The following is a 542,320-nucleotide window of genomic DNA, read 5'->3' as shown; positions in this document are numbered from 1 at the left end:
TATTTCCCCCTTATTGAAAAATCTCCCTTTGTTAATGAATGGTATAGAATATGGGATGGAATTCTCCTTTCCAGCCATGAAGAATGCATTTTCATGTTCCTTCACTTCTTATATATCATTCTTTTGGTCTGGCAGGTAAAGTAGACATTTCTTTTGCCATTACTGTACTATAATTCTATAGTAATTTCTATAGCAGTTTAAAGATTTATAGTTTTATCAGCATATCTTTTTTAAAAGGACAAGTTTTCCATGTTCTGTTTAAAACAACAAAGAAACTTAGTTCCCTCCCCCCTCTTGATCTATCTTCTGTTGAGACTCAGTGCTTTAAGGGGCTGTTAAGCTATAGATCTTCTTGTGCTGTGAATTAAGCAAGATGAGTTTCAGTTAACATTCATTAAGATGGATGATACTGTCTATTCTCTTTTGAAGCAAATCCTAGATGTTATTGATTACCTTTTGCATATGTGGGCCTGTGCAAGAAAAAGATCACCTCACCAAGTGCTGATGAGCAAAGGGAGCCTCCCCCCCCTCCAAACACGCATTTGATTTGGGGTGTGTAATGAATCGGATCTAAGTTAAGGGATTTTCAGAAACCCAAGGTGTTTTATGAGTTAATGGGCACCCCAGTTTGAGTGGCAGGTATCTCATGGGAGGCGGGACATTCCGCTCTTTAAAAGGAGGGAGCAGCCGTTAGAGAGGGAGAGTGGTGACTGGAAGAAGGAGGGTGTGGGGCCAGGATAGTGGAGGGTAGGTTAGGGTAGGTTAGGATAGGTTGAAGATGTGTATAGGATGCTGAAAGAAAGAGTTTACACTGTTAGGAAACTAAGCTTATAAACGATTGCATTACTGAAACCGTTATGTTCTGCAAGAAATAAAGACTTATTATTGTTGAGCTAAGAAAATATCATCGTTCATTTGGTCCAGCGAGTTATGTATGCTCATGAGGAGGTGAACTTAGGGAAAGGACAAAACTGACCTGCAGGGTGATAGTTTGTGTCTTGGAGTTCCCTCAGGAGGGGCTAGCAGGCGTAAACATTGGTATTGCCACAGACAGTGGCGTCGCTAGCCTCTGCGCTGCTGGGGGCGGCGGCAGCGCAGAGGCACACCCCTGGGGGAGGGGCACGACGCGTGCGCCGTGACGTCATCATGACGTCACGACGCACATGTATGCAGAAAGGGGGGGGTTTTCCCCTTTCCGAGGCTTTTTTTCGGCGGGGGGTGGTGACAAGCGAGGAGGGGTGACAAGCGTGACACACACCCCCGCTGGTCGGCCCCCCCCCGCCGAAAAAAGCGGCGGAAAGGGGAAAAAGAAGCAGAGCGGCGCTTAAACCGCCTGCTCTGCTTCCTTTCCAGGCTTTCCCCGGCCCCCCCCCCGCGGTTTTTTTCGGCGGGGGTGGTGACCAGCGAGGAGGGGGTGGCAAGCGTGACACCCCCCCCCCCCGCTGGTCGACCCCCCCCGCCGAAAAAAAGCGGCGGAAAGGGGAAAAAGAAGCAGAGCGGCACTTAAACGCGCCTGCTCTGCTTCCTTTCCAGGCTTCCCCCCCCGCGGTTTTTTTCGGTGGGGGGTGGTGAAAAAGAAGCAGAGCGGCACTTAAACGCGCCTGCTCTGCTTCCTTTCCAGGCTTCCCCCCCCCCCGCGGTTTTTTTCGGCGGGGGGTGGTGACCAGCAAGGAGGGGGTGACAAGCGGCGGAAGTACCCCACCCGTGTGCTGCTGCTCCCGGGGTGACGGAGGGAGCGGCGGCGCGTGGGAGTGGCGGGAGGGGCCGCCGCTTGTCACCCCCACCCGCCGCTGCTCACCCTGTCACTGGGGGCGTACCGCCCCCACCGCCCCTCCCAAGCGACGCCCCTGGCCACAGAGTTGCTAAGGGGGCTTAGCTAACTGATATAGTGAGGGATCTAATGAAAGAGAGACCCCGAACTGTAGGCAAAGAAGAGTTTAACACCTGAAGCCCAGAGCGGAGGATATAACCGGCCATGGCCGCTGGACAGGAAAACTCCCGTTACTAAGAGATTCCCAGATTATTAATAAAAGGGGATTGACATCACATACGGACCTCAGAGGGACAGGTGGGGTGGATTGAAATTTGACCCAGAACACCTGATTAGAAATTCACTTAGTAACAAGGGGAGAGTGTGAAGTGGAGGTTCGTTGCAGGGTGTATTTGCAAAGCCCCCTTCCTCTACTTAACAGATGGTAACTGAAGAAACTCTCTTAGTGCTGATCACTGTATTCAACTGGCTTTAAAAAAAAAAGCCAGTTTAATACAGAAGCAAAGATCACCAGTGTTGAAGCAATGATTCTTCAACATCAACTTCGTTGGACTGGTCATGTTGTGCGGATGCCTGATGATCGTCTTCCAAAGCAACTACCCTATTCCGAACTTAAAAATGGAAAGCGTAATGCTGGTGGTCAACAAAAGAGGTTTAAAGACTGTCTCAAGCCAAATCTTTAAAAAATGTAGTATAAACAATGACAACTGGGAAACACTGGCCTGTGAGCGCTCCAGTTGGAGAACAACCTTTAGCAAAGGTTTCATGGGCTTTGAAGACACTCAAACTCAGGACGCAAGGGAGAAATGTGCTAAGAGGAAAGCACATGATCAACTCCTGCCCGGGAACCAATGTCCCCACTGTGGAAGGACGTGTGGACCCAGAATTGGCCTCCACAGTCACTTACGGACTCATTGTTAAAACTGTGTTTATGGAAGACAATCTTACTCGGCGATGAGTGATCGCAGAAGAAGAAGAAGAAGAGGAGGAGGAAGAAGATTAAACTGGCCTGAAGGGTAAATGGATGCTGAATTCATAAGTGACACCCTGTTACCTCCAGCTTGAGTCAAAAAGGTGAATCAGAGCTAGCGGCACTAGTGTTCCACAAATGTAGATGATTAATGAAACCTCCATTTACAGAATATTTAAATGAAGAAATAGGTATAACATTCAATTATAGTAATACATCTTTCATGTGGATAGATGCATCTGAAGAGCATGCATTTTGAATTGATAAAGACATATAAGAGTTCCTCTTAGATACTATGACAAAATGCACAAAGCTGATTCAAATTCGCATCCGTTTTCTCACTGCTTCATTTGTAAAAGATGTGCCTCAAATGAACTCTCTTTAAAAGCATGCACATTTCTGTTCCCAAAGTAGAAAATTCCTTTATGGAGATTGGAAATTCATTATTTCGAAATCAGGTACCTAAAGAATCACCTTCTCTCTTTTGATCCTGGTGTTCTGCCAAGATCATAATGTGATACTCTGTTCCAGGCTTTTCCTTAGGTGGGTGGATGCCAGAAGCAAGGCCTTTTCAGTGGTGACACCCCAAGTTGGGGCTCCTTAGCCACATTCAGCTTGCTAGCACTTTACTTTGGGGGGGGGGATCCAACCAAAAACTGTTCTAATGACAAATGCAATAGATCTGTTCATTATTTTAACCTTTGTTTGCTTCTGCTGTTCTGTATATTTGTAATTTTAGGTTGCATTGTCTCAAATCTGACTTTTTACATGTCATTTTGAACATTCATCTTATCAGAATGTTGAAGTAGCACACTTTGAAATAAACAGCACAATCCTATGCATATTTACCCAGAAAAGTACCACTGTGTTCAGTAGGGCTCACTCCCAAGTAAGCCTAAACACACACAAATGTAACTGCAATATGAATGTAATTGTCCTGCAGAAAAAAAATGTATTGATATAGAATTTCATACTCAGTCTGTTGACTTGAGGCATTATTGATTTGTTGTTGTCGTAGGCATAAAAGGGAAATCAAGCATCTTCAACTTAATTAATGACTGGTTTGGCACAATAATTGCCTTTCACTTTATTGTTAACTGCACTGTAGGGAGGAAAACTCTAGCGTAAATGGCATTTGGGAAGTGGGAGTCAGGCTTCTCCCCATCACTACTGGCAAATATTAATGTACAGGAAATATCCTGGCTGAAAACAAGAATCCTTACCTTGAGTCTGCTGCTCTTATGCATATTTATTCAGAAGTAAAACCCACTGAGTTCATTGGGACTTACTCCAGGTAAGTGTGCATAGGCTTGCAGCCTTAGACATTAATCCTGTCCCAGCGCAGAGGAGAGGATTTGATGACCCTTTAAGTCCCTTGGAACACTATAATTCTATTGTTCTGTTGTTGGCCCTATACTGGCTGTGGCAAGCTATTACACCAACAATATCTATTGCATTACTCTGAACGATGCTGCTTTGGGGGCTCTCAAGTGTGAAAGGCAACATATAAAAACAATTCTTTCTTTTAAATCTGCTATCTTTTCAAGGCTCCTCAAAGCTCTTTTATCTGTTAACTCAGTGCACTACATCATTCCAAGTGCTCTTTCTTTCATATGTGGGAAACCTATGCTCTCTCTTTCCGCCTGCAGCTTTACAAGGAAAGAGCTGCTATGCGTCATTCTTTATAAGCTTAGTAGGAAAGGACAACCTGTTATGGAGCCTCGCCTGAGTAAAGAGAGCAAGATATAACACTAATTGCTTTCTAAAACTGGTGATGAATCATGATCCAGAGGATTTTGGAAAGCTTTCCATTATGCAGCAGTAGAGAACCTCTGGATGCTTTCGGGCTCCAGCTCCCATCAGCACCAGCCAGCATGGCCAAAAGACAGTGATGATGGCAGGTGGAGTATCTAACACCTTGGGCTACATACAAACATTTTATCAAAGAATCAAGGGAGGGAGAGTGCTCGCTTCTTCTGTTTAGTCCACAGACAATCTAGATCTTGTGCCTATCTTTTGCACATGAAAAGCACTTCTTGAGAAACTGGTTTCATTCTGAAAATAAAATCACACTGCAGTTTGCTTCTGTATTACTCTGCAGCGTGACCAGTTGAAAACAGATGTAGGCAGTTCCAACAGCAGCCGGGGGTTGTGGGGAGATGTATCCACATATGCCCCAGGATGTTGTGAATGGGGATGTGCCAAGACTGCAGCCACTGCGTCCTTCTTCACTTACCTGAGGCATATGCAGGGAGGAGGAGTGGACAACCTAATAAAGAGGAGGGTTTTCATAGAATCATAGAATCATAGAGTTGGAAGAGACCACAAGGGCCATCCAGTCCAACCCCCTGCCAAGCAGGAAACACCATCAAAGCATTCCTGACAGATGGCTGTCAAGCCTCTGCTTAAAGACCTCCAAAGAAGGAGACTCCACCACACTCCTTGGTAGCAAATTCCACTGCCGAACAGCTCTCACTGTCAGGAAGTTCTTCCTAATGTTTAGGTGGAATCTTCTTTCTTGTAGTTTGAATCCATTGCTCCGTGTCCGCTTCTCTGGAGCAGCAGAAAACAACCTTTCACCCTCCTCTATATGACATCCTTTTATATATTTGAACATGGCTATCATATCACCCCTTAACCTTCTCTTCTCCAGGCTAAACATACCCAGCTCCCTAAGCCGTTCCTCATAAGGCATTGTTTCCAGGCCTTTGACCATTTTGGTTGCCCTCTTCTGGACACGTTCCAGCTTGTCAGTATCCTTCTTGAACTGTGGTGCCCAGAACTGGACACAGTATTCCAGGTGAGGTCTGAGCAGAGCAGAATATAGTGGTACTATTACTTCCCTTGATCTAGACGCTATACTCCTATTGATGCAGCCCAGAATTGCATTGGCTTTTTTAGCTGCTGCATCACACTGTTGACTCATGTCAAGTTTGTGGTCTACCAAGACTCCTAGATCCTTTTCACATGTACTGCTCTCAAGCCAGGTGTCACCCATCCTGTATTTGTGCCTTTCATTTTTTTTGCCAAAGTGTAGTACTTTACATTTCTCCTTGTTAAAATTCATCTTGTTTGCTTTGGCCCAGTTGTCTAATCTGTTAAGGTCATTTTGAAGTGTGATCTTGTCCTCTGGGGTATTAGCCACCCCTCCCAATTTGGTGTCATCTGCAAACTTGATCAGGATGCCCTCAAGCCCATCATCCAAGTCATTGATGAAGATGTTGAATAAGACTGGGCCCAAGACAGAACCCTGTGGCACCCCACTAGTCACTTCTCTCCAGGATGAAGAGGAGCCATTGATGAGCACCCTTTGGGTTCGGTCAGTCAGCCAGTTACAAATCCACTGAATGGTAGCATTGTCTAGCCCACATTTTACCAGCTTCTTTACAAGAATATCATGGGGCACCTTGTCAAAGGCCTTGCTGAAATCAAGATAGGCTATATCCACACATTCCCTTCATCTACCAGGCTTGTAATTCTGTCAAAAAATGAGATCAGGTTAGTCTGACATGACTTATTTTTCAGAAACCCATGCTGACTTTTAGTTATCACAGCGTTCCTTTCTAGGTGCTCACAGACCGTTTGCTTAATGATCTGCTCTAGAATCTTTCCTGGTATTGATGTCAGGCTGACTGGGCGGTAATTGTTTGCGTATCGGGTAACTACACCTATCCTTGTGGACAGCAGGATCTAGAATCAATCTAGAATAAAAGCAGCATGTTGGGGATGAGCATGAACGCTTCCAGATTGATCTTAGAGTTGGAAGGGACCCCAAGGGTCATCTAGTCCAACCCCCTGCAATGCAGGAATCTCAGCTAAAGCATCCATGACAGATGGCCATCCAACCTCTGCTTAAATACCTCCAAGGAAGGAGAGTCCACCACCTCTTGGGGGAGTCTGTTTCACTACTGAACAGCTCTCACTGTCAGAAAGCTTTTTCGAATGTTTAGTCGGAATCTCCTTTCTTGTAACTTGAAGCCTCGAGTCCTACCCTCCAAAGCAGGAGAAAACTACATGCTTTTGCAACAAATGGGTTAGTGTGTTCACAGCCTCTGTTTAAAATTATATCCAGCTTAAAGAAGTTAATTTTTTTTTACTGCTTTACATGTGAGCAAAAATCTGCTCTGCTTACACAACGTCAGTGCTTGATACAACCCAGTTGGTTGCATCTAACAATAGTCATAAGAATAGACCCACTGAAATTAATGGACCTAAGCTAAGCATGCCCATTAATTTCTAAGGGTTTACTCTGCATATAACTAGCAATGAGTACCACCCAATGTGCTATCTTTCTTCTTGTAGGAATACCTTTTACATAGGGGAGAGTTCAAAATCACAACTCTCTCTCACACACACAACCACACATTCAGTCTGAATTGTACACTCCAGGAAGGACTCTACCACATAATTGTTCTGAATGTATAGTTCTGAGTCCCCATATCAGCCTAACCAATCTTTTACAGCTGATAGAAAGACAGTTCTGTACAGGAAATGGCATGCAATCCACTTATAGATTGTCACATGTAAGATGAGACTAAAGATGTGCAGGGAACATGGACCCAATAAAGACTGTTTGTCCACTCCTATACACATAAGAGGCATGCCATTTTCTGCACAGAAGTACTTTCCATTTAGGCATCCCTTAGTGTTTTTGAGAGAATCTAACGAGATAATGATAACCATTATCTGTGTTCCTGTGGCAGGAAAAAAATCTAAATAAATATATCAGACCAACCCTGGGGAGCAAGGATACCATCTTACAAAGCAGATAGAAGACAGAGATGGAGACATGATGTTCCCAAGGCAAAGTATCATCATGATCCACATGGGCTATGATTGACAAATGGAATACTGACCAGGAAAAAACATGCTCTAAGTATTGATTGTGCCCATCAACAGCTGAAATGTACCAAGGCCACAAAAGCTTGGTTCATGAATTTTCCTTAGTAGGAGAAACCATGACTTTTCATTTCATAAGGGTAGGGTAGTGTGATCTAAGGCAAGCAAGTGCACCCTCAGACCTATCAAACTGAGAATGGTATCCAACTAACATACTAGCACAGTGACTTTTTGTTGGGCAAGGTAGCTTCCCATCCTCTCCTCTCCCCACCACAGTGTGACCCCTAAAGCTGCTCTGGGCTTCCTCTGAAGCAGATTTAGGCAGCATGCAGGGAGAGAAGAGGGCAGGGAAGTTACATTGTGCAGCCAAAAGTCATTGCACTAGTATACCTGTTTTAATTGGATAATGCCCTGAGTGTAGCTCCTCATGGGACCATCACCAAAAACCTTATTTTGTTGCCTTATTCATTCATCCATCGGGGAACTACCATTTCTCAGTAGATTTAACTAAGCTATAACTCCGCTGACCTTAAGTTGTGTATTCTCTGCAAACTGAAGGAGAAAAGTCCCCAAACATTCCTGAAGTTCCATGATCACTGCAGACGGTGACAGCAGTCACGAAATTAGAAGACGCCTGCTTCTTGGGAGAAAAGCAATGACAAACCTAGACAGCATCTTAAAAAGCAAAGACATCACCTTGCCGACAAAGGTCCGTATAGTTAAAGCTATGGTTTTCCCAGTAGTAATGTACGGAAGTGAGAGCTGGCCCATCAAGAAGGCTGATCGCCGAAGAATTGATGCTTTTGAATTATGGTGCTGGAGGAGACTCTTGAGAGTCCCATGGACTGCAAGAAGATCAAACCTATCCATTCTCAAAGAAATCAGCCCTGAGTGCTCACTAGAAGGACGGATCCTGAAGTTGAGGCTCCAGTACTTTGGCCACCTCATGAGAAGAGAAGACTCCCTAGAAAAGACCCTGATGTTGGGAAAGATGGAGGGCACAAGGAGAAGGGGACGACAGAGGATGAGATGGTTGGACAGTGTTCTCGAAGCTACTAACATGAGTTTGGCCAAACTGCGAGAGGCAGTGAAGGATAGGCGTGCCTGGCGTGCTCTGGTCCATGGGGTCACAAAGAGTCGGACACGACTGAACAACTGAACAACAACAACAACAACAACAAATAACTCTGCTGACCTTAAGTTGTGTATTCTCTGCAAACTGAAGGAGAAAAGTCCCCAAACATTCCTGAAGTTATTAGTCAGGGACAGGGACATTTCACACAGGGCATAGCTAAAGGGTGGAGCTCTCACCCTCAGGAGACAGTGGTGGCCACAAACTTGGATGGTTTTAGAAGAGGATTAGACAAATGAGGGCTATGCTCTGACTCCACAGTCAGAGGCAGCATTCTTCTGAATGCCAGTTGTTGGAAAGCACAAGGGAGAGTGCTTTTGTGCATAGGTCCTTTCTGAAGGTTTCCCACAGGCATCTGGTTGTCCAATGTGAGAACAGGATGCTGAATTAGATGCATCATTGGCCTGATGCAGCAGGGCTCTTCCTAGGTTCTTACATTTAAAACCAATATTTTGCATCCTGCTGGTTTAAGAGTTTCATAGAATCAATGGAAGGGACCACAAGGGTCATCTAGTCCAACTCCCTGCAATGCAGTAATCTTTTGCCCAATGTGGGGCTCAAACCCATGACCCTGAGATTAAGAGCTTATGTTCTACCAACTTCACTCATATTTTTAGGGGGCCAAATTTTGGTCCAAGAGGGCTGAAAATGACTGGAGAAGATCCACAGTAGACTGAAATAATTAGTGGAAAGGAAACATCATTTGAGAAATGCAGAATAGATGGTTGGTCCTCCCTTGTTGTTCTCATTCACAAGCCTCATTAAAAAAAAAAAAAAGGAAGATGTGCTGGAGAAAATCTGGAGGACTGTCTGTGGCTGCCTGGTGAGCAGACTGTTTGCTTTATTTCTTTCAGCAGGCAACAAAGATGAAGCCAGCCGGTTTTTACAACCAGGAACAAAGATCCACTTCTACCCACACTAAAGATAATGAAAAGTAAGTTATAAGACACGGGGAAATGGAGAGATGTTTCACTAGTGCCAAATGTACGGGATCCCCCCCACCCTCGTTCTACCTTTATCTTGTTTCATTGATTTCCCTTGCTCCCATCAAGACCTTTCTGCCTCACACACAAGTGGGATCCAATTATTGCAGACTATCTCTCTCTAGAAGGCCATTGCTCATCAGTGTCAGCCATCGAGGTGATTTGCACTTTCTTTGTGCCACTACTTTTACTCTTTCTCTGTTACCATCTTTGTCAATTCCCATGAGCCAGGCTACTGGTTACAATTACCATACCAAGGTGGGAAAGCTGGAGCAAATACTGGACACCGAATGGGCCACTAACTGCCAACACAAGACGGTGGGCTTCACTGGAGGGCATTGTGGGGCGAACTTTTTTCAGTCTGAGGGCCCCGTTCCTTGATAGGCAACTTTCTGAGGGCCACATATCAGGCAAAAGCTCCAGGTCAGTGGAGCCAGAGTTAAAAGTGAGCAGAGCAACGGATGTGACTCTTTATACAATAGCCTACATTCCAGACATACAAAAGTCTGAGGTCTCTACAATCCCTCCCCTGAACACACTTCCATCTCCCACTCTGTATTTCTTTGAAAATGTAATGTCCATTTATTTATCCATTCATTTATTATATTTGTAACCTGCCTGATCACAAGTTAATGCACGGAATGGTACAATAAAACACATTAAAAAACCCAAACAATAAAACCAGTCAATACAATTATACCCTAAAACAAAAGCAGGTAACAAGTCAACACCAGCAGGTATAACTATACTTAACCCACACAAATGTCTGAGCAAGTAAGCCTGCCTTCAGCTGGTGCTGAAACTCAAGAAAGGGTCAGCTACCGGTATATACTGAGAGGGAAGGCATTCCACAAACAGGGCACCATTGCAGACCAGGCCCTCTCCCATGTTACTACACAATTAATCTTATCTAGCTGTGGAAAACCAAGGGAAGATTGATGATGGGTTAAACATTTATGCCTATGGCTCACCCCCACTTTCAGTGGACCCATATTTTGATTGTTCCATGTACCGATTCATTCCCCTGGCTCCAAGAGCTTTTCTCGTTGCTCTGTGGCCATGCCTTGTGAAAATCTGATCTTACTCTCTGAGCCGGATTTTATCACCTGCACAGAAAATCTGTAGAGGGATTTTGCCCTTGCGATGCTTCCCAGGCCCCTCCCCAGGCCATACCCTTCACTGGCCCTGCTCTGTACCCTTCCCCAGTGATTTAGTCAGCCTACAATATGGTTTTGAACTGTGATAATACTGCTTGATTGCCTGGATGGAGAATGGAGAGTGGCCATTGGTATGTGGCCGCCAGAAGATTGCCTGTGAAGGAACACAGGCTGAAGAAAAGTTCTCCACTCCTGCTTTATGGAACAAGTTAATCCTCACTGAGAACTTGGTCATGCTGCAATGTGACAAAGAGATGGGGTGTGCGTGTGATATATATTCTTTCAGTTGTTTTATATCTGTACTCAACACCTGACAAAGACCCAGTCTGCATGTCACGCTGCGCCAAACGAAATGTGAATGAGTAAGTATGCAAATATATGGAGCAAAAGCTGTGGCGACTTCACTCCTCCTCTGCTACTGCTTTGGAACCCAGAGCTAATTCATGGTTTACCTTGGTGTTATGTCCAACCCAGGGATTCTGGTTTGTTTTCTCCAGACAACTTATGAATTATCATTCAATAACAAACCATGGCTAGAACACGCCATGAGCCTGGGCTTAGATATAACACGAAGACAAACCCTAGCTTAGCTCTGAATACTTATGGCAGCAGCAGGACAGTGAGAGGAGCAACACAATTACAACTTCAATTTCATGAACTTGCATACTCGTTCTGTCACACTTAGACATAATTTGGTTTAGCGTTATGTGTGAAGCTGTGTGGACTTCCAGATGCTGTTCTCTGCAAATTATTCCCTAGTGTTCCACTCCCGAAACACCATTCAAATGATCTTCCAGCACTTCTTAACTGGACAGAAATCTCCTCACAGGGGAACAGTAGGTGCCTTATTGGGAGTTATATTTTTTGGTACATAACAAGGTTGTGTTGCAGGCAATCCCTTAATTATTATCCTTGACCTTGGGAAAAAAAATAACTGAAAATAACAACCCCAGTGAGATGAAGCAGCTTTGCAATTACATTGCATAATGTTGTCACACGAAGGGGTTGTCAGGGAGATAATGGTAAACACCAGGCTGGGTTCTGTCTGAAAAATAATTGGAGTCAGCTCCCTTTGTGGCTGCTGTAGAGGAGCAAAATGGAAGAGTAAATTAGCAGTTACTGGAGACATTAGCAACAACATTGTGCTTACCAGTGACCAGAACACTGCCTGCCTTTAACTACTGTGGCATGAAATTGCCTCGCTTTCTTTCTAATGACAGCCAAATTTTCAAATGGGTGTCCTTTCGATTCAAGCCGCCCAAAAGCTGCCGGCAGCGGGATCTTTGTTTCTTATGCTGCTATTTACAGTAGATGTAACATCAAGGGCATCATTTGACAGAGATTTCACTCACACCCAGGAAATAAAGAGAGAGAGAGAGAGCATTATCGGTGGTGGCTAATGCACATTATTAGAGGGACGAGCTTTTCTTTTCCGTCTGGCTGGATGTCTCATGGACTTCCTTGAGGTCAGGCACTGTTCCCGAGGGAAGGATTTAGCTCCTGGCAACTCCCTGTTATTTTGCCTTCTTGCTTTCTCCCTAATTGCTGCCGCGCAACACCTGTTTCATCTCAAGAGACCCTCTCCAGCTGTTGTCAGTGCCACCACTCTGCTCCGCCAGCAAAAAGGAATGCTGCGTGCATACCAAAGAGAAGTGTAAGAATCGGAAGGATCTCTGCGTGGGTACTTTGCTAGCAATACTTCCAATGCCAGCAGGCATCCAGCTTTCTTTCTCTGATGATTCACAGAACCTGGGTCCGCATAGGAACGCAGTGTGATAAGGGCCAACAGCTTTGATGGCTTAAAAAGGCGATTAAGACAAATTTGTGGAGGGCAAGGCTCTCAATGACTCTATGTGACTGCCAGTCGCAGAGGGGGAATGCCTGTGGAAGCCAGTTGCTGAGGCACAGCAATGAGTTCATCCTGCATCCTTAACTACATATGAAACTGGCTTGGCCTGAGCATAGGTGCCAACCCTATAGGGCTGAGGTGTCTTCAACCCCCCCAATTTTGAGGGGGAGAAGGAGGCCGAGCGCCTCCTACCGATGCAACAGTCAGCACACATTGCCTTGTTCCCTAAGCAACCCCCCAATGCTATTGTTTTCCCTCATAGGGAAGACCCACATCACTGTGCTCCTCCCCCCGCCACTCACCCAGTGTCTTTCTCATGACGAGGCTGCCAGGACTGTCCGGAGTGTCCTGGGTGTGTTTCACCATGGGGGTGGGGGTGGGGCTACAAAGTTGCCTGGAGCAAAAGGTCAGTTCTGCTTCCTGGTCCTGCCGCTGCACTGTTTTGCAATGGGTCGCTGCCTCTGCTGTGCCTCCTGCTGTAGCCTCCAGGGCAGGCCAAGCAGGGACTGCGAGTCCCATCATGCCTTGGCCCCATCTGCCCTGTCCGCTGAGCTCGCTTCCTCCACAGGGCCAGCCACAGTGAGGCAGGAGAGCCGGGAGCCAAGCACAGCGTCATGCCACACAGCCAGGCTTCGCGCTCAGACTCCTCCCACTATTGGTCTCCTCCCAATGTGACAGCTGCGTTGCGCATGTGATGTCACATATGCACACACACACACACACCTCCTCCAATGTTGGGCAGAACTCGGCGCCTCTGGTCCTGAGTCTGACAATTGGCTCATTTAGCCTTCTCCTATTTGTTTTAATGTGAAGCAGCTCTTCAGGGGTTGGGGCTTGTTACCAATGGTTGTTACCTGAGGTCTTTGTGACTAGAGGTGCTGGGAATTGATTTGAACCTAGGATCTTCCACACACAGTCACGTGTTGTACCACCAAGCAGTGGCTACCACTTTACACAAAGCATTAGAGTAATGTAAGCTAGCACTTACAGGTACTTCTGCCATGCTGAGACTGCCTTGCTCAGCAACTTTATCTGAAGAAGCAGCAGCTTCTTCAGGCCGAGTGGACTTTGTCATTTCATTTACTTGCGCCTGGGAAGCATGGCCTCTACTAGATCTCATCTAGTGGATGAGTCATTATTACATTAAGTTAGCAGCATAATAAACATGATTTCATATAACTCGAGTCTCTGCTGATGTGGAGATAAGCAAAGCTGTCTGTACACTAAATCTGCCCACTTGTGGGAGAGGCATCGAACATTTTATTTCAGATGAGACACTGATGAGCAGAAACAGGAAGCAAAAGACATGTGCATTTCCTGGTCTCTCAGTGTAATTGTCACATCCAAAGCAGCTTATATAACATGGATAGGCAAACTAAGGCCCGGGGGCTGGATCCGGCCCAATCGCCTTTTAAATCCAGCCCGTGGATGGTCCGGGAATCAGCATGTTTTTACATGAGTAGAATGTGTGCTTTTAATTTAAAATTCATCTCTGGGTTATTTGTGGGGCATAGGAATTCGTTCATTTTTTTTTTTCAAAATATAGTCCGGCCCCCCACAAGGTCTGACAGTGGACCGGCCGATGGCTGAAAAAGTTTGCTGACCCCTGGCTTATAACAAGCGTGTTTGGAAGATGGACTGGTTATTTTCTTATACAGGGCAACTACTGGTACCCTGCTCATAAATATCAACACCAGAATCTTAAACAGAAGCGAATTTTCTTTGTTTATTTCCAAACATCTGATCTTCATGTTCTTTCAGCGTCCTGTGAATGAATGTACTGATTTGGTTAACAACAGTGGATTGAATTCTGCTATGGGCAATCATGGAAAAAAAATATTTGCCTAACATTCGCAACATTCTTTGCTATTTCTGTGAAACTACTGAGGGACCGTGTATTTTTTTTTAAAGAGTAGGCTAGGGACACTGGATACCCATGCAAAGCAAGAATGAGGGCAATCAAGTTAGGGCAAGCCATGGTAGCTAAAAATGGAATCTTCACATTCAGAGACAATGCAGACCTAATTATATGATAAACAAAAGGAACCAGCTGTTCCACTTGTTATTTTTCTAAGCACACTGTTAAGAGACAGAATTTTGGACTAGGGCAGGCATAGGGAACCTTCGGCTCTCCAGATGTTTTGGCCTACAACTCCCATGATCCCTAGCTAACAGGACCAGTGGTCAGGGATGATGGGAATTGTAGTCCAAAACATCTGGAGAGCCGAAGGTTCCCTATGCCTGGACTAGGTGGAACTTTGCTTTGATCTAACAAGGAACTTTCTATGTATTTATGCCCTTGAGGACTTCTCTCTGGAAAACCTTCCTGTCCTTTTGTCAAATTCATTCATGTTCCGTGTGTGTGTGTGTAAAAATGTTGGTTACATGTGAATGCATATAATTTAACCCCTACACCACTTTTCAGAGTGAAAAAATACACTGGACAGGATAAATTTATACCAGAGATACTGCAGCAGATAATGGAGGAAGCTTAACTGTTTCCCTGTCTGCCTATTCTCTTTTCCAAATTGCTGTCTCTCCCCCAAGTGCTTTCTGCCCAGGGGATTTCAGAAACAGCAAACATTATCCAGGAACTTTGTGGAGTGAAAAGCCACTGGTGTATGTATGTATGGGGCAGAATTTATCACACAGAAATAGTGGATGGGGTTTAAGGATTGAGGAGCTCTGCTTTCTCCACTCTAACCTCCTCCCACTGTAAGCAGCTTTTCATTTAAAAGTGATGTCAGGGCTCAGTTACGCATTTGCTTGTAACCTGAGGTTATCCCTTCAAATAGCAGATATTAGGGCAGGGAGTAATAGTGGAAAAAAACTTGTTTTTTTTTTTTTTTAAAAAAAACCTATTAGATGCTTCATTAATTGGCGTGGCACAACAGGAACAGCACATTTTAAAAACTAGCATTTTGTCAAATTTCACAAAGTGACACATTAGTGGCTGCAATGGGATGTGTGGTATAACACAAAATGATTTCCACATTTAAGAGAGCAGAAAAAGAAACAGGACTATAAATGGTATGGGGGCCCCCCATTAGCCCCTCATAATCATTTGGGGGAAAGGCATCCCCATGCTCACTCACAAAGAGATGCTCTTTGCACCTCTCCTCTGTTCAGAATGAAAGGGAATATGGGTGTCCAATCTTGGCATTCACTGAAAGGTGGGCATGTTTAAGGGCTGTGTGTTCAATGGAGGGAAGGCTGAACCAAGGGAAACAGAAATTGAGCAGGAAGACCAAACCATCTCTTGTGCTGTTATGTACTAAGCTTGGATCCTAGAACAATAGGCAGGTAGCATCCTAGAATGCAGGAGCAGCCCAATCAGACCCCAGGAGGAAGTTAATCAGCCTATTAGGCTGGTAGGATACTAGGATGCAACAACTGATTGGCCTGCAGCAGCAGCCCAATCAGGCTCCAGGAGGGAAACATAATCAACCAATCAGACGGTACTCACTGCGTGTTCAGACCTTTTAACCTCACCCCAAATAAATTCAGAGAAGACTCAAATTTTGGTTTGGTTTTTGGCTGAATTTAGGCCACAACTTTAGGCCTACTGATTACAGCAAGTGATTGTTTGCATAGGCTCTGGTTCGACTAGCTCCCTGCTCCGCAGGCAGCGCTGACCCAGGGTTCCAGCATAGGTCAGCCAAGGGTGAACACCTGGATAGCGGAAAGCCAGGGACATGCTCTATCCGCCACCCAAATGTCCCCCTGGACTCAGGCACGGGCACAACCCCCTCTCAGGGGTTGACCAAACCATCGAGTCCCTTTAACGGAATACCCTTCACATAGGGATGGCGAGAGCGTTTTCCCATCCCTATCACCTGAACCAGAGCCTATCCGCAACCTTACAAAGTTGTGATGATTTGCTACGCAGCAGGTGAAACCCAAATGGCAACAGCCAATCAGCCAAGAGGGGAAAATTCCTGCCGTGCCCCTGTCCCAGCAACAGATGACACACGATGGCATAGCAAGGTCAAGTGCACAAGCACTAAAAGTAGGGAGAGGTGGGCGGGTGTTCTGATGCACGCACCGAAAGAGAAAGCTCTGGGTCACGTGCATGGGTATTTATAGGTCCCTCGATCCATTTAGCTTGCATCCCATTGGCCAAATTGAACCCTGCATCGAGAGACCTACCGACTGGGTGTTGTGGCTGTCAATCTTACCCACCCACAGGGATTTGGTTGCCAGATCTCACCACAATGCGTGCCCTCTTCAAGGGAGGACCCGATTTGTGTAAATAATGTATATAAAGCCTGAGGTTCCGGGGGTGGGGGTGGGGATCCAATCACTGTTCCTATGAACTGAAATAAAGAGCATGAGATTACTACTCAACCCTGAGTATATTTCATGCACATTGTGTATTTCTGAGCGGACATTTGCTGAGACCTTTTGCAGGCGACACAGGAAGTACTGACAGACACACTGATGCCCATGGGTACCCCAATGATAGACCCTGCTTTAGTTCATAGCATAACGAGGAAGCAACTCATTGTTTCTGCTTCCCCGATTCACCTCTCGAGAGCTCTGTTTCTTGGTGTTGGCAGCACACACTGGCAGAAATACATCTTTCAGAGCTGTTCTCTGCTCTTCCCTTCTACTGTCCAATTAGAAGACTGCCAACAAGAAGACCATCACTCATCCAGCAGCTCCTGACAGAGCTGGACACAGCGGTACAACTGCAGAACATGAAGTGACCCCTTCTTTTGTATTATCCTCTAACTCCGCACTAGCCAAATACGCAATTCATTTTGCTGACGAAAAGTGTGTGAACTTGAGTGTGCGTGGATGTATGTGTGTGTCTCTTCGTTCCTGATAAGTACTGTCTTCCTAAAAAGGAACTTTGCATTTGACTGACTTCCATACACTTGTCAGCTTATGTGAATTATTGATTTGCCCGAGCGGCAGGAACTCATGCAATACCACACTGGCAACTTATGGGAGCAGGCAAGAGACATTTGCTGGTTAAAAGTATTAAAATTTAAATAAATTTGCATATTAGGAGCACCTTGGTACATGGTCTTTTTTAAAAAAATATTGAAAACAACAACAACTGAATAATTACTGCTAGCACACCAAGACTTCCCCCATCTCCTCCCTCCACCTGTGGCCCACACCACCATGAAATCTGCTCTGAAAGCTTGGGGGAATGGAAAGAGCAGCTTTGGGGGGCAAACAGTGGGGAGGGAGAACATTTGCCTTGTGCCACATTAAAACTAGACTTTATTTTGGAAGCCTGGTAACCACTGGAGACACAAATCACGATCTGAAACCATGCTGAAAAGGCAGCTGTTTTCAGCTGGCTTTGTTTGTGTGAATATGGCCCAGGTTATGTGAGAAGTAATTTGCATCTGGGGTGATATCCATATATGGGTCTCCAGTGACAAGAGATCAACTTCTCTGAAATTCTTGATATCAAGCTATCTCCGCAGGTGTTTTTTTTTTCTAATCCCCATTTCACTCTTTAATATTGATGAGAAGCAAGTCCCTCCCACAGTTCCATTAAAAATACCAACTATTCTCACATATTATATGCATTACTATACATATGTAGCAATGCATACAACTGCATAACATAAAATATGTATATATTAATAAATATAAAATATAAATTTAGGCTGCAGAAATATAGTACAGCAAGAGGTCTGATACATTAGATAGATAGATAGATAGATAGATAGATAGATAGATAGTGTTTTGGCTTGTAATTTTATATTCAATTTTGCATAAAAGTTGACAATGCATTAGTGACTTGGACATACATGGGTACTCAATGTAAGAAGCAGTCTGATGTAAGCAAAGCTGTACCAGGTCAGAACCACAAAAATCCACATTGGATTCCCCCTTCATTCCTTCCAGTGGAAACAATGCCACTGGATAATGTATTTATTGGTTGCATTTATATCCCACCTTTTTTCCAAGGAGCTCGAGGTGGCGTACATGGTTTTCCCTCTCCTCAATTAATCCCCATATATGATTCATATTCCTAAAAGGAAAGCCACAGTCGTTACATTCTGCACTCTGACATCTCTGCAAAAAGACTAGGAAGGTTCCAGGTGCAAGAGAAATCTTCCTGATTCCTGGGTGGCCTCAACAGGGATAGGCAAATATGTCAGTTTTGGCTTCTCTCAGTATAGCATTTTCCCATTAAGTTCAGTTTTCCACGTTTCTACATCAGTTTGCAATAATAATAAAAAGTAGTCATGAAAATTCATCACCATTTTTGTGTGAATTTCTGCAAATATGCCTAATATGCACATTTTTTCAAAGTAATTTCTCCTAAAATAATACATGTTTGAATGCTATTTGCATTAATATATTCCTCTTATGCACACTTTCTCTTAATATATGCATGTTTTTACACATTACTTGGCATTGCAAAATTTAGAAAGGTGCAAAATTCAAAAGATGGCTATGTTTTGATCCAGGTACTGGAAAGCGTGAATGAAAGTAGGCTCACCTTTAAGTGCGACCTCAGTTGAACTTCTTCCCTCAGTTTCAGACTGAACTTGTTCAGAAATGCTGTGGAAACATGGCTCCCAGATTGCGGGGAGAGAGGGGATATTCATCAGCTGAATTTATCCTGCCGTGTATTGTTTTACAATGCAGTCTCACAAAAAGCAAATGAAAATAGCATCCTCTCATGTGTGCCTTTGCTTGTTGCTTTGAGGAAAAGGGGCCTAAGAGCAGATCAGGCTAATTATTAGATTATCCTTAGATAGTATGGAGCTAGGCTTTGTCCAGAGAAACTGCTGGACACTCTGGTTAAAGGAAACAGAGAATGACAGCCCTATACGTTAACTTTATCACAGAGTATAAAAATCACCAGGTAGTGCAAAAGAAATGCTGCTTTAATCTCCTGAAGAAGGAGAGAGGCATACTGCTTTGTCAGGTGCTATAGAAGGAGTGATGGTCTTGCCTGGGAGTCCTGCTACAGAGTGTTATGGGAACTCCATCTGGGCAGCATTAAACAGCGAGTCTGACTGGTGAAAAACACACTTCAGGCCTGCCCAAGCCGAATGCAGCTCACAAGAGGGGTCACAAGTGGGTCAGTACATCGCATGCTTTTACTGCCTGCCTGGGACTGCCAAACTGGAAAGAGGAGTGTCAAGTACCTGACAAACCACTTTATGGGGCTCGTGGGTTGTGTCTGGTTTGCTGGTTCTCACTGTGTGCAGCTCTGTCGTAGGTTAATGATGCGCTAGCACTTCTGGTGTTAAAGTTGATGGAGGAGTCTCCCAAGTGCTGGCTCCTGTAAGTCCACAGCTGCATATTCCTTTTGTTATCTACTGTACTCTTCTGTACGGTTGCCACATTAACAAGTCAACCATGGTTTAAATACCTGTCTGTCCATGAAGAATAGATTTGAATAATGGAGATCTTACAGGGCCGGGGTGTTGTTTGGGGGGTTTTGTTGTAGGGGGAGTTGTTGCTGTTGGTTTTTTGTATCTTTATTTTAGATCTTGTGGAAATACACAACAGTTTGGTTGTGTATTTTTTATTGTTTATTACTATTTTTGTTATGTTGTTATGTATTTTTGAATGTTGTAAACCGCCTTGAGCATGGTTTGAACTGTGGAAAGGTGGCATACAGATAATATTATTTAAGTATGTATGTGTCTTTATTCAGAACATCCAGTATGTATCTTTATTCAGAACATATTTTTCTCTGCCTTTCTCCTCTCCCTTGTCCTCCTCAACTCCTAGGCCCTGCTATGAATAATTTTCCTTCTTATTGCAAGCTTGCCATGCGTTAGACTGACTCCAAGTCCAGCCTTTGGATTGGTTGGGAGCACCAAATAAACCAGGTTTGGAGAACCTGTGACCCTCCAGATGTTGCTGGACTCCAACTCCCATTAGCCCCAGTCAGCATGGCCAGTGTTCAGGGGCGATGGGAGTTGCCGTCCAACAATCTCTGCAAGGCCACATATTTCTATCCCTAGTATGAATGCTTCCTTGCCGGTTTAGTCAAAGGCGGCATTCAGATAGAAGTTTATTCCGTCTGCTTGATGTTTCCTTACCTGTTAATTTTCATGTTTTATGTGATATTTCACGTGACATAAAAACCACGCCTGGAAATCTAGTGGAATCTAGCAAAAATCTCATGATCATTTCCATGCTGTCATTGTCATCAAAAATATGTTTGCAACCCCATTAGCTTGGGAAATCACAAGCATTTTGCATTGTAATTTTTCCTTGGTTTTTATGATCATATCCCTCAACTCATATACAGTAATGAAATCTGGGGCAGTATCCTGGCATACAGTTCTTTCCTGCCACTTAAAATTTAGCATGATAAGGCAGTATATTGACTGAATAGCCAACATCCACACTTCTGGTTGATTAGGTACCTCCCAAACATCAGGCTTTTGACAAGGAGCACCAAACATTCCCAATTGGTTCCATAGCTCCAGCACTCCAATGGCATGCAACAGTTAACATGAGGTGGTTCAGATTTTATTGTTAGAGGACTTTTGCACATGCAGGAGACCACAGTGTAAATATGCACCTCGATTAACCCCAAATAATAGAAATAAGCAACATACTACTTCCTTACAGAAAGAACATCTGCTATTAATTCATTTAAAATCAAATTCTGTCACAATCAAGTCAGCTCCACCAAAGACTGGAATGCAGAAAGAAAATAAATTTACACTGGCTTTGCAGCAGCGCTGCTGAGAATAGAATTTGGCTCAAAAAGATTTAAAGATAAATTTCACTTGGAATTATTGAAGCCTCTACTTATAATAGGGAATGGATAGATATCTTTCTGTTAGATCGTTCTTCTTTCTGTCTTATTTAATCAAATCCTTGCACTGTAATCAGCTCTGATTCTAAGCCTCTATCTGCTAGGAGCAGAATAAGCTTAGAAAATAAAATGATTTAACGTTGTTTCCTTCCCCATTTCTGTGCTGGTGTAATATATTTCACAATTTTTGTCACTCCTATTTCTACAAAGAGGTATGCGTGAAAGTTGTATGGTGTTCAGTGGCTGTAAGGACTATTCTGTAAAATCATTACTGAGTGACAAAACGTTGACATATTTTCCCATCAAGGTTTATACTTTTGTTGTAGGACCATCACTTTTCCTAGGACACAGACCACGATGTACCTAGGGATGTGTGATTCTTCTTCTAGATAGCTTACCCAATGGTGTTGTGTCAGATCGCTAGACAGAATGTGGATTTGGGACAGTATATAATCAGTAACATCACTTCTGATTCAGCTTCCCCACCCATTGTCAGCACTGTTTTTAAACAAACATATTATTCTTGTAATTTTCTTGATGGTAATAACGTTGTAGGGTGCATGTGGCGCTGTGGTCTAAACCACAGAGCCTCTTGGGGTTGCTGATCAGAAGGTCTGTGGTTCGAATCCCTGTGATGGGGTGAGCTTGGTCCCTGTTCCTTGCCAACCTAGCAGTTTGAAAGCACCCCAAAAAGTAGATAAATAGGTACCGCTCTGGTGGGAAGGTAAACGGCGTTTCCGTGCGCTGCTCTGGTTCGCCAGAAGCGGCATAGTCATGCTGGCCACATGACCTGGAAGCTGTACGCCAGCTCCCTCGGCCAGTAAAGTGAGATGAGCGCCGCAACCCCAGAGTCGTCCGCGACTGGACCTAATGGTCAGGGGTCTCTTTACCTTTACTAATAATGTTGTGTTTCATCAATGTACAAAGCCAGAACTAGAGCCACTGTCTAGTCCTAGAAGAAGGACAAAAGTCACTTCTGTTCCATCCCACACTGACCTGCCATTTGGTGCAACTTTACTTTCCTTGTTTGAAAGTTTAGTTCATAATCCGGGCAGAATTAAGAACCATAGAATCCCATTGAAATCAACTGGGCTTGAAGTTAAGGGCCTTTACATTCCTGTATAAATTGACTGCACATCTGCTTGAGGGCTTCTTCCAGGCATCTGATTGGCTACTGTGAGACTACATAAAGGACTGTACAGGCCTTCAGGGCTTAACTTGTGTTTTTATTTACACACACACACACACACACACACACACACACACGTCTCTCTAAAGCATTAAACTAGCAATTTGTTTCCATCAAGCAACCACCATCATGCACATTGCCACCCTTCTTTTTCTTTCCATCCATTGCATATCCCCTTTTTTTCTTTGCATCCTGCATAACACGTTTTTCATGGCGGCCACGGACTCCTAATGGTTCTGGGGATGGGAGCTGAGGGACTCTTATGTAACATGCACCTTTATCTCAGCATAGCACTGCTATCACCACTTCATTCTCTCAGTGAAGATTATCAAACCAACAATCCCAAAGCACATCTGACCAATTGGGTGCACAATATAAAGGCAGTAGAAAAGGAATTCAGTTTGCCTCTTCAGGCCATATTTCCGGCTGAACGAATGAAAAAGATTATATATATTTTTTCAGTTTACAAGTGTGCTACAATAATAGATTTCTCATGTTCTTGCTGAGATTATACAAAGGAAATTGTTATGTAGACTGCAACACTTCCTCTTTTTGGAGTACAAAATTCTCTGATTTATGACCAATATGACTCAGGAGGTAGAAGAAAAGATATCATGGTTCTCGTAAAATATTTGGCAAAATAACTATATTAACACCTACAGGCCTTTAACTAGAGAATGAATTACCGTATGTGTGTGTGTGCAGACTCTCACACACTGAGTAGGCCCTATGATTCCAGGAGCAAAAAACCTCCTTTTTTATTCCAACCAACCTCCTTCCTTTAGCCACAGTGCTGAAGCTAGTACAGTGGTACCTCAGGTTAAGAACTTAATTCGTTCTGGAGGTCTGTTCTTAACCTGAAACTGTTCTTAACCTGAGGTACCACTTTAGCTAATGGGGCCATCGGGCCGCAATTTCTGTTCTCATCTTGCAGCAAAGTTCTTAACCTGAGGTACTATTTCTGGGTTAGCAGTCTGTAACCTGAAACGTCTGTAACCTGAGGTACCACTGTAGTGACATTAGCAAGGGACCCAGAAATCCAGAAAAGGATATAGGCTGCCTTCTGGAGACAGAGACCTGAATGCAGTTTGAAAGAAGGATAATTGTTCCTAGCTCTTCTCACTTTTGCCTCTCATGAGCATGTTTTGTGTGGGGGGGGGGGAGGGGTGTTGTATTTTCCCCAAAACCTGTTTCATCAGATGTGACAGCGAGACAAAGGATATGCATGTGTAAATCATGGAAACTTAAGCCTCCCTTAAACCTCTTTCAAATCTCCTAAAAGTCACTGCCCTTCCCCAGACTTAAATACAGAAACAAGATGGAGACAATGTTGACCTTTGAAACAATGGGTCTGCCAAAGGCTAGTTGTCATGATGGTTAAATGGAGTTTCCATGTTCAGTTGCAGTAGTCCTTTTTATATGATAATCTCATATGAAACAAATGCACGTAGGTCATGGTTGAAGACTGCTGCTGCTTTGCTATCTCTGCTTAGGTTCATGGAGCCTCCGTGTGATTCCTGCATGAAAAAGGCTAGTAGACCACTGAATACTAGTGGCTGGGAAGCGGCAACAGGACACTTTGGCATCTGGTTGGCCACTGCAGCAATGAAGATGCTGGACTAGTTGCTCCTTTGGACTGAACTGCCAGAGCTCTTTTTAATGTCCTGATGCTCTGCTGTTTTCAGCAGACAGATACCCATAGCTGTCAACTCTCCCCCCCCCTTTTAAGGGAAATTCCCTTATTCCGAATAGGATTCCTCGCAAGAAAAGGGAAAAGTTGACAGCTATGCAGATACCTGCCGATTCTGCTGGTGTCTACATATTTCCTGAGCAAATTTATTTTCTTCCCCTTCCATTTCTTTCACTGCAAAAAGTAATCCTGCCCCCTTCTTCTTTGATATGAGATGCCCGCAGTATCTTCTAATGAGATGGAATTCCTATTCCCAGAAAAGCACTTTAAACAAATTAAGTGAATATCCTGTAACCACACCCTAGAGGAAATAAAACCCAAATCTGCAATTCATCAGTCTGCCTACTTAACATACTTTGCATTCCACAGCGAATCATACATTTTTGATAGGCAGCTGGTTTCTTCTTCCACTAATGGACTTGGGCGCATTGCTAAGAGCAAAACAGGAATAGAGGCTTGTGTTTGAAAAAAGCAACTGGCCAGCCAGGCATCAGTCACCTCTGCTTGACTTCCTGTATGCCTGACTTCCTGTACCACCACCACCACCCTCCCTAACTGTAAGCAACACACTGATAGGCCAGCTTTTTTTTTTTTTTAACAGATGGCTTCCTGTGATAGCTTTTCCTGGTCACCACAGCAAGCTGGAGAGATGAATGCGTCCTTTTTTTTCTTTTTCTTTTCTCTAACACCCACCTGAAATTTGTCTTCTGAAAGCCATGGTGGGCCTGTTGCATTTGCTGTACCCAGACACCTTAATGAAAATATATCCAGTTACGCTAGAGGAGAAGAGCATTCACACTTTAAAACATGAAGCTCTGCAGGAAGCTTTACCATGGCTATAGGGGTTTCGTGTTTGTGTTTGTTTTGACTTTGACCTGACCCACAGTCAAAAAAGTTTTAAGTTGCATAGTGTTTTCTAGGATAATAGGCATGAGGCTTGTCGTTGTGATGCTTGATTTATGAGGACAGTGATCGATATGAAAAGAACCACAAGTTTAGTCACAAGGCTAACATATTGGAACAGTTCCCTGTGCTCCTTTCTGGACAGGGATAGCCCAACTTCTGTTGTGTATGCTCTGGTAACCTCTAGGATAGATTACTGCAACATGTTATACACGGGGCTGCCTCCGAAGGCAGTTCAGAAATTTCAGCTGGTGCAGAATTCAGCAGCCAGGTTGCTCATTGGGGCAGTTTGAACACATAATACCAATCCTAGCCTGACTGTGCTGGCTGCCAGTTAGTTTTTTAAACAGGTCAGGGACTCCCTTTCCCTATTTCAACCCCAACCCAGACCCTGCAATCATCATCTGAGGCTCTGTTTTGTGTGCCTCCTCACTGAAAGGTCTGGAGGGTGGCAACACGAGGACTGTGGTGGCTCCCCGCTTGTAGAATGCTGTCCCCAGGGAGGCTTGCCTGGCACCTTCATTACATATCTTTCAGGTGCCCGGCAAAAACATTCCTTTTCAGCAAGGTCTTCAGCTAATTAAAGGTAGGCTTTTAAATGTGTTTCTCTGGGTGGGTGGAGGTATTGGGTTTTTTGGTGCTCAACAACTTTGCAGGTGTCAGGAATTTTACTTTTTGAAATATGGCACCCCTGGCATGTTAGTAGGCTATATTATGTACTGTGTGTTTTTAAATACTGTAAAGTGTATACAATACTGAATCTAAATTTAGTAAATAGACTCCCATTGTCTGTAACTGTGAAAAGTGCTTCCGGAGTAGGGGAGTTAATACAAACGTTTTATAAATGCAGAGCTGACCAGTACAAAGGGGGTCCTCCGGGTGTGAATAGAATAGAACTTTTGCCTAAATTTCAGATTTCAGTCTCAACTGTTAGTTAAAACAGGGAATGAGGTCCACTTGTGCAATGGGACTCCCCCCACCCCACCCCGCGACCCCTAAACCTGTTCTGGGATTTGACATCTCCAGTTAAAATAATTGCAGAACAGATTTCTCAGACCCCAGAGAACTAGACATTCCCCGGCAAGATGGATCAGTTGACTTAGAAGATGGTAGGTTCATATGTTCTGCAAAATGCAGATCTGAACCTCTGCTCTTTGCATACAGCAATTGGAAGTCACACTTGCACAGGAAATAAAATATCACAATCTGATTGACACTGACATGGAGTAACCTCTGCACAGTTAATTTGCCTTTTTTTCCTTTCCTGGAAAAAAAAACTTGCCTTATTAAACTTAGCAATAGCAGGCAGTTTGCCCAGGCATGACTCTTGGATAATGAGGAAGATTTTCTAATGTATATCCCATCAGTGCCAATATTTACCTCCCTACCTAGCTTTAATAAGCTCTGAGAGTTCTGAAATCTCATACGGATAGGTTTAAGGTGAAATTTGCTTCACTCGTTTATTCAGATTAGTTCATATGTTCCGATTAAGGCTCTGCTGGGGGACATAGTATGTGAGGACATTCTTCAAGCAGTCCTTCCGCCACAGATCCCAGCATTGTAGAGTTAAGGTGGAGTAAATGAATGTTTCAGAGCTCTCTATCAAGGTGTTTGTTCTTCTGTAGATCCAGGACCAAACAGTAGGGTGAAGATCGATGTAAAGGTTTTGGAGGGACAGAGGTGTTTTTACTATTTTATGAATATACCTTTTCCCTGTTCCTGCACATGGTATTTTCAACATAGTGCAACTTGAGTTGGGAGAAATCCAGTTATGGAGAGTATGTAGTGTCTGTGAGATCACCAGCTCACCTCCTCTGGCCAAATACATGGTGTATTTCCACAACTTTTAAATTAATGTTAGCCGCCTCCCCTCTCATTTCTCTTCTATCTCCCCCTGTCTCTCTTTTTGCCTGTCTCACAAGGCAAGGCTGTGCATTGATTCAGCATTTTAGCTCCTACTATTTTATGTCTGTTGTGTAGGTCCCGACCCTGAGGTAAACACCTGAGATAAACACAAACCAGGGGTGAAGGACCTGCTGTAGAAGTTCTCTAAACACTACATCTGTCTTCACAGAGTCTCATGAAAGCACGAATAATTCAGGAAATTCAATTCTTCTCTCGTATCTGGCATACACAGATAAACATACATATGCTGAGGAAGAGAGGCTCAGTGCCACCAGCTAGCCTAAAAACAGATGTGGCAGTAAATGTAGTCCTATAGGAGTAGAAGACAATCTGTAGCTAATGGGAAGAGAGGTGCACATCTGTCTCCCTTATTATTAAGATTGACAAGGGATTTTAAAACATTCCTTTTATTCAGGCATTTGACGGCTGGAAGTTGCTGCTCCTTTGCAGTTATTATTAGTTGTGAAATTATTAGCCTTGAATTTATTAGCTGTGAGCATATGTTTAACAATAGTTCTTTTATTTTATTTTTTAATTGTATTAACTTTTCGTGTTTGCTGCCCTGGGGCTCTTTGGGAGGAAGGGTGGGATATGCAATTCATTCTTCGTCATCACGGTTTGATCTGATTCACTGCTATAGCTGCTGGACAATGCTGTAGCCAAGACTCCTCCTGACAGTCCTGTGGGTCAAGGTGTGAGCCTGACATTGCCTGATATTTTAGTTAGCTTTAAAACTCACCCCAGGGCTCAGGATGAGTAATAACAGTTTAACCCAAATCCAGGTGTTTCTGATCTTAGTGTGTGGACAATGGCCACTGTTGGGTGCTGATCCACAGTTGCTGTATGAGAAGGAGCAGCGTTTCCTAGACATTTTAAAAGCAGTGTTCTCACAATACATGTCATTTTTTGTTTTGTTTTTCGTTTCTTGCTTTTTTTATGCTGCTCTTTTACAGGTATGCATTCAAATAGCCTACTATTGGCCCAGATAGGCTTTCTGCATCATCATGACCACAAGCTAGCATTTATCTGCACATCTCAAACTTACTTGATGCTTTTCCATTTCTCTAGGGCTGTATCTACAAAGCTGAAGCAGAAGCAGAAGGTGATGGTAAAAAATGTACAGACTTCCCCTAAGTTTATGGTTGGAGGAAAGACCCTCATACTGGCCGAGAGGTAAGCAAAGGCATTCGGTGGCAGCCTTTATGCTGTGAAAGACCACAGGAGTGCCAACTATCAAACTGAGGAAAAACCAGACTAAGGGTCAACACATCTTTATAAATGTGGTAATGTTACAGTACCTGGACACAGTTTACAAACCAATAAATTGGGTAGAATTACTAGGAACATTTGGAAGAGACCTGGATCCTTTTTTTTTGACGACGGTGACCAGTATTCTCGCTGCTGTTGCAGCGTATAAAAACATTCTTCTTTTTTCCTTAGGAATCTCTGGTGTTAGCAGATTTTCGTTCTCCCTTAGTTCCTTAAAAGTTGTCTAGGTTTGTTGTGGCCTAGAAAGCCCTATAGCCAGTTATTACTCTCCTTGCAGACAGCAATGAGGACAACATTGTGTGAGCATGTGTTAGCGTACTTGGCTGGTGACGCCACAGGGTCATTCAGCCATCACCGTGTATCGATTGGTGCATTCATGCTAATGCAGAGCCTTCATTTGTGCACAGTGCTGTGATTAGTTGGCGGCAGGCGAGTTGCCAGAAACACTGTGAACGTGCCTAGCAATGCTGGCTTTTGTTTTTGCAGCGATTGTTGTGCGGTTGCTTGTGCTCCTGGCTGAACATAGGATCAGGATTCCTTTTTCGCTAGCATTGATCCTGGTGTCGCAGGTTCCCGGGATAGTCCATCAAACCAGAACCCATAAAATTATGAGCAACATTATTATTATTTTTTAAATCTTCATAGTGGTTGTAAAGTGAAAGTAAGTTTGAGCGGCAATGTTATTTCACTACTAAAATAGCAGCAGGTTGAAAAGCCATAGAAGAATAGTGACCAACATTTTTGGCAGGATGCCAAAAGTCTAAAGCAGTGTCTGAAAAAGTAGAGACTCAGTGAGTACTACTATATTTTGTTATATATATTTTTCCTCCAGCAGCCCTCTGAGGTGGGCTATGTTGAGAGAGTGATTGGCCCAAAGTTCCCAGTGGTTCTTCAAGGGCAAGAGGTAATTTGAATGCAAGTCTTTATGATCCAACACTCTAACAAGCCCACCACATTGTCCTTGAACTCTGTTTGAAATTCTGTATCTCCCTGTGCCATGGAATGAGCACTAAACAGCACATTAGAGGAGCAGCAGGCCGGAGTAACAGCCAGATGCCATGCCTAGCTAGTTTCACAGACCCTGTCTAGGAATGCTACAGTTTCCCAGCTATCATTTATACTTGGACCACCAATGACTCAGATTGGCTCCCATGCATTAAAAAGTGTCTTATCATCTCTACTGATCTCGGTATTGCCTTTTTCACAGCCCTTGGGAGCCAATCGTTCCTATTGATTTCATGATGCCTTCAGTATCTCAAAAAACGGTCCATATATGAGCACTAAGATCCCTAGTATTTTCATACATCAGACATGCTGAGATTTATGGAAAGAAAGATGTGCTAGGCAAAGGAAGAGAAGCTGTGTTGTTGGAGAATCCATTGGTTAAGCAATTGAGCATCTGTTTTGCATGCAAACAGTCCCAGGTTCAGTTCCCAGGATCTGCAGGTAGGGCTGGGAGAGAACCCTGCCTGAAACCCTGGAGAATTGCTGCTGCTCAGTGTGGTCAGCACTTAGTATAAGACAGCTTCCTCTGACCCTGTGTGCTTTTTTAAATTATTGCATTATATGAAATACAAAAAATAATATATATATATTTAAAATGCTGAGATTCACTGCTTTCTTTCAAACTATTCAAATAGCATTCTCTTAAACTATATGGATATACTCAACACTACTATTTGCTTAATATTCCCTACCACATTTCCATGTCATCATATCCATTGTTCTCCAGACTAATTTATTTTCCAGCATACTTGGTGAACTAGTAGCTAGCCCCAAATCGAGGACTTACAGTATCTGGATTTCCCATTACTTCGGAGCTATTTTCTATTCATCAGCAAATGAAGCCAGTTTTGAAATTAAATCTCTATTCATTCTCAGGGTCATTTTTTTTCCTCTCGTTCAAAAACTTTACAAAATTAATAATGGGTCCTGCCTTTTCACATGATACTCATTATTTTTATGTCTGTATTTCCTTTTTGTTCTTTTTCTTAAAAGTATTCTGTCTCATTTTTATATGGTTTTTGCTTCCACGCTCATAATGTGCTGATACAATCATATGAGAAGGAGATTTCACGAGTTTCTAGATTGTCTCAAATCCTCCAGTAAGATTTAGTAAATCTCTTAAGTGCACTGTATATAACATACAGCATATTAAAGTGGCTTAAAAGACAGAGTAGGTGGGGGGGGGGTGACCTAGGATTACATATTAGAGTATACATATGGGGACATATATGGGGATATACCGTTAAATCATGGTTTGATGTTTCATGAGGAAATCTTCTGTTCCAATAAGCTCATCACCTTTCGATGGTTCCCGTTCACTTCCTTGCTTCTTTGTTCAAGACAAACCATAGCCTGTCATTACACCTGAACTGGCAAACTATGGTTTGTTCTTATCCTCTAGAATTATTGACAACTGTGTGAATTGTCACATGCTTAGGTTGGACAGAATCCCAACTGAGATGACAAGTTTGAAGAGTTTGAATTCTGGGCTATACCCTTTCCAGATTTGGGGCATGGGGGGATATTTTTTATTGATAAGTCATGGGAGAACATTTAGAATGTAGTTACTATCATTTCAGGATTAGAACTTCCAGAGAGGTAAGTGGGTTTTTTTCTGTCATGGCATGAACAACAAAGAGACTTATAGTATCTTGTCTTCACAGATTTATTGTAGTATAAGCTTTCATAGACTAGAACCAACTTCAACAGATACTAAAGTTTACACTGCAATAAATTTGCTAGTCTTTAAAGTGCCACGAGAGATTTTATTATTTCAGGGATAGGAGAATGCCAGACCTTTCTCCCTCTTCTTCTACTTGCATTTTTTTTTAAACTAAGAGGAACATAAGCAGGGCTTATCATGTCTAGCAGTATAACTCCTAGTGACCAACCAGATCCTTCTGGGAAGTCCACAAGCAGAACTTGAAGGTCATAACCCTTCAGCTGTTGTTCCTCAATGACTGATGCTTAGCACAGTGTTTTTCAACCTTTTTTGGGCAAAGGCACACTTGTTTCATGAAAAAAATCACGAGGCACACCACCATTAGAAAATGTTAAAAAAATTAACTCTGTGCCTATATTGACTATATAATATATAAAGTAATTTTCCCACGGCACACCAGGCAACATCTCGCGGCACACTAGTGTGCCGCGGAACAGTGGTTGAAAAACACTGGCTTAGCAGCACAACACCCCTGGTCCTGAATATACTCCATAGCTATCTATCCTGTTCTGGTCCCAACAAAGAGCCCATGGGGTAAGGCGGCAAGGCCAACTGATTGTCATAGCACAATGGGGAGCTTCTAGTGAGGCACTTGCTCCAACAAGGACTGCAGGGGAACTGAGACATTTTGAGCTTCTGCCTCCAGTCCACCTCTCCTATAGCCTATGCTGCCCCCTTTATTGGAGAACTACAGGCTTTTAAAAGGTCAACACTCTGGCCTGAATATGAGTTCCTGCTGTGCTGTTGGACTGATAAGAAAGTGTGGGAGCCACTTTCATACCCTCCAACATGTCCAGGCCAAAAGCTGGGCCACACATCTTCTGGACCAGGCTCACAGGCGAGTCATGTGACCTGTGTGAGATTGCGGCCCCAAAACACTTTTTTGGGGCCCATGCTCTCACATGAGAGAACAACGCTCACAAATATATTTTGGGGCTCCGCATGAGATCATGGTCCCTCAAAAAGCACTTTTCTGGAGTGAGATTGTAGCCCGAGATCATCATGCCTAAACTGGCCACCGTGCTCTTGCAAAAAAAGAAAAGGGATGTCCTGGTTTTTCCAGGACAGTTGCAGGGGACATACTTGGTTCCTTAGACCATGGAGAAAACACATATGAGGCTCCCTTCTATAGGCCCAGGCACTGCAGGATTCAGTTCAATGGGCTCCTGCCTGCCAGGCTCATGTTCTGTGGACCCTGATCTCTAGCATCAAGGTCAGAGCCAGGAACGTGGTCCAGCTCGTCAGTAAGTGCCACTGTGGCTTCTGACACGAAAGTCCTGATAACTGCCAGATTATGACACTATTATGCCCAGCAGCCATTGATAGTGGTATCTTCTTTGAATGGCTAGGAGTGCTTATTTCCAGCTGTGGTTTGCCAGCTATGATTCCCCTTTGACAAAGATAACTTGGCCAATGTACTCTATGGTCTGGTGACCTCCAGACTGAAGACAATTTAAAAACCTCAACAGATCAAAAATGCAATGACCAAATTACTGACTGGGTTAACTCAAATACACCCTGTTTTAAAACAGCTGCACTGATTGGCAGCTCATTTCCAGGCCCAATTCAAGGTGCTCAGTAACTTTACCGTTGAAAATCTTGAACAACTTAGGTCACTAATACCTAGAAGGCTGTGCTCCATCTCTATTGACCTTCTTAGGTGTTGAGATCTGCAGAGGGGCCTCTCTTGGTAGTTCTGACATCCTCAGAAGTGTGAGGAAAGGCAGCCTGGAGGAGGGTTTTTCTCTGTGGAACTCTGCCCACAGCAGTGCTTCTGCCATCTTTACTGTACAGCTTTCACAAAACGCTGAGGATGCTCCTCTTGGCTCTTCCCTTTGACGGCTGGGGTATATTGTTTTGGGAGACCCACCTCTGTTCCTGAATTTGTCCTCTTCTGTTCCATTTGGGAAGTTTTTATTTGTTTTCATAATTGCAATGTTTTTATCTTTTTATTTAATATTTGCACTCTGTTGTTGTAATCTGCCCTGGGACCCTGCCATGAAGGGCGGGCAGGAAACCTAAAAAATAAATATAACCCCCTTTTGAAGTCATCTGTGTTGTTGATCATCATCATCACATCCTGCAGCAAATTTCCAAAAGTATTTGGAAGTTTGAACTGCATATGCAGCTCATTTAGCAATGCAGTTTGTTGCTCTGTGTGCAGGTTAATGTTTCCATTGCGACCACATATGTGCTTTTGCATCCTATTAGTGCTTTGTGCCAAATAGCCTGTTCCGGGACATCAAACTTTAATTTAAACAGCAGAGAATCAATAAGCTTAGCAAATTGCCTATGGAAACCTATGAATCCAGTGCTTTTATGGACAATTCAAAGGGCACCTTTACTTCCCCTAATGGTGTAGCTTATACTCATCATTGACTATGTTCTGGTGAACATAGCAAGAAAACCTCGTTAGAGAATTTTGGTTGGCCCCACCAAACAGCTATATCCCATTGTTTTTTTGGGAGAAACAATGGCTTTAAAACCATTATGTTTGCAGTGTAGATATGCCCTGAAAAAGACAGAGTGTGCTTTCTCTGAATCCTGTGTAACTGGTCGAGTGAATGCTTTCTCATTTCTTTCCTGTTTTTGTGTTTGTCTCCATAGCTATATATTCTGAGTACATTAACATCATCATAAGTGTCATTTCACCAATAGTTATTATTGCAAAGTTTTGGCATATGAGAAGTGCCAAAAGAGAATTTCAGCATTCATCTTACAGAGAAAAATCTTGTAAATATGTGCTTTGCATCTGCTCAACATTTAACTGTCTTGAGTAGGTGCCTTTATGGTAGGGCTTAAATAGTGTTTGTCTCATTCCTGTCTAAGAGCATCTCAGTATAAGGAAACAACCCAGGATAATTTTGCCTGCAATTCTAGTTATGTGGGATTAATTTCCATGGAATTCAGTGAAGCATAATTCTAAGTACAGAATGGCTTTGGTCCAAGAAACTTACATATATAGAGGCAGAATATATAAGGTACTGGGTAGTAGGGAACTGCAAGAGTGCTGTGCATACCAGTCCAGGCAGGACAATGAGTCAAGACGAGGCAATGTAGCATATTAAGAATGAGAGGAAATGAGAAATCAGTAACCACTCTAAGAATTTATAGGGGTCAATAAGTTTATTTGGCAAAAAGCTGTATGTTAAGTATCTAGCTGATGTGGTAGGCCAACTCTTTCCCCAGAAAAGTGCCCAAATGGCAATCTTCTATCTTTTTATTTATTGATTGATTACATTTATTTCCCAAGAAGCTCAAGGTAGCATACATGGTTCTCTCTATCCCCATTTTGTCTGCACAACAACCCTGTGAAGTACCGGTACCGGTAGGTTAAGCTAAGAGACAGTGCCTGGCCCAATGCCACCCAGTGAGCTTCATGGCTGCATGGGGATTGGAAGCATGGTCTCCCATGCCTTAGTCCAACACTCTAACCACTAGACCACACTGGCTCCTATGTCCAGCTTTATAAGTGGCTTCTCAAGTTACCCCCTTTCTCTGATCAGCCTTCAAGCACATTGTGTTTTCAGGGTAGCCGACAACAGTGTTGAAAAATGATATACAACAACACAGAGATAAGAACAGGAGTAAAAGCAACATTAAAATATACTCAAGGGTTTTAGCTATGTTGCTAGGTTACGTAGCAGGATTCCATGAGAGGCTCCTGGTCAGTAGGCCAGGCAGCAATAAACAATTAGCCAGACTTGGCCTGTAGCCTACCATTGTTACCACTGCCATACAAAAAGAGGGAGGCAATTCTGAAGATGTTTGCACAGGACATGATCCATTGGAATAGCCCAAGGATAAACTGTGGGGAAAGGTCAGTCTGGCTTAGAGCATTTCTGCAGGGAAAGGAGATAGAATAAAACTTAAGTGTTTACTCTTCCCAACTCCATGGAGGGGAAAACAGGAACCTGGTTGCTATTTTGCATATGTTTGCAGTGCACATATGTAAGGTGTTGTTCTGTTCTTGGTCACCTTCCAGGAAATTCTAAGTACTTCACATTGGTTAGAGGGGAGACCTGACCAAGAACGTTCACTCTGTGATATAGGCTGCAGTCCTAGACACACTTACCTGGAAATAACACCACCACCATTGATATCAATGGGACTTACAACAAAGCAGGCGTGTACAAGATGGTTGTAGTTCTCTTTGCTAATGTATGTTGAGGAAAAAACTGAACGCAGATTTTTTAAAAAAATGAATTTTACTACTTCTTTCTGGATCTGAGCAATTACATTATTCTCTGTGCTTTCTGTGTTTTCTACTGCTGGATAGCATATGATTTTTTCTTCTGAGGGAATATTCTCACCCCATTATGAAATTGCAACTAAAAATGGTGAAGGAGCATAAATTGCCGTGTTTAAAAATAAAAGGCTATGGGAAAAGGACGTATAAGGCTTTTACTCAGCTCATCAGCCACACTGAATCAGAAGCTGGAACTATCTCTTTCCCTCAGAGCACAGCTTATCCAAATCTTCATGGACAGAACATGAACGGACTCCGCCTTGATAAAAGGTTTTCCCCACACACAATCAAGCGAAGAGTGTCCCAAACGCATCTTATCCTTTGTGGGATACTCCCACAAATCCCTATAGTATGATATCCCTTGTAGACACACATTTGGTTTTTTGGGTGTGTGTGCAATGAGGCTCAAGAGGCAGATAGCTATGCTGCAAGCACAAAGCCTGCAGTACAGAGTGGGGACTGCTGTTCTGTGTGAATGTGTGCAGAGGAAAGAGGAAAGAGGAAGAGAAACTGCATGGGGCTTCTCAAGATTTTGCCTTCACTGCTGCCTTGTCCACAAAAGTGTATGCAAAAGTGATAACCGTGTAACTACTTAGCAAACTGATTATCTGTTTTGTCTGCAAAGTGGTAAAATAATTGACTATGGAGCTCCACCAAGCCAGCTGCCAGTGTTTGAAAATGGGAACATGTGTTGAGCCTTGAAGGGGTCCCTGCATGTTTACCAGGGAATGGAGCAGGCAGAACTGTTGGCCCTGTTCTCTGGATGTCTGTGCATTGGCATAGATGTCTGCACCTGCACATAGGTTTCAATAAAGCAGATGTCTGTGCCAGCGCATGTCCAGGGAATGGGGTTAAGCTGATCTTCTCTTTTTCTCTTTCTAGCAAACTACCATTACTATGCCAGGGAAAGGCGAGGTCTTTCTGCGTGAAGTCCCCAAGCTCCTCTCCACCTCAGAGAGGTCACAGCTTCCTTCCTTCCTGCTCTTCAAGTTCTCACTTCAAAAGCAGAGACGTCCCACGAGAACAGTTGTCCAATTATATCTGTGTAAAACAGTCAATAATCTATTTCTTTGCTGCTAGATAAAGCTGAGCAAATCTACTGAATCTATTGGGGTGGGTGGGTGGGAGAGTGTATTGAGGGCAGCTGGCGCTCGACAATGACCCTTTGTTGAGCGGCATAGAAAGAGGTTATCCCTGAAGGACAATGACTAGCAATCCCACAGGGAAGTTTTACCTGTTGTCTTGCCTGAAGGCTGATACAAGTCCTGTGGTGGGCTTATTTATTGAAAATAGGTAGGCAGCAGGAGCTGGGAGATAATGACTTCTCTCACACGGATGCATGCTGGGTGTGCGGCTAACCTCTTTTGAGTGCTTCTAGAATTGCAAGCACTGCAGTCTACTAATGGGTAGCATAAACTGTAGCACTGGCCCTTGCAAAAAGGGGCTACTTGTTTTTAAAATGTGTTTAGCTCTTAACTGGGCTCGGGAGTAGGAAATTACACAATGGATGTTGAAATGCAGGCTGGGTGAGAAGTTGTCATTTGAGTAATGGATGCTTTATTTCCTGTTTTTGCTAAAAGCTAGAGCTCAGCATAATTAGCAGGCGAGAAAGCCAGCTTGGCAGCCAAACAAAAAAAGCACATTTTGGGGCTCCTGAGCCAATTAAAATTGTTTATATAGCCACTGAGCAATATTTTTCACCAAACAATTAGAGCTCGAAGTATTCATCATAACAAAGTTTGGGCAGCTGTTAAAGGACCCAATTCTGTGAAGTGCGAGCACAAAAATACGTGGTGGGAACCAGCCAGTTCTTTCAGTACATTCTGCTGTGTTATGTTGAACTGACGATTATCTTTTGGTGGCACCATTTCAAGCATCAGGCCCAGGAGCTGAGTAATCGAGTGATGATAGATTAAGTGAAGTTCATGCATGCGGAAACTGGCCCTGAAACTTGGTACATCAGGAGATTTCAGGGTAGAAGCACACAAGGGTTCTTTCAAGAGACAGACGCTGTCCACATGGTCCTTCCACAGTCCATGCACTGCAGCACAGACACTTGTGTGTGTTAAAGAAAAGCCTGCAGATAGCCTCAGACTCAATACTTGGACCTAGTCCAGATGTTCAGCTTTTTCTCTCTCACAACTGTCCTTGAGGAGATACTCATTTAGGAAACAAAAAGTGTTACATAAAAATCCCAGTGAAGAATTCAGTGAACATCATCACAGTAGCATCTCTCTGGGCTGGTCCAGACATAACACTAAATTATGGTTTAGCATTATGTGAATGAATTTGCACAAGCCTCAGGCTTGCAGCCTCCTCTCTTCCTCTAATATGGTCACCAGAAACACATGCTTCCATTTTTAGACTAACCCCTTGTGTTTGAGGCCATTATCTGTGGTGTCTGAGCAGTGATGGCTCTTTCACACAGGTTGTCACTTGATGCTGTTCTTGAGTTGTGAGCATGGGTGTGTAAACAGAGTCTCAGACGTCACCAGAGCACTGTGCTCTCTTTAGTCCTGAGGAGGTCCCACAGTGTTCTAACAGTATTCTGGGGGCCCTGTGCATTGTGGTTAATAAGGTTGTCAAATCTTGTCTCCAAAGAAAGCTACTGTCTTTAATTGCTGTCTGGAAGTATCAGAGCTGAACTGCAGGCAGTCACCAAGTGGGAGCCAGAAGCTGTAAGCCAAGAGTCAAGTCGGGGTCAGAGCTGGGAAACTAAACACACCATGGATGAGAGCTAGGCAAAGTCCTTGCTGGAACAGGAAGCCTTTATAGCCCTTCCTAATAAGAAAAGCCGGTGGTATCATCTACAGAATGTGCAGGAGCATAAGGAAATGCACTAACTGAATCGGTTTAGAAGTTTTGTGTGCGTATTTATTTTGTTGTATTGATGCTCAAAGAAAGTTATATTAGGAAATCATTACAAGTGAGACTTGCAACAAAATGCTGCAGCATGGAATGCTGCTATTCAGTGTTCTGGCCAACCAGACATCCTTTCTTCCATTCCATTCCATTCCTTCCATCACACACACACACACACACACACACACACACACACACTTTCCTGTTCCCCCAACCCCTCCCAAGTCAGTCAGGATATCTATGCCTACTGAGCATGCTTTGTCTTTATTAAGCTGTTTGGGGTATTTCCCCATTAGGTACCCTGCCTTGAATATTTTTTGGAAACTTCGGGATTCCCTCCAAGCCTAATACCTCCCTCTTTGAGAATCATTTCACCATTAGTATATAGGACAACTTTTTTTTTTTTGCTTACTAGAGTCTACTCCATGGGATCCCTTAAGGAGGCCAGCTTGCCTCCTTTATTATTTAACATCAATAAGTCTCTAGGAAATATCTTTCAGATGAGTGGAGCAAGGTGTCATCAATATGTAGGTGTAGTGTGGAAAGTAGAGCACTGGCGGTCTCAGACCTGGAAGATCTAGGTTCAAATCCCCATTCAGTCACGGGGCTCATTGAGTGACACTGGGCCAGACACTGTCTTTCAGCCTAACTACCTCACAGGATAGTCGTGAGGGTAAAAGGTTAGAAAGAACAATGTTTGCCTTGAAGGTAGTGTGTATGGATGACAATCCAACCAGTCAAGGAACTGCATCTTCAGACAACTGCAGTCAAATGGATGAGAGTAAACAGACATTTACTTCATACAAATGGGATTTGGTGCAAGTGAGGAGATGTGGTGGCAGCAGGACCTCGGCTTTGGTGGGAGGGAGGAGGCAGCAAATTCCTGTTTCACCTCAGGTGGCGAAATGGGATAGGCCACCCCTAGCAGCAGGTACTGCAGCGCAAAAGGCACGTTAGAAAACAGAACAAAAGCACCAGCATTATAATCAGGAGAATGTAACACAGTATTCCCCACGGCTAAGTACAGCCCCAATCTCTGTGCACAGTCTGCAGGTGTATGGCTAAAAGTGGCTGAGTGTGTGCTCTTCTTTTTAGAAACACTTTGCCCTGTTGACTTAATCTGAGCTTAATATATTTGTCTGACTGTGTTGCATATTTTGCTTTCAAACTGGCATGGGAGGGGGAGCCCCAGGAAAGTTGGATCAACACAAAAACACCAGGTGGGTGTTTGTTTGTTTTGACTTATTGCTTGCCTGGGAGCTCTTAGAGGGAAAGTTAGAAATACCAAAGTGGGGGAACCAATGGTTTTTGCAATGTCTTTCATAAGCTCCTTTCCCAAGAAAAGGGATTTTCAGAAGGTTTCCCCTTGTGCTGTCTTGGGAAAGGTACATTCTGATATCAAACTTACCAAAAGCCAAAGCCAAAAGATAGCCCACTATGGCTGAAAATATTATTGCTCCAACCTGAGAATTCCTGCTATTCATTAGGAATTTCCCATATCAAAAACCCCATGGCCTCATACTATCATTATATGATATGCTAATTATAGTGTTTATCAAATACCTAATTAGTATTCTATGCTACCACTCTGTAAGGTACATTGCTACAGATTGATAGAAGAAAACAGTCTTTAATATTTTGTTATCACATTTTGAGAACGTACGTAGAGTACTTCTGGTTACACTAATATAACAACAATAATCCAAGCAACAAACGCTGATAAAAGAAACAAGTTCAATACATTTCAGTACTGTGGAATAGGCCCGTGTAAAAAACATTTAGACACCCTTTTCAATCCTCACTGCCAGTTACCTTCAGGTGCCTTTACTGTCATAATGAAAGCAAAAATGGTTTTGGGCTGAAAACAATCTCTTATTTAGAAATAAGGGGGTGAGTGTTTAATAGCTTTGATTATTTTTAGTCTAAATGTGGCATCAAACTGTTTTCATGAGAAATGAACTGATTTTAGTTTTCCAGTATTTCTTTGTGGATTACTTCATTTCACATTTACCTCATTTTGCCAACCTCCAGAATGATTCACAAAGAGCACATTTATTTTCAGATCTACAACTCAGAAAAGAGTTCAGGCACTGAAGCCACTGCTCCCTCCTCCAATAGTTAAGGACCTATGCTTTGGGAGAGGATTTATTCCAAACAGGTATGTACAATTGTTTAGCTAATACCTTGTTACTAATGGGGTGTGTGTGATGTAATCCTTCTCATGGTGTCACCTTGCCAAACTAAATTAGCCTACCCATAGGACTAATAATAATAACAATATCCACTGAAATATCGTATGTCTCACTTTTATTAGGCAGGCAGGAGAATGCCCTTTCGTGTTTTAAAAATATCCTGGTGACTTTACTACAGATCCAATCACTCCAACCTCCCCATTCCATTTGTCACATTCTCCACTTACATACAGACTGCATTTGTAACACCATGATTGACTTCAACATATTGTATATGTGCTAACAAGGGTCACAACTAGCTGGTTGATCTCACTGGACCTTCCAGTAGCATTTAATGTGGTTGGTTACCATGTTCTGTTGAGCAGCTGAGAACTAGGTCCACTCCTTTCTGGAGGGTCTCAGAAGTTAATGATGAATTCCACAGAGCTCTGTTGTATATGATGTATCTCTCTGTTTGAAGCTGCTGAGACAGATAATCTGAAGCAAGGGGATATCATATCCTGATTAGGACCAGATCTGTTATTCTTTTACACCTGATCAGGATTTATTGCATTTTATAAGCAAGCAGCTATTAAATTTCTCTGTGTAATTACCTCGTTTTTGCTTGCTTTGTGAATTTTTATATTCAGAGAAATAGTAATATATTTTAGCATGAGGGGTGGGAAGAAGCCCTGACTAAGAGGCGGAAGCGAATGTACCTGCATTGGGGTACAAATTATTATGTGCATATGATTTGAGTTAAAGAACAAAACCCACATTTTTACATCCAAGGTAGTGGTGTTATTTATTAAATTTATATTCTCCGGGCATCTTACAAAATAATGGCAGTCAGATGTTTTCCACTAAACACTCTGCCAGCCATACAAAGGGTCTTGCAGCCTATTGGCTTAAAGCACTGTTGATTACTCACGATGCCCTTCCTGTGAGGACAGGCCCCGAAGTGTTGTCTTTTGATAACACTGGCTCCTTTAGAGCAATAATGCTGATACAGCTTCCTGTCTAATCGTAAAGCAATTACTGCACCTCCAGAGGGAAAGCACTTTAAAATGTCTAGGCTTAGCTTAGCTTAGACGGGATAGCCTTCCCTTGCTGGCCTTAAATGTCATTTCAAAATTGCCCATTTAGAAAATGTGTGACAAACCACAAAGCAATGGATAAGGGGCATAAGATCTGCAGCATCTTGATAAAATAAGCCCTTCTGCAAAGGTTGTTGCAGTAGGAGATTGCTGCGATTTCCTGCAAGTTTCACTTGGCTCATGTAAAGCAAACTGGCATCTCTTCTGCAGCGGGTATGCACATTGGGGAGCCACAGTTGGCTTCCAAGGGTGTACCGGTATGTGCTTTAGGATTGGCATATGACAATCAACACGTTCTTTGTATGGCGTTTCCTATAAAGCAGGGACAGCTAGCCCTCCATTTGGGGTCCTTGTTCAATTCCCCCCCAAGCCAATTTTTCTGCCGTCCCCATAACTCATGAGTTTTGGTGGCAAGGGCAAATTTCTTTTTAAAGTAGGCCCATTGCTAAAGTGGGCATTGTCCTGATGATGGTGCACTCTCTTCCTGGTTATAATAAGTCCAATAATTTCTTGAGCAGTTGAGTGGAGGGCCTTTGTGCCTGTGGGGGCCAGTTTAAGAGGAGGTTGTTGTTGTTGTTCAGTCGTTCAGTCGTGTCCGACTCTTCGTGACCCCATGAACCAGAGCACGCCAGGCACGCCTATCCTTCACTGCCTCCCGCAGTTTGGCCAAACTCATGTTAGTAGCTTCAAGAACACTGTCCAACCATCTCATCCTCTGTCGTCCCCTTCTCCTTGTGCCCTCCATCTTTCCCAACATCAGGGTCTTTTCTAGGGATTCTTCTCTTCTCATGAGGTGGCCAAAGTACTGGAGCCTCAACTTCAGGATCTGTCCTTCTAGTGAGTACTCAGGGCTGATTTCTTTGAGAATGGATAGGTTTGATCTTCTTGCAGTCCACGGGACTCTCAAGAGTCTCCTCCAGCACCATAATTCAAAAGCATCAATTCTACGGCGATCAGCCTTCTTTATGGTCCAGCTCTCACTTCCGTACATTACTACTGGGAAAACCATAGCTTTAACTATACGGACTTTTGTCGGCAAGGTGATGTCTTTGCTTTTTAAGATGCTGTCTAGGTTTGTCATCGCTTTTCTCCCAAGAAGCAGGCGTCTTCTAATTTCGTGACTGCTGTCACCATCTGCAGTGATCATGGAACCCAAGAAAGTGAAATCTCTCACTGCCTCCATTTCTTCCCCTTCTATTTGCCAGGAGGTGATGGGACCAGTGGCCATGATCTTAGTTTTTTTGATGTTGAGCTTCAGACCATATTTTGCGCTCTCTTCTTTCACCCTCATTAAAAGGTTCTTCAATTCTTCCTCACTTTCTGCCATCAAGGTAGTATCATCAGCATATCTGAGGTTGTTGATATTTTTTCCGGCAATCTTAATTCCGGTTGGGGATTCATCCAGTCCAGCCTTTCGCATGATGTATTCTGCATATAAGTTAAATAAGCAGGGAGACAATATACAGCCTTGTCGTACTCCTTTCCCAATTTTGAACCAATCAGTTGTTCCATATCCAGTTCTAACTGTAGCTTCTTGTCCCACATAGAGATTTCTCAGGAGGCAAATGAGGTGATCCGGCACTCCCATTTCTTTAAGAACTTGCCATAGTTTGCTGTGGTCGACACAGTCAAATGCTTTTGCATAATCAATGAAGCAGAAGTAGATGTTTTTCTGGAACTCTCTGGCTTTCTCCATAATCCAGCGCATGTTTGCAATTTGGTCTCTGGTTCCTCTGCCCCTTCGAAATCCAGCTTGCACTTCTGGGAGTTCTCGGTCCACATACTGCTTAAGCCTGCCTTGTAGAATTTTAAGCATAACCTTGCTAGCGTGTGAAATGAGTGCAATTGTGCGGTAGTTGGAGCATTCTTTGGCACTGCCCTTCTTTGGGATTGGGATGTAGACTGATCTTCTCCAATCCTCTGGCCACTGCTGAGTTTTCCAAACTTGCTGGCATATTGAGTGCAGCACCTTAACAGCATCCTCTTTTAAAATTTTAAATAGTTCAGCTGGAATATCATCACTTCCACTGGCCTTGTTGTTGGCAAGGCTTTCTAAGGCCCATTTGACTTCACTCTCCAGGATGTCTGGCTCAAGGTCAGCAACCACATTTCCTGGGGTGTATGAGACCTCCATATCTTTCTGGTATAATTCCTCTGTGTATTCTTGCCACCTCTTCTTGATGTCTTCTGCTTCTGTTAGGTCCTTTCCACTTTTGTCCTTAATTGTGGTAATCTTTGTACGAAATGTTCCTTTCATATCTCCAATTTTCTTGAATAAATCTCTGGTTTTTCCCATTCTGTTATTTTCCTCTATTTCTTTGCATTGCTCGTTTAGAAAGGCCCTCTTGTCTCTCCTTGCTATTCTTTGGAAATCTGCATTCAATTTCCTGTATCTTTCACGATCTCCTTCGCATTTTGCTTGTCTTCTCTCCCCCGCTATTTGTAAGGCCTCATTGGTCAGCCACTTTGCTTTCTTGCATTTCTTTTTCATTGGGATGGTTCTCGTTGCTGTCTCCTGTATAATGTTACGAGCCTCCATCCACAGTTCTTCAGGAGGGCACCTACTTTGACCATGTTCACCACCAGATTAGCTGCTGAGGACCACAGTCAAGAGGTTTTTAGAGCCTGCATGGTTCCACAATGGATGGAGCCTGTCTCTTAGGCTGAAACCCGCATTCCACAATTGTGGAATCAGTGCTACTTTTCTAGAAAAAGAGGTGCCAGAACTCACCATAAACATCTCCCTTACTCTTTCTTAAAAAGCCCTGTATGGAATACCCTCATTTGTTGCAGGATACCCTCATGTTACAGGAATACCCTCATTTGTTACAGGATTTGGGTACAGGATAAGAATGGATGATAAAATGTCCTCGTTTTACTGGGTTTATCCGTGTTATGATTCCCTCACACACCCCTTTTTGGGTGGCTTTGGAGGGGGAGAAAGGAAACTGCATCAGGAGTCTAAGGCTGTGTACACGTTACCATTTACTCTGGCTTCAGTGTGCTTCCACTGGGTGTTTGAAGTGATGTGCACCATGTAGTTTCTTGAAAAAATGCTGCTGTTTGATGAGTCTTCCCCCAAGCTAGCTTCTATCTGATGACAATAGAAGTCACATTCACTTTTCAGTTAAGCTAAGGTATGTACAATTTAGACAGCAGTTGCACATGAGCAGATGTAGAGTTGGGACCATGAGGGTCATCTAGTCCAACCCCCTTTTCTAATGTGTAGTAGGGTGGTGGCCTTCTGCAGTTTGTCTCTTCAAATCCTACATTCCTAGACATGGTGCATACAGATTATATACCTTCTATAATGTGGCTGTGTAATATATCGTCTGTAACGTATTAATTGCGTGTCAAGACCCCTGCTGAGAGAAGGAGGCCATGCGGTCTGCCTCCAAAGCCTCCCCACACGGAAGTGGAGCGGACCTGTCAAAATGGAATGCACAGTACTGTTAAGAGCAGAAACTGGGATGCAAGAGAGTTAGAACGTATTTCCAGCATTCCAATGAACTTGGAATGCAAATTTCAACAAACCAACTGTTTGTTCCCCCAATATAGTAACACTGTCAGATCAAATTGGCACTGCTGAGCTCTAGAATCATCAGTTCTGTGGGTCTTTGAAAGTGGAACTGCTTTTGTGTTTTGGGGGCTTACGGTAGCTTTTTAAATGAATAAATTTAATATTTATTTAAATATTTACAATCCACTTTTTGATAAAGAATATCAATGTACATAATCAACAAAAAAGCAGTCTATTTTAATATGAAGGACATTGGCGGCTGTGGCTTATGCCCATGGGGACTGGTAGGGCAGAAAGCAGGGAGGCCAAAGACAGTTGGGAGTCAACATTAGGAAGAACTTCCTGACAGTGAGAGCTGTTCGGCAGTGGAATTTGCTGCCAAGGAGTGTGGTGGAGTCTCCTTCTTTGGAGGTCTTTAAGCAGAGGCTTGACAGCCATCTGTCAGGAATGCTTTGATGGTGTTTCCTGCTTGGCAGGGGGTTGGACTGGATGGCCCTTGTGATCTCTTCCAACTCTATGATTCTATGAATTCTAGTTTTGTCCCCATCCTCTTCCCTACAGTGGGAAGACTAAGGCGGAGAAAGCTGACAGCCACTGATATCTCCTCTGTCTGGTTCTAAGTAAGGAAGAAGGCAGGCAGTTGGGGGCTGGCTAAGGGCTGGTTGAGGTTGGTGGAGCAGTGTCCCATTTGCCCTAATGGACCAGCCTCCCCTGGGCACTGGGAAACAACCATCGAATGAAAGCAGGGGTATAGAAACCCACAGCATTGTGCGGGAGGTAAATACGTGGTCTTGTGGATGTCTGTCAGCTGATACTTGCTTCATTGCTTGCTCCAGGAGCCATGAACGCAAGCATCTCTACGTCAGGCCAAGGCATGAAGTTCTGAGCACTCTGCTGGAGGACTCTCTGGACAGAAGGGGTGTGTATCAGGGGTGAGAGAAGAACTGTATCATTGAAGCAGAACAGAGAAAGGAAATGACTCAATCATCAAAAGGCCCTCCTTCCTCCGGGGAACTGTCCCTAATCAGTATTAGTCCCTTACAATAATACTATTTTAGAAGCACTGTGAACCAGAGCACTGCGTAGCCATGTAAACTGCTTCCTGGATTTGCCAAACAAAACACCGTCCAGCAATTAATAGAATTTTGCTATTAGCCCCGCTATGATAAAGCAATGCAAACTTTGCACGTTAATCATACAGCCGTTCTGTTTTAGAAGGACATTGCTTACTGTGTGTGTGTGTGTGTGTGTGTGTGTGGTCATGCAAGAGGAAAAATGAGAGCTGCTTGGATTTTGTTTGGCTTAAAACATTGTGGCTATGGAAATTGTCCTTGTTACCCTTGCAAGAGTTATTACAAAGCTTCCTCGCGGGAATTCCCTGATTAGTCACCGCTTTAGTATTAAGCTTGGATAGTTTGTAGTGCATGCCAAGGATCCAGTAAAAGCTCTACCTTTTTGTGTTTGATAATGAAACGAGGCTGTGCCAAAAGTTGGCAATAAACACTGTAGGCGAAGGCAACAAGCACGCCATAGCTCTGGGACCGGGAATATTACTGAGACGTGGTCCTTTATAATTAACAGTGATTAGACACAGAAACAGATGTGCAGCACCTCTGAAACAAATGAACTGTTTGTTCTTCTTTAATGCAATAGAAGGAAATTTCAACAAAGTGAACAAAAACAGAAGCTGCCTTCGAGCTTCTCTATTTTCTTTGCCCCCCCCCCAATAATCGGCAGTCGCTCCTTCTGACGAAGATGGTGCCTCATGTAGCACGGGGCAGTTCTGGACTGTCATTATTTTCAGGTGGGATCCATGTACCAGCAAATTCAAGTTGCACAATTTGTGCCCTAAACCCGTTTCCTCAAAAAACAAAACAAAAAAACACCCCCCCAAAAAAGGACTCTTCACGACAGTGACAAGAAAATGCACTGAAAGAACACTCTCGTTCTCTAGAGTAGGAGAATAACCTCCCTGCAAACAAACCAGAATGAATGTTCAATTAATAACACTAGGGTAAGAATACCAAGGGATCTACTTTTACATCCATTCCAATAGCCTTGGGATTCTTAAAGGCAAGCCCAGTGGCGCCGCGTGCCGATGCTCCCAGGCTGACCTGAAAGGTGCCTGGATCATCTTGGCAAGTATGACCCTTAGGGAGGCCTCTCTGAACCTTGACTCACCTACTTCACAATGTCTAGCAGATGATCAGATCTGAAGTAAGAAACCGCTCATACAATCATTTTTTTAATGTGTTGAGGTTAACAGAACAGCTTTGATTATTTTTGATAGATATAAATAAATGATAAATGAGGCTCTCGACACAGGTTGAAATCTTTCAAGACTTTTCCAGCATATGAAAATGCACTGGAAAAGCATATTCGGAACATGAAAAGCAGTAGTCTGATTTGGCCCTAATCATGATTTTAAACTATAATATTATCACATTTATATGATTTCTTCGCCTGAGGCAGACTTCATGACGGAAACCTCTACCTAGCATTTAGTGAGACAGATGAACAGTTGTGATTTCCCTTGGCCCACTTTGGATTTTAATACCGCTGACATTAGATGAGCAATTGAGCATAAAGGAGAGTGTCACCTCTTACAATTATCATACTATTTAATTTATTTTATAGCATTTATATCTCAAAAATCTCTAAGCAATGTGTACATGGTAGTGAATATGGTTACTGACTCGGTTCAGACATCATGCCAAACTTTGCTTTGAGCTTCCCAACATACAAACTATGGTACAGAACTGTTCCTGCTTCTGGGGTGCAATTCAGACATCATGCCAAACTACAGCTAGCACAAACCAAAATTTGCAAAACCACTTCTGTCCGTGTTTCTGATTCTTGTTTGCTGTCTGATCACAGACTATGGTTTGAAAACTTGAACATTTCGCCAAACAATAGTTGTGATTTCTTCACAATGTTTTGGAGTGATACCTCAGTTGAGTCTGTGGGATCCAGCCGTATCACCACAGACTCCATGTTATAAGATGATTATCATTTGCATAGACTGTATGAAAACTTTATCTAGTGATACGATTTCAGGATATGATACAGTGGCCAATAGGAGTCAATTAGGGCAAAGCTGAATGCCTGTGTTGCAATATCCAGTGATTTAATTAAAAAATAATGTTGTTGATGATGATGTTTTTTTCCAGAACTTCCTGCTTTAGAAGTGAATAAAGACTTTAGCAGCAAAGAGGCTACAATTAAGCCTGGTCCAGAGGACATTATGAGACAATGAGGGGGAAGTCTGAATGAAGAGCTGCAGAAAGAATCTGGTGAATCCATAGCCTCTTTCTATCATAGTTCTGTATGCTATTAAAACACAACAGAAAGGCCACCTTCTGAGGTAGTCACTATTGGTATTCCTGTTGGCAAAAGCTGGACATATACCATTTTGCATCCTAACAAGGGCTTTCTATTTGCTTCACTGCATAAATCACTTTCCTGAGTTCGTCTTTGTCATTGCAGTGCACGACTACTCTGAAGCTGCCCACTGCTGCTTACTGTTCTTCTGGTGTTTTGAATGTAGTCTAAATACCACTAGTAGGTTAGTTGTGACACCCAGAGTCAAGCTTGAATTCTACTTGGTACCCATCCATCTTGATTTCTGCCAACCACATTCTCATGTTTACTGTTTGATTGTCTGCCAAGGATCCCAGAAAGCCAGCTGGATTAGTAGTGACTTGTCCCAGTGCTACTTCTGCAAAGCATACTTTAACAAAATGTTCCCTTTTCTTGCAATAGTAGCAAACAGAATCCTTTGCTAGGCAGAATCCTGCCATTGACATTTTTCCTCCCTGTTTCTTGAGTTTTGTGTGGTGGACTGTCCTTGTAGCTGTGACTTTGTCTTCAGAGTATGAATACTGTCAGTGTGAGGGTGGGGGTGGGGAATGCTGCTCCTTTTATGAAGGTCTAATCATGGTTGCCTCTTTACACTCTCTGATGCTACCTCACAGTGGTGAACTCCAGGGTAAGTCTCTCATCCAATTGTAGTTTTTTGGACACTTTGAGTTTTCTGACATCCACAACAATTATGTCTCCGATCATCTCACCGAGGAGGATACCACATTCACAACGCTCAGCTAGGGAATATAGAGAGGTAATAAAATCATCCATAGGTTCATTTTCTTTTTGCATAAGAGCATTAAATTGTGCCTGTCCATCAATCGCATTGCTCCTCACAATGAAATGTTTTTCGAAACTTTCCACTATTTTATTGGATTTCTTTAACCCTACCTCACTTAGCTTGAATGACATCTGCCCAATCCTTCATTAGATAAATGAGTGTATTAATCCCCTCTTTGGATTTGCTTTTTAACCCTGAAGCTAGCCGGAGCTTCTCATATACGTGCCTCCATCTGGGTCACTCACCAGAGCAGGGACAGTCAACACGGCTCCCTCCAGATGTTGTTGGACACCAATTCTCATCATCCCTAACAATGGGCCATGTTGGCTGGGGCTGACAGATGTTGTAGTCCAATAGCCAAAGGGCACCATATTGCCTACCCTTACACTATAGTCAGAGGAAGCTTCCCAAGCTATAGACCTCATCCTCACCATTGCTGATCTTGATATGCCAAGCTGTCTCTAGCACCATTCTTTTTCAGTCAGTTCGTGGGTGTGTGGAATCCACAGTACTGTTCTTGATCAAGGTATCACTTTCTCTTTGAGCTTCGCTCCAAGAACTTTCCTCAGACTGCCCTCTTCCCTCCATGGCCAAAACTTAAGAGGACAATCACTGGTTCACATCGGATTTATATGGATGACTTTATTCCTCCTGGCCCACCATCAAAATCTGATTTTGGAAGGAGGAGGATACTTATTCTATTATTATTTTTTAAATCAGTGTTTGGCTTAGGATAGAGGGATCATATGTCCTGTTTAACAATTTTCCTCATTTTACTACTGCAGTTCACAAATCATCACACAAACACCAGGAGGCTGCATTCAACTGTGTATGAGAATCTTCACACGAAGGCCTCTGTGGAACAAATTGCTATTTTCGCATGGGTACATGCGGCTATCACAAAAGGTAGCGTAATTTCAGGAGGGCTGCATTCAAAGATTTTGAGAAACGTTGCACTAGTGCAGTCTTAAGATTCATATACTGATTACTGATGGCTGCCTTATGGTTATATTTGGTGTGGCGATTTTGCTAATTTATTATAGATGCTATTAGAAAACAGGGATAATAAAAGTCATCATGGCAGGAGCCTAGAGGACAAGCAATTTCAGGTTTCTTTGGGCTTTTCATTCTGTTCTTTAAGAGAAATGTCAAGTTTTATTAAACGCCATTGGTCATCACAAACATGGGAAACAAACACCATTTTATACACAGCTCATATGTCCTGCAAAAGGGACAGTATTGCAATTTATTGTAAATGACTCCCTGCCCAATGCAATGTATTGTGCAAGAGAAATTTACACCCAAGCCTTTGGGTTGCAAGGGCACACACAGCAACCTTGTGAGTTAAATCTCTTCCAGGTATCAAATGAATGGTTTTATCACTACCATTCAGGAATGAAATGTTGTCGAGAAGTTCCTTTAGAATTTTTTCCCCAGAAGAGGAAAATAAAGAGGAATATGATACATATAACAGAATGTCCTTCATGTTTCCAGTGCCACTAATATATATGTGTCAACTCACAGGGACTTTACCATACCTGTGAGAGCTGGCATGCAAGGGTGGGAGTGTAGTTTATTTTAAGCTACAAACCCAAATCTACCAAGCAGAGCAAGGTGCAAAAGGTTTATGGTTAGAATTAGAATTGAAGAACAAGGTGCTCCGAGCACATTTTAAGTCCGGGAATTTATTTTCCATACCAGAACTGGACTGAGCTGCTGCTGCTTCTTCTTTGGTGATCATTTGTAGCCGAGTAAGATTGTCTTACATAAACACGGTTTTAACAATGAGTCCGCAAGTGAGCTTACAGTCCTTTCATTGTTAACCCAAATTTTCTGCATTTTGGTAGCCTGAATTAAAGGTTTGCATGTATTTCTTTTTGTTGTTGATTGTTGAAAAAATGAGGAATCAGAAAAGCTTGCCAATCTACTACGTCACTGAAATCGCTACTAAAGCTTGATCTTTTCTCTCTCTCCCCCCCCCCCATATTCTACTGCACGCTGCGTTTTCCTATCAAAGAGAGGGAAGGGAAAACTGCGCCCAAGGCATACCACACTGGAGTAATTTGAACATGCCAGGGGCAGATGAGTGTTCTTATAGTCAAGGCTAAGGTTTGGCTCTCCAAAATTGTTTCATAGGCTTTGTAGCTTGTTATAAGCCATAGCCAATTTATCACTTGCAAGGATCTAATTTTTGCCTTTAGAGAAGAAATGCCAATACACTGTTTTAGGGGGGCCGAGTATTTCCAAAGGGAAATAGATTCAGGTAGGTAGCCGTGTTGGTCTGACGCAGTCGAAATAAATAAAAAAATTGTCCAGTAGCACCTTAAGAGACCAACTAAGAATCTGAAGAAGTGTGCATGCACACAAAAGCTTATACCCAGAACAAACTTAGTTGGTCTCTAAGGTGCCACTGGACATTATTTATTTATTTCAAAGGGAAATAGGTGCACGTTATATGGCCTTCAAAATTGGCCTTTAGAAGTCTATTATTGGCTTAACACTGAAAATCTCTCTTTAAGGCATAGAAAGGATAGCCCCAAAGAAAGGATAGCATAGCACTGGGGCACAATCAGTGCTGTTTTTCTAGAAAAAGAGGTGCTGGACTTCACCATGAACACCTCCTGTGTTCTCTTATTATAATGATGCCCACCTGAGAGGAGATGGAACAGAGTTCCGGATGAAAAAAGCCCTGGGCGTAGAGTACAGCAACCTTGCTAAAGCCAAGCAGTTCAATCCTGCTTAGTGTGCCTGGGTGGAAAACTTCCTGGGAACCCAGGATATACTGCCTTGGACTCAGTAGGAGAAAGCTGAAATATAAATACAATAAACCAGAGAGTGAACAACTGGGTGACCTATAGATGTTGCTGGACTTGATGGGGATTGGAGTTCAAGATTAGAAGGGTACCAGGTTGATTTCCCCTGCAATAAATAAATGCAATGGATGACACTAAAGATCAGTAATGAAGAGGTTGATCTCGCCATACTTAATATCCCCCCCTTTTGATCTGTGTTGCTCCTTTATCTTCATGTCTTTGAAATGGAAATGGCTGGGTTCCAGCTTTTTTGCATGTCTTAAATTCCACATCCTCTGGAAAGACCCACAGGTGGCACAGTGGGTCAGTGTGTTTGGCTCTTAACCAGAAGGTTGGTGGTTCGAGCCCACTCAGAGATGGCTGTGGGCAAGATTCCTGCATTGCAAGGGGTTGGACTAGAATAACCCTTGGGGTCCCTTCCAATTCAATAATTCTATGAAAGCATGAACTTTTCAGGTGGTTTGGCATGGCAAGAGATGGCCATGTAGGACACACAAGGAGACATCTCCAAATACTTTGGCAGTACAGTATTTGCAAACACCAACATTTCAAAATGATCTCCCTTGTCTGTGTTGATTAAACATATTGATTAAATAAACAGATGAGATTCTACGAATTCCGTACTATTTTCTGTGCCGTCTCTCACATTCAGTCCCACATGTGTAGAAGGACAGAAGACAAGCACAATCCTGCTTACAGCCATGCACATGGCACAGGAATTGCTAACTGACTGAAGGACAGCTTTTGTGAAAGGCATCCACATGGTGTCAGCATGTTTATTATCTGCAGCACCATGATAATGAGACAACAGCTATCCCTCCTCCCATACATCCTGCCACCCCAACAGTGAGGATAAGAAAACAGCTAAGGAAAGGAAAAGACTATGTGGTCAGACTGGGAGTGGCATTTCTTCCAACCCTCCTGTCATTATCACTCTCAACACACAAATGAAAAGAGGAGTTTCTAAAACCAACTGAAGTAGGATCCAAAAAAGCAGTTATCATGTTGTTGTTCTGAACAGAGAAGAGGACACTTTCTCCCCTTGCAAAGACAAAACGGAAGCTGGACAAACTAAAACCCCATCTGTACTCTACATTTAAAGTGGTATTATACCACTTCACTCATGACTTCCCTCAAAGAAGTATGGGGATTGTAGTTAATTAAGGCTGCTGAGAGCTGTTAGGCAGGCATAGGCAAACTTGGCCCTCCAGATGTTTTGGGACTACAACTCCCATCATCCCTGACCGCTGGTCCTGTTAGCTAGGGATGATGGGAGTTGTAGTCCCAAAACATCTGGAGGGCCAAGTTTGTCTATGCCTGCTGTTAGGAGATCCCTACTTCTCCCACAAACATACAGTTCCCAGGGGAGAGGGACTGATTGTATAACCACTTGGAGAAGTGTAGCCATGATCATTTAAAGTGGTGTGATACTGTTTTAAATGTATAGTGTAGATGGGGGCCTAATTCTATAGATACATTCAGTGCCTTTTTTCTGGGGGGGGGACGTAGGGGTACGCATATCCCTAAACATTTTGTGAATCTAAGTTTGGCCTCATTTCAATATGAGCAGGAAAATGAGAGTACCCCTAAAACATTTTTAAAGGGGAAGAAAGCACTGGACACATTGGGTATTGAGCTCTATTACCCCAACCTCTACTTGTGTAGTGAGATGTAAGAATGTATTTCAGCAAAACAGGCATATGCAGACTGTACTATGACATGGAAAAAAATGTATGTGGCTTGGCAGTTATCCATTTTTAAAAACCATTTCTATCAGCATTCAGGCCTTAATCTCAGCAACTTTTGATACCTTTGACCAGGGTATCCTTGTAGGGCAACTCTGAGTTGGGTTTTGGAGGCACAACATTGTGGCGGTTCCACACATATTTAGATGGATGGCTCTGGAAGGTGGTTCTGCAGGAGCATTGTTCAGTTCTATAGGTTCTCCAGCAGTGGGTCCTACTCATTTAGGCCCACACTGGTTTCCAAGGGTGTTATGTACTGAGCTTGGATCCTAGAACAACAGGCAGGTAGGATCCTAGAATGCAAAGGGTCAACACGAAAACAATTATTTTTCCAGAAAAGCTGCCACAGGCAACAAAATCAAGGCATTAAGATGGTCCAAGCATTCTAAAAACCACTTCATTGCGATTCAAATAACTTGGATATGAAGCACTTGACTATTTGCAGATTTGAACCATCTGCAGACGGACAGAATAAAAAATGGAGACTAATTTACACGACCTTTTGAAAAGGGGACTCAAGTTGACTTCTTTGTGCATTTTAGAACCTTGAATTTAGCCTTGTACATTGCGCTCCGGAAGCTCAATCTGACTGAAATAGCCCCCTGAAAATCGAATTTGGGGAGGGGGAGGTGTAGAGGGAATGGCATTTGACTTAACACATTGGAAGGTTCAGATGTATCAAAGAGCAGCGGGGCACCAATTGGATGCAACACTTAATAAGGCAAATGTTCAAAGCGGCACGCTGCAGAGTTACCACACTCCTAGGACATCAAACTGAGCGCACAATGTATTTTTAGAAACAAGCTGATCTATGAGCCAGATGTGAGGAGGAGCCGCCTCCCGTGATCTGGACAAAGTTTCATTTGTGTGAAAGTTGTCGCTTGGTCGCAAGCCACATCCAGTTGCGACACATAAAACCTCAAAACAAAGATGCCATGTTTTCTGAAGGTCAACGCTTGATTTTATCATTTAAGCACTGGTGCCACCTGGAGGCCACTCGAAAAAAACATGGATTTAGCTGGAGAATAAATGAGCTCCCTGCTCATTTCATTAATGAGGCACAGTACTACCAGCTGCTTTCACTAAGCTGATTATAGCATTTCAAAGAGGAAAGACAACATGGTGGCACAAAACAAGTTGTTTACATTTACTTAGTGTCCCTCGTTATTTAACACAGGGCCTATCTGCAATCAAGGGCCATTTTGAACAAGACCGTCATTGAAAATTATTGAATTAAATGGCAAATACACTGTGCTAAGTGCAGAGTTAGGACATAAGGATATGACACTTTAAACCCAGCAGCCATGGACCATTTAGCACCTGTGCGTTGCTAGGATTCCTGCAAAGTATGCCTTGGGGGGGAAACTAGCTCATTGGTAGAACAGATGAGTGGCAAGTAGGATCTGTCTGAATTAGAGTTGTGAAGGCCTGGAAAAAACCCGGAAAAATTCGGAAAAAAAATGTTTTTCCCCGTTTCCCCCCTGAAGCCTTGTTTTGTTTTTGTTTTTCAAAAAATTGGAAAAATTGAAAAAATAAAAAATAGATTATGGAATGTTTTATTTTAACATGATGAATAAAATATTTTAAGATAAGGGGTTCAAATATTTTATAAATTATTTCTAAAAAATATGTATGGTATCAGATTATTCTAATTTCTGTGAGGACAAGCAAGTCCTAGGTTACAAACTGAACTCTCCAATGCTAGAACAAGATACATTTCTTCCTTTAGCAGGTGATGTTGTCACCAGAAAAGAAAAGGGTTTCAGTTTTGTTTTTGCATGCGTGTGGTATGCATTGGTTCTGTTCCTCTTCACGAGACCTCAAAGCACTGGAAGAAAATATAGAGAAACAAAAAGGGCCTGAAAGTATATACTTAATTACAGCTCAGAAAATGATTCTGGTTAAATTTCATGCCTGTTCATTGAAACTTAGTCCCACTTCCTTCTTCAGTTCTTTTTATGAGATTGTTTTTTAAAATACTGTGGAGAGGAAATATGAATAATTGTTACTTCTGGTTTTTTTAAAATTGTTTTATGGAGGTTTTTTTTCTGTTCCACATAAACTAGTAAACAGTTCAGGAGATTGTTGCTCCATTTGTTACAAATACAAATAAATATTATTTTAAAAGTAAATTCTGTTTGTAATAATTGTTTGCTAGTTGTGATAATTTTATGCCCATTAAAATTGTCCATAGTTATAGAAAAGACCCTGATGTTGGGAAAGATGGAGGGCACAAGGAGAAGGGGACGACAGAGGATGAGATGGTTGGATGAGTTTGGCCAAACTGCGGGAGGCAGTGAAAGATAGGCGTGCCTGGCGTGCTCTGGTCCATGGGGTCACGAAGAGTCAGACACGACTGAACAACTGAACAACAACAACAAAAGTAACAGAATGAATTTCAATCTGGAAAAGAAAAAAGAAGTGCTAATGTAGCATTTTTTCGAAAATTTTCGTTTCCCCCCGGAAAAAAACGAGCTTCAAAATTTCCAAAATTTTTTACATCTCTAGTCTGAATACCTGCAGCACTGCTACCAGCCAGAGTGGACAATACTGGTATTGAAGTCTCAGTATAAGGAAGCTTCCTATGCTGGATGAGATGGATCTTGATCAGATCTAGCAAGATATTTCATTGTTAAACAAAGAGTGCTTAATCAGGATGTCTTAGCACACAGTGGTTATCCCTTAACTGGCCAAGGAAATTCCTTTGTGAATTTAAAAATGCATTGGAGGATCATAGCTGGAGTCTTTCAAAGTAGACCATGTAAGACTAAAGTCCCCTCATCTTTGCTTTAAATTGATCACTTCCACACAGTAGCCTAAACACTTGTGGAAATTTATACAAGATAGAAGAGTCCCTAAGGAGTCCCACGAACCATTCATTAGCTGGAGTTTCTGTTTCAATTTTTGTAAGAGATTAAAGAAAAGCCACATGTTACATATGCAGCATATTTTCAGTCTCCAAATATAACTGAAGTCAAATTGTCCAGGATACAACAACTGGAAACTTAGTATAAAATTATGTCAATGACTTCCAAATATTCTTCACTGAACTAGACACAAGCAAACATTATGTCAAGCAAACACTTGGGAGCAAAAAGCTTTCAGACATATTGTATGTAGCTAAGAAGAGGAAAATTTGTCTGGCTCTACCTATCATTCATACTAAAATAACTTGAAAACTAAAAGTCATCTTGCAAACTGATGAAAAGCTGCACTATATTGTTGCTGAATATTCTGAAGTTTAGCTGCCAGCAACTGTCTTTAACAGTTCTCAAGGTCATGGGCCAATATTTCTCCTGAAATGAAAATTCATTAGCCATTGAATAGGTTAGTTATAATGTTCAATTATTTTCCTCACAGAGCTCTCACCCTCTAGTGGCAGATAGGCAGAATATATTGTCTGTTTCTTCCTATTTAAATTAAACCGGATACAAGCAATTGAGTTGATTGCTTTGGGGTGAAATTACTTTTTAATTCCTTCGATTTATTTACTACAAGGGTAGCTAAACAGAGCTTAGTTACCGTTGGAAGTACAGGCTGTGTGTGAATGTGCATGGTTTTAGAACAAAAGCAGCAACATATAGTGTAATGCAAGAACCGTTTACTTATGCCAACTAATTATGTCTAGGTTTAGAATTATACTTGTTCCCGTCACTCACAGGCCATTGGAGATGGACAGATCTGTCAATTCTTGTTCTGTCAGATTCTCATTTTTCCAATTGTAAATTCAGTTCTCCACATTCTGCATCAATTCGTGCTAAAAAAAAAAATACTCCCAAAATGTGATTTGCATTTTAGTGTGAAATTCTAATAAATACATTTCACTATGCAACTTTGACTAATGTACGCATTTTTGCAAGCAATTCCCCCTAATATAATGCATTTTTGTATGTTAATTTCACCAATATTCATTGTTAGGCACATTTCCCTCTAATATATACATCTTCGTAAATGTTTAGTTGCAGAATTGGGTTGTGAAGTTTAGAGGGGTGTCAATTTTGAAGTATAGCTGTGTTCTAGCATTTTTTAAAAAATATTATTATTAATAAATGGAGCAAACAACGTATAACAATTGTGTCATTCTTTACAATAAGGGTGGGGGTGGAGGCAAAGTTTTAAGCCACCCCCATTACAGTTGGGTTACTAGAGAAATGAGTTGTAGGCCAGATGTCAGACCAAAATGAGAGAAAGGCTTGGTGCAATACCCTTTCGGTGGGTTTATCGTTATTAACAAAAAATAGTATCAGACTGCCATAGATTTATCAGTTTTGATTCCTCAACCCCATGCCTTTCTCTGTTCCTGCTAGTTGACAAGTCTGTTGTACCACTTTTTAAGGAAGATGGAAAGGAGAGCTAAAGTCTATTTGGGGACATTTGTTTGGTTGATAAACTTTTTTATGTGTTTGGGCAGGTTAAGCCAGAAGCTCCTAACCTTTTCACACTCTCACTGAAGGGGCAAATATGACCCACAAGTTTCACAACTCCCCAGCATTTTGGTGAAAGTGAACGGTGGAAATAGCTGAGCCTGACTGCAGTTAAGTGCTGATAATTACTGGTAATCAGTTTTGACACACCCTCCCATGTAAGAGCTGATGTTGCTTTAAGGTGAGAGCTGCCCCATGGATGATCACAATCAGCATCACTGAATAAAGTGCTGAGGTCTTTTACCCCACCCTTTGTGAGCGGAGCACCCTGCTCCGCATTTACGATCTAGTTGTTGTTGTTGTTCAGTCGTGTCCGACTCTTCGTGACCCCATTGACCAGAGCACGCCAGGCACACCTATCCTTCACTGCCTCCTGCAGTTTGGTCAGCCTCATGTTGGTAGCCTCGAGAACACTGTCCAACCATCTCATCCTCTGTCGTCCCCTTCTCCTTGTGCCCTCCATCTTTCCCAACATCAGGGTCTTTTCCAGGGAGTCTTCTCTTCTCATGAGGTGGTGAGAAGATCTAGTAACAGTTTGCAAAAGATAGATAAGACCCTTCTGCCCCTTAGAGCCCAGTTTGCACAGTTGTTTTTTTTTGTAAACAGTTAATGGGTGTGGCAGCTGCTCAGATCTATAAACTGACTGTGCACAAGCAGTTATTTGAAATATTGGAACCCAATAACCCTTGTCACAGAAGGCGCTGCCATAGTTTTAAAGGGGAAATGGGCTTGCCCCTATCAGAGAAATAAGTCCATCATAAGTTGTCCCTTTTGTCCACGATCCACTAATTGCTTATACTTGTCAGGATGCCTAAAGTTAGGATAGTCACTGAGGAGTTAGTTTATGAGTCCATCTTATTGCAGACCAACAGCACGGGCTCCACAAAGGGATGTGCCACACATTTAATAGTGCAGGAAGAGATAGGAAGTGAAGGGAGGGGTCGCAATGTTGCACAGGACCCAGTTTTCCAGTTGCACAGCCATGGAGAGGAATCTACTCCAGAAGGTCATAACCACAGCCCAAAAGATTATTGATCACCCTCTCCCATCTTTGGGAGAACTATACAGTTCCCGCTGCCTTAAAAAAGTAAACAGTATTTTACAGGATCCATCTCTTCTGGGATACAGTCTTTTTGCACCATTGCCTTCGGGCAAGAGATACAGAACAATTAAAGCAAGAACAAATAGATTAAAAAATAGTTTCTACCCCAGAGCTAAAACCATCTTAAATGCTGTAACCAGATAATATGACCTTGGAGAGTTGTGATGGGTGTGTATGTATGTGCATGTGTGGCTGAAAATGTGTTTTTTGTCTTGTTTTTATGGGATGGCATTCAATTTTGTTGCACTTGTACAACGTTGTACTTGTACAATGACAATAAAGAAATCTTATCTTGTCTATCTTAAGACTGTGATCCTGTCTGTGACTGCGATCCTGTTAATCTTCCCGCCAAACCTGCTGATTTGTTCAGCTAACCTGTCTGCATGTGGTTTTTTGGGATGGAAATCAAATTCCAAGGCTTCATCCACCATTTTGGAAATGTCAGCTACTTTTGCTGGAAGATCTTTAAAGGACAATTCAAGAGGTTTAAGGGCATTCTGCCAATCCTTTGTAAGATCTAGATACAATTGTTTGATATCTGCTGCCAGGTCAGCAACATAGTTCTGGAGGAGCTTTTGATGGTTTTCCTGCCTTTGGTTTCCACCATGTTGCACTTGTCAATTTCACTTGCTGCAGAACTGTCAGATTTTGGTGCTGTTAAGACGGACTTCAGAGTTTCACTCTTTGGCCAAATGCGATGTCATGTGCACCCCCCAAAACTAGTGCTACTTACAAAAGCTGTAAATGTCAGCTGAGCACAGAACTACGGTATATCAAAAATGAGATTAGGTGAGCTGCTGAGTGATCTGGTTTATGGGCTACGCTGTGTTTCATTACTTGTATTGTTTGGAAATGACAAATTAAGTAGGTTCACCTTTAAATGCAAATTGAATTGAATTGCTCCTCTATCCCTACTGGTCATACAAGGCATTTCTTTGAGTACACTAGGATTTTCTTACCCCTATCTGGATTTTTTTTCATTACCAGAAATTGGGGTGGGGTGGGGGGAGTTCAGGAAAATGTGACTAAGTTCACTCTCAATATCTTTCCAAAATCTCCAGCAGCATAATAGAAAATGCTAATTTTAACCGCTCAGCAGAAAAACAGGGTCCAGAGAGAACTGGGTGACCCACTTCTGAAAATCTGGCGTCAAACTCAAAAGACAGATTAAAGCTGGGAACAGGCAGTAGACAGTAATAACAAATGCCCTTATTGTTTTAGGGATGATTAATAGCTGGCACATCTCTTGAGTTTGTCTGTGAGAGCATTTCTTCCTTCTACAAATCTTTTTACACCATTAAATAAAACAATTAAGTTTAAAAGCTACAAACTCTGTGTTGTTTTATTGCTCTCTGAAGTCTTTGTGAATTGCCTCCACTTTTGCAAAGACTAGACTTCTTCTGTGTTTAGACTTGGCCCGGCATGTGGTTAATGCGGCCATAGAACAAATTATATATGCTGAGAATCCTTGGCTTCAATGGGAACAAGAGCTTTATGCCGTGGTTACACTTATTCATACTCTGGGAAGAGAAATTCAAAGTTGTTTTCATGACACAATATAGACTTACAAAAGACATAAAGCATCATGTTCGTATTTTGAAACTTTGCAGCAAAATTCTCATTTCTAAAATGTAATAACTTATAAGCTCAGCAGCTAGTTGGTGTGCCTGGAAAAGGTATGAATTAACCGACTAGCTACTGAGTCTGGTGGATTATGTGGTATTTTCCCTTCTTATCATCACTGTGCATGTGTGAACATTCCTAGCTGCCATTTCATAGCAATGAGCTAAATTATTACATTTATTCATGTGCTTCAATGGCTGACCTCTAAAATTCCTACATAGCTGGCCTGCCTTTAGAAATGGAAAAGAATGGAAATCTTCCTAGAGCTATTGGCAGTAGGAAGGCTTTTTAATTCAAACATATAAGTCCCAAGGTATTCCAAAAGATGGAATGAGAAACCTACCGGTATTTGGTACACTAGCATTTTGTAAACAGTTGCCAAGTTGGTGCCTTGTCACACAAACATTCAAAAGAACGTAGTAACCAAACCAGCACTCAGCTTCCACATTGCTGTACATTTATTAGTACATGGCATAAAATGTACTTGCTTATTGTGTCAAGTCTGGGCTAATTTTTCTTGTAAAAAGGGACCTTTAACAGCTCCAGGGGAATAATTTCTTATTTATTACATTTCTATCCACCTTTTGTCCAGAGCTCAAAGTGGCATACATGATTCTCTCCTCTTTCCTCTATATTTATCTTCACAACAACCCTACGAAGTAGATTAAACTAGGAGCCAGACTAGCTGAGGGTCACCCAGTGCATGTTTGAGCAAGGCCTCTCCTCTAACCACATTATGCAACACCAGAAGGAACCCTGAGGTTCCAATTGCAATGATTTTGTGCAATGCTGGGTTACACTGGACATCATCATGCTATCGTTCAGAAAAGTATTCACAAAGATGTAACATTCCTTTATTTCTGTGAAAATGTGTGCGCTCGAGATTATCACATTTTATCTGATGTACCTGTTTCAACTTTACTATATTATTACAGCTAATTTGGTGAGTGGTTAATTTTTCTGTTTCTGATGAAACTTTGTCATGTGGAAGAGGCTATGTGAGGTTGACAAATGTAAACGTGTAAGCGGGTCTAAGATAAGCAGGTCAGTATAAACAAAGGCACAAGACCTAGACTTCAATGTGTTATGTTCTCATCTGAGTGCACAAGGATTTACACATGTCAACATTAATTATTTTGTTACAATGGGAAAGTTGGTGGCATTTTAAGCTGATACTGCAAGGAAGGTGCTGGCAAGTGTGCCAACTACATGTATTTTCATTCATCACAGGTTCCTTTCCCACTTAACACAATCACCGTCAAAGGTATGAATTGCTTGCACCTCAAATAAACAATTATCACAACACTTCAGTGTAGATTGCATGTGTAAAAATGGACCCAAGAACTGGCATCCAGGGCAAACCCTTGTAATATTAAGTTTTTGCAGTAAGTAGCTTTACTTTTCTTCAAGAAATGTGGCAACAAAACTTTTAAATAAAGCATTTAAAAATAAATAAGTAAAGCATTTTAAAACTTAAAAAAGCCCTTCCTTGTTAAGATAATTTGTAATGTTTGGCCATCCGGAATGTGAATAATTAAATGTTTGGAATAAATTAAATTGCTTGGAATAATTAAAAGTGCAATTTCTGCTGGAATAAAACAACAATAATAGAATGTTCTGGAAAGGTGTGTTCCTGAGAACAACAGCAAATTCTTAGCGTGTCCAAAATACCACCTTAACTAAGTTTTCATAATAAAATTACATTTTCATCCTTTGAGGATTAAAAGCTTGACAGTTTTGTAAATAAACAAGAATTATAATTAAGCCCTGTATGTTAAAACATTAATGCACCAGCAAGCAAGAGCAATAAAATATTCAAAGGCAAATCCATTGAGAAAGATATAGAGGCACACATGGCACAGTAATCAAAGAACTAGGAAGCTTAATCTCATGGTCGGATACTATATAAGGCTGAAATTGGTTCCTAGTTTTCATTTCATTGATTTTCAGTGGCCAAATCTTGAACAGCTACATGAACAGCTCGAGTAAGAATGCAGTCCCAAGTCATGTTTCTTTTATTTCATGTATTTATTGAGAGCTACAATTATTTGCATGTATGAAACAGAAACAACAATAAACAAATAAAACTCTGGATCAGAGAAAAGGCCCAATGCTACAATGGCATGAGCTAACATACTATTCTCTGTCACCATGACTGTAAAATAGAAGACAATCATTGTAACCACATTCATTAAACTGAGGGACTTAAAGCATCATGAATAACATTAACTAATTATAATTTCAAAGACACTTGTATGATTAATCGTTTTTCTAAATTGTTGCAAATTGGGCTGGAGCTGTCCTTGTACTGTCAAGTCTTTATGAAATATAAAACTACTCCATTCTGCCCCCTACTCCAAAAAAGGGTCTGTTTTGTTTGTTGGTGATGCAGATTTGATCCCTAAATTCCTCTGCAATGGCATTTTGCAAAGTTTATTGTACCAGAGATCAGAGTCCTATTGCTCTTCCACAACCATGTTATCACGAGCCTGGAAGCAGCTAACAAATTTATTTAAGTCCTAAAATACTATGTTTCCCCATGTAACTCAGACAGTTGAAGCAGCATTAATTTTGGTGTTTTAAGAACTGTTTCCCAAGTTACATTTATTTCCTTAAGTACCTCATCCAAAATCTAACTACTTGTACCCATTGACCACAAGCCCTCCGACAGCCAGGAGACATTGACAGGCATGCCTGGTACAACCTCACTGGAGTATAATGTTTTTAATTTATCTTCTCTCATGTATGCAGAAACAATACAAGCAGCTTCACCTTCCAGATGCTATTCCATTAACTTGATAAAATCTCCTCCCCCAAAGAGCCCCCAAACTAGCCATTTCTCCAGTTGTATCTTCTGTTAATGCAGAGTATAACTTTAAACCAAACTCATCTGCCACGCCCCAAATCAAGGCCTCAAAGCTTACTCCTTAAAACCCCATTGGAAAGAAAATAACTGATCTGATGAACAGTAAGGCAGCTGACTTGGACATTGGCCAAGTTATCTCTGAACTGTTCTTCCATAAGCGGACAGATATTGACAGTGATACAGCTATCACACATAACTAACACTTTGTGGAAGGTTTACCTTTTTAACATAGCTTTTCTGCCTAAAAGGGACAACTATAAGTTTCTTCAAGCTTTACTTTCCTAATTCTTTTGAGCACCGGGTACAGTTGATGGCAGGTGGCTAGAATGGTGCTTTTCCACCAGCGCTACTGGTTTTGTGGGGATTCTGCTACAGCAGCTAGACCAGCCTAGACCTGGTATACCAAAAAAGACAAAAGAAACCTCATCCCCACTCAAGCTGCCAATGTTTCAAATGTGATGAAGGATCCACTCCAGCCAAGGTCAGAATTGTTCTGCTATAGGTATTTAAGGCTTATCAACTTCTGCACCTCATCATAAGCTTTGAGCCATCCCAAATCACATACCAGTATCTGGGAAACTGTACTCTTTAGGACGCTCCAGCACTATTTCTGGCGTAAGCAATGGTTTCACACAACACACTGAGGAATAAGCAGCTACAGGTGTTACAGTGAAAAGGGTCAGGCCACCTGACTTACATTCCTGTGCATGCCCCCTACGGGAACATCTCCAATGAGATTTCTGAACACTGTATTCAGCCCAATGCAGTGGCATAGCATGGGTTGCTGACACCTGGGGCGGGGCAAGTGTTGCACCCCTCTGGTGGACTGGACAGTTTTTGGGGGGCGCAGCAGGGGGGCACATGCAGAGCCCATGCAAAGGATGGATGGAGCCTGCCTCCAACAGGCTGCTGCCTCCATCCACCTGCTCACTAGACAAACCTGCCTGCTGCCACGTCTCAGCTGCCAGGGGTCTGTGCCTGTCATGGGGGTGCCTGATTGCGTCCCCTCAAAAATGTGTATCCAGGGCAATAGGCCCCCTGGTCCAATGCCCTGTGAAACATGCTTTCAAATGTGATGCCTTCCATGTAATCATGGCTAATAAATCTATGACTAAAAAGCTGGGGGTTTAATATACATTTCTGGTTGTTGTTTTTTTTTAAAAAAAAATCATAATCAAACTGTTTGCTTGCCTCATAATGGGAAAATGTGGAAATATTTCTTGACTCCGAAAGGCTGACAAGATTTTTGGAATCTTACCTAATTCCAATGCCCTCAAAGCTTTGTCCACACACACATTACATACTTTTAATTTAAATATATGGTATTTGAGAAGGGTACATGCTGAGGCCCCTTCATGGATCACTGCCTTGTCGTGGCGAAGGGGCTTGAATTACTCAGGGAAGCTATGAGCTATGCCGTGCAGGGCCACCCAAGATGGACAGGTCATAGTGGAGAGTTTGGACCAAACGTGATCCACCTGGAGGAGGAACTGGCAACCCACTCCAGTATCCCTGCCAAGAAAACTCCATGGACAAAGACAACAGGCATATAAAAGATATGACGCTGGAAGATGAGCCCCTCAGGTCGGAAGGCGTCCAACATGCTACTGGGGAAGAGCGGAGGACAAGTACAAGTAGATTCAGAGCTGATGAAGCGGCTGGGCCAAAGCTGAAAGGACGCTCAGTTGTGGATATGCCTGGAAGCGAAAGGAAAGTCCAATGCTGTAAAGAAAAGTATTGCATAGGAACCTGGAATGTAAGAACCATGAACCTTGGTAAGCTGGATGTGGTCAAAAATGAGATGGCAAGAATAAACATTGACATCCTAGGCATCAGTGAACTAAAATGGACGGGAATGGGCGAATTCAGTTCAGATGACTATCATATCTACTACTGCGGGCAGGAATCCCGTAAAAGAAATGGAGTGGCCCTCATAGTCAACAAAAGAGTGGCGAAAGCTGTACTGGGATGCAATTTCAAAAATGATAGATTGATCTCGATACGAATCCAAGGCAGTCCTTTTAACATCACAGTAATCCAAGTTTATGCACCAACTTCCAGTGCTGAAGAAACTGAAATTGACCAATTCTATGAAGACTTACAACACCTTATAGAAATGACACCAAAGAAGGATGTTCTTCTCATTATAGGGGATTGGAATGCTAAAGTAGGGAGTCAAGAGATAAAAGGAACAACTGGCAAGTTTGGCCTTGGAGTTCAAAATGAAGCAGGGCAAAGGCTAATAGAGTTCTGTCAGGAGAACAAGCTGGTCATCACAAACACTCTTTTCCAACAACACAAGAGACGACTCTACACATGGACATCACCAGATGGGCGACATCGAAATCAGATTGATTATATTCTCTGCAGCCAAAGATGGAGAAGCTCTATACACTCAGCAAAAACAAGACCTGGAGCTGACTGTGGCTCTGATCATCAGCTTCTTATAGCAAAATTCCAGCTTAAACTGAAGAAAGTAGGAAAAACCACTGGGCCAGTAAGATACAATCTAAATCAAATTCCTTATGAATACACAGTTGAAGTGAAAAACAGGTTTAAGGACTTAGATTTGGTGGATAGAGTGCCTGAATAACTGTGGATGGAGGCTCGTAACATTATACAGGAGGCAGCAACGAAAACCATCCCAATGAAAAAGAAATGCAAGAAAGCAAAGTGGCTGTCCAATGAGGCCTTAAAAATAGCGGGGGAGAGAAGGCAAGCAAAATGCGAGGGAGATAGTGAAAGATACAGGAAATTGAATGCAGATTTCCAAAGAATAGCAAGGAGAGACAAGAGGGCCTTTCTAAACGAGCAATGCAAAGAAATAGAGGAAAATAACAGAATGGGGAAAACCAGAGATCTGTTCAAGAAAATTGGAGATATGAAAGGAACATTTCGTACAAAGATTACCACAATTAAGGACAAAAGCGGAAAGGACCTAACAGAAGCAGAAGACATCAAGAAGAGGTAGCAAGAATACACAGAGGAACTATACCAGAAAGATATAGAGGTCTCATACACCCCAGGTAGTGTGGTTGCTGACCTTGAGCCAGACATCCTGGAGAGTGAAGTCAAATGGGCCTTAGAAAGCCTTGCTAACAACAAGGCCAGTGGAAGTGATGATATTCCAGCTGAACTATTTAAAATCCTAAAAGATGATGCTGTTAAGGTGCTACACTCAATATGCCAACAAGTTTGGAAAACTCAGCAGTGGCCAGAGGATTGGAGAAGATCAGTTTACATCCCAATCCCAAAGAAGGGCAGTGCCAAAGAATGCTCTAACTACCGCACAATTGCGCTCATTTCACACGCTAGCAAGGTTATGCTTAAAATTCTACAAGGCAGGCTTAAGCAGTACGTGGACCGAGAACTCCCAGAAGTGCAAGCTGGATTTCGAAGGGGCAGAGGAACCAGAGACCAAATTGCAAACATGCGATGGATTATGGAGAAAGCTAGAGAGTTCCAGAAAAACATCTACTTCTGCTTCATTGACTACGCAAAAGCATTTGACTGTGTCGACCACAGCAAACTATGGAAAGTTCTTAAAGAAATGGGAGTGCCTGATCACCTCATCCGTCTCCTGAGAAATCTGTATGTGGGACAAGAAGCTACAGTTAGAACTGGATATGGAATAACTGATTGGTTCAAAATTGGGAAAGGAGTACGACAAGGCTGTATATTGTCTCCCTGCTTATTTAACTTATATGCAGAATTCATCATGCGAAAGGCTGGGCTGGATGAATCCCAAACCGGAATTAAGATTGCCGGAAAAAATATCAACAACCTCAGATATGCTGATGATACAACCTTGATGGCAGAAAGTGAGGAGGAATTGAAGAACCTTTTAATGAGGGTGAAAGAGGAAAGCGCAAAATATGGTCTGAAGCTCAACATCAAAAAAACTAAGATCATGGCCACTGGTCCCATCACCTCCTGGCAAATAGAAGGGGAAGAAATGGAGGCAGTGAGAGATTTCACTTTCTTGGGTTCCATGATCACTGCAGATGGTGACAGCAGTCACGAAATTAGAAGACGCCTGCTTCTTGGGAGAAAAGCAATGACAAACCTAGACAGCATCTTAAAAAGCAAAGACATCACCTTGCCAACAAAGGTCCGTATAGTTAAAGCTATGGTTTTCCCAGTAGTAATGTACGGAAGTGAGAGCTGGACCATCAAGAAGGCTGATCACCGAAGAATTGATGCTTTTGAATTATGGTGCTGGAGGAGACTCTTGAGAGTCCCATGGACTGCAAGAAGATCAAACCTATCCATTCTCAAGGAAATCGGCCCTGAGTGCTCACTAGAAGGACAGATCCTGAAGTTGAGGCTCCAGTACTTTGGCCACCTCATGAGAAGAGAAGACTCCCTGGAAAAGACCCTGATGTTGGGAAAGATGGAGGGCACAAGGAGAAGGGGACGACAAAGGATGAGATGGTTGGACAGTATTCTCGAAGCTACTAACATGAGTTTGGCCAAACTGCGGGAGGCGGTGAAGGATAGGCGTGCCTGGCGTGCTCTGGTCCATGGGGTCACGAAGAGTCGGACACGACTGAACGACTGAACAACAACAACAACATGCTGAGGGCCTTCTCGGTAGTGGCACCCGCCCTGTGGAACACCTTTCCACCAGATGTCAAAGAGAAAAACTACCAGACTTTTAGAAGACACCTGAAAGCAGCCCTGTTTAGGGAAGCTTTTAATGTTTCATAGATTATTGTATTTTAACATTCTGTTGGAAGCCATCCAGAGTGGCTGGGGAAATAAATAAATTATTATTATTATTATTATTATTATTATTATTGGATGTCTGGTTTCAACTATGTACCTTCTAATGTAAATGAAGGAGGGGCTTGTTCCAAGAGTCTTGTTAGTTCAGAATTTGCATAGTAAGCACACATTGCTTGAACACACATATAAAAACCCACCTATGATTGTGAGGGAGGCAGTCTATTGCACCCTGCATTATTTTATTTTTTTTGTATTTGAGTTGTCTCACAAAATCTTTAAAGCATTGCTTCCTTGCAAACAGCTGCTTTCTAACAGTTTCAACTCTCTTCTTCCCTTGCCTCTATACTTGTCACAGCTCTTGGAACATCACTGTGGAAATGCTTCAAAACTGCAGAAAAGATCTCTATGTAATTTTACAATTAAAAAGTAGAAGAACAAAACAATCTGTACATTTGCAAACTTGCATCCACCACGTTTGGAACGATGGTGCCCTGATGTGGATAAAGAACCAGCAAGTTCTCTCAAATGGGTGTTGCTACAGCTTTAAATTTGAGAGGTGGAATATATTTTGTGGCTGGCCCAAGAGTGGCAGATCTGTAGTCAGAGCTCTCCTGACCTGCCAGTGTATCAAACCTATTTCTTGCTTTCTTGATGGATTTATTATTTAAAATCAAGGGTTGTCAAAGCAATTCTAGAGAAACACAGCTATTGTGTTTGCCTGTGTATGTGCAGGTTGCAACCTGAATAGCAGGGTGTGTTGTCACAGTATGGGTGTTTCCAGCTCAGTTTCTTCACTGAACGAATTAAAAATCCTGGTCATTTTCCTGCCTAGAAGGCATAATTTTTATTCATTTAATTTTTTTTTACTACTGGACCTGAACACAACTTCTTGGGAAAAACTTTTGGGCCCTTCTCTATGGATTTGGTGACTACACCTAGTTGGAACAGGCCACCAAAAAGAATACTCCTATAAAGCCTTTTGTAAAACAAATCACTTTAGATAATTTTCCTGCAATATGATTTATTTCATCATTTACCAAAAACAAGTGTGAAAAAGGTAAAGGACCCCTGACAGTTAAGTCCAGTTGCGAACGACTCTGTGGTTGTGGCGCTCATCTCGCTTTACTGGCCAAGAGAGCCGATGTTTGTCTGCAGACAGTTTTTTCAGGTCATGTGCCCAGTATGACTAAGCCACTTCTGGCGAAACCAGAACAGCGCATGGAAACGCTGTTTACCTTCCTGCCGGAGCGGTACCTATTTATCTACTTGCACTTTTTAGCATGCTTTCGAACTGCTAAGTTGACAGAAGCTGCGACCGAGCAACGGGAGCTCACCCCATTGTGGGGATTTGAACCACCAACCTTCTGATTGGCAAGCCCTAGGCTCTGTGGTTTAGACCACAGCACCACCTATTTTCCAAGTGGCAACACAAAAAATCGCCTTCGCTTTCCAGTAAACAACCCACAAAAAACCTTACAAAACAGTCGCCAAGTAAATACCTGGTGAGCAACTGCTGGCCAGCCAAAGTGACAGAAATCAGCATCTTATTGATTTTTAATGACGCGTGTATAAACCTGCAGATTCCCCTTCACGTGGGAAAGCAGCGCTTTCAGAGAGGCCCGCCTCCCCGCCATCTAAGGGTTCGGACGTACCACGCAAAAAAAAAAAAAAAGCAGATTCGCTGCGCAGCCCGGCCGAGAACTCCGCCCCGCGGCCTTTCAAGGCGAGGGCAAGCGTCTCATACCGCCTCACCATTGTGTTCCTCCGCTTAGGTGGCCTTGCGCCTGAAAGACCGGCGTCATAATATTCAGGCTCTCGCGAAGGCACACTCGGGAGACGGGCATGAGCTGCTTTACCCGCTTGCCGATCAGGCGTTCTGCAAAGGCAGCCCTAACGGATGAGGACCCCGCTCCCTCCCTCAGCCTGGTCGCTCGCCCCCCCTTTTTTTTGCTCCGCCCCGCTCCTCGCGTGCGCGTGCGCTCTTCGCCTTCACTCCCTTCCTCCCTTCTCTTTCTCTTTCCCCTCCGTATCTCGGCGCAGAGGTAACAAGGAGGAGCGGTGCAAGTGACGGGGCTGGAGTGGGCAGAGGCGGCCGTCCCCCTCCCCCACCCTCGCGCGCAGACACACACATTGGGCCATCCCCTTATTGCCCTCCCGCGCGCCCTAGGAATACTAATTTCCATTCCCTCTCTCACACACGTGCGCGCGCACCAAACACACGGTGAGGAAGCGGGAGTGAGGAGTGAAAGGAGGAACTGACGGGCCGATGGGAGTGCGTGGGGGGGGGCGCTGTCGGAGAAAGGTCTGAGATAAAGGAGGGGCGACTCCTCAAAGACTGTTGGGCGGGAGGATGAGGGAACGGCGCTGCGGGCAGGCCGCCGGTCACGTGGGCGGTGCCGAGCACGCGCCCGCGCGAAGGGCTGCCTTTCTCTTTTTCCCCTCCCTTCCGCTGACGGACCTTACAAGTCAGGTTGCCTTAGAATCGCTGGGCGCGCGCCGACAGGTGCGGTCTGAGTCGCGCGTTCGAGAAAAGGGGGTGGGGAGATAATTAAAAAAAACAGAATAAAAGGATTCCTGGCAGGAGGCGTTTCCTTTCTCCCCTCCCCTCGCGCGCGCCGTGTCCCCTCTGGCGGCCCGTCAGTTCGCCCGCTTCCCTTCGGCTGACTCGCGCTCTCTCTCCCCCTCCCTCCCCTTCGAATCCCGTAACGCCGCGCTCTTCTCTCCTCAGTTAAGCGATGCCCTCGGCCACCAGCAGCGCGATGGCGAGCAGCGGCAGCAGCAGCGGCGGCAAAACGGGGAACGAGGCGTCGGCGGCGCCTCCGGCAACGGCAGCCGCGGCAACTGTAGCTGCTGGGGCGGCTCCATCCCAGTCGGCGTCGGTTCCGGGCGGCAGCACGAGTTCGGTGCAGACCGAGGCCATGAAGCAGATTCTGGGCGTCATCGACAAGAAGTTGCGCAACCTGGAGAAGAAAAAGGTGCGGAGGCGCAAATCCCCCCCCCCCATGTCTTCTCCCTCCCCCACCGCTATCCTATCTTGTTTGGCCGGGCGGGAGGCGTAGACGCAGCTGGCCGTGCCTTCCCTTCTGGGCCCTGCCGGCCTGCCCCGCCTTTTGTTTCCGCGGCCGAGGGGAGGCGGCGCGGCCTTCTCCCTTTGTTCTTTTTTCCGCCCCGAACGGGACGCATTTCGGGGCCGTTGGAGCCCGGGGGCTTAGCTCCCTTTCCAATCCGCTCTCCTTGCTTCCCGCCCGAAGTGAGGCTTTGAAGGCTCGGTGTTGGACGAACTACGAGCTACCCTCTTTCTCCTCTTTTCCCGCCTCTCTCTCTCTCTCTCTCTCCCCCCCCCCCCCGGTGCACATGTAGCCGGCCAGGACCCAACATGGCGGCGGCGAGAGGCAGCGGTTCTTCCCAGAGAGGGAGGCTCATTGTGTGAGCGACGGCGGGTGCTGCACAAAGGCCCGGCAGGCTTCCTTCCTGCCAGAGACGCGCAGCCTCCGCTCTCTGTGTCTTTGAGCGCGCAATACCCCACCTCCCCCCCCCCGTGCCCTCCCATTTTAGTTACTATTTCCATAATGCCGAAGCTGAGTAGTAGACGCCAGATGAAAACATGACCTCGGTGGCCCGTTGAAGATGGGTGCCGCCCTGGTTAACGGCGACGTTAAAGGGCTTTGGTGTGTATGAAACGCCTCAGGCGGCTTGCGCTGCTGCTCCAGCCCTGGGTGACGAGAGCTCATGCTTCTTTGTTGGGAAGGGTCTCTGTCGCAAAGTCTGGGCCAGGAAGGGAAATCAGCCTCGTGGGCAGCATTTTTAAATTATTGCGACCTAAGTTGCCCTATACTCTTTGTCAAAATTGCCTTTGCACCTGAGCCTGGGGGCACAGTGAGACTTCCTCTTAAGTCATCATACATTTGATCAAACTGCACTTTAGAACTGAGCTTTTTGGGGAATGTATGATTGGAAGCTGAGATGACGCTGCTGGAATAACCCATTCTACTGAAAAGTTAGCCTCTTCCTTCCACAAAACTGATACATTGTATGGGTATATAAAAATACTGGCACAGAGAATTATGCCAGTTCATCTGCATGTTCAGTGGAACTTATGGGACATGCCACTTCTAAAGCACCAATGAGTTTGATGGGGGAGATGTGATAAAAGTTCCACTGGCTGCACAGGAGTCTTAAGGACACTAAGCTCTTCGTATCACGTTAATTTGGTTAATATTAATTAATTAATTAATTAATTAAAAGAATGTTTATCCAGCTCTTTAGTAAAAAAAGAAAAAAAGCTGCCTTCCAGAGTTGCTTCCAAATGTCCCTAGGTGTATGTAAAACATCACACAAAAGGAATTGAGAGGGAGGAGGAATAAAGAAAACCAATTTCTTAAGAGTTCTTGTAATGATCAGCTGGCATGGAAAGATCAAGTGTTTAAAGCAGACCAAAATTATCAATGGGTTGGGGAATTCTCTTGTGAGGAAGGTTAAGATTTATTTGTTGTTGGGGGGAGAGTTTAGAAAAAAACCAAGTAAAAAGGGTCATTATGGATAAATAGAATTATCCATGGTGTGGAGAAAGCAGACAGGAAATGTCTTGTTTTCCCATAGTGTTAGAACTTGGGGTAATAAAATGGAGGTGAATTTTAGAGGGTTCAGCACAGAGTATGGAATTTGCTACCACACAAGATGTGTTAGCTACCAGTTTAGCTTTAGAAAAGGATCAGGATCATGGTTGCTGGTCATAGTGGTGACATACTGTTTCAATGATCAGAGGAGCAGTAGGCAGGAAGCAACAAGAGAGGACTGCTGTGTTCATGTAAAAACCAAAATGCTGCCTGGATAGGTCTTTGGCCTTATCTAGTAGGGCTCATGTATTTTAAACCTGTTTGACTTTGTTTACTTGGTAGTAATTACTGAGTTTAGCAGAGTTTACTTCCAAGTAAAGGTGCATAGGAGTGCACCATTGGGTTAAATAGTATAAACGTTGAACCCAGAATCAAACTTTGAAGTGCAAATCTTTCAAATGAAAATACTTCAGAACCCCATGTATAATCATCACATTTCAGGCTTAGAAACTTTTCTGTATTGACTTTTAGGAAGCTCCACATTTATTTTTGTTTCTATATTCCATTTTTTTACTGAAAAAGACCACAAAATTGGATTGAATGTCCAGTACCAAAATTACCAACACATTATTATAAATAACACAAGAAGTTAAAAGCAGAAGTAATAAACACAAACAAAATGTCCTAAAAACTCAAGACATTATAGAAATGCACAGAATCAGGCAACAATTAAAATAAGAACATTTAAACAGCTCCAACACAGGACTGGGAAAATAAAGATGTATTGATGTGATAGTGGGGAAAGCTCAATAAATGCGTAGGTGTCCATGCCACTAGGACAAGAGAGTTTCTTAACTGAGACACAACTATCACAAAAGCCCTTTCTTTCATACCCGAACAACAGTGAATACATGCTGGAAGTTGGGTAGGAACAACAAGCAATCCCCTGCTGAACTCAAGGCCAGGCAAGTTCCAAGCAGCTCAGGGCTTTATACGTCAGCGGCAGCATCTTAAATGAGGCCTAGTAGCATAAAGGCTGCCAGTGCAGATTCTGCAAGATACTATGTGACGCTGCATCAAAATTCAAGCTGGCACTCTAGAAGTAGCATTCTGTACCAGCTTCTGTTTCCAGACCATCTTCAGGGTCTGGCTGGAAAGTTATTAGAACTGCAAAACTGTGGCCAAGGTATTCTGGTCTAGGGAAGGCTGTAACTGGTGACCCAGCTGTAACTGGAAAAAGGTCTTCCTAGCCATAGAAGCCATTTGGGCTTCCAGTGACAAATACTGATCAAGGAACATCCTTAAATGACACATGTTGGAGAGAAGTATAGATTAGATGGCCTAAGACAGCCTTCTACAACCTGGTGCCTTCCAAATATTTTTGGACTGCAGGCCTCTCATCCAGTGTATTTCAGTTAGGGATAGGCATTGTAGGAGAAACAAACCTGTGACTGTTACTCAGGATGAGAGGTTGGGTATGGTGCATTTCCCAGAAGTGGGAGCAGAGGGAGAAACAACTGTAGGATTCATTTATTCTTGGTCCCTAGTTTTTAATATGTGGCCCAAATTTATGTGAACCATTCACAATTGGATTGTGGTGAGAGGACTGACCTGGTATGTATTATGGAAGGCTGGGTACTTGTTACAACACCAGGCCAGACTGGGGGGAGTGGGTGCTGCTATTATCCACATAAGTACCATCTCCTATACCGGAAAACCTCTTGACATTTTGTACTTAGGTTTGCACCTGGTGGTGTGCCGGAAAGACAGATGGGTGATGCTGCTGGTATATTGACCTCTCTGCTGGCCAGTTGCTTCCCAGACAAAGATGTTCTCTAGCATGATGCTGGAGGACCCCAGGATGATAGACCTGAGCAATTTCAGTACCCACATGGCTGTTGCTAGAGGGCCAGCTTGGGACTTCATGGCAACCATGGAGCTGTCTCAGATGTCATCAGTGCAACACTGGGCCCGGGCAGAGCACATGCTTGATGCAGTTTTTCCTTGAGTGATAGACTGAAGGTAGGGGGGTGAAATGCACTCCCTGGCCACAGACAGATAATTCTCAGGTAAGGTTTGGCAAGATGGTGGCAATTCTCCCCGGCAAAGATGGTGGGCCTGTTTGAATGGCCACCCTTGGAGACTGATGAAACCTGCTGGGTTCCTGAACGCTCTGGGGGTCTTCTGGTAGAGAAATCTGCTGATCCTGTCAAATTTCTGGTCTTTTCTATAGATGTTGAAATAATATTGCTGGTTGGTTGATACAATTGGTCCTAAGCATCCTTTCTGGTGTTGCAGAACCCAACCAGCTCATTGGTATTCTGGAGAGCTACAGGCAATGAAATGAGCTGGACAAAAGACTAGAGCCCAGATGGTACAGGACCTAGTCTGAAGCCCACCAACAGTGGTTAGTGAACATAATTGTGCCTACCATGTGGCAGCACAGGTGGCGAAGAATGCATATTTCACAGCTTGCATTACATCTAGTAGGTGTTTGGCAGAGCTACAGTGATGCCTTGCAAGACAAAATTAATTCGTTCCACGAGTGCTGTCGTATAGCGGAAATTTCGTCTTGCGAAGCACGGTCGGAGGAAGCGCAGTTTGACGGGGGGAAAAAATCGCAAAACATTTTCATTTTGCGAGTCGCGGCCATAGGGAAATTTGTCTTGTGAGTCACCCTTTCGTTAGCGAATGCCTTTCATCTAGCGAGTTTTTCGTTTAGCGAGGCATTCGTCTTGTGAGGTACCACTGTATTTCAGGTGGTCCAGAGGTTGCTGACTCCCACTGTGGGGGAAGAACCTCTGGAGCATTAAGGGAGCTGCTGTGAGCAACTTGCTGCACACTTTGAGGATAAAGTTAGTTTACTTGACACTGCTTTTGTTGCACTTGTAGTCAAAGTTGCCAGTGCCAGAGTCTGTGATCTTCATGGAATTGGTTTTAGTTTATGCAGCCACATAAGGGCAAGGTGCTTGCGCCTATACTCTCAACTTTGTTCACAGCTATGTGCCCACTTAACCCCTGTTCCTAAATCTAACAGAGAGAGTTTGACTGATTGTGTTCAGGATTTGTTAATGCTTTTCTGTGTCAGAGTGTGGTTCCTGCCGATTTGAAATATGTGGTGGGATGACCACTCTCAAGGAAATTGGCCCTGGACCTTTTGGTTTGGAATAACTACCAGCTAGTTGTAAATAGCTCTTTTCTAGAAAGGTGGTGGAGAGAGTCCAAGTGGGGAAGCTGAAGACATTCTTAGATGCCACAGATTATTTAGGCCAGTGGTTCCCAATCTTCCCCCATGAACCATTTGAAAATTGCTGATGTTCTTGACTGATCACTTAATTTTCTGCCTGTTGTAGCAATTCTAATGTGCTGTGCTAGATGTTTTGTGATTTTTAAATTTTTTTACAGACACACTCCAAACCACTTGTATGTTGCTTGGGAATCCTTGATCTACACCCATTTCAATCTGACTTTAGGTCTGGCCATAACACCAAGTCAGTCTCTGTCCCCTTTATGGATGACTTTTATCAACAATGGGACAAGCGGAGTGCAGCTGTACTCCTGTTTCTTGATCTGCGCAGCTTTTGATAACCTCCAGAGTGAGCATAGGGAGAGTGCTTTTCTGCTCTGGCACTTGCACTGTGGGGTGCTGCAGGGCTGTATTTTTAACCCCTGTGCTATTTAATATCTCTAGAACTGTTGGGAGTGGTCCTTAGGAGTTTTGTGGCAAGATGTTGTCAGTATGCTGATGACACTCAGCTCCATTTATCTGAAGCTGGAGAGGCCTTGCAGGCTTTGGACCAGTGCCTGGATGCAGTACTTGATATACTTTATGAAAGTGCAGATTATAAATAGTTAAATAAATTATTATTATTATTATTTTAAAAAACTGAGATGTATGAGGGAAATTAAGCTGAGTTTAAATGCTGGCAAGACTGGATGAGTGGGTCCCATGTCCAAGAAATTGGCCAATTTCCTGTTCTGGATGGGGTTGTATACCCCAGCTTTGTCACTGGAGACATATGTAGCCTTGGTGACTAGGAGTGTGTTTTACTAGCTTTGGCTACCTGCCCCATTTCTCCAGTGCAGGTAGAACTTGACAGAGCACAACTGCGGATGAAAATTCTGGTACAAATTATAGATAATTATACTTTTATTTAAGTCTTTAAAGATAACTTACTTTTTGTGTTTATAATTAACCTTAAAGGGTACGGTACCTAGTCTGTTGGCTCATCCTGTGACTGCCCTAAGCAAAACCCATACATATTTTGTCAGCTTCCTTTGAGCAGCTTCTCCGCTCTAAAATAGATAGTGGAAGGAAAGCACATGGAAGCTTGCCACCAAGGAACTCATGGAATACGTCTCATGTGCCAGCACTGTCACTAACACCTGTGTGCTAGATCCATGGATAGTGTCCATTATGTAAAAAAAAAGATACAGTATATACAGTATATTTATAGCATTAGCTATAAATAGCACCTCAATTTAATACATGTGGGGATCAGCTAGGGCTACACAGAACCCTTTTTATTGCTTAAAATTTCATGATAAGTTATCTGACTTTGAGGAAGGATAGGTGTGGGAACTGAATAAAATCCTTCCTCACCAAGCAGCAGGATTTTCGCACAATGGGTCCTGCAACTAGATCAGAGAGGGGAGCCACACACTCTGCATTTGTTCACACAATCTTACTGCTGTGTATGTAATGCTCCCCATCCCCTTAAACTGGGGAAATGCTCTGTCATTTTCTAATATGGTTGTCATGGATGAACTGATTTTAAATTGCTGCTAAATCTGGCTCCAAATATTAAGTAGGAAGGGTTACCTTTTTAACTGCTGTGTAATCAAATATCCACAATTATTGATTCAGATAATAAACACTTTGCAGGTTGCAAATATTTTATTTTTAGTTTTATTTTAAATTTCTATGTTAAAATTGATGTTTCCTTTTCATGCTAATAGAACTTAGAAGTAAGCACAGCCATTTTCTTGTTTTCGGTGTCTGATTGCACCGGGTCAAGTGAAAAAATAGCATTTGTTAAAGGTGTAAAAGTTAATGTGAAGGAAGCAGAAGGCTTTATTTGGAATAGAAAGTGAAAATAACTTCTTTTCATTGTTAAAGCTAGCTAAGGATGTTTTGGAGAACTATTTCACACAAAGTTGAACTGCTCTGTGAAAAATTAAGGCAAGCTGTTTCCTATTGGAACATTGTATTCACTCTTAAGGAGATTGTTGTGCCAGATAGCTTTTCAAATTTTTTTTTTTTAAAAAAATCTGTTGCTCAATGAAAAATATAAAAGTTAAATAGTAGTGATTGTAACTCTCTTGTCTGTTTGGTGACTAGATGGTAGCATAAAATTGAAAATAGAGTATAATTGAGTATATCTTGCAAGCTTCTGTTTGTTTTAATCTTTATGCCTGGATAACACTCATGTGATACCCAATTAATTAGGTGCCTAAAACTAATATTCTTATGCTTGCTTTATTCTGTATATAAAATTTGTCCTTGATAGTTACTTTGATAACTTAGCTTTGATTCCAGTTGAACTCTTTGGTTGAAAGGTTTGAGAGCAGTAAACAGTTGTATAGAGGCAACATTTTCAAGCTTTATATTGTGCATTTATAATGAATATTTGTACCCCCATCTTTCTATGAATTATACTAAGGGTGGTAATAATAAATGCAAAAATATAGACAATACTAATGCACTAACAAAAATACAAGCAACTGGGATTAATAGAATATAGCAGCTGTAAGAAAAGAGCAGATAAAACATTAACAGTAGACACAGTAGCAAGAGCCTAAGATACATAATCTTACAAACCAAAGCCTGGGATAAGGGAGTGAGGTATCTGCTTTTGAAGGGAGAGAATGACACACTTTTGGTGCAGCAGAACGCCCTTTCTCATTTCTACAGCTTGGAAACTGGTGTGATTCAATGAAGCCTCTCTAGAAGATTTGAACAATGGGGGACAAGGACAGGCTATCCACCAAGTATCCTTGTTCTAAGTTGTTTAGGACTGCAAAGGTTATGACCAGCACTACAAATTGTGCCTAGAAATAACTTGGAAGCCAGTGTAGCTATTTTAGCAAGATGATCCCAGCTGTGGGATGAACCAGCTGTGCTTAAAAATCTGGCTGCTGCAGGCTGCACCAACTGAGGCTGCTGGACACTTTTCAGAGCATGCCCGTGTAGAATGCATTGCAATAGTAAATCTGGATATAATTTAAGGTGTGTGTCATTGGACACCTCTAGGAATGGGCACACCAGCTAAGATAGTTAAGGCACGCCTGCCGACACCTGACATCTCAGCAAGCTGGATCAAGAAGTACCCCAGACTAGATACCTCAAACTTCAATGGGAGTGCAACCCCATGCAAATAGGATGAATTCCTATCATAGATTGTCTTATCTATTGAACAGAAGCACCTCTGTCTTGTTTGGATTAAGGTTCAATTTGTTGATCCTAATCCACCTGTTACAGACATTAAACACTGGAATCAAATGGAAATGAGAGAATTGGGTGTAATCAACTGTCAGGGCTAGAGTCAGCAACAAAAATGATAAATCACCTGAGGCCAGTGCAGTTAAATATTCAAGGAAACAAACCACAGCTCAGGCCTAGTGGTCTCGGCAACTCTTTCTAGGAGGTCTTGCCCTGATGGAAGTAGTTGTGAGGACTAAAGGCCCCCACCTTTCTAGTGTCTACTAAGATGCCTCCTCTCCAGGGTCTTTCCCATGAAGTATCAGGCTGCGTCTGCACACAACCACCCTCTGCTCTTCCAGTTTCATTTCTCTGCAAGTTCTAGGAGACATGGGGAAGGAGAGCTGGTCGCAGCAGGAGGGGGAGACTCCCTGGATTCTTCACCATTTTATTTGTATAGTTGTTCCTAAAATTCTTCTAAAAGTGGAGCAGCTTGGTGTACTCATAGGACATGTAGTAGGGAAGTTAAAAAAATCTACAGGAGTAACTAGGTTTAAGAACAGCTTAGTTTATGAACAACTTTGATTAAGAACGCTGCAAACCCGGGAGTACTGGTAGGTGTTTTGGTTTGTGAACTTTGCCTTGGAAGCAGAACATGTTGTGTGTGTTCCATTTGTAAATCGAGTCCCCTGCTGCTATGGGAAAGCACGCCTAGGTTTAAGAACACTTTGGTTTAAGAATGGACTTCGGGAATGGATTAAATTTGTAAACCAATGTACCACTGTACTACATTACAGTGGAATCTTGGTTTCGAACTTAATCCGCTTCCTAAATCCATTCGACTCCCGAAACGTTCAAAAACCAAGGCACAGCTTCCAATTGGTGCAGGCACCCCGGAAACAATAGCTGGCAGCTGCATTGGATGTTCTGCTTCCGAAAAAGGTTCAAAAGCCGGAACAATTACTGCTGGGTTTTCACCATTCAGAAGTCAATTTGTTCGTCAGCTAAGCCGTTTGAGAACCAAGGTTCCACTGTACTAGGTTATTGGCCTCATACAGATGTAAAATGTTCACTTTACAACCATGATTAGGACATCTTGCTGCAAGCCTGCATGCTTTCTACAGTTTCTTCCGCAAATATCGCATTTGCTGTATTACACATGTGGTGCGGCAAAATAGTCTACCTGCTCCGTACCTATCTTTTGTTTTTTGTTTGTTTAGTCGTTTAGTCATGTCCGACTCTTCGTGGCCCCATGGACCAGAGCACACCAGGCACTCCTTTCTTCCACTGTCTCCTGCAGTTTGGTCAGACTCATGTTAGTAGCTTTGAGAACACTGTCCAACCATCGCATCCTCTGTTGTCCCCTTCTCCTTGTGCCCTCAATCTTTCCCAACACCAGGGTCTTTTCCAGGGAGTCTTCTCTTCTAATGAGGTGGCCAAAGTATTGGAGCCTCAGCTTCAGGATCTGTCCTTCCAGTGAGCACTCAGGGCTGATTTCCTTCAGAATGGATAGGTTTGATCTTCTTGCAGTCAATGGGAGTCTCCTTTAGCACCATAATTCAAAAGCATCAGCCTTCTTCATGGTCCAGCTCTCACTTCCATACATCACTACTGGGAAAACCATAGCTTTAACTATACGGACCTTTGTTGGCAAGGTGATGTAAGATGCTGTCTAGGTTTGTCATTCTTTTCTCCCAAGAAGCAGGCATCTTTTAATTTCGTGACTGCTGTCACCATCTGCAGTGATCATGGAAACCAAGAAAATAAAATCTCTCGCTGCCTCCATTTCTACCCCTTCTATTTGCCAGGAGGTGATGGGACCGGTGGCCATGAACTTAGTTTATTTGATGTTGAGCTTCAGACCATATTTTGCGCTCTCCTCTAAAGAACCTCATTAAAAGGTTCTTTAATTTCTCCTCACTTTCTGCCATCAAGGTTGTGTCATCAGCATATCTGAGGTTGTTTATATTTCTTCTGGCAATCTTAATTCCGGCTTGGGATTCATCCAGTCCAGCCTTTCGCATGATGAATTCTGCATATAAATTAAAGAAGCAGGGAGACAATATACAGCCTTGTCGTACTCCTTTCCCAATCTAGGTAAAGGTACCCCTGACCATTAGTTCCAGTCGCGGACAACTCGGGTTGCGTGCTCATCTTGCTCTATAGGCCGAGGGAGCCGGCGTTTGTCCGCAGACAGCTTCCGGGTCATGTGGCCAGCATGACTAAGCCGCTTCTGGCGTATCAGAGCAGCGCACGGAAACGCTGTTTACCTTCCCGCCGGAGCGGTACTTGCACTTTGACATGCTTTTGAACTGCTATGTGGGCAGGTGCAGGGACTGAACAATGGGAGGTCACCCCGTTGCAGGCATTCAAACTGCCCACCTTCTAATCGGCAAGCCCTAGGCTCTGTGGTTTAGACCACAGTGCCACCCGTGTCCCAATCTACCCACCTACAAATTCATCCTGGCTTTAATCATAGTCTAGGCATGAATGAGCACCAAGTACAGTTAATAATACAAACCAGGAGTGTCTTCATAAACAACATGTTTGTATACTATGGTTATTGACACATTTTCAGCTCTGATACCAAGAGCTATTGCAGCATGCCTAGTGAAAGTTAGGCATTTTTCTTTAAATGACAGGCCCTCTATGCCAGATTGCCTTTGAAACTTTCTTCTGTTTCCAAATAGATTTGCCTTGTGGCATGTTGGGGTGTGTGTGTGGAGGAGAGATGGCTGTTGTTCAGAGTCCAACATTTATTACATGTTCACTTCTCCTGGATTCCAGAAAGGCTTGGCCTGGCATCTTGATAACAATTAGTCTACAAAAAGCACTGAAAAGTGAAAGCACATGGAACACTCATTTTTAGATTATTTGAATTGGTAATCTTGCTGATTAGTTCCCATGGACAATTGAAATTTATTGCCTGATACACTGTTTTTAACTACAATAATTTGCAGCAATGCAGAGAGGAAGTCCATTAATAAGAGGGAAATTCAGTGTTTCGTGAGTTCCCATGCAAGAGGTAGAAGTACAGTTCAGTGCCACAATGTATCACAGTTGCCATATGGTACAAAAGCAGTGAATAAGGACACACAAGTTGTTGTGTGTAAACCAGCAGACCATAAAGATACTGAGAATGAGCTTTTGCAAATTATTATGCAAAAGTCTTCACAAACAGATTCATTCCTCTGGATTTTGAGTTACTTTTCTAACGAAGTGCTATTCTACTGAATCAGAAGACTGGGATCTGTGTGTGGAAGAGGCTTCTCATTAGTTAGGGTTGCCAAATGTCCGGACACATCTGAAATACTGCAGCCACAACTTTGGGCAAAACTAAAAAAAGCTCAGCACTAAAAATAAATCTGTCCGAATTTTCACTTTTTGAAATATGGCAACCCTACATTAGTGAAAGGCTACCTTTGGATACAACAGTTTTACCAAAACTTGAAGGAGTCACTCCGGAATTGTAATTCCTATTTGGATATTTCAAGAAAGGAGGATAATAGTTGAAAATGTTTTGGAATGAGGATAAATATAACTGGCAGATTGTTAAAAAGAATGAAACTTTGCTGACAACTTGATCTTCTAAAAGATGGAAGAACAGGCAAAAAGAAGAGCTATTCTAGAGCTGACCCTTGGCAACAGTGGAAAAAATCATGTATTTTGGTAGGTAGAACCTAGTTTAACAATGGTTTGTATAAAAAGATTCTTGGATAGGGATAGCCAGTGTAATGCCCCCAAGTGTTGTTGCGACTCTAATTCCCATCAGCTTGAACCAGCATGTCCCATGGTCAGAGATGATTGGTGTTGGACAATTCAACATCTGGAGAGCACCATACTGGCTACATGGATTAGGATTAGGATCTAGCTAAAAATGAGTCACGAGTACAAAACTAGTGTTTGAAAGGCTAAAACAATTTTACAATGTCCAGATCATGAAAAGTTGTGGTACCCCTATTCTGCATTTATCAGATCTCATCTGGAATACTAAGCCTGATATTGGGCAGTGCAGTTTAAGAAGGATATTGACAAACTGGAATATGTCCAGAGAAGGGGGATAAATATGTTGAGGGGTTTGGACACTAAGTCATAGAAGGAATGGTTGAAGAAATTGGGTGAACAAGTGACTGTTTAAGAGGTGATACAAAAATCATATATTTGAAGGATATTCACATAAAGGATGCAGCAGATCCTGGAATCAAATTAGAAATAAAATATGACTAAATGATAGAAAGAACATTTTATATTACAACAGTCTCAGGAGGTGGTGGACTCTCCTTTAAGATAAAAGCAGAGGCTGGCTAGCTGCCTATCAGGAATGTTGTGGTAATGGATTTTTGCTTTGTCGGGATTGGACAGGATGACCTTTGATACTTCCTGCAACTCGTGATTCTACAGTATGCTACCTTAAAGAAAAGAACTAGATGACAATACTTCTTACTCAAAGCAAAATGATGAATTTTAATATAACTGGTCCTAGAAGAAGCCTACATAAAGCTGCTTTGTGTGATAATATTCCCCTGGGCAGCTACAATGCTTGAGGTTCTCTGTGTGGTGAATGTTGCACGTGGAATCTCTGTGTGTGGGAAGGGTGGGTGATATCAGACATTAGTTATAGAGAGACTTGTTGAAATCCATGGACTTAAGGAACTCAGGTAACTTTTATTTCAATGGGTCTACTCTGCGTATGACAAGTTGGATATTGCTCAGAATTACTAAAAATGGAAAGCGGAAGAAAAACCCTCAAAAAGTTGTGGAACAAGTTAAAAGAAACTAATGTGTTCTTTAAACTATATAAAGCCTGTAAGCTCAAGCCTACACATGTCCCCAGAAGCTAACACCATTGAATTGAATGGGGCTTACTCCCAGGTAAATTTTTGTAGGATTGCAGCCTGAATTATATAGCTGCAATAATTTTACCAGCTTTTGAGTATCCTGCTAGGGTGGTGAACACATGATACAGAGCATTCTTGGTGGTGGCCCCACAGTTGTGGAATTTTCTTCCAGTTAATATTTGTTTGTCTCTTTAATTTCTGGCATTCGGTAACTCCTTCAAAACTTAAGGGCAATATCCAGCTAAGTCATACTCAGTGCTTTTTAATGGGACTAATGTTGGAATAGCACCATATCCTTTTCTGTTGCGTTTCTATAAGAGAATTTTTGTGCTTAATTCAGTATGTATCTGTTTGTGCTTCACACTGCCTCTTATGTTGCTTTTCTTTTCTTTGTATGTTGCTTTATAACATCTTGGCCCTGAAAAACAGCTAATAAATAACTAATTTATTTCAGCAGTTCAATACAATGTTGCATGGTCAGATAAACATTTAAACTTTGATCTTACGGTACATGCCTACTCCCTTTAAGGTTATTGCTGTTTTTCTTTTTAAATTGGGAAAATGCATATTATATTTTAAGAAATAACACAAATGTCATCCTAGTACTGTTTGTTTACAAGATGTATTCTAGCGGTTCATAAAAAAATACCTAATCTTGGAAAATTCCTGTGGTATTTTGTCTCTGACTAATTTCACTTGATTTCTCCTGTTAAAACAATGGAACATGGAAAACTGGACTTCTGTTCTATAAAGTATGTAACATAGTTAGTTCCATTTAAATTTGTTTGAGGTATATATTTTGTGATTTTTCTTTCTTTCTTTACAGGGCAAACTTGATGATTATCAGGATCGAATGAACAAAGGAGAACGCCTTAACCAAGACCAGCTGGTAAATGTTTTGACTGACATATTGAAAGATTTTTCATAAGAGATTGGCTTCTTAGGCCTTTTTTTATTCTGTTCTAATTGTTGCATTATCATGGATAATGAGAGACCTTAATAACAGTATATTATATTCAGCGGAGGTGCATTGTAACCATATATATACACACATTTACTTCCTCTGCCATTATGGAAAATACGGAACTATTATATGCAAATGACTAGGGGGAAAGTATACACTAAAGTAAAGACTAGCATACAGTAGATTTCTTTTTTTAGGATTAAAGTTGGGAAAGTCTTCTAAGTTTTCAAACTTCAAAAGAGGCAAAATTAATTTTCTTCCTTCCCCCAGGATGCTGTGTCCAAGCACCAAGAAGTCAGTAATAACCTGGAATTTGCTAAGGAACTGCAGAGGAGTTTCATGGCCCTGAGCCAGGATGTAAGTAAAAAGTTGATGGTTCAGTGCAGACGACACTTAGGGCATGGGCTGCATAGAGGCAACAAACTGCTTTGTGTGTCATGGCAAACTGACTACTGTGAATCAGGAAGTGGAAAAGGGAATCATTTTAGCAAGTTGAAATAAAATGAGCACTCACCATGTTCCCAAGCCATGGTTTGACTGTGATTTGTGAACTGGACAGTGAAAGTTTTTTTCTCTGTTCATGTTTTATGTTTTGGACTGCACTCCTGATTCCACTTACTTGGGAGTAGGCCCATTGATGTCAGTAGGACTTCTGAGTGGACATGGTTAGTTAGGATTGTGCTGTTGGTCAAAATGAATGTGGTACCTGTGAATCACATTCCTAAAATATGGATGATGTGGATAACCCCCCCCCCATCTTTCATGTATCTAGTAGCGGTTTTTTTTTCTTTTTTTACATTTGAAGGAGCACAAAAGAGAAGTCTAATAAAGAAGCACCCCCACTTTTAAATGATGATAAATCCTTTCCTTGTATCTGTTGTTGTTGTTGTTTGTTTGTTTTTAAATTGACATATCTCTGCTGAAAAGAAGGAATAGAGGACAACAGGAGTCAAAGTTGATTTTTCTTCTATTGTTGAGATCGTAAATGTTGAAAGATTAAAAATGTCTGTGATCCTATGTAGTCTTCACATACATTATGCAGATATTAAAAAGGTTTTCTAGAATCTCTTTAGATCTTTTTGATAAGTTCCCGCAGTCTGGTTCCATTATGCTTCAGTATTAGATGATAGTGCATGATGCTGCAATGCAGTATGTGAGGCAGAGATACAGTTCTAGAAATGTGTAAAACCACAGATGATGGGGAGTGGAGGATTTAGGCAATGGACTGGGAAGAATGGAAGTAGAGAAAGAGAGCTGGCACATCTGTTTGTCCACATTCCATAAAACTTTCTGGGAAACATTGAGAATATTTGAAATACTGATAAAACTGGGAATATTTTACTTTTTGCTCATTCATAAGTGAAAAGAGGGTAACAGTTTAAACTGGTCACAGTTAATTGTTAACCTAGTGTACTTTATTACTAGATTCAAAAAACAATAAAGAAGACAGCTCGACGGGAACAACTAATGAGAGAAGAAGCTGAGCAAAAACGTTTAAAAACAGTACTTGAATTGCAGTTTATTTTGGACAAATTGGGTGATGATGAAGTGCGAAATGACCTAAAGCAAGGAACAAATGGAGTGCCGGTATTAACAGAAACGGAACTGTCAACACTAGATGAATTTTACAAGCTAGTTGAACCTGAACGGGACATGAATGTGAGGTATTGTGATTGCCAGAATAATTCTGATATGGTGAATGAAACAATCCAATTAATCTCCTTTGCAACATAGGTGGTTTGAGATATCTTATGCTTCCATTAATATTTTTGTCAAAGGTTGAGTGAACAGTATGAACAGGCATCGATTCATCTGTGGGACTTACTGGAAGGGAAGGAAAAGCCTGTATGTGGAACAACCTGTAAGTGTGTTTATCTTTCTTAATAGTAGAGCTAAAGTAGCACTTCAAGCTTTTAGAGTATTCACAATGATTCTGTTACATGCTATTTCCAGTGTCAGTGGTTATACAGTAGCTGAATAGCTGTCAATATGCTAATTTACAGCAGATTGTATTCTATTATCATGTAACCTTACTCAGCACTTAATGAAAGCCATTGCTGGTTTCCGTTTGTTCATCAGTATTTTGTGACCGCTTAGCAACACTTGCTTTCCAGAAATTGGGTTAGCAATTCAAAGTGTCATTTGACGTAGTAAAACAGATAATTTCACAGGCCTTCAAGTTAAAGAGAGAAGTAACTGATGGCTGGAGCAAAATTTTGCAGCAAATACACTAAAGAAACTAGATTCAGATGGTTTGATGGAATCTCCCATGTACAGCGTACAGATGCCTAAGTACAATGTGGTCATACATAAAAGGTATGGAATTGCTGTCCACAGTCATAGTTGGGATATAAATCCAGAGCCTTCTGAAGAATTGTTCACAGTTAAAGGAGTGGAGAACATTATTTCAAAAATAATTGTTACAATGGCTGGAAGAAGCTATGGTGGAAGAATTTATATTTGGAAGTATGTTAATAAAAAACCAAATCAAGAGTAGTGTATTTAATTTACTATATTTAGTCATATTTGCTGAGGAGTTTTATCATTAAAAGTTTATCTAAGCTATTTTTGTTTAAAGGGTACCACTTGTGTGTTGAAACTGTTGGTCATTTTAATAATCTAGGTTTAAATAGTTTTCATGTTTCAGTTACTGGTTTAGTGGTTGAGATCATAGTTTATCTCCCATAATATTCATTTGCAGTGCATACGTAAAATTGAGTCCAGGATGTGTGTGTTTAGATTAAGCCACCTATAAGATGACCTGCTAATATTGCTATGCTAGGTCTCATGAATGATCTGCATAGCTCTCAGACAGGACATAAATACACAGTACATCTGGTTGCTGAACACCACTACTTAGTGTTAATTTGAGGTACTGTATCTGTGTATGGAAGCTGCTGTCCTGAATGCTATGGCTTCCTGTCATTGATGGAGCTCTTTTTGTTATCTCAATGAGGGAATTGCTTTGTATCACAATGTATTTTTTGTGTGTCTTAAACCTGCTGTCTGCCACTTTAACTGGGAAAATTCAACTTGGTATTAAGTGAACACTTGTTGATTTGAACACACCTTTCTAAACACTTCTGCATTGCTGTCTCTGTCTACATTTTATTTATAAGCTGTCTTAAGAGTTTTGCAGGGATGCATCACTCATATATGATTCTACTGAATCCTTGGGGAAGGCTGGAACTTAGAAATATGAACTCGACAGCCTTTTCTGTTCCTTGGAAATGCACAATAGGTGCCTATCATGTCTAGGAGTTTCTTCGATCCCTAGACTGCTTACTATGCCATGCCATTTTTTGGCAGAACTGTCAAGATTGTTCAGATGCAACTGATAAAATCTTTTTTCTATGCCTTCCTATCACACCTGCAAAAGCATACTCAAGATACAATTATATCAAGCCTAGGCATATATTACCCGTCTTTTTCAAGTGTCAACATCCAGTCACTTCACCCAGAGCTTTGAATTTGCCTTTGGCGAGCATCAAGGTAGCATTTCAGTGGAGACATCTGTCCATACTGCATGTTGGTCAGATTGACCAAGACTGAATAGTTACCTCCCATATATTTCAGCAGGTTTGCTGTGTCCCTCTTCACTCAGAGGGATCATCAGTATAGTGTATACCAGTAAAGCGTATACCAGGCATGGCCAAACTTGACCCTCCCGCTGTTTTTGAACTACAGTTCCCATCATCCCTGACCACTGGTCCTTTTAGCTAGGGGTGATGGGAGTTGTAGTCCAAAAAACAGCTGGAGGGCCAAGTTTGGCTATGCCTGGTGTATACCTTAGAATTTGGGATAACTTACATATCAAAGTCATTTCTATTGAGAGGTTTCTATAGCTTTATATCCATCGCCTATATCCTTTCTTTGCAAAAAATTCTGTTTCTTCTCTGCTGATCTTGTTTTGCTTTATCTGTCAAAATAGTATACAAATACCTATCAGTTACCTGTCGTCTTGCATAGTGCTACAATTTCAGACCCTTCTCAATATGTTGTTCATTACAGACATTTATTGGGATCCTCTACCTACTTGAGACCTTAGTTTAGTCCTGACTACTCAGTTCCTCTATTAAACTTGAGCTTGGCCTATCAGTTTTTCTTCTACTTAATACACCTGTGGCTTCAGTGATAGACAAATTGCACCATATAACAGTACAGAAAAATGGTCTCATTCTTGCTTGTGTAGAGGTTCTATTTCCTTTTCTCTCTTCAGATGATTTATTTTTTCCTTGCCTATTTTATATGTGGCATGACCACTTAGGATAATACCTGACCAAGTCATACTTTGAGTAGACCAATTGAAAGCAATGTACTTAAGATACTTGTTTCCATTTATTTCAGTGGGTGTACACTAGGTATAATTAGTATTGGATATTACCTTTAGACAAGTAATTCACGTTTTTATTCTATCGTGCCTTTCTTCCATTGTCATGTTAGTGAAAGTTAACAAGTCAGGAGATCTCATTCCTGCATGTAGGCTTTGGATAGTTTTTTAACTTTCAGAAACACTGAAGAGCCAAAATTCTAATTTGTTGAATTTTGTGTGCATCATCCATTGATACACAAGTTTATTCTTGAAGAATTTGGATTTACATATGATGACTTTCAACTTACGTCCTTATTTAAAAATGAACAATGCAAAAATTTAGATGGTTGTTTTGTGGGTAGTGCAAGGTATTAATCTGAGATGCCCTTTGTTAGTGTTATAATAATAAAATAATTTGATAAAATTAAAATGCTCAGTTATTTAGTGGGTGAAACAGTTTTAAAAATCTGTGTGTGTTTTTATAACAGATAAAGCCCTAAGAGAAGTTATTGAACGCATTCTTCAAACAAGTTACTTTGACAGTACTCATAACCATCAGAACGGAATATGTGAAGAAGAGGAGACTTTGCCTGCACCCACAGTCGAAGATGCTGTTGCAGAAACTGGTAACTAAAAAATACATTTGGAGCCTAATCCGAGGCTTATTAATGTGTTTTATTTCCAAGTTAATGTGCATAGATTTATAGGCTTACTGAAACCTGTACTATTTTATTGGAGTCGGCCATGGAAAACTAGAATCTTGTGTAACTGGTTATATCTTGCCTACAAACTAAAACTCATTTTAAAAACTTTCTGTGGCTTTCCCCAAACAACCTGTAGTTCTCTAAACCAGGTAAAGTTTGTAGTGTGGGTATGTTTCCTTTGTTAAGTTAAAGGACTCCTGACAGTTAAGTGCAGTCGCAGACGTCTCTGGGGTTGCCAGAGTGGTACCTATTTATCTACTTGCACTTTGATGTGCTTTCAAACTGCTAGGTTGGCAGGAGCTGGGACCAAGCAACGGGAGCTCACCCCGTCACTGGGTTTTGAACCGCCGACCTTCCGATCAGCAAGCCCTAGGCTCAGTGGTTTAGACCACAGCGCCCCCCACGTCCCAATGTTTCCTTTACAGGGTGCTTTTTATGACCAACCTTCGTCTTGTATATATACTAAATTCTTAAGTACTTAAAATTTAACTACAGTGGTACCTCGGTTTTTCAAACTTAATCTGTTCCGGAAGTCTGTTCCAAAATCAAAGAGTTCCAGAACCAGGAAGTAATGCAAAACGGATTAATCCATTCCTGACTTCTAAAAACAACCCCTAAAACAGCAATTTAGCATGAATCTTACTATCTTATGAGACCATTGATCCATAAAATGAAAGCAATAAACAACATACTGTACTATAAAATAAATAAACGAGTATTGTAGATGATAACTATTAAAATTATTATTTTTTTCTTCCCTGCAGTGATGATAGTCATTGTTTGGATGGGGGGGGGGGCTTTTATCCATTCTGCAGTCACATAATCAATCAATCAATCAATCAATCAGTAGCTGAACTGGGATCCACACAGTCACAAAAACAAATTAACTGAAAAAGCCTCAAAACAAAAAACGCAAAATAAATAGTAAAAACAAAAGCACCAAATATAAGTTCCAAATACCACCTCAGAACACTGCAAAAGTGGTTTCTTTTATGAATGTATCTCTACTAAAATTGTTAATAGTAAATAAAAATTGTAAGGTAACAGTAAACTAAAAGTGTGAGGTTATGTATTATGTTTCAGTATAGCTTTACCTAAAATCATGTATTTTCCTCTTAGAGCCAGAACCAACGGAAGAATACACTGAACCCAGTGAAGTTGAATCAACAGAGGTACTAAACAGTGGAAAGATTGTAGGCACCTTTTAAAAATGAATGCTACTGTCTTACTGTTGTACTCTCTCACTTTTATTTTAGTATGTAAACAGACAGTTCATGGCAGAGACTCAGTTCAGCAGTAGTGAGAAGGAACAGGTAGATGAGTGGACAGTTGAAACTGTTGAGGTAAGGTGTTCTGAATGTTTAGGTAACATTACAATCTGTTTTCATTCCCTCGTAGCTTGAATGCAGCTGTAAATCTAAAGAGAATTGTGGTCTTTTAGCATGATTGAGCTATTGCCCACAGCTAATTTTCGAAATGTACCGGTAAACTAAGTCACATTTCATAAAGCTAGTACACAACTAAAAGTAGACTGACAAGTTAGAAGAAAATGGCTCAGATACAAAGGTGTTTATACAAGTTCCCTCTTCTTATTTCTGCCAGTATCCTACTTCCTCTGTAGCTCTCAGTGCTACTTCTGACACTGTTCTGTAGAATCTGAGACTTAGAAGCAGCTTTTTAGATTGCTCAGGGGGTTGAAGTAAGCAGGAAGGGATCCAAGCCTATATCTGTTCTTAAACGCTCTCCTACAGTCACTAAACCTTCCCATATGTAAAATAGTGTAACTGAGATTTATATTTATATTCCAGGAGTCTTTGTAATTACAGCATGCTGTCTGTCCTAAGATAGTTTTCATTAACAAATTGGAATGAACCCATCCATTAGGGAGAACAGATGTTTTCAGAATGGTAGAACTCTACAAAACATTGGTTCACTCTAACTCTAGAATATAAACTAATTGTAATTTTTACAGCTTTGTCCACAGTTGTCTTCAGCCTTTGAAGAGATGGTGCATCTGTCAGTTGACTATCTGAAGTAGACTTTGTAACATTTTGTTCATCTACCTTAAAGCCAGGATGCAGCATTTTATGTGGAATTTCAATATACCATTAAAAGCCACAAGCATTTAACATTTGTAGTTGCAAGGCTATCTGTGATAAATGTTGATGGTTATAAATGAAATAGTGGTTTGTTTGTTTTTTAAAGAATTGTTACCTAAGATTGTAACAGTAACTGTGTGTGTGTGTGTGTTTCTCCTGGTCCTGAGATAAAAATGTTACATTTGAAATTCTGGATAATAAGAACATTAAAGCTATTTTAATTCTTCATGGTCTCCGCGGTCTCACATATGGATTCTGCCTGCTCAGTGAAACGCTCAGAACTTTCTAGCATTAGAAGAAAACGTTTTGGCAGGAAACCTATCCCCAAGTGTCTGCATTAGTAAAAAAAAGAAGAGCTTTAAATAGAGTAAAAAAGTGCAATGAACTATATGTACAAGATACATTACTACAGCAGTATTACCAGTGCATTTTCAGCCACGATGTGACTTTAAATGTTGGTTCTGGGATAACCAGGTTTTGGAGTTCACTCTATTTTGGAGTTCAATCTTATAAAATTTGAAGGTATTGGATAATGCTGATGGTTCCTTGACTATTTAAAACTGCATTGCTTGCCTTAATGCCTCTAACATGTGGCACCACAAGTGTTTAATCAGACCAGGGTTGACTGTCCTTTGGCTCTCCAGCTGTTGCTGAACTATGCCTTCTATTGTCCCAGACTGTGGGCGATGCTGGCTGGGTTTGCTGGGATAACATCTGGAGAATCAGAAATTACCTATCACTGCATTAGATGCTATAGGGCTAATTGTAGATATATTTTGAGCAATTTATACACATGAACACCTGTTTCCTGTGGAAACAACTTCATTTATTAGTAACACTGCTCAAGTTTCACCTTCCATTTTCTCCACAGGCATTTGTAGTATAAAGTTCATTAAAATAAAGTATCTGCAGTCCAGTATTTCCTGAGTCTGCAAAAGGCAAAAAGAACTTTGAAATCTCTCTTGAACAATGGAAATAATTCAATGCACAACTGGACTTCAAGCCTTGCCTTCAGCCATTCAAAGCCTCAAATGTCAAAATGCAATTGCATTCTAAAAGCAGCATGCGTGCACGCAATAGCAAAATGCATGGGGACATTTTACATATTTTCAAGGAACACAAATTAACTCTGTTGATAAATTTTCCTTTTTGCTTTGATCTTGCAACATATATTCTTGCAGAGGAAAGAACTGCATTTATATACTTTGCACAACATCAGAGCCAGTTTTCCTCATATTCCTGTTGAATAACTGATGAGTGGGAATGTTTGATAAAGATGCTTGAACACAAGCAGAACCCATTAGATTGTCAGTCTGGATTAAAATTAACATTATTCATTATATTACCAATCAACATCAAAAGCATGTGAGCAAAATAGATGCTGACAGTAAAGGGGTTTCAGTGGTGGATTGTCAGATGTTAGTGCCCGCGACTTTCACTACAGCCAACTTTCACTTCTCTATCTTTAGTGAAGCTGAACAAGCAGCGATACTAAGTTATGATACTCATTTAAAAAAGAGAATGCTTTCCTTTGCAGGAAATGCATTCTTTTACATATCATATTTTGCACATCCAGTTTAGCGGTTGTGATAATAATAGTGGGCCAGTAACTGAAACTGACAGACTGACTCTCAGTGTTGGCCATTTCTGATGTAGGTGGTAAATTCGCTCCAGCAACAGCCACAGGCTACATCTCCTCCAGTTCCAGATGCCCATACACTTACTGCTGTGGCTCAAGCAGATCCTCTTGTTAGGAGACAACGAGTACAGGACCTTATGGCACAAATGCAAGGCCCCTACAACTTCATGCAGGTATGTTGTTTTCCTTATTCATAGTTGGATTTGGTCAAAAGGGATTCTTGGGAATTAGAAAAATAGACTACAGTCCAGTTGAAATTGGGCACATTTCACTTGCATTCATTTAATTCAGAGAGGTCAGCCCTGGCTGGCTTGCTGGTTACTTTTGAAGGGATTCTGTTTCTTGTGTAGCTTGCTTGAATCTTGTCTTAATTATCTAGGACTCCATGTTGGAATTTGAGAATCAGACACTCGACCCTGCCATTGTTTCAGCTCAGCCTATGAATCCAGCACAAAACTTGGATATGCCCCAAATGGTTTGCCCTCCAGGTTGGTAAAATCAAATTAGTATCTAGTTGGAGTAAGATTTTGGTATAGTTGGAAGTACTAAGTTACAAAGACTTCAGAAATCTAAATCTAGAAATATGCATTATTTAAATATTGTCAAGGGAGTTGATTGGTAGAAACATTTGTCATCTTACAGGTTTTCAAATGAGGCTAGTAGGATGTGAACTACTTTTTATATTCTGATGAAGTCTGTTTGATGCCAGGCTTGTAAATACTGAACAAAGAGCAAGTAGTTGATTAATAAAAAATCAGATACAATCTGATTCTGTGCTTGCAGCTGTTAGGTCTTATGTGAAAAATTAATGTTTAATTTCAATGCAGTATTATACAGCAGAAATATATACGCTTATATTAAGCAAATATACAGTAGTTTAGATAACATTTAATACACACGCTATTTTATTATGGGTAATATTACTGTATTTCCAGTTCATACTGAATCAAGGCTTGCGCAATCCACCCAGGTTCCTGCCCAACCTGAAGCCACACAGGTAAGAACTGTACCTGGACAACTATTGGCTGAATTTTCTCTCTGTTCCCAAAAAACCCTGGAGAGCGGCTGCCAGTCAGCATAGGCAAGCGAGAAGCACCAATCTTTTGGTGCTCTGTAAGGCAGATTCCTGTTACTACATATTTGGGCTTGGGATTTGTCCTCAGTAGTCCCCATATGAACGTTTTGCCTATCTGAGTTTTCTTCCCACTCTGCAGGGAATTGAAAGAAACATCCATATCTGATGAATAATGTGTGTATTGTAAGCTCAGTTCACCTAGCTCATAACAAGCTTTTAAATTGTGTGTTGTCAGGAATGTCTGAGGCCTATTCCTGCCCCCATCATGTGAAAGTCCTTATCATTGGCCCAAGTATTTTGAAATTAGTATTAGCCTGCACTCAGGAGTATGAACATCTACCGTATATCGCGGCGTATAAGACGACTTTTTAAGCCCGAAAAATCTTCTCTGAAGTCGGGGGTCGTCTTGTACGCCGGCAACATCATGACCCGGAGTTCCGCCCCGCCACTGGCTGCATGGAGCCTCTCCCCGGCGCTCCAGCCGCAACCGCTGCCTCAGCCGCCATGGAGCCCGGGCTGGGCGTGGGCGGCAAGCGCGGAGGCTTCCTGTGCGGCGACGGGGAGGTTCTCCCCGCTGCCCCAGGCGTCGCTGCCGACGCCTCAGCAGCCGTGGAGGCCGTCCTGCGCTTCAGCGGCAAGCGCTGAGGCCTCCTTTGGGGCGACGGGGAGCTTCTCCCCGCTGCCCCAGGCGTCGCTGCCGACGCCTCAGCAGCCGTGGAGGCCGTCCTGCGCTTCAGCAGGAAGCGCGGAGGCCTCCTTTGCGGCGACGGGGAGCTTCTCCCCGCTGCCCCAGGCGTCGCTGCCGACGCCTCAGCAGCCGTGGAGGCCGTCCTGCGCTTCAGCAGGAAGCGCGGAGGCCTCCTTTGGGGCGACGGGGAGCTTCTCCCCGCTGCCCCAGGCGTCGCTGCCGACGCCTCAGCAGCCGTGGAGGCCGTCCTGCGCTTCAGCAGGAAGCGCGGAGGCCTCCTTTGGGGCGACGGGGAGCTTCTCCCCGCTGCCCCAGGCGTCGCTGCCGACGCCTCAGCAGCCGTGGAGGCCGTCCTGCGCTTCAGCGGCAAGCGCGGAGGCCTCCTTTGGGGCGACGGGGAGCTTCTCCCCGCTGCCCCAGGCGTCGCTGCTGACGCCTCAGCAGCCGTGGAGGCCGTCCTGCGCTTCAGCAGGAAGCGCGGAGGCCTCCTTTGCGGCGACGGGGAGCTTCTCCCCGCTGCCCCAGGCGTCGCTGCCGACGCCTCAGCAGCCGTGGAGGCCGTCCTGCGCTTCAGCGGCAAGCGCGGAGGCCTCCTTTGGGGCGACGGGGAGCTTCTCCCCGCTGCCCCAGGCGTCGCTGCCGACGCCTCAGCAGCCGTGGAGGCCGTCCTGCGCTTCAGCAGGAAGCGCGGAGGCCTCCTTTGCGGCGACGGGGAGCTTCTCCCCGCTGCCCCAGGCGTCGCTGCCGACGCCTCAGCAGCTGTGGAGGCCGTCCTGCGCTTCAGCAGGAAGCGCGGAGGCCTCCTTTGGGGCGACGGGGAGCTTCTCCCCGCTGCCCCAGGCGTCGCTGCCGACGCCTCAGCAGCCGTGGAGGCCGTCCTGCGCTTCAGCGGCAAGCTCGGAGGCCTCCTTTGGGGCGACGGGGAGCTTCTCCCCGCTGCCCCAGGCGTCGCTGCCGACGCCTCAGCAGCCGTGGAGGCCGTCCTGCGCTTCAGCAGGAAGCGCGGAGGCCTCCTTTGCGGCGACGGGGAGCTTCTCGTCGCTGCCGCCGCCTCAGCAGCCATGGGGGCCGCTGTGCGCTTGGGCGGCAAGCGCGGAAATCTCCTGTGTGGCGCGGGGGACGCTCTCCCCGCCGCTGCCGCCGCCTCAGCAGCCATGGATCCCGGGCTGGGTGAGTATACCCCAAACTCTGTTTTTTCGCATTAAAAGTTGGGGGGTCGTCTTATACGCCGAGTCGCCTTATACGCCGCGATATACGGTATGTTTGCATGCAGTTCTGCAAATACTAAAATGTGGCAAAATTTTAGCAAAATGTTTTTTTCATCTGGCTGTGATGGAAACTTGCAAAATAAAACTTTTGGCAAAACTGGTAATTGTTTACTGGGAGAAATGAATACTAAAGGTAATCTAAAGGTAATTGAACTGAGCAAAAGAATGTTGTTAGTGCAGATGTCAGTAAAACCATGAGAGATTCATAGCAAGAAATTTACCCAGAGGCCCTGGCAGGAGTATCTGCTTAATTTTAAAACTTTGACAGGTCCCCTTGGTTTCTTCCACAAGTGAGGGATATACAGCACCCCAGCCCATGTATCAGCCTTCTCATTCAACAGAACAACGGCCTCAGAAAGAATCAATTGACCAGATTCAGGCAAGTTCATTTTGCTTGGCAAGGGGAGGAGGGACATTACTGGTTCAGTGTAACCTGCTCAAGAACTTCATTTATATGGGTGTAGTGTAGAGGGACAATGCTTAGGTCCGTATCTCAAAGACATAGAGCATGATAATAAGTGTTATATAAGTAGGGATCTTAGCTTAGCCTTGTCTTGGGAATGCTTGGCCATCAGTTACCTATGCTTTTATAATATGATGTCATATGAAGTTGATTCATGACTTACTAACATCAGATTGAAATTTATTTGGCAGGCTTCAATAACCTTAAGTGCAGATCAGACACCAACATCATCGCCTCTTCCAGCTGCATCCCAGCCTCAGGTATTTCAGGCTGCCTCTAGCAAACCTTTGCATAGCAGCGGAATCAATGTTAATGCAGCTCCATTCCAGTCCATGCAGACAGTAAGTACTAAACAATCATACTTCTTATAGATTGCAAAACATTTGGAAGTCCGCATCTTGATTACATAGTGGTTAATTGTACTGTGGACATTAGTAGTTTCCAAGACATTTAGCTTTCTAAAAGTTGCAAAGTGTATTTGGTAATTTATCAATTTATTCAAAATATTGAATCTCTTTGGTTCTCATTTACTTCTCATATAGGTATTTAACATGAATGCACCTGTTCCTCCTGTCAATGAGCCAGAAACTTTAAAGCAACAAAATCAGTACCAGACCAGTTACAGCCAGCCTTTCTCCAATCAGCCTCACCAAGTAGAGCAATCGGAACTTCAGCAAGAACAGCAGCTTCAGACAGGTAAACTTGTGAAAGATAGAACTTGAATGCTTCATTCTGAAAAGATAAGTTTTCAAGATAATGTAGAACAAACAAAGCATATCTCGATTGATCCTGTTTAAGTAGCATTTCAAGCATGTATGGTGAGGTGGAAGGAAGTTTTATAGTATTTGTAGGGACATGAAATAAAAATTCACCTCCCAAATGTTAAGCACTATCAAATTAAATCTGTGTGGTTATGCCAAAGGACATCCAGAGAACATTCTCAATGATCAGGGTATTTAGACTGCAATGTTCAATTTAATTCTGCAAACAATCTTTCTTTAGGTAGGTAAACATTTACTGTCGTACTTGGTGGCTGTTAAGCAAAGTTCATTGGTGAGTTAGCTTGATATTATTTGAGTCTTTAGGAAACTGGAATTATAAGTAAATTCAAGCTTTTTGCACTTCTTTCTTCTCTCTCTCTTCATTTTAGTGGTTGGCACCTACCATGGTTCCCCGGACCAGTCCCATCAAGTGGCAGGTAACCACCAGCAGCCTCCACAACAGAATACTGGGTTCCCACGTAACAGTCAGCCTTATTATAACAGCCGAGGAGTGTCTCGTGGTGGATCACGCGGCACTCGAGGCTTAATGAATGGATACAGGGGACCAGCCAATGGGTTTAGAGGTAAAAACTTAAAAACCTTTTGAGACTAATTCTGAATGTTTTCCAGAAATGCAAACTGTCCAGAAGCTTAAGCATTGTAGTGGCATGCTTTGATTTTTTTTCATATAATGTACTACAGAGTGGTCTAAGCTTGCTGCTGCTTTTGCTCTGTTATAATATTAGTGCATATGGTACTAAGTAAAAACTACATGACAGCAAGCTATGAGCGTGAACTAACAATAGAGTTGTTTGACTGGAAACATAACATGATGTAGTATGAAACTGACTTTCCATTTTTGTAACCTGCTAAATGGCTGCATCTTTTTCAGGGCTTGTTACTTCCTTGGCTTACAAAAGCAAGTCTTTCATTTATTCAGACTATGGCATTTGGTGGGATTCTTTATTTTGGTGCCTGCATTTATTAAATCACTTTAAATAATGACATTGCTAAATATATATTGCACACAATGTGAAGTCTTGAACAAAACTGAAGACAATGAATAGTGCCCAGGAACCCAGGTGCATTTTATACGTGTATCCATTTATTTTGTATCAGGAAGGGTTAGGTGTGACACATACTGTATTTTTCTGCTGCACATTATTGCATTGTAAAAGTCTGCCACTGTACTTGGGTCCCAAGATGATATTGGACTACAACGACAATGTCTATACTGAAAGCTTACCAGCTTGAAATTTTTCCTTCCGGCGTATTTTTTCTCTCAATCTCTTAGATGACCTTTGTCATGCTTTCTTTAATACAGAATATATTTTCCTTAAATTGAATGTTGCTTTATTCTGAATATATTCATATATCCTTTATAAGGTATGCAATACTTTTCAATTAGTTTTCCCTTCTGATTTTTAGGAGGTTATGATGGCTACCGCCCTTCATTTTCCAACACTCCAAATAGTGGTTACACACAGGCACAATTCAGTGCTCCTCGCGACTATTCCACCTACCAGCGGGTAAGTTGATAGAACAGTGAAAAGAGTTCCCTAGTTTATAATGCTTGAGAAAATGCATATTTTAATAGAAGTTTTGTTGCATAAGAAATTAATATTCGGATTGATTTTTAACCTAAAGATAAAATTACTTTTAGAAATTCTTGGTTAAAAGTTTTCCTATTGGGTACAAATAGGCCACTGCCTATATACTTTCTGCCTCCTAGTCTGCTTTATTAGACTGCAGCCATTTGTCATCATACTCCTTTTAGTACTGACATTACTAGGTCAGGGGCTTATCAATTGAGAAGCAAAATGAGCTCACCAAAGAATAAGGGATAAGTTTCTACATAACTCAAGTATATAGAAGTATAGAATCATACTGCCAATTATAAGGCAGTTTGTTAACTTGAGCTACCCCAAAATATCTGACAGCAATCTGTGAACTTGAACTGCTGATGGCCAAGAGAGAGGAGGGTCTAAAGCAGATGTGGGGGAGCTTTGGTCTTCTAAATGTTTTTGGATTACAACTCTCATCATGCCTAGCCAATGGCCATGTTTGCTGAGGTTGATGGAAGTTGTAGTTCAGGAGCATCCGGAAAGCCAAAGGTTCCCCATCTGTTGTCTAAAGAAACCAGAGGTCCAGCAGGCTTTGAGAATCTTATCAGTTAAACCTGTGGTTGAGTTGAGACACAGAAAGTGTGTCATTTGAAGGGAGGGGAGAGGGCAGACAGAGATAGGAAGTTGGCCTACTCAAGCCCCTGACAGCATATAGTAAGTGTCCTGGAGCTGCAGAGGGTTCACGTTGGGAGGGAATGAGTGCTGTGTGGTTAAAAAGCTTAACTCTCCTCCCTAAGCGAAGTGGTGGCTTTCTCAGGAGGAAGGAAATGAAAAAAGATGCTTGTGCTTCTCTTCCCCTGCCTCAAATAGTTACAAAATACTGTGGGTTGGGGTGGGCAACTGCCTAGTGCTATATGGAACAACATAGGATCACCAGGGGATGGGTGGAAGTTGAGAAAAATGGTATTCTTTCACCACTCCAAATTCTTGTCTTCTCCCCCCACCCCTCCTGAACACCATTGCAAGTCTCTTGTTCTAGATTGACTAGAACTCTGTTCTTAGGGACATTGCAATATTGTGTTCAAATTCCAGCTTGTCATTTTCTGGGTTTTGATTCCCCGGGGGCAGAATTCCATCTGCCCCATGTGTGAACAGAAAGCATTTCTGTGCGTGCACAAGAAAGGAAGGGTGCTAATGGCTTTCTCTTGTAGCTGCATCCCCTTGTCCCCCAGTCTTCTGAAATGGCTTTTAAGGATGTGACTAAAATAGCACATATGCCCATTTGGATCCTGGACAGGGACTTCCAAAAATTATATCCTGAAATAAAATACTGAAATGACAAACTTTTAATACCATTTTAATGAAACTTGTTGCACTTCTGTTTGGTCATCTTTTTTTCTAGGATGGATATCAACAGAATTTCAAGCGTGGCTCTGGACAAAGTGGTCCTCGGGGAGCCCCTCGAGGTAATATTCAAGTGGTGAATCTCTGATTGAATCTGTAGAGAAGTTCTTAGGAGTTGCAGACTTTCAGCTGTTTCAGTTCAAATGTATTTAACTGTTGTAGACATTTGTTGAAAGTTGTTCATGAATTTGATTTTTGAACTGTATATTGTTAAACTTCCTTTCTCGGCTTTTATTTAAGGCTACTAGGTTGCTTTTTATTCCTTGCCCAAGCAACTGTTGAAAATGTAAGCTTACCCAATTGTGAGGTGTGTAATTCTGCTGTGAAAAAATGTTTGGCAAGCTCCAATAGTGTCTGCTTTTGTATTTTGCTATTGCTACTTGGATTTCAATAAAGATCTTGCATTATTTGTAGCCTGTTCAGAAATTCTGTTTTCAGCTACATAAGATGCTATATTCTTGTATCCAGATGGAATCTGTTAAAAAATACCTACTCAATTTCGCATGTAAATAGCGTACATATTTACAACTTTATTCTGTTTGCTGCTTTATACTTAAGTGTACAAAATAGTTTGCAATTGGAAAATAAGCAAAGCAGTGGCTGCAGTTCAGTCAAGTGTGGGTGTACTCCCTGTGCAAGAATTCATTCCAGAGGGCTCAGTAGAGCCTCTTACCCCACCCCACCCCACCCCACCCCAAATTTCCCTTGCCATTATGAGCACAGGATGTGCAGAAGGAAGCTGGATGGTGCTATAGGAAGCACGTAAACAGGTATTTAGTTCCCCGCAGTGCTCCTTTATGTCACCAATGTATTCACACTTGGTGGGAGGAAGGGCTTTTTAGTCTTGTGGGTGGGGGACTCTACATGTTGACACTATGACTGCACTTGAGTGGATAGAAGCCAATCATTTTTTAATGGACCAGCTGAAAATGGATGTAGGACTTAAGATGAGGGGAAAAGATAGCTAAATCTCATCTAGTGCAAACTTTATTATAAATCCTTCCAGAAAATCCATTGAACGAAAGTAAATTATAGGAATTTCTTATGATTGCTTTGATGTACCGAAATACGAAATAGAGCCACTGGAAGTTGTTTTAACCAGATACTGCCCTTTTAGTCTCTTGGATCAGCACACTGGCAATTGTCTATACTATATTTTGTTTTAGAACTGTATACAATACTGTTAAAGTCAGTTACTACATTTCAATAGTACCTTGTAGTTGTGTTCAGGTGCCATTGAAATGGAGTTTATGGCTTATTGGTTGTAGGATGGCAGGCATTTGGAACAAAGGTTTAAGACTGGTGTAAGTAAGTTGTTTGTGTACATTCAAAGCCTGTCTTCACCTGGTAAGCGAACAGGTTATCAGTCCTCTTCTTATTGTCTCTAGGCATTTATTAAACAAACATAGTAAGGGACCAGACTTTAGAGAGGCAGCCATTCTGACTATTAAAGGATCTCATTTGATCCAAAAATAAAATGCTATTTTTATTTTCTAGGTCGTGGAGGGCCCCCAAGACCCAACAGAGGGATGCCTCAAATGAATGCTCAGCAAGTGAATTAAACTAATTCACAGGATTACATTTAAACGCCAAAAACACACTGGCCAGTGTACCATACATGTTCCAGAAGAGTTATCTCTTGGTTCTCCTTTATAGGAAGTTCATAGTAAAGGGATTATTTTCATTGCCCATAAAGACAAGACTACAGTTGTCAGCTTTATACCTGGATATGGAAAGAAACGACGTTTACTCTGCATGTTCTATCCTAAGCATCATCTTGAGCCTTGCACATGAGATCCAGAATTTTTACCCTTGCTCTGATTAAAAGCAAAAATGGCAGTTTTAGGGTTATGAAATTTTCCATAGTTAACTGAACAAGCAGAAATAACCCCACTGACTCCATTGACATTATATAGTGCTGCAGCAAATTCGGATAAAAATATCTAAATCCCTAAATGTTTTACTCAGAAAATTGGTGTATTTAAACTTTTACATGAAAGGAAGATGGAAGAAGCGAATTGTGGTTTGACAGAGCAACTGCATTTCAGCTTTTTCTGTTAGACTGAAGCACTGAACATCTGTGATGCATAATAAATGATGCCTATACCCCAACTAATAAGCTGATGGACAGCTTAGGGCACACCCTTAGTTACAGCATATTTTTTTTTTATTAGGCCTGACTTGCTGTGGCAAAGGGATGCATTAATTGTTTTGTGTAGCTGTTGATATAATTGTGTAAACCCAGAATTAGGCTTTGATTGGCACTTTAAATTTTTCTGTAAGAAATAGAAGATGCAATCTGAATGGCCACATTTGTTTGCAATGTGAAGTGTTAAAGAGTTCTCTCCTGAACACATTTCTGGGATAGCAATGACATTTGTAAGGATTGGTATTATCTTTCCTTATTTTTTTTCCTTGTCTGCCGCTGATACTTGATCTTGCTGTATTATTGCCCAAATAACTGATGCCGGTACTGATGGGAATTAATGGATATTCATAACACTTTTGGTTACATTATTTCTATTTTGCAGCCTGATGGTTTTAAGAAATCTCAAATCCCTGCTGCTGCCCTTTTAAATTGCTCTCTTTTGAAAAGCACCAGTATGTGTTTGGATCGGTTTCCCCTTTAAGGGAAATTACAGCCAGCAGTTACAGATTTAAGCAAGATAAATAAAACATGTTTATAAAAAAAGTATTCTTTAACGTATCTTAAGTGACTACTGCAAATGTAACAGGGAAACAGAAACTTCAGAAGCACATTCCCAGAACTTTAAATGTTAACGTTCAAAGATATTCAAAAAGTTAGTAGGTGTATTAGCTTCTGTGGAGTCTTAAAACTTACCTTCTGAGGAGATGCAATCCTCTCTCTCTCTCTCTCTCTCTCTCTCTCTCTCTCTCTCTCTCTCTCTCTCTCCACCCCACCCCCCCACCCAATGAAGACTGTTGAAGCTGATCATTCAAGCCATCTCATGAGCTGTACATAAAAGTTTGAGCAGGTAGTGAGAATTGTATTCATAGCACCTGTTGAATGTAGCAGTCCAGCCCATGGAACCCACTGAACAGGAGTTTCTGAATTATTTGGGAATATATTTACAGAAGGCTGATTCTGTGTGCACAGTGCCCTTTTTGTATTGGTGCTGATCCCCTTTTAAGACTGTTTTTGTTTCATGGATCTAGTTAATTGAACTGAAAAAAGAGAATAGGTTTTTAAAATCTGATTGGCAAGTAGTGGTTTCTTCTTAAATTACTTAGCATCTGTGCCCAGCTCCATTTATCTAGAAAGGAGAAAGACTTCAGCTATCACCATGAGAATTACCTACTTTCATCTTTGAGGTTGCCCTAGGTTGTAATTACTAAGTACTTACAAATAGCATTTTTGGATTTCTAAAAAGTGACCCCCATCCATTTTATACAGCTAAGCAAGTCTTCTAACAGGTTGGTACAATATCTGAAGCCAAAGGTTCAGATTTAGGAGCTAAATATGCAGAAATTTGTGGTGTGATTATACACACAACCACACACCCAATTTTTGTCTAGAAAAGCTGTGCAAGTATGAATTATGCAAATAGCATGCTTTGTGGTTATTTTACACATTTTTTTGCAAGCTTTGGCTGTAAGGAGGCACGCAGCACAATCAAGCCATACATTCTAAATACTTTGGAAATACTGCTTACCCTCTCTCTTTGGCTTCTGAGATTTTACCCAACTATTTTTGTACTTTCAGGGACAATATTGTAGCTATAAAAGCCAGAATCCCTTGCTGTATTTAAAATCAAAACACAGCACTAAGATTCTCATTCAATGTTATGGAATAATTCAGAGAAGATTGGGAAAACTAATTTGAGGAATATTTGTTGACTGTTTTTCTTTGCCAACTTTTCAGTGTTTCATCTCTTCTATATTTGAATGTAATCAAACTAAAGTACACTTAAAGTTGAGCTCTACTCTTCTAAATATTATGGATTCCTAATGTTTTCCATATTGACTCTGCATGACCAGAAGGCATTGGGTTGCATCTATTTTTTTTGCCGAAGTGACATCACTGTAATGGACACTTCCGCTGAAGGGAGGGAAACAGAATTTTCATTTTCCCTTTCCTTAATCGTTAACTTCCATTCTGTTCCAAAGGGTAATCCAAGCCTTTGGAGTAGATTTGCAGGGTGCATAGGAGGCTGCTGGGCATGAAGAGGAATAACCAAAACCATCACCTCCCCATTGTCCATTGAAGTGTACAATTAATAGAGTTCCACTTCTGGAAGCAACCCGAGTTGGAGACCAATTTGGTGATGTTTTGACTTCACTGGTGGTAGTCTTTATGATCACTGGATCTTAAATGATTATATTGAATTAGGAAATTGTCATCCACCTTCATAGCTTGGGAAAAAGTGAAGTACTATTTAATAGAGGCCTATTTGTGATAGAAAAGCTGCAGTTCAAACAACTTAGGAGCAGTATTAGGTGTATTTATTTGCCTTATTCAGATCATCAATTCGTATGTTAGCATCCTGTCTTCCGTGACCAGCCATCAAAAAGAAATGAGATAGTGCTTCTCCCGAGAGAGATAGATGCCAACCGTAGTGTTTTCCTCCAATTATTTTTCAGGATTCAAAAGTTCAGTTGTGATCTTAAGATTTTTAATTAATATATTGATACAATAATACATTTGTTAATTCCTTTTTAATCTGGCAAAACTACTGCCCTTCACAACAGTCTCTAGTAATGAGATCTACAGGTGTATTGTGAATTGTTTTTTAAAAGGTGTGTCTGTTTGTGGTGCCCATTCTAGAGTTACTGCTTTATCATCAAAATAGAATTTCTGTGTTCAGTCTTCATGATCGGTTCACTCTTCATCTACATCCTCCTAGACCTTTCTCACAAGTCAAGATGAAAAGCAGTTTGAGTCCCTCCTATTACTATTTAAGCATCTGAATGGTGTTAAAAGTGGGGCAAACAGTTTTAACAGAAATCAAATACATATTGAAGGCAATGTAGGAGTTACATTTGCATATGAGACTAAGGAAAAGTGCTCATGTGTAAAATCTGTAGACATTAAGTGAATGGAACTGTTTTGTCTGCCTTGGTGTTTTCACGCCTTGTTTTTTAACTGCAGTACCTTTAAGCTGATGACTTTATTAAAAAACAATGACATTTAGAATCAAACACTCTGGATGTATATTTTTAAAAAATTCCACTGCAGCCTACATTCCTGAACTTCAGTGTATGTTAAAATACCACTGGTGTTAAAAAAAAAAAAACTTTCAAAGCTTTGCCCTGCATCTTTCTCTGGTATTCTACTTTTCGTTAAATACCACCAGTACATTCAAATGTGTGTTGGGTCATTCCTGTTTCTATTGCCACTTAACAGAAATTACAATTTAAAACCTTACCTGCCTTTTATGTGATTTTGGTGTTGCCACTGTAATGTTCTTCATCTCTTTTCACCCACACAAAGTTTACTGTTGCAATCAGCTTAGCATTCTTTTAATTAATGTACAATCTTCATTTTTAAAAATTACACACTTCATTTGGATAGGAAGAGGTGCTTACAGTAGTACATTAAAAGTATAGTAAGTTGCCCCTCTTGTGACTGTTGCCTAATGTGACTATTAAATTGCATGTTGTGTTAGAATTGTTCAAAGCCAAGCTTGTAATAATATATCTATGCAAATATTGTGAATTTTAAAAATTAGAAATTTGAGGGTTAGCGATTAATTTGGACGTTCCTGGAAGAAATTGAAATTAGTGCCTATGCAGCTGTATTCTGCACTTTGACTGCAGATCAGATTGGTGAACCATTGCCTTTTACTGCTCCAGCCCAATGAGGCATTTATTTTGTAGTTCTTGTATGGGAAAAGCTTGAGAACTGGGATTTTCATTAAAACAATGTAATTTAAATTATTATAAGCTTTATTATTTTCACATTGACATCACCAGCAATCATGATTTTACTTGAAATCTCACCACCAGTTTCTTCCAAATGAACTTCTGCCAGTACAGATAATTTGCATCCTAGATCACAGAAAGGAAGGGAGCCTAATTTTAAAGACAACTGTGTGTGTGTGTGTTGTGTTGTGTGTGTGTGTTTAAAGAAGCAGCATGTGTCTGCATAATTTCACACCTAAATTTTGTGATTGCATTTTTGTAATAAGTTTTTAAAAACTTTTAAATGTATTTTAAATTGCAACCCATCCTATAATTTTAGGGTGAAAGTCAGGTAATATTTAAACAACACTGCTGGCGTAGTTGTGCAATTTCAGCATATAGTGAAGGAATCTAACATGGGACTTCACTGCTAATGTAAATATAAACAGGCAATCAGGTACACATAGTATTTTCAGGAAACCTGAGACACCCGTCATTGCTGAGCATTGAGCGTGCTGGCTGGGACTGATGGGGGTTGGAGCTGAGCAATATTAGAAAGGCCACAGGTTCTCCACCCCTTTCTTCAGTGTAATTACTATAGTCACAAGTCTACTTTTTCAAAAGAGTCAAGACTCTACCTTATTAAGCAGTACAAAGTTTTCAAAAGATAATGCTAGTTAAAACTAGGTTCCAGAACTGATTTTAATAAAATGGAGAAGACTTTCACAACTCTATAGTTAATGTAAAAGTGGATATGTGAATGATACCCATGTTTCAGGGTGTTAATGCCCGAATAGAGAAACTGCATAATATTTCATCTGCAGTGAAATGAATTGAAGGTCAGTTCATTCCATACCATGAGGAAGATGCTTGAATTCCCACCTCTGTTTATTCTGCAGCATCTTTGCTGTTACATTGTTTTGCCTTGATTCAGGAAGTAGTAAAATCTTACCCCATACTAGTCTTTGGCTATTGGAAATTCATGCTAAACATGTTTACTCACTAGCTTTTTTGTCAATCAAGTTCCCCTTTTAAGCACCATTCTACAAGCAAAATTCTATAATGGCAGCAGCACAAGCCAAATAGCGTGTCAACCTAGCAACACCCATTGGTTATAAACTGCAGATCCAACTCTGAAACTAATGTCAAATTAGTCGTGTATTTGTCTTCAGTTTGTTACTCTTTTTAAAAACAAACATTGGGAATAAAAATCTCCATGAAGGTTGTATTTTCCATTGAACTACCCTGTGCTCATCAGTTATGCAATCAGTTTTGATGGCTGACTGTGTTGAGCTGCCTAATGTTCAACACTTCGATTCATCTTAAACCTGTCTCCTTCCTGTGATGTTGAATCTTATTAATACTGTGGTTCAAACAATGTTCATGGATACTTTTCTGAAGTTCACAATGACCATCCACATTGGTAAAGGCTACATAGATGAAACAACTACACTGGGATACTTGCTTCACGTGCAGCAACTAATAGAGAAGGAAAACTTGCAGAGAATGGTCACGTTCATGCAATACATTTAAAACATTGAGACCACTGTAAAACTTAAGTGTGCTGAGACTTCTTTGGAGTCCTCGATTTCCCTCCCAAAACTCTTAATTCCCAGTGGTTTAACACAATCCCCATTCCCAGGGAACTGGCAAGGAAACACCGGTGGTCTCACAACCCTCAGCACCCTTAAGAGTGATATCCAGTGTGTTATATATATGGTGTGAATGTGACCTGTATTACAAATGACACTTAACGTAGTCCTGATAACCATTATGCTGTATATTTGTCTTTTGAGAAGTTAATATTTGTTTACTGTGTAGTCATGTTTTGTATATCTGAGTGTGAATGTAGAAAATTAGGACTCCTGCTTTCCAGCTCTGCACTTCTCTCCCCGCAAACAGACATCTGGGACTAAATCAAACTTCCTTGATCTAATTGGTGGACTACAATGAAAATATGTAGTGTGTGCTACGTGGCTGTAAAATGATTTGTTCTATTAGAGAAGGTACTTTACATGTATGTGCCTAAAAGACAGGTGATTTAAATAAGTTACTTACCTACACTTCCTACTCACTAGGCACTTAACTCTCCATGAACTCTCCTTGTTTTCTTATCATTTTAGAGGCACCCATCTGAGAGGTGCTGGACCTGAGTTCTGGCTGAAAAAAGCCCTGCTGGGGAGCAATTTGAAAACACACTTAATCATATACATGTGAGGCTTGGATCTTGACAATATCAGTAAGGGCCATGGCTCTGGTAGAGTACGTGTTTATTGGCAATGCACTTTAAGGCTCCCAATTGTTCACTGGCTACCACAGCCACATCTCCACCTGCCGAAGATGTAGATCTCAGGTGTGGGGCAGTTGGTGTAATCTTGGGTAATGCCTACTTCCGGTAGCGGAAGCACAAGAGGCAGCGTTCTGCCCACTTCCACCACTGCCAGAATGCCCCCCTCTCAGTGGCAATGAAAGTGTGTGGGGGTGTGTGACAGCGTGGTGGTGGGGACAGGATGTGGCAATTCCTGATTCACCTCAGGCGACAAAATGGACTGGGCTGCCCACTGCCTTGTAGGCTAAACTGGAAATTGTGCCATACCTGAATCAATCCCCCTCCCCGGCCAGTGTATACAATACTGAGCTAGAAGAATCAAATGATTATAGACTATAATGCAACTGTGTTCCTGAATCTCAAGTTAATTTGCTTAGCCTTAAGACTATGATTCTGTACATACTTATCTGGCAGGGAGTTATCTCTGAATTCAACAAGACTTCTGAGTAGACAGGCCTAGGATTGTACTGTTAATCCCTATCCCAAACTTGATTATTGGAAGTTCATTAGCTAAGTCTTACTACTGGATATTTTGAGGTTTCTGTTCTGGGGAAAAAGTTTCTGTAAGCTGTTTAAAAAGGTAGCTCTGTTACAAATGGTAAACAGGAATGGTTTTTGTAAACACACACACACAAACACTTCAGTCAAGCCAATGATTCAAAAACTTAAAATTCAGCAGGAAGAATTGAATGGCCTGTATATATTTTTGTGTAGGCTGAGGAAGAGGTAGGAGAATGGCATCAAATTTCGGCCATGGTTCTTGAGCCTTCTTGGTAGATAAAGCTAGCAGGGACTCCTGCCCGTATTGGCTATGTGCGCTACCTCTAAATGCTAGTTGGGAATTGCAACGTGGGAAGAGTGCTGCTGTTACACTCAGGTCCCGATTACGGGCTTCCGAATGCTTGGCTGCTGTAGGAACAGGATACTGGACTCAGATGGGCTTTGGGGAGCTCATCCTGCAGGGCTATATTCTCAGCAACGCTATTTGCGTTGTGGCGACAGTAACTACGGAGTGCATCACAGGGCGAGATCTTTTCTTCTTTGCGAGGATAAAATACACGGGAGCCCTTCGAGGAACTGAAGCGGGCAACGTACATGGCTGAGAAGCAAAGCTCGAAACGGAACGTGGAGGCGCTCCCGAGGAAAAAAAATGCTTAGCGGGGTTGAAGAATCAGAAGGATCTTTATTTGCATCAGCCACTAGCCATAACAATAAAATAAAAATAAAAAATGTACTGAAGATAGAGATAAAATCCATTTTGGGGGTTTAGATCAATAATCAAATAGTAGATCTAATTGCCCCCGCTAAAAGCCTTGCAGTTTTTGCTGTCACCTGAAATTAGCGGGGTTGCAGTTATATTGGCAGGTTTCAGCTCAGCGCGCGTGATTATTCGGCAGAGAGTCCCCAATAGGGGAACCAAGTGCCTAGGATTGGACTCTAAGGGACCGGGTCGCTCAAGATCCGTATGTAATGGAAAGGCCCGAGGTTACCAATTCCAGCCAGCTTCGCAAGCGGGCGGACGCTAAACGCACGAGGACCGCTGGCGCCTCCTGCTCCTCCTCTTCCTGCTCGTCACCAATACGATATCAAGAGGCGCCGAGGCGGAAAAGGCCCCCGGCTGGAATTTCAACCCCCCCCCCCCCGCATCTAGAATCCTTTATATAGGCCTCGCACGGCCTCGGCTCGGCGCCAAGCCCTTGCCGGCCGCGTTGCGCCTGGCGGACTCAGCGCCGCCTCTTTCCGGAAGGGCATCCTTGCAGGCTATCCATTAGTCAGCAGCCAGGGTCCTTCCTCTCTGCTGCGCAGCCCATGTGGGTCCCCCCCCCCTCCTTGCACGTGGGAAGCTGGCACCAGAGTTTAAAGGCAGCAGGGTCCTCTTGGCTTGTAGAGCTGGTTTCTGTAAGGAAGGAAGCAGAAAAGGCAAGGAAACAGTCTCCGAGTCAGCGGCTGGGTTTGGAGGCCTCTCCCTTGTTTGCTGGGAGACGGCACGTGTCGATTCCAAGTTTGTGCACCCAAGTTATTGTTAAAAGCAGCAAGACGGTCGCGAAAAGGGCAGTGATGATGATGATGATGATGATAATTAACAATTGGCTGGGCAATCGGAATGAGCAGCGGGTGGGGAAACTCCTCTGTGAGAAAAGGTTACAACATTTGGGGATTTTTAGGAGTTGAGACGAGTTGAAGGGAGACGTGTCAGAGGTGCTGGATTAATGGTGTTCTTATGCTTAGGATGAAAAATGCAGTCTTGGGATGGATGGTATTTGCTATTCTCCCCCCACCCCCACCCCAAACTGCTATCTTCATGAAAACTGAAGCCACTGAATCGCTACAATATCTCTTTAAAACTTTACAGGATCTCTAGCTGAAAATGCAGCGCAAGAAAGTGGACAATCGCATCCGGATACTGATCGAGAATGGAGTAGCTGCACGGCACAGGACACTTTTTGTTGTCGTAGGGGATCGTAGCAAAGATCAGGTGAAGTGCAGCCCGTGACTTATTTTCTCTAATGTATATAACCTTCATCTGGGTGCTGTTAATGCGCTCGCGGAAAGTGCTGGCTTCTTATTTGGGAGATTTGTGCAGGCAGTTAAAAGAAAAGCAGTGGCCACATGGGTGCTTGCTTCATTCAGCTTGGGATTGCTCATCATAAATCTAAATTGGGGATGGGGAACCTGCAGCCCTTCAAAAGTTGTTGGATTAAAACTCCTGTCATCCCTAACCATTGGCCATGGTGGTTGGGGCTATGGGAGCTGGAGTTCAGCAACATCAGGAGGGCCACTGGTTCCCTATCCTTGAGTCACATGGTCATTTTCCAGGGACTTTTTACACTGTGACCCATTTCTGCAGAGAAGGTATCTGCAGTGATTTCCATTGTTGTTTTGATACCCACCCTTCACTCCCAAGCTCCAAGGGCAATTTAAAAGTACAACATTAAAAACAGTGCAAAACTAATTGCATATATCTCCCAAGTGTCAAAGGCCAGGGTAAAGAGCTGTGCCTTCTTGAGCATACAGCAGAAATACAGTGAAGATGCCGGATGCACTTCTGTGGGGAGGGAGTCCCATAACTTAGGGGCTGCCACAGATAATTCCTTCTCCTGGGTCACCTACCTCCTGAACTGAGGGACTACCAAGAGGGTCCTATCTGCTGAGGGTCTGCAGAGAAGGAGAAGCTAAAATCATTGTTCTCTCTGGAAATCTTATCTGCATATTGCTGGTTCACTTAGAAAAAAATGTCATGAGGTTGTACTTCCATGTGTGCCCACAAATTACTTTTTGAGTTGGGACTTCAACTGTAATAATTACAGTGTGTGGTTCACCCAATGATGGATCCGGGAGTATTTTATTGATGACAGTTTATATTCCATCCCCATAACTAGTGTTCTCTCGGCAGATTAATAAATAAATGCATTCAAACTATAAACTATAAATAGAGCATGAAACCTATCAAGCAGCAGCATTCTCAAGCACAAAAGTCTTGTTTCTTGCACACATTCACCTAGTGCTATATTGAATTCCACACAGTATCTGTCTTTTCAGTTAAGGTTTCTTTTTTTTTAAGTCTCGGTCATGAGTGTCGTTTTTATTTTTCCATACCCCATTGTTTTTTAGCACAAGGTTTTATGTGAAAGTTCTGGCACTTCTCTCAAAAGCATAGGCAAAGCATAAATTAATTGTATTTCTAAAATCTTCCTGCTTGCTTTCCAGATGCTTTATTTCAGTGTTGTCTTTGTTTGGAGGTAATAATAGGTTTTATTGCCTTACAGGTAGTCATACTTCATCATATGTTGTCTAAAGCAGCTGTAAAGGCTAGACCATCAGTATTATGGTGTTATAAGAAAGAGCTGGGCTTCAGCAGGTAAAAACGTCTGTATGACTTTCTTTTCTTTTTTAAAAATTGTAACTATGTGGTAAGGCTCTAAAGTATTAAATCCTTGAACATTGTGGGACTTTATTCTGAGTTAACACACACAGAATTGCATATTGAATATGTGACAATTTCCTCAGTGAGGACTTCCAGTTTAATTTCCTGTATCTTCCCTCCAGCCACCGTAAAAAAAGAATGAGGCAGTTGCAGAAGAAGATTAAAACTGGAATGTTAGATCTGAAACAAGATGACCCGTTTGAGTTGTTCATAGCAGCCACAAACATTCGGTACTGTTACTACAACGAGACACACAAAATTCTTGGAAATACTTTCGGCATGTGCGTCCTCCAGGTAGGAAGGTGTTCAATATAGGAGAGTCATTTTCTTCAAGTTATTTGGGCAGTTTACTTGCTCTTAACTCTAGGCTTCGTCTGCACTATCCATAATGTTCCCTGTAGCAGGTATCTTTACTCTTGAGTGCAAAATTGTACCAAACGTATTTTCCACATTGCGTTACTAACAAAAATAAAAATAATAAAATAAAATGACATTTGATACTTCTGTGAAATAAAAGCTATGCTCAGGATAATATCTCAGCTGAACACAGAAGTCTCTAATTAACCAAAGTTTCCCATTTTAGGTGAACCATGAAACTATGGTTACCAGCTCCAGAACATTGTGCTTTGAAGTTCCGGGTTCAGCTAAAAAAGAAACTATGATTAATTGGAGACCTCGATTCAGATACGCCACAAGGGAGAAGGGACTGCATGCATGAGCAAAAGTCTTGCTTCTATCTCTGCTTATTAAGATATGATCCATCTAAACTGGACCATCATGTTGCAGATTGTTGCCTGACTCCATTTGTACAAGAATAATGAAAGTCCATTCCGGTCATGCCTTTCGATAAACAACTTAAGGAACATTCTGTTTCCTTCTGTATTGCTACTCAATTATTCCACCAGCCCCCTTTAAAAAAACAACAACAACACACAGATCTGCAAAGGCTTTTAAGGGTACATTGTCCTGGAGGGAGAAGAAGGCATTCAAGCCTGCATCGGTTCAAAGCGTTCAAGAGTTGGGAGAGGCTATGTAGCACAGTGGAAGAGTGTGTGCTTTGCATCTCAAAGGTCCTGGGTTCAATCTCTGGCATCTCTAAGCGGGGCTGGGAGAGACCCGTGTCTGAAATCCTGAAGGGTTGCTGCAGTCACTCTTGACAGTATTGAGCAAAATAGACCAGTGGCCTGACTGCTGTAAGGCACCTTCCCAAGTTTACTGTTCCATCTAGCACGTCCATTCTTGGCACTGCACATTTTTTTGCGGGCACATTACTGAAGACTGGGGGTTAATTTTCTGCACAATCTTTTCCAGGACTTTGAAGCTTTGACGCCCAATTTGCTGGCTCGTACAGTTGAAACCGTGGAAGGCGGCGGCATCGTGGCGATTCTTCTGAGAACAATGAACTCCCTGAAGCAGCTCTACACCATGACCATGGTATGTATGCCTCCTGAGATGTTTTTATCTGCGCTTAACAGAAAATTGCCCAGCTCTCCTATTTGGGACCATGGCTCAGCGGTAGGACCCATGCGTTGCATACGGCAGGTCCCTTGTTCGATTCCTGGCACCTCCAGTTAGAAACAGATGAGGTTGCATGTAACTGGAAATATTGAGGGCCCAGAGAGGCACTGGCAATCATAGCAGACAGTGCTGGACTGCGTGGGGAAGTAGTACAGGCATGTTCTCTTGTGTTCCATTTGAAATGCACAGCTGGACTAGGGGCTTGATATAATGCCAGCTTAAAAGGAGCTTTTCAGTCCTGCAACCTGTTTTGTAGTGCTGAGATCTGGCTCTGGAATGGGTGGAAGCATACCACATATTGAATGAAATGAGTGTCCTTTCTGAACATGCGTATCAGAGTCATTAAAGCTGTTTGTTTATTTCTGCACTTAGCTGCTAAGAAAGCAGCAAGCACGTGGAGTTTTTCTCGGTGTGGAGATGCAGTTATGGGGAAAGCTTTAGATGCAGAATTTCTAGACATGCAGGGGCTGGAAGCGCAAGCATCCTGACAGAAAAGTAGGCTGGCCTACTCAGTCACACGACTGCAGGCAGCACACTTGCTCATGCACCCCCTAAGCTATAGACCGGTCTGGCTGATGGTTATGTGCTAATGAGGGCCAGTGTCCATCTCTAATTGGGCCTTTGCTTGGGAATTAGAGAGGCAAACTTGAGAACCTTTTAAAGAGCAGTCGGTAAAATATGGGCATTGGAAAGGAGCACAGTCTAACAAGACACTGTAATACTTGGCTGTTCTGTGTGCTTCGTTGAAGTTGTCAGGTTCAAGGCTTCTTTCAGGCTTCGTACAAACAACATTTCTTCTCCCCAGGATGTACACTCTCGCTACCGGACAGAAGCACATCAGGATGTGGTCGGCCGATTCAATGAAAGGTAGGCTTCCCAACTATTTTGAGCACAAACCCTTGGAAGAGAAAAGTCTGTTTGTTAAGCCTTTGGGTTAGAAGGGATTCCATGTTGGGCCAAGTACTTGTTGCCCTCTAGTGGAAGTTTTAAGGAATAATGTTGTTGTTCAGTCGTGTCCGATTCTTCATGACCCCATGGACCAGAGCACGCCAGGCACCCCTATCCTCCACTGCCTCCCACAGTTTGGCCAAACTCATGCCAGTCGCTTTGAGAACACTGTCCAACCATCTCATCCTCTGTTGTCCACTTCTCCTTGTGCCCTCCATCTTTCCCAACATCAGGGTCTTTTCCAGGGAGTCTTCTCTTCTCATGAGGTGGCCAAAGTACTGGAGCCTCAACTTCAGGATCTGCCCTTCCAGTGAGCAATCAGGGCTGATTTCTTTAAGGATGGATAAGTTTGATATAAGGAATAATATGTTCAATTTAAGCATAATGGGTTGGTGAATCTTAGAAGCTCTAGCCCTGTTGCTTAGATTTGTCTCATTGTTTCAGAAGTCTGCGTGATTCTAAGTGCATGTTTGTAACTTTAAATGTGAATTCCCCCACCCCAATTGTATTCATTATTATTGCCCTGTGTCCAAGAGATCATTCATGAAGCTGTGTACAATCTTTACTAGTTAGGAACTCCTGGCTCACGAGATACCTTTGGACTCCAATTCCCATCAGCCCTTGCCAGCAAGGCCAGTGAACATGGGAGTTGTGGTCCAATAATACATGGACGGCCACAGGTTTCCCATACCTGTTGTGTAGGGTGGCTGTGCTCAGACTAAATTAAATAGGGTCTAATTTACAGTAGTAAAATGTTAGGACACCTATGATTTCTGCTGTGTAGATTCACTTTGACATTTCCCAACAAATGCTCTGCCAACCCTCACATTAGTTTTTTGGAAACTCACCTGTGCAGGAGGTGAAATGCTGTTGAACAAAGTGTATTGCTGAATGTTAGAAATGTGGCTTTGAGTCCCAGTGCTGGCTTCCCTAAGCTTAGCTTGATGTGCCATCTGGAAACACTAATCTTGGATCACCATGTACATGAGCTGTAGCTTGAGGAATCATTTTGCAGGCAGAGAACCAGTCAAGTACACCAGCGACAATGGTGCCATATCCTCTCTCTCATCGCACAGGTTCATTCTTTCTCTGGCATCTTGCAAAACCTGCATGGTGGTTGACGATCAGCTTAACATCCTCCCGATCTCTACCCATGTAGCAGACATTGCTGCTATTCCACCCCGGTCTCAGGTAAGTAGTTTAAATTCATATAATTCAGATTTTAACTTCAGATTTTCGGGTGTTTAGTTTGCAATAACAGGACTTGCCTTTTCAACTTCTTTTAGGTGCTTGGTAAAATAAATGCATGATTTTTAGGACTTGGCAGAAGGTCCTATTTTGCTTCCTCTTGTTTTCCAACCGGAGAGCCCTCTGTTGCTTCTTGCTCCAAAGGCACAGGGCTTAAAAGCTGTATTTCCAGAAGTACAAATAAAGTTTTTGGAGCCGTGCTTGGAGCAGCAGATCCCAATAACAATAACAAATAGGCCTTGGAAAAGGAGGGAAGTGTTGGTGGGTTTTTGTTTTTTTCCAACCCACTAGCCTTCATCTCTTCATATACAGTGGACGCTTGGGTTGCGAATGCGATCCGTGCGGGAGACGCATTCACAACCCGCACGGATGAGTCTGCACACTCACGGGTTGCGATTTGCCGCTTCTGTGCATGCGCGAAGTGCTGAACCCAGAAGTAACCCGTTCCAGTACTTCCGGGTTCGGCACGTTCGTATCCCGTGACGAATGCAACCCACAGCGAACGCAACCCAAGATATGACTTATATTCAAAGTCAGGATTGCTCCTATGCAGCTAATTTTGCACACTTTCAGGTGCTCTGAGTTGTATCTCTTTGAGGGACAATCCACCATACCTGGTTAAGGAGCAGTAGAATGCTCATTTCCCCATCAAAACAAATTTGTGCAGGCGAGCTGCTTGTGGATTGTGGCTTCTCTTTGCATTCAAGGCAACAGTCATTTCTGATTCAGGTGACGCTTCTCTTGCTCACAGGAGGATAGTCTGAGTCCTCAGGACATGGAGCTGAAGGAACTAAAGGAGAACCTCCAGGACACTCAGCCCGTAGGAGTGCTTGTGGATGGTTGTAAAACCCTGGATCAGGCAAGTATTGCATTGAAACGGGAATAAGGTGAGGTTGTTATTTGCATAGCTGTCAACTTTCCCCCTTTTTTAAGGGAAATTCCCTTATTCCGAATAGGATTCCTTACAAGAAAAGGGAAAAGTTGCCAGATATGGTTATTTGAGCCCTTCAGCCCCATGTGTCCTGTTCATGAAGCTTGGTGAGAGGAGCCAGGGTATGAGGGGAAATGAAAAATATTGCTAGCTGCTGGAGAATCCTCCTCTCCTAGCAGATAGGGTTTTATGCATGAAATTGGTGTCTAATGGAATATGTTAGTACAGAAGTATGTCTTACACTGTCATTATTCAGCTTCTGTATGCCAAAGACCCTTAGACAGTTAAGCTACTTTATTGGACCAATTTCTTCTTTTTTGGTTAACCATTCTATGCAGCTTCCATTTGGAATTATTTTTACTTGTCTGCTCTTTTTTATATAACTGTATAATAAACCTTACTAAATGAATAAGTGAATGAACTTGAATTCACATATCTCTTACTAGCATATGCTATTGTTTGCAGCTCTCTAGTTTTGTGGTCTTGCTTTTCTGGCCAAACTGTTCTAATATGTTTCCTTGTTGCTAGGCCAAAGCTGTTTTGAAGTTCATTGAAGCCATTTCTGAGAAGACGCTGAGAAGCACTGTGGCTTTAACAGCTGCCCGAGGTCGTGGTAAATCAGCTGCCTTGGGGTTGGCCATAGCTGGAGCAGTGGCTTTTGGGTAAGTTGCTCCGGGGTGTTTTAAGAATGGGTGACCAAAGACTATACTATAGGAGTACTTCAGTACTAAGTTCTGTAGCACATGTGCATGCAATAGGGGAGCATTTTTCTTACATCAGGTTTTTGTATTGTTTTGGAAACTCAGCTTAAACCATCTTCAGTTCCAGTTTCTCTGAAAGCTAGGTTGTGTTATAACAAAATTTCTTTTAAAAAGCTGATAAATTATTTTGCCGCTTTTACAACATGCTGAATTATTTATATTACTGTTTCAATAATAAGAAAAGTTTGTAAAGTTCATTTCTGTCGTGTTTTTCTTTCTTTCTTTTTTACAGCTATTCCAACATTTTTGTCACATCTCCCAGCCCAGATAACCTTCACACCCTGTTTGAATTTGTATTTAAAGGCTTTGATGCTCTGCAGTATCAGGTAATATGAGCAGATACTGACTGGTTCCACAGAGTGCCTTTGTGTATATTGCACACGGTTATCCTTCTCCTGAATTTCTTCCCCCTGCCCCTTACAACTGCCTGTGTATAACCCACACAATTCCAGAGAGTTCTCTGGCTCTCAGGAGCTGCTTTTAGGCTGTGCAGATTTCCGCAGCGGCAATGGGAATACAAGAAACCTGTTCTATTTGTGGTGTTCTGGTCATGTTTTTCTAGATTCAGTTCCTTATTTGTGTATTTATTTCCCATAGGCTTATTCTGCCCTTTCTTCCAGTGGGTTGCAAGGGTGGCTGACAATACAAATTGCAATAACAACAGTCAAAGCTGTACTGAAAATGTCAAATTATACAACCAATGGAATAAAACAACAGCAGAACCATCAGTGGGTGGAGGGAAAATTCTTACGCCCTAAGGGCCTGGTGGAATAATGCTTTTGTGGTATTTTTTTACTTTCATTTAGCCAAAGCATGGGGCTATGAAATATGTGGAACAATTTTAGATAGCTTCAGATGACCTTTGAAACCAAACAAGCTATGAAGGGTTGGGTTTTTTTCTACCAGCTAGGTTGTGTTTTGTTTGGTGTTCCTAATGTGGTTTATGTCTGTCGTTTTCAGGAACACTTGGATTATGAGATTATTCAGTCTCTCAACCCTGAATTTAGCAAAGCAGTCGTCAGAGTGAATGTGTTCAAAGAGCACAGGCAGACTATCCAGGTAGATTTATCTTTGATAGAAGCTTTCTTCGGTTTTCCTTCAGACATGTGTAGACACAATTACTTATCCCTGGCACTCTTCAAATGCTATAACTTCTTTGCAAAATCTAGCTAAGGCTGCTTAACTCCTAGTCAGACTGGCTTACCAAAGCGAGTATTCAGCGCCATGTTTTCAGAAGACATGATATATTGTGCTGCACCCAGTTCCAGGCCCTCGGACCTAGGGGTTGGATGTGGCGGCCGGACCCCTCTATCTGGCGGTCCTTAGAATTCTCCTCAAGCCCCACTCCTCACTGCTCCTGCTTTGCATTGTTCTTAGTGTTTTTGCTTGGCTGAAATGTATTCCTGTGCTCTGATAAAGCCTATTGCTTGCCTGGATAGGAAAGTATAGAAACAAGGAAATTGTGCATTAATAGCTCTGCCCAGCACGGGCCTGTGGCCTCCAGAAGGCTGCTCTCTCCCTCATTTAATCTCCACAACAACCTTGTGAGGTAGGTTAGTCTGAGAGGCAGTGACTGGCCAAAGGTGAGCTTCATAGCTGTGGGGGGATTTGAACCCTGGTCTCCCAGGTCCAAGTCACTCCACTGCACCCACTCACTCTCAATTTTGCATGTGACCTGATGGTCCAGGCCCAAGGGCACATCTTTTTTCTTTTTCTTTGCAAAGGTGGCCACAATTTCCACTTTGGTCCTTGGTGCTAAAATACTTGCTTATCTATGTGAAGAACAGTAGGGTGCAGTAAATAATAATGTACAACATAGATACACTATGCTACACTTTCCTGAAGCCACTTGGTTAGTTTTGCAGCACAGGGAAGATCTGTACCTGGGACTTTTAGTCCTCGCACATACACTGGGCTCTCTCTCTGCCTCTCCCTCCCTCTCTGCCTCTAAAGTATGCTAGCTCTGGTGTCCAGGTGATGTAAGTTTAATTGTGAAGTCTTTCATCCGTTGGTTAGAACATCTGCTTATACTTCCTCACAATTAGACTGTGCCTGTACTATAAAGGTGTTGTCTGTTTCTGTTAGCTCAAAGTCCCCCCTTTAAATCTTTTTCCTGCTCTGTGGAATTATATTGCATTAATAAACAACATCAAAAATCTTAAGGAAAACTAGGTGATTGATCCTCAAATGGAGCTAAGTCTTCTTTGGTGATCACTTGTAGTCAAGTAAGATTGTCTTCCATGAGTATGGTCTTAACAGTGTATCTGTAAGTGACTGTGGAGGCCAATTCCAGAATTCTGGAGCTAAGTATGAGTTAAAGAAATCATTGATATATGTTGTGGATTCCTTTCTGGTTGGTTGAATGCTCAGCAGAGAATGGTCATCTACTTAGAAATAGTAATAGTAGTAGTAGTAATAATAATTATAAAAATCACATTTTTTTCTCATTTCTTGGCAAGTATATCCACCCTGCTGATGCTGTGAAACTGGGGCAAGCTGAGCTTGTGGTGATTGATGAAGCTGCTGCTATCCCGCTCCCACTGGTGAAAAACCTGTTAGGCCCTTACCTCGTCTTCATGGCTTCTACAATCAATGGGTAAGTTCTTCATTCTAGCTTACTTGCCTTAAATCTGCTCTAAGGGTTTCTGTGACTCTTAGCAGGGCAGCTCCCACACCATACACTTAAAGCACCACGACACCACTTTAAACAGTCTTGGCTTCCCCCAAAGAATTCTGAGAGCTGTAGTTAGTTAAAGGTGCTGGAAGTTGTTAGGCAATCCCTATTCCCGCCCCCCCCCCCCAGGTAAAATTCCCAGGGTTCCCCGTGGTTGATGATAAAAGCACTCTGGGAAAAGTAGCTTTCTGATTCACACGCAGGTTTCCCATCGCTTGATTTCCCGTCCCCTGGTTACTCCTGCTTGCCTACTGAATATGTGAATTATTTCCCCCCGAAATTTATTGTGCTGTAGCTTAACACCTGATGATACTAATGCTATTTCTTTGGTCACTAATCTGTCATGGCTCACTGACACGCATGGAAGTCTTCCCTTGATACTACATTAATCAAGAGCTTTACTTGTGTCTCTCTTTTCACTCGACTGCTTTGTCTGTTCTTAATAGGTATGAGGGTACTGGCCGTTCCCTCTCCCTGAAGCTGATCCAACAGTTACGGCAACAGAGTGCACAAGCACAGGCCAGTATGACAGCAGAGAACAAGGCGACGACAACGCTGAAACTGTCCTCAGGTATTGTCATTCCACAGAGCTGAGAAACCCCACGTTGCATAATGTGACATCCGCACTGCGGAAGTACAGCATGTGCATTTCTCAGATATGTGCCAAAGAGTGGTTCTTGACACAGGAGAAATCTCTCCCCCCCCCCAAAAAAAAGAACTGCAGGAAATGGATGCAAGAGCTTTGAGCTGCTGTCACCATTAGGTGTCTTGGACCTGAAAGTGTAGTGCTGAATCGAGAAAATCCAATACAACTTCTTGGCTTTTGTTCATTTTTAGTGCCAGGGTTGTGGACCAGCTTTTCTTGACAGGCTGCGTACTTGTTTTGTCTCCGGGCAGTGGACAAAACAGGTAGATAATGCTTGAAACCTACTAACATGGAGGGCTGACAGTGTGCGGCAGTGTGAGAAGCTGTAATTGGGCAGGGCTAAGAGGTCTTTCAGGGCTTGTGAGGAGGACACAACCCTCTGACGCATTCTTGGGAGTTTAATGTTGAAAACACTTCCCATTTGGGGCATTTGGAGCCAAGGGTGGTTAATTTCTGGACTCAACCCTTAATTTTTAAATTTGTTTTGTACACTGCTCAGTTTTCTTTGTGACATACAGTTCTGTGTTTATATCACATTTCAGGTATTAGGAAATCTGATTGAATATTGTTCTCTGTGGGTTGTTTTTTATTTAAACATAAACCACTTAGCGGTTTTTATTTCATTAAGTAGTGTAAAATGTGTAGAAATAGACATAATTCTTTGGACAATCAACTAAGGCAGCTTTCCCCAAGCTGTTGCCCTCCAAATGGAAGGCACTGGTTTAGGAAACACTGGGGTGTAAGAGTTTTGTTCTTCCCTATCTCCTTTGTTTTGGATTTTTTATGGATATGAACTGGCCATGGACTTAAATTTTTCACTTTTGCCCTTTTGTGTCATTCTCTCTCTCTCTCTCTCTCTCTCTCTCTCTCTCCAGCTCGCTCGCTGCATGAAGTTTCCCTCCAGGAATCCATTAGGTATGCCCCGGGAGATCCAGTCGAAAAGTGGCTGAACGACTTGCTGTGTTTGGATTGCCTCAACATCACAAGGATTATATCTGGCTGCCCACTGCCCGAAACCTGTGACCTGTATCCTTGCTGCTGGAGCTTATTCTCATGCCGTGTGTGGCCTTTAGCAGCCCCACAGGGAGTAAGAGAGATGGGAAATGGTCAGGAATTCAGTATCAAGCTCTGTTGATCATTCCAGCAGGGCAAACCTTTCAGCTTGCCAGATGGAATGATCGTCTTTCTCCTCCTGCTGCATACTGTTCCCAGGAAATTACTCCCTTCCCAGGTCCTTCCTAGAGTGAGACACAGGTGAGATGGTCCTTAACCCATGGCACTCAGATACTACGTGAACAGGGACACCCTCTTCTGCTATCACCGAGCATCAGAGACTTTTCTTCAAAGGCTGATGGCGCTGTACGTGGCTTCTCACTACAAGGTTGGTGGCACTGTTCCTGTTGCCAGCTTTGGCTGGAGATTGGGGGACCCTACATAGCTTGGCATTTTAAAAAATCAGTTTGATGCTGATGGTCTTCATTGCTTCAAAGAGAGTTCCCTATGCGAAAAACCCTCCAAAACTTGTAATGCAGGTAAATCAGAAGCAGTGAACTAGTTGCTCTTCAGATGAGAAATGAATATAATTGTTGGTGTGTGTGTTTCGAGAACTAATTCTGTGACCCAACGGTTGTCTTTCCAGAACTCTCCCAATGATCTCCAGATGCTTTCAGATGCTCCTGCCCATCACCTCTTCTGCCTTCTGCCACCCGTTGCACCTACCCAGAATTCTTTGCCAGAAGTGCTTGCTGTCGTTCAGGTAAGAGAGGGCACAGAGGGCTGGGCGCAGACTAAATTGGCTTCGCTGTTGAAAGCAATGGGACTTGCTGTAAATGGAACTAACAGAGCAATCCTAACCCCAGCCCCCAGCAGGGCAGAGTGGAGGGCCAGATTGACAGCTGCGACACAAGCCCTGCTGCTTGTGTTGGCTAGGGCAGTATTGTGTTGGGGGGGGCAATTTCCTTTGTTGTTGTGCCACCTCCAAGCTGGTGCAGCTGAGAGACAAAAGAATTGGATCCCTTTGGGGACTCAAAGAGTTTGATGGTCCAGTCCCAAACACCCCATTTGGGTGCTTTCTGCCAGCTAGCTCTGGTTGAAGAATTGGCAGTGGCACCTTCTTGCCCCCCAGGGAGAAGTTTGGGGTCTCTGCCCTGGTGGAGTATCCCAACCAACCGCACTCCTCTTCATGGGCAGCAGAGAGCAGCAGAGGGGCAACTGCACACCCTCCTAAACTCTCTCATCAACATCAGGGTGGGTGTTTAGATTGCACCCAGAGCTTAGACTGAATCCAACTTGAAGCCTTTTGTTTTTAAAGAGCTCTCATTAATTTGCCCAGAGAGCAAGCTGTGGAAAATCGGGTATCTGCAAATCCTACATCAGAGAGCTAACCTTTTCATCATTGACTCCTAGGGGAAATTACCGTATTTCCCCCCCCCCCATGTGTATAAGACAACCCCTATTTTTTGGAACCGCAAATTTGTCCAAGTTGTTGAGCTTTTTTTTTGGTGTGTTGTGCTGTTTGGGAAATTAACAGCGTTGCATGAGGGCTCAGTTGATACAGATTTGCACCGATGTTTTTACTTCAGGAAACTAGCGTATTGGCCAGGAGAAAGGGGGAGGGGACCAGAATATAAGCCGCTCCCTTAAAAATCCACAGGCACTCACACCCGTTCCGTTTTTCAGCAGCGATATCATAAAATCCAATTTTTGTAAGGTCGCGAATTTAAGCCGCACTTAACTTTTCACGGACAGAATTTGGAAAAAAAAAGGTGAGGCTTATATTCTGGCCAATACGGTATGTGACAGGAACAAAACAACTCCCTAGAGCAGTGGTGGCCAAACTTGGCCCTCCAGCTGTTTGGGGACTACAATTCCCATGCTCCCTGACCACTGGTCCTGTTAGCTAGGGATGATGGGAGTTGTAGTCCCAAAACAGCTGGAGTTTGGCCACCACTGCCCTAGATGCTGTTTCAAGCAGTTTTTATGTTTGGTGTGCATATTGCAGGCAGAACTGCTTTATGGGAGCAGAAGAGGACCCCGAAAATACCTCAGACCTCTTAAGTCATAACATTTATGGTTTAAATTGCTCTAGTCTGTTGAAGTACTGTGCTTTAGTCTAGTACTAAATCCCATGTCTCCTTTATTCTCCCCACTTCTGGCAGGTATGTTTGGAGGGAGAGATCGCCCGTCAGTCTATTATGAACAGTCTGTCGAGGGGGAAGAAAGCATCGGGAGATCTCATTCCATGGAGCGTCTCAGAGCAGGTAACCAATCAGCTTCTCAGTTGCATCTCGGGTCTTTTGTGGTGTTCTGCACTCTTATGTATTATTATTCTTCAATTCCATTTGATGATTGCTTCATTTCTTCTAAATTTTTATTTCTAGTTCCAAGATCCTGACTTTGGCAGTCTCTCTGGTGGGAGAGTTGTTCGCATTGCGGTCCATCCTGATTATCAAGGGGTAATGTATTTTATTCTTCTGTTGCTGGAATTTGAAAGAAATCCTGCAAATACCATTTTGGGGGGGGATCTTGTTTTTTTCCTGCTTCAGAAGCCTGGAGGCAGGAAAAAACAGTTTTTTTAAGCAAACTGCTTACTTAAGACCCATTAATTTGGGCCTTATATCTCCCACTGCCCTGGCTTCTTTGCGCACAATATAAATTTAAAGAAAAAACAATATGTATGAAATGCGTATTCTGGTGTCTGTGTGTGTTGGCAACTTTTTATAACTAATACTCATCTGTGGTTGCAGAGTGATGCAGACCTGGTTGTGTAAATCAGGGATGAGGAACCTGTGGTCCTCCAGATGGTGTTAGACTCCTGCCCCAGCCAGCATGGCCCAGTGGTCAGGGATGATGGAAGTTGTAGTCTATGAACATCTGAAGGGGCCACATGTTCTTCATCCCAATGTGAAATGAGCTTGATGCTTGGTGTCTGAAATGCTGAGCTTCCTGAAGGAGCCAGGTTGCAAGAGCTTTCTCTTTCTCGAATGTGCATCCTTTCTTTCAAAACCCTTTTCTTCCCAGATGGGCTATGGCAGCCGAGCTCTGCGTTTGCTGCAGATGTACTATGAAGGCAAGTTTCCTTGTTTGGAAGAAAAAGTGACTCAGAAGCCAAGAGAAATTGCTACCGTGAGCAGTGAGGTAGGAAGGCTAGCTCAGCCAGTAGAGCATGAGACTCTTAATCTCAAGGTTGTGGGTTGTGGGTTTGTGCCCCACCTTGGGCAAAAGATTCCTGCATTGCAAGGGGTTGGACTAGAAGACCCCCGCGGTCCCTTCCAACTCTTATGATTCTATGGCATTCTACAAAGGCTTCTGTTGAGATTTGCTTTTAAGAGGTCCACATGGGGATTGCATTTTGTTTATACCTCTTCGGACTGCTTTCCACTGAACAAGCCAATTTCAAAACATGTTTTTGGCCACTCATCCGCTTGCTACCGGTAAATGATCTGCTGTTTTTTGTTTTGTTTTAGGCGGTCAGTTTATTAGAAGAAGCTGTGATGCCTCGGAAGGATTTGCCGCCTCTGCTTCTCAAACTGAGTGAGAGGCAAGCTGAGAATCTGGACTATCTTGGTGTGTCTTACGGTTTGACACCAAGGCTGCTCAAGTAAGCCCTTGGATGCATTTGTATCCTCTGCTGGGAGAGGCTAAGAGATGCCTGTGCCATTGTGATACCAGGCTCTACACAGGATTGCATCAATGGCTTCTGGCCACAATGGGCTCTTTTCTGTCTCCGCTGTTGGAGGCAGTATAGCTCTGGGTACCAGTTGCTGGGGATCACAAGGGAGGAGTGCTTTTCTACTATCAGGTCCTCCTTGTGGGGGCATCCTATAGGTATCTGGCTGGCCACTATGAGAAAAGGGTGCCAGATGAGCCTTTGACCTGATCCGACAGGGCTTTTCTTATGTTCTTAACAACTATACTGAAGTCGGGTATCGGTGTGTTTTGCAAAGCATGAAATCTTCAGACCAAGTGCAGTTTCTTACATTGGGATGTTTTGCCTGTTTTGGATTGTTCATAACGAAGGTACAATCTGGTGAAATTTGTGCACAGCAGAACACGTCTCTCAGGGGTTCTTTAGCTGCGATTCCTGAATTGCAGGGAGTTGGACTTAGTTGACCCTTGGGGTCCCTTCCAACTCTACAATTCTAGGGTTCCAAGTCCTATTGAAATGAAGGGAGCAGTACAAGAACATCGTTCTGCATCAATGTGCTGTTTCCGGTTACTTCAGTTAGCTTCTTCCATACACCTGGATACACCATACACTTAGGACTGTGCTGAAATATTCTCCAGTGCGTAGATCAAAACAACTTACTTTCATGAAAAATTTTTTTGGGTTGATTTGATCTAACCGGGGAGATACCGGTAATTATTTCTGGCAAGTAGAAATGCTTGCACTGAATGGCACAGTATTGAATTGCACCCACAGATTATCCAAATTTTTCACTTTTCCAGTGACACTGGCCACTGCTGCTCCAGTGCCATTCCCCATTTCCACCCTCTTTGCTGCTGCTTCCTTCTTAAATTAATCACAATGGTGATCACAGAAGAAATGTGGTGAGGTCACAGGGCCATGGACTTCATCACATTTGATGGTGTTAGTGAGAGCAACTAAGAGTGAGGGCAAGGGAAAGAAGAAATAAATAGAGATGGTTGCAAGGAATGGTGGAAAAAGGCTTGGTGCCTGGGAAAAATAGTGTGTAGCTTTGGCTCAGCCCTAAGCATAAATAAATATTGTGCAATTGCTTTGTGTTTTATAGACTATCAGTATACGATCAGCATTCTCTTGACAGGCTATAAGTAAGTTTTTGTTTCTCTCTTCTACCAGGTTTTGGAAACGAGCTGGATTTGTACCAGTTTATCTGAGGCAGACTCCTGTAAGTTTCATTTCATTGCCCAAGACCCCAATAGTGCTGGAATGTTTTTTGGGTCTGATGATCCCTGTAAGGAAAACAAAGATTATATCGCAATGGCAATGTGATAGCTTTTTTATAATTTTATTTTTTTATTTTGACAAAGTAATAATAATAAATAAATAAGAATAAAAATGTGCACCCCACCCCCGAGACCATTCCATTGTAACTATCCAACCTCCCAAAATTTCAGCACCTCTTGCGATGGTTTGACCCCTTTCCGTTTCAACAGTACAAATTCTGCAAACACCTTCCATATCTTCTCAAAATCATTTCTCCTGCATATTTCCTGTCTTACCTTAATAGCACATGTTAATAATAGCTACATCTCACACCTCTTTATACCATTCCATTCCATTTTATATCCACCTTGCCCCTTCCACTTCCTAACTATAATGACTTGTACATCTGTCAATAAATTTGTGAGCAAGTCCTTCAAAGCCTGCGAATCTTCCACCCCATCATAAATAGATGATAATGCTACCTCTGGACTTCCACCCCATCACAAATAGATAATAATGCTACCTCTGGACCTCAGCTTTAACCCAGTGATTTCTGTCATTTCTGTGATAGTTTTTTGATTATTAAGCTGCAGTTCATCTTATACTCTTTAGCATTTCAAAAATGTTTGGTGTATATTTATTGAACAATCAGCTAGGCATTATTTAATAGGTTGACAGCCTTACTATAGATCCAGTGAGTGTTATTGGTTTGCCTAGGGTGGGGTTTGTTTGCATAAATCAGGTGTTTGGTTTTAAAATGGTTTCCTTTGGGTTGCTTCAGTGACTACTTCTTTGTAGTCATCAGACACATACAGTGAAATAATAGTTAATAAGCTTTCACTTTTCACCAATAATGCCCCTGAAGTTTAGAATTCCATAGTCTTCTAGTATACCAGACTTTGCAACTTACAGTGCTCACCTCCAGTCTGAAGTGAGCATTGTGACTCTATGGTTCTCCTCCAGCTCTGATAATCTGAGCCAGAAAAGAACTCCTGATGATCACCTGATGTGATCTGAAGCAGGATGTGATATGAAATGGAACAGTAATTTGGTTCTGAATTACCCAAGCTGAGTACCCAAGCTTTGCACTGAGACTATAGTAATGTGCCATAGTTATTAGCAGTTATTGCTGTTGACTATCTTGTGTGTTTTCTGATAAACTTGTTTATTTTCTGCTGCTGTTTATTGTTGAAAAGACTTGACGGCTCGTAAAATGTTGCAGCTACAAGCAATACCTTTATTTTCCAGAATGATCTGACTGGGGAGCACTCATGTATCATGCTGAAGACCTTGAATGAAGAGGAAGAGAGTGTGCAGGAGAACTGGCTAAGTGCCTTCTGGAAAGGTGACTAGTAAGATTGATGTTTTAGTGCTGTTTTGAGCTGCCATTTTAGGGTTGGATGGTAAATTTACCACCACATTCCCTTGGAGTGGGGAGTGGGTTCCTCTGAATAAAAGGTATACTCTTGCATAAAAAGTAGCCATCAACTTTAGCTGCAGTGGTGACTTTGACCCCACAGTTTCACATCCCCCACCGCAAATTACTGTGAATCAGCCTTTAGTATGATCAGTAAACCAGGTTTTGTTTCCATTTGTCCTGCAGATTTCAGGAGGAGGTTTCTCTCCCTTTTGTCATATCAGTTCAGCACTTTCTCTCCTTCGTTAGCTTTGAACATTTTGCAAAACAGGAATATCAAGCCGCCACCTCAACCCCGTAAGTAAATGTCTGCAAAGCTCCCTAGAGGGCATTTTGTAAAACTAAAGAGTACTAAAGCAAATCCCAGGAAAAAATGCAAGCATCGCATTAAAAAAATAAAAAAGGTCTTCAGTAAATGTACACAGTACTCTGCTTTCTCTGGTCTCTTCCTTGATGGGCAGCTTGTTGCATTTCCATGCTGAGAAAGGGGATCCTTTGCGGAAGACATCAGATTGGCTATCCCCGTCTTACATAGCATAAGATGCTAACATGAGCAACTGGCCAAACACTGTTCTGCTTCCTGTTCTTCACACCTAGATAGCAAGTGTAATTTATCTCTTGTCTTGTTTTTTTCCTTCTTGCCACTCCACTCAAAATTTAATTCATGGTTTGCTAAGCAATCAGCCGTAATGAATTAGAAGCTGTTTTTATCCCTTACGACCTGAAGAGGCTGGAGATGTACTCAAGGAACATGGTGGACTATCACTTGATTATGGACATGATTCCAGCTATCTCTAAGATGTACTTTCTCAACCAGCTTGGAGATATGACCCTTTCTGCTACTCAGTCTGTAAGTAGCTTCATGTGTTTAGCTAGTGTCTTGTTAATGCAAGTCCTCTCATTTGATGGCCAATCTCTGAACTAATTGAGGTGTGTGTGTGTGTGTGTGTGTGTGTGTGTATAGTGCAATTTAGTAACATCCAAATCTTTGCTACTCTTGTGACCTTGACCTTCCCCCCAAAACTCAGTGGCATGCCAGTTGTCCTCTTAACCTGAAACTCACCAGGACAAGATCCACAAAGCAATTCAGGTGCCCTTGAACCCTAATTTAGAGCCCAACTTCTGAATCAAACAGTAACTGTGAATTAAGGCACTTGCTCAAGATAATTGATGCAGGTTGATTGCAGCACCCCTTATCTGAAGACCTCTTCAACCTATTTGTCGGAGCATCAACAGTCAGAGGTCAGAGTGGAAGAATGCAGGATGTAATGCAGGCATTGGGAATTGATTCCATTTTTTTTAAGCCTCTGGCAGTTTGCCAGTGATGCTTCGTGGCCTACCTGCATCTGAGACTCTGTGTGTGAAATTAGTGGAGCAAATGAATGCCTTATGTTTTGTTGCCGCTGAACTTGGCAAGGAGCAGTAGACAAGTGTTGCGGGAGCAAAACAGAGCAAAAGGAAAGGCTAAGGGAAGAAAATGAGAAAATCTGGCATAGGTAGATAGTGCAGATCTTGCATGTGATAAAACAGAAACAAGGGAGCAGCAGAAAAGGGGTGCAGATCTTTGTTGTTGCATAGTGAAGAGAGCATAAGTGATGTACTTTGTGCACAGAGGAAAGCGCACACTTCATAGTGGAAAATATGTGGTCTGTGGTGGTTTGCTGGGGGACTTTGCAGTTTGTTTTTTGGTGCCTCACTTCACAAAGAGAGAAGAAGGGGATTGGCAAGGAATGCGTTAAAAATTCATATGGAGTTAAAATGGTAGTAAAATGCTACTCTACCACTGATGTGATGTGATCTTCCTGGACTAATAAAAATGTAACGTGGCCCTTTGAGTTTTGTGCACCTAAATTTTTGAGTTGCTGGACAAAAATAATAATGATATGATAGGGTTCTGACAAAGGCCAGACTTTTCATTCTGTTGAATCAAAGCCAGGAAACTCACTTTTCTTCCAGGCTCTTCTTCTTGGGATTGGTCTCCAGCACAAATCTGTGGATCAGTTGGAGAAAGAGATAGAGCTGCCTAGTGGCCAACTGATGGGCCTCTTCAACAGGTCTATCCGCAAGGTGGTTCAGGTAAATGTGGTTTTTGTGAGTGTTGCATTTGGGAGGACTACCTGTATGGTGGAACACTGTTGGTGTCCAGATCCAATAGTATAGGATCTAAACTTAACTGTATAAAAATAACATCAATATGTTTTGCTTTGAACAACTCCCCCTTGTATCATAGGCTCTCTTAGGTTGGTTCCTCAGGTGTGGGTAAATGTTTTTGAGGCTCAAACTCTGTATGATGCTTAGCTGTGTGTACATCTCCCTTGTTTTCTTTTTTTTAATAAATGAGAAGCAGCCAAGAATTAGCAAAGTGCTAGGGGGATGATGACTGCTCAACTTTTTCTATTCCTGTTGGTTTTCTACTCAAAATGGCACCTCCTCCAGGTGAGAAAACACTACAGCGGAAGAGGGTTTTGAATGGACCAATGGCTGGAAGGGAATGTGTTAAGCAGCTACTCCCCTCCCTTGAGTATTTCACTCATTATTTCAAGATGCGTGTGTGATGTCAGGGCAAAGTTGCACTTGACTGACCATTGCGTAGTACTGTTTGAATATGGTGCAGAGCAGAATTTAATTTTGCCAGTTGGTTATGCAAAGTAATCTTGTAGTTCTACAATATAAGGGGCCATTGCATGGGTGATCATTAGTAACTTCTAGGGAACCAATGGTACCACCAATAAAATGTATCAAGCGTTTCATACTTAACCAATGAGCGATGACCTTCATGGTAATTTCTCCCTCCTAGGTGTTCAACACTATCCTGGAAAAGGCTGTGGAAGAGCAGATGGCAGTAACCAAAGACGTTGTAATGGAGCCAACTCTGAAATCCTTAAATGAGGATTTGGTAATTGGTGTTTTCAGATTGAGATTCTAAATACTAGTGCTATGTATGTAGAGATTTCTACCACCACCCCTTCATGCCAGTGCAATATTTCTTTAATCCACACTTCTATGGGTGATTATTTTGCCAATGGCTATGAGCCCTGATAGCTAAACAAAACCTCCATGTACAAAAGCAGTCACCTCTGAATATTAGACATTGAGGTCAAACAGCAGTATTGACTGTCAGGGATGGTGGTAGCTGTGACCCTCTAGGTTTTGTTGGACTGCAAGTTCCACATCCGTGAACTAGTGGGAACTTTTGTCTGGTCTTGCAAGCACTGTTTATTTTATTTATTAAATTTCTATACTCTTCATCTAAGGATCACAGAAAGTTTACAATATAAAGTGGTTTATGCTACAGTCGTACCTTAGTTTTCGAAAAGCCTAGTTCTCAAATGGTTTGTCTCCCAAACTATCGAAACCCGGAAGTGACTGCTCCGGTTTTCGAACTTTCTTTCAGAAGCCAAACATCTGATGGGGCTTCCACAGCTTCCAATTGGCTGCAGGAGCTTCCTGCAACCAATCAGAAGCCGTGCTTTGGTTTTCAAATGCTTTGGAAGTCGAACGGACTTCCAAGGTACGACTGTATTATCTTTTGAAGAAAGCTTGCCAATAGCTTGCACATTTTCCTATCTCAGTTTTTATAACCGGCAGTGCATAACACCAATACATGGTGTTAATCATATTATGGTGAGACAATCTTCCTTGGAATTATCACTGCTTCATCTAAAATCCCAAAATTTCACATTGGGCAATGCGTTCATTAGAACTGTCCAAAATGTCACAAAATAATGGTAAGCTTTAAAGTTCTCTGGAACTCTTCCTCAGGCAATATGTTATGCAAAGCAAGAGTTGAGAGGACATGGGAACAAATATAAAAAATACAGTACAAAGAAAGGGCTGGATGTTGTAGCCATTAGATCAGCTTTTAGAAATGGAATTTGCAGATGGGATAAGTCCGTCCTAGGTGCCAAAAGTACCAGGTTACAAATCTAGGATTGTGGGGCACAGAAGCAATGGCTGGTCAGCCTTTTTTTGTTGTGTGTTTGGCTTCAGAACTGTATATTTTTTAATAACCCTATTCAGCGTTCATTATTTTTTTAAAAAAGTGCTTTTTCGATGCAGGAAGAAGCAGCAAAAGAATTTCAGGAAAAACACAAACAAGATGTTGGGAAGTTGAAAGATCTGGACTTTTCACAGTAAGCCCTTGTAATTTGCAGTAAATAAATCCACAGTCTCCAGGAAAGGTATCAAGGAGTCTGAGCTAATTCACCATGTCATCTAAATAGCCCAAGGATGCTACAGGGAAAATATAGTCTTGCTTTGGGTTCATGTTTGAATGGCCACCCATTCACACTATCCATTGTGTTGGCTAAGGCAGATGTTGAAATGATAATACGGATCACATTGCTTTGTTTCGCAACCAAATGGCTTGATAAAGCTAGCCTGATGGGTCTTGATAAAGCTAGCCTGATGGGTCTGAAGCAGTTCAGGATAGGTTTTGCTGTTTTCCCAACTTCACTTGGTCACTTCCCCACAAGCTACAGGGGAATATGTTCAAAGCCCTGTAACCTCTTTATGGAAGTTGATGGCGACAGTTGATGGAAGTTGATTGTCTTACTTGTGGATGGGATCTTAGGCCTCTTGAAATAGGTTTTTCAAAACTCATGTGGCCTTCTGAGGCACAGGCCTGCAGTTCCAGAATTTTCTCACTGATGCCCTTACCAGGACAGGCATTCTGCAAATGTTTTTCCTCTCCCAAAAGGTCACCAGGAAGGCACAACTGACTTTTTATTGTCTTCCAGTTGTGGTCTAACTCTTGTGGCTTTTTAATAAGATTGCTGTCAGTTTCTGAAAGTCTTGCAAACAGGGTTTGAATATCAATAGCCTAAAATTAATTTCTGTGATCCCTTCTCCAAAGGATGCTGAAGTTTTTAAGAAAACACCCCAAAAATATTTGCCTATCTGACCTTGCTTTTAATCTTCTTTTAAGGTCCATTAGGTATAGAATATAGAGGATCAACCAATCTGAACTTATCTGAATACTTAAGTTCTTCACAAATTGCTTCAACCAATCTGCATACTTAAGTTCTTCACAAATTGCTTAGTCTCTACCATATTTCTTCTAAGATGTGGATGCAATGCTAACTTAGGCATCAAACTATGGTTAGAGGAAGGGGCTGCAGGATTGAGTCTCATCAGCCCAATCTGCCTGCCACCTCCTCTGGGCTGATTTTAATTTTGACCATACTAATAATGATGGGAGGTTTTTAGTAGTTGTTTGGAAGGTGATAGCATTTGAGTCATTTGAAGGGCAGGTTCAGATGCCCACCTTTTTTTTTAAAAAAAAAAAACTTTTGACTTGCAGACTCTCTTTCAGCTGAATGTGCCTGATCATGCTCTTTTTTGTCGTTAACCAATGCCTGCATGACCACTAGCATTGCTGCAAAATAAACCAGCATTTTCTGATCAAGGGTCCTCCATTTTAAATCTTTTTTAAAAACCACAATTCTTCTCACTTAGGTATGTTATCCGAGGAGATGATGAAGAGTGGAATGAAGTGTTGACCAAAGCAGGACAGAATGCTTCCATTGTCAGCCTCAAAAGGTAGCGACGCACGTTTCTCAAAGGGTTGGCAGTACTGGGAAACTCAAGGATTTAATGAAGAAGAGAAAAGTTTCTATCTCAATACATTCTCTTCCATTCCCAATGAACCAGTGGAAGGAATCGGAGAAAGTCTCCCTTGTAGAGGTGCTACACAATATTGGGGCCACCACGGAGTGTGCCCTGTTTCACAAAGCCAGTCGCATCAGATGCTGCGATGGAATATAGAGCAGGGGCTTAGAAGATGGCTAGAGCCAAGTAGAGTAGCTTCTTATTGGAGAAGGTAGTCCTCAAGTTCCCTTTTTGAATTTTTATTTTTATTTTGGAGAAGATCAGTTTAGCTCTGCATTAGACCTCCTGGTATAGGGCAGTATATAAATTCAGTAAATGAAATGAAATGAACTTCTAAATCTTCAGAAGCCTAAATATTTAACTTTCAATCTCAAGAAATGTTAATTTAAGGACGCTCATGGAAGAAAGGTTTCCCATGCTCCCACCCCCCCTGTGCATTGTCCTGCATTACTCAGAAGCTCCCACCCCCTAGGTCCCCCTTCACAAAGCCTGGGGGTGTGTGCAGGACGCTCTAAGGAAAAGGAAGGGATGGACAACTTTCCTAAGTTAATGTAACTTGGTATAAAAAAATTATCTCCACCAGACCTATCTCTAAAGTGGTTATTTCTTCCTGCCCATTCTATCATGGAGAGATGATATTAGGGCTTAATGTATTTCACTATGCCATAAGTATTACATATTGTTGTTAAAGAAATGAAAGTGATTGAAAAATGCCTGTTTTGCATCTCAACACATGGGAAGGTCTATGACATCAAGTGGTTAGACTCTCAAGCCTTAAGTCAAGGTTTTTAGTGCCCTGCATAGCTCCTTCCTCATCTCAATGTCTGCCATAAGCAGAATAAATTATGTAAACAAGCAAATATAGTCAAAGTTGCTTAAATCAGAGACCACTTTCTAGAGGTTGCATCTATACTTGCCCACCATCCATGAACAGAAGGATTTATTCTGATTACTGAAGGGACTTGGAATCCAGCAGAGGTTACCTACTAGGAGGGATGGAAGGTGGTTTTCCCCTCCCTTACTGCCACTTTTCACACTACCCCCAAGTGAATTCACCCCCCCCCCTGCCTGGTGATCTTCCTGCAGAAGATGGGAGAAAACAAACCCGTATTATGTTTTTTTAGCTCAAAGTGCACAATGCCCACAAGCATTTTTGTGACCCTTGTGTTATGTTTTTCTCAGTGACAAGAAGAGAAAATCAGAAGCAATCACAATAGGAGCAAAACCGGAGAAGAAATTTAAAAAGAAAATCCCAAAGCAGAAGTGGAAGAAATGATCTCAAAATCTGGGATGTGGAGCACTTGTTTTGTGGGAACCTGAAGAGCAAATCACTGTAGGCCACAAAGAAACCATACATTGAAGTGGGAAGACATGAAGGTTTTTCCTCCCCTTCGTATAGGGGCACCCTGAAGCTAAACAGTTCAGAAGGTCTTTTTTATGTTATTGCTGCCAGCTCAGCATTTGTGTTACGCTAAAAGAACAGTAGAGCAGTAAACTGGATTGTTACCAGGAATTATGACTCTTTACAGTTTAGCCTTATAAAGCCTCTGTTTTGTGTGCCTCGGAGACCTATAAAAATCTTTCCTTTCTCTTTATTATTTGTTTTTTCAATAGCAGTTTTGGGGAGAGGCCTGGGCCTCAGTGCTGCATGTGTTTTTTTTTTAATTGAAAGCTGGTATTTTTTTTTAGAAGCGCCAGTACAATGAGCTGTAAAAACACTCTGTGGGATTTTGAAATGGTGGAGTTGCAATGAGGTGCCTGCTGCATATTATGCTTTTTGATAAAAAGGGAGGAATCAGCAGCCCGAGCACTGCCTTCACCTTTGCGCTCCAGGTTCTGTGGTTAATTCCAGACATTGGTTTCTCCTCCTAGCCAGACCGTCTGCTGGTACAGTAGTACCTCGCTAGACGAATGCCTCGCTAGACGAAAAACTCGCTAGACGAAAGGCATTCGCTAGCGAAAGGCTGTCTCGCAAGACGAATTTTCCTATGGGCTTGCCTTGCAAGACGAAAAATCCGCGATTCCCCCCCCCGTCAAACCGCTCTTCCCCCGTTGGTGCTCCGCAAGACGAAATTTTCGCTAGACGACAGCACTCGCAGAACGAATTAATTTCGTCTTGCGAGGCACCACTGTATTTAGAAAAACAGAGAATGTGGCAGGGAATCCTGTCCTTTTAAAAGCATCTTCCCTGCTTTTCAATGTGGGGGACAGAATACTCTTACTTGATATCATGTCCCACAGTGCACAGTGGCAATAGTGTGGGTGGGTGGTCTCAGTGCTAAGGCCTTTACTGGGAGGGTGGGACTCACTGACTGGATTCAATTTCTTGACCATTAAGAAGAGTTTGTACCACAAGCACCTTATTGGGTCTTCAAACAACACATATGTAGTAGGTTGTGTAATATAGGACTGTGTCTTCTGCAGGGATATTATTTGAAACAGAGTATGATGCTGCCAAGACCATCCAGTTTTCTTCTTTCTCTCTTCCCTCCAGGAAAAAAAAAGTTTCTATTCCTTACAACTGAGGATAAGCTGGATAATGTCTCAGCAGTAGCTGGTAAAATATCATAAGTGGGAAGCAAAGTTGTGATGGTCTGTGGTGTGGCTTAACTGATATACATGGCAGCCCTCCTATCCTCTGCTTACTATAGTTTTTCCCTTCCCAGTACTTATTTAAAATGTAAATGAATAAAACGCCAGAAATGCAAGGTCTTGGAAGCGAGAGAAATATGCAAAATAAAGAGATGAATTAAGCTGGCTTGATCTTTGTACCTTCCTTTCTGCCACACTGCAGGTCAGGGGAATGCAGTTTGAGGATCCCAGGGTCTGTGTTTTTGTTGGCCAATGCCGCAGGAGCAGCACCTCTTGTTTCTCTACATGTTGAAAGCATATTTTCCAACTCACTTCAGCTTAGATTGAACCACTTTCCGTTGGCCTGAAGCATTCAGGGGTTTGAGGTCTGGCTTGACAACAGTGAACAACAGGTTTGTCGAGGATTAGGCAAGGTTGCATGCAACACACACATAACACGCTGCCCAGATGTTCCCAAACCCACAGGCCACCTAATCATAAAATCAGCTTACAGTGTGAGACTTTTAAAAGAAAGGTTTCTTTCAGTTTTGTGGCTTTTTTCCCTGTGGGTTTGGAGTAGCTGTGGGTTTGTAGTGGGTTTTTTCTTCTTCCTCCTCTCCCCAAGCTTTCTTTTAAAGCCTTGGGAGTTGAGAAGCAACTTTAAAAGGCGGGAAAATGTTAAGGCTTCATTTTCCCCAGACCTGTACTGTGAATGCAGAATTAAGGCATCTGCTAGATGTGGGGCCTGTGCTATAACAACTAGAAATGGCCACCCTGGGACATGGAGCTGGTAAACGTTTCCAGTGATACATTTTCCCAGTCTTCTGGCTCCCTGCACACACCTTTCAGGGTACCATGTATGGAGAAATGTATTAATGTGCTTGTGTGTGTGTGTGTACTTCTCTGGTGGTTAGGAACATCGTGGTAGTGGACGATTCGATCAGTAGGAACATAGCTGGGAGTGTGATGGGCCTATGGACTGCAGGATGAATTGCCTGCCTGACGCAAAGGTTGCAGGTGTTACCTGATGCCTAGATAGCTTGGTAGGTAGTGCTGGGGAAGAGTTTGTGGTCATGGTGCACGTTGGCACCAACGATAAGGGGAAATCTGGTTGTGTGGTCCTGGAAGCTAAACTTAGGTTGCTAGGTGGGATTCAGGTATCCAGTGAAGTGCTTTGGGGGGTTTAGGGGGGTACAGAGAGAATAGAGGAAGGGGAAATTCCATTGTGCAGCCAAACATCCTTGCATTAGCAGGAGCATTTTGTGGGATACCACCCTCGTGGGCTACAATGGCTGCCACGAGTGCTGGAGGTAGTATGCCTCTGAAAAACAGTTGCTAGGAATCACAAGTGGAGAGGATGCTGTTGTGCTCAGGTCCTGCTTGTGGGCTTCCCACATGCATCTGGTTGGCCACAGAAGAGAGTGCAGGACTAGGTGGACCTCTGGTCTGATCCATCAGGGCTCTTCACATTCTTAGGTTCATATCTCAGCTACTTTATAAACCAGAGTTTAGATCCTTTCTCTCCCTCTCTCTCTCAGCAAAACAGACACAAAATCTCTGAGAGTCTGAAAGCTCACTGGTTCCTCTTGGGCCATTTTTGTCTTTTTAAAAAATAGTCTCTATTAATACACAGACAGACACAGATATACAAATATACATATATTTGCATCTCTAGGGAGTGTCCCTCTGCATTTAGAGAAAACACAGCATTATTATTTATTGCTCTTGATTTTTGCTTTCAGACATTTGAGTTCATTATTACGGAACTTTTGTTTGATTACTGTATTTTAGTATTTTGTTGGAAGCCACCCAGAGAGGCTGGGGAAGTATAAATTATTATTATTATTATTATTATTATTATTATTATTATTATTATTATTATTATTTTCATCATCCTGAAGTTGAGGCTCCAATACTTTGGCCACCTCATGAGAAGAGAAGACTCCCTAGAAAAAACCCTGATGTTGGGAAAGATGGAGGGCACAAGGAGAAGGGGACGACAGAGGATGAGATCTTTGGACAGTGTTCTCGAAGCGACTATCATGAGTTTGGCCAAACTGCGGGAGGCAGTGGAGGATAGGGGTGCCTGGCGTGCTCTGGTCCATGGGGTCACGAAAAGTCGGACACGACTGAACAACTGAACAACAACATTATTATTATTTATTATTATTAAGAGGAAGCAAGTGGAATGTTCAACAAAATGTCGCAATGGTCTCCATCATCCAACAGAAACGCTCTTGTGTTCAGGGTTCCAGCTGGCCAGCCTTGCCCTTTGCTTGCCCTTATGTGGAGGGCCCTGCCTGGCCAAGATAAGCATTACTATCCTATTGAGACTCATCCTGATGGGATTTCAAAAAGGACAGCAACTGATGGATCAACCCAGTATACAGTATAAGGTACGTGTCTGATGGATCTTTTGTGCTAGTGAATGGAGTTGAGGCCAATGTGCTGGTGTTGTGAGTGGCTCAGGCTCGCCTTTAACACAATTGAAGCCAGAGGTAGCAGAAGTTTTAAATTGCTTCCAAATGCATCCTTTCGCCAGTGCCGACTGTTGGGATTAATGTACACAGATGTTCCTGTTTTATAGACTGTGTAGCTTACTGCCCATTAAACCAGAGTAACAGGAGGCCTCTCCTTGTGTGTATCACTGTTTAGGGGCACTGGACTTAATTGAAATCCTGGCTGTTAACTTTATATAAAATGAGGAAGAAAAGGAGGTTGGTGGATGGTAAGGTAATTAGTCTTGTAGCTTTGAGAACAGCTGTATAAGAGAATAAGGCTAAAATAAAGGGCAGGTGAAGAAAGAAGCTACAGTAGTAGTTTAAAAACCTTTTTTAAAAAATTGCTGCTGGCTGTCCCGTGCTTCCACCGCTGGCTGCCTCGTATTGTGCTGCAACATGTTAATTAAATTAGCAAAGCTATTCACATTTCAGAAACAACATAGTGACGGAATCAATTGGTAAGAGCACCTCATTTATTGCAACATGGATCTTAAATTTAAATTACGTGTGCTTACCTAGTTTCCATAGTTAATCCTTTTATATTATATTTAAAATTCCTTGATGTTTTCATTTTTGTAGAGAATTGGGTGTGTGTTTTTTAAGCTATCTGATGGCACCGTGCAATGTTACGATTTCCATTCTGGCACTGCGGCATTGCTGCACTTCCCATTTCTGTCCCTTTTCAATATTTAGAGCACAATCTTATGCTACTTTGCCTACAAGGAAGCCTCGTTGAACTAAGAAGGGCCTATAGCTGAGTGGACAAGCACAGGAGGTTAAACCTTTCCTTAAAAAAATGCCTCTCTATTTCTCAGCTTTAATTTAACTATATGGACCTTTGTCGGCAAGGTGATGTTTCTGCTTTTTAAGATGCTGTCTAGGTTTGTCATTGCTTTTCTCCCAAGAAGCAGGCGTCTTTTAATTTCGTGACTGCTGTCACCATCTGCAGTGATCATGGAACCCAAGAAAGTAAAATCTCTCACTGCCTCCATTTCTTCCCCTTGTATTTGCCAGGAGGTGATGGGACCGGTGGCCATGATCTTAGTTTTTTTGATGTTGAGCTTCAGACCATATTTTGTGCTCTCCTCGTTCACCTTCATTAAAAAGGTTCTTTAATTCCTCCTTACTTTCTGCCATCAAGGCTGTGTCATTAGCATATCTGAGGTTGTTGATATTTCTTTCTGCAATCTTAATTCCAGTTTGGAATTCATCCAGCCCAGCCTTTCGCATGATGAATTCTGCATATAAGTTAAATAAGCAGGGAAACAATATACAGCCTTGTCATACTCCTTTCCCAATTTTGAACCAGTTGTTCCATATCCAGTTCTAACAGTAGCTTCTTGTCCCACATAGAGATTTCTCAGGAGACAAATGAGGTGATCCGGCACTCCCATTTCTTTAAGAACTTGCCATAGTTTGCTGTGGTCGACACAGTCAAATGCTTTTGCGTAGTCAATGAAACAGAAGTAGATGTTTTTCTGGAACTCTCTAGCTTTCTCCATAATCCAGCGCATGTTCGCAATTTGGTCTCTGGTTCCTCTGCCCCTTCGAAATCCAGCTTGTACTTCTGGGAGTTCTCGGTCCACATACTGCCTTAGCCTGCCTTGTAGAATTTTAAGCATAACCTTGCTAGCATGTGAAATGAGCACAATTCTGCTGTAGTTGGAGTATTCTTTGGCACTGCCCTTCTTTGGGATTGGGATGCTATGGTTTTCCAAGTAGTGATGTATGGAAGTGAGAGCTGGACCATAAAGAAGGCTGATTGCTGAAGAATTGATGCTTTTGAATTATGGTGCTGGAGGAGACTCTTGAGAGTCCCATGGACTGCAAGGAGATCAAACCTATCCATTCTGAAGGAAATCAGCCCTGAGTGCTCACTGGAAGGACAGATCCTGAAGCTGAGGCTCCAATACTTTGTCTACCTCATGAGAAGAGAAGACTCCCTGGAAAAGACCCTGATGTTGGGAAAAATTGAGGGCACAAGGAGAAGGGGACGACAGAGGACAAGATGGTTGGACAGTGTTTTTGAAGCTAACAACATGAGTTTGACCAAACTGCGGGAGGCAGTGGAAGACAGGAGCACCTGGTGTGCTCTGGTCCATGGGATCACGAAGAGTCGGAAACGACTAAACAACAACAACAATTTCTCAGCAGTGATTTAATACTGAACAATACTGACTCTGAGGTTGCACCATCTCTGATCCATTTGAAACACTTCCTCAGCTGTATGCAGCGTAACCTTTCACGTGTGAACACACAGCAAAATAGATACTTCTGCCATTTTTGCACGTTTTAACCATTCATGTGTGAAGGAGTCCGCCTTTCATCTTCAAGATCTCCAACTCTTCCAGCCTTTGTTTTGGCAAGATCAACCAGCAGGGGGAACTGTGATGTGTTAAGATGATACCACTCCAGCTGAAAAACCTTTCAAGGCCAAAGCTTGAGTCCTCCACACTTGAGAACTGTCAATTCATTTAAAAGGGTTGGCAGGCAGACTTTTGACGTTGCCTACTAGGGGTCATTCCCACGGCTCAGAGCACCACCTGCAACTGAGTGATCTCAGAGGGGTAGGAGCTGGGCCATTAGCCCAGGTAACTCTCGCAAACCTTGGCTGGAGATGAGAGAGTGCTCTGATTAATTAGACTAAAATGGCAAAGCTGTGTCGGGCCGGTGCTGTTCCCAGCAGGAGGCTGGGAGGTGATGTGACCTAGTTGTCAGTGTGATCATTCCTCTGCGTCAGAGAGCCTTGAATGGTTTTGACAGCTGGCAGCACCTAGCTGACTTGCGGGAGAGGTACATTGCAGGACTGGCGGTGCCCTGGCAGGAAAAGAGGAGAACGTTAGTGGAGCCTGTTCTTTTTGCAGCGGGAGAAATGACAGCCTGGTGACAGAGTGGTGAAAAAGGAGAAAAGAGCAGAAGAAATCGCCTCTTGGTAATTTCTCCCATGTATGAGGGGAGTGGCTTTAAAAAAAAAAATGAAAAGGCAAGCAAAGGATTTGCTTATGGCAGCCTAATATTTTTTGCCTGATTATTAAGCAAATGTGCCTTTAGTTCAGGAATTTTGAAGAGGGTGCCAGGTTTCAACTCTCAGGCTCCACCTCCTCACCCCCCCCCCAAAACACACCCAAGCTTCCCCCTCTGATCCATCATCCCTGCGTAAGTCTAGCTGTAGCTACAGCATTCGATGACGCAGATTCTAGTCCACAATAGCTTATGTCTTCACCCATTTGATAGGATTTAAGGTGGCAAGAGATTCTTTGCTGCGACAGCATAATTTGCTGGAAACTTTAGACTCTGAAGAACTCACCAGGGCTGCTTCTTGCTGGTTTAAAAAAATAAATACCCAGTCAATGAGCACAATTCCACTAAAAGGGTATTTAAGCATCCCAAGATACCAACCCTCAATTGTGCCTCTGCCTATTGGTTCTGGCATTCTGGATTTTTTGTATTCCTATGGCTTTTCATTAATTTCCTGTTGTTCTCAGATGCAGTGCTCTTGACAATGAGAGCCTCTCTGTTTACATTACAAGGCTTCAGGGAGCTTTTTAAGATGAAGCCCCCAAACCGCCACCCTTTGTCCATCTTTTCTCCCTTCCTTTGTTAACTAACCCCCAAATGGCTTCTGCTCTGGGCCTACTCTGATAGCTGCAGGCCATGTCAGGAAGCATCAAGCTTCCAAGGGGGAAAGGAGGGGGGGAGGGGTTTCCTAGGGGATGTGCATGGCAGTGGAAGCTCATTCAGGAGCTGCAGCCTGTGGTTACAGCCAAGACCCCTGGAGGATCCAGTGTGCATTCGGCCTGGCAAGTTTGGGGGAATTGTGGGGCTACACGGCAGATAACACAGGTGCCTTTGGGTTGCTCTCCTGGACTGTGCTTATGGCCACAGTCCATAGAGACACGAGCAGGCTAGAGAGAAAAACAGGTACAGCCTGAATTTGGTGTGTTTGCTATGGTGCTTTGTACTGACAAAGAGGCAAGCCGACTTGAAAATGAAAACATAAATTAGGGGGCTTGCCTTCTCGGCAGAAAGAACACCTGCAGCAAAACAAGCAATATTCCAACTACAGATACCATTTTCTTCATTGCGCACATAAACCACCTCCACCCTGATTTGGATTGTAACCCATGGGCTGCGTCTTGGCTTCCATGCGCATAATAGGATTTCATACGCCCTCAAAAATTGCTTTGTGGGACCCTCTGGAGCAGATTTTGGGGATGCGCTAGAGGGAGAAGAGGAAATGGAGCTCCTGTTGTGTCAGCAAAAGTTAAGTGCTTGGAACGCTGGGTACCTGTGTCTTAACCTTCCTTTTCCTATTCCTAGAAACAGCTGCTTTTTCATTGGGGCTACTTTCTTTCTAAGCCTCTGGCCACAAGCTGCTGGGTCGGGAACCGGCCCTACCGTAAGGTGATGTGAACCAGCTGCTAAAGAGTTTGCGTGTCCAGAAAGGACAGCAAATTCTTAGCTATTTAAATTATTATTGTTGGGTATTTTTACTACTAGGGAAGTGGGGGGAGGCACTTGTGTGATTTGATCTGCTTCAGGTGCCCACTACGTACCTTGACTGGTAGAAGGTGTGTAGGGGGAGTGATGACATCATTTGCTGTTCTGCCTCGGGCAGTAAAATGCCTTTGGCCAGCCCTGGTCTGCAGGCTTCATTTGAAGGCAAGTAAGTGAGGTGATAATCCCAGCCCTGGCAGATTTCCAGCAGGGAACAATCTCTTAGAAGAGATTGGACTTCTATCCTTTTGAGGGCTGTGTAACAGGACAGATTTCAACAGGAGCAATCACCCCATCTTTTGAATAATGTGGTGGAAGAAGCTGAGCATTTGTATGCTTCAGGCTCTTAAAGGGACAGTTCCCCTTTCTTCATTTCGAGTACATTGGCTGCCATACTCTCATTTTCATAGGAGTCAAATGGATGTAGGAGTTTGAGACCACAGGTAAGCATGCACATTTCTACAGAGGGGATAGCAACACTTACCCTGAACTACTGGCCATCCCAGAAGCAGCAAGGAAGCTCTGCTTTAAAGATTCTTGCAGCTGAAACCTTTCCTGTAAACCTCAAAACTCAATTCCTTGCTGAAAGCTATTCTTTCTATAGGATGGCATAACCAAGACCAGTAAGGCATTAAGGCAGTAGTACCACAGAAACTGTTTAGCTGTTGAAACAAGGCTACCTGCATGCCGTTCGCCCAGTCCTAGCTGAGCACAGAATTTGGAAGAAAAGCTATTTTCCTGAGTGTGTTTGTGTATGCAGAGCCCATCTCATGCATAGTTTATCATAAGGCACTCTTGTTTTTATCTCTTCCTTTTCATCATAATGCATTCCCTAGCCGCCTTAAAATAACTGAGCTTATACCATCTGTAAAGTTTAACAAAAGTTATGTTGTTAATAAAATATGGTACATTTACATAAGTGACATTAATGTACAGTTAATGTAATAGACAACATTACAGCAATGCAACAGAATCTATATATTTTTTTGTACAGATAGCTGAAACAGCTTTTTGAAAATTATTTTCCAGAATTACAACTTTTGGGGATATTCCCAAACAAGCTTGACCTTTTCTGTGATTTTTTTTCTGGGGTCGGGGAGGGAAATTTGAATTTGTGGGTTCGTTTCTGGTCCAAATTTCAAAAGTGATTGATTGAAGGGTGTATGATCTGACCGCCTAGTTTAACAACTACCTCGGACAGCTACAGGTACTGTGCAAGAGCCTGTTTGCACTGAGCATTTTTTAACTTTTAGCATTCTGATCCTCTCCCTATTCTTGGCCCACTTACAATATGTGCAGCTCAAGAAGTTCCTCCTGGCTTTTTGAAGGGCTGAATTATTTTACCTTGGCAGCAATGTCATTTCAGTAATGTGTGATGTTGGTGTATTATGCAGAGAGATGAAGTAGAGAGAGACAAATGGTTCAGTGGTGAGTGAGAGATGCAAGAAAGTAGGCTTGATGCCTGAGAAAAGAAGAAGAGAAGAAGAGTTTGGATTTGATAACCCGCTTTATCACTACCCGATGGAGTGAGTGAGGCTGAGAGACTTCAAAGAAGTGTGACTAGCCCAAGGTCACCCAGCAGCTGCATGTGGAGGAGCAGGGACGCGAACCCGGTTCACCAGATTACAAGTCTACCGCTCTTAACCACTACACCACACTGGCTCTCAGGTTAATTTTCTCAGCCATAATACGCTCTGAGTTAATAGTTTTCTCTCTGAGTTAATTTTCTCAACCATAATACGCTGAAGTGCTTTGACCTTTATCATTTACAAAGATGCTTGGTTTTGTATTGAATGCTCTCCCAACCTCCCAATGACATGTTAAAACGAAAATGCTTCAGCGCATGGGGAGGGCAGTTCACAGGGTCGGAAAAAAACACCTAGATATGATTGTGGAGAAAAACTTCTCTTGCCTCTAAAACATATATTCACATCAAGCAGTCCCACATTTCTATTACACTTCTAGTAACTTCCCTGAAACACTACAACAGGGGTGGGGAGCCTGTGGCCACCTGGATACTGTGGGACTGCAACTACCATCATCCCTCAAGACTGGCCATGTTGGCTGGGGCTGATGGGAGCTTGAGGCCAGCAACACCTGGAGAGCCACAGGTTCCCCATCCATGCTCTACAAATACATTTGCAACACATCTCTCTCCCCCTTGCTCCTATACCACTCCCCTCTATCCTTTTCCTCCTTTATTCTATTAACAATACACCCTTCACAGAAGAAGCATCGTTCACTTGCAAATCTCTCCCCAAACGGTGAGCACTTTGCATAGATGGCATGACGTCTCCGTTTTTTTTTTAAATATTCCACTCTAAATGTTCATTCAGTAGAGAATGCAAAGGTGGAACCAACCCTTGACAAAAGTGTTGGGTGTTAGCAGTGCTATTTTTCTAGAAAAAGAGGTGCCAGAACTCACCACGAACACCTCCCTCATTCTTTTAGAATGGCAGTGGCACCCACCTGAGAGGTGCTGGAACTGAGTTCCACCTGAAATAAAGCCCTGGGTGTTAGGGAGGAGTTTTGTTCCCAGCTAGCAACTTCCCAACCCTGCCATCTAATTTTCAGTACAGATCGAAGCATTAGGGTACCGATTCAGTTTTGTCGCACCCAAACAAGCTGCTCATGTGCAACTAAATGTGGCGGAGAATGTACATTACAACATACTTCAGAATGTGCATCTCCTTCACAGAAACGCAACAGACTGCATGTTTTCCTGCCTGAACGATTTATACTTGCAGCTTCTAATCCAGCAAGCAAGGTTTCCTGAGCTAGACTGGAGTATTTGCTTTGGGTGTCCGTGCCTATAAATCCCAGCTGCACAGTGAATGGTCAGGTCTTTTATACCGGGGATTTTTGGATGTGGTGGAGGAACTTTCAGCATTCCAGTTGCCGGTGAGGGAAGCTGGCAAATTTGGGCCAAAATCCCGTCCTAGTGCAGTTAGATGAGCAAGTGCTTTGAGCATCGCAGCTTATGCACACAGGGTCACTGTAGTTCCTCTTGGCAATCACACCCTTGAGGTGATGTAAATGGAATGAAGTCTGCTGGCCAGTGTGGACTGCAAGTCCTGCAGGGGATCCAGACCCTGAACTTTACTGTTCCTGCCGTAGATGAGCTGTTTGAAAGGCTCCTGGTCCAACAAGGCACTCATGTGTTTGAGGAAGAAGCCCTCGCAGAAACAGACTAGTTCCTGGGCACTGTGGATCTGCAAAACAGAAGAGGGTCATGTCAGATTGGCGGATAAGCGGGATTTTTTTTAATGCAACTGTCAATTATAGCCTCTCCCGCGCCCCCCCCCACCCAGACAGCTTCAGTGTATGGGGAGGCTTAAATGCTGGCAGCAAATGGTTAAGACGATATTAATCCCGGGGTTAACGAATATTTTCTGTCCCCTGTGTGTGTGGGTTTGGGGGGGGCAGTTCTACTGGAATATTTTAAAGAGGGTAAAAGTCTCCCCCTTTCTAATCCTTTTGTGATCGCCTGCTGCTTGTTGAGCCAAAGTCAAGTAACTCTTAAAGGAAAAGAGCAGCTGGTCAGTGAAATAGCCAAGATGATACCTGTTTTGTTATGTGAGGGTGCAATCCATGTGGCACACCATGACAGCATAATGAGCAGTACCAGATGGCACATGGTATTAGCAGTCAAAGAAATTCTGTGCATATACGATGAGCCTTAAAAAAGTGGACGTTTAATAAAACACACAAGAGCTTCTCTAAGGTACCCTGCTGCTGTGTTGGGAAAGATGATTTATAATCTACTGGGCTGCCACCTCATCAGTAGAAAAACGTTCTGATTATATTTCTTGATAAAAAGTATGTATGATGGAGGAGTCTGTTTCTGGTGTTTCCCTTCCACAGCATCCTTAAACATATAATATGGGTGTCAGAAAGTCTACCTTTTCCCCAGTTCATAGAAATGAAAGTTCCAATGAAGAAGCAATAAATATTTGAAACAATGGTTGTGGTGTTGGATATACCAGGCCTAGGCACTTGTGTCACCATGATGCAACACCTGCATCACACTCCCCGGTTCATGCTGGAGTTACTACCTGTTTCTTAACATGATTCTGGTGCTTTTACTAATGGTGTGCAGAAATTAAACAAGTGACACTTTCCCTAGAAGGAAGATGCAGTGTTGATTGAAAACATCTGTTGAGCATCTACAAGCCACGGAGCTGCTTGTGGGATATGAATCCTGCCACACAAAGATAGGCCTTGTTCATAAATCCTACATTGGTCTAACAGTTAATTGACTCTAACTTGTTAAGACTATTTGCTGATGATGATAACGTGTGCATCATTACAACAACACTGCCTTTTCTCTCCTTTTCTCCAAGCAGCAAAGTGGCAAGTCTGTGCCTTAACTGCACCACTTCACACTGCAAATGGGAGCTTAGAAGATGGACTGCTAGAAACTTTCTCCACAACATGATATAACTGACACCCCAGTTTTCCGTGGGTGGCATTTAACTAAATAACTGAGCCAACGCAACAACTCCCCTGCTTGTGCAATGGGACTTCACTTCTCTCCTTCCTCTATGTGTACCCCATGCCACCCCCAAATCTGCTCTAGAGGAACAGATGGGGGGGGGAACATGGTGGGTGGAGCAGGTACAAGTGGGAAGTCATTTTGCTCATTTTATTATTTAATCAAATACCACCCTAAGTGCTTTATGTTTTTCTATGTAGAGGAGCATCTTGTTTGGGATTGCTCAGTCAACATAATTCGAATACAGCATACAATATTGTTGTGGACAAGCAAGAAGTGGTGAACTGTGGCCGTTGTGTCCTTCTGGACTTCTCCAAAAGCAAAGCTGGCCAGCCACTGATTGAAACAAGGAGCAAAACTAGATTACTCCTTGCTCTGATCAAGCAGGGCTATTCTTACGTTCATTGCACCTGAAAGCACTTGCAAATCTTATTGAGCCTGAATGGAAGAGGACTTGTCCTTTACCTTGGCATATTTATAGATGTTGACACAGCTTTCGGTGCTGATGGTTTGGGCGCAAAGTATTTCACAGTGTCTCTGGAGGCCGTCCAACTGGAATAGGCTGGCAGCCGAGAGCAGCTAGTGAGGATGAAAGAGAAGTCATTGAAGATGACAACGGGTGATTGACAAGGGAAGCTGTGCACACCAAGGAAGCAAAACCCAAACTTGTTTTGTTTTTGCACAGCCTTCCAACTTCCTTGCAAAACAGAGCTGTGTAATTGGTGCTTTTCCTTATTTGTGAGCTACAGCATTAATGGGTCAGGAAGCATCTCTCAAAGCCTTAATCAAAATGTTCAGCTCTACAGATGGTAGAATCCGGCTTTGGATTGCAGGAGGGTTAACTTGCCTGAAAATGCTCCTGTCATAATTTCTCTTGTCTATTAGAGAGAGAAAAATGTCAGGGAGATGTGCCAGTTAATCCAATATGGACCTTAAGTCCGCAGATAACACTGACTAAGATGTAAGAGTGTTTGGGCAGCATACTATGGCTGTACCACTTTAGACTGAACAAAAAAAAAAATGCAATGCATGTAGGAAACCAGGGCATTAAGAAGTTTAGTTCAGCTCTCTCCCTGGATGTACCAGTTTTACTGTGTGCAGAGCTTTCTATGGGAGGAACACTTTAAAAAACGATTGCGCGGCTATGTGCTGCACAGCGGTAAAATCCAGAATTCAGCCATCTATTTTAGGTATTGCATACAATGGCTCTCAGCATTCTGTGCGGATGGAAAAATTCACCGAGGAGTCCACTCTTGACAAGTAATCCCCACACATATTATGAGGTGGTCCAGTTATGTGAAGTACTGAAGGCCTACTATGTGTGTACCTGAACAGCTGGATCAGGTTTAAGCTCTCCAAAGTTATAGGGAACTGTAACTGTATACCCCACACCTCTCCCCCTCCATCTCCCTGTCCAGTAACTTGAATGTTTAATCGCTGTTTCAAATTCCATGTGTATCAGGCTGAACTCCTTATCTTTCCTGCCAGGGCTAATTCTCCTTGATTACTCTCCATATCTCTCGGCAACCTTTCCTCCTGACCACGTAGGCAGCCTTGGCTTTATCTTGGGACGTCCCTCTCCTTTGCGTTGGTTACGCAGCTGTGTCACTTCTCCCCAAAAGCCCTCCAACTTCTCTCATTCTGGTCAGCTTAAATTCTGCTATGCTCTGGCCATTCACCTGTGTCTGCGATGACTGCCATTTTCTCCCCCCCCCCCAATCATACCGTAGTTTCTCAGTCTAAAAATGTTGCCGCCAAACTCATTCCTCACACCCATCGCTTAGGCAGTGTGAGGCCTCCTTCTTAAAACCCAATTGCTCGATTCCCTCACAATCTCTGCTCCTTAAACTGAGCCAGTCTCAGCCTCCCAAAGGTCTATTGCACTCTGTTGTGACTCTACCCATTATGCCATACACCCTTCCTAAAGGTGCGTGTAGTATTATATCTCCTTCAAATCCCTTCTTTAAATCTCACCCTTCCCATTAGCCTTCGATCCTCCCCTGAGCATTAAAGGGTTTTAAGTATGTAAAGCTGTATTTACCCCACATTTCACTGTTGCTGCCCCTTTTTCCTCTTCCCCCTTTCTCTTTTGTTTCCCTGTTGCAAATTGCAATCACTTGCCTATTTTTGTCATACTGTTGTTATTTTTTTATTTCCAGTTCAGGCTCTTGTGTACACTGGTACTGTAGAAAAGTTAAAAGTGAACAGCCTTGACCTCAAAGCGAACAATACAGGATAAAGCAGCATGGAGCAATCCTAAACTAGTCTAGACCTGCTGCAACACGTGTGTGTCATGGCATGTCTGTGCCGTTTTCTTCCATAATGAACTCTCCCTACTCATGCTGTGATGCAATATGATCACATTTTGAGTTTTCGCACCTGCGCATCACATCGCTTTTATTTGTTGGATGCTCTTCTAAACTGTGCTTTGTTTCAGCGAATCTCACAAACGGGGCAATAAGATAGGGGTGGAAACATGGACGAGCCTTTAAAAATAACAATTTAAAACACCAGGATAAGAAGTAAGCAGCCGATACAGATTGAAAGAAATGAAACGGCAGACATAATGCTCCCCAGATTCCAAAACTGTGGAGCATCTAACCCAGGGTGTGTGGGGAACTGGCAAGACTATGTTGCGGACTGGCGAGGCTATATAAAACCTTTGTACCTTGGAACTTTTATCTGAATTATGTGGGTTGTGCGAGACGTGCTGACATTTAATGTCATCGATTTCGGTAGAACGTTTGCATCTATGTATATTGGTTTCTAGTTCTATATCATACCGTTTATATGTAAAATGATGCTATATTGAGACTAATTGATCAGCCAGTTACTTTGTGTGTGTTTTGCTTATTGTTGTACGTGACCTTGGTTTTTTGGGTATTATTCACTGTAAATTATAACAACCTGGTTGTAGATTTTAATCTAGCTGGCCCCATATGTTAAATTGACAGATATGAACTTCCACCTAACTTGAACCTTGTACTATTAGTTTTCTACATAAATGCACAGATCAACTAGTCTATGGACTCCCCATTTCCAGTCACTGAGCCACAAAGTGGACTATCTGTCCTCAAACAGAGTATCACTTTTCCTCATCCTATTATTATTATTATTATTATTATTATTATTAAGCAGATACAGTATGTGCTCTTTTGGTTTCAGATTATATCACATGGACACTCATTCTAAACTCTTAGGAAATCACTTGCCAAACAGCGCAGTGTGCCTGCAAAGCACCAATTTTGTGGTATAGATACACGTCCTCAATGTTATTGATATTAACTTTTCTATTCCGCCAGTCCTATGCAGGCAATTAAGAGTTCATCCTTCCACAATGCTTGTTTTTAACCCTTTCCCTTTTAAATTGTTTTTAACTTTTGAAGGCTTTTATTGTATCTTTTTAATGCAAACTGCTTTGAAGTGTGTTTATGCTTTAATGGCATATAAATAAATAAATAAATAATCCTGAACCAGCACAAGATGACAACAGACCAGTGGTTCTCAAGCTTTTTTTTCCCCATCTGGGCCACACTTTCAGAATAAATATTTGCTCACGCCACGCCAAATTTCTTATTGACCAGAAATGCATTGGAAAACGTAAAGAAACAACTCCTAGAAGTGCTGGATTTGTAACATAGAGCATGACTATTTTATAACATGATCATAGGGCACCCAGAAAGTATAAAACAATGCAGCTACATAAGAACATGAATCATTCACAAAATATAATTATAAATGGCAACCAGGATTGTCCTCAGTTATCTTTCTTTCTTTATTCTTTATTCGACCGTCAGTATCACTTGATGCTCTTGCTCTCATTTTAAAAAGATACCTATCCATATTCTGGGGGGGGGGGAATTGATTATACTATACTATACTATACTATACTATACTATACTATACTATACTATACTATACTATACTGAAATGTTTAAATGTTTCTGTAATTGTCCCTGAATCTTCCTGCCACACTTGCCATTCTCTCCTGCCTCACCCTTTGAGAACCACTGCAACAGACCGAAAGGGATAGTAAGAAATGCTCTCACCTCTAAAATATCAGCAGTAGGAATTTCCATAGATTCTGTTCCTCCATAATATAAATATTGCATCAGCATCTGAAACAGGAACACAGCCAAAGCAGTGAGAAATACGAACTCACAGGTTTGCCTTGGGAAACTGTCACACAGCAACTTGGCTCCCAATACAGAAACTTTCGGCGATTATAAATTAAAGCAAGTGCAATATGCAATATTAATTTCCGTGTAAGCTCTTTACTATTCAAGTTTGGTGATGGACCGGTCTGGCCAGCAAAGTCTGGATGCAAACATAGCAATTACAGCTCAGCTCAAGATTAAAATACAGAATGTCTCCACTTTGCAAACTGAGCTGCAATTGGATTTTTCCTATATAGCCAAAGCACAAAAAAATGTGATTGATGGCTGAGGAAAGAGCGCAAATAAACGGATCCTTGTGTCAGTTCTACAGAATGTTACTTTTGGGCTTTCAGTTTTCCAGCTCCAACACATTTTCCTGTAGATCTTTAAAAACAGATCTGGAAAGTGGGAATTGCTCCTGAGTGCTGGATTTCAGTGGTGTATATTTTTGTTTATATGCCAATGCCAACTCTCCCTTTTCATGACCTACTGGACATTAAGGTTTGCAGATGTTTGAAAAAGAGAGTAAAAGTTAAATATTCCAATCTTTTTAACCTTTTGACCATTAAACAGATTCAACACAAAGGCTGCACATTTTCTGACTCTATTAAGACCTAGCTAGCTTAACATGCTCGAAGCTACTAACATGAGTTTGGCCAAACTGCGAGAGGCAGTGAAGGATAGGCATGCCTGGCGTGCTCTGGTCCATGGGGTCATGAAGAGTCGGACACGACTGAACGACTGAACAACAACAAAGCTTAACATGGCATAAAAATTATGCCTAACTTCCAGATTTTGGTGACTGTTTACACAAGTAGAGTTTTGAGCTGTGCTAGAAGTCCCAGTTCTCTCCGTATACATTTGCTGTCTTGGACAAAAATAATGTGTGAATTAGATGATCTTGGACATGGTTAATAGCAATTCATCACCAATGCAAAAAGTGACACCATGACATGAAAACTGCTGCTGAGCATTTCAGCAATCTCTGATTCACAAGTTACTTAGTCCACATCAACAAGTAATCGGGAATGGGTCAAAGCGTTTGTCTGGACAAATGAATTTTGGGTAGATCTCAGTTTGATGAATGAATTTTAGAGTTCATTTATATTGGGTTCTTCTTTTGAACATAAGCAAAAGCCGATTCTTCAGCCAAAATTGTTAATTCTTTTGAATGACAGGTCCCTTAAGCCTGAAACTTTTAAGACCATGATGTCTCTGAATCATACTAAATTTTAGCATTTGAAAAGGGTAACAGTGCAGATCATTCTTAAATACATACCTTGAAGATATTGTACTTCATATCACTAATTTCTACAGTCTTGCTGCCTTGACTGTCTTGTTCAGTTTTATTGGTCATCAGTGTCTTAAATCTGTGAAAACAGAGGAAAGATTTCAGAAAGATCCTTTCAAGCTGCATTTGCTTAGATTATTTTTCTATATGTGAAGTGAAAAGGGGCCTATAGTTTCAATGACACTTTTCCTGATAGAAACATCTACATGAGAGGCAGAATTAAAAATATGTAGGTAGAACCATTTTTTGTCTAGCTCTTGGTATATGCAATAAGTTATGAAGGACTGATTAAGATTTAACCTGAGTCCCGGCCAGGAACAGGCCATGGGATTGCATGCACCCTTCTTGTCCCTCAAAGCCTGGTTTTGGCGAATATATGATCTCATCCAAGTCAGGTTAAAGTGAAACGCAAAATACTTGTCAATCAGCTGACTGCATCCAAGTACAGACGGTCCTAATGGGGGTTGCGTTTGTCTCTAGAGCCCTGATCTAAACTTCCAAATTGAAACCGATCCCAGTGGGGCTTGCATTTGGTGTCAAATTTTAAAGCAGTTTAATGCCAGTCATGTTCTCCAAGAAACAATCAGGAGCACAGTTTAACCTTCCTGAGGTTGTTCCTTTCCATCAGTATTTTACTTGCCCTGCACCTGACAACAGGTAATGAGCAGCCGGTTCTGGTTGTGGCAAAATCTGAAGCCATGTTGGGTCTAATGAGACCCACAGGCCGCAGGTTTCCCATGCCTGCTACTTACCATATATAATCCTGTTTATCAATAAAAGCTGAAGAATGGTTCATATAAAAGTGTAGATTGGATGTGATAGATACACAGACTAATAACACAGCTGCCAAGACAGCGATGCTTCCTTGCATCCATATTCAAAGAAATGACTGCTTGGAATTGTGAAAAACTAAAATAGGGATTACTTCTTTGAGTAAGCAACTCAACCATTCATCTTTCTTGATCTTGGAATGACTCTGCAAAGGTTTCGTGTGCCACTTCCTAAGTATCTCACCTGTTTGAAGCAGTCACCAGGAGAACTTTGTGTGCATAAAACAGTTTCCCTTCCACTAGAAAAGTAACATCGGACATATCTTTGTTATTTAAAAAGTGAGGATCTGTGCAGGAGAAGAAGAGAAGGAGGAAATGGTTTAGCAAGGTTTCACAGCTACAAAGTCAAAAACAATACCCTCAAAATCACTGCTGGTGACCATCTTACCCAGGCGTGCTGGGAGTGTCTTTCTGATTTCAGGGATGCCAGGGATGGGGCTGCTTCCATAGCAGTGAGCGAAGATAGAGGCAAGTTGCTGGTTGATAGACTCATTCTGTGAATAAGAATGAATGGAGATCATTACAGCTCTGTAAAGACCAATCTCAGACAGATAAAAGCTGCCCATTTTGCTTGCTGCCCCCTTACAGTATATAGAGGAATATGAAGGACAAGGAGTTAAAATTCAGCTCTCTGCAAAGTGTAAGATTCAAACGAGCTAATTTTAAATCCATTCTTATTGGAATCTCTCTTTGCTAAGAAAAATACAAATCTGGACCCCACCATGTGAGCTAGATGTCTTTTCTGGTGTATAAAGGGATGTGATTCCGTAGCTGGAAGGGTGATTTTTGCAACTAGTTGCGAACTGCTTGAGCTGGAGTAAGACTAGGGCCTGTATTATCCTTTTGAACTGTCTATCTAGTTCTATGCAATGTGACTATTTAGATCTTTGCAAATTACATGCATTTAAATTTCCATGTATGCAACTGTGTGGCAGAAAGGCAGAATAAAAGTATTTTAGCTAAATTTTGTGTGTGTGTGTGTGTTTTCACGAAATCCTTTGAGAGCAAACTCTACAGATATCTCAATTACTATTAGAATGAGGGTCTCGGCTTGAATGGAGACTTTGTTGAAAACTTTTACGTTTGATCCCTGGCAAAACTGTGTTAATCAGGCTCAAGTAAACACAGCATGGTATCGCCCCCTGCTTCCAGAACTAACTGGGATCCTCACACATCACTGACTCTGCCCAAGCAAACTACAGAGCCCTTGGAAGGAGCCAAGGATTTTCTTGAGACAAACAATGCATATCTGAATATAGTTTTGAAACTGATTACTTTGCTGGTTCTGAGGATTTCAAACATCAGCTGCAGTCCATCATTAACCAGCTCTTCATTGTAGTCTTCTTCCTTAATGGTGACGAATTCCCGTAGAAGATTCTGCACTACTGAGTAACGAGACTGATAAAAAGTTGTTTGGAGTGACTCAATCCACACGTGGAGCTTCCATGGGATTCCTGTGGCCATTCATTAAAAAGCAAAAATGATTATTTTACCATGGAGAAAGCTCTGAATTGATGGCAGCAAAAGAAAAGGCAGGAAATATACACTTCTTCTTCTTCTTCTTTTTGCTTAATCAAACCAATGATTCTTCTCAATATTCTAACCAGATGTCTCTGGGGAATTTACTTACAAGGTATGATAAGACATAGTGGGTTGTATATAAAACTAGTCCTACTCAGAGCAGAAACACTGAAGTTAATATACATGACTAAATGTCTCTTAATTTCAATAGCTTTACTCTTAGTTGGACTTAGTTGGAGACAACCCAGTCATTGCACAATTGACCCCAGCATCTGATAATGAAAGGATTAAAGACTCTGAATGTGGGTGTATGAAGTGGGAGTTTGCTTTTAGAAAGACAAGATCCACAACAGAATCACAGAATCTGAAAGGACGAAGGTTCTCTTTCTGTGCCACCTCCATGTATATAGTCATTGACCCAAAGTTGCTCTCACAGTGCCACTGCTATGATAATGTTAGCAACTTCCATGTATGTGGTCAGAATAGATTGGAAGATTAATTTCCACACTGTCCACCAGACCTCTAGAGGCAGGGAACCTTTTTCAGCCTGAAGACCACATTCCTTCATGGACAACCTCCAACAGGCCACAAGCAAAGTGGTGTACCAGAAGTGGGGAGTGCAATGGATGCAAATTTGTACAATAGGCTATGTTCCAGCCATGCAAGAGACAAGAAGTTTCTATACACAGATACACACATAGATACACCCATCTCTCAATTTTCCTCCTAAGCAAGCAAGAAATCTTGCTGGAACCCTTGGATTCCGCCACCCGAGGTGGCTGCCTCAACTTGCCTCGTGGATGGGCCCGGCCCTGTTGCAAACTCATGCAAGCAAGTCACACCACACATTACTGGTGAGATGCGCTAAAAACCATTAGCTTCTCTATTCACCAACCTGTAATAAACACTTAAATAAACCACTGTATGGCTTTGGTTTTATATGACGAGCACAAGTGGAAAACCTGCAGATATGTAAGTTCTAACATAGATCATTTAGCAGAACTTGAGACTCTTAATCTCAGGGTTGTGGGTTTGAGCCCCACGCTGGGCAAAATATTCCTGCATTGCAGGGGGTTGAACTAGATGACCCTTGTGGTCCCTTCCAGCTCTACAATTCCATGTTTCTATGAAACCAGTCTGCTTAAGGATATTACCACACTTGCACTTTTTTTCTTTGTCATTATAATGACTAAATGCAAAGCAAGGCAGGACTCCCACTGCTATAAGAGTTGTGTGGAAGAATAAATTTTGGCATATGTGGTTAGTTATGGAGGGGTGAGAAATTGACATATTCTACATAACTATTTTAACTATGCCTGTTGTCTTTGTCCATGGAGTTTTCTTGGCAAGGGTACTGGAGTGGCTTGCCACTTCCTTCTCCAGGTGGATCACATTTAGTCAAAACTCTCCACTATGACCTGTCCATCTTTGGTGGCCCTGCATGGCGTAGCTCATAGTTTCTCTGAGTTATTCGAGCCCCTTCGCCACGACAAGGCAGAGATCCATTCTGAAGGAAATCAGCCCTGAGTGCTCACTGGAAGGACAGATCCTGAAGCTGAGGCTCCAATACTTTGGTCACCTCATGAGAAGAGAAGACTCCCTGGAAAAGACCCTGATGCTGGGAAAGATTGAGGGCACAAGGAGAAGGGGATGACAGAAGACGAGATGGTTGGACGGTATTCTTGAGGCTACCAACATGAGTGACCAAACTGCGGGAGGCAGTGAAAGACAGGCGTGCCTGGCATGCTCTGGTCCATGGGGTCACAAAGAGTAGGACACGACTGAACAACAACAACAAACTTTTAACTATAGAATCATGGCCTTTCTCTGCCTTTGGTCAGTCCAGAATTCTTCAGCTGGTTGTAATTCAGAAAAAATAAAAAATAAAAAGTTGCAGTGTTTTTGACAGGACAAGTCATGCTTCTATGAGCTCTTATGAGGAGATGGTAATTCAGCTTAAAGAATAGAGCTATCCTGAAGTTTTAAGTATTTACTTTGTAGCACATACGCATTTATAGATCTGTGGCTAAGAAATTGTGAACAACCCTGATTTCAGGAAGGTTGTATTAATGCCAAAGACAGCTTCCTTATTTATTTACTGCCAGACGTTTATCTGATCACTGAAGTTCAGTTTATTATTCAGCAATTATATATTTCTCATAACAGAGACAGGTTGCTGGAGCTTCAATATTTATTCAATGCAATACAAATAGGTATTCAGCTTTCCCAGATTATTTTTCCTATGCCAGGGGTCAGCAAACTTTTTCAGCAGGGGGCCGGTCCACTGTCCCTCAGACCTTGTGGGGGGCTAGACTATATTTTGAAGAAATTTTTTTTGAACAAATTCCTATGCCCCCCAAATAACCCAGAGATGCATTTTAAATAAAAGCACACATTCTACTAATGCAAAAACACCAGGCAGGCCCCACGAATAACCCAGAGATGCATTTTAAATAAAAGGGCATGTTCTACTCATGTAAAAACACGCTGATTCGGACCATCCGCGGACCTGATTTAGAAGGCGATTGGGCCGGATCCAGCCCCCGGACCTTAGGTTGCCTACCCATTGTTTCTAAAATTGATCATTGCTGCAACTAGATGTTTACAACAAACACAGTGAGTTCTTTGGCATGGATCAAATTAGGAACAGATGTGAAACGATTTCAAAAAAATCTTGGATATCTGTATTTATTTATTTGCTCTGCTTTTAGAATGTGCAAACAAATGTTAAAAGTTGAGAAATCACAGGGCAACATTCTGTTACTTTGCAATTCTCATGTGCTACTCCAAAAGTAAGGCCCTCTTTCTACTTCAGAAACACTATAATAAATAAATAAAATGTGGATAAACACGGAAATGCAAATATTTCCTCTCTCCATTACTTTAGTTGTCTTGCCTTTTAGAACGTAAGCTTTCATGCAGGCGCTGACTTATTAAAGTTTTATGTAATGTATTCTAGAAACATATTTAGAGGAATTCAACGCTGCTGCACTCTTCCAATCGTTCCAGTGGTGCAAGCATTTTGGCTTGCCAGAAAGAGTGATCCATCACATGATGTTTCAGAGGTCCTCCCTACCCCTCAGATCCAATTTTGGGAGAGGACAAGAGGGGGGCACCCCACCCATAAACAGAGGTCATTGTTCAGGGCTTCTGCTGATGGGACTCAGTGGTTGAATCCCGTCCATTATATAAGATGTACAGGTAATAGAAATAAATAATGTTTATAGACAGAGAGAGTGGGAATGCTCCCATTTCTTAAAATCACAGGCCTTGTTATTCTTGAAGCAACGTGTCCGGAAATGAGCTCCCCTTACCAAGCGTTCTGAGCTCCATTGTGATGTCGACGTAGCCATGCTCAGCACTGTAGTACATGGCCTCTTGCAAAGCCTTCATCCTGGCTTTGCACAGCTTAACCTGGCCCTCGTTGGAGCTTCCTTGGCTGGAGGTGTCACTGTCCACGCCCTCTGCTAAAATCTCTTCCAGCGAGAGGACATCTCCCTTGGACTGCTGCGGCTGGGTCAAGAGCTTGCGCAGAACATTTCTGCAATAAAGGAAAACGAGAGATGCTATTTGCGGTTGGGTGTGGTATTCCAACGGGTTCTCTTCAGGTGTTCAGATCCTGTGTTCGTTAAACATGGGATGTGGAGGGTGGGGCATGAGAGATGAGTGAGCTTACATGGGTTCATCTTCCTTTACCATCATAACAATCTACAGCCACCCCATGAGCTTCATAGCTCAGCAGGTCCACATTCCACTGTACCACACAAATTTACACGACAGCCATGCCAACTGTTAGTGGTTGATCTAAATTACTGCTTTCCACTGTTCTCTGACAGCATCCTGACATTGACATTAACAGAGTAATTTTTTAAAAAGTTTACAAACACAGAAGAAAACAACATTTTTGTATGACATAAGTCCTAAGTTAGAAAGACCATGAGCTCCTGTCTCTGCTGCTATCTTTTGCTTTTGAGTTCACTCCCCCAATCACACCTATGCTACAATCATGGGTACCTGAACTGTGGAGCGGCAATTACTTCTTCACTAGGGAAAAGCAGCAGAAAATTTCACTATCTGTTGCTTCTTTCTGGAAAAAAATGCACAAGGAGAGCATACAGGAGAGATAAATTTGTGCCCTGTGTAGTCATACAGAAAACGTCATGTGCCCAGCTTGTGCGCAGAGAGAACAGAGGAAAGCAGTAATTTAGATCAACCACTAACAGTTGGCATGACTGTCGTGTAAATTTGTGTGGTACAGAGAGAGGCTATTGAACCCAGCCTCTTGGATAATGGCGTTGTCCTGAGTGAATCTCCACCCTTCGTCTCCCACTTCCTCATTCGTCATTCTCATCATCTCCTCTATGGGTCCTGCTACGTGACCTCTGTCTCTGAGCTCTTTGCTCTCCTACTTTCAAGGCTCTCTGGGTTCTGGGAGATGGAGGGGCTGGAACTCTTTCTAATGACAACATGTCAGCTGGGTGTTGTTCTGGCTCTCCCATGATTTCCCAACTCCCCCCCCCCTCATCTGCCTCTAAGCTGCTACCTCCCTCAAACCCCTGTCGTAAATCTATTCTGTTTTCCTCCTCCCTGGAAGGGTCAGGATGGGGAGGCGGTCTCCACCGTTCCTCCTCTGCCCAGTCCTTGACAGTCAATGCCAATGTAGTTCATCCTTATTATGCCTATATTGAACGGGGCAGAGCAGTGGCTAAGAGAGTGTGGGTTATGCCAGCCCTGCAAAATGCCCCTGGTCTTGTTATACCCATATTGCTGGAGGGAGAAGGGAGATAGTGTACGACAATTTTGAAGTGCAGTCTATTGCTGTTAACCTGGCATTTTAAGCATCAATGTCTGCAAACGAGTACCTGTCCATGAGGTTTACCTGTGTCCATGTGCAGCGGCGTGGCTAAAGCAATTCATGTCCTCGTGAAGCGATGAGGACATCCCATTGGCTTCCAGCATGCTTAGAAGGGGGTCTGCTCCCCGGCTCAGCAGCAAGCTGACTAGCTCATAATTGCCTAGAAAGACAAACCATTTTACCTTTATTGGTATTTTCAAAGGATATACTACACTGTATAGAAACCATCTGATTTATGTATTCATTCATAGAGAGAAAATGAGTTACTTATGTGTACACACCACACATTAAAATGCTGTACAGTAAATGACACACTGCTGAGAAACAATCCAGGTATAAAAGAACACACATATGGCCAGTTCACATATCATGAGCAGAGAATACTGTACACAGGGTGGGACACGCCTCACTGAGTGTACAAGAGAATGTTCAGTCTAGGAAACAAGTATACAACTTTGTGCATTTGTACAGCAGATACCTATGACCATTCCCCCTGAAATAGGAAAAAGAAGACCGGGTGGACATGCCTCCACTTGGGCCACACACAGCCTTGTACACATGGCGCAACTTACACATCATTCCAGTGCCCTACTGTGCACACAGAATGCTCAGTCAGCAATTGCATGACAGCAGCTGTCAGTTTAAAAATATTGAAGGGTGCGGGAACAGATGCATTTGGCAGTTTTGAAAACATTACTTCTTCCCACTTTTATGTGTTTTGACACCTACTGCGCATTAAGAGAGCAAATTCCTGCTTCTGGGGAGTGAAAATGCAACGCTTGCTCAGACTTGCCTGCTGCTGAAGCCAGCTGGAGTGGGGTCTCTGCATAGTTGTCCTCTCCACTGTTCACAGCAGAGCCTTCGACGTGGGCTCCAGCATCCAGGAGCAACTGCAAATGCACAGTAGGAACAAACAACTCAAGAAACAGAGCAACAGAAAAAGTACAAGAGTAACCTCCCTCGGCAGAAATCCACTACTACTACTGTGCGGAAAACTCCTTCAAATTTACCTATGTTTACTGCTACAGGTGGGTAGCCGTGTTGGTCTGCCATAGTCAAAACAAAATAAAATAAAAAATTCTTTCCAGTAGCACCTTAGAGACCAACTAAGTTTGTTCTTGGTATGAGCCTTCGTGTGCATGCACACTGTATCTCATACTGTATCTGAAGAAGTGTGCATGCACACGAAAGCTCATACCAAGAACAAACTTAGTTGGTCTCTAAGGTGCTACTGGAAAGAATTTTTTATTTTATTTTGTTTTGATTATGTTTACTGCCTTCTTGTTTACTGGGCCCTAAAGGTCTCAGTGCATACGTTCTTCAATGAAACATTACAAAAATATGAAAAAGGGAATGCTGTCATTAAAAGGAGCGTTTTGATTTGTACTTCTGAATGTTCCTCAAAGCTGCATGTTGCAGTTACACAACTACCACCGAGTAATCCAAGCATGTGTGTCCATAGGATCTGCCCACATTGTGTTTACTCTGATATCAAGGAAATAAACAACTACCTGACTTTTAGAAGACATCTGAAGGCAGCCCTGTTTAGGGAAGTTTTTAATGTTTGATCTTTTATTGTGTTTTTAATATTCTGTTGGGAGCCACCCAGAGTGGCTGGGGAAACCCAGCCAGATGGGTGGGGTATAAATATTATTATTATTATTATTATTATTATTATTATTATTATTATTATTTCGGAATCAGTCCTACAATTAATTCCCATGGGTCACTGGAGACACCTGAAAAACAGAGCTTCCAAAGATTAAATGTTTACCACTGAACAACAGTGAGTGAGTAAACATTAATTGCAGTTAACAAAAACATGGCTTAGAAAGCCCAAGGCTTCATTTCTTCTGAAAGGTTCTGTTGACAGGATTCTCAGCGGTGTCTCTGGGGCAAAACACGCTTATTATCATTGCATGTGTAAATTAAGTATGCCCAGCCTTTGCAATACTAAAGAGTGCTCTGGCAATGTTCCAAGGTTTTGAAGGCAAAATCTCATTTGCATGGACATTTGCATTTATGTATAATTCGAAACTGAATGAACTCTGTCCACAATTGCTTGCTAACTTATGTGAACAGAAATAGCAGAAACAGGAAAATCTCTACCCATGACTGACTACTTGCTGTTGTTCATTTTAAATTCCTATTGGCATTAAATGGAGATGATAACAGTATTTCAAGAGCCCAAAATACATCATTGGACCCTAAGTCTACGAAGCCTTTGACAGCAACACAGACAATATGAGCAGGAAGAGGACTTGCACAAGGCAGCAGCTGACGTGTTTGGGAGTGTAAGGAATGACCAACACTGGTTTTTCCAATGACATATATCTAAAGCTACCAAATATATTTATCAAGCTATCTGTTCATATTGCCTCCTCATTATCTTGGAAGAAGAAATTAAACAAATAAAAGCTAGTTATAAATGGAGCACCATTCCTTGTTCAGTGTGGAGACACTCCCACACACACTTACCTGGGAGTAAGCCCCACTGAAGTCAATGGGACCTACTTCTGAGTAGACATGTATGGAATTGTGCTGCAAATTGAAATTCTACCTACACTTCCAACTAGACCCACTTAGGATCACACTGTAGGCATTCCTTTTATTACTTGGGAAGGAGGAGGAAACTTTTAGACTTATTTTCTCCATAGTCGAAACAAAATAGGAAACAAAATAGGAAATTCTTTCCAGTAGCACCATAGAGACCAACTGAGTTTGTTCTTGGTATGAGCTTTCGTGTGCATGCACACTTCTTCAGATATTTTCAGATATTCTTCAGATTATTTTCTCCATGTAAAGATCAATTCTGCTATAACTACTGGAAGAGCCTGGAGAAGTATAACCATCGCGATGCCACCATTTTATAAATGCACAAATGATTTTAAACATATTATTCCTGTATCCAGATACAGTGGTACCTCTGGATGCGAACGGGATCCGTTCCAGAGCCCTTGTAGAGGTTTGGAGCTTTTAGAGTTAACAAGCTCAACCGGTTGTCCCACCCACAGGAGGAAGAGCGTCACCGGATGCTCTGTGTACTGTTGTACTTTGTAATGTGATACTTTCTTTTTCTGTGTCCGGAGAACGGAGAGAAGGGAGAAGCCACAAACATGGCTTGCGACTCTCCCGGAATGTAATGATTTATGCCTTGTAAAATAAAGCTTCTAGATTAGAAAGAAGCCGGACTCTGTTGTCTGTAATATGCTGGCATGCACCCCCCCCGCTGCGTGAGAGAAGATAAGAAAAGAAAACTCTGCTGAATAGCACAGGAGACGGCAGCAAGGAAAAACGCTTCAGGCAGGTACTCGCAGGGGAAGCGTGCCGGGCTCCAGTTGTGCTAAGGTTGGTTTGAAGTGTTTCCAACAATCAAAAAACTCTTCAGCCCTGTTCGCATCATGAGCAGTCCGCACCCTGAGCGCTGTGTCTGCGAATGTGCGTGATGCGATCCGGCACTTCAGCCAGCGCATGCGTGTGGCGTCATTTGACGTGTCCGCGCATGTGGGAACCGCCAAACCCGGAAGTAACCCGTTCTGGTACTTCCGGGTTTGGTGCGTTCGTAACCCGTGACGAACGCAACACGCAGCGTTCGTAACATGAGGTACGACTGTATAATTAATAACAGCAAGAGGATCTGGATTTCCAGATGTCTCTATTGTCCTGCCATAACTAAGCATGTGATCAATCCTGATCTTAAGACAATCATATTATGGGCAGATCCTTTGGAAACTTTAAAAACATTCAGATAAACAAATAATGAGGAGCAAAACATTGCATGAACAAATGTTATGCCATATATATAAAGCAGACATAGCATATCAGCACTGTAAACTTGCTGAATTTTCCTTCCTTCCTTCTGGAAAGCTGGGAAGTAATACAAAACTGATAAGAAATTTATTAGTGTGGTATATTTGTTTGAGATGCCAAAGACCATGTGCTGAGCTGAAAAATCATGTCAAACTTATGATCTGTCTGCAGATCCAGTACTAATTGCTGTTGGGTTATGTAAAAGATTTAATATTCTGGAAAGATAAAGAAATTGTAATCTATTTTTTAACAGAGAGACATATGATAATCTGTCATAACTGGGGGAAAGTAAGACGTTCTACCTTGGATGAATGGATTTTGAGGTTTGGGGAGTTAATGAATGTAGTAAAATTGACTAATATCCCGAGGGTAAGGGAAGGTCTTCAAGTCAATAACTTGGTTATTGAAAAATGGAGTGTGTTCGTAATGTAATACAATGTAAGGAAATATTCAACCACATACACTATGAAGTATATTATAAATATAATAGGTAGACAAAATATAATGATCACATGAAGTCTTTTTAGGACTAAGTTTATTATATATTGTTATTTGTGTGGTGACCTGCTACTGTTGTTATTTTTTTAAAAAACCTTGCTCTATCCTGTTCGTGTTTTTTATTGATCATCATCATCATCATCATCATCATCATCTTTACAGGGTAGATATGTGTTCCAAAAGCAACAAAAGCAACTTGCATATCCTGCCTCTCCATTTTCTTTCCACATCTTGTTATTTCAAACTGCAGATTGACAACTTGTCTTTTGCTCACCTGAACTACAGAGATATGTCCATGTAACACAGCAAAGGTGAGTGCAGTCCAGTGCCGGCTATCAGGATGAACTGATGGATATCGGGAGGAACTACCAGGGACCTAGGAAAAATGGAAAGAATGTTTAGCCATTGGCATCTTTCTTCTCCCCTTAGAAATGTCTGAGAGTGGCACTTCCCTAGTAAATTACGGCCCCTGGGAGTGACAGGCTGACACGACTCAGAAAGTACTGCCAACACCAATCAGTGTATTCAATCCCTTGGGTTTTTCTACTGCATCTACTGGTTTCCTTCAGAGGCTGCTTTTGCAGGGAGGAAACATTTACTCCCTCTATTTCCCCATTACTATGCCACTGTTAATCATGATCTCATCTGTGGCAAGCTTTGAAGGTGATTTAAGCTTTATTGCTCTAGAATCCATAACAATTATTTTTCAGAGAAGGAAATCTCTCTCTCAGAATGGCCATCAGTACATGCAATCGTCCCAAAACAAGACACTGGTTTCTGAGGGATAATAAGCAACGGTTCTTGGTCAGACCTTAAACTGGCAGCGTCCCTGGGTTCAGTCTTTACTTACTGGTATATCTAGATTTGCACCAGCATCGATCAGCATCTGGACCATGGCTTCATCACCAGCAGAACAGGCATACATGAGTGGAGTCATACCCTTTAAGGACAAAACATCTGGTCAGCAAACTTTGATTGATATGCCCAAAAGCAATGACCATCAAAAAGCCTGCGATTCAAATTCTCCCATGGAGTTTATAGGCACACTTTTAAGCCTTATCTGGGAATACGAATTGCATGAGAGAGAATTGCTTAAGGGAGAGAGGGATGAACATGCTAGGTCTGTTCCCCTGCCCCATTGTCACTGCCCATCCTCATCACCACCACCCCTGAGTTGAAGGCAAAGGTTTGCACTGGGGAGCTGACCTACTTGTAGGGGAGAACGCTGCAAGAAGAATAGGCTCCCCTCTTCACACAACCAACTGGAGCCCCTGAAATGGCAGCTGGATACAGCCATTTTGCCTTCACTTTGTCAACATGTCCAAACATGTCCATAATGGTTGACAACCTCCAAAGAACATTGGTGGGGTGAGGGATGTGTGCCTGCTGATGTTCTTGTTGCTGCTGTGTTGCCCCATGAGAAGTTTTACTTGGTTGCTGCTACCCATGAAATTGCTTCTGTCCGCCAATCCCCAGAATGTGATAATGGTGGGCAGAAACAGGAAGGAAGAGTATCAGTTCTCATGAACTGAAACGTCCCCTGCAACTTAGAACCATAGGGTTGTAGCACTGGAAGAGACAGTGGTCTGAGCTATCTCGGTAAGTGCTTTGTATCTGCCAATTAATTTTAGATACACCCACACCCCGTTCTTCTACATACCTGATCATCCATTGTATTGACCCCTTCCGGACCCAATGCTTCTATAGCTTGGTTGATCAAGTCAGTCCTTCCACAGTTCAGCATTCGAAACCCCAAATCCTGCTGGAATTTTTCAGTGGCAGCCTTTGCATCCATTCTCCGGAAGGAACTGAAACAGCATTCAGGCCTGTTGGGGACACACAGCCAGAAAATATAGCTGCAATTTTAAGCGGTGCATTATTGGTTTTAAAGAGGGCCGTATTATTAATATTAAAGAGGGTTGTATTATTATCATTACAATTATTTATAGTCCTGAATTTCAGCAGGCCTTGGTTTGACTCGGCTCGGGGAAGATCAATAGTGGTGGTTGGCGACCTCTTTCCCCCTTTGGAGTGCCACATTGTCTCAGGAGTAATCTGTCCATTACTGTCCCTGCATTCTGAAATGCCCTTCCCTCTGCCATATGTGAAACATCACCTGTCAGTTGCTTAAGATGTCTTGTAAAGACCAATCCTTTTGCCCAGACTTTCCCTGACCACAGAGCTGCAGCCCGTAGTATAATACAAACAGAAATAAGTACAGACATCTTGTAGTAACAAGATGTCTGTACTTATTTCTGTTTGTATTATAATGTTTACACACCCACCCACCCACACCAGAACCCCAATTATTTGTTTGCAGATAGCTGAGGGAAAATATTTTCACACAAAAATATTTTCACACAACCAGGAAAAAGCTTTTAAAGATACAATTCATTTTCTTATCAAATAAAAAACTGCCCCTTCCAATAAAATCAAGCAGGGCCTTATGACCTAATGAAAATCAGAGTTGTCTCATTCCTATAATATATGGAACAGTACTCAACTACTCCATCCCGTCTCCTTGAATAATAGGACTTCCCCCCTGCTCCCCCTATGCATTTCCCACATCTTCCCCATATCAGCTCCAGAGGGTTGTGGGAACCCTTAGAACATATTTAGAAGAGGTGTGGAGAAGGTGAGGTGGGAGGGGGGAATGTGATGTGCATGCAGAAATGCTTGCGCTGGTCTGAACTTTCACAGAGGGCCACACTGGATACAACCCATGGCCTACATATTTCTGAATGCTCCCCCATAGGCGGGAATCATATTTCTGAATGCTCCCCCATATGAAAGCTCCATACCCTTAGGAAACTGGCATTAGTGAGCAAGCTTATCTATAATGTCTCATTCCGGAATGCTAGTTTTGTACTTGCAAGATTTTTTTTTTAAATGGGGAAGCAATAAGAAATGGCACTAACCAGCTGCGGCCCAAAGATTTACAATGTAGTCTATAGCATGCTGCTGCCCTTGTAGACTAGATCTAACACAATGGACCATTGTGACAGTTCTCTTGCATGCATGGCCAGCACATTCATTCGATGCATTCTTCTGTGTAGGCAAACTGGGCCCGTTAAACTGAAATTAACGAGTAAGGTCGTACGGGGAGAAAGAAGGATCTTCATGAAGCCATCTGAGCTGTCATTTATATATTTTCTTGTATTTTTACCCCACCTTTTTTCCATCATAGTATCCACAGCAGCACACATGCCATTCTGCAGCAGTCTCCCAGCCAAACACCGACCAGACTAGGAGCTGCTTGCTTTCAGTAAATTGACAGCCACATCAACATGCTTGTTCTATTACTTGTTGCAAGTTTCCTGCTTTTTTTTTTTAACTACCTTACAGGATGTTTGTGAAAATGCATTAAGGTCTACTGTTGGGCAGAGGTGCTTTAGAAATCTCGCTGTGTGGTATTTTATTTTATTTTTAGTTTCAACTTTCTATTAAAGAATTTGTTCCATAAAATATAGCACTCTATTAAATTCACAATCTCTCTCTCTCTCTCTCTCTGTCTGAGATTAATGTTAGCTTGACTAAGAAGAAAGAAATCTTGCAGTGACTTTTGAGCAATTCATTCATCTGACTACCGAAGGGAAATGCTAATATTTCCCCCAGTGCATTTCATCTAACCATCTTAACGCTCAATAAAAAAGCACGATTAATCTTTGCAGTACCTTTCTTCTCATAATGAATACTAAACCTTTTACGAGATTTACAAATGGTCACACTGGAGGATGTTTGATGACTTGTCCAAAAGCCAAGCAGGGACTCAGCAGCAGGATCCAATAGAAGGTTGCGAAATAAATAAAACCCTTACTTTGTGCATAAGATGTATTTATAATCAGTAACAAACACTGCAGTGAGCAGCAATAAATAGTGGAATTAATCTCATCATCAAAATAATTGTATAGAAATATTTAGATTTCTGGATGGGTATTTAAAGATGATTGTGGCAGTTGTGTGATGCCAGGACCACTGCCAGCGCCTGCAAAACTGCCAGAATATAAATAGTGTCTGAAACACAGATGGCTGTTTACTATGCAAGGGAAGGAGTGGGGAGACATGTTCAGGCCGAGGGCCGCATCCCCTTCTGGGCAAATTCCTGGGGGCCACATGCCACCACTGAGCAGGGCAAGGGGCAAAAGTGGACAGAGCAACAACTGTGGATTTTAATAATAATAATAATAATAATAATAATAATAATAATAATAATAATAGTAGTAGTACTGTAATTTATTTATACCCCACCCATCTGGCTGGGTTTCCTTTGTGCATCAGGCTGCTCTCCCAATACACCTGCACACCCCTTTTAGTCTCCATTCAGGCAAGTAAGAAGCATCTTTAGAGTTCAAAGACACATTCCAGGCAGGCAAAAACACTCCAGGATGGTGCAAAGCAGGGCAAGAAGAGGGCTGTGGCCTGGGGAGAAGGAGTGTGGCTGCAGAGGCTGAGAAGAGATCCAAGGGCCAGATATTTCCATTTATATGTGGCGCACGTACTGGGACACCGGGGCCCATTTTAAGTTCCCAGTGTGTGCATTCTCTGCCAAAGTCATGCATGTGCCAAATGTGATCACCTGCACGTGTGTGAATGCTATTTCCCTACATGGTTCCCCCCCCTGCTCTGTAAGCCCATATGGTGTCTCTTACCCATCTCAATCCAGTCCATGATAAAAGTAGGTAGATGGAAGAGCATGAAAAGATTTGAGCCATTGCTGTAGTTTCCAAGTTTGGGATTTTTGCTACCAATCCTATGTGTATTTACTCAAAATAAGTGCCACTGACATGACAGGGACAGGCAAGCCCATTGGTTAAATGTCTGCCCAGTTTACACAGATCACGTGTCTGATTTCAAGCACACATGAAAAGGGGTTGCCCACTTTTGATTCTGTCTCAGAAAATATTACCTCTTAGGAGCAGCAGCCAATGTGGTGATCTCCAGTTCTGGGAAGACCCCAGTTTCCCTCACCCCTCACCATTGGCTCTGCTGGCCAGAACAGATAATACCGTGTTTCTCCTAAAATAAGACACCGTCTTATATATTTTTTCGCTCAACAAAACACAGTATGGCTTATTTTCAGGGGATGTCTTATTTTAACTGTGTCGCATTGGTATGCTGCATAGCCACGCCTCTCCAGGCTGTTTTAATGGGAGGTACCACGTCACTATGGCTTATTTTTGGGGTATGGCTTATTTTTGGGGAACGGCTTATATTTCGCAAATGCATAGAAATCCTGATATGGCTTATTTTATGGCTATGTCTTATTTTAGGAGAAACAGGGTAGTTAAGAGTCCAAAAACTTTCCTAATGGAATATGCCCTTCAAAAGAAAAAGGTTCTCTGCCCATTGTATTTGGCTAGTGTGAAATGACTCTTAATGGCAAAGCATGATCCTGAAGTTTAGGTACACACCCACACCCACCCACACACCCATTGCAACATTGGACAAATTTCAATCTTCCTCTGCATGTATGTGTAAAAATTGTCTGAAACCTACAAGCTGCACAAGAATACCCAGTGCTTAAATTTAGCAGTGTTTTTCGGATTGTTTTCGCTTAAGCAATGAAAGCACAATACTTACTTCAGCTGCCGAGGTTCACAGTCCAAGCCAGGTAAGAGTAGCCTGGCCGTCTGCCTTATATCATCGCTGTCCACTGTTAAACTCCTTCGGTGCTCAGCATACGTTATAGCAACTCGCATCCATTCCATCAGTGGGGGAAGAAGCATGAATGGCCTTCAGAGAGAAAGGGAAGTTCCATTAGACCTCATATGGTTGTTATCTGGGCCAAATATATTTCAAAGTGCCCTAGAAAGTTAGGAATCTTATTCACTTCCGAAATATTTCTTCTTAAAACTCCACACTTAGCTTCAAACTGGAAAGTAAGCTTTCTTTGACGTCAATGGGAGCTACTTTCAAGGAACATACGATTAGGATTTGGGGCTTTTGCATCCAGATTGGCAGCCTGTATGTTCTGCAGGTAGGAAGAACCGCATTTGAAATAAACAGCACTCCTGTAGATACACCAGGATTTATCTTTTTTTAAAAAAATCCACTTAGAATTGAGGTGGTTAAGAATGTGTGCTGTGAGTTCCTGCTTAAAACACTGCCCGAGTCATGCACTCAATAGCTGGCCCACACAAAGCTGTCCCCAACAGCAGTATTTTGTTTTCCATTGTAAGAAATCATTCACTTACATGGGGAATAGTGAAATGATGTGCTCTGGGTCACCACTAAATATGATTTCTAACTCTCCAGTCACTGATGAGCGAGCCTTCTTTTGTTTACATGGACTCTGATGGTATGTGCTTCTTGGTCAAACTCAAGAAGGAGAGCATAGTAGAAACTTTCCCCTATTTATTATCATTATTATCACTTCTCTTACCAGTGCGCTGCCTCAGAACTAGAAACACCAAGACTGATTTGTTTTGTTCCGCCGAAAGAATGAAGCTGCCCTTGCTGATAGGCTTACAGATGCCAAGTGTATATTTTAAAGAAACATATTCTCAAATCCAATTCAGTATGTTTTATGCTAGAAAAAATACGCTTCCCCTTTGAGCAATTGATCTGTGGGGCTAAGAGGATAGACTGCTTCCTACCCTTTAAAGTTCAGATCAGAAAGGGGGGGGAACCCACAGATGTGATAGAGGGAAAGAAAATTGAACTGGGTATTAAGAAAAGCGCATGACATCATGAAAGGCATTTTCAGATTGATGCGTTCGGAGCGGGGAAGAAGAGCAGGAAAGACAAATCCTGTTAGAAATCATTGCAAATAATAGGATTTGTGAGTGGAGCTCCCTCTGCCAGGCTTTCAACATGCACACTTTCAACTCCGCTCATCAAAAGTGTAACATCTGTTTCCATTTTGCCACAAGCAAGGTGTGTTTTGCACAAGCAGCCCATAAAAAGCAACGTGCGCTGTTCCCTCCGCACCCATTTCCCTCCTGTGTTCAGCTATCTAGTTAACCCTCCTAATCCACAAAGGAATTTTTCCCCACAGAGCATTCTCAGCCATTTGTTCCATCTATTACTTCACCAATTAAATAAAAAAACAGTATCTACCGTATTTTTTGCTCCATAAGACGCACTTTTTTCCTCCTGAAAAGTAAGGGGAAATACCTGTGCGTCTTATGGAGCGAATGGTGGAGCTGAATTGCCCAGGGGCCAAAAGCAGATTGTGCTTTTTATTTTACAAAGAGAAAAGGGAGTGTTGAAAGGACCCGCTCAGCAGCTGATCAGCAAGAGATCGGGAGAGAGATAAGAGTCCCCGGCTCCCTTTCAGCCCCTCCCTCCTTTGTTGAATGTGCTGCAGAGGGAGGTTGTTTGTTTCCCCAGGACATGTGACTGGCTGATTAGATTATCTGTCTGAAAACAGTAGAAATGGCTCCCTCTCCTTAGGATTTTTCAGAAATGTGAGTTAAACCCCATAAAAATGGGGCTTTTCCTCTTTGCTTTTCCCCCTTTGCAAAAGGAGCTTTGCTTTTCCCCCTTTGCAAAAAAAGCTGCAAAACCTTTAGCTGATCCTCAAAAAAAACAAAAAAACAAAAAAAAACCCCCTAGGGCTTTTCCCTTTGCAAAAAAAGCTGCAAAACTTTTAGCTGATTCTCAAAAAAGGCCTTTTGCCTTTGCAAAAACAGCAGCAAAACCTTTAGCTGATCCTCCAAAAAAACAACAACCCCAAAACCCCAGGGCTTTTCCCTTTGCAAAAAAAGCTGCAAAACCTTTAGCTGATCCTCAAAAACAAAACAAAAAACAAAACAAAACAGGGCTTTTAGAGGAGGAAAACCAGAAAAATATTTTTTCTCTTGTTTCCTCCTCTAAAAATGAGGTGCGCCCTATGGTCCGGAGCGTCCTATGGAGCGAAAAATACGGTAAGTATTTATTTGTAGCTTTCGTCAAGGAGGTGGGGTGGAGTAGAGTGGGGCACCCACACACAGTGCTTGTGCAAAGTACACTGCTCAGCATGACAGCATCAGGAACCCTCTTTGTAATTTATCAGTTGGTTTAGAAACTTTTATCCTGTCTTTAATCCAACAAAGGCCTCTCAAGGTGCCTCGCAAAATGACTAATGCTGCGCACAGATGTATGTAACCTGAGAGGTGAGGTTGCTGGAAAAGTGCACTCACAGCATTGTATACATACAGCTTTTTCCTTAGGCTCAACCTCTGGGAAAACCAACCAGCTCTTCCTGTTTCCAAGGAACCCAGCTACAGAGAGTGGGTGCTAACTGGTTCCCCCACCCCATTATGTCCCTGGGTCACAACTTCCTCATTCCTCCCCCCTTCCCGCTTCATAGAAGCTTTTAGGAAAAGTTTTTCAAACATTGATTTCTACCATTCTTTTTGGAGAAGGAGAGAAAGGATGGGCAAAATAGTAGGGTGATTTGGTGTTCGATTTGCCAGCTGGGAGGTCTGTTTAAAGGCTTGTAAAGATTGGGGGGGGAGGTGTGTGTGAAATGCAGTAGGAAAAGGGAACGGCATACCCTGTTTTCAAGGTAGAGACAGACAAATCTGTCAACTTTTCTCAGTTTTCCAGTCTCAGGTTTATCCCATTTCCACATGTTTGCATTAAAAAAAATAGTCTGTATGAAAATTCATAAACATTTTCATCTGCTTTTCCTGAAATATGCTAGTTTTTCTGAGCATTTGCCTTTTCACTAATAGTATGTGCATTTTGGTATGCTGCGCTGAAAAATTCAGAGAACTGTGAATTTTGAAGGAGAACCATGTAAACTGGGTAGGTTCATACAAAATGCAAAACAAATTAATTCTTCTCCCATCCCTGTTTTTAGGTCTGTCCATTCACAGACTAAAGTCACATCTACTTATTATAGCAGTCCTAACAGCTCTGGAGAATTCGGGAAACTGTAAGTTTGTTAAGTGTGGTAGAACATGGAGCTCTGTGAGGGCAGCATTCTTGACAAACTACAGTTCCCAGGATTTTCCATGAATGTTAAAAGTGGTATAAGAGTGCTGTAAATGTATGATGGGGATGTGACCAAGAGTCCTATAAAACAGGCTGAAAGAGTTGACAGGAGACAGTGAGCTACTGTATATTCTGGCATATAAAACTACTTTTTAATACAGGAAAATCTTCTCAAAAGTCGGGGGTCGTCTTATGCGCTGGGTGGAGAATCTGTGGTCGAGTATATCTCAAACTCTATATTTTAACTGGAAAAGTTGGGGGTCGTCTTATATGCCCGGTCGTCTTATACGCCGGAAAATACGGTACTTTCAAATGAAGACTTGAAGTGCTTCTGATTACAAGGCATTTAGCCATTCTACACCAGGCACAGAGGTGACCTTACAGAGAGCAGAAAGCAATTCTTTGGGCACTGAAACATGGGGTTTCCCCCACAAAAATGACATCAGATCTGTGACAGCTCAACTCCTAGGTTTATCTTCCTGCTTGCCATGTATATATTATCACAGACACAAAAAGAAATACAGTCTCAGGCGGCCCATTCAGAGTGATTTTGCCCCTGCTTGTTTAATGCTAGAGTGTCAAACTAAGAGGCAGGAAGCTGACTTGCAGATTTCTCTTTGGACCAAACAACGTGTAACTGGATCTCCCAATGGGCTCTAAAAACTTATTCATTCATTCATTCCTGAATTGTATAACGTGCCCTTCAATAGCCACTTGGCATTCCCAAGGGCAGTTTACAAAAGAAGAAAAATTGTGGAGATTACAAAATATAAAAAACAAGAGTGTGTGTCAAGGTAAAACTCTAATTCTTTAAAACCCACATTAGCTTAAAAGAAATAAAACGGAGAAAAGTTAGCACTATCAAAAACAAAACAAAACCCTGCAATATTTTTTTTTTTAAAGGACTTGAACTGATAGTAAAGTGAGTGTCAGGCAAGCTTGTCAAAGAAGGGCCAACTACAGGTGGGGCGCCACTGTGGAAAAGGCTCTGTTCCTGGCTGCCACTCAACCAGGGATTTGGAGAATGATCTTAGGTGTAGATATATGTGCATGGGTTAAGTGACAGGAGAGGAGATGAAGCAGCAGTCACTTGGCTTCTACGATGCAGAGGGCTACAAAGGCAAGCACCAGCACTTGGAACTGAGTCCGGTTTAGTTGTTTTAAAACAGCTGCAGAAATGGGCAATAGGGAAGAGGGTGTTGATGTTTTACTCTTCCCCACTGTGCTATTTTCCTGATCAAAATAATCACCCACATCTTCATTTAAAAAACGAAGACAAGTGACAATTTTGTACCTGTCTTACTGCCCCACCCCAGCAAGACTATTAGCAATGTGCGTGTGACGCATTTTAACAGGGAAATCAACGGAGGAAAAAGGATGAAAGGCCCCATTTCCCTCAGACTTGCTGTCTCAATACATTTCTCCCTGTTCCAATGGATGCTATTAAGCTTTAAAAAAGATGCTGAGGTACCTGATCAAACATAGCCCTCAATTGCTGCATACAAACAGTAAGAATATGAGGTAGCCTTTTATAGAACTGAAACAGAGCATGTTCTGGGTGAAAATATCCAAGGTGAAATACTCTCCTAATGCTGATTTAGCGTACACATAACCGTCACTGGCAGAGATCAATGTCAACTCATGTCCTGTGAACGGGCTCTTCTTTTTTAATTTAGATGAAAATGGCATACTCCAGTGGCTCAGAACCTGTCTGATTCTAAAAGAACTGACCCATAACTCATTCTTTGTCATGCTCCTCGAGATGGAAATGACTCCTAAGTCAATTGATTACTGGTATGAGGAAGCGGTGAACCTGACCACAAACTGCTCAGTCATTTGGGGAGGAGTGGGAAGGCTACTGAGCCGACACCAGAAGTTACACTTGCAGAGTGGAAATTACAATGCTGTAAAAGCTGACAGAGGCCAGAATTACAAACAGCACCTGGCATGTTGGAGCCGAATCTCAATGGAAAGCATTCGAGGGGTGAGACGTACCGACTGGCATGGAGGAAATCTCACTGCTCTGTGAAAAGGTTTGCTCCCCTTCTGTCCAAGGGAGTAAATGAAGACTGGCCATGTTCACACATCACAGTAAGTCATAAACAGAGGTGTTGCTATTGGTAAACGAAGCCCTCAGCAGCCAGGGACCAATTTACTTGCAGGATCACCTTACCCCAGAGGTGCCCACCCGACTGCTTGGCTCTGCAGTACTGGCATTGTTACAGGTGCCACATAATACCCCCTCTGTAAGAAGCAATTCTTTTCATGTGGAAGCACATGCATTTTATTCTTGGCTTGCCAACTGTGGATGTACCACAAAGCTAGGAATTGTGGCTTGTCTCTTCCCAGCGCAAGTCGGGAGAAGCAAAGTGAGCGCAGAGGACTCATGCACTGTAAACCATGATGACAGTAAACCATGGTCAATATCGTTGTAAGAGCAGAAGCAATTCCCCACTTCAGCTTTTAGCCAGCAAAAGTAGCTTGATAGCTTTACAAGTGCAATGAAAAATGAAGGGGCACTTCTGGTCCAGTCAGTTTCACTCCTAATGTAAACATTTCAAGGCGCTGGAAATGAGGAGCACAAACAGGTTGTATCCACTGTTAGCCCTACTCAGAATAGACCCACTGGAGTTAATGGACATGACTAAAGTAGGTTGATGGATTTCACTGAGTCTCCTCTGATATGACTAACACTGGCTACAACTCTGTTAAAGGAAAAACTGATTAAAATGGAAATAAAATTATCTTTCTGCAATGGTAGGATATTGATTTTTGGCACTGAGTAGTCATATCCCAGTATTTTCTTAAAGTTCATAACAGCTTTCTCTAAACCGGTTCCCTCCAGATTAATAATAATAATAATAATAATAATAATAATAATAATAATAATATCCTGGCCATCTGACTAGGTTGCCCCAGCCACTCCGGGCAGTTTCCAACAGAATATAAAAAACACAATGGAAGCCAGACATAAAAAACTTCCTGATACAGGGCTGCCTTCAGATGTATAAGGAAAGTTATACAGTTGTTTATACAATTCCCATCAGTGTCTTAAATGCATGCAGTCCATCAAGCCCTTAGTAGCACAGCCAATAGTCAGGGACAATGGGAGTTGTAGTCCATCACATTGGGAGGGCATCACAATGGGCAAGGCTGATATAAAGTGAAATAAAAGTGGATGTGCACATAAATGGATAAGTGGCCGCGCATGTATCCTTTCCTTTGCCAGCTAAAAAAATTAAGGAAAACTGGTCTGGGCAGCACTGTACAGAAACCTGCACACCCAGATCAACCAGAAACATAAGTAGTAAGATGGAGAAAAATGTGTATGCATAGGCACAGATAATGACAGCTCTACAGTTTCAGCTTCAAATCTCCAAAGCTATAATCTTAGTCTCCCTGGAAATCTGTGGCTCTGTTCAGCTAGCAAAGCATTTCTCATGGTACCAAAAGGTCCAAGAAGAATGGATACAGGAAAGGGTGACCAATTTCCATCGAACCCTTCAACACTCAATAATCATGCCATCACATTCTTACTATAGGGATTCTGGACCTGATACAGAGAAAGTTCAATATTCTTGAATTGTTTCAGCACACATGCAAAAAGTGCACACTGGAAGGACAGATCCTGAAGCTGAGGTTCCAATATGTACTTTGGCCACCTCATGAGAAGAGAAGACTCCCTGGAAAAGACCCTGATGTTGGGAAAGATGGAGGGCACAAGGAGAAGGGGACGACAGAGGACGAGATGGTTGGAAAGTGTTCTTGAAGCTACCCACATGAGTCTGACCAAACTGCGGGAGGCAGTGGAAGACGGGAGTGCCTGGCGTGCTCTGGTCCATGGGGTCACGAAGAGTCAGACACGACTAAACGACTAAACAATAACAATATATGCAAGTACTTTCAACTTAGTTGAAATGACTTAATCATTAACCCCCCCAAAAATATCTGCAATAAAGAAATTTGATACATAAATGTGTACAATATGTTTTAATAACCAATTCGGAGTGTTAAATCCATGCAACCCATCAAGAGCAATCCATTAGGAAGGAGCATCTGCTTTGGACAAAGTCTGAATATTGAACCAAATCAAGCTACTTTGGAGATATTCACACCTCCTCCAAAGCAAAGCCGATCTTCCCCAGAGAAGTGTGCTGGTCCTGAAATGTCAGACCTTCATAGGTCCTGCTAACATTGCAATCCTAGGCATGTCTACTCAGAAGTAAGACATACAGAACTGTGTAAGACTTGCTTCTGGCTGTGTATAGGTTTATACCCTTAGCCACATAATTTTTACCTGATGGTGCCTCATATCCATATTTTAATATCATTTATATATCTTCAGAATTAAGTTGCTTCCATCTTTGTACACATTTCCCCCCCTTCAAATTCTGATATTCTTAATTGAAATATCTGACTTTTAACCTGGGGGGTGGGGGAGGGTAGAATCATCTTTTTTCCTTCAATATTTTACAGTTTTCCCCAAACTACTATATACCTCAGTGTATTTTTATGTAAAGAAACCTGTTAAGACCAATCAAAGAAGAGTTAAGCTTCTATTATGCTGCAAGAGTGCAACTTGACCATGAGATTTTTTATCCTGGGAATACTTTATCTTTTTTCCTCCACTGCTCGTTAGCATTGCTCTCAGAAGCAGTTTGATATGAGTCTGCTTACTGAAAATCCTGTTGTGAAAAATATTATGCAGTTGTTCCATTCACAAGCTAGGAACTACTTACGTGAATCAGAAACTAAGGCTGCAATCTGATCCACACTTACCTGGGACTAAGTCCCACTGAACACAGCGAGTCTTACTTCTGAGTAAAACATCCATAGGGTTGATCTGTAATACTATTATCTGGCTATAAGCTTGCTTGCATCCCTGATATAGCCATAGATCGCCCCTCCTTGTTAATGACATTGAAAACCAGCAAAACTGCAGGTGTGTGTCATGAAAATATGATTGAGCTGCACCTTACAGGCTTAACAATGAAATAACAAATACTGATTTCTCATTTCTACAGTCTCCTGCAGAACCCAGTACAGATTACATGTACCCTTGATACATGTAAAGTCAGCCAAGGTCTGTCTTCTGGACATTTCATTCAGTATTTTGCAGTATAATTATTTCACCTTCTATTTGTCTACCAGTGGTAGGGCCCTATTTATTTTCTTTTAAAAAAAATGTTTACAAGTTACAGAGGAGGAAACCAAAAAGCAAGACAAACATAGGCAAGGCACCTTTTAGAAATAGCATCTCAAAATATTCATCACTGAATGGGAAGTCAGGCTTGGTAAATCAAGAGATTAAAAATTAATGCTTTCTTCCATCTACTTCCCCCATGTGTATATCTTGTTTAAATACTGCTAAACCTTTGCCTTGCAGAGTATACATACATAATAAGTTGCATAGCTTAGCTTTCTAAACCACAATGATTCCTTGTGCAATTTATGGAAGGGTTTTGGTTTGCTTTTGCAAGGTATAGCACACCATTCTAAACCAAGGTAGCCAAAAGGATGCTCCTCCAACTACTGCACTGACCTGAAGTTGACAGGAGCTGGAATCATACATCCGGACAGTATCCTGTTGGCTACCCCTGCAAATGATAGCCAGCAGAGATTGGGAGGCACAAAAAGACCCTTCTTGCATTGTGGCCAACTCCTAGGGGCCAAGGTCCCTTCAGCTCCCCCAATAAAATATTTGAGCCCCTCCTCCGTTAATGGGCATCACCATTCAAATGGTGTGTGTGTGCCACATCTTGTGATTGATTATGCGAGGTGGGGCTTACCTGCCCCCTCCTAACATTTTTTTCAAGTTGGCACCCCTGCCTCCGTGAAACTGGTTTGCACTAAGCTGAACCATGGCTGTGAGCTCCTTCACAGGTTCCTGTATGCAGTCACACTAAACCAAAGTTTGGCATAGCATGATGTGCAAACCAATACTACTTTCAACTTTCATCACCTAAGATCAAGAGCAAAAATATGCCTCCAATTTAAGGATACAAAGATTACTGGACTGACCCAGCAAACTGCTGTAGGTTTCCTCAACCTCGGCCCTCCAGATGAGACTACAATTCCCATCATCCCTGACCATTGGTCCTGCTAGCTAGGGATCATGGGAGTTGTAGGCCAAAAACATCTGGAGGGCCGAGGTTGAGGAAGCCTGGTGCAGAACCTAGAAATGCCCAAATAGCTCCCTTTCCCACAAGGCCTGTTTCATTCGTTTCTCAACAGGGCTGTGTTCTGACCTAGCACTGCTTTCCGTGGGAAGGACTGGCATCTGCATTTAAACGGTGATCTGCACTGAACAGGAAGAAGTTGTGTATTTTTCTTTTTTATATTGCTTTCAATACTTAGGTTTCATCTACAACATTCAACCCTGCAATTAATTTTGAAGAGAATGTCGGAGAACCCTTTGGACAGAGAGATGCCATAGCAAATTGCTGAAAGCTGCGAAGGTTGCGGCCCGGCACATGCTTACTAGGAAGTAAGTCTCAACAAATTCAGATCTGCAAACAAGCGAAAGATTCAGGTTGTATGTCGCAAAATCAATCAATAAAAAAATATATCTGATCAGTTCTGAAGGATGGGGGAAATGGGCCATTTTATTAATTTTGTACTAAAAGTTTCCAATGTGGCAGACTTAATTCGGCTCTTAGGCTTACCAGGAACATAATTTTTCCAAGAACAATTTTCAAAAATTAAATGAGTTTCTAATAAGCACCAGACAGTCTAAGATGAAGAAAAGTAACATGTAGGGGAAATGGCTGATCAGCACCACTGCAAAGGAGACAGAATTATTTTTGAAGTATTTGATTGATGTTGCATTTGTACACAATCTGTTGTTGCTGCGTGTGCAGTTTTTGTGTAACTCAATTCCCATTTGAAGGAGATGCCAGGGTTTTCCTAGTGGAATGTTAAATTAGGGTGAGTTCTTTTTCCCCCTGCAGCGGATAATTAACTGGAGTCTCTCAAGAGCTCCAGAGATCATTTTTCCTGTAAAGTTGCAAGTCAAATGCTAATATTAACAATACATGAGAAGCGCTCCATTGCTGAAGATGGGGAGAGAGCCACAATAGCAAGGAGGGGGATTGACTGCTGCCTTCTCTCTCCCTTTGTTCCTCTTCCTCATTCCTATCAGACAGTTGGCCCCCTACTTCTCTCGCCCTGATCTGGCCACAGTGATCCATGCGACGGTCACCTCCAGACTTGATTATTGTAACTCGCTCTACGCGGGGCTGCCCCTAAAACTGACCCAGAAACTCCAGCGGGTGCAGAATGCCGCGGCGAGGCTCCTTACCGGGTCTTTGCCGCGGGACCACATTCATCCAGTGCTTTACCAGCTGCACTGGCTCCCGGTGGAGTACAGGATCAGGTTTAAGGTGCTGGTTTTGACCTTTAAAGCCCTATGCGGTTTAGGACCCTCGTACTTAAGGGACCGCCTCTCCTGGTATGTCCCATGTAGGTCCTCAAATAATAATCTTTTGGAGGTCCCGAGCAACAAAGACGTTAGGTTGGCCTCATCTAGGGCCAGGGCCTTCTCAATATTGGCCCCGACTTGGTGGAACAGCCTATCACAAGAGACCAGGGCCCTGCGGGATTTGGCATCTTTCCGCAGGGCCTGCAAGACGGAGCTGTTCCACCTGGCCTTTGGGTTGGTTTCTGTTTAATATTTATGCTTCATCTTTTATTGGTGGGATATTTTGAAATTGAGACCTTTAGTTTTAATTGAATTTTTAAATTTGTATTTTAATCTGTTATTTTAAATTGATCGTTTTTATGTTTCTTGCTGTGATTTTAATTGATGTTAGCCGCCCTGAGCCCGGTTTTCTGGCTGGGAAGGGCGGGGTATAAATAAAATTATTATTATTATTATTATTATTATTATTATTATTATTATTATTATTATCCCCTGAACCTGAAATCAGAAACAACTAGATATAACAACAACAACAACAACAACAACAACAACAACAACAACAACAACTTATTTACCTACCGGTATATCCTGCCCATCTGGCTGGGTTTCCCAGGCTCCCAACAGAATTAAAAGCACAATAAAACATCAGACATTAAAAACTTCCTTAAACAGGGCTGCCTTCAGATGTCTTCTAAAAGTCAGATAGTTGTTTATTTCCTTGACATCTGATCGTAGGGCGTTCCACAGGGCGGGCACCAATACCAAGAAGGCCCTCTGTCTGGTTCTACTTCATGTTGTTATGGTTTCATGGCCTCTCACAAGAGAATATCCCATTCTTAAAAGCCACTGTAGCTACACTTGCTTCTTCTAAGTTTAGTGGTATGCACCTAAGTAGACTGCTATTTCAAGTTTCAATCCTTCCACAGGGTTGGGTCAAGACTTCCCTTCTGCAAACAGAAGGGCTCCATCCATCCTTGGAACAAACAGAGACCTAGTAGAGGCTCCCCCTGCAGGAATGGAGGAGGTGGAGATTTTCCTTTAAAAAAGCTTTAAAAAAACTTAGAAAAAGCTCAACAACTTTGCCCCCCTCTCCCCAAAAGCACCTTTTCTGTCTGGATTTTCACTGTTTGAAATATGGCAACCCTATATAAAACTAGCTAATTACCAAAATAAAACCCCAACTGTGGTAGTTACAGTCAGTTGCAGAGTAAATGAATACAACAGGAGGTGGGTGGAGAGCAGCCTTGTGCAATGTGTTATGGGGCTTGGTGTAACCACCTTCGAAGTACAGAATAGGGATGTTACAAATACACAAAGAAGAGCCCATCTTTTCATTTATAAAATGGTGGTGGGTATGCAAAGTGAGTTTTATAACACTCATTCAGAAGGTAAAAGAATTTTTGGAATAAGGCTATGCGGTTGTCCCAGATAATCGACAAAGCATGTGCAGCACAGAGAGGAATTTGTGTTTCCTGTTACATGAGATTCCTCTTCTCTAACCACAATATTGTATTTTGCCCTAGGGGCAGAATCTAGGAAAAGCTTGTAATCACATTTATGTGACTGTTACAGCCATGACCTAGAATACTGTTCTATGCCACCCCAATTTCCAAGTGGTGAGAGATAACCCAGGTTTGTGTTTCCACTGGAAATGAGGCACAGCAGACTGTGGTGTCTTTATGATATATGGTTTATTTACACATATAGACAACCTCAGCCTACAATGGAGGAGTCCATAGCATTGAACTCCAAGTGGGTCTCTTGCTTCTCCCATAGGTGCAGCAGCCTTGAATCCATAACAGAAAACAGCCATGCTCTCTGACTCCTTCCTGCAGCTTTGCGCTCTGACCCCGGAACTAGTGCCTGTTGGCACTAACAGACTGAAAATGTTTTCATTCCACATCAGTTAAACTGCAATCCTAAAAAACTACCACTGGTCTTTTACTAACTAAAGCAGGGCCCAGGAAGGGGCTTCACCCATTTTGCTATCTGTCACTGAATCTCCTGATGCCCCCCCCCACCTACCTTTTGTTATGTTAATGATTTGGTCATTATCAGGCTTTGTTTCCCTAATGACCCACACTTAGCAAACCCTCACTAAGCTGGCCTGACTTGCATTTTTAACATAAGCTGAAACCAGGGGTTCAGTGTTTGGCACAGTTCAACTCACCGAACCATGATTAATTCTAACATTCATTGGACTCAGGAATTTAGGGTGTCTCGTACCTCACAAACTCAAGCAATACTATCAGCTTCAAGACTCGGGTAGGCAGCCGTGTTGGTCTGCCATAGTCAAAACAAAATAAAAAATAAAAAAAATCCTTCCAGTAGCACCTTAGAGACCAACTAAGTTTGTTCTTGGTATGAGCTTTCGTGTGCATCTGAAGAAGTGTGCATGCACACGAAAGCTCATACCAAGAACAAACTTAGTTGGTCTCTAAGGTGCTACTGGAAGGATTTTATTTTATTTTTTATTTAGCTTCAAGACTGTGATACTTTCTGTTTTCAATTTGTGTTTTAAATGTAGTGTCTCTTCTTCCCATTTGCCACCCGCCCTACTAAAAATGTTAAACTCACAATTTAATGTTACCTCTCCTTTTCTCTCCCACAATAAAGAGACAAAGAATTGTAATAAATGTAGACAGGTAACTGATTTAGGAGGGATTTGTCTGACACAGAGCAGTTATCCTTTTAAAAGAATTCACCTGATCTATGGTTACAAACAGGTATGCAAGTAGATATGCATATTATTGGGTATGCAAGTAGATACCGGTAGGCATATTATTGGGGGAGGGGGGGGGAGGAACTGCCTTTCAGCCTGATTATTCCCCTATCCCATTCCAGGACAGCTAACAACGGTCTTAAGAACACAGCAAAACAAAAAACGGCAATGAAAATTATCAACAAATCATTAAGATAATCCTAAAACAATACAGCAGACGATGAGACATTTCTGTTATAGAAACATATAGCAAGTTCCATTCCTTCCTCAGCTCAGTGATTAGTGCCTTCTTTGTGATGAAGATATAAACAAGGAAAGAGGAAGCCCAAGTCAAACCCAACTATAGACTATTGTCAAAGGCAGGCTCAACACCATGTGCTTATGTTTAGGACGACTTGATTGTTTCAGAACAGACCACATTTTTCCTCAGGAAACAAGAGATCCCTGTACCCTGTGATGTGTAATTTAGTCCAATAGGAAATTATATTAACCTCAAGTGATGAAAGGACAATTATTATAATGTTTGCAAACTGCTAAAATGACGCACGATGAGATTATTGTATATTCAAAACTGTTTAAGTAACTAAGCTTGTGCTCAGTCATGCTGCCCAATTTGGCTGTTACGTGCTCTCTTGTACATGTGATAGTCAGTAACCCTAGACCGAATTAGTAAAGTGCAAGGGCAGAGCAATCCTAACTCTAATTAGTGCTATTTTTATGGGAAAAGATGTGCCGGAACTCACCATGAACACCTCCCTCTTTGTTACAGGTAGGTAGGCGTGTTGGTCTGCCATAGTCAAAACAAAATAAAAAATAAATAAATCCTTCCAGTAGCACCTTAGAGACCAACTAAGACTAAGTAGTTTGTTCTTGGTATGAGCTTTCGTGTGCATGCACACTTCTTCAGATACCTCTTTAAATGATCCCTCTTTGAATGGCAGTGGCGCTCACCTGAGAGGTGCCGGAACTGAGTTCTAGTGAGTTTTGGATGAAAAACAATTCCACCCTACTTAACTGTGTCCTGTAGTACAATCCTGGCATCACTGATGCGTTGGACAATTCCATGGTTTAGTACTGCAGCTTAATTTTTGAGATCCCAATGTGTTTGAAGGTCTTCTTGGAAACTCCTACCCTAATCCCAGATGTATAGTCACCTGGCTGTGGTTGGTCAGTTGTGAAAAGAAGAGACATGTCCAGAGACACTCTTCTGTATACTAGCCACAATGGCTATGTTCTCCTGCCACTCTCAGAGACAGCATGCTTCTGAATACCAATTGCAGGGTATCACAAGCGGTGAGAGTGCTGTTGCTGTCATGCCCAGCTTGCAAGGTTCCCACAGGCACCTGGTCACTGTGAGAACAAGATGTTAGACTAGATGGGCCACTGACCGGATCCAGCAGGGCTCATCTTATGTTCTTATGGCTTCCTCTGTTCCATGGCTGAACCGCCATGGTAGACGCAAGCTCTGAGACTAAGCCTTGATGAGACCTGGCTCAAATTAAGCCAGAGATTCAGTCTGCTGTTCATTTGGGTTGGTAAGAATCATTTTGTGCTAAACAAGCAAGCATCTGGTTTGTACCATTGCCGTTTTCCTCCGCTGCCTACTTGCGTATCCATCAGCAGCTTTATGCTCTTCCATTAGTCTGTATGGGCTCTTTAAAATTGATTTAAAGAAGTGGCATAGCCCCACTAGCGACACCTGCCATGTTTGCAGCAAGTGAAAGATCAGTGAAGCAGTATGGCACCTAATGCCACATGGGATGCATGCTGCCTCTTATGCAAAAGGGCTGCTTTACACATGTCCTGGCACTCCCACTTGATTACCTTAGTATGGGCATTGTGTGAAGACCTTTATTGTGTGAACTAGGACTCCACAGATGCAATTCCAGTCATTTCTGTTAGTGTGGCAGCTTCACATCCTGCTGTGATCAAGGGAACTGCAGACGGAAGAGAGAAGCTTGCGGTTTTGAAAAATACAGCACAGCATAACAAACTGTGCTCCTGGTCAGACTAAGCAAGAAAAATAGCTTGATTTTCCGCCTGCCTTTTTGAGGCTTATTCTGGAGAGAAATCCAAAAAGACACTGCACGCATCTGTTAATGCAGTAAATAAAGCTTCAAGAGGCCACGTTTTATAAGCAGTGGCTAGTGAGGGCAGGTAGAGCTATTTGCAAACCTGTAAACATCTATTTAGTCATGAACCTGATGCCTGAAGAAAGGCCTAAATGTCTTCGTGGCTAGAAGCATTCACTAATCCTTTCAAAAATACAACCCTACCTCATTCCCATAAAACCAGTCAAACAAGAATATTCCGGAAAGCTAGGGAGGACACAGTTTTGTACAAGCATAGCAGGGATGGTCAAGGTCAAAGACTGTTTTCTAATGGGTCCCAATATTTTAACCACATAAATGCTTAGATTATGTTGGGCAAATGACCGGATGCCCCTGAGGCCATAGAGGCAAGAGTTGCTACACAGGATTTAGAGTTAAGTGGGGAGCCTCTATGGCCTTGTTTGCACATAAAAGTAAGCCAAACTATGGCTTGGCATGAATAAGCAAGCATGATGGCTGCACAGTGAGAAACTCATGGCTAGTTGCTCCTCCCCGACTCCTGCTGTTGTCGCGCTGCCAGGTGCTTATCCATGGTTTGGCTTTGTTGTTGTTGTTCAGTCATTCAGTCGTATCCGACTCTTCGTGACCCCATGGACCAGAGCACGCCAGGCACGCCTATCTTTCACTGCCTCCCGCAGTTATGGTTTGGCTTACAGCAAGACAAACCACAAGCCTGGTTTCAGACATAACACTAAGCCAAACTATGGCTTAGCTCTGGGTGGAACTGGAAGCAGCAGGAGGGGAATAAGGCAGCTGAGATTTTCTCTCTGTGCATCAGCATGCAAACCAGGCCAAATAAGTAGAAAAGGCTCCTTGCTGCAGAAAGTACTAGTGAATTTGTGAACAGCCAGGAAGATGACAGCAGTGTGCTTAAAAGCACGGCCCCACAGCCCCTCTGGACTCACTTTCCCTCATCTGTGTAGAGATGGAGTGTTACTGGTTAATTCTCTGGGGTTTTCAAAAATGAAATGTGATCTCTTCTGATGTCGTTTTAGAAACTCAGATGAAACATTTCATATTCTGTGCATTATCCAATGTGAACTGTTTTACAGGAAAATGCAAAATAGTCACAAACCACTAATAGTCTGATCTGAGACTTGGAGTCTGGGAAGTAAATGCCTTGGACAGGGCATGTGGATCGCTGTATCTGCAAAAAAACAAGAAATTATGGCATCTTCTGCAGGCTGATACCCAGCACAGACATCTAAGGCAGACATGTAGATGCTGAGTAGTTTCTACTACAGTAACTTCTTTCTTAAATATAGCTGATGAACATAAGGCTTAGGGTAAAGTCTAGTAGTAGGGTTGCCTGCCTTAAATATTTAACCATCTCTAATTTGTCTACTATTGTAAACATTTCTTTTTGGCTACAATGTATCTGGCCAGAGAATCACACTTTTGTTTACTAGAGGCACAAGTTTAAGGAACATACTGTTTTTTAAAAAATTAGATTCACTGAGTCACATAAGAATCTCATGATGATAAGGTTCAGGAAAGCCTCTTGTGCCCTGCAAGTAAAAACGGTCAGCTAAGTCCATGATGTTATGTAAAGTCAATGGAGTTCTTGTCTCATCAGTTTCGCTCGTATTATATAAAGTCTTAGGAGACAGAGGGGGACCCCCTTGCAATCCTAGGGGGCTGATTAAGAACAGTACAACTTGACTTCTCACATAAGACAGATGATCTAAATGGGAGTGCTGCTTACACAGGACTATCAAGTCACGGGGGAGAAAGCAAACAGAATAAGTTTTTATCATCACAAAATATGGATTACAGGAATCTACCATATTTTTTTTTTATCATCCTAAAATAAGGCCACTATATCAACATGGCAGAATTCTGTCCTGGCGCCCACCCCAGGCCTCAAAAGTGTTGTTTCTCAGTCTCATATAAGGAGCAACAATCCTGCAGAAATTATTGTAAGAAATATTCCAAAGGCAGAAGGCACAGTAAGAAGGAAGTTCCAGTTTGCCGTAAGAAGATCCTGCTGAATCAGACCCATCTCACCGAGCATCCTGGGCTCACAGTGGCCAACCAGGTGCCCATGGGAAACTCACAAGCAGGCCCTCATCACAACAGCTCTCTCCTTTCCTGTGCTTTCCAACAACCGGTATTCAGAAGCATATTGCCCCCGACAGTAGAGTCGGAACATAACCATCAGGGTTAGCAGCTACTGATAACCTTATCCTCCACAAATCCATCTAATCCTCTTTTAACGTCATCCAAGTTAGTGGTCACCACTGCATCTTATGGGAGTCTTCTAAAGGTGGCCAGGTGGTCTTCTTAAAATTAGACAATATGAGCTGCTGTCTGGGAAGGTGTCCATTTTATTGCATATCTGCTAAAATCTTACCGAAGCCAGACCAGGGAATGGCCTGAAGACATTAGAGACCACCCACCACCAAGAAGAAGAAGAAGAAGAAGAAGAAGAAGAAGAAGAAGAAGAAGAAGAAGAAGAGTTTGGGTTTGATATCCCGCTTTATCACTACCCTAAGGAGTCTCAAAGCGGCTAACATTCTCCTTTCCCTTCCTCCCCCACAACAAACACTCTGTGAGGTGAGTGGGGCTGAGAGACTTCAAAGAAGTGTGACTAGCCCAAGGTCACCCAGCAGCTGCATGTGGAGGAGCGGAGACACGAACCCGGTTCCCCAGATTATGAGACTACCGCTCTTAACCACTACACCACACTGGCCTTGGCCTGGTCAGTGCCTGGATGAGAGACTGCATTGGAGTCTTGTGTTTTAATTTCACATGGTGAAATTTAGGGCAGTACCTGGCATACAGTTCTTTCCCACCATTTAAAATTTAGTGCGACGTGGAGTTATATTCATAAAAAAGCCACAGTTCTGTAACGCAACAGATACCACAGGTACTATGTTTCTGTGAGACTCCATGCACAATCCTTCCACAGGCTTTGTCAAGTCCAGGGAAGTGAAGTCCATAGTGGCAGTGGCAGCTGTGGGGATTTCCCTCACTTTCATATCCGGGGGAGAGGGGTGCTGAACCCAGCAAATTTCCAGCAATATCCTTTTTTAAAAAATAAGAATTTTATTGGTTTTCCACATAATGAAAGACAATACAACAATACAACAAACAAATAAAACAGGACATACAAAACCACCACTAAAACACCAATGTTTCTTTTTCTTACTTAGAAAAAAAAAATTCTTGTTTAAATCTTAGCAGGTGACTTCCCCCGTTTTCTCACCTTTGTTTCCGATTTCTAATTTATTTTAATAACTTCTCATCTCTAAAATTAAAATCATCCAAAATATCTAAACAGACTTCTTAATATTCAATTTTTTACTTCATAATACAATCTATTACTTCTTAACTCCAATCATACGTCTTATTTTAGTTAAACTGCTGCTGATAAACATTTTACATATCTCTTCACTAGTTCAGAATCTTAAACTCTTAACACACTGACTTCAGGGTACCATGGTGAGCCATCCTACTTATATTTCAAATATTCTCACCCTATCCCTCTTCTAACCATTTTTCTTCGCCATCTCAGGATCACCCCCCAGAACTTTCTCCATCTTTCTGCCACATCGTTGTTCAAAATGTCCTCTTTTTCTTTCACACCAAAAGTCCAGACACAGTCCATAAACATCCTTGCAGAGAACTCCAGGGAACACAAATCATCATCTTCCAGCATCTCCATTTCAAAATTCCAATCATCTTCTAATTGTAGTTTCACAAATCTTTTACCCGTCATTCCTGGGCTCTCACCCCAGAAATTGGATATAAACTGTATTCCAACCCAGGGTCTCCCACACCAACAGGGTTTTTCATCTTCTCGGAGTTGCACAGTCGCTGTTCTTTGTTTTCCAAAGATTTCCTCAAGTTCTCTTGCAAGTTTTTTTTTCCAGTTTACCAAAGTTCTCAAAAGTTTTTCCTGTAGCATATAACTTTTCCTCAACCTCCTGGTTCAGCAAATTTAACTTCTGATTTAACAATTCTAACTTCAAAAGAATAATCCTTTGTTCATGGGTCAGTCCCGAGTCTAAAGCCAGTTTAAAAATGAAACCAAGCATGGTAGAAGTGGGCAGAGGGTATCAAGTTTCAGTACTTTTCCATCTTTTACCCATAAATTTTAGCCACCATTTTCCCCCGGGTCAGGGTGGAAAGATTATAATCCAGAATTCCAAAGAAGAGATATTTTCAATCACTTAAGTCCCCTAAAAGGGGTTTGACTGTTCTCACTTGTCAAAAAGTTCCAAAGAAACTTTGTATCCGCTACTGCAGCAGCAGCTAGAAACAGTGTGATTTTCTTCCTTTAACAAAGGAGAGGAACGGGCTCCCTTTTTCACGTTCCTCCCGAAGTGCCAATTGCTTTAAATTTTAAGTCCAATTAAATCCGTACTCACGGCCTCCAGGTTCCTTCTTTTTTTTCTCAAAACAGGTAGAACGACGCGCTCAGTGCGGCGGCAGCCGCTGCTTCACCAGCCCGGTTGGGGCATGCCTCCACAGCCCGGCTCCGTTGTCCCTTCACCCCGGCGCCCCTTTTACAAGGGGAACGGGAGAAGGGTTCGGAGCCATAGTGGGCTCGCTGGAGAGCCCATGCCGCGGGACGCTCGACCCGTGGTTTGGCGGAGCTCCGCTGTGCGGTAGCGGAGCTCCTACCCCCGGGCTGGCCTGGGTCGTCTCGCTACCGAAACGACCCACGACCGCCCGCAATGGCGTCCTCACCGGAAGAAAATTTCCAGCAATATCCTATTCTGATGTTGACAACCAAGTTGCAGGCATCAGATGATAGCAACAACACTTTACATTTTTCTTATTAGACTTTACAATGCTTTCAGATCTTAGCCCAGTGGAAGTAATAAGTGTAAGAGGAGGCGTCTCTTTGAAACAAGAAATTTGCACATCATTAAAAAAAAAAATCTGGTACATAGCATCAGCACCACCAATCTCCATTTAAGTGCACAGTGGACAACTGATACTGTATTGCTTTGCATCCATCTCACAAACAGCCTCGTTGCAACAAAACCTGACACATTTTGAGGGTCCCTAGTGTACCAAAACCAGAACAAGGTCTCTCTTGTTCAAGCTAGCTGGCCTCTCTGCATTCATTAAAGCCTCCTCTCTCTTTTTGCAGTGCTCACAGTTTTTCCAGCCTACATTCCATTTCCACCAAGTTGGCAACTTCTGAATTTTTATTTCTAGCTGGATGGCATACTCCCCCTCACCTCTGAAATAAAATGCTTACTGGCTTTCATCAAGGGAACCTAATGGGGGTAGCAAGCTGGACCACCTCCAAGCTTGCAGATTGATTGTTTTGTTCCCTTGCTGCCAGTCAGAACAAAATGCTACATTCTTAGCAAATTTTGAGCATTTTTTTTTAACATTGTGGTGTGTTGGGAAACAGGGCAGAGTGTGTGGACTCCAGGGTCAATGCCTCCTCTTCTCTGATATTTTCACAATGTACTCGGGTCCATTTAACGTATAACTGTACGATGCTAGTCTTAGTGATGGAAAGGAAACAGAGCAGATGCTCAGGGGTGTCGTTGCCACACCTCTGCTTGCTTTCCACATACGAAAGTATCTCATCAATTTTCAGGATCTCTCTGAAAAACCCAAGAAGTGCTGGAGCAGAAACATATGCGTCCTGTCGAGATGTGTTTGGCGATGGTGACATCTCCAAGGCACTGCCCCCACCTCAGGCAACAGGGGATTTGTTGCAGTGTGAAAAGAGGCTTGTACTCACATTCTAGGACACAGGTGTAGCATTTTGAATATTGCAAAACACCTTTCCAGGTAAGCGCAGTTTCTAGCGCCAGAAAGTCAGAGTTCTGTTGGTGTTGCAGTCGGTACCCCTTTTAAATGGCCCCAAATTCATAATGATCTTCCAGCGAATGGCGTAGCATTAGCTGACTTAGAAAGAATGGTGCCACATCTAGTACCAGGCTTGGGAAATTCGGTTTCAAATTTGTCTTCAGTGAGTGGTCTGGGGCTAGGAGCTAAATTAGCTAACAGGGTGGTTGCAAGAAAGGAACGGACTGGGAAATAAATAAATAAAACCACATGTGCTGCTAACATAGATTCCACTAGGTTTTCAGAGAAATGACACATTTGTCATACAAACTCATAGCGGTGAAGAATCCACCTGGTCATTAAAGGTGGAACTACATGTCGTATTGGCTGATGTATGTTTACAACCCATGCTTGCAGGGGTAATGCAGGACCATGTCCAGGGTAGGGAAGAACTAGCTTAACCCTTCCCACATCCACTGGTTCTGACTTACATACACTGTTCCTGGTGCAATTCCCTACCCCAGCCCCTGCCACTGGGAGAAGAGCTTTAGCCACTCCCCACCCCAGGCTGTTTTCTCAGTCTAAGGCAGGCATAGGCAAACCCAGCCCTCCAGATGTTTTGAGACTACAATTCCCATCACCCCTGACCACTGGTCTTGTTAGCTAGGGATGATGGGGGTTGTAGTCCCAAAACATCTGGAGGGCCGAGTTTGCCTATGCCTGGTCTAAGGGTTATCTTCAAAGTATTGCTAAGGAAAATGTTCCATGAGTTATCTCAAGGTAATGAGAGCTGGCACACTTGTAGTGGCTAAAATACTGACCTACCAAGCAGAAGGCCCTAGTTGAAATCCTGCCTCTGTCACAAACTCACTAGTTTGCCATAGGCAAACCACTTTCTCTCAGCTGCCATTACCCATCTACAATATGGGGAAATAGTAATACAGATTACTTTACAAGGTTGTCGTAAGGATTATAACTAGATAGTGCACATGAAACACTTTGAATTCCCAAAAGCTATAAACAAGCATTAAACACTATTTTTATTCATGCAGAGATTTAAAGGCCCAATTCTAAAGACTCAATTTTTTATGCCCATGATTCAGTAGACAACGGTGTTCTCAAAAGTGCAGATGAAAAACCAAAAAGGGGTGAATGAAGGGGAGCAAGAGAAAGGTAAGCAATCAACAGACTAATAAGTAAGGAATTCTTCTGCCCAATAGTTTCTTCCAGATGAAAAGGAAGTTTACTTTTTGCAAAAAATGGGCCTTTGCCAATAATTCCTTTCATATTTCTTGCTATTTAGAACGACTGTTTAACATCAGTAGGTTTTGCATGGCAACTAAAAAGCAACAGCATAGCTGGTAATCATAAGGGCTATTTCCCTTACTATGTGACTAAGATTATTCCTGGGTCTACAATGCACATTGAAAGCACGTTGCGTGGCGATGTCCCGACCCCCCCCCCATGGTGAATAAAGACACAGGACACAAGAAGTAAGGTTAATAGGCATGAAAAAGGCCACAGCTTTATTGGTTACACATGATGAGCGGTATTGGCCTTAGGCATTGGATCTAGCCGACTATATCTGACACCAGCCCATTGTGCTGGAAGTCCGGGAAGGGTTAGCCACCGAAAGGAACTCACCCTGGGACCACTGATAGGGGGCGTGCCTTTGGCCCTAACCTCCCTACGCTTCAGACGGGGCCACACACCTTTAACGGAATACCCTTCAGTATTTGGGGAGGTGATGGCGCAACCTCCCCCCCTTCACCCTTACAGAGATAACTGCCAATGCCTAACTGTCAATCGAGCCTAAAGGGCTCGCCGTCAATACCCTCATACCCGCAACCAATACCTAACTGCATCAATTATATCAGCAAGCCAAACATCATTTCCAGCATTTGAGAGATGCACGCCATCATCACGGTATAAAGACGCCTCACTGAACTTTATGGCTGGGTGCGAGATAACCTGAACATTCAGCGTTATCACCCTGCGCGCCACTGCTCGATCCAACAAATTCCTGGCTCTGTTTATAGCGACAGGACAGTGATTGTCTCACCACACATGCCTTTCCAGCAGCGATGACCAGAAAAGGGTCAGGTTTGGAAAAGAGGCCAGCTGGTAGTGGGAAGCAAGAGGGAGAGCCCCGGTTGCGCGCCCGCTTAAATGCAGCAGGCCACACCCCCAGAATGACCAGATTGGTCGTTCTGAGTAGTGACGCGGCCGGGACTCTCCCAATGGCACAGGAGCTGGCCAGCCATCCCCTGTGCACATGAAGGGGTCATGCCCACCCGCAACCCCACTTCCTTGCTAGTGGGGTTTCCAGAAAACAACAACAACAACAATGGCTACACAATGCAGCAGTGCAGCGTTTGCAGCTGATTTACAACAGAGAGCTAAAAGTGGGGAGAGGAGAAGGTTGACTCTACAGCCTTGCCAAGACAACGTAAGTGAATCAGTGCCTTTATGCATCGCACTGTGCACTAGGCACACTCAAAGGCAACCTCTGTTTACTTTTCCCTCTTGCTGGAAAGGAAAGAATGGACTTTGGCGCAGGAAAGTATCTTCTGCAGCATTCATCCCACTGGCCACATTAAATGACAGGCATTGGGGTCATTGTGGTAAAACACACAAAATATACTTTGGAATATTTTCAAAGGCTCATTGGATTTTTGTTGACTGCGGTATAGCTAGCTGCCAGATCTTTGTTCACTTCCAGGTTGCATTAAAGCCTGTCATTTGTTCAACCTGTTTTGATTAAAAACAAAAACAACAACACTGCATGGAACCTGGCTTCCTCACACATATATATCCCTAGCTAGATGAAAAATGGATCTGGCACACACAGTTCCCAAGTCTGAATCAGGCAGCCAAGGCTTGTGTATGCATATCCCTATTTTTCTTTTTTAAACGGAATTCCACTGATCAGCTGTTTGGAGCCAAATGGGAGGCTGCATTCAGTCACCCCCTCCCACACAGATGCAAACTCTCCTCTTCCTGCCAAACACCTGATTAATAGGATTGAAGCTACAGTTGAAGTGCACTTGCTCTGTTGAATCAAAGCCCACAAGTGCATATCGTTTAAACATTACTGTGCAATTCTTGTACATGGATTCAGTCAGAAATAACAGAGGTTTCTGCAGTATATATAACATTGATTTTAGACATAAACTAGAGCTGCAGCCTGGAAAGGAATCCTGGTGTTCTTCCTCTCTGGCATGAAGCCCATGAGAAGAGGAGTTTGCGGGGAGGACAAAAAAAAAAAAAAGCTTATATATGAATGTGCATCCCACTCTAATCAGAGCCCTTCTCTGTATGCAACAGGGAAAATGAGATGTGGTCAGCATGGTGGCATCATGCTGAGCTGTCATAGGAATAATAACATGTCAAGAAGAGAATATGAGAAAACATCCTCATATTTTCTGTCCCACAAAGCCATCTTGCGAAACGATGACTGACCTCTACACTAGGGATCGCAATTTCAAGCCCCAGAAGTGCTCTTCAGATCTCTTCTTATCCTTCATAACAATTACATTTACATAAAGAAGAAGAAGGTTGGAGATGCTCTTAAGAGAGTTACTCTCGCTTTGCGGTGTTGTCAAGGGCAGTGAACCTACCGCATTTGCTTTCTGTATTACATTTCCCGTGACCAGCTATGCACCTCCTGGGAATTCTTCTTCTTCTTTTTTTAAACCACTTCCATCTTTTCTTCTAGCCACAGCAACATAAAACAACAACAACAACTGTGGTATTCTCTTTGAAAGCCCACGGGGAGAGGGTTCCTTCATCATTGGCAGTTTCCTTCCCTTAGAATGTGTCTTATTTAAACACACAGTTTCTTCTGATGAACCAGGACATGTAGCTGTGGGGTTTTAATTGCACGACACCATCCAAAATGCCCCCATATAGAAAGCCAGGCTCTCCAGTTCACAAGATTTGCTCAAATATATTGATTCCTTCCATAGCCCCCAACCCCATCACCAGGGGCCTCTAACAAGGCCAAAGTGTGTTGCAATGAGGGCCAAGGGAAGTGAGATCAGTGATGGTGTCAAGGGGGAAGTGCTGCCTCCTTTGGCTCCTCAGAGCAGTGGGTATCTGAGGTCAGCGGTTGGGAAAGGATGCCAAGACTCATCCCTTCTGCTCTGCAGAATTCTGAGCCGGCCCATTTCAAGCAAAACTAGAGTGCTTAAAAAAATGATGGTGTGGTGTCAGATGGAGGGATGAGCAGAGAGGGGAACACAGGAAGCTGCCTTATACTGAGTTAGACCATCTAGCTCAGTACTGACTACACTGTCTAGCTGTGGGGACAGATCCACAACATACATTTAAAGGACATGCTTCCTCAGCTAATTGGGAACCACTGCATTATGGCCTTTCTCACAGAGCTGAGGAAAAGGAAGCTGGGTGCCAAGTAGGATTAAAATATTAGGGATAAAACAAGAACTGAAGGTAGAGTCATACCCTTGTTTGGTTTTCAACCTCCCACCATTTAGGTGTCAAATTAAAAACATCTAATTCTCTTGCGCTCTTGGCAAGTGATCACATGGTCTTTGTTATTTGTTACCTTACTAGTTTGCCGCTGAATCTACTATTGTCTGGTGTGGGTTCTAGTTTTGCTGTTTTGTTGCGTGTGAACTGGATCGGATATTGTTTTATATTGGACTGTGAGATGTCTTGAAGACTTTTCAGTACAAAAGCCAGAGCAAAAATATTTCAAACAGATAAGCAAAAAACAAAAACAAAAAACAAAAAAACACACAATTTTGACTAGATATTATGGTTGCAAAGCAGAAACTGAGCAACCACCATGGGATCCATATACAGAGAGAAAAGTGTTCTGGACACTGGAGAAGGCAATTTCTGTATTGTCCAGGCCAATTCTGCACATCTGGGAATGGCTGCTTTGATGAACATGTTGATGATAATTATACAAGATATGCCTTAGCTGCACAAATCAGTGACCCAGGCAACTCACTTTCTAGTTCCAGTTCCAATTAGCTGCTAAAGTGAAGAAAAGGCACAGGCCATATTACAGGAATCACTGATACATGGAGTTTAGCAGAACTATCAATATGGCTTAAAAGGTCCTGTGCCCCCAAATGAGGCTCTGTTAACCATGACCTACCGTTCATTATTCAAGGCCATCCTTGGTGGATCCAGGTTGGGGTTTTCCATAGACTCCATCTGAGGACAGCGTAAAAAATAATAAAGGGTGTGGAGGGCATCAGGGGACCAGGAGATGGTTTGCTGTTGCTGCCTGTTTTGTCGTACAGGACTCATGCCAGGGCGGAGCATGTTCAAACACTGCATATGGTGCATTGCTCGTGACACTAAATCACCTGGAAAAGGAGCAGAGGATGAAAGAAAAACAGTATCATTTACTGAAATGATATATTCACCAGTTCCAGTGGAGTGCCTTTCAGCCATAGTCACTGCAAATACAATCGAGAGGGAGCCATTTACTGTTTTCTGTTCATCCTCATAAAATGGTTGAGGCTATAATTAAGCTAACTGGAGCTTTCTGCTAGAATTATGAAAGCTGAATTTCACTGTCAAGCACTGGGGCAGTACTAAATCTTCCAAGTTACAAGACCACCCCCACCTCACTAGTGTGCATCTTCTATATGAGACCTTAGAAGTTGTCAACTGAAGTATGACTCATTGGTGGCACAATGGGTCAGTGTGTCTTGCTGTTAAGCAGAAGGGTGGTGGTTCGAGCCCACCCAGGGACGGCTGTGGGTGGGATTCCTGCATTGCAGGAGATTGGACTAGTTGACACTTTGGGTACCTTACAACTCTATGATTCTATGACTTCTATGACCTTATAGAAGTAGCCTATCAAAGGCTACTAGCCATGATGCCTATGTTCCACTCTGAATACCAGTTGCTGGAATCACAAGCTGGGAAAAGTGCTGCTGTACTCAAGTCCTGCTTGTGGGCTTTCCACAGGCATTTGGTGAGCCAATGTGAGAAAAGGATGCAAGACAAGATGAGCCTTTGGCTGGCTCCAGCAGAACTTTTCTTAAGTCTATGGTTGTCAACAGCTACTTTATTTCAAGTAGGCCTGCACACTGCGACCCAGCAAGGCAAACGCAGCTCGCCTGCCAGGTACGGTGGCCCATCAGGGGCCCAAAAAACCCTCCTGTTTGTTTGCTACTGCCTGTGTATGACTGCAAAAAGGAGAGGATTGCTAAGCATCTGGCAGCCTCCCATTTAGCTTGATGGGTCACAAAGACTTATAAGGGCAATACTGCATTTTATATGTACACATGTAAGTTATAAATTCCTATTTTTCTTTGGGAATCCTCTTATTTCTCGGGAAGCTACAGCAGGAAAGAGTCTTCCACTGTGCTTTTATGATTACAATGCTGGTAAAGGGTAGAAAATTGCAACAAGTCAAGTTGATTTCCCGAAAAGACACCTAAGAGTGTCTTTCCAACCAATGAAGAGAGGAACCCAGGTCGCAGTCATAAACACTAGGATGCTTCAGGGATTTCTGAGGCTTGTTCTTTATTAGAGAATAATCTGCATTGGCATCAGTGGTACTTCTAAGTAGATGCAAAAAGACTTGGGCTGTAGGGCTGCATTCCTATGCACATTTACTCATAAGTAAATCCAATTGAACACAGTGGAACTTACTTCTGAGTAAAAAAAAAAAAAAAAAACCCCACACAATTAGGCTGAATATTCTCGAATCCTGAGGCTGGATATTGAATAGAATTGAAAAATTGTATCCACATTAACATCCTATGAATTTTCTGTTGGTCTAATCCGCAATGCAGCAAATTTATACAAGAGGTACATCTGGAATTCAAATTTTCAGTGCAGAATAATATGCATATCCTTTACCCAGTATTCCCTCCTTGCTGTACTGGCAACTTCTGACTACATTTTTTTTTTTAAAGAAAGCTACTAAGGAAATATATAAGGAGATCCATTCATTAAATACAATCACTGAGCCAGCCAAATAGAGAGTACGGAAAGGAAGCTGCATTCAATCATGGACTTCTGCTACAAGTGCTCTCTTGTGTCACAGAATATACAGAGGTATGTAAAACGTGGTTGTTGTTTTTTTTTAAAAGAAGGGGGGGTGAAACCTCAAATTAAGGCAGGTTGTGAAATAAATGGTGAGACCTATAAGGTATGTGCTGGCTTCTGACAGCAGTGTTCGCATGGTGGTGGACGAGGGGAGGAATGCCAAGAAGAATGTTTTTCCAGGAAGAAATAAGTCAGCAAAGCACAACTTAAAGGGTCATTGTTCAGCGGCACAGGCTCCAAAACGTAGTTTGCATTGATCAAAATATAAACAGACTTTCCAAACCTAGCATGAAAAAAACGTTTTCATGATTTTCCTCTGCTTAAAAAAAGAATAGAAAACATTGGCGTTACAGGAAGCTTTTTTTTAAAAAAAAAACTAGAAGGTAAAATTAGCAACTCAACTGGAGAACTGGCCCTTTTGCATTTGTGCATTCCTAAGCCGAAGGTGAAATAATTACCTGACTCACAGCATTATCAAACGCACAGCTTTTAGGCCCTTTTAGGCTGGTTGTCACATGCCAGCCAAATGCTACAGCCCACCGGGTGCTTAACAACTCTCTGCTTTGTGCAATTCCAGGTAGCCTCAGAAAAGAAGCCAGTAAGATGTAGTGGTTAGAGTGCTGGACTAGGACCTGGGAGGCCAGGGTTCAAGTGCCCATGCAGCCATGAATCTCGCTGAGTGGCCTTGCTCCAGTCACAACCCCTCAGGCCTAGCTGTAGAGTTGTGAAGAGGAAATGAGGAGAGGGAGAACCACGTATGCCATGGAGGAAAGGCAGGGCATAAATGTAGTAAAAATATATATAAAGTGGATTTTATCAGGGGTAAGCAATCTTGAACTCACATAGTGTATGTGATAGAGATAGATAATTTTAGATGCCCAATTTTGCCAGAGGTATACAGCCCCATGTTTACGACAACAGGGACAATGCTGCAAAAGCCAAAGCAAGTGGTCCAGACATAAACTACCATTGCACAGCTGAGAGGAAAAAATTGTTGGAGGTGAAAAGTTTTTAATGCCTCCAGCTCTAGGCAGGGAAATGGCTTCCTGACCACACTGTCACCTTTCTCACCTCAAAGTTTCTCCCCTTTGCCTTCAAAACCCTCCACAGCCATGCCTCCTTTATATTTCTGCTCTTATATCCTGACACATTTCTAGTCGTCACCCTTGCTCCTCCACTTCCACACCTTCAGCCATCTGAAAGTTTCCTGCAGGACTGGCCCCACCATTAGACAGAGTGAGGTAGTTGCCTCGGGTGGAAGATGCAGGGTGGGCAGGTAGCCTGCTATTCATTTCTCCTGGGACCCTTGGCCATTCCCTTCTTTGTGAGATCAGAGCTGTGCGCACCACACAGCCCATCATGCACCACCTAAAGCTAGCCAAAGCTGTTACAGTTGTAGGTGCCAGAGACATTTTTTCTGTTGAAAGTCTTTCAAGACTTTCATGATGCCTAGAGTAAGGTTACCAGACATCCCCATTTCCCGGGGACAGTCCCCGGATTTACAAATCAGTCCCCTGACAAAATCCATCTATTTAGTAGGAAGTTGGTAAGTGTCCCTGGATTCATTGAAAAAAATCTGGTAACCTTAGCTTAGAGACCACCATGGTGAAGTGTTTTAGCGGGGTCAAATTTTAGTTGTGGAGATCACGTTATTGCATTTTTATTGTTAGATCAGGGGATTGCTGAATTTCATTAATGTGATATAGTTTGTTGTTTACAGTTATTTAAATTTAACTTTTTGATTATGGAAATGTGGCATGCAAATTAATGATGATGACTTGCAGTGAATAGGTTATCTACATTCATAGAATCATAGAGTTGGAAGGGATCCTGAGGGTATGTGCAACTGCAATAATCTCTGCCTCCATCACTCTCCTCCTCTTCCTCTTTTTCCTTCCTGTGTCTAAGATTGCAAACCTGCTGAGAAAAGGGGCTCTCAGGCCTTTATTTGTAAAGCATAATGTACACTGACAACAATTAAACAAATAAAGATCACTGTAGGAAATTATATTTCAAATACCCAGTGAGGGAATCTGAATTTTCCTGAGTAATATCCCAAAACACTCGTAACTTGCACAACATGGGCCCAAGCAAAAGAATAGCAAAGCCAAAACCAAGATTTCCTCTGAATTCAATATGGAAGGGTCCCATATTTTGTGAAAACAAACAAGCGATCATATCCGTGTGGAACTCACTCAGTTCAGAGATGCTTCCAACACAAGTTGCCAGGAGAGACTGTTCTAAAGTTCTAAGTTCTAGTTGGGCGTAAGCATCAGCTCTTCCATTACTGCACATGGATCCATCGTTGTAAGGACTGAAGTACGCAGGCAGAGAAAGTACACCTAAAAAGAGACAGAGAAGAGAAAACATGCCTGTTAGAAAGCACCAGGATAAATAAAACAACACAGAAGAAAGAGGAAGAATGGTCAAAAGTGTGTGCTGCTCCATCTCTGTACCGCTTACTCTGTGGCAAGCCACAGTGCTGACTTATGAGAAGTAAACAAGATTGATTCAACCCATCTTCATTCCCAGTGAACTTCCAGAACTCAGCATGACCCAATCAAAGTGGTCAGTCACATCTTCTGCTATCTTGTAGGGCCTCTCAACCTGCCTAAGAGTGGTAGAATTAGCAACTGTACCTGTACCTGGATTGGAGACCTCTGAAGTCTCTTAAATAACAAAGAATGGATTCCCACCTATCTAAATTGCTTGTTTAGCAGTGGGGCTGTTACACATAGAAATAAGCATGTTGTGCAAAGTAGACTTGTGGCCCCAAACGTCCCTTGCAGAACTTAATAGGATACAACTCTGAGCAGAACTGATACTCTGAGCAGAACTTAGTAGGATACAACCCTGGGTTTGGTTTCATGCTCAGCATTTGCCTGAACATCTGGACTACAATTTGCTCCCTATAATTCGTGTCAAAATGTGGTATGACATATATAAGCAGCATTGTACAAGGATGTTCGCAGTATATTTCCACAAGACAAAGGCTGAAATAGAAGACTGTCTGGTCACTTCTAGCCCAATGATTCTGGCGGCGGAGGAGACCATATGTCAACTTAGCATTGACACTTACACCACTACACTGGACAAAATGAGTTCCAGCATTATACAATGCAATGAAAATGATGTCATTATCAGCGAAGGCTGAGCCAATTGATTCTGTTAGGTTAGCACTAGAATGGTAAAGGCAGAATAAAAGGGCTCTAAGAAACTATCGTTCGGGCTTCTGCCTGTATGTGCCAGAAAGAAACAATGGTCAGGATCAATGAGAAATAAAATGGTCTCTAAGGTGCTACTGGAAGGAATATATGTGTGTGTGTGTGTGTGTACTCTCTCTTTTTCTCACCTCATGTGCAGGAGAGCCATTGGTTCCATACTGTCTGATTCAGCCCACAATGGATAGAGAAACGATGTGTTTGAGAGAAGGTGGGATAGTGTTTCTGTTACTGATCTGAGCATCTATGCACACTCTCTGGAAACATACTCCAGTCATGACATACAAAGCTATGCTGCTATATCTTCTAGAGATGGCAATTCAGGTGTGCTTTTGGCACTGATAACATTTGCTATCAGCAAATCTTGTTTGTGCTGATGAGCTCATTCTACAACTGCAATCGCATCTGGCCGAATGAGTGTTGTGCTAATTTGAAGCAACACAATTGTCAAAAGAAAGACATATTAGGATACTTGGTTTATTCATCATGATGTTCCTGCCCTTAGACTTTTGGCTGTAGCATTTGTTTCTCTCGCTGATCTCACATGCCTTCTTTTCACATGCTGGTGAGTAGCAAAGCCAACAATGACATCAGCAAGGACTTCCTGGGTATTCTGAGGAGAAGGAAATAATGCAATCTGCTGTGTCTCTGCACTGTACATCATTGTGAGCTAATGGGAAATCCCAGCCAGCGGACTAAGTCATTTGCATATTTGGAAAGCAGAGAATAAACAGCAGCAGCACAAGCCAACAATATATATTTTGTTGGAAAACACAGGGGAAATTACCCATCTTCGCCCCCACAATAAAAAAATCAAACTGATTCCGATTCCCTTTCCCTACATTAATACCCCATTTCCCCCCCTAGTGCACACACACTGATCTCACAACTGTGGCAAGGTGAAAATGGGCTGATTTCCAGATGATTAATTCAGAAGCACACAATGCCATAGAAGGTGGAAGGAGAAACTAATGAATGTGCTAATAAAACAAAATGATTACTTAGAAATAAACGAATAAAGCTACACTTACTTCTTTGTCCCAGGTAATTTTCATGTCTTTTTTTTAATAACTAGAGGAAATAAATATTTTTGTAATGATTTAAACTATCATTATCAAGTGAAAACACATAATAGTCCTTGTTTTTCAAAGTGAAGAGCTTGATGAATGATGTGGTAAACTTAATGGCTTAGTAACTGGGTCTGTCATTCATATTATCAACATAGTATCAGTTGGAAAGAGAGATTTCAGATACGTCTTTTCTTAGATTGAGGAAAGGCTAGGAGACAGACACTTCTTCTGTGGCAGCTACTATGAGAGAACAGAAATATTCCACCGTTGAAGCTCCCAGGATCTAAGACAGTGTTTTTCAACCACTGTTCCGTGGCACACTAGTGTGCCGCGAGATGTTGCCTGGTGTGCCGTGGGAAAAATTGAAAAATTACTTTATATATAGTTAATTTTTTTAACATTTTCTAATGGTGGTGTGCCTCGAGATTTTTTTCATGAAACAAGTGTGCCTTTGCCCAAAAAAGGTTGAAAAACACTGATCTAAGAAACAGCAAAAAGACTAATGCCAATCAATGTGTTTACATGATCCTCTGATATGCCAATGCTGTTTAAGTGTACCACTTTCATTTGTTTGGATAAATGGGGGCTTATGGTTTATGGCTCCTTTTCAAAAGAAACCAGTTAGAACTTCTAGTCTTAACACATTACCAGAAGAAAAGTATTGCCAAGCAGAAAATGATTCAGAAGCTGTACCAAATCCATGCTACAGAGAGGATTTTGTTGGCCAAACTCCAGCACAGAATTAAATGCACTTAAAGATTTAAACTATGTTGGATTGTGGTTGTTATCTCTCAGATAAGTGATGTTCTGGTTCTCTCACATCTCCTGAGGTTTTGAAGATTCCGACCATAAATGATGGCCCTTTAAATTGCCAATTCATATATGCCAGCATCTGTACTGTGCTCAGAGCATCTCTGCAATGCAGTGATCAAGACTGAATTGGACAAAAATAATTAGTTTCTGGCATTTGTCAAAGTCTTTGAAATAGCAGTTGGGAATAAGGTATGTTTATTCTACCTCACTTAATACAGGAAACCTGCTTATGGGCTCTGCCAGTACCATTAAAAAGCTGGCGCGACAGGGTGGAGTTCCAGTAAGCCCTTTCTTAAAAAACAAAATTATTTTGCCAGCTTAAAAAGTTATTTTTTTTAAAAAAAAGATTCCTGCCTATAACATGATACTTTTTAAAGGAACTGAAATATTTCCAGTTTCCTAGTCAAAATCAGTTCAAGGAAGGGGAAGGAGGAAATTGATTCCAACCCCCCCCCTCCATCACTTCATTGCTTCTGGTTTCAAACAAACTAGTTTGTATGTGAACAAAGATGAGCAAACCATCTGGATGCTGCAATCTGAACTTTTATTCCTGATAAGGGCCAAACTACACTTGACTTTTTGGGACGCGGGTGGCGCTGTGGGTTAAACCACAGAGCCTAGGGCTTGCTGATCAGAAGGTCGGCAGTTCGAATCCCCGCAACGGGGTGAGCTCCCGTTGCTCGGTCCCAGCTCCTGTCCACCTAGCAGTTGAAAAGCACGTCAAACAAAGTACAAGTAGATAAATAGGTACGGCTCCAATGGGAAGGTAAACGGCGTTTCCGTGTGCTGCTATGGTTCACCAGAAGCAGCTTAGTCATGCTGGCCACATGACCCAGAAGCTGTACGCTGATTCCTTTGGCCAGTAACCCGAGATGAGCGCCGCAACTCCAGAGTCGGACACAACTGGACCTAATGGTCAGGGGTCCCTTTACCTTTACACTTGACTTTAGATGTATTTTTGAATTTAACATATAGGTTGTTGTTCTTTTAAATGCAAATAGCATCAGCAGGTGTGTGTGTGCGCGCGCGATGATAATTTGTTGGTATTATGGCAGGCACAGAGTAGGGTTTAACCCTTTCCTCCCCTGCTGTGACCATGAGGAAATTTATTTGGCGGATGCCTCACTGGGCATTACCACAGAATTACCACAGCTTCTTTGGCCAATTCAAATAAGAGTATGAAAACCATTAAAAAAAGAGTTTTACAGACGCTAGGGGAAAGGTATTTCATAGTAGAGAAGAAGCCTCTGGCTGTCTAGTACTTTGCATGATTTCAACATTAGAAGGCAATTTCCTAGTCTTTTCCTTGTCAATTCTTAGTGGCTTTCTGAACAATTGCATGACATCCAGAGGTGAAGAAGGGGCCATTCCAGGAATGGCAAAGAGTCAGTAAGAAAAATATGAAAAGCTTAAAATTCCCACCTCCTGAGACTCTTGTTACTGATTTGTACAAGAATGTGAGTTTAAAAATTTGACTCTCTTAGAAGTATGCAAAGACTATGTGTGCATGCCCCGTGGGCTGGTGGTCAATGATCACTGCAGGACATAGGTCAGGAGGAATGTAAAGAAGTCAAGGTGTTCTGCTCATTAAAACCCACCCCCCATACATTTCCCCCACATATTTTTCCTCTGGACAGAACAAAAAACAAACAAACAAAAAGTAAAGAGAAACTATAGTCAGTTCAGGAAATTAAACAGAAAGAAAAACATTTGAGGAAAATGGCGTTACTCAGGAAAAGCCCTGAAGGTGTTCAGCATTTGCTCAGTTCTAATAAAAATTAGAAATTGCATTCATATTTAGCCTAAAATAATATTTTTTTAAAAGCCCAAACCAAAAAAGACAAACACCATGTGCCAAAGCATATTGCCACTTGACCAGTGTAAAATCAAAGCTAAAAAATCATATATCCATTAATTTAAACAGACTTAAATGAATACGTAAGGACAATCATAAAAGCTAATAATAAACTGGCAAACTTACCCACTGAGATGGCCAAGACAGTATTAGTATGTCCTTACCATGCTTTATTTTATTATGATGGATAGAAAATGCAATTTATGCAATTTAGGAAAATCTGAATGCAATTAATTGGTTAATGTGCTATTTAATAGCCAAATTTTAATTTTAAGGCTATATTAAACACCTATTTGCACTTTAACGTATTTTATACAAGAAACTGGAAGCATTTAACAAACAATTATGAATCCAGCCACATAATATACTTTAAAAGTTTATATATTTAAAGAACCAAATGGAGATTAAAGTATGCTGATGCAAGTAAGTAAGAATTAATCCCTTTGCGGTTAAGGCAGATTTTGCACCTCATGTTCTTCTAGACTAATTAATGCTGCTGTTTTTTTAACCCCATGCAGAATTGACAGATCATATACATTGATTTTTGCATGAATTTTTCATTGAATTCTTTTTTTCTGCTAGTTGCAAACATCACAAGTGCATCAATCTTCTGGGTTATTTATTAATTGGCATGCAAATGTATGAATTCTGAAGAGGATTCTTGGAATTAAGCTCCTTTTTACACTAGAGACCTTCTGCAAGGCCTTTCCTACACAATCAGTCCAAGTGTGCTCCACTCACAGTTTGTCCTCTGAGGGATATAGCTGCATTTCCCCTAGTGGATGCTGTGGCGCTGTGGTCTAAACCACTGAGCCTCTTGGGCTTGCCGATCAGAAGGTCGGCAGTTTGAGTTCCCAATGCTCTGTCCCAGCTCCTGCCAACCCTAGCAGTTCGAAAACACGCCAGTGGAAGTAGATAAATAGGTACCACTGTGGTGGGAAGGTAAATGGCGTTTCTGTGCGCCCTGGCTTCCGTCACGGTGTTCTGTTGCTCCAGAAGCGGTTTAGTCATGCTGGCCACAAGACCCGAAAAGCTTCTGTGGACAAATGCCGGCTCCTTCGGCCTGAAAGTGAGATGAGCACCACAACCCCATCGTCGCCTTTGAATGGACTTAACCGTCCAGGGGTCCTTTACCTTTTTACCTTTACCTAGTGGTTGTAACAGAGTAGTATGATAGGCCCAGCCAAATGCACTTGATTGAGGGAGGGGTGGTGTCTGAATAAACTGATAATCTGAATAAGCAAGGTAGCCTCTTATGGTAGAGGTCTGCTTTCTGAGATACAGTGGATGCCGACTGTTTATGGCTTTAGAGATAAACAAACAGCATTTTGAATGGTACTTGGAAACTTAACTGGGGGTATAGTTATCATAGGTATATTATGATCTGAGATTCGCCCAGATCAACAGCTGGGCAGTCAACATTTTTAATCCAGCTACAGCTCCATATTCAAGAAGACAACTAGGCTACATAGCAAAATTAGCAGGAAACTCCCTGGGGCCATTACAGTATAAGAAACTGTTCAGATTTATCAGCACCTAGGGCAGGGTATCTTAACTAGGGTCATCACTCTTGCCAGGGTTGGGACCTTTGAGATGCAAACCTTACCCAGATAATGCACAGCAGTAAGTATTAGTACAGTGGTGCCTCGCAAGACGAAATTAATTCGTTCCGCGAGTCGTTTTGTATTGCGAAAAATTCGTCTTGCGAAGCACAACCATAGGAATGCATAGGAATTTAATTCCCATAGGAATGCACTGAAATTTTCGTCTTGCGAGTCACCTAAAAATCGCAAAACCCTTTCGTCTAGCGAGTTTTTCGTTGTGCGAGGCATTCGTCTTGCGAGGTACCACTGTATTACTTTACAAGTCTGCTCTGAAAGTTCTTATTCATGGGTAGGCAAACTAAGGCCCAGGGGCTAGATCCGACCCAATCGCCTTCTAAATCCGGCCTGTGGATGGTGTGGGAATCAGCATGTTTCTACATGAGTAGAATGTGCCCTTTTATTTAAAATGCATCTCTGGGTTATTTGTGGGGCTTGCCTGGTGTTTTTACATGAGTAGAATGTGTGCTTTTATTTAAAATGCATCTCTGGGTTATTTGTGGGGCATAGGAATTTGTTCATTTTTTTCTCCAAAATATAATACGGCCCCCCCACAATGTCTGAGGGACAGTGGACCAACCCCCTGCTGAAAAAGTTTGCTGACCCCTGTTCTTATTGCTCGCACAAGGAATTCTCCACCTATTAGATGTAACTACTAATATACTGTACAAAGACGGCTGGTAACTTCCTCTTTTCAAGTTGTACACATTGGCTATGTGGCTAGCACTAAGCTGCACCTCACAGCGTGTTGGATCCCAGGTCTGCAACTAGTTTCCCCAACGGGTTACTTTGATAAGGTGGTCAAAGCCAAATCCCCCTCTCTGTCCAATTCTAAGTCCCATTGCAACAAATGCTACTCCTAACTATCCCATTTTTGTCTCTGGAGTGGTGACTGGGGGACCAGGTGGCACCCATCAGCAGGACGGATCCGGCACCCAGTTGCTGAGCCCAACTGTCAAATACGTTTAGAACTGTTAATTAATTCCTTGGTATTCTAGGTTAACGTGTATTGGATAGTGATGAGTGACGTTTATCATTATAAATAATAATAAAAAATCCTTCCAGTAGCACCTTAGAGACCAACTAAGTTTGTTATTGGTTTGAGCTTTCATGTGCATGCTCACTTCTTCAGATACACCTTTTCATGTGATGCACACAAAAGCTCATACCAATAACAAACTTAGTTGGTCTCTAAGGTGCTACTGGAAGGATATTTTTTAAAAAAATTATTTTGTTTCAACTACAGCAGACCAACACGGCTACCTATAACTAGAACTATGGTTTATCATTATATTGGCGATATCCTCATAATTGTGTCAACTGAGCACAGAGCAGCACATTTAACACTGTGCAGGAATATTTCTGTAGCAAGTAAAATATTCTAATCTAATTGAAACCGCAACTCCACACTGGAGCTGGGCCAAGCCACCAAGAATGAAATCCTTATGCAAAGTGTGCCAAAATATTTTAAAAGCCCACAAATGGTCAGGGCTTCCATTCATGTGCCTTCCACATCACACCAAAGACTGCATTGTCCCACTACCATATTCTGAAACACTGATTCAATGCCATCTCCCAAGGCATAAACCCCACCTGCTAACTCAAACCCATTTCCTGGAGACACATATATTTTCTTCTCCGGGAAATTTCCCAAGCAGTTTCTAAAAATGATGCCTATAAAGCTAGGAGAGGCCAAATTTTAACTAGGTCTCAGACTCTGATTAGATGTCAGCCATTGATAACTGAACAACCGTTCTGACAATATAAGCCATTGTCAATAATTTGAACATCAAAGCTTTCTTATGAAAGCTTAATAATAGTAAATTTGTTATCATCAACAAGGAATAAACAACTATTTGACTTTTAGAAGACATCTAAAGGCAGCCTTGTGTAGGGAAGTTTTTAAACTTTGATGTTTTACTGTGTTTTTAATATTTTGTTAGGAGCCACCCAGAGTGGTTGCGGCAACCCAGTCAGATTAGCATATAAATAATAAAAGTATTGTGATTATTGTTATTGTTATTTCATTATCAGTGTACTACAGTCAAACATAAAGCAGATTCCTGCCCATAACATCTTGGAACTGATTTATTTTTTTAAAAATAAATAAATTTAGACTTTGTAAAACATACCATATTCAAGGCTCAGGTTCAGACATGCAGTGCTGGGAACTGAGGAAGCATTTTTTCCCTAACTAATAGATTGACATTATTGGTGTTATGTATGTTTCCCCAATAATGTTAATAATAATCAAGTGGTAATAATATTTAGCAGACCTTTCCCGCAATTTGAGTCCAAATTAAGTAACTGAGTAATATCAAACATATGCATATTAACATAATCAGGAATGGCAAAAGAAGAGGCTCCAGAACTGAGTCAGTTTTCCTGTCTACAACTTTAAACTCAGTTGTGTTGACAACACAAGACAGTTGAAAAAAAGTAATAGGCAGTGTGTTAAAACTCTGGTACCAGTCTGACTGGTATTGATTTGGCGAGGCCATGCAAACCGTGTAAGTTTAATGGCTTTGTCTGGAACCAACTTTCTTGCCACATTCAATTTAATTTCTCTTTTGATTTTGTTTCTCCATGACCTCAACTTTTGGGTCTCTTACAGTGCAATCCTATGCTTGTCTACTCACAGTCCCACTGGCTTGGATCCTAACATTTTGCTGTGTGAATGGAAAGAGAGTTAGGCTCACTGAAGAGGTCCTTCTGTTCCTTCCGTGTATATATGTAACAATAAGTTTGGCTCCAAATCACAGCGTACTTCCAGGTAAACGTATACAGTATAGAATTGCAGCCTTAAAGGTAAAGGTAAAGGGGCCCCTGACCATTAGGTCCAGTCACGGACGACTCTGGGGTTGTGGTGCTCATCTCGCTTTACTGGCGGAGGGAGCCGGCGTACAGCTTCCGGGTCATGTGGCCAGCATGACTAAGCCGCTTCTGGCGAACCAGAGCAGCGAACGGAAACACCGTTTACCTTCCCGCCGGAGCGGTACCTATTTATCTACTTGCACTTGACGTGTTTTCAAACTGCTAGGTTGGCAGGAGCAGGGACTGAGCAACGGGAGCTCACTCCATCACAGGGATTCGAACCGCAGACCTTCTGATCAGCAAGCCCTAGGCTCTGTGGCTTAACCCACAGCGCCACCCGCGCTTATATTGCCCTAATTTACTTTATGTCCTCCTCTCTGTGTTATCTCAAACAATCTAATATAACTACACGCAAAAGTGCTCTTATTTATTGGAGTTTTCTATATATGTGTGGCGACCCTTTTTAGCTTTAGATCCCGTGAACCTAAAAATATACTTACTACTTCCCATAACATCAAAGATTATCCACCAGGGATTGCTGTTTAACTAATTGACCTAATAGGAGCCAGATTGCGCAGTCTCGTGTGATCAGATGACATCATATCCTGAGCAGATAATTTAAACAACACTTGAAAAACAAGGTACGCTTCCATTGCAGCGTAAAATCCCCTAGCAACTTTCAAGTTATGCAATACCTTGTATTCCAGACTTGAATATCCTTAAGGGCATCATAATCTCCAATGTATGACAGAAAGCAGCCCAGGGAGATTAAGCAACATTTCCAAGTTTTAAACAGTGATTCAGCATTAATCATTAATCCAACCACACTTTTCAATTGCTGTAACAAATGCTATTTCCTTTATTTAAAAAAATCAAGATTTTCTCTTAGGTGGCAAATACAATACATCCTCTGTTTTTAATGCTCACAACAGCCCTGTGAAGTAGGTTAGGACGATATAATGCCTGGGTCAAGGTCAACCAGTTCACTTCATGGACAAATGGGTGGGGATCCCATTGTGGATTGCACAGGCCCAGCCTGAAGCTCAGTTTATAATTTATGCAAGCAAGGCGTAAAGTGTTTACCTGTGTAAATGCTCCACATATGCCTCATCATATGTGGCCCATTTGCCTGTAGCATTAGCAATCTGTGGCCAGGATGGATGTGCCACTGGCATGCAAGTTCTATGTGACAATGGGTCAGCACATTAATGAGTCAGTGCATATGGGTTACCTGTGTGATTCAGCACTCTACCATGGGTCCAAAATTCTAACCTAACTCTCTCGATGTATTAGCATAACCCAATGAGAAATTATTTTTCTCCTCAATTTGTTTAGGAGTACGGGTTTGCAATTTTCAACCCCCCCCCCCCAAAAAAAACCATAGCTTTCAGAGCACATTATAAAGACCATTTGCAAGTATGGCACAATTTAAGAGTTTGGAAATTTTGCCAAGACTTGATTGATTTAAGGATTGATTTAAGGAATCTATAGCAATGCCATCAAAAAGACAAAAACAAGTTTCTATTAGGAAGCTATTCTGCACAACCTCTCGCAATAAATGGGGCTCTTGAGTCAAGTTTGCAGAAATACTGAAAAAGTATATTTCTGGTACTTGAAATAACATCAATTACAGACTGAAGAGTAAGGTTCACAAACTGTAACGCTTTTAACTGGCCCGTGAACATGGTTTTTGGCATCCAGGTCACCCTACCTAAGAATTAAAACCAGTCTAAAAGTGAGTGGTAAGATTAGGCTGAAGAATACAGGTCACCTTGAGTTTACAAACTTCTGCTTACAGACTCCAATTAAATCCTTAAAAAGAAAAGCCTCTATAGGGCTATAAATGTCACATGGACAAATGGAGAAAAGCTTTATGAGGTGCAGTATAATGTGCCACTGGCCTTGTGGACAAAATGGAAATAGCTGCCTAACGCTGTTGTCAATAAGCAATGGACTAACGAAGGATCTGGGCTCAGTTCCGAGAATGGGATGCTTGAATTCTGCTCCAAGTTCTGCCACCGAGCTGCTATGACTATGTCATTTTATTTGACCTCCATGTCTAAATCCATTCATGTGTAAAATAATATGAATGCATCCCTTTCGCACAAAGGCCGCTATAGACAACTATAAAATGTACCCACTCTTCCTTGATTTAATGTGGAGTGCCATGGCACCACTTGGGGGAAGGACGAAAGGATTATTCAGCTGGTTCAAGAGCCTGCTCCTGGATACATTCAAGGTCAAAGTGTGAAAAGCAGCCTATTTTAGGAGCACTTTTACTGTGACATTTCCCCAAAGATTACTGAACGTGTGTGATAATTTCCTCATATACAGATGACTCCATTGCAAACCAGGTGAGTTCTCTATTCTACCTATAGAATATATGGGCAGATTCTTACATGTATATAAAACAGGGGTGGGGGCCTTTTGGTTGTTCAGATGTTGCTGAGCTACAATTCCTACCATTCCTGGCTAGTGGCCATGCTTGCTAAGGCTGATGGAAGTTGTAGTACAACATCTGAAGGGCCAAACATTCCCACCTGATATTAAGGGACTTGATCTGGTGAAAATGTATGTGACCAGGGGTAGTGGGAGAAGGTGTTTAAAATGCAGAAACAGCTTATTAGCTCAAACATCATGTAATGAATGAGCCCTTACAACATATCCAGGCAACAGCCTAATGTTCAGAAGATCTAGTAAATAATTATTTCCCAGCTCTTCTTAAGAGGTCTCAGACACTGAACATCTTGGTTTAACTTGCTGTGTTTCACTTTCACTTGCATTTCAAAAGGTGGACTGATACCTACATTATCCTTTTAGTAAGGCAACACAAGTGGGAAAGCTAGTTTTGTGTATGCTTTTGCTGGCCTCCAGTCCTATAGCCAGTACAGTAGATAAAAATATTGCCCCAGAAGAGATCAGAAAGAAGAGGAACATAGAAAACCACAACCCCTCTTTGTCTAGCAAGGAAGCTGCGAAAGATTATTTCTCCTTGGCTGAATGCTTATTCCCTTGAAGTGAGAGAAAGTCAAGGGAAAAGGGCATTTCAAGCCTGGGTGGCAAGGATGGGAAACCTGTGGCCTCCCAGATTGTTGGACTTCAACTCCCATCAGTCACAGCCAGCCTGTCCAATGGACAGAGATGATGGGAGTTGTAGTCCATCGACATCTGGAGGGCCATAGGTTCCCCTTACCTGCTGTATAGTCAGTTAGTGGGAAGGAGCCTTCAGGGTTCTAAACAAGTGGAGTAAATCTGGTTTTCATGTAATCACTTATTAAAAGTATAATGTAACAACAAAAGCTAATAAGAACTGGAAATATAATACTGTCCAAACTAGTTTGAACTTGACGGGGGGGAAATAAAAAAAATCACAGATCATCATGAGGGCTAAAACAGCTCAGGGCTCAAAGTCAGCCTTTGTAATCCCAATTATTTTAGAACAATATCCTCAAGTCTATTCTGAAGAGAAATGCTTGTGTTGGAAAATAAAACTCCTATGCCTCTTGACAAACCTAGGTGTGCTGTTCAGTATCATCCAGAGAAAGATGTGACTCTATGTCAGCCGTGTATTGGAAAAGAAGCTTTCTGCCGCTTGAGTTTAGATGTCATCAGATAAACACTTGTGACTATCTAGTTGTTGTTGTTTAGTCGTTTAGTCGTGTCCGACTCTTCGTGACCCCATGGACCAGAGCACGCCAGACTATCTAGTAGGCCAAGTTATTTTATTTTATTTACAATACACTTCACAACGCTCGAATAATTATCAGCTCTTAGAATAAACCTCCCAACCTCACTGTAATGAGAGGTTACAATAGGGTCAGCCAAAAAAGAGCTGGTATAATGTAGTGCTTAAGAGTGTGAACTGTGAGCCGGGAACTCCTTGGCTTAAATCCCTCTTTAGTCATCAACTCATTCTGGGGCCTAAGGCATGTCACCACATGTCCACCTCAGGCCCCACATCTGCAATATGGGAATACTATGGTGCTATTTTAAGGATTACTAACACGATACTGTCTGGATTACTGAAAGGATGTATGTGAAATGCTCTTAAATGCTAAGGATTGTTATTAAAAGGGAGAAGTTACTTTACAACAAGTTGAAATATGCAAGAATAGTGTAAACAAATATATAAAATTAATTTCACCTTTCTACAAAAGGCTAGTTTCTACACAGGCTCACACATCCTTCTCTGTCCTCCATCCAGGGAAGCCTGGTCATGATCAGAGTTCAATGACACATTCCAACCACGAAAAAGCCCTCAAGGAGGATGTGAGGCAAGACCAAGGAGGTGTGGGGCTTGGAGAGAGGCCCAAGGGCCAGACAGAGAAGTCTGGAGGGCCAGAGCTGGACTGCAGGCCTGAGGTTCTCCACATCGGGCTAGAGGGATGATCCAAGCTAGAGACCAACATCATTGAGAGGCTGGCACCCAAGAGAGCTCAACTGACTAGAAGTGGACCAGTATTTATTTATGACATTTGTATACAAAGCAGAATACTAAAATGTCTACAGTTGTCTTTCGGAAAGGTGTCCCAAACATTAACCTGGCAGAAGCTGGAGCTTCATTTCTGTACATAGTGCTGGGTGGCTAGATAGACCACTGAAAGTCTCCTTCCATCTCCTCCTCCCTCCTTGCAGTTACCTATTTCTTCCTGGGACAGATCCCTTCCTATTCTTCCCTTACCACCCCCTGTTTCTTCAGCCACATTATCTCCCTAATAGCCATAGCATATGACCCCAGATCCAATCTGTCTTTCCTTCAGGCCATCATGTTCACATAAGCAAGAATACACACTATAATTATTTCTGAAAAGTGCAGTTGTTTTCTCAGTGTCCAAGCAGTCATGGGGTGTGTTGGTCAGTTTATTTGGAGCCCTCCAGTAAATCTGTGTTGCAAGGTTTTTTCTCTGCACTCCATCATCTGATACAGAGGCTCGTTTTGTTCTATGCCACTTGCCTTTGGCCATTTACAGAAGCACAAGCAGCAGAACTTGTGCTTTACTACTGAACGATCATCCTTCTTTAGCATCCATTCAGATTCTATAGTAGTACCAAACTATATATAACTCCTTCAATGTGCAATTCAGTTATCAACAATGCTACTTTGAGTTTTGTTTTTAGAAGAATGTCAATGGTCACTGGCATTACTGACATCCTGAGTGGTTTTTTTTTTTTTTACAGAATCATTTTTAAAGAACACGAGGGAGGAAAAAGCGACATTCCTAACGATATTCTGATTTGCAACGCACTGTTCTTCAAAGCGCTCAGCATTAAAACCATGTGCTAGAAGTTTGTCTTGTGATTTAAAAGACAAGGAATTGGCAGCCTGCAATTTATTTATTTTTTAAAAAATGCTTTTGCTAAATCTATTGTACCTGTAGCCTAGAATATTGAGACCATGATTGCATGAAATATACTTTAGGAGTACATCAACTTTTTAGATCTTTCTAATTAATTGAGGGTAGCTCTGCTAATTGGACCATGCAAATCATAGCCAGAAGCCTTAACCTAATTAGAGTTCTAGTAGACTGCCAGCAATTCTCTTCCTGATACAAGTTTTTTTAGAGGGGACCTCCACTGACTGGGATGCTGCCAGTTGAAACAAAGTAAGAGCTAAAAACAACCACAAGCAGCCTCCCACAATGAGCAATATTGTTATAATGCTGCAAGTAAAAATATCTGGCCAGTTAAATATCACTTAGATTCATTTGATTCTGTAGCTGTCAAACGCGAGGACTTGAACATCTTATTAAAGGTGTCTATCAAGTTCTATCATTTCCATTCTTTTGGGCCCACCTAGTTCTGACATGGAAATGAAATTGTCTTAACATCTATTGATAGGAGACACACCTATTACGATCCCAGTCTTTAATAAATAGTTATGAAAGCAGTGTTTGTGCAATATTCAGGGAATCTGACACCCATCAATGGAACAGGAACATGCCACTTTAATCATAGCTCTCAAGTTGGGAAAGAGCTGTTCTATAAACAGGACCAAAGCAGTACATGAGTTTACTGATTCCACCTTGTGTAAATTGGCTGGAATAGGTCAGGGTATGAAAGGAGGTCAACCCTTTTCCTTCCAGTTCTACAGTGTAAAATGGGGAATCTTTGGCCCTTCATAAAATCACAGAATTGTATGTAGGAATCTTTACGAAAACATCCAAGGGAGTCCATTTCACAGTTGACCAGCTCTTACTGCCAAGAAAGTTCTTCCTGATATTTAGGTGGAATTTCCTTTCTTGTAACTTGAATCTATCGGGGTCCTACCCTCTGGAGCAGGCGGAAACAAGCTTGCTCCATCTTCCATATGACAGCCAAGAATATATTTGAAGGTGGCTATCGTATCTCATCTCAGTCTCCTCTTATCCAGGGTCAAACAACTACAACTCCCATCAGTCCTAGCAAGCATAGCCAATGGTCAGTGATGATTTGTTCTTCAACAAATCTGAGTTGCTCTTCAGCAATATCCGGAGGGTCAAATGTTCCCTACATCTAATGTTGTGTAACAATGGATGCATCTCTGGCCTCTAGATTTACACACACACACACACACGGATGGGAAAGGTTGGGGATGCACAGAATCACTGAGGTATTCTATGGAGAAAGATCACGTGAACTACCATTATGTTAAATGTAACACAACCTACTGTTTTCCAGTCTGCATGGAACCAACAAACAGTGGGGGTATATTCAATATTTGGCAGGTTACATGACATTGCTGGGTGAGCTGAGCTTGACTTGGTGGCTCACAAGCTGTGAAAGCCTGATTTAAGAAATGATAAGGAAAGGGGAGAATATCTAGAAAACAGAGTCAGGAACAGGGGTTTGTATCTACATCTCAGAAATGCTTCTTTGTAATTCAGATATATTTTGGACTCAAGGCTTTTTCTTTTTTCTTTTTTAAAAGTCAATTGCTGTAGGTAGTGCATTGCTGAGAAAGAAAGTAGCCCTCTTTATCATCACCCTGATCCCTGGTAAGCTGGGAAGTGCAGAACAACATCTGGCCACTGGCAAGAGCAGCGACACAGCAAAGTTGGGATCAGGTCAACAACGCCTTCCCTTTGCAAGCTGCCTTGGTGGTCCAATGAGTTCAGTGCCCAAGTCCTGATACTAGAACCCAGGCCTAATATGTTACAAGTTGTAATATGGAGAAAATTATGTTCTTCCTACTCTCTGAATCCTGAATCACTCTACTTTTTCTATTCTCTCAAATACAGTGGATGCTCGGGTTACGGACCTAATCTGTGACTGAGGCATGTCCGCAACCTGCAGCGTTCGTATCCTGCAGTGCTGCGTCTGCGCACGCATTTGACGCAATTCAGCGCTTCTGTGCATGCATGAGTGCCAAAACCCGGAAGTAACCTGTTCTGGTACTTCTGGGTTCGGCGCAGAGCGCAACGTGAAAAGACGTAAAATTAATTATAATTGGACTGAATATTTGAATTATTTGATATGTATAATTTGGAATATTTAATATGATTTTGATTGGATTGTTAATTTGGAAGATTTAATAAAAAATGATTTTCAAAAAAGAAAAGACGTAACCCGCAGCGGCCGTAACATGAGGCATGACTGTAATCTATTGATTTACTGTTACATTCCTCAAACAAACACTGCCTCTTCTTCTCCATGGGAATTGAATAATGATTGAGATGCCTACATATTTGACTTCCCTCCATCACAGAAGGATGAGGAACAAAGCATCTGTGTAAAGAGCAAAAATTTAAGATTTCTATACATTAGAGAGTTGTGTTCTGACATGATTTGGCACTTTTCATTTGATGTAATAGTTTCATGCAGTCTTTATGCTGACAGCAAGTAATGTTTAAATCAACTCCTGCCTTGTAGGAAACCTGTAGTTACAGTTAATTTTCATCATTAAAAATAATAATTGTAAATATGACACAATTAGCAAGAGTAATAGAAGGATGGGTCACAGCCTAGTGAAAGAATGCCTGTTTTGTATATAAAAAGACTCCTGTCCAAATACTCAAGCAGCACACATGATCAACCAAAGAAGAATCCTGCCTGAGATCACAGAGAGGTATTGGAGATCAGGATTAATAGAATCAGTCTAGGTATTCCTGTGGTCTGCTTCAGTATAAGGCAGCATGTTTTAACCCATTTTGGAGTACAGATGTATTCTATTCTGCCTTGGTTTGACTACACCAGGAATATTGTGTCCAGTTCTGGGCACTACAATTTAAAAAGGATATTAGCAAGCTGGAGTATGTGCAGAGGAGAGTGACCAAGATGACCAAGGGTCTGGAAACCAAGTTTTACAAGGAACAGTTGACTGAGTTGAGAATATTTAGTCTGGAGAATAGGAGACTGAGAGGAAATATTATAGCCATCTTCAAATATCTAAGGGGCTGCCACATGGAAGATGGAGCAAGCTTGTTTTCTCCTGCTCTGGAGAACAGGACATGAACCTATCTATGGCTTCAAGTTACATGAAAGGAGATTCCGACTAAACATCAGGAAGAACTTTCTGATGACAGGTAGGTAGCCGTATTGGTCTGCCATAGTCAAAACAAAACAAAAAATAAAAATAAAAATCCTTCCAGTAGCACCTTAGAGACCAACTAAGTTTGTCCTTAGTATGAGCTTTCGTGTGCATGCACACTACTGGAAGGATTTTTTCCCATTTTTCATTTTGTTTTAACTTTCTGATGGTAAGAGCTGTTCCGAGAATGGAACAGACTCCCTCAGAAGGTTGTGGACTCTCCTTCTTTAGAGATTTTTAAGCAGAGGTTGGATAGCTATCTGTCATATATGATTTAGTTGAGAACCTCTCCCATCTAGGCTGCTCTTCTTGAAGCATATTTTTTAAGGACCCATATCAAGACATATTAAGCAAAACATAGCTACAACAAAAGATGTATTTGGGACTAAGTGCCTGCTTGCACTTTATCCCTGGGTGATAAACTCCACTTTTGCCTTGCTTGTCCGTGTCAAGATATGATATCTTCCTCTCCCTGGTTGTGTGCTTATTAGTACTATGTATAAAGGGGTGAGGCTCCTTTATACATATGAAGTTGAGGCTCCAGTACTTTGGCCACCTCATGAGAAGAGAAGACTCCCTAGAAAAGACCCTGATGTTGGGAAAGATGGAGGGCACAAGGAGAAGGGGACGACAGAGGATGAGATGGTTGGACAGTGTTCTTGAAGCGACTAGCATGAGTTTGGCCAAACTGCGGGAGGCAGTGGAGGATAGGGGTGCCTGGCATGCTCTGGTCCATGGGGTCACGAAGAGTCAGACACGACTGAATGACTGAACAACAACACAAAATAAAGGGGTGATGACTAACAGCTGGTTGAGAGAGGGGCGCCCACCCATATGTTCCCTGGCACAAAGACACTTCCTTACTACCTTAATTACCCATACTTAGGGGGCTATTATGAAGAACCTGTCCTGGTTATTCCAACAATAAAATATTTGCTGGATCCAGGAATTAGGAGGGACTAAGGCATACTCAAAAACATTATAAAACACCTGCCCTACTCAAAACACTATCATGGCCCAAGCAGGTTCGTAATGCAGTGCAAAAACAAACAACAATCCTGCAGGTGGCCAGCAGCTGCATATAGACTTCTAGCAGAAGCAGGAAGCCAACACATGCAGAATTTCAGGTGGAGAGCCCAATGGTGTGTGAAGTGATCCTCAGTTTACCCCCCACAAGAAATAGAAAAAGAAAACCCCAGTATTTTGACATTTTAAGAGTGGGTTTCCTTTTCATTGAAAAGAAGTGGAAAGAATTCAGAACTGAAATACTCTGGTGATAGTAGAGCCAGCACAAAAGGCAATACAGGAAAAGAAACTTCAAACAATTCTCAAAGCCCCCTTTGAAAGCATATCCAAAACACTGCATGGAGTTGAACACACACATGCCGGAATTCTTTTTCTTCTTCATGGGGACGTGCCCTATTTTTTTCCACCCTGAGACTTCCTTGAAAGAGGATTTGCACCTATTACTGTGGCATATTGAGCCCCACCAGGTCTTGGGACTCTAATCCAAGTCACTAAACATTAGCTCTTGGTGTCTATATCCCATCTGAGGTTTGAGGTTTAGATCAAACACACATCCCATGACAGTCTAAACCATCCTTTCTGAGATGATAACCAAAGAAAAACAGCTTATTTTATCTGATTTTTATCTAGAAATGGCCCAGGAGGCACTCAGGGATTTCCATAGCTTTACAAAATAGGGAAATAAGCTGCTAATTCATCTTCTTTTCTCCCTTTCACAAGCAGTGCTGCCTTGACTATAGCTTAGCAGACTCACTGCCAAGATACAAAACGGACAGAGTTTTTATTTTCCTTAAGAGCCCGGCCGCTTGGCTTGGTTTAATGCCTCTTTAATTGCTTTTCAGTATTTGCACAGCCTTTACTCCTGGTTGAAGTTATATGCTCTTGGATGTTATACTCTCCAGGTTTTTAAAAGAAAGAAAACATTGTGTCTTGTTTTTTGAATGCAGCAACATTGCAATGCTTCTGCAGTACATGCACACAAAAGGGTTTAATCAAGCTATATAAATCATGCCAAATAAAGTAGTGGCTTTTAAAAGATTTATTTTATGTCCTTCCAGCGTGAGCAACGTTATGCATTCTGGCTCCAACAGCCTGCCACTTCTAAAGTCTGGTTAGTTCAGGTATCTACAAAACAAAACAAAACAAAAAAACCCAATCCTTGTTCATAGCTTTCTTTTGCAGTGCACCAGTTTTCCAAATGCACTTCTCATATAATGAATGGTTCCCTGTCCAATCATGCTAAACACAAGAGGGAGAATTTGTCTGGTAGTTAGGCTGTGTTTTTGTGACTGAATGCAACCTTCGATTTCTCTTCATGATAGATAGCCATGTGGAAAGTGTATTTCTAGAAATATTTCCTTTCTTAACTACAAGTAACATTGGGCTCTTTCACTCGCTGCTATGCCTACAAGTTGATGTGTGGCTTCATATCACCTGACAACAAGTGAATAGTGCCAACTCTGACACTGGCCCCCTGCTTCACTCACTTATGAGCCCTCCAAAAAGCCATAATGGGTGCCAGTGAAGATTTGAGGTTACTCACTGCATCACACTCACACAGACACTGTGCAAATGCTGATCCACTGAAAGTCTACTAAAGTTCAGGCATATTTTTTTTGGGGGGGGGGGAGAACAAAATGATAGTCTGCCAGTCTACAGATTAAAACCAGTACCAAATCTAGTGGTCCTTGATTCTTCAATTTGATGTTCAAATCACACATATTCCCAGTAATAACTAAAAAAACAAGTCATAATAATGTGAAACCCTAATGGTACTATAGCCTGCTATTTCACTGCTCCTCAATATAATTCTAAATTAATTAATTCTTAGTAGCTTCTGCATCTTTATCTGAAGCCAACTTACAGACTACCCAGGAACTAGACACTGACCGCAACCCTCCCTTCAGAGAAAGGGAGGTTCTCCTCAACATTAGAGAATGCCTCCATGCACTGTATAGAATGGCCTTACAATGACTCTGAACCAGCTGCTTGTTTTGGAGACTAAGGAATGCTCAGCATTGTCACCTGAATTGTGGATGGCCCCGTGTCTGGTACACAGTGGAGAACCAACCCAGTCATAGGTTTCAGCTGACAAAGGTTCGCTCCCTCTTCCACCAGGATGACCTACAAATGGGCTTAACTAGCTCTTTTTGTTAAAAGCATACAGTACATAGGCAGTATGCTGAATCCATTAATATTGCCAACTGTATATTTTGGGCAGGTCATCGATCTTACCTTATTAACAACACAGTGGCCTCTACAGTTCTGAAGACTATCAAGAAAAAGATCTTGTGTACAGAGCCAAGAGAAAGGTTGTGGGGGCTGGTGGGGAAAGACTGAAAACTGGGAAATTTGAAATACACTAAACTAGAGCTGACATCCTTCATAAGTAATGATCACTGGCTTCAATGCAACTTCAGTTCAAATAAGTGTGTCTAGCATGGCGCTTAATATGGCTTGCATTAGTAGCAGGAGCAGGGACGCGCAGATCCCTGACCAGAGAGGATAAAGCTGCGCTCTGTTCACTCAGAGGGAGGGGAGGGTGGGAAAGGAAGAGAGCCAGAAACATTTGTCATTTCTGACCACACTTGCTCTCTGCAGCCAGTCTGCAAGTCACTCAATTTTTATTACAACAGAAACAAAAAAACTAAATGGGTAGTGAATGAACCCTGTGGGTGTGAGATCATGATATAAATGACATAAGCTGGTATTGCAGCACTCTGTGAATGAGATGTTAAGGAAGGGATAAGTTCCCGCCCAGACACTGCACCCAGTGTTAGGCTCAGCATGAGCATGTGAGTATACACCACATCATTCATGTAGCAGCAGTAAGAACAAATACGCTGAAGAGACGAACTGAATGTAGGATGCACAATTTGTTTGATTCACTCTGATTGACTTCTGCCATTCTAAATGTGGATATCTGAGTGGCTTCTTTTTCTTCTTCCTAGGCTTATTTGCATGTCTAAAACTGAGCCCACACATCTCCCACAGCGATGAAACGCATATGTCCCAATCAGAGAAAGCATGTGCACCACACAAAACCATCGCTCCATGCATCCTGAAACGAAACATGACAAAAAGACGTGAAGCTGACTTGCACCTTGCCTTTCCCAACTTAGAAAGCTTGAAGCCTATCAGTGTTTCCTAACCAACAGTGATGCTTCTCTTCATTTCAGAACCTGTATACTAATTCAGTACCACACTACTACTTTGTATGCTGAGACTAGGCATAGTCATGCTGGCCAGTAACGTCCCTTTACCTTTACCTTTTACCCTACTGCAGTGTCCAGGAACTGAGCCTATGGCAAAGTTTCCATCTCCCTTGTGCTACCTGACCTTTGCCACAAGTTGCTGCTTGCTGCAACTTTTGTTCCTGATGGCAAACTTCAAAAGGTGCCGAGTGTGGTCTCCATTCAGATAAGCAAGCAGTCCTAATGTCTGGATTCTTATCTTCCACAAAGAAAAGAAGAGTCTTTCAGAAAAAGACTATATGGGTGGCTTGGTATATTTTTGTTTCTGGCCTCTTGCTTCCATAGGAATGGTGACTTGAGGAGCTCACACTTTTATTGTGAAACACTGTCTCTTATTTAGACTCTACTGATTCTATTGATCTAGTGCGTTTTCACCATTAATACCCTAGGTTTGCTAATAAATGAAGTACATTTTTTGTACCTGTGCTCTTTACCTTACAAGTAACCTCTGAGTTCTAGTTAAATGCTAGAGACTAATTCAGACAACCATTTTTTTTTTTTTTTACATTTTAGGATTGCTGTTTTTAAAAGTTCCTGTGCTGATTTTCTATGTTTTAGCAGTCTTCTGTGGTTCAGTTGGAACATGCAGTGGAGCAACGTGGTAGAATTCTGAGACTGCACAGTAGACTATACCAGTGTTTTTCAACCACTGTTCCGTGGCACACTAGTGTGCCGCGAGATGTTGCCTGGTGTGCCGTGGGAAAAATTGAAAAAATACTTTATATATAGTCAATATAGGCACAGAGTTAATTTTTTTAACATTTTCTAATGGTGGTGTGCCTCGTGATTTTTTTCATGAAACAAGTGTGCCTTTGCCCAAAAAAGGTTGAAAAACACTGGACTATACCACGTCAGGTTGCACTTCAGTTTGACTGATTTGACATGCTAAAAATGAATATTGTAAAAGTCCTAGCTTGGCCCTTTCCCTTATGTGCTGGATTTCTATTTGCAATGAGTTATTAACGTAGGGAAGCAACCCCTCAAAATGTGATAACATACTTGAAATCTACTATTGCATTCTGTTCTTTTGCATTCCTTGACTAGGCACAACTCAAAGGGAAAAGCCTTTTTTTTAAAAAAAAAAAATTCAAAGTCTGGCAAGGCAGCTGTTACCCAGCAGCATCTTGATAGGGCTAGAAATCAAAGCGCCTATTTTCATCCTTCAAGAACATTTTCATGGTGTTATTAGTAGCATCTGAAGTGGAGAAAATCCTCATTTCTTGAAAGGTGGTGGCAAATTCATTTAAGGGGATAAGTATAAAAGGAGTTACGAGTATATATTTATATTGTTGGGTATGACAAAAATCAATCTTCCGTCCAATATTCCTTTTTAAAAAAAACAATATTTAAAGGTGCCTAACATACACGCAAAAAACCCTGGACCCATTTGTCTGTAATTTGGTAGGCTGTATTCACTGGAAAGGCCACTATGCCTGCAAATTTCACCCACTTTTGTCAAAAGGATGGAAAGTTAGAGGTGTTGTTGTTGTTGTTGTTTCTAATAATAATAATAATAATAATAATAATAATAATAATACCCCTCCCATCTGGATGGGTTTCCCCAGCCACTCTGGGCGGCTTCCAACAAAATATTAAAATATAGTAGTCCTCTTCAGTACACAAAAGAGAAATGAATTGGATTCAGTTGGACCCAAAGGCAAATCAGCCAGCCTGCACAGTGCTTTGGACTAAGGTTTTCTAAAACAGCAGACTGGAGTCCAAACCAAATCTTGTGCCCCGTTCATACTTCAATGAAAACACCTCTGGCTATGTGTGTGAGCTTCTATCTTGCCCACTGTCTAGAATTGGGGCCCTTATCTCCCAGAGGGGAAGAAAGAAGGTAAATGTACAACTTGACAGAAATATGCCTACTTTTGCACAGTGAACAGAAGAGCTTTAGAATGAAGTAAATCCCAGCTGTGGCAGCCTAATAAAAAACAGACAGAAAAGCCTAACATGTTGATTTGGTCACTCGTGACCAGTTTGCTCTGCAGCATTTATTTTTCTCTTATAGTATCCCCCAATGAGTGCCACAGAATAAATCTTACTTAGAGCCTATAAAAAGGGTCTCTGTGTGTGAGAAGGAAGCAGGTTTGAAGGAATATCAAAGCCTATGATTTGCAGAAAAGAGAAACAAAACCCAGTTTTGTCATACCTTCTATTAGCAGACGCAGCAGGTCCCCCCATAATAGCATATCCGTATGGGGGGAGAGCCTCCTTAAGAAAACAATGTGTGATGAATGCTCCAAAGCAAACCAGGTTTTCTTGACCTTTTGGTTGCTAGAATCAGCTTGGGGATAGGCAGGGGGAGAAATCAGCAATAAGAAGCAATCTAAAAGGCTTGTATCATGCAAGAGAATATGCCTGAGAGGGGAACCAGGGGGAAGAGACCTGGGGGATTGTAGTAGCCTCAGATTTCAAAAGGCTGTGCTTAATGCATTTTGTCTTACAAATTCAAATATGCAGAGGCTCCACACTGTAATTTAACCATCACGGCTTACCCTCCACCACCTCTTTGGCCTTGTTTCATCCAAAGTGGCCCAATGGCTAACTCTTAGAACTTACTCTGTCATTTGTTTACTTTTGCTCCAGGGCACCTTGCAAGCTCATGTTACTTTAAATAAGTTAGCTGGTTCAATGAAAGACACATGCACTTTGTCTATGCTCCTAACTCTGTGGGACCAATATAGCTACAAAGCCACCTTGGTTATTTTATACAGCAGAGTCAACTTTCCTTAACTAGAAGCCTGAAATCCAAAATTGACTGCTTCATTCAAAGTATGTTTGTGAAATTCAACCACAGCCAGACTACCTTCAAGTCCTTGTTGTTTGCCTCAGAGTTGCAATGCTGCAGTTATGAAATTCTTCCTTTTATTCCCCCCCCGTGAAGTTGAAAGCACCCTCTCAGTATTTCAACTTGGAAACTCTTATTTTCCCTGGGTTATCTGTCTCACTGTGCCTCAGTTTCTACAACTTCTTTTCCTGTCCATTTCCTTCATATTGCAGTGATTTCCAGCCCCCCACCCCACCCCACCAAAAAAAAACCAACCCCCCCCCAAACAAACCCCTCAGGGGTTCTATAGTTTCAAGAACTGGTTTAGACTACATTAAGTTGTAGTATCTTCCCCTCCCTCAATACCACTGTGATTCTGGTTGTAAAATGGACTGCCAAGAAGTCAAACGAGGTAGACAAACTTGTCCTGGCATTTGCCTTTTTTGTGATGGGAAAACTAGCCTTTGTTTTATTGAAGAGATGGCCAAATACAGTTGATGTGTTCTACATAAACTAAACAGCTGAATATAGAGAACAATATTTTGGCAGCAAAAGACAGTGACTTCCTCTCTGTGTTGGACCCAGTGCTCTAACACTGGGGTCTCTCCTAAATACCTTATCAGGGAGCAGGATCTCTTGTGGACATTAATGTGGAATGTGTGCAGAGGATAGTAACCAAGATGGTTGAGGGTCTGAAAAACAAGTATTATAAGCAATAGTTGACCAAGTTGGGGCTGTTTAGCCTGGAGAAGAGGAGACTAAGAGGAGATATGATAGCCATCTTCTGATATCTTAAGGGCTGTCACATGGAAGATAGAGCAAGCTTGTTTTCTTCTTCTCCAGGGGTAGGACCTGAACATCAGGAAGAACTTTCTAATGGTAAGAGCTGTACAACAGGTGAACGGACTCCCTCAGAGCATTATGGATTCTCCTTCCTTGGAGGTTTTTACATACTATCTATGTTTGCTCAGAGGTATGTCCCCACTGTATTCAATAGAGCTTACTATTCAGTAAGTGTACTCAGAATTTCACTAATCACTGATGTCAGGTTATCCTCCAGCTGGTCTTCATGGCACTCTGACAACTACGTTCCATGTAACATTTCAATGTGTAATAAAATAGAGGTGCACATTTAGAGTGGGAGTGTAATTTTCTATCCACAACATATTTTAATTCAAATGCTGGGTAATTAAATTACTGGTATCCTTGCAACAGAACTGTCACCTTGGGGCAAAGTCTGGATCCACCGCAACCAAGATGTAACAAATGCTCATTCATTTACAGCAAAAACAAAGAACAGCCAACAGAATGAATGAATGAATGAATAATGCCTAAGGTACAGCAGAAAGACTGCCACTTGTGTTTATTAGTTCACCTAGAATTTTTGGACGGTACTAGATGCCAAAATCTAACCTTGGCTGATTTCTTTTGCATGTTTCCCTGGGGAAACAGTATCTGACATGTTTGAAAAGATGGTGCTTTGCACCCTTTAGGGACAGGGAATTATTTGTCACTGGGGACAAATGCTTCAAAGCTTTGACCTATGCAGTGATCATCTTAAAGCAAATATCCAACTGAATGATTACTCTGTGCAGCTTTTACTTAGGAAACTCGCTGGAGAAGGAGGAGGAAGAGAAAGAAAGGAAGAGGATCAATATAACCTGCAGATGAAAAGCACCTATTATATGACAGGTTTTCTTGGGGCAAGTAAATGAGCTGAGTGAAAACTCTAATACCTGTGGTGTATTACCTAGTGAATGATACATGGGCTCCACATTGAAACGGATGAAATTCAATAAGAGTCTCTTCTGACATTGCTAGTCAGCTTGATCTGAGCTTTCACAGGTAGTGCATAGAGGAAGAACCCCAGATCAAGTGACACGTTTTTGTATTTCCCTTGGGAAGCAGACTGGTTACCTGACACATGTATCTCTTTAGAAAGTGATCCAGTTTCAGTCCAAATTTTCACCCTGAAGCACATGGCCTTACTCTATCTTCCTGTTACAAGTATATGAAGAGTATTTAGGCTGCAACTAAATACTTACTTAAGAGTAAGCCCCATGGTACTCAGTGGTACTTACTTCTGATGAGATATGTATTGATCACACCATTTTTTGTTCACACCATTTGATCACACCATTTTTTGTTCACACCATTTGATCACACCATTTTTTGCTCACACCATTTGATCACACCATTTTTTGTTCACACCATTTGATCACACCATTTTTTGTTCATTAAAAGCATGCCTGAAGGACTGGAGTCCATGTTCCACCTAGAGTCCTGGGGGCTGTGCACCAGGAGGGGTCAGAGGTAAAACTTAGGCAGAGCAATGGATGCAACTCTTACCTTTGTACAATAGGCTGCATTTCAGCCACTCTAAAGTCAGAGATATCTACACACAGACACACAGACGCACACACACGCACACACCTATTTTTCACCCAGGTAAACAAGAGGCATTAACATAGCCCAAGGTCACATCCCAGTCAGATAAAAGCCCTCAAAGGCATGGAAAGATTTATAGGCCAGGGATTTGCCATCCCAATTTAAAAAAAATGTATACCCACAGAACCCTCAGGGTATAATATAAAAATACTGGTTGACATATATAACATCCAGCACAAAGGACAAAATTGTACATATTGATACAGGAGAAATGCACAAATTCCCTGTTGCATTAGAAGAACAAAAGTCAACATCAGAATTTGCTTTCACAATTTTTCTGTCAAATTTAAAGATGTCTTAGAAGCTAGAAATGGAATAATTTTTTTTATCTAACCTTTCAACTCTCCTGTAGCCTTTTGATCTCAATTCTCCCCTAAGCTTTTAATGACAAGTAATGACTCCCTAATTGTTCTTGTGTTTGAAATTAATGCAAAATCCAATTTAGCTAGATTAGTCATTCACACACCTGTCTTCAAAGACTCACTAACTGCATGATTCTCCAAGCTCAATGCAGCTAATTGGTTTCTGAGACTGATGTCTATGTAACATATAGTTTAGACCTTTACATACAGAGGACACTTCCAAGAGTTATTTCATGTTTTCAAAAATTCAATCCTTTAAAAATATCTTATGAGGCTAAAATTTAGTACTCTCTTGAGGAGCTGACTTGTGACATATATATAGAAAATGCTGAATCCCAGGTAGGTGTCATTAGGATTGCAGTCCTGGGGTAGTAGTCAACAAAGGCTTACTTAGATCTACTGAAATTAATAGACATGGTCATGTTCGTTAATTGCAATGGTCTACTCTGAATAGCATTTAGCTGAATACTACCCCTGGTCTTTAAGGTGCCACAATAATCTGTGGTTTATTATGTCAGAATTCGCAGATACTAGTAAAATCCAGTAAGGTAGTATCCTCTGAATCATTTTTTTAAATGAGCAGAAATACTGCAGTATCTTTATTCTTATCTTGAAGCTGCAAGCAAGATTTAACCGATTTCTTAAGGAGTGTGCTAAATTACAATAGCCAGGATTATTTGTGGAGAGCCATGGCATCATTTGTAGGGACGCGGGTGGCGCTGTGCTGTAAATCACTGAGCCTTGGGATTGCTGATTGGAAGGTCGGCGGTTCGAATCCCTGTTATGGGGTGAGTTCCTGTTGCTTGGTCCCAACTCCTGCCAACCTAGCAGTTTGAAAGCACATCAAAGTGCAAGTAGATAAATAGGTACCGCTCCGGCGGGAAGGTAAACGGCATTTCTGCGTGGTGCTCATGCTGGCCACATGACCCGGAAAAACTGCCTGTGGAAAAACGCCAGCTACCTCAGCCAGTAAAGCGAGATGAGCACCACAACCCCAGATTCGCTTGCGACTGGACTTAACTGTCAGGGGTCCTTTTCCGTTACCTTTTATGGCATTTTAAACTTCTTTAAAGCCAATATAATTTGTAGCATAGATATGCTCTGTCTGATTTCCCTTTTCTACCAAGACTGACTTTTTCTGGCCAAGACTCAGTTGGTTGTGGCAGTGAAAAGGAATATAATTTGCTCCCTCTGCTCTTTTAAAGGTATTTTACATATTTTAATTCCATTGATGCATGCTCCCGGACTTCAGAATGAGAAGCGTGCACAATGTAAATGAATAATCTGTGTGATATATGGGCAAATCATTCCTCATGACTGAATTGCACATCAGCTTGACAAAAATAAACAGGTATGGAAGCTGCAAATGTCTTGTTTAAGATCACCCAGCAGGTCAATGCAAATATTGCAATTTACTTTCATGGAGTCTGGCAGATTGACTAGTGATGGCTCTTTCATATCAGACACACCAATTTACAATGCCCATTCCTATATTAAAAATGTGTAACAATGTATGGCAGAGTCCCCAAAAGGGAAAAGAAGACAGTTAAAGAGATTAAATTGATCCAGATTGATAATATACTCCATATTTGTTTTGAACAGAGTGCATTCTTAAAAAAACTGTGGCTTTTGTGTTCAGAACTGGGAATGTTTTGTCATGTTCTGGGTTTCATTATCTTTGTGGGAAAGCCTCAAGTGTCATTTGTCAAATCCAGCCTTAGCTGGAGAGACAGGAGTCTTAAGCAAACAGGACCGAGTGGAAGTTGGTGTTGGTGAGTCAGTATATGGGTGAAAGCTTTTCTTTGATATTCATTTGGTCAGCATTGGAGGGGAAGAGGTTTTCGCAAGAGTAACAAAAATAGCAAAGGCTGGGCAATCCTATCCTCTGGAACATGTCCTGTGTTCCAGTGGATTTATCGTATGCCCTGAAAGGCAGGTTTAAAATCTTTTTTAAGAATGAATGAATGAATGAATGAATGCAGTGAGGTGTGGATTTGGGAAGTGGGCCACATTGGTCAAGGAGGTGTGAATCAGGTGAGTCTACATTGGAGCACTCTCAAGTCTCACTGAATTCCTCTCCCATCCCTACTGAAAGGTCCAACAGAACCAGCATGGATGCACTTTCTTAGTATAGATCATCCACCAGGACAGGCAAGGGTTCCTCAATCTGAAGCCAGATTAAAATTTCTATATTGATTATAGTTATAATAAACCTTTATGCACAAGCTTCCTAAATTATTTATTTATTAGCAACATAGCAAACAGTCTATGATGGATTCCAGAAAACCAGACACTTTCAGAACACACACACACACACACAAACACACACACACAATTTATTCCTTTTGGTTGTTGTTGTTGTTTAGTCGTGTCCAACTCTTTGTGACCCCATGGACCAGAGCACGCCAGGCACTCCTGTCTTCCACTCCCTCCCGCAGTTTGGTCAGACTCATGTTGGTAGCTTCAAGAATACTGTCCAATCATCTCATCCTCTGTTGTCCCCTTCTCCTTGTGCCCTCAATCTTTCCCAACATCAGGGTCTTTTCCAGGGAGTCTTCTCTTCTAATGAGGTGGCCAAAGTATTGGAGCCTCCGCTTCAGGATCTGTCCTTCCAGTGAGCACTCAGGGCTGATTTCCTTAAGAATGCATAGGTTTGATATTCTTGCAGTCCATGGGACTCTCAAGAGTCTCCTCCAGCACCATAATTCAAAAGCATCCTTTTGGTTACTTAACAATAATGCAGAAAATGTTACAGAGAACCCTGAACTAAATTCATGAAAGGTTGGCACTGAGAAACGGAAGAGTTTTGCTTTTTGTTTCACCTTGAATCCAGCATGCATGTACTGAATACTGAATGCTTTCCACACTCAAAAACAAATGAAATACTTTTAGCTTTGGACATCACATGAATGCTTTTGAATGTGCAATTATATTGGATCTCTTATGTCACATTTGAAGTGAAGTCTCTCCATGTGCAGTTGATTATTCCCACAAGATAGCAGTGCACATACACACTCTTCTTTACTAAGTGGACTCCTCCGCTCAAGTAATCAAAATTCCAGCAGGACCACTCTTGTCCTCTATTTCAACTGGACATGTGAATGGCTAGGGCTTGGAGTAGAAAGCAACTGATGAGATACTTTCACTCCTGTTGAAGGCAGTGAGGGGAAGAAGTCAACACGCTTTCCATCCTCAGGTCTTCATTCTTTGTATATTAAATGTGACAGTGACATCACAGCCAGATGTGGCTCACTGGGTGGGGCCAAGCCGTTACACTAACTTTCTGGCAGGTGAGTCACTGCTGCAACTTGGTTGCCAAGATGGGAGGTCGGTGCAATGCAGATGCACCAATGGAGCCAATCCAGCACCCCTGCCAGGGCATTATGCTGACCTCCCTGCTGCTTCGCCTCTCCCCTTCCCCGCAAGCAACAATGATGGAGTTGCCAGGAAGCTAGTGTAGTGGCTCCACCCCACCCAGAAAGCCACTTCTGAGATGGTTAGGTCTGCTTCTGGGCAGAGATCCTCTCCAGACTGCCCCTCTGACCCACAGCCTTGGCAAGCTGGCTGCATCTCCCTTATACTTGTGTCCTTTCCAATTCCACCATCCCACCAGAGTCCACGCATTTACTCATCTCAGTAACTAACGGCTAGCGTACTGAATGCAGAAATGCTACTGTGCTCCTTGGATCGTTCCATGCTGCTCTTCTTCTTCCCCACCCCCAAACATGTGTTAGCAGTTAGGAGATATTTGCTAAAGCACAGCACTTGGCAGTGGGGCAGAAAATGTTATGTTCCAACCATACAGCACAAAGTATGAATTTTATTTCAATCCTGCCCTGCGGAAATACACTCACTTGCAACTCTGTGCAGAGCTACATAAAAATCAATCCAATTATGATTGCACTTTGACTCTAAATGCAAGATAAAAAGCGTAAGTCAATCAATATCTTGGTGCAAGAGCTTTCATACTTCCGCACCATGCCATATTTCCTGAATACTTTTGAACTTCACTTGCCAGTGTGTAAAGAATGTGGATTCTGGAAGCATCATAGCAGTTAATTCCATTCCAATCGCCACCCAAATGCTCACTGATTTCATCTTACTTGCTTTTTGAGACATACTCTTTTCACCTGGAATAGTCATGACTGACTGTGTGCTGGGCAGGTTGGGAAAAACAAGTAGAGGGGAGTGTGGAAGGCAAAACAGGCATGCCCACCCATCTCTTGAGACCTCAGGAAGCATTCTATGAACAGGAAACGTATGAAGATTTGAACCGAGATAGTGAAAGGGAGGGATGGGAAAAAAGGAAAACAAAATGAAATGTGACAATAGGTCTGAGCACAGCCTAAAATTCAAACATACATACATCTGCCTTGCAGTGGGGAGGGGAATAAACTAAAAAATGAAAACCCAGCCCAAACAACGTCCCATTCACAGTTCCCAGCACTATGTGTTGCCATCCCTCCCTCGAAGCCTGAGAGAAAAACGACTTCAAACACCAACACATCTGGAATTCTGCCAATATGGGGCCTTGTTTCCAGACACTCCTGAGCCTAATATAAAACACTCCCTCACCAGTACTGTACAACGCTTTTCCCAACAGCTCCACGACGAAATGCAAGAGGCTTCTGCTTAACTACTGGATTAAAATGTGAACAACAAGACCTGGCCTGTCTAACCCAGTACTACATTTTGAGTGGCAGTGGCTCCCCAGGGTCTTTCTCAGGAGATGGAACCTTAGATCTTCTGTATGCAAGGCACGTACCCCATTTACTCCCTGGGAAACATCAGGAAAATAGAAAGCTGTCTTTATACTGAGAGTACAGACTTTGCACAGAGGAAGCTCCCAGGTTTATCCCTTGCACCTCCAGCTGAATGCTCAGAGCTTATGCTAGTCAAAACAGATCAGGGGCAGCCAATGTGGTGCCTCCAGATGATGCTGGCCTACAACTCCCATCATCCTTTATCATTGGCAAGGCAAACTGGGGCTGATGGGATGCAGAGTCCAACAACATCTGGAAGGCACAGCATCGGTTACTCATGGAATTGACAACAGCACTTGGCTGGGTGAACCTACAGTATGATTCAGTAAAAAGCAGCTTCATCTTTGCCTATTGCTTCAGTTGAAAGAATCATTTATATCCTATTACCATGACAGCAGGTTTACAATGCATGCTTGTTGACGTGCCAAACCTCTGGAATACCCAAGGGCTCCCAGTTGTGGGAGCTGTTTCCTGTGCTTTCATAAATTATTTTAGTCACTCCCATTTATCTTTAGATACCATCAACTAATTGCCTTTCTAGATGCAGGGGATTACAAAGGATGAATTAGCTGGCATTTGTCTCCATCATTACTACGGGAACATTCACAAATATGTTAACTGTCAGAAAAAACTAAAGATAACTTTATTATTGGCAAAAAGTATTGCTACTGTGGAAGAAACACACTCCAGAGCTTGGTGAGGATGTGGAAGAAATAAGTACACAAAACTGGGGGTGGCAGGTTGGAGAGGTGTAGATGTGACTTGTTAAACAAAGCAGGCTGCGGCATGTGCAGTTCAGCCTTTGGTTCCTTTCCATAGCAGGGGATTTTCTGTTGGGGCAAGTGACGACCACACTATCGTGATCACCCAAGATCTAGCAGCAGGCTGATTTGTGAAGGCAGCATTTTGTTATGAAGTGCATGAAGCAATAATGAATGCACATGCTAACCCTGCTGGTGAGTGGCAGGTAATGAATTCAATCATCATCGTAACAAAAACGATTTTATTACTTTGAAAATATAAAATACTGCAGATTGTCCATGCGCTTGAAAGCTTCAAAAGGCCAGCCTGAAGCTCAGTGACTAAGCACATGCATGGCAAACAGAATCTTGCAGGTTCAATCCCAAATATCTCTACTGAGGACTAGGAAAGACTTCTGACTGAAACCCTGGAAACATTGCTGTGCTGACAACATTGTGCCAGGTGGAGTGTTAGCCTAACTCAGCACACAGCAGCTTTCTATGTCTTATTTGCTGGGGTGGGGGTTTTGCTAGAAGAGAATCTCTTGAGCAACACAGATGACCAAATTACCCCAGTGTGAACTCTCTCTTGTATCTGGCTTTGCTTACTGTTCCATCCTGTGCTGCCAAGTGGAAGGACAACCTTGCCACATACCTAGGGATGGACAAATCTGTCCAATTTGGTTTCACTCAGTTTGCCTTATCCCCCCCTCCTCCTCCTTCTTCTTTTTGCAATCTTGAGGTTCAGTTCTCCACATTTCCCCATCACTTTTCAATTAAAAATCTTCATGAGAAAAGTGTGACTTTCTCCTAATATACACATTTGTGTGCAGTTACCCCTCATGTGGACATTTCTGCAAGCAACATTCTCTAGTGTATCTTTGCTATTTTCAGTAATAAATGAATTCTTATGCACGCTTTCCTCTAATATACACATTTTTGAACACCTTTTATTTTGGGTGGAGAACTGCATAGCAAAATCTGGAGAAGCGTGAATTCGGAAAGACAGATTTGGGAAGTGCAAATCACATTAAAATGGAAGCAAAACTGATTTCCCCTGTTGCATATCCCTCTGTATATCAGGTGCTGGTATGTGAACACCCCTGCATAATCCAGTGGTTTGGTCCATCTATCTCTTTCCCCCAATCTTCCTAATATTAAAAGCCAAACAGAAGGCTTTTTACACTTACACCTGTAGCTGTTAAACTGAGTTGGCTCAATCAGTAGTCTCTGGGCATAAAGACGACAATTCTTGGCACAGTGTGGAAGAACTGCTGGGCAGTGTACAAGATATAGATTAATTTGTCTTTGAGCTAATTTAAAACCAGCCCTAGTAAATCATGACATAAATCTGACATGCCTTAAGTGACCTGTGAAAAATTAATTCAGGCTCTCAGTTGCATTTCTAGCAAATTGAAAGGATGTGGTTGCGAGGAGTCTATTCCATCTAGAATTTACTCTTGCAGAACAGAAAGCATTTCTATGAATAAATGTGCTACTGTCAGATCAGCGCCCAGCCGGTGGAAAGGGAGGGGGGAGGCAACATCTCACTGTCTGATTCACTCTCTGTGAACAGTAACTGCAAAAAAATTAAAAATAAAATCTAAATAAATAAATAAAATAACATTAGAAGAGTGAAAGTGCATATGTGATAAATATTCTAGATAGCCAAGGGCTACGATCCTAAGCATGCTTATTTGAAAGCAATTTCAATACAAATCAATGGGCTTACTTCCAAATAAATGTATTAAGAACAGGCTGGATTTCTCACATAAGGACTCAACCCTGGTAATGATCTTCCCTTGTAAACAGCACATTTTTTTTTAAAGCAACAGCCCACTTTTATACAAAATTGTGCTGCCTTAAAAAAAACCAAACCAAAAACCCAAGAAGTCATGAGTGTGTTTATAGCTGACCAGGATGGCATCTGAAGGTATTTCACTTATCTTGCAACCTAAGCTTTCCCAGGGGAATATTTCATTTTATGAAGTTGAATACAATACTTCTATTCATACTTTGCTTTTTCCATTAGCTGACATGGTGCCAGCAGCGGTGTGTGTGTGTGTGTGTGTGTGTGTGTGTGTTCTCCCTCCTTTCCTCTCAGTCCCCCCCCCCACATTCTGTAACTTAAAACAGTGACTTTTTATTCCGCCTTACCTTTTCAAATAAATAAACAAACAAATCTTTAGCACTGTTATCCTTCTGATATACATTTCGACTATCCTGTATCTTTTTTTGGTGGTAGTGGGGCAGACATATGCAGCTATTGTTGAGCATAACCAGAAGAAGCTTTGGGGAAGCTGCAGTATCTCCCCACTGGGAATGTCCCAGTGCCATGTTTATTTCTCTAACCAATAACGGGGGGGGGGGGGGCAGAATGGCTGAGATTCAGCTGGCCTTTCTATTCAAACAGTGCCGTACAGAAGCAAACGCTCATCTCCAGATTGGCCAGGCAACGATCTCGGAAGCTTTCGTTTCATCCTTAATGGGCCCTTCCATCTCCCCTCTGTCTGCCCAGGTCCCTCCATTTTTAGTAATAAAGTGATTCGCGGAGCTAGCAGCAAAAATGTACCGTATGACACAGCTAATGAATGAAGAACAACAACCGTGAAGCATAGACACTGAAGAAGCGAGCAGGGTATGTGGGATATTGCATGTGCTTCTATAACTGCTCATGCTGCATTTTTACAGAGACAACTGACAAACTCAGCAAGTGTTTGGTGATGGTTCACAGGGTTTTGTGACTTGAAAAGCTAATAGAATGTCCTGTTTATCTCAGGTATTTTCAAGGCATTCCACAATTTAATATATTAATTTGGGAGGCACCCAACCAAAGATCCCCTACTCCAAAGACTCTGTGGCTTTTTAAGAAATCGAGCCAGGATCACGATCCATAAAACCAATCAAACGGCAGCAGAAGAATTACCATCATTACTAGACCCAATGGTGAGAACAAGAACTTTTATTTGTCTGCTGTTCCAAGTATCCGCTTGAACCTGGCTGTGCTGTTCTAATGCAATGCAATGCAATGCAAAAAAGGGGGGATTTTGTGGTCTTGGTGATGAAGCCTTTGGAAATAAAACACATGCCCTCCCCTAGCATTTATAGAAGAAGAAGAAGAAGAAGAAGAAGAAGAAGAAGAAGAAGAAGAAGAAGAAGAAGAAGAAGAACTTGTATACTTCGTGGCATTAGAAGAAGAAGAAGAACATGTATACTTCGTGGCATTAGAAGAAAGAAGAAGAAGAAGAAGAAGAAGAAGAAGAAGAAGAAGAAGAAGAAGAAGAAGAACATGTATACTTCGTGGCATTAGAAGAAAGAAGAAGAAGAAGAAGAAGAAGAAGAAGAAGAAGAAGAAGAAGAAGAAGAAGTATACTTCGTGGCATAAGAAGAAGAAGAAGAAGAAGAGTTTGGATTTGATATGCCGCTTTATCACTACCTGAAGGAGTCTCAAAGCAGCTAACATTCTCCTTCCCCTTCCTCCCCCACAACAAACACTCTGTGAGGTGAGTGGGGCTGAGAGACTTCAGAGAAGTGTGACTAGCCCAAGGTCACCCAGCAGCTGCATGTGGAGGAGCGGAGACATGAACCCGGTTCCCCAGATTACGAGTCTACCGCTCTTAACCACTACACCACACAAGAGTAACAACCCCCCCCCCAAATCTTGGATCCAGAGTTGAGGCTAAAATGCTTGAACGAGCTCAAAAAGCAATGTTATAATAACACCCTCCCTTACATATTTTCAATAAATAAAATAAAATAGGAAGAATATGCAGTGTAGACTTGAAAGGAATGCCAAGAAAACTAGACATCTGTGATAATTTTGAGAGGATAGTGGCTCCATATGGAACTATGAATGTAAAACAATAGAAGAGCTTGCTGGATCAGGCCAGTGGTACATCTAGCCCAGTTGTTCTCACATTGGCGAACCCACAAGCAGAATTCGAGCACAACAGCACTCTTTTCTCCTGCGGTTTCTAGCAACTGCTATTCAGAAGCATTACTGCCTGGAACTGTGGAGGCAGGGCATAGTCATCATGGCTAATAGCCTTTGAAAACATTCTCCTCTATGAATTTGTCCAATTCTCTTTCAAAGCCATCCAGCTCGGTAGCCATGATTGCCTCTTGCAAGAGTGAGTCCCATAGTTGAACTGCACTGCATGAATGTTCTTTTATCTGCCCTGAATCTTCCAACACTAAGATGAGTTCTAATATTATGAGAATGGTTGCAATGGTAACTACAGTGCAACATCCACCTATACAGAGATGCTCCTAGTAAAATGCTACACCTAGAATAGAAAAATAATGGCTAATTACACCAACCCTTCTTTAGAAGTTCTATAAACACTACAGCAGAACTGTGGGACAAGCCACTAACACCTGATTTGAACAGGACCTTATTTCTTATTTCTGTTGTGAACTTTATTCTAAAAGGAGAAATATGTGTGCTTAATTCAACTGTTTCATTGTCCTTCACACCTAGATTGCAGAAATATTGCAATATTTGCATTGCTTTAGCATTTGAGAAACACCATGTTCCACAATGTCAAATTAAATTAACACAGTCAGCTAAAGGAAAAATAGAGAAAAAGAAGCTGGATTGAATTGCATTACTTTACATTCAGAGACTGTACCATAATCCTACCGCATAAAGGTATTGGAGCAAGTAGAAAGTGATAGCCAAGCCAAATTGTTGGAACATTTTCTTCTATGGTTTATTTAGTCATATAGGAAGTTGCATGCTGCAACTTCTTATAAAATATTATTGTCACACCAAAGCATTGATTTGTGAGGCCTGTATATATACACAATAGATCAGAAAGTCCAATTGATGTTTGTCTGACTAAGCAGGAATTTAAAACCTCAAATTAGGCTCTCCAGATTATTTGTTTGCAGATTCTACCCTACTTTTATCTTATCATTACAGTTCTTTCTGGATGGCCTTTGAACTGATGCAGGGCACTGGCAATAGTAGGTTACAATCAACATTCCCCCCTCCTTCGGTAAAACACACACATCATAAGAGAGTTGAAAATAAACAATTTGATCTGTGTGAACCAGTTCTACTCATGCCTGTAAGCAAATCCACAAACACACACTGGCGATTGGTGGAACAGGCCTGATGCATTAATGCAATTTGATTTGTCAACTCCTATTTAACTAATTTGTAAGAACAAATACTACAACAGCTGGGGGATATGTAGTAATGGGGACGGAGCATGTCAATGTGTTACTACGACTGACCCAGTATTGTAGAAACATTTTCTAGTCCAGCACATTGAAGGGGAAGAATAGTCATTAAATTCAGCTTACTGTATCACTTCTGCAAGCTTATTGCACTTCCTAATAGGATATGCCTGGAGAAATGATCTCTGCTAGTTCAAGACTTTTCTGATCTTTTGCATATTTTTAATGGTTTCCTCAAATTTTATTTACCCTTGCGTTGAAACTGCTGTTATCTTGATTCTCCAGATATACAGATTAGTGGGTCAAGAGGGACAAGTGGAGCAGATAAGATACGTTCCAAAGCACACCACATCAGTATTGACAATGATATTTTAAGCTTTGCATCTATGCGTCTGCCTAAACAAAATTCCAGCATGAAAGAGTGCTAATTTCTTTTTCGTCTACAGCATCTTGATTTCCCTGGCCAAATCAGAAAAGGGTGGGGGGGGAATCCAATTGTTAACTTGGATCTTCTTTTATCTTTATTAATCCAATATTTATATAGCATGACTTCAATGTGAATATCCCTGTCATTTATCTTAATTTTTATGAAATGGTATATACAAGGACATTAGAACAGAAGGCATTGCTTATATACTGTTATGCTGCTGACGTGAATAAAATGTGTAGACTTTACAGAGGAACGACGGATGTGATTCAGCCAAAAGCTAAGCACTTAGGACTCCCATTGATCTCACTGGGAAAGCAAAGCAAGGGTTTATCTCTTTCCAGTTGAATTCTATGGGACGGGGTAATTCTCAGATTTTACCTCAATACTTCAGAAACTGCTGCACTGTGTTGCCCTGCTGAGGCATTCTGGTAATGCTGGATGTTCGAACAATTGATCTGACCAGGATGATCCAAGGCCCTGTTGCCCTGGACAGAGCACAGAACAAAGACTCTTTGCTTAGCAAATTGTATTTTTATGCTATTAGCGAGCAAGTAATAACTTTTATTTCCATGCTCATAATACTTCTGTCCAAGGTAAATCAAGGGTTGAGATACAGCCTCGGTTTCCAGATGCTCAGTTTCCAGTTGTTTTCTTTTAAGCAAAAGCAAGCAGTAAATTCTAGAAGAACCTGAAGACTGATATTTATGTCCCAATTGTGCCACTTCAGATTCCAACTGGCTCCTGAGGGAAGCAGCCATTTTTTTTTGCTGTTGTTCAGAGGATTCATTTATGGCCACTCCCCTCAGGACCCCTCAGGCTCGTATTTACTTTTAGTATTGCCCTATATCTAAAGTCAGCAGAATTTTGACACACTGTAAACAGTGTTAGAAATTGAGATAAGAAAGCTAGGAGCTAAATGGCACCTTAAACCTAGGTTATGGGCACCTCAATGGAGTGTCTAAGCGCGCTTTTTTATAACAAGAAGAATACAAAGCTGCAAATCTTACGTTCATTTTTCACATGGTCTAGTCCTCATCTGAAGATTGCAGAAAACAAAGCCATACTTCCCCTGCCCACCCACCCCTAATATTCTTATGAGGGTCCCTTCTGCGGTTTTGAGAGTAGCTTGAAGTGGTGAGGCAGAAAAAGGTCCATCTTTTCCTCCAGCAGTGGCAGCTTTAATCTGAAATGTTAGGCTCAGTACTGTGCCCAGCGCTCAGAAACTGCTTGCATTAATGAAATTCCCTGTCGCAAAACATGCCTAGAACAATGGGAGCTTCGAACGCTGACTGCCAATGAGCAGGGAGTGGCTTTAACCACTTAGAGGTTATTTTGGAAGAGGTCCCTGGTTAACTTTTTTTGCCCTACATATTCAAGTGGCTCCTCCTCATGGCAACTGATAGCTGCCCATAAACATTTCAGGTAACTTGCCATGCAATATTTACATAAAATAACCGTGCTATTTGTCACACAAAACCAGAATACAAAACCAAAATCTAAACAGGTAGGTAGCCGTGTTGGTCTGCCGTAGTAAAAACAAAATAATAAAATAAAATAAATTCCTTCCAGTAGCACCGTAGAGACCAACTAAGTTTGTTCTTGGTATGAGCTTTCGTGTGCATGCACTCCTAGTCCTGCTAGGAATTAGAGAAAGACTATGAGGGCAAACATTCTAACTTGTGAAGCTGTTCACTGGTAACAAAGAATAAGGGAAGTTAATCAGGAAGAACAGCAGAAGTGCTGAATTCAACACTCTGCTGTGGCATTTCTGTTAGTACTGATAGCTTTTTTGGATGGTGATCACCACACAAATGTGACAAGACTCTCCAGGGAACCTTAATAGCCTTTGAAGAGCAAAGAAGAACTACAGTATCTGTTTAAAGGTAAAGGTAAAGGGACCCCTGACCATCAGGTCCAGTCGTGTCCGACTCTGGGGTTGCGGCGCTCATCTCGCTCTATAGGCCGAGGGAGCCGGCGTTTGTCCGCAGACAGCTTCCGGGTCATGTGGCCAGCATGACAAAGCCGCTTCTGGCTAACCAGAGCAGCGCACGGAAACGCCGTTTACCTTCCCGCTGGAGCGGTCCCTATTTATCTACTTGCACTTTGACGTGCTTTCGAACTGCTAGGTGGGCAGGAGCTGGGACCGAGCAACGGGAGCTCACCCCGTGGCAGGGATTCAAACCGCCGACCTTCTGATCGGCAAGCCCTAGACTCTGTGGTTTAACCCACAGCGCCACCTGGGTCCCTTACAGTATCTGTTTACAAGCCATCAATGTAAAAGATTCGGGAATAAAGCCACATAATCACCACTGTAACAACCTATAGTTGCAATACCCATGTTACTAAGAACTAATTTTCTGGTCTTTGGCTGTTAAACCAGCTGTATTCTACATTTACAGTATGTGTAGTATTTCAGTACCATGCATAAAAAACACACGCTCTACATCCTTAGTTATCAATCTGAGGGAGATTAGTTCTTAACTAGTCACAATTCTTTGAAGTCTCTCAGCACCACTCACCTCACAGAGTGTTTGTTGTGGGGGAGGAAGGGAAAGGAGAATGTGAGCCGCTTTGAGACTCCTTCGGGTAGTGAAAAGCGGGATATCAAATCCAAACTCTTCTTCTTCTTCTTCTTCCAAACAGGAAAGATACATGAGAAGTGTGTGACGAAGAAGTGTAACACCCTGGAATTGCTACTTGACACATAATTTTACATATTACCTAATTTCTACTTGATATGCAATTTTGAATATTACCAAAGCCAAAGTAGGTCTCTGGATTTTAACACTCCCTGGTGATCTTCATGAACCAATTCAGTTATATGATAGCATAGATTCCATGCAAATAAAGCAGGAATGGTGAACCTGTGGTCATCCAAATGTTGGAAGGCATGTAGAAATTTAAATGATCAAGCAGTATATAAATGCCTTAAATGAAAATAAATAAAACTCCCATGAGTCTTAGCCAACATGGCCAATGGTCAGTGATCCCAGGAGTTCTCCAACATCTGGAGATGAACAGGTTCCCCCAGCCTCTATTTATGAATCTGCTTATTTCTTTATTTAGCAAATTTGTATATGGCTTTGTATTAAACAAATATCCACAATTAGTAAAAAAATAAAATAAAAATACAAAATTAGTAAAGTATCATATGAAAGTATAAGACTGAAGTACAAAAATTCAACACAATACACTGTAGGTGGGAGTATGTGCCAATTTTTAAACACACACCAAACATGTAATATAGTTCATACATGCCTAATTTTTGAGGTTTAAAAAATTTAATTTAAAAATGGAAAGCATAATGCTGGTGGTCAACAAAAGAGGTTTAAAGACTGTCCCAAGGCAAATCTAAAAAAATGTAGTATAAACACTGACAACTGGGAAACACTGGCCTGCGAGTGCTCCAGTTGGAGAACAGCCTTTACCAAAGGTGTCATGGGCTTTGAAGACACTCGAACTCAGGACGCAAGGGAGAAACTTGCTAAGAGGAAGGCACACTTGGCAAATCCACACCGTGATCAACTCCCGCCTGGGAACCAATGTCCCCACTGTGGAAGGACGTGTGGGTCCAGAATTGGCCTCCACAGTTACTTACAGACCCACTGTTAAAACCGTGTTTATGGAAGACAATCTTACTTGGCTATGAATGATCGCCAAAGAAGAATTTTTGAGGATAGACTATTCCACATAGTAGATGCCACCACTGTAAAAAATCTCTTCCAGGTTGTTGCAAGAAAGTTTTCAGAGGGCTGCAGTGTTACTAAAGGGATGTCACCTGGTGACCGCTGTGAACAGAGAGATCTGTGGGAGATGGGTGTGCTCTCAGGAAAGCTGTCCCCAAGTTGTTTAGGGTTTTATAAACTCAACAACGAAACCTTAAACTTGGTTTGTTGGCAACTTGGCACCCAGCGCAGTTCCTTTACTAGGACAATTACATGCTCAGGGTAAGTCACCCCAACTGAGTAACCTAGCCATTGCATCTGCACCAGCTGCAGATTCTGAACCAATGTTAAGAGCAGGCTCTCACAGAATGCATTGCATTAATCTAACCTTAAGATTCCCTATTATAGAGTATGCAGACCGCCAAGAGGTCATTCTTGTTCTTTACATTGTGAAATGACTGGAGAATATTGGCAGTTAGATAGTGTAGTCTACTGAGCAGGATTCATCTGTAGCAGCTTTTAGGGGTAGTACTGAAAATGCTTTAGGAATGGCAAGTGAAAGGAGAAAGAGGATATGTGCCTCTTCTTTATCTGCAGTATCATAATTAGTATCTGTTTCAAAAGGAGTAGCCAGCTGGGTTCTTGTTACCAGGTTGAGATATGGCACCATGGTTGTATTTGGGAGGTTTGAGTATTTAAAGGTTCAGTATGAACTGGTGAGTGAAAAGATGGATTGTTGAACATGGGCTCAAGAGGAGAGGTTTGCGATTAGCTTAATTCATTACAGCCATGAATAGGTGGAAAATACTAGACACACAAGGGACTGAACCTTTTTTGGCATGTGAAATGGGTGCTCTGCCACCAAGTTATTACCTCTCCCTCCATCCTTGTATTATTGGGTCTTCTTTTTATCTTATCCACAAATTTACAAACTCATGCAAGCTGGAATGATTATATCAGGGCTCATCAATTATTTCTCCTTCATGTTAGTGTGCCTCTCAGAATGTGTACTGTTGAAGATGCATTATTTCCATGCTGCCTGAAACAGATTTTAAAATCATCACTGTCTCCTGTGTCAGATAATGTTTCAACACTGTGGTAGAAATTACTGCCTGCAAAATGTAGTAGAATAGCAGATTTGGTGATGGCAGTCATCTTCTGTAATTACGAGAAGCTCATTTTCTAGCCTTTCAACCACGGCTCCCATGTGGGGCCTAGAGTGCAAGGAGACTCATGAACAGGAAATTCAGAAAATTAGAGAACATACTGAAGGCTGGAACACTAATTGGTTAAAACTAAAGGGATTTATGAAAGCAGTGGTTGAAAGAAAAGCTACCTTTGTTGCTTTTGCATCTGAATTAGATGTTACTAACCCTTCCAACTTCTGACTGAAGCTTCTGCAGTTAGGGTACACTTAAAATGGTTGGGTGCCACACCTCTACAAGGGCCTGAATTTATACAGCACAGCAAGATTGTTACAACATATGGAAAGTCTGAGCAGACAAACAAATACCTCAGTTGAAAGGGAAAGGGTGTTCCTTCTAACTGGTTGACAGATTAGGCTCCTTTGTTTTCAGATCTTGTAGCTGGTGCCAGTACAAGTGGTGGGTGAAAGACAGAAGAAGTCCTGCATAATCTCAGAAATGTGACAACGTTGGGATAGCTGCTGAATGGCAGGGAGATATGAAAAGGGGCCTGCCTCTTCTGTCTCGTTTCATTTCTGTTCGCTCCCTGCTTTCCTGTTCTCTTGCTCCATTTTCTTTCTGTTCTGCTTCTGTTTCACTTCCATCACCACTGTTGTGTCTCTCTGTACGAAGAACCTCAGAAACAGGCATGCTTTCAACAGTCAGAAAGTTCTTCTTTTCGAAGATCCATAAAGGCATGCAGCTAAACCATTCCAGGCTCTTGCTTTTCACAGAGTGCCCCTCTAATAGAAGAGTCAAAATGGATTGCCCTGCCATGTGAGTTTTCTAGAATACAGAGTAGGATTGAAACAACAAGTTTGGGTCATTTCACATCCTCTCAGGTGGCAAGTGACAGGAATGGAACTACAACAGGATCAATGGCCCCCCACATCCACCCCAAGATCCTTGGGGGAGCCCTGAGGAATGAATAAAATATTTTCAAAAGAAACAAACTTAATGGACTGACATGCCCTCCTCAAACAGCTAAATTATGAATTTTTAGTGTCAGTTGGAAAGAAGGAAAACCAAGGGAAAAAGAATAGAATATTTGACTGAAGAGGAGAAAGTTATACTGCAACTTTTTTTGTTGCAGGTTCCACTTTTTATATCAAAGTAGGCAACCAAGCAGAATTGAATGCATAACACTTCAAAAAACCAATGCAAAGGATGGTTATTTGTGGTGCATTGCATTCAGTACTGCGCTGATTTCCCAGAATGGTTCTAGGTTATATGCCTGGAACTTTGCCCCGGTGACTATATATACTTAGATGCTGCCCTCTGTTTGAACACTCCTCTGTTGTACGTTGACATTGAGTCAAGTGACTTGCAGAAAGACACAACAGGGCACAGTGCCAAAGCTGGCAACATTCCTAGGTCTTGGAGTGAGAATATAATTGCTGCCACCACAGTCTTCTTTTTTAACACTGTTCCTTTGGCCCTCTCCTGCGCCTTCTGTCTATCTCCGTCAGCGATATGATAGGCTCGTGACTTGGCTTGGCTCTTTCATAGGAAAGCTGAATGCTGCAGCGGGGAAGTGTCTTACAATGGCAGATGTGAGCACTGGCCCTGCAGCACAATCATCTGATAAAGAACCGCTTACGGGCGATTGTAATAAAGAGCAGCGATCTTACAGATCTTTGACTGTCAAATAATACAATATTCAGCAGAGTTTTGGAAGCAAGCCTCCCGGCTTCCCTTCTTAGTGGGCATGCAGCCATCACAGTGACAAGAATTTATCTGGGTGGAAAGAATTAACAAAGCATAATAATTAAATGAGTACACCCATTGATAAAACCAACTGGGTTGTAAATTGCTATGATAAGCAGAATAACATTGGAGAAACCAGAGTGCTGTGAAACCATTACACCATTCCCCCCCCCCATCTAGGAACCCAGGTGTGATTTGTAATCTGGATGAGGAAAGAGAATTATAGCTATTCATTTTAATTGATATATCCAATGCCAATTAAAGGTCTGCTTCCAGAATCCCACAAAATCTTTAATAAACCTGCTAGCAGGTAAATATGCCTAGGATAAATCAACCAGGAGGAATTCTGGGATACATCAGGATTTAAATTAAATTGTTGTTGTTGTTGTTGTTGTTCTTTTAATGCTGAGCTTGTTCCCTGAACCACTATCCTCTCCCAACCCCCAATCACCCGAATTAAGTTTCCGTTACTATAAGTGAAGCAATTGCGAAACTAATTGCTTATCTGAGGTAACTGGACCACAAAGTAGACAAATGGTTAATTTCAAAATATACAAAAAAATATAGAAATTGGGGTTCCAGCAGGTTGGGTAGAAGCGGAAGAGGGTAGGGCCTGCTACACCTTTAATAGTTCAGAAGAGGGAATTTCAGCAGTTGTAGTTTGCATGATACACCCAGCTGTACACAACTATTAAAGCTGCAGTGGGGCCTCTATCCCACCCTACCCCATTAATTAATGAGTTTTGTATACCACCTTTCATCCATTAGTTAAATGTCTGCAGTTTTAATAAACTTGCAATATTTCATATTCTGCCAACAGAATCAGAAAGTGATAAAGCAATTGTCTTCTTCCACTTAGTGTTTTAGCTGCCATTAAGTAGTAGATTTACAATCACTTCGCCAAGGTCAGTATCATTAACCCAGCTTTTAATGATAGAGTTTTACCTTATATCACACAATTCGTTGGCAGTTACTTTTGAACCTCTTTGCTTGCTTATTTTTTGTTCAAGAATGGCAACTTTAAAAGACCCACTTTAGAACGTCCTCAGGGATTGAAATGATCACCCACTGATTTGTATCCATTTATTCTCTTAGAAGAGGGACGCAAGTAGATAAACAGGTACCGCTCCGGTGGGAAGGTAAACGGCGTTTCCGTGCACAGCTCTGGTTCGCCAGAAGCGGCTTAGTCATGCTGGCCACATGACCCGGAAGCTGTATGCCGGCTCCCTCGGCCAATAAAGCGAGATGAGTGCCGCAACCCCAGAGTCGTCTGCGACTGGCCCTAACACTCAGGGGTCCCTTTACCTTTATTCTCTTAGAAGGAGGTTGTAAGTGCCAGAAGGGCACTGTTGGCAGATGAAGGCAACATATATCAAAGTGGAAAATGCACAGGTGAGAAAGCCTCTAATAGTCTGGCTGAGTTCCTAAGGAAACATACCCGGTAGTTAACATGTGGGTTTGTATCTACATTGAGTGTCTCGTTGTTGCTAGTGAGTAGCTGCATCAGATTCGGGGACTCTCTCTAAGTGAGGATAAAGTTCAGCCCCCAAGGCCTGAGGAGGCTCTGGAGAGGTTTTAGGTGAGAATTGTTGCTGACAACCATCATTGTTTTCAGCCATGTATCAGTTTTTCTGATTAGATAGAATAGGTGTAGCATCTGAGCTTCCCTGATACCATGAGACAACACTTCTGTCTCATCTGACTGGCAGCCTGTCTCTGAGGCCCCAGGCCAAAGTCTTCAACAAGCCCATTCATTACCTAGGATCTTTTTATCAAAAGAGGGCAGGGAATTTGTCTGTAGGCATGCAAAGGATATGCTCTGCTACTAAGCCAGGCCCTCCTATTTTCAAACAACTGTCCTTTAAAAAAACCCACTGTAGCCAACAAGACCAAGGAAAATGCTAGGCTGGTTCATAACAGACAGTTCTCTTGTATTTAGAATAAAGTCATTTTTAAATGTGAAGACTGATCCCTATTTGATGAATCAGAGTGAAGCAAACCTTAACAAGGATGTGAAAAATCACAATAGTTGATTAAAATGACATCGAAAAGAGTATCTGTGGGCACTGGAGGAAACCTGAAGCGCAGAGAAAAGTACAGTACTGCTGCACATTCATTACTGCAATAAGTTGATTGGAAACTGATCCCGATAATTTTTACTTGGAAGCAAGTTCTATGGGACTTTCTTTCCAGTATGCATGCCTAGAACTTCAGAATAAAACTGCAATCCGAAAATTGCCCTATTCCTCCCTCCGGAGTATTGTATAATTAAAAACGAACAATGTCATTTTTCACCTTATTCTGCAAGACACAAGACAGCAAAATTTCATTGAAAGGCTTTGCACTGGAAAGAAGCAATTCAAAGCCATAGTGATTCTTGAAAATCAAGTCTATAGATCAGATGCAGGTCCCACCCACCACCCCACCCCCATTTCCAAGTGCTCCTGTCCTCACAAGGATTTCTCATTACAACTTGTATATTAATGAACTTCAAATGTCTGTGAGACACACATGCATACACATCTCACTGGGAACAGTTTTTACATTTACAGCATGAGTATGAACTCAAGATAATTGAGGTAACAGTAATCTCCTTTCCATACCAACTAAGAAGACGCTTTGTTGTTTTTAGCCCACAAGGACCAGCATTCACATTGCTGGCTGAGCTCACACATTGGACTCTGATTAAAAGCTTGATTGTATAACACATTTAATGCTTCCTGCACGCACGCACACGCACGCACACACACACACTCCTATGTTAGGAAAGGGTAACACACCCATTTTATCAGACAGATGAAGTTGTAATGCATCAAATTGTTATACTCTTAGAAATATCTATTTCTCAGGCATGCAAATTGTTCTGGGTCCAGCAGGGATACAGTATATGCTATGAAAATCTGGATAATACAAGACTGCTTCTGAAAGTGCACCTATGTTTTAATTTGTGTAAATAGCTGTCACAGGACAAGAGGAAACACAGGTTCCTATCACAATGCAGCCGGCTTGGCTAACCTGTGGCACTTCAAATGTTGGACTGCAACTCCCAAACAGAGTGGTCAGTGGTCAAGGATGATGGGAGCTGTAGTCTGGTGACAGTTTCTGGACCACAGGTTGTAACATCTCTTCAGTACACCCCCACGAAAAAGCTCCCTATGTAGAGTTCTGACCCCTATCTCCATTGAAATACAACAGTGAAACTTTTTCCACAATTGGATTCTCACTGCTTGTACCCATCTCATTGCTTGCTAACCTGCACTAAGGGAACTCCCATAGGCCAGGCCCCCCAAATTCTGCATGCTGCAAGCTTAAAGAGCAATCCCATGCACATTCTCTGGCAATAGATATTATTACTGGGACTTGCATGCATAGGATTGCAGACAAAATTTAAGTCCTAGAAAAATGCAAATTGGTGTGGAGTCATTAAAAATATACTGTATATAGAAAGTGTTGAGAGAGAGAGAAAGAAATGGGGGTGGGGGATATTCATCTACCCCAGACGCTGGTATAACCAGCTTAACAAGAGATGCATTCACTCTGACAGCTCTGTTTAAGGTAGGCAGCACCAGGCTCCACATGCTGGCCTCAGACAAATGAAAATGTTAAGTGATTTGGTCCAAGTGCTTTAATGGAAATCCATGGTTAATTGTTCCTAGCTGTGAAAAAAGGGCTCATTCTTCTTTCTAGAGGAAAAAGGAAACAGAAGCATGAAGGACTGTCTGAGTGCTTTGGGGAAGCACAGTGGCAATGTGCCATATAAAAATGCAACCATCTGACTCAACAGGGCAATCCTACAATGTCTAGTGGGAAGTCAGTTCCGTTCCGTTCAATAGTGCTTAATGTGAAAGCTCATTTATTCAAATATCAGTAATTGTTGTTGTTTGTATTATATTACAAAAAAACCAAACCCCAAACAGTATGTTGTGCTCATCTCTAGTGCCTTGGCAGGTGCCATGATTGCACTCTCTTCTTGGATTCTCCCCATTTGTGAAGGGGGTACCTATCTGCATTTTGCAGTAAGGATGCAGAGGGAAGAAAGGAAGAAATGGGGGGGCATTAAAGAGATATCCTAACCTACTTTAGGGAGTTGTTGTGAGGATGGGGCAGAAGGAAAAAGGACCGGGCACTTAAGGACTCTGAGTTCCTTGGAGGATCAGCAGGATATAATAAATAATATATTGGCAACTGGTTATATGTTATTGATGATAATACCTGTAAACACCTGACAAATGTTACTAAAACAGCAGGCGGAGGGCCTAGATGAAAAAGAGAAATGACCTTTAATAGTTCTGTGGAAGGGCTGCTGAATTCCCTTTTCTACACAGCTATTAAAGATAGCATGAGACCCATTGTCTTGTGGATCTTGTTGCTCTATATTAGACAAAGACTGGCTTCCTATTGTGCAATCTTTCTGCATGTCTACTGAAAGTAAGGCCCACTGAATTCAGCAAGATCTAAGCAACTGACTGCAACCTTAACACAGTGTATGTTTCAAATAGCGCAGGTGTCCTCCACCTTATTTTCATTTCACACACTCGCAGTTCAGCTCACCTGCACATAGTCAGAATAAATCGTGACAAATCGTGCTGTTTTCACTGAATGTTTCAAACTTGCTATTCCCAGGTAGAGACATGTATTTATAGCAGCGAAATTTACACATTCATAGCTTAGAGAGTTACAAATGCTGATTATATTGAAACCACACCATAAACATCAGAGCAACCAAATGTTTGAACTTGCTTTGCCGAAATAACTTTAACCACAGCTGAGTTTCCAACATTAACAGTATGCCTAAGCAAGCTATTTGTTTGGGCACGATATAAAAACAACTAGCTTATACAACATTGGCTTCTTTGCTTCATGTATTGTCCAAATTAGTGCTCTACTTGTGGGTTTTCGTTTGTGAAAATCAGTATTCCATGAAACGGGTTTTAACCATAACACAGTGTTCCATATGCTTCTCCAGACACAGACCAGTATCGCTTATCTCTGCCACTGCCCTATTTCTTCACTGTCAGAGTTTCCTTGTTTAGAAGCATACCCATTTTTCTTCTTGTTGTTCACATCCTCAGCCCTGGATATTTCTCAACCCTGCAGCAAGCAACATCCTCCCATTATGCAATTTCCAAGAAATACACTGGCATCTGAATAAAGTTATATGCCTGATAAGCAGTAGGAACCTCCTACAGGAGATTGCAAGAGGGAAGCGACATAGCAAGGTGCATTTACTTTGTTAAGGTTGCCTAGGATGACAATGTTGTCTTTGTCCATGGAGTTTTCTTGGCAGTTTTTCTCCTCCAGCACCATAATTCAAACTTTTTGAATTATGGTGCTGGAGGAGACTCTTGAGAGTCCCATGGACTGCAAAAAGATCAAACTTATCCATCCTTACAGAAATCAGCCCTGAGTGCTCACTGGAAGGACAGATCCTGAAGTTGAGGCTCCAGTACTTTGGCCACCTCATGAGAAGAGAAGACTCCCTGGAAAAGACCCTGATGTTGGGAAAGATGGAGGGCACAAGGAGAAGGGGACGACAGAGGATGAGATGGTTGGACAGTGTTCTCGAAGCTACTAACATGAGTTTGGCCAAACTGAGAGAGGCAGTGAAGGAAAGGCGTGCCTGGCGTGCTCTGGTCCATGGGGTCACGAAGAGTCGGACACGACTGAACGACTGAACAACAACAAAGGATGACACTGCAGCCACATTGGCATAAACCACTTTGTGTGTCACCACAATTATTCATATCATTAGGATCTGGATTCTAGGGAAGCATTGCTACATCCCAAGCATTTCATTATTTATATCTACCATAAATGCATAGCTAAGAAGCACAGTATGGTGTTTTAGTTCTTTTTTTACAGACATGCCACCCCCTCTGCAGTTTGCATCAAGACTACAACATAAGATGAGGACCTCTGCCTCCCCAGCTGTGATCATGACAAACATCACCCCCCCCTGCACAATTAGCCCCCCCTTTAAAGCTCCCATTGGCAGCAATGGGGGCTGTTCTCCTTGTGGTTCTGGCTGGGGCAATCTTCACCGGGCTTGTGGCTGGCAAAGGAACAGTCACATTTCCCTCTCCAGATGCTGCAGTTCCAATACAAATCTCCCCACCCAGTGTCTTCAACTGAATAAAACATCCTATTGTGTTTCCTAGCAATGCAATAAAATCAAGTGCTAGTTTGGTCCTTAGGTTTGCAAAGTCTAAGGTGCCCGATATTTGAATTGCTTTTTGTTCTGTTGCACATCATGTTTTGCATTGAGATGTTCACACATGCATGCCCGTCATTTGATTTTTCTTAACCCTTGATGACTCGGCAGAATCAAGGCCAGAATGGTGTTTACCCCATTCGACAGACAGAAGCTGATCACACTGAGACTGTCAACTGAATCTGACTTAAATGCTGGTGATGGGATAATGTCCCCCACCTCACTCGAGGGCAACAGACTAGCTTAGCAGTATACATAGCTCCATCTTCCAACACCTTGCTGCCACTCCCCTCCCCTGACGTTTGCCACCTAGACCAGTCATCCCACTCTTTGCAATGTGCCACATGACTCCACTGAAAAGCATTATGCATAAAATGATATGAAAGTTCTGAATGTGACTTTTGGTCACCGATGGCTCAAACGTATACTGTTCAGCAGTTATCAAGTTATAAACAACTGTTCTATATAGTGCTAAACAAAACCTAAAGAGAGATCTAGATGTAGCTGACAGCACTCCTTTAGTGTTTTTCTTCTTCTTTTCAACTGGCCATTTTCAAATAATCTTTCCATTTACCTAATATCTATATTTCTAAGCTCAAACAGTGCTACATCTGACTCGAGTACAGAGGTTGTACTCTGTTCCCCTGTTGCAATCTTGCTAAATCTGCGGACTATAAAATATGCTAGCCAGTACTGACAGCTGAAACAGTAAAGAAAAATAAAATAATGAACAAATTATAAATCCTATGAAACCAATGTATGAAGCCCCTTAAATCTTTGACTATATTAAGTGCAAACTAAGGAAATGCTATGCTGAAAGAACACAACTTAATGAACGATCTGTTTGATCTCTCGGCCAAGATTTCTTAGCACGTCAAATTTCCTCATTTGGGAGAGCTGCTTGTAAAGAAAACCCTGGCAATATTCCACCTGGATAACAATGAGGCGAGCTAGCCATTTCAAAAGCAAAAATAGACGTGGATGTCTTGTGAATGTCATTAAAAGTATTTCGGCAAGTCGGGGAAAGCGCTTCAGCCAGCAGCTGGGGAAGATATCCTACCACCACCCTCACTACAAACACAATCTTCTCCAAATTTATAAACTTTTATCCTAAACTGTATGCCAGGGTGAGGAAGGAAGAGAAAACATGTACAATGTGCTGATGATGCCTTGGAGGAAGTAATAAACAAGTAACACATAACTAAATTGCCTACTCATGCATTTCAATTCCTATTCCTATTCCCCCCCCCTCTCTCTCTCTCTCCACACACACACACACAATATCGAGGGTCCACAGTACATTTCCTCAGCATCACCACTTCTAACAGCCAGATAATAATCATTTAAGAGATTTGTTTAATGCCCTTCACCAGCAGGCCCCAGAGTATAAAAAGCCGCAAAATAAAGAATAATACATTAGACTAATAATAAAAATAATTCAATAACTTCAATAGGACATGGGTTCTTCCTCTTCGTTCATTTTCTGTTTCTGTTTTTAATTTGAACATTTTATTGGCTTTGAACAACCACGTAACATCTGGAATATAATTATTCCCACAGTAAACTCTTATAAACTCTTATTCATCCTGCCCTAGATCTCCTTAACCCACAACTGCTATGTCTTGTCAAGGTGCTGGTTGTGAGGCAGCTACTCTTTTGTCCTAAATTGAATGCCGTACTCTTTGTTAGAATGAAACTGACCTTCCTCATAGGACATGGTGATATGAATGCCAGACACACAATAGCAAAATCGTTACAGGGATACTGTCTCAGGCCTTTGCATCTGTGTCCACAAAGCAGATTTCTGTGCTCCTGTCTGGGCAATGTAGCAAACAACTGGGAACAAAGGAAGTGTCTCCTGAAAAACAACATTCCTGGGCAAAAGGTGGCAAAAGCTGCATCATCTAGTGTGGCTGTGAGCACTAAGAGGAGCACTGAAGAGGGTTTTCCATGGAAATCCATTTCCAGGGTCTTTCCATAACATCAATGCAAGATTCTTTAATATGAACTTAAAGCTTGAAAGAACCGCATTAGTTCTGTCTCAACTGAATCCATAATTTGCAGCATGGGAATAAATTAACAGGAAAACCACTGAACAATGGGTGACATCCAGTTGGTGTTGTGCCACTGATGGCAAGTGTCCATCAAGAGAATGGGGAGGAGGGTGGCCATTTTAGGCATTTCTTCCTGCAGCTCTGAATGGTCCCCCCAATGCTCCACAACAAAATGTGGCAGCAGGAGAAGGAATTGCTCAAAACTGACTCTCTGCCCATTCTGCTGATGGATCTCTTCTATCAGCAGGGCAAAACCAATGGGATACCACCCAATTTATGGAATAAAAATTTGCTGCCTTAACTCTGTGTCTTACCAGATGTAATTGAGATTAATGGGAGATTAGTCTCTAGAACTCTGCTGTGCAAGCAGAGCTGCAGTGTTCAATACAGATAATTTAATTCACTGGGACTTAATCCTGAATAGGAGTATATCGAATTGCAACCTTTTTTTTTTTTTTTTAAAGCATGAAATATATGAATTGGATCCATATATAATATCTCAGTCCCAATATAATCTGACTTGAACCCTAAACTAAAACCTTCATTTTCAGTTGAGCTGTAATTGGTTTCTTAATCCAAACACTTGATAAGATCTTTAAATTCTTGCTCTGTACACTTGACAGCTATCTAACATGTTGTTGTAACATAATTAGCAAAACACACACATTATGCCTACTGACCAGTTGGATGATTTTTAAATAAACAGACTTATTTTGGGAGATCTAGTTTTTGAATATAAAACATATATTCCACATATTATATATATTAAATGTTAAAGGAGGAAAGCACTAAACAGTGTTACGTTGGTCCTAATTTGGATCATGATGGAAGATGATAAACAGACCAGAAAGACTCAATCACAATTAACTATGGTTTACTGTGTCATGCTAATGAGGCCACCATATTCAGTGGAAAAAAAATCATTTCCAATTAATGGTTCATATCAATCTTTTCAGAGATTTATAAAAAAGCAAGGCAGGAACAATATGGACAAATATGGAGCTGAGCAACTAAGTGCAACTAAGATCTTAACTTTCACAGAACTCTGAAAACTAGCATAACTCATTGCTGCTGCAATTCCTGAACTCCCCTTTCTATCAGCAAGTCCTTTTCTGTGTCTCCCTCTGTAATTATCTGAACACAACCAATGTTACTGGGGACCTCTCCTACAGCTGGCACAATGTATAAAGGCTTGTGCCCAAACTTAGATCTTTCTAATGGCCCCCTCATTAACTAGTTGGTAAATTGGTTGTTTGTCAGTGTCAAATGATACTGGGTGGCTAAGTTATTTCTCTGCAGAGAAGCCTCTTATGAAGAGCTGTGCGTTTGCTGAGCATGCTGGGCTGGAGAGCTGAAGGTAGGAGGCCTACACAGAGCCATTGACTGACTCCTTCCAGCCTGCCAAAATCCCTTCTGCAGAGTTCCCAAGCACCCAACAGCCAGCTGCTTGGTTTAGCAAAGACATCATGCATGAGCAGGAAGAAGAAACTGCAAGCCTTGGGCTACTGCAGTTCCCTCCTCAGCTCTCCACCTTCTATGCAGTTGGGAGGTCGATTTCAGGAGCTTTTAGTTTCACTTACACTCATGGCTGGCTTGACATGTCATCCACACCAGGAATCAGGCTTTGTAATAGCTACGTTTAATAAGGCGGCTTCAGAACCATAGATTGAAGATGGCATACTCTGAAACTGGACAAGGGATCCTGGCTTACAAAAATCTCTAGTCAAACACCAGAAGAGCTGCTAAAGTTCTCCTCCCAGTCTCATGGGGTAGAAAGCAGAGGAGGAACACACAAGCCTGAGGTTTGTGGCAGCTCCCTAACCTATGATCTAAGGCACATTTGGGGAACCTGTGATCATGCAGAAGTTTGTTTTTTTCAACCATTTATATGCTACTTAATTACAATTATATAAAGGTGAAACTCGAAAAATTAGAATATCGTGGAAAGGTTCATTTCAGTAATTCAACTTAAAAGGTGAAACTAATATATGAGATAAACTCATGACATGCAAAGCGAGATACGTCAAGCCTTTATTTGTTATAATTGTGATGATTATGGCGTACAGCTGATGAGAACCCCAAATTAACAATTTCAACTTTGGGGTTTTCACCAGCTGTGCGCCATAATCATCACAATTATAACAAGCAAAGGCTTGACATATCTCGCTTTGCATGTCATGAGTCTATCTCATATATTAAACTTCAGTAGCTAATGAAAACAATTGCTTACATAAATGGACTTTTCCACGATATTCAAATTTTTCAAGTTTCACCTGTATAAATGGTTAATGAACAATCCAATACATGAAAATAAAAAGCAGTTAAAACTAAAAAAATGTTCTTGTTATGTGAACCACCCTGAGACCTCCAGGTATAGGGCAGTATATAAATTCAATAAATCAATCAAATCAAATCAAATCAAAATTCAGTTACGTTGCCTGTCAGAATAACGTCTATCTGCCCCAGTCAGTATGGCCAATGGTCAGGGATGTTGGGAGTTGTAGTCCAACAACATCTGGAAGGCTACAGGTTTCCCATCCTGGAATTAGTGTGATGTGTGAATCAGCCCTTTGTTAACTACCAATACACAGACACCAATGTAAAAATTGCCTTCCTATAGTTGACAAATGACAATAAAGCTCAGTACTACTATGCGTTCAGCAGGAGCAAACCTCATGCCTTTACAAGCAGGGAAGAATAGTGGTTATTCCTTGTTGCATTTGTTTCCTAAGGCTTGCTTAAAAATCACAAGATTGAAACAAACATGAAAATCTGGTTCATATCTTAATGGATAACAGATCTGGGGGTGTTTTGCTATCACCTTTGGAAATGAAAAACAGACTTTAAAAATATTTCTTTTTAAATCTAGAGATGTAAAACAGCTGCCATAATCTGCTGCCACAGCTGGTGGAGGTGAAATTCCTTTCTGTGTTTTGATATACCATGGAATGGCAGGAGGAGAAAGTGCATGAATGTATATACTTTCTCTTTTTTAATCTAAACCTTTAAATGGCTGGCTTCAGCAAAAACAGAACTAGCATTATCTTGTCAAACAACTAATAAACAGGACAGCAAATGAAATACTACCATTTAGGCCTACAGCTTTTTAAAAAATGAAATAATAGTAATAAGCCCACTTTTTTAGCAAAGGAGAAGCTACTCAGGTAGCAATTGTTTTATCACACTTGGGATCTTCGACCTGGCAGCATCTTTCCATGTGCATAGCCAATGCGTGAGTGCACTCTCATCCACACTGCAATGCTCACCTATGCTACACTGAACTGTCTGGATGTGGGTTTACATCTGCATGGGGATGTGGATAACACAGTTGTTATTTGTGACTAGTTGGGTACAGTTCAAGCTCTATGAGGTCTACTGAATGTTATGAGTTTGACTGTGCCCAGCTCTGTTTGGATTGTGGCCTAGATGCTGTTGATTTGATGTGTTCTTTCATATCTCGGCTAATAAGTGGCTTGTTAAATTTCTCTGGACTCCTCAAGGCCAGAAGCATGTTTTTAAAAAATCATTAAGTTGTTGCAATTGCTTATAATGGCTAATAAAGTTGCAGGGTGTGAACACAAAAAGATTCATTGTGGGTGCTCTGCTTGCTCCCAGAACAGCTAGTTTAAATGCTGTGGAGTGAGGACTAGATTCACCCAGTCCACCCCCAGAGCCCTGCCTTTCAGAAAGCCCATGATTGGCCAATTCAAATTTAGATTTCAGTGGAAAATCCCACAGACCCCTGCAATTGGCTGAGGCGGATGTGGGAAGGAACCCCCACCCTCCCTGGCTCCCCCATGGCCACGCCAGGCCACAATCACATAGTCTTTGTGGCTGAGCATTCTAGCCCAGACCCTGTACAACAGCCTTCCCAACCCCGATGCCATCCATGATGGGGATTGTAGTTTTCAACTACAATCCCCATCAGCCCCAGCCAGCACCAAAAGCTCTACACAATTTCACTGCATGCTTCCATTTTTGCAGCACTCCTTCAGTAAAGCGAATTCAAAATTGTGCAATGCCTCAAAAATCATAGAACACCTAAAATAAAATAAAAATCTGCTGGCAACGAACATTTGATCGCTGAAGGACTGTTTTGCAAAGTGTTTTTAATCTGATGTAAGGTGATCATTCTAGGCCAGTTTCCTCAGCTTTGTTATCTTTCAGCAGCATTGTTACCAGGGTAAATTTTGGTTAACCAGCTTCTCTTTTTTTAAGTTAGCAAGTTTATTTTATCCTGAAAATGTTACACATGTACACAAAAGAGCTGAGAGCAGTGCTGGCCTGGGTTGCCCCTTCAGTGTTGGTTCTCCAGGCCTGTTCATCACAAGGGCCCATCTCAGAAGTTCTTTAGCCATTCTTTGTCACAAGGTCCATTCTTGGTCCTTCTTTGTCACAAGGGTGGGAGGGGATATCTGGCATACTGCCATCATCCCGAACTGGAACTGGATATGTATATGGTACAGCCTTGTTCATCCAGCTTTTGATAAGGGTACTACCATATCACATAACAAACTGAAACTTTATGAGATCCAGATCAGTGTGAAACCTGATAGTTCCAGCTCCACATTGGCTGTGACAAACATTTTCAGCTGCATTACCATGAGTGGTTTCATACCTCGTGGTTTTGTTTTTTTATAATGTATATTTCTTCTAGGAAACTGACTATATAGAAAGAGAGGGGGGGTTTCTTCCTCATCAGGTCTGTTTTATATTATCCTGTCTGCATTCATAATCTGATCTGCAGACCTTGGTGACAACTCTTCTCAGCCAAACACTGACACAATTAAGAGAGGAAAAGAATAGAGACTATTCCCACCCCCCAATGCATCAATAAAATGATTAACTAAACTCCAAAATCTATACATGAGTGCCCCAGGAGTCCCTGAGGGCTTAATTAGTCAGTGATGAAGGTACCATGATGCCACGGAGGGAACAATTTGATGGCTGAACCCATATGACTGATATATTGGAATAACAGAACCAGACATGCCTCAAAGCAGTGTGTGCAGAGATGTGTTTTTAAAAATGAATGTAAGTGTTAGGGAAATTGTTAGGCATTCATTGTAAAAAATATTTTCCGGAATACTATAGCATCATTCTTTTGGTCCACTTCTATTTCCCACTATGAGTGAACAGATCATAATAACACAGGAAGCTGTTTGATGCTGAATCAGGCCAGTGGTCCATTAAGACCACTACCCTGTGCATTAGTGGCTCTCCAAGATAAAAGGCAAAGTCTGTCTCATGTGTAATGCTTAACAGAGAAGATGCTATGAACTGAACATGGGATTTAACACATGGGCTGTATCTAGTGACTGCAATGCCAGAAGTTTCTTCAGCATTTTTCTTACCATTCTCTACCAACTAATGAGAAAAAAATTGCATTCTAGAACTATCAAAAGGAATAGGAAAATTATCATGGGTGCAGAATTTCCATGATGCTTACCGTGTTTTCAGTACAACTGAGGGGTTACAAGTGCCCTTTCTTTCTTTCATCTCTCTGATGGTCTGCATTCTGCAACCTTCCTGGGTGCCTGCACTTTCTGAAAACCCCATGATTTCCTCAGCTGGGCCTTCCTGTAAGCACAGGAAACCAGAGATGCTGCCTGCCCTGATCATGTCTGCTGGTCATCATCATTTTTTTTACTGAAGTGAAACCTGTTTACTTTTAAAGAAATCAGTGTAGAAAGGTTTTTTTTTAAGGTCACCCCTTGAAAATTAGCAAGCTCATCAATCTCAGGTGCTTGGTAGCAGCTGGGAATTAAAACCCAGAGGAAGTTGCCATGAAGTTAACTCCCCCAATAGGTCTTTTTCATATCAGGAAGTTCAGGCAGCCTAAGAGGCTTCAAAGAAAACCACACAAACCACCCTTAGTCACCTATCAACCATAATTTAAATGAACGCTAAAGCACTTTCTGAATGAGACAGGGGGGGGGGGGAACCAGAAACCTCATTTGCAGGGAAAGAAAACTTTTGAGAAATGAGGGGACAGCTACTGGCACAGTGCTAGTTGCACCCATAAGTTATGATATAAAGAACTGTTTTATACTATTGTTTTACATGACCATTGTTTCCTTAAGCTGTCAGTTTTGACCCACAGTGGTTCTTCAAGGCATCAGGAAGTGGTCTCTCAACCACTGATTTTCAGCTGCAGACTCTCTAAGTCTAAGTGTCCCTATTTTCCAGGGATGTCACTGATTTAGATAAGCAATCTTGGTTTCTGATTTGATCCCAGAATATCCCACTTTTCCTTAGGATGTCCCTATTTTCATTGGAGAAATGTTGGAGGGTATGGAGTTATCTGTCTGAAGGCAATCCAGTATAGAGAGGTTCATTCAAATGTTTAATGTTTTTTATATACGTTGGAAGATGCCCAGAGTGCTGGGGCAACCCAATAAGATGTGTGGGGTATAAATAGTAAAAATATCATTATGGGACACACCTATTTTCACTGGAGAAATGTTGGAGGGTATGCAGCTGGAGATTATACTGGAAGCTTCTATATACAGCCTTATACTGTACCAACAAAATACAGTCTTAGCAAATCACATGGTTTATGCAGGGTTTTATTAAAAGTGTGCAGTTAGATAAAAAAATGTGCAGTTGGAAAAACGAGGTGGGGGAAACAAACTAGGCACCTTGAAAACTTACAAGAGTGTAGAAGGGTTGGAGAAAGAAAGGAAACACGCAGGCCCTGAAGAAAGAATTGGGGCCGATCCTGTGATAGGGTTCTGATGTGAGAGACAATTAACAGGGAAGAATAATCACCGTAAGAACTTAACAGAGCCAGGGCTGCAGAGCTGAGCAAGAAGACTCAGGGCAGAGGAGAACCGTAGCAACTGAATATAGCTTTTGTTGTTCCTTCTTGACAAGTATAAGCCAAGTTCTCTGTCTGACACTGTACAGGGATACCTTTAGTTAGGAACCGAGTGGTGGTTATCCTGCTTTCTTCTTTACCCATATGTATGGTGCTCTCCCCATGACCACAAACACCCAAACAATAACACCACACGGTGTGAGTAGTTATCCTGTTTCCTCTGTTAGCTAACAGCAATTGGTACTTAAAGAGAAGAAGAAGAAGAGGAAGAGTTTGGATTTGATATCCCGCTTTATCACTACCCGAAGGAGTCTCAAAGCGGCTAACATTCTCCTTTCCCTTCCTCCCCCACAACAAACACTCTGTGAGGTGAGTGGGGCTGAGAGACTTCAGAGAAGTGTGACTAGCCCAAGGTCACCCAGCAGCTGCATGTGGAGGAGTGCAGACACGAACCCGGTTCCCCAGATTACGAGTCTGCCACTCTTAACCACTACACCAAACTACCGGTACCTCAAGCCACCAGATCAGATGTGTTTAACAGGCCACCTCTATGAAGATGCCCCATGCTTGAGAGGTACTAATTTTGGCAGCACAAGTTAGATAAGCCAGCAGGAATAGATAGATAATAACTTTCAGGATGATTCAGTGGCCCTTGCACTGGTGTTCAAGTCACTGAGTTAGGATTTACATAGCTCCAAGGGCCATTGGATTGTCCTGTATACAGTAGGAGCAATTAGTTCTTATCTACTACTTGTATAGTAGTAGATAAGAACTAATTGCTCCTACGTATGGAGAAAACACAACTGATACAGGGTGTAAGGAAGAAGCAAAGCATACTTTGTGTTTCTTTCTCCCATGTGGGCTGCGTGATGGAATTTATGCAGCTGGAAAATTTGATTTTTTTAAAACCCTGATTTTATGTACTGTAGGTGCCCAAGGTCTTTGAACAAGCAGAAGACCTGTCGGCATGGCAGCAGCAGTCACTGGAACCGCAGGACTGAGAACTTCCTGCTGCCCTTTCTAAGACAGAGAAATAAGGGAAGAAGCTCTAGCTGAGAGACCTCTAGCTCCTTTCACAGCACATTATATAGGTCATTATGAAGTATCGACTGTGGGAGTAGAAGTTACCCCTCAACCAAACTTATAGCCAGTCATATTTTTAATTGCTTCTGGATAAAGCTGATGCTTAGGGTTTGGCTGTGGAATTGTAAAGTTGAAACATGAACCACCATTTTGCCTCTTGAATAGTCCCGGAGCCACAAAAAGGTTATACAGTCATGGCTGGAGTTCTAGCAGGAGACATTCAAGACAGCATAGCCAACACCAGTCCAGTCCCAAATTTGCTTATCTTAAAACAAGAATAAACTGATCTAAAAACATATGTCCAAATGTGAATATATATCAAAAGTGTCAGAATTAATGTTGGGCTTATGCAAGCGTCCCCCTCCCCCCCCCCCAAGAAATAATATCAGAAAGCATCGAGCTTGAACTGGCTACAAGATATAGGAATTTTAGAAGGAAAGTTAAGGCATTCAAAATTGGTCCTGCTTAAAAAAAAGAGAAAGGATTCTAAAATGATTGCTAATGTAATACTTCAGTAATCAGTATCATTTTAAAGCCAGCTGCTTAGCTTCATAAGATGTTATGTTATAAGATTTCCATAGGAACTGCAGTTTGGCCTGCCTGACATTTGAGTTACAGGTAGATACCGGTAGGTTTCCAGTGACAATCTCTACATCGTGCCACTACTTCCTTCTTTCCAAAGTTTCCTGGACAGTTTAATTAAATCTTTAGTTACAGAATTAATTTATTAAACAGATTGTTTCTGCTGTTGCCTGAGGTAGCTGTATGAGCGATTAAACTGAGTTCATTAAACAAGCACTATCAATCTTCATTCTGATTGGAAGCAAACGAGGGCAACCGAGATCATTATCCGGACTGCTTTGAGGAAGTTAGAGGCTGCCCCATTATCTAAATGTCCTCCAATCTAACCCCTTATCTCTTCCCTAAGTTTTTTTTGTAACTGTTGCTTGTTTTCCACTTATATTTCAAGATTTTTAAAATGTAGGCTTAGATGCCCTCAATTTTCCCCCCAGAGCAAATTATAAAATGAATTATTTCATATGTAATCTTTCCTTTTCAGAAAGCATATTTACTTATTTATTCTTCTCACACACATACCGGTATATTCTCAAAATTGAAATGACTAGGGAGCAACTTCTCCAGGCACTGTAGTGCCAACACATGAGCCTGAGGCAGTACCACCCAAAAGAGGTACCGGTACTTATTTGTAAAGGTAAGCAGTGTGCTTGGTTTGGTGCTATCATCATTCCAGGTTATCATGGTGACTATTTTCCATTTCCATTGGCTTGCTAATAACCAAACAGAATTATAATATCAGAATTGCTTTTTGGGTTGCTGGTGTCAGAACTGCAGATTCAAGGGCAACTTATATTCCCAAACACCTCCGGTTGTGAGCACCTAAAGATATTTCAAGCTTCCTGATTCAGTTTGTGTACATGAGCTGGATGATTTATAGGCAAGGGTGCATCCATTTGAACAGGGAAAAAGGATTGCATATTCACTACACATTTTGGAGCAGGGGTCGGCAACCTAAGGCCCATGGGCCACAAGTTTAACCAGCCCATGGATCCCCGCTGCCCGCTCGGTCGGCTCCTGTGTGTCGCGCTAAACCGGTGTGGAGCAGAGCAGGGACCGCCTTCCATGACGCTGGCTGGCTTCCCATTGGCTGCAGGAAGTTCCTGCAGCCAATGAGAAGCTGCACATGCCTCCTCCGCGCTGGAAGGAGTGCCGGAAATAGTGTTTGCGCATGCGTGCATGCATGCGTGCATGCATGCATGCACGCACGCACACACACACACACACACACACTCCAGCCCACCGTGGCGTCTGCGGGACCGTGAACTGGCCCAAGCCACAAAAACTTTGCTGACCCCTGTGGAGGAACCCAACTGGATTCCTCCTACTAATCCACAGCAGCTTTAGGACTGCTAGGAAGCTAGTATGCAGTTGTTCCTTTAAAACAAACTCAGGGTCATGGGCATAGCCAAGATTTTTTTAGGGGGGACAGAACCTCAGTTTGCTATGTGTTTTTATTGATTTAGGGGGGCAGCTGCCCCTTCCTGCACCCCCTTGGCTACGCCCATGCCCAGGGCACTCACTGATACTTCGTGAGACTATAATACTGTAAATCAAAGCCAGGATGCTCCATTTCTTTTGTGGCTTGGATTTGTGCCCTGTTTCAATCTTGCACTGGTCCCCACAGTGACATGGTACACTGTAAAACAAATTCCAGTGGGAGTAGGAGAGAAGGTGACACACAGACCTTTCTCTTCCAGCAAGCATTGTATTTGAACAAGACAAAAATCTGCAGCTTCATGGAAGTTGGAAGAAGCGGCATTCTGGTTGCTCCAGCTATTACTGCTACTATTGTGCCAGTTCGGCATAGATAAACTCAAATGTATAGTATCAGTTATCTTTCTCTTGCGATCTCATGCAGACTGGGAAAATATTTAGCTGTTATGTAGGTATGCACAGGTGCTGAATTAATGTTTATGGTGCACTTTGTTTTTTTGCAGTCACAAAACTCTCAATTAAGATTTTCTGTAGATGCTATCTTGGCATAGGGTGTGAGTGGATACTCTGATGATTAACTGATTTAAAATACAGTCATCATGCATTTATGCTGTTTGTCATATTCTCTCTCTCTCTCTCCCTCCCTCCCTCCCTCTCTGCACACACACACCTTTTCTTATGTGATCAGAAAGCTTTAGTGGTCTATTTTCATTATCCTATACAACAGGAAAGCAAAAAAGGGCGGAGTGTTATTCTTGGTATGTATTACTCAGTGTAATGTGATAAAACCACCAAGACAAAAACTGTTATCCTATCAATGCAGAGCGAGAGATTTTCCCATAATTTTCAATAAAGGAAGTCACCTTGGTTTACCATCAAAAAGAGAAGTCAGAGCATACAGCTTGTTGCTTAGCTGAGCAATTGTTTATCACAGGATGGGTTACACCTAGGTTGTGTCTGGAAGGGCTCTGCGGTGAGCTGGATGTACATGCTTTGTGTCATTACTTCCGTGCATGGTAGCTCGTCATACAAATACGAAAATGTTTCTAATGTATGGGTGAGCAGATGAGTGGAGGAATGCGCACAGATCTTCGGAATGTAATCACTTGCACCAAGTGATATTAAAAGCCAGAGCATCTGTTTGTAGAAATGACAAAAAAGTGTCATATCACAAATCGACCTTTCTTGAGAAAGCACACCACGTGTGTGTGTGTGTGTGTGTGTGTGTGTATTATGGGTAGTGGCAATATGACAAAGGAATCAAATTCTAGAGCCCACTCTGGTGTACTTTACATTGTGCATTTATGATGATTTGCACTTACAATGGTATCAGGTCCGTTATATGTGATCTCATTTTCAATGCAGTTTGTGCCTACAAGGATTTGGGGGCATACAAACTGCTTTGTCTCCAATAAGCGAATGCCTGTAACTTCTTGCTGAAATCCTGTAAGTTTTCATACCACAAATGCTCCAGTTTATTTTTTGTCCCACTTTTGCTGTGCTGTAGTGCTAGGTTCATGGATCTAGCCTTGTCGTGGCGAAGGGGCTTGAATTACTCAGGCAAGCTATGGACAGGTCAAGATGGACAGGTCATAGCGGAGAGTTTGGACCAAACGTGATCCACCTGGAGAAGGAACTGGCAAGCCGCTCCAGTATCCCTGCCAAGAAAACTCCATGGACAAAGACAACAGGCATATAAAAGATATGACGCTGGAAGATGAGCCCCTCAGGTCGGAAGGCGTCCAACTTGCTACTGGGGAAGAGCGGAGGACAAGTACAAGTAGATCCAGAGCTGATGAAGCGGCTGGGCCAAAGCCGAAAGGACGCTCAGTTGCGGATATGCCTGGAAGCGAAAGGAAAGTCCAATGCTGTAAAGAAAAGTATTGCATAGGAACCTGGAATGTAAGAACCATGAACCTTGGTAAGCTGGATGTGGTAAAAAATGAGATGGCAAGAATAAACATTGACATCCTAGGCATCAGTGAACTAAAATGGACAGGAACGGGCGAATTCAGTTCGGATGACTATCATATCTACTACTGTGGGCAGGAATCCCGTAAAAGAAATGGAGTGGCCCTCATAGTCAACAAAAGAGTGGCGAAAGCTGTACTGGGATGCAACTTCAAAAATGATAGAATGATCTCGATACGAATCCAAGGCAGTCCTTTTAACATCACAGTAATCCAAGTTTATGCACCAACTACCAGTGCTGAAGAAACCGAAATTGATCAATTCTATGAAGACTTACAACACCTTATAGAAATGACACCAAAGAAGGATGTTCTTCTCATTATAGGGGATTGGAATGCTAAAGTAGGAAGTCAAGAGATAAAAGGAACAACTGGCAAGTTTGGCCTTGGAGATCAAAATGAAGCAGGGCAAAGGCTAATAGAGTTCTGTCAAGAGAACAAGCTGGTCATCACAAACACTCTTTTCCAACAACACAAGAGACGACTCTACACATGGACATCACCAGATGGGCAACATCGAAATCAGATTGATTATATTCTCTGCAGCCAAAGATGGAGAAGCTCTATACACTCAGCAAAAACAAGACCTGGAGCTGACTGTGGCTCAGATCATCAGCTTCTTATAGCAAAATTCCAGCTTAAACTGAAGAAAGTAGGAAAAACCACTGGGCCAGTAAGATTCAATCTAAATCAAATTCCTTATGAATACACAGTTGAAGTGAAGAACAGGTTCAAGGATTTAGATTTGATGGATAGAGTACCTGAAGAACTGTGGATGGAGGCTCGTAACATTATACAGGAGACAGCAACGAAAACCATCCCAATGAAAAAGAAATGCAAGAAAGCAAAGTGGCTGACCAATGAGGCCTTACAAATAGCGGGGGAGAGAAGACAAGCAAAATGCGAAGGAGATCGTGAAAGATACAGGAAATTGAATGCAGATTTCCAAAGAATAGCAAGGAGAGACAAGAGGGCCTTTCTAAACGAGCAATGCAAAGAAATAGAGGAAAATAACAGAATGGGAAAAACCAGAGATTTATTCAAGAAAATTGGAGATATGAAAGGAACATTTCGTACAAAGATTAACACAATTAAGGACAAAAGTGGAAAGGACCTAACAGAAGCAGAAGACATCAAGAAGAGGTGGCAAGAATACACAGAGGAATTATACCAGAAAGATATGGAGGTCTCATACACCCCAGGAAATGTGGTTGCTGACCTTGAGCCAGACATCCTGGAGAGTGAAGTCAAATGGGCCTTAGAAAGCCTTGCTAACAACAAGGCCAGTGGAAGTGATGATATTCCAGCTGAACTATTTAAAATTTTAAAAGAGGATGCTGTTAAGGTGCTGCACTCAATATGCCAGCAAGTTTGGAAAACTCAGCAGTGGCCAGAGGATTGGAGAAGATCAGTCTACATCCCAATCCCAAAGAAGGGCAGTGCCAAAGAATGCTCCAACTACCGCACAATTGCACTCATTTCACACGCTAGCAAGGTTATGCTTAAAATTCTACAAGGCAGGCTTAAGCAGTATGTGGACCGAGAACTCCCAGAAGTGCAAGCTGGATTTCGAAGGGGCAGAGGAACCAGAGACCAAATTGCAAACATGCGCTGGATTATGGAGAAAGCCAGAGAGTTCCAGAAAAACATCTACTTCTGCTTCATTGATTATGCAAAAGCATTTGACTGTGTCGACCACAGCAAACTATGGCAAGTTCTTAAAGAAATGGGAGTGCCGGATCACCTCATTTGCCTCCTGAGAAATCTCTATGTGGGACAAGAAGCTACAGTTAGAACTGGATATGGAACAACTGATTGGTTCAAAATTGGGAAAGGAGTACGACAAGGCTGTATATTGTCTCCCTGCTTATTTAACTTATATGCAGAATACATCATGCGAAAGGCTGGACTGGATGAATCCCCAACCGGAATTAAGATTGCCGGAAAAAATATCAACAACCTCAGATATGCTGATGATACAACCTTGATGGCAGAAAGTGAGGAAGAATTAAAGAGCCTTTTAATGAGGGTGAAAGAGGAGAGCGCAAAATATGGTCTGAAGCTCAACATCAAAAAAACTAAGATCATGGCCACTGGTCCCATCACCTCCTGGCAAATAGAAGGGGAAGAAATGGAGGCAGTGAGAGATTTCACTTTCTTGGGTTCCATGATCACTGCAGATGGTGACAGCAGTCACGAAATCAGAAGACGCCTGCTTCTTGGGAGAAAAGCAATGACAAACCTAGACAGCATCTTAAAAAGCAAAGACATCACCTTGCCGACAAAGGTCCGTATAGTTAAAGCTATGGTTTTCCCAGTAGTAATGTACGGAAGTGAGAGCTGGACCATCAAGAAGGCTGATCGCCGTAGAATTGATGCTTTTGAATTATGGTGCTGGAGGAGACTCTTGAGAGTCCCGTGGACTGCAAGAAGATCAAACCTATCCATTCTCAAAGAAATCAGCCCTGAGTACTCACTAGAAGGACAGATCCTGAAGTTGAGGCTCCAGTACTTTGGCCACCTCATGAGAAGAGAAGACTCCCTAGAAAAGACCCTGATGTTGGGAAAGATGGAGGGCACAAGGAGAAGGGGACGACAGAGGATGAGATGGTTGGACAGTGTTCTTGAAGCTACTAACATGAGTTTGGCCAAACTGCGAGAGGCAGTGAAGGATAGGCGTGCCTGGCGTACTCTGGTCCATGGGGTCACGAAGAGTCGGACACGACTGAACGACTGAACAACAACAAGTGCTAGGTTGCCCCTCCTGATTGCAATAATGTGCTATAACGTTGAGGGTGCATCACAGAACCACCAACAAAGTGGAATGGTGTGTGACCAGTTCAGTATAAACCTAGCCCTTTTAGTGTGTTCATTTCTAATGAGACAGGTTCAAGGGCTGCCATTCCAAATGCTTTTCGAAGACGGACTGCTATGATTCTTTCCTTCATGGAGACTAGAAACACATCAAGCATATATCCTCACTTCTGCCCATGGGAATTTGCATGCATTCTTGGCAGGGAGGAAATCTGAGGCTTAGATTTCCTTGCTGTTCACTTCTCATTCAAAAATACATGGGGCAGAATAGACAGATATATATTCCTCACAAATGTTGGCAGTTATGCTATGGAGATCTACAAGGCTCTGCTTTTATATACCATGCTCTTTAATAGCCACATGAAACTGCTGGGGAAAATGATCTGGAGATGGGAACCTATGTGCCTCCAATACGTAGATAACGCCCAGCTCTATCTCTCCTTTTCATCTAAACCAGGTGTTCCCAAGTCAGTGTCTAGGTGTGGTAATAAACTAGTCAAAGGCCAATCCAGACAAGATAGAAGTTCTGTTGGTGGTTGCTTTGCCTCCCCAGCTGACTGGTGTTCAACCTGCTTTGGATGGGGCTGTACTCCCTCTAAAGGATCAGATTCATGGTTTGGGGGATGCTCTGAAATCCAGTATTTTTGCTGGATACACAGATATGCTTGGAGAACCTCCTACCAAATTAGATGGATACACCAACTATAACCCTATCTGGTCCAACAAAGCCTAGCTGCAGTCATTCAGAGGTAACTTTTAGCAGGCTCTCATCTGGATTACTGCAACCAGGGGCGTCGCTGGGGAGGGGCGGTGGGGGCGGGACGCCCCCAGTGACAGGGTGAGCAGCGGCGGGTGGGGGTGTCAAGCGGCGGCCCCTCCCGCCACTCCCACGCGCCGCCGCTCCCTCCGTCACCCCCGGAGCAGCAGCACATGGATGGGGTGCTTCTGCCGCTTTTTTTCGGCGGGGGTGGGGCGACCCGCGAGGGGGGTTGTCACCCCCTCCTCGCGGGTCACCCCCCCCCGCGCCGAAAAAACCGCGGGGGGGGGGGCGGGGAAAGCCTGGAAAGGAAGCAGAGCAGGCGCGTTTAAGCGCCGCTCTGCTTCTTTTTCCGCTTTCCGCCGCTTTTTTTCGGCGGGGGGGGGCCGACCAGCGAGGTGGGGGTCACCCGTCACTCCCTCCTCGCTGGTCACCACCACCCCCCCGCCGAAAAAACCGCGGGGGGGGGGCGGGGAAAGCCTGGAAAGGAAGCAGAGCAGGCGCGTTTAAGCGCCGCTCTGCTTCTTTTTCCGCTTTCCGCCGCTTTTTTCGGCGGGGGGGGCGACCAGCGAGGTGGGGGTCACCCATCACCCCCTCCTCGCTGGTCACCACCCCCCCCCCGCCGAAAAAAAGCCTCGGAAAGGGGGAAATCCCCCCTTTCTGTATACACGTGCATCGTGACGTCATGATGACGTCACGGCGCGCGCGTCGTGCCCCTCCCCTAGGGGGTGCCTCTGCGCTGGCGCCGCCCCCAGCAGCGCAGAGGCTAGCGACGCCACTGACTGCAACCTACTATCATGAGGCTGCATGGAAAACTGGCTGGAAACTTCACATGGTCCATAATAGGGCTGCAAGATTATGCCTGTGCTTTGACATCTGCACTGGCTTGTACTCATTTCCAGTTCAACTCAAAATTCTGGTATTAAACTATAAAGCCCTGAGCAACTTGGGACCAGGTTACCAGAGTGCCAATTTCCTCCCATGTACACCTGCACAGGTTCTAAGGTAATCTTCCCAAACCCATCTGTATACAGCGCTGCCAAATGAAGTTAGGCAAGTGGCTAACTACTGTGGGGTGCCTTTCCTGAAGAGGTTCACCTTAGTGTCTATGTTCGGCACCAGGTGAAAATCTTTGTATTTTGTTTGGGTTTTCAGGTGAATGCTATTTAGAAGATAGGTAGGTATCTGCTGGTTTTTATTGTGATGTTAACACGCTTTTCATGCTCATATTGTAGTTTTATGTAACACAGGTCTTCTTTTTTAATCCATTGCCCAAAGAGCATGCTGAGATATATGTAGAGAAATGTTAACACACAGGATTTACACATGGTTTCATGCTAATTCCTGTGCAAAAGCACTTTCCAGAATACTGAAATGTGTGAAGTGACCCTAATTTGGTTTGAATACTAGCTGGTCTGGGAGGAGTCAGACTATATGTATCCAAGAGACTGTGTCTGCCCTCTTGGAATTCTACATGCAAATGTTGCTGTACTAATGGCAAATATCTCTGGAAACCTAAACTTCCAGCACATTCTAATGTTTAAGTAAAAACAGAGCCATTGGAGAGAGCCCCTAATTACCACATGGTGTGAGCTATGATTAAAACCATCAGGACACGGTTCCTGAGTTTCACTATATAAATACACCAAGTTCTGCTTCACTGTTATTTTAGTTGAGAAGTTGGGCTGGGGGAAGTCTGTTCCCATGTGCATAAAATTCCCATTACCTGTGTCACCAAAAAAAGCTTGGAATAATGCAGGATTTTACTTTTAACGAAAAAGTACTGGTACATTTGCTTAGGTTAAAATAAAACCATAACACGGTTAACATCTTAAACTTCGTAAGTTTGTATGGAGCAGTTTCTTTTTATGTTCAGTTACACTGATAGACAATGCTACTATAGAAATGGGTTTTTTAAAATTATTGTTTTAAAACATAAGACAACATTACAGTTATAACAGCGCATTCAGTATTGAAATTACAGATCATTTGCACCCATAATGACCGCTCCCCGCCTCAAATGGGGGGCGCTCTTTGTGTGGTCGTGTGCAGCCCCTTGATCCTACAGGATCCCCAGCAATTCAGCCTGGCTTCGCCTCCCCAAGCTGGATACCTGGAGGTTCCCATCCAACCTCAAACAATTAGCCAATCCCAGCTGGGGAGGTGTTGCCAGGGGAGTTGACCAGGTGGGGTTAGGACCACCCTGCACACACAATAGAGGGTGGAACTTACCTGGGAGTCCTCAATCAGTAAACAATGTTACTATAGAAATGGGTTTTCTAAAATTAAAGTTTTGAAGCATGAGACAACATTACAGTTATAACAGCTCATTCAGTATTGAATTACAGTTCATTTGCACCCAGCTGCAGAAGTAGATGAGAGATTAGATGCTGATGGATTCTTTTGAAGCATCAATCCTAAACATACTATAGAATTGCACTGTAAATTAGGTTATTTATTGATAATATTGGATAGGGTAGGGCCAAGTGTGGAGCTACAGGCCTGCTCATAGCTAGATTCCCTCTGGGTCTCCACCAAAACATCAGTCCTTCCTTCAGTGGGATGCAGCTGAAAGGGGAAAGGACTTTGATGTTGTGCAAAGCCAATTGCAAAAGGGACGCAGGTAGCGCTGTGGGTTAAACCACAGAGCCTAGGGCTTGCTGATCAGAAGGTTGGCTGTTCGAATCCCCATGATGGGGTGAGCTCCCGTTGCTCGGTCCCAGCACCTGCCCACCTAGCAGTTCAAAAGCAGTTCAAAAGTGCAAGTAGATAAATAGGTACCACTCCGGCAGGAAGGTAAGTGGCGTTTCCGTGCGCTGCTCTGGTTCGCCAGAAGCGGCTTTGTCATGCTGGCCACATGACCCAGAAGCTGTACACCAGTATGTGCATTTTACAATTGCATGCATGTAATTTTCAGGATGTATCTGCATTTTTAAGTTTGAGGCTTTACATAGCTGTGAAGCTGGGCTCACAGTTCAGCCATGCACCAACCATTTTTGCATTCTTCTGCTGGGGTGACCGAGCTCTTTTTGCCCTCGCACAACTGGACAGATAAAAAAAACCTTTAGAAATGTGTAGGCAGGAAATTCTTAAGAAAATGGAAGGTGAAACTTGCATAGTGTTACTTTGTCTCCATGTTAAATAGCTCTCTCTATGTTTGTGTGTGTTGAGGGTGTGTGGGTCTGGACCTTCCCACTAGTGGAATGTGACCCTTGTCAGTAAATGAGCAAAACACAAGTATATATAGTATTTGCAACAGTAGCAATGAATGTGTTATGCAAGCACAGTAATCACAAGCGGAATAGTAAGAGTGCATCAGTGCAACAGTGTATAGACAGTGTATAGACTCATTGAGGATGGTATCACTCTAAGTCCACATCTTCAATAACGTTGTAGCAGTGAATAAACATCTATCTTAGGTTGTGGAGGTGGGGTTAATCCACATAACAGACTTCAAAACAAAATAAAGAATAAAAAAATTCCTTCCAGTAGCACCTTAGAGACCAACTAAGTTTGTTCTTAACAGACTTTGTTATATTTAATGGACATGCACACAAACACATATATACTGCAGCTGCAAGCCACATCCCTCTGAAGCTAATAGTAACATTCCTACTGACTTTAATGGATCTGGACTTTAGTTAATGACTCCATCCCCAAATTGAAATATTATTTCCTTTTTCTGATGAGCCACCTGAAGGGGAGAAGAAAAAGTAGCAAGGACTCCGTTCTGTTCTCACTTAACTACATACACAATCTCTTTGAGGTAAATGGGAACATTTCTCAGCTGAATGTAACACAATATGATACAAAGGAACTACCCATTACTCTCAGGATTCTAACAAAAGCCAAATAAGCTTCCCTGTTACTGTGTTTCAAGTAGCCAAACAAGTTTTACAGATGGGGCAAAAATAACTCTGGGGCTGAGACTTCTCTGTAGCCAACAAACAAATCCTGACATGTTCAGGTGCATGACTGCATAAAGGAAATGCTGGCACTGCCTTAAATAGACGCATGGATACAAATGTTGTAAGATAAAACACATTTCTGCGCAAAGGAATTCAGCTGGGAAAGATGTGCAAGATCAAACGTGCAATTCTGTTCCATGGCAACCAGGCAACACTCAGATGTCAGAGATAGGACATAATATGAGTTTAATGTGGTTCATTTTGTTTTGTATCTTCAGCAATGCATCTGGGAACACCTGGGTGGGAAACGCCGCTTGTGAGAATCCCAAACCTTCCTCCGGCATTGATTTGTTTCCTCCCCGCAAAGATTTCTGTCTATAAGTAGAGACTGACTAATCTATTGTATTCTGGCTGGAAGAGAAAGCCTGTGTATTTGAGCTCTGCATTTGTCGGATGGATGAAGTGGTACATAGCCTGCATTTGCTTGCAAAACCTTAAGTCTGAAAAAATATCAGAATATTGGGAAGAAATTTGGAACACCAATTCAAAGCATAATTCTACATTTCAAGTTTCAAATCCAGTTCAGTCCCCAGATCCATCTTCAAGGAGGGGACGAATCAGCAAAATACTAAGCAATGGGGTAAATCCCTTTGTAGATGGGAATATTGGAATGAAAAATGGTGAGTGTTTCAGGACACTATGCTACAGTTCAACCCAATACGCAAAATGCATTGTAATGCATTTTCTGAAGTGAAGCCTCTCAAGCACTGTGCTTTACTAGATTGCTGTGAAGAAAAACACAGTCTGGCATAGTATGTTTATAATTTATTTGCTACTTACCAGAACATTTTATTAGCAGCTGTTGGAATGCACCCAACTAGACATCTCTCTTTCATTTCTGTGGGAGAAGCTAGCTCCCCTAACACACTGGAATTCCACATTATAGTACTTAACTCAGTAAATCTGTGGTGGGTGGATTCCTTCCTGTAAAATGCATATCCTATTAACAACTGACTATTAAGTTGTTTCATACTGAGGAAGGGTGGGGTGGGGACAAAGCACTGAGTTATGTTCTTAGCCGGGAGGCTTCAATTCTTCTGGTTTTGTTTCCCCCCAATACCTTAAGGTGTTCAGGGATCAATAGATCCACAAACCTCTGAAACTAAAAGCACTGGGGAGCTATTCACATGCAGCTCTCTCAAGTGCTCTGGTGTGTAATTTTCAGTGAACACAGCAGCTGACCTCTGTCAGGAAAAGGAACACAGAATAATAATGGTGTTTTATTCGTTCCAAAAACAAAGTCCGTTACACTAAATTTTATATTAAAATAAATAACGAACCATTATTTGCATCAGGAGGCTGGTTTCGAGGAGCATCTAGACCTTTCCTGTTTTAGGCTACGTTTGACCCAGATTGCAACGGGGACTACAACAGTGATTCATTTTGACCGGAAGCAAATCCCTTGCCATTGAACGGAGCTTATTCCCAAGGCTACAATCCTATGCACACTTACCTGTCACTATCCCCCACTGAACAGAGTGGGACTTGCTTCCAAATAAACATGCATAATACTGCATTGCCTAATTGCAATTCTATACACACTTCCTTTGGAGAATATCCAACTGAATTCAATGAGATATACTTTTGAACAGTCATGCACAAGCTTGTGCTGTTTGAATCTTCCTTTAATCTGATCCAATGTAATGTGCCAGGCTTCATGATTTGCTCGGGCACTTGACAGTCCCCCTGCCACAATGTGCCATAGCCTGCTGCCTACCTGTGGAACTGTTTGTCTACTGGCTTGTCTTGTCTACTGGCTACTGGGCTACTGCAAACTACCTACAAAGGAAATATACAGTAATGCATTCGAGGATGTAAAGTGTTTTATAATTTTGCATTAAGTCTTTGTAAAAGGCCTGTGTCCATGTAGAAGATACAGCAACATGTTGTGCTTTGAGCAATTCTTTCATACATTCAATGCTAAACTCAACTTGGTCACTTTCTCTAGTGTTGGCATGTTCATTTCTGTACGTAACTGAATTCCCAAAGTGGCTATTATTTAGAGGAAGATAATATCTTCTGTAAAAAGAAGCAATGGCACAACACATTGATACTTACGAAAAATGCATCAAATAGACAAAAATGTCACCTAGTTTTTTAATGAGCCCATATAAAATGGAGGCTTGATGGTCCAATAGCCAAGTGCTTTGACAACACTCCAGCCTAATTTACTAATATCCTGGTTGATCCCATTCAATCCACCCAGCAGGAGACCATTAGTTTAGCAAAATCAAGAGCATTAGCTCTAACACTCGCCCCTCCCACTGCCTTGGCGTTGTTAACATTTATATTTTCAAATGATAGTGGATATGGAGACATTGTCTTTAAAATGGAAAACATGACGCATGAATCCAGCCAGGGGACAGATATGAGCTCACTAAGCAAACACAATCTGGCACAATCCTGCCTCAGATTTTCAAGCCAAATCAGATATAATCTCTTTAAGTGTACTGATCCTGTGAATCATTTGTCTAAAAGTACTCATCGGTGTGATCCAGAACTTAGAAATTTGGACTTCAGTTGCACACTGCATCTTAACAATACATATTTCATTTAATGGTTCTGAAGTCCTAGTAACCATGTGTATCATTACAGCTTTTGGATTCAACACATCTCTTAACTGCAATAAGTCATCTGTAGAAAAAAAATATGAAAATGTTTGACTTGTATCAGCTGTTGATGCAAAGACAAATAGGGTGGCCAACTTTTTTCTGATGGGGTTCTTATGCATTGAACCGCTGCATGACAAGCCAGAATTCAACAAATGTAGCTTCTATGCCAGAAAGGGCTATACCCGCCGAATTTCTACTTCTCATTGAGTTATTTAAAGACTTGTGGATCCTGAGAGAATATACAGCTGGTAACTCTAAAGAAGAACAAGGATTATAGTTTATTTTGCAGATTAGACTGTAATGGTTACTTGGGAGAAGGCCATATTCAAGGCCAGCTCCAGAGACCCCCAGAATGTTGCCCTTGGGTGACACCCCTCCCCCCGAAGCCATGAATTCATTTGATGGCAGGGGTGGGCTGCGAGCCTCCATTTTAAATTCCCCCCACTAACTGAAATTCAAAACAGCTCTAAATCCCTTGCAAGGGAACCAGTGCCTCAGCAGTTGCCCTTGGGTTCCAGGTGCTGGTACATGTCTGGTCTCAGTAAACATATCTTTGTTCATCTGATTTAGCTGGACTCTAGAAAATGCAGATTGCCACCTTCCTTTCAATTCGGAGTTTAGTTTATGAAAAACAGAAGAGGGAGGGACCCACAAGCCCAATAAACCAGTTGTGACAAGCAAGGAAGCAGCTGTGTTTCATTTTCATGATGTCCTATAATAGCACATCGTTTTCTCTTGCATTGGATGAAATAAATTTTATTAAGAGCTCTCTAAATGCACATCACCACCTACTTTCTTTGTTCCAAAATAGTGATGTCTAAGAAAATGTTGATCTGTCACTCTGAAATGGAACAAGTAAAGAGCTGGGATTAGGCTGGTCACACATTTTGAAATCTGGAAATATATAAGGAAACAAAATGACAGCAAAAAGTTATAAACAGAGTTGGAGTCTGTTTAGGGGCCAACAGAGCAATTAACTTATCAAGTGCTATCTGTTTTGTTGTTGTTGTTGTTTTAAAAAAGGACATACAAAACTACTCTGCTTCCTTTATGATTACTGTACACATTTATATAAAAAATATTGCAGTTCCATCAGCAACTCAGTAACCCTAATTTTTCATTACCCTGGAATCAGGGTGAACCTGGTATTTTACTACAGAGTAAAACAATATTTCTATGCACTTTGGGGGGAAAACAAGCAAGTCCAGTTTAAGGCATTATTAAATTCTATTTCAAAAGAGAGATAATTTTAATGACTACACTGCAAGGCAGGATGTGGGCAGGGTTGAATGGGCTGAAAGATTTTGACAATTTCATTACAATCCAATTAATGTCAGTGGGCATAACAAATTCATTTCGGTGCACGATGACAGCAGGGAATGGACCTACTTATGCAGCCAGTTGCCCAAGCCTCCTAAGTGAAGTAAGTAAGTACCAAAATGGCTTCTAAGCAGTTATGACAGGGATGGGGGGGGAACCCGGAAGACCACACCTAAGATCCCTTGTTTAATGTGCTGCAAATGATCCACTTTGGGCAGCAATGGTTGAGTCTGGAACCAAAAGGTTTTCAGCCTACCTTCCCAACAGACAGACTTCATGGAGTCTCCAGTTGAAGACCCCAGCATGCCATTTGCTTCAGTGTTTACTGATCTTTGGTGCAGTGGCCTAATCTGCTTTAGGATATTGTCAGGGGCAAGTTACAGCCAAACCTGATGGTCCAATTAGGAAGGATGGCAGGAAAGAATACCGGGCATTGCAAAAAGATTAAAACAGACATTAAAATGATCCAACTTTCTTAAACTTTAACTTTTGCCATACCAGCTCTTTGCGGCAACATTCTCTTTAGTTGGGCTATGAAGATGGGTGGGTATCGTCTTATCACTAAGCGAAGTTCTTGTTGGACAGGAGTGAAAACTGACCCTATATCACCTCACCTCTCCATGCTTTGCTTTTTCCGTTCCACCCTATGCCTGGCTCCAATACCAGAAGTGAGCTAAGGAAAGTCTTAGCACAGTGGTAAAATGGTAGATTCACTACCATCACCACCAACCATGCTCCATTTAGTGATAAAAGAATAGCCCACACCTACTTTATAGCTAAACCAGACAGCATGTGCTTAGCAAACACACACCTTTCTGGTTTGGCCTTTATTTCTTATCAGTGTGTTTAAGACTGGAGTGTAGTTTCTGTCAATTACATTCTCCTGCATCAGTGTGTATTCACTATATCCATGTTGTGAGGGTAATATGCTGCTCCATACAATGGTACATCGGGTTACAAGCACCTCGGGTTACAAACACTTCAGGTTACAAACTCCGCTAACCTGGAAGTAGTACCTCGGATTGAGAAATTTACCTCAGGATGAGAACGGAAATCATGCACTGGCAGAGTGGTGGCAGCGGGAGGCCCCATTAGCTAAAGTGCACTTCAGGTTAAAACAGTTTCAGCATAAGAATGGACCTCTGGAACGAATTAAGTTCTTAACCCGAGGTACCACTGTATTTTCCATGTTTACTCACATCCGAGTCCTACTGATTTCAGTCACTCCCAAGTAAGTACTGTTGCACTCAAGTCCTGCTTGCCAGTTTCCCATAGACATCTGGTTGGCTACTGTGAGAACTGGATGGGTTTTACTTATGATCATATAGGATGACAGCATTTGGTATCATTCTGGTGGGGGGGGGATCCCCAACGTCTTTTCCCTGGCTTGCCCCCTGCCTACTGCAAGAGAGCTCTTACAATTTTGTCTTAGCTACATTCTGTCTTATTCCACAATTTCTCCCCCCTCCTGTCAACAGTGACCTGTTTCAAATGAATTCCTCCTCCACTTCTGCCATAGGATGCCTGGCTTTTTTTTTTTTACTTACATGAAAAGCTCAGGAAGCCAAGATTTAGACCCAGTGCCCTGTATAGGATACAGTTCACAATGAAAAACACTGCAGGACTGCATATGGAAAGTTTTTAAATTCATGCAATTGACAGCTCAAATCCATAATTCAAGATTTGACAATATCCCTGAAGGAAGAGACAGCGAATGAACTCTTGAGGTTGGCGGCTCTGTTTCATATGCTAGCTACAAGAAGTTCAGAAACTGTAGAAGTCAAAAGAAGTTTAAAAGATTAATAAAGTCATGCCAAAGTCTTATAAATAATGAAGTCATGTTAACATGCCAAGTATGAACAATTTTTCTGACAGATCTCCTGGCTTGTAGCTGTAAAGTACAAGCTGTGTTTCCTCCCTGCTTCTCTACTGGTTTGATGTAACTTCTCAGGAAGGAGTAGGAAAAGTCCATTCCTTATGAATGGGAAGTTTTGGTGCACATTTCTGCAAATCGTGCAATAACAACTGAACTGATTTTGGGTTTGGCTCACTAATGGTTTCTTGTCATCCTGGAAAAAAGTGAGAAGTGGGGTGCTGCAGTGTTCTATCCTGGGCTGGTTGTTGTTCAACATCTTTGTACAGAACTTGGATGAGGGTATTGAGGGTATGCTCATCAGATCTGCAGATGACAGCAAACTGTGAGGGGTAGCCAGTGCCGCAAAAGACAGAAATGGGATTCAAGATGACCTTAACAGAACAGGGCCAAAACTAACAAAATGAATTTGAATAGGGACAAATGCAAGGTTCTACACAAATGCGGGAAAAACCAGCTGCACAAACATAAGACGGGAGACACTTGGCTTGCCAGTAGTACATGTGAAGAGGATCTAGGGGTCTTAGTAGATCACAAGCATAACATGAGTCAGCAGAGGTTGGATGGCCACCTGTCATGTGTGATCTAGTTAAGATTCCTGCATTACAGGGGGTTGTACTAGATTACTCTTGGGATCCCTTCCAACTCTACAATTCTATGATTCATAGAGGTAGCAGTTTAATGATTAGGGAGCACTGTGTTCCTGGAGAAGAGTTCCCTGCCTTGAGTACTACTACTCAAGCTGTGAGTAAGGGACTGATCCTGCCCACTGCACAGCCAAGTACATAACATGAAAAGCAATGTGCAGAAATGAAAGTGGAGTTCATTTTGATTCTTTACAAGGATCAAGGCTACAACTTTAAATGGAAAGAGTCACATGAGGACACACTGAACTCTGTCAAGCAAGCAAGTCCTTAATTCTCTTCCACCCAGATTTTTCCATGCACTCAGATCTTTCTACATTGCAAAAACAAAAAACAAAAAACCCCAAACATTGAAACCTTCATTTTATGCTATGAACAGAGTGAGAACTAATCCAGTGTACCCTAGGCTCAGCAATAGTCAAAATGGCAAATGAGTGTATGGTGACAATGAAAAAGGTGAATTCCATGCTAGGGACAGGAACAGGACTGATAAGAAGATACTGTATCCAGTTATCATAGTGCACTTTGATCATATCTATGGCACACATTTGGAAGACTGCGTGAGGTTCTGATACTCCCATCTCAATTCTGGGAAAAGTGCAGGAAAAGTCAATCAATACGATCAAAGGGTAAAGCACCCTGCCTGTAAAACGAAGCAAGGATTAAAACATCTTTTGCATCTTTTTGGTTTGGAAGTAAAAAAAGATGACCAAGGTTTATAAAATTGCACAGTGTGGAGATTAAAAATGTATGTAGGGTAATCTATCTGTGGCCGTTTGCCATGACAACTAAATGGAACCTTAATATTCTAAGGTCTGATCTAACATGATTCTTCTTACGTAATATAGACTGGTTCCTTTGCCATCTCTAACTCACCACAGGTGTTCAAGTGGCAAGTGAACTGACTCAGTAGGGTCGCAGGGTAATGTGGCTATAAATGAAGACCCGTACATATGAAAGACTAAGTTAAAATTGCAGTGCCTTAGTGTGGAAAATATGAATGATATTAAAATAAAGAGACTAAAATATGAATTCTACTAAAATCAAGTCAGTGCCGCTCTGAGTTGCTTATTTGGTAGCACTGCATCAGCTGTTCTCTCAAGGTTCTGTTAACTAAAAGCTTGACACTATTTGTGTGTATTTTGGATCTTTTCCCATCCTACCATGATTTCCTGTCTGAGTCTGCTGCCCGTGGCAACAGGAGAAAATTGTACAGGGTTTGCAGATGGTTCCAGTCCAATTGATTCTTGCCAGTTTAGCATCTTCTTCCATAGCAAACCCATTACCTAGGTCTTGGCTGTGTGTCAAGTGGGGGCTTTCTGCTAGTAAAGTCAATCTATCTTAATTCTGAAGGTGCTGTTTGCCTTAAGGCAGCTGTGACCTTTTGTGCAGTGAAGGAGAGAGAGAGGAAAAACAAGGAAAGAAATACCTAAAGTAGCTGCAGGGTAAGCCAGAGAGTTTAAAGCTATCATTCGTGGGTAGCACTGGTATTCCACCGGCTGGGATTAGTTTTCTCAAAAAGTCTTACACAGATATTTGGCTCATAGATCATTCTACACAACAATGACCTGTAATGAACACCACTAATTCAATGTCAGCAACAAACAAAAAAGACATTCAAATTATAGGCAAGTAGGAAGTGGCAGAAAGGAATCTAAAGGGCTTTTAAGTGGAGATTTCAGGTTGCAGAAGAAATATCCAACCCACTGCACTAAACCATTTTCTTCTTCTTCTTCTTCTTCTCTCTCTCTCTCTCTCTCTCTCTCTCTCTCTCTCTCTCTCACACACACACACACACACACACACACACAATCTAATGGAAAACCCCCAAAGATGAATGATGAATGAAAGTAAAATTAGGTCCCTTTTCCTATGACGGCAATTTTAGAGTCAAGCTAATTTTTGTGCTGTGAGAAATGTCAAGATCATTTTTATGCAAAAGAAAAAGCAGCGGATAACTGCAAGTCTTATTTGAAAACATTTCAAGGGCATCGGTGCCAATAATACTGTCTGCTAATTTCTTTTCAGACCACTGACCATCATTTTGGGGCATTCTCACAAATGAGAAAAGGTTGTAGCTGGCTTCAGTTTTCTAATTAAGCCTTCATCCTCAGCTGTCACGATAGACTTAATACTTCTGGGAACAAGATATCCTCTACAATGAATTTCGGGCCTGGCTTTCGCTACATTAAGTCTCATTCATTTCAGTTAGACCAGGGATAGGCAACCTAAGGCCCAAGGGCTGGATGCGGCCCAATCGCCTTCTCAATCCAGCCCGCAGACAGTCTGGGAATCAGCGTGTTTTTACATGAGTAGAATGTGTCCTTTTATTTTAAATGCATCTCTGGATTATTTGTGGGGCATAGGAATTCGTTCATTCCCCCCCAAAATATATATATAGTCCAGCCCACCACATGGTCTGAGGGACGGTGGACCAGCCCACGGCTGGAAAAGGTTGCTGACCTCTGAGTTAGACAGATCCAAGCACATTCTTATCTCCAACCCTGAAATCTCTGGGATGTAGTGCACTTAATCTTTGACTGGGTGGTGCCCAGCAACTGTGTTTTCCCCCTGATGATTATATATTTTGAGATTGACAGACCACTCATCCAAATGCTGCTCAAGACTGTTTTTCTATGGACTTGGGCACATATTATACTGGCCATGGGTAAGCCTCATGCTTAGAATGGCTTACTGCATAGAATTATGCCATTGCATAGGGAGTCTCCACACCCTCACACCCTCACTGTGGCCTGTCCAAGCATCACAAAGGAATAATTACAACCATATGCGCCAACAAGAATAAAAATGAGATTGCAAAGAAATAATAAATACTAGTATAATGTGTTTGAATACGTGTGTGTGTGGTTGGTGCCAAAATATCTCTTAAGATTTGATGCGTTGGCAGATTTGTGTGCTTATGTTTCGGTGAGACTTGAGGCATGTCTAGTCCCACCCCCACCCCGGATTGCAACCAATATAGTTTATAAATCAGCTGCTACCAAATGGTGCATTGTGATTCACCTAATCATGGATTCCTGAATTTTCTTGATAAATTGCCAGACTAGCAGTAGTTAATTGGGAACAAGTCAACAAAAAGAGTTACAGATATATGACTTCATTGTCACCTTTTGAAATCAATACATGGTTCTTGGCAAGGACAGAACTATCAATGAGTACACTTGCAAGAGCACTAGAAAATAATTCTATAAATTGAAGAGGGGGAGAGAGTTCATGAGTTCCCGTACAAATTGTTACTTATCAATTATATTTTCCTGCTCTAAACTGTCAATGAAGAATGTTGTTGTTATTTGTATTTATAACCTGCCTTTCTGCCTGGAGGCTCTTAGGATGGCATGTAACATTTCATGAAAATGCAATACAGCAAATATAACATAAAAACCATAAAACCAATGGCGATCGTATAACAGCAGAAACCAATTCTTATTCTTTATATCTGCCATCTCCACATGCCTGAAGGAAAAGATGTACTCATGAACACTAGTGGTTTTTTTGACAATTCAATGCAAATTCAAGCCAAGAACTTGGTGAAAATATGCAAGTGATCTTCAGACTAAACAAATACGATAAAGCAAGCGAAAAACAAAATGTAAGTTATTGTACAGGAAGCTCCTTAGAATGCACGCATGCTACTAATAACTATAAAATCTCCCATTTTAAAATTGTTTAGGCTATGATCAAGTTAAAATATTGGCATAAATATTAGCAAAAGCTTAACCTCTGTAAGTTTATTTACACAACGTTGCTAAATCATAGAATCAAAGAATGGTGTGATGACTAGATGAGCTATTTTGAAGGGGAAACCATGCAAAATGGGGAATAATGCATATGCTTCATCTCAAACCTAAGGACATTTATTTGGAAATAGTTTCCTCTGCGTTCTGCGATATCTTTTCCTATGCAAGAGTGTTTTGGATGCCATCTTGAATGGCAGAAGACTATCACTCCACATGCAAAGCTATTGTAGTATAGTACAAATCTCACATCTTCCATGAATCCACAAGATTGTCTTAGGCAAGCTATGTCCTCAGTTCCCAAAATTTAGAAAATAAAAATGACTTTCCTTACAAGAGTGTTGTCAGAAATACTGAGATAATATATATGAAGCACTTGGAAAAGTTTGGAATGTTATATAAATCATTACCATTACATCAAATATAGGATAGCTCAGTTGGCAGAACATGAGACTCTTAATCTCAGGGTCATGGGTTCAAGGCCCATGTTGGTCAAAATATTCCTGCATTGCACGCGGGTTGGACTAGATAATCCTAGTGGTCCGTTACAATGCTATGATTCTATGTTCCAGTACAAATGCAGAACTCTTGGGCACATGGCACAGATCTTCGTAATATGCCAATCAAGCTGTTCAGTTACTTAACATATATATTTCCGATTTGGATCCAATTGTGTCCGCATATCATGATGCATACCGTAGCCATTTATTTTCAATTCCCCATCACTCACTTTCAGAATGGGAATTGGCAAAAACCATCATAGTTGAGCTAAGGGATTTGCTACCACAAGATGTAGTGATGGCCACCAACTTGGGTGACTTAAAAAATGGATTGGGCAAATTCACAGAGAATAAGGCTTACCATGGCTGCTAGTCACAATGGCTATAGATCACCTCCAATATCAGAGGCAGAATACATTCAAACAGCAATGTTGGGAAAGGTGTGGTTCCCACTTAGGGAGAGAATGCTGACCTTTGGGCTCTTAATTCTGACTGTACATGAGCTCCAGATTAAATCCACTTTGCTTTTTAGTGTGCTAAACTGTGTTCTATAGTGATAGCTTCTGCTCTTGTTCATCTGCAGAAGACACCTCCACTCCTAATCCTTTTTGTACAATCCGCATTGGTCTAAAGGCTCACTCCTAACTTGGTACAGAAATATGTATTTCATGCACGCTGACATAATTTATGTTTACATGTATCGTAATAAGAGGCAATATAGTGGCATTTGTGTAGAAAAATACAAAACCAGTATAACCACCAAAACACCACTTTCCTCCCTCCCTTAACAAACAGCATCTTCCCTGCTCGAGTCTTAGGTGCCATTCAACCAATACCACCACTTATCTTGGATAAGCAAATCTGCACAAGAAAAATTATGGGATTGCTTTTTTAAACAGTTAAATATAGTACTTCACAGTTTGAAGCAACATCAACCGACAATCAACCCTGTAATTACTGGATTGCAAAATTACAGTGTAATGTGACACAATATGGTTCACACAGTTTTCATTTTGCTACATAATCTAGGAGCTCCTGATCGTTGCTTATCATGCAAAACAAAAGTACCATAAATAAATATTTCCTTATAGATCATTTAGTGGAAGATATATGCTGTTACTTTCAATATGTTGCCTTACTTGTCTATTATTAAAGCTGTACAAGTTGTTATATTTCCTGCTCTTTATATGGCTAACAACATTTGAAAATACAACATTCAAAACATAATTAAACCCTAATCTAAAATACCTGTACAAGAATCAAAACACAAAACAATCAGCAATGCAGTTATATCAATAGGTCTCACTAACTGTTGCATTTGGTTGTGCTGGAACATAGATTCACACTACAGTAACACCTTTTAACCTGGCAAATGGTGGACAGTCCAGCCCGTAAACTTTTCAGTAAAGCCAAACAAGCAAGGTGTGAGGGGTTTATTGGGATTGCATTGTAATCCCGGGTATCTCATCACATTGTTTTAAAAGCTTCTACTAATGCCTACTGGATATTGTAATTACTTAACATGCAACACAGCAGTTCCAGTTTTCAAAGTGGGTATATAATATACAAAGTGTGCATTGTATTTCCACATAACAAGTTATTCTCTCTCAGTTATTCTCAGTCCGGCACTGGTACTCAAAGCAAATTATTGGGCTCTAGTTCCTTGGTCCTCAGTCTATGGTTCGTGGATCTTGTGGTTCAGGTAAAAAACAAATTTGATCTGCTGAGCCTTAAGTCTGCCTGACCCTAAGATAGGCTTGCTGTAAGGTGAATGTTTATGGGGCCAGTTATACAGACCTATCTTGGGAGGGGTTTGCGTAATGAAGACTACACATTCAACTCTCAAAATGTTAAGCTGTCATGAACTGGTAGGACTACAGGGAGGAGAAAGGGGATTTCGGTGAGGGGCGTAGCCAGGACTGGGACACACTAGGGCAGGCATAGGCAACCTTCGGCTCTCCAGATGTTTTGGCCTACAACTCCCATGATCCCTAGCTAACAGGACCAGTGGTCAGGGATGGTGGGAATTGTAGTCCGAAACATCTGGAGAGCCGAAGGTTGCTGACCCCTGCACTAGGGCAAACTGGGGGTGGGGAAGGAGATGTTGGTGTGGCAAGTACTCACAGAGTGACAGAGGGCTTTGAGGACAGGAGCTGCACAGGAGCCAGAGCAGCAGGACTGATTGCCAGAGCTGGAGGGGCCCCTGTCTCCATGTACACTGCAGGCTCTGAGGTGCAGGGACTCAGGGAGCAATGGGTGGGGTGCCCCAGGAGGCAGAGGCAGACAAGGGCCCACAGCCCAGCTCACTAGCAGGCCAGGTGGGGCTCGCTATTTCTGGGAGGAGGTATGTGATTCCCCACCTGAAGCAGGCTGGGAGCAGGTGAGGGTCACATGCCTCATCAAGACCAGATGCTGCAACCAGCAGCCATAGTATAAAAGGGCAGCAGAGCTGAGGTGCTGGGTCTGCTCAACTGCACATGTTGAGAGACCCTGACTTGGATGCTCCTAGAACTGTAATTCGGGCTTGACGCTGGACTGTATCCTGACCAGAGGTGGAGCTAGCTGCTCCGGCATCCGGAGTGGCGCACATACTGCACACCTGGGGACAGGGCTAGCTGTCCAAGGGGGCGGTGCAAGCATCCCAAGGGGCGGGGCGAGCGTCCCGGGGGGTGACGTGGCGATGTCACCCCCCCTCAGGGATGACACCTGGGGTGAACCACACCCACCGCACCCCCTTCCTCCGCCAGTGATCCTGACTTCAGACTTGGATGGATCCTGAACCTCATTTCCTGAGCTTCGGCCTTTGCTGGTGCTGATCGACCCTCTGATTTTGAATGTGGACTTGGCATACTGACTAGCTGCAAGGTAGGCCTGGGAATCAGAACAAGCATTTTAATGCCCACATATGCCATTGTAGTAGCCACTGTGGGGCAGCAGAGAACAGTTGCCAACAGTACCACAGTCTGTCAGTAATGAGCCCCTCTGAATCATAAAGTGCTGTGTCAAGGTGTCCTTACACTTCTCCCTTCCATCTTCAGCAACACGGAACAAGTGCCCGAAACAGCAGTGCCAAGTCAGATATCTATGTCCTCAAATATTCTACGGTTACAGCACCAATACAAACTAGACCACCAATTTCCTGTTGTTTCTATTTAAAAGGGAATCCAGCCAGGGTTAGTTTTTGACTGTGTCCTAACCCACCAGGTCCTTTGTTTTCAGTCACCTGGGCAAAGAGCAAATGTCAGAGCACAGCCTTACTCGGATGGGCTTTGACTGGCACAAACCTCACTCTGATGATAGGCAGTGACAGGTCTCATTTTTCTGAATGAATGCCTGCAGGAGGGCTGTTGGTTTTTAAATATGTAGGTCATTTCTTTACCATGATTTCAGGGCCAGATTTAGGTTTGATGAGGCCCTAAGCTACTGAAGGTAATGGGGCCCTTTATATGTCCTGCTGTCCTTTGTCAACAACAAATTGTCACTGTTTTTTGTGTGTTTAATATATGCAATGTGGTAATTTATGGACCTAATAGGTATCTAAAGCCATTTGCACATTTTGCCATGCAACCAGTCCATGCAGAATGTAGGTCCCTTATACAGTGGTATCTCTGGATGTGAACGGGATCTGTTCTGGAACCCCGTTCGCATCATGAGCAGTCCGCAACCCACAGCACCGCTTCTGCGCATGCACGGGTTACAATTCTGCACATGCGCGTGACGTCATTTGACGTGTCTGCGCATGCGTGAACCGCTGAACCCGGAAGTAACCCGTTCTGGTACTTCCGGGTTCGGCGCGTTCATAACCTGCAGTGAACGTAACACAAGGTACGACTGTATATAGAAATGAGCAAACCAGTGATATTTTAGGAAGCAGGCTAGCAGGCAGGGCCCATTACTTAAATCATAGGAGCCTACACAACACAAAACACTGTTGCTGTATGTAGGTTTTATTTTATTTGTTTTTTTATGTTATATTTTGGAAATTTACATCCAGTTTTTTCTTTTCTTTTGCTCTCTCCCAAGAGAGTGGGGCCCTAAGCTATAGCTCGTTTAGCCTATACGTAAATCCGGCACTGCATGATTTCCAAAGACCAACCTTCAGTTTCAGAAGGAAATAACTTTGCAATAGGAATCTCTCATGGCACCTAACCTGCATAAATCTTAGTGCTTGTAAAAGAGTAGGGACTTGCCACTGTGCTAAGCCAGCTGTTGTAAAGGCAAGCAGTCCACCCACATAGCTCGGCAAATGTATCCTGGTGCAGCCCTGCTGCAACTTGGTGCTGTTCCAGATCTAAGCCACTCCATGGCTGCTGCCAATTGTAACAAGTCATGTGTAGGTTTCCTGACATGCACAATTATTCCCTTTGCGACTACTGTGAGAACACAAAGTCCTTTTTTTTTTTTTTTGAAAAAAGTATAACTTAAAACAGAGCTTGTAACTCAGAGGTGTAAAGCAGAAACATGGGCATCACCAGGGGCGTAGCAAGGGGGGGCGTAGGGGGTGGACCGCCCCAATTTCCATAATGGAGGGGGTGACAAATTATCAAGGAACAATTACTGCCCTACTAGGGCGGTTCAGAAAAACTTTTTTAAAAATGCCTGCTCCAAAGGTCTTATCTTACTATACTAGGGATTATATAGCTATATATGAAATTTCATGCATATCAGTTAACATCTTGACCCTCCTCCACCAAAATAGCTGTTTACTTGGCTTTTTTCCTATGTCGTGAAGGCTGAAATTTCAGTTCAGTGGAGCACTTACTGCTCCCAACCCTAACCCTGTGGAAAGCCATCTAATTAGACCTTAATTTGATTTTGAGATGTTTTTAGGAGGTAATTTAATTATTGTTTGATTTTATACCAATGTTATGTATCTGATGTTAGCCACCCTGAGCCCGACTTCGGCCGGGGAGGGCGGGATATAAATAAATGGTGTTTTTTAAAATTATTACTTGTTATTATTCCTTTGTAAGAAAATATGAAACAACGTAAACCCATTTTTGCAGGGGGGGATCAATGGGGGGGATCAATGGGGGGGGTGACAAGAACTTTTCCATACCGGGTACCATCTGACCTTCCTACACCTCTGGATCACTAACATATTAACCTGCTTGCTTGCTTATCTATAGCATTTTCTTGCTATTCTTTCCAAGTTACTATCAGGCAATGACAGCAGGTAGCTTTATTGAGCTAGTATTCTTGTTGACTGCAGGAACTGGTTGATCACCAACCTCACATTTCTTGTGACACATATATACAGATAATTGCACCAGGTTTCACAATCTCTTTCAGCTCCCATCCTATACACACTAGAGCTCCAGTAATATACTTTCCCTCCCCCCCCCCCACCAATTCTGATTCTAAGAATTGAGAAGATTAAGAAGATTAAGAAATTATCACAAATAACTGGATACCCCAGAATGTCTTCCTAACACTTTGCCATGTGACCAAAATATAAGACAGTTCCTTATCACATTACAGCTAGTAAATCTGTGACAGGAATCCACACATGCCTGTAGTAGGGATGGAGGAGAAATTCAAGTCTCATTTAAAGCCAAATGTACAAGATCAACACTTTCTGAAACTATGTGAATCCAAACAAAGCAATCTCTCAAAATTCACGCTTACGTGGATTTTGCTAAGTAATTCACCAATCGACCAATGTATATAAACATGGATAAATTAGGGGAATATGTACATATGAAAATGCATTATATATGGGGAATCTGCTTGCAAAAATGTGTAAATTAGTCAAAACTGCATGTGTATGTGCATTAGGCGAAACAGGCACAAAAGTCCTGGTGAGTTTTCATGAGGATCAAAGAAAATAAATCGCAAAATGCAGAAAACTGAATTCAAGATTGGTAGAACCCCCCCCCCCCTTGAGAAAACGGACTCAGCTTTCCATCCCTACCTACAGGTAATATGTCAGTTCTACATAATAGGCTGTTATGTACCTAACATAGTAAAATACTCTGCAATCTCTGCATAAGAACTTAGCTTTTTCCTGTGCTGCCTCATTAACAAGAGGGAAATATTGGGACCTGTTCACACATGCACATCACTTCATATTTCTACACTTGAAGGCTGTATAATTGTTCATATTACATTCAGTGAATGCACCACCTGTATTTATAGTTGAGCTGTTCACTCATGCAGTTATTCACTATGAGCGTACACTCTATGAACCTATGCACACAAGAGCTCAGCTGCACACATCAGCAAGTGTACACTTTTCCACAAAAACACCTGTACATGAGTGGAGACAGAATACCGGTATACCTGCCTTTCAGTGTAACATGTGAACCAGCATATTAGGGATGTTTGCCGAGTGTGAAGATCAACTCCATTGAAAAGCATTGCGTTTTAGCGGTGTTCTTATCTGTGGTGCTACGTTTATCATGGCCAGTTCACACAATCAAGTCATCGCTTGATGTGACAGTCAAGTGACAGGCCTGCATGTGTGAAGAACCCATTATGCTGGCAATCTGATTGCCATTGGAGTGCCAGAGGGTGTGATAATCTAATTGTGTTGCTAGGCTGTTTTTGTATTAAGGGCTACCCATATGATTCAGGCTGACTGTACCTGTCAGGGAAACCCATCATTTTGCAAAGAGGGTGGGGACTGCCCTGGCATAGTCAACATATAGACAGTCCTTCCAAGCAAACAGCTGACTGATATGATTCATTTTATTGCTGAAAACCAGACATTCAGAGTAATACATGATGAACCAGGCCAAAGAGTTTTTGAACAGTTCTGTATCATGATGATGTTGCTATCCAGACACTTCTAGCAACCATAAGCTGAGTAATGTTCTTCTACCTTGCTAGTTTATTGATCACATTTGCAGCTATTTCCCCCTGGCGCATAGAATCCCACAGAATGTAGCAGTGACAATAATAGCTTATTAAAATTAATGAGATGCTCTATGAGCACTTCAGTTAGTTCAGCTCAGCTAACCAGAAAGCAGTTTGAATACATAACACACATTACAAGGTAATTTCACTGTTCGGCACATGAATCTCAACAGAGAATTAGAACTGTGGCTTTACACTGAAGAACAAACCAATTTTCAGTGTTGCCATTAAAATGAAATGCAACATCAAAATAATAATGGCCCATTCCTACCAGCACAATTTAAAATACACCCTAGCTTTTCCTCTGTATTTAACTTACAAAGGTGAGAAAGGAAATAAATATAAAGAGACGTGCCATTAATCAAACATAGCTTGGATGTTTTCCACAGGTCTGAAGCTTTGTGCTTCATTATTTAAGGAGCTATAAATACACCATCCATGTTCCTGTCTGTTATGAGTTCATTAAATCAGTAAAATCAGTGCACCCATACAATTAAGCAACTGCTTGACAATGTTGAAGATGGGGTCTACCTTTAACATGGGACCTGCTACTGCCAACTTGTAACATAGGATTTTCTCCTTCCCCTCAGCTGTAAACTTTGTCTTTTTGCTCCTTTCCCTCTCCTTTATTTCTTTCCTTCCTTCCTTCCTTCCTTCCTTCCTTCCTTCCTTCCTTCCTTCCTTCCTTTTTTTAGAAAAGCAGAACAGTAGTGGCATCATGGTGTGACTCGCCTTAGGTTGGAATCTGACCCCACTGTAGTCATGACACACCAGCTGAAGACCGAAGGGCTTTCTTACTTTATGGGAATTGGGTCCCAATGCCTTCGGTTGCTTTATACTAAAAATGCAAAGTAGATGGGGTGTTGTAGCTTTCTAAGCCAACCTCACTGCAGTAGGTAAGTTATTGGTCTGGCATAACAATATTTTATGGGGTGACACAAAAACTAACTAGACCAGGGATTTGATGCATGTTCATGTTGGAGAGGAAAAGAAATATGATGGTTGGCCTTACCATTAGACAAAGTGAGGTGGCCACCTCAGAAGCTGATTTTGAGTGTCATGAAAGGGCAGCAAAGTTTTAGTTATTTAATTTACTAGTATTGTATTTTTCCTGGCAGAGAGGAGGAAGAGGTGCCTTGAGTACTATGCACATTGATTTGGAGGGGCAGGGGGTGACAAAAACATACTTTTTCACTGAGCAAAACATATTGGGCAGACTCTGGTGAAATTATTCCTATTGGATGACTGCTTTAATTCTTGAAAAACTTACTTAGGCCATAATCTAGTTTAGCTCTTCTAAGAATAAGAGCCTGTATTTGTTTGGCTGACTAGCTACACACTTTCAAGATGAGATCTATAATAGTATTATTGTATGTTCATGCTGCCCCACTTACCTCAGCTGGATTAAGTTCCAAAGGAAGCTATTTACAAGCTCTGTTTCCTTATTGTACTACTTACAATAGCTTTGTGATCCATTTATTTACAAATATACACATATTTATGTATGGAGAACTGGCAAGCACAGGGAAGCAGCATCAGTTTTTCCAAAGCAAATAACATGCAGCTTGAGTCCCACAAGGCTCTTTCCAACCATTTCTAAGACTCGGAACATTGTCTCTTTGCTGGTCACATTTTATCTCCCAGCTGCTTCTGCAGCCACTTCTCAAGTGCATGTTGTATTCCATTAGTGACCATCAGTGCTCATTGAAGAAACATTTTCAATCAAAAACCACTGAGCAAGCATCTTCACCTGGTTTCTAAATGCATTAACCAATAATCGGTGGCCATTAGTATGCAAACAAATTAATCAGACTGTGGTCTGGTTTATACATCATGCTAAGCCAAACCATGGCTTTGCTCAGGGTGGCACAGGAGCAAAAAGGGCCCGGGAGAAAAGTGATTGCGAGTTCTGCTCCAGGAGGTTACATGTCCATGCATTCATCCTAAGTGAACCGTTGCTCTATGTACAATCACTCTGTTTTCTTTTTAAATGTGTATACCAGTGGTTTTCAACCATTGTGCTGTGGCACGCTGGGGTGCCTTGAATGATGGTCAGGGGTGTCGCGGGCAACACTGGCCTCTGTTCGTCTTTCCTTCCCTCCCTCATCTGATGCCCTCTCCTGTCTTTTCTTCCCAAAGGCTTGCACAGCTGTTTGTTGCAGCAGCCCTGGTGACAAGCTACCCCAAGTGCCTCTGGGGCTGGCCAGGGGGTGCTGGTTGCCAGGAGCTGAGGCGGCCTCGAAGTAAGCAAGCAAGTGGGTGAGGAAGCCCAGCCAGTTTGCCAGCCCTTGCTGTTGGGGATGGACAGACAAGTCCCAGGACCCTGTGTGAGGAGGCACCTCTCTTTGGGGCAGGGGAGTGAAAGTCAGAGACTAGGAGAGGCAGCTGGCTGCCCAGAAGACTCCCAAGGAGAGGGGAGAGGAGAGAAGGCTGAGGGAACATTCCACAAGGGAGGGTGTTCAAAAAAGGGTGAGAGGCTACCAACTCTGCAGGTAAGGGGTGACATAACTGGGTTCCTGAGCCCCGCAGGGGTGCAGCAGAAAGAATGTAGTTGGTCAAGGGAGCAGTGGACGTAAAAGGTAGAAAATATTTGGTGTATGCTAATGGCTATATCTTTAATGGCACCATGCAGCTTTGTTATCTTCTATTTATCATAATGATGTTTCTCAAGATTCATAATGCCATCTTTCAGTGTCTAGTGGTGAGTGATGTGGGGGGTCTATACAATTGAATTTTCACTGCTTGGTCAATCAGCATTATCTATGTAATTCTTAAAAGGAGAAAATAGAGGTTTCAATGAAAAAAAAATATGTGTGCTGTATATCAACTGCTGTTCATAAAATTTGCTAGATAAGTCTTTATACAACCCATGTCTTCATTCATGTGTATGGAAGAGCTAAAATTAGAATGGAATCTTGCTTCACATATAAAGATTTTCAAAAGGAGGTTCAATTACAAAATTAACCATTTACATTAATATAAGCCACTTTGATCTCTATGAGAAAAGCAATTTAACTAATTCATCTAAGAGTTAAATGGAGTATGTTTATCTCTAGAATCTTTTGTACACTGATTTTTGTGTGTTCACTAGATACTTATGTTCTGTATATTAAGGTTCTGACTTCCCTTTTATCTGTGTGGCATAGCATATTTTTTTCATTAGGACTGACAAATGTGCTGTTTCTAATTGTACACACACACACACACACACACACACAGAGAGAGAGAGAGAGAGACTCCCTTTTTACAAAGTGTTTGAACATGGCAAAAATTGCTTCCAGAAAGAGAATATGGATGTGATTAATTAACAGACGTAATTGGCCTCCTCCACATTATTGTAGAAAGTTATCCTGAAATATTTGCATATATACACAAATAACTCAGTCCATTCAGCAATTAATAAAATTGACTCATGAGATGTTGATGACAATATAGAAACACACACTTCACAGAAAATATTCCAGCCTTTGCCTTATTCACAATCCTGCAACTTTCTATGTAACCAGCATATTTCCGGGCCATAAGCACTTGTCTGCATGTCACTTCAAGACATAGTTAAACTAAACCATAGTTTAAAAGTGAATGTACAACTGTACCCATGTTCTGTTCTTGGCTTATCTCTTGTGGTTTGTTTCCCTCAAACAAACCACAAGTCCAGGTTCAGACATAACACCTCCCAGCAGCACATCAGCAAGAACCGGGGATGAACAAAGGACTTGTGGTGTCATCAGTATGCACCAGCATAGTCATAGTTACATGTAAACCATAGTTTGGTTTAACTACAGCTTAAAATACCATATTAACCAAGCCATTGTGAGTTTTGAGTATGCAACATATAGAAGAAAGCTCTGTTTTGCCCTTGGTTTCCATGGGATCAGTATTGTACCAGAAAAAGAGGGCTCATCTACTAAGCCCATTAAGGTGGACTCTTCCTAAACTACTTGTTTCATACCTAAGTGCCAAGCAAAAGTGTGATCAGTCTCCAGAAGGAAAGGGCAAAGGTTTACACAGATGTTTTGTCTAACCATTGCCAGTTTCGACAGTGCTAGTGATACTGACTCCACTAATCCCTCAGGCTGTCATTTGGACTAAGGGAATCAGCACAGGAACTCAGGTTTGCTGAATAATCACCCTGACACACAATTTCTCTGCCCAGAAGCACCCTAAAGAAACCCTGAAAAACACGTTGTCCAGATGTTCAGCTTATTGTAGTGAAACTGCTAAAGCTAAATACACTGTAATATATAGCGTGAAGTATATAAACACTACTGACAGCTGAAGGTGTTTCACATGCATTAGCTTAGTAATCTTGCAACTTTATAAGGTACCGGTAGGTCAACACTATTATCCCCATACTGCAGATGGAAAAGGATGACTGATGTTGAGAGATAGGGGCATGCCTAAGGCAACCAGTGAGATAATGGCTGAGCCGAACCAGGAACAAATCCACACTTCCAGCAACTACACTGCACCAAGTTACAACTGTTCCTGCCTCTCCAAGTGCAATGAATGCAGTTTTGCCTGTGGATAAGCAAGAGAAGGAACAAAGGCACAATGTGCTTACTGTGAGATCCCAAGTAGAGAGATACAACAAAGTGCACAAGGTGTGTTACTAATTGATGGTTGCCCTACTGATCCACAGCAGTGATAATTAGCCCAAAGTGCAGTGCATACAGCAGGCATGGGGAGCCTCCGGCATGTGGCCCTTCAGGCATCTCTGTCTGACCCTTGGGGGACTTTCCCCAACCACACCCCTCACCTGTTCTCATTTCACAGGCTCCTTCAATGTTTTTGCTTGGCTGGGATGTGTCTTTGAATTCTGATGATTCTTGCTTGCCTGGATGAAGGACTGAGTGAGTGTGTGCAGATACTAGCTCATTGTACAAAGGGGAAACGGGCATTCATTGCTCTGCCCTCGTTTGCTTCAGACCCTGCCCGTCACTGACATGTGACCTTCAAAAGGTTGCACAGAAGTGAATATGGGCCTCAGGCTGAGAAATGCCCCCATCCCTGGCATCCAGCTTAGTTATTCATAGAGGGTGGGCTAGCTCCAAAGAAGAGATACTCTGAGGATCAGAGAGAAGTTTATACAGTACCTTCTGCTATAATCATTGCCTGCATCCTAGTGATGATATTTAAAAAACCAGTGACACAAGCAATAGAATGTGAACTGCATTCAAACATGAAAGGAAGACTGCCTACTTTGATCTCTTATAGCCCCAGGCAACACAGTCTTCCAAAGTTGTAGTATTTTTGACCTAGACTTCACACGTCATAGAAAACAATGATCAGATCGCCTGACATTTTTGTTTTTGTTTTCTTAAAGGCATCCATGCGGCCTTCAAACTTAAACAGAGCAGTGGCCTCATGTGGTGTGTTGTCTCTGCACAAATAAAACCCAAGAGTCCATGGGCTGGTGCAGTGGTTTGAATGCTGGACTAGGACCTGGAAGGCAAGGGTTCAAATCCCCACTCAGACCTGAAATTCACTAGATGGCTTGGGCCAGTAACTAACTCAGTTTAACCTACCTCACAGGTTGTAGTGAGGATACAATGGGGAAGAAAACTATGTATACAACCTTCAGCTCCTTGGAGGAAAGGTGGAATACAAGTGTAATAGACAGACAGACATGTGGTTAGTAACATAAAAGAAGATTGAGACTATTCAGACAATCCACTATTCTCAGTAACTCTGGGGTGTGCTTATTAACTTCTGGAGAGTAATCCAACATCAACTCAGAACAACAAATGTGTTCGGAATAAGGTGACATTTCCTCCTCATACCTTTATTCTTAGTTGAAAAAAGAGAGAAAGAGAAGAAAATTCAGTCTCAACTCTTCTCCTATCCAAGGACCACAAAATCAATTTTGTTTTGCAAATTGCAAGTAAAGGTTATTAGAACAGTCAGAGTCTTGCATTCCAGTCCCGTTAACACAATAAGCACACTTCTGAAACTGAATTAAATGCACATGTAGGCCCAGGGAAATCAGAATTTATAACTCAATAAATACAATTTGACAAAATGATCTTAAAAAAGCATATAACATTGTCAAATGAAACCAGTCCCTTGCATTACTAATTGATGCTTGGATGCAACTTGTGAATGTTACATAGCTGGCAACTTAAATGTTCTGAATATTTATAACCATTTCCTTTCATATCTGTTTATATTTCCAGGTAACGCAAGCCTCTGTTCATTCAGTTTCTTCTTCAGAGATAACTCTTTCTCTCTAGGGACTCTTTAATTCAGCAACATGCTTAGATAACCATATTTATTCTACTGTTTCTCTCTATAATGCGCTGCAAAAGTAGTAGTGACACAAAACAGTTAAGATATAAAATATATCCTTGCACTTCCTACTGTTTTACTTCTGGCACTAAGGATAGCGAATGGGAATAGATTTTACTGTGTCTAGGTAGCACAAATATCAAAGGTGGTATTTGCATATTTGCAATACATAACCATTGAAAAAGGACCAGTGAAACACATTATAATAAGTACGCATACACTGCACATTTACCGGTAGTCATGCATCCAGCAGAAGAATGTATGACACCGGGATGTTTGGTGAATTGACCGCAGTTTATACATATTGGCTGCACAGACAGCATCTTAGGCACATAGAGTAGTATAACATTATCAGTTTATCTTCCTGCCTCAGCGGTACCTATTTATTTGTGCTGGTATGCTTTCGAACTGCTAGGTTGGCAGGAGCTGGGACAGAGCAACGGGAGCTCACTCTGTCATGCAGATTCGAACTGCCAACCTTACGATCAGCAAGCCCAAGAGGCTCGGTGGTTTAGACCACAGTGCCACCCTGGTTCCATCACAGGGTCCCATTGCGCCAGAAGTAGTTTCGCCACATGACCCAGAAAAGCTGTCTGCAGACAAACACCAGCTCCCTCAGCCTGAAGGCAGAGATGAGCACTGTACCCCGTAGTCGAATTCGACTGGACTTAACCGTCTAGGCATCCTTTACCTTTTTATAACATTTTTTAAAATAACAGTATCCACACAGTTCTCCTTCTCTCACAATATTAGATCCTGTGGTCATTCAATTAAATTCATGGCATACAAAAGGAAGGACCATCACACAGTGGCCAGTTAAAGTATGGAATTTACTCCCTTAAGATGTAGTGACAGCCACCAACCTGGTTGGCTTTATAAGGTGGTTAGACAAGTTCATGACAGATAAGGCTACCATTGACTCCTAGTCATGACATCTGGTTGCCACTGTGAGAATGGGATGCTGGACTTTTCTTTGACCCAGCAAGTCCCTTAACTACTTTTCCATGGCATGCCCAAACTAAATTTAGAGTTTGCCTATGCCATGCATATGGCCACAGGCTGATGCAGATGGGATTTGTCCATGGGTGGAGCGTTTTCCCACAGCCACCAGTTGTGGCTGAGGTAGCTGTGGCAACATGCCCTTAAAATGAGTTGCTATACTTCCGCATACAGCTCTGTTTCCTGCCCTAGAGGAGTTTATCAATCTCACTTGTGCAATCAAGAGCAGGGAAGTGAAATTGATGAACTTTAGCTGGACTTGCTGCTATGGTGAAACTGATGTGGGACACCTCCAAAGATGCCATGGTGGAGTCAGGCATCCATACATTGCTTCTGTTTCCACCTCACACGGATTCCTGAGACTGCTTCTTCAACTATGTTACTTTAAATGTTCTCAAAGATATTCATAGATATGGGGGGGGAGGCTGGAGTGATGGAGCTGTATATTGCTGGTTATCTTGCATGGCACTTAAGATATGTATGTAATCAAAAAAGACAGGAGTGAGGAACCATTTACCGGTATTGCCTGAAGGCTGCATTTCCTTCTGAGCATCCTTCTTGAGGCCACATGCCAGTGGAGGTGGGGACTGAAGAAAAGGTGGGTGGAGCAGCGAATGCCGCTTTTACCTTGGTACATTAGGCTAGTTACGGTTGGCAATCTAACCTTCTGCACAACAACCCTGGCATTGTTTGAACACCCATATAGCTCAGTCAGTAGAACATGACACTCTTGATCTCAGGGTTAAGGGTTCAAGCCCTATGTTGGGCAAAAGATTCCTGCATTGCAGGGGGGTTGGACCTTGTGGTCTCTTCCAACTCTACAATTATATAATCTAGTTTGTTTATACTATTTATTTAACTTGCAATCCTGTGAAAGTACCACTAAATACAGTGAATGTAGAAAGCTGCCTTATACAAAATCAGACTATTGGTCCATTTAGCTCAGTGGCATGCATAATGATCTAGCAGTCGCTGTTCCCCAGCCCTGCCTGGAGATGCCAGGGTGGAACCTAGGACCTTCTCCATACAAAACAGATGCTGCACCACTGAGCTACAGCCTTTGCCCTCGAAGGCGAAGCCGACTTCATAAGATCGCAAGCAAACTCATATTCTGCCCATTGGAAAGAAGCAGACTCTTTAGAAGTCTTACTGAAATAAAAGTTTTGAACACAATCTGAACACAAAAACCAACCATGAAACGAAGCAGCATAAATGTAAGAAGACAGGCACAAAAGTACGGATCGGGTCCACTGGATTTGTTAGATTGACAGCTCTGCTCCTTACCATTCGCATTCTTCCCGCAGATCAGGTGCTCAAAGGGCTGCAGCACTCCCCAAAGCTCCGCATCATTGTTGATGACCATCTCCAGAACTTCTGCAGAGATCTCACTCCCCCCTCCGCCTCCGTCGGGGCTCTGGCTGGCCACTACTCTGGCTTTGATCTCCTCCACCAGGTTCTCCATGCAGGACGTCAAAGAGATGGCCGCGTACTCGTGGATCCTCACCGAGATCCTGGTATCCACCATCCACCTGAAGAACCTCCCCACGGAAAAGGTGAGGCCGCACCTGGCCGACTTGCCCTTCCTCAGCCCGTCGCCGGCGCTCATGCTGTAGAGCGAGAGCGCCTTGACGGTGGCCAGGACGCAGCTCTCGGACAACGACCAGCTCTGGATCAGTTTGATGGCGCTTTGGATCTCGAAGCGCGTGCACTTGGAGTGCATCACGCTCAGGCGCTGCGCCTCCCTGGAGATCCGGATCAAGGGTCTCCGCAGTAACACGGACAGCCTCCGCACCGCTTCTTGGGTGAAGTCCCTCTTGGTCCCTCCTCCTGCTTTCCCTTTCCTGAGTATCTTCCCAATGTCCTCCTCCGTCCAAGGGAATTCCTCCAGGTCGGGCAGCTTGGCGCATCTGGAGAAGATGTCCGCCACTTCGGGGTCCTCGGGCAGGACGGTGTTGACGGTGTCCCAGCTGTTGTTGCGACTGTTCATGGAGCCCGAGTAGTACCACCAGTTGCCCCTGGGCTGAGACGACGCGAAGGCTTGCGAGTTGGACTTGCAAGAGGAGAGGCTGAGCGAGCGGCAGGAGTCCCCAGCCCCATACCCGGAGTCCAGGGTCAAGTCTTCCAGGGTCTTCAGAGTGGAGCTGTATATCCCAGCCATAGGAAATTAACCTGCGATCTTGCGCCACGCCAAGGGGGGAAAAGAAAAGCAGCAGCAAGCGCAGGACCGCAAGCGATCCCAATTCACTAGATCCGGGGCTGCTTCCAAAAGAAGCCCGAGGCGAGAAGCTGGCCGGCCCCGCTGGTCCTTAGGCTCCCGGAGAGGAGTCCCGTTTGCACTCAAGCTCCTGGGGCTCCTTCAGGTTCTGCTGGGTGCCAGCTGTCTCCATTCCACGGCGAGGGGTGAGATCATTTATTTTCCGCCTCGAGCAAGGATGGAAAATACTGGGGCCAGGAGGAGGAAAAAAGAAGAAGAAGAGGGGATCAGGCAGAGAGAGAGAGAGAGCGCTCTTTTCAGAAGCTCCAAGAGGGCATCGCCGTTCCCAACGGGGCGCCCTTCAGCGTTGCAGAGAGAAGCCTCCGGGGCGGCTCAGGAGGGCAGGCCAGCCCTTTCCCAGACGGAGATCCGGTGTCACACCGGGACTCCTCCAGAAGGCGAAGAAGAAAGGGAGATTGGAAGAGGCAGCCCTGGGAGCTGCTGCTGCTGTTGCTGCTGCCGCCGCGCGTCCCCCGCCCCGTCTCAGACACTTGCAGAAGCTTTGAGCGAAACTTCTCTGGTGCTGCCCGGCTGGGCGCACCGAGTTGCAGGAGGCATGCAAATGAGCTGCGGGGAGCCGCACCAATCGGCGGCTCCGGGGGCGGGGCCCGCCGCGGAAAGGCGAGCTGGGCGGCCCGTATGTAAATCTCGCGCGGAGCACGACGGGCGGGGCCTGTGGCGTCATCGGAGGGAGGAGCGCGCGAGAAGAAAGACGGCCGGAGAGAGAGGGGCGGACAAACCGAGGAGCCGCGACGACGAGCGGGGAGAACTTGGAGCGATTCTGCTGCGCGACGAGAAACCGCGTGTCCCGCCATCATGTCCCGCTCCCGCCATGCAAAGGTAAAGAGGGTGTTGGCCGCCTGCTTTAAGCCCGACACGTGTTTATTCCGACCCCCAATTCCCCGCGCGGACGACGCATAACTTGCAAAACATGTATCTGAAGAAGTGTGCATGCACACGAAAGCTCATACCAAGAACAAACTCAGTTGGTCTCTAAGGTGCTACTGGAAAGAATTTCCTATTTTGTTTCGACTATGGCAGACCAACACGGCTACCAACCTGTAACTGGAACCAAGAACAAACTTAGTTGGTCTCTAAGGTGCTACTGGAAGGAATTTTTTATTTTATTTTGTTTTGACTATGGTGGCAGACCAACACGGCTACCTACCTGTAATTGCAAAACATGGTTTGCTGGGGGGGACGATTTGTGGAGTTTTCTCTCTTCCGAGGGAGCGTACTTTGAATTGCAACAGCCACCCTCTGCACAAGCTCAGTGAACTGGGGTGGTGGGGGAAATCAAACATCAGCGGCAGGCAGACCGCTCAGTTTCCACAAGACAGACTTAGGTGTTCCAGGTGTTTGCTCAGTTGCAAAATCTGCACAGGTAGAATGCAGTGACAACTGAACGCGCTCCTCTCAATGTCCCACAGTTCAGGATGTTTCCTTTGCTGACGCTGCCGACCTGTGATTTCAACAGGGAAGAAGGCCTTTGAGTTTCCTTTCTTGGGCCACTTGGGAATGTTTTTAAAGTAGGAAGGGCACAGAATGAATGCACAGGCCTTCCTGAGCTAAGAAAAAGGTGCTTTAAGCCTCAGGTGTTGAAGGCACCTTCAAGATGACTTTGCCTCCAAAGAGGCACTTCTGAGTGCTGCTAATGTGGGATAAAGGGCAGAGGAGTCTTTAGCATGTGCGACGACGGGGTGTAAAGATCCGCCCAGTGCCTCCAAATTTAGTTTAGACCCCAAATTAACTTTTATTATGCTTATGTCAGACACCACGCTTACGCCTTATCTCTTGTTTACAAAAGAAGGGAGGAAAAAGAAACCTTTTTATTACTTTTTTATTAGCTCATTTAGCGCCACCGTTGTGAATGACAAGCACCGCTGCTGGCACGGCGTGTCTTTGGTAAATGAGCGCACAAAGTCAAAAGTCCTTTAGTGAAACAGTAGGTATACATTTTGGTAATACCTAGGTATATATGTAGGTATATATGTATTTTGTTTTTCTAGCTTGATCAAAATTATTTATTATTTCATAACAGGTAGATAGTAGTTAAGAGCTTAGGCGGCTTCAGCGGTGGGCGCCTGGTGCCCCCCCCCCAGAATTCGGTGCCTGGGTACCCCATACCCCTTGAAAACCCCCAGGTAAAGACAGCCCTGGTGTGGAAATACCTAAGTGTAAAACGCCCACTCTCTGAAAAACAGATTCCAGAAAAGAACATGGCAGTGATATGTTGAAACTAAGACACATTCTGAATGCAACTTTTAATAAAGCTCTTGGCTACTTTGTTATTGCAACATGGAAAGATGAAAGGGTGGGAGGAGTCAAGGATTTGGGTCAGATGTCATAATGCTTGGGATCAAGCAACTGTAGACCAGTGTTTTTCAACCTTTTTTGGGCAAAGGCACACTTGTTTCATGAAAAAAATCACGAGGCACACCACCATTAGAAAATGTTAAAAAATTTAACTCTGTGCCTATATTGACTATATATAAAGTAATTCTCTTGAATTTTTTAATTTTTCCCACGGCACACCAGGCAACATCTCAGTGGTTGAAAAACACTGCTGTAGACCATGGACACAGGATAGTTAGACCAAGATGACTAATTTAGGCAAGCAAAGAAGCTTCTCTTGCTTCTATGAGAGTATTTTCCAATCATTTGCAGGAATGCAGAGGCCCTGGATTTATTAATCTGGTTTATTATTGAGATCCCAACTCTCCAGGTTTTTTACATTGACAGTAAGAAATGTATTAACCTTTAAAGTGCCACAAGACTCTTGGTTGGTTTTGCTGCAAAAGGCTAAAACAGCTGCTCACTTTGGAACAGTAGCCAATGTGCATCTGCTATGTAGACCTCTAAAGCTAAGAAATACAGTTGTACCTTGGTTTTCAAATTAATCCGTTCCAGGAGTCTGTTTGACTCCCGGAACAGTTCGAAAACCAAGGTGCGGCTTCCAATTGGCTGCAGGAGTGTCCCGCAGCCAAACAGAAGCCGCGCCAGACGTTTGGCTTCCGAAAATTTGAAACCAGACAATCGCTTCCGGTTTTTGATCGTTCGGGAGCCGAAACATTCAAGTTCAAAGGCATTTGGCTTCTGAGGTTCCACTGTACATAAATCATAGCATAATGCATAGCTGAGCTGGTTACAGCGTGGTGCTGATAACACCAAGGTTTCAGGTTTGATACCCATATGGGGCAGCTGAATATTCCTGCATTGCAGATGGTCCCTTCCAACTGCAAAGGGCCTTCTTGGTAGTTGCACCCACCCTGTGCAATGCCCTCCCATCAGATGGGAGGCGTATCTTTTAGGAGACATCAGAAGGCAGCCCTGCAAAGGGAAGCTTTTTAAAGTTTAATGTTTCACAGTGTTTGTATATATGCTGGAAGCCACCCAGAGCAGCTGGTGTAAGCCAGTCAGATGGGCGGGGTACAAATAATAAATTATTATTATTAATACACAAGTATACTGATGTGCAAACAAATAACTTAAGGTTGCACACCATTTACTTGTGAGAAAGCCCAACTGAATGTGGTGGGGCCTGCTTACAAATAACCATTGGATTAAGTTTATATCTCTGCCATGAATTTTATAACATGAACGAGTGGATTGTCTGCCTGTTCATTTACGGCAGCATGCTGCACTCTGAAAGAAGCCTTTGTATGGAAGTTTTTACACACTTTTGACCTTGACCTTGAACCATGAGCTGTGTATGGAATACAGATACCTTTCTCTCTTAATTAAAAGGAGGGTATGCCCCATCAATAGCTGCTTTTTATTAGTATTTTAGATTGTTGAGCTGTTCTGTAATTGCTTGATACAAGAGTGCCACCTTCTGGTAAGAAGGAAGTTCAGCAACAGCAGTGTATTTCCTAAAACAAAATAAAATAAAAAATTCCTTCCAGTAGCACCTTAGAGACCAACTAAGTTTGTTCTTGGTATGAGATTTCGTGTGCATGCACACTTCTTCAGATACACTGAAACGTGTGTGTATTTCCTGTGAGACTCCACAGTGAACACAGAAATAATTTCGATATCCCTCCATCAGAGCGGGTACATAACATAGCTTGGGGCTACTCCTGGTTCCTTTGCTGTTGCTTGAGGCTCAGACGCACTCAGTGGCACGGAATGCCTTTCATCACTTTGGGCTGGTGGCCCAGATGTACCCCTATCCCGGGGGTCAGCAACCTGCGGCTCCGGAGCCGCATGCGGCTCTCTGACAGGTCTCCCGCGGCTCCGGCATGCCCCCTTTCAATGCCCTTTCAATAATAATTAAATGGTTATCAGGGGGAAAAGGGGGCCAAAAAAACCATGAATAATCCGCATCAACGTTGAACAGCTGGGCGGTCTTTCTCAGCCCTCTCGGGGTTCCCGAGGACATACCCAAGATTGATGTCCACCTTGACCACTCCCAGAGAGAGGAAGCGACTTCTTCACACCAATAAGCGTGTGGGGAGGGCTGAGCTTTTACCACCTTGGCGTGCCGATTGGCAGGACAGATCGCCCGCCTTGGCGCATAGGCTCGGAGCCGGGGCCTTACCGCCGAGGTAGCCACTGAGGATGAAGGCGGGAGGCGGGCACGGGAGAGCGATGCTTCGTCCGGCCAATGAGCCGCCGGGATGCCTGTTCCTGTTTGAGGGGAACATGCCAATGAGGGTGGCGTTAGGGCGGGGAGAAGAAGGAGCTGGGCTTTGTGAGTTATCGAGAGAGAGAGAGAGAAAAGAGTCGGGATAATAAAGGCGGCGGGAGGTGGCGGCGGCGATTGGAGCGGCCCCTGTTCTGAGCGGCCCCTGTCGGGCAGAATCCTTTTCAAAGCGGCCGCGTGGAGGGCGGAGCAGGCGGGCCAGGCGTCGCCGTGACGGAAGGGCGGTGATGGTCGCCAACAGGATGAAGTAGAGCTGCTTTGGGGCGGCGGCGGCGAAAACGTCCGGGCTGCTTCTGAAACCTCCGCCAACCGGTGCTTCGCCAGCGCTTGCTGCGGCCGGTGTACATGCTCAAGACGGTCCCAAAGGCGGCTCAGGGCCCCGGGGCCCCGAGGCCGGCGCGCTGCAGTGCCTGCCGTGATTCCCCCCCCAAACCTGTTTTTTGCTTTTTGGCTTTTTGCCTTGCTCTCCCACCCCCCTCTCTTTTTCTTCCTCCCCTCCTTTTTTAATCCAAGGGGAGAAATCCCATTTTTAAAACAAACAAACAAACGAAAAACAAACAAACACCCCCCACAGCTGCTGCAGCCACTCTATTTGAATTTTTATTATTACCCTTTTCTCCCTCTATCCCCCCTTTTTCTTTTCTCTTCCCCTTTTGTTTTTGTTTTCAAAAAAAGGAAAAAGAAGAAAAAGATTTCCCCCCTTTATTTTTATTTTTAAACTACTACATATTTTTAATAGATATTCTCCTCACCCCACCCCACCCCCAATTTATATTTTTCCATCCCACTTTTCCATTCCAACCCCCCCTTTTTCTTTCTTTATTAGTTCGCTTGCCAACCTATCTTAGAGGGGGAAGCCCTCTCTCCCACCCACCACACCCCCCCAAAAACAACTTTGAGCTGAACCCCCAAAAATGGGGGTAGATCACTGCTGAAAGTAGATCACAGTTTCTTGGGAGTTGGCCACCCCTGGTATAAGACATGTAACTAGAATAAAATTTTTAAAAAACCAAGCAAATAATTGTAATAACTACTGTAATAAAGCACTGCTATAATTATATATAATTTCCCTAAAATTTTGGTTTCATTCGCCTTTCCGTGCTGAAATGTCACAACCTGAACGACCATGGCTTGCCCCCCCCCCCCCAGTTTTGATCCTGGGTACGCCCCTGAGTCAATGCAAAAAAGTAATAACTTATTCTTGTTGTTTTTACTAATTATACTTTGCATTGGCTCCTATACGTTATTTATTATTATTGCATTAAGGTAAGAAACAATATATGCAGCGTTATATTTGTTTTAAATGTCGCAATGGTTTTGCGGCTCCCAGTTGTTTTTTTTCCCCTTTGGAAACGGGTCCAAGTGGCTCTTTGTGTCTTAAAGGTTGCAGACCCCTGCCCTATCCGGACAGGGATAGCCTAACTTTTGTTGTCGCTCTGGGAACCTCTAGGTTAGATGGATTGATTACTGCAACACATTACATGTGGGGCTGCCTCTGAAGATATATTGAAAACTCGAGCTGGTGCAGGATTCAGTGACTAAGGCAAGACGGTTTGATTGTATTGCACCAATCCTGCACTGGCTGCCAATTAGTTTCTGGGCCCAATTCAAAGTGCTGGTTTTGGCCTATAAAGTCACAATACCTGAAGGACCGTCTCTTCACCTATGAACTGATCCAGACCCTGCTATCATCATTTGAGGCCCTTCTTCATGTGCCTCCTCCATTAGAGGTCTGGATGGTGGCAACACAAGAAAGAGCCTTTTTCCTGTGGTGTCTCCCTGTTTGTGGAATACTCTCCCCAGGGAGGCCTTCATTTTTAGGCACCAGGCGAAAGCGTTTCTCAATAACCATGCCTTTGGCTGATTAAACATTCTATGGCCTTTTAAATGTGCTGGTGTGAGAGGGGGGTTATTGGTTTGTTTTTCGTTTGTTATGTTAATGTTTCACTGCATTTTGTCTTTTTATGTTGTGAACTGCCCTGTGATCCTCAGATGAAGGGCAATATACAAGTTTCAACACTGGCATTAGGTGGTTTTTGTTGTTACGTATTTATTTTCAGAAATAAATTATGAAATAAATAAATTATTTTCAGAAATAGATAAATAAATTATTTTCAGAAATAAATAAATGCTTGCACTGGCATTAGGTGGTTTTTGTTGTTATGTATTTATTTTCAGAAATAAATTATTTCATAAAGCAAAGCTAATAAAAAGCCATCAAAAGAATAAAAAAAGTGGGTTGCATTTTGATGGTTTCAGAGCACTTTCTAACTGCTAGAGGTCTGTAGTCTATTCAGTGCACATGCATTCCTTTATTATGATTATTTTATTGCATGCTATATTTGTATTCCATCTTTTTCAGCATTAACGTTTACATTGTGCTATAGAGCAGCAGGGAGAACCTGTGGCCCTTCCTGTCGGCTGAAGCCAGCAAAGCCAGTGGCCAGGGGGCGACAGGAGCTTTAATCCAGCAACATCTGAAGGTGTGCAGGTTTCCCATCTCTGCTTTGGACTAACCAAAGTGCTTCATATGCTTGTAGAGTAGGGAACCATAGATGTTGCTGGATTGCAATTCCCATTATCCCTGATCAGTGGCCATGCTGATAGAGGCTGATGGGAGTTGAAGACCACAGATTCTCCATCCCTGATAACAAATTCTTTTGTCATATTTCTAATGGAGAGAAGAAGTGGCTAGCCTAAGACCACCTTCTGATTTCCGGCACTTTGGGAATAACCCTGAATGATACTTGATTCTCATGTTTCAATATGGCTGCCTTGAATGACCCTCGTGTGGCAAAAATTAGGCCATGTTTCAAGATGGCTGCCTTGACTGACCCTCCTGTGTGGCAAAAATTAGGCCGCCATGGTACATTTAATTCTTCACATTTGGACCCTGCTGTTCTGCAAGAACATGTTCAAGTTGGCTAATAATAATAAAATAAATACCAGAAGTTGATCATATACGGTAGTAGCCAAAGCAACACTAAGCAACTCTTTGTTACCAGTGTAAAATATATTGCTATATCAAAAGAGGCAATATAAAAGCCAAGTCAATAAAAAGCAGCCAGATAAAACCAACGAAAAGAAAGAGACCTTGGCGAATAAAATACACACCTGCCTTAATAAAAAGGCCTTTTTCACCTGCTGGGGAGAAGGGACTTGCATTTATTTTATTTTGTTTGATCAGAATTTATAAACCACTCTATATTCAAGGAGTACCCAAGCAGTACTCAGATATAAAATATAAAACACAAAACCCAGCAAGAAATAAAACTGTGGCGGTAAAATAGAATAATTTGGGAAGAGTGAGGAGAAAACAAAAAGTTTTCAATGAACATTAAAAAAATGTAACAATGTTGGGGGCTTGTTTCACTGCTAAATGTGCTGGTTTTCTAATGTGCTCTTCCACCTGAGCACCACTTGGGGTCTTTGGGTGAGGCTCTGCTTCATGGTGAGAAAATGGGCTTTTATGTTATGGTGCCTTGCCAGACAGAGCTCAGAATTCGTTTATAAAATTGGTTAACATGTCCCTCTTCAGTAAGTCATTTGGCTGACTGACAAATGTTGCTGCTGAGGTTTATTTTTTCTGTTCCGATCGGCGATTTTAATGTTTTACTGCATTTTAAATGCATTTTAACTGGTTGCAACCCACACTGAGAGCCACTTAAACTGAATGATGGTTTTTTGGTTTTGTTTTGTTTTTTTAAAGAAAAAGTGAAACAAGACACAGCACTCAGCAAGATAATGAATACTGTAAAGGATAGCTGCTTTCATGTACGTTTACAAATGTTTTGCTTGATGTTTTTAATTCTCTGCTACTGCCAAGTTCTACTGCTACTGAGTTGCAAATGAAGACATCTTTTTATTTTTATTTTTAGAAAGACAAGCTACTGTACAATAACATTTTCCTCTCTCCTTTTCTCATGCACTTTCTGCAAACTGCTTTTTATGGGCACACTAAACATGATAAGGGAGACTTCAGATCGGATACCCCAACAGAAAGTTGTAGAGGGATCAAGCCATAGATCTTGCACTTTCTATATAGTTTGGTTCTATATAGTTTGGGTGGTCGAGAAAACAGGCTATTTGTTGAAAGCTGTCATTTATTTATTTTTAAAGTCCTTGCTTTGTTTTAGTTGGCTTTTCGTAATACTAAAACTTGTTTAGAGAAATGTTTACTGAAGTTTGACCTGTCTTTAAAGCTGATCTGACTAAAAGAAAGGGGGGAAAAAACAGAAACAGGAAAATCATCAGAGTCCCATGGCACCTTAACCACTAACAAGTTTTGCACACCTTTGGCAAGAGCAACTCTTTGAGCAAGAGCAAAACAGGAAATGTAGTTCTCACATGTTTCTAATGGCTCCAATATGTGAACATTACTCATTGTGGATTCTCCCCCAATTTAAGTGTTTATTCTATTTATACCACTGAACTCAGAGCAGTGTACAGCAATTTCAGCAGAACCAACATTTGCACTGTTTATGCAAGACTCATAGTCTTAAGGCTGCAGTCCTAAACCCACATCTGGAAGTAAGAATCATTGAACTTAATGGGGCTTACTTCCAATTAGGCATGTATAGGAGGGAATTGTAAATATTGGACATGAATGGCTTGGGGAAAGAAGGCTGTGTGTGAGAGAGGGGGGGAGGCCTGTGGGTGGGTGATTCTCATGTGCAGAAGTTTTCCCACTGACATGTTCGGAGTTATACTGCCTCTGAAGGAATGGTTTCATAGTTTGGGGATACTCCTAGACAAAAAACAACAACAAACAAACATAGCACCCCAATGAACAAGTCATTACTTCAGTGCAAAATTAATTTTAAATAGCAGCTTGTTCATATTGATGTTCTTGGTGCCACCTATATTGATTTATATTTAAATTTTCCTGCCACATGTGCTTTTAGGAAATGCCTTTCAGTTCTGCATTCGCAGAATTTTGAAACCGATTGGTAGTTCTTTTCTTGTTCAGCAGATGGCGTTTCAGATCATTCTTATGATGAGAACCCCATTTTATTCTACAATTGAAAACTGACTGCAGAAAATAGTTCATAGAAACATAGAATTGTAGAGTTGGAAGGGAATAACCAGGCCAAAGTGCAGAAATATGCAGCTGTCCTGTACGGGAATCAAAACACGTGACCTTGGCGTTATCGGCACCACACGCTAAACAACTGATCTGGCAGGTATCTTTTAGAATATGTAATAACAGACTTGGGTTCCATGATCACTGCAGATGGTGACAGCAGTCACGAAATTAGAAGACGCCTGCTTCTTGGGAGAAAAGCAATGACAAACCTAGACAGCATCTTAAAAAGCAAAGACATCACCTTGCCAACAAAGGTCCGTATTGTTAAAGCTATGGTTTTCCCAGTAGTAATGTACGGAAGTGAGAGCTGGACCATCAAGAAGGCTGATCGCCGAAGAATTGATGCTTTTGAATTATGGTGCTGGAGGAGACTCTTGAGAGTCCCATGGACTGCAAGAAGATCAAACCTATCCATTCTCAAGGAAATCGGCCCTGAGTGCTCACTAGAAGGACAGATCCTGAAGTTGAGGCTCCAGTACTTTGGCCACCTCATGAGAAGAGAAGACTCCCTGGAAAAGACCCTGATGTTGGGAAAGATGGAGGGCACAAGGAGAAGGGGACGACAAAGGATGAGATGGTTGGACAGTATTCTCGAAGCTACTAACATGAGTTTGGCCAAACTGCGGGAGGAAGTGAAGGATAGGCGTGCCTGGCGTGCTCTGGTCCATGGGGTCACGAAGAGTCGGACACGACTGAACGACTGAACAACAACAAATAACAGACTATTCCAGATACAGCATCAAATTCTCTCACTGTTGAGTAAGCATGCGTAGGATTGCACATGCGTGCCTAGAAGTAATCTGTGTTGAGAACAGTGGAGTTTAGAGTACAGTGTCTGTTGATGGAATGGGGAGGGCATGGGATTGCTTGCAGTTGCCTCTCCTCTGGCCTGTATTGGCATAGAGGAGTGTCAGTAGTTGGGTGGGCCTGCTACACCTGGGGGTGGGTCTTCTAGCAGAAGTAGCAATCAGAGAAGCTCAGAACAGGGGGTTGTGGGTAGGCTGGGGACAGGGTGCCAGAAGATTTGGATCTGCTGGATCCAATCCCCCACAGATCAGGCCCTTCTGCTATGACAGCTTGGAGCTGGGGTAATGAAAAATCACAATAAACCTTACTGCTCTCCCCATTCCATCAACTGCCCTCAACTGCATCAAACCTTACTGCCCTCCCCATTCCATTAACAGCCACTGCACTCTAAACTCCACATGTGCCAGCAGGGCTTCAGTGGTGAAACTACTGCTCCAGTGCAGTTGGAAGGGACCCCCAAGCACCACCTAGTCCAGGGGTAGGCAACCTAAGGCCTGTGGGCCTTCTCAATCCAGCCCACAGACGGTCTGGGAATCAGCATGTTTTCACATGAGTAGAATGTGAGCTTTTATTTAAAATGCATCTCTGGGTTATTTGTGGGGCATAGGAATACGTTCATTTCCTCCCAAAAAATATAGTCCGGCCCACCACATGGTCTGAGGGACAGTGGATCGGCCCCCTGCTGAAAAAGGTTGCTGACCCCTGATCTAGTCCAAACCCCTGCAATGCAGGAATCTCAGCTAGATCATCCAGTTCTTTTTTCTGGGTGTACTCAAGGGCACACAGTACCGGCACTTGTTTTGTTTTTCCAAATGTTAAAAGTGTGGCATCTAACGTATCAACTTTATGGTGAGTACCAGCACCTTAAAAATGAAATGGAAAAAAACAAACAAACCACTGGCTAGATCATCCATGACAGATGACCATCCAACCTGTGCTTAAAAACCTCCAAGGAAGGAGAGTCCAACACCTCTCATTGGAGTCTGTTCCAATGTCGAACAACTCTTACTGACGGAATCTCCCGTCTTGTAACTTGAATCCATTGGTTCGGGTCATAGCCTCCAGAGCAGAAGAAAACAAGCTTGCTCCATCCTCCATGTGACAGCCCTTTAGATAGTTGGCGATGACTCTCATATCTCTTCAAACTGCTACTCTGCAACTTTCCCAGGAGCAAAGGTGATCATTTGTGTTTGGAAAGAAAGCTGAATAAGAAGGTACATGGTAGAAGTCTGTGTAAAAAAGAAAGTGTGCATGATGTGAATAAAAGAGATGAGAATCAGTTTTTCTCCCCCTCCGTGGCAGAACCCACCAATTTCTTCTTATGTTCTTAAATATCCATTTTTGTTGTTGTTGTTCAGTCGTTCAGTCGTGTCCGACTCTTCGTGACCCCATGGACCAGAGCACGCCAGGCACGCCTATCCTTCACTGCCTCTCGCAGTTTGGCCAAACTCATGTTAGTAGCTTCAAGAACACTGTCCAACCATCTCATCTTCTGTCGTCCCCTTCTCCTTGTGCCCTCCATCTTTCCCAGCATCAGGGTCTTTTCTAGGGATTCTTCTCTTCTCATGAGGTGGCCAAAGTACTGGAGCCTCAACTTCAGGATCTGTTCTTCTAGTGAGTACTCAGGGCTGATTTCTTTGAGAATGGATAGGTTTGATCTTCTTGCAGTCCATGGGACTCTCAAGAGCCTTCTACTCATTCACCAATTCAGTGTATAAACACAGTAAGCCACACTAAAGATTACTTATGCTGCTGGAGCCTTTAAAAAAGCTTTGTTATAATAGTGAATCTTTTAAAAAAGAATCTAGAAATTTAACAAAAGCAGTTAGAACCGTTTAGAAAAGGAAGGGCCTGATAGGCAACTCTCTCTGGAGCATTCAGCTGATTCCTGCTCAGCCTTGACAAACTTCATGGAATCTTACTTATGGCGGTTTCGAAATCCATTTATGTAAATAACTTGGAACGCAATGGCCAGTTTGTTTTCTGCTGAACTTACATAACCTTTCCCTGCGTTGGCAAAGGCTGCTGAGCCCAGATAAAGTCCAAATAGATGCCAGTAAGGAGGTTTCATGATCCAGCTGCCATGCATCTGCTGGATAAATTGCTGTAACTGATAAGAGGAACATATGCTCAGAATGTCACATGTTGCTAGGATAGGGGCATAGATAAACAAGGAGGTTTTTCTGTGTTGTTTACTTGCACCTCTCCTTTTCCACCCAGTTAGCCAAAACCACAGGGGTGGGGGGAGTTAATAACCAAACTTACCTGGTCCAAATTCTTTCACTCTCACACACAACATGTATAAATGTATGTAGGCTGGCTACCTGTAATGCCTGCTACATGCATGCCCCGTTGCTGAATTATTGAAGGAGTCTGGAGATGCTCAAGAGGAGACTGAAACATTATCCATATTTCCTCCCTTCTCCTCTTCTTCTGTCAAAATTTAAATTGCAGGCCTCTCTGGATGGAAGCCCCCTTTAGTTATGTAAAGCACCATATACACCGATGACATATATGTATTTCTACGGGGGTGAGTACAGATCCCTGTGACTAAAGCCAAGCGCCACTGTGACTGTAGATTTAACAGCTCCAGTAATAGTACTTGGGGAAGTTGAGACAGCTTCACCCTAACAAGTTTTTCAAGCATTGCGAGTGCAGTAGAAAAGGAGTGTGCCGCTGTTCCAAATATGATGGGACACAATTTCATTTGTCTTCTTACACTAATGAATTAATTAGTTTGATATTTTTTTAATGGGTAGATAGGGATACAGACACGTTAGCAAAACTATTCCAGAAGTTAACGTTTGTGTCTCAGGGATCCATGTATGCCCCTTATATTCTTTACATTGCCGTTGAAATGTCTTCAAGTATTTAAATTAACTTGAAATTCTGAATCTTAACTTGGAAGAAACGTAAGCGCATGTGCGAAAAGAACAAGTTCTTAAATTCTGTGCTACCAAAGTGAGTCTCTTATTTATACTCTTGTAAATTGGGCATATCCAATGTGGTTAAATTATGGAACACTCTCCCACAGGAGGCAATGATAACCACCAACTTAGATGGCTTTAAAAGAAGTTTAGACAAATTTATGAAGGATAAGTCTTAATCAGTGGCTACTAGTGATGATTATGTTTTGCGTTCACGGACCTTGTACCTTCCACAGCCAGAGGGAGCATGCTTCTGAATACCAGTTGCTGGAGATCACGGAAAGGGAGTGTGCTCTTATACCTCTAGTTATGAACTTAATTCGTTCTGGAGGTCCATTCTTAACCTGAAACTCTTCTTAACTAGAGGCGTGCTTTTGCTAATGGGGCCTCTTGCTGCCGCTTTGCCTCCAGCTCACGATTTCCATTCTCATCCTGGGGCAAAGTTCTCAACTCAAGGTGACTCTTCCAGGTTAGCGGAGTTTGTAAACTGAAGCGTTTGTAACCTGAGGCATTTATAACTTGACTGTACTCGGGTCCTGCTTGTGGGTTTCCCACAGGCACCTGGTTGGCCGCTGTGAAAACAGGATGCGGACTAGATGGGCCATTGGCTTGATCCAGCAGGCGGCTCTTATGGTGCCTTCTGGATCTTGTTGGATTCCAACTCTCATTGGCCCCAGTTTGAGGGTCTGATTTTTCCACCAAGGGAATCCCCAGCCCAATTTAGGAGACAGTGGCTGGGGTAGGCAGAGCCCAGTGCCCTGACCAATGTAGGAATCATACCTCCCTTGTGATCAGAGCAGTCATTTGAGCAAAGAGGGTTTGTCAGCTGTTCTGTGGAGAAATTGAACTGACTTGCATAAATAGTGAAGCTCAGAGCAGATTACCGGTAGGTAAAATTTGCACAGCTTTGGGAAGAAAGCTGAGATATGAATTTAATAAGTAATAAATAAGCTCTTACCACTTTCCTCCAGAATAACTGGTGTCAAGGTCACTTATCGTGCTCCTTCACTTACCGTACATTTTGCAAGAAAAGCAGGGTATAAATCTTTTTAAAGTAACAAAACAATGCAATGTTGAGAGCTAATAAATACAAATATATCTTTTTATGTAGTTTGTACATCTTGTATGTACGTTCTTGCAGCAACGAACATATTGTTGCCTCTAATCTGATGAAGCATTTAAGTATTCTCTGGTGACAGCCAACTGAAACTCTTAAAATGAAACCAGAATGATATATGTTGATATGAGATTGCATAACCATTCACATGGCTGTATGACTTACTGTACCAATAATTGTGTGGGATGGCAGCTTTCTCAAGTAGATGCTATCATTGTCCAGTAACATAGGGATAACTGCCGTATCTTAAGAGCAGATTTACTGGTAGGTCCAATAAGATTCCTTGCCTTATATTGCCACATATGCTCACAATTGTAATTATATTTTGGGAATGATTCATGTTATTATGTAGCTGCATTGTTTTATACTTTCTGGATGCCCCACAATCGTATTATAAAGTGGTTGTATTCTATATTAGCACTGATAGGAATAGTTTCTTTTTGTTTTCCAATGTATTTCTTATCAATAAAGAATTCAGTGTGGTGTGAACAATTTTTTATTCTGAAAGTGTGGCCTAGAGAAAAAAGTTTGAGAATCACTGCGCTAGCGAAAACTAGTGCAACCAGAAATAGGACTTGCCCTTCTTTTCTCTCCCCACCCCCTCAACCTTCCCAAATCTGCTTGAGAAAGTCAGGAGAACCTTCAGAACAGAGGGTGATATTTCCATCCATCAAGCAGAAATGCCTTTTGTTGGTTTGGGGATTTTGGCTGACTAGTAATTTCCTAGCTATGCGGAAAGTTGATAAGCTGTAACTGTCCCTAGTTCTCTTAAAGACCCCTAGGCATCTTAGAAGTGGGGAGAAAGTCAAGAAACAGAAAGTATACTTTATTTTGGTAAAGCTTCTCATTTGAAAGCATAGTGTTGCCTGCCACCCCATTCTCTGCCAAGTGGAAGCAAGATTCCAGGCAGTTCTAGGTGCCTGGTTTGTATCCATTGGAAAATCAAGGCAAAACAGAGTCTGCAGTGTCTTAGAAATATGATTTATTCACACATATTTACACCTGGAAACCTTCAATGGAGGGAGTACACCCAAGAGGGTCTTTTGTTGCTCCCCTCACAGCTTCAGCAAGCTTGGGTTCAAAGCAGCAGCCAGTCATGGACTGCACTGCAGTACCCAGTGAGATATTATCCTGAGTATCTCACCTCAAATAATTTGTTCACTTTGCTTGCTTATCATTCTGCATACGGTTAATTCATTTGCAAAGATGAGCTACACATGAATAGATCTTTTAATGAAAAATCACTTATAAAGACTTTCTTCCTCTGTCACTGCCAAGTAGTTATGCACCATCATCCTATCAAACAACAAGACTGTGGATATTCATTGCTGCTGCAGCCTTTCCCTAATGCAGAATACACAAATTACTCATGTGTCCTAGTTCCAAGTCTGATTGTGTTGGAGGATGTTACAAAAGAAATAGCCACACCTAGACGAGGTATTGATTGATATCAAGACTCATGAGCTCTCTTAATTATCTAGTGTCAATTATCTAGTGTTAATTATCTAGTGTTAACTAGAGTTAAGCAGTTCAGCACCACAGGTCTTTCAGATAATGAGCTGCTTGGTGGATTATCTTGATATATTTCCCACAGAAAATGCATTTCATTCACTGACCTAAAATGAAACATGGATTAGTTGAGAGCCAGTCATTTACAACTGTGAAATACTTTATGCTTTCTAACAGCAATGAAAACAAGCAAAAGAGTCTTGGCAATTAATTTTTGAAATCCCTGTTTTTATGTGAAGAACCCTAGATATATTGGACTCATATATTGCCTGGAATGCAGTACCTGGTTCTCATGTAATGAATTGGTATATGTGTATCTTTCAGAGGAGGCTAACCTTGCTATGTTTGTGTAGAGGCAACAGCCACACTGTTGTCAAAGGATGTCCTGGTGCAAGAGACAGGTTTCTTGTACGTTTTAGCAGCTGTATAAAAAAGGAAAATATGCACTGCTCTCTCTACTTCTGTCTGAAGTTGCAATTGGTTTAAAAAAAAAAAATCTCTTTGCTAAAACGTGACCCAGACATCTTCTATAGTTTTGCAGTTAGATGCCTGTCCTGAAATATCCAGCCCTTTATCAATAACACCGCTGCTGTGATCCCTCAAGAATGATTAACTCTCTCTCTCTCTTTTTTAGAGAACATAGTCCTGTTCTGGGATTTGGAAACACAGTCATCATGGGCTTGAGGGCATCCTGATCAAGTTTGCAGATGACACCAAATTAGGAGGGGTGGCTAATACCCCAGAGGACAGGATCACACTTCAAAATGACCTTAACAGATTAGAGAACTGGGCCAGAGCAAACAAGATGAATTTTAACAGGGAGAAATGTAAAGTACTACACTTGGGCAAATTTTTTTTTTTTAAAAAATGAAAGGCACAAATACAGGATGGGTGACACCTGGCTTGAGAGCAGTACATGTGAAAAGGATCTAGGAGTCTTGGTAGACCACAAACTTGACATGAGTCAACAGTGTGATGCAGCAGCTAAAAAAGCCAATGCAATTCTGGGCTGCATCAATAGGAGTATAGCGTCTAGATCAAGGGAGGTAATAGTACCACTATATTCTGCTCTGGTCAGACCTCACCTGGAATACTATGTCCAGTTCTGGGCACCACAGTTCAAGAAGGATACTGACAAGCTGGAACGTGTCCAGAAGAGGGCAACCAAAATGCTCAAAGGCCTGGAAACAATGCCTTATGAGGAACGGCTTAGGGAGCTGGGTATGTTTAGCCTGGAGAAGAGAAGGTTAAGGGGTGATATGATAGCCATGTTCAAATATATAAAAGGATGTCATATAGAAGAGGGTGAAAGGTTGTTTTCTGCTGCTCCAGAGAAGCGGACACGGGGCAATGGATTCAAACTACAAGAAAGAAGATTCCACCTAAACATTAGAAAGAACTTCCTGACAGTGAGAGCTGTTCGGCAGTGGAATTTGCTACCAAGGAGTGTGGTGGAGTCTCCTTCTTTGGAGGTCTTTAAGCAGAGGCTTGACAGCCATCTGTCAGGAATGCTTTGATGGTGTTTCCTGCTTGGCAGAGGGTTGGACTGGATGGCCCTTGTGGTCTCTTCCAACTCTCTGATTCTATGTTTTCCCTTTTTTAATTTTAAAGCATGCACAAGCTTGCTGTTTATCACTGTATTTAATCCAGAAAAATGGTTGTGGTTAAATAGCTATAATACATTTTTACAGTGCTTTGATAACAGCTCATGTGTGAAACTTCTCTGTAGAATGTAAGTCAGATCTGCAAAACTGTGCAAAAGGTTGGGCAGTGTTGAGGAGCAACCACACCTTCAAGTAAGCACTCAAAACTTTGTATTGTTTACTTAGTGGTTTCTTCATCCCTCTGTACAGAAAATGCTTCAGTATCTTTCATATTTAATGCTCTTCATTAATGCAAACTAGAAGGTAGTTCCAACCAAGAATAAGGAGCAGGATCTTATTTAGAGACATACAAATAACCCTACAGAAGACAACTGGAATACGCACCACATGCTGCTAGCATGGAAAATAGCTGTAAGCAATTTAGATCAACATGTCGCTAGCCATTTGGCATATAATGCATCTCCCCGCCCCCCGCCCCCCAAAATCAGTTGAGACTGCACCTGAGCTGCTTAATTGATACTTGTCACTACTGATGTTTATCTGCTGGAAATAGAGACGGTACAGGTAAAAGTGGAGGGCAGAGATTAGTAGTTGTTAAAACTTAGGGTGATGAGTGGCTTGCTTTTTGTTTTCTTCTCCGTGTGATAATGTCCTGTGTATTTCCTGTGACAAAGATGGCAGCAGTCAATTGGACTTGATTGTATAAGCAGCTTATTAAGTAACACAAAGTTTCAAAGTCTCTGAACTGCATGTTCGGTGCCACTGAAAAGAGTGTATTTTCACTTGTGAGAGATTTAGAAAACTTACTCTGGGGAGCGGATAACAAGTTTGAAAATGCACAAAAATTGTTTGGCTCTAGTTAATTAAAGGGGTGGTATAGCTGGTGAAGCAGCTCAAGGTGGTAAAGACCCTCCTAGAGATAGCTGCCACCTGGGCAGCCAGGAATAACGACTAACACAATGGTACTTTTACATCATAAACTTGGCCTTTTGAACTCAGGCATATTTGAACCTGGCTGGATTTAGTTTCATTTTATTCCCTCTCATCTAGTTTTATTGGCAAGGCTGTTTTTTTAATGTACAGACTTGTTAGCAAGAGTAGTGAAAACAGGAGGGTCCCTCTGAATTCATTTCAATATTTATTATGTATGGAATCAGAGAAGCATCATCTCAGGTAAGTACATGATAGCTAAAGACAGAAAATCTTCTCAAAAGTCGGGGGTCATCTTATACGCTGGGTGGAGAATCTGCGGTCGAGTATATCTCAAACTCTATATTTTAACTGGAAAAGTTGGGGGTCGTCTTATACGCCCAGTCGTCTTATTCGCCGGAAAATACGGTAGATATTCCCTTCCTCTGGCAATAGAATGTGGAGAGTTTGTCTTGTGTAGTTTGAAGTTTGAAGTTGGTGCTGGTGCCTGCTTTGAAAGCGGAAATCACAGCCCGCTTCTCTCCTTCAGTTAACAAGTCTGAAAGTGGATATGAGGTTTGTAATGTTAAGTGTTAAGAGCTACCATTGAGAGAGGACCCTGCATTTTCTTTTCTCTTTTTTAAATCTAAATTAGTTTCTTTTATCTTACGGCATCACAAAAAGCTTTATTAAAATCTTATTTAAAAACCCAAACTTACTTCAGAACCTGTTATTACCCACAGCTTCAGATAATTACACATTCTATAGCACAAATTAGCAACATATAAAAACAAACCCCCTTCCTACTAAAGACCCCCGTGCTCTTTAAAAAGCTGGGGTTTGTGGGGCTATCCCAAGCTGTGGGGCTTGGGCAGGTTGCAGCAAGCTGAGAGAATACAGAATTCACACATTACAGGTGCTTTTGCTGCATCCACCTAGAAAGCACTTTCCAATATCAACCCAGGTGGCAAAAGAAATCTTATCTAAAACAGTTCATGCCTGGAACAAGTTGTAAATGTAATTAATCTTCACCCATAGAAGCAAAATGGGCAGAACCTATATATTGTAACTGATTGATAAATACTGTTTTTATCAGTGTTAGAACACACACACACACATATTTCTTGGCCGCCATATTGTAAAACATCAGGGCGATGCACAACATTAAAACATGAAATGCAATTAAAAACAATACAGATAATCTTTAAAGTGACTGGCTAATGCAAAATTTAAAAATGAGTTATAAAGGCATCAAAAGCTGTTCAAAAGAAGCCTTAAAGCCCTGAGCAAGGGTACCTGCTGAATCTCTGTTGGACAATGTTCCACGGCATGGGAGCAACAACACTGTCAGAGGCTTGTTAGACCTTAGTATTACCACTGTAAACACAAACAAAAATCAGATTAAAACAAAAAAACCCACATACAATCAGTTAAGTGCTAGTTACAATTATTGCCCATGTAACATTGATGTGCTGCCTGTTTACTATTAGAAGTGTTGACATGATTTGTGCTATTAATTAAAAAAATGTTGTTTCAGCAGTATATTGAAGAAGGTGTTTTGGGATACAAAGTTACTTACATATGCTTTACTAGTTCAGAGGTTGTTACAACCTGAGCAAGTCTGCAATAGTTAGTGATTTACCAAACTGAGAGCAGACAACATGATACAGTACAGAAATTCAGTTCCACTTGCTTCAGATTACAGGTTGGGGTCATGCTACATTGGTTGGCCAACACCAGGATATGTGTGTTATCAACAACACTTTCTTGTCAATTGCTTTTTGGGATATGTCTGTTCTTTTTAATTTTTTAATAGACTCCCCTCTATTGCCCACCCCCAAATGTATATATGTATCTGTCAGTTTTGGATTACATACATCTAATGAGGTATACTCTGATCCACAATTGTTTATGAGAAATGGGTTAGCGTCTATGGTACACACTATACTGTACATGTGGTATAGTGGTCACATGATGTGGTTGGTCACATCCTGTTTTTTTCCTAATCGCAACCAGGCAGGAAAACTAGGTGATTTTTCAAGCTCCTGGTGAGTTGCCACAAATAGCTGTTGGCTACATTTAGCCTCCTATTATAGTTAACAGAATGCTGCAGTCATAAATTATGTATATATTAGATACATATACAGTATGCAGTTGGATAAAATATTTGTGACGTGATAGATTCCATTAAAAGAATATGAATGCAGCTATTATGGTTTGTATTAATAGGTGTTTCTATTGGTTGATTTCAGTTACATAAAGGTTATTCTTAAAATAACTTATGGCTAGATTTATAGTTATTTAATTTTATATAGTTATCCAGATTTATATTCATACCCGCTGCTATAGGTCCTAGTCCAACACTCTTAACGTCAGGTATTTTGAGTTTCTACAAATGCATGAGCGAAATCATGATCATGCTCTTTAAATTAGTCTAGTTGTTAACTGTTAAATACACCTCATAGTTGGTCAGAACGCAAAGACCGGTGGAATTTTCTTTTGAGCCAAAAGGAGCTTAGCAGTGCAATACCAAGCAAGTCTAAATCCTGTTGTATTGGGTATAGGATTACAGCCTTGTTTTTCTTTATGAGTGTGTGTAGTATGGTTTTAATTTCTGTTACACTCCATAGACTCTGAAGAAAGGCAGGTTAGGAATGTTTTAAAGCAAATAAATAGCAAAATGCTGTTGAAATTTCAAAGTTGTATGTATTGTATATGATGTGATAAAACTCAGAAATGTTATTAGGCTAAACTCTTGCAGGAGTGTCAATAATTCTCTGGATTCTTGCTAGTCTCTTCCACTCACACCAGGAGCAGCCAGTGCAGTTGTGCAGCATGGATGTGGACGCACCCTTCTGACAGTGGCATCACTGCTACTTACCAGAACAGTGTGAAGGCAACAAAGGGCAGTGGTGCCAATACAGTGCTGGTCACTCATAACTCACATGGGTGTTTTGAGAGAGGAGATAGAGGTTGCTGTAAGCTTTTAATGAATTGAATCTGGCAACCATGCAAAGGGCGGCAGGGAAGAGTTTCTGCATAGCAATGGAGAGTTGTTGTTGTTGTTGTTGTTCAGTCGTTCAGTCGTGTCCGACTCTTCGTGACCCCATGGACCAGAGTACGCCAGGCACGCCTATCCTTCACTGCCTCTCGCAGTTTGGCCAAACTCATGTTAGTAGCTTCAAGAACACTGTCCAACCATCTCATCCTCTGTCGTCCCCTTCTCCTTGTGCCCTCCATCTTTCCCAACATCAGGGTCTTTTCTAGGGAGTCTTCTCTTCTCATGAGGTGGCCAAAGTACTGGAGCCTCAACTTCAGGATCTTCAGGAGAGTTACTGACTTATGATTGCATGTTTAGCTCTGCGTACACAGTGATATAAGAATATGTGCTACAAGAATAACCAGTGTTATACCAATAGAGATAATAATTTTTCTTAATTTGTGTTCTGAGCAAGAAGAGATTAGCTCCACCTACTAGAGTTAAAAGGTGTTAGGTGTATTAATTAGCCCTCTTACACTCTGGATAAGGAGTGTTTCATGCTACATACAAAATAAGCCATGAAACCAATTTCACCCTGACATACTTTCTAACAGATAAACTAAACTTGTGGCTGCTAGTTGTATGCCACCAATGAAAGTATAGAATTACATTTGCTTGTTGATGTCATGAAGAAATTATTGTGGCATTCTGGGTGTTTTTGTCAAGTTACCGTCTATTTAGGTCTGCTCATACATTATTCTTCTCTCTATAGGACGTCTGCACCATGCTTGTACTGTACAAAATACAGGACATCCCCCCCCCCCTTGCCACAGGTACCTAGGTTACATATTTCCTTCAGCTCTCTTAGAGGGCAGATATAGTAAGATACCGATTGACCAAAGATTATGCCCCTGTGATTGTAATGAGATCGAATCCATAGGGCACGTTCTTTTATACTGCCCACTGTTTTGTGATTCAAGGAAAGAACTGATAGAACCCCTGTGGAAGATTTTGGTATATTGCGACAAGAGTAAGACGAATAATGATCTCAGCAAAGAACAGTGACTGAGACTCGAGCTTTACCTTTAGAAGGAATGTTAATAGGTGGGAAAGTTCCATTAATTTATAATTAAAGATTTTAATCTTAAATTTTAAGCCTAAAAGTAAGTACCAATTCTATGAATTGATTGTAATTTTATTTTATATTTCATCCTTCAATGCTATATTCAATTACGGACTGTCATTATCTGTTTTCTGGTCTTTGACCGTAATAAAGATATTTGTTTTGTTTTGATTTGATTTAGGTTACATATTCACTACACAGGTCAGGTGGCTCTCTGAGGGGACAGTAAACCACAGAAACACAGACCCTTGCACCTTTAGTTTTTGCTCCTGCTGTTTTAGGCTTAAAACTTCAAATTAAGTGGGCTTACATGGTTTTTTAAAAATATTATTCTTTACTGCTTGTATGCTAAAATGGCTTTTCTCTGCCATCTGTTCGTGTTCTTTGCACAATGCAACCTTTGTCCAGCTAGTTGCAAAAGGAAGCTAGGCTTTTTAACCCCTGGATAGCAAGATATAGAGACAGTGTATCTTTTCACAGGGTAGATGAGAAAAGCAGTTTGGGGTGGGTGGCTATGTGAGCTTGACACGAAACAAAGGGTTATGTCTCACTGCACAAGCTTCTTACACAGATTTTAATTTCGAAAAGGGAAGAACAGAAGAACGCTGCCGTAGCCCCCACGGGTCTGACTTAATCTGTGTTAGTCGGCATCCTATGTTTCCTATGCTACTTTTGGAGCATCTCTCTCTCCACACCCGAGAGGGGAGTGGGACAGTGAGTGTGTCGAGGTCTGCAGAAAACGAGCGCTTTTCTGCAAAGAGCAGCCACGACTTCCTTTTGCTTTCTTGAAGGAGCCTGGGGTGGGAGGGAGGATTGTTCCAGCGAGCTTCCCAGAGATGAGCCCTTCTCTCTTGGGTTCCGCCATGCATCCTCTCTCCAAAGGAAGATTGCTGGAGGCTCACCCCATAACCTGGGGCTGACCTTGGCCGCCTTTGATCCTTAAGTGTGTGAATTGAAAACCGCAAGGCTGCAATTCCAGACACGTCTACTCGCAATTCCCCCTCAATGAGCACAGGGATAATTGCTTTTGTTTCTTTTAAGAGTACACGACATGGGCAAGAGGAACAAGATGTTTTGCTGCCGTTTCTCCTCTTCGACCCTATAATAAGCCTCTTTCTTTCTTTCTTTCCCGCCCTGTATCCCGCTTCCATCTTTCCCCTGAGGGCACCTCGAAGCCCTTTGCCAAACCACTTAACTCTTCACACCCTTTGCCCCTCCTGACACCTCCTCGCAAGCTCTTGCTTTTCGGGTCCGCCCCTCCACCTCGGACTCCCAATAAGCATTCGAGAAGGGCTTCAGCGAAGAAACCTCCTGGCCAATCGGGACTGAGGAAGGCGGGGCTAAGCTGAAGGGATCTGGCGTGCCTCGGGTTTGCTTTCGCTCTCGGATTCTCTGCCGCCTCGGAGCTGGACCGGGAGGAGGCTTGTACTTGCTGGCCGGGGGTGTGTGTGTTTGTGTGAATCGCGCCGCCTCAGCAGAAATTCGCCTCCCTCGCAGGAGCTCGTCGGTGCCGAAAGTCATCGCGCCTCGCGGCAGGGGTCTCGCCCAAGTAGCACAAAATGGCGAGCAGCCGAGACAATGCAGCGGAGCAGCTGAAGCGCTGGCAAGAATTACGGGGCTCGCAGGTACAGAAGAAAGGGACACCCCCCCCCATAAAGCCATTGGCACGTTCCACCCGGCTCGCTCGCTACGTATCGGGTCTGCATTCAGCGGGCTGTTAGGCGGGCGCGACCACCTTCTCAGAGGCGGCGGGGGTGTGCGGGAAATGTTGAAGGGGATGGGGCTTCTGTGGCTCTGACATTGTGGCAGGCGTAGCTTTCGCCCCTCTGTAGTGTTGCAGTGTCATATGGCCAGCATTGTTTGCCCTGATCCCCTCTCCAAAAGTAGAGGCGGCGGAGGAGCTCTTGCCCAGCATTGCGTTCGGTCCCCCTTGTGCAAGGGGCGCTGCTAAGTAGGTTGTGCAAAGGGTGACAAAAGTGCAAGCTTGAAATGCTGCTTCTAGCCAAGGATTTCTGTTTGCATCAAGGATCGGGGGTCGGATAAGAAAATGGTACTATTGCCCTTTGGGCCGTGTTCCTGTGCTGCCTTTGCTGCAAAAACAAAACTTAACATCCATAATCTCTGGAGGTTGGGGTTGGTTTGTTTATCATGGCACGCAGCGCCCAGCGGTCTGCCAAAAAATGGTTTCCATTGCTAAAGGGTGGAGCAGTTAGCAAAGTGTAATCAAGAAGTGCAATAACGCTGCAAGGTTTAATCGTGATGGAAGTTGAACTTGCGAGAAACCTATCTAGCTATGTTATTTCTATCAGGGAGAGCAATATACTCATTTGCAATTAGAGATACAGAGTCAAATATGGCAAGTTGTTGAGTGCACTAAAGTACAAGGCCAGGTACAACCCACCAAAAGTGAAGCACTTCCCATGCTCCTTTGATTTCGATGGAAAGAACTTAAGAACATACTTAATTCCCTCACTGAGATCAATAGCAGATGTTAATGCCATGGGTGAGTGTGTTCTGATTACACAGTTTCCTAACTTAACTTGCCAACTATTAGGAAAGGCAATACAGTAGATAGAAAATGGAGACACAATCAGTGATAGTAGTCTCAAAAGAAATAAGAGGGAATAACAGTACAGGAATCAATATGAAATGGCACAAATTAAAAATAACTGAGCTCAGGGGGCTACAAGCAATGAGAGGTTAGTGAAGTGGTGAGTTGCTGGCATCTGTCTGCCTCAGGAGACAATGGAAGTGTGTGCCTTCAGGGGTAAAGTCACACCTCTGAAGAGTTACAGCGCCTGCTGTGGCTAACTGCTGCCTCCTGCCCTCCCACCTTGTTTTTGCTGGATTGGCAGCACTGAAGTGAGCTTTCCAGGATGCAAGCCTGGGCAGTATATATAGAGGTCCTAGGCTGCCCAAATGATAAGACCCCACTTTCAGCCTCGATTACGTGGTCCAAAGGAGAAAAAGCAAACAATACATTTGGCACCAGCTGGGCTGCAGGAGTTGCCAGAAGGAGGCATACAAGGCACCATCAAAAGGGACCTTTGAAACATAGGTTTCACAACCATATATTCTTGTTATGAAGTAGCACTGAAATGTACTGGGCTGGTTAATAATTTTGTTGCGAAACATGACAGAAGCTAACTGGAGCTAGTTAATAATTCTGATACTGTACAGTAGTGCCTCGGGTTAAGTACTTAATTCGTTCCGGAGGTCCGTTCTTAACCTGAAGCGTACTTAACCTGAGGTACCACTGTAGTTGGATCCTGTGGTTCAGCTTGGACCATGGTTTGGATTTGCATGCTTATCTTTCTGTTCTTGTTTACAGTTTCATTTTCAGTATTCTCTTTAGTGCTATCCATAATCTGCTGCCCAAATTGGAAAATTATGGTTAGCCTTCATTCTCCATATTTGAATCAGAAGCCAATTTTAAGCCATAATTTCTAATTCTGACTTGGAGGGTGAAGGCTAACTATATAATTTTATTTTTGATATTGTGGTGAACTATGGTTGGTGCTAAAAAAGAAAGAAAGAAAGAAATGGATATGTAGGCAGTGGAGAAGAGGTAGGGTATGTCACATGTCACAGTTTTGTAATTGCTTTGAGAGATTCCCGCCCTGCCCCCAATCAGGTAGTATGTAAATTTTATGAAATAAAAATAAACAGTGATCCTTCAAACCATGGATTTGAAGCTTGTCTGAATTCAGACAATGTGATGGAAGGTATCAAGTTAATAATAATAAGAAGAAGGAGAAGAAGAAGGAGAAGCCACCCATCTGACTGGGTTCTCCCAGGCACTCTGGGCGCCTCCCAACAAAATATTAAAAATGAAATAAAACATCAGTCATTTAATTTAGATGCAAACAGCTTCAAATACTGTTTTTACAATTTCTGTTTGTGTAATGAAGTTGTAGCCCTGGCCTCTTAGTTACTGTTTTGCAGACTAACCCCATTATTGACTCATTGTTGCTGAAGACTGCAGTAACTGGTCAGAGAGTAGATACAGATGAATCCTTGGTCTGATCCACACAAGTGTCAGGGCATGTCATTTTTGCTTTTTAAGAAACTCTACAAATGTAGATGAGAGTGTAGCTAGGAAATTGTTTATTTGCATCATATATATGAAGGGATAGAAATTAGATCAATTTAAAGGTGTAAAAATGCAAATACCTATTTGGTATAAGCTCCATTGGAAGCAATGGAGTGCACAATGGAGTGCACTGTATAGCACTGTTCCCCATTTTACCTAACCCACCTTTCTTCTGTCATGAATGCAGGGCAGAATATGTGCAGTTCATGAGCAGTCAGCTGTCCAGACACTAAACAGACTCAAACCTGCTTAGCTTCAATTAAGTGGCCTCATGTGCTAGGGCCTTTTGATGCACTAAGTTGACTCATTGGTCCAAAAGCTAGAGCAACTTTCCAGTGGTAGGGTTTCATGTTCAAGTTTCTATATGTTGTTATTGTCTGTTTCTAAGCTATTTTACTTTGTGTGTGTTGTAATAGAGTGAAAAGGCATTTAAAGATAACTTATGTTTCTATCTTGAGTGATAGTATGTGTGTACTGAATTGAAATGTATCCTGCACATCCTTCATCATCTCAAAAAGGCACCTATTATCTACTGGTAGTCTTTAATGTAGGGACAATCTCCTCCTGGCTTTCAGCAGGAATGTAACCCAAGGGGAGCAGCTTCACCCTCAAACCAACACTGCGACTACCAGGAAGCAGGCTTCAGTCATGGCTTGTATCTGACTTGTTATGACACTATTTGAATTCTGCTACTTTCATTTTGGGGAAACAGGCAGTCTTGCAAAAATGGACCCTGGGTTTGGCTCTCCATACCCCTGACCGCAAAGTTTTCCATTGCTGTGCATGCATGTGTTAGTGTTCAAAAGTAAGTTCCACCAAGTTCAACAGCACTTACTTGCAGGTAAGTGTGTGCAGGATTTCAGGTTGCAGTCCTACATCCATGTAACTAGGAGTGCAACAAGTATATAATAAACATTTTGGATTATGCTTCTAAGTATGTCAATGTAAAGTTGTGTTTTATTTGTTGTAGTAACGAAAGAGGATACGCTTGCAAATGGATAACTTAATTTAAATTAGTTATTTAAATCTTGCATTGCTTATTTAAACCACTAAATTAAATTGCATTGATTAAAAGTAGTCCACTCTGGTCCGAATACATTTTTTACACCGTGACTGTAAAGTCATCTTCTGATGGAGAACAGCTGAATTTGGTTGAGAGCGTCCATCTGTCTGTCTCAGGACACAGGGGAGGAGTGCGCCATTTGGGCATGAAATAAAACTGTTGGAGAGTTACAGTGCCTGTTGTGTCTGTAGAACTGCATCGCAAATGGGAAAATCAACTACAGCTACACCAGTGCCAAAGGGATAAAATCAGGATCTATAGTTTGTAGGTTGAGCGATTTCTCTCTGTCTTGATATTCTTTCACAGCACCTGAGAAAGCACCGGTAACCTAAACAGTTATGAATAGAAAGAGAAAGGGGTAGAGATGGATGAAAGGGGTAGCTCATATGTGTACTATCCAAAACGCATGTTTGCTGCAAGCACACACAAGATGTACACACAAACACGAATATTGTGCGAGCAGAATTCCCCTTCTCTTCCCTGCATTGCTGTCATTTGACCCAGTGCTGATTATTTTTCAGAGTGTGGGTTACAAGTTATGTGTTTCTCTGCCAACTTTGCCATACCTAATTGGTGAATTGGTTATGAGTTGCTATATAACAAGCAATATTGTTCTTCCCTAAATCTTGTGACATGCTTTAAGTTGGTTTTCTTTTGAATACCCAACACCCTAGAGCTAAATGTTGTTTATTAGAAAACTTTTTCCGATCTCACAGTGGTCACAATGCCACGGGGGCAATAAGTTCACATAAACTGACAATCATTTGGAGCTCAGGCAGCCTTCATTGCCAGAAACTCTTCAACAACCTCTCACAGCAACATGACTGGAGGAACTTCACTCTACCCTTAATGGTATCTCTTATGAGCCACTGTGGAGTACAGAAAAATCAACAGGATCAGACTGCCTGTTTTGTTTCCTGGTAAATGCCATGAGCCAAGACAATCTCAGTTTCAAAGCTTGTCCTGAAACCAGGCTGACAAAAGATCCAGAATGACACATATCCGCCTTTAAAGATCAGACTGGAAACTTCAACACCAATTGCATAAATATCTAGGCTCCAACTGATTTTTTTTTTTAAGGAAATGTCTGCTTATTCAGGACCATTGGAAAACGCTGCTGTAAGAAAGATGCCTTTACAAACACCCCGATAACGTTGGCAAATGTTTCCTAGTTAGCCATTGCCAGTCAATATGGGCATAGATCAAGAGGGCAAGTTGTGGCATGAACTTCTCCAGGCATCTTTGTCTGCATCTTCATGTATTTTGCTGTTACAATCCCCACCCCACCCTCTCCACCTCAAACTATAGTAAGTGACACAAAGAAATTTGTTAAAGGAACCTACAATTCTTTTAGATTGAAAAAAGAGATAGCGGCTGGTGCAGAACAAGAACCAGGTCACTTAACACTGTAACCAAGTAGCTATTTGTAACTCTTGGCTACTAGAATCTGGATGACCTGCAAACATTTCCATGACAATTTAGACTAACATTTCTGTGATTGTTAGCTCCTTTTAAAGAAACAGACCCCGGTTTCTGATTGCAGTGCATGCAACAAATTTCTTTCTATGTGTGCATAAGTAACTGCTTTCTATCTGAAATTTGAGCCCGGTTCTTGCAAAGATTTCATTAAATTATAACAAATAATGTCCTACTGTTCTCCTTGAAAGTTCTTATTAAATGTGAAAGGGTTATCTACCCTTAATCCTAAATGAGTTGCCCAGTCCATAGAACATTACAGGCACTTTGATACACCAGCACCCTTTTAAGGTATGCTGCATAAAACTGCACAGAAGCACAGAATGCTGCTTGCCTTGTTTTATGTGACCTTAGCCTTAGTCCTGTTTTACATAAGGAATACATGATTTCACACAACCGGTTTTTATGGCATGGCTGCTGTTGTCATTCAAGACAGGTTGACCAAAATACGTTGCTCCATCATTCCATTTGGGAATTGACCGACACTCTTGTCAGCCGTAGCCTGTCCAGAGTAGCTTACAATGAGAGACACATATGTTGGGGCTCAGATAATAGTAGCTTTTGCACGGGAGTGATTATTATCTGGATCATGACAAGCGGGAGAGGGAGTTTGGTGCCAGTGGAGGATTTCCTACCAGTGCAGACGGCAGCTTCAAACAAGTGAGTTTCAAAAGGATGAGGTCAAGGGACACAAAGGTTAACTTCCCATGCTACCCCCCCGCCCCTGATATTTTTATTTTTGAAAAGTGTACATAAATTGCAAAGTCACAGTCAACATCATGTATAGTTTGGCTCTGAGTTTTTCTTTCTAGGGGGTCGGTTATTGCTTTTCTATTTCCATGTGTATTTTTTTTTCTGCTGCTGCTTTTTGGAACAAACGTCTTAAAAAAATTACAACAACTAATTCTTAACTTTTAGCACACTCTTGTATTAATTTGGGGGGGGGGATCAGACATTTCATAGAACCTTAGAATTGTAGAGTTGGAAGGGATCCCAAGGATCATCTAGTCCAACTCCCTGCAATACAGGAATCTCAACTGAAGCATCCATGATAGATAGGCATCCAACCTCTGCTTAGAAACCTCCAAGGAAGGAGAGTCCATCAGCTGTCATGGGAATCTGTTCCAGGGTTGAACAGCTCTTATTGTCAGAAAGTTATTCTTAATGTTTAGTCGGAATCTCCTTTCTTGTAAGTTGAATCCATTGGTTGGGGTCCTAGCCTCAGGAGCAGCTGTGAAAAAGCTTGCTATATCTTTCATGGGACATTTGAAGATGGCTATCCTGTCTCCTTTCAGTCTCTTCTTTTCCAGGGTAAACATACCCAGCTCCCTCAACCATTCCGTATAAGGCTTGGTTTCCTGACCCTTGATCTTCTTGGATGCCGCCCTCTGCACACAATCCAGCTTGTCAATATCCTTCTTAAATTGTGATGCCCAGAACTGGCCACAGTACTCCAGGTGTGACCTGACCAAGGCAGAATACAGCAGGACTATAACTTGATTGGGACCCTATACTTCTCTTGATGTAGCCTAGAATAGTATTAGCTGCTGCATCACACTGTTGACTCATGTTAGGTTTGTGGTCTACTAAGACCTAAATTTAAATACTACAGTAAATCTTTTAATAATCCTTTGTTATGGACAATGGCATATTTGTTAAAGTTTCCTCACATCTTACAATTATCCCAAGACTAGCAGTGCTGGGTGTGCTAGAATGTTTTCTCTTTATTATATTGAACAATGAGTACATGCGTACAATTATACTTAACAGAAAGTTTATTGGGAGAGAACTAGAAATAACCTTTTTCTAAACGCCTTACTCAATGCCCTTAGGGTGAATGAGTATTTGTAGTCGTAAGATCAAGAATCTAGGTGTAGTTCTTAATGCATGATTAAAACAACTGAGAGTTGAAAATACAATTTCCTTTTAAATACTCTGTAAAGGAGCAAAGGCACCTTTTATCCTCTGAATGGGTGGTGCCAGGGTGATAAAACACGCCTGTGTAGTTATTCCAGAAGACTCATGTGCTCAAGCGGGTGGAGCAGTGGGTGCTGTGGGAGACACATAAAAATTAATGCGAGGTTACTGTTGTTAATTTAATCTGCAAAGGTTATGATAATTCACCTGGTTGTCAAGCTTGTGTCATAGCTTGTTATCCTCCATGTGTCTGATTTCCAATATATTAGCCACCTCCTCAAAGTTCTGATAGTCTCTTTTGAACCACCAGTTCTCTTTGCCAGTTGTGAATGCCAGACTTTCTATAGTATTGTACTGTACCTGCATAATTTGCAGTTTTTTTTATGGTGAATGAATCAGGACTTCTTGCATTTTTCCATCACTGTGGTTAGGTTTAGTGTGTGACACAGCTGTTTATTAAACAAAATTAACATAGGTTTTGGACTTGAAGAAGATGGCTTCATTTTGTAGTTTAAGATAGTGCTTTAGAAACCCTATTTTGGGCATTTTATTTGTTTTAAGTGTTTATCGTAAGATGATATTCTTAGTTAGTTATATTCTGCCTTTTCACCAAAGGGTACAAAAGATGGCATTTTTGTAGTATGAGAAGGTATAGGTGGTTTGACCTGATTTCTTTGGAAATCAGTTTTATGAAAAGATATATTTAGCCTTTAGGGATGGACCTAATATCAGTGTTCATGATTTATATGAACAGTGTGGTGTAGCGGTTAGGAGTGGTAGACTCATAATCTGGTGAACCGGGTTTGCGTCTCCACTCCTCCACATGCGGCTGCTGGGTCACCTTGGGCTAGTCACACTTCTTTGAAGTCTCTCAGCCCCACTCACCTCACAGAGTGTTTGTTGTGGGGGAGGAAGGGGAAGGAAAATGTTAGCCGCTTTGAGACTGCTTAAGGTAGTGATAAAGCGGGATATCAAATCCAAACTCTTCTTCTTCTATATTGGGAATTCAATTGCTTTTCATGTCTGAGTCCATTTTGTTAAGGTAATATTGACATATACCGTTAAGTGCTTAATTACATACACTTTGTAAATCTGATGACATTCAAGCTTGGAGGTGCAATTGGTGCTACTCTTTTCAGTTATTTCTTCTTGAAAATCAATTTAATAATCAGAACTCTTTGAAATTATTTTAACACTCGATTGGGAGCCGCCCAGAGTGGCTGGGGAAACTCAGCCAGATGGGCGAGGTACAAATAATGAATTATTATTATTATTATTATTATTATTATTACTCCTTCACACATCTGTTGGTCATTTAACATTTATATTATTATTACATGCAAACTTAACCTTTCCTAATAATTCTTGTTATGAAATAATAGTGTTTAATGCCAGAAGCAATTCTCCCTGTAGTCAGGAAGCACCATACGTCTTGTCAAGTTAACCCATAAGCATTTTCACTAAATCACGAAAAATGTAATAGCGCTGTGTAGTTTTTGGTGTCCTAATTTTATTTTATTTTTCTTTTGAATTTAGAAACCGGATGCCTTGACCACAGGAGCTGGTGTCCCAGTGGGAGACAAGTTAAATGTCATGACGGTGGGTCCGCGAGGCCCCCTTTTGGTTCAGGATGTGGTTTTCACAGATGAGATGGCACACTTTGACCGAGAGAGGATTCCTGAGAGAGTTGTGCATGCCAAAGGAGCAGGTTAGTGTTAGAAGTTGCTTGTTGTTTTAAAAGGAAAGGGTGGAGAATTGAATATTGTGAACATAACTTTGTGTAGGCCTACAGAAGGAACAAGAAAGCAAAGAAGTTCGCAGAATGTGTTTCCCTCAGTTTTGTATATTTTGGTGCTGAATTCAGTATTATTATTATTATTATTATTATTGATTAAACAAAAATCTTGCACAACACACTTTTGAATATGTGGACCTAATTTAGAAAGGTAATCCATACACAGAAGTAAGCACAAGTCACCCTTGCTGAGTCTGTGGGGGGGGGGAAATGTACAATAACTATAATTGCTCAATTAGTTCAGTGTGCCCAAGGCTTCTTTAGACCTGTGTTTGTGGAACAGCAGCCTCTAGGTTGCATGATAAAAGACTTTGGATTAAAAGTGTGGCTTGGCATAGGGGTATGGTGCCCAAAGGGGGGAAAAACATCAAACATGCCATTAGGTGAATGCAAGTGTTTGGGCTAAAGAAGACTATTAGCTCTGAGGCAGCTTGTGAAACTGAAGCAATGCTATCCTTAAAACAGGATTATTGATTTCTAAGGGTAAACAGAAAAAAGTAAAAAATAAATGGTTACTTGTTCGACAACATATAATACAAATCAGTCCTATAATTTCAAATCAAGGTATCCTAGGTGTGTTATTCACCAGAAACCATGAAGGCATGATTGTAAAATAATTGTATTTCAGGTTATCTTGAAAGTTTTCTAGTAAGAAGCAGACCCTCCTGTATTCACAGATGCTCTGACTTCAGCTGTTCAGGTCCTTTGGTCTAGGCATAAAAGGAGAATCACTGCTTCCTGAAAACAAATTTTGGCTCATGTCTTACATGACCCTTCTTGTTTCCCATAGCTCCCCAGAATCCAGAAGATAGGTAAATAAATTAATAACCAGCATACCCTACTTCCTGCCTGCGTGTAAAGGGTCTGTTATGGAAACTCAAGGTCTTTTGTGTCCTATAATAATGTATCAGGGTCAAAAAGGCAATATGCTAAGGTGTATGCCAGAAACAGCTGCAGCAGAAAAGCACCACATTATACGAAACAGAGATATTTATTCTCCCCAAACTGCACTGCCATTTCTGATATTACTACCAAAGTCCTTGATATTTAGATGGTTTGTTTGTTTGTACTTATATTTAATTTTTATTAAAAACAACAATTTTAAACATTTTTAGGAGCTTTTGGCTATTTTGAAGTGACTCATGATATCACCAAATATTGCAAAGCAAAGGTATTTGAGCATATTGGCAAAAGAACTCCAATCGCTATTCGATTCTCTACTGTTGGTAAGTCTTAAAAACAACAACCCCACTTTGCGTGTCCATTTTATTTGTGTCGTGTGTACACATGCATTTATTAAATGGGTCCTTAGAGGAGCTAATTTTGTTAGACTTTATTCATTTATTATTTATAAATTTGTACACTGTTTGATTGTAAAAAAAAACAAAATACCTCAAAGCGGTTGTAAGTAAAATCTGTAAGTAAAAACTTTTGTATGTTTTATACATACTATCTAGTAGCACCTTAGAGACCAACTGAGTTTGTTCCTGGTATGAGCTTTCGTGTGCATGCACACTTCTTCAGATACACTGAAACAGAAGTCACCAGATCCTTAAATATAGTGAGGGAGTGGGGAGGGGTATTACTCAGAAGGGTGGTGGGAATGGGTGATCAGCTGATAGGTGTGGAAAACCTGTTGACGACTCTAAACGGCTGTAATTAGTCTTGCAGGGATTCCACACCTATCAGCTGATCACCCATTCCCACCACCCTTCTGAGTAATACCCCTCCCCACTCCCTCACTATATTTAAGGATCTGGTGACTTCTGTTTCAGTGTATCTGAAGAAGTGTGCATGCACACGAAAGCTCATACCAGGAACAAACTCAGTTGGTCTCTAAGGTGCTACTAGAAAGAATTTTCGATTTTATTTTAACTATGGCAGACCAACACGGCTACCCACCTGTAACTTATACATACTAAATACTAGATTAAAATACTAAAACTGATTAAAATTCCCTCAGCTTTCTGGGCATCAGGGTAGGCTTTTTCTAAACTGGAATATTTTTAGGAGGTGCCGAAAAGAGTATGTTGAAAGCGTCTGTTTGATCTTGATAAGCTGAGAGCTCCAAAGAGTTTTGCAACGAAAGAGGAAAGTGTCACATAAGGGCACTACATTGCTACTCTCAGCAGACCAAACAAGGAAACTATTGCACAGGAAACCATTGTGAAATGTCCCCTTTCCATTCAGTTCCTCTTAAAAGCTGTCAACGACAACATATACATACGATAATCATCCTTGTAATTGGAGCTCTATAACATTCATTAGGTGAAGGCTGGGAGGACAATTTAAATGTGTAATGGCCATTCCCAAAATTAGAATGGATGCCAGTCTCTGGGGTTGAAGGAAAACTGTGTGCAGTTCTCAGTGTGTTCACATTTATAAACCTTCCTTTTCTAGCTGGAGAATCGGGGTCAGCCGATACAGTCCGTGACCCTCGAGGCTTTGCAATGAAATTCTATACAGAAGATGGTAACTGGGACCTTGTGGGAAACAACACCCCCATTTTCTTTATTAGAGATGCAATGCTGGTAGGTCAGATATTTATTTGGGCACCCAAAAGAAGTTAATGGGTGGTGAATAAGAGGGAGAGAGAAAAGTGCAACATACATGGATCTGTTTCTTCCATGAGGGCTTCTTTTCTAATATCAAATTGCAGTTCTTGTACCCTGAGGAATAATCCACTAATATTAGGGACTCAGCTATACTCGTCAATTATATCGTTGTAACTGCATTATAAACATGTGACACCGGGTGACGCTGTAGAGCTGTGATCTGTCGCCAACGGGTTTTTCCATTAAGAGCTTTTATAACATGTTTTTCTGCTTCTTTGATTTTAAGATTTGTGATTATGTAATTGTCACAGTAGATTAATTTATATATGGAACTTATTTGCAGGTAAATCTTTTCAAAGTGAACTTAGTACAAGGGGCTGTGTAGATAATGCAACTACACAGTAATGCAAATCTTCTTTGTATCTTTTTTGTGTTAGTTCCCATCCTTTATCCATTCCCAAAAGAGGAATCCACAAACTCATCTGAAAGATGCAGACATGGTGTGGGACTTCTGGAGTCTTCGCCCTGAGTCTCTGCACCAGGTAGGATTTAGTCTTTTAATTTCTATTCATTTTTTCCTTTCCCTTGCAGATTGAGTCAGCTGTGTCTCCTTTTTTGCATCCTCTGATTCAGAGACTAAAAGATTCATGTGTGAAAAGACATATTATCTTTGACATTGGTGCATTTGGTCTCTTGTGACTGATACACAGCACAGCTCTTCCCTTATCAACCATATGCCGTTTTTGAATTTTTTATATTTTTTTCAAATGTGACAATATTTGTATCATTTACAATTGGGCAAGGTATGAATAAAACACAGATCTGTCACCCATTCAATGAAACTAATGGTTAGAGGACATAAGTTCCCCCTTCCCTAAACTCACCTGGAACATAGCTCTCCAACCGCCTCAAATGGATTACAGTGGTGCCCCGCTAGACGAATGCCTCGCTGGATGAAAAACTCGCTAGACGAACGGCATTCGTCTAGCGGAAGCTGCCCCGCAAGACGAAAAAGTCAATGGGGCTGCTTCGCAAGACGAAAAATGTTCGTCTTTTTTTTTTCTTCGTTTAGCGGAGCGCGGCTGTCATTGCCGCTTCGCTAGACGAAAAAACCACTAGACGAAAAAATTCGTAGAACGAATTATTTTCGTCTAGCGGGGCACCACTGTATGTGGAAATGAGGTATTGTGCTATTGTTGCAGGTCAGAGTCATCAGGGGTGAGGGCAGAATATCATGGCAAGAATAAACCGTGGTTGGAGCATTCTTTAGTGCAGATAAGTCCACAGGTGTACCTAGCTTTAGTTATGTGAGCTCAGGGGCGTTCTTAGCCCCTTGGCTGCCGGGGGCAGGAAGCCAAGAGGCACCCCTGGGGGCGGGGCATTGCGGTGTGGGCGTGCGGGCGTCATGACACACGCGACGCCCTGCCCCGGGGGTGCCGGGTGGCGGATTCGGGAGACTCCCAAATCCGCCGCCCGGGCTCCCTTGGCGGAGCGCAAGTCAGGGCAGGGAGAGGGACGGGCCAGCGAGGAGCCCCCCTCTCCATGCCCCGGCTCCGCAAGCCAGCCAGCAGCAGAGCACGGCAAAGAGGCAAGGGGCGGGCCAGCGAGGAGGGGGTGGCACGCCACCTCGCTGGCCCACCCCTTGCCTCCATGTCGAGCTCCGCCGCTGGAAGGGGGGGCTATTTTTGGCGCTGCCGGGGCGGAGCCGCAGGGGCGGCCAGCGAGGGGGATGACACCCCTCCTCGCTGGCCGCCCCTGCGGCTCCACCCTGGCAGTGCCGAAAATAGCCTAAAAAGATTTTTTTAAAAAACAAAAAATTAAAAAAAGTTTTTAAAAGCCCAGTGGGCGGGGCCGCCCCGATGTGTCACCCCCAGCAGGGACGCTGCCCCGCCCCCCGCCCCCCTTGCTACGCCCCTGCGTGAGCTTTCATGAAGGATAGCCTGTGCAGACTTTTGTTGCTGTTGCTTTCTATTTAGGTGTCATTCCTGTTCAGTGACCGTGGCATTCCAGATGGACATCGTCATATGAATGGCTATGGATCACATACTTTTAAGCTAGTCAATGCTGGTGGAAAATCGGTATACTGTAAATTTCATGCTAAGGTAAGGATTTCAATTTTCCTGTTCTGCATTTGTTAATACTAATTTCCTAAATTGCTGGACGTATCCCACACCTGGAGTTCTTATCCATTCCTACTTCAAGAAATGAAAGATAGTGTACTGGAACATGTTTATCTCCTTGTAGCATCTCCATTATGCAAGGATTGAATACTGCACTTGGGATACTGGTTTAGGAGTAGTGGTGCCTGCCATTCTATCCATCTATGCATATACAGCGGTACCTTGGTTTACAACCACAATCCGTTCCGGAGGTCCGTTTGCTCTTTCGCCAATGGGGCCTCCAAATTTTTTTTGTTTATAATCCAAAAAATAAATAAATAATGGGTTGTAATCCAAAAAAAGGTTGCAAACCAGGACACACACTTCCGGGTTTGACGTGTTTGTAATCCAAAACGTATACAAACCAAGACATATGCAAACCAACGTACCACTCTAGGGTTCTTTCCAGTATGGCAGCTTCTTACGCCCTCTCCCACAGCAGATCTTTAGACCAATTTTAATATTTCTTTCTTCCATTGTTACTAGTATGCAATTCTTAATCAAAACATTTATTAATCAAAAATTCTAAGATGATGTTATTTTGATTTTTGCAGACTGATCAAGGAATCAAAAACCTTACTGTTGAAGAAGCAGGAAGACTGGCCTCTGAAGATCCCGACTATGCCCTGCGCGATCTTTACAATGCTATTGCTAATGCAAACTATCCTTCTTGGAGTTTCTATATCCAGGTTATGACATTTGAACAGGCTGAGAAATATCCATTCAATCCTTTTGACGTAACCAAGGTAAGCGTAATTTCCATCCCTTTATCCTACATATCAGATATAAGGAATACAAGTTCTGCATGTGTATGGAAAAAATTTACTTGGAAAATATCTGTAATAAATTGTATTCTTGCATTTTGTAGATTTGGTCTCACAAAGACTATCCTCTTATCCCAGTGGGGAAGATTGTCTTAAACAGAAACCCTGTCAACTATTTTGCTGAGGTGGAACAAATTGCCTTTGCTCCAAGCAACATGCCTCCGGGAATTGAACCTAGCCCTGATAAAATGTTACAGGTAATGAGTATAGTATGCTTTAATATTTATTTAACAGTGTTTATCAAATGGTGGGCCTTGGAGCACTTTTAAGTGGACTTCAATGCCACAGCCTGTTCAAGTGCCTCCTCAGTTGTCTGCCTCTCCCACTAGCTGTGGCATAACCTTTTAGTTAGACCAATGCAAACATCAGCAAGTCATTGCATGATGAGGAAGGGTGACTGGTTTGGGGTGGGTTGGTGGGGAGATCTTCTTCTGAAGGGAAAGTGCCAGAGGAAGTGTTGAAGGATATTACAAGGTGGAAGTTAGTAATGGCCAAACTCTGCCACCACATTGTGACTGCCTCTGCCCTTGTACCACCAGTTTGTAACTGCAGGTGGGCTTTGATGGTAATAAGTTTGAGAACCCTTTCTTAAATACAAATGGTATTTTCTATTTAATACCTGTAGTGTCAATCAAGAAAATCTTTAATAATAATAATAATTTTAAAAAACTAAATATAATGAGAAAAGATAATGCCAGGATGATGTCTTGATGGGAGGTTTCCCCCACTCTATTCCAATTTTTCCATGGTGTGTGTTTTGTTCTCTTCTCTTACTTCCCCTTCCCATTTAAAAAAAAGGGGGGGGGGAGGAATTCAGCCCAGTGCTAAAGAGAGTGCGCATTTCTGATTTCACCTCCATCACACATGCTATTCTGGGACTTATCCCTCCCCCTTGAAGCTAACGAGGTGGGGGGCACAGGAGCATGTGTGGAAAGGGTAGAGGAGAGCTCAGTTATGATTGAAGAAGTCTGCTCTGCTCATAGTTAAATCCAGCCCATAAAATCCAAACACTTGGATCAAAAGGGTATGGTCATTACTGGAAGTTCAAATCCCTAGCATGGTAACAAGGGTGGGCATGTGGTTAGCACAAGATCCCGTTGCAGATAAGCATATTGAGCGGAAGGTTTGTGGGTTTTTCACTTTTATGTATTCATAATTTAATATATTGGATATCTGGCCATATTAAAAGATCGAGAAGTTTCTCTTTGACACTTTGCTCCCATTAATATAGGTTAAGACAGTGAGCAGCAACTTTGAGGATGTGTTCAGTTAGAATTATGGTTTACCAATAAAAATGTTCAGTCAATTTATTGTGTGTAGCACTTAAGGGAATTTTTTTTTAACTCTTCCAATATATGAAGCTTTAGCTAAGGAAATCTTGACGATGGTTCAGAAGTGAGGGTGGAGCTTCTTTGGCACACATTTTGGACCTGTGTGTCTCCCATTGCTGTTTCATAACATAAAGAAAATGTCAGCAGAATATTCCGGCCGTCTAGCTCTAGTAATGTATTATTGTCATAGGCCAGAATGACTTTGTTTATGCACTGCCAATTCAATTCATGTACAGCCTGGAAGCATACAAAATATTGAGGCCCCCCTTTAAATAAAAGCATATTTAACAAAACAAGGCCAAGCTACCTTTGACTGTGGCTGTTGGGAATTTGCTTATTAGCGAATATATAGTAACTTTCTATAGTAAGCAGTTTTAAATAAATATTGAGAATGTAACTCCACAATGGCATTCAACAGTCTCAGAGACTAATCAGTTTATAAATTATTCAGGAAAGTAGTCCTGATCTCACCTGGTGAGAGCAGTCAGATTCATACGCTTGATAATTACATTGATTTCCAAGACGGGAAGCGGAATACTGGACTGAAACCTTTCTTCTCATCCAGCAGGTCTGCTCTTGCGTTATTTATTTATAAAAATGTTTATATACCACTCTATCCCCCAAATTTATCAAAGCAGTTTACAACAGTAAAAATAAGATGAAACCATACAATAAAATCATAAAATGTTAAAAGCAAGTTTAAAATGCAAAGTTAAAAACAAAGATCGGGAACCTATTTTTTTTGGGGGGGGGGGCGTACTCTTAATTGCCTGCATAGGCCTGGAGGAATAGAAAAGTTTTCAGCTGGCGTTTAGAAGTTTGCCAGTAGAGATCAGGGGCACCTTTTGTGCTGAGTGTTCCATAGGACTGAGTCAGTGACACCAAAGGCTTGGTGTCTTCTTGTTGTCAAAGGAGCCACACCAACTTGGTGAACGATCAGAGCCACTCCTGCAACTGATCTCGGTGGGATATAAGGGTTCAAGTAATCCCTGCAGCACCCTGGACCTAAGTTCCTATTATGTTCTCATTTCCCCCGTGAGAAAGAATTCTTCTTTAGATATTAGAAGCAAGAGCAACTTAAGAAGAATGGATATATTGTCACAATATAAAGCGTGGAGCAGCACGGTGTCAGCACCAACCTAAAGAAAAATTAACCCCCCTCCACTCTTTTTTCTCCAATATATTATTCTAGGGGCGTCTTTTCTCGTATGCAGATACTCACAGACATCGTCTGGGACCCAACTTCCTTCAAATCCCTGTAAACTGTCCTTACCGAGCTCGAATTGCCAACTACCAGAGAGATGGATTTATGTGCATTTCTGACAACCAAGGTAATTCCAAAAGGTGTCTTCTGGACGTAATCTGAAATAACCACGTGCAAGGACATTTTCTTCTTCTGAATTTCTAGCACGGTTTGGATATGTGATCTAATTTTCCTTCATGTTAGATTCCTAACTGTGGGTGAAATTCAACATCTCATGAGTGTTCTTCTGTTCTCTTGGTGGGACTTTAAATTTCTCCTGCTTCTTCCTGTAGCCCCCCAGATCTGTTCTGGAGAATCCCCAAACAGCTTCAGAACAAATTTGGAGAATGTGCAGTTGTCTGTAGAACAGATGAAGGGGAGGTCCTGTTGCGTGAGCAGAAGTCTGTTTAAAATATGTGTCCTTTGTGAACTTTTTTAGCCACACGGATGCATAAAATAGTTTTATCAAAAGTGCATTGCCATTTGAACGGAGAAACAGGGAACGGATGCACAGTTTATACTGTAAACAGTTATTTTGGCTTCAAACATTTATGCCTATTATTTCAGAGAACTGCAATAAAATTATGCTTAAAGTCACGGCAAGGTGATTATACTGCTTCAAAGAACTTCTATAAATAAGCTTTGGTGCCCAACCAAGAGCTTATAATAGGCAGGTAGCTGATCTTTCTTGAATGCTCTACTAGATTCCATGTACAATAATCTGTTTATCAGTAAGAACGAAGAAAGGGAGGCAGTAGTCTTATTTTATATAAGGTAGTCTTATTTTATATGGGAAACAATACCCTTATCACCTCTCACTTTGGAAATCAGAATAAGATAAGGATTGTAAAGTGAGAGTGTTGAGAGACTATAGTTGACTTTTTCCTCTAGAAAGAGATTATTGCTGTATACTTTTTTTTTAACAGACATTGATAGCTGGGTATGAGGCACATTTGAAACATATCTAATACAGGTAGATGCATACGTGTGTGTGTTTGTGTGTGTGTGTGTGCATTTTTTTCTTCTAGGTGGTGCTCCAAATTATTACCCCAACAGTTTTACTGGCCCTGAAGACCAGCCCAGTGTGAAGGAGAGCCGTGTGCTTCTTTCTGGTGATGTGCAACGCTTCAATAGTGCAAATGAGGACAATGTGTCTCAAGTAAGCAGAGTAGAAATGGGAAATTATTTTGGACATGGGTTGGATGTATACACTGTTTTTTATGGGGTGAATTGACTTTCTTGAGACACCTTCAAAATACCTACCTTGAAAGCAGGTTAAAAGTTTTTTGTGATCCATCTTGCAGAAACTTAGCTGTAGCTTCTCTGGGCCATTTCTGCATTACCCTATCAAGTTGTAGAGTTTCATATACCCCCCCCCTCCACACAATAGATCAATGAAAGCTCTTTTATAGGCCTGTATGCAATCCTAGACCTACCCTGGGGAGACCCACTGGAATTCATGAACTTGCCTAATTCAGTAGCCTCTGGGAGGGGCTACCACTGGCTGACCCGGCAGTTGAGTGTTTGCCCAAGCTTTGATAATTGTGCCCTAGGTCACATGACTTAGAGTTTGGAATACATGCAAGTGTTTCCTGAAATACCACCCCCTTTTAAAAAAATAGAATAATGCCTGTGTAAACTCCACCAGCACAAGTTCAACCAGCTGAGCCATGGTGAGTGACATATGCCAGCATATGTCAGGCTCGAACAGGATGAAAGGTTTATGCTCAGCCAGAAAAGCTCAAGATCTGCCAAATCCAAACTCTCTCATCCTGGCAGATCCTGGCTTTGGATTGTGCTGTAAATTGTAAATCTGAGACGCATCTCAGGGATAAGACTGTTGGCCATCCCTTCAGTTCCCAGTGTTGATGGTGCAGTTTAAAGTCAGTAGTGAGACTCTCTCAGTTGAAAGTTCTTATTTTATTTTAGAAAACTTCTTAATAATTATGCAGCACAGGATACACCCATAATGTGAGAGAAATTTGTCCTTCATTTTCATTTAAAGGTACGAGACTTCTATACTAAAGTGCTGAATGAGGAAGAACGCGAGAGGCTTTGCGAGAACATTGCTGGCCATCTTAAAGATGCTCAGCTTTTCATTCAGAAGAAGGCTGTAAGTGATAAATTGCTACTTTTATCTGATGGCATCTGATCCATGCTCTTAACGTACATCCTACAATAATTTTAGAATATAGACTTGTGTGCCACCTTATTTTAAGATGCATGAAAATATGAGAGACAAAAAATTTAAGGTAGAAAAAACCCCAGATGTAAAAGGTAAGCCTTCAACAATCTCTTTTTGAAATGCGATTTAAATTATAAGAATAAAATAATACTAGAGTAACTAGCACAGGGCATCTTGTCAGTTGAAAGACAGTAAGCCTCCCTGCTTAGTTTTTCAAGTAAGACATGGATATATTTAGGGATATTTGGTCCGTGCTGTAGCATAGAAAGCGCATGAACAAAGCTTTGACTTCTGCATGCAAAAATTACATTTCAGATTGGCAGGGAAGCTGTGTAATACTAGGGTCGTAGGAAGTAAATTGGAAGCTACTGTATTTCATTCAAACCCAGTTACTAGTTTCAAATCTTCATGTCAATAGCGGATGGCTAAGTTTACATATAATTTGATAAGGTAAATTTAAAAACATAAGAGGCTGCTGGATCAGGCTCATGGCACTTCTGGGCCAGCATCCTGTTCTCACAGTAGCCAACCTGATGCCTGTGGGAAGCAACCCAGCACGATAGGAGCACAGCAGCACTCTGCCCACCTGCAGTTCCCAGCAAGTGGAATTCAGAGATTTACTGCCTCTGACCATGGAGGTGGAACATGGGAGGAGAAGGAGCTTTGGATGAAATCTTAATGCAGGCTTATATTTGCTCTTCAACTTCCTTTGCCAATCTAGGTGAAAAACTTTACTGATGTTCATCCTGATTATGGTGCCCGCATCCAAGCCCACCTGGACAGGTACACTGCTAAAGGGGGCAACAAGGTATGAAAGCAACTTCCATTCAAATTACTGTGTGCAGAGGGTCTAAGGCATTAATATGTAAATTGCCGTAGATGAAAGTGCATGATCGAAAGAGAGGACTGTGGACTTGGGGTGAATGCTTTTTTTTGGGGGGGGGGGTTAAAATGCAAACTTTAAAATGCTGCCACTTCAGGTGGCCAAAGCCCCCTTCAAGTTTGCCTTGATCAATTGTTTCTCACCTATTCTTTTTAAGTGCCATATGAAAATGCATTGCACAAAAATGTATTTGCCAGTATGCCAGAAAATCATCGGATTCTTAGGATAATACCTTAGTTCTGGGAGGGTAAAGCCCTCCTGTTCCCTGAACATAAACAGGGGGGGGGGTGGAGTATTGCAGCTGCGGAACTGTCATGGTTATTTTCCTTCTGTTTTGGGGTCAATAGGAGGGAAAATCCGAGGAGATGGAAGGAATGAAAAAATTAAAAAGAAAAGCTCTCTCACTTTTATTCTGGCGTTTTAGGATTTGGTAGTTCCTGCATCCTCAGATTCTCCCTCCAGTCTCTAAAGGATTTCTCTGTTAAAAACTTGCTCCTACAAACCATGCTGACTGTCAGTGGTTTAAACTATTTTTGTCTTGTTTCTAGGATTCTGTTCATACCTACACCCAAGCTTCTCATGTTGCTGCAAAGGAAAGATCTAATTTGTAGAAAGTATGACCTATGGTCCCACTGATCACTGCATTTGAATCCGTCCAACTGGAAAATAAGCCTTAATCCTGCAAATATTCATGTTTTTATGGAAATCTCCTTTGTTGTGGCAGTTGCAAGGCAGAACCTTTGAAGTTTGCATTTGTGATTAAAAACTAATTGAATTATAATCTTATGATTTGTAAAACATTCTGTCTAGACTGTTAAAATTGATTTGTACTAGCGATCACTTTTCAGTGGTATGACTGAAATAGATGGCTACAGTAACTTTTTGTCTACTTTTGCAAAATTAATCAACTGGTTTGCCTTATTTTTGTATTTGTGCATTTATTTACGCAAAAGAACTTGCATAATATTTTGATGGTATATCTTCTACTAACTATGTTAAAATCAATATAGCAACAGGTGAATAAAATTCTTACTCATAAAGGTATTAACATTTTAAAAAGAGCACATTTTAATAAACGCTCCCATTATACAAGCAGTTTTATCTTGCAATGGCGCTAAAATTTATCAGACTTTTGTTGATGCGGGATGGATTACAGGAGCTATATTTGGAACACATATTCAATCATATTTTCTTTTCTTTAACTTCATTTTGACATAAAAATACATACAGAAACAAGGTAATCCATTATACTGGACAATTCTTACAGTGTCTATTCTCAAATAAAATTATTATTATAATGAAATGTTTCACATTTATCTATGGAGTTTTAGTAACCGTGTACTTTTAGATCTAGTTCTGTGGGTCAACCTACATATGATGGTGTCATCATTTATAAGTAAAGGAAGGGTGGGTGGGTGGGAGTTGAAAATAAAAGGAGCATGCAGGATTCTTTCTCCCAATCCTGTAACTTAACTCACCAGTCAGTACTTTTTTGTTCTGATATTTGGCATGAAGAAAAGTGGAAGGAGCCAAGTCAAATTTGTACTTAATGTACACATCTGGATGATTTGATGTGTATTAAAGTCTCCTAACATATATTCACACCAGTGAGTGGAGACAGATGTCTTCACTCAACACATATTACCTGGCTGGTTTCTCCTGGAAATTCTGTTTCAATTGTGCACACCTGGGATAAGCCTGCAGTTCTGAAGCCTGAGCCAAGCTTGCTTGGGAAAAACAGCATTAAAATGTACTGTTTCAGAAGAAACTACCGAGGTAGCTGTGATCCACAGGTAACATCATATGTACAGGGATTCAAAAAATAGGTGGGAATGTACTGGTGCCAGAGTAAACAGCCTGACTATGTACAGGCGAAACTCAAAAAATTAGAATATCGTGGAAAAGTCCATTTATGTAAGCAATTGTTTTCATTAGCTACTGGAGTTTAATATATGAGATAGACTCATGACATGCAAAGCGAGATACAGTCATACCTCGAGTTGCGTACGTTCGACTTATGGACCTCCGCGACCTGGAAGTCCTACCCGGAGTGCGCGCAACGCATGGGTGCACAGAAGCGCAAAAATGCGTGAACCTCCGGGTTTTTTTGGGGGGCGCCCGTGTTAAGCACGCCCGAGTTACGTAGTGCAATCCGGAACTGATTGCATGCGTAACACAGGGTACCACTGTATGTCAAGCCTGTATTTGTTATAATTGTGATGATTATGGCATGCAGCTGATGAAAACCCCAAAGTTGAGATTGTTAATTTGGGGTTCTCATCAGCTGTACACCATAATCATCACAATTATAACAAATAAAGGGTTGACATATCTCGCTTTGCATGTCATGAGTCTATCTTATGTATTAGTTTCACCTTTTAAGTTGAATTACTGAAAGAAATGAACCTTTCCACGATATTCTAATTTTTTGAGTTTCACCTGTACATACAAATGTTAGGTTGACATACAGTCTCCATTGGAGAATTCATAGCTTCCCTCCCTCTCCGCTAATTCATACTCTTCTCAATATGAGGGGTATCGGCTGATACTCCAGGTAAAGAGGGGTAAAACAGAGAAAGATTTCAAGGCTTTGATGCCCGCTTTCAACCAAGTGAAAAAACAAACAAAAAACAGCTTCCTTTTCAGTAAAGGTGCACATCTGCCATTGAGCTTCGTAGGGATTACTTCTGAGTAAATATGCATGGGATCTGGACTGGTGCTAGGGTTTCTTGTGCCCTAGGCAGACCGCCTTCTGGCGCCCCCCGCCAAAGCCTGCTTTAGAGGGAGCCGGGGGGTGGTGTAGGGGGCAAGCAGCAACTCTCCCCTACAGCGGAGAAGCTGCTGCTAGCCCCCCCGCCCAAGCCTGGCCAGCGCCCCCTCCATTTGGCGCCCTAGGCAATTGCCTAGTTCGCCTTAATGGACGCGCCGGCCCTGCATGGGATCAGCTGCAGGATGAGCTTTGGTGAGAGAAAAAAGAGAGAGACAAAGCTGCAATTATGTTTGAGAGAGAAAGGGCAAAGGAGGAGCAGATGAAGTGCAGCTTTTAAGAGATTTTTTTATAGATAAGGGCAGAGCGTGTCAATGGAAAGCTTTGAGTTCAAGCCTTTTCAGCCCTTCCCTACTCTTTAAGCAGATGACTCTGCTTTTGCAGCCAAACACTGTATTCCTGTACAGCAGACCACAGCAAATGACATTCAATTGTTTCATAATGTTCAGTGCAAGCAAAAAACAGATCACAAGGCTTATAAAATGTACTTTTGAAAGTAAGTTAAAAAAAAGAAGACAACGTTTTCACATCAGTTTGCCACAAAACCTGTTCTTAACCACCACAAGTACAGCTGTCCCATTCCAACACATTCTGTCTTCATTCTGCTGTAAGGATGCTTGAAACACTTCCCGTCTTTTGCAAGCTCCTCTTCCTCTTGCCCTTAAGCAGCCATGGGCAATCATAGGACAATTGCTGTGTAACCGTCAAAGCATTTGACGAAGTTCATTGGAACTTCCTATTTACCCTCTTGGCTAATGCAAACTTTGGCAATGAACTTGTACCTCGGTAGTAGGGTGGTGGTCAGGGTGAAAAGACAAGATTCAGAAAGATTTCCAATACAATGGGGAGCAAATTCTGCACTTCGCTACAATGATTTAAGTTCTTTGAAATGGAGATTAAAATTTAAACAAACTTTAAGCTTCGGCTACAACCCAATATGCTGTAGACGAACGGTGTCAGCTGTGAAAATGGTGGCACTGACAATTTTTGTCAGTTCCATTTGAGTGTTTAAAGAAGTTAATTGTGACTTTTGTCCACCAGGGCAAATTGACCTGGTTTGAGATTTGGTTCTTGGTTTTATATTGGCCTTCTGCAAAAAGAGACCTTACTTTACCACACCACCAGGGGTACTATGAGACTGCCCACCTACATAATATTGTAAAAATTATACACAACTCTAAGGATTGCTTATGCCTTCATACAAAAAAAAAACCTAAGTCAGTTAAGTGGCTCCTAACCGTACCCTTCTTAGTCCATTGTAAATCACTTTTGCAATCAAATTTCCAATCCATTTACACCTGCAGGTCTCCAGGTGTGCTCCCTAGATCCCTAAACCCCCAATAATCACCTTTGATTCCTTTCATATTCCACTCACAGTTTCAAAATCAAGACAGGGATCAGCATGGCAAGGATCAGCAGGGATACATGGCATGAAGTGGGACTACTGAGTTAAAGATCTATATGATAATTTACCTATAAAGGCCAATGAGCTGGCTACTAAATTACCATGCAGGAAAGATATATTGGTTTTATATACACCAAGAGGTCCATTTTGCCACCATTCTGTCTCCTTTCCTTATCCATCAGAGCACAAACCACGGTTGAAAACTTAGTGCTCAATTCAACCAGAAACTCAAAAGAGGATGCTGTCTATTCTTTATAAAATTATTTGTGATATTAAAATGGAAAATTTTGATTTTCTGAAACAAATTTGGGGATCTGATCTGTGGATTCAGATGGAACAGGGGGACTGTGTAATGTGGGCCAAAAACCATTGTTATCTGTAAAGAGAAAAATCAGAGACAACCCCTTTAAGCTGCTTTGCCACTGGTATCCGACTCCACAGCAATGCCATCACATCTACTCAGCAGCTTCTTCCCTGCTATGTTGGAGAGGATGTGGCGGGATTGGAAAAGCACACACCAAAGTACAATGTTTTTGGACTGAGGTTCATACAGAAATAAGTCTCATCTGACACCAAATGGTTCAATGTTCACCACAGCTCACTTTATTGTCAGTTTCCCATGATGATCCAAAAGATTTACGCTAGAATAATGGAATAGTTTCCTCCTCATAACAGCATGGAAGGTGATTGCCCAAACATGGAAGAAGCTGGAAAACCTGCACTCATCCCTGTGGAGACAAAAAGCATGGGCAGAACAGTAGTGTTAATGGAAAAGCTCACTAAACATCTGAAAGCTTTGAATGGTAAACAGAACTCTGACGACTTCATAAAAAATAGCACCCCTTTATAACTTTTATATGAAACAATACCACAACATGCCACCCCCCCCCAGCATACACAACTCTGGTGTAACATTTCCCACTGATAATACTGTCGAGTCCCACTTTGGGAAGAGAGAGGAGGTTCCCCCAACCAAAATCCATTTGCTGTGGGGAGGGCAGTGGAAGGAGGGTACACTAAATCAGGTTGAAATGCCTCACAGACTAAATCCAGATTTACCCCTTATTTAAAGATTCGATAGTCTCACAGCCTATGCCAGTTATTATTTTTTATCTTGATTAATAAGTTCAGAAGTGCCATTTTTATTAGAGGGGGAAACCCTCTGGTTATTTTGAGAAGAGTTTGGATTTGATACCCCACTTTATCACTACCCGAAGGAGTCTCAAAGCGGCCAACAATCTCTTTTCCCTTCCTCCCCCACAACAAACACTCTGGGAGGTGAGTGGGACTGAGAGACTTCAGAGAAGTGTGACTAGCCCAAGGTCACCCAGCAGCTGCATGTGGAGGAGCAGGAACCAAATTAAGCGTAGTTATGTTCATGAATTTACACATAAAAAGCAGAGGAATTAAGGGGACTTCAAGGGGAAGGAAGAATCAGTAAAAATGACCTCTTCCTCCAGTGGGGCCATTCTGTGTGAGTGGAGTTCTTTTTGCAGTTTTAAATTTCCAAAACCAAGCCACTGAAACTTACTGTAAACATTTAGTCTACTGCAAGTTACTTGTTAATGCCTTAGCCACTCAGCACCCAGTAAATTGAAGATGCTTCCATACCTTTTTGCTGCCTTTAGCAGTGTACCTGTCCAGGTGGGCTTGGATGCGGGCACCATAATCAGGATGAACATCAGTAAAGTTTTTCACCTAGATTGGCAAAGGAAGTTTAAGAGCAAATATAAGCCTGCATTAAGATTTCATCCAAAGCTCCTTCTCTTCCCATGTTCCACCTCCATGGTCAGAAGCAGCATGTCTCTGAATTCCACTTGCTGGGAACTGCAGGTGGGCAGAGTGCTGTTGTGCTCTTATCCTGCTGGGGTGCTTCCCACAGGCATCAGGTTGGCTACTGTGAAGACAGGATGCTGGACTAGATGGACTATGAGCCTGATACAGCAGCCTCTTCTATGATGTTATAATAATAATAATTTATTATTTATGTCCCACCCATCCAGCCAGGTTTTCCCAGCCACTCTGGGCAGCTCCCAACGGAATATTAAAAACACAATAAAACATCAAACATTAAAAAACCCCTAAACAGGTTTGCCTTCAGATGTCTTCTAAAAGTCAGATAGTTGTTTATTTCCTTGACATCTGATGGGAGGGCATTCCACGGGGCGGATGCCACTACCGAGAAGGCCCTCTGCCTGGTTCCCTGTAACTTTGCTTCTCGCAGTGAGGGAACTGCCAGAAGGCCCTTGGAGGAGGACCTCAGTGTTGCTCTGAACAATGGGGGTGGAGACGCTCCTTCAGGTATACTGGGCTGAGGCCATTTAGGGCTTTAAAGGTCAGCACCAACACTTGAATTTCTTAAATTTAGCTTCTCAAATTATATGTAAACTATGCCATCTGCTATTGACATGGAGATTTGAAACTACTAACTGAGTTTGAATGAAAGAGCTTCCAAATTACCTCCTATGACCATAGTATTACACAGTTTCCCTCCAAAGCTGAAATGTGATTTTTGCTTTGTTCGTAGCTTTGTTCATGCGCTTTCTGTGCTACAGCATGGACCTAAACAGTCCTAAATATATCCAGGTCTTACTTGAAAAAGTAAGCAGAGAGGCTGTCTTTCCATGGCTGGAAGTACTGTGCTAGCTAATCTGCTATTATTTATCCTACTTTAAATGGTATTTCAAAAAGCACTTTAAGTACCGTAATTAGAAGGCTGGATAACATTTCAAGCTTAAACATTTCCCCTGTCTTACATTATATTTTTATGCATTTTACAATATGTTTATATAGAACTCTATCTTCTAAAACTATTGTAGGATGTACATTAGAAGGATAGTTCAGATGCCATCAGATAAAAGTAGCAATTTCACTTACAGCCCTCTTCTGAATAAAAAGCTGAGCATCTTTAAGGTGACTAGCAATGTTTTCACAAAGCCTCTCGCGCTCTTCCTCATTCAGCACTTTGGTATAGAATATGCGTACCTTTAAATGAAAACAAATTCATCTCTCATTATGGGTGCATCTTGTGCTGAATAATTTCTCAGAAGTTTTCTAAAATAACATACAAACTGAGCTAAGAGGAAGTCTCACTACCGACTTTAACTCTGCCACTAACACAGGAAAGAGAAGGGATGCCCACCAGCCTTATTCCTGAGATGTGTTTCAGGTTTACAATTTACAGCACAATCCAAAGTCACCACCAAGATGAGAAAGTTTGCATTTAGCAGATCTTGGGCTTTCCTGGCTAAGCTGGTGCCCAATCAGGCCTATATCAGCATAAACCTTTCATCCTGACATATCCTGGCATAAGATGCTGACCTTGGCTCAGCTGGTTGAACTTAAGACAAAGTAATTTACACAGGGCTAATTCCAAAAAGGGATGCGGGTGGCGCTGTGGGTTAAACCACAGAGCCTAGGGCTAAGCCGATCAGAAGGTCGGCGGTTCGAATCCCTGTGAAGGGGTGAACTCCCGTTGCTCGGTCCCTGCTCCTGCCAACCTAGCAGTTCGAAAGCACATCAAAGTGCAAGTAGATAAATAGGTACCACTCCGGCAGGAAGGTAAATGGCATTTCCACGCGCCGCTCTGGTTTGCCAGAAGCGGCTTAGTCATGCTGGCCACATGACCTGGAAGCTGTACACCGGCTCCCTCGGCCAGTAAAGTGAGATGAGCGCTGCAACCCCAGAGTTGTCCGTGACTGGACCTAATGGTTAGGGCAGTGTTTTTCAACCTTTTTTGGGCAAAGGCACACTTGTTTCATGAAAAAAATCACGAGGCACACCACCATTAGAAAATGTTAAAAAAATTAACTCTGTGCCTATATTGACTATATCTAAAGTAATTTTCCCACGGCACACCAGGCAACATCTCGCGGCACACTAGTGTGCCACGGAACATCCGTTGAAAAACACTGGGTTAGGGGTCCCTTTACCTTTAATTCCAAAAAGTGGCAGTGGTGGCAGTGGCAGCAGTCATGGCGGGGGAATTCCAGGGCCAAGACAGGACAAGGACATACTTGCATCTATTCCAAACCTTGTTTAGGTCAGCCATTTGACCTCGGGCCCAATTCTCAAAACTCTGGCAGAAACTGACCTACTGCCTCAGCCAGCAGAGCTCCTCCCAGAGGCCTCTGAATGGAGTTTGGAATAGGGGTAATTTATAGCACTTTCCTGCAGCTAGGAGTGCTCTGCTGGAGAGCTTCTGCCTGCTATTAGGCACAGGTTACCATGTGTTGTATCCAGTAAAGTTTTACTCAGAGCAGACCCATTGAAATTAATAAACCTGAGTTAGTCATGTTCATTGATTTCAATGGGTCTCCCCAGAGTAGGTCTAGGATTGCATACAGGCCTAGAAAAGAGCTTTCATTGATCTATTGTGTGTGGTGGGGGGTATATGAAACTCTACAACTTGATAGAGTTGCAGTAATGGCATAGGGAAGCTACAGCTAAGTTTCTGTAAGATGGAGCTATATCACAAAAAAACCTTCAACCCGTTTCAAAGCAGGCATTTTGCAGATGTCTCTAGCAAGTCAATTCATTTCATTAAAATGAATTCAGCTTGTATATTCAACTCATGTCCAAAATAAGGTAACTTTCCATTTCTACTCTGCTTACTTGAGATACATTGTCCTCATCTGCACTATTGAAGCGTTGTACATCACCGGAAAGAAAAAAGTTGCTCTCCTTCACACTGGGCTGGTCTTCAGGGCCAGTATAACTGTTGGGGTAATAATTTGGAGCACCACCTAGAAGAATATATATGTTTGTTTGCATGTTTTAGGAGTTCCACATACCTAGCTATCAACATTCGCAAAGAAAGGTACAGCAATAGCTCTTTTTAGATAAAAGGTCAACTGGAGTCTCTCAACTCACTCACTCTCCAATTCCTATTTGATCCTGATGTCCAAGTGAAAGCTGATCAGGATATTCTTTCCCAGTTACTTAATTTCTTAAATACTACTTCTCTTGTTTGCATGTCCTTACTGATAAACAGAATACTCTGAATGGGATCTAGTAGAGGGAACATTCAAGAAAGATCAGCTAGCTGCCTATTATAAGCTCTTAGTTGAGCACCAAAGCTTAATTTACAGAAGTTCTTTGAAGCAGTACAATCACCTTAGCATGATTTAAATATAATTTTACTTCATTTTTCCCACTGGTAGGTATAAATGCTTGGAGGCAAAACGACTGCTTGCAGTATGCTCATGCATTCATTCCTACAGATGAAAATATATTTTGATTTTAAAAAATTATGCATCCATATGGCTAAATTTAGGTCAAATATCCTTTTTAAAAAAAGTCCACAAAGGGCAATATTCCATTGTGTCAGGGCACAAAACTTTAACAGACTTCTGTTCACACAACAGGACTTCCCCTTCCTCTGCTCTACCAACCACAGCACATTCCCCAAGTCTGTTCTGGAGGTGCTGGGGGATTCTCCTGAAGAGATTTTTTTGGGGGGGGGGTATAGGAAGGAGCAGAGTACAGTGGTACCTTATTTTAAGAACAGTTTACTTTATGAACAACTTGGATTAAGAACGCTGCAAACCCGGAAGTAGGTGTTTTGGTTTGTGAACTTTGCCTTGGAAGCAGAACATGTTCCGCTTCCTGTGGAGTGTGTTCCATTTGTAAATTGAGTCCCTTGCTGCTATGGGAAAGCACGCCTTGGTTTAAGAACGCTTTGGTTTAAGAACGGACTTCCTGAACTGATTAAGTTCTTAAACCAAGGTACTACTGTAAATTAAAGACCCACCACATGAGCAGAAGTTGGGATGGATTTCACTCACAGTTAAGCATCTAACCTGAAGGAGATCACATATTCAGACCATATAACAAATGCAGAGGAAGAAAAAGTCCTTGCACATGATATTGCAGAATACTTCCAGAAGACACCTTTTGGAATTACCTTGGTTATCAGAAACACACATACGTCCATCTCTCTGGTAGTTGGCAGTCCGAGTGCGGTATGGACAGTTTACAGGAATTTGAAGGAAGTTGGGTCCCAGACGATATCTGTGAGCATCTGGATATGAGAAAAGACGACCCTAGAAAACATCAAAGAGAAAAGGTTCAAGGTCCTCTTCTTTGGGTGGGGGCTGAGACTATCATGGTCCATTCCCCCTGCTGTGCATGTATAACCCACTGCTGTACATCACTCAAACACAGCTGCGCATACCCAGTGGGAGAGGTGAGGCAGTGAGCGGTCACCTTTATGGCCAACTAGCTCAGAACTTCAGAACCTTGGATGATAACTTTCGTCTCCATTCTGTAAGCCATTAAGAGCAGTGAAGTTTCCCTAAACGTTTTAAAGTGAGTTATGAATTTTCCTAGCTCTTTAAGTTCCTTGTTTGTTGATGTACTTTACGTTCTAAGAGGCTGTAAATGTTAGTTCCTGAGTACCAATCCATTTGAGAGAATGGCTGTGGAACGGAAGTGGACAATAAGTCATTTCCCCTTCAGCCAGCATAAAGCTGGAGCTTCAGGAAGATACAACCCGAAAGACAGAACTTTAGGATGCAGCTCTGTTTTACCAATTTCATAACACATGCCAACTATATTTTTTATGTAAAATCCTTATGTGCTGTTTGATGTGTGAGAGTTTCGGGTGATTTATATCTGTACAAATTATTTGCTGCGAGTCCCCGCAGAAACTCTTAATAAAAACATTCTGTTAAAGCTACAATAATAAATAATAGTTTTATATATAGTTTCAGTGGTGGCAATATCCTTTCATTTTAAGCTGTTCCTTGCTCCTAATGCCAATAGAAGGAGGAATTGTTTCTCACAAGGGTGATGTTGTTGTTGTTCAGTCGTTCAGTCGTGTCCGACTCTTCGTGACCCCATGTTCTTCTTTTGCATGTTCTTATCACAAGGGTGATAAGAACATGCAAAAGAAGATAAAGAGAAGTCCAGCATTCTGTTTCCTATAGTGGAAACTAAGTAATTATCAAGTTTATAAATCTGACGGCTCTCTCCAGGTGCGATTAGGACTACCTTCTTAAAGAATTTATGAGCTGCTTTGGGACTGTAGTCTCTGAGACTGTTGAAAGCCATTCTGGAGCTACATTCTTAATTTTGATTTAAAACAGTTTACTACAGAAGTTACTATATATTCACTAATAAGCAAACTTCCCACAACACAATCACATGAAGCCACAAGAGAATCATGTGTTTTTTTCTACGACAGCCTTATATTTGAAAAAAATAAATAAGATCTGATATATTTTGTATGTTTCCAGGCAGTACACATTTGAACTGGCAGTACATTAACATAGTCATTCTACCCTAGAGAAGGAAAAAAACTCTATTAGAATATTCTGCTGAATATTTATTTATGTTATGAAACACTAGTGATACACACAGCTCTAAAATATGGGATTCAGTTTTGCGAACCTGAACAGAAGAGTTTTAAACTAAATCCTGAAGGGTGGGGGAGGCATTATTACAGATGACAGGGGGGCACCTGGTACTGGGGATAACAGCTTCATTTATGCACAGGAAACTGAGGTGGTGCTACAGAAACCTACTAAAGGTGAGCTGGGAGTTAAGTGCATGTATAAGAAATGTAAGAAAGGGGAAATCACAAAGGAGGAGTATACACGAGTAGCCAACAAGGATGAAGGTCCGGATGGCTAAAGCTCATAATGAGCTTTGTGGAGAAGAAATGCTATTGGGTGACAGAGAGAAGGCAGAACTATTCAACACCTACTTTGCCTCTGTCTTCCCCAAAGGAAAGTAATGCCCAACCTTGTGATAACAGAATAAATGATGTAAGGAGGGAGCTGCAGCCCATGATAGGCAAAGAGGTAGTTAGGAAACACCTAGCAATGAATTGAAATCTCCAGGGCCTGATGAGCTGCACCCAAGGATACTAAAGAAGCTTGAGGATGTAATCTCAGAGTCTCTGCCTATAATCTTTGAGAATTCTTGGAGAACAGGGGAGGTCTCTGCAGACTAGAGGTGGGCAAAATTAGTCTCTAGCTTCAAATGGGGGGGGGGGGAGAAGACCCAGGTAATTACTGACTAGTCAGCTTGACATCAATACCAGGTTCTAGAACAGATAATTAAATAGTTGGTCTATGAGCACTTTAAAAAGGATCCTGTGATTACTAAGACCCAGCACAGTTTTCTTGAAAACAAGTCATGCTAGACAAATCTGATTTCTTTTGTTGATAGAGTTACAGGCTTGGTGGATCAGGGTGTGTTGTGGACGTAATACATATTGATTTCAGTAAGGCTTTTGACTATGAAATAAATATAAAAATACTATACTCATTACCTGTAACATTTTATCAGGGCTAGGTTCAATTCCTGGAGGCATGTTGCTTGGAGCAAAGGCAATTTGTTCCACCTCAGCAAAATAATTGACAGGGTTTCTGTTTAAGACAAGCTTCCCCACTGGGATAAGAGGATAGTCTTTGTGAGGCCAAACCTATAAAATGCAAGAATACTATTTATTACAGACTTCTTCCAAGTATATCTTTCCATAGAGATGCAGAACTTGTATTCCTTATATCTAATATGTAGGATAAAGGGATGGAAATTACGCTTACCTTAGTTACATCAAAAGGATTGAATGGAAATGTCTCAGCCTGTTCAAATGTCATAACCTGGATATAGAAACTCCAAGAAGGATAGTTTGCATTAGCAATAGCATTGTAAAGATCGCGCAGGGCATAGTCGGGATCTTCAGAGGCCAGTCTTCCTGCTTCTTCAACAGTAAGGTTTTTGATTCCTTGATCAGTCTGCAAAAATCAAAATAACACCATCTTAGAATTTTTGATTAATAAATGTTTTGATTAAGAATTGCATACTAGTAATGATGAAAGAAAGAAATATTAAAATTATTAAGGAGACCAGTCTGTATGCAGAAACAGACTTTGGTCTAAGGATCTGCTGTGGGAGAGGGCATAAGAAGCTGCCATACTGGAAAGAAGCCTATATCTAGAGTTGCAGACAGACTTGCTTCTTCTCAAATTTTAATAAATTAGCATTAAATAAATACAGCAGTGGTTTGGCAATTCTATGAGAGAATGCAAATCTTTCAAAGGCAAACACTGGTTTCAGAAAATAAATGATTCTATCATTGTACAGGAAGCATAGGGGAATTGTGTCACTCATTACTGAAGCTGCAGGAACTACATAGTATATGCATCCAAAAGACTGCCCCATATACTGGTATCTTTCAAATAAGTTGCAAGAAGCGCCATATGAAAATCTTACAAGACTAGGAATGCAAAACTAAATTTTCAAAGCCCTGTAAACAACAATATGTTAATATTCCAGTAATACTGATTTAGAAGTAGGAAATGGTTATTAACAAGTGCTGAGCAGGAAAACTGATATTATTACCTTAAAATGAAATTTGCAGTATACGGCATTTCCTTCAGCATTTACTAGCTTAAAAGTATTAGATCCGAAGCCATGCATGTGACGAAATCCATCTGGAATGCCGCGATCACTGAACAGGAAAGACACCTAAATATAAAGCAATAAATAATAATAATAATAATTTTATTGTTTATACCTCGCCCATCTGGCTGGGTTTCCCCAGCCACTCTGGGCGGCTTACAGCATATCTAAAAACATAATAATAAAACATTAAAGCATTAAAAACCTCCTGATACAGGGCTGCCTTCTGATGTTTTCTAAAAGTTGTGTAATTCTTTAGCTCCTTGACATCTGAAGGGAGGAGTTCCACAGGGAGAGCGACACTACCGAGAAACTAACAAATCTACCCCGGCTATCCTTAATGAAAGCTCACATAACTAAAAACACTTCTCTGCACTGAAGAATGCTCCAGCCATAATTTATTTCCAGCATAATATTCTGCCCTCACCCCTCAAGCCTTTGCCCTACATCAATAGTGCAATATCTAGTTTCCATATAATCCATCTGAGAGAGCCAGAGAATTATGTCCCAAGGTGCACACAGGACATACGAAGGAAAAACAAAGTTGACTCAGTCTCCAAGGCAAAGAAAAAACAGGATAGAAAGAGTAAATCCTACCTGGTGCAGAGACTCAGGGCGAAGACTCCAGAAGTCCCATACCATGTTTGGATCTTTCAGATGAGTTTGTGGATTTCTCTTTTGGGTGTGGATAAAGGATATGAACTAATACCAACAAAATACAAATGAAAAATACATTATTGTGTACATCCCTTATTCTAAGTTGAATTTTATCTGTAAAGCAAGATCAATATCCAGTCCCTGCTTGGCAGGGTGTTGGACTGGATGGCCCTTGTGGTCTCTTCCAACTCTATGATTCTAATATATCTGAACTTACTCTGAGCAATGATAGAACCATAAATCTTAAAAACAATCAAAGAAACATAGAGTTGTAAAGTTGAAAGGGACCCTGAGGATCATCTAGTCCAACCCCCTGCAATACAGGAATATGCGGCTGTCCCATACAGTGATTGAACCTGCAACCTTGGAATTATCAGCACCATACTCTAACCAACTGAGCTATCCGTGGTATAACATAAGAGAGCAGTGATTGTTTGGCACAATCATGAGGAGATCCTGAAAACTGCAATCCTCCTGCTTATTCCTATTTTGTTAAACTTTGACAAAACTCATGAGAAAGTGCATTTGTTAACAAAGACAAAAAAAACCTGAAACTCAGGCCTCACAAGACAAAGATGTTCATAGGGAGAGGATCAATGAACAATGGAACTTATGCCCTCCCTGCCCCTCTTGAAGGAACAGGCTTGTAATTTGGGGAGCAGTGTTGAGTCCATCATGCTTTCTGGATCCTCAGGTAGGTTTTGTCAATATACTGGTTACAGCTGCTCCAAAATGTGTGTTGCAACACCCAGCAGCCTGGCTTTGAAGACTTTTATGAAGCTTCAACTAGTGAAAATGCAACCGTCACTTTAATTAACAAAATGAACGGATGAGAAAATTACACCTGCACTAAAGCAACTGTATGGCTTCCATTGCTTTTCTTGACACAATCTGAAGTGCTGGCGTTAATCTTTAAAGATTTAAATGGTCCAAACCCAATGTATAGAAGGGAACATCTTCTATTTCAGTCCGCAAGTACTCAATGATTTTCAAAGGTGAATGTGCTCAGAGATAAAGGTTTCTCATTTTTTTTTAGAATGCTCTTTGGAAGTTGCTCTGCAGGACAGCCTGCCTGATTCAACGATCCCTCAGGCAACCCATATTGCAATCCATATTGCTTGCAAACATTTGAGCAAGCAGCTCATTTTTCAGAGCATCACTTGAATGTGCTCACCTTAATTAAAAAATCTGAACTGAAATAAACACTGAAAGGCAACCCCAATGCTCAAATTACAGAGAATACACATCTGGACAAAAACAATAATTATGACCATTCAGAAGCTAACAGAAAGGTACTTTATGTTAGCAGAAGATTCCTCTGGGCACAGGAACTGTACCGGTAATTAGATTTTTTTAAAATAAGCCCCATGTAAGAAACAGTTTCAGGTATTTTGTGCCTTCCTCTCTCCCTTTTGTTCACCACCCATTAACTTCTTTTGGATGCCCAATAAACATCTGTCATGAGTTGACCTACCAGCATTGCATCTCTGACAAAGAAGATGGGGGTGTTGTTCCCCACAAGGTCCCAGTTACCATCTTCTGTATAGAATTTCATTGCAAAGCCTCGAGGGTCACGCACTGTATCGGCTGACCCTGATTCTCCCGCTAGAAAAGGAAGGTTTATAAACGTGAACACACTGAGAACTGCACACAGTTTTCCTTCAAACCTGGAGACTGGCATCCATTCTGATACTGGGAATTTAGTATGAAAATTTAAGTTCAAAGCCAGTCATGCAAAGGGCTCACATAGCTGCTTTGAGAACGCAGCTATGAAGAAGAAGAAGAAGAAGAAGAAGAAGAAGAAGAAGAAGAAGAAGAAGAAGAAGAAGAAGAAGAAGAGTTTGGATTTGATATCCCGCTTTTACTACCCGAAGGAGTCTCAAAGCGGCTAACATTCTCCTTTCCCTTCCTCCCCCACAACAAACACTCTGTGAGGTGAGTGGGGCTGAGAGACTTCAGAGAAGTGTGGCTAGCCCAAGGTCACCCAGCAGCTGCATGTGGAGGAGTGGAGACGTGAACCCGGTTCCCCAGATAACGAGTCTACCGCTCTTAACCACTACAGCACACTACCGCTCTTAACCACTACACCACCACATGAACTGCACATACCATGGCCATCACATGTGTAAACTGCCCTCCTAGCCTTCACCTTCACCTAATGAATGTTATAAAGCACTAGGCATGATCTTGATCCTGGCAGATCAAGAGGAACAGATGACAACAAAGGTTGCAAGGTTTTCAGCTGGGGCAATCAGAATAAGGTGCACTATTTGACTGCTGACTCAGGACCCTAAACTGTGTTTTATATAATCGCCTTTTTAATTTTGTTCTGTGTATATCGCAATGTTCTTTTGTTGCTATGGCCGATGGCTGACGCAAATAAAGTTTCATTCATTCATTCATTCATTCATTCATTCATAAAGCACCAATTCAAAGGATTATGCTGATGATTGTACCTATATGTTGCCATTTATAGTTTATAAGAAGAATGGAATGGGAAGAGTTCATTGCACAATCATTTCCTAGTTTGATTTGCTGAGAGCTGGCAATGTAGTATCTTCATCAGACACCTTCCTCTTTTGCCGTGTTTCTTTATACTTTTTCCATTCACAGTTATGCATCTCAATAAGTATTATGATCCTAAAAGCAAAATCAGACTTCTGACTTGATTCTTGTTGGAAATTTGATTTCCCAAGGTTTTGGCTTGGGGGTGCCTTGGTGGTTAGAATGTGGATGAAACTACAGCCTCTGAGACTGAGAAAAGCCTGGGAGGAAGGGGAGCAGGATTTTAAATCTGACTCAATAGAGTCAGTTGGCGAAAATTAAGTATGCTAAAGTTAGGGAAAAGAATGGGAAATGATTATTGTTTGATTGCAGGGTATTGTAAATAGGTTGAAACATCAGCAGGCCTTGACTTACAATCAGTAGAAATTTGGATAAATTAAGACAAATAATAATTGGTTAAGCATGAGTATGGAAATGCAGAAGAATTTTGAATGGAGGGAAGTCATGAGGTTGTTTGCTGTTGTTGTTTAGTCGTTTAGTCGTGTCTGACTCTTCATGACCCCATGGATCAGAGCATGCCAGGAACTCCCGTCTTCCACTGCCTCCCGCAGTTTGGTCAGACTCATGTTGGTAGCTTTGAGAACACTGTCCAACCATCTTGTCCTCTGTTGTCCCCTTCTCCTTGTGCCCTACATCTTTCCCAACATCAGGGTCTTTTCCAGGGAGTCTTCTCTTCTCACGAGGGGGCCAAAGTATTGGAGCCTCAGCTTCAGGATCTGTCCTTCTACTGAACACTCAGGGCTGATTTCCTTCAGAATGGATAGGTTTGATCTTCTTGAAGTCCATGGGACTCTCAAGAGTCTCCTCCAGCACCATAATTCAAAAGCATCAATTCTTTGGCGATCAGCCTTCTTTATGGTCCAGCTCTCACTTCCATACATCAATACTGGGAAAACCATAGCTTTAACTCTATGGACCTTTGTTGGCAAGGTGATGTCTCTGCTTTTTCAGATGCTGTCTACTGTAGGTTTGTCATTGCTTTTCTCCCAAGAAGCAGGCGTCTTTTAATTTCGTGACTGCTGTCACCATCTGCAGTGATCATGGAGCCCAAGAAAGTGAAATCTCTCACTGCCTCCATTTCTTCCCCTTCTATTTGCCAGGAGGTGATGGGACCAGTGGCCATGATCTTAGTTTTTTTGATGTTGAGCTTCAGACCATATTTTGCACTCTCTTCTTTCACTCTCATTAAAAGGTTCTTTAATTCCTCCTCACTTTCTGCCATCAAGGTTGTGTCATCAGCATATCTGAGGTTGTTGATATTTCTTCTGGCAATCTTAATTCCGTTTTGGGATTCATCTAGTCCAGCCTAAGAACTTCAAATATAAGGTTTTGGAAAAGGCATTTGTGAATTTCGGGATTGGGGGGCAGGAAGTGCTATTGTGATTAAATGTGTAATTCAATTGTGAAAATCAATAAAAAATTATGAAGTAGAGATGGAATCCCTTCCTGCACTGGTGTGCTTAATGGCATTTTGTAAAAATTAGGGAAACAATACAAATTTTAAAGAGTCATATTGAAGGGGCCATTCTTAATCAACTACGTACATGGTCAGAATCAGTAGATGACCAAACTGATGAAATATTATAGCTGCAAAATATTAGAAGCCTAATGAAAATATTACTTCTAATACCCACTCAATACTACCTCTAATACCCATTCAGTGAATGCATGTGCACATGGCACAAATAAAATAGACATGCACAGAATTTCTAAAGGCTAACCAACGTTAGAGAATCAAATAGCAATTGGAGTTCTTTTGCCAATATGCTCAAATACCTTTGCTTTGCAATACTTGGTGATGTCACGAGGCTCTTCAAAATAGCCAAAAGCTCCTAAATAATACATGAAGTCTAACAAAATTAGCTCCTCTAAGTACCCATTTAATGAATGCAGGTGTGTACACATGACACAAATAAAATGGACACACAAAGAGGTGTTTTTTAAAGACTTACCAACAGTAGAGAATCGCATAGCGATTGGAGTTCTTTTGCCAATATGCTCAAATAACTTTGCTTTGCAATACTTGGTGATGTCATGAGTCACTTCAAAATAGCCAAAAGCTCCTAAAATGTTTAAAATGGTTGCTTTTATTAAAAACTGAAGATAAGCAGAAACAAACAGTCTAAACAACAAGGATTTCGGTAAGAATATCTGATTCCAGGATGCAAATAAAGGACAAAGTACAACAACCGGCCAAATTTTTTGTTGGATTCATAATTAACAGAACTAATTTTTAATAAGGGGAAACTATTCAGGAGATAACTGTAGAGATCAATCAGAATGCAGGCAAAGTTCTCTCACACAATGCCTTGGTTTTCTCACCACTTTAAATCATAGTTAAGCTTAACTATAGTTTAAAGGTGAACATGCAGTGAGCTGGTACACCAAAGAGGGACCGGAGAATACGGTCGTTTCACTACTACTGCTTTTGCTACTCTGCTGGGTGCTGGGCCATGATTTGGCTGAGCACTGTGTCTGAATCAGGCCCGTGCACAGCTTGTCTGAGGCCCAGGGCAGGAGTCACGTTCTTGGTATGACAGCATAAATCTGGCACTACAAAACTGAGGGAAACACATTCTGGGAACTTATTTGCTTTCTTGTTGCTTCTCTACACAAAGCTATGTGCTACACAATTGTGTAACTAGTTCACAATATTTAATTCTCCATCTTTTCCTTTTAAAACAACAAGCAACTTCTAACACTTACCTGCTCCTTTGGCATGTATAACTCTGTCTGGAATCCTCTCTCGGTCAAAGTTTGCCATCATATCCGTAAAAACCACATCCTGAACCAAAAGGGGGCCTCGTGGACCCACAGTCAAGAGATTTAAACTGTCTCCCACTGGGATACCGGCTCCTGTGGTCACATTATCTGGTTTCTAATTACAAAAGGGGGGGGGGGAAATCAAGACTAGAACAAGGAAAAGTACACACGACTTAAAAAAAATTTTTTTTTATTGAGGATTTTCTTGTTTTAAAAAGGTATATGCAATGTCTCTCTCGTATTTTTCCATGTAATGTTTTTACACATCAGTTTCATTTGTTGAGACATTGGGAAGAGAAAGGGGGAGAAAGGTTGGGCGGAATGGAGAGATGGGTGGGGTGGGGTGGTGATGTTTCTATTTTACTTAATATATGTAGGGTTTGGTGTCAGTGTCATTTGTGAAGGTTCTCTGTTGTTCGCTTGTGTTCCTTTGGTGGTGAGAGAGGTCGGGGCTGGCGTAGGGTGTGGTTGTTCATTTGTGGTTGGCTGTGGTGGTCTTTGGTTTCCTGTGTGAGTGGGGTGGGTGAGTGTTTTTGATCAGGTCAGCCATATTGATTTGTATGCTGTCGGTAGATTTTTGTCATTGTCTTTTTGGGGTGCGTGTGTGATGAAGGGGAACCATACCGGGGTAGTACACACGGCTTTTAACTCTTTTTGTCGTTTACTGAACGTGCTTATAGGTTAATTTGACAGACATATGATGTAATATGCTTTCTTACACTACAGGGTAAATTACTTCCAGCATTAAACTCAATCATTTTATAATAGGAATTATTAGGAGAGGTTAGGTTTGCATGTAATAAGAATCTAGGTGTTAAAAAACCAATATAAATATGAAAAAAGGAAAACCATTTCAAAGAGTTCTCATTATTAAATTAATGCTGAGGCAGAAATAGTTGAATCAGTAACATCCTGCTGCACCTCCAAACTCGAATGTCACCAGATTTTGAAGTGCATAGTAATTAAGTACTTAATTGTGTTTATGCTTTACCTTTAAGCTTTCAAAATAAGCTTAACAGAATAGACTGCTTGGTTTTCCAGCAACTTATGGAAAGTTAATAATTTAAAGCCTCAGGCATGAAAAGTAATTGAACTTCCAGCCTACATCATGGATATTACACATGGTCTATTACTAAAGGCTAAATGTATCTTTTTATATACAGTAATATCTTTCCATAGCAAATGGAAACTTTGCTTCAGGATGAGAACAGAAATCGCGCGGCAGCAGCGCAGCAGCAGGTCCCATTAGCTAAAGTGGTACCTCAGGTTAAGAACGGACCTCCAGAACGAATTAAGTTCTTAATCCGAGGTACCACTGTACATTAATGGAAATATGGATGCAGCCAAAAATTCACTGTAGAAAACTGCAGGTTATGCCTACAGTAACATTCATAGTTGCAGGTTATTCACAGCTAGCAGAGAGACCAACAAAGCTTTTGAATGGTAGTCAACATAACTGGAAGCCAGACACAAGGAAGATAACAAGCCATGACACAATCCTGAAATTCAGATGTCTAATATCAACCTCTGCAGATTAAATTAGCAAAAGTAATCTTGCATTAATTTTTAAGTGTCTCCCACAGCACCTACAGCTCCACCCGCTTGAGCATGTGCGTCTTTTGGAATAACTACAGAGGGGAGTTATATCACCCTGGCACCACCCATTCAGAGGATAAAAGGTGCCTTCGCTCCTTTACAGATTATTTAAAAGGATATTGCATCTTCTATATCTGCTTTAATCATGCATTAAGGACTACACCTAGATTCTTGATCATGGACTACAAATGAACTCAACAGATTTAAGTCTCTCTGCCAATAAACTTTTTGTTCTATATAATAGCTGTACACATTAATTTACAAAAGTGACAAAGAGGAAAAGAAAGAATTCTTGTTTTATTGCTAGATATGTGAAGATGAGAATGGAGGTGGGTCAGTGGGGGAAGACAGCTAAACATTATAATATGCACTGTCTTTGGTATGGGGTGATTGTAAAATGTGAAGAAACTTTTAACAATTTTTTTTCTATCACAAGGGAAAGTTAAAAGATTTACTGTAATATTTAAATTTACAGTATTTATTTCAGTCCTTCATAATATTATGAAGAATTAATTAGCCTTTAAACACTTGGTTGCCAAAAATTGATATAAGAGGATGCTAGGAGTGAAGAATTACCAGTAGTTGTTGTAAAATTTTCAGCCATATATGTTCCAAACCAGCAGCTGAAAAATGCACACGGAAATATAAAAGCAATAAGCAGCCTCTTAGGAGAAACTATATGTGATGGTGACTTTGCAATTTATGTACTCTTTTAAAAATTGATAATACCCATGGGGAGGGGGTAACGAGAGTTTAACCTTTGTGCCCCTGTTGAAACTCACTTGTCTGAAGCTGCCATTTGCATTGGAAGGAAATTCCCTATTGGCACGAAACTCCCTCTCCTACTTGCTGCGATCCAGATACTTATCGCTCCCCTGAAACAGCTACTATAATCTAATTTGGCTCTATGAGCTCTGTCAGATGTACTTGTTGCTGTGAAAGACTTTCCCAGAGAAGAAAAAAAAGAATCCAAACTCAGCTCAGGTGTCTCCTTTTCCCAGCACAAGACAACACCTGTCACTATGAGATGCTTCACAGTGAAACTCCTCAGAGTGCTAATCTTATATGGGGTTAGGTAGGAGGCAATAAAGAAGATGCCCAGCCCAGGTGTAGGGACCTACTCCCCACAATTCCTCTCCTACCTGAACATTCACAGAAACTCTGCCTAGTTCTGTCTGGTCAACAGGAACCACAGAAGTAGAACAGACTTGGTTTTTTGCAGTGTTTGCTGCTTTCCATAACCACTTCACAAAGAAAAGTTTTACTTACCTTTTTAAAGCAATTACACCAACCAATCATTTATACTGACTTGTATCTCAACTAGCTTTGTGTACAATTTACATTGCCATGGCTGACAGGAGTGTCAGTCAATTTCCAAACGGAATGATGGAGCAACATATTTTGGTCAACCTGTCTTGAGTGACAACTGCAGTCATGCCATAAAAATCGGGTGTCTGAAATCATGTATTTCTTACTTAAAACAGGGCTAAGGCTGGGGTCACATAAAACAAGGCAAGCAGCATTCTGTGCTTCTGTGCAGTTTTATGCAGCATACCCTAAAAGTGACTGGAGGGCTGGACTTGGTTTCAAATTGCCAGTCAGCCGGGAAGCTCACTGAGGGTCATTGGGCAAGTGTGGATTTCTCATTCTGATCTCTTTCACAGTATACATGTTTTGAGAAAACCCCACATATACTGCTTTAATCAAAGAGATATATGGATCATGTTCAATAAAATCCTGTATGAATGGCATAGAACTGTGCTGTACATTTCTTCCTAGGAGTGAAGTGTGCATCATATATATGGTGGACAGAAGCAGCTCAGGAAGCTTTGAAAAGAAAAATACATTTAGTAATGTTCTATGGACAACCCACTTACAATTAAGCGTAGATAACCCTTTTGCACTTAAGTAACAGACATATTATTTGTTAGCATTAAATTAAAGCTTTGCAAGAACATGGCTCAAAGTTCAAACAGAGAGCAGTTTATATTTATGCACACAAATAAATTTGAAGCATCAGCTGCAATCAGAAATTGGGGTCTCTGTTCCTTTTTAAAAAGTTAGCAATCCGGACTATTATTCTACTGTCATGAAAATATTTGCAGATCATCCAGATTCTAGTAGCCAAGGGACACAAACAGCTACTTAGGTACACAGTAGAAGTGACCTGGTCCATGTTCTACACCATCTGGTAACTCGCTTTTTGACAGTACGGGAGAGACATGTTTTATTGCAGATGGGGCAAATGAAGGAGAGCAGCGCGCTGCTGGCGGGTGAGCCCTGGACAGGCTTGCTCGGGGCTTGCCGGCGGAGTGCAGCGCTCCGTAGCGGCGTGCTGCTGGCATGAGAGCCCTGAGCAAGCCCGTCCGAGGCTGGCCCGCCGGCAGCATTGCGCTCCCAGTGCGCAGGGAGCAGCCCACTGCCGGCAGGCCAGCCTGGGATGGGCTTGCTTGGGGTCTGCCAGCAGTGCGCTGTGCCAGTGCCAGTGCCAGTGCCAGTGCGGGGAGCCAGGGAGGGGCGCCCAGTGTCACCCTCTCCAGGGTGATACCTGGGGTTCCCTGCCCCCTTCGCCCCCCCTCCCTATGCCACTGCTCCAATGATTTTACTTTACCCCCAAAGGATTCCTTTAGCAGATTTCTTTGTGTCACTTACTATGGTTTCCAAGTGGAGGAGGTGGAGGGAAGAAAGACATGTAATAGCAAAAGACATGAAGATGCAGACAAGGTGCCTGGAAAAGTTTGTGCCGTGGAAGTTTCTTTCTTTCTTTTTTCATTTGCGACTCACTTTTGAAACTGATGCAGAAATTAATATAGAGAAGTGTTGGTTTAATTTGGCTGGGGGTGGGGGAACCAGATACAGTAAAATAAAAGGAGAATTCGCTGGATGCCTAGATCCAGGTTTGGGGCAAGTGCTATTCGGTGAGAGAACCCCAGCTGAGATTTAAAATCACAAAACATGCAGCAAAGGGTGGAAATGTAGGTTGTTAGACTTTTAAAATATCCCCTTCTAAGTTGCTTCCGAAGTTCCCCACTTCCCATAGCATAGAAAGAAACCACATGTTTGGTAAGTTAAAAATGGCAAGTTACAAACTACTCAAACGCCAGATTCATATGCCTTTCCACACAGCAGCAAAAAAAAGGGACAGGAAGTATAACTTAGGGTAGGTTCCAAAATGGTGAGAGCTTCTAAACTATTTGTACAAAAACTGCTTCCTTAAGTCATGTGGTCTAAGCCTGGAGCATCCAGTTCAGACTTCCTTACTAGCAGGGATTATGTGGTGGAAGTGAGAGATCAAAGGGTTTGGTAGCCCTGCATCCCAAAGTGAGGGGGAGTGATGTGGCAGACTAGCCTACTTTATGGTCTTAACATCTTTGTGCATTAATTAGAATTAGGCATGTTGATTATATGAGGCTGATTTATCCCACTAGAAGCAGTACAAAAATGTTTTAAAATAAACAAAAGAGAGCTAAGACAAAAAAGAAATGGGGGAAACAAAGCGAAGAAGGGGAGGGGAGATGAATCTGCAAGGAGTTACCTTGCAAGATGGCCACCGAAAAATACTAATATTCATCCAAAAAAAAAAAAATTGTAGGAAATCAACCCTGAAAGTTAGCATGCATTCCCACCAGCATGGAAATAAAGGGCTCAACAGGAACAGAATGGTCATTAGAGAGACACTTAACAGCGCAGTGACATTCCATTATTATTATTATTATTATTATTATTTATTTTTTTATACCCCACCCATCTGACTGGGTTTCCCCAGCCACTCTGGGTGGCTTCCAGCAAAATATTAAAGTACAATAATTCATCAAATATTAAAAGCTTCCCTAAACGGGGAAGTTACTGTAAGCGGTTGTTGAAGAGTTCCTGGCAATGAAGACTATTTGCCTGAGATTAAAAGGACAATTTATGTGAATTTATCATCCCCATATCATTATGACCACTTTCATTTCAAAGGAGTTTTGTAATAAACCATTTTAAGCCCCTGGGTGTTGGATATTTAAAAGAAAACCACTTAAACATGTCACAAGATTTAGAAAGGCAATATTGTTTGTTGTACAGAGACTCATAATCACACAAGAGTTCTAAATTAACTATGGCAAAGTTGGTAGAGAAGTATATGACTTGCAAAACACACTTTGAAAATTAAAATAATTATCACTGAGTCAAATGACAGCTGTGCTTTGCATTTTCACACCTCTTGAAATGCACCAATTACCCACAATTTATTTGGGGAAACAGGTATTCAGAAGGATTAAATGCATCTCAAAATGTATATAAACATGTTTTCCATGTGTTGGAGTTGAAAAATGTAGTTAGACTTTCCAGCATAATCTAATAAAAATGTCTGATATATGCAAGGCTAGCAAAGAGCTCTGCAGATTTAAACCTGCTAATGGTTTCAGGAAACAGTGGATAGCCAGGCATGGTTATAGCACAAAATTTAGCTGTTTGGCATTTTGTGATTCTTTTAAAAACAACAACAACAATTTACTATATTTTAACTTATTTCATGGATAGGTTTATTTTACTGCAAAGAATGCATTGCCAGCTGGCCTGCATGCTCTTCAGTATTTGTATTTTCAGTGCTCAGTATTTCAGTGTTTTGAATATTTGCTGTGAGCTGCTTTGGGCACAGCTCATTGTTGTAAAGTACCATATATGTAAATTCAACTGATCAATCTTCAGCTACGAAATGAATATTCTGAATGAATAAAAAAAAAATCTACTGTGTTTTTTCTCAAAAGAAAAGCAAATTAGCAGCACAAATGGAAATAGTAAAGACACAGGTTTCCACAATACTTTGTTATGATCTATGTCAGTATTAACTACAGGATATATACCTGTTTACTCTAAGTGTGGTATGGTGTGCTGAGACAACATGCTCCTGAGTATCAGTTTCTGGAAACCACATGAGAGAAGAGCGTTGCGGCACTCAGGTCCTGCTTGCAGGCTTCCCACAGACATCTGGTTGACTACCATGAGAAGTCAGCTCCCCCTTTTAGGAGGGGCTGCTTTGCGGGTGGGAATCCGGGTCCTTGCAGCAACCATGAAGTGGGTGGAGGAACGGCACCTACGTCATCAGGATCCTCGGCCGTGTCATGCCTCTGCAGTGGCGTAGGGAGGTGGGGGTGTTGAGAGCGGCACGCCCCTGGTTCCAGCCAGTTCCAGCCTGGAGGGGGGTGACACTCCGTGCCACCCACCCCCCGCAACTCCTAAGCCGCCGCCTGGCACCACTTCCATGTGGCGGCTGCTCACGTGGCAGCTCTCTGCTCGCGCGCTGCAGCCTTACGAGTTGCCGCACGGACGAGGTGCCACTTGTGCCCGGCATCCGGGACGGACTGCGCAAGTGCGGAATCCCGCATGGACTGCGCATGTGCGTACTTGCACAGTCCATCCCGGATGCAGGGCGTGAGCAACCGCCACTCGGACGGGCTAACGCAGCCCGTCCATGTGGCTGCTCGCACCCGGCAGCCTTGCGAGTTGCCGTGTGAGTAGCCGTCGCATGGACAGGCTGCCACAGCCCATCTGTGCAGTGGCTGCTTGCGCCCATGCATTGACGTCATGATGCACACGCGCTACAGAGCGGTACCCCGCCCCCCGGGGTGACCCGTTTGCCGCTAGAACCAGCAAAGCGGCTCCGTACGCCACTGCGCCCCCGGCCAACCAATGGGTTCACCTGGGGGCGTGGCTACACCTGTTTGCTTCCCTCCATTCGTGGGATCTCCCAGCCCACCCACCCTCTTTTCTTGCATGGATTGACTATGGCCTTGCTGTGACTTATGTCGTCGCCTGGTTGTCGGGGCCAGGTAGGAATTTTTCCACTTGGCATAATTGGCACTAGCCATTTGGTTTTTGCCTACCTAGTAGCAATCGTCACAACTTTGTAAGGTTAGGCATTGGGTAAGCCTTATTATTGATAAGGAGGTTGTTCCTCCACCTGTCCCTCCATGTTAAGGGTACCCCATTAAAGGGATCCGGGGGTGTGGTTCCTGTCCAAAGCCTGGGCCATGCCACAACCCCAACGGTGCCTCTGGAGGTGCTCGATGTACATCATAGGGCTCCCCCTTCCGGTGGTTGACCCTTAAGAGACTTCCTGCATTCAGGCAGGAGCCAGGATATAGTCTTGCTTCATGCAATTGCCCAAGCCAAACCCCTCAAATCTGCAACCAATAAAGTTGTGGCCTTATTTATCCCATTAACCCAATATACTTGTGTTGGTGTATTTATTTCAGGGGAGCTAGGGGCCCGGGGCCTCGCCATGCAACAGGATACTGGACTAGATGGGCCACTGATCTGATCCAGCAGGTTCTTCATATAGCATGCCTTGCTATATTCATTAACTGCAATACTATTGCAGAAGGTTACTAATATGGGTTATATCTAGTGGTCTCATCTAAAAGCGGACCAGATTTCCATTTGTGCAACAGGATTTCCCTATCCTCACCCTGTGGCCCCCCATGAACCCCCACATTTGCTCCAGAGGGTTGGGGGACCCGCAGAGCAGATTATGCAGCAGGGGTTTGCAGAGGAAAAGGGGAATTCTGCTTACAAAATGTTAAATGATATCCTGTCTCTCTGTTTGTATGAATCTATGTGATTGTGTCGAATACAGAGGGTTGCAAAATGCCTTTAGGTTGGCACACAAATGAACTGCATCTTTCATCTCTCTCCACCCACTCCTTTGTCTATCCATAACAATTTATGTTACCTGTACTTCCACAGGTGCTATTAAGAACATGGTGACAGAGAGTAACCACTCCACCTCCAAACTTCAGGCTCCGATTTTATCACTTCAGCAGTGGTGTAGTTGTAGTCTGTTTTCTCAGTTGCACTGCAATGAATCTCAACACAATCCAATGGTTTTTCATCACAATATGAGTTTGCAGTCACCTTGTATTCAGACCAGAGTGGACCAATTTAAATCAGTGTGATTCAATTTAGTGATTTAAATACAAGATAAAGTTTAGTTAGCTAATTTAAATCAAGCTCTCCATTTGAATGCATATATTGTTTCCTTACTACAACAAAGAGAACACAGCTTAACAACTAAGGAGCGTGTTCCAAAAAATTTGTTATGGCATATACACCCTTTGTACGACATAATTTTTATCTGCTTGTTCATTCCATACACATGCAAAGATACCAATCAAAATTGGCTAGCAGTCTTCAAGTAAACAAAAGGACTATGAAACTAGTTCAATGAGCCCAAAGGATTTGAAGTCATTTGTTCAATGCAAAGTCAAAAAGCCATTGAGCTAGTGCAAGCCTTTTGGATAAGCCTAGAAAGCTCTTAAGAGCTTGGCCAAAGTGCTCAGACTTTCCAGAAACAACCACTAGTCTCTTTCATTAGAAGAAAATAAGTGTTCATGTTAGGAGGTCAGTGGTAACAAATATTCACAATTTGTCACAAAAACACAAAATAGTGAAATAATGAAAATACTTGACCTCAACAGTCATTTCTCCCATAATTCAATCAAAGCTTTAATTTGCTTTAATTGGGGTATGCTTTAATACAATCCCTTTGACAGTCATGAATTCAGTTTTAAAAGATTTGGATGTCAAGACTTAAACACATTTGCTTGTAAAATACATACATGTTTCATTTTAATGATTTTTTTAAAAAAAAAGAAACTTAAGGTAATTGTTTTTATGGAGAATGAACTGGCAAACCACTCCAGTATTTTGCCAAGAAAACTCCATGGACATAAAAAAGGAGAAGCTATGAGAAGAAAGTGAGAGTTTACAAGGCATGTTCTGGTTCATGGGGTCACGGAGTGTCGAACACGACTAAGATGACTAAACAACAAACAATTGTTTTTAAAACTATAAAAAAATTTAAAATCATGTAAAAAACCACATGCATCAATCTCTACCTTCATACAACCATCCCAGTTCTGCAAATAGTACAATATATATTCAGTCTGTAAATATATTCCAAAATGTATATTCCAAAATCTCTGGAATTTTAAAATTAACAGTCAACTTCGTTGGTTGGCTACTCAGAACTTCCACTTCAGTAGGACTAACTCCCAGATAGAGGTATGTAGGATTGCAGCCTGAAATAACACAGAAGCTTATCTGCAAGTAAGTCCCACTGAACTTGATGGAACTTATTTTTCAACACCCATGTATACATGCATAGCATATTATACAGTAAGTCAGATGTGAAATACAAATAGCAGTAGATGATGGTTGACATAAAGCTGCTCCTCATACCCAAAATAGCTTAAGGAATATGTATTTGTATTCAATCATGGTGACTAAGAATCTGCAAATGTGGACTCAATCTTTTTAGACTTTCAGCATTATGCAGTCTTTATAAAACTCTTATCACCTGTAGTCTTAAAATAACTACCATCTCATTTACATTCCATTTTTATTAGAGAAGTAATAGTGGGGAATATTCAATTAAAAATGATAAAATCAATAAACCAGCACACACTGATCAAAAGCTTTTCAGAAAATAAAAATCCCTGCCTTTGTCTCCCTTTTACAAGTAAAATTTAAAAGCCCTGGTCCTATATGCCAACGTTTCTCAAAGAGCAAGGTATGGACTTCTGTAATTGACAGGTGTAACTGAGCAGTGGATTCCTCTGGGAAGACACATTTTCTCATATGCTTATGCAACCCTCTGGTCAACAAGTATAATTAAGTCATGAAATTATCCATATTTTAAAATTCTGTTATTGTAATTAGAAAATTTTGTAAGCTATCATGGGAACTTTTCGAAAGGTTGGATATAAATTCCTTAAATAAATGCTCTATTAAATTACTCTATGCTCTGTTAAATCTGTAAACTGACATATTAAATATTCCTTAGTTCAAAATATTTTCACCCCCTCTTCAGGCAGTGGGATAATCTTAACTTGTATAAAATCAGTACTGCAGTAACTATGCTTTTATCATATACTTCCTGCACTTGATTGCATTAAAGTCTAGGACGGGGGTAGGGAACCTGCGGCTCTGGAGCCGCATGCGGCTCTTTCGCGGCCCTGCCGCGGCTCCGGGGCGGCTGCCTGGGGCGCGGAGGTGGCGCGGAGTGGTGGGGGCACTGCGCCTGAGAACTCCTCGGCCGGAGGGAAGACGCGCCAGCCCTGCCAGCGATGGAGGGGCGGTTTGCAGGGGGGAGAGAGAGAGGGAGGGAGGGGGCAGCCGGGGGGAGGCGCGGGGGGCGGGGCCTGGTGCGACGGCGGCAGCGCAGTTGGCGGAGCGGAGCGGGGCAGTCCCCGCCGTGGCCCGCCACTGTGAGCGCGCAACAGGCGCTCCTCCTTCGGCTCTGGGGCGGCTGCCTGGGGCACGGAGGTGGCGCGGAGTGGTGGGGGCACTGCGCTGCGCTCCTGGCCCGCCTGGGCTGCGCCCGCCGCGCCATCCTCCTGACCCGCCGCGCCTGCCCGCTTCCCTCCTTGGAGTGTCGGGCCCGGCGGGCGGCTGGGGTGTCCTTGTGGGGCTTGGCTCCGTTGCGCCTTCCCCGCTCCCCGGAGAGGCGGGCGGGCGGGGGACCTTCCCGGCGTCGGTCGCCGGATGGTGCTGCTGCCGCCTCCGCCTGGCTTTGCTGCTCCGCCTCGCCGTCCGGCGCCTCTTTGGCAGCGGGATCCGGGGGGCGCCCGGGGGCCCGGCCGGGACTCGGAGCCTTCCTGCGCCGCTGTGCAACAGGAAGGCCGGGCGGCGGCGGCGAAAACGTCCGGGCTGCTTCTGAAACCTCCGCCAACCGGTGCTTCGCCAGCGCTCGCTGCGGGCGGTGTACATGCTCAACGATGGCCCCAAGGGCGGCTCGGGGGCCCGGAGCCCCGAGGCCGGCGCGCTGCAGAGCCTGGCGCGATTCCCCCCCCCAAAAAACCTGTTTTTTGCTTTTTGGCTTTTTGCCTTGCTCTCCCACCCCCCTCTTTTTTTTTCCCTCCCCTCCTTTTTTAATCCAAGGGGAGAAATCCCATTTTTAAAACAAACAAACAAACGAAAAATAAACAAACACCCCCCACAGCTGCTGCAGCCACTCTATTTGAATTTTTATTATTACCCTTTTCTCCCTCTATCCCCCCCTTTTTTCTTTTCTCTTCCCCTTTTGTTTTTGTTTTCAAAAAAAGGAAAAAGAAGAAAAAGATTTCCCCCCTTTATTTTATTTTTTAAACTACTACATATTTTTAATAGATATTCTCCCCACCCCACCCCACCCCCAATTTATATTTTTCCACCCCACTTTTCCATTCCCACCCCCCTTTTTCTTTCTTTCTTAGTTCGCTTGCCAACCTATCTTAGAGGGGGAAGCCCTCTCTCCCACCCACCACACCCCCAATTTATATTTTTCCACCCCACTTTTCCATTCCCACCCCCCTTTTTCTTTCTTTATTAATTCGCTTGCCAACCTATCTTAGAGGGGGAAGCCCTCTCTCCCACCCACCACACCCCCAATTTATATTTTTCCACCCCACTTTTCCATTCCCACCCCCCTTTTTCTTTCTTTCTTAGTTCGCTTGCCAACCTATCTTAGAGGGGGAAGCCCTCTCTCCCACCCACCACACCCCCCCCCCCAAAACAACTTTGAGCTGAACCCCAGAAAACGGGGGTAGATCACTGCTGAAAGTAGATCACAGTTTCTTGGGAGTTGGCCACCCCTGGTATAAGACATGTAACTAGAATAAAAAATTTAAAAAACCAAGCAAATAATTGTAATAACTACTGTAATAAAGCACTGCTATAATTATATATAATTTCCCTAAAATTTTGGTTTCATTCGCCTTTCCGTGCTGAAATGTCACAACCTGAAGGACCATGGCTTGCCCCCCCCCCCCCAGTTTTGATCCTGGGTACGCCCCTGAGTCAATGCAAAAAAGTAAGAACTTATTCTTGTTGTTTTTACTAATTATACTTTGCATTGGCTCCTATACGTTATTTATTATTATTGCATTAAGGTAAGAAACAATATAAGCAGCGTTATATTTGTTTTAAATGTCGCAATGGTTTTGCGGCTCCCAGGTTTTTTTTTTTCCTTTGGAAACGGGTCCAAGTGGCTCTTTGTGTCTTAAAGGTTGCAGACCCCTGGTCTAGGAGGTATATGATAAAAACATATCTATCACAGAGGTTCTGCTGTTATACAAGTGAGTGCAAACAGCAATATAGCACATTCTTTACTGTATTTCAGCTACCATAGTGGTTAAAAATATTTCAGTAGAATCATTTAAACTGTATTAAAATTTGCTACATATACCAATGCATAAAGATTCACTTGGGCACTAGAATATAATAGCTAATGTACTTGGTTTTATTTTGTAGTCTGTTGTCATGTATTTTATCAGGATTATCAACAAACTAAGGAATAATACATTGAAGCTTCTCTCTTATAGCAAATAAACTGGCTAATCTTTCAGTTAAAATGCCAATGTATGGAATTGTATCAGTAAACAACAAGGGTATGCACAGCCATTTCCAGGGTCCATTTCTGAAAGACTTTCCCCTGCAAAATGAAATACGTTGCTGAAGCAGAATTCAAATAGTGTCACAACAGGTCAGATACGAGCCTTCCCAGAAGCCTGTTTGCTGCTAGCCACACACTGTTGGCCTGAGGGGCAAGTCGCTCACCTTGGTTTTATTCTTGCTGAAAATCCTGCCCACAAACCAGGAAGAGATTCTTCAAAGGCTACCACTAGAGAATAGGTCTTTTTAAGAAGGATGGGCAACATACATTTCCATTTAGAACACAAGTAGCACCACTCACACAAAGGTAAGCCCATCTTTAAAAGCTGTTTGGCTTCATTACAGCGCCTTAAAAATAGGCAACAATAATAGTCTGAAACACACAACCCCAACATTTAACATTTGCACTTGCTGATGTGCAGCGCCAGCGCCAGATTTAGGGTGGTGCAGTTGGTGGCACAGGGCACAGAGGCGAGGCACTTCAATAAGCAGGTCTTGGCACAGCACGTCACAAGTCACAACTCAGAAAGTGGTATTCAATCATTAGATCCAATTGTACCAAAATAATTATTGTGAAAATTAGGGGAATTTTTTTTTTTTTTTGTGGGGGAGCACAGTGGTACTTCGGGTTAAGAACTTAATTCGTTCTGGAGGTCTATTATTAACCTGAAACTGTTCCTAACCTGAGGTACCACTTTAGCTAATGGGGCTTCCCGCTGCCACCGCACGATTTCTGTTCTCATCCTGAAGCAAAGTTCTTCACCCAAGGTACTATCTCTGGGTTAGCGTAGTCTGTAACCTGAAGCGTCTGTAACCTGAAGCGTCTGTAACCTGAAGCGTCTGTAACCCGAGGTACCACTGTATTACCAAAGTCAGCCCCTGGCACCAATGAGCCAGCTTAGCTCATCAAATGGCCCCAGGGTTTGGTCCAAAGTGCCATGAAGCCCCTTTTGCTGAAGTTAAGCAGGTCTGTATCAAGTTAGTGACTGGATGGCTGACCACTCAGGAACTCAGGACCAGTCAGGAGCTAAGTATCTAGCTTTGCATTTATGACAGAGGAAAAGTGGGTGATAAATTTAAGGGGTTGGGGAATAATACTGAGCATATCTACTCAGAAGCACATTCCATCTTTTTCAATGGGGCTTTCAAGATTGCAGCCCAAAATTGATGCAAACAGAAATCCCTGGCTTTGAACATTTTTGATTGCATTTCGCCCACGTTTAAACAACCTACCTGTATTTGCAGCTTATCTTCCAAAAAGACTATTCTCACCTCTGCTGCCTAGCTATTAAGGACACCGAAGCCCTATTCCCTTCTACAGCTGTTAGGTCTCCCCAACGGGCTCAACTGGCCCTCGTGGGCACTTGGGCCCTCCCACCCCAAAGAGAACTGGACACTTCGTTCCTTCTTTCCCGTTAACAGCACCCGAGATTGACAGTGGATTATAACTCTCCACTCTAAATCTAGGGAAGCACCACTCCTATGGTCCTTACCAACCGTCACCATCCAAACCCCCCCTCCACCCGCCGCCTTTCAGATGGTGGTCGCGCCCGCCTAACTGCGTCCTAAGGCAGATAGATACTCGCCCACTGAATGCAAACCCGATACTTAGCGCGCGCGCTGCGTGGAACGCGCCAATGGGTTTTAAGGGGGGGGTACCTGCGAGCCCCGCAGTTCTTGCCAGCGCTTCAGCTGCTCACTAGCGGGGTCTCGGCTCTCGGCCATTTCTCGAGACGGCCGCGAGCAGGATGACTTTTTGCACCGACGAGCTTCTTGGGAAAGAGGCGAATGACTTCTGCGGAGCGACTCCCGCTTCGCGCTCACCTCGTCCTCTTGCCCGGCGCTGAGGAAGCGGAGGATGCGAGAGCAAGGAAAGGTAAGCAGCCCCAAGCCTCGCCCCTTCTCGTTCCTGATTGGCCAGGCAGGGCGCCCTTCGCTAAGCTATTGTCGAAACAAAATTAAAAAAATTCCTTCCAGTGGCACCTTAGAGACCAACTAAGTTTGTTATTGGTATGAGCTTTCGTGTGCATGCATGCACACTACCTACCCTGTGACTAGAACTATGGCTATTGGTACATAGTAAACTTCACACCTTTTCTATTTGAACTTACGTGGAGCTTTTCTTTCTTTGCTCTGAACACCAATTAAGTATAATGATCATTATCTCCCTTTGCATAACATCGGTCCTTCTTGCAACACATGTTTTCATCAATGGGCAATCGCTATGTGCAGAGAGCTAAATATCTAATCATAGTCAAGAACTCTCAGCTGCTGCCTAGAGGAATCTCTTCCCAACCTCCAATGTGGTCGGTGAGGCGGAATCAGGAGCAAACGTGTCTGGAATTGCAGCCTTAGCTTTAATTCTCTTAAAAATTAAAGATAACCATAAAAGAAGTAACATAGACTTCTTGGCTGGTACACACACACGTGCACACACACAGAGTCTATCAATGTTTTTTATTTCTTTTTGCTTTTTAACTTGTTTAACTTTTTATTATATTGTTTTCTTTGGTTTTATGTATTTATACTGTAAACTGCTGTGATAAAGATCTATATGATATGGTGGTGTACAAATATTTTTTATGAATAAATAAATGAAATGTTGCGATGAAAATGTACTTACCTGTATAGCAGTGTTGTAGTTTTGGGATGTGTGTTAGGCTGTATGTCCGAGTCCCTTCTAAACTGCTGGATGCTGCAAGAATTCAATTGTTGGTAAAAGGCGAAAGATTTATGCTAACTGAAGAGAAACCAGGAATTGGACAGGACTATAAGAAAAAGTGATACAAAAGAAGGGAAGCTACCCAATCATAGCTGTCAACCTTTCCTTTTTTTGCGGGAAATTTCCTTATTATAGCATTGGGAAACAGCAGGGAGCGTTGACAGCTATGTACCCAATCCCCCCCAATAACAGACAATTGTTTTTCAATATATTGTTTCAATGTATGGCAAAAAGATATTTCTAAATATATCTGGCAAGGGAGAAAAACCGAGAATAAAATATAAAATATTGATAGATGCAAAATAGAGAGGTTTCTTCCTGCCAGATATGACATGATATTATGAAGCATCTTGTTTTTGTTGGTTGAAAGAATGGATGACATTGGAGTATCCACATATATCAGATTTAGAAGGTCATGATAATATTTTTGGTTGCCATGCCTATTTGTGGAATGAAAAGGTGAAAGTACACAAAGGATTTACAAATCACATAATTAGGAAAAAATTGTATAGAGTATGGGATAAATACAAAAATTTATTTGGGACAAAAACACAGCTTTAGCTCTCACCATTGGAAGCCATAGTGGTAAAGAAAAATAATATGATAGAAGATTGGACAACTTATAGAAATTTATTAAAACAAGTGGGAGGAGAGTTTAAATTAAAAGAATTTAAGGATTTATCAGGAAAGTTAACAACATGGATACAATATCATCATTTGAATGAAGTATTTAAGAAAGATAGGACACAAGGGTTTGGGGAACAAATATCACAATTAGAGAGAGGTCTGTTGGAATGTAATGTTAGAGTGGCGTCTAAAATGTATGATATTACTGGAATGGGAGACAAAGGATGAGCAAGTAAAATATTCAATGATATATATTGGGCAATAGATATTGGTTATAATATAGATATGGAAGCGTGGGAACAATTGTGGAATACAGATATAAAATTTACAGTGTGCTATGGTTTAAGAGAAAACTACATGAAAATGCTATATAGATGGTATCTAACACCGAGTAAATTGGCAAAAATGTATAAATCAAAATAGAATAAGTGTTGAAAATGCAAAGAGAAAGAAGGCACTTTCTGTCATATGTGGTGGCCTTGTAGTAAGCTTAAAGCTTACTGGGAAATGCTATATAATGAATTGAAAAAGATGTTTAAAATAACATTTGTTTAAAAAAAAACCCAAAAGCTTTTCTTTTGGGAATTATAGGGACAGAACTGCCAAAACAGTACAGAAATTTATTCATGTATGTGACTACAGTGGCAAGAATGTTATTTGCCCAAAAAAGGAAAGAAGTCCTGATGAAAGAAGAATGGATACAAAAACTTATGAACTATGCAGAAATGGCAAAACTTACCGGTAAAATAAGAAATCAAAATAACAAACTTTTTATAAAACAACAGAAATGGTTTATTGAATATTTACAAACAAATTGTAAACAGATAAGGACATTGGCAGAATCATTGTAATAACCTGCAGTTTCATAAGAGTATATAATTAAAGTAGATGAATAAAAGAATACTGGTAAATTAAGTTAATCTAGAATATGCAGGAAATGATAAAAAAATAAATTTAAGGAACCGTAGAAAGATGAGGAAGGAAGTTGAGTTTTGAAATGTTAAAATAACTGTAAAACGATTGAAATGTATATAACAAAACCGTAAAAAGAAAAGAAAAAGAGAATTCAATTGTTGGAATAACCTGGCCAGCTTCTTGGTAATGACCTAAGTATGAGTCATTAAGGTAACAAAGAAAGTAGCTCTGTACTAGACAACAAATGGGTGGTCCCTACTCCCTATACTCCCTCAACTAGCTGTTAGTTAGAAAGGCAAAAGACAGAGTTGTGTGTGATAGTTTGGCTAGAAGCATGTGGCAGGCAGAAGCATAGGTTTGAATCCAAGACTGTTGCTGATGGAGAAGCAAAACCTTATTGGGGTGTTAATGCTGTGATCTCCTCCATTGTAGGCTCAGGTTGTATATATGTTTAAACAAACTACTTACAATAAAGACACCAGTCTCTGCTCTCCCTCATTCCGAGGACACCAAAACTTGGGTAAACAGCTGGCACCCCTGGAATCTCACACCACTCAGAGATTGGGGTGGCATGCAACAATATGGATACCTCAGTGATGACTTTCCAAGTTTATATGTTGGTTTCCATTGTTTATTATCTTTCTCCATGAAAGGTAAAACATGACAATGTCCATGTGAGCATAGGAAGACAGGAAGCTGACTTATACAGAGGTCAGACCATTGACCCATCTACCTGAGTATTGTTTACATTGATTGACAGCAACTCTGCAAGGTGTTGGCAGGTGATATTTCCAGTCTTGCAAGGAACTGCTGAGTATTGAAGCTGAGACCTTTTGCACACTACCAGATGTTCAATCAACAAGCTATAGCCCTTCCACATAAATGAACAAATGCTTGTCAAAGTAGGTGCCACCTCTGCATACAGTTGCTCATTTTCTCTGGACAGAAAAAAAAAGTTTGAGTGGAGGGTTCATCAGGTCCTGTCGTCTCCACCGCATCAACCCAAGGTGGCAAGTGGGAAAGACAGCTGCAGTTGCTGCTGCTTATTGCTTGCTACCTTAAGCAGCAGCTTTCTTTTCCTTGTAAAAGCAGCTGCTGCCTCCTCACTCATGTGCATACATGCCCTGCTCTGTGCCATATCCCCTCTAAGCTTGGGTGGCAGAGGGAGAGTAGGTATACAGCACTGTGGCACAGAGCAAGTGGTTTGAACCACACAAGTAGGCACAAACATCCCATCTAGGGTCTTCTCATTGGGTGGTAGTAGCTGCTGCATCTCAGAAGGGGTAGCCATAGCTGTCAAGTTCTCCCTTATTTTAAGGGAAATTCCATTATGCCAAATAGGCTTCCTCATGAGAAAAGGTAAAACTTGACAGCTATGGGGGTAGCTAGCACAAATCTGCACATGCATCATCTTAATATGGACAGTAACATTGACAGTACGGTAAAGGTAAAGGTACCCCTGTCTAGTTGCGGACGACTCTGGGGTTGAGGTGCTCATCTTGCTTTACTGGCCAAGGGAGCTGGCGTACAGCCTCCGGGTCATGTGGCCAGCATGACTAAGCCACTTCTGGCTAACCAGAGCAGCGCATGGAAACGCTGTTTACCTTCCCGCCAGAGCGATACCTATTTATCTACTTGCACTTTGATGTGCTTTCAAACTGCTAGGTTGGCAGGAGCAGGGACTGAGCAACAGGAGCTCATCGCATCGCAGGGATTCGAACCGCCGACCTTCTGATCGGCAAGCCCCAGGCTCTGTGGTTTAGACCACAGCGCCACCCGTAAGCTTTTGTTATTACTCATTTGACTTCATTACCAAGCTCACACTAAATAATGTACTATTTTATGACATAGTAGTTAAGTGGGATTAGTGTTGCAACTTTAGTGAAAGTCAATGTTATCATACCTTGTTGAATACAGTATACATTTGGGAAGAGAGAAAACTACTTTGGAAACAAGACCTGACCCATGATTTGGCAATTTATCATCCTTAATCCGAAGGGACAAAATGACTCGAGGGAAGGAACTAACATTTATTAGCAGCTAGGAAATACCATGGGGGCTAAAACAGAGTTCTGCTATTATTTCCTTTACTTTTGAAAAAATTACATTTTGTTTTTCCAGCTCTCAACCACCCACCCCACCCCCATGTTTCTGTCTATGGGTTAAAAAGCCTAGCCTTCTGCTGAAAGGTAGCTGTGCAAGGTTGCCTCTGTTTAGGATTATCTGTCATAGGTGTTTTGGCTGAGATTCCTACATTGCAGGGTGTTGGACTAGATGACCCTCAGTATCAGGACGATGTACAAAATTAAAACATAAAGCCCAGGTGACTGGTTCATCAAAAAAAATTAACCTCTGAGACGTCCCTAAAAATTATTTTCCTTTGGCACTGGACCCATTTGCACTTAGCCAAAAATAATAAAACTCCCTCTCATATGTAATACTTATGTGTGTGTGTGTGTCATTCTGACATTGATTAAAAAAAACAGTTTCCCCCTCAATTCATTATAATAAATAGGTTCTGCCAGTTTTGCTTCTTTAGGAGAATATTAGTGGCTACTTTAGAGACACTGCACTGTGAGATTATTTTTCTCCCACCCCACCCCACCCACATAATTGCTCTTCCTAAAGCCATATTGTCTTTTGATACTCCCTGTATCTGGTTGATTATTGTATTCTTATCCCAGTGGTCTTATCTAGCCCCTGATCTTTATTATATTTTGTTGGCTTCCACACTATTAAGTAGTTTTGAAGTGTTTTGCCTTGGGCTGCTGTTGGGAGGGAAAGACACTACCTTGACTATACAAAACTAATGACACATTTATTTGGATCGTGTCCATGCTACATTTGATTGGATAATTGGACCATACCTTTAGGGCTGTCTAGTTCAAAATCAAAATCAAAATGCACACTTGCAAGATGTTCTAGGCATGAACTATTTTAGACAGAACTTATCAGGGCAGGGGGAAGTTGAATAACATTTATGATGCAACTTATTCCATGGCTTGGTTGTTCTTACAGTTGGAAAACAATTTCCAATATCAATCCTATGTGGATGCAGTAAAGGCACATACTGTATAATGTTTGAAAGACAGATCCTGAAGCTGAGGCTCCAATACTTTGGCCACCTCATGAGAAGAGAAGACTCCCTGGAAAAGACCCTGATGTTGGGAAAGATGGAGGGCACAACGAGAAGGAGACGACAGAGGACGAGATGGTTGGACAGTGTTCTCGAAGCTACCAACATGAGTCTGACCAAACTGTGGGAGGCAGTGGAAGACAGGAGTGCCTGGCGTGCCATGGGGTCACGAAGAGTCGGACACGACTAAATGACTAAAGAACAACAACAATGTTTGAAATCTATATTAAAACAAATTTATGCTTCTGTGGCTTGTATATGTAATAGGCTGGCATAAGTAATATTATGAATAATATATACCCATTGGAAGCTTACTGCTTAGGTCTATCCAAATCTTTTTGCTATTGTTGCAAGCCACCCCAATCTCTGCTGAGAGGTAGCAAGATTCCAGGGGCTTTGGCACTTAACCAGGGGTTGTGTTCTTTTGCAATGAAGCACGGTGGCAACTGTAGTGTCTTTAAGAAATATGGTTTATTCACATATATTTACACCTGAGTTTTATGGAGTTTCACAGCACAGAGGACAAGCAAAATGGGCTTGTCTTCACAGCATTCAGAGGGATCCTAAGCACCATCCCCGTGTCTCTCTTTGCTCCAGCCACCCAGCATGGCTATTGCCCTTCAGTCCCTGCATAGAGTTTTGCTCACCTCCTCCTCCCCCTTCCCTGCTGCACTTACAGAAAACAACCCTTCTCCTTCCACTTCGAGCATCCCCCTCACAGCCATCCTGGCAACCTTCATTTCCTAAGCCCATTGAGAAAGGTACTTTGTCAAGCTGCTTACACCGGGCCAACGACAACTCAACCCCACAAGCTACTGGGCAGGGGGTCTTATCTTTTGTCGATGTCTTACCGTTAAACCAGGCCATTATCAGTCTTTTCTTTCTTCAATGACCTATCCTTGCTAGACTGGCCTCATGAGGAAGCTAGCCAGTATTAGTTCCAGCCCTTGCTAAATTTACAAATTTATGAGTTTGCTCAAATTCCAATCCATCTCTTAATGTAGAGATTATTATTTTTTTGGGGGGGGGGTTGCCCATACCACTCATAACAGTTTATACCTTGGGCCTTAAGATGCCTTTCACAAGTGAAAAGGCATGCTTCACCTCATGCAAGGCAGTTCCCCAAGTCTGCCGATTCTGTAGCCCTGCTGCAACCTGCACAGGCCCTACAGCTTGGGATGGTTCCAAAAGCCCCAGGAGTGGCATTTTAGAGGGTTCAGTGTGTCTTTAGTTGGCAGAAGACTCATTGTTGCTAATCTGTGCAATAGAAAATGTCATTAACTGTGGAAGTAGATAATAACATGTTTTGAAATTTGAATGAATTAGTTCTTGTTCAAGCTGTTTGTATGATTCTTCTTCACCTTCTTTGGCAACCACTCATAGCCGAGTAAGAATGTCTTCCATAAACACAGTTTTAACAGTGGGTCCGTAAGTGACAGTGGAGGCCAATTCTGGATCCACACGTCCTTCCACAGTGGGGACATAGGTTTCTGGGTGGGAGTTGATAATGGTGAGGGTTTGCCAAGCGTGCCTTCTTCTTAGCATGTTTCTCCCTTTCGTCCTGAGTTTGAGCATCTTCAAAGCCCATGACGTCTTTGGGAAAGGCTGTTCTCCAATTGGAGCGCTTGCAGGCCAGCGTTTCCCAGTTATCGGTGTTTATACTAACTGTTGCTTTGGACTGTGTATTTTTCTTGACTTTGGACTATTTTTTTTTTACTTTGCTGTAGTTTTAAAAACTTTCTGGGAAGTTCTGGGTTTAAAGAAGCTTTCAGGGGAAACCGAAACTGTATGAGAGCTCCTGTTTACAAGGAGCAGACCGGCTCTGTTTTGCTCTTTGTTCTCTGACTGCGTTTTGGCTTTGGCCACCTGGTGTTTATTTTAGTGAATTGTTTTGGAACTGGCTAACTGGAACTGTGTCTGTGAGAGTGACCTTGAATACCAGCTGCTACTGTAGAGATGCAAGATTCTACCCCCACTGCCCCGGTGTCATCTAGCACAAGGACAAAAATAAAGTTAAAGGGGGAGGAGGGGGAGAAGAGATGGAAAGGTTCAACGACAAAAAGCCTTGAGGAGCAAATGTTGGCTGCTTTTGAGAAAATTAATGAGAAATTGCAGACTGTCTCTGATACATTAGAGAATAAAATTAAAGATTTGTCAGATAATTTGAAAACTGAGATAAACGAATCCTCGGAAAAATTGGATTCTTCAATTAAATCAATTGAGAAGAGTGTGAAGGAAAATAGAGTTGCAATCCAGTCAATCAATAAAGAAGTGAAAGTACTGAAAAAAGAATCTGAGGAATTTAAAGAGAAAATTACTATAGTGGAAACTCAAATTAAGAATTTGGACTTTGAAAAAGTTGAGAGAGTTGAAGCACAACAGAGAGACGTCCAAGAATCTCTGGCCTTTTTGCAGTTAAAAGAAAGGGAAGCGAACTTGAGATTGAGAAATCTTCCAGAGTTGGAGGAGGGAAGCTTAAAGGATTACATAGTGAAGGAATTTTCAGTATTTTGGCAGCTGGAGGAAAACGATTTACAGTCATTCATTGTGAAGGCCTACAGATTTGGCGTAAAAGGCAAGAAGAATCCGAAAAGAGTGAATGACTGCATGGTGATATTCCAGAACAGGTTCCAGAGAGACCAGATCTTGGACTTTCATTATAAGAATAACCTTGTGGTACACCAGAAGAAGGTGATCATTTATAAGGATATCCCAAGATACTTTTTAAATTTGAGGCTTAATTACAACGATTTGTCAACAGCTTTAAGATCAAAGAACATCCCTTTCAGCTGGGAATTCCCACAGGGTCTGACATTCAAATACAGAGACAGAAGAGTAAGGATTAGATCCTTTGAGGACAAGAAGAAATTCTTGGATCGCTACGCAGAAGACTTTAAAGTTTCCTTCAGTAACCCTGTGAGTGCAATCCCAGCGAAACCAGAAGAGAAAGAATCAGAAGAAGAAGACGCAGCCTCATCTGAATCAGAAGAGTTACAAGGGGCGACAGGCGGAACTGGGAAGTAGGATGGCGATGAAGGTGTTAACGTGGAATGTTCACGGTCTGAACCAGAGGCCGAAGAGACACAGGGTTTTTCATGCATTAGAGAAGAAAAAATTGGACATAATTTGTTTACAAGAGACACATGTAGTTCGGCATCACAGAAGGATTTTACAGAATAAAAAGCTAGGCCAAGAATTCATATCATCAGACAAAGTCAAGAAGAGAGGAGTGGTAATATATGCAGGAGAAAAATACAATCCAAAGCAATTATTTAAGGATGAAGAAGGAAGATATATTGCAATTGAAATCAAAGCACAAGGCGACAAGTTTTTGATTCTGGGACTGTACGCGCCAAATGATGGGAAGTCGACTTTTTATAATAAGATACATGATATCTTGCTAGACTATTTGGATTACAATATTATTTGTCTTGGAGATTTCAATGGGGCAGTTTCCACCTTAATGGATAGATCACAAAGGTCTAAAATTACAAACTAAGGGAAACTGCCCAAGACTTTTTTTGAACTGGTGGACAATTTGGACTTGATAGATTCATGGAGAGTTAGAAATCCAACGGAGACCGAGGCAACGTATTTTTCAGAATTACAAAAGTCGTGGTCACGTTTGGATTATATATGGATATCGAGAGTGTTGACCCCCAAGATACAGAAGGTGGAAATATGGGCCAAGACTTGTTCTGATCATAATGCGGTGCAATTGGACTTGAAATTATACTCAAAGGATTCTTTCAGGTGGAGGTTGGATGATGGTCTGTTGAGAGATACCAAAGTAGTAGAAGAGGCCACAAAAAAATCAAAGAATATTTTCAAATAAATTTGAATGCTCAAGTGGAAAGGAGAATTGTATGGGATGCAAGTAAAGCGGTAATGAGGGGTGTCCTCATAAGAGAAAAAGCTTTGAAGAAAAGGAAACAGGATCAAGAAAAAGTAAAACTATTGAATCAAATTAAAGAAAAGGAGAAAAAATTGAGAGGCCACCCCCAAAATCAACAAATTCAAAAGGAAATAAAGCTACTTCAGACCCAGTATGCGAAAGTATTGAATCAGGAAATTGAGTGGAAAATTAAAATGATGAAACAAAGAACTTTTGAATCAGCTAACAAATGTGGGAAGATGTTAGCTTGGCAATTAAGGAAAAGACAGAAAATGAATACCATCACCAATTTAAAGGTCAAAGAGAAAGAGGTGGAGAATCCAGATGAAATTAGAAAATGCTTCCAGAAATTTTATCAACAATTGTACAAAGAGGAGAAAATTAAAGAGGAAATTATCGACCAATTCTTGGAAAAGAATGGCGTGCGAACAGTCCCAGATGATAAAGCTATTATACTCAACCACCCTATTACATTGCAAGAGATAACAGATGCTATAAATAAAATGCAACTTGGAAAGGCCCCAGGACCGGATGGACTAACAGCAAAGTACTATAAGATTTTGAAGGACTGGTTAATTCAACCATTGAAAGAGGTTTGCAATGGAATGTTGGAGGGACGTACGGCACCAGATTCATGGAAAGAGGCGTATATCACATTGATTTTGAAACCAGATTCGGATAAAACCTTAATGAAGAATTATAGACCTATATCACTTTTGAATGTGGATTACAAAATTTTTGCTAATGTCATGGCCACGAGATTAAAGAGAGTGCTGAAAGAGTATATTCACAAAGATCAAGCGGGATTTTTACCCGGAAGACATATAAAAAGTAATACAAGGAATATTGTGGATATATTAGAGAGATTGGAAAAAAAGATAAATACAGAAGCAGTATTGATGTTCATAGATGCAGAGAAGGCCTTTGACAATATATCTTGGACTTTTATGAAAAAGAACTTGGAAAAGATGAAAGTCGGAGATAGATTTATGAATGGTATTAATGCCATCTATAAAGAACAGAAAGCTAAAATTATTGTAAATAATGTGATATGCGAAGAAATTAGAATTGAAAAAGACACGAGACAAGGGTATCCTATCTCCCCGCTACTATTCATTACGGTCCTGGAGGTACTCTTGAGCAGGATTAGAGCAGAGAAGCAAATAAAAGGAATTAGGGTGGGAGAGAAAGAATATAAATTGAGGGCCTTTGCGGATGATTTAGTATTATCCCTACAGGATCCTGAAACCAGTGTGCCTAAAGCTTTAGAGATAATTGTGATGTTTGGACAAGTAGCAGGATTTAAATTAAATAAAACAAAAACGAAGGTATTGACAAAAAATATGACTTCTATGCAGGTACAGAAATTACAAGAACAAACTGGATTAAGTTTTGTTAAAAAGGTAAAATATTTAGGAGTGAATTTGACATCGAGAAATCTGAACTTGTTTAAGGACAATTATGAGAAATTATGGAATGAGATTAAAAGAGACTTGGAGAGCTGGACAAGATTAAAACTGTCTCTGATGGGCAGGATAGCAGCCATAAAGATGAACGTTTTACCCAAGATGTTGTTCCTATTTCAAACACTCCCGATCATAGATAAGGTGGATTGCTTCAAAAAGTGGCAAAAAGATCTATCAAGATTTATCTGGCAGGGGAAAAAACCCAGAATTAAATATAAGATCTTAATGGACTCTAAAGAGAGAGGGGGATTCTCCCTGCCAGATTTAAGGATTTATTTTGAGGCTGCAGCATTTTGTTGGTTGAAAGATTGGATTAAGTTAGAGGATACAGACGTTTTGGACTTGGAAGGACATGACAATGTATTTGGCTGGCATGCCTATCTTTGGTATGATAAAGTTAAAGCTCATAAAGCGTTTAAGAACCATATTATAAGAAATTCCTTGTATCAGGTTTGGATGCGGAACAAAGATTTGTTAGAGAGGAAAACTCCTAGATGGTTGTCTCCAGTGGAAGCCAAAGCTTATAAAAGACCTAACATGTCTGCAAGGTGGCTGAAATATTCCGATATTTTGGAACAAGAAGGACAGAACTATAAGTTGAAAAGTTATGAGCAGTTGAAGGAAGGTGTTACTGACTGGTTACAGTACTACCAGATAAATGAGGTCTTCAAATTGGACAAAAAACAAGGTTTTTCAAACGGAAAAATCTAAGTTGGAAACTGAACTAATTGAACCAAATACAAAGAATCTTTCTAGAATGTATAAACTGTTATTGGAGTGGCATACAAAAGATGAAATGGTTAAATCAGTGATGATTGACTGGGCTAAAGATGTGGGACATAATATAATGATGGAGGACTGGGAAAAATTGTGGAGGGAAGGTATTAATTTTACTGCATGTAATGTATTAAGAGAGAATATGATGAAAATGATGTATAGATGGTATTTAACACCAGTTAAATTAGCTAAGATGTATCATAATGTGAGTAATCAATGTTGGAAGTGTAAGCAGGTTGAAGGCACCTTCTATCACATGTGGTGGACATGCCCAAAGGTAAAGGACTTCTGGGAGAAAATCTATAATGAGCTTAAAAAAGTGTTGAAAAACACTTGTTCTAAGAAACCAGCGGCCTTTCTGCTGGGCATGACCAATCATGAGATACCCAGTAAGGACAGAACTTTCTTTATGTATGCCACAACAGCAGCTAGAATTTTGATTGCTAAAAATTGGAAAACTGAAGAGCTACCAACTGTTGAAGAATGGCAGATTAAGATGATTGAATATATGGATCTCGCAGAACTGACAGCGAAACTCCGTGATCAGAGGGAGGGAAAGGTGCAAGAAGAGTGGAAGAAATTTAAAGACTATTTAAAGAAACGTGAAAAGATAGAGATTTGAATGGAATCAGTGGATAGTTGAGGCGATAGCAATAAGAGGTTAAGTTAAAATAGGATGTTTGTAGGTAGATGTTGGAATTAAGGTTTTTTGTATTATTAAAATAAGTTTTGATTAATAGGTATTGATAATGAGGTAGATAAGTTTTAAAGAAGATTTAAAGTTGTTACAAAGTTACTAAAGTATATTTGAAATGAACGCTGAAGAGAGGGTTTGAGGAAGTCTATTAAGTAAGATTTGAATAAGTTCAGTATATTTTGAAGTAATTTTGTTTCTTTTTATTTTTGTCTAGTTAGGTGTAATTTGTAATTTGTATTTTGGTTTGTAGTTGTATGTTGTATGTTTTTATTTTTCTTGTCTTTTTTATTTGAAAATTTTAATAAATTCCTATTAAAAAAATATATATACTACATTTTTTAAGATTTGCCTTGAGAGACTCTTTAAACCTCTTTTGTTGACCACCAGCATTACACTTTCCACTTTTAAGTTCAGAATAGAGGAATGGCTTTGGAAGACGATAATCAGGCATCCGCACAACATGTCCAGTCCAACGAAGTTGATGTTGAAGAATCATTGCTTCGACACTGGTGATTTTTGCTTCTTCTAGTACACTGGCATTAGTTCGTCTGTTTGTATGACTACACACAATACAACAACTGTTCTTCCTCTTGTTTTAACATCCCCACCTCCAAGTTATGCCACAGAAATTTCCCAGGATAGATGTTAAGCTGACAGATGTGTAATTTCCAGGATCCCCCACAATTCCTTTTCTTTTTTTAAAAAGAGGGTTACATTGCTACTTCCAATCCTCAGGTATGGAAAAGATTAGCAATTTTTCATTTGAGTTTTTTTAAAAGAGCTCTTAGGTGGGTGTCATCTGAACCTGGCAATTTGTAAGATTTTTGGTTTGTAAGTTTGGCCTAGAGCTTCTGCTTTAGTACCTCAGACTCATTTCCTGCTAAAGTTAACACTAGGATTTCCTCTAGATCTTCTGCTGTGAATATAGATGCAAATAATTCAATCATCTACTCTGCAATATCATTATCCTTCATATCCTGATGCTGACTAAGGTCACATCTACACAATAAATTTAAAGCACGTGGTTTTTCTCAGAGAATCCTGGGAACTGTAGTCTACTCCTCACAGAGCTACCATTCCCAGGACCCTTAACTGCATTTCCCAAAATTCTTTAAAGCCATGCGTTTTAAATGTGTGGTGTGGATGTGACATGAGTTGTGCCAATACTAGTGTTTAGATGAAGTACACAATGTCAAATGCTTAAAAGACATGAAAGAATAGTATACTTGAACTTTCAAAAAGCTTTCAACAATGTAGCTCACCAACGACTACTGAGCAAGCTTCGTGGGAATGGAATAAGTGGAGAGGTTCTCATGTGGATCAGGAACTGGTTAAGTAACAGGAGGCAAACAGCAGTTATCTGAATGGAAGGATGTAAAAAGTTGAGTTTCTCAAGGATTGGTATTGTTCATAAACAAATCAGCTCTTCGCTAATGGAGAAGACACAAGTTTCTCATCTGTCCCAGTTCCAGGTACTTATATGACTGTGTTAGAGACGGTTACAAAAGAAATATCCACACCTAGATGAGGTCTCGATTGTTATCACAATAAGCTCTCTAATCAGGTAGTGTGGTAGCATAAAAACACGAGAAGAGCCTGCTGGATCAGGCCGATGGTTCTAGCATCCTGTTCTTACAGTGGCCAACCAGGTGACTGTGGCAAGCCCAGAATAGTGCCACAGGTATTTTAAATACTGAGCTGTTCGGTGGATTATCCTGAGATATTTCCCACAGAAAATCATTTTCATTTCATTTTAAATGTTACTTGGAATGCAGTATCCAGTTCTCATGTAATAAATGGTAAAAGTGTATCCCTAAGAGGAGGCTAACTTTGTGTAGGGGAACTAGCCATACTGTTGGGGAAAGGTTCTGTTACAATAGGATGCCCAGATTCAGAGGACAGACTTCTTGTACTGTTTAGCAGCTGTATAAAAAGGGAATATGTACTGTTCTCCCCACTTCTGATTGGAGTCAATATTCTTTTTTTACTAAAAGACCATTGAGAAGCATCATACTGCTTTGCTTTTAGATGCCTGTCTAGAAATATCCATCCTTTCATCACTTTCAGTTCTGCTGTGATCTCTCATTAAGAAAATGGAGACAGAGTCATCCTATTTTCCCATTTAATTTTTTTAAGCATGCACATGCTTGCTGTTTATCAATATATCTAATCCAGAAAAACAGTTGTGGTTATATAGCTATTATGCATGATTACAATGATTTTATAATGCCTCACGTGAAGCTTCTCTGCAGAATGTAGGTCAGATCTGCAAGCAGTGCAAAGGGTTTGGCTGTGATGAGAAACAGCCGCACCTTCAAGTGAGTAGTCAAAGCATATTTACTTAGTCTTTCTTCATCCCTCTGTACAAAAAATTCTTCAGCATCTTTCATATTTATTGTTCATTAGTGCAAACTAGGAGGTAGCTCCAGGCACAAGGAGCAGAATCGTCAACAATTCAAATATTTTTGCAACCTAGCCACAGACATACACAAGTGAGTCTCCAAAATAACCCTAGAGAAGATGAGTAGAATATGCACCACATGCAGCTCGTATGGAAAATAGCTGTAAGCAATTTATATCAACAAACTGCTGGCCATTTGGCATATAGTGTGTCTTGCTTGCCTAAATCAGTTTAGACTGCAGCTGAACTTCTGAACTTATACTTGTTGGAGAGGAGAGTTTAGTTGCTGTTAAAAATTAGGGCAGTAAGGAACTTGCTTTTTGTTTCATCTGCTTGTTATACAGTCCTGTGTATTTCCTGTGACAAAGATGGCATTAATCAAATGGACTATTATATAAACAGTTTATTAATGAATACAGCTTTCAAGATTTCTGTAATTTTGTTTGATTTTCAACTTGATTGTTCAGTGCCATTGAAAAAGGAGCAGTTTTACTTTCTTTGGGATGCTGGCAAAAACTCCAAAAACACACACAAACTGGTAGGTAACTAGGTAGACCAGGCTTGCTCTGAATTCCACTCCTACAGCTCTTAGTAAAAATAGCTTCCAAAGTCCTGGAAGCTGCCTTCTCCTTCCATGTACCTCCCTGTCCTCCCTGCCCCAAACTGGATGCTAGAGTTTGAAAGCTTCAAATCTCCTTAAAGTCAACCAAGATTCCTTCTGCTAAACACAGCATTTCCAGAGCTTGGATACTTTCTCCCACATTCCAGAAGCTTGAGAGGGTTGTGGACCTGATGGACCCAGATCCACTCCTGATCTGTCCCTGAAAAATTCCCATTTTGCCATTACCACTATTCAAAGATTGTGGAGCAGCAAGGGCAGTGGAGGTTACCATGCTTGCAGGGGGGAGGCATGAAAATATGAGAGACTATAGGCAATCCTAATTTTGCGCAGGAGTTACTTTCTGGACCTCCATATGCATTGGCGGAGCAAGCGTAAACTCATTCTGCCCCAACCTGTAGAGGAAATGCAGGAGACCATTGTAATTTCGAGGAGTTAGGTGACATGTCTCTTTCCCTTTTACATCCCCGGTTTAAGGTCTGCTGATTTATGATAGTATAATTTGTTTTTCACACACCTGTGTCAGAAGTTTCCTTGTTCTCCTGTGTTCTAAGTGCTGATTGGCTAGTGGGGAGGATACCCATTTGCGGTGAGTGGGAGACTCTCATCTGCTCCGCATTAGTCGCACCCGGTGTCCTGGGCTGACCATGAGTAATGCCTGTTAACCAGGTGCACTCAATTACATCAAAGCTGGCTATAAAAGCTGTAGGCTGAAGGAGCTCAGTGAGCTTCTTCACAGATTGAGGTACTCGATGCTGTGAGTCTGTTGGCTGGGGTCCCCCTTGCTGCTCTACCTGGGGCTCTGGGCAGCTGAAGGGGAGATTGTGTGTAACTCCTGTCTGGTACGTTATAATTTGTGTTTTGTATGCCTGCTCTTATTTGTTGACCTTATGCAAAAAAAGCATTGCTTTTCCTTCATCCACCAGCGTGCTTATTGGCTCCAGATCCAGAAAGATCTTTATGAGGTTTTGGGGTTACTTCCAGATATAGTGCTGTGCATGTGTGCACAATTGTGTGTCATCTGGATACACCTAAATTGGTTGTTGCCTGTATCTTTTTCTCCATGACTGGAGCAGGACCCCCCAGAAGCTCTCCTAGGCACAGTAGGCTTGTGCCCCAAGTAACAAAATTATAATAGATTATTACAAAATAATAATTATTTTAATGCAACTGGAGTCTGATTTGAAAGTACTTTTTAAAAAGAAGTTTTATTGCCCACTCTTCAAGAGTGAAATATTAAAAACATTCGTAAGTATCACAAAAGGAACATAAAGCCAGAGTCGGCATGATAAAAACATGGACTGAAAATGGTTAAAGTTTTCATATGGCTAGTAGTTGCAACTTGCAACCTTTGTACTGTACTGGGCACTGCCTTTTAAAAGTGCAAGCTTTCCTCGTTTTATACACTTCACTTTATCATGCTTTGCAGATACTGTGCCTTACGAGGACACGGGTGCAACTACAGGCAGGCCATTGGCTACAAACAATAAAATTGATTTACTGATTAATACAGGCAGCCCAGCCCCTCTAGGGCTGTAGCTGGGTCCCCCCCCCCTTCTGTCAGTGCAGGCAGTGTGGCCTGGCTTAATAGATGACATTATAATGTGAATGTGACTACTATACGCACTGGGAAACCGAAAAGATTGTGTGACTTGCTTCGGGATAGAACCGGGCGGAATTTGCTGAAATGCCCAGGGGGAAATGAATTTTGGTGAATTTCCTTAAGAATATCTCAAAAACTTTTTTTTTTTTAAAAAAGATTTTGCAAAAGAAGCTCAACAATTTTGGACAAAACTAAAAAAAACAAACTTTCACTTTTTGAAATATGGCAACCCTAGAATTGCTTTTGGGAACCAAACCTACAATATCTCCAAGGTATGCCTGTAGTAATTTTTTCACTTTTCTGCTTTTTAAAAAAGCTTTTTTTTTGCCTTTTGTTTGTTTGTTGAAAATACTGAAGACCTAAAAGAAATAATTTTTCAACCTGAGCTTTTCAATATGATAACAAGCAGACACCATATGATAAAACTATTATATATTCACCCAGGCTAGCCCAAGACATTTGGGCGTGTAAGGTAAACTGACAATGGTATCCCTACCCCATCCAGGGAAGAAGGGCGGGGTGGTTAAGATCTACATCAGGAAATACGGAATAAAGATCAACTTCTAGAACAAAGGAGGGAAGATAGAATAATAGAATTGTAGCATTGGAAGGGTTCCCAAGGGTCATCTAGTCCCACCACCTGCAATGCAGAAATCTCAACTAGATTGTACATGACAGATTAAAATGCTTAAAAACCTCCAAGGACCATCTCTCATGGGAGTCTATTCCACTGCTGAACAGCTCTTACCGTCAGAAAATTCTTCCTTGTGTTTACTTAGAGTAGCCTTTCTTGTAACTTGAATCCATTGGTTCAAGTTCTAGCCTCCAGAGCAGGAGAAAACAAACTCGCTCTATCCTCCATGTGACAGCACTTTAGATATTTGAAGATGTCTATCATATTTCCTCTCAATCTCCTCTTTACTAGGCAAAACATACCCAATTCCCACTGAGCCTAGGGCTTGCCGATCTAAAGCTCGGCGGTTTGGATCCCCGCAACAGGGTGAGCTCCCGTTGCTGGGTCCCAGCTCCTGCCAACCTAGGAGTTCGAAAGCAAGCCAAAAAGTGCAAGTAGATTAATAGGCACCACTCCGGCGGGAAGGTAAACAGCACTTCTGTGCACTGCTCTGGTGTCGGTGTTCCGTTGTGCCAGAAGCGGCTTAGTCAGGCTGGCCACATGACCCAGAAAAACTGTCTGCGGAGCGGCAAACGCCGGCTCCCTCGACCTGTAAAGCGAGATGAGCATCGTAACCTCAGAGTTGTTCGCGACTGGACTTAACTGTCAGGGGTTCCTTTACCCGTTACCTTTCCAGACTCTTGATCATCTTGGTCAACCTCCTCTGCACACATTACAGCTTGTCAATATCCTTCTTAAATTGTGGTGCCCAGAACTGGACACCAGGTGTAGTCTAACCAAGGCAGAATATTTCCCTTGATCTAGACACTATACTTCTGTTGATGCAGCCTAGAATAGCATTAGTTTTTCCTCCACTCTTTCATTTTCAATTATCTGGTTCCATCTGCTGGTGACAGCTTGTAAGCACCCCAATGAAGACAGACAAAGATGGATGACAAATTCACATATTCAGCTGTGAAAGCAGAACATGTCAAAAGGCACATATACAATTAAGTATTTCAGCATGCTTAATTTTGAACACAGGAACAAGCCAAGGCAACACAAAAAAGAACAAATTCATAGGTATGCATATCTTTGGAATATGAGGTTCTGGTGTTTGAGGATAGAGATGTTCCTTTAGCCCTGTCCTCATTGTTGCACAGTTCATACCAGTTTCACCATCTTCAACTGTAACATTGACAGCTGGGAGTCTCTTACGTGCGGAGGTGGCTCATGCCATTGAGAACCTTAACCTCCCAGGGTGTACCTTCATGCTGTAATGCTTGAAGAGAGCTCAGGTTCGATCAAAATGCCAAGCTGTGGGCTCATTCAGACTTCTATCTGCGCTGAGCTTTGCAGGCACAGGTCTACACTTTGCAGGTCCATATCCAAGGGTTTGGTTCCAGTGTGGTGTAGTGGTTAAGAGTGGTAGACTCGTAATCTGGGGAACGGGGTTCGTGTCTCCACTCCTCCACCTGCAGCTGCTGGGTGACCTTGGGCTAGTCACACATCTTTGAAGTCTCTCAGCCTCACTCACCTCACAGAGTGTTTGTTGTGGGGGAGGAAGGGAAAGGAGAATGTTAGCCGCTTTGAGACTCCTTCGGGTAGTGAAAAGCGGAATATCCAAACTCTTCTTCCATTCCCCCCCCTCACTTTTCCCGGGAGAACCCGCTGTTTACCACTGGATTGGAACAAAAATAAATCTGTGGGAAACCTGATTGCCATTTGTTCCAATCAACAACTGCTCAGACGTGGACCTGGAAAGCGTGGACCTATGCCTGAGAAACGCAGCACTAAAGAAAGTCTGGATGAGCTCTAGGGTTTGTTGAGAACCCAAAAGTAAGTTAAGAAATTGTGACACACAGGAAGAAGAGGAAACTGGGGGAGGAAGCCTGCATGTTATGATTCTATTTTCAGATAATACTGAACCAGTTTGGTATTATGTCTGAATCATGCCAGTTTTGGTATTATGTCTGAATTACTTGGGAAGTGCAGGAAACCAGTTCTATATTGCTACCAAGTTTCACTCAAAGGCAGGCATGATGAATTTGATAAAATCCATCCAGAGTTTGAATCTTTTAAAAAAAATATTTTACACTGTGTGTGTGCAGCAATCATCCTTGATGGAAAGAACTATGCCAATAGTTCCTCATTGGAGTTGAGGAATTTGTTTCACAGAGTAAACCCCTCCAGTTCCACATGTTGTTCAAACTTTGGGGAGTTTGATGTGCCCTGCTATTCGAATTAAAAAGTGCAAAAAATTCCATTGTGGGCATATAAGCTGCTGTGTACATCTGAAGTAGGTTTTTTGGTCCCTGCCAGTCATTTGAACTTTGGCATGACTATCATGAGACTTTGAGGTGCTTGTTATAGCAATACCAAGAATTTAACTACTGTATGAAACCTTTTAACATATCTAGCAAGAAAGGAACTGCAACTTTTCTTAGACTGCTTAGAATATACTCTCTGTCAGTAAATTTACCGTGCAAAATGAATGCACGTCTAAAGTGGCATCACCAAACCATTCCTTGCTGATGTATAATAATCCAATTCATTGGGTATTGTCCAGGCTCCCAGCAGTGAAAGCTCTCCTTTCTCCATACCGTTTGATGTGATTCCTCAATAACTGAAAACACTGGAGAAAGATCTGGATTTTCAAGCAATTGCCCTGCATATCTTCACAGGACCTTGCTAATCCTGAGCAATTCTATGACAGAAAGATTGCATGCATCGTGTGTCGATTGTCTTACTTAGCACCATTATTCGGAAGGTTGCTCTAGACATGATAATAGTTCTATTTGGCTTTCACTTCCATATAGGAAAAGGTCTTTACATTGTCACATGTCCTAAACATAACTGGTTGTGGCATTCTAATGACTGTACACTTTATGTGTATCTGTGCATTCATCATATATTGTGCGCTTCCCCCCCCCTATGTAGCAGAAGCCCAAAAAGTTTCCAGCCCAGCTGCACTTGTGAAATATTCACAAGAATGGCAGCATGCTGTGTTTCATCACGTTGCATGTGGCAAGCGCTTTAGCCATTCCAGGTTGTGATTTACTGATTTACTGATGATGCTCAAGCACTATAAGACTTTGCAAAATTGGCTCTCCACTGCCAAGGACACCAAAACAACAAAACTCTGTTCATATGAAATACAAAGCAGTGGCACAACAGAGTGAGGCTGACTGCTTTGGAAGCATCTGTTGCTCAGGCTTATGTGTCACCACATCAAATATAGGGCTGGCTTAGTATAGTATTAAAAGTAGCACAATTCGAAGATGTGGCTATGCTATTTTGGGATTGGTTCACGTTGTAGCCCAGCACACATGGCAAAGAACTGTGTCTTGGCTTACATGCCCACCTTTGCCATTGGACGGAAGTCATCATGTATGACCTGGCATGCATTTATGTAGAATTTAATGTGCCTATTGTATGTTTGATCATTGTATGTTTGGTCATTCTGTTAAAAAATGAGGAAGATAAACCATTTGGGCAGAACTTAGGTTGAGTATATAAATTCTTTTGCATGTTGTGGTGGGAGTGTGTGTATGTGGGAGGCCAAGAAGACTCATGACATGTAGAAGGTTCACACCCAATCAACTCCCCACCTCATAATATTTTTAATGTTTTTTCATATATCCAAAACAGTATAAACAAACTCAATTAACTTCTGAGCTGGCCCAAGTTTGCTGTTGGAGAAGTGTTTGTCTGACAATGTCCCCACTTGGGGACATATCAGAGAGAAGTGCATTTTACTATACCCCCTTAGATGTCACATCTCACAGTATTTACATTCGTACCTTGAAAGTCGAACAGAATCTGTTCTGGAAGTCCATTCGACTTCCAAGATGTTTGCAGACCAAATTGCAGCTTCTCATTGGCTGCAGGAAGCTCCTGCAGCCAATCAGAAGCCACAGAAGCCCCATCGGACATTCGGGTTCCAAAAGAACATTCACAAACCAGAACAATCACTTCAGGGTTTGCAGCGCTTGGGAGCCAAAACGTCCGAGTTCCAGGGCGTTCGGGATCCAAGGTATGACTGTATACTGGGATAATTTCAGACAATAACTCTGCACATGACACTGAGGTGTACTTCTACATGACAACTATCCTCCTTCGGTCATATTTGCACTTATGAGCCTCTTATAAAATGCTAGCTGAAATTAGCAAAGTCTTTAACTTAAAGGCTCATAATACAAATGCCCCTGACAGCTCATGATGCTTCACTTGAATTGAGGCAGGGTGAAAGTTCTTTTCTGGATTTCATTGTAATTTGAAGCCTGGAAGAACCCATTTGTTTCCCCAGATCTTCGTAGCGGGGTCCCTGCAATGGACACAGCCATCCTCAGTGGCAAATACTCACCATGAAGTTGTTACAGTAAGTGTCACACTTGGGGGGAGGTGCTGGTACTGCGTACCATAGAGTACCCTCATGGGGGGGGGGAGCACTGGCCTACCGGTATGTTTCCTAATGTCAGCGGCAGTCTGGTGATGCTGTTGTTGCAGCAGCATTCAGCCACTAGAGGGAGAAGGAGAAAAGCAATACTGTACCCACTTTGCCACTGCTGCTCCACCCAGAGGTACATTTAGGGAAAAGGAAGGATAAAGGTAAAGGGACCCCTGACCATTAGGCCCAGTCTTGGAGGGTGTATGCAGTGGTGTCCAAACTTTTTTCAAGTAGGGCGAGATTTATTTAATTTTTTTTTTAAATATTTTATTATTTTTCGTATAAAGCACAAAAAAAGAAAACACTACACATACACAAATACACAATAAAAAACACAAACACAATAAACAATAAACAAATTCAACAACAATCACAATAAACATAAAAATAAACGTATACAAACCTAAATAAACACTTATCTTTATACTATTCTAGTTTCTATCTTCTCAACACAAGGTAAGACTTCCCCCGCTCCCTCCACTGCATTCATAATCTATATATATTTTGGGTAACTTTGTATCCTTTTCCTTAAACATTAACCATATCTCTTAATAATCTTTTAGATTTAATTAATCAAATATAATTCGTCACTTAAACCAAATATCCTAAAATATTCTTAAGCAATTAGATCATTTACAATAAAACCTCTTATAAGCAATTTTATCTAACATTAACTAGCTAAAGCCAATTCTACTGGCTAATTCTTCTCAAATATTCAATTTTACGCATTTGACTAAATAGTCTTTAAATTTCTTCCACTCCTGCGACACCTTCTCCTCCCTCTGGTCTCGGATTCTCGCGGTCACTTCGGCGAGTTCCATAAAGTCCATTAACTTCATCTGCCATTCTTCCACTGTCGGGATCTCTTCACCTTTCCAGTTTCTTGCAAGTAAAATTCTAGCGGCTGTTGTGGCATACATAAAAAACACTCTATCCTGACTGGGTATCTCGTCATTAGTCATGCTTAGGAGGAAGGCCTCTGGTTTCTTACAAAAGGTAATTTTTATTACCTTCTTAAGTTCATTATAAATCTTATCCCAGAAAGCCTTTACCCCTCGACATGACCACCACATATGATGAAAGGTACCTTCTACAGATTTACATTTCCAACACACATTACTCGTTGTAGGGTTCATCTTAGCTATCTTAACTGGTGTCAGATACCATCTATAGGTCATTTTCATGATATTTTCTCTTAAACTATTACAGGCCGTAAATTTCATACCTTCCTTCCACAGCTTCTCCCAGTCATCCATCATAATATTGTGTCCCACATCTTTCGCCCAGTCTATCATTGCCGATTTAACCAATTCGTCTTTCGTATGCCACTCTAGCAACAAATTATACATCCTGGAAAGGTTTTTAGAGTTCGGTTCTATTAACTCTGTTTCCAGCTTTGATTTTTCCATTTGAAAACCAGTCTTTTTATCTGCTTTGAAAATCTCATGAATTTGATGATATTGCAGCCAGTCGGCAGCTTCATTTTTTACTAGTTCATAACTTTTCAACTTGAACGAGCCGCCTTCTTGCTGCAATATATCTGCATATCTTAACCATCTTGCTGACATATTGGGTCTCTTGTAGGCCTTGGCCTCCACAGGTGAAATCCATCTAGGCGTCTTTCTCTCTAACAAATCTTTATATCTCGTCCAAACCTGGTAAAGGGCTTTTCTCACTATATGATTCTTAAAAGTCTTGTGGATTTTTACCTTGTCATACCAAAGATAAGCATGCCATCCAAACATATTGTCAAAACCTTCCAAGTCCAACACATCAACATTTTCTAATTTAAACCAATCTTTCAACCAGCAAAAGGCCGCGGCTTCAAAATAGATCTTTAGGTCTGGCAGGGCAAAGCCTCCTCTCTCTTTAGAGTCTGTTAAAATCTTAAATTTAATTCTTGGCTTTTTCCCCTGCCAGATAAATTTTGACAGGTCCCTTTGCCATATCTTAAAACAATCCAGTTTATCTAAAATGGCTTGGAATAGAAACAACATCCTTGGTAGAACATTCATTTTGATGGCAGCGATTCTGCCCATCAATGAAAGTTTCAATCTTGTCCATATCTCCAAATCTCTCTTTATCTCAGTCCACACTTTTTCGTAATTGTCCTTATACAGGTTCAGATTTTTTGCCGTAAGATTGATACCTAGGTATTTTACTTTCTTAACAAAATTGAGGCCAGTGCAGTCCTGTAATTTCTGTATCTGCTCTGAAGTCATATTTTTCGTCAATACTTTGGTTTTCAGTTTGTTTAATTTGAAGCCGGCTACACGCCCAAACAATTCGATTGATTCTAAAGCTTTGGGGACACTGCTTTCAGGTTCTTGTAGGGATAACATTAGATCATCCGCAAAGGCGCGTAATTTATACTCCTTCTCCCCCACCCTTATTCCTTTTATTTCTTTCTCCATTCGTATCATATTTAGGAGGACCTCCAGGACCGTGATAAATAACAAAGGGGAGATAGGGCACCCTTGTCTTGTTCCTTTCTCAACTTTGATTTCTTCCGATATCACACTGTTTATTATAATTTTAGCTTTTTGTTCTGCATAGATGGCATTAATGCCATTTAAAAATCGTTGTCCAACTGCCATCTTTTCCAAATTTTTCTTCATAAATGTCCAAGATATATTATCGAAGGCTTTTTCAGCATCTATAAACATTAGTGCCGCATCCGTATTTATGTTTTTTCCAGTTTCTCTAGAATGTCCACAATAATTCTTGTATTGTTATTTATTTGCCTTCCTGGTAAAAAACCTGCTTGGTCTTTGTGAATATAATCCTTCAGCACTCTTTTTAATCTTGTAGCCATGATATTTGCAAAAATTTTATAATCCACATTTAACAAGGAAATTGGACGATAGTTTTTCATCCAAGCCTTATCTGAATCCGGTTTTAGAATCAGTGTGATATAGGCCTCCTTCCATGTCTCAGGTGCCCTAAGTAGGGCGAGATTTAAGGTCCAAAGTTGTTGACCTTTTTTAAGGATTGAAGTTGTTGAGCTCCCCCCCCCCTGATTTTACTCCAAAGTTGAGCTTTTTTTAAGAGTTGGAGTTGTTGGTTGTTGAGTTTCTTTTAGGATTTTACCCCAGGAAAATAAACTGTCACAGGGGCCGGATTAGACTGACCGGCGGGCAAGATTAGGCCCCCAGAATGGACTTCAGACATGTCCGGGTTAATGCTGAGGTAATTGGAGGTGACATCACTGGGAGTGACACAGGCTTTCCAAATTTGGGGCAGGGTCAGGAAAAAGGTTGACATGAATTCTGTTCTGTGAGCCGTTGTGAGGCCTCCACGTATAGGATGGTATATAAATTCAATAAATAAAAATAAATAAAATGAATTGTAAAATAACATCCAACATAAATGACACGAGTTACAATTATTATTTTTTATGCACACTTTACAAACTGCAGTGGTTTGGAAAATACACAAATCCAAAATAATTGTACAGGATTTAATATTCTTACACACACACACTTCACACCCATGCTTCATTCTACATCATAAATTTATATGGAATGTGACTTCTACTATATGAAATGTAGAATTCCACACTGGGTTCTGCCTCCTTAAACTGCCTTTGCCTCATGTGGCAAGGTGTTGCTCACCAAGAAAGTATTCTGAAAAAATTCTAGTGCAATTTTAGCCAACTCCAAGATGGTCAAATGCTTTTTGAAAACACCAGCAGGCCTGAACATAGCACACCATCACACCAGCACTGCTCGCAAGTAACAAAATATTTGGGCACCTGAATGTAGGAGCTTCTTTAGATGCATTTTTTATTTGAATCGCAGCTCCTCACACCCCCGGTATGCTGTAGGACAAACTATGTTCGAAAGCCTCACTTGTAATGTGGGGATAAAGGAAGGTTTAATTATGTGCTGGTTGTTGTTGTTATTTTTATAAGCCAGATGCCCTTGCTAGGTGAATAGGGTTTTGACGTGCAAATACCTATGGCAAACATAGCTGAAAGTCCTATATAAGCCGATACTGGCCTTTTCTCTGACGGTGTGCAGAAATCACTGTATGCTTCATTTAGATCTCAGCCACAACACATGTTTTCTTTTAAACGTTTGCAATAACATTTCAAAACCAGATCCTGTGAATTGCAATGCAGCCTCACAATTGTCCTTGGCTGGGAACTGTGATATTGACAAATAAAATGAAGCAGAGTCACAACAACCTACTAACAAGGTGTGGGGAAAACTCCACATGAATTAAGACGCAGCTTTTTTGGCACAGGATAGCCCATTATTATATAATGCAGAATTCACCTGTAATTTGGCAGCGACTAGAAGGGCACATGCTCATAGAAAAAGCAGTGCGATGCCTGTGAACTGGCACCTCACAGATGTGGTAAAACTATATTATTGATAAGCCTTCTCTGTTGATCTTTCTTTAAAAAAAAAGAGGAAATAATAAATGTGATGTATTCTCTGTGTCCCCTTACCCAGCACCACAAAAATTCCACTCTTGAAATCAAAATTGAATCTAGTTCAGTAACTTTAAAAGCAGGGATTCCAGGGAGAAGTATAAAAATTCTTGAGAATCAGATGCACGTAATATATGTTGTGGCTCAGTCTTGGTGCTGTGTGTTGTGCAATAAACTGGACATTCCCCCACCCCTATATAAAGTGCAGTTGTCAGGTGTGTACCACTGTGACCTCATTGAAAGTATGCTCAGTGTTTAGTTTAGATAAATAAAAAGGTGATGGGGTGGAAGGTTTGGGACATTGGGCAAAATCACAGTACATAAATGAGGCATGCCAGATTTTTCATCCCATGACACGAAAAGGACAACAGGCTGGAAGTAACACAGAGGGCAGACATCACCAAACTAAATGCTTCATCGAAAGGATGTCATTTTGTCCTAGCTACAATCAAATGGTAAGGCAGGGATGAAGTGAGACAAAAGGAAAGATACAAGGTCAACATTCAATTGGAAACCAGCACCTGCAGAAAAATCCCTAAATTGCTCAGATCAGTGACTTAAAATCTGTTAAGGATCAGGGAGCACACTTTAACTAGCTGTGACCTATCGTTCTTACAAATCCTTCCACATTGGTCTGGTTGAAATCCCCACAGTTCCTTTCTCTGGCCATAGCAGGATGGCTCTCATGTCTCAGGCCACTTGCCAAAAGGGATTTATTATCTCTGCCAGCTCCTTGTGAGTAACTCAGTTCCACGTAAAGTGCTTAGGATGTGCCCATCATTAAAGGATAAAAGAATTAAAGCAAATTCTAAAACTGACAGGGTAGGAGAGGCCTGTGTTAGTTTGCAGAAGCCCTGCTGCTTTAAAGATAAACAAAAACTCAGTTAAACTAGTCAAGCACCACCTGAGGTAGAATCCTGAACCTAAAAGGCATAATTGCTATTAGGTTATAGTACAATACAAACAATGAAACTTCAGTACCCTAAAAAAAAACAACCCCCCAAAAACCCTTCTAGGCTCTTTGGGAAGTGGAGAGGGGGGACATCACAGTTTTAAGTGCCTGATATAGAAATGCCACAAGTTTCTGAGCCACACTGAAAGCAGGAGTGGAAAAGACATGCTAGATAGATAAGAATATAATTGGCAGAAAAATGTATAATCTGATGCACGTATGTCCTACAGAGTTTAATAGGGATTATGCTTCAGTGTTTGACCAAACTCTGGGAGGCAGTGGAAGACCGGAGTGCCTGGCATGCTCTGGTCCATGGGGTCACAAAGAGTCGGACACGACTAAACAACTAAACAACATCTTGATTCAGCGTTATTCTACTAGATTACAGCAGTGTCCCCACAAACTTATTTTTCATTATTCTTTGACCAGAACCACAGTATTTTGCTTTCACAAATTCCAATGTGTGCGTGCGTGTGTCTGTGTGTAAAATAGACCCTCATTTTATTTTTTATCTAATTTATTTAAAATATTTATATTCTGCCATCCCCATACTCAATATACTCCACACCATAAAAACGAATGTAGGACAACATGCAGCCAGATAATATTTGACTTACTATAACCAACCAACCTACAGAGTATAAACAAGTGACAACTATTTGCACTAAAGTGCATACAGTGATGGAAGCACCAGAAACGGGGGGGGGGGGAGGATGGGGGAGTTGATAAAAATTGATAAATATATGTGGCTCATTTTGAAATTAGTTTTCAAGCATGTGTTCTTTTGAAATCTATGGGTTTGGTTTTATTTTTAAGTGAGAGAACTGTGGATTAAGCGAGGGAATCTATTATATAGCTAAGTTCATTGTACTTTCTTATTGACTTGGATAGGTTGGAAATATGGTGTCCCTTCTTCACATAACTTCTTCACATTTTCTGGTGTAACTGCATTTGCCGCATGCTGCAGGCTTTCTACTTTCTTGCTGCCTCATTGATCTCACCACATAAATGTGAATTACAAATTCCTGCACAGTTGAGAAGATGCTCTGCGGAGCCCTGACTGGCAAACTGCTGCTCTTCTTGGCATTGGGAACAATGCTACATATATAGCCCCAGACTGTGGTATAAGTCTACAGAGCAGTTTTTGGGTGTTATTTTGATAAGTGTCAAGCATTTGATGATGCTAGTCCAAAAAATATGGAGAACAGTGAATTCCCCAATACAATCCTCAAAGTCTATTATCCAGTTATGAATCTAGGGAGGTCCTGCAAAGAGCTTCCCTCGGTGACGTCACGTTGTGTATTTGACAGTGAGTCTGAAGCAAAAGGGTATTTCATAGCTTGCTCTCTTGCCATCCGTGTGCGTTCTTTCCAAACTTGTACACTAACCTCCTGTCCACTCGTTCCAAAATACCAGTTTTATAATAGTATCTGCAACAACAAAATTGAAGTTGGACTTAGAAACAGCTTTAACATACAGTACTATGTTAAATGTTTTACTATGCTAGTGTGTAAAACAGCAGCAGTCAATAAGACATTCTTTTTGAGAGACCACTCTAGTCTTCTGGCAAAGGGGAACTTGCACACATACAACACAGTTAAACAGCTCAGAGTTCAGCACTTTCCCAGACACCTTGAAGTTCAACTCCCTCCTTTTGAAACACTGTACATTACACTTGTTTTCCTAAGAAAACAGTTCAGAGTCAAATTCTAGGATTGTTGCCAAGGGAAATGGTAAGGTAATAGTATTACGCGGCATATTCATTGGGTAGGTTGGCAAATTATCCCCATTTATTCTACTCACAGATTTGGCAACGTGATCCTATCTTTAATCAAAAGAGCCATAGCTGTGTCTCATGACCTTTGCATTATACAGCATAAAAAAAGAAATCTTTGGAACGAGTTAAACTGTGAAATCAGCTGTCTTATATAATACCGATTAAATTAATAGCTTACCTGAGTGCTCTGCTTAGTTTTTCGTAGGTCATTCTATCGTTTTTCTTTCTTTGCCCCCACATCTTTGCTAGAGCATCTGATTTAACAACTCGAAAGATGCCTTGGTCTCTGTCTTCCCATTCCAGAATACCACTGTTCTCCTCAGGAGACAGGAGGAGGTCTCTTACAAATTCCCACAAGTGAGAGCTCTGTAGACCTTCAAGAATTAAAAGCAGCACATAGATTTTATTAGTAAAAACTCATTTCAGAAGCAAGGCTGTCAGGGTTTTGAGAATTCCATTTGGGTAGGAGGACTATGATGCAGGGAAGGAGAGTGGCACACTACACTGCAAATCTGTGGAGCAAGCTGACATGGGTCATTACAAAAATAACCATGCTTGTCAAACAGAATTTGACTAGACCCCTTTAGGTGTCGCCACAGGGACTTCTGAAGACAAAATGCTGTTTCCTCACTACTGTGTAGAAGCCACAATTGGTTCTCAAATATCAGCAATGACAACTGTGCTGAGTGCTTTTGTTTAGTGCTTTTGTTTAGTGTTCCACCCATCAATCATACTTTCAGGATAATACATTCACTTTGTTTCCTCTTGGTTTTTGTAATATTTTCTCCTGCAAACCCTCCTCCCCCACATATGGACATTCAGAATTCCATGGCTTCTGGGCATTCTCAGTCATCACAGGGCTATTTCTGAATATTTTTACCCCCTTAGATATTTTCCCCTAAATATTTTCCCCCACTTTTGCAAATCTTCATCTTCTACCAACCATGCTGATACCTCCTTTTCGTTTCTCAGTCCCCTCATTTTTGCAACACAGCTGTTGGTATTAATATTGATTCATCTCATTTATCTATCACTATACATACCATGGAATGGAATGTGCACCGTTTTGGCCAAATGACCTACCTCACAAAATTTAGGGTGTGCATTAGATTTGAGGGTGCCAGCAAATACTTTTTTGTTTTAAAGGTTTTGAAAATTGAGGTGTGCATTAGATTCGATGGCGCATTAGATTCACGTAAATACGGTACATACATATATACAATGTACAATATGATTATTACGGCATTCTCATTGCTTATGGGTTGATATCCAGGTGTGCTTGAGTGTTGACACTTCAATTGAAATTAACTGTTGAGCTCCCTATCCCCATGAAGCTGGAGAGCAAACAATTTAAGGAAATGAATGAACTATGAGTGTGCTTGAGTCATCATCTCTTGAGTTCAAGGAGGTTTACGGCTGCAGGAAGCTAATGCTGATAATTTCTGCTTAATCTCTTCTATTCCCCAAATCCGAACTTGAAATGCAATGGCCCTACTTCAGATTTTAATAAGAAGAGTCTGTATGTGTACATAATAAACTCAGATTTTGCTCTGCTATATTTGAGGCTAAATTGAAAAATCAGATCAAATAGTAAGAGCTTTTTTTAAAAAAAAATCTCATAACACAAACATATATATATACCACAGCTCATTCAACAATTTCAAATAAATAGATCTTTTTAAAAAAATCAGTAAAGGGATATATGCCCATGGCAGACTGGGGAGAACCAAGCTCAAGTCTCCCTCAACTATGAAACTTACTGAGCGACTTTGCCCTAGTCAGCACAGCCTTCTTTGCATGCTATTCATGTACACGGAAAACTAATCACCATTTCACTTCAGAGCTATTCATATATTTTATGCATATGACCAAATGCCTCCACTCCTACTGACTAGTAGCAACTGGTGTGGTTGGGTGGAGTTGTGGAGCTGCTTTGCTGATACAGATGCCCCTGTTGCTTGCCAGGATGGGGCAGAGCCACCCAGGTGCACTGATGGCCCCACCTTTGCTGCTGCCCTGCTTCACCCCATACAAGTAAACAGCAGTAATGCCAGCACCAGGAGGGTGGCTCTGCAGCTCCACCCCGCCCCACACGCCACAGCTGATAGCTTCCAAACCAATTCTTCCACAGATCCTTTGGATGCTATTCATACCCTGTCTTTATTCATTCTTGTTTGTTCAGCATTCTTCCAAAACATCCTCTGACTCCCTTATTTCTTTATTCTCAGGCTTCGTGCCTTCTCAACTGCTCCACCCCTTCTTCTGCTTCTTTTCTCCTCCTGGCTAAATGTAGAGTTGCCATTTTTTTTAAGAGTATGAGAGAATTCCCTTGTGAGAGGAATAAGTAAACATATGGAGCTTTCCCCACAACTGGGCTGCAGTGATTTTGTAGCTGTTGTATCTCGAAACTGCTTGTAGAAAACAGGAAAACATGGCTGCTTCTTCATCTTTGGACCTTCAAGGCTGACAAGGTATTTGTCTCTTGGATACTAGGAGTACCACCTGGTGGCTGTGTGATGCTGTGAGCGTTGCACTAGGTAACTATTGCTTATATATGAGAACTGGAATAAACATTAAAACAAAAACAAGCACCGTTCATACAGACTACAAGGGTATTTGGAGATGTACTGCAAACAGTGACATTTTCTATGACGTTTCAAAGGCTATAGATGGCAGAGGTATACTTACTTGTTCTGCTGTGACTTTGAAACTCTTGGCTCTTGATGCCACCTGTCCTCAAACATGCCTTATCAATATCTGGAAAACATTTTTAAAAAAGCATGGACATAAATAAATATGGATAAATTTCAGGGTCGGGTGACAATGTGACTTAAAGAGGTCGAAGTGTTCACCTAATTACATTCCATGCAATACTAAACCAACATGGGCCTGTGATTTATCTTAAAATAAAAATCCAACTTTAACATAAAGATAAAGCAAAATGAATTATTAACCAAAAGCTGGACAGCTAGCTAAACTGGCAGCCAAAAAAAGAGAGAGAAGTACATAAGATACCAGTGGCCACATTTCAATTATCTGAAAACATGGTTATTTGGAAACACAGTGTGTCCTGATTGTATCTCTATGTAAATAGTGCTTCTACCTACAGTATAACCTAAAGGCCATAGTTATGGAGTATTGTAGGCAGTGTCAAAGTTCATTATTGGACATTGGTACCTCTGTGCTGCTCTTTAGACCTATCTTAGTGTTGATGCAGATTCCCCCCCCCCTTTTTGGCAAGTGCTGGTGTTTTTTTTTTTTTTTGCATATGCACGGAAAAACACATTGTAAACCTATGGGTCTGGTTTCTAAGAGAACCGAGAACCACAAAATATGATCTTATATTTACAGAGGTCTTTGGTCATGTCCCATTTATTTATTTACCGGTAAATACATTTCCAAAGTCTGTCCAAAGTGGCTTGCAACAAAGAAAAAGAGCAAAGAAAAAGAGGAAATTTCAAAAATCAATAAAAATGGAACAAAATAACTAGAAATGCTTCAGGTGATCAGAAAATTGGTCTAGGCAGAAATCCCCAAAAGCCTGACCAAAAGGGGTATCAAACATTGCTCAGTTCCAGAAGGAATTGTTCCATAGTCTCAGGACCATGCTGCAAGGGCTCTGCTTCCAGTGTCAGATTTCACAGAGCACAAATATATGCAAACTAATTCAGGGCTTATTTGATGAACAAAGGTGGCAGGAAGATCAAGGACCAAACTAGCCATTGTGATAAATGCTCTTTTTTGTTGTTGTTGCATTTTATGTGAGGAGGAGGAGGAGGAAGAGGAGAAGGAGAAGGAGAAGGAGAAGGAGAAGAAAGCAAACACCAGCCATACAAATAGGGAAATTAGCAGCATTAGATGGAGAGGTTTTTTAAACCCTTTCCTCCCTTGCTGCATTTCTGATAAAAAATACATTGGATCTTCTTTCTTCAACAGGAGGAGCAATTTTCATCAGCACTACAGAAGGGGAAGAAAGGGATAAATTCCCTTTCTCTGCCTATTCTGATCCAGAAATGATATTGTGCCCCTGCCAGTGCTGGTATTTGTATTTAAAGTGTATGTTAAATGCAAATATATGTTTTAATGTCATATCTAAGTTTGGCCTATGGATCCCAGACCATGGATCCCAGACCCATAAACAAACAACTTGAATTGGACCTGGAATAAGTGCTCCAGTAAACTGTACAGTTGGCATAACCAAGGCTGCACATGTTCTCTTCTCTGGGCATTTAGCAGGAGACAGACTCCAGCAATTTTGCACCAACTGGTACTTTTTTGTCTTAAATAAAGCCCCATATAAAACACATTATAGTAGCCAACACTGGAAATTTCAGTTAATGTGGGCAAAGTTCCTATCCTATCAGAAGGTCAGAGGTTCAAATCCCCACGATGGAGTGAGCTCCCATTGCTCTGTCCCAGCTCCTGCCAACCTAGCAGTTTGAAAGCACACCAGTGCAAGTAGATAAATAGGTACGGCTGTGGTGGGAAGGTAAACGTCATTTCTGTGTGCTTTGGCTTTCATCAGTGTTCTGTTGCACCAGAAGTGGTTTAGTCATGCTGGCCACATGACCCAGAAAGCTGTATGCGGACAAACGCCGACTCCCTCAGCCTGAAAGTAAGATGAGCACCACAACCCCATAGTCGCCTTTGACTGGACTTAACTGCCCAGTGGTCCTTTACTTTTTACCTTATTCCTGCACAACAGATTTAATTGCCAGAGTGTTGTTCTATGTACCACACAACTTGCTTATCAATCTATGGTGTTTTAAACAAAGTGTTTTCATTTGTTATGTATTTTTCTGGGTTTTTTATTGTAAAGCATCTGTGATCCACGGATGAAGAGTGGTATAGAAATTTAGTAAATATTAATAATAACTAGGCTCTTTAATTGTTGCCATATTTCACCCTCCAGGACAGTATCACCTGCAACTTTCCTGGATTCAGTTTCAGTCTATTTGTCCAAATCCATTTGATCACAGCTCATAAGTACAGTGATCACACCCAACTTCAAAATTCCCAGTGGTTTCATTCGCATAGATTCTAAAGAACATTGGGAAGAACACTGAGCTTTCAAACACCAGATGTTAAATTTCATGGGACCAGGTTTGTCTCTCCAGTGGTCACCCTGTGAGTTGTGGTCCCTGTGGACTGCTGTATATTGAAGCTGCAGTTACGGCTTTTAGCTATGAGCTTTCACTCCTATCTAGAAAAACACACACTTTAAAAAAGTTTACTTACAATCTTTTTCAGATGACTTTGTATCTTCATTGTCATGAAAGAAGGAGACACCTATAGAGAAAACCATAAAAGTTTTTAATAATAAATGTCTGAATTGAGACTTTCGGTACACACACTGCATTAAAAAACCCAAACCCTGGTCCAAAACAGACTCTTAAAACTAAAATACTGTGCCACTGTTGTAGCATTTCAGACTCCTCCCTTACACTTCATCAAAAACCTAGTTTCCCTTCTATATTCCCTTTGTAATTTCCATGTCCCTGTTCCCCTGTCCCAATCTTGTCCACCTGCCTACAGCACAAGATCTGATTTTGTAAGAAGATTTATTCTTGTGTAAAATTCACTTTCCACCTTGTTTTATTCTTGTTTCCCCCACACTGAGTGCATGTACATACATGCCCAGACAAAAGTGTGGTTCAGTGCAACATATAAATCTCCGTGGATGTCAGTTCAATGCCTTGTGCAAATATTATCAGTCACAGTCAGAATGAAACAATCATACTCAGATTAAATCTTTGGCACACTGACCATGAGCCTTGATGTTTTGTAGGATGAAATACAGGTATTCACCACAAATGCCTGCAGCATTTAGAAACTCCTCTTGGGTCATGCCACACAGTTGTTGGCCATTGATGTTAAAGTGGGAAAATGAAATACAGTTGGCATCCAGTTTGTATTGATCACAACAAAATTGTAGCCACTCGCATACGTTGTTTCTTGTCCAGTATTCGGGGTGAACAGATGTCCAGGAAGAATCAGAACCTGCCACAGTGCAATGAAGAGAGAAAAAAGCAGTACATTTAAACTGTGGACAGTTTATTTTAGACACCAAAAGTTTCAATGGAAACACTGTGTTAACAAATATTGGTTAGGGTTAGTTCTAATATCTTTGTGCAAGGATCACAATCTGTGGCAATGTCCTATTATCATAAACAGGTAATGGTATATCACACTTGTATAGGGTTGCCTTATAAACTGGGAAATTCTTGTAATGTCCTGGTGGTGGTGGCTAAATTGGCACCCGGGTAAATGTAAATATCCGGGACTTTGTCTGCTCCCCATTGGAAGTGCTCGACAACTTTTTGAACAATCGCCCCTCAAAAGTTGAGCAACTGTGTCTGGATTTTTACTTCTTGAAATACGGCAACCCTACACTTGTGGGGACGTGGGTGGCACTGTGGTCTAAACCACAGAGCCTAGAGCTTGCTGATCAGAAGGTCAGCGGTTCGAATCCCCGCGACGGGGTGAGCTCCCGTTGCTCGGTCCCTGCTCCTGCCAACCTAGCAGTTCCAAAGCACGTCAAAATGCAAGTAGATAAATAGGTACCGCTCCGGCGGGAAGGTAAACGGCGTTTCCGTGCGCTGCTCTGGTTCGCCAGCTTAGTCATGCTGGCCACATGACCTGGAAGCTGTACGCCGGCTCCCTCTGCGACTGGACCTAATGGTCAGGGGTCCCTTTACCTTTACACTTGTGCAGCAGGTGAGTTTCTGTTGCTAAGCTGGTAACATTTGGGGGGGGGACTGGCAATAGCTACATGAGCATTCTTGCACAATGTATTATGGGGCATAGAAATTGGAAGACAGTGGGATGGAATAGGGCAAAACTGAGGCAGAAATTAACAATTTAGGCACAGAGTTTATGCAGAAATTCACAATCCAGCTCCCTTATTCACTCACTGATTATTCTTTATCCAGACATTTTATAACATCTGAAAAGAGCTCTAGCCAATCAGTATTGGAGACAAACTATCAAACTAGATTGTCTGATCATGGAAGGCAACATGTATGCTTATCAAGATTTATTAATCCACTTGGACCTAGCTTTAGCTGGAAATTGATTTTAACAGGAAATCTTTTTTATGATAAATATATTATGAATCATGATTCCTGTTTCATTGCTATGAAATGGACTTTTCTCTCTCTATAAAATACATTTCTCTCTATATTCTCTACAGCTTGAAGAGACCAAATCAACTGCTTTTCTGATGCTGAAATGTATTAACCTTGAAATGCTTTGGTGATTGTTTCTAAAACCTTGACTTGATGGAGATAAATATCAGCTTTGCTAGTAATAAAAATGCTAAGGCATGTTCCTTTATTTCATGAATGCTTCTTGCCAGGTCTAGTTTAGTCTTCTTGATTGCTTTCACTTCTAAAAAGCTCAGATGATTTTTTTGAAGTCAGAAAACACTCTGTAAAGGTGATTGTGTATTTAATCAGCCTGCCAAATATGGCAACTTTAAATCTAGTGTCTTCTCATTTATTTTCATATTCTTTTGTACATTAACACATTTTGAGGGAAGAATCTATATCACCTACTTGTGCAGTTGGGCAAGAATGTATAGCAATAGTGACTTCAAGAGTGTGTGTGGAATCATGGGCATGAAACACAAAATGTAGAATACCAGCACAACATTATGATAAAATGCTGAATGAGAGCAATGGCAGGAGAGGGCAATTGCTTGAGGTTTAATTTATTATTTCTGCCACTGGGGAATGGGTCTGAATTGGATTTTAAAAATTATCTGGTGGGAATTCAAATCCACAATCAAGTTTTGAATGCATTTGGTGAAATTAATAAACTTATGCGTTGTAATTTTATACCTACAGCTAAAATGGTGCTATTAAGTATTTTCAGAAAGGAACTTCAGGACACAGTGCACAAACCATAGATTGTCTTTCTTTTACTAGCAGAAATAATATAAATAACACTCCAGTATAAGAGTCTGGATCCTCCTACAACAGAACAATGGTATAGACAAATATTGTCCTAATACAGCCTCTTTTATGGATGATTTGTGTTCATCTAATTTCTGGATTTATTCTACTACATTAGTTGTTCTGCGATGTTTCCCCAATGCTACTATATTATTGCTGTTGGTGTGTGTGTCCCTGAAATAGTGCATAAAAAAACACGTGTGAACGTGGCAAAAGAGTGCAGCATCCAAAATGGCCACCATGATCTCACGAGAAAAAAATGGGATGTCCTGTTTTTTTCCGGGACACTTGGCGGGTATGGGATTGCAGCTGGAAGTTACAAAATATGCACTGACTGGAAATAAAGCAGTATAGCTGCCAAAAAGTTTTGCAGGCACAAATAGTATTGAAAGTGGGATTGTGCGTGACTGCCCTGATAGCACCATGAGCTCAAAAATCATGAATGTGCAGTAAAAACGATATCTGGAAGGAACCTAAGGCTACATATAGCACAAACAATGCATCAGGTCAACTTTGCATAAGGAACACTTCTACTGCACTTGGTACAGTATATTGCTTTTTCATTAGTCATTGCAGCTTGGCTCTGTACAGCCTTTTCCAAGCAACAGGGAGCTAGGTGAGAGAGTTAGGTGAAGGCGTTGGCTGGTCTAGCTGCACATGGGAACAGAACATCAGGCTGCTCCTTCCAGCCAATCAGGATTTCTGAAGAAACAGGAAGTGAACTTACTTCACCCTCTTTTTTTCTCTTGCAAAAGCAGTCCAGTTGTCTACAAGGCCCTGCTGAAGCAAACAAGAACAGAAACTTGCACATTCTCATCCTCAGCTCCTGGACTTGTTGTATAGTCTGTAATTCTGACCTGGCCAATTTGTTTACCATGATGAACTCAGCAGGGATTGGCTGTTGTCAATCTTAGTTTCCTGACACCATCATTTAATATTTGTAAATGATGCATCACAACCTAATGTTTGTAAAAAGGAGCCTAAAGTTTATGTGGCACTATACATACGCTGTACACAGAGCTCACAATTTAAACAGAAACAAAAAAAGGAAAAACATGTTTACAGAAGAAGCAACCTTAGTGAAGTTAAAATGAGAAAGGGGAAATATTTTTTTTAAAGGGAAATCTGTTCAGTAGCTAACATGAAGATTAAGGAATAAAAAAGGATCCAAACCCCATGAGGGGGGAAATGAGATTTTAAAAATAATTTCCTGGAAAGCAGATATATGTGAAATAGCCAAGAGGCAAGAGCTGCATTTAAGGAGTCATGCAAAAAGCAGAGGGAACACAAAGATGAGAAGAGCTCCAGAGGCAAATTTAGGGGAACGCGACCAGTTTGGTTGCACTGGGCACAGAGCCTCGGGGACACCACAACTATGAAGTAGAATGGAAGGCGAGAGGTGGAGGGGGGGTGTCACTGAATGTTGGTGCACAGGGCACTGCTAAAATTTTAGAAACTGAGAGCATAAGGGCATTTTAATGAAATAAAAGGATGTGTTAAGAGAACAAGAAGGAAAATAAAGGAGAAACCATGAGGATGAAGTTAAGCTTGCAATAGTACAAAAGAAGAAACCAACGAAGAGAAGTATGTGAACAGGAAGCTTTCCCCATATGCAAATTGTTGATGTGGACTTTATAGGGACATTGCACATGGTAAAGAGTTGATCCCCACTACTCCCCAGCCTAAGGTCCTGATCCAGATCCTCCCAACAATTTCTATAGCCCCAACAACAACCCTGAATTTTAGGGCACAGATATGCAGCGAATGTATTATCTAGTTTGCCCTTCAGTAAGCAGAGCAACTTAGCATAAAAGTAAGAAACATACAGTTAGTGAAAACATAGGGAAATACTTCTGGGAACAGCTGTTTTTGGAATAAAAATGGACCTGAATGGCCATTGTTCATCCAATTCCCTTTTGCTTTCATATTTTTTATAGCGTATTGTACAACACACTGCATGAGATGTTACAATGATGTGTGCCTCCCCCTTTTCACCAGCCAATCATGTGCGTATAAGTTGGGAGATGCACAGCACATATTAAACTCTGTTCAGTCATGAGACAAATAAGAGGCTGTGCTTTCTCTTCTGCCCCCACTGTTGTGCTACTCTGATATTCAGTTGTAACTTCCATGGCGGGGAGCCTTCTCTACTCATGGAGGCTCCCTGGGCGATTTAGATCCTTGAACTTCTCCGTCTGAGAAGTTGCAGCACAACATTTGATCAACTGGCATGAGCAGCGCAGTGACAGGGGCAGGTCACATTAAGTACATCAGTTCTTTCCTCTCTGTGCAAGAATAATAATTGAGCTAGTAGTGTGTTGTGTAAGATTTTACAAGGGACAGCAAACAAAGAGAAATGAGCTGACAGTAGCTCTGCATCTAGTCAGGCAGAACCTCCAGTTTTGCTGTAAGATGCCTGAAGAGATGGTGGAATCAGCTACTTACTCTGTTGCCAAGAGAAGGTTAGTCAGGCTTCTCTTGTGGATTTCTAAGGCACAGATTTGCATTTCTTTGCATAGGGCTTGTACAAGATAATCACCATCTCCCTCTCAGCTCTTTGATTGCATGATTTAAATGGTAAGCTGCCTGTTCAGCTACCAATAATTGGTATCTGAAGAAATGTGCATGCACACGAAAGCTCATACCAATAACAAACTTAGTTGGTCTCTAAGGTGCTACTGGAAGGAATTTTTTGATTTTGTTCAGCTACCAGACTGTCAAACAAATAAACATATTTTTAAGGTCTGAACCTGAAATGTCTTACGTATACAATTAAAAAAGGTAAAGAATACGACCAACATTTATTTGCAATAAAAAATTGGGTATAGTTGTCAGTGAGCCAGGTCTCTGCACAATAAATGAACAAGGGCAGTGTATCTGAAAAGACGGTCAGACACAGAATATTACATCACTGGAAGACATCTTTATTTGGGTAGAGGATGCTTTGTTGTGGTTGCAGTGCAATTCAAGTTATTAAGTAAAAGTAGTAGCTGGCAGTTACTGTGTAGAGTGATTGTTAACAAAGCACCAATTTACCCACCTGTTAGGTGATCAAATGGAGGGTAGTTTTCTTCAGGTGCTCCAAACAGTTCTGACCAAGACATCAGGGATTCACATAGCATTGTGTTTGGCAAGAAGGTATTGTGGCTTACCGAGTCCAGCATCATCCTGAAATATAACATTATTATTCTCATTGGTTAATTCCTACACATGCAACCACCACAATAGTTCCCCAGTACATAGTTCTCCAACCTTATCTTCTACCAAGTAAGCTTGACCACTCATGCCTTGAACTGATATACTGTACAGTGGTACCTCAGGTTACAGACTCTTCAGGTTACAGACACTTCAGGTTACAGACTCCGCTAACCCAGAAATAGTACCTCGGGTTAAGAACTTTGCTTCAGGATGAGAACAGAAATTGTGCTCTGGCGGTGCGGCGGCAGCGGGAGGCCCCATTAGCTAAAGTGGTACCTCAGGTTAAGAACAGTTTCAGGTTAAGAATTAAGTTCTTAACCCGAGGTACCACTGTTTATTATTAGTAGACTTGCAATAACATGTCACATTAAACTATAAACAATGGTTTAATGCAGGGGTTGCCAACCTAGCACCTGCAAGTGCCACAGCATCATTGAAGGCCTTCATTGGCGGCCCCAGACAAGAGGTACAGATTCTGAGTTTTTATTTTTAAAGAAAGGTAAGTATCTTTCCCCCTTAGAAAGAAAGTTGTGAAGCAAAATGTGCAGGCGCACCTCTACCAATTTCTGTGAAATGAGCCAGCCTGGCTGCTTTTCTCTGTTTGTTTTTAGCCAATGAATGAAGTCAGAGGTGTGATTGATAAGTCAGTTGTTTGGACACCAGCCAGTGAAAATTCATGGAATCCCAAGAAGCTTCCCTTCCCCTTTAGTGCTCGGGGGTCATACAATAAATCTGAATGGTGGAAGATTCAGGGCAGACAAAAGAAAATACTTCTTCACACACTGCATAATGTAATTTGTAACCAACTTGGATGGCTTTTAAAAGGAAATGAGATACATTCATGGAGGATAAGTTACCAATGACTGCTAATCATGATAGCGATAGTTTAACTCCAATAGCAGCAGCACATTGGTAGGCTTTCCATAGCAATGTGGTTGGCCAGTTTGGAAACAGAATGCTTGGAAAGAGAAATGATGGGTGTGGCGTTTCACCCCTAAAGGTTCTCCAAGGGTTAACTTGGCAGGGAGGAGATTGACCAATGGGAGCTCTCCAGGCACTATGCAAGGGAGAGAGTAGAAGGGAGGCAGTTAGAGAGTGGAAGGGGGACAGTTAGAGAGAGGAGAGAGAGATAGATAGATAGAGGAAATGAGGACAGCAGAGCTAGAGCGGATTGAATAAATAGTAGGAGGCATTAGGGATAGTTATTGAAATACTAGGTAGAGAGTTGGAATATACCGGTACTTACCTGAAGAACCATTCGGTTATCTTAAAACGTTTTACCCGTTCATATGAAACCATTACGCTTTGTACCAACAATAAAGAAACTTATGTTTATTTTCTACCACAATCCAAATCTGAAGTGAGTTATTCATTGCCAGCGTGAAGACTGACTGGTGGCAGCGGATATACCACATGTCGTATGGGTAGTCACCAATAGACCGTTAAACGTCCGGGGGTGCTGCTCAGGTCTGAGTGAGTGACCGCGACAATGGGCCTTTGGTCTGATCCAGCAATATGCTGCATTTTGTTTGCATGCAAGTATATATGCACTTCTCTGAGCTTTAAAAATAAGGAAGAATTTCTTGTAGTCAAAAGCAAGTATAATATATGAAAACCTGCCTTTGACTACAGCTGCCTTGAAACCAGAGCATTTTGCTCCATTTCATCCATTCCCTAGGCAAACAAAAGAATTTATTTATCTATAAAAATATTTATATACCTCTTTATCATAAAAATCTATTGCAGCAGTTTACAACAAACAATTTAAAAACATAAAACCAAACAAAACCATCATAAAAAGCTAAGAACAAGTCAAAAACAAAAATAAATTAAGAGCAAACACCCGTAGACCATTCTGGAGGATGTAATCTTAATTTCCTGCATAGGCCCTGCAGAATAGAAAAGTTTTCAGCAGGTGTTTGAAAGTTGGCACAAAAGGGGCCCGCCGAATCTCTATTGGCAGGGTGTTCCAAACAGGGTCCTGAAATGGGCCTCATCAACTCAGTGAATGACCAAATATGCTCCTGGATTAGAAACTTTGACATTCCACCCAATCAGGTAGATATTGCAACTCTACATAGTCAAGGCTTTATATTGTGAACTGCCCTGGGATCTTTGGATGAAAAGTGGCATACAAATTTAATAAATAAAAATAGAGACAACTGAGAATGAGAGCAAGTTAATAAATAAGCAAACTTTTTGTTGAAACAAAGTATCTTTACTTAAAAAGTGACAGCTTTGGCCCAGACCTCTTCATAATCACCACGTTTAGGATTATGTGGCATATCTTCATACTCAGAAAATTTCAGCTCTTTGGTAGGTTTGATCCCTGATATCTCTCTTAGATTGTCAAGCATAGTGAATGTCAGGGTAAAACGGATAAAAGGAGGTAGTACAAAATGTAAGGATATGTATTTTGTTATACCATCCCTTGGCAAAGAACTGGATATTGAATTGTTTGGTTCAATTGATTTCACATGTCATACAATAAGATGGATGTGAAATAGGCTGAAGGAAGGAAGTGACTTTTTTGCATAGAGGCAGGACTAATACGCAGGACTAATACGCAGGACACCCTCGCCAGATTTTCCTGTATCTTAATTAGCTACATAGAGAAGACAAAAGCACTCAAGGTGCACAGGGCTTACTATTTGTCAAGGAATATACTGAAGTTAAGCAAGTATGATTCAAGCTACGGGAAGAAATGAACAACTATTTGAGTTACAGCCCTGTCTCACCACAATCTGTGGAGATCAGTTAACACCTTTAGTTGAGAAAGAAAAGCTGTTCACTGAGATTTTGAAGGAAACTTTATTATGGCTTTTGACACAAATCCAGTCCACTGACTGTTCCATCTCTGATTACAATCATTTCTAAGGAAAAGAGAAAATTGTACTGGAAGAATTCTGAGTCATCCTATAATGTGGCTTATCAAATAAGAGCTGATGTTTGACAAAAGCAATACATCAAAGAGGGATTGCAAATTTACATTTTCTCTGAATGCTAACTTCCTTCCCTGCAATGTATACAAGTGGATTTTCATGTGAAAATGAGGTGGCAAATTCACCTTTTATTTTGGCAGCCCAGGTTAAATGTTTGAATCAGCCCTTATTCTCAGATTTAATGAATGCAATTGCTCTTTCTGCTGTTCTAAGGAACCTGAATGGTTTCAGGATTCCTGTTGCCATAGATATATGCATTTGACATTGGTTCGTAATTCACTAGTACACCCTCCATTCAAAGAAATCTGCCCGGAAATGACTAGTTGAACCTCAGTGGTGGATTCAAAATTTGCCTTTTTATTATTATTAGCATTTCCAAGCAAAACCAGGTGTGAGGCTGCTAGTGCTTTATAAGATGGAAATAGCAGTTCATAATTAGTTCGGCAACTGAAGCTAAGCTCTATCTACCTTTATGAAAGTTAATAATATTGTATGTTAGAACTATAACTGAAAGGCAAAGTGACCTTAAACATTTGACATTAAACCTTTCTATTACTGCTATTAAACCTTTCTATTGCTATTCTATTCTGGTGGGGGGGGGACCATTGTGGTCCTTCTGGGTAGTTTGTTCACTTTTGGTCCCTACCCTGCACTCAACTCTCACCTGGGGCACCTAGAAGCTGTTAGCATGTGACAGCGACCACACCCTGGCCGGCTAAACCAGGTGAGGGTAGCCGATGGGTCTCAAACGCTCCATGAGCTAGGAACATCCCCTGCAATCAATCAATCAATCTTTATTACAGCTTTAAGCTCATATCAAAACAAGACAAAGAAGTGGAGGCACAGCAATTACACTCACACAAAATTGGACTTAGAAACTTGGATTCCCCTGCATGCAAAGACAGGCTCCAGCAGATTGAGTGGAGAAGAAAAGTATAAGGAGTAAACCCTACACAAATCCAGAATGAAGCCTAAAATGGCAGGATGACACCTTGTACACCTCCTTATGGCAATTCCTGCAGCCAAGATGGTGCTGTGAGGGTGGTGTTCTTGTTTGGGCTGCCCAGGACCTCCATATACATTGCCCAGGCAAGGTCACTTTGATGCTGCTAACACAGCGGTTTCACTTCACCCCCAGAGGCGCAGTCCATTGTCTCTCAAGACAGCTGGATGCCAACAAAAACTTCTTTATCCTACATTTGATGTTCCTATGTGGTAAACACTAGTTGCCAAATCAACAGTAAATTACTTGCTTACTCATTTTTTAAACTGTTTACTTCCTTCTAGATGAAGTTTCAATTAGGGCTGAGCAAAACTTGCCTTCCCAAATTTCCCATAATATTTGTGGGTGGCAAAATGGGGGGTGGGGTGGGGAATTTTCAGATTATGAGGACATTTACCCACAAAGCTCACTTCTGATAAATTTTGGCTCACATAATGTTGAATGGCACTCTGTTGTTAGTTCATATTGGAGGATGAAGGAAGCAATGAGTTAAGAGAGCATAAACTCAGATACACAATTACTGTATACACTACATTTGTTTTTGTAAGTGCCAAGGACTTTGTTGGTAATAGTAATATCTATTGTTACAAATAAACAGTTATATAAAATAGCCTTCAATAGAGCAAATTTGACCCAAATGAAATTAAATAGTCCTCTCTCCTCAAATTCTTTGTCTATATGACAATGACAAGACTGGTAATCTGTACTTCAAACCTAGAAGAATAGGCAGCAAAGATAACTGTAGCAGCATGACATTTTAACAAGACTGAATGGAAGTTCCTAGCCTTAAATTGCATTCCCCCACCTGTCTTCCCCCACTTAAGAAAAAAATATATACACAAAAGCAGGCTGCCAAACAAGGTGACGATTGCCACTGTGAGCTACAACCAATTTAGCCTGGAATCTTGACTTGACTGTCATAAGCTTAAGAGGGGGGGGGGAATAGTTTCTTGGCCCACTGCTCTATTTCCAACTCCTTATTTGTATTTCTAACAAAATAATTATTGGGAAAAGTCTGTGACAACAATATAGTTTTTGGAGTAAAAGGGATACAGTACAACAAGGTGATTGTTATAATTGCAGAATCAGGAATCGTATGGTTTCCTGGCAATTACTGTACTTTTTAGATCAGATTTGCAATATGAATCTAAATGCACCACTTCAAAAACAGTTCCATGGAACTCAACAAACAATTAGACAGTTTGAAGTATACATGTACAGGATTAAAAAGGAAGGAAGAATTAATTTTATATATTTTACAATTTTGCCAACAATATACTTGAACATTATATCTGTTAATTGAAGGAATAGTCAGAAATAAAATCAAAATGAGGCTTCTGAAACCATTTTAGTTTCTAAAAAGTAGAATTTTGCAAGACTAATGAAGTCTCCTTTATAACATGATCACTAATATTCCAGATATTCTATTATGAAAAAGCTGGCCAATATCCACCCAAAGTTTTAAGCACTGTTATGCCTCATTGGTTTCAAAAAGAGAATTAACCATGTGCTTTAAATCTTTGCCATTGAATCCAGAGAGATTTAAACATGTGGGGGAATCTTTGGGAGAAGAAAAGGCTAAGGCTACATAAATTCAGCGTGGAGTTTCTAAGATGGTTGGATGGGGTCTTGTATGCCTCCTTCCGAAAACTCTTGCAGCCAGTTTGGTGCCAAATGTATTGCTCTGTTTTCCTTTGGATCATATCAGTGAGGCTGAGATGGGATCGTTGCCTGAGCATCCCAAACTCACAGCCCAGGACCGCAGATGGGAGAGGTCATTTTGGTGTTGCTAACACAGCAAAAACATTGTGTGAAGCAGCAATTACAAGTTACCGGTCTCTGCAGCCACAGAAGGCACTGGTTTGACTTCACCCACTCCATTGTCTCTTGAGACAGACGGATGCCAACAAAAATGTGAAAAAGATTGGCTGGATCATTACCAAAATAATATACCATTATACCAGTGAATAAAATTTCTTCTGGAATCATCTTTTACTACAGACACCTCAACATCTGGTGGATTGTCACGACTCTGGTTCTTTCTTTGCTTCCACTGGCAAATGGTCAAAGTTTATTGTGGTTGGAAACACATATTCAAAGTTATATTACTGTTATTGTTCAGACCCACATACACCTCCTAGAAAATTCAAGCATTGCCGTTTTTAGATTAAGCTTTGCGTGTTTCTCTTGAATCTACGTATCTTAAGGATAACTTTCTTACCAGCAACCACCACCAGAGGTCTCAGCAGTACAAAAGATAACATTTATTTACAGAAGATCTCAGCACTGCCTTCCGCACCCACTAAATTGATAAATCGGTTCATGTTGTCGATCCTAGATAAAAACACACATTTGCATGCATTTGTTTGTAATCTGATTTGCAGGATTAATTGTTTTTATACACCAGGCCTCGGCACCATTCATTAGAACGATGAAGATTTGAACATTACCCAGTGATGTGTTCCCACAAAATTCATTCTTGGAGACCAGTGGCAAGAGCGGAAAGTTCTTTAATGAATATTTATAGCCTTGCCCTTGCCATCTTTTCTTAAAAGGAAGTCTTGCTGTTTTCAGTGGAACCTGCTCCCAGTCACAATAAAGTATGCATAGAATTGCAGTCTTAACGTTCTTTGAATGGTCTTCAGCACAAAAATTAGACTGGGTGCGCCATGATAGAAGCGCTCCTGTGTTGTGTTTGCTGTATGACAAGAGCACAAAGTGCATCAAGCGACGGTTCGGTTAAGAGCTTGAACAGATTAATGTTGCCAGCCTGAAAAGGGTGGCAGTTAGGGCAGAAAACACCGGTGACAGGTGATTTGCACTGCTCAGTTGATTTGCCACACTGCGCAGGAACCTCCTTTAAGACCCTTCCTTCAGCTAAATAAATAAACAGAGCTTACGTGCTGCTGGGAGTGCTTATTCTCTTCTCAAGGAATTGTTAGATCCAAAAGCAGGTTTCCAAAGCCAAGAGGCTTTCCGGCTCTGCGAGTTGTACACTGGAAGGAAGGCCACCTGTGGTTCTGTGATATATGGAACACACTCCAGACAGGTCTGTTTGGTTTTTCAGGTTCTTATATACACACCCCCTTTGATGACAGTGATAATATACAGTGTGACACAGCTGAAAGGAGAATGAGAGTAAAAAAAAAAAAAGTCTCTTACATTCAGACCAGTTTCATTTTTAACCTTAATTCCCTTCTCTTTATAAAACAGGCGGGTTTTAGGGGTTATGAGAGGTAGGCAAGGCCCCTGATGTTTTTAATTGTGACTGATCTTTATAAAGCTAATGGAGTTGCAGCATTTTACTTTTTTTTTAAAGTAGTTATTACATTTTTCACAGACCTAGAAGTACTTCACACATCAAGAGGCTGGCTATTTATTATTAACATAGAAGAACAGGGGGAAAAACGCCTCCCAAATTGTGGGCTGGGTTGTTTGTGAGAATTTCCCCAGAGGTGAGGAGTCAGAACAAGTGTAAAATACGTGATTTTCTAGGTGACTTTCTGGGTGACTAGGTGTTAGGAATAAGAGGTGTTATTTGAAAAAGAAAGCAAAATTTCTTTGAAGCTTTAGTTTAGTAACTAGTCTGTTAAACACCAGGCTACAGTGACAGAGAAGGAAGAGAAAAAATTGAGTTGCAAAGTAAAACTTTATTAGTTTGGACAGCAAAACTTTAAGACATTCAAAGGATGCAGAGTATTCCCCACAGCTGTCCCCCCTCCCTTTTGCTGTAAATTATTCATTATTAAAAAGTCTGTTACTGAATTAAAAATGACAGATATCTGTACTGTTTTTTTCTGTGTTTTTTTATTAAATATTTTCTTGGTTTACAAAGTGTGTGTAATGTCTCTCGTATTTTTCCATAAAACATTTTTACAGATCAATTTTAGTTGTTGAGACATTAGGGAGAGGGGGGGGGGGAAGTGGATACTGTTGAAGTCATTTCTTTTGCTCTGTACCCTATTATTATTTTGAAAATAAATAAAAATATACAAAAAAAGGTCTCAACTGATTTTCATAATTGAAATTGACATAATTGAAATTGACATAATTTGTAGTTGACTGACAGAGTAAATTCTGTAGAATGTAAATGGTCATGTAAAATCTACACTGCAGGTGAAAAAAGGAGCTAACTCAGTGCCAGTTATGCCCCAGAACCAACACTCCCACAGGTAAGCTCCTCCAGCAGCTCCAAGGAGGAGATGGATCCAGTCCGTCATCTGTCCTGTGACGTTTTGTGGGCACTGGAGCCTCTCTCCTTCCCTGAGCTCAGAGGAGACACATATGCCACCAGACTCTGATGAGCTCAAGAGAGCTCTGAGGGGAGATTGCCACATTTGGAAACCCCGATACCTTGAAGGAACCAATGATTGCAAAAGGTGACACTGCTGTGTAAGTGGCCTGGGGTGAGGCTGCTGTCAGTGACGGCCTAGCTTTGCTGTAAAATGTAGCCATTTGCTTCAGGCTTAAGATGTTGCCAGAAGCAGGTTGCTTCATTCTGCAGCATATATGTTTTGGTTAATTTGTTTTGAGGGATGGATATTGTCGCGGGCACTTCCGCCCTGTAAGCCACCCCTGGACGTTTCACGGTCTATGAGTGCTGCACCAACGACAAACGGTCCCCAGCTGCAACCCACCAGACTGCTAGCTGGAGCCTGCTTGCTTCATTTACCACAGACGAGGATAATGTCAACAAAGAAGTTGTTTATTGTGTACAAAAGCTTGTGGTTGCTGATAAATAAAAGGATGTTCAATAAGCTTAAACGGTGGTCCTATACCGGCCTATTACCTCTAAATGATACCGGCCTATTACCTCTAACAGTTAACTAAATACCAATAACAACACGTTTCACAATCTGTTTATCCTCTCTGCTGACTTGCACCAATGCTACACCTCAGACTCTTAAACTTCCAGCTCTCACTCCTGACTCACGCTCCTCAACTAACTCAACTCTCCTTCTAACTCTCCACACTTCTAACCCCCTTACTGACCACAGGGAGGGGTCTTTTATACCCGGGCTGAGCCCGCCCCTAAGGGTTCTGTCACAAAATTTAACCCCTACCTGGCGTTGGGCTAGTTCTCCACAGATATATAAAAACCTTTTCAAAATAGCTGAGCAGTTCCACATGATGCCCTTGTATAATGCAGTTTACCTTTAGCACAAAGCCCTGCTTCAAAGTCAAGCACTTCTGCAAGCTTTCATTTGCCAGAACTTGCTTCTGTTTTGGAGGAAATGAGAAAGTAGAAAGAAAGAAACCAGAAAACAGTTCCTAACATAGACATTTTCTTGGAACTGGAAATCCCAAGTATCTTTTCGAAGATGGTGCCTCCTTTGCAAACTTATGATTTACACACATTCTGCAAAATATTTGAAAACCTGTCCAAAATTGAATGTAAATAATGTGCAATAGACTCTTCCTGTCCCTAATCAGTCAGGATGACTTTTTTATCAATTTAATAGAGTCATATAGCCCTTAGGAAAATAATTATTCTACTGCTAGTAGGACAAAATTTATTATGCCTGTGTATCTAAATATCTATGTGACAGCTGATTTTCCAGATAACCCACTATATGGGTGCTGACTTTAAGAAAGGTATAATTCAGTCAGAGAAGCAGGTCTGATTACAACTCCAGGACCATTAATTAAATCACTCCTCTTCTTCCTTCTGTGAGGAGGGATGCAATTTTCAGCAAACCCCCTCCCTGCAGAGCCCTCTAAATATGCTCCAGAGATTTGAGGGAGCTTCTGGAGCAGATTTAGAGAGAGCACAGGAAACTGCAGGGGAGAGGAGGATTGCTGGAGATTGCCTCTCTCCCAGTTCTTCTGAAGAGTTCTCTTCCATTTGTGGACATTCACTGATGAGTATCACCCCAGACATTAGTCTTAAAATAGGTGTAATAAAAATTAAATGGAAAAAATGGCATTTCTTTCCAACAAAGTGGGTTAGGTTGTGCTTATGAAATTCTAAGTTGCCATGTTTGTCTTGATAATTAAAGGGGGGGCTATAAATATGTAAATATATTTAAATGACTAAACATTTGGAAGGACTTTCAACAGTGAAAAGGACTACCCTGGAAGGCGATGGACTTGCCATCCTTGGAGCTTTTTGAACAGAGGTTGGATGTTCATCTGTCAGGGATTCTTCAGCTGTGATTCCTGCCTTGCAAGGGGTTGGACTAGATGACCCCGGGGTACCTACAGCTATGATTCTATGATTCATAGAATCATTTGTAAATAGATTCTATGTAATTAATTAATGGATCACATAAAAAGTAGGGGATCAATCAATTGAAACACTTAAATTGATTGACAGTGTAAAAACAAAAGAAACAGGGGAGTGGTGTATATGCACACTTTCTGTAATGCCCCAGGGAAACATTGCTATTGTTTCTGTTGGGGCCTGTTCTTGAGTTCCTTTTCATTTTTTCTTGATCCTATTTGCAAGGCAGTCAAGGGAGCCTGTCCTCTCTAACTGCCACATTCACCTCCCCAATTTCCCCTTTTAACCCTGCCCCTATCACTGATCTTGCCTGTGTTTGAACATACCACACAAATATGAAAAAAAGATTCCCAAGAATTCATGAGCTGAATGTCTGGCATTCCACAGTTGGGACTGAAATGGAGGGGGTTTCAAATTGCACTTGGTTTACTCCCTAATTCTAAACCTAGCGACGGATCTTTCCATTCTTTGCTCCCCTGAGCAAAATTCAGAATGCAACAACAACTGAGAATCTCTGTGTTTCTCAGTGGAAAGCAGTGTCATCAAGTCAGAAGCAGCCATTTGGTAAACTGGTAGAAGTTCACATTATGGCCATGTTTATTCTGTTCCAAAGTATTCATGTGAATAAAGGGGGAAATTGTTTTAATGTGCATTATATTTTGAAGTACTGATCTAAAGATACCATATTTCACACTTGAAACCAACAGATTTATCCAAAGCAGTGTTAAGCACCGTAGCCTCAGTGCAAAGATTTCCACTTGAACAATGAGACTTTCCCCACCATCCTTTTTTTTTGGGTTTTTTTTTTAAATTGATTTTCATAAAGACATTGACAACATGCATACCCAAACAAACCCCACCAACGTTCAGACATACAAACACACAAACTTATAATAAAATACATAATTTTTGTAGTCTTCATAATATGATCTTCACAAATAAACTCAAAGTTTCCATAGACAAATAAAGCTAAGTAATAATATTATATATTCTAATATTATCAAATTTATTTTAACCGTTCCTTTCAGAAAAAGAACCAGGTTACTAACATTATATGTACATAACTGACTTCCCTATGCCACTGTCCACCAGTAATATTTCATTATAAAGAAAAAGCTGTATAGACACTGACACTTCTTCTATTAAGCTGGTTTACATGTATTCATTTTACAAGAGTTAATCCAACAAATCCTCCACGTGTTTGTGTCACATTCATTTTTAGCAACATTTGTTTTAAATAACTTCCACCTATTCTTTAGTGACTTTGTTTTGTTTGTTTTTCCAGTTTCCCTTTTTCTTCATATTTCACATCCTTATACTTATTCAAATATATTTATAAAAATATTGCATAAAACTAAAATACTTTGCCATTTTACTTAAACTAAAGAACACAATATCTTTCATCCTTTAAGGGTAATTCCAGGTCAAGTTTTTAAATCAGATTTATCCTCCCCTACTAGTTCAGCCGAACCTGTCCGAGTGTGTTTTTTGTCTCCTAACGTATTCCGATAAATTTTCAGAAATTTTTCCACATCTGCACCAGATTTGCAGTTTTTCATCGTGCCCTTGTGGTGGAAAGATATTCCTTCAGGATATTCCCATTTATACTTTTATACCTCTTTTTTTAAGTCATCTACCAGCGGTTGAAAGACTTCTCGTTTCTGAAGTAATCGATATGTAATAATTTTATATATAAATATTTCTTTGCCGTTAATTTCAAAAAAAATTCCTATTACTTATTTGCAGAATTTTGTTCCTGATTGCCATTGATCTTATGGAAACCAGACAATCAGCTGGCCATTTCTTCTCTTTTGCTATTTTAGAGTCTGTTCTATATATTGTTTGTTCTTTATATTGTTTTTCCCCCACCATCCTTTTTCATTGCACCCCCTAATTCTATTCTAGGGGTTCCCCCAACCTTCAGGAGCAGGGTTGGGGAGGGTGAGGATATGTGTGGGGGAAGGAGAGGGAGGAACGTCTTGCTGCATAAGCAGAAATCCTTGTGCTGGTGGGACGTGTTTGAGGTTTTTGTTTTTGTTTTTGCATGTGATTCTCTTTTATGTTATACTGCATGATATTCCATGTGGCCATAAGCAATGTATGCTACAGGTTGAAATGCTAACTTTTCATTAATGAATCACATTGCCGATGTCTCTAGGTATGGTATAAAGGTACGAGAGGCTGCCATGGGTTCTGAATCTAAGCAGACCTGAGTCGAGCCAGTGCCTGGATGCCATGTGTACACTTGCCTTGAGTTTCATAACAGAAGAAAGGTGAGATGTAAGAAAATAAATAAATAAATAAATAAATAAATAAATAAATAAATAAATAAATGTGAAATGGCCTCCAAATTGTATGCATTATAAATTGTGCATATATTGTGCAGATGTTGTAAATTGGATGAATGAAGCCGAATATTGGAAGACTAGGGAAAGACAAAAGAAAGTATTCATCCACACAGTAAAACTGTGGAATTTGCTCCTACAACTTGGTGGCTTTGAAATAGGGTTCGACAGATTCATGGAGGATGAGGCCATTCATGGCTTCCAATCACAACGACTATGTTCTACCTCCACTGTCAGAGCAAGCAAGCCTCTGAATACCTGTTGCTGTAAATCACACATGTAGAGAGTGCTATTTCACTTACGTCCTGTTTTGGGCTTCCCATAGGCATCTGGCTGGCCCCTGTGAGAACAGGATGCTGGACTAGATGGGGTGCTGGCCTCATTCATTAGAACTCTTCTTAGATTTGTTTAGTGCATATGCTTCAGTCTCACTTACAGGTAGGTAGCCGTGTTGGTCTGCCATAGTCAAAACAAAAGAAAATAAAAAATTCCTTCCAGTAGCACCTTAGAGACCAACTAAGTTTGTTCTTGGTATGAGCTTTCTTGTGCATGCACACTTCTTCAGATACACTGTATCTGAAGAAGTGTGCATGCACACGAAAGCTCATACCAAGAACAAACTTAGTTGGTCTCTAAGGTGCTACTGGAAGGAATTTTTTTTTTTATGCTTCAGTCTGTCACTGAAATTGCTAGGATTCAATAGAGCTTAACTTCAGCTGCAAATATGCCAATTGTTGCTTAGCCAGAGTAATTTGTTGGGGTTTAAACTAAACTATTTATTTTAATAGTTTTAACTAGAAATAAATAAATAAATAAATTACTACCCTATTTTAGCAAGTTTCTACGTTGATTAAAAATGCAACTCAGTTTTTAACTAACTCAACCTGATGGTCCAAGTCAGTGAATCGGTCTCATCTGTTATTTTCTCAGTTTATGACCCACTATTACTTTTTATCTCTGCAAGTCATCTAAGTGGCTCCAAGGAGGCAATGATATATATTATACGGGCTGGAAGATGTAGTGGTGAAACAACAGTAAAACCAGAAATGGCAGCAGTTTTCTAACACATTCAGAGGATTGAAAGACCAAATGCTTAATTATAGTCGGCACATTGCAATATGTATTAATGCTTGTTCAGTTCATTCATGAGATCTTTCCATTAAAAGTTCGTGCTGCAAGCAACCATTTATGCTCTGATCTAGCAACAATATACAGAAACATATGTTTATGCGCAGATGCTTGAACAAGTAGAACTCAAAAAACTGTGCTGCAGGGAAAAAACCTTCACATACTAATCAGCCCATAGGTATTCTAATGTGAGCAAATTTATAGCTTGTCTGAATATTCAGGGGGAAGAAAAGCCTATCTCAAAGTGATAGACTGAAAGCTACCATAGATGTTGCAGCTTTCTTATGGTGAATTGGCATCAGAAAGTCTGGCAGATCACTTGCTTGAAAAATGTCCCAATACTATGAAGGTGATAAGAGGCATGCAGGGGTGGGGGGGGGGACACACATATACAGTGGATGGGTTTTGTTTTATTGCATACAAGCAACAGCTGTTTTACGCTTGTCTAATATGTGTGCAACCGTGTGCATGCACATTAGCCTGAATCCAGAGGTGACCCCAAAACATCACAAAAATGTTACAAAACAGGGTGGGGGTGGGGAATGTGGCGGAACAGAGTGGGGTGGCCTTACAAGGGCCCCAATGATGCGGGCAAGGGGTCAGAACATATCACCCACGCAAATTGGTCATTGCCTATACGGTGGTACTTTGGTTTACGAACTTAATCCATTCTGGAAGTCCATTCTTAAACAAAAGCCGTTCTTAAACTGAGGCATGCTTTCTTCAATGAGGCCTTCCGCCGCCGGTGTCCTTCCACCGTTCAGCTTCCGTTTGTAGACCGAGGTAAAGTTCACTAACTGGAACACTACTTCCGGTTTTGCAGAGTTCTTATACTGAATAGTTCATAAAGCTGTGAGTTTTTTTTTGGGAGTGGAGAATGCATCAAAATGCAGTATTTTATAAAGAATGACTATATAGATGTGGATTGTGGCTAACATCATGTGTACTCCACTTTCCAAACCAGTGGTGGGAAAGTATTGGATTCAGAGTAAACAGGTTCGTGTACACAGCCTTAGTCTTTATATCCTACAGGCAGAAAAGGTTACAATGATCTGAAATACAGATTGCTTATCAAAGCTGGCATAAATGGGAAGAATAAAGCTGATAGTTGTCACCACCATCTGTTAAGAGCCATTTTATGCAACTACTCCCAGTGTAAATAATGCTAACTGCAAAGACTGCTAGCTGTTTAAATAGTCTCAAATGGTCAGTTCCAGGATTTAAACTTGAATTGCTTGTTAAATTACTTGTTGATTACTTTTGCTGAACTATTTTGTGGATTTTCTGGGTGATTTTCTGGTTACTTTTGTAACATTATTCTATGCTGCTTGGACTATGGTGTTCAGTGGTATGCAAAGCGTTTGATTAATTAATTAATAATTAAGAGTATGTGTAAAATTAAGACCACCCAAAGAAGGTATCATGTTGCTTATGACTATAGCACTAGGCAAAATGCAGTAGCATCAACCAAGCGTCTCTGACACGTATTAACAGAGGGTATGATTCACAGGCTGAACTGTATATATGCTTTCCAGATGATACAAAATAATGATTAAATTATTATTAATTGTTATGTATGGATCCCCAACAACTTGGGGCCCATGGGTTGGAGGAGGAAGAAAAAAATGTAGGATCAAGGGCCTAGGACAGGTTGAGAGGGAGGAAGACAAAAATTGAGGATTTATTCTTCTTTGGCGATCACTCGTGCCCAAGTAAGATTGTCTTTCATGAACACGTTCTTAACAGTGAATCTGTGAGTGACTGTGGAGACCAATTCTGGATCCACATGTCCTTCCACAGTGGGGATATAGGTTTCCAGGCAGGAGTTGATCATGGTGAGGGTTTGCGAAGCGTGCCGTCCTCTTAGTATTGTACATTTCTCCCTTTCGTCCTGAGTTCATGCTTCTTCAAAGTCCATGATGCCTTTGGTAAAGGCTGTCCTTCAGTTGGAGCGCTCGCAAGCAAGTATTCCCCAGTTATCAGTGCCTATACCACATTTTTTTTTTTTAGATTTGCCTTGAGAGCATCTTTAAACCTCTTTTGTTGTCCACTGGTATTTCGCTTTCCATTCTTAAGTTGGGAATAGAGTAGTTGCTTTGGCAGATGATAATCAGGCATCCGAACAACATGACCAATCCAACGAAGTTGATGTTGCAAGAGTCATTGCTTTGACACTGCTAATTTTTGCTTCTTCCAGTACACTGGCATTAGTTTGTTTGTCTTCCCAAGTGAGCCTGGGAGAGACTAAGGGTTTTCATGTGTGTGTAGTATTAATTTTCTGTAGAGGTGATTTGGGGGAATTAATGGACTTACTTTGTGTGAAATGCATGTTCTGTTGATGCAGAACGTGGGTGTTCAAAGGAGTGGCTTAGCGTTTGGGGGCTCACATACCCTGCCTTTGCCTAATTTTCTTAGGCAAGATATTTCCCTTTTAGCCTCATCAGTTTGAAGTGGATGTTTACTTAATGTGTTAAAGATTGTTCACATTCCCACAGCCACTCTTTCATAACAAGCTATGTTGCCAGGGATCTACCTTGCCATTGGCGAAGTTGGCCTCTGCCAAGGGCACAGCCCCAGAGGCACATGAAAGTTGTGCCACTGGTGAGTGTGTTCATGGGTGGAAGGGGCATGTGAATCCACCCTTCCTCTCCTTCTAGGTTTGGCCATCTCCAACCTGGCCTGAGGCCGGGGCCATAGCCAAGGCTCCCCTATGGATCATTGCTCCTGGCAGCTCCCTGCCCCAGACAGGAGGAGGAACAGGAGGTCTCCAATGTGGCCGTCTTTGCAGTAACCTGGGAGGTGGCAGCACCAGGTGCCAACATTTTACCGCTCAGGCTCTGGGGAACTTGCCCCACTGAAGTGCGAGAATGATGGAGTCATGAAGGGGAGGTGGGGAAGCTGAGTTTCTCTTTGCCCCTAGTGAGGACGGACAGACTGAGGATCGGCTGGGATCTCTGGCCCTGCTTGCAACACCTGGAAAAATTGAACTGCCCCCCTCCAACTGGCAGTGTCCTCTCCCCACCTGCCCCCCATCCGTGTGTGTGTGTGTGTGTGTGTGTGTGAAAAAGTAAAGTAAAAATATAAGAGCCTCATTCATCGTTCACCCCATCTGTGGATGTCCCCCTCCCCATAATTTAGGAAATATAGTGAACTGCCTTAAAGTGAGATCATCCCTCCATCTAGCTCTGGGCCATCTACACTGATAGAAAGAGGCTGTTAAGGGTGTGAAGTCAGGGGTCTCTCCCACCCCTACGAGGAGATGCCAGGGATTGAACCTGGGTCCTTCTTAAAGAAGCACAATTGCTTGACCACTGAGCTAACTTGTGCGGCAACCAGTATTGATGGAGGTGAGCCCTGAACAGTGCGATCCTATACGTTTCTGCTTTGAGGTAAGTCTCATTTGAATTCAGTGATACTTACTCCTAGGCAGTGCTTTTTTCTAGAGGGACGCGGGGGGACGCATACCCCTAAACATTTTGTGAATCTAAGCTTGGCTTCATTAAGGGGCAGTATTTCAATACGAGTAGGAGAGTGAGAGTACCCCTAAACATTTTTTTAAAAATAGAAATACAGCACTGCTACTAGGTCAGAAGCTCTATTTTATTCGTCCCATAGCCAGTTTGGTTGTTGGCTTCCACAGTCTCTCTCAGCTTCAGAGGTGCCAATATAGCTCCTTGCCAAGGGTGCAAGAGAGCAGGGGTGGAGGAAACCTCTCCAGGACCTGGGGTGGAGCACGCATGTGCGAAAGCCTGTATGGACTGTGCATGTGCAAAAGACCGTATGGGCTGCTGCGTGCGAAGTGTCCATACCCGTATGGACCTCAGCCACTCTACAGCTAGGGGGAGGCAGTGGACCATCTTGTCACTCCTCCCAGGGTGGCACCCGGGGCCCACCGCCCCCCCTTTGTATGCTCCTGCAAGGGAGCCTAGGTAAACCTATGTGTGTTCTGCCATGCCAACCATTTTGTGGCAGTGCCCACATAACATTTTCTCAGGATTCTAAATGTTTCTGAGTTCTTTAGCTCCATAATTCTTTCTGTGGGGCAATAATCATGCAGTACACACTGCAAGTTTTGATCTGTACAAAGATTTTGGAATATTCATGAGCGGCTGAATGAGAACTTGTCTACATCCTTATCTAAGGAGCAACTTGTTTGATCATTGAAAACCATGATGAAGTCAACTCAAATTGAATTATTTTGTTATTGTTGTTGTTTAGTCATTTAGTCGTGTCCGACTCTTCATGACCCCATGGATCAGAGCACGCCAGGCACTCCTGTCTTCCACTGCCTCCCACAGTTTGGTCAGACTCATGTAAGTAGCTTCAAGAACACTGTCCAACCATCTCATCCTCTGCTGTCCCCTTTTCCTTGTGCCCTCAATCTTTCCCAACATCAGGGTCTTTTCCAGGGAGCCTTCTCTTCTCACGAGGTGAACAAAGTATTGGAGCCTCAGCTTCGGGATCTGTCCTTCCAGTGAGCACTCAGGGCTGATTACCTTCAGAATGGATAGGTTTGATCTTCTTGCAGTCCACGGGACTCTCAAGAGTCTCCTCCAGCACCATAATTCAAAAGCATCAATTCTTCGGCGATCAGCCTTCTTTATGGTCCAGCTCTCACTTCCACACATCACTACTGGGAAAACCATAGCTTTAACTATATGGACCTTTGTCGGCAAGGTGATGTCTCTGCATTTTAAGATGCTGTATAGGTTTGTCATTGCTTTCCTCCCAAGAAGCAGGTGTCTTTTAATTTTGTGACTGCTGTCACCATCGCAGTGATCATGGAGCCCAAGAAAGTAAAATCTCTCACTGCCTCCATTTCTTCCCCTTCTATTTGCCAGGAGGTGATGGGACCAGTGGCCACGATCTTAGTTTTTTTTTTATGTTTAGCTTCAGACCATATTTTGCCCTCTCCTCTTTCACCCTCATTAAAAGGTTCTTTATTTCCTCCTCACTTTCTGCCATCAAGGTTGTGTCATCAGCATATCTGAGGTTGTTGATATTTCCATTCTAGAAAACTCTTCAAAAAGGTGGTTGGACCAAAGAATGGTAAGAGCAGTGCTTTTCTTCTTCTTCAGGGGGTACTCAAGGGTACACAGTACTTGCACCTCTTTTTGTTGTTGTTAAAAAGTGTGGCACTTAACTGTAACAACTTCATGGTGAATACTAGCACCTATTTTTCTAGAAAAGAAGCGTTGGGTCAGAGACATGAATTGAGCCATTTACAAAATGGTTAAACACAGGGAAACTAAGCAATAGCCGTACATCAGCAGGCCCCAGGATGGGAGCTAAGATGAGAAGCGTAAACAGATACATTCCCACGTCCCCTACCCTAAAATTTCATCATGGTTTCAATCTGTCAAGTAACAATACTGCTGATGCTCTAGTTCCCAAACCCTCTGTGGATTAAAAATAATAATAAAAAAATTATTGAGATGCATTTGTGCAACCTTGAAAAGTTGTGTGTGCTGCATATCTCTCCTTCATCTTCTTATCCCAGCTTCTTATCTGAGTCATATTGATCTGAAAGCCTATAAAAGATGATGCGCCTAATGAGATGTTTCAACAGGGTTGACAGCATGCTTTACATGTTTGTCTTCATTTCTCTCGAAGCTGTTGCAGGGCTTCATAATGAATGGCCTACAGTGACACAGTTTAGGATTGTGTCAGACAGTGACGGAGGCAGCAGTGATGTCAGTCTTGATCATCACCATGCTGCCCTATTACCACGCTCTTTTATGATACCAGCCATTTCCTCAATGAGGGGGCTTATCTGAGAAGCAAATGGCAGCTGCTTCAGTGAGTTACAGATATAATGGAGCTATCTGACCTTGGGCTATTGATTATACCATTTTACTGGTTTTTGTACATTGCTTTGGTACCTCCAGTAATAAGCAAGTTATAAATTCTCTGAAATAACAATAAAAATAGTATAAATCATCATTTGTATGTATTTATATCATGCATTTCTAGAAAACATAAAGGTGATTTAAAGTCAAGTTTACAATAGACAATACAATACATAGCGGGTGGCGCTGTGGTCTAAACCACAGAGCCTAGGGCTTGCTGATCAGAAGGTCGGCAGTTTGAATCCCCGCATCGGGGTGAGCTCCTGTTGCTCAGTCCCAGCTCCTGCCCACCTAGCAGTTCAAAAGCACGTCAAAGTGCAAGAAGATAAATAGGTACTGCTCCGGCGGGAAGGTAAATGGTGTTTCTGTGCGCTGCTCTGGTTTGCCAGAAGCAGCTTAGTCATGCTGGCCATAAGACCTGGAAGCTGTCTGCGGACAAATGCCAGCTCCCTTGGCCAGTAAAACAAGATGAGTGCCGCAACCCCAGAGCCATCCACAACTGGACTTAACAGTCAGGGGTCCCTTTACCTTTACCTTTTTTTACAATACACAAAACAGTACTGTAATGCAAAAACAGCAACACCCCAAACATCAGCCACAATGGGCCCTAGCAGTTGCTCCAACACACTGGATGTTGATGCCAGTCATCTAGGCCCTTAAGAGGTAGGACTCCTAATGTCACAAACACCAGCCAAAATAACACAATTGATTCAAAGGAGTCAGGTGGAAGAGCCAAATCACCCCCCATCTCTACTAGAAGGTTCTAAATTCTATTGGGGTTCATTCACAAAATTGTGCCAGGAGGATGACTATCCCAACGACACTAAATCTCAGACACACATACTGTGATTTTCACCAAATAATAATATTTTTGCAGCTTAATCCTAACGATGCCTACTAAGAAGTACGTCTTACTGATTTTAATGGGGTCTACTCCCAAATTAGTGGGGTTAGGATTGCAGGTTTAGTAAACTTTACTTTTTTTTCTTACTAAGCTGTGGCCCACACAGTATGTATGCATGTGCATAAAGTTTATTTGCACTGACTCTTTGTATCCCATCTTAATTCCATCCTGGAACTCAAGGCAGTGCACCTTGCTCCCAGACTATTTCCCATCCACACACTGACCAGACCTAAATCCCCTCTGCTTCAGTTGCTGAAGTGGCTGCTTTATGTGTCCTCCTCCTGTATGTGTCCATCGAAGGCCTTAGATCAGGACTTATTTGGATGTGGATCAGAAATTACCTGCTCGATTTCACAAAGACTTGGAAACATGAACAAACCTGTTGATTTTAGACTCATGTAAATGCCACGACTTAGGTCTGCTTTGAGCCGAATGTTTTACTAGGCTTGTTTACTAGGCTACAGAACTCTTTCAAGTTTATCAGACAAAGTTTTTGTTTTTGTTTTTTGCCAAGCCACAGAGATCCTGTCACCTAATCTTTTGTAAACTCATTTGCTTCACTGCATGGAGTACAAGCAAAGTTCACTGGTAACATAGTTTTCAGTACTCATTGGAAAAATCCTTAAATCAACCTCTTCAGAACCATCTTTCCATTACAGTTGCCTTAGTGTGTGAGTGCATACATGTGCACCTATATGCTGTGCAATCAAAGAATGATAAAGATGGAAGGGATCCTGGAGACCATCTAGTTCAGGGGTCAGCAACCTTCGGCTCTCCAGATGTTTCAGACTACAATTCCCATCATCCCTGACCACTGGTCCTGTTAGCTAGGGATCATGGGAGTTGTAGGCCAAAACATCTGGAGAGCCGAAGGTTGCCTATGCCTGATCTAGTTCAACCCCATGCCTTTAAAAGAAGATTGGACAAATTAATGAAGGATAAGGCTGTCAATGGCTACTAGCCAACATGGCTATACTCTGCTTCCATGGTTGGAGGCAGCAATTCTTCTGAATGCGAGTTGCTAGAAGCCACAGGAGGAGAGTGTGCTCTTGTGCTCAGATCCTGCTTTCCAGTTTCCCACAGGTATATGGTTCACCATTGAGAGAACAGGATGCTGGACTAGATGGGCCATTGGCTTGACCCAGTAGGCTCTTCTTCTGTTCTTAATACAGGATCTACAATACAAGTTGCAGCTACAGCATGCTTGACAGAAGGTCATATGGGAGCCTTTTCTCAGTCTTGTGGCCTCCAGATCTCCTATCATTCCTAAGCACTGAACATGCAAGCTGGGCCTGATATAGTCCAAAATGTCTGGATGGCACCAGGTTGGGGAAAGCAGCTATACATCCTTCGCTTTAGTAGCTCCAGTGTAAGAGAACTCTCCACCTCCTAAGGCAGGATGTTCCACTGACGAATTGCTTTTACTGGTAATTTTTCTCCCAAGGTTTCTTGGATCCCTTTCTTACATACTGTATCTGTGTTTGGTTTGCCAGTTGCACAGTCACCGACAGGAAAATGCTCCAGAAGGTAATAACCACAGCCCAAAAGATTATCAGTCATCCTCTCCCATCTTTGGACGAACTATATAGCTCCCATTGTCTCAAAAAAGCAAACAATATTTTACAGGATTCATCTCATCCTGGATATAGTCTGTTTGCACGGCTGCCTTCGGGCAAGAGATACAGAACAATTAAATCAAGAATGAATAGACTAAAAAACAGTTTTTATCCAAGAGCTATAACTATTTTAAATGCTGTAACCAAATGATATGATCTTTGGGGAGTCGTGATGGATGGTATGTATGTGTATGTGTGGTTGTAGATGTATAAATGCGTATATGTGGCTGTAAATGTGGGATGGCATTCAATTTTGTTGTACTACGTACAATGACAATAAAGTATCTATCTATCTATCTATCTATCTATCTATCTATCCATAACCTACTGTTCCATACATCACTTTCCAGTCCTCAGGTATGGAAGCTGATCTTAGGAACAATTTACATAGCTTTGTTAGAAGACCAGCAATTTGTTAGACAATCAGCTAATTGAACAGGTCAAAGTTTTCAAATATCTTGGCCTTATTTTCCAGTCTATGGGGTCATGGGGAGCACACCAGAAATGTGCAAAAGATAAAGCGTCCCAAAGCACCAAATCCTGACACGCTTTTTCCACACAAAAGGTGGTAAATATATACCACCAGTCCTGGAAGTGTTCCAAGCTAAACTCCTAGCACAGTTATTATATGGGGCTCAGATTTGGATGGGCACTCACCTTGGATCTACGGAAGCTGTCCAATCAAAGTTCTTAAGGCAAATTTTATCTGTACCACCCTGTGTCCCAAACACATCATTCGCCTTAGAGACTAATCTTCCCTTGGTTGAATTACAGATCTGGCGTAGGACACTATTGGCTTCGCTTAAACTCAAATCCCCCGGTATAATATCCCTAGTGCTGCAATATTGTCACAAGAGCGCCTGGACTAAAATTGTCTATCAAAAACTTCACTCTTGTGGTCTATCTCCACAACAGCTACTCACTTTGGGTTTTAGTAAAGCAAACAGTCTAATCTGTCAGCGCCTAAATGATATCGAGTGTCAGAACAACCTGGCCACAATAAGGAAATTTTGCACATGGTATGACTATTTTCCACCTTCCCATTTCGACTGTCTGTCACCCTATCTGCATAACCTAGCAATACTAAAATACAGACACGCTTTTACTCTCACAAGATAGTACCACTATATTCTGCTCTGGTCAGACCTCACCTGGAATACTTGTCCAGTTCTGGGCACCACAGTTCAAGAAGGATACTGACAAGCTGGAACAAGTCCAGAGGAGGGCAACCAAAATGGTCAAAGGCCTGGAAACGATGCCTTATGAGAAACGGCTTAGGGAGCTGGGTATGTTTAGCCTGGAGAAGAGAAGGTTAAGAGGTGATATGATAGCCATGTTCAAATATATAAAAGGATGTCATATAGAGGAGGCAGAAAGGTTGTTTTCTGCTGCTCCAGAGAAGCGGACATGGGGCAATGGATTCAAACTACAAGAAAGAAGATTCCACCTAAACATTAGGAAGAACTTCCTGACAGTAAGAGCTGTTCGGCAGTGGAATTTGCTGCCAAGGAGTATGGTGGAGTCTCCTTCTTTGGAGGTCTTTGGACAGCCATCTGTCGGGAATGCTTTGATGGTGTTTCCTGCTTGGCAGGGGGTTGGACTGGATGGCCCTTGTGGTCTCTTCCAACTCTATGATTCTATGATTCTATGAATGTATTGCTCTCGGCTGTACTTGAGGGATGTTTCCAACAGATTCCACACAAAAAACGCTTATGTCCCTGCGGCGATGGCACCATCGAATCGGAGGCGCATGCCTTTTTGGCTTGCACTCTTTATAAAGATTTGAGGAATGAGATTATCACCCCTTTTTATTGTCCATCCGGGGTTGCCCAACCATTGCCACAGTGTCCTTTCTCTTGGCAGATCAAGATGAGCAGGAAACAGTAAAAGGTTGCAAGGTTTTTAGCTGGGGCAATCAGAATAAGATCCACTATTTGACTATTGATTCAAAACCCTAAAATGCATTTTATATAATTGACTTTTTATTTTTATTCTTTGTATATCATATTGTTGTTTTATTGCTATGGCCGATGGCTGACACAAATAAAGATTCATTCATATTTGAATTCTTAAAGAAATCTCAGGTAGAGGCCATCCAGACCCGTGATTTGACTACCAGTATTTTTAATTTGTTGACAAGGCAAATGAAAAATGTGGCTTAGCATCTCTACAAATATTATAGGTTAACACCTCCTCCCCCAGTGCCACAGGCCCAATGCAAATTGTGCCCCGTCCAACAAATAATTGTTTCACATTTTTTAATATTATATATATTTTCACACATATATTTGGCCTCCATTGTTGTTTCTTGCAGTTAACTATTGCTACATTGTGTTATGATTAATTTTTCCTAGAATGTCCATGGCTACCTGTTTTCGACCCCCAAGTGCTTCATATACATTATCTCAGTAATTTTTACAGCAACCCTTTAAGGTAGACCAGTATTATCATTCGGCTGCACTGCAGATAGGGACTGCAGCTGAAAGACAATCACTTGCGCAAGGCCACCTAATGAGTTCTCTGCAGAGATAACATTTGAACCAGGAACTTCCTGTTTCACAGCTCTGTTTCTTAGCCACCTCAGTACAGCAGCTCTCATTTTATGGTGTAAAGATATTTTTGGATTTGGTAATCTGAGGCAGCCTACTATTTACAGTTAGTTTAATTCCTTCATCCCTGAAAGATTCCATTAGAGCCTATCTTCTAAATAATATAACCACACCTTGAATAAATGGAATAATTGGCCCTTGATTTTTTTTATTTTTATTTCTGGAAATACAAGACACACAGAACCGGGTCATGGAAATATTAAGTGACTTCCTCTTGAATATCTAGGAAATGAGCACGAGTTCTCTCCCACATTCCATGACAGCTGCCATGAAATACACTGGACAACTCATGACTAGAATATCACCTTGCACTTCAGGTCCTCTTATTGGAAACTGTCTGACTTGAGGAAAGGAAATCATCCATGAGCACTGAGAAGCTCATGGTGACACAGCAATTTTATAATCACAATTAGATTACCATTATAGTCATTTTGTGAATGATCTAATGGGTGTAATCATCTACAGGATAGGTGAGCTGCTGGCTATTCATTGTAGGATAGTGAAATGTGGCTGGCTTTTAGGTTTTAGAGCGATATTTTACATTGGGACAGATCACTAAGAGATGCTGGCAGATGGTTCAAATCCAAAGCCCACTTTACCAGGAGCTTGTAATTTTCATTCTGTTGCCTGCATGAACACCAGTATCCACTAATACCCAACCCATCACCAACATGTAATAATCATATCAAGATGAAATTTTAGTGTGCTTTTTTTGGGTGGTGGTGGTCTGGAGCCTCTGTTACACTGAAGAAAGGAGGAAGAACAGCAGCTGGAATATATTATTGTGCTTAACTTTTAAAAATGGAATATGTACTTTTAATATCTTGCATTTTATCTTGCATTCAATATTTTATATTTCTGCATGTTGTATTTTTGTTTTGCATTGTAAGCCACTTCGAGCATTAATGTAATAAAGAAGCAGGGTATAAATACTTAATCTTAACTCAGACCTGAGGGCAAAATATGGAAGCAGCATTTTTTTTTGCAGGTTCAAACAGTATTGAAAGTGGGATTTCATGTGACTGCTCCGATAGCATCATGAGCACAAATCATCATGAATGTGCAATATAAATGACATCTGGAGGGCCCCCTGACACACTTACCTGTGTACAACACTCATTTAATTGAATGAGGATTACTTCTGAGTAGGAATGCATACGATTGAACTGTAAGACTCATGTACTCAGTTACCTGGGAATAAATCTCATTGAAAAATAGGCATGCATAGGGATCGTTCTGTAATTTCGTAGACTTTATCAAAAATACTTCCTTGCTGTATATGGGCTTAGTTCAGGTCATTAGTGGGTGAATAGTTTATTTTAAACCTCGTATTACTAGATATGTGCATAGTCCGCTTCATTTTCTCTTCAAGATAATTTAAAATCATCTACCAAAAGCCTTGGAGCTCCATTTCTGGCCAAAGGTGAACCAAATACAGTATCCCCGAGGCTTCTGAAGGTGGGAAACCCCCAAGAAGGCACCTTGTCAATTATGAAATGCTGTTCATGGGGCAATATACATACATTTTTCTCACCCTGCTTCAGGCTGAAGCTATAAAGAATGACATTTGATTACCTATGTCATTAGCTCAGGTTGCATAACTGCAAAGGTTATTGTTTATGCTGGTCCAATCTTTTAAGACTCACTGCCTTATTTACTTTTGCGATAACCTCCTGTGGCAGCAAATTCCAGAGCTTTACTAGACCCTGCATACAGAAAAGTTTCCTTTTAAGGATGGGCCCACATGACTACATCACATACGTTATGGCAATGCGTAGAAATGAAAATAAACCATATTGCTCCCTACCAGCACAATAAAAGAAACCAACCCAATTGGCTGTTCTTTTCCTTTTTAAAACTTCCTGCCATTTAGGTTTTTGTAATTGATTTGCCATCTCCTTCTATTTAGATTCTAAATTTTAGAATATCCCTTGCGATGACCAAAAGACTCTTGCTTTCTTTGGAGAATGATTGCATCTGTCGGCTTGTGTACAACCATGCACCTATCCTTTCAAAATGCATGTGAAGCACAAATCATGATCTATGCCATGGGTAGGCAAACTAAGGCCTGGGGGCTGGATCAGGCCCAATCGCCTTGTAAATCTGGCCCACAGACGGTCCGGGAATCAGCGTATTTTTACATGAGTAGAATGTGTCCTTTTATTTAAAATGCATCTCTGGGTTATTTGTGGAGCATAGGAAATGGTTCATTTTTTCTTCTTCAAAGTATAGTCTGCCCCCTCCCCCACAAGGTCTGAGGGACAGTGGACTGGCCCCCTGCTGGAAAAGTTTGCTGACCCCTGATCTATGTCCTTGGAATAATAGGAGATTTGGCACAGAAAGCTTCTTAAATCTTTTTTAATTGGCCCCAAAACTCTTGTCCACATTGCATTCCAGTTAATCATCTGCATGACTTTGGATGACCTAGAACGGATCACCTCAACCACTGGAGGCTTTCGTAAATATTCCTGTAGCAAATTTAGAGATTCATATACATCATCATCATTTATAATTAAATGAGAAATCCATATGAGCTAGGCCAGTATTTGACCAGTGTAGGATTGACCCCCCAGTAGTAATATATGGAAGTGAGAGCTGGACCATAAAGAAGGCTGATCGCCGAAGAATTGATGCTTTTGAATTATGGTGCTGGAGGAGGCTCTTGAGAGTCCCATGGACTGCAAGAAGATCAAACCTATCCATTCTCAAAGAAATCGGCCCTGAGTGCTCACTAGAAGGACAGATCCTGAAGTTGAGGCTCCAGTACTTTGGCCACCTCATGAGAAGAGAAGACTCCCTAGAAAAGACCCTGATGTTGGGAAAGATGGAGGGCACAAGGAGAAGGGGACGACAGAGGATGAGATGGTTGGACAGTGTTCTCGAAGCTACTAACATGAGTTTGGCCAAACTGCGAGAGGCAGTGAAGGATAGGCGTGCCTGGTGTGCTCTGGTCCATGGGGTCACGGAGAGTCGGACACGACTGAACGACTGAACAACAACAACAAGGATTGACCAGTTCCAATCTAGCCTTCAGTTCCCACTGTGGCCAGACACAGACACACAGACACTATGCTTGTAGGAAGAGAAAGGACATTCCCTCTTGTTTTCGGTAAGCTTCTGGTACACAGAAATATGTCACCACTGAATTAAATTGGTTATGTATTGAATTTTGATTTCATATTACGCTTTTCATTTTTGAATTTCAACACTATGTCAAATCCACACAAAGTTGCAAATGGAATTTTATATGCCCTTTATTTTTATTTTTTTGCATGTTTGCTTCAAGTTTAGGCAGCAAGGGTATTTGCAGGAGAATTCTTAAGGTTCCCTTACATGCCACAAAAAGTGATGGTTACATATGGTGGGGGGAGGGGGGAGAGGCCAAATACTTTAATCAGTGTTCTCACTTGACATTTTGACAGAGTAGTTTTCCAAAGTTCACTGTGTGAGTCAACAGTTGTATGCAAAGCCCTAGGTTCTCACACTGCCCTCTTCTTCCTCCCTCCCTTGCCTGAAGGGAGCAGTAATGTCTAGCCGGAGATGGTCCGGAGGCTGCAGTTAGTGTAGAATGTGCCTGCTAGGTTGGTAAGTGAGGCAACCCGATGGAGTTGTATACTGCTAGTCTTGAAAGCACGGCACTGGCTGCCAATTTGAGGTGTTAGTACTAGCACATAAAACCCTAAACGGAACCTAAAAGTACCTTCCATAATATCAACCATCTCTACCCCTACAAATGGGTGAGCCACCAGAGACTGCCCAGTTAGTGTTGCCTCATGACAGGTCCTTTTCAGTGGTGGTCCCTCATTTGTGGAGTGCCCTCTCTGGTGAGGTGCATCTGTCTGTATTATTATTCACTTTCAGGAGAAATATGAAAACATCCAGGTGTTTGGTAACTGAAGAATATTGTTCCTGGCAAGCCTGAGATCACTGGATTTTTTTTTTAATGCTTTAAAGGAATGCTTTAACTCTTTTAGAACACTTTAAAAATGTGAGTGTGTTTGCTGTCCTGGGCTCCTGTGGGAGGAAAGGTGGGCTATAAATTAAACAAACAAACAAACAAATAAGTAAATAAATATCCTTGCTAATGTTCATCACCACAATGCCAAAGCATGGTTTGGCATTATGTGTGAATTCAGCCATTGTGAGAGCTAGGCTGGCTCTTCTAGATAAGGATGCTAAATAACATTTTCAAATTCACCCCATCCTTAATGTTCCTCGTCTTCTTGCACCCAACTTTATTTCTTTGCATATTCCTGCATGCCTTTCCTTATCTTTGTCCTTAAATGGATTATTTGGCTAGGGTTTACAATTGACACAGTTTGGTGTCTGCTTCAGATGGACCATGATCATTGATCATGGCGGATGTAGACCTTGCTTCTGTCTCTGACACACAGAGTTTGGCTCTCAGACCTTGTTCCCCCAACTCACCTCAATGCCACTCCTTACCAGTCAGTGATTGAATCTTGATTATGCGACCACTCCCAGCAAAGAAAAGCAAGTCAGAAGCTGCCTAGACAGTGCTTTTTTCTGGGGGGGGGGTACGCAGGGGTACACATACCCCTAAACATTTTGTGAATCTAAGTTTGGCCTCATTGAGGGGCAGTATTTCAATATGAGTAGGAAAATGAGAGTACCCCAAAACATTTATTTTTAATTTTTTATTAGAAAAAAGCACTGTGCCTAGGACCTAGCACATGATGGCAGGTAGAATATTTGTGTGCGCCTCAGTTAACTGTGTGGAAAAATGTTGGTTAAAGAAAAACAACATTCCCTCCTATTTCTACCCATTTCCAGACAGGATATCCAAGTCTGTCCAGTTTTCAAAGGTCTTCAGATCAATGGTAAGGGCAGGTCAAGCAGAAAACAAAATCTCTTTAAAAATCTGTCTTTAAACATTCAAGATATGCGCCATGAATTAATAACTAATTGTTTGAGGCTGAGCTGTTCCCACCAGGTTTAATCTGTTCAGCCATTCAAACTCAGCTGATGAGAATCAGCTGCAATGCTTTTCTGTTCTGGTAGGTCAGGAGCTGGTGAGGAAATTTGGATGGCTGTACCTCTAGGATGAATGTGCAAACGTGAAGGTTTAATGAGAGTGATGAAGGACATTGTTCTTGAGCTCCATTGTCAAAGTTTTCCAAGGTAGAACACAGCACAAGAAGGGAGGGAAACCGTTACCCAAAAGTGGTACATTATAGGGTGTCATTGGACAACGCTGATATGCTTGAATTTATGTTAAATGTTTCTTTACAGCTGAAGAAACATTCCTAGCAGTTGTTAAAACATGGCTTTTTGTTCTCTGGGTGTGCCATCACACAGTGTTTTGAGGAAAAAGCCACTCAACCTTTATATCTCCTCCACTGAAATTTTACAAAGGGGATGAACTTACTGAAGTTGCTTACTGAAATGTGAGTAAGCTTATTCTATGATTGCTAGCCATTCTGCTGGAATAACAGATGCAGCAAAATGCATGTTTTTCCCCCTTTCAAAAAAGCAAACAAACAAACCCCAAGTTACACAGGAAATAATGGCAAGTGAAAAATTTAAAAAAGTTTTTTTTGTTTTCTCACAGCAGAGATTTTCATTGCAGGAAAGATAGTTAATATGAGCAAATATTCTTATTTGTAAGAAGCCACACTGCTGGAATCTCAACCTACTACAAGTCCCTATGCTACTACTACTTCTAGAGTATTGTTTTGAGACTGTGGGAAGCAGCCTGAAAAACTGTAACCAGAACTTCAGTGTTCATAGATCAGGTGTCATGTACTCAACCTTGCCTTTCAATTGAAGGTCAATGTGATTGTCAGGTGAGAAACTCTAGAATGGAAGTACGAACAAAATGAGTGAGAAATGGTGCCAGGATTTGAAGGGATTAAAGGATTCAGTGAAAGATGAGAGTAAAAATGAGTTGGAGCTTCTATTTCTTAATCTCTAAATTTCAAAACGGGGGGGGGGGGTAGCCTGTTGTATACTATGCAGCTGGGTACCTGGGTTTGTCTTTTACAAACAGAGAAAAGGAGAGAGAAGGTACCCTAGGTCTCTGGACTTCAGTTAATCTGCTTTCCCCACAACACCTTGTGAATTTTGTTGACCTGCAGTTTGCAATTCACAAAGCTACAATCCCAACACTCTAAACCCCGCCCCTGGGTCAGCCCTATTGGCTGGCTGCTAGGGGCGTGGCGTGGCAGCAGGGACAGGTAAGGCTTGGGGCGAAACGCCCCCTAGGTCAGTGTTTTTCAACCTTTTTTGGGCAAAGGCACACTTGTTTCATGAAAAAAATCACGAGGCACACCACCATTAGAAAATGTTAAAAAATTTAACTCTGTGCCTATATTGACTATATATAAAGTAATTTCCCCACGGCACACCAGGCAACATCTCGCGGCACACTAGTGTGCCGCGGAACAGTGGTTGAAAAACACTGCCCTAGGTGATGCGTGAGCCGGTTCCCGCCCACAACCCCTCCCCTCCCAGAGGCGGAGAGGCTTTATCCCAGGATTCTTTGCGGGGAGTTTAGTTTAACACACATTTTGTGTGTTAAATGTGCTTTCGATATATGGTGTGGATGCGACCTTGGCTGACTGTGTGGTGGAAAACTTTGATGCACTGTTTAAGATGGATCCATTCCTTGATCCTAACCAGGATTCCAGAACTGTAAGGCAGTCCTTTCCAGGTTTTACACTGGACTAGCTGCAGAAAGGCTACTTTAGAACAAAGCACTAGGAGGCGGTGTGGCTGCATTCAAGTCTAGGACTAGGACTAGAGTTTTGTGGGGAATTTTTTAAACCACATTCTGTTTGCTTTTGAAACTTTTGAGTTTTTCTATGTGTTGTTTCTGACAGCCTCGGTACATTACAACACTGTGTTATCAGCATGGCTCTTTTTCAGCCAGCGCTCAATACTGTCACCTCTTAGGTGGGCGCCATTGCCAGTATAAGAGCACAAGGGAGAAGTTCACTGTGAGCTCCAGTACCTCTTTTTCTAGAAAAATAGCTCTGGTTATCAAGAAGACACACACCCCCTTCCCAAATTCAATAGCTGCTGGGTGCACTGTTTGAAGCATTGTTCTAGCATCCCTTGATTTTACTCACCCTGAGTATTTGAGAAATGGAAGATTGTGATGTAACTCAGACTCCACCAAGACTCTGCATGGAATCTAGTCCCCCCCCACCCCCCCACTTCAAAGCAGCACACCCATAAATGTGACAGTCTGGATAAACAAAGCACTGTTTACAATGCAGTTTAACAAGCACAAACTGGTAATCTCTCACTTCAGGTGCAGATATAATGGACCAACTGGTTGAGACAAATAAAAAGTAGTATTAAGCCAACTCTTAGTATTCCTCTGTTCTTTTATAGCTTTTGGCACGCAAATATTTTATTCCTATTTCGGAAGGTTTATTCCTAAAAATTAGTTTAAATAAATTGCCCGAGGCATATCTTGACTTATATCCTCATCTCCTGTAGAAACCTCCTGTTGCCAGCGGAACCTTAATATTGATTCAAACTTCACACAAGAGTGTATATATAGCTTTCTGGCAAGGCTCCTAATGCAGGCTCTTTTAGTTTACTGTGCCTGAATACAGCAGAAACCCCACATGCAATCTGGGGTTGCACAGTCCCGTGAGAGGACTAATTACAAATGAATGAAAAGAAAAGGCCACCAAGCTATTCATTGCCTCCCTTTTTCTATCTCTGTGATCAAGGACTGAAAGAATATTTTTCTTAATAGACAGGAAGCATTTAGAAGGAGTCTTTTTAAAAAGTCACATGTATTTTAACAATCAGTAAGCTTGTAGTCAATTGTATATTTTTCTCCTTCGCAAGGTTAATTTGTTCCTGGAGCAAAGAGTGTAATGATTCCTTGAGAGGGATATTCTTCATTCAAGGAGCACAATGGTACCCATTCACATGCATTCATTTCTTCAGCAAATACTGAGAATCCACTAATGCCAGAAAGACGTGTGGTGCAATTCCTTCTTAAGAATCTCCTACAGCTGTAACTATATATATATATATATATATATATATATATATATATATATATAACCACTTTGTTAAGAATATAGCTGTCAACTCCCCCCCCCCTTTTTTTAATGGAAATTCCCTTATTCCGAATAGGATTCCTCACAAGAAAAGGGAAAAGTTGACAGCTATGGTTAAGAACAGTATTTGCTTGGTACTTCACTGATCTTTCCTTCCTATTACCATATTTTTGGAGGGGGGAGGAGTACCAGCTCTCATTCCCCCCTTTGCAACACCAGATAAAAGATGAAAAATGGCGGCCAACACATATGCTGTTGTGTTGCCACCAGATAACCACCTAGAAATATATTTGGCGATGGTGTGATGCCCACTGGCATTTTAAGAAAGCACAGTTTAACATGTATCCAGATGTCATATGAACAACCAAGCTGGAAAATGACAAGACTTATGCGGCCACATATTTCCTTCCCACTGCTTGCTCAGTGACTCTGTAGTCACCTTTTATGGGGAGATCTGCATCTGAAAGCAATCAAACCACCTTGACAATTTAACCAATTGGTTGGTGGGGGGGTGATATTTGAGATTTCGAAGTGACTGTGGATTACAAAGGTTTCCACATGGATTACGGGGTCTTGCGAAACTAAGGGCCGATTCACACAATGCCTGACACGTAGAAGAAGTGCTAGAAAACGGAGTGTTGCAATGAGACTCTTGAGTATCCCTTTCACATGTGCATAGAACGTGTTCCTTCCCAAGCAACTTGCCATAAAAGGCACAGATGGATTATCTTGGCAGGGCTATAGGCATTCTCTTTTACATGGCGTGCTCATGGTGGGGGTGAGAAGTGACCATGAACTCAATGACTTGCTCCTATGCCCTAGCCCAGGGGTACTCAACCTTTTTATACCTACCGCCCACTAATGCATCTTTCTTGATGATAAAATTTCCTTACCGCCCACCAGTGCTCAATGGAAGGAGGATTTAGCTTGTGCCATAGAACCCCCTACTGCCCACCTAGAATCCTGAAACACCCACTAGTGGGCGGTAGGAACCAGGTTGACAACCCCTGCCCTAGCCTATGTACAATCTATATGTTGGGCTGATATGTTGTCTGGTCCTCACATGGAACCAAATTGGATTTATAGAAAGAAAAGGAAGAAGCAAGCAGCCACCCCGCTCTCATTTTAAGCATCACCATGGCTGTCACAATTCTCCTCATTTGATCACAATGGTGGACAAAGGGAACACAAACTATTTTCATGAAGTCTAGCTTTCTAATAACAACTTGTCTGATCATGAAAAGAGAGATGGATGCTGACAGACTACCAAAAATGCACAGGAATGAAAGATTAAGAGCTGTTTTTAACACTGTTCCATAAGTATTGAGAAAGCTGAACGTCTCTTTTACATTATCTATCCTTTACTGCTCTGTGTTTCGTAGATATTAATATTCTAAAACCTATGCCCTTAGTTCATTTCTAAATCCTTGTCAAAAGTTGACAGGCATTAACATGCACATTCTGTTCCAGAGTCCAAGCCAGACAGCTATCAGTTGTCAAGGTTTGAGAACTCTTCTACTCATATTTATGGTTCCTTTTCATGTCTGAGAGGGTGTGGCGCTCTCTTAATTTCAGTTGAAGTTCCCAGGACTGTTTTGCTCTTTTTGGGTGGGACAGGGCAGAAACAGAGGAAGCGGGCTGCCTTTGATTTGTTTGTAAAACATTTGCAAAATAAGATGTTTAATGCATGCCCCGGTGGCTTTTTCAGCTTCTGTTTTCCTTCCCCAAAGGAGGCAGTCCGCTGTAGGAAAAACAACGACGTCTTGTAGCACCTTAAAGATGAAGAAATACACGGTGACATGAACTTTTCATGGGTCAGAGCCAAGGATGCAGGAGCGCTGTGTCATGCAAGTCCAGACATCAAAACCTTTGTGGAAAGATACAGTATGATGCTGGCAGCAGGAGTAGAAAAGGAAGGAGATTGGATACACATTTTGCTTAACCATTATTGAATAATATATAATATATAGTATCTATGTCACCCTGTAATGTAGAGAATGAACTTACTGTAGGGCTTCAAACAAAATTTTGCAGTGTGAGGTGGTTCTGCTCAGGGTTCTTTTTCGATGTCTTTGTGGACATTTAAGTTATAATTAGAAAAAGCTTAATAATTATTCCTAAAGGGAACAGTTTATAAGAAGTAAATAAGGAGGCCAGATACAGGATAAAGGAAGTCTTTTATTTGGTTGTTTGTATTGTTGTATGTTATGTTCACAGTTATGTTCACGTTTAATGTGTATTGGGGGGGGGGGGGGTGGTGTTATGTTGTAAATAAAATTCCAATAATAAAAAAGAGAATGCTGAATCCTCATGGGGCTGTTTTATCCTCTATTTTTTATGTTGTCGTCATCTCTCAGTTTTTGTTGCTATGTTTGTTTATTTTCTTCTTCTGCATATCTTGGTGTTTTCCCTTAAGCAGAGGCTGAAAGACCATCTATCACAGATGCTATAGTGGTGGAGTTCCTGCAGCAGGCAACACCTGTTATAACCTTTAAACATCTTCTGAAAACTTTTCTACACCACCAAGCTTATGCAGGGAATTAAGAAAAATATATCTCTGCGATACTTGATCTCTGATTTTAATTCATTACATAGTTGTTGTAAGTGGCTTTTATATTTGTTTTGATGAATAGCACCATACAAACATGTTTTTGTAAATAAAAAAATAATTTTGCAGGGTCGTTGGACTAGGTCACCTTTGAAGGGTCTTCCAATTCTATGGTCCTCTGACAGATAGATTTCATTTTATTTTGATTCTGTTTTCCAGGCCCAAAAAATGTACCGAAGCAGCATCCGATACGAACATTAATACAAATTCTAAAAAGGAAAGAGTACAACAGAATGCAGCATTTAAAAATAAAAAGCAAGTAAAACCAGGAGAGAGTTATCCATCAAATGCAGATAAAATAAAAATGTGTCTGCAGTCTGTTTAAAAGGGGAAGTGAGAGAGTCTATTTGATAATTCCTAGAATTAGTACCTAACTGTGGTGCTACCACTGAGAAGGCTCTGTCCCTGGCTCACTTTCCCCCCAACTTCTCATTTCCCTGCCAATTTCATGGTAGCAGCTCTCTGAACAATCACAAACTGGTGGCCATTCTCCTTCTGCCCCACCCTAGTGCCCCAGGAATAAAGCTGCATTATGGGTACTGAAAGTGGGGAAACTGAGGGAGGAATTCAACACTGCGCTTTTCTGATCGCTTCATCAGTGCATATATTTCAGCTTGCCAGATGGAACTTTTTTCTCTCTTCCAACCCCTGTATGCGGTTCCGGGGGTTCTCCCAACCCCATGAGCTACTTTTGGTGGGCATGCAGTTTGAGGAGAGGAGGGGAAGCCCCACAGTACAAATACAGCACTTCTGTTGATGGGACCCATTCACTGAATCCTGCTCGCAGCTTATTAACGACTGTCAGATCCACCTGAAAACATTGTTATTACAGAGAACTAGTGTATCCCAGTTTCTGTATGACAAGTTCCATATGACTGCATGGATTTTTTCCCTGCAGTTTCATCTGTTTTGCTCTTCAGACTCCATGCACTGTGCACAATATTATGCAAGATTTGAAATTACCTTTGCTACTGATTAGAGGCAGAACCCTTGACACACTTGCTTCACAAATAGCCTACGAAGCACTAAACGAGTATCTGCTCATTGCACAAAGGGATGACTGGCTTGGGGTGAGGGCTTCGGGTTTTTTTATGCTGCTCTTTCAAGCTGTTGCTTTGTTTCCTTCAAAGAACAAGAGAAAAGTTGTGAATGCTAATGAAATGGTTGCTTGGGTGTGATAGTGTAAAACAGGCATGTCCAAAGTCTGTTTTGGGGGCCTAATCCGGCCCGTTGGTCGGTTTAATCTGGCCCCTGTGGCAGTTTATTTCATGGGGTTAAATAAAAAAAAAAGGTCAACAACTGCAATCCTTAAAAAAGGTCAACAACTTTGGTTGGCCCCCTAGTCAGCCCCCACGCATAGCTGTCAAGTTTTGGATTTGAAAATAAGGGATCAGCAGTCTCACCTATCCTGGGGACAGTCACATGTCAGTGGTGGGCGGAGCCAGAAGCAAAAAGTGGGCGGAGCAGCAATGTAAACTCCAAGCGGGCTCGGGCTCGGAGCGGAGCAAAGAGGAGGGCAGCCAGCAAAGAGGAGGACAGCCATGTGCTCTGCACGATGGAGCCCCATCGTCTTCTTGTTTGATCCCATCAAAACAGGACAGGAAGCAGCAGCTGCTCAAAGGCAGCCAGGCTCTGCTCGCCAGCTAACCCTATTGGCCGGCTGAGGGGCTCGGCATCAACGGATAGGGGCTGATGCAGGGAGAGAAATACACCCCCCTGTAGGCACGGGAAATGGCTCCACCTTGTTTTGAGGGCTGAGGCTTTTCTCTCCAAGTAGGCGAGGTCTTCCCACCCAGTCCCTGGCCAGCAGGGGAGGAGCTGCTTCCATTAAAAACAGGATATTTAAGGGAAATAAAAAATAAGGGAGAGCAGTGGGAAACTGCTTGAAATAAGGGAGAATCCCGGGGAAAACGGGATACTTGACAGCACTGCCCCCACGGCCCTTCAAATCTGGCCCTCTTTGAAAAAAAGGACACCACTGGTGTAAAACTAATGAAGCTGGATGGGTTAGAAGTGAAACATCTTCTTCAGGTTGTGCTTCTTAGAAGATGTAGCAATTAAAGTGTTGCTGTTGTTTTAAAAAAAACATTCATGAAGTTTATCAAGATAGTACTCCTTTGAATACCAGGGCTGGATAACAGCAACTGTTACATCCAAGACACAGTTTCATTCAGCAAGCTTGAAAACAGGACTGTGTTTTTTGTTTGTTTATTTTAATACATGTTAGTTTTTCTTACAGATCCCAGTTCACCACCAGAGGAAACACACTGAGTTCACTGCGTGGCATGAAACCAGGAGCATATGTTGCCTCTGATTGGTGGACATGGCTCCACCATAGCTCAGGATGAGCTCGATCCAGGAGCCAATCGGTAGCTTGAGATGTCTCCTGGGGGGAGGGCTTAGGCACAGAGTCCATGTGTGGGCTATAAATGGGAGCTTGGGCTGTGCCTTTGGCATTCCCATCACCAACTTCACTTCCTACCTTACTTTGGTTTCAGTTTTCTTGCCATGGATGATTGTTGGCCAATGATTGACAGAGCCAGAAAGGAATTTCATTAAGGCTTAAAACCATGAGATTTACCCCATTCCCACTGACTTGCAATTTAGCTTGCATAATATTATTTCTCCATGGGGGAACATTCATAACTGGCACTCTTAACCATAGTCAGATATGGAACAGTGCACGTGACCATATCATTTTCCTGCATATGTAGACTAGACCTAAACTTTTGGTATCCCTGCAAAAAAGGAGATGACAGGGCCAAGCTATGTGTAAACTGCAAATACAGTGGTACCTCTGGTTACGTACTTAATTCATTCCGGAAGTCCGTTCTTAACCTGAAACTGTTCTTAACTTGAAGCACCACTTTAGCTAATGGGACCTCCTGCTGCCGCTGCACCACCAGAGCACGATTTCTGTTCTTATCCTGAAGCAAAGTTCTTAACCTGAAGCGTTATTTCTGGGTTAGCGGAGTTTGTAACCTGAAGCGTATGTAACCCGAGGTACCACTGTACTGAAATAGAGGGGGAGAAACCATTACAAAATGCTGGATGGGGAAAGGGTTAAGCATCTTCTCACTGCTGTGTGCTCTCAGTTGTCCCTCTCCCCAAGTGCCTTTTCATTTTAAAAAATCTATATATTTATAAAGTAAGTGCTCAAAATGTGAAATAGTATAAAATAAAGCAAATGGTATTTGTTGCATTTTACCCAACAATACATTAAGGCTGTGGATTATCCTGAATGTGGTTAATCCAGTACAAAACAAATAAGCTCCATTTCTGCATAAAAAGGTCATTCTCCAAAATGATTTTTCAAATTAAAAAAAGACTGTTTCAAGGGGCTGCTTCCAGTTCTACAATTCTGATTCATACATTGACCAAAGGTAGGGTTGCCATATTTTGAAGAGCAAAAAAGAGGACACATTTTCTGACTTCTGCTTTTAACTATGAATCGCTAAGACGACTCATTTTAAATACCCATGAAAATTAGGGTGTGTCCTGGAAAAAGAGGACATATGGCAGCCCCAGCAATTGCACAATTAAGAGCTAAAGCTGTTGTCGGGATAAAGCTGTTGTCTACTACCAGTTGTCCAGCAGATGGTGCTATTTCCTGATCCTATTGATTTCTTTATTTTTGAGACAGTGCGTGCTCTGATACTCTGATATCTGTTTCTGTGAATGATGGGCGATCATAAGGAGTGGGCTGGGACAAGCCAAGTAGCCGTCTATGCTCTCTGTGATATTTACACAATGAAGCTGTTGCAACTATTAAAACAAACCACACAACAGTGTGTACTTTTCACACAGCCGAAACTAACCCCAAGTTGGCTGTGGAGTGCTTCTGAGGCTGGTTTGGTGCCATCTGCATTGAGTAACCGTATGACAAGACACTGATCAGGCATGTGAGGGAAGGTGATCATTTCAGAGTTTTATTGTGAGAGCTCAGTGGTTCAAAAGTACACAGCTGTTTCTCAATCAGGATGGGCCTTGTCATTAGCCAGAGTGAGGAAAGCTCCTCAGGTAGAAGATACTAGGTTGTAGAGGGGGAGCAACACAGCCTCACCACAGTCACCACAGATTCCCAGTCTCTGTCCTCTGTCCTGTTGGAGGACAGTTGTATTTGCCACACGGCCTGCCCTGTGCTCCCTAAGCTAAGGTAATGGTAAAGGACCCCTGGATGGTTAAGTCCAGTCAAAGGCGACTATGGGGTTGCAGCGCTCATCTTGCTTTCAGGGTGAGGGAGCCGGCATGTGTCCAGATAGCTTTCCAGGTCATGTGGCCAGCATGACTAAACCACTTTTGGCGCAACAGAACATCCTGACAGAAACCAGAGTGCATGGAAACACTGGCCATCTACCTTTGCCGCTGCAGCGGTACCCAGGACCAGTGCTAGGGTTTTTGCACCCTAGCCAGACCACCTTCTGCCGCCCCCCGCTGCCTGCCCCCCGCCAAAGCCTGCTTTAGCTGGAGGTGGGGGGTGGAGGAGAGGAAAGCAGCAGTTTCTCCGCTGTAGCGGAGAAGCTGCTGCTCGCCCGTCCCGTCCCTGCCCCCCGCCAAAGCCTGCTTTAGCAGGAGCCGGGGTGGTGGTGTAGGGGCCAAGCAGAACCTCTCCGCTACAGTGGAGAAGCTACTGCTAGCCCGTCCCATCCCGCCCCCCCGCCCAAGCCTGGCCAGCACCCCCTCGATTTTGGTGCCCTAGTTCGCCTTAATGGACGCGCCAGTCCTGGCGGTACCTACTTGCATTGGTGTGCTTTCGAACTGCTAGGTTGGCAGAAGCTAGGACAGAGCAATGGGAGCTCACTCCTTCATGGGGATTCGAAACACTGACCTTCCAGTTGGCAAGCCCAAGAGGCTCAGTGGTTTAGATCACAGCACCACCCGCATCCTAAGTTAAGCCTGCTTCCCTCAGGGATGGTGAACAAGGTTGTCCCATGACCAGGGGTTAAGTAAAATTCAATTCTCAGTCCAGCCAGCTCCTGCATGTGGAAATGGCAGTAGGTAGACACCATTCTTCTCTTGTTGGGACCTCTTCTTCCTTCCATCTTTGGGCAAATAACATTCTTGCAGCTGTGGTCACATACATAAATAAATTTCTATAGTGTTTAGGTAGTTCTGATCCCATAAATCCCAAGAATAAAGCTTCTGTGTTGTTGTTGTTTTAAACGAATGTTATCTTAAACATCTTTTGAATTCATTGTATATCATTTCCCAGTAAGCTTTAACCTTATTGCAGGACCACCACATACGGAAAATGGTACCTTCCTTCTCTTTACATTTCCAACACTTATTTGACTTTGGTTTATACATTTTTGTCAATCTGTTAGGTGTTAGGTACCATCTACATAACATTTTCATATAATTTTCTCTTAAACCATAACATGCTGTAACAAATTTCATGATCGTTCCCATGCTTCCATTTCTATGTTATGTCCAATATCTATTGCCAAATGTATCACTGAAGATTTCACTTCTTCGTCATTTGTCTCCCATTCCAATCACATCTTATACATTTTAAAGATTACAGTTTAACAGGTCTCTAGTTGTGATAGTTGTTCCCCAAACCCCTGCTTCATATCCTTTTTTAAATACTTCATTCAAATGATGATACTGTAACCATGTTGTTAACATGGTTGTTAAGGATTTGCGGTACATGTTGTTAAATCCTTAAACTTTTTAAATTTAAATTCTCCACTCTCCTCTCTTAGCAAATTTCTACAGGTCACCCAACTTTCCATCATATTTTTTTCACCGCTATGGCTTCCAAAGGTGAAAGCCAAAGTGGTGTTTTTATATTTATCTTTATATATTTATAAATTATTTATATTTATATATAAGATTTATACCATATTCTATACAAATTTTTCCTAATTAAGATTTTCCTAATTAAGATATTGCAAATGCAATATTCAGTGATAATAAACCAGGAAATAGAGTGGAATATTAAATATTTAATACAGAAACAATTCGAACAGGCCAACAAGCCAGGGAAACTATTAGCTAGGCAAATAAACAAGAAAAAACCTGTATTAATAAAATAAATATAGGAGAAAGAGTTGTGGGAAAACTGAAAGAAATTGGAGAACAATTTATGAGGTTTATACAGAACTATATTGAGCCAAATGAGATGATTTAGAAGAAATTGGTAAATATTTGGAAGACACTTTGATCAAGACTTGCATGAATAATTTCTGCAAAATATGGAATAACGTTGTAATTGTACAAACAGCTTCGGGGTTACAGTCTTTTAAAAAGTTGCAAGTGCAATGAGTCAATTAAAAAACAAGCCTGATTCAACCAGTTGTTTGTTTTTGGTGTTACAAGAAACTACTCCATTTGCTGTGTCACAAGTTCACTGTGTCTCTCTCCACCTGAAATTCTAGGCAAATGATTCAGGGATCAGGGGAATTGATTGCTACAGCATTTTAAAGCACCTTAAATGGCTGCAGGGGTTATTTCCTTCTTATGGCAGCTGAGCCACACATGGGTATTCTCTCCAACAAGACCCAGACTGGCCAATCCTTTTTTTTTATCAATCTCCTCGGCACTTTCAACTGCTGTCATCGATGCTTGGTGATGGTCTCTAGATAGGGAAGTTGGATAATTCAGTCAGAAACAGAAACAGAGAAATGCCACAATTCGTGGGTATGCCTGAGGTCAGGAATGGAACTCTCACAGGTAAATACGAGCAGTATTTGCTATATTTCCTTTTTATTCCACAGACATATAATAATTGCATTATTGTTTTTAACATTTTCCCTCCATTGAAAGGCACTGAATGTTAGCCATCTGGCTATCTTCTGTAGATGAAACTAACACGGGTTTCAGAAGAAGCTGAACTGTAGCAGAACGGAAACAACAGTGAATGCAATGAATAGAGGACAGGATGGAAATTTCTGCCTCCTTGCATCCCTATCTGTAGACAAACCATTCAGGACAATTCACACAGTGAGGCAGTACATACACTACTGCTTGCCTCATGTTTGTAGTCTTCAAGTGGCCTTTGTGTGCTAGTAGCTCAAAGACCTAGTAAGACAATATAACATCTTCTATTGTGTGAAAAGTGTCACCAATCAATAGACTATTGTATAATTGGTGTTGGTCAAGTGCCAAACATTGTTTACATTTTTTCCATGCTAAGCATAAATACAGCATATGCCAGAAGTTTCAGGAAAACCTCTTGAAAATTATTTCCTTTCCTTATTGTGTGAAGTGCAGAGCACAGCACAGGAGAAGTTTTCTAGGATTTGGATCACCTAGAGGGCTTCCTCTATGCTCTCTGCACCTCACTGCAGCGAGGAAATGAAACTAGACAACTCAAAGTAGGGCCTCCTGGCTAGACTTGTGAGGTCTGAGCAAGACAAAATAAATATTCCCCTGTGACACCAATTCTACAGTGATGGGGAGTAAGAGTCCATGGCAAGGCAAGTCATCACATCCAAATCTCTGCAGGGAGTAGGGGTTGCTTCCCCCTGCTTTTTAATTTGCCCCTCTTTCCCCCCTCCTCCCATTGAACTCAAGGAATTAACATCTCCGTGGGTGGCAAAGTTTCAGGGTTTGTTTAGCAGCATATTCAAAGATAGGACAACTCAGGATCCAAGTCTTCCCACCAGCTTCATGCTCCGGCACTGGAGGGCAGAGAGCAGACAGGGCCAGGGCTGACACGCATCCCGGGGGTGTGGTGCATGTCCTGGGGGTGTGGCACACTGCCTGCAGGGGCGTGGCGCCCAGCGCGGGTGGGGGGGGCAGCTGTGATGGCACCCTACTGGGATCGCGCTTCCGGGGGCACTGCGCTCCCCCCGCACTCCTCTTCCTCCGCCAGTGCTTCCCGCCCTGAATTGAAAAGGCCTTTAAACATTCTGCTGGAAAAGCATGAATTTAAGAAATTATAACTTTGATCCAAAGAACCCTTTTAGATGAGGAAGAAGCATTACTGCTCCCACATAGTCATGAAGGGGGCGGGGGGGGGGTAGCTGAATCCTGCCAATTGTCTTGCCATCTCAAATGGCATCTCCATTTATGGTTGGGAGTGACTCTTGTCTGAAACTCTGGAGAGCTGCTGCCAGTCAGTATAAACAGTACTGAGCTAGATGAATCAAGATGACTCAGCATATGGCAGCATTCTAGATTCATTCCAGAGGGACCCCTGATCTTTAGGAGAGTTTATTTTTAAGGAGGCAAGAGAGGCTGCAGTGAAAAGGAGATAGGAAAGCCTTGTTGCACATTCATAGCATGTATTGCTGTTCTTTGCATCCAAGCCAATATGATTAATTGAAGGCAGAATCTTGGAAGGCCTACATATTTTTATAAATGAGATTAGACTTGGGAATCTCCAAATAAGGGCCATATAATGAAACAGTAGAAGACAATTGTTTGAAAATAAAAAAGAATGCTTTTACCTGATATTTTATACAATTGTTGCAGCTGGGACATGTCATGCAAAACACTGGATAATGTCTGCCTACTTAGATACTGCATAGGGAAATAAGATGCAGATGCCATCTTGTCAAAATGGTTGTGTGAAAGGCAGGAGAAAACTCAGCTACAACATTACTATTGCAGTATTACAAATTGCAATACTTCTGTTTTCTAGCAAAATAAGGTGCAAGAATCTACATGGGTTTAATTTGTTAATTTGTTGTAACAAGTTCCAAAAACAATAAATGTATTGTAAAGTACTCACCACTATGTGTGTGTGTGTGTGTGTGTGTGTGTGTGTGTGTAATTTATGGGTGTAAGTCTTTCTGTCCTAATTTTTTTTCTTAAAAGGCAGGATCTGCTTTGCATTCGGTATGTGTTAAAACTTGCAATGGCTGTATGACTCCTATGCTATCATGCACTGTATCACTATATCTGGCTGGAAGCATATCTTGCCCTGAGTTGCACATAGATAAAAATCTATTCCCTTTCTAGGGTTTGGCTTTTATTGGTAAGTTCAAACAACTGCCAAGAACATAACAGACATAAGAATGAACATAGCCTACCTCCCAGAAACCTAACTCAGAGCTGCATTTTGTAAGTGAAAGGTCTTGAAGGAAAAGTTTTACTCGAGTAGTTTATGCTGAAAGAGGGTCTGCACTCCCAGAATGAACGGAACATTTATGGAATTTATTTGTTAGGTTCCTGTGGGAAAAGCTTATATGGGTTATTGCAAATCAGTGTTCTAGTCTTAATTCCACAAGGGTTGAAAAGTCCAATGCCAGCACTTCAGGGTTTACTTGTTGGGTCTTTTTCATATCTATTCATGAGCACATAAGAGGAGCATAGTGGGAGCAAAAAGACTGCTGGGAGCAGCAAAAACCTTCATCAGATAACCCAAAAGCAGTTGTTTCAGATCCCTGCAGCTAAAAAAGGACCCTGAGTTCCATGCCTCTGTTCATGTCTGTTCATCACCACAAACAGACACAACCACTAGGACTGGTTTATGGCTGGAGACTTTCAATTCCTCCTTGTTTTCCTCTTCTGCTTTAAGCCACATGTTGAATTGCAGGCATAAAATATCCACCACTTTTGCACTTTGGTCCCATTAAGCTCCACCCCCTCTTCAATATCCTAAACTATTCAGGACACTGGTCTATATGGCCCTTTGATGGATGTCACATTTCAAAGAGGAAAGATTCCCAGCCTTCAGGACCACCCAGCTCATTTTGGTATGTCTCTTGCTACCCATGAAGGCTGTTGAGCAGAGCAACAGGACAAACCTCATTCATGCTCATCCAGACCACCAAACTCCTAACAATACAAAATCTAGTAGTTCATTGCTCACTTGCCACCCTGCAAACAGCCCCACAATGAGCATTGCCCTTCTGCAGCTCTCCCTTCTTAGTGATACATCCTCTCATCTCTCTGCCTTCTCTACCTCTTTCTATCTCTGATGCCCATCTTTTCCCACTTATCCTACTTTGCTCTGCTTCCTAAACCTTTTTCTTATGAAGCTTATCAACACAGCCTGTCTGCATGATATCTCTGCCTCTTAATGTTCTCAGTTATGATGACTGAGAACATTAAGGCCTGGCCAAAATAAACAGAGAAGCCTTCTCTCTCTCTCTCTATCATGCAGCACTATAACTTGGGGCCTATGAAGCTGATTCGAGACAGATACTGTAATAGAAAAGGCTTTTTCACACAATGCAGGACTGATGGGCCTTTGTCCTTTTTTTAAAAGGGATTACTCAAATTCATTCCAATTGACAAGCCAATTGGAACCTCTATGAGCTGCTTAGATACTGAGGGTCAAACAACAGGATGTGGATATTTGATCATGCATTGCCTTCACCCTCCATAATTACCTGCTTGTTTTTATTCTCAAAGGTTTGTCTACTTCACATACCATTCGGTCTCAATTATAAAAAATTAAAATGATTTATGAAATCGAAAAGTTCACCCCTGTTTTCACCATTGCCACATTTGGACCAAAACCAGGTGAGATGAGAATTGTGTGATTGCATTCCCATATTTTGAAACCTTTTCTCAGCATGGAAGCCCAATCAGGACCGAGACTCTGGTGTGTGAGAAGAGGAAAGCGTTGAACGTTGTTTACAACTGTAAATCACTTGCAGACATTTTATTTACTAAGAGATAAATAAATGCAATAAACAGCAACAATTTCCCTGCTTGCTGTTTTCCCAGAAAAAAATCCACCCACCTACCTTGAAATAATTTGGTCCTGATGGGGGGAAAAAACATATAGTTCAGTGCCCAAGTAGTGATGTATGCTTCTGTTCTGTTCTGGAGTTGAACTTGCTGCAAATAAAGAATAGAGGAGTTTGCTGCTCCCATCATACCTCACCCATTACAGGTATGGTATGAAATACTTAGATAGTGTATTGATTCTGTGTTAGTATTATGTGGTGTATTTGCACTAGACTGCATGCTTCTCTAAAGCATTCTGGAATTAGATGGGCTAAAGTCAAGTCTTCTAAGTCTCTTTATTATGTTTTTGACTAAAGAAAACAAGATTATAGGTAAATGGCCCCACATTTTCTCATGTAAGCCATGTAAGACCCTTATAGAGACTTGGGAAATGCAAAGAGTGTTCATCTGCAGACATTATTTCAACAGCAACAACCCATATCTTATGTATCTGCACATAGTTTAAAACTTAGTTCTGCTGGTCCAACAAGGCTTCCATTTCCCCTCCTCCCTCTGGGTGTCCCTCAAACACTCTTTTGAGGGTCTCCCAAACATTTGGAACAGATTTTGAGGGTGCACAGGGGGCTTGAGGGTACAAGAGAGAAAGTTCCAGCAGAAGTGTGTTGTATCAGCAGATACCACACAATGTCTATAAATTTATCCAGAAAGCCCAGAGCTATGACATAAGCGAGACCAGAGTTCAGATTCCCACTCAGTGTGGGAGAAAATGACCTCTGTGGGTTCAGTACAGAGGTTTACACCAAATTCCCAATTAGTCATCCTTCATTCAGTAATGCATTGCAGGACAGAATCCAAAAGAGTCTGCAAGAGCATTTCTGTTAGCACACACCCTATATGGGAAATATATGTCATCTGAGCTGTTTATTATCCAGCCAACTAGCTTCAGCCACCCCAGCACCTCACCATCTCTTATCCAACCATAGTCCTTGAGAGAACTGATTCAACCCAAGGTTTTTTGTTGTACGTGCAGAGCCTTATTTGTATCCTTGTATGAAAAATTTTAAAAATAATATTTATATACCACTTAATATGCAAAATCCACAAGCAGTTTACCTAGAACAAAGCAAGATCATAAAAAGGAAGATCTATACAACATTATAACAAAAATACCAAAAAAGAAAGGAGACTCTGTCAATAAAACTTCCAATTAAATATAAATAAATAAATAATAAAACAGAGTAACCTATGGACAAGGGAAATACGAAATAGGGGAAGCAAGGATGCCACTCAAAACAATAGCCCCATGTCTCTTTCTCTCTGTGTGTAAAGTCCAGGAATTTTCAGTTTATGAGTTGATGTTATCACGTTGCTAATTCCTTTATCCCTGGAAGCAGCAACTGGTGATGTGGGGAAACCTGCAGAGTGATGTCAAGTATCTCTTGATGTCACAAGAGAGAAAAGAGAATGAGATGGGGGTGCTACGTTCAGTGAGAGTTCGATTCACACTTCACCTTCCATGGATAGAAAAGCTGTTTCCAAAGGACTTTTGATCCAACCGAGGGATCCTGTTGGTAGAAGCAAGAGAAGGCAACTTTTGTGGGCCTAGCCCTCCTCTTGCTGCTTCCTATGGTGTCAATGAGAATTCCCAAGTCCCACTGTGTGGGAGCTGATGCTGGAAGCTGCGGGGGGGGGGGGGAGGAATTGGCAATAGTTTCCTCCCCTGCTTCACTGGCAGGACCAAAATCTGGATCCAACCCAACCCAGACACTGCATCTGCTGTCATGCCTAGTTCCAACCTGTGTGAACACAGGGAATAATTTTTTTCCTTCTGCATTAACCCAAACCGAAAAGTCCCAGGACTGGAGACACTGTGCAGCTTTTCAGAGTTGAAGATGCTTTTGTGCAAATGACATTGTTGCTTTTGCAACAGTCAGCTTTTTTGTTTGCAGAACCTACAGGTCTTTGTAGTACTTCAAAAACCTGCCAAACCTGTTTGGCCAGAGATGATGGGAAAAGGAGGGAAGTAAGGAGTATCTACACCACTAGCAATGTTGTCTCTATTACATCATCTTCGGTTCTATTAAAAAGCTGTTGTCTGTGGCTCTGCATCCCATACCAGGGAACAGATTCAGTGGCTCATACTGCCAGGGCTGCCATGGCAATGCTGGATTTTCCATTACAAAATCCTATGATATGATCTCTGAATACAAGGCACCTGGAATGTGGGAACTTGATGTAATCATGTAATTAATTACTGAAGCTTGTATGTCCTGTGCTTCTGAACTCCTCGCACTTTGATTTCCTTATCTCTCGGCCCTTTACTTTGAAAGTGAGAGATTTCTAAATAATAAAGCCAGGACTAGCTTTAAATCATGCAGTTTATAATGTTCCTTTGCTGTGGAAACCGTAATGTGAGCACAACAGCCGCATCACAGCAATGTTGTTGCCATCTAACACTGAACAGCCTAGCTTGTTAGCAGAAATACCATTAGATGCAATCAGTTACATTCATATCTTTTAATTATGTTTCTAACATCAATACATCCCTTTGCTATTAAATTAAGACAACAATGCTATCATGTCACTGATTTTATATAGAGTATACAGGATAACTGATTATACCGAAGGAAGTGTTTTCATGTGTGGGCAGAATAGTGTGCAGAATGTATTTTCCACAACACTGAAAACTACAATTGTCTTGGACTTGTGTTTTCTCAGTACTCTTGGTACTTCTTGTTTAGAAGTGAAGGACTGGATACACTTCACATTTTCAAAGTATTTGTTAATGAACAAAAAAAATGTACTATTGTTTTGTTGCCTTTGCAGAACTCTCATCTGCTCACACGTCCTTATGACATTTATAGAGCAGATTTTGACCAATGCCTAAAATGGAGAGAGATGGTTGAGAATTGTATTTAGAGATTCCACTTTCATTCTTCATAAAGAAATGAAATTTTGAAACTGGTAACTAATCAGCTACTGATTGAGATGGTTTACTACTTTTGACCAGAGGTCAAAGATGCACATTCATCTCAGTAGTTTAAGCACTAGCAAAAAATAGAATAGAATAAAAAAAAAATGGTCAGAAGGAAGGAACTAATTTGGAGGCCCATCATTACTTAAAAGGAAGTTGGAAAGCAACAATCACAGTAATTAACTAGAGAATACTTTTCTCACTATTTGACCTACATTTTGGTCCCATTGCAAGACTATAACATGTTTTCCTGCTGGTTTTTTTGGATCGGTGTCCACACACACACACACACTTAACGTTTTAGAATTGGAAGGTTCCCAATGAGAAAAACCACCCTTCTGGTTGAAAAAAAGTTATTCATTTATTTGTTTAAGGTTATTGGTATAATTTTGGCCACAACTTTTTTATTAAATTACAACATGTGAGTGGTTGCTTAGGCATTGGTTTGACTATCAGTCCCATCCAGGGGACAGGCTGACTTCTGCCCGCTTAATGGAAGTCAGCAAAGGGAAAACACATTGGGGAGAGAATTGGGGTCGGAGTGGCCAAGACCCTCACCTCTCCCCTAATGTTCCCAGGGACTCTTGCGTGGCCCTAGCCTCTGACCAGGGGAACGGACAAAAGCATGGAGAGCCCCTAGATTCCTTTAACGGAATTCCCCGCGCAGCAGCAGCATTGGAGGGGCAGCCACAGCCAACCACTTCCCCTCCACCAACCAATTGAATAACCAATGCCTAACCGCCAACCTTACAAGTTGTGACTAATTGCTACGCAGTAGGCGAAAACCAAGTGGCAACAGCCATTCAGCCAGATGGAAAAATTCCTACCAGGCCCCTGCCTCAAAGCAGACGACCCCATGACAGGCATAGCAAGGTCAACGCACAAGCCTAATTAACGGGAGTGGGGGGGTGGGTGATCCGGTGCACGCAGCAAAGAGGGGCTGACGCTGCGAGCACCGAGAATATATAACCCCTGAACTGTCTATCAACATTTGCAACATACAAATCTCCCCAACGACCCAAAAGCCCCTATCAGCTGCCCTGGCTATCTAACTGGGTCCCGTCCCAAATACAGAAGGGTGTCTTGCTAGGCCCCAACCGCAACACATGTTCTCTATGAGGGAGAACTCGCTTTAACAAAACTATTAGGAACACTCATTGTAAATTTTGTGTGAGGCTCACAGATTGCACCAGTGTCTCAGTAAAACACACACATACTTAATTCATATTAAATGTGACTGTCGTGTTAGTCACAGAGACAAGCCAATTATGTATCTGCCATGGGAAAACAGGGCTGGTCCTAACACTCAAGTCAAATTGTAAGTGCTTATCACACAGAGAGGACAAACCCACAAGCAGAGCTTTAGATTTATTGTATAGCATCTCAGAGTTTCCTGTGCAGTATCAAGAATGAAATCTGTCCAAGCAGGGTGTAACAAGAGCACTATTGCCTTGAAACTAGAGGTTGGGGAATCGCTCTTATAGGTCTTTGATCTTCTGATTCATTGCTATACAAATTAAAAGCCTTTGGCTACCAGCCCATGTCCAACTGTATTTGTCAGGCCACAAATGGCTCCTTATTTGAGCAGATGTTCTTTCATTTTCAAAATGCCTCTTGGCTCACCAGGGCCAACATTTATTATGCTTGCTCACTTGCGATTACTTATCTCAGTGGTTCTCCTTCAAGGACTTGGTCGTTGATAAAGCTGTCACCTAAAACAATGCAGACTGCCTTGCCATCAAGGAGCCAATTCACCTTTTCCTCGGCAGCATCTGTCCTATAAAATATTAGGACTTGGTTTCTTAAGAAATAGGCTGCAATATTAACCTTTTCCTCGGCAGCATCTGTCCTATAAAATATTAGGACTTGGTTTCTTAAGAAATAGGCTGCAATATTAACCCTGCTTACCTGGGTGTAAGCCCCACTGAATTCAATAAGTAGAAATAATTCGGAACAGGCTGTTAGCATAGAGGCAGGGGTGTAGCAAGGGGGCACTGGGGGGGCACCCTGGGTTCCATAATGGAGGGGGTGACAAATTATCAAGGAACAATATTTTTTGGGGGGGGAATGTGGATTATTATTTTTTATTATTTTTTTTTGAAGTTTTTTTTTAAAATACCTGCTCCGAAGGTCTTATCTGACTATACTAGGGATTATATATGCATATCGGTTAATATCTTGACCCTCCTCCACCAAAATAGTTGTTCACTTTGCTGTTATGTCATGAAGGCTGAAATTTCAGTTCAGAGAACACTTACTGTTCCCAAACCTAACCCTGTGGAAAGCCATCTAATTAGACTTTAATTTGATTTTGAGATGTTTTTAGGAGGTAATTTAATTATTGTTTGATTTTATACCAATGTTATGTATCTGATGTTAGCCACCCTGAGCCCGACTTTGGCTGGGGAGGGTAGGATATAAATAAAAGTTTTTTATTATTATTACTTGTTATTATTCCTTCGTAAGAAAATATGAAATAACGTAAAACCATTTTTGCGGGGGGGAGGGGATCAATGTGGGGGTTGACAAGAAATTTTCTGCACCAGGTACCACCTGACCTCCCCATGCTTCCCATGCCTGGGGGGGGGGGGTGACAATTTTTTTTGCCCTCGGGTACCAATTTACCTTGCTACGCCCCTGCAGAGGGCACATCAAGGTATCACAGATCTGTTATTCCCCAGATAGTTGAATGCCATTGATTCTTCCAAGATGGGAGTGTACAAGTTCATAGAATCATAGAATCATAGAATCATAGAATCATAGAGTTGGAAGAGACCACAAGGGCCATCCAGTCCAACCCCCTGCCAAGCAGGAAACACCATCAAAGCATTCCTGACAGATGGCTGTCAAGCCTCCGCTTAAAGACCTCCAAAGAAGGAGACTCCACCACACTCCTTGGCAGCAAATTCCACTGCCGAACAGCTCTCACTGTCAGGAAGTTCTTCCTAATGTTTAGGTGGAATCTTCTTTCTTGTAGTTTGAATCCATTGCCCCGTGTCCGCTTCTCTGGAGCAGCAGAAAACAACCTTTCACCCTCCTCTATATGACATCCTTTTATATATTTGAACATGGCTATCATATCACCCCTTAACCTTCTCTTCTCCAGGCTAAACATACCCAGCTCCCTAAGCCGTTCCTCATAAGGCATCGTTTCCAGGCCTTTGACCATTTTGGTTGCCCTCCTCTGGACACGTTCCAGCTTGTCAGTATCCTTCTTGAACTGTGGTGCCCAGAACTGGACACAGTATTCCAGGTGAGGTCTGACCAGAGCAGAATATAGTGGTACTATTACTTCCCTTGATCTAGATGCTATACTCCTATTGATGCAGCCCAGAATTGCATTGGCTTTTTTAGCTGCTGCATCACACTGTTGACTCATGTCAAGTTTATGGTCTACCAAGACTCCTAGATCCTTTTCACATGTACTGCTCTCAAGCCAGGTGTCACCCATCCTGTATTTGTGTCTTTCATTTTTTTTGCCCAAGTGTAGTACTTTACATTTCTCCCTGTTAAAATTCATCTTGTTTGCTTTGGCCCAGTTCTCTAGTCTGTTAAGGTCATTTTGAAGTGTGATCCTGTCCTCTGGGGTATTAGCCACCCCTCCTAATTTGGTGTCATCTGCAAACTTGATCAGGTTACCCTCAAGCCCATCATCCAAGTCATTGATGAAGATGTTGAATAAGACTGGGCCCAAGACAGAACCCTGTGGCACCCCACTAGTCACTTCTCTCCAGGATGAAGAGGAGCCATTAATGAGTACCCTTTGTGTTCGGTCAGTCAGCCAGTTACAAATCCACTGAATGGTAGCATTGTCTAGCCCACATTTTACCAGCTTATTTACAAGAATATCATGGGGCACCTTGTCAAAGGCCTTGCTGAAATCAAGATAGGCTACATCCACAGCGTTCCCTTCATCTACCAGGCTTGTAATTCTGTCAAAAAATGAGATCAGATTGGTCTGACATGACTTATTTTTCAGAAACCCATGCTGACTTTTAGTGATCACAGCGTTCCTTTCTAGGTGCTCACAGACCGTTTGCTTAATGATCTGCTCTAGAATCTTTCCTGGTATTGATGTCAGGCTGACTGGGCGGTAATTGTTTGGGTCTTCTCTTATCCCCTTTTTGAAAATAGGGACAACATTTGCCCTCCTCCAGTCTGCTGGGACTTCGCCTGTTCTCCAGGAATTCTCAAAGATTACTGCCAGTGGTTCTGAAATCACCTCTGCCAGTTCTTTTAATACTCTTGGATGCAGTTCATCTGGCCCTGGAGACTTGAATACATCTAAATTAGCCAAGTATTCCTGTACTACCTCCTTACTTATTCTGGGCTGTGTTTCCCCCGCTGAATCATCTGCTCCATGTTCTTCAGGTTGGGCATTGTTTTCTTTTTTGGAGAAGACTGAGGCAAAGAAGGCATTGAGGAGTTCTGCCCTTTCTCTGTCTCCTGTTCGCATTTCACCATCTTCTCCTCTAAGTGACCCCACTGTTTCATTGTTCTTCCTTTTGCTACGGACATACCCATAAAAGCCCTTTTTATTGCTTTTAACCTCTCTAGCAAGCCTGAGTTCATTCTGTGCTTTAGCTTTTCTGACTTTGTCTCTACACTTGCTGGCTATTTGTTTGAATTCCTCTCTGGTGACTTCCCCCTTTTTCCATTTTTTGTACATATCCCTTTTAAATCTTAAATCAGTTAAAAGTTCTTTAGATAGCCACCCTGGCTTCTTTAGGCACCTTCCATGTTTTCGTCTCATTGGTACTGCTTGAAGTTGTGCTTTTAATATCTCCCTTTTAACAAACTCCCATCCATCATGGACTCCCTTCCCTTTTAGTATTACTGACCATGGGATCACACCCAGCATTTCCCTAAATTTTCTGAAGTCGGCTTTCTTAAAGTCTAGAATTTGAGTCTTAGTATGCTTGGTTGCTCCTTTCCGCTGTATAATAAACTCCAGAAGAGCATGATCACTCCCACCTAATGATCCTGCCACTTCTACCCCACTTACCAAGTCATCACTATTGGTTAAGACCAGATCTAAAATGGCTGATCCTCTTGTTGCTTCTCCCACTTTCTGGACAATGAAATTGTCTGCAAGGCCAGTGAGGAATCTGTTCGACCTTGTGCTCTTGGCTGAGTTTGACATCCAACAAATATCAGGATAGTTGAAATCCCCCATTACTACTATCTCACTTCCTTTTGAATGCTTGGTCATTTGTTCCAGGAAAGCATCATCTGTGTCCTCAGTTTGGCTTGGGGATCTGTAGTAAACTCCCACAATGAGATCACTGTTATTTTTCTCTCCCTTAATTTTGACCCAGATACTCTCAGTTTGGCTTTGAAGTTTTAAATCCTGGATCTCTTCACAGGTATACACATCCCTGACATATAATGCCACTCCTCCTCCTTTCCTGTTTGGTCTATTTCTCTGAAATAGATTGTATCCCTCTATTACTACATTCCAATCATGAGACTCATCCCACCAAGTTTCAGTGATGCCTATTATGTCATATTTAGTTTGGTGTACCACGAGCTCAAGTTCATCTTGTTTATTCCCCATGCTCTGTGCATTAGTATACAGACATTGAAGACCATTGATCATTCCCCCTAGTCTCTTATTTAAGGATTTTTCCTTCCCACCACTAGGTCTGCGTGCTGTTTGCTCCATTTGGTTCTTGACATTTGGATGATCATCTTCAGCACTTGATAGACTCCTACCTTCAGGACCACTATCTCCCTCCCCCACATAAGTCAGTTTAAAGCCCTCCTGATGAGGTTTTTGAGATTGTTGGCGAAAACATTCCTCCCAACCTTTGTGAGGTGCAGCCCATCTCTTGCCAGAAGTCCATCTTCAAGAAACTTCAGACCGTGATCTAAGAATCCAAGTTGTGACCCCCTGAGCTGAGTAGGCTTCACCTAGTACATTACATCCCATTTGGGCTTAATAAAACATGTTTTTGCTGCCTGATTTACACTAGGGAGGGGAAGGAATACAATGCACAGGCTGGAGCGGAGGAGGAGTTATAAATTATGCCAGGGGTTCCCAAACTGTGGTTCATGGGCCATTAATGGTCCAGGAGCTTAGTTCAGGTGGTCCATGGAATCTTTACATTAAATATTTATATTGATTTTTTTTTGTTGCTTCTTAATGCATTTTATTGTATTAGAATTTGAATTCTGTGGAATGCAAATTGTAATACAATAAAATAGAATGTAAGAACTCACCAAATACACAATTACAAATAACACAGCATCTAGCACAACACTTTATGATTGCTACGACAGGCAGAAAATCCATTAAGTGGTATGCCGAGACCATCAGCAATATTCATGTGGTTTGTTGGAGAAAACGCCTGGGAACCAGTGAACTATGCAAGTGTAGTCCAGGGCATGGGATACTGAGCGCTCAAAGTTCACACAACTAGTTAGTTAGCCTGCTAGAATGTGGGTGGCTGCCAGAATTAATATGATAGATGGCCTCTGCAAGCTAGGAATATTTATTCATTTTTCTCTGAAAATGAATGTGCAGCTGTTCTTTTTTTTTTTTAAAGCAAGCTTTAAGAAATAAAACACATAAAATATGACAATAACAGTAAAAGCATAAGGCAGGGGACAATTAAAGTGGAAGAGTCATGCAGCACCAACCGCAGAACCGAGAAATACTTTTAAATCTGTCAAACATTTCAAAAAGAGCAGGCTTTCCTTAAAAAAGAAGCAAACCCTGTCCTTGACTTAACCCAACTCTCTGCTGAAGATGTTTTCCTGCTGATCTTTATCTGGAATCTAAAAGCTGCTCCCGTTAAGAGGAATCTTTCTGAAGGAACATATATTTAAAGTGACTGACAGCAATGATCTCAAATATCTTTAATACTATGAGGAAGAGAGGTGGAACAATAACAACTGGAAACACACCAAGTTCTGAGGGAGCAGATGTTTGCAGGTATGTTATGAACTGCTTGATCCCACTTGGGTTTTCATTTTGATATAAGGAGGTGGAGGCATTGTATCATCTTGCCCTGTTGCTCATTATTTTGTTTATTCTTGATTGATAGCCATCTTGATTCTGGTGGAACCCTAAGGTGGTTTGCATAATAAATAAAAAGGTTCGTCATAAACATGCACTGCTTTAACTTAATGGTTCCTCTACTTGAGCTGTATCTCGATGTGTGTGTTCTTGAATTTATGTAATGCTACCTCCTATGGACAATACGAAAAGCTTGCAACTGTGCATTTCCTGAGAAAAATAGACAAGAAAACACTAGTATAGGTTTTCACTATGCAATCACACTTTCTATAAAGTGGTGTCATCATTGCAGGACTTTGGGACAGAAGTCCAGGCCTTCACCCAGCAGGATGGGCCCCACATGCAGCAGGCTTATCACATTTTAAAGCAAGTGAACTATAGCTAGTGAGGATCCCCCATGAGACCATGAAGTCCCAGTTTTCTGCAGAGAGAGATGCACTGACCATCCATTCCCAGTAGATGGACCAGTCTTTCATGTAGCAGAATCCCAAACTCTGCTCTTTTGTCCTGGGAGCAAGTTTGTGCTCGGAGTTGAGCTGTTCATTCTAATGCCTTAGATTCTTTCTAGAGTTGGAATGCTTAGATCACTTGCTAAATGAGTCAACTCAGTAGTGCTCATTGACCCTTTTCTTATTATGATAATCACCGAATAACAAGGTGGAGCGATTTAGCTTTATCCTAGGCTATTATAATCTCCTAACCATGTCAGGACTGGTGAATATGAATGTCTCATAAATAAACCACTGAAATAATGAAATGACCACAGAAGAAAAATAATTTAATTTAAATAACAAAACCACAGCATATTGGGATGGGTGGGAATAGTGGGTTTTTTTTATCTGACGAACCTGTGGTTGCACTCAGTTTCTGTTTATGCAGCCTCATGGAAAATATAGGCTTTAGAATGGAAACAAAATATAAACGAGATAAAATGATGATACAATGTTTTCTTGGAGAAGGAGAGTATGTAGGTTTGTGAGCCTAAATCTGCCCCATCAAAGCTTAATCCACAGTCTGTTAGGAGAGGCAACTCCCCCTTCCAAAAAATAAAATAAAAATAAATAAATCATTTTACAGGTTCTTAGATGCTGGGACAAGATCTAGATAAACTCCTGTGCATGTTTACTTAAGTTCAATGGGGTTTACTCTCTAACAGTGGATTTAGAGATTGCAGCCTTTAAGTAATCAGACATATCCAACATATACTATGGCTAGCCCTGACATATGAGGAAAAAGTAATGAGACAGCTTTAGCTAAGCTAAGAAATTGCAGAAGTGTAGACCATCGTAACAGTTTAAACATCTCTAAGGGATTACTGTAAAGAAGAAGAAAACCACCATTTACCAGGGCGCCTGAGGAAGGAAATAAGGATTACTGTACGTACATAGCACCACATGTCCAAACTTATTCCTATAGTCAGACATTTCTTGAATAACAAGGCATTATTCTTAACTGTTCAGTGTAATCCCGAGCAGCTGGCTAAATTAGAAATCTCATGAGTTGCAGGTGCGAGAGTAGCCGGGTTATCACCAACGACTGAATTCAAGTTGCCACAGAGCAGATTAAAGTCAGAAATCAGCTTCCGAAAAGAGATGGCTAATAGAACAAATTGCCCAAGGAAGTTGTGGACTTCATGGATATTTTTAAGGATAATGTAAAGTCCTGCTGTCTTGACCACTTTAACACATTGCGGCTGTGGGAAATCTGGAAGTCAACATGGATACTTTTTTTGCTGCAGTCACCTGTCCTGAATGTAGGTAATTCTACCATTGCAAGGATTAAGTGAGCCAGCTCTATGATTAAGAGATTGCAAATAGCTGTTGTTGTTATTTTTCAAATGAAGGCAAAGACTGCCACTTTAAAAACAAAATGGGGTGAAAGCGTACAGATCTGTGAACCTTTAGAAATATTTTGTGTCATTTACAGTAAATAATTTGGGCACTAAATTAGATGGGGGTTTGAAACGTTCGATGCAAATATAGCAAGGTTGATATGCTTGGTTTTATGGGTTACACCAAAATCCTATACCTACTTACCTGGAAATAAGACCCATAAAACTCAGTGGCACTTACTTCTGAATGGACTTTAGGATTGCACTGTTAATTTCATATTTGTTAGTAAAGGTAAAGGTAAAGGTAAAGGGACAACTGACCATTAGGTCCAGTTGTGGACGACTCTGGGGTTATGGCAGTCATCTTGCTTTACTGGCTGAGGGAGCCGGCGTACAGCTTCCAGAGCAGCGCAGGAAAATGTTGTTTGCCTTCCCGCTGGAGCGGTACCTATTTATCTACTTGCACTTTGATGTGCTTTTGAACTGCTATGTTGGCAGGAGCAGGGACCAAGCAATGGGAGCCCACCCTGTGGCGGGGATTTGAACCACCGACCTTCTGATCGGCAAGCCCTAGGCTCTGTGGTTTAACCCACAGCACCACCCGCAACCCATATTTCTTGATAGCTTTATACAAAAAAGCAACTTAATAATATAAAATGCAACCCAATAAAATAAGCTAAAACCTGCCACCATCATTTTATTTCAATCCTGCCATATTTTGTTTTCATCCTAAACCCTGTATCTTTCATGAGGCTGCATAAGCATAATCCCTTATGCCAGTAAAGGTATAAAAAAGCAAAAGCAAAGCAAAACAAAACACCATAATCCACAGCAGAAAGAGGGTACGGCCGCAAACTTGTCAGAAAGAGTTGGAAACCTGGTTGCTTCAGGTAAATTCAATTCTTCAACATCCCTGCAACTTTTTGAGCTACTTTTATCTGCATTAGTGCAGGCATGTCTAACAGGTAGATTGTGATCTACCGGTAGACCACTAGACGTCTGTGGTAGATCACTGGTAGATCATTGGCTCCTCCCAAAGAAGCTGAATAACTGTGCCCCCCCTAAAAAAGCTCAACAACTTTGACCTGAACCCCAAAAAGGGGGTAGATGACTTCCAGTTTTTAACTCTGTGAGTAGATCACAGTCTCTTAGGAGTTGGCCACCCCTGCATTAGTGCATTTGAGCCACGAAAGATCATATGCAGTGGTTAAAAACAATACAAAAGTCCAGAGGCTGGATTCAAGTAACTGGTCCAACTAGCAGAAGCTCATGCAAGGACTTCTGCTAATGCAATGGGGATTTCTCCCCTTTCATCTTCCCATGTACCCCCCAGCACCTAATCGGCTCTGATGGGGTTGGGAGAACTGTAAAACAAATGTGGAGAGGAGAGGGGGTTTGTTCTGTAAAGCAAGTAGAAGAGGTGCTTCTGCTGATGAAACATTTGTAACAACTTCTCAGGTCACCTAATCTTCCTATCGGACAGACACAGTTAAGTAATTTGTTCATTTATTATTAACTGAATTTATGTAGCCTTCCCATAACACGAATTCTCTGGGTGGTTCAAAATAAATACGACAGTTGAAAAGTTATCACAATAAAAGCTGTTGCAAACAAAAGGCACTTCTTTTTCTTTTTAAAGATGATCATATTTTAAAATGGGCAGAGCAATCCTAAACTCTAGATTCACTGACTGAAAGGGATTAGGACTGGAGAGAGGGATATCTCTGCCTGCTGATAGGAACTCCACTGGTGGAAAGGTTGTATCTGGCACAGAGCACCTCTCTAAGCTCACAGAAAACTCTTGGGGCAAATACTGTCTGCTGTTGGGGTTCCCACTGGCTCCAGGACAGGGCAGCGATCCAGCAGCCTTGGATCCAGTGGAGAGTCCCTAGGATTGGACCCCCAATCCACACCATCCTGGAGTCAGTGGGGGGAAAAATGCACTGGGACAAAAGTAAGGTAGGTCCCCAACCCCCTCAGCTAGTGCAGAAGCCAGGATGACTTGGGATGTAGGAACCAATCCACTTGGCATCCTGCAAATACCCCTTAGGATCCCCCTGTAAGAGGATCAGGCCATATGACACAAGGTAGTTAATATTTGGTCTGGGTGGACCAAATGGTTTTCATCTTAAAATATTTTATTTATTAACTGAAATTATATAGTCTATGGTCTAGAGATGTTCTGCAAATGTAGTTTGGGGGACTATGATCTAAGGGTTTTAATTCAGAATATAGTAGCCAAAGCCCCAAATATTCAGTAAAGGTGACGTGATAATTTGTGGGCAGCAACAAGATCCTTAGGGTTTAGGTACCTGGTGGGGAGCTATTTCATCAACTTCCATTTCTAATGGGGTTAATGAAACTATGGATAAAAACGGTGTTGGAAAGGTTTTAGAATGTGTATCCAGGAATGGATGAATGTTGTGCATGTACGTCTGAATTAGATGTAGACTCATTAAGAAGAGGCAATTTTCTCTGGCCTTTGTGTTCTTGGGATCTAGGAAGATTTGTTTGTTTGTTTGCTTGTTTTGTTTTAACTCTGTGTGGTTGTTGAGACCACACTGTTTCCTGAAATTCAAATACAGTGAGCAAAGGGTGCACTCCCTGAACTCAGCTGCAAACGAGTATCTTTGAAAGTGCTCCTGATTCATTGGAATTTTAAAGCCGTTAATCATAAACCTGATATTTGCATATTAATACCACTGTACTTTGTGTTGATATTAGAGATAGGATGAACTGGTTCCAAAGTATTTGCCTGTGGTAGCTGTAGACAAAGGTGTATTCACAAGCATGGAGAGGGCTAAACAATTCAGAGTCCAAAGGTACTGAGAGAAAAATGAAAGTGAGCGAGAGGCAGGTATATCCTGTGCTAGATATAAAGAAGGAGGTTATTGATTTGCAGGTGCTTGTCTTGTCTGCATTTTTAATTTTTTTTGAACACATCCATTTGTATGTAAAAGTAAAAAAAAAAACAACCCAAACCTCTTTTACATTGTAACCACTATGCAGCCGCACCGAAAATTGGAGATCTTAAGCAGACAGAAGGCAGGATGAATTTGTTTGTAGTCTGTGTCACTTTTGCCCGCAGACATCCATCACAAGTCAGGATCTTCTCTGTGGTGGCCTCTGGAATGGTCTCGCTCTAGAAGTAAGGCATGCACCAACCATGATGCAGTTCCAGCATATGCTGAAAACTATTCCTTTTCTTTTTACCATGGCTTTTACAGGCTACTGATAACAGCTGTTATGGGATTTTAAGGATATTTAAATTTCCTGCTTTTTAAAACACCCCCCCCATGTTTTAGAGTTTTTGATTGTATTTGTATCATATTTTGTGCAATTGTCATACACCACCTTGAGATGTCTGCACAACAATCAGTATATAATCATTTACGCCAATAACGTTGTGGCCTAAATTTGCCCAATAACCATTGACCTAATATCCATGTCCTTGTGCCTTATTCATCAAAGTGGGGGGTGGCTTCGGGGTCTCAACACGCAAATAAATGTTTCTTTCCCTTTAATTCTATTCCCTTTGCACAAAATTTTGCAAATTTAAATACCTGTTGTGGCAGCGCCAGTGCAACTGCCCATCCCCAACCTTGCTACCACCCAGTACTGCCAGTGTCTGGAAGGTACCCCTTTACTGAGGTACCCTGAAATATCCTACCTGATCAAGGAAGTGATGCACCATCACTCACCCCCCCAATCTAGGAGTAAACAAAGCATTCAATGCAATACCTTATCTACCACACAAGCTGCTGCTTCCTCACTGGCTCACCTCACTGGCTACCTACAGCTGCAACCAATTCCGCAGACCCCAGTATAGATCTAGCAACCAAGCTTCCTTGCCAGCAGCTGATAAATGCACACCATCTGGTTGATATCAGTCCAAATGTAATGCCTGTGTGCTGCATGACCCTGCCACCCAGATGCGCCACTGCATACCGCATTGCCTTGTCCACTTTCCATAGGACATGACTGATATGCGCTGGCTCCCTTGCACCATGCCAGTGCAGCTGCTATGGGAGCCCCCCCCCCATTATGGTTAAACACAGATGCACTGCCTGCAAGGAGTCAAAGTCAGAAGTCATTGCCAGGATAAGATCAATGCATGTACAGACTCCACATGCTGATGCTGAATGGCTGGTCACTGTGTGTGTGTGGTTATAATAATAATAATTTTAATAATAATTTATTTGTACCCCGCCCAACTGGCTGGGTCCCCCCCCCAGCCACTCTGGGCAGCCTCCAACAGATATTAAAATACATTAAAATATCACAGGTTAAAAACTTCCCTAAACAGGGCTGCCTTCAGATAGTTATTTATCTCTTTGACCTCTGCTGGGCTGTCAGATAGTTATTTATCTCTTTGACCTCTGCTGGGAGGGCATTCCACAGGGCGGTTGCCACTACCGAGAAGGCCCTCTGCCTTAACTGCATGTATCACTATCCAGGGGGCATGCCTTGCAGGCGCAACCCCACTTTTCTTCACACTATTGATGAACATCCTGGGGAGTTTTCTGTGAACAACTCCACTCTTTGTGCCTTAATGCTGACCAATGAGAATGCACATTTGGAGGGGCACTGCAATAAATGGGACAACAGCACCTATGTGCTCATTATGTACAAAATAAGTGAGCCACATTAAGTTGGAATCTTGTGGCATATTTCTCAATCACCATTTGTGCCCCCTCCAATATTGAGTACAGGAAGAAGAGCGTAAACCGTTCGTCTCCATGTTCATATTCTTCTTCTTTCCACGATCATCATTCTGTCAAAGGTACTTGGATGCTAATATAGTGCCTGTGCAAGTTGTTTGTACTTAAGTGATCATATTTACTGGCACAGGTGAGTCACAATATTGTAACTATATGGCATGATGTATGCATATGAAGAAATCTAGTGTATTTTTGACCTACTTCTGGAAGCAGAGCTGGTTTGAATTACATACCATCATGTGGTGAAACTCACAGGTGGAATCTATTGGAGCTGAGGTCAACGCTGGTCTTTCCTGCAGCAGTCACAACACATAGTACTTACCTGAGCAACCCAGTAGAGGCTCAAAAGTAGAATTAGCCTACCTATGGGATACATCTGGATTATTTGTTCTAACAGTTAGAACTGCACCTTGGCCTCATGACAGCAGTCAAACATCTCTGCTGCTGTTGCCATTTCCAATTGCTCCTACTGTCCTTAATCTACCCACCGCACCTAGTCAATTTCCTTGCCCGCAATTCAGATTCAGGTAGGTAGCCGTGTTGGTCTGACGCAGTCGAAATAAAATTTAAAAATGCCCAGTAGCACCTTAGAGACCAACTAAGGTGCTACTGGGCAATTTTTTTAAATTTATCTTGCCTGCAATGTTGCGTTTCATAGCAACAAGATACGCTCCTCTGTGTCCTTCATGGCCACCTAGTTGGGACTGGAGGAATGATCACTGAGGGGAAAGGAAAACAACGATACAGACTTGGACCCACGTCAAGAGCTACAGCTTTGTTGTTGTTGTTCAGTCGTTCAGTCGTGTCCGACTCTTTGTGACCCCATGGACCAGAGCACGCCAGGCACGCCTATCCTTCACTGCCTCTCGTAGTTTGGCCAAACTCATGTTAGTAGCTCGAGAACACCGTCCAACCATCTCATCTGTCGTCCCCTTCTCCTTGTGCCCTCCATCTTTCCCAACATCAGGGTCTTTTCTAGGGAGTCTTCTCTTCTCATGAGGTGACCAAAGTACTGGAGCCTCAACTTCAGGATCTGTCCTTCTAGTGAGCACTCAGGGCTGATTTCTTTGAGAATGGATAGATTTGATCTTCTTGCAGTCCATGGGACTCTCAAGAGTCTCCTCCAGCACCATAATTCAAAAGCATCAATTCTTCGGCGATCAGCCTTCTTTATGGTCCAGCTCTCACTTCCGTACATTACTACAGCTAGTCTTGCTTAAAAAAAAAACTAATGTTTTACAACCGTGATTGATGGAATTGTGTCACAAATTACAACCCTTTGTGAGAATTGGTGTATCTCAGTATAAGAAACTGAGCAGCAGTCCCAGATCAGATATTGCATCCACTTTGAATGATATTGATCCACCTGGATCAGATACTGCATCCACTCCCTAGGTTGCCTTAAGCAAGCCAGTGCCTCTCAACCTCCTATAATCAGGATTGGTTTTGTTTGGCATAGTCTCCCCCTCTGCAGCACGAACTCCTCCCCTTCCCTCGACAGCAGGTGTGCAGCATGACAATTTTCTTCCACTGCTGTAGCTGAAGTGATGGTAGCAGTAGAGGCAAAAATGCCACTCTAGCTGTCAAGGTATGATGGTAGCAGTGCTGGCTGAAGGGGGGAAATGGTGGCTGATCAGCCCTGAGAGGAGTGTCAGGCCCAGATAACTGTAGCCACCATTTTGGGTTTACAACAGGGTCAGTGGTGGGCCCTCAGCAGTTGTTTGATAGGGGTGACCTCTGGTGTAGAGTCTGCTGACAAGTATTGGTAAAGATACAATAAATGGCAACATAATATGCTCAAGCAATATATTCTAGTGGTGTATTCTTGACGTGCAGGGTTGGAATTTTATTCTGGCCTGGCACATGATCCCTTTGTTGGCTAGGCTGAGACAGCAACTTGTCCAAGGTCACCTGGTGAACTTTATGGCTGGTCAGTAGGGATGGGGAAGAAATTTTATTGACATTGCATTCAAAGGTAAACTTAGAAATTCATATTTTCTGGAACAATATGCTAACCAAAACACACCTGTCCTTTGAAATTGCATTCTGTGGATTTTGCGGTGCAGTTCTCTGTTCAAGTAATCCAATCCAAGTAGTGTGCATAAAAGTGAATATAACAGTGAAAATTAATTGTATTAGGGAAAATTGATTTGCAAAGGTGCTCGTGTTAGGGTAAATTGTGTACTGTACAAATATGTGTATGCTGATGAATTTTCATAAGGACTTGAATAAAAAAAAAAACCCCAGGTTGATGTGGAAATATGGAGAACTGAACTTACAAATGGAAAAATTGGTAACTGAGAGTAACCAAAATCGACAGATTTCCCCATCCCTACTTGTCAGAGATGTGAACCCAAGACTTCCTTGCCAAAGTCCAACATCCTTTGACAAATCACTATTCTTTGACCATCAGCTGATACAAACAAAACAAATGCCATGCTTATTTTGGGAGTCTATAGCTGTACAGCAGTTTGCATTTTTTTAAATATAATTTTTATTATTTTACATTTAAACTACTATTAATACTACAATCAAACAAAAAACATTCTTACATTCAACATTGGCTAAAAAGCCATGACTTCCCTCAACCCCTTCACATGGCTTTCTCATGTGTAACTTAATATTATAGTTCTTAAATCAACCATTGCCTTAAAATTTCACAAAAAAAAACACAAATTCTCTTACTGCTATCCTACTTACAATGATAACTCTGCAATATAACTACAAAGCTTCTTGAAGTCCTATTAACGTATTCAATTGTAAATTGTCTTTTAAATAGTTCGTAAACTTTGACCAGTCTTTGATGAACTTCTGGTCCCGCTGCTCCCGGATTCTTCCCGTTAATTTGTCCATTTCTGCATATTCAGTCAATTTCACTGTCCATTCTTCAACCGTCGGTAATTCATTTTGTTTCCATTTTTGTGCTAGAAGAATTCTAGCCGCCGTAGCGTATTGGAAAAGTCTAATGTCTTTCTTTTCAATGTCTGTACCTATCATACCTAACAAAAAAGCTTCTGGCTTCTTAACAAAACTGTATTTCAACATTTTTCTTAGTTCAAGATATATCTTAGTTCAAGATATATCTTATCCCAATACATTTTCACCTTTTTACACTCCCACCAGACATGAAAAAAGGTACCGACTTTTTCTTTACATTTCCAACACTTATTATCTAACTTATACATCTTTGCTAGTTTAGCTGGGGTAATATGCCATCTATACATCATTTTTAACAGATTCTCTTTTATTGATGTGCAAGTTGTAAACTTCATTCCTTCCCTCCATAGTTCTTCCCAGTCCTCTAGCATAATGTTATGTCCAATATCTTTTGCCCAGTGAATCATCACCGACTTCACTTCTTCATCTTTCAAGTTCCATTCCAACAGCATTTTGTACATCTTAGCAAGTACTTTAAAGTCACTATTAAGTATTTCTACTTCAAATTTAGATTTTGTCTTGCTAAAACAGCAGTTTGCATTTTGGGACATATCTTGTGGGGTATGGGTATGGACTCTGGGTATGTGGCTATGGAGGCTGCACTGATTAGTTCCTGCACTTCAAATTTTACAAAAACCAGACCAAAACATGCTCTTTGCGGATGTCGCATAGCAGACTTGAACCACGACCAGCTGCACTCTTATGCATGCAGTACTTGGAGCTCTATGTACGCTACTCCCACCATGCTTTAGCTGAGACCACAATGGCATGGAGAATAGATAATCAATAACATTCCAGAGATTTTAAGTTCTGAAAGCAAACGTGAATTACATTTGTGAATAGAATTGAGGAGTCCAGATTTGTAGACTAGATCTCCCACCCAATGCAGTCCAGTTTCCTGCTTCATGGGTAGATTATTGGTCAACAATGGAAAAGTTGTGTTGGGTGTCTCTGCAACAACTGAGCTACACCTTCTAATAGGGAAGATCTTAACTCTTTTTATCCTGTGATGAGGCTATTCATTTACATAGACCTGGCAACAGAATTTGGCACCTCTGTCTGCAGGCATGTGCAAAGGTGCAAAATTGCGCTACACCAGCCCTCTCCTTTTGACTAAATGCAAAACTAAGCCCGCCTCCAATACCCACTGTGGCTGTTCTCTCTTATTAGTTTTAATCCAACCACCAACCATTTTTCTGAATGTGTCAATCCCATCTATCTCTGGTACTCTGTTCCTTATCTTAGTCAGGTTAAAGAGGTGCAGGAATTAAGCTATAGTTAAAGCACAGAGCCTAGGGCTTGCTGATCAGAAGGTCGACGGTTCGAATTCCCGCGACAGGGTGAGCTCCTGTTGCTCAGTCCCAGCTCCTGCCCACCTAGCAGTTCAAAAGCACTTCAAAGTGCAAGTAGATAAATAGGTACCGCTCCAGCGGGAAGGTAAACGGCGTTTCCGTGCGCTGCTCTGGTTCACCAGAAGTGGCTTTGTCATGCTGGCCACATGACCTGGAAGCTGTACGCCGGCTCCCTTGGCCATTAACACGAGATGAGTGTTGCAACCCCAGAGTCAGACACGACTGGACCTAATGGTCAGGGGTCCCTTTACCTTTTGCTCACACGTGTTTTCCGTCACCTGGAGCCAGTTGGCACTGCATTCTTCTGTACAAAGTCAAAAGCACAGCTACTGCTAAATCCATTTGAAGGGTACCAATTGTGTGGAGCTTCTCATGGACCCAAGGCTACATGGCCAGGGCTTGGCAAAGCAATGTACAAACTGTCTCTGTTCTGAGCAGATAGCAGAGGCTGGGTAGAATCTGAAAAGCACCATGGACACCGGCACAAGTCTTACACTCTGGCTGCCCCTTTGTGCATTGATTGCCACATCCACAGTCACTCCTTGTGCAGGTATGCAGTTTTCAGTTTGTGCCAAGTTTTTGTTTTGTTCTGTTTTCTACCGTGCCTTTGTGGTGTGCGCACACAGAAATAATATGGGGGAAAGGAAAGGCACAGAGACAAACACTCTAATATATGACTTAGTTCAATGAGGGTAAGTGAACACCAGGGAGGAGAAAGATAATCCGTCAGTGTTGGAACATTTGCTTGAGCTTGCAGTTAATGCAAATCTATTCCATACTGTTCGTTTTCTGGTTATTTCCCCTACCCACCCCCAGCCTGGTTTCAGCTGTCAGAAATGATGGCCACGTTTCTGGAGTTTGCTTTTCTTTCTTGAAGTTATATTAACTGCCTGGAATAACTTGTCCTTAGCAAAAATAAAATAAAATAAATGGGATCGTCTTAAACACACACACACACACACACACACACACACACACACCAATGCCTCATCCATGAACAGGGCTCTTTCTCTTTTGTTCTTGGGACAGAAGTGTAACCTGGTTAGACTTGTTTTGTTTGTGCGGGAAGGTGTGAGTTGGCTGGCTGTATGCAAATGTTTGCAATCCCTGTGGGGTTTTTTTTTAAGTTTTATTTTAGACGATCCAATCAGAATAACAGGAAGTGACCTAAGGAATTCCACAATTGGCCAGCTAAACATTCTAAAATATGTTTTAAAATTAATATCACAAGCACCTGCCTTCACTGCTGTGAGGTTTTTTGAAGTGATAGCCTGCCACCTATGTGTACCTAACATCTGGTATAACATCTGATCAGTCTTTTCACTGCTGCAGCTAAAGGATTTCCCCAACAGAACCAGCAGCTAAATGAGGTAAGGGCTTTGAACTCGGCGTGCTGCTCAGCTCATTTTAAACAAATAACCCTGCCACTAGGGATAAAATCTAGAGGTGCACAAGTATGAACTAATCTCTGGCATAACGATGATGTTCCAACCTTCCCTTGAAAAATGCAACTAAAATGTTTTGATCAAAGGGCGTTGAAAAGCTCTCATTAAGAGATTTTGGCTACGCACGGGCAGCTCAAATCCCATTAAAATAAATGGGTTTAAAATATCCTAATTACGTGCAGGATTCATTGGCTCAACCAGCAATACACTGGGCATTTTGTTTTTGTTTAAAGTTGTTCTACTAGTGCTGCTGCTGCTACTACTAATATCTCCTACCTTTAGTTACAGTGATTATTGTGCTATTAGTCCTGATTTAGTAACATTCTATATGTTTTCAAGTATATGTTAATTTAGTACCGGGCACTCCAATTGTGGGCATGCCAGCTTCTGAATACTGAGTTGCTCCTAATTTCTCAAGTGTTTCAAATTATATTTGTGGGTTTGCATTGAAGTATGGATATTGTAATCAGGCCTGCTGAATATAATATTGTTGCTGATCGTCTGCAAATATATTGATTGCCTGTCTGGTGAAGGAGACTTTGTAATGTTCTCACAAAACCACTGATCTGTTTCAATTGGGCTTCTGGGTCCAATTTCCAGATTGTTCCCTATCACCCAATTGCCATTATAACCAGGGCTACTAATAATTTCGTATCATGAAATTGTCTCACTCCTGTGCTGTGTTGATCGACAACAAATTTACACAAGGTTTCACAGTTATTATTAATTTCTTAAGCCAAATTCCACTTCTTCAGTGGCAGGTCACCATGTTGAATCCATGCTCTTATAGTAAGTAATAGGTTAACATTCTTTGAGTTTCTGAATATAAGAATAGCGTATAAACAAAGTTATGACCTTCAGAATTTTAATCTGGCTGTATTGGTGTGTTCCTTTCCATCGGCTTTCATTGACATTTAGTTTGAATAACCATGAATCAACGATGGTAGTGCTATTTAAAATATTATTTTCTACTTGCAATTCTGTAATGGCAAGCTGCACAAATTGAGGTACATATTATGTATGCTGAATAGGCACTTTAACTTGTTCAATAACTCCTCAGTCATATACGTGCAGGTTTTTTTTTTAATGCTTGATTAATCTAGAATACACTGTTTGGTGTACCAAAGAGAAAACCTGAGTACATAAAATTCAGATATAACTAACTGGCCAATATTTTAACTTAACCCCTTCCTTTTATTAACCACAGTTGCATTCTTATCAATGGTGCTGGTGGTTAAGAAGTGTTTTATGTCAAGTGGTATAATGAAAGGCATGCAGGCTTCTTGTTATAGAACATAAATGCAAAGGAGTAAAATAGCTTCAGCTGTGATATGCATTTTAAAAAAAAACACACAAAAACACAATGTGTGCAGATACAAAGTGGAAAACAAAGCTTAAAACTGAAGTAGTTAGTCACTCTTTTTTATCCAATAGAAGATGTTCTATTTCCCATTTTCTTTTTGTTCTTCTTTTGACCAGCAGCAAATGCAAATTTGGCTGTGATTGTGTGAACACTTATCTAGAAGTAAGCCTTAGTGAGGTTAATTTCTGAATTAATTAATAGGACGGTGGAGTAAACTAAAATAAGGTTGTAATCCTAAACATATTTACAAAGGCTTAAGCTTCACTGAACAGTTTTACTTCCAAATAAACATGCATGGAATTGCACTGTAAGGCACTGTTTACAAGCTAAACCACAGGCTTCTTTCTTTCTTTCTTTCTTTCTTTCTTTCTTTCTCTTTCTTTCTATCTTTCTTTCTTTCTTTCTTTCTTTCTTTCCCATCCTTCTTTGAATCTCAGGGTAGCATAACTGGTTCCCCCATTTTATTTTCACTTGGATAAACAGTCATTTTTTATTAAAAGGGGGGGGAGTGTTTTCACTGAAAATTGTCAGTTAGTTTAGAATTTCAACATAATTGCACAAAACCAACAACCTTCTTTATGATACAGTTGACACATTTGTTAAGTAGTATTGCACAGACACACGGTTAGTCCCCGCAAAGTCTTAAATTGATCACAAAGGAAGACTGATGGAGTACTGTGAACAAAAAAGCAAAGAAAGGGATTACAAGGAAATAGGAGATCACATTATGTATGAAAAGTTGCTGTGACATATGGTCTATTAATCCTGGAAAACACAGTTCCCCAATATGCCCAATGTTCATGCACCATCAGAGAAAATAAGCATAACATACCCTCCAACAGTCCTCAGAAAATAGGGACATTCTACTACAAAATATAATCATCAGAACACTGTGGACTTTTCTAATAGTATTTGTTTAAAAGTCAGATTCTGAACAACTAGAGACAGGAGTCTAAGGAGACATCTATGAAATCTAACTTGTCTCCAGCAAGGAGAAATACATTCCAGTCAGCTGATTGTTATGGTATCCAACCCACTCACTCCCAGAAACCAGAATTGCTGGAGAAAGGGGCTTATGGGGTGGTAAAGGCCTACATGATTTACCCTGCCTGCATAATTGCAATTTTCGCTCAAGCACTGAGAATTCACACCATGGAGAAGCCGTTCCCAAGCCACTGGGGGTGTGTGTTTGTGTGTGTAGATGTTGTCAAGTGGGGGTATGCAGAGAGGTCTTCTCTAGGCAACTGCTCCGCAGCTTTGGAATTTACTTTTTCCTCAGGTTCATCAAAACCTGGAACGAAGGCCACAGATTAGCAAGCTTTCAGTCACTTCTGATACGTTTGGTATTATGTCTGCTTTTTAAATGGTTATTGCAATTCTTCCCCGTTTCCCAAGTACTACAGGTAGGGAGGCTAAGTTATGTTGAGATAGCGACACTTGAGATCACTCAGTCATTTTCATAGCTGAGCAAGAACTTGAATTTGGCTTTTCCAAATCCAGATGCAACACCAGGCCTTGTGAACTGAACTTGTCTGTTTTTGAGGAGAGGGTGAAATAAAAGGACTTTAGGCTGCAACCTATAAAGTAAAGCCAAGTGATCTCAGGGGGATTTTTTGGTATGCACTCTTAGGATTGCTCTTGCGTACAGTCATGATCTTAAGACCTTTGGAAACAAATGTGACATAATTGTACAAAGCTAGGTTTTAATGCAGCATGGGTAGAGGCCATTGAAGACCAAGCTGCCTAAGCTTGGAAGCATGGGATATTTTTAAGGATCAATTTTCATGAGGGAAAGGAGGTAAATTCGAAAGGGCACTTTTATGTCTTGCAAAGGGGCACTTGTAGCATACATTTTAAAAACACACACGTATTTCAATAAAGAAATGTTGTGATGCATGTATTATAATACCAAATGATCAGAACTGTTTTTCTAGAAAAAGAGGTGCTGGAGCTCACCCCTTGTTCTCTTATAATGGCAATAGCATCCACCTGAGAGGTGCCGGAACTGAGTTCCAGTGAGTTCCAACTGGAAAAAAGCCCAGCAAATGATGATATTGCAGGAAACTTAGCACTACTCTAAAATGTGTAAAATTCTGAAATAATTTTTATCACAAAAAATAATACTGGCATAAATCTTGAAAAGACTTACACACTTGTAAATTAAATATAGCTTATTTTCTGACCTATTTTCTGGGGTCTGTAAATTTAGCAGCAGAAATGGCTCCCACTCTTTCCGGGGGCCATATCTCTGCTTGCTTCTGCTTGTTTTCTCTCCTGCATTAAGCTGACTACTCTGCTGACCTCTGCAAATGTGTGTGTGTGTGTGTGTGTGTGTGTGTGTGTGTGCACCAGCGGACAGGGGACAGAATTTGTAAAGTAGTGATAGCAATGAATTTGAAACATAACTATTTCAAGACTTCACCCATGGTGCCTGATTCCCTATAAACCGAAACACGTATATTAGCTGTCCCATGACTATTGTTGGAGATGTGGTGCATATTATTTGTACAGGATATAGAGGATATAGAAAAAAAATCAAGGTTATTGGAGGCAAATTTTGGGCTACATTGCTGGATATGAAATACTGAGAAAACCAATAAATATTATTTTGAATTGTTTTGAAGGATATGTGGATGATGTGTGAATGGCCACCAACCTCCTGACTGCGGAGGGGTGGTGAAACTATCTGCTCCTCAACATTATAAAGTTTTGTTGGTGTTGTTAAGAATATGGGATACAGCAATAACACAGTATGTATGAGCAAAAGATAATGTGATTGAGAACAAATTGGTTGAGAAATGAGCATTTTTCATCTCTTTTTGGTGGTGACGTTAAACCATATTCTTTGCTTTCCTTGATTTGGAGGTTTTATTAATTAATTCGAAAATGATTTATGGTAATGGTTAAAAATATTTTTTGAAAGAAAGAAAGAAAGAAAGAAAGAAAGAAAGAAAGAAAGAAAATGTCACCATGAACTAAGGAACTCTGAGCTGTGTTGTGCTTAAGATACCATATTGGGAAGGAACACTACTTTTTGTCTTTCAAGCAATAATGCCTAGAGTTTCAATAAAGATATATTGCCAATCGATATAAAGTCCCTGAAGTACTAAAGAGCAACTGTGTCAGGGAAAACTCTTGGAAAGCTGGATTTCATTTTTTAAAAAAAGATTTTTAACTCATGTTGTAGAAAAGTACCGGGTATTTTAAGAAATGGTTAAAAAGTTGACGTGCCTGGCGTGCTCTGGTCCATGGGGTCACGAAGAGTCGGACATGACAGAATGACTGAACAACAACAACTTTTTTTAAAAAAAAAAATGTTTAAACTAGGGAATTAATTAGGTAATTTCCATGAGTGCTTTCATTTGTGATGTCTTGTGGACATATGTGATCTGATGGACATACAAAAACATGACTAGGTGAGTTTCCCTATTAATTCCAATTGACTGGTCAGCTCCATGTTAAATTTTCTTTGCAAACATTTAGCTGCCTTCTCTAAATGATCAAGGAAAGCCACACAGGTCCCTAGATCAAGGCACATATAAATAAATGTTATTGTAAGATTAATTGTATTTCTAGCTCTCAGAAAGCATATATAACTCCAAATAATTGTGTTATTTGGTCAGCCTTTAAAGGCACAAAGTAAACACCATTAAGCAAATTAGATACATAGAAGTTGACATCATACAGTAAATGTCAACAGTGATAATAACAGCTTCGTTGCTGAAGATAATACTTTTAAAAGTATAGTTCATTCACTGCATGTATGGATATAACCTAATTTAGAGCTCTGTTGTACGGACTTTAATCATGTCTGGATATATTTGCTTGATTGCAACAATATTTCAAAAAATGTCAGTTGTACCCTCATTTTAGCTTGTGAAATCCCAAATACCCCACTCCAAATTAAGGGCCACACATTTCATTCCCTATGCAAAACTTTCTCATTTGACTGCAACTATGAAATGGGCTCAGTCAGCATCCTCAAAGCATTAGTACAAATACTCCTTTGTGTCTGGGTGGGGTTAGAATTTTTCCTCTTTGATATCCTGCAGGCAAGAGGGTGGCATCTGAAGGACCACATTAATGTTCTCAAGTGGAAGAGTACCATCTGTTAATGTGTCAGCCATGGGAAACATATAATTGCAAGGTGCCTTCAAAGATGGGCAAAGGAAAAATAATGTGACGGCCTCTTCTAGACTGGATAGTTGTGAGCTGATGTGTCTTCTAGGGCATGCTGTGTGAGTAGAAGAAATGCAATTAAAGCTGCAATCCTATGCAAAGTTGGTAACCTATTGATTTCAATGAACTCAAGTACAAACAGACTAGGGCCCACCCAAGGCATTTTGGCACCTCAAGTGGACTCCAAAATGGCATCCCCTTTCCTGCCAGTGAAGAAGGGGTCAAGGAATATCTACAACAGGAACAAGTGGGGAAGAAAGATTGACAACTGGATCTGCTGCCCTGGTGGATCCTGCTGCCTGAGGTGGTTGCCTTGCTTTTGCCTCATGGGTGAATAAAGATCTACATCAGAATCTGCTCATCTGTGGACTCTGTCTCCTGAAGCATTTGCTTCAACTTCAGTATCAAGAAGTTGGATATTTTTTATACAGTGGGTAATGTTGCACTGAAATGAAACTTTTCTGCTCAATTCGGGTGCTCTACTTTAAAAGCCATAGTACACAACTATCTGAACCTGGGTAAGAAAACAATTTACCCAGAGCTCCTGTTAATAAATTAATTTATATAGGGGATGGGTCACAACTCAGACTCCTGTCTGAATCTCCAAGAGATTATGCTGGTTGATGTAGACAATATTAAGACTAACTTAGTCTGACTTGGACTGTGTTCATGGAAGACAATCTTACTCGGCTATGAGTGATCGCCGAAGAAGAAAGAAGATAAATCACCTTCCTAGTTTCTTGTTATCTCACTTTATCATGTCGCTACAGTCCTATGGAGATAGATACCTATTTTCCAGAACTTCTGATTGCCCAAATGTTTTGGAATGAGACACAAATGATTTGCAATTAGTCCTGCAAAGACATAGTTAAATAAAAATGAACAGCTATCAACAGAATCTAGGTAAAGGTGATGTAACTTGGACAAATAAAATTCAGACTTCTTTAGTATTATAATATATTACTACTGTATTGTTGTGACATTATTTCATAATTAAACCCCAAACTATATGTAGAATGCAACATGCTTAGGTTACAGGGGCATTAAACAGGAAGTGTAGTTGGAAACATGGCTTGTCAACCAATGGAGTAATTAACTATCCTGTTTTATATAAAAAAGAGCCATTTTCCATTGGACGCAACTACTGGATTCCTAATTTAAAATAAATATGCATTTATTTCCTCATTTGGAACAGATGATGAGTGATAATGATCTACTTTAATGTGATGGCAGGAGTGCAATTCTAAATTCAAAGATCAAGAAGCTTTCAAAGTCTATCAACTATATGTTTATAAAACTATCAGATATAGTCTCAAAAGGGACTATAAGGGATAAGGCGAAAATGCTGTGTGGTTTCTTCCAAGCTTCTTGGAGGAAAAGTAACGAAGGAGTAAAACGAGTGATACCAACTTCACATATACACAGTTATGGTGATGGCTGCTGCTGAAACACTTCAGATCTGCTCTTTTGGGGTAAGATCTAGCAGAGCTTCTCTGTTCTCTTTTCTTCTGGAGTATTGGAGGACTCTCTGCAGCTGACCGTGAAGGCATGCAGGGGGGATAAGGGTACCCAGAAATCCCTTTGCACATATGGATTTCCATTGTGCAAGCAGGTGGACATCATTAGATGTCATCCATGTAGTCTCCAGCCTAAGCGCCTCATGGAGCTGTCTAGGGCTTCACTTGAAACATTGTCTTGACTTTTCTGCGTACTGCTGAGGCTATTGCTCAAAACAAATGCCTCATTCTGAAATCCTGAGCAAAGTGCTGGTGTGGTGATGCTCCATATAGCATTATTATTATTATTATTATTATTATTATTATTAGTCACCCATCTGACTAGGTTGCCCTAGCCACTCTGGGTGGCTTCCAACAAATTAAAATAGAAAGACGTTAGTAAGAATTAAGGAAATCCTAATGAAAATATTCAACTTTTGTTACTTGAGGAAGGTTCTAGCTAGTACTTTATCTGTACTGTAGTAATAAAAAAGATTAGAGCAAAGGAGTTTTATTAGCAAAAATCAATGTTGACACCATGATTCCTGAATCATGAAGCCAGAAGGCACCCTCAGATTCTATTACAGCTGCAGCACATGGAAATTCAAAAGAACACGGAACAGGAAAGATGATGCACTCTCCAGAGGTTTTCTTCCTACAGACCAGCATGAATACTAGCAACTAACATTTTGGTCCTTTTCTGAATAGGAAAAGATGGAATAAAATGCATACCTTTCATTCCCTAAGATGTGGGGCAGTCACAATGACTTGGGGAAATAAAAGAGAAAGGCCACAATACTTGCTGGTATCTGAATTAACCTGGTTTCTCAGCAGGCACAGGAAAAGACAGGGGGTGGGGCAGGATGAAAATATGGTAGTCTCTGCTTTGGAAAATTTCTTCTCCAGAAGAGAACAAATCTTGTCACAACATTCCTACATGCTCAGGTTCCTAGTTTTGTGTCCTTTGTTTTCTTAGGTTCTTAGCCAAAGATACAACCAGGAAAGATTAATATGATGATTCTTTAAGTGATTCAGCTATATGTAAAACCTGCCTTTTTGTTGTTAGATGCAACCCTGAATTTGCATGAGTCCTAAATCAGCTTTGATATAAAACTGAGTTTGGGTGAGTGACTAATTTATAATATGGTATAATTGCTCTCTCATGTCATCTGAAGACCGTGTAAAAATCAGCCAAGATGTTGTGGTTAGAAAATCCTATGTACCCAACATAATTGTCTCTTTTTTTATAATGGGTTTGACCAAAACGTACAATTATTATTACACAATTCCATATAAATGATTCAGAATTCTGTTGGTTCATCTCTGTGGTGCAACTTCAGAAAACTTTGAGAAATACAAGCATCTGAGTGTATGGAGATAGGAAATATTAGCAGTCTCCCTGGCATTTGAATGCAAAGTTCAGGTGTTTGAACCTTTCTTCACAGGAACGAATCTTTGTAACATTTATAATATTTACTATTATTTGGCATAGCTATAGTGAAAACATCCCTCAAAGTACTTATGAAGGGGCAGGGTCTTTCTAAGTGTGGCAATAGTGTTCTGAAGTTCCCTCCCTCAATAATCTAGGCTGACAGTTTTTCAGTTAATTTGAAACACAACCTTTGGGTAAATTGTAAATATATTTTCATTTTGCTGCAAGCCTATACTCTACTAACACATACACACTCTCAATTATTTTATATTTATCTATGTATTTTATATGTATCTATGGCACTGTGGGTTAAACCACAGAGCCTAGGGCTTGCTGATCAGAAGGATGGCGGTTCGAATCCCCACGATGGGGTGAGCTCCTGTTGCTCGGTCCCAGCTCCTGCCCACCTAGCAGTTCGAAAGCATGTCAAAAGTGCAAGTAGATAAATAGGTACTGCTCCAGTGGGAAGGTAAACGGCATTTCTGTGCGCTGCTCTGGTTCGCCAGAAGTGGCTTTGTCATGCTGGCCACATGACCCGGAAGCTGTATGCCGGCTCCCTCGACCAATAAAGCGAGATGAGCACCGCAACCCCAGAGTCGGATACGACTGGACCTAATGGTCAGGGGTCCCTTTACCTTTATGTATCTTGTATCTTTTGTTGCTTGTAAATCAGCTTGAGGGCCAGTTTGACCGAAATCAAATTGATGAGGCATAATTTCTGAGATAAACCAATAAATAATCTGAGTATTTAAAAGTAAGTGTAGTAGTTAGAGAGTGCATGTGCACTGTGGATTTTAGAGTTGTCTGGTGTTGTTTGATGACACCCTCAGCATTCTGTTAGCAACCCCTAGTTTTCAGAACTAGGTTTCCTAAAATTCTGTACACCAGTTCAAGCCAGTAAAATAGATGCACCAGTTTATTAGATTGTGTAGTGGGGAATGCAGGGGGCTTTCAGTCCAGTGGCCTCATCCAGCCCCCTCTTGCATATAAGGAATCTTGATGCAATGGTGTAAGATGGAATTTGTTTTTTGCAAAACCACTTCTGTTCACTAGTAACCTGAAACAGCATAGTAACATGGAAAACTCTGTTTAGCTATGAAGCCCTCTGGGTGGCCTCAGACAAATCACTAAGGCTACAATCCAGTACATATTCAGTGGGGCTTAAGCAATCCAACACTGAAGAGGACAACCACTGTCTTTCTACTTAATTTATCTTACAGGGTTACTGTTAAATACTGCTCTGAACTCTATTTGGGAAGCACAAAATATAAATATAATAAATATATATATGTATATCCCAGTAGTTGGGAGACAATGTTACATTAACCATTCATTGGAATGCAAAAATTCACCACCAGTCTTAAGTAATTTCCTTCCAACAATATGACCATCTTTTAATTATTTTTTGGCTGGATTTTGTCATAGTTTACTATCTTGCTTGGCAAGAGAATCTTGCCAATAGTGCAAAGTTGTGGCTCCTACATTTGGGGCATTTAACACACGCAGAATGAATGCACACCAGAGCATATGCTAGAGACAGAGCTTGCTACCCTAGAAGAATTTGTTCTATGTACTGAAAATGTGCATAGAGTACATTTTGGCAACCAGGCACCTGCTGGAGCCCAGACAGGAGCCCAGACAGAAGCACTGCTGCTATCTTCACTTCCACTTTGTACATGCGGTCGGTTATCTCTGACATAAACACACTTACAGTAGGAATCTGGGATATGATGTCTAGATCAGCTGCTGGCGTTTCCTGGCCTTTAAAAAATTTTTTGCTGCATTGTCATCCTGGGATTTGAATGCACGTAGAGTTGCCAGTAGCACTAGTACTTTAGTATTTGGAAAGACAGGTGTTGGTGCTCATAGGGAGGAGGAAAGAATGACTGACTCCATGCTTGCCATCTGGCGGTGGCTGTTTCCTCCTGGCTTGCCCCACCCTTTGGCCCTAGGAGCGTTCCTGAGAGAGCTGGTGTTTTTCTCTTGCCTGTTGTGTCTAGGTATAAATATTCTTTTTGTTGTTGTTGGAGTTGGCGGGGCCTGCTTTGGATCTAGTTGGGACGTGAAGCTCCCTGTTGTCACTTGACCTGTTGGTAAGCTTTAGGCTCGCTTTTTGTTGCATTTTAGATGAACTGCTAATTATTGAGTTGTTTTGTGTTATGCTGCAGTGATAATACAACTTCTGTCGTGCGTTATAATCATGTGCAATTATTGTAGACTGCTTATTTCCAGTAAATCATTTTCTCCAGTAAATCACTTTGAGCACAAATGTATTTGTGGAAAATGCAGGTATGTAGCTATGAATAATTGACTTCAGACTTTGCCCTGGAAGCCAGTTGTCCTGGCTGTGGTTACGTAGTGTTAAGAGAAAACATGGGGTGGAATTTAACATAGAACCAAGGAGATCATTCTATCAGTGCAACCATTTCTGCTTGCTCTATGGAACAAACTCTCCTCTAACCCCCCAAGGCACTTTTCTAGGGGGGTCCTCCCAACCCTCCAAAATAGGTTTGGAGGGGCACACAGGGGCAGAAGACAGGGAGAATCACCATTGCATTAGCAAGAGTTCTTGTGCTGGCTTCTGCTAACAGTTGAATCCAGTCCACTCTCCATTTTCTTCTTTATTCATATGTTCTAGGGAGCCTTCTCAGCCCAGCAGACCAAATCCAGAGCTCCCCAGCAGGCCATTTTTACAGGTGGATGGCGCCTCCCACCTGTCCATTACCTGACAGCAGATGGTGGGTGGGCATGGCTTGGGGAAAATGGCACCCCACTGCTGTTCTAGGTGTGTGTTGAAGATGGAGCTTGAGGGGGCTCTTTGACAATCTGTTGCCTCATCACCTGGAGCTTGTTCTGATTCTAGCTTCCTGACCACATGATTACAAACAGAGATGAGTAAATGAAGGATTTACCTTCCTATTTGAGGATGCATTTGGTTGTGGAGAATATAAAGTGTGTGCGTGTGTGCGCGCGCGCAGTTTTGGAGTATATTTAATTTAGCATTTTTTCAATGCAGTCTGCTCCTCTAAATGGTTTATTCTGACTTTGGACTTGTTCATCAGACTTGGCCCCTTCCCACCAACAACTCTCTGTTGAATGACTGGGAATATTGACTGAAATATCAACAGCAAGGGATGCTTATATACAGAATGAACAAACTGAAGCCGTGTCACCCTGGCATGTGTGCCAATGGGTGACAAGTTAGTTACACATCCTTTACCATGCTAAAATGGTTATCACCATTCTCCTCTTCCCTGAAGGATTAATTCAGCCTCATCTACCTCACAGGGTTATTGTGAAGGTAAAATGGGGTGGAGAGGAAATGTGCGCACGACCTTGAACTCCTTGAAGGGAAGGTGGGATATAAATGCAAAAATAAATGCAAAAATAATACTACTAATAAATGCAAAGACGACTAGAGCAGTTTTGTCTTTGCATTTATTATTAGTGTTATTTTTGCATTACCCACAATTTTGGGTAAGGCATAAGTGATAGTTCCAACTGTTGACCTCAACATGAAACAATTTTAGTTCCCTGCTTTACGTTGCTTTCTTTTTCAGTACTTGCTGTTAGCTACATAGAGATCCATATAAAAAAACATTTCAATGGCTTGCTGGTTGGACTGTCTTATTTTCCTCAGCCATTATTTGCATATACCTATTGTACCATGATCCTGAAATTACACAGAGCTTGAGAAGTCATTTGTCCCACAATGACTTCCCCTTTCATCACTTCCCTTTCATGCATTTGCTCGTGGTATTGTCATTCAAGGGTAGTACAGCAAAGGATAGGGAGGGGAAAGCTTGCTCACACTTCCTTCACAATCTGCACACTTGCTTATAGCTGGGCATTTGCCGTGTGCTGCTTGGGTTCTGGTTAATGGAAAAGAACAATGCCACATCTCATCTTGGGAGACCGTTCCTCCTCCAGTTGGACTCTGCATGTTGGAAGCAATGGGATATTCACACATGACAGCAGAAAGCCATATACTCAGGAAAACTCTGTGGAAAAGTGCTCTCATCAAACCAGCTCAGGTTACAGGGGCCTTTTATTTTTTCTTTCCAAATAGCCCAGCAAATCAAAGCGTGGTGTGAGCTGTTATCAGAGCTAAGCAGCAGGTGCAAAAAATAATACAGTATAATAAATAACCATGCTGCCAAAAGGTAGGGTTAATACCCTTTGGAAGGCACTGAGAAGATAACAGAGAGCCATGCCAACAACTGAATTAACGTCTCTGTTTACGGTGAATTTTACCTTGACAACCTGTTTCCAGTCTTTTGACATATAAATGCTCCATTGTATTGAATCTAGTCTAATTTAAAGCAAGCACTGTGGGAGCTATTTTCTGCAGTGGCGTTGGAGAAGAAGCATTGGGAGGGGGTGGGGAGAGGCTTCTTCCTTGAGCTGATGAGCATATATACCTTTTCCTTTTGTTGTTGTTGTGAGCACCACAGGTTTGACACATCTGCGGTTGGGGCCAGAGGAACTTCCTTTGTGTGCCTGCTCCATGAGAGATCAGGAGGGTGGCAACATGAGAACGGACCTTTTCTGTGGTGGCTCCCTGTTTGTGAAATGCTCTCCCCAGGGAGATTTCCTTCGGGACAGGCGAAAACATTTCCTTTTAACCAGGTCTTTGGCTTCAGCTGATTAACTTTCTATGCCCTTTAAATGTGCTTTTGGGAAGGTGTGTTATTGGTTTTGGGATGCAGGTGGTGCTGTGGTCTAAACCACAGAGCCTAGGGCTTGCCAATCAGAAGGTCAGCGGTTCAAATCCCCGTGACGGGGTGAGCTGCTGCCAACCTAGCAGTTTGAAAGCACGCCCAAAAGTGCAAGTAGATAAATAGGTACCGCTTTGGTGGGAAGGTAAACGGCGTTTCCATGCGCTGCTCTGGTTTCGGTGTTCGGTTGTACCAGAAGCGGCTCAGGCATGCTGGCCACATGACCCAGAAAAATTATCTGTGGACAAACACCGGCTCCCTCAGCCTGTAAAGCGAGATGAGTGCTGCAACCCCAGAGTCGTCTGCGGCTGGACTTAACTGTCAGGGGTCCTTTATTACTGGTTTTGTTTTGTTTTTATTATGTATTTTGTATTCTCACTTTGTATTTTTATGTTGTGAAGCACCCTGGGATCTTTGGATGAAGGGCAGTATACAAATTTAATAAACAACAACAAAACTTTATTCACACTTTAATCCTGTTGAAATCAGTGGGACAAGGTGGCCATAACTAACTTAGGTCCCATTGATTTCAATAGAACTCAGGCTTGGCCAATGTCTTTTGGGTCACCCAATCTTATCATTTTAAGGTTTTGTTTCTTCAGGGTGGCATTCTGCTTACTACTCAGACAAGTGCATGTGCAAAAGGGCTAACCGCAGTCATTTTTAGCAGCACATTTCTTGAAGGTGCTGGTTTGATTTCTACTTATATGGGATCTGGAGGTAGCGATGGCTGACGCCTTCATGCGTGCACTGACTTGACACTGCCCGAAACTGCACATGTCAAGCTGCCCTCGATTTCTTTTCATATGTTGTTGGAACCGCAGCAGCAGAATCTTATATTGCTTTCTTGATCTTAAATAATATTTATAGAAAATGAGCAAACATCTAGCCAGCACACTCTTTAAGTCAACACCCTTCTAGAATAAGGCATTGTATTGCAGTCTGCTTCTGGAATGCCAGACTCTTTGCTTTAGAAGGAGCATGCTGCATTTGCAAGCACAAGAACATAACAAGAGCCCTGCTGCATCAAACTGGACTTCTGTGCCCCAAAGTAGGGGACGAGAGCACCAGCGCTCTCCCACAGTCACTTCCCTGCCTCTGATCCTGCAGGTGATATATAGCCATCACAATTAGTACACTTTGGGTCGTATCCGGTGTAGAGGTGGGGGAGAAACCGGATTCAGTTCCCATCTGAACGCGAACTTGCCAAATTTGCACTTTGTGAAACAATACACAAACTGAAACGCAATGCTTCGAACTTTGCCATTGTCCCCATTTTTCACTACAGTTCAAGAGATGCACATGCTAGCTTAAAGTGTAAATACCGTATTTTTTGCTCCATAAGATGCACTTTTTTCCTCCTAAAAAGTAAGGGAAAATATCTGTGCGTCTTATGGAGCGAATGGTGGTCCCTGGAGCTGAATTGCCCAGGGGCCAAAAGCAGATTGTGCTTTTTATTTTACAAAGAGGAAAGGGAGTGTTGAAAGGACCCCGCTCAGCAGCTGATCAGCAATAGATCGGGAGAGAGATAGGAGTCCCGGCTCCCTTTCAGCCCCGCCCTCCTTTGTTGAATGTGCTGCAGAGGGAGGTTGTTTGTTTCCCCAGGACATGTGACTGGCTGATTAGATTATCTGACTGGAAACAGTAGAAACAGCTCCCATAAGATTTTTCAGAAATGTGAGTTAAACCCCATAAAAACGGGGGTTTTCCTCTTTGCTTTTCCCCCTTTGCAAAAGGAGCTTTGCTTTTCCCCCTTTGCAAAAAAAAGCTGCAAAACCTTTAGCTGATCCTTTTAAAAAAAGGCCTTTTGCCTTTGCAAAAACAGCTGCAAAACTTTTAGCTGGTCCTCAAAAAAGCCAGGGCTTTTCCCTTTGCAAAAAAGCTGCAAAACGTTTAGCTGATCCTCCAAACACACACACACACACACACACACACACACACACAACCCCAGGGCTTTTAGAGGAGGAAAACCAGGGAAAAAATTTTTTTTCTTGTTTCCTCCTCTAAAAATGAGGTGCGCCCTATGGTCCAGTGCGTCCTATGGAGCGAAAAATACGGTGTAAATGTATATGTCAGAGAAAATAAAATTCAAAAATTGCATTACAAATTGTGTATGTTGGGAGAAATTTGCACTAAAACGCTGATTGCTCCCCCCCCCCAAAAAAATTTGCAAACCAATGTGTTGAAAACCGAACTTAAGACTGGGAAAGTGAAAGAAACCAAAACGGACATCTTCACCCATCCCATATCTCGTGGTGAATTTGTGCTTGTGGAAATGCTTAAGGCAAGGCACCCTGTATTTCCCAAATGCACTGCTCTGTGCCATATTCCATGCTGTTCCAGAGGGTTCTCCAACTCACAGGAGACGCTCTTGGGGGCAGGACACACAGAAGCTGCCATTGGGTAGGAGAGATCAATCAAAACCAGGTGCCCTTTCTTTGCTCAGGAAAACCACCTTTGAATACAACCTATCATCAGCCTTATCCTCCATGATTTTGTCTAATCTTCTAAAGTCAATCAAGCTGGTGGCCTTTACTACAATTTGTGGCAGCAAATCTCATAATTCAACTAGGCATTACATGAAGCAATCCCTTTTGTCTATCCTTAAGTTTTCCTCATTAAGTTTTGTTGGCAAACACTGGGTGCTAATAATATGAGAGGAGAAGTGTGCATAATTTTATGCACCTTTATCATGTCCCCTCTTGCCGCCGCCGCCACCCCCCCCCCCCCGAGCCAAAAAGCCTCAAATGCTGTAACCTTTCCTCCAGTCCTTGATCATTTGGGTTGCCCTTTTAAGCTATTAAGCTAGACAGTGCTCTCCTTCATCATGAAAATGCCTTCCAGAATATATAAAACTAGCGTGAACATTCGTAACAAAGACAAAGAAGATATTCATTCTACCAAAATGCCAATATGTATAAATATTTACATGACTAGCAGCTGCTATTTGAACTGGAATGAAACCTTCCACTCCCACTACTGGGATTTTTTCCCCAATGTGAGAGGGAAATTTGGACCAAAGCAGTGACAAATGATGAAAGCCCCCCCCCCCGGTTTTTCAGCACAAACACGCCTTTTTTTTTACTTTTGAAAATCATCCATGCAATTGCACAGTGTCTAATTTGGCACTAGGATTTTTTTGAGTATTGTTATCTGATACTACCCTGCTCATTTGAGTAGATCACTTGCACAAGCAGGAATCCGTGTTTTTGAGCTGGCACTTATAACAGCTAAGTGCTAAGCAAATCTAAACTGAAGATAGCTATGGACAGGCTTCAGACTTACCCTACCACAGAATGGGCCCATTGGATTAATGGGAAACCATATGTGGAAACAGTAGATACTTTCGACGTTTTCCTATGCCACAAGAATTTTAATCAAAATGAATAACTATGTACAATCCAGAACATGTACAATCCAGTGTACTGAGTATGATGTCATCCAGATGTTGTTGGATGACAGCTCCCATCATCCCTGACCATTGGTCATGTTGGGACACTTACAGGAAATAGCAGCATTCTATATATATTTTAGGCTAACCAACCAGTCTAGAGGGATATTTGCTCACCTGTGTTATGAGGTAGAGACATCTTTGGGGTAGATTCATATAAATGTAAGACTGACAGTGTGGTGTAGTGGTTAAGAGTGGTAGACTTGTAATCTGGTGAACCGGGTTCGTGTCTCCACTCCTCCACATGCAGCTGCTGGGTGACCTTGGGCTAGTCACACTTCTCTGAAGTCTCTCAGCCCCACTCACCTCACAGAGTGTTTGTTGTGGGGAGGAAGGGAAAGGAGAATATTAGCCGCTTTGAGACTCCTTCGGGTAGTGATAAAGCGGGATATCAAATCCAAACACTTCTTCTTCTTCTGACAGGAAGAGAAGCTTACTTATTTGGGAAATAGCTACCTACAGCATCATTATCAATGAAGGTATTTACTTAGCAGGCCAAACTTAATGCAATTCATGATCAATCTTTCATCCATACATGTGCCATCCTTTTAAAACATAATCTAAGCTACTGGCCACCAGCTACTAGCCACTGGAACGAATGCCAGCCTCATCTGTGCTTTACCTAAAGAAATGATTCTGGTAGTTTGTTTCTTTCCTTATAATTATAAACTAAGGTGGCAATGCATGAGTAGCTTAGGGTTACCCTGATTTTTTTGCTGATTTCCTCTTTCCTCTACAGCCCACTACACCATATCCCATGCCATTATGGAGGGTACACTAGCCATCAGGAATGGCTTTTGGGAAGGCATGGGTGACTGGAGTGGGGAGAGAGAGGCAGGAAGTCTGCTGACTGAAATTAGGATCCAAGTCATTGGATTTTATATCCATTCCATGTAAGTTTAGGGGCTTTTAAAAGGTTCTCGCAATAATAACAGCAGGTTAGTTACTGCTGCCATCAAAGATGCTAATCTTTTCATATGGAACAAAGTGTTATATTTTAGAACAGTGATGTGGATTGATAGGGACCTGCTCATATTCTGTACCCCTTCTCTGGATTGCTACTGAAACTCATTCTCAGAGCACTCTGTGCTTCAAGCTCCCTCTTTTGTCCTACTGCTCTATAGTCGGCATTCACTTGTTTCTCCACGCGTTCCTTCTCTGAACATCACTAACCCCGTTTGCTTTTTATTAATTCATAACCTTCCTATCTCTTGCCAACCACAATCCATCTTCCATTTCTTCACCATGGGCCATAGAGCTGCCAATGACTTGTGCCCTCCTTGCAATGAGGTTTTTGTGTGTGTGTGTGTGTGTGTGTGTGTGTAGTTGTGTCTTGTGCCGTCATCACAATGCTTCACAGGATGAGAGAAGAGAGGCTGCATGGGAAGGCAAAGTGCGCACAGAGCTCCTACCTGCCATAATGGTCTTGTGCATCATTGCTTGAACAAAGGTGCCAAGAGTTGGCGGGTGGGGTTGCAGGACTCTGTGGTGCCTTATGACTAAGCCACATGCAGGTGCTGTGCCTCAGGGGAAGGATCATGTCCTTTGTGTTTTATATCTTGGTCCCATGTGAGTCCGGGAGCAATCTAGTTACATTTTGTTCCAGAATCCATTGTTGATGAATAAATATTCTAATATGATTATATTTATTAAGGTTGGATTACATTTGAAGTTTGGAATGTATTTACTTTCTTTATTGTAATCCCAGCAGCATGTGGCTGAATAGGTTGGATTTGTCTGTTTTCAATAATGATGGGCCACCAGAAAGTGGCCTCTGTGAACTCTCCAGTTTGATGGGAAAAGTCACTCAATTTATTTCTCTGGAAAAGTGGGAAATTAGAGTTGAGTAAGCCGAGTTGAGTGGCATTCAGTGAACCCAAGTAATGGTAGTTGTAAGCCTAACACAGTTGTCATATTGCAGAACACATACAGTACTTTCTCCAAGCACAATTTATCATTTTTTTTTACCTGCTCAAATTTTTATGACATTAAGGTACCACCACTCCAATAGCATAAGAAAAAATCTTCCTCAAGATCTTGCTCCTGGTAGCCAGTTCAAATCTCACAGGCATATATGTGAAATTAAGAGTTTTTGCTCCAACATGCATCACTTTACGCTTGTTTGCATTATTAACAAAAGGAAAAAGTGCAAGTCCAAATACACATCTTTGGGGCACTTTCCACATCACCCATCAGGAGAACTTTCCATTACTGATCCACGAGAGGATCACTTTTCTTAGTCCATAATTGTTAAGCTTACTCAGGAGTATCTGGTGAGGTACCTTATTAGAAGCTTTTTGAAAGTCCAAGTGCACTATTTAAACTGATCACCTCTATCTATATGCTTGTTGACACTCTCAGAAAACTCAGATAGGCAGAAGACATGTTAGCTCTGCTTCAGCAAGGCTTGTCCTTCTATGTGCTTTGTTATTTTATCTTTAGCAATACAGTAATTGACAAATGTTCTAGGGCAGCCATTTAGAGAATCTAGAAATTTTACCTCTTTGTCATGACCAGTCAATGTGAGAATAATTGAGGTTACCCAACATTGCAACATTACCTCTTTTGGATACTTCATTCTTCAGTCTAGTACAAAACAATCTTGTAATTGCCTCAAATCCTGTCAGATAGAATGCATACAATACAAGCTGCAATCTCCTCCAAAAGCATTGCCAATCCTTCCTCAGCTCTCAGCAAAATATTAAAATTTAGGATCTGAATTCAGTGAGCTTCCTCATTAGCAATTGTTCATTTATGATGAAAAACATACATAAATAATTAAAATTACAGATCACCTTATGATGCATATATGTTGATCAGTCAACATAATGCCACATATATGCATATCTTAATTAAGAAATGCATATTAAATCCTTCAAAAACAAATTAGAGTTCACGAGCCATTCCAGATTTTCAGGCTGTGACATAAAATACTACAAAGGCGTGAAAAATATATTTACATAATTTAAACATACAGTTTATTAAAAGAAAATATTGTAGACCACTTATTCCTTAACATTTTCTAAAACTAAATGACTCAGGGCTAGGTTCAACTAAGAAGAACTGAGCGCCGGGGCCAGGGCAGGCTATCATGAATGCTCCGAGAGTGAACCTGAGGGAAGGCTGGCACCCTAGGGAAGCCCTGCATACAAGCCTGCCTGCCATTGGCCAATCTGAAGGCAGGCTTGGATCCAATTCCTGGTCAGTGAGGTGAATGTTCAGCTGGCTGGGCAGCTCCAGCGACCAGAAGCCAGACCAGACCATGGTGGGGGGTGCCAGGCCTGCAATGCTGCCAAACCATGTAAGGCTAATACATTTTTATTCTTGTTGCCGTTCAGTCATTCAGTCGTGTCCGACTCTTCATGACCCCATGGACCAGAGCACGCCAGGCACGCCTATCCTTCACTGCCTCTTGCAGTTTGGCCAAACTCATGTTAGTAGCTTCGAGAACACTGTCCAACCATCTCATCCTCTGTCTTCCCCTTCTCCTTGTGCCCTCCATCTTTCCCAACATCAGGGTCTTTTCTAGGGAGTCTTCTCTTCTCATGAGGTGGCCAAAGTACTGGAGCCTCAACTTCAGGATCTGTCCTTCTAGTGAGCACTCAGGGCTGATTTCTTTGAGAATGGATAGGTTTGATCTTCTTGCAGTCCATTTTTATTCACCCAGGCCCTTATTAATTCAACTACCCCAACGTGCTTGTGGAAGCCAGTGCAAGGACTCCCACTAGTGCAACAGGGCTTCCCCTGTCCCTGACACATAAATTTGCTCTGGATGTTTGGGAGAACCCCAGAACAGCATGGAGGAAGGAGCGGGGAGATTGCTCTGTCTGAAAAACAGAAATGCTTGTGGTGATGGATCATTGAATTTCTCCCTATGTTGTATCTTCATCTGTTGGGGTTATTTTGGTAGGGTGATCTTTTGTTCAACATTGGGTAGGAGGGAGATTAAAAATTACTACTGGGCATGCCCAAGTCCCTAAAAGATATTCTGACCAGTTTTCAAAGTGGCGTGTAAACCAGCAAATGGCTAAAATACCTGCACAAGGGTGATATAATCCACCTTTCAAAGTCGGAACATAAATTAGAGCATTGGTAGCCCACAAACTTCTCTGTTCTAAAACCAGGAATTGGTGGTGCAAGGACCCAAATCAGAACAGTTTGGCCATCACAGCTAAACTGCTATTGTTGAACGAGTTAACCTTGTACGCTCCCCGGACTGTGATAGTATTGTTCCCTACATAACATTCCCAATGTTTTGGTATTATACATGTCCTGATGTGGCAAGACGATCCAAATTGCCACTAATCAAAACAGGAGTAATTGATTTCAAATGTACCATCCATCATCATCATTGCCATCATTTGTTAACAGGGTAAATTAAACATATATAAACAATGAAAATCTGAAAATGGAAAACAATCTATAATACTAAGGGTGGATAAGGGGACGACAGAGGATGAGATGGTTGGACAGTGTTCTCGAAGCTACTAACATGAGTTTGGCCAAACTGCGAGAGGCAGTGGAGGATAGGTGTGCCTGGCGTGCTCTGGTCCATGGGGTCAAGAAGAGTCGGACACGACTGAACGACTGAACAACAACAAAGGGTGGAACTCAACATGGCTGTAATTGGACTGTTCTGTCAGTGCCAAACAGAATGAATTCCCCTCTCTTCCCCTGCATGCTGTTCTGGTGGTTGTCCTGTGGGAGTCATAGATAGCACACAGGGTGGAAGGAGAGGATGAAAACCCTGTTGCACTAGTAGGAGTCTTTGCACTGATTTGCACTAATGCACCGGGTTAGTTGAATCCAGCCCAAACTATCTAAAATGCTCCTCCAGTAACATAATAATCACAGGTCTTACCCACTCTAACAAAAGACAAGAACCACCATCTTCATTACCTGAGTAAAGAAAAGGTCTTAGCCTTGTGCCTAGAATGATGGTGGTAGTGCCAGGTGTGTTTCCTTGGGGAGAACATTCAGCAGAACAACATTTCTGGGTAAGTTTAAATAGTCTTAAGCCTATGAATTCTGAAATTTCTGTTGGACTGGTGTGTGTGTGTGTGTGTGTGTGTGTGTGTGTGTGTATTTCCTGAGAAATTTATTCATATTTCTTATGGATTACTTATTTATTTCAATGCATTTCTAAACTGCTTCATAATCTTAAAATCTCTGAGTGTGTACACTATGTACAATACGAAAAAAAAGTCCATGAAAAACAAAGATACTGCCTACAATCAGTAAACCAGTATAAAAACATAAATGCAAATAAGGCAGATTAAGGGGATTAATAGACAAAAATCAGGGTCCAATCTTATGGGTCAGGGAAAGCCTGGAGAAAAAGATAAGTCTTTACAAGACATCTAAAGCAACTGATTTTTGCTGCTTCGTGTATGGCAGAGGGAAGTCTATCCCAGTATCCCACAGAACAAGGGCAACAGCAGAAATGCCTGTTTTTAGGTCCCCACACTATAATGTTCTGTAGGGTGCGGTACCACAAATACAACTTCACCAGATGATCTAAGTGATCTTACCGGTCTGTACAGAGGAAAGTGGTCTTTCGGGTAACTTGGTTCTGAGTTGTTGATGTCTTCATATGTTAACAACAAGGTATCGAAAGTTGCCTGGTAATATGAATATAGGATAGCACAATGCTAAGGGGCATTGTTGTAGTCTAAGATGCTGATTGAAATATTATGGCTACTGGCAAAGATTCAGAGGACTCTAAAAAGTAGAAATTTTTATGACAGGTCTTCATGGGATGTGGGCATCCATCTATCTTGGGACACAGTGAAGGAGTGTGCCTTTGTGGGGGGGGGGGTGAGGTTAATCTGTTAGAGTTAAAGTGCCCGCTGTGGCTGTAGAGACCAATTCAGGAGAGACGTGTTTGGTTGCAGCTGGGTCAGATGAAGGTGTCCAGTTGTGCTGCTGCAGACGCACCATGGTGTTTCTTCTCTCTGTGCTCCATCCAGCAGCCATTCCTCCTCTGGTCACTGCTATGGACGCACAACCTGTATTCGGTGGATGTGACCAAGTCAGCTAGAAGTTGCCAAGACAGGAGTGCGAATGTGCTGGGAATGTGTCCTTGGGGAAGCACATCTTTGTTTGAGACTCTGTCCTGCCATGCAATGCCCGAAATCTTCCTGATGCATGTGAAGATATTAGTGATCAACAATTCTTATGCAACTTCTTGCCGGGCTTTGCCTTCTGTGTCTATAGCTATTTCCAATAACTTTCAAAGGAACTGCAGCGAGCTGCCCCACCTGGCAGGATCATAGAATCATAGAATCATAGAGTTGGAAGAGACCACAAGGGCCATCCAATCCAATCCCCTGCCAAGCAGGAAACACCATCAAAGCATTCCTGACAGATGGCTGTCAAGCCTCTGCTTAAAGACCTCCAAAGAAGGAGACTCCACCACACTCCTTGGTAGGATCAGGAGGGCTGTTGAGCCAGGGTTTGGACTGGAGTGTTAGTTACAATATACTGTAGTTCCATGACTAACATTGGTTGGATTGGGGCCATTAGCTGTGAAACAAGTTGGTTGGTTATATTTCTAGTCCCATTTTCAGGCAACTATCATTTCCCAGAAATTCACATTAATCAAAAAATAATAATGAGAGACAGGCCCTGGCTTCAGGCTTACGAGCTAAAAGACAAGAAAGTAGGGAGGGAAAGATACAAAGAAGGAAGGTCAATGTGACATTGTCAAAACAATGTTGTGGGTTTCAAACTGGATTTTTGCTTTCAGTTTGGCCCTGGTCTGGTTTTGGAGGTAGTAAAACACAGCCTAGGGAGGCGGCCTTACAGAGGGATGGGACTACCATCACATCTGCATCCCTGCTGTGCATGGTGGGCAGGGCAGAAGGTGGGGGGGGACACAGATTGCTGCACCAACCTGGAACTGGTGCAGTGTTTGGGACTGGATCAGGACCAGTATTGTCATGTGACAACAGTATGGCTGGTTCAGGATCCAATGGACCCTGAGTTGGTTCTGGCCCACCATTTCCCTGCCCCGCAAAAGCACTGTTTTGGGGGCTTTATACAGCCTGTCAACAGTGGCACACCCACCCACAGGTTTGGGCAGAAGGAGAAGCTCTATGCCAGGTTGGTGGCTGGTAGATCTTGAGTGGAAGCTATCAGGGCTCCAAATTACCCTTCCCCTTCCAACGCAAAGGGTGTTTGTTAGTAAAACTCCACAATACTCTTGACCAGTTGTACAAATTTTAAGAAAGAGACCAGTAATTATATTAAGCACTGAAAGCTTGTTTAGAACCATCTCTAGATTCCCTGAAGGAAACTTGGGAAACAGATGCTAGTTTAACAGTTCATATGAATCAATGGTGAAAGCCTTAAGATCTATTTCAATGTCATTTTGAAATACTGTATTGTTAGACTGATCCAGTGAATGATTGCATTTAGTATTCCCATGAGACTCTGGCAGAAGAATTTGGCAGTGGATAGTAAATGTTGGTTGGTGCTGTGTGGCTCCCAGTGCTATTTTAATTCATATGTTACGGAGCTGTTGTTAAGCCTGGAGGTTTTTCATAGATTATAGTATAATTCACAGGGTTGTATCCATGGAAAGCATGCCTTTTATGCAAAGAATCTTTGAAGTATTTCCTAGAGTCTGGGATTGAGAAGATGCACACACGTTATTGTTAAATCAGGCTTTTCCGTTTTTAAAAAGTCTTGTAATACTTGACATCAAATGTCTCTCTAAATATACAACATTACATTTCTGTTTTGTGTGTGTTAGCAGTCTGAGAGCAAATAGTGTTTATTAATCATAGCAAGGTAAAACATTTTGATAACATTTGGAACACTTTCTTACATTGTCTTTCTGCTTATCTTTGGTCCACCTTTCTGTCTAGTTGGCTATTTATTAATCAAGGTTAATCTTTACCAATGAGTAGAAGCCCGCATTTTATGTTGATATAATATAAATGTTGTTTATTCCAGATGTCTGCATATATGACTGAAAATAAATTTTAAAACACTTTTATAAAAGAGCTGTTCAAAACTTACTTATGGCCCTTGGTTCCAATGTTTTAATGTTATCAAGAAATTATTGCACAAATTTAGGGAGCAATCCAAATTTAGGGAGCATGTGCTTAATTTGAGGAAAAATATGGTTTTAGTATATAAACCTTTTAAACTCAGATTTTGGAGAGTCAAATAGCACTAAGTACATTTTACTACTCAGTAGTAAAATTCAGCTTGCTTTCTTTCTTTCTTTCTTTCTTTCTTTCTTTCTTTCTTTCTTTCTCCCCCTTAATGTCTTTCAAATGGGAGTAAGTAAAGGTAGGTTGCTGTCTTTTTTTGTTTATTTAATTCTGCTTCCTTCTTTATTACAGCTTATTCTTTTATGGATGGGTGGCTGTAGAAACTTGATTCATGCATATGAAAATCAGGCACAGCAATGTTTTGCCAGTAGGAAGTTTTATTTCAGCCAGAAAGGGGTTGTGGCAACTTGTTCCTAACCTGGGCTGTGGCGTTTACCATTGTTTGCTTTTGATGGGATATTATTGGTATTTGTGGAGCAAGAAGTTTGAGCTAAGTCAGCTGTTTGGTTCATTTGCAGACCATGATTTTAGAAGGAACCGGCAGAATGAGTCTTAATTCAGTCACAAGTCTTCTCCACGAGCAGCCGTCCTGGACAGATGGATACCCCACATGTCATGGTAGGAAGAATTCACCTGTGGTCATCTGTGAATCGACTTGGCAGTTGTAAACCTTTATCTTGCCCTTATTCCGCTTAGGAAAAAAACTATCCAGTCTACTTTACTGCAATATTATTGTTTGCATTACAATTTTACTGTATTCCTTAAAAAAAAAACTAGAAAATTCCATGCTACCAAAATGGAATGCAGTGTAACCAATGCAATTTATATTTCATGGTAATTTATTATACCCTATTTATTCCTGCTATTTATTTGGAAGATGATGATGATTATACTCTATATATCACAACATTTTGTGTGTGGGGGGGAATCTCTAAGTGGCTTAGAAATTAAAAACCAGAAAACAGTAAGTAAATGATAAAAATCCATCAATTAAAAACAACAGAGTAAATGAACAGAATAACTATAATATAATATAATGTAATGTAATAATATAATATAAATTTCCTGCAAAGGTGTGTACCGTCAACAGCAGCCATGATGCATACTGCTCCCCAATAAACACCACGTTCTAATCAAGCCATGACATCAGGAGAGATCATTTCTACAACTTGAAATTCTCCATTCCAATTCTGACTGTTTTAGTTAACATTGTGTGGTGGTTGTTGGCACTGAAACTCAGGATGCCACCTATGGCCAGAAGTTATTTGGCGTGAGATAAACCTCTTCATTTGGCACTTGGATGAAATATACACTAGACTTGCTTTCAAATAGGTCACGTATGTAGGACAGACTCATTAAAGCCTTTCTGTCATTAAATGCTAAGCAATTAGACTAAAAGCCCCTAATTTCTGTATGTAGAAATATATTCAGGTGTTTATTGGAGATAGCAGTTTCCATTGAGTCTGCTGTTGATGGTATACACTTTTACAGGAAGTTTATTTGTGCAAGATATACCCTGATTTCTGTATATAGAAATATATTCAGGCTGTGAATCCATGTAGATCTAATTTTTTAAAACGTTTTCCTTAAATCTAAATAATCCATTTATTTATTGCATTTATATCCCACCTTTTTCTCCAAGGAACTCAAGGTAACATACCCGGTACATGATTCTCCCTCTTTTTATTTAATCCCCACAACAACCCTGTGAGGTAGGTTAGGATAAGAGGCAGTGACTGGCCCAAGGTCACACCCAGTGAGTTTCATGGCAAAATGGGCATTTGAACCATGACCAACAGGACTTAGTCTGACACTCTAACCACTAGCTCCCAACACTACCCTAAAACCTGCTCACATAACGTACCGGTAACTATTAGTCAGTTTTCTTCTGACAATTCACCATACAATTCTTGTTTAGTTGTTTAGTCGTGTCTGACTCTTCGTGACCCCATGGACCAGAGCACACCAGGCACTCCTGTCTTCCACTGCCTCCCACAGTTTCCCACAGACTCATGTTGGTAGCTTTGAGAACACTGTCCAACCATCTCATCCTCTGTTGTCCCCTCCTTCCCAACATCAGGGTCTTTTCCAGGGAGTCTTTTCCAGGGAGTCTTCTCTTCTCAACCATACAATTATAGTTCTCTTAAAAAAAACCAACCTATCTCTAAAAGAATTCCTGGTTATTTTATTTAAAAATCCTCATAACAAACTCTTATTGCCAACTTTCCTTTTATCAGCAATGTTTCCTCTTGAAATTGATGCTTTACGGTTGTTCCAGTTTTTGTGTTGTCTGAGAAATACAGAATTTCTCAGTAAGGATATCAGATTCTGAAACTTCTTAAGATTCACTTGTAGTTTTGAATAAAAACACACCTAGGTTCCCAAGTCAGATCTTCCTCCAAAAATCACATGAAGTGTAGAAAAAAAGAGTATTTGATTGTCCTTTTTTAAAAACCAATTTGGTTATGTACATGGGTGTTGCCAGATGGGTCAAATGGGACACATTTTGCCTACCTAAAGATATACTTTGTCTCTCTTCTGTCCTCCCACCCTGATTCCACCCCCACCCCCACCCCTGTTCTGCCACTACCTATGCATTATTTAGATTTAGAGAAGCTAGACTACTCCTTATATAAAATGTGGTATAGAATAAAGCCCTTGCAAATATGATCCTCCAGACACAATGTAAATAAGTTAAGTGAGAACACATATATTCTGAGAGTATATGTCTCCGTGCTCCTGTGTTGAGTTCCTTTCAATTTTTCCAACAACTGGGAACATATTGACTATCTTATTTTATTGCATAATAAAGAACTGAGGCCACCATCACAGTTTTTAAATAATTCAACCCTCTGGTAGTCTGTCCACTTTGAGATACTATTGTAGGCTTTAAGTGATGACTTGTTGGGAGAGAGACAGCTTGCCTACATTTCAGAAACACAGACTAACTCCAAATTGACAGTGGGATGTTTAGCATTTCTTTCAAGCCCTGTGTGCTTGCATGCCGAGATACATGTGCATACACAGACACGCTGTTGCATAGTATTGTTTACTTTTCAGGTTGTTGTTGTTTTTATTTAAAAAAAAACCCCAATATTTCAGATATTGTTTTATTCAGTATTGGTATACTTATTAATATTTTGATATTTAAGAAGCAGCTCAGAGTTTGGCCTCGAAGTCCAGGGGAGGGAAAACATTTCTGCAAATGTCAGGCCAGATCTAAAATATGCGTAATACTGATTGGCTAGCCCAAACAATGTTGCCAAGAAATGCGCCCTTGGAGCAGTCAGAAAAGTTCCTCTTCTTATTAATAAAAGCTGGCGAATGAATGGAAATGTGTTTTTAATGACATTATTGTAAATCTCCTTGAGATAGATGTAAAAATCGATTCAATCTGAGTAACAGTAGCTATCAAAAGGTGAACAATACACCAGAAGTATGCAGAGGGGGGGGGTCAAGGCCCCCGCTGGCTCTGTGTTAACTTGCCGGTGTGCGTGTCTGCCGTTTCTGGTGTGAAGTCAAGAGGAAGTCTGTCAGTATGCCTTGTTCACTAATATGCTATCTGAGATCTCTGGCTTCGCTGATAGAATGCTTGTATTTAGAGCAAGAGCGACAGGAAAAAAACAAAAGTGTTTCCAAATTTCCAAAGCCATTCGTGTACCCTAGAGCAGATATCTAGACTAGCTTTTCTGTCCCTGCATTGGAATTGAAAACAGAGGAGAAAATTGGGTTAGAGAGACTTGGATATTAGAGACTCTGATGTTGGGAAAGATGGAGGGCCCAAGGAGAAGGGGACGACAGAGGATGAGATGGTTGGACAGTGTTCTCGAAGCTACTAACATGAGTTTGGCCAAACTGCGAGAGGTAGTGAAGGATAGGCATGCCTGGAGTGCTCTGGTCTATGGGATCACGAAGAGTTGAACACGACTGAATGACTGAACAACAACAACAATATTGAGCCATTTATGAATTTAGGATTCTATATTGCTGGGGTATTGCCTTCTCAGGGTGGGGGTGGAGGGTATACTGTTTCTTTCCTGTCATTCCTCAAGGATAGATCATAAGTAGTGATGCAGGAGATGACTTCTCCATCTCATTGGCCTTTAGCCTGCAGGGTGGTTCAAGGGTCTATCTTGCTACCCATTAATATCTACATGAAACCACTGGGTGGAGTTGCCTGGAGATACAGGGTGTGGTGTCATCAGTACACAGACAACACCCTACTCTTATCTCTCCTTCCCATCTAATCCTAGGAAGGCAGTAAAAGTTGTGAATGGGTGTCTGAGATCTATGATGAACTGGATGACAGTAGAAAAACAAACAAACCCTAATCCAGAGAAGATGGATGCGCTGTTGACTGGAAATATGGCTGGGCCTGGAATAGGTGCACAGTCTATTGTGAATGGGGTTGGACCCACCCTGAAACTCAGATTTGCAATAGGATGTCCTCTTGGATTTAGTGCTGCTCTGAGAGGGTGACAGCAGCCAAGAATGCTTTTTACCACTTTAGGCTGATAATGCCAACTGCATACTTTCCTGGGTACAAACAGCCTCGTCATAGTAATTCTTGCTTAATTGCTTTGGTGACATCCAGATTACTTTACTGGAATGTGGTCTACATGAGACTGCCTTCGAGGAGTCTTAGAGTCTAAAACTGCTTTGGAACACAAAGATCTTGCCTGGGGCAGTCCTTGGTAGATATGGAGTACCAATTGTGATACAACAATGGCTTCCAGTTGGTTTCTGGGCCCAATTCAATGTTAGCTCTGACCCTGAAAGCCCTAAATGGTTTTGGTCCATGATACCTCAAGACTGGGGGCTTTTTTGCAAGTGCATTCTGCAAATTCTGTGTAGGTGCAAACAGTGTTGAAAGTGGGATTGCATAGAACTGCCCCAATACCATCATGAACACTTTTTTTTTTTTTTTTTAAATACATCTGACGGGGCCTCAAGGTTATCAGCACCTTGTTCTCTCACCCTCTGTCATACAATGGGCAGTTACCTAGGACAGGGCCTTTTCATCAGTGGCACTAAGATTATGGAGCTGCCTTCCTAGGACTTACTTCATAGTGGATTTTTAGTAACTAGATAGAAGCCGTTCAGAGGGCCTTTGGGGACTTCTGCTTTTATTGTATTTTTACCACCCAAAAGGATTTTCTTGGTGCTTTTTTGGCTTATGTTGCTACTTAATCAGTTATAGTATTCTTTCTTCTGCTGTTTAATTATTTGCTGCTTAATGTTTCAGTTGCGTCCAAACAAATTTTACTCAGAGCAGACCCATTGAGATGAATGGAGCTAAGTAAGGCATGCCTTTTAATTTCAATGGGAGAAATGCATCTCAGCTTGCCAGATAAAATAGTGTCCCTTCTCCTCCCCTTGTGTGCTATTCGGGGGGCGGGGGGGGGGGAGGAAATCTGTATATAAAATAATACTAATGCCATTTTACCTACATTATTTGCTGACGATCAGTGATCAGGCAAATGACTCGAGTTTTTTTCTTGCAGCATCAGGCAGTTTCTTTGGAACTCAGTGGCATGAGATACACCCTCAGTACTGGACAAAGTATCAGGTCTGGGAATGGCTTCAGCACCTTTTGGACACCAACCAGCTTGATGCCACCTGCATTCCTTTCCAGGAGTTTGATATTGGTGGGGAACATCTGTGCAACATGAGTTTGCAAGATTTCACCCGAGCAGCTGGCACAGCTGGGCAGCTTCTTTACAGCAGCCTTCATCACCTGAAGTGGAATGGTAAATAAAGCACACTAAAGTATAAGGGATTCAAGACCGGATACATACAATTCTGTAAATTATTTGTTCCTGCATTGCACATCATTGTTCCCTGCAGAATTTGCTTCCAGGTCTGCTGAAGTAGCAAGCTGTGTTTCTTGTGGCTGGATTATGACGGTGCAGTTGGGGTTATGAGTGTGAAAGATCGTTTTGCACAAAACCTTTGCTTAGTGAGAGATTTTTATGTACTTTTAAAATGATGGGTTCAGTCATGTCCTGTTCTCCCATCTCTCAAATTTTACTAGCACCCCCTTCAGATTTTTAAGGAGAAGCTTTCTTCACACCAGGTGCGGGGAACTTCTCTCAGTCAGAATGCTGCGTTCACTTCTGGAGGCTATGTGCCTGGTTGGTGGGCAGGGCTAGAGGTAAAAGTGGTCAGAACAATGGTGGTGACTTTTACCTTTGTACAGTAGGCTACCATGCAGATGTCAGGGCTTTTCACACACAGCACGCCTCTCCATCTTCCCTCCATTCAGGCAAGAGGCATAAGCAAAGTTCAAGAGCGCAGTCCAGCCAGGCAAAAACACTCAAAGAGGACGAGGAACAGAGACAGTGAGGGGTGTGTCCTGTGTGTCTCGGGAGGGTGTGTGGCCTAGAAAGAGTCCCGGAGACCAGGTAGAGAGGACTGGGGGGCCACATTTGACTTCTGGGCCTGAGGCCATAGCAGACGTTCTAGCTTCTCCAGAGGATCAGGCCCCCCAATGTGATGCTGTGCAACATTATCTAAATATTAGGGGGCCCAACTCCCTAAATTAGGGGAGCCAAAAGTGCCTTGGTCCCTAGGAGTCGGTACCTTTAGGACCTACCATTTCCATTGCTTTCTACCTTTACGTGCTTTGTTGACATCCCTCCTTAAAACTTATATATCAGTGTTATGGGGATAACATTAGCTTACCACACAGTTTCTGTATTGATATCTAGTATGCTGATGATCTGCAGGTTAAAACATGCCCTTCATATTCCTTGAAACACCTTGGGATGGTATCTGCATAATTGCAGCATTAAATGAGCCAGGCAAATCCATCCTATTCCAGATTCTACGAACCTCCAGCATCTCTTTTATATGGTAATCAGGGCAATACCAGGTCTTTAAAATAGCTGAATATCAAGACAAAGTTTGCACCAAGGCTTTCACATAGCAAACTGAGTAGTGCTGAGCATGAAATCTATGCCCCAGAGACCATGCTGGCAGTCTCAGAATGGCCCTTTTAACTGTACCAAGTAAATAGGGAGGTACAAGTCAGTAAATGTGCAAAGCCAAAGAAGAGGATGGGCAGGGGAAACACTGAATGCTTCAGGTAAATATAAACCTATAACTTTGCAAAGGTTTTATATAGGCTCCCAGCCCTTGTGAATCTGAGACTTACCCATCTGTGAAAATGTATTTTCATGAATTCAAAGTGCTGCATTAGGAAATGCCTTGCTGGATTGCTGAGGGCTGTTTCCTGCACAAAAACCTCACACCCACAGGTGTGTTCGATGCATGCTTTTGTTGCGATTTTGCTATGTGCATGCCAAGGAGCTGGGGGGGGGGGGGAGAATCCAGTGGGAAGACACTCTCGTGCAGAAGTTATAAAGGAAGTGACTGCTTTTCTTTCTCGTTCTGCTATAAACCAGTCACTAGTAGAGCTGTCTGATATCTTGCCGAAAAAGACCAATTGGTTTGATGGTGTGTGTTTAAAATCCTACCTTTTTGTATATTGAGCTGCCTTTTGCATTCTCTTGCAGGCCAGTGTGGAAGTGAAATGTACCCTTCACACAATGTCATTGTTAAGACAGAACAAACAGGTGGGTGATGCCAGGAATATTGATGTCCCAAACAACTGCAAACAACTCCAAAATAGATATGAATTAAGATGATGTGAAGAAATAAAGACAGGCACACTTGTCTGGAAAAGGACAGAAACGGCGCACTGGTCTGGAAAAGGCCAGAAGCGGCTTTGTCATGCTGGCCACATGACCCGGAAGCTGTACGCTGGCTCCCTCAGCCACTAGTGTGAGATGAGCACCACAACCCCAGAGTAGGACACGACTGGACCTAATGGTCAGGGGTCACTTTACCGTTACCTATATTTTTTTAATGGGACGTGGTTGGCGCTGTGGATTAAACCACAGAGGCTAGGGCTTGCCGATCAGAAGGTCGGTGGTTCAAATCCCCGAAATGGGGTGAGCTCCCGTTGCTCGGTCCCTGCTCCTATCAACCTAGCAGTTTGAAAGCACGTCAAAGTGCAAGTAGATAAATAGGTACCACTCCAGCGGGAAGGTAAATGGTGTTTCCGTGCGCTGCTCTGGTTCTCCAGAAGTGGCTTAGTCATACTGGCCACGTGACCCGGAAGCTGTACATCGGCTCCCTCGGCCAATAAAGTGAGATGAGCACCGCAACCCCAGAGTCATCCACGACTGGACCTAATGGTCAGGGGTCCCTTTATTTACCTTTACCTTTATATTTTTTAATGCATTCCATTCCCAATGTCATTTTATTTGTTCATACACAATCTATGGCTATGAGCAATCTGCTTGCATGTTGCAAGAGTTGCCATATCTTCTATCCATTGATTAAAGGGGACTGGTTGAGTAGAATGCAAGCAGACCAATAGTTGGTGGAGACAAAACGAATGACTGGCAGAGCCAAGTCATTCAAGTCTTGTCCCCATCCTTCCTAGTCTTGTCCCCTGACAGGCAGTGCCATCCCTTGGACTAGCTCCATTCACTCTAATGGACAAACCTCCACTGATGATGACTCTTTTTAGTTTCCTGTAAAGGAAACAAACTGAAGTAGAATGCTACTGGAGATAATCTTATACCGTGCAGAACTGCAAAAATAAAAATTCTTCCAAGCCCCTCTTGGGCAAGGCTTGTTTTTAGAGAAAACAATGGGTAGATCAGGTGTCTAAACAACAAGAGGGTGTGTGCTATTTGAAGGACATAGGTTTGGGATGCCCAAACACGTAGCTGGTAAGCAGAAGATCGGCTAAATTCCTGTGTCATAATTCTTAACCTAGCCAAGAACAATGACTTAGTAAGTGATTCATTTTCAGCTGTAATCACATTCATTGCTTTAAAAGACGAACCGATCCCCAAAATCACCTTGTATTTTGAAATACAAACAGAAACAAACTTAACAGCTCTAAATAAGTAACATGTGTTTGTACAGATTGATGATACTTTTGTAACAATAGCCATGCTAGTATCATGCCTGTTACCTGTGTGCTATGGCTCAAAAGGAAATTTTGGAAGGTTTTCGAAACCTTTTTGTTTTTCTCTGTTGCAACAATACAATTTGCTTATTGCAGTTCGTTGTAAGGGTGCCAGGTCAAGATTTTAGAACTTCAGGGCAACTTCAGGGTCAGTTTCAAATGTAGAACATGTGCAGAATTCTGCAGCTACAATCTTTCTTTCATTGTCAGATCACTACGAAACCATTGGACTATATAAAATGCACTGGGAATGAATTCAAGCGAGAAAGGTTTGGGCAGGGCCATTCCTACCCTCTTGCCAAACCAGCTGGCAAAAAAAGTTTTTGCCAAACCATTGGTGCAAAAAAAGTTACCGGTACTTTACCAACATTGACTCTTGTTTCTTTTTGTTTGCTTGTTTAAGATCCGTCTTTAATGGCATCATGGAAAGAAGAGAACTATTTCTATGATAGTGGATATGGTGGCACAGTAGGTAACTAACCCAACAACCTATAAAGCATTTTCAATTGGTTGTGGGATACTCTTTTAACAAGGCATTATATCATATCACTCTTTCTTTTTGAATCCTTAGAATTAGTGGACAGCAAAGCGTATTGTCGAGCACAGATTGCAATCAACGCTGCTAGTCACCAGCCTACTGGTAAGCATATTTAACATCTTATGATTTAGTTCACATGCTTCAAAACCTGGGCAGAGTCAGACGGCCACCTCATGATATCCGATTTCTCCAAAACTGGAATGAATATAAACATTGCATTGCATGTGCATGGCTCATTGCCAGTTTTGTGCATAGTTCAATATGCATATAGACTTCAGAACAACGTGGACTGGTCTGTGATCCGAGAATTAGAATGTGAGTGGCTGTCTCTGCCTTAATTCTTGTTCCTTACTACAGTACACATTGAGTTTGTCAGAAACAGAAGACTATGAACTGAATCACACCTGCACATTCATCACAAGATTTGTTTATTTACTGTTCCATCCCCCTCCTTCTTCCTGCAAGGAGTTCAAGGTGGCATACATGGTTTTACCCTTTTCCTCAGCCAACCTTGTGAGGTAGATTAGGCAGAGATATGGTGACTGGCCAAGGTCAACTAGTGGATGACTTAGGATTTGAACTTGTCTTGCCCTTGTCAAAGCCCAGCACTTGACCACTACGGCACAGTGTGCCCATGCTGTGGAATTTGAAGTGCTTAATGGCTTCCTTTCTTGCAGCTGTTAAGGCACGGGAGCTCTGCCAGCAGAAAACGATGGCCATCCTGTTTTCAAATAGGCTATTAACAATGACAGGGGGGAAATGCATTTGAGTGTTTAATGTCATTTGATCTACAGCAGCTGTGCAACCTGATTTATCTCGGTGCACAACTTCAAACAAGTGAGCTCTGCAATTGATGACTCTTTCCCTTTTGCTGTCCACCCATTCTCATTAAAAATGGCTGCTAGCTCTTCAAATCTTTCCTGACAGTGACAAGGTTCAGTCAAGCTCCCTGTTGTGGTGTGTTTATCCACTTAAATGTTGGGCCTAGAGAGGTAGGATAGCATGCCAAGGGCACAGCACTGTAAAAACCAAAGTTGCATATTCGGGGGGGGGGGGCGACCAATGTGGCTTTTTTCCTGAATCATATGCAAATACTGTGAGTTTTTCACTCTCCCAGGTTTTGCAAGACCATCATGGTTGTTGAAACACCATCATTTAAAACAAACAAACAAACAAACAAACAAAAACTGTCAAGGGCTAGCCTTCAAAAATGCCTCATGCTTGAAATATCTCTCTCAGTGTAAAAATGGTTATCTCCCTCTTGGACTACATCAATGCGCTCTGCGTGGGGCTACCTTTGAAGGTGACCCAGAAACTACAACTAATCCAGAATGCAGCAGCTACACTGGTGACTGGGAATGGCTGCCGGAACCAGATAACACCGGTCCTAAAGGATCTTCATTGCGTTCAGTGCGTTTCCGAGCACAATTCATAGTGTTGGTGCTGACCTTTAAAGCCTTAAATGGCCTCGGCCCAGTATACCTGAAGGAGAGTCTCCTCCCCCATTGTTCAGCCTGGACATTGAGGTCCTCTTCTGAGTGTCTTCTTGTTGTTCCCTCACTGCAAGAAGTAAGGTTACAGGGAACCAGGCAGAGGGCCTTCTTGGTAGTGGTGCCCTCCCCATGGAACACCCCCCCCTTCAGATGTCAAGGAAATAAACAACTATCTGACTTTCAGAAGACATCTGAAGGCACAAGCGGAAAATATAAAAATAAGATAAATAAAAGAGAGGGACACCCACAATATGTCTAGAAATAGGGCCAGTGCCAAGTAATCAGGGTATATGCTAGCAATCCTGCCCACAAGCTGGTCCTACACAGAGGCAGCCAATGACCTCTCAGTGATGGAGACACACCCCAGCACACAACCCACACCCTCGCCCACACCAAGCAAGATGAAGCCACAACAACACCAGTCCACGAGGCCCAGTTGTACAACCAGTCCTCAGGCAGGGATTATAATATCTTTATCCTCCTAACAGCCACTCTTTTAGGAGTGTAACACATGCTCAAGAGATGGAAGATGCGATGTGCAACAAAGTGCCCAATTGTGTCCTGAGAAACTCACACACCCCTCCCTGGGACAATAGTTTCAGATCCACCCAGAGAGGAAAAAAGCCTTTTGCCAATTGGCCAAGGGGAAGGACCAGGAGATGCAATAAGGGGAGTCACAAACATATGCTGACATCAGTACCTTCCAGTGTCTCGCTCTATAGGTTGGGAAGCAGGTGAGTTTGAGGCCCATCAGAGGATGGGGAAATATGCCCCAATAACTGTTTACATGCCTGGGAAAACAAAGCGGTCGTGTTAGGAGTGAAGGATGGAGGGAACTTCTGACACTTCAACCCACACTGCAGACACCACTAAGCAGCAATAGGAAGCAATCAGACAAATCACAGAGCATTTGTTTTCCCTGCACCTGATTTCAACAGTCAATCCTAAGCACCAGGAGCACAGAGGTTGCAATAAGACTCATAGGTGGGAAGAACACCTACTGTTTTCCATTCTTGAGTTCTTTGGCTCAAATCCAGAGTGCACTCTTGTAAAAGGCACATTGAGGCACATTGAGCCAACAAATTGAGGAGCAAATAGCCTGGTTCCTCCATGTTCCAAGCAACCTCTTGTATGAGTTATGATCTCCCCATGGCAGTGTGCTATCATTAGGTATTGAGTCCTCTGTTCTGGCCATTGATGTGGGCATGACTATTTTTGAATCCCTGCCCTTTTCAACTGATGTCAATGGTAATTTCCTGCCCCAGGTCTGGAGCTAGTATAAATTTGTGCTGCAAACGGATCCATGGGCATGGATTGAAGACGTATAGGATCTGGATTTAACTGCATTATAGGCATCTCTTCAACCACAGAGCAGCTCTGCCAACTAAGATATTCTGCAGGGAGGAATCACAGGCATTCCACTGGTGCAGAGGTTTTCAACCTTTTTGGGTCTACATCTCCCTTGACCAACTACATTCTTGGGGCTCAGGATCCCTGTTATGTCACCCCTTGCCTACAGAGTCGACAGCCCCCCACCACTTTTTGAACACCCTCCCATGTGGAGTGTTCCCTCAGCCTCCTCTCCCCTTTCCTTGGGACCCTCCGTGCAGCTACTGGTCTCTGAGCTGCCCACCCTGCCCCAAAGAGAGGTGCCTCCTCACACTGCCCCACAGGGGCCTGGGAATCACCCCCTGGCTAGCCCCAGAGGCACCATTCACCTGGGGAGCTTGTAGGCAGGGCTGTTGCAACAAACAGCTGTGCAAGTCTTTGGGAAGCAGAGACAGGAGAGGGCACCAGAGGAGGGAGGGAAGGAAAGAGGGACAGAGGCCAGTGTTGCCCATGGCACCCTGACCATCATTCAAGGCACCCCAGGGTGCCATGGCACACTGGTTGAAAACCACTGCACTGGTGTATCTGTCATGATGACAACATAGCTGCCATTCTGCTAGCACACCAGGGTTTCTACTGGATCCAAAAGCCCCTTCAGTGAGCAGGACTCCAGTATAGGATTGTGCCCTAATTTCAACAGAATAAAATAACTAGATAATTCAAGAGCAGTGAGGATTTCTTTTCCCCAGGAGAGTAAATTTAAATTCCCCGGAGTCTCATTCTCAGGGCAAAATTCCCAATGGATTTTGGTTTTATGGCTGGTGTGCTTCCATAAAGGCAGGACTGTCAAGCCTTAATTAGATTGTTGTGACTTTCCCACAAGCTCAGCAAATCGTACAAGAGGATGGTGTTCTCTGAACTTGACAATGCAGAAGGAAGCACAAATCTAATTAGCTGGTTTTCAGCTGTGGGTACAGATTTCCAGCAGAATCTAATGGAAGGCCATTTTCCTGGAGTGCTTATCAGTGTTGCAACAAAAAAATGTTCGGACAAGTTTGTGCAGAAAGGCTGGCAGTTACTGTAAGTCATCTGCACATGCAAATAGCTAATTTCCATTGGTGACTGTTTATACATGTGCGTAGGTGGAAGAACACGTGTGGGCTTTAAGCTTCTCTGGCACTGATCTCCTGCAAGGCAGACACAACACAGGTTCCTGGCACTCGGTGATGTGCCACTGATAAATGGAAACAGATTGCCACTAGTAGATTAGGCAGGCAAGCCTTCAGCTTCTTTAGCTTGTTTTTAAAGTAGTGAGTGTTCAGCGTACAGGCCTCTGCTTAGGTGCTAAGTGATGAACAGAGAGAATTTCTACCTTTCATTACTCTGGAACGTCTAGTGCTCAGAAATCTGATTTCCTTCCCTCCGGCATACTGTTGCATCAGTAAAGGGAAGGTGGACTTGCCCATGTCCAACTGACAACAATTCCTAACAACATTGTCTCTTATGCCCCTGAGAACAGTTGATTGTCCCACTTCCTGAAAAATAGGGATGGCTGAATCTTTCAATTTTGCTTTCTCCATTTTCCAGTCGGTTCTCCACATTTCCACATCAAATCCTTTTAACTGATTCTTTTAACTGACATTATAATCAGGAAAACTAACACCATATTTTCCATCCACCCCTGATATTTCACCACTATCCACACTTTGCATTAGATCAGTTACCAGAAAATAACGAAGGAGGAAGTCTTCAAGATAATTTCTGGAGAATAATGGGCTTACAAAGGATACGACAAAGGGTGTGGCAGGCCTAGCACTAGTGTGTCATTTAATTTCAGTTTTGTCTGAGGGAAGTTTTCCTCCCTCCCTTGCAATATTAGAACTTGGGGTTATCCCTCAATCAAGTTGACTGGCAGTAGGTTCAAGTGTGAGAAACTAAAGTATTGCTTCACCCAGTGTGTTCTCCACTTCTGGAGTTAACTGATGTGGTGATAACCATAAATTTAGAAAGGCATACACACTATTTCTTTTGAACAGGAGTCAACCTTGGTTCCTATCTGTGGTAGCTGCCTGCCATTTTAGTTTACCTCAGATGCAATGGCCCAACCTTTAGATCCAGGGCCAATGTGTTTGGGGTCAATTAAAATGGTAGGCGGCTACTGTGGACAGGAGCCAAATGGACCTACCCTATTTTTTATTGTATTAAGTTTTAAGCTGATTTTAATATTGTATTTATAAAATGTATGTAACCTGCTCTGGGGCCTTGTGGTGAAGGGCGGGTAAGAAATCAAATTAACCTGCACCATTATGCTAAAATGCTATCTGGAGACCCAGCAAGGAAAGCAGTAATTGCTGCTGCAGAAAAAAGTCAAGTTGCATAGTGTGTTGCCAAGCAGGGGAAGGGGCATCCCTAGCCCCATGCTGAGGACCCTCTGAAATCTGCTGCGGTCCTAGAGTATGAGTCCACCTGTCCCCCTACCCACTTTAGCCCTTGTGTATCCAGGCTGAACACTTGAGGAGGTGAATATCCAACAAAGGAAGCATAACATTGTCCACATGCTTTTCCCTCACTGTCTTGGCACTAACCATTATCATTTCTGCACCCTTCCATCTCTGCTAATTCAGCTTTAAAAGCCAAAGGGTTCAAAGAAAGGGACTGGGAAGAGGGGCAGGAAGATGGTGACTCTTTAATGAATTACTAGTTACCGGTATTTTAAGCTTCGTCCATTATGCTCCTTTCTGGTGTTCAAGCAAAGCAACTGGCTCCTGTTCTGAATGCTCCAGCAACTTCTTCACTTGACTACTATAGTGCACTATCCATTGAACTGTTATAAAATGCAGTTTGGAAACTTCAAAATGCAGCAGTTCTGCTTTTAGCTGGAACCAAATAACAAGCTCACATAGATCTTGTGTGACCTTTACTAGCTGCCAATTTGTTCCTGGGCTCAATCCAAGTTGTTGTTTGACCTTTAAAGCCCAAAATGGTCTGAGCCTGGGTTAATCTGGGAGTTTCTCCTTCCATATATTAGTTAGGGAATTTTATATTAGATGGGGAACTGTGGTCCTTTACATATTATTGAATTCCAACACTCGCCAGCCACTGTCAGCTGGGCCCGTGGCCAAGGATGATGAGAGCTGTAGTCCAGAAATATCTTCTGGACAGCCACAGCTTTTGGATCCCTGACTTGGATCATATAGACAATTCCCCCCCCCCTTGTTCCGGCACTAATATGTGTTTGAATCCCCCCCCCATGCATAAAGCATAACCAGTGACAAGGGCCACAGACTGAGGATTGTAACTGAAATAACTGTAACAGTTGACTGATACACATGACTAGGCAAAGAAATATTAAAGAAATAATATTATGAACTTAAATAATTGCATAACAAACAAAAAGGAAAAAATCAATCAAGGCAGTACAATGTAATAGACAACACAAGGCAATGTAAATAAAAACAATAAAGACAGATGATGGCTTGGGTTGTGGAAATTCCTCTCAGGGAAGTTCATTGGGTCTATTTGATGGATGCATTTAAGCATTTTGGGAAAACATTTTTGTTCTTTGAGCCTTTTGTGATTTTGGAAAGTGATGGTTTTATTAGGTTTCTGCTGCTTTATTTTCAAACAGGTTTGAAGGTTTGGCACTGAATAAAAATGTACTTTTATGCTATGTTTCTTCATCTTGCTAGGTACTTTGAGAACCATGTTGTTGAAAAACAGGATATAAACAATACATTTTTGTGTAGATAAGGCTTATCATTGTTTCTAGAACAGGGTCATGAGTGTGTGTGGTAGAACAGGTGAGAGAACTGACCCCACCCCATTTTTTTCTGTTACAGAAGATGCTTCAGGGCTGAAAAAAACACAAGACCACCTTACAAAATCTCACAGCAAGAAACACAGTAAGTTAAGCTACTACAGAACTATGGCCCTGTAAGGTGGGGCTGAGCAAATATTTACTGACATAGCAGATAGTGAAGAGAACCAGAACCAAAAGAAAAGGAATCAGATACAAAATGCCCATTGCGTGGACAGGCGGAGTCCCCCAACCCCCAGGCGATCGTCGAGTGGAATAATGACACAAGACAACGTGCTATGGGATTAAAATTGGCCACAACTTTATTAAGGCTCATGCATTGGGCGTTTGTCCTTTCCAGCCCCCAGCCGGGAATATGGGAAACTGCAGAGTTATCCAGAATGTGTGGGGATTGGGCTAGCTCTGGATAACATATGTTCAAGCAGAGAGCCCAGCCCCCGTTTGCCGCCACTGGTGGGGGAGAGCAATGACAACCTCTCAGCATATGGCCAAAGCCTCCCCCAATACCCCTTTAACGGGGAACCCTGGTATCACTGCTGCACTGGGGGCGTGGAGTCACTGCCCCACCCCCACCCCCCATTTAGGAAGATGACTAAAGGATTCCGCCCAAGGCCTGAAACCGCCAAAGTTGTGATGAATTGCTACAGGAAAGGCGAAACCTGCCAATGCAGGGAAATTCCTTTCTGGCCCTTTAACAGCGACCTTGACATAGCAGCACCTGCGTACCTGTGGAGAAGAAGTTAACCTGCAAAAATAAGCGTTAATTGAGGGAGTGGAGGGTGGGAGAAGCTCTGGAGCCCGACTCCTGCTTCCTGGTAAGCTACACCTTCTGTTGTGTGGGCTAGGTAGTCCCTCCCCTTACCTGGCCAATCCCCTGGCAACTTCCCCAGGTAGGATTGGGAGCTTAGCTGGGGTAGGCGGAGACCCCAGGTATCCCTCCTGGGGGAAGGCGCAGCCAGTCCAAACTACCAGGTGTCGCCTAGCAACTCAAGTGGCTGCCCGCAACCACGCAAACATTGCCCACCATTTGATGTGCGATCACTGTAAACTTCATTAGAAGTTAAATGTCTGAGAGAAAATACTGAAGGTCCTACCCTATGACACTCTTTTAAGCATTACCTCCTAGGCATAAATGGCAACATGGTAGCCTTGGCTATGAACTGTGAAAGCAATGAATGTACTTTAAGACATTTGTCTGAATGTTGTAGCTTGCCAGTTAAGCAACTTTAACCTTCTCCCACTGTATCTGGAAATGAATTTTAGGTGGTTAGACAACTACAATGCTCAAAAAAAGCGCACAACTGCCCTTTTTATCTGTTCCTATATTCCCATGAGGATGACCATTCAGAGTCAGATACTAATTTTGGAGTTCTTCCCAGAATGCCACATTTGAACTGGGCTCAGTTGCATATTTTTCCTTCGTTCAAAGCAGACAAGAGTATGGGAAATGACATTGAACATAACCAATTTGTAGAAAAGACTCGACGATCTGAAATTAGAGACAATATATGTACTTTTGTAACCCAGGAAAATCTTTCATAAAAATTATTTTAAAACAAAAATGAGTTAGGCATTTGTTTGTCCTCAGTGAGAACCTCAGTTCCTACAAATAAAGGAGATGGCTTGTTAGCCAAGATGTCACTCTTTCAGAGAAATGTAAACCTTGTAGTGGTAGGCATGGATTGAATCTTTCATTGATTAAACATTTGCCATTGGTGGGGATGGAGGAGATAAACTGCATGTTGTTCTCTTCTGCTTTTCAAACTGTCCTCAGCTAAACAGTTAGTGGGGCATGTTTAAGGGAAATGTGGCTGGAATGAGAAGGATCGAGCACTCTCTTTCCTCTTGTCAATTATCCACTGCAAATTGCTTCCCTCTAAGGATGCTTTCCAAGGCAGAAGGAAGATCCTTTGAGCTTCTTTATACACAGCTGCAGTGTAGCATGTCTTTTGCCTGACACCAAATGATGCTTCCAGTGGTCAGAAATTTTTCTAACTCTCCTAGATCGATATGCTAAGGACAGTATACCATCTTATTTTTCACTTATTCAGAGAACTATTGGTTATTTCTATACACAGCATAAGGATGTCCTCCTATTAGGAATTTGAAAAAGGATTATCCCCATGTACTTGTTGTTGCTGTGGATAACTGTTCATTGTAACACCATTTTATTTTAGCTCCTCGAGGGACTCACTTGTGGGAATTTATCCGAGATATTCTCCTGCATCCAGAGAAGAATCCAGGCTTGATAAAGTGGGAGGACCGGTCTGAAGGCATCTTCAGATTCTTAAAATCTGAGGCAGTAGCTCAGCTGTGGGGAAAGAAGAAAAACAATAGCAGCATGACTTATGAGAAACTCAGCCGTGCCATGAGGTAGGTTAACAAGAAGGGAGAAAGTTTGGGCACAGAGCAACTGTACTTTTTGTTTGGAATCCTAAGATGTGATCAGTGTATTTGATATAGAGCAGGAGGGTTGAGCACGTGGCCCTCTTAGATTTTGTCCAAGTCCCATTGGCTCAGCAAGACCAATGGTCCTGGATTTTGATAGTTATAAGCCAACATTTGGAGGGCATTGCTTCCTCATCCTTGATATAGGAGTTCCAATGAAATATAAGTAACCACACCGACTGATATTTGAAAAACTATGATGCATGATATTGCAAAATGTTGCATGTAGCCTTTTATGGGCCTAGTGGCTATCACAGAGAATTGTCACAATTCCAACCAAGTTAGGAATACTTAAATCTCCGTGAGTTAATTGGTTTTCATTGATTTAAAGTATGCCTAATTTTATATTGATTTCATAATGAGCTATGTTACTTTGAGCCTTTGTGTTCAGTAAACTAATGAGTCAATACTTGTTGGAGCAGTGGGATTACACTTGCCTGTTCCTGCTCTGACCTTCACCAGAAAGTGGGTGGCCACAGTAGCTTGTGGATGGAGTTTGGGGTTTGCAGACCCTGTTGCACTCCTGATCACATCATGCAGTAGGTTCTGAATCCCCTCTGAATCGGCCTTCAAATAAGCTCACCTATTTTCTGCTTGGGGAAGAGGAATAACTTAATTTGCCAAACCCAATTTTAATTTGAGTTCAGGGGAAAATTCACCCACCATTCATTATGCAGTTCTGATATATCCAACTTCTTTGCTCCTTTTTAACAGATACTATTACAAAAGAGAAATTCTTGAACGTGTAGATGGTCGGAGACTAGTTTATAAATTTGGAAAGAATGCCCGTGGCTGGAGAGAAAATGAGAACTAAGGATCCACTTTAAAAACAACTGTACAAATTTTCACCAACAGGAAAAATATGTAAATATTTCAGAGACTATTTTCTTCTATTTATGTACAAAAAATTGAGGGAGGCCGGGCAGAAATCTACTTCTAATGGGAAGAAGGAACACTATGGTTTATTGATGTTGAAATTATTTTATTTGACATATGTCCTTCTATGGGGAAAGATGTACACAGTTTTCTGTGACCTATGATATAATGCTGTATGGTTGTGTTTGGGGATGTGTTTTCCTTTCTTGTGAAGACTTTAAAAATGTATTCCAAGAGAAATGTGATTTATAACAATACTGTGAGAGAAGTATGTACTGAGATGAACTCACAGGGCATTACTTTTTACTTCAGAGCCTGACAATAAGGACTATTGCTTTCTGCATTTAAGAGAAATTAGGATGCATCTATATATTGTCCTTCCCCAACCTGGAGCCTTCCAGATATTGTGGCAAATGGTCAGTAACAAAGGAAGTTTTAGTCCAAAGCACCTGGAAGGTGTGAGGTTAGGAAATGTTGATCTATATCCTTTATCACAGTGTAAGGGTTGTATGAGAAGATCTGGCCTCTCAAATCTTGTGTCTGTTTTAGAGGTAGCTGATGACTGTGGGATATTGCCCTGTTTTGGTCTCCGTTCTTGATCCTCAGTTTAAGAGATGGATTCATGTTCCTGGATGAAAGACTATTTGTTCAAATAACTGTCCTGGAACATGAGAATCCACAATCTCAGTAAACAGATATTCTTTTGTTCTGTGATCCGCCCCGAGACCTCTGGGTATAGGGTGGTATATAAATTCAATTAATAATAATAATAATAATTCTGTATTTTTTTAGTGGAATTTGATTACCAGTTTTGTGAATGCTTGGCTAGCTTATTGGGGGGGGGGGAATTCTCATGGTGACAGTCTTCCCCAACCTGGTACAAGTTGTTGAACTGCAACTCCCATCATTCGTGACAATTGACTATGCTGGCAGGGGCTGATGGGAGTTGGAGTCCAACAATACCTGGACAGCACCACATTGAAGAAGTGGTTGGCTGTTAACTTGAGACACATTTGAGTATCTTAAGCAATCACTGTGCCAAAATCTCTGTGAAAAAGTCAACTTTTTGGTCAGGTGTAATCTTCATACAGAGAAGGGCTGTAGCTCTGTGGGGGAGCACATTCTTTGCATGCAAACAATCTTAGGTTCAGTTCCCAGAATCTTCCAGTAGGACTAAGAGGCTCCTGTCTGGAACCTTGGTGGTGCCAGGCATTGTAGACAATACTGAGCCAATGGTCTGACTCCGTATATAGTACCTTCTTATGTTTCAACTTAATATGGGTTTAATTCCTGCTCAGATGTAAGAGTAAGAGCAGGATAGAGTAAGAGCAGGATAGAAATGTAACCATATACAAATAAATAAATAAAATAAATAAATAAATCTAACAATGGTCTGATACAAGGGTGGGAGATTTGGGGCCTGCCAAATGTTTTTGAACTCTGACAGTCACAGCCAGCATGGCTAATTGCCAGAGACTGTGGAACTTGTGGTTTGGCAAAATCTGGAAGGGGCAAGATTATCTACTCCTGGCCTAATACAAACTGTTCATCAAGCACTCAAAAATTCTGTTTCTAGCTGCTATATATACATGTTGGCCTAGTTCTCACTCAGGTGAGATCTGGACTGCACAGCATTCCATAGTTGAATTCTCCTCCAAACAAAGGCCACTCCTTCCTCCTGACACCTCAAGGAGAAAACTGACATCTCAAGGAGAAGCCTAGCGTAGAACCTTACATCTAATTTCTTTTTGTAACGATTTCTTTGTTTTTCTTTTTTTTAATGGAAGACCATTCCGTCACATGAGCACTTACAGGCACTGTGAAATGATATGGCCTAGACACAGATTTACCCTATCAGGGGAAATCAGGCAATTGTTACAAGTGCTAAACTTAAAAATGGTCACTTTGGGCTCATTTATGTTTGCCCACATGATTTAAATCCAAACTGGAGTCTTAATTTTAAAGTTTCCTTTTAAAGTTCTTAGATAGCAGGTGATAACTCGTTTTCTAGGTATATAATGGAAGAATAAAGCAACAAAACTGTCAAGGCTACTGGGGGACATGGTCAGTTTTTGCAGAAGCAACCAAGTCTTCTACAGCTTTAAAGGTCAATGAGTTGATTATGGCGTAAGCTTTTATGCCTCCCTCTTTGGTCTTTGTGGAAAAACACACATAGGCATGTCAGGGAGACAACACCTTTTCCTGCTCAGTTATTGCCAAAGCTGTCACCATCAGTTATAGTTATGGGACATTTTTTACTTTACATAAGGTGGGTGGAGGCAGGTTCATCTTATTTACAAATGGAATCATAGGACTCCAGCCGTCAAAGCAAGCCTTTTCTTCTTGTGTCTTTTTCTTGACTTAACATTTGTTCTGTCTCTGAATCAGATTCCACCACCCCAGCTTGCTTCCTATTGCCATTGTTAACTTCATGGGTCCCCGCATCTAACCAATTATTTGATCCTGCATAAATGTTAGGCAATGGGTTGGATTTGTCACTGTTGGGAATTACCAGTATGGAGTGTTTCTGAGCCAAAATGTTATACACATTTATAGCCAATCTATAGTTCCAATGAATGAAACACACTGAATGGATGATTTTGTACTTCTAATTTATCAGTGCTTGGGAATAAAAGAATAGCGCTTCATGATGGCCCAGATCACACACAAAGCTAAGCAAACTATGGCAAAGCGTTGCCCTGCTTCCCGTAGCTAAGCCATGGTTTAACTTAGCATTACGTCTGAATCTGAGCTCATAGTTTTGTTCCCCAACAAATCATGAATGCGGGGTCAGGAACAAACCTTGGCAACATTCATGGCTTGTTTGGAGCTTGACAAACCACGAGCCTGGGATCAGACATAATGCCAAACCCAAGCCATGCCTTAGCTTTGGGGTAGCATAGCAGCAGGAGGACTTGAGGAGGAGAAAAGGATCTGTACTCTCACTCATTTATAACTAGCCATGGCATGGATTAGCATTACATGAAAACTGTATGTGTCTTCTTCTGGTAATATGAGAAGGTAATTGAAACAACTTCTGTGCCACATACAAAATGGCTGACAGTTGTGTTAGTATTTAATTATTGTGTTGGCTCGAATTCAAGCCATCAGCTGGTTAAATTAGCTGTAGTCCTTTCTGGTTTCTTATTTTGCCCCACACCTTTCTTGCTTTGGAATTCTTGGAAGTAATCCACATTGACTAATGCTGCTATTTCACTGTCACATAGATCTTGTGGTAACTACTTATAATTATGCCATCATGTAAAAATACTTCTTTGATGACAATTTTATGGGAGCTAGACTGTTCCCAGCAGCTCCTCAGTTTGCAGAGATATTGTAATTAGGTGTGAACCTTTAGGAGATAAGACTACATATTTACATCGGTAAAATAGCTATTCTCTCTTCCCAGCAATCCCTAGGAACCAAAATTCTATGAGAGGGCCTAGTGATTTATCTCAGCACCCCTTCCCGTACTATGCAACAGGGGTGGAGAACCTGTGGCCTTCCAGATGTTATTGGACTACAACTCCTATCATCCCATGCTGCATGGGGGCTGATGGAAAGTGAAGTCCAACTGCACCTGGAAAACATAGGTTCCCTATCCCGGCTATACAAGATTCTTTGGTAGAAACTAACATAAAACCAACATAAATTTGTAGTGCAGAGAAGACGAGGAACAGTTGTTCCTCTTATAATGAGCAGGAACTGCGGGAATAGTCTCTTTCTGAGTTCATAAACAACCTTCATGAGATTATTTCTCAATCCTATAATATCAATCCAAGATACTGAATAATAGTATTAGATATTTCCCGCTATTGTTCAGGACTTCATTTGATTTCAGGACTCTATAGATTTGGAAGCAGAAGTAACATAAGATTTACTTCTTAAACAGAGACAATAGATTTATTAACTGCCACAGATCTTGCCAAGCACATGTAGTCCCAGCCAAAAATGAATTTTTTACCATCTCTAACCAACAGGATGTTTAAATGAATGTTTATATCATAAAGGCATTTTTGAGATTGCTCTTCTAATATGTTGGCAAGCAATGGAGTGGTGATTTTAAAAAACAAAAAAACAAAAGGTTTATATATATATATATTACTCTGGTAAGATTTGTATATATATTTTTATTTTAGCATATTTTTCATATGCATAAAGTTCTATATAGGATAAAGGTGTATCTATATTTATATTGGTTGCAAGCAAATCACATTGTCAAAGAATTTGTTGTGCGATCTGTTTGTGTTATTTACTACCTAAACAATCTTTCTTAGAACACATTTTTTGTGTACAGTGCAGTCTGATTCAGTGCATGTTTATTCACAAATAAGTTTCACCTTGTTCAGTGGTTCTCAGTACATGCGCATAGGATCATAGCCACAATGAACTTTTTAAAAGATACTTCTTGGGAGCTGCTGAATGTCAAGTTAAATGTTGGCACATTTATTTGCTTAGCATTCCAGCTTTCATGTTGCTGAATAATCTCAGTTTGTTGCTCTTTGCTGTCTAAATGTTTTCCAACATCACAATACGTTGGTTGTGTTTGTTTGTTTGTTTGTTTGTTTTGCTTCAAATGTCAGATTAAATGCTGTCACAGAAGTGCCATAAAATGCTTAACACTGATTTCTGTTTATGAATGCTAATTAAAACAATGCTTTTATTTGCTTCCTGTGATTTTTTTAAAATAAATAATTTGAATTCCCCTCATGGTAGTTGCTTGTGAAAGAAATAATATAGTCTTGATAAGGCAAGATGTAAAGTAGGAAGTTAGAGTCATGGCAGTTTGAGAAATCTCTGACTTTAGAGAGTTTAGAGGGAATCTAACAGAGCAGAATGAATGAAGATGGGCATTTATTCACAAGTGGGCAATGTTAGCATTTTGGAAGAGGAAATAAATTATCTTTTACTGTCACATGTTCCTGATAGAAATGATTCCTATGTTTCAGTTAAGAAGTCTCTTTTAAATTATGATTCATACTGATTTCTGTTCACAATCTCTCTGGGCACAGTTCAGAAAACAACATAAGCCTTCACTGGTAAACATTGGTCCAGCAAAATTAATAACCACATATCTATTGACATCAGTAGAGGCAATGACATTCTCCCAGCTCTCAGTTCATCATATCTATTTCACATCATGTTCTCATCAGCATAACTAAATCTCATCTATTTTAATTAGCAACACCTCTTTAATATCAGAGTCCTCTAGCATAACATAGGCAATTCTTGAGACTGGTAAGATCTCACCAGACCATCCAGCACTAGATGATTCACCTGTTAAACTTGCCAGATTACTTTAATAGCTTTGCAATGAATATTATGAAGCTTCCACGTTGAAATTACCTTCAGGCTAGAAAGCATCTGGGACTTATTTGTCCCATGCCCAGACGGACCTCTCAACAACAAGGCAAATTCTGCAAGACAAATGTATTGATGATAGATAGATAGATGATAGATAGATGATAGATAGACAGACAGACCCATAGAAGCTCCCCTATAATTTGTAAATATGAGCTAAGGAGAAATTGATTACTCTAACTACCTCCAGCTTCTTGATTTGAATAGGGAATGGCCATTAGGGAAAAAAACAGGCAAACATTTCTGAGGATTTTGGTCAAACCTGTTTGGGCTGCTGTGAACTATCCTAGCATTCTAATGATCCATCTGACATCTGAAGTTTGCATAGTTCTTCAGAGTGACGTGTAAAGAGCTAATTGTTGAGATGGGAGGGCAAACAAGGAAGAACCAGGAGAGACCCTTCTGCAATTCCCACCCCATCCGAACTGCTTGCACTGGGGCAATTTTGACTACAGTCCTATGCAAGACATGAGAGAGCACAGGACTTCATTCTCAGCAAATATGCATTGCATCCGACGCTGTCCTAGAACCCCCAACACTGCTGATGCAGCCACCTCTGCTTCTTCCATATGGCTGTGCTGGCCGGGGCTTCTGAGAGTTGTAGTCCAGAGCATCTGGGGGGCAACAGGCTGGAGGAGGCTGGCTGAATGCTACAAACGTATTTCAAGTAAGAAACATCACTGCAAACTAGTTCTTCAGAAAGATACAGCAACACCACAGAAAACACTGAAATGCAACATGGTAGCCAAAGCATAATCTAAACCTCCCCCATTCAAGCTGTGGTTCAGAAAAATGGCGAGTATGGAAGTAACTGTGCTTCTGATCATACGATTTAGCTCAACGTGCAGGAATAGTGACAAAAAAATACTACCATATTCCCTGTCTTTCACAGCAAGAGCAGGGAAACATCCATGCAGTGCAAGGAGAAGAATGATTGGTGAAGCAGCAGCAATTGGTACAATTCCTTGCCCCGATGGATGTTGTCCCATCAGTCATGTATGATCACTCTCTTATGAGCTGTAACAGAGCAGATCGTGGATTGGCCTGTAATAGGTATCTGGTATTAAGACTTAATAGATCTGTTGGTTTCATAATTATAAGGTATAAGGTTCATTACAGTGGTACCTTGGGTTACAGACACTTCAGGTTACAGACGCTTCAGGTTACAGACTCCGTTAACCCAGAAATAGTACCTCGGGTTAAGAACTTTGCTTCAGGATGAGAACAGAAATCGGGCAGTGGCGGCACGGTGGCAGTGGGAGGCCCCATTAGCTAAAGTGGTGCTTCAGGTTTAGAACGATTTCAGGTTAAGAACGGACCTCCAGAACAAATTAAGTACGTAACCAGAGGTACCACTCAAGCCACTCAAGGTGCAACTTCCAGAGTCAAAGAGCAATTACAGCTATGCTGAGTTTTCAGATAGACCTGATAGAGGCAAGTGCATTTTAACTAATATGGGTAGATGTGTTGTAACAGATTTTCACCTGCTGACTTGTTGTTGTGTTGTTGTTGTTTTTAAATGGCATTGTGCTCATCCTGAATGGCACATCACCACATCAATCACTCAAAGAGCTTGGATGCCAATGAAAAGAAACCACAAGGAAAATGGATAATTGCAACACTTGCAACATCTTGGCTATAGTAGTTCAAAACAATGACTCTGCTGGCATTCATCCTGTAGCTTAGGGATGAACTAAAGTAGATGGAAAACACTGAATTTCTGTAATAGCTCTTAACCGCTTTGGCAATTAAAGTTGGAAGGATTTTCCCATAGCAGAAGCAATAAGTGACTTCAAGCTACATAAACGCTATGCTAAATTCATGAAAGCAGTAAGCATGAAAAAGGACTGCTTTTTCTGCTCTGTTGGTGTTGCCAAATCCACAGCCAATAGAGATAAAATGGGGGCATCATAGCATCTAGAAACTGTATCATCATGAAGAGTCAGGCAGCAGACCCCAGCCTTACTGTAGTGAAGTTCTGCTGTGGTTCTCTCTAGCCATTCTCCAAAATTAATGTGAAAAGAAATTGTATCTGAAAATGATGGTGATGAAAAAACATAACACAGTAACAAACAATAAGTTCCTACTACACATGCACACAGAATTTAAAAGGCTTGGGAGAAGAGATATGTTTTTGCCTCACACCTAAAGATACGTAATGAAGGCACCAGGCCAAGCCTCTCTGGGGAAAGCATTCCACAAGTAAGGAGCCACTAAAGAAAAGTGGGTTAAAGCACATTTTTGAAGAGTAAATGAAGCAGTATTTAGATGGCAACACTTTAATATGACTCCTGAAAACAACTGTGCAGTCAGTTTGACTCCGGACACATTTTGAGATACCAATTTTAACAAATAGAATTTATTCCAACAATTCTTCCCAAGAAAATTACTTGGGACAAGGGATATGGAAGAAAACCAGTTCACTTTGCATTTATAGGTGAACTACTGTAATCTGGGCTTTCCAGAACAGCCCAAGAACCAAAATACAGCCATCCTTCAAAATTCACACATTTCTGAATTTTGCAAGACAGTTTGCCCGTCAAGGAACTCAAGGTGATCTATGTGGTTCTCTCCCCTAATCATTTAAACCCCACAACAATCCTGTGTGGTAGGTTAAACTGAGAGGCAATGACTGGACCAAGGACAGCCAGCGAGTTTCATGGCCAAGTGGGGATTTTAATCCCGGTCTCCCAGGTCCTAATCTAACACTAACCATCACACCACACCGGCCATTGTCAGATACTCTCGTTGTGATTCCAGTTTTCTCAGCTCCCCCATACGATGTCCTCCTCCTTTCTTTCCTGAGGTTTGTCTACGAATTAATACCTCGTAAAGATAACTAGCTTTATTAAAACAGAATGGCACCCAGGAGATTTCAGTCTAACCAATTCTAAGATGCCAATTTAAATGCTAAATGCAGAGTGTCTCAAGAAGATAACCTTTTCTGCTGAAGAAGCATTTGTTTTTGAATTTTCAATTATGCTGTGGGAAGAGGGAAAGTAGTGTAGTTCAGCACTGCTCACAAGCACCAGAGCAAGGTGTTATGAAAGCTATTTTGCTACCATCAAAAGCCTCACCTTGTGGGTTTCCCCCTGCCCACATGGCTTCATGGGATGCTGCTTGTAGGGGAGGAAGAAACCACTGCACGGTGGCCATCATGGCATACTGTACATTTTAGAGTAACAGTTGTAGGACATGCTCTTATACCATAAAATATATTTTGCCAACCTGATGCCTTCCAGATGTTTTTGAGTACAACTCCGATCAGCCCCAGCCAGTTTGGAGCCACATCTGGAAGGCACAAGGTTGGCAAAGGCTATCATGGAATAAGCTGCCTCATG

At 41.9% G+C, this 542,320-nt stretch overlaps 7 protein-coding genes across 15 annotated transcripts; 4 read left to right on the top strand and 3 right to left on the bottom strand.

Moving 5' to 3' along the window:
- The first annotated feature begins 70,672 nt into the window (after positions 1–70,672).
- CAPRIN1 (cell cycle associated protein 1) lies at positions 70,673–104,040 on the top strand. Of its 5 annotated transcripts, none has more exons than XM_033149985.1 (19): positions 70,673–70,711; positions 71,219–71,465; positions 85,132–85,194; positions 85,540–85,626; positions 86,695–86,933; positions 87,048–87,130; positions 90,070–90,207; positions 91,405–91,457; positions 91,542–91,628; positions 94,041–94,196; positions 94,403–94,511; positions 94,959–95,020; positions 97,323–97,433; positions 97,709–97,858; positions 98,060–98,213; positions 98,668–98,862; positions 99,707–99,807; positions 101,246–101,309; positions 102,745–104,040. In XM_033149985.1, exons 2-19 carry the CDS (start codon positions 71,226–71,228, stop codon positions 102,807–102,809), a joined length of 2,157 nt encoding a protein of 718 aa, XP_033005876.1. In that variant the 5' UTR covers positions 70,673–70,711; positions 71,219–71,225; the 3' UTR covers positions 102,810–104,040. The 5 variants fall into 5 exon arrangements, with proteins under 5 accessions (XP_033005876.1, XP_033005906.1, XP_033005886.1 ...); XM_033150015.1 differs by lacking the exon at positions 70,673–70,711 and adding an exon at positions 70,867–70,993 and having other exon boundaries at positions 98,668–98,715; XM_033149975.1 differs by lacking the exon at positions 70,673–70,711 and adding an exon at positions 70,868–70,993.
- Positions 104,041–111,307: 7,267 nt separating this feature from the next.
- NAT10 (N-acetyltransferase 10) lies at positions 111,308–136,619 on the top strand. 2 transcript variants are annotated; one of them, XM_033149957.1, is made up of 29 exons: positions 111,308–111,455; positions 111,792–111,914; positions 113,206–113,297; positions 113,486–113,657; positions 114,675–114,797; positions 115,687–115,748; positions 116,906–117,020; positions 117,829–117,936; positions 118,537–118,670; positions 119,002–119,095; positions 119,730–119,828; positions 121,229–121,365; positions 121,890–122,014; positions 122,965–123,115; positions 123,374–123,470; positions 123,729–123,845; positions 125,248–125,349; positions 125,470–125,544; positions 126,110–126,226; positions 126,556–126,689; positions 127,911–127,959; positions 129,246–129,342; positions 129,601–129,711; positions 130,092–130,264; positions 131,371–131,490; positions 132,212–132,310; positions 133,474–133,547; positions 134,872–134,955; positions 136,207–136,619. In XM_033149957.1, exons 2-29 carry the CDS (start codon positions 111,807–111,809, stop codon positions 136,298–136,300), a joined length of 3,063 nt encoding a protein of 1,020 aa, XP_033005848.1. In that variant the 5' UTR covers positions 111,308–111,455; positions 111,792–111,806; the 3' UTR covers positions 136,301–136,619. The 2 variants fall into 2 exon arrangements, with proteins under 2 accessions (XP_033005848.1, XP_033005855.1); XM_033149964.1 differs by having other exon boundaries at positions 111,338–111,358.
- A 10,454-nt stretch (positions 136,620–147,073) lies between these two features.
- ABTB2 (ankyrin repeat and BTB domain containing 2) lies at positions 147,074–302,760 on the bottom strand. Of its 2 annotated transcripts, none has more exons than XM_033149935.1 (17): positions 301,266–302,760; positions 202,222–202,368; positions 198,114–198,327; positions 171,631–171,783; positions 167,711–167,876; positions 166,901–166,990; positions 166,325–166,426; positions 162,536–162,632; positions 161,767–161,902; positions 160,202–160,428; positions 156,642–156,820; positions 155,755–155,860; positions 155,551–155,653; positions 154,525–154,615; positions 153,138–153,206; positions 149,554–149,667; positions 147,074–147,805 (listed from the first exon to the last, which is right to left on the bottom strand). In XM_033149935.1, exons 1-17 carry the CDS (start codon positions 302,137–302,139, stop codon positions 147,608–147,610), a joined length of 3,066 nt encoding a protein of 1,021 aa, XP_033005826.1. In that variant the 5' UTR covers positions 302,140–302,760; the 3' UTR covers positions 147,074–147,607. The 2 variants fall into 2 exon arrangements, with proteins under 2 accessions (XP_033005826.1, XP_033005835.1); XM_033149944.1 differs by lacking the exon at positions 301,266–302,760 and adding an exon at positions 226,342–226,538 and having other exon boundaries at positions 147,075–147,805.
- A 228-nt stretch (positions 302,761–302,988) lies between these two features.
- LOC117047120 (catalase-like) lies at positions 302,989–347,590 on the top strand. Of its 2 annotated transcripts, none has more exons than XM_033149922.1 (13): positions 302,989–303,075; positions 335,028–335,199; positions 336,402–336,512; positions 337,687–337,817; positions 338,279–338,383; positions 339,818–339,943; positions 340,555–340,746; positions 340,869–341,021; positions 343,348–343,486; positions 344,427–344,557; positions 345,404–345,511; positions 346,305–346,391; positions 347,015–347,590. In XM_033149922.1, exons 1-13 carry the CDS (start codon positions 303,052–303,054, stop codon positions 347,075–347,077), a joined length of 1,542 nt encoding a protein of 513 aa, XP_033005813.1. In that variant the 5' UTR covers positions 302,989–303,051; the 3' UTR covers positions 347,078–347,590. The 2 variants fall into 2 exon arrangements, with proteins under 2 accessions (XP_033005813.1, XP_033005805.1); XM_033149914.1 differs by lacking the exon at positions 302,989–303,075 and adding an exon at positions 326,360–326,567.
- A 3,628-nt stretch (positions 347,591–351,218) lies between these two features.
- Positions 351,219–380,801, bottom strand: CAT (catalase). Its single transcript, XM_033149902.1, has 13 exons — positions 380,705–380,801; positions 365,978–366,149; positions 365,224–365,334; positions 362,181–362,311; positions 360,647–360,751; positions 359,990–360,115; positions 359,191–359,382; positions 358,917–359,069; positions 356,544–356,682; positions 355,253–355,383; positions 353,516–353,623; positions 352,250–352,336; positions 351,219–351,366 (listed from the first exon to the last, which is right to left on the bottom strand). The coding sequence occupies exons 1-13, from the start codon at positions 380,768–380,770 to the stop codon at positions 351,361–351,363; spliced, it is 1,527 nt and encodes a 508-aa protein (XP_033005793.1). The 5' UTR covers positions 380,771–380,801; the 3' UTR covers positions 351,219–351,360.
- A 28,308-nt stretch (positions 380,802–409,109) lies between these two features.
- On the bottom strand, positions 409,110–428,250 carry ELF5 (E74 like ETS transcription factor 5). Its single transcript, XM_033149889.1, has 7 exons — positions 428,132–428,250; positions 421,129–421,256; positions 415,900–416,133; positions 415,372–415,422; positions 412,822–412,890; positions 410,312–410,507; positions 409,110–409,786 (listed from the first exon to the last, which is right to left on the bottom strand). The coding sequence occupies exons 2-7, from the start codon at positions 421,253–421,255 to the stop codon at positions 409,690–409,692; spliced, it is 774 nt and encodes a 257-aa protein (XP_033005780.1). The 5' UTR covers position 421,256; positions 428,132–428,250; the 3' UTR covers positions 409,110–409,689.
- Positions 428,251–489,036: 60,786 nt separating this feature from the next.
- Positions 489,037–534,318, top strand: EHF (ETS homologous factor). 2 transcript variants are annotated; one of them, XM_033149866.1, is made up of 9 exons: positions 489,037–489,354; positions 514,650–514,749; positions 519,636–519,881; positions 521,649–521,708; positions 523,521–523,589; positions 523,689–523,757; positions 530,317–530,379; positions 532,472–532,667; positions 533,457–534,318. In XM_033149866.1, exons 2-9 carry the CDS (start codon positions 514,653–514,655, stop codon positions 533,554–533,556), a joined length of 900 nt encoding a protein of 299 aa, XP_033005757.1. In that variant the 5' UTR covers positions 489,037–489,354; positions 514,650–514,652; the 3' UTR covers positions 533,557–534,318. The 2 variants fall into 2 exon arrangements, with proteins under 2 accessions (XP_033005757.1, XP_033005766.1); XM_033149875.1 differs by lacking the exon at positions 489,037–489,354 and adding an exon at positions 499,859–499,992.
- Positions 534,319–542,320: the final 8,002 nt, after the last annotated feature.

The sequence above is a fragment of the Lacerta agilis genome, chromosome 1 (assembly GCF_009819535.1).
Source record: "Lacerta agilis isolate rLacAgi1 chromosome 1, rLacAgi1.pri, whole genome shotgun sequence".
NCBI lineage: Eukaryota > Metazoa > Chordata > Lepidosauria > Squamata > Lacertidae > Lacerta > Lacerta agilis.
The sequence above is the reverse complement of the archived record's forward strand: the minus strand, read 5'-3'. Positions and strand labels throughout refer to the sequence as shown.

Bases quoted from the DNA above. Each gene is read 5' to 3' on its own strand.
- CAPRIN1 (XM_033149985.1), top strand. From the start codon at position 71,226: ATGCCCTCGGCCACCAGCAGCGCGATGGCGAGCAGCGGCAGCAGCAGC. The intron at 85,627-86,694 runs GTAAGTAAAAAG...CTTTATTACTAG, and splicing joins TCATGGCCCTGAGCCAGGAT to ATTCAAAAAACAATAAAGAA. The intron at 98,863-99,706 runs GTAAAAACTTAA...TCTGATTTTTAG, and splicing joins ACCAGCCAATGGGTTTAGAG to GAGGTTATGATGGCTACCGC.
- NAT10 (XM_033149957.1), top strand. From the start codon at position 111,807: ATGCAGCGCAAGAAAGTGGACAATCGCATCCGGATACTGATCGAGAAT. The intron at 114,798-115,686 runs GTATGTATGCCT...TCTTCTCCCCAG, and splicing joins AGCTCTACACCATGACCATG to GATGTACACTCTCGCTACCG. The intron at 132,311-133,473 runs GTAATTGGTGTT...TTTTCGATGCAG, and splicing joins AATCCTTAAATGAGGATTTG to GAAGAAGCAGCAAAAGAATT.
- ABTB2 (XM_033149935.1), bottom strand. From the start codon at position 302,139: ATGGCTGGGATATACAGCTCCACTCTGAAGACCCTGGAAGACTTGACC. The intron at 155,861-156,641 runs GTAATCAGTTTC...TCTTATTCACAG, and splicing joins AAATCCTCAGAACCAGCAAA to AATGAGTCTATCAACCAGCA. The intron at 147,806-149,553 runs GTAAAGGACAAG...TCTGTTTTGCAG, and splicing joins ACATCTATAAATATGCCAAG to ATCCACAGTGCCCAGGAACT.
- LOC117047120 (XM_033149914.1), top strand. From the start codon at position 326,502: ATGGCGAGCAGCCGAGACAATGCAGCGGAGCAGCTGAAGCGCTGGCAA. The intron at 339,944-340,554 runs GTAAGGATTTCA...TGATTTTTGCAG, and splicing joins ACTGTAAATTTCATGCTAAG to ACTGATCAAGGAATCAAAAA. The intron at 345,512-346,304 runs GTAAGTGATAAA...TTGCCAATCTAG, and splicing joins TTTTCATTCAGAAGAAGGCT to GTGAAAAACTTTACTGATGT.
- CAT (XM_033149902.1), bottom strand. From the start codon at position 380,770: ATGGCCGAGAGCCGAGACCCCGCTAGTGAGCAGCTGAAGCGCTGGCAA. The intron at 360,752-362,180 runs GTAGGTCAACTC...TGTTGGTATTAG, and splicing joins TTGTCAGAGATGCAATGCTG to TTCATATCCTTTATCCACAC. The intron at 353,624-355,252 runs GTAAGCAGAGTA...TTTCATTTAAAG, and splicing joins ATGAGGACAATGTATCTCAA to GTACGCATATTCTATACCAA.
- ELF5 (XM_033149889.1), bottom strand. From the start codon at position 421,255: ATGATGCTGGACTCGGTAAGCCACAATACCTTCTTGCCAAACACAATG. The intron at 416,134-421,128 runs GTGGGTAAATTG...GCACTGTGGCAG, and splicing joins TCCATTTGATCACCTAACAG to GTTCTGATTCTTCCTGGACA. The intron at 415,423-415,899 runs GTCAGTGTGCCA...TTTTCTCTATAG, and splicing joins ACAAAACATCAAGGCTCATG to GTGTCTCCTTCTTTCATGAC.
- EHF (XM_033149866.1), top strand. From the start codon at position 514,653: ATGATTTTAGAAGGAACCGGCAGAATGAGTCTTAATTCAGTCACAAGT. The intron at 523,590-523,688 runs GTAACTAACCCA...TTGAATCCTTAG, and splicing joins TGGATATGGTGGCACAGTAG to AATTAGTGGACAGCAAAGCG. The intron at 523,758-530,316 runs GTAAGCATATTT...TTTCTGTTACAG, and splicing joins TGCTAGTCACCAGCCTACTG to AAGATGCTTCAGGGCTGAAA.